Source organism: Manis javanica, chromosome 8, assembly GCF_040802235.1.
Source record: "Manis javanica isolate MJ-LG chromosome 8, MJ_LKY, whole genome shotgun sequence".
Classification (NCBI taxonomy): domain Eukaryota; kingdom Metazoa; phylum Chordata; class Mammalia; order Pholidota; family Manidae; genus Manis; species Manis javanica.
Genome location: NC_133163.1, coordinates 107,844,489 through 108,285,763, shown reverse-complemented (window position 1 = coordinate 108,285,763; position 441,275 = coordinate 107,844,489). Strand labels below are relative to the sequence as shown.

Below are 441,275 nucleotides of genomic sequence, written 5' to 3'. Positions count from 1 at the left end.
GCTACCAGGACAGAAAAGGTGGTACTGTCTTTAATTTTTACTCCAATTTTTTACAATTATCCCATTGATCAAATCTTGCTAATATTATGTACCCCTTTCCTACTTCATTCCTCTGTAGCTACTCCCTAGCTGAGTCTATATCACCTTACTGCTAAAGTGTTCCAGCATTCTAATTATTCCTCAGCCTACCATTTTCTCTTTCTCAGCTTATCCTGCATAAACCTGTAAGAGCTATGATTCAAACATGTTGCTTTTGTCTTATTGATGGTTCTACTAAAAATAATTTGATGGCTAGCTGAATCAAAATTAGCACTGGGCAGAAGATTGCTCTGGAACAGGGCATATATATCTTTACTTCTCATAGATTTCTGCTCAAGACATGGTGATAAAATTCTGAGTTAAAAACAAGGGTTTCCATGTAACTCAAATTGCCCTGGCTCTAACCCTCAACTGCTTAGGCAGAAACTCTAGCCTCCTGCAAAGTACATCTCCTATTTAATTATTTCTGAGAGCCCCCATGAGGAGTTCCACACCTGTTCAGAAACAAATCCAATCCTATGATATTCTACCAGGTGCTGCCTCTACTCCATGCTGCTTCACCAGATGCTAGTCTGTCCTGGTGGTGTTAAAGATGCATGATGGTGAATGGAAGGAAATGACCTTATTTTCCCTTTTGTTATAGCTCTAATATGCCACAGTATTAGTGAAACAGTTCCTTCATTTTTACTTATGTAGTCCTTTTGAAAAGTAGGACCTAAATATGGATCAAGATAGGTTGTACCAGGAATGAATTCAAGGAATATATTTCATAACTTTCAACTCAGAATCCCTACTACCCTGGTCTTACACCAATGGTTAAGGTTTTGCCCTTGGAGTAAGTCTATCATGGCTTAGGACTTCTTTCCTTTGGATGTCTCTCCTCAAACATACTTATGCCCTGCCAACCCCCTCTCCCCCCCGCCCTGTTTGCCAGATATTCCTCAACTCTAGAACAATTGTTCTCAAAGTGTGGTTTTTGGATTAGCAGTATCAACATCTCCTGCAAACTTGTTAAAATGAAAATTCTCTAATGCCACTGGAGCTCTGGGTGTAGAAACTCTGGGTGTAGAGCCCAGGAACACAGAGGTCAGGGTTTCAACAAAACCTATAGGTTATTCTGATACATGGTGAAGTTTGAGAAACACTATTCTAATATTAAGGGAAGCCTCCCCTCCCCACCCTTGCAGCAAATAAGTAAACCTCAACAAGAGCAAAATGCTTCTAAATTCACCTTCTATAGTCAATTTTATTTTTCATTACTCTCCCAGAGCTCTACAATGCTCCAAAGTTAGTCTTTTAGCCATTTTTTCTATATAATCTCCCATAAGGGTTATTTTTGTATGTGTGTGTATGCCTCCCACCTAAAGTCATGTCTAAAACTGTATTTTATCATCCTGATCTCAAAATGCTTTTTTGTTCCAGTCTTTCCTGCATGTTTCTGTATCAGTGTCATTCTCTGTCATCCAGGCTTAAAACATTCAAGTAGTTTTGTTTAGTTTCCTCACAGCAAGTCCTATTTTTAACTGAAAATGTTTACTGTAAATAAATAATTAATTTTGCTTTCTTAATAAAAAACTAGAACATTCATTTCAGGAAAATTAGGAAACATAGATAGGCCAAAAGAAGAAAATAAAAAACACCCATCAGCACACTACGTGACATGAAATATTAGAAATAATACTAGTGACACTTTACTTATACCATTCCTGAACTTACATCTGAACACATACATGTTTTTGTAAACAAAAATTGGCCTATTCTGAGCTATTTTTTTCAGTTGTCAATATCAAAAATTAATATTAATATGGAATTAATAATATTCCATTATATGGCTGAACCAATCCCTCCTTCTCAGACATTTATATTACTTCCATTGTTTAACTATTATGAACTTCACTGCAATCAATGTTCTTGTAACTGAATCTTTGTTCATGTACTTAAAATTATATTCCTAAGATAAATTTCCAGAAATTCAAGTCAAACCAGAATTTGACTCGTCCTTCAATGTTTAATCAAGCCTTGCTTTCCATTCTCTCTGGTGCTGTCCTAGGTCAGTGAGTGTGTTGAAGTAAACCAGCTGACTTCTCTAGTTTCTTTTCCTTTGAGTACATTGTGTATGTTCCAGATTAAACGGTGCTTTCAGTATTTCCATCTACCACTGAAAAACCTTTAAAGGCACTTACTTAACCACTAAATATCATAATTGGCCTGGCATTCAAAACTTTTCTTAATCTGTCCTCATTCTCTTTAACCAGCCTATCAGCTACTAAATTGTAATAATAGCCACCTTTCTATATATGATTTGGTTTGCTCACTCACTGAACTAAATATGTCTATCCAAAGCATTGGCTCATCTTGTTTCTCTAATTTAAAATATCCTTTCTCTTAATTCCAGATTAGCTTTGAAAGTCTACTCAGATCATGTACTATTTCCCACCTCCAAAATCCTCTATTTTCACTATCCCATCTAAGATACAATTACTGAATTCCCTCAGGTCTAAGGTTCATTTTTTTAATAAAAACATCTTCTAGATTCAGCATTAAAAAATTTTGAACATCTAATGCTCTTTTCTTCAAAAGCTATTAATGGTGTGTCTTACAATTAAGGGTATCTTAGAATCAAGGAAATATGTCTCTTCCCTATTATCTTTATATGTTTACATTGACTTTACAAGAAAAACCTTGTCTTTTATGTTCATGCTATATCTCATTATGTTTATTTAGAAGAGTGACTGTCAAACTTCAGTGTGATTAACTCTCATGTGGGAAGCTGTTAAAATGCAGGTTCCATCCCCAGGAATTCTGATTCAACAGATTTGGACCCAGGAATCTGTAGTTTCGACAAGCATCTTAAGCGACTCTGATGTAGGTATCCCTCTGGCTATACACCGAAGAAACAGTTGTCTAGAACAATACCAGATAACTAATTCAATTGTTGAGAGATACGGTTGGTAATTGTTCATATACATATAGTAAAAATTGTAACTCAGTTTTCTTATAATTACAATAATGAAACTGGAATCATTTTCTGAATACCTACTACAGTATGGTGCTTTGGTCCACAGAAGGAAACAGTAAGCATGGCTATGTGGAAGCAGCCTATGTAATAGAAAGTGTGGTGAATGGAGACCACAAGACCTAGGCCCAGAACCTGGACCTGCCACTGACTAATGTTACAGGCATGGGTAGGTCAATTTACTTCTTATAATTTTGGTTTTCTCCTTTCATAAAAGAAAAAAAAGGCAGGAGGAAAAATACTGGCATGAATGACTTTGCTATGTGGTTTCATGAAAGAAATGGGAACATACAATAAAGTTCTTCAGATATCTTATATCACTGCCCACAAATTGATTACAATCTGGTTAAGAAGGCAAAACATAAGCATCTCCAAGTGAAATAAATATATGACACCTGAGGCAGTGCATATAGCTACAATGAGTGCTTCCCAGAAAGATGAGTATTAAATAGCCAAATCACTGTAAATTGAATCAGATTAGCTATTTGTTATAGTTCCTTTAGAAGACAGAATTCTTTCCAGGTCCAAAAGAAGCAAAGGGAAGGCTTGGAAATCGAATAAAATCTGAATAAATGTAAAAAAGTATGGTCAGATTTATTATATTATTCTTGAACAAAGCAAATAACAATAACAGAAAGAGAGATGGTGTTCTGCATGGAGTCTAGGGAAAATCCCCAAACATAAGGGTTTGTCACAGTGTGCTTCAATCACCAATCTAGGATGCAGATCACCTGAGCAGGTGGACGGCTGGTACCTGTCTGGTCCCTCAGTCTATTCTAATGTGGCACAATATGTTGGATAGTTGGGTGAACTAGCCAGTAAAATCACTCAATTAGTTTCTTCTCTACTGATGCCTTGCTTACTAAACTGCTTTCAAATATGATTTAGCTGTTCAAGCATTGAAGTTGAAAAAAGAGAATGCATTGCTTACTAACATGAATATCTATCTTGTAAAATAATCAGGTGACATGTCGATCAAGATTTAAGTCCCTTGAGAGTTTTTATCTCCTACCAATTAGTCCTCATTAGTTGATCAATTCAGGTTGCACTGGGAAAAATCAAGCTTCTGGACCTTCAAAGCCAAGCAATAGATTCTGGACCATGGCAATGATAGTAAGGATGGATTCACCCAGTAATTCAAAAGACTAGATTCAGAGTAAAACAAATTTAAGTTAGAAGTCAAATTTGCCTCTGTTCCCTCATTTGTAAAATGGGACATGTCAGCTTCATAACATTGTTGCAAAGAGTAAATGGGATCATGTATATAATTATCATGGTGCTTGGCACTACATCAAGAATATTGTCTTGGTAGTCTGGAAATCCCCAAATCACTAGCAGAACCAGTATTTGTTAAATGAATGACCAATAATCATCATTGTCACCTTTTAAGGTTTTTTTGGGTGCCCTCTGCTTTGCCTCAAAACGTGTCTATCTTTGCTCTCTGCAATATCAGGATAATAATATTCAAGTTTCCATAAAGTAACACATGATTAATAACAGATGAGGTAAATAAATAACAGGTTTTTTGTACTAAAATGATTGAGATTAGTGGCACCCTAGGGGTCTCGGAGAACACTCATGGACTATTTGGAACTTGGTCTCATTCTTAAAACAGGGTCACAAGCTCAAATACTGACACGGATATTTGACATTAGGACAGCTCTGTCCAAGGAAGGCAACCTCTACTCAGTTTCAGCCAATTGATGTTTTACAAAGAACTTAAGTCTGCTTTTAAAGGGAAAACCTTTCAGTTTTCCCAGAAAATCTGGAATCTGGGTTTTAACACAAAAGATCCTAATTGTTGAATAGTGACATATAATTAAGAAAAAAATTTGACTTTAAGTCAAACCAAACGTGCCTTGTGAGTCTAATTTGGTTTATGGGTTACCAGATTGTGACCAGCACTTTAAAGGCAATGGAAAAATTGTTACAGATAAACTGAGGCATATTTAAAAAAATGTAAGCAAAATTTGAACAAAACTGATTTGAATCAGACAGCAGATAAAATCTAGCAGGTAGAAAGGAGCTCTGAAGACTTCAGCAAAATTAAAGACATTTATAGGAATAAGACAGTGGGAACAAGGATTACACTAGGTAAAAAAAAGAGTTGGTTATTGCAAAGTTACTTCCTTTAGAGGATTGCAGGTGACTATCAGGCAGATTATCTGACTAATGCTGATCAGGTGATTCCTGAATGACTGGTTTAAGATTACATTTCTGGGAGAGCCTAACTGTACTGAAGTCTTGGTTTGGTGATGTGGGGCTTAGTGTAAGTAACTTCATTTTTGGGCCTATTGCCTTTAAAAAAAAACATTATAGAAGCAGAAAAGACACAAGGGGAACAAAAAGCTTGGAAGGGGGAAGGTTTAAAATGCTTTGGAGTTTCCAAGTGTAGACCAGTTTGGATGAAGTGGGAGGTTCATTTAAAGGAGAGGAGAGAAAAAGTTGGACAAATGAGTTTTGTTTTCGTGGAGTACCTTGTATATTAGGGTTTTAGGCAGGGAGGGCACACTCCTAGTTTTTTAACAAATTAGTAAAACACATCTTATTCTATCATTAACATTCAATAAACATTTGTTGGATATTTATTTGCTAAGCTCTGAGGCCTTGTTTTTAAAACCCCTGAAACATACGATTCACTCCTATCTTCAAGAGTTAGGGAAGATATTAAATAAACAAATACACTACAGTTTGATAAAGTTACATTAGAAGTATGTAAATGGTAGATAGTATATTTTGTCTAGTGGTAGTGTTAATGAAGGTTTTATGGAGGAGAAGCCTGAGCCATTCTTTAACAATATTTATTCCTTTCTATTTGAAGAGTAATTGACATTTATTACATTCCTTCTGAATGTTTTAAATTGTAAATATGACTTTTCACTGTTCTTTTTTCCCAAACATGGATTTTCTAAATACTTTTCTGATCCCTCTTTTACACAGAAAGCAAAATCCTAAAAAAAGGGTGTCTTAAAATGAATTAATGAATGGATCCTGATCATTGGTTTTGTAGAATATAAAAGATAAAAAGGAAAGGCATTCCTCATGGAGGAAATAAAATGTGCAGAGGTGTTGAAGACGGAAGTATATGTGTGTTTGGGAGGACAACTGCCGTTGAACAAGCAGCATATTGTAGTGATTAAGGCATATGTTTTGGACACAGATTTAACTTTGGGCGTTGGCTCTGCCACGTACTGGCTTTGTGGCTTTTGACAACTTATTTAAGTGAAGCTTATATTTTCTTACTAAGTTGCACTACTACTGTAACTCTAATTTTTGTCCTTGCTACTTTGAGAAGATAAAGAAAAGAGAGCGCTTAAAGATGAATCTAGCAGGGAAGGCAACAACCAGATTATGAAGGTCTTGTGTTTTATCCTGGGGATAAAAAGATATATATATTTTTAAAAGATCACCTGGCAGCAGTGGGGGCAAAAGGTCAGGGAGTGGATACCATCCTGACCATGAGCAAGGAGACCAGAGCTTGGGTTGTAGTAGCAGAGGTAGGTTTCCTACAATGGGAGATCAGAGGTGACTTAATCTACTGGAATGTGAGCAGAGTTTAGGAAATTGCATGGATGGTGTTGCTGCTAACCAACATAGGGAATTCAAGAGGGAAAAATGGTTTGGATGGGTTGATGTAGGAGGTTTGTTCAGTTTGGGACATGCTGAATTTGGTGTGGCTTTGTAATTTCAGGGAGGAGTTGGCCAGTGAACGTTAGATATGTAAAAATAACACTTAATGTTTTTGTAATGCCTACTATGTACTATGCAGTATTCTCAGTGCTTTACATCTATTAATTTATTTAACTCTCACAGTAACCTGCTGAGGAAGGATCTACTATTCTTCCCATTGTAAAAAGTAGGATACTGCATCACAGGTGCCTTAACTTACTTAAGGTCACACAGATGGTAAATGGGGCTTGGGGCACAGGTACAGGAAATGTGCTAACTATATGCTGGGCAGTGGGGTAGAACTGAGAACAAGACAGATCCAGGCTTTATTTTTATGAAGTTTATAGTCTAGTGAGTCGTAGACATTTTAGGGTAGTAAAAAATAATCATACAGGTGAAGAATGAGAAGACAAGAAAGCCAAAGATAAAGTCCTGAGGAACACCAATATTTAAAGGATAAAGAGAAAAAAATCCTAGGAAGAGTTGAAGAAGGCACAGTTAAGAACAAGGAGGAAAATCAGGAGAGAAGGGGTCTTGGAAAATACCGGAGAAGGGGATTTTTTCAAGGAGATTGTGTTAATTGACTAAGAGGTCTAGTGATACAAGGAGTGAGGCTGTATAGTGGCATTGATAGGTGACAGATCTTTGATGGCCCCAGCAAGAGTAGCTTCCTGGGAGCTATGGGGATGGAAGCACATTGCAGTGGACTGAGTTAAGTTTTAAAACAGGACCAGAAGTGAGAGAGACTGCAGTGAGATGGGTTAGCAGTCCTGCAGCAGTCAAGCATGAGAAAACAATTGTATGCATCAGAGTGACAATAGTGTGAGGAGAAGGATTGAAGGCACAAGACATTTCTTAGGGAAGAATTAATACTTGGTGACTGGTTATGAGTAGACAAGGGACGAAGAGTCTATGATAAATCCAATCCCCATCTCAGATTACTGGGAGAGTGGTGGTGCTATTATCAGAGATAAGAAATTAAACATATTGAGTTTGGCATGTCAGTGAGACATCCAGCATGCAGTTTATTAGGAGTTGAAAATTTAAAATATAATTGTTGAAACGTTTAACAGGATTGGCTTAAGTTGTGCAACAAGCATTTTCCTGTAGTATTACTTGTGGAATATCCTCTATATAGCCATACGTTTACTAGCTGAATTCTCATTATTAAAACTTGAAGATAACTTTTATTATACTACTAGAATCAAAGCTGTGTATTGTTGCTAAGAGAAAAAATTGCTTTTAATGAGTGCTTTTTAATGAATGTCTGACGTTCATAGAAGGCCCATGATATTCATATATTTTTATTTAGTAGCACTGTAATAGCAGTTATTACCTGCCAGGAACTGTTATAATCACTTTACAAATGTTAACTAATTTACATTTAATCATCAGAATTATCCTATGAGGCAAATATCTTATTATTCTAATTTTACCAAAGAAACATTGAGATTAGGTGAAATAACTTGGCCAAAGTCACATGTAATGTGGTAGAGTTGGTAGTCATAAACAGTAGAGATGTGAGTCAAATCCAGGCAGTCTAGGATGGTATAAATGGAGACTTCATACTTCCACTTTTTATCAGTTTCCCATACATTTGTAAAATACCAAAAATGGACTGAGTTAAAATTTCAAACAAAATGGTGGTCAAAACTTGTGACCTTGGAATACTATTCATTATGATGTTGGTATATAATGTATTCATGTTTTAAATAAAAAAAATACAATCTTAAATGTAATTTTCATGGGTCACCTTGGTTATGCAAACTATGATTTTGAATTTTTTCCAGCTGAATTTAAACCACTGGAAGTAATTATAACCACTGGAATTCATTGTAAAAGATACTGTGCAATACTAACTAAACATGTCACAAGATGGTCTTATAGCTAGAACATCAAAGCATTGTTGATTGACAGCACCACTAAGAGAATGGTAACAAGCACAGGTGATATGCAATGTATTGTTTACATGTAGCTTTTCCTAAGGTGAAAAAAACATTCATGAGAATCTGCCCTCATTTAATACTTTTATATATCTCTTTACAAAAGGATGTCATCAATGATGGTTTTGGAACTTCTGACTACTTTTGAAACTTTTTTTTGTTGTAACAAAACTGTAACAATTTATTTCTCAAACAGAATTAAAGAAGCATACTCTTGACTTATGGCAATAAACTATAAAAAATATATAGACTAAAAAGTATAGGAATTCCAAGTTTATTACTAGTAGCAATAATTTTAATAATTATATTCCCTGATTCAGCCTCATCAAGCAGGATGCCAAATAGCTGAAGAATATCTAATTAAAAAATGCCATCTGTAGCTCCCAGGGGAAGGGTGTTCCCAGCCCCGGGTGACTCCCCTATGAAACTGATGAAAATGAAATAAGTCAAGGGAAAGGACAGGTTAGGAGAAAGGATTTTATTCCTCACAGTCACCAGCCAGGCTCAGCACTCTCTATCTCCTACAACCGTGGCTCATGCTCTCCTTCCCCCATCCACCCTTCTAGCAGGAACTCCATGTGTGGGTCCTTGGTGACTGGCAAATGCCAGACCAATTTCATACCAGGAATGGAGGGAAGGAGAGAATGGCCGTTTTCTCTCCACCCCTTGCTGCAGATTGATGCATGGCTCTGCAGTGGTAAACATCTATTGATACATTAATGGACTAAGGCCGGGTGGGAGATTCTGGAAATTATGCCATTTAACCCACACCATCAAAAAGTTCTAGTTCATGAAATATGAATTAATTTTCTTATTTGCCATATGAATATAATTTGGAACTAGATAATGGTGATGGATGCCCAGCATTGTGAAATCACTAAATGCCACTGAATTGTGTACTTTTATTTAATTTTTATTTGTTCCAGCTTTATTGGACATAATGGATATAAAACATTGTATAAGTTTAACATGTACAATGTGTTGATTTGATAGGCATATATTACAAAATGATTACCACAGTAGGGTTAATTAACATTTCCATTACCTCACATAATTACCATTTTTTTGTTGTGAGATTTAAGATTATTCTCTTAGCAACTTTCAAGTATATAATACAGTATTGTTATCTATAGTCCCATGCTGTATATTAGATTACCAGAACTTATTTATCTTATAACTTTGACCAATATCATTCAATTTCCAGCATACACGCAGCCTCTGGTAACCACCATTCTACTCCCTTTCTATGAGCCTGGTTCTTTTAGATTCCACATATAAGTGATATCACACTGTATTTGTCTTTCTATGTATGACTTACTTCACTTAGCATGATGCCCTCAGGATCCATTCACGATGTTGCAAATGGTAGGATTTCCTTCTTACTCATGGCTGAATAATATTCGAGTGTGTGTGTGTGTGTGTGTGTGTGTTTGTGCACCACATCTTTATCCATTCATTTGTAGAGGGCCACTTAAGTTGTTTTTAAGTGTGCTGTCATGAATAATGCCACAATGCACATGGGAGTACAGATATCTCTTCAAGATCCTGATTTCATTTCTTTTAGCTATATATCGAGAAGTAGAGTTTGTTGATCATATATGGAAGTTCCATTTTTAATTTTTTGAGGGACCTCCATACTGTTTTCTGTAGTGGCTAAATCAATTTACATTCCCACCAACAGTGTATAAAGGTCTTTTTCTCCACTTCCTTGCCAACACTATCTCTTGTTTTTGATGATATCCATTCTAAAGTGATATCTTACTGTGGTTTTGATTTGCATTTCTCTGATGATTAATGTTCAGCATCTTGTCATGTATGTGTTGGCAGTTTGGATGTCTTCTTTAGATAAAATGTCTATTCAGTCCTTCTGCCCATTTTTATATTGGATTGTTTAAAAGCTATTGATTTTTTGGCTATTAAGTTGTAAGAGTTCCTTATATATTTTGGATATTATAATATATGTATTTTGAATATCTCTTATCAGATGTGCAAATATCTTCTCTCTTTGGAAGGGTAGCCTTTTCATTTTGTTGATTTTTTTTTTTTTTTTTTGCTGTGCAGAAGCATTTTAGTTTGATGTGGTCCTATTAATTTATTTTTGCTTTTGTTGCTTGTGCTTTTGGTGTCATATTAAAAAAAATCATTGCTAACACCAATGTCAAGGAGCTTTTTCCACTTTCTTTTAAGAGTTTTACAGTTTCAAGTCTTATGTTTAAGCCTTTAATCCAGGGAATACGAGTTGAAAGAACAAAGTAAGTTACTGGGAAACCAGACATGAGTGTCAAAGAACTGGGGTGAAGTAGATCTAGAGCTGGAATAGAAAGAGTGATTAAGAGGACATTTTGGGGCTGGAGATTTAGGACCATGTGATTTATGCTGCATGCTTTTAGAATGGCTAGGGCCTGGTGTGTGACCCAAACGTAAAGAGATCATAAAAATATGCTTTAAGTTGTGTTTTTCCTTTCTGCTGCTTGAAGGTCTTTACATCTGTTTTTCTTCTCTTTAATTTTTTAATTGAAGTACAGTTGACATACAATATTATATTAGTTTCAGGTACACAACGTAGTGAGTTGACATTTATATACATTATGAAATGCTCACCATGATGTGTAGTTATCTGTCACCATACAAAGTTATTACACAACTATATTCCCTATGCTGTTAATTTTTAACCTTGCAAACATGGGGATCTTAAGGTGGGCTGTCAGACAATTCAGAGGGATGAAGGAAAAAAATGTTTATTTTTATTACTTTAACTGGAATTTAGCATGTTTCTCATGGCTTGTCAAAGCAGGTATTGGTCAGCTCTGTGATTTTGTCACTCGTGGAAATGAATTTCATATCATATCCTAGTCATGGCAGACACCTTGAAATACATTTACATTCATTTCAACTTTGAAACTCACAGTAATTACTATAGTCCTTGTGAATCAGGATTCCTTAATGCAATCATGAAGAAACGTGTATTTTTTATATCAAAATTCAATCAAATATTTTCACACCCACATGTCACTATGTCTGGTTTCTTTTGCAACCTAGGGCATTTAAAAAAATTATCACTGATATACAATCTTACGAATGTTTCACATGAAGAACATTGTGGTTTTAACATTCATCCATATTATCGTCTCTCCCTCACACCATTGCCATCACTATCAGGGTAGTAAGATACTATAGAGTCATTACTTGTCTTTTCCGTGCTGTACTGCCTTCTCTGTGACCTACCTATATTGTGATTTTGAATTACAGTGCCCCTTAATCCCTTTCTCCCTTCGCACCCACTTTACATCTATGTTTTTGTCACTGGAGTCTGTCGCATGTTGGGACTTTGCTTTTGTTTACTTGGTAGCTGTTGTGCACCACGAAAAGCACAAAAAGAAACAAAAGTCTCTGTTCCTTGTCAAAGTTAAGAAGTGGAAAGCGGCCCCTTAACGTCCTTCACCTTCCCTTTCTAGCCCAGGGAAGGGTACTTGGCAGTGTACAAACAAGCCCAGCACAGTTTGCAGAGTAGCGCTCCCGACTGGGGGCGGGACCAATGGAAGCCCCGCCTCCCAAGCCCAATCCCAGCTCTCCGCCCGCGGACAGGAAGCGGCGGCGGGCCTCTCAACTCAGGAACCGGCTCCCATGCGCATGCGCGCGCCCCGGGGGCGCCTGCGGGAGAGGGAGGGGTGGGAGGAAGGGGAACGGCTCTGCATGCCGGTTGGGTGTCTTGTGTCACGTGGTGAGGAAGGAGGCGGAGATCTCGGGCTTAGGGGAGGGAGGTAGCAAAGAGGGAAGGAGCGAGGAAAGGAAAGCCGGGAAGGGAGGAAGGAAACGAACGAGGGGGAGGGAGGTTTTGGAGGCGCTGGGAGCGTTGCCGGCCCCCGAAGTGGAGCGAGAGGGAGGTGCTTCGCCGTTTCTCCTGCCGGGGGAGGTCCCGGCTTCCCGTGGAGGCTCCGGACCAAGCCCCTTCAGCTTCTCCCTCCGGATCGATGTGCTGCTATTAACCCGTGAGGAGGCGGCGGCCGCAGAAGATGGTGTTGCTGAGAGTGTTAATTCTGCTCTTCTCCTGGGCGGCGGGACTGGGAGGTGAGGCTCGACCCCGAGCGCCGGGGACGCCGTGACCACCGCGGACCGCGCGGCGGCAGCGGCGGCCGGGTGGAGCGGAGCTCAGTTACGAGGCGCGGCGGGCGCGTCAGTCAGCCCGGCCGGCCGGCGGCGCCACTCGGTCTCGCAGCGCTTCCCGCTCCCTATTGTCCCTTGCGCCCCGACCGCGTTCCCTTCCGTCGCGGGCCGGGAAGGCTCTGAGCCTCCGGCGAGGCCTTCCCCGCTCCCCCCGCCCCCGCCGCCGGGGTAGCAGGGGAGGCGGGGGTCGCTTCCCAGAGAAGCGAAGTCGGGAGGTTCGGGTCGCCAGGCTAGAGGCGTGGAGCCCAGGCCCTTGGCTGTAATTCCTCCCGCCTGCTCTTCGGCTCCGGCTCGGGCAGCTGCCGCGGGGTCTGCGGTCTTGGTCACCTCACCCTCCACACCTTTGCGCCCCCAGCCCCTGCCCGGTGGCGGATCCCGGAGTCCCGTTTCGCCGGGTAGAACAGCCGCGCAGGCTCGTGGGAAGTTGCGAGGTGTGCTGCGGGGCTGGTGTATTGTTGTTTTCCCTGCGCGGCAGTCCGGACCGACCCGATTCTGCAGAGGGGCCGCCGACGGAAGGCTGACAGTGGTCTCCTGCTTGTCTGAGACCAGTGGCTTCCGCTCTCCGTCGTGCTTTGACTTATGCGCGTGTGTTTATGTTAAACGAAACATTCCGTCGCCCAGGGGAAAGGGTTTGATGGGGAGAAAGGTAGGCCGTTTTGGGGGTGTTCTTTGATCTGTTGGCTGGACTGAGTCTCTTAGAGGGACGGTCCCTGGGTGACCCAACTTGAAGAGTTTCTTAAACTCTCAGGCGGAGTAGATGCACAGTGTAGATAGTGGGTTATCAAAACTGTCAACCCCCACCCCGACCCTACGTTGGAGTTAAGTTTGCTAAAAGCATAACATTTCTTGATTATTTAGGTTTTGAAGACGGTTTTTATTTCCAGTGTATCCAAGGACCAGCTGCATCATTTTGTTGTTGTGTAAACTGCTTAATTTTAGGTAAACTTTCTGACTTGCCTCAGAGTATAGTTAAAAACCTCGAAGCCATTGGATATAAATGTCTTTATTTATAGTATAAAAGCCATTGGATTGAAAAATTTTCCGGAATGCTTCGGATGAGTAAGTGTAAATTGATAATTTAGAAAATGTCTATGTATTTCATGTAGTGTAGTGTTTTCTTCTTTTCTTTGTCGCTTTGAAGAAAGTGACAGGGCCAAACATAATTTTGTCCTGTATTGTCCGAGGATGATACTCTGTAGGTAGACTTCAGTTGTAGTTTGCAGTGTTCGTTTGTTCGGTACACATTTTAGAGTAAGAGCTTCTAGTAGTTGTTTAGTTTAAAGAAGTATCATGTGCTAGAAGCCTTTTATACGGAGGGCATTTTCATTTAACATTTGCATTTACGTTCTAAATGTGACTTCCAGCAAACCACTTTTCTGTCTGCACTTTTTCTGAATATAGTCAAGAGACAGACGCTAATTTTCTAAGAAGTAGTAAAAAGTAAGAAAAACACATGAGGCACTCTTAACCTACTGAGTAGTAGTAGTATATAAAATGTCCTTTGTAAGAATGAAAGTAAGAATAGAAACTGGTGTGTAGTCTGATGGCTGAAGAAAAAGTAAATTAATAGGATTGTCTTTGTTAAGAATCTTGCTATACAAAAATTTTCTAAATTCGGAACTCCAGTCATTTATATAAGTGTCATTTTGCATTAAACATTGATTAAAAGGATACTTTGATGTTTATTTTAAGCAGAACTTACTTAAAAAGACACTAAGAAGTCTTTCATTTTAGAAATAGCATCCAGATTGTAGCTTTTGGGTACGCGGAGATATTTGTAATTTTATTGTAAGATACACTGTTTTCATCTCCTAACTGGAGCTGTTATGGTCAAGTTTGTAAGAAGTTTATATGATGATGTGTAGAATAGAGTATATTCAACTTGAGTGTGTTTGTTTTAGCATGTGAGACAAACGAGTATGTTACATAGATTAGGAGAAATTGTAGTGGAAATATGGATTTAACTTGAAAGTATAAATCATTTTTAGTAAGGAAACCCTTTTAATGGTTCTACCCTTTCCAATTTGTCAATTGCTGTTTTGCTTTTTTTTTTTCTTTTAATACAGTGGGTGGCAGGCTGGAAGAGAGAATTAAAGTGTTTAGACTCATAAAACTGAAACTTTCCTATTTAGCATAAATCCCCTCCTATGTTGTATTTGTATGAAGATACCAAGAGTTCTGGATTTCAACTATCTATATAGATAGGTACAAATATATACATAAAAATGTTTTTCTTTTATTTGTAACCATGTTAGGAATTTATTGGATCTTTTCAGATTATATATGGCCCAAAGAATTTTTATGTATGTATGAATGTTACTTTTTAACATGTGTATTTTGAAGAGTTGATGTCTTTCCTTCGTTCTTTTTAGGAAATTCATGTTTTGGAGAGGTCAAAAGGTATTTTAGCTGTATCAGTAAATTCATTCCCATAATGTTTTGGTTTGATAAACTCATGCATAAAGTGAACTTTAAGATATGACATATTTTTAATATTTAAAAACCTGGTGTAAATGCTTTGCTTTGTACCATGCATTCTGTAGAGATAAGTTTTGTGGAAGTTTGGCCAAAAGTATTAAATGTATCAAAAGTCTAAGCTTAAACTGTTTCTCTCTCTTCTTCCAGCAAATAAAGGTCTATGAAATTAATGAGACAGACTTTTTGTCTTTATCTTTAAGGAATTCTGACTCTTCATCTTTTTTATTTAAGACTGATAATCCAGTTAGCTGCCATTTTAAGAAAGTCCATTTCAAGCCATCCCCTACATTAACAGTATATACTCTGTATAGGTACAGGATATCTCTGGGTCTGTTTTCTGATGATGCCTTTTTTATAATATAACTTGTTTTAAGATCTTCAGGGATATTGGTTATCTGATGTCAACTTGCAGGGTTCGATAGGGAGAGTAAGGGACATTGCTATGTCTTTTTGGTATTGTGTTAGAAGAGTTTCACTTTACAGCCATTTATGAGAGAATGGAGATACTTCAGAATTGAAAAAATAGGCTTGAAGAAATAATTTTTCTACCATCTACCTGATGACTGGTGAATTAGCCATTCAAACCCAAGCCAGTTTGACCTCAAAGCCTGAGCTTCTTTTTACTCATTGTCCCCTTATGCTTTTTTGAAAGCAGTTTTCACACATTAGCTCAAAGTTGGCGTCTGGGCTGAACCACCTTAGAAATGTGTTTTGTTTGATTTGCAATGTCTTTAATTTCAACTAGTGATCAACATTGGAAAATTAGGGAATTTCTCAGTGAAATGAATGGATTTCTGGTTTTTGGGGGAAGACTTGGATATCCAGACACTACTAGGCTGCGTTCCCATTGTCTAGAGCCGAGTGGTAGAGTGGTTACTGCCCTTTTTAGATTGGGCATGTGCTTACTGGTCAGTACACTTGCTGTCATTCTTGCTGGTGGCAATACCCTTGGCCTGCCTCACTCATTTTTGTGATCTGCGGGGGTCCTGTAAGTATGTTATTCGCATCTCTACCTTGGCTTGCCAAAATATTTTTCGGACTGTGAAGACTTAGCCAATTTTTAATATATTTTTTATAATTCCTTATTTTTTCAAGTCTTAAGAATTTGTTAGTAAAACCTGTGGCATATACAGTATGTTTTATTTAGCATTGTTATTAGATATTTAAAAAATCCATGTTTTCATAATAACAATTTGAAGGGCTTAAAGTATGATGACTATAATTTTTCCAGATCTGTTTCTCTCACTGAGCAAAGAAGAAATCATTTATTTTTCTGTTGAGATGAAACTCACAGGAAAAAATTAGTTGAGGATCATGTAAATAATAACTAATTTAGTCTTTTTATCTTAAGAATTGGCTATAAACATAAACTGTGCTTTTGAAATTAATAAAATGAAATAGAACAACAAACTCAATAATAAACTACATTTTTCTGACATTGTTGGGAGATGACAGATTCAGATATGAGAAGATTCCCATATAACAAGTCTTTAGGACCAGACCTAAAATTTTGGCAATTTTTGATGGAAGTTGGTTCCTAAGATGTATTATATATTTACTGTGTCCTTAGAATGGGCTGAATTTAATATTTTCTTAAATGACTGAGGTTTAGTATAAGAACAACTGTTAATTGTTCTGGGCTCTGTTGTAGTGTCTATTTTTTAATTATTCCAGAAACAATTGAAGTGGGCATTTTAAATTTATTCTATATGACTTTGCTTTTTATTATTGTATCTACTTTAAATAGTACTTCCAACTTTTTGGTTAGATTCCCTGGCTTTCTTGCAAACTTTGAGGATATGATCTAATTCCCAATGTATTTTTTATGGGGAAGCTAAATCACTTGACAACGCTTGCATGTAAAGTGGATTAAGCAAGTTCTGAGTCTTCTATGAAGTAAAGTACATGAGGTTTAGGCTTTAAAAAAAAAAGTATATGTTTTGGCTTTGTAGAGTTTAGTGTTTAGGTTGCCCTGTTCTTATTTTCTGAACAATCGGGATGGTGTTGTATTACTATGTTTTGCTAGTTAAAGTGAGACAAGTTAGAATGGAGAGAAGAAACTGATGAATCACCAAGAAGACACAGAAGATAACATGCACACTCATTTGGTTACAGGAAGATCATTTCCTTGTTGTGAATCATGAGTACTCTGGTTCCAAACTAATATACTAGGTTACCGTAATGTGGGCAATTGTACTTTACAGGAATGTAAGTTTAAGTTAAAAAAAAGTATTTTATGTATTTAAAGGAGAGATTAGGTGAAAGGTGATGACAGATTCTGGATACTGTGTTTTATTGTTTGTAGTAAGTAGCTGTTGTGTTACAGTTTTGGTGACTTTGTGATTTGTATAAAGTTATATTTCTTGTGGGCTCTGAACTGTATCACATTCTAATAGAAAAATTTTGCCAAAGTTGGAGGGATATTTTTGGGATGGCCTGGCTTAAAGTACAGTCTATGCGGGGTACCAAAAATGGAGTTTGTATAAGCCAGGTGGAGAAAGACAAGTACCAAATGATTTCACTCATATGTGGAGTATAAGAACAAAGGAAAACTGAAGGAACAAAACAGCAGCAGAATCACAGAACCCAAGAATAGACTAATAGTTACCAAAGGGAAAGGGACTGGGGAGGATGGGTGGGAAGGGAGGGACAAGGGTGGGGAAAAAGAAAGGGGGCATTACGATTAGCATGTATAGTGTGTGTGGGGGCACAGGGAGGGCTGTGCAACACAGAGAAGACAAGTAGTGATTTTACAGCATCTTACTATGCTGATGGACAGTGACTGTGAAGGGGTATGTGGGAGGGACTTGGTGAAGGGGGGAGCCTAGGAATCATAATATTCTTCATGTAATTGTAGATTAATGATACAAAAAAAATGGAGTTTGTGTGTGTGGAGAGGTTTGGGGGCAGGGCAAAGGCAGTCATTGGACATAGCTGCTAACACAAATTTTCAGTGAGAGGCCTATGTGGCCACTAATTGGGGGAGACAGATTATAGACATGAAAGGCTATGTACAGAGAGACACACAGTGGTTTCAAATCTGAGCTCCAAGTCACAGGGCAGGCACTCACTCCGTATTGTAGGGATTGATTTGAATTTGGTCTTTTTTCACGTGGGCAGCTCTTTGTGACATGCTTGGGTAAAGAGCCCTAGGTTTTGCTTTGTTCCTTTTTTTTTTTAAGGATTATTTGATTTATTTAATGATTGTTAGTGATTATTCCAAGCAACTCTGTAAAGTCTGTTCTGAATAAAAATCCAGCAGTGGTAATTCTAACTAGTTTAGTGGTCAATTTTTATACTAGGGAAAAGGGAGCAATGTTAAGGATAAATGGGTAAACTAATTCTGCCAGTTAGATTCTTATGAGGGCAGTAGTGTTGCTATCCAGCAGTGTGAATGAAGGCTCTGTCTTAGTACTAGTGGGGACAGTCCTGTCTTCCTTAGGTTGCAGAAAACAGCAGAGCTGAGAACAGTTTTCAGAGAAATGTAGACTACCTTTGATACTAGATGAGTTCATTCTGAGGCTATTACAGTTTCAAATAAACAATGCAAGGATGTGTGCAGTATTACTGTTAGTCACCAGAGTTTATTGTATGTCTCTGGATAGAAAGTCATGCGGCCACAGTCATGAGTGAGAAGTAAAAAACACTGAGTTTGTCAGCATAGACAGAAATGCCATGATATAAAATAGTTTTAATTGTGTACTGTAGTTTCAGTTGAAATGAGGATTAAGATAGAGGAATATCATCTAGTTGGGGAAAGCTTTTTGAAATAGAAGAGGATGGCATGTAGCCTGATAAGATACTTGCAGGCTTTCTTGCCTGGAATGGGTAGTCCATGGAAGGAAATAAGGAGAAATGCTAACTGGGCCTTGCTAACCAGGAATCTAATTATTCATATTTTAGGCCGTGTTAACTGTGAGGTAGGGTATTATGGAATGGTGGTTGTAGTCCGTGTTGAGGAGTTGGGATATGATACCATAAGGAATAAATTAGTTGCTTGTTGAGTTGGGTGATTGAGTCCTGGATTAGGGTGGTGGTTATAGAAAAAAGTAAGGATAGAACAAGAAACCACATGAAAGAAAATCTGGTAAAACTTGGCAAATATTTAATGTGAAACTAACACATTTATTGAGGGCTCACTCTGTGTTGAATTTAGATGTGAGAGTCTGTTGCATCAGGGAGTGTGGATTTATAAAACTTTGAGGGTCTCAGTCTTTGAAGTTGGAAATACCTAAGATTTGAATCTAGATAGAAGGTTATTGGTTGGGATGTGTGTCAGATCCTAGCTGCAATCTAATACCTTTGTTGGGGATTGGTTAAAACTTTGCACAGTCCTTAGTAATCTAGTAGCTAGTCATTTGGGAAGCACAGCTCCAGGTAGTTGGGAGATAAAAGTGGCGAATTTGGAGGGAGGGGAGAAGTTAAATCTGAAGATACGTTAACAAGTATAATTTTACTTTACAAGTATATGTTTGCTCTCCTTAAGTTAGAATTAGGCTCTTCAGTTAAGATTATGCTACACTTCATATATGTGAATTGTGAACTTATTCAGAGATATACTGAGAAAAAGAAGGTGATCTTTGCATTTGAAGTGAATGTATATATATGGTTGGGGGAACAGATTTTTCTTTCCATTTATTTTGTTTGCATTGGTGATGGGGTATACACACATATGCCTATTTGAGCTTTGAAATTTTTATTTAGTTTTCAGAATACAGATAGAATCCTATACATATGAATTGAGCAGAATATTAATTGGCTACCTATTTTCCTAAGAACTAAATGGGATGTTTGTAAAAGTACTGAGGAGACTATGAAGTGTTATAAAAGTATTACTAAAATTGTGTTGTTTCCAGGCTTACTGAAATCTAATACATGCAAAATATAGTTGGAAAAATGTAGCTTTAGAAGTTGAAATACTAGAACACTATTAACAAGCATTAGAAAATAAGAAAACCCTATTTTCTAATTCCTTCAACACAATTCATCACTGTTTAATATTAATCATTCAGTTTTTTAGAATGCCTCTTATGGTGAATTTACATCATAGTATTTATGCAGTTTTGTATGCTTTAAGAAATTAATACATAGTTAAAATGTATATGCAAAGCAGACAATATGAAATATTTAGAAGTAGTCTAGAGACAGTTTTGGTTGCCAGAACTGTAGGGATGCTACTGGCTGGTAGTGGGTAGAGGCCAGAGATGGTGCTGAACATCTTACAGTGCACAGGCGGCCCCCAGTAAAGACTTAATCTGGGTAGAATGTCTGTTGTGCTGAAGTTGAGAAACCCTGCTCCAGAGGAGATTTATATCTTTTTGTTGTTGTTATTTCTTGCTGTCTTAATTGATCACTTAACTTTTATAACCTTACCATACTCATATCCTGTTCAAGCCTTTCTCACACAATGTTCTGTACACTGCAGTTTTGAAAATTTACTTTGTCATTTATTTTCCTGCATTTCTCATTCTTCTCTTTATCTTCCAATTTGTGGCTGGGAGGTGAATCCAATTCTGTTAATTTATAATAGTGACTGAATGACTGATAGCCCATGAGGATTATTTAAAAATCAAACCAGACAGTTTCTTGTTAAGCCAAAAGAGCCATAGACTAGTAGGATTTTAGTTTCTGTGGGAAAAGATATTTTGAGGGACTGAACCAGCAACTTACTCCCAAAATCTATCTTCAGACTCAGTTTTACTCAGTTTCAGCTTTTCACAACTGATTTTCTTCAAAATGTAAACTTCTGAGTCCTCAAAAACCTTCATGTATTTTCATAATTCCATTCCTCCCTACTCTTACTGTTAACACCTTTGACAGAATTTTATTTGCACATCCCGATTTCCTGGAAGAGGGTGGAGGCAGATGGTTTGGGGTGTACGATATGAGAAGGGTGAGGTACAGAGAGTGCGCTTAGAATGAAACCCAAGGGGCTGATAATATGGCAACAGTGGACTGGTGGTTGAAGCCATTGTGTGTGTGTGTGTGTGTGTGTGTGTGTGTGTGTGTGTGTTTTAGTTAGATTGGAAAGTCATACTCGCGTATATTGGTTACTGTCTTCTATACTTGTGTCTGCACGTACCTGAAATGGTATAAAGGCATTTCAGATAAGCATAGAAGTCTAAATTATGTACATATTTCCACTTTTAGGTTTGTAAGTTGTACTTCATAAGTTATTGGTAGAAATTTATAGATTTAGGGTTTAAATCATTGATATTTTGTGTTCTTTGTGGTTGATTTAATTAATTTTAAAAAGAACTACCTGATTTTCATTTTTGAGCCAGCTAGCTGTGTTATTTTTAATTCTTATAGACTAACATCTCAAAAAGTGGGTGTGTTGAAATGTGCTTATAATTTTAAACACATCCACTTACCTTGAACTTTCACTTGTAACTGTTAGGTGTAGATATTTGCTTGTAGAAAATGAGTTGACTTATTTTTAGTGAAGAAGTAGGTAACTGTGGCTTAAGGTTGAAGTCACGTAGAAGTAGCTTTTCTAATAGTGTAGTAATGGCACTTAAATGTATTGCTGAAATATAGGACATCGTGATAGTTCCAGGAAGCCTATTTTTGTCATACAAGAGAACAATTTTGTCAGCGGCATTTAGTGCTACAAAATCAAAGTAAAATGTATTTAATATAAGAAGCATTGGTCAATACAGTTGATGCCTAAGAAGTAGCTGATGAGTCAAGTTCCTTAGTAAGGAAATACATTTTTATGTTAGGGAAAAATGCTCTTGGTACCTAATTTTAAAATTATACAAATGAAAAATCTGTTGAAAACAACTTGATTACAAGTAATTTTTCAGAGAAGTGGAAATGTGCCAGCCTTAGCTTATTCTTACACATCCTCTCATTTATTGTAATTGAGTTTTTCTGTAAATAGGAAGATCTGTAATGTCAAAACATTTTTGCAGGTTTTCTTTCCCCATCCTTGAATTGTAGAATCAACTTTCTTCGAGATAGATAGGAAAGAAATTAATTTTGTGTGTTATATAATATTCCTGCCTCACACAAGGATAATGATACTGACCAACCATCAGTAAGATACCCTCTGTTTTTTCCCCCTGATGGTAATGAAATTTTCATTATCTGTTTTATGCCCTATTCTTATATTTAACTAGAAACATAAGATTGTAGCTTTTGGATTTAGGAGTTGGGAAGGAAGCTTTTGTTTGCAAGGGTTCCTGGGAAGTAAGATGCTCCCTGCCCATGGAATATGGAAAATAGTTGTAATGGTTAGCATTTATGGGATACTTATTATATACCAGGCACTGTTCTTAGGAGTTTTTGTTTATTAACTCAATCTTTACATCTCTGTAAGATAGGTTCTGTAAGTTTTATTTTACAAATGAGGGAGCAGGATCAGAGGGAGTAATTACTCAGACAATTCGAACAGCTATTAATTTGCGAAAAGAGAATTTGATTATATTTAGTCTGGCTCCAACATTCATGCTCTTAAACACTATACTGTCTCTAAGAAGCATCGGATAGTGAGGTTGTTAGATTCTGCCTTTGTACAGAGATTGGATGATTTTACCATTAGAGAATAATTTAGGCTCTTTATACTTAATAGTATTTGAGCCATTTGACTTTTGGTCAGTCAAGTTCTTTACAAGGCATTTTGTTTTTGTTTTTTTGACATTAGAAAATGTTCACAATTAAGGGGGGAGGTAAAAGCACCTTGTAAAATGTTTTATGCATAATACCTTTCAGTTTTGTCATAGGTAAATTTATATATGTATTCATTTTTAAGAAGCTTGAGGACAGATACTAAATCTCTGGATTGTGAAGAATAGGTGATGTGTTTGTACAGTAATCACTTCTGTAATCAGGAACAAAAAATTTTTAAGGCAGATTACTTAAAGTAACTACCAATGTCCTGGTGACTTTGAAAAAAAGTTACAGGAAATAAAAAATACTGTCCTCAGGTTGTAAAACTGGGAGACCTCCTAAACTAGTCCAGTGGCCAGGAGACCAAGTTATGTTTTTTCCACCTTGAATCTGCTGGCCATTTTCTATCATTCTTGCATGTAGGTAATATTTTGGTATTGCTTTACTTTTCTCCCCAGTTTAATTTTTAAGAATTTAAAAGTTGTTTTCTCCCTCATATAGGTCCAATACAGTCATTCTTTTACTAATTTTACACATAGGCGTTTACTTGATATACTGTGTGTGTTTTTTCCTAACCTTTATCTTAAAAACATATACTTTCTGAAAGGTTGGAAATATATACAATTGACCCTTGAACAACACTGGTTTGAACTGCACGGTTCCACTTATATGTGGATTTTTTTCAGTAAATATATTGGACTTTTTTTGAGATTTGTGACTATTTGTAAAACCATTTTCTGGTCTCAGTTTTATTGTAAGAATACAGCATATAATAAATAAAACATACAAAATGTGTGTTAATCGACTGTTTATGTTACCACAAAAGCTTCCAGTCAACAGTAGGCTATTAGTAGTTAGGTGTTTGGAGAGTCAGAAGTTACACATGGATTTCCTACTGCCTAGGTTGGGTTGGAGGGTGTTGGTGCCCCACATTATTCAAGGGTCAACTGTATAGTCAAACTAACATTTCTGTACCTTTCACTTAAATTTATTAATGGTTATCTTGGCCACATTTGTGTTATTTTCTTGATAATCTCTTTTTTTCCTGAACCATTTGAAAGTATGTTGTACCCGTGACTACTTTAGTTCGCATCTCATATGTAAGGACAGTATCTTACATACCCAAAAAGATTTTCTCTTTTTATATGTGGGGATGTTCAATTTCCCATGGATCTTGTAAGTATGAGGTGCCATGTGAATTTATTGTATGATTTGTGAAGACTAGATTTCTGGCAACTACAAATAAGGACCAGAAAATAGAATGCTGTTTGTATACTTTTATGTATAGGTAAAATGATGTAACAGTAGAGAAAGAAGGAAGCATTAACAGGATAAAACTACACTGCACGATGGACCTATTTTATGTAGAAACAATGGCACAATAACATAATAGGCTGGAGTTTATCACATCAGTATGACTTATTATGATAAAGATGTTAATAAGGATGAATCTGGCTCAAGATGTTAGAGGAAAAAATCAGTTATAGTTGAAATGGAAAGATATTGGCACATAGATATACTTCAGTTATGTAGAAATTTTGCTCAGTAGAAGCTAGTAGAAGCTGTTTCCCACCAATGTCAAATTACTTCAGGTTAAATGTATTTCATTTTCCGCATTATGGAGTAACAGATACGTTTCTCCAATGTTAGAGACTTAAGAAAATCTGGGAGTATTCTTCTCTTTTCAGAATGTAATAAATAATAAAAGGAGTTACAGATTGCTATCCTTTGTGTTTTTCCTGTTACTTTTCTGTCATTTATTTTGCCTGTACGAGTTATATATCAGAGTGATACAAGAAGCTGCATGTCTATATTTGGGACAGCAACAAAATGTTAGTTTATTTTTCATCAGTGTTCTGTTTTTTACTCCCAGATTTGTAGACTATGTTTCCTTTTGTACAGATTTATTTCATATAAATAAAGGATTTGAGTTAGAGGAAGAAAATAGTCTATTATGGGCCACAAACAAACCTTTAAAAAAAGTTGCTTTTTGTTGTTGTACTTACATATTAGTTGCTTTAATAACCCCGAATAAGGTGATGACCCCCCTATTTGTATCTCTAGCCCAGACTTCTCCCTAGAATTCCAGATTCCTGTATCTCAGCTGTATCTCCAGTTAGATGTCTAGTGGGCATCTCAAAGTTAACATTTCTAAAAACAAACCTCTGTTTGCCCTTACCTCCAGCCTTTTCTGTAGTCTTTTCCATCTCAGTAAATGGCAGCTCCATTATTCAGTTGCTCAGGCCAAAAACTGAGTTATTGGTTCCTCTTTTTCTCACACTGTGCATGTAGTCCTTCAGCAGATCATGTCAGCTCCTCCAAAGTATATGCATATTTGGACTACTTTTCACCAACTCCACTGCTACTATCCTGACTGAAACAAGCCAACATACATCTCATTTTAATTATTTAAAACCTGACTGTTCTCTCTGTTCAACCTACTCAGTATGATCCTGTTCAAAAGTTACTTCTTTGGTTAAAAGCATCCATTGGCAAATTGTATACTTTAAAATGTTTAAAATGATGGGTTTTATGTTATTTGAATTGTACCTCAATAAAAAAAGTGATGGCAGAAATAAATAATTTAATTTAAAAAGCTCTATTCGGTGGCTTACTCTTTTAAGTAAAAGCCAAAATGGGTATAATGTCTGGTAAGACCTCACATGATGTACATGCACACTTATCCCCCCACTGCCTCTACCGTTCTCCCCCCTTGTTTGTTTCTGCTTCAGCCACACAAAGCTCTTTAAAAAATGCCAAGCTTGCTACTGTATCAGTGGCTTTGCACTTGCTGATCCTTTTACATGAAACACTTCCTCCTGTAGGTTGCTGTATTATCTACCCTTTTTATTTTTTAAGTTAAAACATTTTTTTAAAATCGTGGTAAAAGTACACATAACGTCAAATTTACCATTGTGATCATTTTTAAGTTTGCAGCTCAGTAGTGGTAAATACAGTGGCCTCTTAATCCGCACTTTCACTTTCTGTGGTTTCAGTTACCCACAGTCAGTCATGATCCTCTTGACCCATGGTCAGAACGTCAGTGGTAGCCTAATTCTGTGTCACAATGCCTGTGTCATTCACTTCACTTCATCTCATTGTGTAAACATTTTATCACCTCACATCATTATGAAAAGAAGGGAGAGTACATAACAATATTTTGAGAGACCAAATTCACATAAATGTTGTTATGTTATAATCCTTTTATTATTCTCTTCCTGTGCCTTCTTTATAAAGTAAATTTTATCATATGTATGTGTAGGAAAAAACAATAGCATATAGGGTTCAGTACTATCTGCAGATGTCCTCAGGGCATCTTAGAACATAGCTCCCATGGATAAGAGGGGACTGCTGTAAATTTACGCTGTTTTTATGATATTAGTCTTAAATGTTAGGGAGCTCTTCTGATTACTTCATAATAAAAATACCAAGCCCTTCCTTGTTACTCTCTGTTTACTCTGTTACAACACTCTCTCAGCCATCTGAAATTATTTACTTATTTATTGTCTCTCTGCCTTCTCTAGAATAAAGCTTTGTGAGGTTAGTAATTTTGTTTTTTCCACTGCTATATTCCCAGCATCTAAAGTCATGTCTAGCATGTAATAAGTATCCATTATATATATATATGTTGAGTGAGTAGATGAATGATTCCTTAACTAAATAATTTCACTTTTTATGAATTATATAAGAATTCCAGTTTCTAAGAGTATGCCTGGCAAAAAAGCCTTGAAAGTTTCTAATTAGTCTTTTTGTTTTGTCTTTAAAGTGGCATTACACTACCATTTTTGTTAGTGTATGGATTTTGCTCATTGAGTATTTTTATATGCCCTGTTAATTAAAAAGTTAGGTAAGTTGAATGAGTTGGAATTTTCCCTATAAAAACTAAGTTGCTTTTTCTCAACTACTATGTGTTCCTATTTCTTTAAAGTTATTTTTTTTACAGCATTTAGCAGTTGTCATTCACTGCAAAACTTAGACTAAGAGGAGAAATGTCTTCATGGTTATCTGATTATAACCAACAAAACTTGTAAACTTTACTATGTTATTAAGATGGAACTTTTAAAAACCCATTTTCATTTTGGGGTAAATTTAGAATCACAGAATGTTAGTGGTGGAAGGAAGTTTTATTATCTTGGGTAGGTCACCTAACTTGTCTGTACCTTAACTTAACATTAATTGTACTTGTCCTATGTGATTGTTATGAGGGTTAAATGGGATAATATATGCATTAACTAATATAGCCATAATTCACTGAATTTTTACCAATTATGTACTGTACACTATGCTAGGCCCTTTATAAATATAAATTTATGTAACATCTTCTTAGGTATGAGTTGTTATTTCACCTATTTTACAGATGGGGAAGTTGAGGCAGTGAGGTAAGTAACTTGTTCAAGATCACACAACTAGTAAGTGGCAAAGCTGGGATTCTAACCCATGAAATTTAGCTCTGCTTATAAATAAAGATAATGTTTGCTAAACTGTTGGGACATAAAATAAGATAAATTGACCATATTCTTCTGTAGTTATTGAAAAACTAGTTATTTCAGTAACTACAGAGAGTTATAACTCTGCCCAGAAAATCATACAAAATGGTGATGAAAGCTGTATGGGTAGTTCACCTGCAGTATCAAGAGGATTTTTTAAAAACTTAGTTGGTGAATAGATTTATAATAATTTTATTTTTAATGAATTACATTTTATAAATATTAGGCCTGTTAGATACTTCTTGGATGAGTATTGTATGATCACATGTTTTCTGGTGATTGATTTATGGTTCTTTGATCAGCAAGGTGTAGGCTGATTTCTTTTAAATACAAACGAAGTTCTAAATTTCCATGAAACATTGAATGGATTCATTAATTCTTACAGCTAACATTTACCGAGCACCGATTTTCTGTCTGACTCTTTTCTAGGTGCTGAGGATACATCACTGAACAAAGCAAGGTCTTTGTTTTCGTGAAACTAATATTCTAGTGGTGGAGGGACATATGTCAATAAAAAATAATATAAAGAAAAATAAAATAGGATATTAGATATTAGAATGAGAATGACTGGGACATATACTTTTAAATAAGGTAATCAGAGAAAGCTTCTGAGGAAATGATACTTTTCCTCAGATTAAGGGGCATTACAGTTAACACACATAATGTAGGGGGCGGTCACTGGAATTCCTGGGTCAAATGGTCTTTCTACTTTTAGTTTTTTGAGGAACCTCCATATTGCTTTCCACAATGGTTGAAATAATTTACATTCCCACAACAGTGTAGGAGGGTTCGCCTTTCTCTGCATCCTCACCACTTTTGTTCCTTGTCTTTTGGATATTGGCCAACCTAACTGGTGTGAGGTGATATCTCATTGTGGTTTTAATTTGCATTTCTCTGATGATTAGCAATGTGGAGCACCTTTACGTGCGCCTGTTAGCCATCTGAATTCCTTCTTTGGAGAAGTGTCTGTTCAGATCCTCCACCCGTTTTTTAATAGGGATATTTGCTTTTTGGGTGTTGAGGCATTTGAATTCTTTATATATTTTGAATGTTAACCCCTTATCTTATATGTGTTTACAAATATATTCTTCCATACTGTAGGATGTCTCTTTGTTTTACTGATGGTATCTTTTGCTGTACAGAAGCTTTTTAGTTAGAGGTAGTCCCGTTAGTTCATTTCAGCTTTTCTTTCCCTTGCCCGAGGAGCTGTCTAGAGGACAAAGTTGCTCATGTTTATATTCAAGAGATTTTTGCCTGTTTTCTTCTAAGAGTTTTATGGTTTCATGACTTACATTCAGGTCCTTGATCCATTTCGAATTTACTTTTATGTATGGGGTTAGACAATGATCCAGTTTCATTCTCTTACATGTAGCTGTCCAGTTTTGCCAACACCAGCTATTGAAGAGGCTGTCATTTCCCCATTGTATGTCCATGGCTCCTTTATCGTATATTAATTGACCATATTTGTTTAGGTTAATATCTGGACTCTCTATTCTGTTCCACTGGTCTGTGGGTCTGTTCTTGTGCCAGTACCAAATTGTCTTGATTACTGTGGCTTTGTAGTAGAGCTTGAAGTTGGGAAGCGAGATCCCCCAGCTTTATTCTTCCTTCTCAGAATTGCTTTGCTATTCAAGGTCTTTTGTGGTCCCATATGAATTTTAGAACTCTTTGTTCCAGTTCATTGAAGAATGCTGTTGGTATTTTGATAGGGATTGCCTTGAATCTGTAGATTGCTTTAGGCAGGGTGGCCATTTTGACAATATTAATTCTTCCTATTCATAAGCATGGGATGTATTTCCATTTAGTGGTATCCTCTTCAATTTCTCTTAGGAGTGTCTTGTAGTTTTGAAGGTATAGGTCTTTCACTTCATTAGTTAGGTTTATTCCTAGGTATTTTTTAAAAAATTTTTATTTTGGTATTATTAATCTACACTTACATGAGGAACATTATGTTTACTAGACACCCCCCATCACCAAGTTCCCCCCACATACCCCATTGCAGTCATTGTCCATCAGCGTAGTAAGATGTTGTAGAATCACTACTGTCCTCTCTGTGTTGTACAGCCCTCCCTGTGCCCACCCCCACATTATACATGCTAGTCATAATGCCCCCTTTCTCCCCACCCCCCACCCCGATCCCTCCCTTCCCATCCATCCTCCCCAGTCCCTTTCCCTTTGGTAACTGTTAGTCCATTCTTGGGTTCTGTGAGTCTGCTGCTGTTTTGCTTCTTCAGTTTTTTTCTTTGTTCTTATATACCACAGATGAGTGAAATTATTTGGTACTTGTCTTTCTCCGCTTGGCTAATTTCACTGAGCATAATACCCTCTAGCTCCATCCATGTTGTTGCAAATGGTAGTATTTGTTTTCTTCTTACAGCTGAATAATATTCCATTGTGTATATGTACCACATCTTCTTTATCCATTCATCTACTGATGGACACTTAGGTTGCTTCCATTTCTTGGCTATTGTGAATAGTGCTGCAATAAACATAGGGGTGCATATGTCTTTTTCAAATTGGGCTGCTGCATTCTTAAGGTAAATTCCTAGGAGTGGAATTCCTGGGTCAAATGGTATTTCTATTTGAGTTTTTTGAGGAACCTCCATACTGCTTTCCACAATGGTTGAACTAATTTGCATTCCCATAGCAGTGTAGGAGGGTTCCCCTTTCTCCACAACCTTGCCAACATTTGTTGTTGTTTGTCTTTTGGATGTTGGCCATCCTTACTGGTGTGAGGTGATATCTCATTGAGGTTTTAATTTTCATTTCTCTGATGACTAGCGATGTGGAGCTTGTTTTCATGTGTCAGTTGGCCATCTGGTTTTCTTCTTTGGAGAACTGTCTATTCAGCTCCTCTGACCATTTTTTAATTGGATTATTTGCTTTTTGTTTGTTGAGTTGCGTGAGTTCTTTATATATTTTGGATGTTAACCCTTTATCAGATCTGTCATTTATGTGTATATTCTTCCATACTGTAGGATGCCTTTTTGTTCTATTGGTGGTGTCCTTTGCTGTACATTCACCTTTTCAGCTTGATATAGTCCCACTCGTTCATTTTTGCTTTTGTTTCCCTTGCTATTCCTAGATATTTTATTATTTTTGATGCAATTGTGAATGGAATTGTTTTCCTGGTTTCTCTTTCTGCTAGTTCATCGTTAGTGTATCGGATTGCAACAGATTTCTGTATATTAATTTTGTATCTTGCAACTTTGATGAATTCAGATATTAGTTCTAGTAGTTTTGGAGTGGATTCTTTAGGGTTTTTTTTACATACAGTATCATGTTATCTGTAAACAGTGACAGTTTAACTTCTTCCTTACCAGTCTGGATGCCTTTTATTTCTTTGTGTTGTCTGATTGCTGTGGCTAGGACCTCCACTGTTATGTTGAATAAAAGTGGGGAGAGTGGGCATCTTTGTCTTGTTCTAGATTTTAGAGGAAAAGCTTGTAGCTTTTCGCTGTTAAGTGTGATGTTGGCTGTGGATTTGGCATATATGGCCTTTATTATGTTGAGGTGCTTGCCCTTTATACCCATTTTGTTGAGAGTTTTTGTCATGAATGGATTTTGAATTTTGTCGAATGCTTTTTCAGCCTCTGTGGTGATGATCATGTGGTTTTTGTCCTTTTTGTTGATGTAGTGGATGATGATAATGGATTTTCGAATGTTGTATCATCCTTGCATCCCTGGGTTGAATCCCACTTGATTATGATGTTTGATCCTCTTGATGGATTTTTGAATTCGGTTTGCTAGTATTTTGTTGAGTGTTTTTGCGTCTGTGTTCATCAGGGATGTTGGTCTGTAATTTTTTTTTTTGGTGTCTGCCTGGTTTTAGTTTTAGAGTGATGTTGGCTTCATAGAATGAGTTTGGAAGTATTCCCTCCTCTTCTACTTTTTGGAACACTTTAAAGAGGATGGGTGTTAGGTCTTCTCTAAATGTTTGATGAGATTCAGTGGTAGAGCCATTGGTCCAGGGATTTTCTTCTTAGGTAGTTTTTTGATTACCAGTTAAATTTCATTGGTGGTAATTGGTCTATTCAGATTTTCTATTTCTTCCTGGGTCAGCCTTGGAAGGTTCTATTTTTCTAGAAAGTTGTCCATTTCTTCTTGATTTTCCAATTTGTTAGCATATAATTTTTCATAGTATTCTCTCATAATTCTTTGTATTTCTGTGGTGTCCATGGTGATTTTTCTGTTCTCATTTCTGATTCTGTTTATGTGTGTAGACTCTCTTTTTTTCTTGATAAGTCTGGCTAGTGGTTTATCTATATTGATACTTTTCTTGAGAAACCAGTTTCTGCTTTCACTGATTCTTTCTTTTGTTTTGTTCTTCTCAATTTTATTTATCTCTGCTCTGATCTTTATTATGTCCCTCCTTCTACTGACTTTGGGCCTCATTTCTTCTTCTTTTTCTAGTTATATTAATTATGACTTTAGACTTTTTATTTGGGATTGTTCTTTGTTGATATAAGCCTGTATTGCTATATACTCTGCTTGTAGAAGTTTTGCTAGTGGTGTGCATCTTTCAGAAGGTTGTAACAGATTTTTTCCCCAGTTTTTGTAAGGTTATGTTTCTGATACAAAAGTAGCATTGATGATGGTGGGCAGTTTTGGTGCTTTTTTTCCACTTGGTATTTTAAGTGGAATTATGGTATATACTACTGTTTCTGGGAATACCTTTATAGTTTTGAGAAAGATGAAAATGGGGAGCATCACATTATTGTTTTCCTGTAATAGAATATTACTTCAAATAAGATAATATTATATAGGAAGTATGAGAATTGAGTAAGATCATGATGGAGAATCTTTAGTGTTTATGGAAAAAATCTCCAGGTTCTAGGTTTTCTGTGTAGGATTTGCATGTTGGTCAGAGAACACAAAGTGTTTGATTCGTATTTGTGTTTGGTGTTAATTTGCCTGATTCATGATTTCTTTTGGTTCAAGTTTTCTATTAGTAATGATATTGGTAGTACTAGAGTGTTTGTGTGTAAATATATATATATATATATATATATTGTTGGAACCTGGGAGATCCTATCAACCAATAAAGATCAGGAATAAAGTAGTAGTTGACCAGGAATTGGAGTAGACAAGTGGGCAGTTTGTAACTAGGGAATTAGGTAGGTTAGAGGCCAAGGTCTGTTCAGTTAGACTTGAGGAGATGGGTGAATATTTAACTGCATCAATCACATTTGGTGATACACCTGCATTCTGTCCCTACTTTTTGAGCTTTTGGCTACTTTTTATTAAAGTATAAGAACAAATTTCAGTTGAATAGGTCTAGGCTGTGCATGTGGGAACAGGCAATTTTGTGGTATCTGACTAAGTTAAGTAGTGCAAGGGTTGGAGATTGGCATGGGCTCCTGTGGAGTAAACTGTGCCATTTTCAGTCACTAGCTGTGGAAATCAAGGGTATACATATATATTTTTTGGTCTGTAAAAAGTACATTCTTATTTAGTATTTCATTACATGCTTTCCACATCTTAGGGGTAGATGTCCTTGCCATGTGCTGTATTCTGAAAATTTTTTTCTTTTCACTGTTTTGTAGTCACACATCAGAAAGGTGAATGGTGACTTACTTTGTTTATGATGAGGGTAATAAGAGTTGTAGAAAATCATGAAGTCATTGAAACCAAAATTTTCCCGTTGGCACCATCTTTTACTTGCTGTTTGACCTTGGTCTTGTTACATATCTCTCAAATGTCAATTTTCTTTAAAATGGGCTAAAACTTCTTATTTTATAGGTCTTTTGTGTGTATTAGATGAAAAAATGTAGAACACTGCAGGGTCTGGCAGGTAGCAAGAGCTCAATAAATTTTAGTTATTGCATCCAGTTTATAAACATTGTTTAATTAAACACTTAAGAAATTTACCCAGTCAGGATATTTTTTTAATTATAGTATCATTAGTATACAATCACATGAGCAACATTGTGGTTACTAGATTCCCTCCATTATCAAGTCCTCACCACATTAGTCAGCATATTTTTGTATGTAGTAAGCTATCAGTGTACATTTTAAAAGATTGGAAGACATTTTTTAAGTGAAATGGGCATATGTAGTTTTGGATTTTTAGTTTTTCTGTTTAAAGATGTGAAGTATGAAGTTTTTTTAAAAGAATAATGTCTTTCAGCCAGAGTTTTATGAGAATTTTACAGTGTAAGATTTCTAAAATAGGAATGGGAAGAAACAACCTTAGCATTATATTTTCAATATATTATGTTATTAAAAATAAAAGATGCTTTTAAGACAGAAACAAAATAAAATGCTCTCACTTGTTGTTACTCAGTCAGCATGGTTTGGTAGTCCTAGTTAGTATAGTAAGTTACGAAAAAGAATTATACATAGATGAATAAAAGATTTAAATATGAAAACCAGAACCAAAGTGCCCCTGCCCTCAGCCAAAATAAGCTTAGAATTTTGCATGCAAAGTCAAGGGGTTCAGTGCTCTGCCTATTCAGCCATGCTTTGTATGACAGCAGTGATAGAAAATGTATAAACAAATGCACATACAGCAGTGTTATAAAAACAGGTGGCCATCTGGAATTGGCCTTTGGGTTATAGTTTGTCTACCTCTGTTTAATAATATATGGGAACGTTTTTGAATCAGTATATTATCTGTGACATCAAGTTAAGGTATTTCTGTGTAAGTGGTACCACCTGTGGTAACTAGCCTATTAATATCCTGTTAAATGATTAGATAGATGAAAGCAAGCCTTTAGAAAAGAAGGATGTAGCTGCTTGTAGAAGACACAGAACTTCTGTATGCAGAACAATTGCAGAGCTTCTCAAACTTGAATGTGCCAGATCACCCTGGTAGTCAGGTAGGACTGGGTGGAGCCTGAGTCACTGAGAGATCAGTGGATCTGGGGGGAGCCCGAGATGCTGCATTGCTAATGATTCTGCAGGGGGCAGGTAGTCCCTGAACACAGATCAAATAGTAAGGCTCTGTGTGTCAGTAAAATGGCAAAATGCTGTACATAGGAAAAGGTTTAATTAGGTGAGTATTCAAACTTCCACAAAAAAATTTCCAGTCTCAGTGATAATAGTTAATGAATGAACTTGTTATTTGAACACACAGTGAATAGTAGGCTCCCAGACTTTATTTTTAGCTTAATTATTGAGTTGGAACTTCAGTAGGCTAAGAAGTTCCTGAATATGGTCTAGTTGCTACTTCCTTAACTGACATTTTTCCTTTATGTTTGGTTTCCCCTAACGTTCTTTGGGGACCTGTGACCAATGGTTCTTATTTAATCTTTTATTTCCCCTGTCTTTTAAAACTTAGGTCCTATTAAAAAAAATTCAGTTGTTTATGAATAGCAAGTCATTACTGGATTACAGCTTAATAGTTTCATGGAGGTGAGTAGAATGTTGATTTCATTTACTGTGTGAAAGAGGACAAGTTGAAATACTTTGAATTGTCTTTGTTTCTGATTCTGGGACTTTTTTTGGAAAAATTTTATAACTTAAGGAAAAGCAAAAGAAAGACTAAATACTCATATACCTGCCATTTTGATACATTTTTCTTTTTGAAAAAATTATAATTAGCTTTGTTAATGTATAATTTGCATACAGTAAAATTCAGCAATAATTAGCTTTGTTAAGGTATAATTTGCATACAGTAAAATTCAGCAATTAATTTTGAGAAATACATAGTCATATAAGCACTACCATAAAATCATAAAATAGAACATTTACATCAACCCATTAAGTTCCCTTGTGTTCTTTGCAGTCCGTTCCAAATACTTTATGATTTTGTTGCCAGGCACCTCCATCTGGGGGGGGGGTCTCTCCTGTGCACCAGCTCAAACTTCAACCTGGACGGGGATGGCTCTTGACTCTGAACAAGAAAGAATTCTTGAACAGGTTGGAAGAGTGTACGTAAAGAAGGAATTTTTTAGAGCAAGAGTAGTGATGAATGGCAACGGCCTTGCAGGCAGCTGAGAGCAGAAAAGTGCAGAGGGAGGGAGTGGTAGCTTGCTGAACCTCTTGGCATAGGGAAATCTCCTTTGCCAGCTCCTGAAGCCAGGATTACCTGGCATCTAGTGTCCTCTTGGCTGTGCATGGCATGAGGGCTAGCCCCTACAACCCCAAGATTTTGGGGATCCACAGAGCATGAGATGGAGTGGGATCATATTCTGAAAACATCCCAAAGAAGGGAGATTTTCAGGCAGGCTATTGCAGCTAGAGTTCAGTCAGAATCACTTAGAGGACAGGGAACTTGCAGACCCAAATCTGAGCTTTCAGCAGTACCTCCCCCACTCTATCAGAAATAACTGGAGACAAAGTGGAGACTTGGAAATAGAATCAAATAGCAAAGAAACAAAAGCCGCTTACCACTAGAAAGGCACAGAGAAACGACACACAGTTAAGTTGAGCAGTGAGAAATCTTTATTTAAAGTTATGCATCCTCAGGAGGGTGCGCTGAAAGGTTGGTGGTCTCCTGTTTTAAGCATTTTTAAGGAATGTGACAAAGGGCCAGGGGTGTAGATGTCAAGCGGTCTCAAGATGCTTACCTCTGGTGAGAGACACCATGTCTCCTTTCCTCTATTATCAGTCCTTTGGCCAATTCCCCAAAATAAACTTAACGTAAGAAATGTATCAGCCTGGTTCCTCCCTTGGACAGCATCTTCCCTCTGGGAAGGTATCAATCAGGACCACCTGCCTTGCCTCCAAGATGGACTGAGTTATTGTTTGTTTGCTAAAGAATATGTTAGGAACCTTACTTCCTAACTTCTTGGCCTTTGAAATGGAATCTTAGTCTTAAAATGGAATCCCTCCTGTTATACTGTTGATATCTCAGCTTGTTTGGAAAATTAATCATGATGCTTGTCTCAGGTCCCTGCCCTATATGAATATCCCTGTTGGTTTCTTTGACCCCTGGGGTTTTTAGAAGTTTGTTAAGTTTCTGATATTTGGGGATTTTTTCCAAATATCTGTTACTGATTTAATTGCACAAGTCAGAAAACCTCCTCCGATTTCAAAACCATTCACATTTTTGGACACATGGTTTATGGTCTAGAATTAAGGTCTGTCTCAGTAAATATTCCATGTGTCCTTGAAAAGAAACATATATTTTGTTGTTGGGTGGGATGTTTTATAATTGTTAATTGAGTCAAGTGTCTGATAGTGTTCAAGTTTTCTATATCCTTATTTTTTGTCTACTTGCTCAGTGAGGACTGTTATGATTTCCAACTATTTTTACAGATTTGTCTACTTTTTTCAGTTCTGTTAACTTTTTCTTCCTGTACTTTGAAGTTGTTATGTGACACACTTAGAATTATTACATCATTTTGATGAATTATGAAATGTCCTTCTTTATACCTCATAATTTTTTTGTTTGTTCTTAAATTGTCTCATAATGCTACAGCCACTCCAAGCGATCTTTGGGTTAGTGTTTGGGTGGTATACCTCTTCCTATCCTTTTTACTTCAGTTCATTCTGTTTTTGTGTTTAAAGTGTCTTTTCGACAGCATGTATTTTCATTTTCATTTTTTAAAAAAATAAAATGATTGCTTCTGCCATTTAATTGTGTTTACATCATTTATTTACTTTTAATGTCATTGTTGATATAGCTGAGTTTAAAATTGCCATTTTACTATTTGTTTTCTAATAGGTCTGTCTGTTCATAATTCTTTTCACCTCTATTTTCCTTCATTCTTTAGGATTAACTTTTAAACATTGATTCCACTTCATCTCTGCAATTGGATGTACCTGTGTATACCTGTTTGCTGTTTTTTTGGAGGTTTTTCCTGGGGTTTACAGTATACATCTATAACTTTGTATACCTTCAAATAATATGCCACTTCATATATAGTATAAGTACACTTCCATTTCTTCTGTCCTCTATCCTGCTGTTGTCATACATTTTAATGCTACCTAAGTGTCACAGTGCATTTAAAAAAAAGTCACTTTTAAAGAGGTTAATGAATGAGAAAAGATGTTTTTTACTTTCTCATATATTCATCATTTTTGGCACTATTCTTTGCATCAGTACAGATTTCCATCTGGTACATTCCTTCTGCCGGGAAAACTTGCTTTAAAGATTTCTTGTAATGCAGGTCTACTGACAGTGAATTTGTCAGCTTTGATATGTGGAAAAAGGTTCATTTGGCTTTGTCCTAACGTGCCCATAGCTGGTTTTAAAGTTTTTTTGGTCCCTGGTTTTCAGCCATTAGCCTATGATGTGCTCTGCATGGTTTTCTCTTATGCTTTGGATTTGTTTAGATTTAGAGTTACATCTTTTACTTTTCCCCCCTCATCATGTTTGTTTTCCCATATGCTCCTTAATGTATGGAACATGGTTATAATAGCTGTTTTAACTATTTTGTATGCTAATCCTATCATCTTTTTACCCTTTTCTAATATCTGATTTTTTCCTCCAGTTGTGGAGAAAAATGTATTTTCCTGATTCTTTAATGCATGGTAATTTTTGGTTGGATGCAAATCATTCTGATTTTTACTTTTTTTGCATGTTTGATTTTATCTCTTCTTAAATACTGTCAGCCATTTCTTTGGTGTACAGTTAAACTAACTGAATTAGTTGAATCTTTTGGAATATTGTCTTTAAACTTTGTTGAGGTTTTAGTCTATGGCTAATTTTACCCCTTCAATAAGAGATGTTTTTATGAGAGTTATTATACCCAATACTTTATATATTACAGATATTTCTTCTGTGGATGGTGAGTATGAACACTTCCCAGGCCAATATAAGCTTTGAACATTGTTCTACTTACTTTTTTTGTGTGTGGTTTATTTTTCTGGCCTGGGTTAGTTTATTTTTTCATAGATGCCTGTCCTCCCTGAAATCAGTTATCTGGCTCCTCAATTCAGTGTGACCACCAGGCTTTGTTTAGGTTCCTCTACTCTGCACATTGACCTGGAAACTGCTTCTAGATAGTAAGTTGGGTCAGTTGCAAATCTCACTTGTTTATCCTCTTGTGTATTTTGTCCAGTTTTCTAATTGTTTATGGTGGTAGGTTAAATTAAGTCCTTTTTATTACATTAGAGACAGAAGTAGAAATCGATTTATCATTTTGTCTCCTTTTTCTTTTTGTCCCACTGAAATCACTTCAGTGAAAATTACACATGTAACTTTACCCCTAAGTACTTTGAAATGGATCTCTAAAAGTTCAGATATTCTCCTACTATATAACCACAAAGTAACCACAAAGTTCTTGTACTGGAGAAAATGAACAAGAATTCCTTAATATCATCTAAGACTGATTCCAGTTTGTCCAGGATTGTTTCCAAAATTTTTTTTCTTCTCAATTGAATTCTGTTTTGCTATTTTAGTTTCTTTCAGTGTTTTGCTCTAGTATGTTTGGACAATGTCATGTTCATGATTGTGTGGCTCTTCTCTCTCCTGTTGTTCTTTTTGCTGTGATACAGTGTGGGTAACTTCTTTTTTCTTTGTCTCTGAGACCAGTGTGTTCTTTCTCTTCAAGTCTTAGTTCGAGGGGTTAATTATTTGTGTTTTACCCACTTTTCTATAGTCACGTTCATATAATCATACACAACTTTTTTGGGACTTCCAGGGCTCTATTCTCTTGAGATTTTTAGAAAAATGAATTTTTTCTGAGTGTTAGGGCCAGCTTCAGGAGTCCAGTGTGCCATGCTTTTCCACTTTCTTTTAAGAGTACTCTTTATTTTCTTGGCTGCCTGATTGAAAGAGTATGTCCAATGTTGTATGAGTACCCTGGCTCTCTTGGGGTAAAAAAAAATCCTTGGACTTCTAATCTTTTCTAAATTTAATGTTATAAATACTCCCCCCATAGCTGATTTCAGGGTACCAACATAATGCCATTGAACACAGGGTTGGGGAGAGAATTTACATTCATGAACCTGTGTCAGTCTCCCTGCTTCAGCACACACTAGTTAGATCCTTTCCTTATTTGGTTTCAGTTCTTGAGGATTTTTAATTTTTTAATGGGGGAGGGGTGCTGCTTTATATATATGTTTTTCCTCCATGGCTCTCCCTTTGTTTCATTAGTACTAGGGAAGAGAAATTATGTAATATAATTTCCATCTTATCTAACACCAGTGTTTTCTTGTTTATCATTACTGAGATCATAAATACTGTTATTTAGGCATAGTGAACACAGAAGCATTGGTCTTATGTGTAGGTTGTGATAATGAAGTGAACTTGGTAACTGTGTATCCCTGGGTAACATGTTTAACTGTACCAGTTAAACCATGTGAATCATGTTCTATTTCAATTATAAAAATTCAGAAAATCTTCACTTAGGTCCTTTGCCAGTGAAAGTAAACACTATCTTGTTTTATAAAATCCCTTTGTGTGTGGGACAGAGAAAGGATGAATTTTTTTTTATTGGCGAATAAAATATACATGTTTAATGTGTACAACTTATATAGAGATATACATATGAATTATATATATACCTACACAAAGATTGTGAAATAATGACCACAGATAAGATAATTAATACATCCTTTAGCACACCTGGTACTATTTTCCTTTATCCCTATGATTTTTTTTTTCTTTTTTTTTTTCCTTTCTTTTTCCCCACCCTTGTCCCTCTCTTCCCACCCATCCTCCCCAGTCCCTTTCCCGTTGGTAACTATTAGTCCATTCTTGGGTTCTGTGAGTCTGCTGCTGTTTTGCTCCTTCAGTTTTCCTTTGTTCTTATACTCCACATATGAGTGAGATCATTTGGTACTTGTCTTTCTCTGCCTGGCTTATTTCACTGAGCATAATACCCTCTAGCTCCATCCATGTTGTTGCGAATGGTAGGATCTGTTTTTTTCTTATGGCTGAGTAATATTCCATTGTGCATATGTACCACATCCTCTTTATCCATTCATCTACTGATGGACACTTAGGTTGCTTCTTGGCTATTGTAAATAGTGCAGCGATAAACATAGGGGTGTATCTGTCTTTTTCAAACTGGAGTGCTGCATGCTTAGGGTAAATTCCTAGAAGTGGAATTCCTGGGTCAAATGGTATTTCTATTTTGAGCATTTTGAGGAACCTCCATACTGCTTTCCACAATGGTTGAACTAATTTACATTCCCACCAGCAGTGTAGGAGGGTTCCCCTTTCTCCACAACCTCGCCAACGTTTGTTGTTGTTTGTCTTTTCGATGATGCCAATCCTTACTGGTGTGAGGTGATACCTCATTGTGGTTTTAATTTGCATTTCTCTGATGATTAGCCATGTGGAGCATCTTTTCATGTGTCTGTTGGCCATCTGAATTTCTTCTTTAGAGAACTGTCTTTTCAGCTCCTCTGTGCATTTTTTAATTGGATTATTTGCTTTTTGTTTGTTGAGGTGTGTGAGCTCTTTATATATTTTAGATGTCAACCCTTTATCAGATCTGTCATTTATGAATATATTTTCCCATACTGTAGGATACCTTTTTGTTCTATTAGTGGTGTCCTTTGCTGTACATAAGCTTTTTAGCTTGATATAGTCCCACTTGTTCATTTTTGCTTTTGTTTCCCTTGCCCAGGGAGATAGGTTCATGAAGAAGTCACTCATGTTTATGTCCATGAGATTTTTGCCTATGTTTTTTTCTAAGACTTTTATGGTTTCATTACTTACATTCAGGTCTTTGATCCATTTTGAATTCCTTTTGTATATGGGGTTAGACAGTGATCCAGTTTTATTCTCTTACATGTAGCTGTCCAGTTTTGCCAGCACCATCTGTTGAAGAGACTGTCATTTCCCCATTGTATGTCCATGGCTCCTTTATCGTATATTAATTGGCCATATATGTTTGGGTTAATGTTTGGAGTCTCTATTCTGTTCTACTGGTCTGTGGCTCTGTTCTTGTGCCAATACCAAATTCTCTTGATTACTGTGGCTTTGTAGTAGAGCTTGAAGTTGGGGAGCGAGATCCCCCCACTTTATTCTTCCTTCTCAGGATTGCTTTGGCTATTCGGGGTCTTTTGTGGTTCCATATGAATTTTAGAACTATTTGTTCCAGTTCATTGAAGAATGCTGTTGGTAATTTGATAGGGATGGCATCAAATCTGTATATTGCTTTGGGCAGGATGGCCATTTTGACGATATTAATTCTTCCTAGCCAGGAGCATGGGATGAGTTTCCATTTGTTAGTGTCCTCTTTAAGGTTTCTTGACTGTCTTATAGTTTTCAGGGTATAGGTCTTTCACTTCCTTGGTTAAGTTTATTCCTAGGTATTTTATTCTTTTTGATGTTATTTTGAATGGAATTGTTATCCTGATTTCTCTTTGTATTAGTTCATTGTTGGTGTATAGGAAAGCCACAGATTTCTGTGTGTTAATTTTGTACCCTGCAACTTTGCTGAATTCCGATATTAGTTCTAGTAGTTTTGCAGTGGAGTCTTTAGGGTTTTTATGTACAATATCATGTCATCTGCAAATAGTGACAGTTTGACTTCTTCTTTACCAATCTGGATTCCTTTTATTTCTTTGTTTTGTCTAATTGCCGTGGTTAGGAGCTCCAGTAGTATGTTGAATAACAGTGGAGAGAGTGGGCATCCCTGTCTTGTTCCTGATCTCAGGGGGAAAGCTTTCAGCTTTTCGCTGTTCAGTATGGTGTTAGCTGTGGGTTTATCATATATGACCTTTATTATGTTGAGGTACTTGCCCTCTATGCCCATTTTGTTGGGAGTTTTTGTCATGAATGGATGTTGAATTTTGTTGAATGCTTTTTCAGCATCTATGGAGATGATCATGTGGTTTTTGTCCTTTTTGTTGATGTAGTGGATGATATTGATGGATTTTTGAATGTTGTACCATCCTTGCATCCCTGGGATGAATCCCACTTGGCCATGGTGTATGATCCTTTTGATGTACTCTTGAATTTGGTTTGCTAATATTTTGTTGAGTATTTTTGCATCTACGTTCATCAGGGATATTGGTCTGTAGTTTTCTTTTTTGGTGGAGTCTTTGCCTGGTTTTGGTATTAGGGTATTGTTGGCTTCATAGAATGAGTTTGGGAGTATTCCCTCCTCTTCTATTTTTTGGAAAACTTTAAGGAGAATGGGTATTATGTCTTCTCTGTATGTCTGATAAAATTCTGAAGTAAATCCATCTGGCTGGGGGTTTTGTTTTTGGGTAGTTTTTTGATTACTGCTTCAATTTCGTTGTTGGTAATTGGTCTGTTTAGATTTTCTGTTTCTTTCTGGGTCAGTCTTAGAATGTATTTTTCTAGGAAGTTGTCCATTTCTCCTAGGTTTTCCAGCTTGTTAGCATATAGGTTTTCATAGTATTCTCTAATAATTCTTTGTATTTCTGTGGGGTCCGTCCTGATTTTTCCTTTCTCGTTTCTGATTTTGTTGATGTGTGTTGACTCTCTTTTACTCTTGATAAGTCTGGCTAGAGGCTTATCTATTTGTTTATATTCTTGAAGAAGCAGCTCTTGGTTTCATTGATTTTTTTCTGTTGTTTTATTCTTCTTGATTTTATTTATTTCTTCTCTGATCTTTATTATGTCCCTCCATCTGCTGACCTTAGGCCTCATTTGTTCTTCTTTTTCCAATTTTGATAGTTGTGACATTAGACTATTCATTTGGGATTGTTCTTCCTTCTTTAAATATGCCTGCATTGCTATATACTTTCCTCTTAAGACTGCTTTTGCTGCGTCCCACAGAAGTTGGGGCTTTGTGTTGTTATTGTCATTTGTTTCCATATATTGCTGGATCTCCATTTTAATTTGGTTATTGATCCATTGATTATTTAGGAGCATGTTGTTAAGCCTCCATGTGTTTGTGGGCCTTTTTGTGTTCTTTGTACAATTTATTTCTGTTTTATACCTTTGTGGTCTGAAAAGTTGGTTGGTAGGATTTCAATCTTTTGGAATTTACTGAGGCTCTTTTTGTGGCCTAGTATGTGGTCTATTCTGGAGAATGTTCCATGTGCACTTAAGAAGAATGTGTATCCAGTTGCTTTTGGATGTAGAGTTCTATAGATGTCTATTAGGTCCATCTGTTCTAGTGTGTTGTTCAGTGCCTCTGTGTCCTTACTTATTTTCTGTCTGGTGGATCTGTCCTTTGGAGTGAGTGGTGTGTTAAAGTCTCCTAAAATGAATGCGTTGCATTCTATTTCCTCCTTTAATTCTGTTAGTATTTGTTTCACATATGCTGGTGCTCCTGTGTTGGGTGCATATATATTTATAATTGTTATATCCTCTTGTTGGACCGAGCCCTTTATCATTATGTAGTGTCCTTCTTTATCTCTTGTTACTTTCTTTGTTTTGAAGTCTATTTTGTCAATACTAGTATTGCAACACCTTTTTTTCTCCCTATTGTTTGCATGAAAAAGCTTTTTCCATCCCTTGACTTTTAATCTGTGCATGTCTTTGAGTTTGAGGTGTGTCTCTTGTAAGCAGCATATAGATGGGTCTTGCTTTTTTATCCATTCTATTACTCTGTGTCTTTTGATTGGTGCATTCAGTTCATTTACATTTAGGGTGATTATTGAAAGATATGTACTTATTGCCATTGCAGGCTTTAGATTCGTGGTTACCACAGGTTCAAGGTTAGCTTCTTTACTACCTTACTGTGTAACTTAACTCACTTATTGAGCTATTATAAACGCAGCCTGATGATTATTTCTCTCCCTTTTTATTCCTCCTCCTCCATTCTTCATATGTTGGGTGTTTTGTTCTGTGCTCTTTTTAGGAGTGCTCCCATCTAGAGCAGTCCCTGTAAAATACTGTGTAGAGGTGGTTTGTGGGAGGTGAATTCCCTCAACTTTTGCTTGTGTGGTGTTTGTTTAATCCCTCCTTTATATTTAAATGGTAATTGTGCTGGATATAGTATCCTTGGTTCAAGGCCCTTCTGTTTCACTGCATTAAATGTATCATGCCATTCTCTTCTGGCCTGTAAGGTTTCTCTTGAGAAGTCTGATGATAGCCTGATGGGTTTTCCTTTGTAAGTGACCTTTTTTTCCTCTCTGGCTTCCTTTAATACTCTGTCCTTGTCCTTGAACTTTGTCATTTTAATATGTGTCGTGGTGTTGTCCTTTTTGGGTCCCTTCTGTTGGGAGTTCTGTGTGCTTCCATAGTCTGAGCAACTATTTCCTCCCCCAGTTTGGGGAAGTTATCAGCAGTTATTTCTTCAAAGACACTTTCTATCCTTCTTTCTCTCTCTTCTTCTTCTGGTACCCCTATAATGCGGATATTGTTCCTTTTGGATTGGTCACACAGTTCTCTTAATATTGTTTCATTCCTGGAGATCCTTTTATCTTTCTCTGCATCAGCTTCTATGCGTTCCTGTTCTCTGGTTTCAGTTCCATCAATGGCCTGTTGTATCTTATCCATTCTGCTTATAAATTCTTCCTGAGTTTGTTTCACTTCTGTAATCTCCCTCTGGACATCTGTAATCTCCCTCCAGACTTCATCCCTTAGCTCTTGCATATTTCTCTGTAGCTCTGTCAGCATGTTTATGATTTTTATTTTGAATTCTTTTTCTTGGAGACTGGTTAGGTCTCTCTCCTTCTCAGGTGTTGTCTCTGTGATTTTTGTCTGTCTCACATTTTGCCTTTTCATGGCGATAGAGATAGTTTGCGGAGCTGGGCCGAGTGACGGCTGGGAGAATGTCCCTTCTTGTTGGTTTGTGGCCTTCCTCTCCTGGGAGAAGAGTGACCTCTAGTGGCTTGTGCTGGGCAGCTGTGCACAGACTGGGCCTCTGATTCTTGCCTGGCCGCTATGTAGTTTAGCTCCACAGTTGCTGTGGGCCTGGCCTGCCTTGGGCTGCTGCTCTGATATGGTGGAGCTGTGTCAGAGGGGAAACGGCCGGGAGGGTGTTTATCTCCATGAGGGGCCTCCGAGCCGCCCTGCTGCACAGGGGGTTTGGGTGCCCAGAGTTCCCCCGGATTCCCAGCTGCTGGGCTAAGTGTCCCGGGACGCTCCCATCCAGCTGTGGGGTCCCTGTCCCTTTAAGACTTTCAAAAAGCACTCGCTTTTCTTTGTTCCTGGGGCGCCGGCTGCAGGGACCCGCTCACAGGTCTTACTGTCCTGTTTCCGTAGTTTCCAGCACCCCACGAATGCACTGTGTCTGCACTCTGGTGCGGATGGCTAGGGCTGGGTGTTTAGCAGTCCTGGGCTCCCTCTCCCTCCCCGCTCTGACTCCTCTCCTCCTGCTGGGAGCTGGGGTGAGGGGCACTCGGGTCCCACCGGGCTAGGGCTTGTATCTTACCCCCTTCGTGAGGTGCTGGGTTCTCGCAGGTGTGGATGTAGTCTGGCTGTTGTCCTGTGTCTTCTGGTCTCTCTTTTAGGGAGAGTTGTATTTGTTATATTTTCAAAAATATATGTGGTTTGGAAGGAGATTGCTGCTGCTCTACTCATGTCGCCATCTTTGAATTCCTATATGGAGATGAATTTTTTAATATCTCTCCCAGTAGTTGCTTCCATCCATGCAAATAGTTGAGCTTTTATCATGTATGTTCCACCAGAACAGCAATAGTTCTAGTTTTAAGTTATCAGAAATGGAAAAATACTTTATCTGAACTGTGACTTAAAAAGTTGACTCTCTTGATGCTGAAAAAGGAGTGGAAGCAGTAAATTTGCAAAACCAAGTGTGCTGTAGCTACTCAGTCCACTTGAAAGAAATAAAATTCAGTAATCCAATGGAAATCCTACACTTGATTTTCAAAATGAAAGAAATTACCCAGTACTTTTCAACTTCCCCATTCTTGATTTTCTTGTTGATATTTTCTCTTGTGTGGGGTATTTTTTAAAACTCAAGTCTAAACTTAAAATATTTTTAAAGAACATGGGAAATGCATTAGGGGAATAATTGATTCCATTATTTAGCCTTGATTTTTTAAAGTTCTGTGCTAGAGGGCTTTATTATCCATTATACCTTGGCTTCACTGTATTTTCTTTGCTCATTGCAAAGATAGTTTTGGATTCCATTGTTGTTACCTTTCGAGAGCTGTGCATTCAAGAGTATGATGAAGTGTCTCAATAGTAGAAATTGAATGATCTTTCATATCAGCCTTTTTGTTAAATAGTTTGCATGCCCTTAATAAGGTAGTCATTGTTGTCCCTATTTTACAGATTTAAAAAAAACCCTGAAATTTAAAAAAAGTTAATTACCAAGCTCATATAATAATGGCCATGAAGTGTCAGAGTTCAAGCCCATTTTTGTCTTTATTCCTGAATTATGGCCTCAATTTGTGGATATAGGTCTCAAAGACAAACGTGAGAGGTGGAGGAGAAGGAAGAGATGAGGATAATAATGAATAATTTATTTAGCCTTTATTGTGTGGTTGGCATTTTGCTAATTGCCACACATGGCTTAAGTCGTTTAATCCAGGTGACAGCCTTGAGAGAGAGGTGTTCTACTTCTCTCCATTTTAAGCATGGGAAACTGAAGGTGAGTTCTCCATTTGAATGGTAAAAAAGCTAATAAATGAAGGTAATGGGATTCAAAGCCAGATAGTTTTTTTATTCTAGTAAGAAATGCTTACCAAAAAATCTTCTCTCTTAACTGCTTTTACTTGCATAGTTCAGTATTGTAATATTTACCTTGTACAGTCAATCCTCAGGTTATTTAAGAATTTATATCCTTAACTGTATTATAACTAGCCACGGATTGCATAAACAAAATTTAGTGATGGGACACTTAGGCTTTATGCAGCACATTAGGAAGTCTGTTAGTTTTTTTTAATTTGGTGTTCTATTTGTCTTATAAATGAGGGCAGTTTTCTTTAGGGAAAATTTTTTACTTGATCTGTTAAGGAATCACTGCTTTTTTGACTTCTGCTTCTGGTGAAGATGGAGAAATCAGTACTAAATTTATCCTCCTGCCTGAAAAAAACCCAAGAGAACTAGGAACAAAACCAGAGAATAAATGTTTTTTAAGACACTGGTCACCAGGTGATAAAGGAGAGTGATCCCTGTGAGAGTGGAAACAAAAGTGGTGAGATCTATAGGGCTTCAGCTTTCTACCTTGAGAGATGTCCATCTGCATGCAGTGCTATGAGTGGGAGGCCAAAGAACTCTCTGAGTTGAGAAGATGGAATTTAGAGTCAGGGGAGACCAAAGCAGCCACAGTTGGCAGACAGAAAATATCAGAATGAAGAGTACTGCATATATATATAGAGAATCCCTGAGATCTTCAGAGAGTTTTCCTGGAGTATTTGGCTGAGTATTGATCAGTGTGAACTCATTTGAGGAATCTTCCTCAGGCCAGGGAAAGAAACAGCGCTATGCTCACATAGGGCAGAAATAGTGCTTTGATTTCATCAGCCAGCCTGGAAAAACTCATGCTTTGTCGAGTAATGGATAGAGTCTTCAGATAGGTCTTGCCTCAGTAGTGGGGATTTATTAGCCCTACACAAAGCACTGCTCCAGACCCACCTGGCAAATCATTAAGTACAAGACCCAGAAGGATTTGACTGTTTCCAAGGCCCATTACAAAGCCTGAGAATATTTATAAGAATACAAAAAATGTCCACCACCCAACAAGGTGAATTACACAATGTCTGGAGTCCATTCAGGGAAAGATTTTGAGGCATGCAGTGATGCAGACAACACAATCCATAATGAGAAGGGTAATGAATGAATCAATTGGAACCAACCCAAAACTGATAAGAGGTATTAGGATTAGCAGACAAGGACATTAAAAGAGTTATTATGACTGTGTTTCATGTTAAAAAAGCTAAGTAGAGACATAAGAGATGTAAATCCAAGTCTAGCTTTTAGTGATTAAAACTATGGGTGTTCTCAATGGAAAGTACACCGGAATTCTGTGTTCACTAGATGGCATTAACAACAGATTACACATTGCAGAATATTAGTGAAGGAGGAGACAGCAATAGAAACTATTCAGAGTGAAACTGAAAACAGAATTTTTAATAAATATGAAAAGACCATCAGTGGGCTGTGGGAAGAGATTGACCTAATATACTTGTAATCAGCATCCTTGAGGGAAAGGGGTTGTGTGGAAAAATTAAAAAAAAAAATTGAAGAAGTAATGGTTGAAAAACTAAACCCACTCATCCAAAAAGTTTGCTGAAACCAAAGCTCAAGAAACAGGAAGAAACCAAAGCATGTTACCATCGAATTGCTCAAAGCCACTGATAAAGAAGAAAATCTTAAAAGCAACTAGGGAGGAAAGAGACACATATTCAGAGGAGCAAAGATAAGGATGATAGATTTCTTTTCAGAAGGAATACTAATAAAAGAGATGATGGAGCAACATTTTTCAAGTTTTTAAAGAAAAAAAACACACCAAACTTGTCAGCCTGGAATTCTGTGCCCAGGGAAAATATTTCAAATATGAACACAAGATAGACTTTCAGACATATAAAAGTTGGAAAAGTTCTTCACCAGCAGAAGAGATGTTAGAGGTAGTCATTGTAGAAGGAAAATGATACCATATAGAAATACAGATCCACACAAAGGAATTAAGAACCCTAGAAGTGATAAATAGGGAAGATTTTTTTCTTCGAACTTAAATGTTTTTAAAAGATAATTGTTTAAAGCCCAAACAAAACCAGTGTATTGTGGAGTATATAAAATATAAGTAAGTGAAATATATGATAGCCTAAAGGCCAGGGGGAGAGAAATGGAATTATATTAATGTTAGGTTAAATCTCTGAAGTGTTATAATATCTCTTCAAGGTAGGCTGGGATAAATTAAGGATGTATACTGTAAGCCTTAAAGCAAACCACTAAAATAACCAGAGTTTTTTAAATAAAATAATGATGAGATAAAATGGAATCATATAAAATAATTAGTATAAAAGGATAAAGGGGATAAAGAATAGATGAGACAAATAGAAGTAACAAGATAGATTTAACCCTGACCACATTGATAACCACTTTATATGTTAATGATCTAAACACTCCGTTAAAAGACATTATCATATTAGATAACGAAGAATATTAAACTATGCTGCCTACAACAAACTCGCTTTCAATATAAAGACACAAATAGGTTAAAAGGATGGAAAAAGCTATAACATATACTGTACTAAAAAAAAATAGAATGGCTATGTTAACATCAAAGTAGATTTTAGAACATGGAATATTACAAAGAATAAACATCATTTGCTAATGATTAATTAGTCTAAAAGGCATACTAGTCATTAACGTTTATGCATGTAATTGTGAATAAGCTTAAAAAATCAATGAAGCAAAGAAGTGCAAGAAGAAATAGAGTCACAGTGAAGGAGATTTCAGTACCCCTCTCATAGTAGAATAGGTTAATAGAAAATCAGTAAGAATATAGGAGACTTGAACAATACTGTCAATTAAATTGGCCTGGTTGACATTTATAGAACATGTTACTCAGTAAGAAGAGATTGACATTTCTAGAACATTCACCCATTACAGCAGAATACTTCTTTTTAAGTGCCCACATGAAACATTGGCAAAGATAGACCATATTCTGGGTCATAAAATAAGTTTCAGTGTATTTAAAAGAATTGATATGCCAAGTATATTCTCTGGCTATAGTGGAATTAAATTATAAGTCAGTAATAGAAAAACAACTGAAAAGTCCTCAGTATTTGGAAATTAACAGACTTCTAAAAAGCAAATGGATCTAGAAAAAAATCAAAAGGGATATTAGAAAGTATAGCTAACCCTTGAACAACATGGGGATTAGGAGTGCCCATCCCCTGGTGCAGTTGAAAATCTGCATATAATTTTTGACTTACCCCAAAGTTACTACTAATACCTGCAGTTGACCAGAAGCCTTACTGATAATCAATACAGTTTTGTGCGTTATATATATTATATACTCTATTCTTACAATAAGGTAAGTTAGAGAAAAAAATGTTTTTTCGAATTGTGGCAACTCCCAAAGTATTTTCACTGTATTAAAAAAAAAAAGTTTGTGTATAAATGTACCTGTGTACGTCAAACCCATGTTGCTCAAGGGTCTCTTGTATTTAGAACAGAATGAAATAAGTGGTAACACAACAATCTGTGGATCGCTGCTAAAGCAATGTAAACTGCTTTATTTGTAGCACTAAACAATTGGATTAGAAAAGAAGAAAGGTTTTAAATTTCACCTTAGGAAACTAAAAAAGAAGAGCAATTAAACTCCAAGAAGAAGAAAAGAAATAATAATGATGAAAGTGGAAATGAACAAAAGAGAAAACAGAAAAATAATGAAGAAAAATCAAAGGAAATAAAAGTTGGTTCTTTGAGATCAGTGAAGTTGGTAAGTCTCCAGCTATCCTGATCAGGAACAAAGAGAAGATGATAGATACCAGTATCAGGAATGAGAAAGGTAATATTACTACAGATTTAAAAGATAAAAAATAATAAAGGGATATTATGAACAACTTTATCTCCATAATTTCAACAACTTGGGTGAAATGGACAAATTCTTAGCAAAGTTCACTCAAAAAGAAGTAGAGAAGCTGAATAGTTCTTTATATATGATATTGAAATTACAGTTAACTTTTTCACAAAGAAAAACTCCAGGTCAAGATGGCTTTACTGATGAATTCTACCATTTAAGGAGGAAATAATACCAATTCTACATAAATTTGTCCAGAAAATTGAAGAGGAGGTAATGATGCCAGGGTTCTTGTTCGCGGAGCCGAAGAATGAGCTTCACAAACAGTCAAAGTAGGAGAGCAAGGTACAGGCTTTTATGTAGAGATAAAGTGAAAGGACAGAGCTCCCGGCTCACACCAGGAGGGGACAAGAGAGTCCGTAGTGGTGCGTTGTCTAGGGGATTTGGAGGCAGTTGAGGATTTGTTGAGAATGTGAAAAAGAGTTTAGGGGTGTGGACTTGTTAAGTGGTCCCTGATATTAAAAATTAACGTAAGGTATTTCCTGCCTTGATTTCTCTCTGGGACACAGGCGCCTTGGTCTGGGAGCACATCAGAAGGCTGCCTGCCCAGCCCCCAAGGTGGGCTGAGGTATTGTCTATTTGCTAAAGAATCTTGCCTCTTGAACTTCCTAGGTGTTAAAATGCAACCTTATCTTTAAGATGGAATTCTTCCTGCCTTTTACTATGCCGTCTACAGCTGGGTCTGCATGCTAAGTTAGTTGCTAAGTTTGCAAAATTACCTCATCAGATCTGAAGGAGGAGAGATAGCACATAGGCCTGGGCCTTTTAGTATGCTAAAGTGAACCTTACACATGATTATAAATGGTTAGCATAATAAAACATGTGCTACTCTTCTTTATCTGGGGAACATTAACTGATCTCACTGAAGAATGATTCTAGAGCTCAATGTTTAACAGAGTTTTAGTAGGGAGGTTTCCTTGCATGTAGTTACTTTGCTCTGACTGCAAATATCCTGCCCTGCCCCCTCTGGAGGCCCTCACCCTACTCTTGACTACATCCATGGTCTCTGTCTCAGTAATACTCCCAATTCATTTTTTACCAATACCAAAATTTGACAAAGTCAGTGCAGGCAAACTACATACTGTGTCTCTCATGAGTATAGATAAAACAAAAGTTCTAAACCAAATTATTGCAAATCAAATCCAATAATATTGTAAAAGATAATATACCATGACCAAGTGGGATTTATTTCTGTAATGCAAAGTTGATTTATTATTAGAAAATCAATTTAATTAGTCATATTAATAAGCTACAAAGAAAAAAGCATATAATCATCTTAATAGATGCAGAAAGAGCAGGTGACAAAAGTCTATATCTGTTCCTGATGATTATTATCAGCAAAGTATGAATAGAAGAGAACATCTTCAGTGTGATAAAGGACATCTTAAGACAAACCTATGGGTGACAGTCAAACTTTTGTGTATGATTAAAATTTCCATTACAATAAGTTTGAAATAAATGTACTTGAAAGTAAAGTACTAGCATTAGTGAGATATTTCATATATATTCATAGATACTTGAATAATCATGGAATCATATTAGAATGAGAATGGGCCTTCAAGATGATACTAATTCAAACTTTATTTTTTATAGGTCAGTATGGAAATCCTTTAAATAAATACATTAGACATTATGAAGGATTGTCTTATGATGTGGATTCATTACACCAAAAACACCAGCGTGCCAAAAGAGCAGTCTCACATGAGGACCAGTTTTTACGTCTAAATTTCCATGCCCATGGAAGGTGAGTACATTTATTGCTGACTATGTAAAAGAAGAAATTTATGCCCTTATTTTTCTCCTCTAATGGAAAGGTTCCCATTTGGAAATTCTGCCTACATTGGAGTTTTGGGGGGGGGGAGGTGGTGGTGGTGGTGGGGGAGGTGGTGGTGGTGGTGGTGGTGGTGGTGTGTGTGTGTGTGTGTGTGTGTGTGTGTGTGTAAATAATTTCTTTTAAAATGGGTTGCCCTTTTTGTATTGTTAAGGAGAGGTCAAATGTGTTTAAATTTAGGGATCAGATTCTTAATTGTATTATTAGAGGACATATCTTTAAAGAAGATTCTATGCCCACTACTTTTTATATATTTTATGGCCAGTATATCTTATCTACTAGTGCCAACAGTGAAAGTAGCTGGTTGTAAGCCATTGAATTAGTCATTTAATTTCTCATTAACTCAGTTTTATGAGCTCTGAAATGACAACTTGTGGACTACTTACTGTATTGCTCAATTCTTAGATTTGTTAAGGGATAAAGAATGGGAAGCTGAGGGAGAGAGGTAACGTCATATTTATTTAGTGCCGGTTGTGTTCCAAGGGCCCAGGTGCTTTTATGCATTTTCTTATTTAATTGTCTCAACACCCAAACAAGGTAAATATCTTTTTATATCTGAGCAAACTAAGGCTCTGAGAAGTTAAATAAGTTCTTTAAAATTACACAGCACAAATTAGAGCCAGACCTGGCTGATTCGAAACCCATATTTTTTTCTGTTTGTTGGGGTACTTAGATACAAAATCTTCAAGTAGTGTTTGTTAGACTCTCTTGCCTTGCCTGCTGTAATTAGTACATCTATTCCTTTTTTCCTTTTTCTACTGGTGTAACCCTAATTTATTATTCACCTCCTAATAGGTTTCCCAACTTCCATTCTGTTTATCAATAAAGCCATCTTACATATGACTACAAGATGACTCTTCCTAAATGCTTCCTTTTTCATGTTAGCTTATTGCTCTAAAAGCTGCAGTTAATGATTGTAAGCCACATTTCTTATCTTGGTTTTCAGTAGTCTCTGTAAATTAATTCTAGTTTATTATTCTAAACTAACTTTACTCCTCTTCCCAACATTAAGTGTTTGTTTGTTTCAACCAGAATATCTGCTGATTGCTGAATATGCCATATACTGTTTGTTCTCTGTGTCATTTATCTTAAATCCTCATATTTTAAAATTCACAATCAGGTTCTACTTCTTTAAAAATTTACCTTCACTTTACTCTGAAATTTTAAATTACTTATATGTGCCATTGACATTTGATTTGTTCACTCTTCCTTTTCATGTCCATATTTTTTGTTTATTTTTCCGTTAATTTGTTCTTCACAGGTAGGCACCCTGGCTGATATTTATGTATGACAGCTGCTTAAGAAAGATATTAATGGGTGAAAAATGAGATAAGAAGTGCTATGAAACTTTCCAAGTGGAAGTGAATGTATTAGTTATATTAACTTATTTTCCATATTAAAAAGTGGTGATCATTTTAGAAAAAAGTACTTTCAAATTATAAAATATCCTACTTCTATTTGAAGTAGGAAAGAATATTCATTTCAGGGTCTGTTTTCTAGATAAAAATTTTAGGGGCAGCAATTCATGTAAATTTTTATGACCCTTAACTTCAGAAATTTTAATTACCAATTCTTTATTAGTACTGTGAAATAATAAGTAATCAATAAGCCTTCCTAAGTGTTTAGGACCATCTCAAAATAAATTTTATGATATATTTCAAGTACAGTGTAATTGCCACAAGGAAAATTTGAGATTCTAGCTGCTTTTGGTTTGTATATCACATTCCTATAAATCATTAGATTTTTATTAGTTCTATCACTTAATTCATATTGAGCACGTGGCAAAACCAAATTCCTGGCTTCTTTTGTTTCTATGTGTGTGTGTGTGTGTGTGTGTGTGAGAAGAGAGAGAGAGAGAGAGAGAGAGAGAGAGAGAGAGAGAGAGAGAAAGAAAGCAAGTGAGCAAGCATGTGAGTGCACTCTGTTAGTCACCCAAAAAATATTTATTGATTGATAGTTAAAAATTACCTAGTTGAGGCTGTGGGTGATAGAAACATAAAACAAACATCAGTCTAATAGGGACAACAAGATGTGCATAATAAGTCATTGTATAAGAGAATATGATACTGTGTTTTTTAGATAGAATGCTTTGGATATTCAAAGGGAGAATTTCTTTTGCTGAGGCTCTCAGCAAGGTACCGGGAAATCTCATGCTGTGTGGAAGTGGTTATATTAGGTACTTTTAACTTACATCTGTTTTGTTTATTTTTATGAACAAATTTTCTGGAATAGATTCAAATTTGGACATTTTATTTTTTCTTGTCAGTTATTATTCTTGTAGATTCACACTGTCTCAGAATTTGTGCCCTAAATCATTTGTTAACTACCTTCTAATACACCTTAGTTAAAACTGATGATCTGATAGTTTTATTTCTCCCTTTCCTTGAAATAGGCTTACAAAATGACCTGGGTGGTATAGTTACAATTTCTTCCTAACTCTCCTCTTCCACTGTACACAAAATTTAGTTTTGAATATACTACAGTATCACCTAAACAGGATTTGTATCTATAAACAAATTGTTGGTTTATTTGGTTAATCACAATATGTAATAAAAAGAAGAAAAGTGATTATAGCAGAGCAGCAGTGTGCTGTTAGGAAGGTCAAGCTTTATGTGAATATAGTTTTGGGATGTTTGGACTACAGTTAGCTGCCCAGCCTATAAAATGTGTACGGTGGCTTTGTGGCTACACCTGTCATCTATTTTTAATCTAAAAAATATTGAGTATAGTTTGTTTCTCATGATTAGGTAGTGGGTCTCAATCCCCTGGAAGCAGATCAGTATAATTTAATAAATTTAATAAATAAAAATAATTTAAAAAATTTAATAAATAAAAATAATTTAATAAATTTAATAAATTCAGTTAACTTAGACCTACAAAGAGCAATATATTTGACAAGGGTTCTGCTTAGTTAGACAGTTAATGACTTACATTTCTGGGTACTAGCATAGCCTCTGTGTGTTTCAGTATTAAAGTCATTCTTTGTGCTGTTTATGCCTAAGCACCTGAACAAACTTCTTTCAACCTGGCTTCCACGTTTCCTAAATAAGAAAGGTTGTAACACAGCTCAGGTTTACAGATGTTAAAGTCTTTTTTTTTTTAATTCATTAACAATTTTAATCTTTATCTTGTGTCCTTGATGAGAGATTTCACTTCTTGGAAATTATGCTTTAGTCCCATATTTAACCTGGGTTAACTCATGTATCTTGTATTAGGTTGAATCCGTTGACAAAATTTCCCCCTTATTCCTTACCAAAATTAGAGTTAGGGGAAAATTAGTTGGGAGAAAGCAAGGCTAGTTCTTCCAGACTAAGCAAGAGCTTTGGAGTTGAGTCTTCCCTCTTCCTCTGGTTCTATGGCAACTCAATTGTTGGTAGCCTCACTGCTGTTGCTATAGTGACAGTGATGTCACCAGTTGTGATTCTGATGTCACTCTCCAGTCCCCACAAAGGGGAGGTACATGGGAGGCTGATGGAGGAAACAAGATCTCGAGCTGAGCAAGAACATCTCAGAATATTAATTGACTTCAAAAAGTCTATTCTGAAGTTTTCTGTGGTTCACCATTCCATTGCTACAAAGGTAGGATATCCCTCTGGCCTGATAAAACAGCCCATTTTCTGAGCCTCTGGGGTTAAATGGGAGAATTCAGTGATAAGTGATGGGTAACTTAATGTTCAGCCCAGCCTCCTTCTTGGCCCAATTTTATTTTCACATCAGAGTCCTCTGGAAATAAGTGAGTCTCTCCCTCAGCAGCATTACAGCTGGACCCACAAACTTTGCTGCTGAAGTTTTAGTTTTGTTGTAGATTTGACCATATCTTCCTGGCCATCCTTTTGGGGACCAAGGGGCTCCTTGCTTCCCAGTTTGATGATGAGACTTGAAAGCCTGATGGATGACCTGCTGACTTTTCTTCTTCATTGTGTGGCTGTTCCAAAAGCTCTTTTCTTTCCAGTGCTCTAATGGCAAAGTCAGCCTGCTGTAGTTCTGAGTCCAGATTCTCATTCCCCTTTTATCCTCTCACTATCCTTTCTGAAGACTTGGCAAGACAGAGAGAACTGGGGAAAGGCAGAATGTATCTATCTAGCTGTGCAAAGAGTGTCTGTACTAATGGGGCACTAGGGAGAGAAGCCAGGGGAAAGAGAGTAGAGGAGATCCACGGAGAAGTTAATGGTACACACGCACTTCTAATCTTATTTAAGCAAAATCAGCTAAAACTGATTGCAGTGGCAACCGAATTCATTGAGTGTGTATACAATGTGCAGGCACTTAGAGAAAGGGAGTGAGGGAGAACAAGAGAATAGATGTAATTGAATATATTCTTCCTTTTTAAACTAGTAAAAAAAAAACTGATTGAATAAACTTCAAAACTTGATCAGGTATGTATCAACCCTGCGAAAGCTTCCCTTGATGCTGCTGCCTATAGTTTGAGCTTTTCTATGAGTTTTATAGTGTTGCATAAATAGGTGCCTCTTGCCTGTGGTGGATATAGGAGAAAAACGTCTTGAAATGGAGCTGTGGTCTGGGACATAGCAGCCCTAATCGCACCCCTGTGCTGCTGAAGCCCTTCAGCTGACATTCATGACTTGCTCTCCTCCTCAGTTATTATTGTGGTAATAATTACACTGGCATTTTAAGGAACATTCAGGTCATCCTTCTATTATTGGCCATAGAAAAATTTCACAGCTTCTAGGATCTTAACCTGTAATATTTATTTTTCTTGTTTCTGATTCTGTTGATGTGTGTTGATTCTCTTTTTCTCCTTATAAGTCTGGATAGAGGCTTATCATTTTGTTTATTTTCTCAAAGAACCAGCTCTTAGTTTCATTGATTTTTTTCTACTGTTTTATTATTCTCAGTTTTATTTATTTCTTCTCTGATCTTTATTATGTCCCTCCCTCTGCTGACTTTAGGCCTCATTTGTTCTTCTTTTTCCAAATTTGATAATGGTGATGTTAGACTATTCATTTGTGTTTGTTCTTCCTTCTTTAAATATGCCTGGATTGCTATATACTTTCTGCTTAAGACTGCTTTCGCTGCATCCCACAGAAGTTGGGGCTTTGTGTTGTTGTTGTCATTTATTTCCATATATTCCTTGATCTCTATTTTAATTTGTTCGTTGATCCATTGATTATTTAGGAGCATGTTGTTAAGCCTCCATGTGTTTGTGGGCCTTTTTGCGTTCTTCGTACAATTTATTTCTAGTTTTATACCTTTGTGGTCTGAAAAGTTCGTTGGTAGAATTCCAATGTTTTTGAATTTACTGAGGCTCTTTTTGTGGCCTAGTGTGTGGTCTATTCTGGAGAATGTTCCATGTGCACTTGAGAAGAATGTGTATCCTGTTGCTTTTGGGTGTAGAGTTCTGTAGATGTCTATTAGGTCCATCTGTTCTATTGTATTGTTCAGTGCCTCTGTGTCCTTACTTATTTTCTGTCTGGTGGATCTGTCCTTTGGAGTGAATGGTGTGTTGAAGTCTCCTAAAATGAATGGATTGCATTCTATTTCCTCCTTTAGTTCTGTTAGTATTTGTTTCACATATGCTGGTGCTCCTGTGTTGGGTGCATATATATTTATAATGGTTATATCCTCTTGTTGGATTGACCCCTTTTTCATTACGTAATGTCCTTCTTTATCTCTTGTTACTTTCTTTGTTTTGAAGTCTATTTTGTCTGATACTAGTACTGCAACACCTGCTTTTTTCTCCCTATTGTTTGCATGAAATATGTTTTTCCATCCCTTGACTTTTAGTCTGTGCATGTCTTTGGGTTTAAGGTGAGTCTCTTGTAAGCAGCATATAGACGGGTCTTGTTTTTTTATCCATTCTGTGACTCTATGTCTTTTGATTGGTGCATTCAGTCCATTTACATTTAGGGTGATTATCGATAGGTATGTACTTATTGCCATTTCAGGCTTTAGATTTGTGGTTACCAAAGGTTCCAGGTTACTTTCCTTACTATCTAAGAGTCTAACTCAACTCACTTAGTATGCTGTTACAAACACAATCTAAAGGTTCTTTTCTATTTCTCCTCCTTTTTCTTCTTCCTTCATTATTTATATATTAGGTATCAAATTCTGTACTTTTTGTCTATCCCTTATTGACTTTGGAGATAGTTAATTTAATTCTGCATTTGCTTCATTATTAGCTGTTCTACTTTCTTTACTGTGGTTTTATTACCTCTGGTGACAGCTATTCAACCTTAGGAACACTTCCATCTATAGCAGTCCCTCCAAAATAGATTGTAGAGATGGTTTGTGGGAGGTATATTCTCTCAGCTTTTGCTTATCTGGAAATTGTTTAATCCCTCCTTCAAATTTAAATGATAATCTTGCCGGATAAAGTAATCTTGGTTCCAGGCCCTTCTGCTTCACGGCATTAAATACATCATGCCACTCCCTTCTGGCCTGTAAGGTTTCTGCTGAGAAGTCTGATGTTAGCCTGATGGGCTTTCCTTTGTATGTGATCTTATTTCTCTCTCTGGCTGCATTTAGCAGTCTGTCCTTATCCTTGATCTTTCCCATTTTAATTACTATGTGTCTTGGTGTTGTTTTCCTTGGGTCCCTTGTGTTGGGAGATCTGTGGATCTCCATGGCCTGAAAGACTATGTCCTTCCCCAGATTGGGGAAGTTTTCAGCTTCTACCTCCTCAAAGACACTTTCTATCCTTTTCTCTCTGCTTCTTCTGGTATCCCTATAATGCGAATATTGTTCTGCTTGGATTGGTCACACAGTTCTCTCAATATTCTTTCATTCTTAGAGATCCTTTTTTTCTCTGTGCCTCAGCTTCTTTGTATTCCTCTTCTCTAGTTTCTATTTCATTTATTGTCTCCTCCACTGTATCCAGTCTGATTTTTATAACCTCCATTGTGCTCTTCAATGATTGGATCTCCAACCTGAATTCATTACTGAGTTCTTGGATGTCTTTCTGTACCTCCATTAGAATGCTGATAATTTTTATTTTGAACTCCCTTTCAGGAAGAGTCAAGAGGTCCATATCATTTAAATCTTTCTTGGGAGTTATATTCATAATTTTACTATGGACAAGGTTCCTTTGGCATTTCATGTTTGTATATGGCGCCCTCTAGTGTCCAGAAGCTGTAGTCTCTGGAGCTGCTCAGCCCCTGAAGCAATGTTGGGGGTCGCGGGGGAGTGGTACTGGTGCCTGCCGGGAGAGGAAAGAGCTGTTCCCCGCTTCCCAGCTGCTGTGCCTGTCTCCACCACCTGAGCCAGTGGGCCGGGCACACAGATTATAAGTTTTTGTCCCAGAGCAGCCAGATATGGATCCCTGCTTTCCACAAGCAGCCAGAATCCCAGTCTCCCCAGGAACTCTGCCTGTATTAACTCTCCAACCCAATAGTCATGTGAGTCTCATGAAAGCACTATGAAATGTAGGTTTGTGTGCCCAGAGCAGATATCCCGAGCTAGGTATTCAGCAGTCCCAAGCCTTGCACTCCCTCCCTGCTTCATTTCCCTTCCTCCCGCCGGTGAGCTGGGGTGGGGGAGGGGCTCGGGTCCTGCGGAGCCACAGCTCTGGTACGTTACCCCGTTCGGTGAGGTCTGCTCTTTTCTCCAGGTGTATGCAGTCTGGTGCCGTCCTCTTTCCTGTTGCTCTCTCAGGATTAGTTGCGCCAACTATATTTTCCAATTGTATCCAGTTTTAGGAGGAAGCCTCTGTCTCTCCTCTCACGCAGCCATCTTTAATCCAATCCTTAAACTGTCACAGATGTTAATGTTAAATGAAGAAATGTTGAGATTCTTCAATCCCAAAGTCCATTCTTAAAAATTCAATGAAAAACTATTGCTCTTGAAATAAAGTTTAAAGTTGTTTGAAAGTATGTGAGGCAGTGCTGTAGTTTTTGAAAAAAGTGTTCTGAAACACACTTCAGTAATATTCATTAGAATATTAAAATATTTTGATATTAGATACTAAGGTCAAAGACCTCATAACTTTGCTGAGAAATTAAGAATCAGTTTTGTCAGTTTCAGAAACTGCTTCTGATAATGGAATGCCAGAGTGATATGCCCCCAGAGCATTGCTTCTTCCTGTAAGGTCACTTAGCAATATGTATGTCACTTAAAGTGTTCATTATATTGTATCATAACTTTGTTTACATGTGTATGTTCTCTGTTCCCTGTGAAACTGAACTCAGCAGTTCAAGTTCCTGTGAACTCAGCAGAAGCTGAGTTGTAGTTATATTTTTTATGAAGATGGTGGCCATTTAGGTTATATTGAATGTGTAAGTAAATGAATAAATGGAGGATTTTGAAGGGAGTACATTTGTAAGGATAAAGTGTTGACAGGGCAAGTATGTAACTAATACTTTTGTTCCTGTCTGGCCCTCACCATAGAATTGAATTAGAAAAAGTTAAGTATCAATAGCTTATTGATACTTGTTCAATTTGATGGATAATGAAGTACATTAGAATATTAAGAAATAAAATTTCAGCTTAAATATTGTATTGTCTGAACCAGCTCATCCTCTTTAGCAGTTGTTCTTAGTAAGTAGAGATAGATTTGTTGTATTGTGGGATGCATGACTTTTTTTTTGGTATCATTAATCTACAGTTACATGAAGAACATTGTTTATTAGGCTCCCCCATTCACCAAGTCCCCCCAACAAACCCCATTACAGTCACTGTAGTCACTGTCCATCAGTGTAGTAAGATGTTGTAGAGTCACTACTTGTCTTCTCTGTGTTGCACAGCCCTCTCCGTGCCTTCCCCCACATTATCCAGGATGCATGACTTTTTAAATAATTGTGGAAAATTTGTTCTTTCTCAGTCCTCATGTTCATATGAAAGTGTGTGTGATGTACCAGGGACTGTCTGTTGTGATTGATTCCCTTCCCTTTCTCTTTGATACTAGTAAATGACATGTCATATTCTGCCATTCCTGGCTTAACTGTTATGTTTTTCAGGCTTGCATCATACCAGTGTACTGCAGTTTCATTTGGAATTTTGCTTATGTGACTTTCATAAAATGCGAATTTTTTATTGTTCAAGTCTTGGTTTTATATAATATGATGGAATATCATCATAGTTCAGTATTGATCTAGATGGGAAATTAGAATAAATGAATATCTGTTGGATTTAGTCAAGAGTATTTGTCTAGTATGAGAAAAACTTTAAGTATTGTATAGTAGTGATCCTTAGTACAGCTCACCATGAGATTCTAAAGTTGGATATGTTTTAATTTACACCTTTTGTTGGCAGCTGTCATTGAAGAGAAGCATAATGCATTATTCCGTTATTCTTTCTTCCTAACAAAACTTAAAAATTTTCTGGAATACTGCTTCATAATGGTATTAAAAAAGTAGGAAAAATATATGAGAATTCTGATACAATACAGTTTATTTTTTTGGCAGGAGATATGCATATACTATTAAAATTAATCACTTTTTCTTATATGCATATATAGTTTTAAACCTCTTCTCTTTAGCCTGTTTTCTATATTATGTATACTTTTGGGCAATCATCTTGTCTTTATTTTCTGGTCTTCTCATCACTTTGCTAACTTTTACTGCCTTTCGTGGATTTGGTGGTTTACATCTACCAACTTTGCATTTGAGTGGAAGCTACTTAGTAAAGAAACTTGTGATTTTATATGAAGAATAATATATGTATTGAAATGATCATAAACTGGGTAGAGAAAAGTGTATTTTGTTAAGTTCCCTTCTAACTTAACATGACTTATCTAGAGATTTCTTCTGAGGCTCAGTTTCCTCAGTAAAACCTTACATTTTAGACAAGATAATGTTTAAATCTCCTCCTGCTTTAAACTATTAGTAATACCCAAGTAACTAAATTAAAAAAAAATCAAAACACTGTCTAGTCAGTAATAAACTATTTTTCCTGCCTCTGTGTTTAATTGTTTAGGTATGTAATACATAATGAAAATTGTTTCTGTGAAATAAGTGATTTTTACATAGTATAAACGTTACTGACATTTTTTCTTAAGTGCAGTATAATGTTTTGAATTGCTTAAGGTTTCTTTCTTCTGATTTTGGCAAGCTGATTCTTCCTGTTGCTTTAAAAGTAAGTTTATAAGCGCTTAAAACAAATGCTCAGACACTGGATTAGAGGTTTTCTTTTGCAGTTTGGAACTTAACTTCTCCCTACTCTTAAAATATGAAGGTATCAAGGTTGTGGCCCAGTAACCTGTAAAAGGCGTAAATACTCCCTTTGATGGATCCTGACTGGAGTTGGGTTAGTCTGGAAGTGCCTCGGGCTTTATCTTTGTCATAGCATGAGTGGGTTAACAGAAATGTAGGACACTTCTAACACCATAAACAAAGCAGTGCACTTTGAGAAGTAGAGGTAAGAATCCAGGGAGCACAGATGGATGCCAGCTTTTAAAGAAGAGCAAAAGAATTATTTGAATTATGTAAAAATGCTGCTATGGAATATGGAAAAACAAAATTCTGAAAAATACTGACTTGGTATTTAATTCTTTCCCAATAAAATTTGAGCAAGTTTGAGCAAAAGTTCCTAAAGACAAATAGTATTTATTTAGTACCTACTTTATGTCAGATACAGTGTCCTTTAGTATATATTATTAGTTTAAGTGTATTTCACTCTTCTCTGTCTCAGCCATAGATTTTCAAGGATGTGATATTCTTTATTCTTGCCTGATTCCTCTTTACACAGAAATTAAAAGTCTAACAACACATGTTTTACAAAAATCTGAAGGGACACTGGCTATTGAATTACTGAATCATAAGAAAAAGGAAGAGCTGAGCTGTATTCGTGTTAATTTTGTATTTGGGAAGCTAAACTGAGAGCTGTTGATTGCTTTGAGCTTAACTTCTCAGATAAGATTTTAACATGAAATACCATTTTTGTTTTATATGTTTTTAAGCACAAACTGGGTTTTATGGGCAAGAGATGGAATGAATTAAAAAAAATTAAGCTGAGCTTTCTCCTTGCATCTTGAAAAGTGAATGAAAGTAAATGTAAAAGTGTGTTTCTGATTATTTTTAATTCTTTGGATACATTGTTTCCTGTAAAAGCTGATCTAAAAACATAATACCCCTCAATCCCCTTCTCCCTCCCTCCTCACCCTCCCTCCCACACCCCTCCCATTTGGTAACCACTAGTTCATTCTTGGAGTCTCTGAGTCTGCTATTTTGTTCCTTCAGTTTTGCTTCATTGATATACTCCACAAAGGAGGGAAATCATTTGGCATTTGTCTTTCTCTGCCTGGCTTATTTCACTGAGCTTAATGTCCTTCAGCTCCATCCATGTTGTTGCAAATGGTAGGATTTGTTTTTTTCTTATGGCTGAATAATATTCCATTGTATATATGTACCACATGTTCTTTATCCATTCATCTACTGATGGACACTTAGGTTACTTCCATATCTTGGCTATTGCCAATAGTGCTGCAATAAACATAGGGGTGCATATGTCTTGTTGAATCTGAGAAGATGTATTCTTTGGGTAAATTCCATGGAGTGGGATTCCCAGGTCAAATGGTATTTCTATTTTGAGTTTTTTGAGGAACCTCCATATTGCTTTCCATAATGTTTGAACTAGCTTACATTCCCACCAGCAGTGTAGGAGGGTTCCCCTTTTTCCACATCCTTGCTAGCATTTGTTGTTGTTTGTCTTTTGGATGTGGCCATCCTTATTGGTGTGAGGTGATATCTCATTGTGGTTTTAATTTGCATTTCCCTGATGATTAGTGCTGTGGAACATCTTTTCATGTGTCTGTTGGCCATCTGAATTTCTTCTTTGGAGAACTGTCTCTTCATATCCTCTGCCCATTTTTTAATCGGGTTATTTGTTTTTTGGGTGTTGAGGCATGTAAGTTCTTTATATATTTTGGATGCTAACTGTTGTTGGATATGTCATTTACAAATACATACTCCCATACTGTAGGATGCCTTTTTGTTCTGCTGATGGTGTCCTTTGCTGTACAGAAGTTTTTCAGCTTGATGTAGTCCCATTTGTTCATTTTTGCTTTTGTTTCTCTTGCCTGAGGAGATACGTTCAGGAAGAAGTTGTTCATGCTTATATTCAGGAGATGTTTGCCTATGTTGTCTTCTAAGAGTTTTATGATTTCATGACTTACATTCAAGTCTTTAATCCATTTCGAGGTCACTTTTATGTATGGGGTAAAACAATAATCCAGTTTCATTCTCCTGTATGTAGGTGTCCAGTTTTGCCAACACCAGCTGTTGAAGAGGCTGTCATTTCCCCATTGTATATCCATGGCTCCTTTGTCGTATATTAACTGACCATACATGGTTGGGTTTATATCAGGGCTCTCTAGTCTGTTCCATTGATCTGTCGGTCATTTCTTGTGTCAGTACCAAATTGTCTTGATTACTGTGGCTTTGTAGTAGAGCTTGAAGTTGGGGAACGTAATGCCCCCAGCGTTATTCTTCCTTCTCAGAATTGCTTTGACTGTTCAAGGTCTTTTGTGGTTCCATATGAATTTTAGAATGATTTTCTCTAGTTTGTTGAAGAATGCCATTGGTATTTTGACAGGAATTGATTTGAATCTATACATTGCTTTGGGCAGGATGGCCATTTTTACAATATTCTTCCTATCCATGAGCTTGGGATGAGTTTCCATTTATTGGTATCTTCTTTAATTTCTCTTAAGATTGTCTTGTAGTTTTCAAGGTATAGGTCTTTCACTTCCTTGGTTTGGTTTATTCCTAGTTATTTTATTCTTTTTGATGCAACTGTGAATGGAATTGTTTTCCTGATTTCTCTCTCTGCTAGTTCATTGTTAGTGTATAGGAATGCCACAGATTTCTGTGTATTAATTTTGTATCCTGCAACTTTGCTGAATTCAGATATTAGTTCTAGTAGTTTTGGAGTGGAGTCTTTAGGGTTTTTTTATGTACAATATCATGTCATCTGCAAACAGGGATAGTTTAACTTCTTCCTTGCCTATCTGGATGCCTTTTATTTCTTGGTGATGTCTGATTGCTGTGGCTAGGACCTCCAGAACTATGTTGAGTAAAAGTGGATAAAGTGGGCATCCTTGTCTTGTTCCCGATCTTAAAGGAAAAGCTTTCAGCTTCTCACTGTTAAGATGTTGGCTGTGGGTTTGTCATATATGGCCTTTCTTATGTTGAGGTACTTGCCCTGTATACCCATTTTGTTGAGAGTTTTTATCATGAATGGATTTTGAATTTTGTCGAATGCTTTTTCTGCATCTATGATGATGATCATGTGGTTTTTGTCCTTTTTGTTGATGTGGTGGATGATGATGATGGATTTTCGAATGTTGTACCATGCTTGCATCCCTGGAATGAATCCCTCTTGATTATGATGTTTGATCCTCTTGATGGATTTTTGTATTTGGTCTGCTAGTATTTTGTTGAGTGTTTTTGCATCTATGTTCATCAGAGATGTTGGTCTGTAATTTTCTTTTTTTTTTGGTATCTGCCTGGTTTTAGTATTAGAGTGATGCTGGCTTCATAGAGTGAGTTTGGAAGTATTCCCTCCTTTTCTACTTTTTGGAACACTTTAAGGAGGATGGATATTAGGTCTTCTCTAAACGTTTGATAAAATTCAGTGGTGGAGCCATTGGTCCAGGGATTTTCTTCTTAGGTAGTTTTTTGATTACCAATTAAATTTCATTGGTGGTAATTGGTCTATTCAGATTTTCTATTTCTTCCTGGGTCAGCCTTGGAAGGTTCTATTTTTCTAGAAAGTTGTCCATTGGTGATTATCCAATTTGTTAATGTATAATTTTTCATAGTATTCTCTCATAATTCTTTGTATTTCTGTGATATCCATGGTGATTTTTCCGTTCTCATTTCTGATTCTCTTTATGCATGTAGACTCTCTCTTTTTTTTTGATAAGTCTGGCTAGCAGTTTATCTATTTTGTTTATATTCTCAAAGAACCAGCTCTTACTTTCCTTAGATTCTTTCTGTTGTTTTATTCTTGTCAATTTTATTTATTTCTTGTCTAATCTTTATTATGTCCCTCCTTCTACTGACTGGGCTTCATTTGTTCTTTTTCTAGTTTCATTAATTGTGAGTTTAGACTGCTTATATGGGATTGTTCTTCTTTCTGAGGTAGACCTGTATTGCAATATACTTTCCTCTTTGCATGGCCTTGGCTGCATCCCACAGATTTTTGTGGTGTTGAAATACTGTCATTTGTCTCCATATATTGCTTGGTCTCTGTTTTTATTTGGTCATTGATCCATTGACTACTTAGGAGCATGTTGTGAAACCTCCATGTGTTTGTGGGATTTTTCATTTTCTTTGAGTAATTTATTTCTAGTTTCATACCTTTGTGGTCTGAGGAACTGGTTGGTACAATTTCAATCTTTTTAAATTTACTGAGGCTCTTTTTGTGGCCTGGTATATGATCTATTCTTGAAAATGTTCCATGTGCACTTGAGAAGAATTTGTATCCTGCTGTTTTTGGGTGTAGAGTTCTGTAGATGTCTGTTAGGTCCATCTGTTTAGTGTGTTGTTCAATGCCTCTCTCTCCTTATTTATTTTCTGTCTGTTTGATCTGTCCTTCAGAGTGAGTGGAGTGTTGAAGTCTCCTAGAATGAATGCATTACATTCTATTTCCCCTTTTAATTTAGTTAGTATTTGTTTCATATTTGTAGGTGCTCCTGTGTTGGGAGCATAGATATTTATAATGGTTATATCTTCTTTTGGATTGACCCCATTATCATTATGTAATGTTCTTCGTCTCTTGTGACTTTCTTTGTTTTGAAGTCTATTTTGTCTGATACAAGTACTGCAACTCCTGCTTTTTTCTCTTTGTTACTTGTATGAAATATCTTTTTCCATCCCTTCACTTTTAGTCTTTGTATGTCTTTGGGTTTAAAGTGAGCCTCTTGTAGGCAGCATATAGATGGGTCTTGTTTTTTTTATCCATTCAGTGACTCTTTGTCTTTTGATTGGTGCATTGAGTCCATTTACATTGATATTTTGCTATTTCTTAAAAGTGTTGGATTTTGTATGACTAAAGGTTATTTAAATGGTTATTGTTTCATTATACTTACAATGCCTTTATTTAGCTGTGTTGAATGGATGTTTAGCTTATTAGTTTAATAATAATATGCTTGTTTTGATTTTTTTATTATGTATCAGTAAAATCTTGTGTAGAGGTTTGATATTTTTAAACCAATAAATATGTTTAAAAATTCTTTGGTATATACACTGCTTGTTTTTGATATATATAGCTTCTGAATACAGAGATTCCTCACTTTGTTGTATCATAACCTCTTCTCTGACTTCATAAAGCCTTTCTGTACTTTGGGTTGACATATCTTTATACATGTATATAGTGATAAAAGTGAGTTGTTAATTTGTGTGTGTCTCTGAAATTATAATCACTGTGCACTAAGTAAGTTCCAAAACACTGTACTAGGAAAGTAATGCTGAGCTAGTGAATCAAATATAAACAGAAAGTCTAGCATATCAGGAATCTTTATATCATGTTATGGGACAAATAGATGTGTTATGTAGCAGGTATTGGATTAGGAATGACGGTCTTCATAAATGTTAAAGGAATGTTCAGGAGATTGCTCTGGGAGCATAAGCAGGTGCCATCTTGTTTGAAGGTCAGGGAAAGCCATTCATTCTTAGGAGATGGCATTTAAATTGATCCCAGGATGACTGAAGGAGTTCGTTAGGCAAAGAAGGGGAGGGTGTTCTAGACAGAGGCAACAGCATGTGCAAAGATTGTGAGATGAGAAGTGGTATATGTTCATGGAATTGAAGGAATTTCAGTATGACCGGTAATTAAAATGTGAGGGAGAATGGTTTCACATGAGGCTGTAGATACAAGCAGGAACCAGATCTCTGAGAGTTTATGTAAGTGCTGGTGACAAGTTTTTACTTAGCTATGCAAGATTTTTAATGATAATTAACTGGGGTTTAAAAAGTCTAGTCTGGCTGTGAATGAACAGTAGTTTGAAAGAGAGTAGAGCAAATGCATTGAGGCTAGTTAGGAGGCTGTTACACTAGCCCTCATGGGAGGTGATGGCCCAGATGCAGGTGGTACGAGAGATGCTGAAGGAGAGTGAATGGATTTGAGGGATATTTTGAAGGTAGAATGCATTAGACTTGGTTGACCTGTAGTGAGGTATAAAGAGGAGTCAGGGATGACTTTTTTGCCTTTTACTGAGATAGAGAATACTGGGACAGGCTGTAAATTTGATAGAAATCTTAAGTTCAGTTTTGGACATTTAATGTCAAGTTCATGAAGAGGGTTTAGGAAAGCCCTGCTTAATACCAAAATATTAAGGGTTAGGTGGAGGAGGGGATGCACCACTGAAGAGTGGTAAGAAAAGTAGAGAAAACCTCTGAGCAAGTATCCCAGAAGCCAAGGGAAAAAGTGTTTCAAGGAGGGGAGTAGTCAGTGGCTGCCTCTGGCTTTTGTCATGGGGAACATTAGCAATATTCTTACCCATGAGACTTATCCTTTTTTGTATTTCTCTAGCTCTGTTTCATCTTTCTGGATCTAATTACACAGAGTACTCCAGATTTGGACACATGATAGTCATGTACAAGTGCACAGAAGTAACATTTTTTGTTTGAATTTCTAGTCATACATTATAATAACCAAATATATCTTTGAGTATCTTTGAGTGTTCTTGTTATGAGAGCATATTGGGTATTTGGTCAGTACAGTAATATCTTCAAGGAATCAATTCTACTAATTCTGTGGCGATTGATTGTAAGGACCCAGTTATCTTCTGAGTATAGCTTGGTGAAATTTTTCCTAAATGTATGAATTGCAAATACATTTTATTTGTCTGTTGTAATACTGTTCTGATCATATATGTGACTCCCCAGATTTTTACATCTCAGTCTCACATATTGCTTACTCTCCCCTGTCAAAGTAACCAAGCCTTTTACATGTTTTTATCTTGAGAGATTTTAGAGGTTACTCTTTCCAGTTTAATATTGAATGATATTTTGAGACATGGTCATTCAACTTCACTTGAATGTGTTTAAAGTCTCCAAAAAGGAGACTTTCCCTGTGCTTTCTGTGAACATTTATGAATCTGCTCTCTTAAAACCTTTGCCTTCATATGCTGCTTTTTCTTTCCTTGTTTGAGAAACTGTAAAGTGATAGGATGATGGTGGTTGTCTTCTTCCTAAATTCTTGTCCCTTCACAGTTCATCAGTATTAAGTCTAGAGTAGAAATTCCCATCATTGTGTTCTTTCTCTTCTGGAAGTTGAGATTATCAGCAAGGCAAACCAAAGTGCTGTCAAACTCTACTATAGCAGAGCAGCAGTACCTGTACTTTATTAGAAACTTTTATCTTGACTGGATGGGAGATGGAGGAAAAGAAATGAATATAGTACCTGTTTATCCACAGGGAAGGAGACCTGAGTCTTTGAGTAGCCACAGTTGGATGGGCAAAGCCTGAGAGTGGAGCTTAGAGGAGGGCTTTGGATCCTCAGGTTTCCTGGAATGTTGGAAGAGCAATGGGCAGGGAAAATATGGATGGGAGTGGAATAATTGAGGAGTGTAGGGAAGAGGTGATAGATTTTATCTTTAAAAAGGAGAGATCTAAAATGATGAGAACTTACGGTGGAAGAGCAAGTTCCCTTCCCATGCCTCGCTCCCCCAAAAGGGGAATGGGAAATATTGTAATTTGAAGGGGTATAATAGAGATGTTGTAGAGAGTGTTTGCCACATAAAGAATAACCTGCTACCTGCCCGGAGAAGTCTTCATTAATTCAACAGAAGTATTGGAGTCCCTTCTATGTGCTAGATTCTATTCTCCTACCTTATCTCCCACCCTTTCTCCCTTCTTTTTTATGTATATATGTAAAATTGGTATATGACATAGATTTTCAAATGTACATTATGATTCAATATTTATATACATTACAAGTTATTAGCATTCTGTGTCTAGTTACCATCTAACACAGTAAAACAGAGCCCCTATGTCATTTCACCCACCTTCTAACCTCCTTCCCCTCTGGTAACCACTGTCTGTTCTCTGTCTCTATGAATTTGTTTTTGTTTTGTTTGTTTGCCTTGTTTTATTTTTTTAGATTCTACATGTAAGTGAGATTACATGGTATTTGTCTTTCCCATCTGACTTATTTCACTTAGCATGATAACCTCAAAGGTCCACTCATGTTTTCATAGATCCAAGGCTTTCTTTTTTTTATGGCTGAGTAATATTTCATTGTGGTACATGTGTATGTGTGTGTTTTTGTGATATATATATATATTTGTGTTAGTGTATGCGTGCACACACACACACACACACACAAAATCATATACACACATACCACATCTTTGTCCATTCATCCATTGATGAACTTTAGGTTGTTTCTGTATCTTGGCAAATGAACAGTGAGCATAGGGGTGCATATATCGAATTAGTGTTTGTTTTCTTATTCTTTGGATAAATATCCAGAAATGGAATAACTAGATCATATGGTAGTTCTATTTTTTATTTTTTTGAGGAACCTCCATGCTGTTTTCTGTAGTCACTGTACAAATTTATATTAACACCAGCAATGTACAAGGGTTCACCTCTCTGCTCATCCTCTCCAACCCTTTCTATTTCTTGTCTTTTTCATACTAGCCATTCTAACAGGTGTGAAGTGATATTTCATTGTGATTTTGATTTGCATTTCCCTGATAATTTGTGATGTTGAACATCTTTTCATATGCTTGTTGGCCATCTATATGTCTTCTTTGGAGAAATGTCTTTTTGGGTCCTCTGCCCATTTTTTAATTGGGTTATTTGATTTTTTTTGGTGATAAGTTGTGTGAGTTCTTTATATATTTAGGATATTAGTTCCTTATCAGATATATCATTTGCAAATAATGTTGTCCCATATGTAGGCTGCCTTTTTATTTTGCTGAGGGTTTCATTGCTGTGCAGAGGTTTTTTAGTCCATGTAGTGCTGCTTGTTTGCTGTTGCTTTTGTTTTGCTTGCCTGGGGAGATGTGCTCCTGAAAAAGGTCCTTGTGCCAGTGCTCATGAGTCCTTGCTATGATGTCTTCTAGAGCTTTATGCTTTTATGTTGTATATTTAGTTCCTTAATCTATTTAGAGTTTATTTGTGTGTGTGGTAGAATTCGGTGACTTAGTTTCATTCTCTGGCATGTGGCTATCCAGTTTTCCCAACACCAGATGTTGAAGAGGCTGTCTTTTCCCCACTGTATGTTCATGGTCCTTTGTCATATATTAACTGATGATATATTCTGGGTTTCTTTCTGGGGTCTCTCTTCTGTTCCATTGATCTATGGAAACTAGAATTTTATTTCTAGGGTCACTAACCCAATTCCACCACAGACTTGTTCTATTTAGACATGATGAGAAACTTTTATTCATGGCAACTTCCTGGTCTCTGGGACTGCTGGATTATACTGACATACTTTGAAGCAAGGGTTTTGCTGTCAGGTTTCTTCCCTGTGTACTGAGGTGCATCATTAGTTGAGGCTTTTTGTCTTCAGTTCAAGGGATTCAAAACCATGTTATCTTTAGCCAAAATAGCAATTGTATGGGAAAAGGCAGCTTCTTTTTACTCTATATTCTTACTGCTCCAAGTGTTGCAATGCCTAGAAGATAACTTCTTTATATATAAAGCTTTAGAAGGTACATGACTTTCTAGAAAAATAGAATCATATTCTAGACATAATTTAATTTTTGTTCTGCATCACAAGTGGTTCTGGTGCCTCAGTTATTTGACTCAGATATAAAATGCTTTTCTAAAGCCTACGAAAGGAAAACCAGCTATTACTACCACATGGTACAACTGTGTCTTCAAGGCTGAAGAATTGAAAACTGGTATGTTTTTTTCAAATTGCTGTCATTTGTTAACTGATTTTGCCCTTCTGCTATTTTACTCTATTCTTTATATCTTTACTCTAGTGCCTCGGAAAAAAGCCAAAAAAGAATTACAATAGAACTGCTGTAATCATGATGAGAGACAAAATACTATTGCTCCATAGAATCAATATAGCGGTTAAATCTAAGGGTAGAAGAACAGTCCAAGTGCAAATAATATTCTTTATACAAAGCATCTTCCTCTTCAAAGGAAATCTAAAGTTTATCTTTGCTGACGGTGTACTATATTATAATAATAAAAGGAACTAAACTTGCTGAAGGAAACATAGTGAAGAGGGACAGAGTTTAGCCTTAGTCTTGAAAGTAACTCAAGCATTTAGTAATCAAAGAGAATTTCTTTTGGTGGTATAGTAAAGTATGATTTTCAGTCAAAATTGAACAAAGTTGTATTTTCATTTCTATATCCTATTTGCATTTGCTTAAAATTTTAATACAAAATTTAGCACAGACTGATAATACTACATTGAGACTGCTGCAGCACTCAGCATGTATTCACTTCACTTTTTTAATCACATGCTTGAGATACATATGGTAGAAAGAGTAAGGTGGAGTAACCAAATACTGGAGTTCTTACCCTAATTTTGTAGGCTTGTGACCTTGAGCCATACCTTCCGATAAAAATATTCATCATGCCTCCTTTGCCATGTTACTAAGAGGATAAGATGTAGTAATATATGTAAAAATGCTCTGAAAGCCATAAACCTATGTAAATTTTAAGAAGAATGCTTACCTTACCTTTATCATCACAATACCACTATCTCAAACAAAATTCTCTTGGGACTTAGAGCTTTAAGAAGGGTATCTCTGGCTACACAATTTTATATTATATTTCTACTTTTTGAATGCAATGATATTAAACATTTATTTTTATTGTGGTAAAATAACTTACTATTTTAACCATTTTAAGGTGAACAATTCAGTGGTGTTAACTAGTCAGTGTTTTCCAGCTATCACCACTGTCCATTCCCAGAGCGTTTTTCATCAGCCCAAATGAACTCTGTGTACCCATTAAACAGTAATTCCCCAGTCCTTGATAACCTTGATTATTTCTGTCTCTAAGAATTTGCTTATTTTAGGTACCTCAAAAAAGTGGAATTTGTCCGTTTGTGTCTGACTTCACTTAGCATGTTTGCAAGGTTCATCCGTGTTGTAGCATGTGTCAGAAAAATCTGTTACATCTGTATAGCACTAGCACTCATATAGGTTTTGAATCTCTTTGCTGATGGACATTGTTGTTTCTCTTTTTGCTATTGTGAGTAATGATGCTGTGACTATTGGTGTACAGATATCTGTTTGAAACCTTGATTTCAGTTCCTTGGGTATATATCTAGAGATAGAATTGCCACATCATATGGTAATTTCATGTTTAGCTTTTTGAAGAACCACCATTTTCCCCAGAATACAGTGATTTTTATAAGGCAGTGTTTACTGTAATTTTTCTGACCTCTGGGGCCAGAAGTTTAAACAACTGAAGAATCAGGTTATGTTTTCAGATTGTTTTTTCATTCAAGGCTTGTTGAGAAATACGGGAAGTAGAATGTGATTAGTCAGCTAATTTTTATTACTATTTTATAGTATGCTATCCAATAGGAATATTGCAAGAATTTGTAATGTATGGAAATAGTTAGATAGCATGAAGGTATATGAACTATCCAACAGATGATAGTGGTTTAAAATTAGGGAACTGGAATCCAGTGACTTAGTTTTAAGGGACTAAATTATGTTCAACTTCTGATTACTTATTTGTACTTTATTTTGTAGATTGGGACAGACTTTAATTCAGTCTGGCTTCTTTCTACCTTTTACCTGCCTTTCCGGCTCACCCTCGTTCTGTTCCCTTTTGTGTTGATAAGGTTTTAATGCAAATTAATTTTGATATTAATAAAAGTAATGAGTTTTGGAAATATGATCTACATTTTAAATCAAATGTTTTTTTCTTTTATTATCTATACTGCTACTTGACTCTGCAATGCATAATTGAGAACTGATTTTATATATGGTTTTAATTCAATTAAAATCAACATTGAGAATAATGTTTTGTACATGTGAGATGATTTTCTTACTATGATACCTGTCAGGGTTGGAAAGGACCTACTTGAAGTATTTTTAAATTCTGTTATAACATTCCTCTAGGGTTGCTAGGTGCTTAGACATTTCAGGTGATGTAAAATTTTTTTGGGGGGTAGGGAATGTAGGGTAGACTATTCTTATATTGAACTTAAAATGTCTTTCTGATGCTTTTCCCCATTTTTTTAAAACCATATAGAATGCTAATGCTCTAACTTAAAATGGTTTCAGGGTATAGCAGTTTTGCTGAATAACCTTGAATGATAAACATATTAAGCCCTTGGACATTCAGTGTTTAGTCTACTTAACAAAGTTGTTGTTTTAGAAATAGTATTTATATAGGAAATTAAAAGTCTATATAATGATAAATTAATGATTTTTCAAAATACTGTCCTTTAAAAAAATGTCTATACTTGCATATGTGATCAAGAATTTCCTCTCTATTAGTTGGTGAAAGCAATTTTATGAAAAGACAGGAAGTGCAACAGCAATCCAGGCAGATTTCCGTTTGTTCAGGATAGTCTGTTTTTTAACTCCAGTTGTGGACTTCCCATTTAGAAGGTGCTTTTTGCCTTTGTCAGTTACTTCCTGGAGTAGATTGGAACCTCAGGGATGTCTTTCATAGCCTCGAGTCCTTGCCACAGCCCCTGGGAAGCCCTGGAGGTTTTGGTGAGAGTTTTAGGCGACTAGAAAATGAATACAGTCTCAGAATAAAAGTGTACCAAGATTAACATGAAATGAAGGAGGAGATAAAATAGGTTATGTTCAAAAGGGGCGTACTTTCTGAAGCCAACTAGCGTGTGTACCCTGTTGACCCCTATTCACTTGAAAAGCGAGTTGGTTTTTATTCTTTAAAATCAACTTTATTGAAGCATAATTTACATAAAATAAAACACATTCATTTCGATTGTATAGTTTGAGGTAAGTTTTGACAAATACACATGTGTAACCATTCTGATCAAAATATAGATAGAAGCTTTCTATCATTGCAAAAAGTTGGTTATTCTCTTTTGCTTTTAGTCTCTCTACACTCCAGACAACTGTTCAGCTTTCTATCACTACAGATAGGTTTTACCTGTTATAGAATTTCACACGTATGGACTTATACTGTGTGGATTCTTTTGTGCTGTCACAAAAATGCATGTTTAGTAGTTTGATCTTTAGGTTGCCATTAAATGAATAACCAACAATCTTTTTGTATCTATTTGTTCATAGACATTTAGGTTGTTTCCAGTAGATTTTTGCTATTATGAATAATCTGTGGACATTTGTGTTCATTTGTTTGTATGGACATATGTTTTATGTTCTCATTTCTCTTGGAGTAGAATTGTGGGTCATAGTGTTTTTGTATATTTAACTTCATAAAAAAGTTCCAGTTTTCCAAAGTGATTGCACCATTTTGTACTTCCACTGGCAGTATATGAAAGTTCTAGTTACTCCATACCCTGCTAACTTTTGGGGGTTGCCAATTGAAGACTTGGGTTCAGATTCATTGACTAGAAATTGTGTTATATGCAGATTTTTATGGCAATTATTAAAGAGACAATATACTTTTAAGAGCTAGTAATGATAGCTTATTTGTTGCCATTTATTATACATTTCCTGTGTACCAGGTAGTGTTAGTAACTTTACATACATTATAACTTTTAATCATCCTTAAAACAGTTCTGTAAGGTAGAATGTATTATCTTCATTCAACAGACAGGAATCCTGGGATAGTAAATTTTAGGCTTAATATTTGATCTCAAATTTCATTCTAAACTTTACACTCTCTATTTAATTTTACTTTAATATTCTGGTCTTTCCCTCTCCTTTATAGAGGACAGTTAGAATGAGTATGACTTCAGCTATTATCATGGTCTTTTTGGTTCCCACATTGAACTGAGGAAGGTCCAGAGATAATTAGGAGAACTAGAAGCCCCAGGGAAAGATAAAGGAATTGAAAGGGCACTGTGTATGTGTGTGTGTGTGTAAAAGAAAGCATGCATAAATACTTGCTTTTCTGAGAAAAGACGTTAAGTATCTAATATAGATACCACTTCCCTATAATATCTTATTTGAGTTGTGAAAGTAGAAGAAAATGGCAAAGCTTCAAAATGATGAGAGAGGGAAGACAGTGGTGAATAATAGTAGTTTGGGGTCAAGAAGCTTGTTTATCTCTAAGCAACTTAGTTACCCTTGGAATGATCTAATTTTATCATGTAGGAATCAGCCAATAGGCATTCATATTTTAATACATCCTAGACAGTTACTGGTTAGTTGTATATAATTTAGACTTGTATTACAGCTACTAGGTTGAAATTTGGAGCACAATTTTTATAAGATCTTGGTTAGTATATTTCCAAAATAGACAAATTGTGTGAAACAGTCCCCATTTTGCAGACTTTTTTATAAAAATTCCTTAGAATTTGGATCCTTTTAATTTCATTTCTTCCCTCTTCTGCTATTCTGTTTTTCAGACATTTTAACTTACGCATGAAGAGGGACACATCCCTTTTCAGTGATGAATTTAAAGTAGAAACATCAAATAAAGTACTTGATTATGATACCTCTCATATTTACACTGGACATATTTATGGTAAGTTAACCTTAAGAGAACACTTTTCTTTTTTTCTGCACAAGGAAATACATATATAGAAATATAAGCAAATATTTCAGAAAGGTAAGATAAATTCTGAGATTTGAATATATCATGAAGGATAATGGTCTTTGAAGAATGAAGTAATCTTGGACCTAACTTTACATGTATGTTTAACAGTGAATAATGCAGGGTCTGGCTTCTGAAAAGTATAAATTTTTGACTCTCAGTACCTCTGAAGTGTTAGATTAAAAAATATTTTTTTAATGACTTCTATAACTTCATATCTTCTGAGAAGCAAGAAATTAGTAATAACTTCTCTGTGTTTTTGTAAGAGGAAAAAGTCTAAAAGGGAACTGTAAAGATCATCTTAACAGCCCAAAGTAATGTGACAAATTCATTCACAGAAAAATCCTCCAGGGTCTTCCTTCCTCAAAAATCTATACTTTTTTCACACTTCCAACAAATTTCTCTTACTATGTCAGATTGAAAAGGTACTGGGGAAATGGAGAGCATACTTAACATTGCTTAGTTGTGTGGGAAGAACAGAGCAATTACAGAAATGATGAAAAAACTAAAAAAATCAAGAGTCTTCTGGAGGTATTAGTGAGAGGCAAAATACCATTGTGTTATAACTCTGTTACATTAATATATACTCAGGGTGATCCTCAGTTCTTAAGGTAGTTAGCTGAAAGTTAAATTTCATTTTTATGTATTAGGTTTCCACTCAGAATTATAACATGAAAAATTAAGTGCTTAAAGAAATGTGCCTTATTTTTTTATTTTGTCAGATATATGAGGCAATTCTGTACTTAAATTTTCACACGTAGAGAGAAAACCTCATTAATAAATTAAAAGTTTTTTTACTCTCATAATTTGGTAACCAAAGGAAAGTGTTTCCTGGTCAGTCTAAAGTTTTAAATGTCAGACTGGTTTTCTATTATTTTCTTGATCATTTATCTCTCTGGGCAAATAACTTAGTAGTTCCTGCCCTTTTTTGCTAGGCAATGGTAAAGAAAAGTGCAAGACTAAATGAGTTCGCAGATAAAAATCATATCATTTACAATACCAATATTTTGTGTTCTTTGCTTTAGTCATGATTAATTCAAAGTTAACTAATTAATGTTAATCTACAACTTAGAAATTGCATAATGCCTAATTTTTGCTTTAATAAGAAAAATTTAACAGGTTGATTTAACCTTTAAAGTCCTCTTTCCTACTTCCCATCTCCTCATATCATTTAATGTGTGGTGTTCAGCTTTTCTTTGTGAAGAACCAAAAAGACCTTTTTCCTTATCACTGGAGAAGTGTAATTGATGGGGCAGTATAACAAATCTGTCCAGAATTTTAAAAAGGATTGTTGGCATACTTTTACTCAAATTGGTTCTGAAATATTTGACATTTTGTTATTTGAAAAATGTATTTATAAAAAATGAAGCTTACAGACTCATGCAGAATATATCAGATGGGAAAGGAACTTTCCTATGATAATTATAGCAAAAATTCAAAAGATTCTTAAATACCTTTACTTTGAAAGTGTATATTTTATCAGTGGATCTGCTTTCCTCTTTCTAAGTTTAAGTTAATATAACATTTATTGAACGACTACCAAATGCATGCCAAGCACTGGGCTATGCTCTGGGAATATGATTGTCAATAAGACAAGATACTCTATTTTTCATTGTTGGTATTAGTGATTGTATATGTTTTAACTAAGTACAGGTTGCTATTTATACCTCAATTTCAGCTTAACATATTTTATGTGAAAATTAATTTCTCCAAGAAATTTCTATTCAGGTTTTTAAAAATATGTAAGAATGGCTTTTTAAAGGAGAATGAATTTTTAATATTCATGTGCAAATTAAATTTTTAAGTTTGTGGCTTTCATTAATAGGTGAAGAAGGAAGCTTTAGCCATGGATCTGTTCTTGATGGACGATTTGAAGGATTCATCCAGACTCGTGGTGGCACATTCTATGTTGAGCCAGCAGAAAGATATATTAAAGACCGAACTCTGCCATTTCACTCTGTCATTTATCATGAAGATGATATTAGTAAGTACTTAAATTTTGTCAAGTAACCTTTTGCAAATAGGCATATAAATAGTTAAAACTATGTGGAGACAAATGAAGTCTGAACTGTTTTCTTTTGCAATCTGTTAATTAGGCCAGAAAAAAGTTTCATACCTGAAGTCTCAATTTAATGACTTGATCTTATAATGAGACAATTTCCCTGTCAATCCATGCCAGTCCCACAATATTGATCTGATACCAACCAATTTTATTTGAACTAACAGTCAACCAGCTCTGGTTGAACTGTAAATTCTGTATTCTGGTATCAGCCAGTCATTTAGTGGTATAATGCCTTTGTGTTTGTAAAGCATCATTATCTTCTTATGTAAATTTAAGTGTGGATATTTTCTTAGTATTTAAGGGTTTTTTAGGTATTTTTGTATTTCTAAGTCCTTCATGGTCTTTATATGATGGTAATTTGTTGGGAGAGTTCTTTTTCTGTGTTTTACGAGTAGAAATATATTTAGACTTAACCTATTAAGTCAATTGTCTATATATCAACAGTCAACTAATCATGAGAATGCATTATTGAAATACCACAGAAATACATTCCTCTAATTTACATGCCTCTCGAATACTCATATTTTATTTTTGATTATAATTAGAGTAGTCTCTTAATTTTTTGCCTATATTCCTACTTTGGCAGCTTCCTCCTGGCTTCATTTTTCTTTCTTTAGCCAGAAATTTATTGTCAGTAATTTTATTCTCCCTAGTAGTATACTAGTAGTAAAGTCTTAACCATTTTGACTTTTTCCTCTAGCAGTTCTGACAGTTTCCCTACTTCAAACTAATTGCATATTATCTCTGATACTGATTATTATAGAAAATAGTACAATAATTCTAGATAGGATACATTCATGATTTTATTTACTTGCTAAATCATAAATTCATTAATGTTATTTGCCCATATTTTTACTCATCCGTATTTGGTTCCTTTTCTAATTTCTCTTCCTGGTATTTCAAACTCCCCTCAAACTCCAAGCTACTTTACAAGTTGGAGTGTGAATTCTGTTACCTTCCTTTCTTTCTGCCAATAGAATTATCATCTACTTGATTTGTATGTTACTTTGTCATTTTCTTAGTAATTTAACCTTTTTTTGAGGTTTTATTTCCTTGTCAAGGTATATAAGTTCTCTAACTGAAATTTCTGTTTCTTTTGCTCCTTTAACATTCCAAATATCATTTATCTCTGGAGCAGGTTCTTTGTAGGTACTTAATGAAACCTTGAAACATTTTTCCTGTTTTCTGAAAATCAAAGACCTTTTGGGAAAGGAAGGAGAGGAAGAGAGTAACTGACATATCTTAAACTCATGTTTTCCTTCCATCATATTGTAATCAAACTTTCTGCTTCTTAAGATTTCTATATTGCATCTTCTTTCTCGATTCCCTCCTTCTTTTATGTATTTATATGTAGTTTAAGCATAGTCAGTTCTTTTTTCACAATTTTATTTCTTCCTTGCCTTGTAATTGCATTTTTCCATTTTGCATCTTATAGTAACTTCCAAATATCTTCCTTTACATCAACCTTTCTTTTTCCTCAGACATGATGAGTTAGCTTGGAGGACCAGTGACATTGGATGTGACTTCGTTTTCTTTTCCTTTTGGCATTTAACTTTATCATTGTTTTCAGCTCTTATTTTTTACTTATCCGAATACATATGTGTTCCTGGTAAGGAGACCTTTACACGTTCTTCTTCTTATTACATACTAATAGTGGTATTAGAGCTTAAAAATAGTAGTGATTCTGTTTGTAACTTTCTCTGATAAAGGGAATGTAATATGAGAATGAGAATATGGGGTAGAATTGCCTTGAAAGAGTTTTTAATGCTTTTAAATTTAGATAATTACTTTTGAAAAACTATCTGAAAATCTGTCAAATTACCATGGTTTAAGAAAACAAAACACCCATGTCATAACCTTTTGGTTTCTTAATTGCTGATATATTTTAGATTTTAGATCAGGGTTGCTAGCTTTTCCTGTAAAGAGTCAGCTAGAAAATATATTTGACTTTATGGGCCATATAAGCTCTGTTGTAGCTATTCATTGTAGTCTGAAAACAGCCACAGAAAATATGTAAATGAATGAGTACAGCTATGTTCCAGTAAAACTTTATAGACACTTAGAATTTGAATTACCATTTAATTTTTACATGATAAAATATTATTCTTTAATCTTTTTCATCCATTTAAAAATACAAAAATCATCCTTATAAAAGGGCTTATTTATCCAGTGGGCTGTAGTTGGCTTATGCCTCTTCTAAGGGACAGATAACTTTAAATTGGCCCTTTAACTTCTCTTTAATAATTAAGGTTCTAGTAGTAGTAGTAGTGGTAGTGGTGATAGTAGTAATAGTAGTAGTAGTAGTAGTAGTAATAGTAGTAGTAGTAGTAAGAGTACTTACTGTTCAGTGTGTACTTGGTACTATATAAAGTTCTTTGCTTGTGTTTCTTCATTTAATCTCTGATGTAAGCCAGTAAGGCAAAGACACACATATTACTTCCATTGCATAGATGAGGAAACTAAATCTTGGAAAACTTATGTGACTTGATGGTGGAGCTCATGGTTCTTAACCATGTGCTCTGCTTTATTCCTGGAAGAAATCTGCAAATTCTCACTGCCATTCCACCAAGGATTTCTAAGGCTTTTGTACAATCTATAAATCTCCCTAAATCACACATTTTCATCTATTGCTGTGTTAAGCCAAATTCTCTCCTTAATATATGTGGCAGTGGATGTTTTGTTTTACAACTAAGAGGCAGAGGATGCCTCATTAATATATTTATTACTTTCATATAATATGCCTAAGTGTCAGTAATTTATTTTCACAACCAAATTACTGTGTTATCAGATCACTGTGTAAATGCTTGGTAAATTTGGTGTCCCTGTAATGTATTGTTTTCACCAGAATCAAATGACAGGGGAGGTACACCAACCTTGGGTAGGAGTTCTGGTGAGAATGTGGCTACCCTCCCATGAATACTGTTTTTGCGACTGCAAGCATAAATGTATGACACCACCATGGAAAATGGTAGTGCTATTCTGGGGAGCCTTAGAATAGCTCCAGAGGCTGTACCAGAACACAGAAACAATTTTCAGCAAAATGTAATAACTTCTCTACGTGCTTTGATACCCAGTTAGATGTGATGGTGTTAACTACATGTAGTTATCAGCTTAAAATGCATACTTGTTCAGTTCTGTACTTAGGTAGTTAAAAAAAAGAACTCTTTCCTAGGACATAGAAGTGTGAACAGTTATGACAAGGTAAGAATTCTGCTTAGGCCTGTGTTCATGCTTTGGAAATTCGGAGATTAAACAGATAATCTCCATAAGCGATCTTGCTATCTTATATTTACACTCAGACATTAGACTAGAAATTTATTAATGTTGATTTTTCTGGTTTCAGCAACTGTAGAGTATTAGAATCATGGCTTTAAAGATGACCTTACAGATGAGCTAGTTAAAACAGTTTCAGGGTTTAATTCATTTGCTCAAGATCATACAAGTTAGTGGCAGACATGATAGGGAGAAAGAACAAGAAGTAATATGTCGAAAGAACTGAGGCATGCCTTATGTATGAGAAAGCAGTTAGAAGGGAAATCAGGATTATGCATTAGAATAACTTTGTGACCTTATGCAAGTAGCTGTGTCTCATTTTCTATTTATCAAATAAAGGTGTTAAACCAGATCATTAATACCTCTTACCACTTTTAAAATTTGATAATTTTCAACTATTTTTCCTCTATAGCTGGAAATATTTTTGGTTTTGTTGATTATCAAATAACTATAAAATACACATTTTTGCATGTGAATCAAGTAGATGATGAAGTATGTCTGCCACCATTAACATTCATGAATAGCCCTTTAGATTTTAACTTACATACGATTTTAATTTGCATTAACAGTGTATCTTAGATTTGTTTCTATGTCAATAAATATAACTATCTTTTTCTTTTAAATGACTGCATAATATAGTTGTTTCATTGATGAATGTATATAAATCAATCCATCAACTAAATGGACTTTTAGATTGTTTCTTCTTTTTTTGCTGTTTAACATTACTGCATTGTACATTATTGTGCATAGTTTTTTCTCTTAACATTTATGTGATTATTTGTGTAAGATTAATTCCTAGAAGTAGAGTTGTCAGATATTTAAATTTTGATATATATTGATGGGTGACTCTCTAAGAAGGTTGTACAACTTTATACCAAGAAATTTAACATTGATTGTATAACATCTTAATAAGCAGTCTGTAGGCATATTTCTCAAATTCCTGAACAAAAATGTCTCATTAAAAAAAACAACACAGGATTCTGACAAGGTTCACATTTGGTTATCAAATCTTTCTAGTTTGTGTTACTTTTAAAAAAGCTTTATTGAGGAGAAGTGGACGTACTGTTAAACTGCTTACATGTAAAGTATGCAATAATTTTTAACATAGGTACACATCTATGTTCACACACACACACACACACACACACACACACACAGGTATATATATATATATATAATATAATCAAGGTAGTATATGTATCCATTTTCCCCAAAGCTTCTTCCTACTCAGTATAATCTTTCTCTCCTTCTCAACCCCTCTTTTCTCAGGTACTAATCTGCAGGTTAGTTTGAATTTTCTAGAATTTTATGTAAATACAATTACACATTGTGTACTCTTTAGAAAAATCTGTTTTCTGTAACCTAACACAGTTATTTTGACATTCATCCATGCCATTTTGTATATTACTAGTTCATTCCTTTTTTATTTTTTATTTTTTCTCTCTTGGTATCATTAATCTACAATTACATGAGGAATGTTATGTTTACCAGACTCTCCCCATCACCAAGTCCTCCCCACAAACCCCATTACACTCACTGTTCATCAGTGTAGTAAGATGCTGTAGAATCACTACTTGTCTTCTCTGTGCTGCATAGCCCTCCATGTGGTCCCCTTCCACATTATACATGCGAATCATAATTCCCCCTTTCTTCCCCTTCCCCTCTTATCCCTCCCTTCCCACCCATCCTCCCCAGTCCCTTTCCCTTTCGTAACTCTTAGTCCATTCTTGGGTTCTGTTTTTCTGCTGCTGTTTTGTTCCTTCAGTTTTTTCTTTGTTCTTATACTCCACCTATGAGTGAAATAATTTGGTACTTGTCTTTCTCTGCCTGGCTTATTTCACTGAGCATAATACCCTCTAGCTCCATCCATGTTGTTGCAAATGGTAGGATTTTTTTTCTCTTATGGCTGAATAATATTCCATTGTGTATATGTACCACATCTTCTTTATCCATTCATCTACTGATGGACACTTAGGTTGCTTCCATTTCTTGACTATTGTAAGTAGTGCTGTGACAAACATAGGGGTGCATCTGTCTTTTTCAAACTGGGCTGCTGCATTCTTAGGATAAATTCCTAGAAGTGGAATTCCTGGGTCCAATGGTATTTCTATTTTGAGTTTTTTGAGGAACCTCCATACTGCTTTCCACAATGGTTGTACTAATTTACATTCCCATGAGTAGTGTAGGAGGGTTCCCCTTTCTCGACAACCTCGCCAACATTTGTTGTTGTTTGTCTTTTTGGATGGTGGCGATCCTTACTGGTGTAAGGTGATATCTCATTGTGGCTTTAATTTGTATTTCTCTGATGATTAGCAATGTGGAACATCTTTTCATGTGCCTGTTGGTCATCTGAATTTCTTCTTTGGAGCACTGTCTGTTCAGCTCCTCTGCCCATTTTTTTATTGGATTATTTGCGTTTTGTTTGTTGAGGTGCATGAGGTCTTTATATATTTTGGATGACAACCCTTTATTGAAACTGTCATTTATGAATATATTCTCCCATACTATAGGATGCCTTTTTGTTCTGTTGGTGGTGTCCTTTGCTCTACAGAAGCCTTTCAGCTTGATATTGTCCCACTTGTTCATTTTTGCTTTTGTTTCCCTTGCCCAGGGATATATGTTCATGAAGAAGTTGTTCATGTTTATATCCAAGAGATTTTTGCCTGTGTTTTTTTGTAAGAGTTTTATGGTTTCATGACTTACATTCAAGTCTTTGATCCATTTCAAACTTACTTTTGTGTATGGGGTTAGACAGTGATCCAGTTTCATTCTCTTACATGTAGCTGTCCATTTGTGCCAACACCAGCTGTTGAAGAGGCTGTCATTTCCCCATTGTATGTCCATGGTTCCTTTATCATATATTATTTGACCATGTATGTTTGGGTTAATGTCTAGAGTCTCTATTCTGTTCCACTGGTCTGTGGGTCTGTTCTTGTGCCAGTACCAAATTGTCTTGATTACTGTGGCTTTTTAGTAGAGCTTGAAGTTGGGGAGCGAGATCTCCCCCACTTTATTCTTCCTTCTCAGGATTGCTTTGGCTATGCGGGGTCTTTTGTGGTCCCATATGAATTTTAAGAACTATTTGTTCCAGTTTGTTGAAGAGTGCTGTTGGTATTTTGATAGGGATTGCATTGGATCTGTAGATTGCTTTAGGCAGGATGGCCATTTTGACAGTATTTATTCTTCCTAGCCAAGATCATGGGATGAGTTTCCATTTGTTAGTGTCCTCTTTAATTTCTCTTAGTTAAGAGGGTCTTGCAGTTTTCAGGGTATAGGTCTTTTACTTCCTTGGTTAGGTTTATTCCTAGGTATTTAATTCTTTTTGATGCAATTGTGAATGGAATTGTTTTCTGATTTCTCTTTCTGCTAGTTAATCATTAGTGCATAGGTAAGCAACAGATATCTGTGTATTAATTTTGTATCCTGCAACTTTGCTGAATTCCAGTAATAGTTCTAGTAGTTTTGGAGTGGAGTCTTTAAGATTTTTTTATGTACAGTATCATGTCATGTGCAAATAGTGACAGTTTGACTTCTTCTTTAAAAATCTGGATGCCTTGTATTTCTTTGTTTTGTCTGATTGCCATGGCTAGGACCTACACCACTACTATGTTGGATAACAGTGTGGTGAGTGGGCATCCGTGTCTTCTTCCCGATCTTAGAGGAAAAGCTTTCAGCTTCTCGCTGTTCAGTATGATCTTGGCTGTGGGTTTATCATATATGGCCTTTATTATGTTGAGGAACTTGCCCTCTATGCCCATTTTGTTGAGAGTTTTTATCATGAATGGGTGTTGAATTTTGTTGAATGCTTTTTCAACCTCTACGGAGATGATCATGTGGTTTTTGTCCTTCTTTTTTTGGTGGATGATGTTGTTGGATTTTCAGATGTTGTACCATCCTTGCATCCCTGAGATGAATCCCACTTTATCATGGTGTATGATCCTCTTGATGTATTTTTGAATTTGGTTTGCTAATATTTTGTTGAGTATCTTTGCATCTATGTTCATCAGGGATATTGGTCTGTAATTTTCTTTTTTGGTGGGGTCTTTGCCTGGTTTTGGTATTAGGGTGATGCTGGCTTTATAGAATGAGTTTGGGAGTATTCCCTCCTCTTCTATTTTTTGAAAAACTTTAAGGAGAATGGTTGTTATGTCTTCCCTGTATGTCTAATAAAATTCCATGGTAAATCCATCTGTCCCAGGGGTTTTGCTCTTGGGTAATTTTTTGATTACCACTTCAATTTCATTGCTGGTAATTCATCTGTTTAGATTTTCTGTTTCTTCCTTGGTCAGTCTTGGAAGGTTGTATTTTTCTAGGAAGTTGTCCATTTTTTCTAGGTTTTCCAGCTTGTTAGCATATAGATTCTTGTAGTATTCTCCAATGATTCTTTGTATTTCTGTGGGATCCGTCATGATTTTTCCTTTTTCGTTTCTGATTCTCTTGATGTGTGTAGATTCTCTTTTTCTCTTAATAAGTCTGGCTAGGGGTTTATCTATTTTGTTTATTTTCTCAAAGAACCAGCTCTTGGTTTCATTGATTTTTTTCTATTGTTTTATTCTTGTCAATTTTATTTATTTCTTCTCTGATCTTTATTATGTCCTTCTGTTGACTTTGGGCCTCATTTGTTCTTCTTTTTCCGATTTCAATAATTGTGACTTCATTTGGGATTGTTCTTCCTTCTTTAAATAGGCCTGGATTGCTATATACATTGCTCTTAGAACTGCCTTCACTGCATCACACAGAAGTTGGGGCTTTGTACTATTGTCATTTGTCTCCACATATTGCTTCATCTCTATTTTAATTTGGTCATTGATCCATTGATTATTTATGAGCGTGTGGTTAAGCTTCCATGTATTTGTGAGCCTTTTTGTTTTCTTTGTGCAATTTATTTCTAGTTTTATACCTTTGTGGTCTGAGAAGTTGGTTGGTAGAATTTCAATCTTTTTGAATTTACTGAGGCTCATTTTGTGGCCTAGTGTGTGGTCTATTCTGGAAAATGTTCCTTGTGTACTTGAGAATAATATGTATCCTGCTGCTTTGGGTGTAGAGTTCTGTAGATGTCTTCTAGGTCCATCTAGTGTATTGTTCAGTGCTTCTGTGCCCTTACTTATTTTCTGTCTGGTGGATCTGTCCTTTGGAGTAAGTGGTGTGTTGAAGTCTCCTAAAATGAATGCATTGCATTCTATTTCCTTCTTTAATTCTGTTAGTATTTGTTTCACATATGTTGGTGCTCCTGTATTGGATGCGTATATATTTATAATGGTTATATCCTCTTGTTGGACTGACCCCTTTATCATTATGTAATATCCTTCTTTATTTCTTGTTACTTTCTTTGTTTTGAAGTCTATTTTGTCTGATACTAGTACTGCAACACCTGCATTTTTCTCCCTATTGTTTGCATGAAATATTGTTTTCTATCCCTTGACTTTTGGTCTGTATATGTCTTTGGGTTTGAGGTGAGTCTGTTGTAAGCAGCATAGAGATGGGTCTTGCTTTTTTATTCATCCTATTACTCTGTGTCTTTTGATTGGTGCATTCAGTCCATTTACATTTAGGATGCTTATTGAGAGATATGTTCTTATTGCCATTGCAGGCTTTAGATTCGTGGTTACCAAAGGTTCAAGGGTAGCTTCTTTACTACCTAACTGTCTAACTTAACTCGCTTTTTAATTTATTATAAACATGGTCTGATGATTCTTTATTTCTCTCCCTTCTTATTCTTCCTCCTCTGTTCTTTATATGTTAGGTGTTTTATTGTGTACTCTTTTGCACTTCCTTAGACTGCTTTTGTGAGTAGTTGATTTTATTTTTTTCCTTAGGTAGTATTTGGTTGGTCTACTTTCTTTGTTGTGATTTTATTTTCTCTTGTGACATCTATTTTGCCTTAGGAGTGCTTCCATCTGGAGCAGTCCCTTTAAAATATCCGGTAGAGGTGGTTTGTGGGAGGCAAATTCCCTGAACTTTTGCTTGTCTGGGAATTGTTTAATCCCTCCTTCATATTTAAATGATAATCATGCTGGATACAGTATTCTTGTTTCAAGGCCCTTCTGGTTCATTGCATTAAATGTATCATGCCATTGTCTTCTGTCCTGTAAGGTTTCTGTTGAGAAGTCTGATGATAGCCTGATGGATTTTCCTTTGTAGGTGACCTTTTTTCTCTCTCTGGCTGCCTTTAATACTCTGTCCTTGTTATTGATGTTTGCCATTTTAATTATTATGTGTGTTGGTGTTATTCTCCTTGGGTCCCTTGTGTTGGGAGTTCTGTGGGCTTCCATGGTCTGAGAGACAATTCCTCCTCCAGTTTGGGGAAGTTTTCAGCAATTATTTCTTCAAAGACACTTTCTATCCCTTTTTCTCTCTCTTCTTCTTCTTCTGGTACCCCTATAATGCAAATAATTGCTCCGTTTCGATTGGTTGTACAGTTCTCTTAGTATTCTTTCATTGCTGGAGATACTTTTATTTCTGTCTGCGTCAGCTTCTCTGGGTTCCTGTTTTCTGATTTCTATACCCTTAACGGCCTCTTGCCCCTCATCCAGTCTGCTCTTAAGTCCTTCCAGAGATTGTTTTATTCCTGTGTTCTCCCTCCTAACTTGATCCTTTAGCTCTTGCCTGTTTCTCTGCAGGTCCATCAGCATGGTTATGACCTTTATTTTGAATTTTTTTTCAGGAAAATTGGTTAAATCTATCTCCTCAGGCTCCTTCTCAGGTGTGTCTGGATCATTCTCCACTGTATCAGATTCTTCTGCCTTTTCATGGCTATAGAGGTAGTTGTGGGCAGTTGGCACATGTGTTAGCCTGGAGAACAATGTCCCTTCCTGCTTGCTGGTTGCCCTGCCCTCCTTGGTGCTGCTTCCGGTTTTATGTCCTGCCGTGCTGCACGTGGGGCAGTCGTCTGGGCAGCCCAAAGCCCTGTGGGGAGCCCTGTGTGGTCTCCTGTGAGTTTGGCGAGCCTTGGCGCCCTGTCCTGGCTTCCTCTGTTGCTGTGCTCTGGCAGGGCCACTGAGTCTGGCCTCAGCATCTGAGTAGGAGACTCAGGGCGGTTGCTGTGGGCACGGCTGCTCTCAGGGTGATCCCCTGCTATGGCGGGGTCGCGTCGGTGGGGGTGTGGACATGAGGCTATTTATTGCTGTGATGGGCTTCAGAGCTGCGCTGCCTCCCAGGAGGGCTTCAGTGCCTGAATTTTCCCAGGATTCCCAGCAGCTGGGCTGAGTGTGCTGGGACGCTTCCATCCAGCTGTCAGCCCCTGTTCCTTTAAGACTTTCAAAAACCACTCGCTTTTCTTTTGTCCCAGGGGCACCAGCTGCAGGGACCTGCTCACAGATTTTACTGTTCCGTTTCCCTAATATCCAGCACACCACGCAATTTGTGCCTGTGCTCCCTGTGCAAATGACTTGGGCTGGGTATTTAGCAGTTCTGGGCTTCCACTCCCTCCTTGCTCCGACTCCTCTCCTCCCGCCGGTGGACTAGGGTGTGGGGAGCACTTGGGTCCTGCCGCACCGCGGCTTGTATCTTACCCCGTTCGTGAGGAGCTGAGTTCTCAGAGATGTAGTTGTAGCCTGGCTGTTGTACTATATCTTCTGGTCTCTCTTTTAGGAACAGTTGTATTTATTGTATTTTCAAAAATATGTATGGTTTTGGGAGGAGATTTCTGCTGCCCTATTCATGCCACCATCTTGGCTCCTCCCTAGTTCATTCCTTTTTATTGATGAGTTGTAGTCTATTGTGTATGGATACCATAATCTGTTTAAGCATTCACCTATTAATGGATGTTTGGGTTTTTTCCAGTTTTAGGTTATTATAGGCAAAATATCTATAAAGTCCTTGAGATCAGCTCATCAACTGTTGATTGATTAAAGAAAATAAATTTTGTAAAGAGGGAAAAGGGGTGAAATACTATGGACTTTTGATATCTAGGTCTAATACGTGGGCTTTTGTAAAGGGGGCAGTTTAGAAATTTAAGATGAGCCTTGTAAAAGCAAGTGAGTAGAAGGAATGTTTATTTTATGTTAGTTGTCTATATATTCTCTCTTCTCCAAACCTGTACTCATTCTTCAGAATACATTCAGAAATAATCTAGAAGACTTCTGGTTTCTCAGTTCTGGGTAGTCTGTCTTTACTGCTGTTGACTGTTATATTGGTGAGTCCTTCCAGGGATGGAAGGAATACAGCTGTACACTAGATGAGTAAGTTAAATTTGATCAATATTAAATAAACTGTGGATGATTGCCAGAAGACTTAATATTTATTAACAGGATAATATTTAAATGCATATTTGTTTACATGGGTGATACCCCAGCTAGACTGTAAATTCTTTGAGGGTGTATATACTTTGTTATTTATTCCTATATCGGTAATATTTGATAAATAATAATTTTCCTCTCATTATTTGTTTTTTAAATAAAGTAGTTAAGAATAATATTGACATACTATTAGGAAATTTATGTGCATTAATGCCTTAATTTTGAACAGGTTCTATTTTATAGTCAGTCTATAAAGTAGTTAGGGCATTAAAACTCTTCCATGTTGAAACAGTTTAAAATGGTAGATAGTTCCAAGTCATTGAGGTAGAATGAAGGCTAAATGGAGGCTATTGGAGCCAGCAGTTTACTGGTCTTTGGTTAATGGATGACCTTTGGAAAGAAGTATGGAAACCAGCTATTGACTGAAAATTAAATTCAGCAACTGGTTTTTCATTTGTGAATATACAGATTGGGTTAAAACTTCAAAAAAACAAACCTAAGAGGAATTTTCATTCAGTATTAGAGAGTCACAGTTTGATAAATGCTGTTAACTTAAATGTCATCAGAGCACTAAGGGTGGTAGGAACACACTGGAAGTGTTACAGATATTTAGGAAGACTTCCCAGGGGAGGTGGCATTTTTGACTTGAACTTTGAAGGCAGGTGCAGATCTCTAAATCCTAGACGTAACTCTTATGACAGGGCTGTTACTGGGACTGTAGCAATACTTGTTTTTAGCTGCCACAGCTCAGGAACTTAAGAAAAGATAAGAAATTTGTCCTGGAGTCACCCATTTTCTGTTTATAGTCCCAAATCAAATAAATGGAAATAATGGTCACTTTAAATGTATTAGAAGTTTTCATTAAGGTTTCAGTTACAAGTTTTATAGGCTTAATGATTTAATTTATTATTTAACATAATTTGACTAATCTGTACAAGATACTTTTTTATACTGGCTACAGTGATGGTAACAGGACAAATGTTTTGTCCTTATGCACTTAAGAGTCTAGTGTTTCTGTTTATAATTGATTAGAATTATAGAGTAACATTTCTCACATTGATTTGATATCTATGGTCTACTTAGCCCCCAACACTAACTCTTTCTTCTTAAAAACCAGGGATGGGGAAGGACATGCCTGGCCCAGCTCACCATCTCTGTTTCTTGGGAGACTTGTGTTGTGAATGGATGTAGAAAAGGGGACCATCTTGAGCCTCCTTTCCTTCCCAAAGGCAATCATACTATTAGTTTCTTCTTATACTCTTCCCATTCTCCCTAGAGACTGGGCATCAGGGATGAAATAGGGACTTTAGGAAAGGGATGACTATTCACTGGAATTAGAAGTGGGAAGGACATTTGGGGTCTGTCCTACCCATTCTTCTATTCCTCAAACTCTTCATCTCTTAATAAAAAAGCAACCCACCACCCCAAAAATAAAAAAACCTGTTCTTACTTATACTGTCTCTCAGTTGTTCCTTGTTGATTTTTGGCATTGGGAATAAATGGCATTTTTGTGGGCAAAGACCCCACCCATCTATCGTGTAGTATTAACAAAGCAACTTTTTGTGTATTATCTGCTGTGAAGTCAGTCTATTTTAAGTTCAATTAATATAATAAAAGTTGGATCTTTAATTGGATTTGGTTATTCATAGCATGTTATTGGAGGGATTACATGAAAGCTTTGACTGTTAGGGAATCATGTTACATTCAGAGGTTTGGACTTTTGAGTCAGATTTCTAACCTGTCAGTCACATGGAGGGGATACCTCTTGGGAAAGTGAGGATGCAAGGTCTACTTTAGTTAGTAGGTAGTGAGAGGTGAATGTTTTGTGTTTGACTTTGCTGGGCAGAGAATCTGAACAGCACATATACCCCCTTCCTCGAGTGGGTGACTGAGAATTAAATAGAACTATTTCCTGCTTGAGGAAGTATCACAATATATGTATTATTTGTATTTGCTCCTCCTACAACAAAACAAAAGCAATAGGAACTTGGCATGCAAAGGAACTGGAAAAAAGGCATAGATTTAAAGCTGATCTTTGTTTTAAATAGGCTAAATATTCTACATCAGTGACTCATTCTTTGTGAAAGAATATGCTGTTTGGCCTTTTCAGGGGAACTACAGTGCATCCTATGATTTAGCATCTCAATGAGGGCTTATTCAGTAGTTGAACAAAAGCTTTTTCTAGAAATGGGGATTATATTGTCAGAAATTTTATAGGGAAAATGTCATTGTCCATTTTCATAGTTAATGTGATGACTAGGGAAAATAGGCTGTCTTAGAAGTTTTCAGAGTATATAGAAAAAATTTTATACTTGGTTCTCTTTTTTTTCTATTGGGAGAGTATTGTACTGACAGAATTTGAAACATGTAAATACTGTTTTTTGCATTGTAATTGTTTTTTTCACCCTAAGTATCAAGCTTTCAAAAAGAAGGTCTATCTTTTATTTATAATATATAAAATACAGTTAAAAAAATAAAGTAATTCTTTCTATACATTCTAGTTCTTGATGTTTCTAATGTTTTAAACTACAGTGTACTAAATAAATTTTATTTTTCATTCCCCTATACATTTGTAAACAATAATAGAGTTTTAGTTTTAGTATTTTAAAGGTCATGGAACAGTTGACATTTCTGCATTGGTAAGATCACTTTGTATAGCTTCATGGTCACTTTGATGGTCAGTTTTGCTGCCTGTACTTGTGGGAAATCAAGGATTAAGAATGGACTCTGGAAATAAAGTATCATTGCAAGATGACATAATGGAGCTGCTTAAGGTTACAGAGTATGATTTTTTGGGGAATAGTCATATTTACTGGTTTTTCTCTAGCCCCATTCAACTGCAGGGGTGTAGGTAGAGTTAATTTAAATAGGATTTGGTTGAAAGTTGGGAAAGGGGTTTAAAGCATATGCTGTGGAGTAATTGTGATAACAATTGCCTATGGGAATTAAGCTGAATAAGGAGAAGAAAAAATAGACAATGAATAAGGTGGTAAACTTGGTGGATTGAAGGGTTTTAGTGTGGTTGAAAGATTGTTGGACTCTACAGGGAATGTTCTGAAAGGATAAGTGGTGGAAGAAAAATAGGGTGTGCAAGTTGAGATTATGAAGGGATTTCAGTGATCTGTAAGGAGTGGTTCAAAAGTATGACCGTGTAATAGTAAGAAGTTGGAGGTCATCAGAGCAAAGTTGGTTTAAGTATGTTGGAAGGATCATCAACATGAATGTTGGAATCCCTAAGAATTATGAATGTGTGAGGTTAGAGAGAGTGAAAGTTAGTTTAGGAACTAAAAATAAGGAAATAGAGGGAAGCAGTGACTTGGGGGCAGCAAATACCTATAATAAGTTAGAGTAGTTAGTGGTATAGTCTCAAAGTGTAAATGCCAGGCTTCAGTGAGAATAGCCCTGACAGTCCCAGGGCAGAAAAATGGTAGATAGATGTGTTTAGTGAAGTGAGGGTCAGGGGAATGTCTGCCTAAGAACAGAAAGAATTCTGGAGTTACCCCTTGCTTCCTGCTGTAGTCTTCCTGACAAGAGTTGAGGAATGTTGCAGGAGTCATTTCACCCCTCCCAGATGATGGGCTAGGGCAGGTAATTTCCTGATACATAGGGTACTCTCTTGATTTCAGCCAAATGCAACCTATTAAGGGAAGGGCAGAGGCAGGACAATCTTACGATTGAATCTAGTCTATCTTTTCATCCTGGCTTGTGATGGCTGGCTAGATGGTGCTTGTAATTCTTAAGATTCTGCTGGCTTCCTTTCAACTCTTGCTGATACAAGCCTATAGGTGGTGTGGTATTAACTGGTATTTGCTTGCCTTCTGACTATGAAGGAGTGGTAGAAAGAAATCCACTCTAATAGCAGCTATATATACAGTGTCACAAATATATGTGTGTACAACTGTATATGTTTATTTATGTATATAAATATCTTTATATATTTTATTGACATGAGATATACATTAGGTGTACTTGTTTGATTTCTTTAATGTTCAAATGCCCAGCATCAGTGTCAATGTACTGATGACAGCAGAGTGCCAGTGTGCTTAGTATTATTAATATTTGGAAAGCATTTAATTTTATTGTGTTACAATGAAGCATAAGGATTACTGATTATGTATAAATCAAACATGTATATTCTTTGGGTTTCCTTATCATTACATTAAAAAAATAATGTTACAGTTGTTTAAGGTAGGAATATTTTGTTCTGTTCCTGAATTAAATAAGATGTTCGACTAAGTGCCATGCACATACAATTGTTCAAGTGTTTGGAAGCTCTAAAATTCATTCTTCCAGAAATACTCTTTTGTGCCTGTGTAGGAGCAGATTCAAAGTGTATTGCATAGTATACTTTGCATAAAGGTAAATCCTAATTTCTATCATAATCAGATTACGATACTTGTTATTTCTCACATTTGAATTAAATCAGGTGTATCAACTGACATTTTGAAATACATTAGTTGAACTAAATATATATGAAAACAAAAATTTTGTTTTGACATAATCATTATGTAGCAGACTTACTGTTGCTAATGAGCCTCACAGTTTTGTGCATTTTAAAACTGAAAATCTTGAGTAAATCCTCTTTTGAAAAACTGAAAAATAGTAATAGAACTTACAAGAATAGAGTACTTTATCCTCCATTTACCTCATGGTCCCAAGCACATAGGCCAGTGAAAATCATGTCTGGACTTGCCTGGACTTGCCTCACCTTATCTCTAAGCATTCCGACCTGCCCCCAAGGCAACAGGCCAAGCGGTACTTTTCCACTCCGCCACTGTAAAAGGCACAACGCTCTGCACCAGGAGGCTGCTCTCTCTCTGGGGGCAGCCATTTTCTTTTTCCAATAATAAAATCTCTTGCATGGGCCCATGTCTCCTCCTTACCGTTCTCGGGTAAGGAGGGTCGCAGCGAGATACCCTTTCATTGGTGCCATGACTTCGGATGAGGTTCTCCCACTGACTTTGCTCTTCCTCTGGGAATCTGAGCTGCTTTGGGAACCCTCACTGCCCGATCCTCCTCCACGGGCTCACCGCCCATTTCCCTGGTCGCTCATCTTTTCGCCCAACACCGGCCTTCAATTTGGTAAGTCTCCCCTTCGTGGTTGACTTAAATGTCCCTTTGGAATGTGGGAAGTGACCATTGAGTGTCTGGCACCCCCAAGGGCTCCTCCGGGACAGGGGCACCCCCAACCATGACTTTCAGAGTCATGGTTATCCCCACAGTCAACCCTTCTCTGCCTCCCCATGGTGAGAATCCTCATTCACTGAGGCCTGGTCCCCCTTTATCTACTCGTAAACTGGTACCAGGTACCAAGCCTCCTCGGTGTTTTCGCCTCGACTGCTCGGTTAGAGGTGGTGATGACCCCCTAACTGTGTATGGTCTCCTCCGCGACCTTCTCGATCACTCTGGGACACCTCAGCGACTTGTGAACGGTCTCATTCTCACCATGGGATCTGGCCCCCCTCCATTCCCGCAGATTCACCGCTAGGGTGCTTACTCAATAATGTAAAACCCCTCCACCTCACTCCAGACCTCAAACCTTTTAAGCTTATTTGCTACTGTAATGAGATTTGGCCACAACATTCCTTGGACAATCAGTCTAAATGGCCTCCCAATGGCTCTTTAGATCCTAAAATTTTCTGCAACTTATACAACGTCTGTGAGCAGATGGGCAAACGGAAAGAGATTCCGTATATCCAGGCTTTCTCCTACCTCCGAACCGAGCCCTCTCTCTGTCTCCCCGGAAATCCTAAACACCTACTACTTGCCTTAAAGTCCTTACCCTCCAACAAACCAGATCCCACTGCATCTTCTGACTTTGACCCCGCTGTTGAACCCCCACCCTACTGACCCCAAATCCCCATGGCATCTCCTCCTTCTCCTCCTCCTCCTCCTCCTCCTCCTCAACCATCTAGTCTGCCTGGTGCCACCACGGAAACTGCCCAGCCTCCTCCCTCTCAACTCCCACCGTCCAATGGGTGCTGAGGTGGTTCCTGACAGAGACCCTAATTGGGACTATAATATGGCAACAACCCCGCCTCCTCAACTGCAACCAGTTTCCCTCCCATCCTGAGATCCCCTACCAAGTCCTCCAGTCACTCGCTCTCGAACCCAGATCCTAACCCCACTATGGGAAGTAGCCGGTACAGAGGGCATCGTCCGGGTCCATGTCCCTTTCTCTCTCTCCGACCTATCTCAAATTGAGAAATGATTAGGCCCTTTCACCTGCAACCCAGCTACTTACATAAAAGAGCTCCAGTACCTAACTCAGTCATATGATCTTTCCTTTCATGATATTCACATGATCCTATCCAACACATTTTTGCCCGAAGAGCATAGGCGAGTCTGGGAACAGGCTAGAACTCATGCCAATGAGGTTCACCAAACTACTCCAGCTCATCCCATTGGTGCTGCGGCGGTTCTTGACCGAGACCCTAATTGGAACTATAATACGGCAGGGGGAGTCACCAGTCGAGATCAATTCATCACCTCCCTCACGGCGGGTCTCAGGAAGTCAGCCAATAAAGCCATTAACTATGAAAAACTCCGGGAGGTCATTCAGGATAAAACTGAGAGTCCCTCTATGTTTCTAGACCGCCTCACCAAAGCTATTTTACAATATACAAACCTAGACCCTGAGATCCTAGATGGGAGACAATTATTAATGACCTACTTCTTCACCCAGAGTTTCCCCAACATTAAGACTAAACTTAGACATCTAGAGAAGGGACCCTTAACTCCTCAGGCAGAAGTCCTGGCAGTGGCCTTCAAAGTATATAATGGAAGAGGTGAAAAAGCTGATAAACAAAAATATCAAATGCTGGCTAAGGCCTTTCAATCTACCCCAACCACTCATGCTCGGGTATCCTCACCTCCTAATAGGCAGCCAAGAGGACCTCCTGGTCCATGCTTCAAATGTGGTCAAACAGATCATTGGGCTAGAGCCTGCTTAAATCCCCGGAAGCCCTCCGGTCCATGCCCTGAAGTGCCATCAGGAGGGACACTGGGCTGTTGACTGTCCTCGCACACTGAGAGGTGCCAGGCCATCCAGCTCTAACACTCCACACATAGACCTTCTGGGTCTGGCAACTTATGATTGAGGGGGCCTGGGACTCCTCCACCCAACCACCACCATCACTGTACAGGAGCCCCGGGTAACCATTGTGGTAGCAGGTAGGCCCAACTCTTTCCTTTTGGACACTGGGGCCACTACTCAGTCCTGAAGGAGTTTTGGGGACCTACCTCCCTCTCACAATCCTCTATAGTCGGGGTAGAGGGCACACCTTATCAACCTTTACAAACCCCCATGCTTCACTGCATCTTTAGAGGCCTTGCCCTCTCTCACTCCTTTTTGGTGATTCCCCATTTTCCCATCCCCCTTATGGGAAGAGACCTATTACACAAGGTTGGAGCTTCCATTACTTTCACTCCTGGACTGCTCCTCAACTCCAACTCACCTTCAGTCCCACTTTTACTTGCCCTCCAACCCGCTGCAAACCTCCCTCCCTCGCTCTCCTTTTCCTCTGCCCCCCCTTCTTGTCCACCCTGTAGTCTGGGATACCCTCACCCCCTCTATCTCCACCTGCCCCCCAGTAATTATCAGACTTAAAGACCCTGCCTCTTTTCCCTCTCAGCCTCAGTACCCGCTGCCCCTCAAGAGTTTACTGGGCCTGCAGCCAGTTATCCAGGAACTTTTATACAAACAGCTACTACGACCAGCCAATTCCCCTTTCAATACTCCTATACTGGCAGTTAAAAAGCCTAATGGTTCTTACAGGCTTGTCCAGGACCTGAGAGTAGTTAATGCAGCTGTTGTTCCCATCCATTCTGTGGTCCCTAACCCCTATACTTTATTGTCCACCATTCCTGCTTCCACCACTCACTTTTCTGTCCTTGACCTCAAAGATGCATTCTCCACTATCCCCCTCCGTCCCAACTCTCAAAATCTATTTGCTTTCACCTGAACCAATCCTGCCACCCAGACTTCTACTCAGTTGACCTGGACAGTCCTTCCCCAAGGCTTTAGAGATAGTCCCCACCTTTTTGGACAGGCTCTAACACAACACCTCAAATCCCTTGCTCTCTCAAGCTCCACCCTCCTTCAATATGTAGATGATCTCCTGTGCAGTCCCTCCCTACAAACCTCTCAATAGGATACTATTCTCCTTTTAAACTTTCTCTCAGAACACAGCTATTGGGTTTCACCCTCCAAAGTTCAGCTGTCTGCTGCTCAGGTCACTTACCTGGGAGTTCAGCTCTCTCCAGGCTACAAGGCCATTACCATAGACTGGAAAAAACTTCTCCAAACCATGCTCGTTCCAAACAACAAAGATGAAATTCTCTCTTTCCTGGGTCTTGCTGGGTTCCTTCGTTCATGGATCCCCACCTTTTCACTCCTGGCTGCCCCCCTCTATGAAGCATCCCAAGGACCTCTTGCTGAGCCCCTCTTGATGCCCGTAGCTAAGCCCTTCTATAGACTCCAGCTGGCCCTTCTACAAGCCCCTGCTCTGCACTCGCCTGACCTCACATGTCCCTTTTCTCTATATGTCTCAGAAAAGTAGGGCTTCTCTTTGCCCCTCCTTTGCCCCGGTTGCCTACCTTTCCAAAAAACTAGATCCTACTATTCAGGAATGGGCTCCTTGCCTGCGAGCCCTAGCAGTGGCTGCTGTCCTCATTCAAGAATACAAAAAACCCATCTTCGGGTCACCCACCACTGTTCTCTCCCCCCATCATCTTTCTGAACTCCTTACCTCCAAAGGCCTGCAGGCTCTTTCCCCTTGCAGGATTCTATCACTTCAGGTTGCCCTAGTATTATATTAGCTGTAGCTCAGATTGAGGTAGTTTTGTATGCTTGCAGCACAGGAAATTTAATATGTTTGGAGGGAAAGTTATAAATTACAAAAATGGAATGAATTACTGTATTAAGATGCTTTATGTATCTAAAGTGGGAAAGGTTGGGGAAGTTAAATCCAGAATACAGAATGATTATTGTCCTGTTTTAGAACTCGCAGATCATCTGTATGACAAAAATCTAGAGACCACTGATGTTTTGTTGAAGGAGAACTTAAAAACCTGCTAGGTTTTAAAATGAGAATGACTAGTGTAATGCCTTCCCCATAGGTGCTCAGTAAGCATTTATGGGCTTTCATTAATTATAACAGGTAATTTTTCATTTATAAGATAATTGGTAATATCTAAACATGTGAACAGTAATGACGTTTCTTCTTTGCATTTTAGACTATCCCCATAAATATGGCCCACAGGGGGGTTGTGCAGATCATTCAGTATTTGAAAGGATGAGGAAGTACCAGATGACTGGTGTAGAGGAAGTAACACAGGTAAGGATTTTAATACTAGCTGGCATTTAAGGAGTGGAGATTAACTTGGGCATGTGTTCCTGCATTAAAAATACATGTTCTAGAACTTCTGAAAGATGTCTATCACTGAGGGAAAGTGCTTGTGTCTTTTAATGCTCAAAGAGGTCAGGTAACTTCCCTACAATAAAGACATGGTACAAGGGAAGGGAGGAAGAAAGGAACAGCAAAGAACTACAAAAACAACCAGAAAACAATTAACAAAATAGCAAAAGTATATACATATCAATTACTCTAAATATAAACAGATGAAATGCACTAATCAAAAGACATAGGGTGGCTGAATGGATAAAGAAAGAAGACCCATCTGTATGCTGCCTACAGGAGACTCACTTCAGACCTAAAGATACATATAGTTTAAAAGTGAAGGGATGGAAGAAAGGTACTCCATCCAAATAGAAGTGAGAAAAATCAGTAGTGGCAATACTTATATCAGACAAAAAAGATTTCAAAATGAAGAAAATAACAAAGAGACAAGGAACTTTCATAATGATAAAGTGATGAATCCAACAAGAGGATATAACAATTATAAGTATCCACCTAACATAGGAGTACCTAAATGTATGAAGTAAATAATAACAATCTAAAGGGAGAACTTGATAGTAACAATAATAGTAGGAGACATTAATACCCCATTTACATTAATGGATAGATCACCCAGACAGGAAAAAGAATCAGTAAGAAAACAGTGACATTCAATAACACATTGGACCAGAGGGTCTTAATAGGTAACATACAGAACATTTCACACCATATCAACAGACTACACATTTTTCTCAAGTGCACATAAAATGTTCTCCAGGACAGATCACAAAACAGGTCTCAATAAATTTAAGAAAATGTAAATTATATCAAGCATCTTTTTTGGACCACAATGATAAGAAACAATCAGTTACAAGAGAAAAACTGGAAAAACCACAAACACATAGAGGCTAAACAACATGCTTCTAAATAATGGATCAGTGAACAGAAAAGAGGAACTGCAGTACATGGAGATGAATGAAAACAGAAGCACTATTGTTCAGATATATAAGATGCAGCAAAAGTGGTTCTAAGAATGAAGTTCACAGCAATACAGGCCTACTTCAAAAAACAAGAACAATCTTAATCTCTCACTTTACAACTGAAGGAACTAGAAAAGAAAACAAAGCCCAAAGTTAGTAAGAGGGACACAATAATAATAACAATAACAAATAAATGAAATAGAGACTAAGAAAACAATAGAAAAAATCAGTGAAACCAAGAGCTGGGTCTTTGAGAAGATAAAATAGATAAACCCCTTAGTCAGACTTAATAAGTAAAAAAGGAGAGGACACAAAATCAGAAATGAAAAGGATGTTTTAGTTGACACCACAGAAATTCAAAGAATTTATAAGAGAATTCTATTAGGAATTATATGTCAATAAATTAGACAATCTAGAAGAAATTGATAAATTTCTAGAAAAATACAGTCTTCCAGGATTGACCCAAGAAGGAATAGAAAATCTGGCAGACCATTTACCATGAATGAAATTGAATTGGTAATCAGAAAACTCCCAACAAAATAAAAATTCAGGACCAGATGGCTTCCCAGGTGAATTCTACAAAACATTTAAAGAAGAACTAATGCCTGTCCTTAAAGTAGTCCAAAAAATAGAAGAGGAAAGAATTCTTGTAAACTCATTCTGTGAGGCCAGCATTCCTCTTAATACCAAAACCAAACAAAGACTACAAAAAAGATTACAGACCAATGTCCTTGATGAACATAGATGCAAAAATATACAACAAAATATTAGCAAACCAAATTCAAAAGTCCATGAAAAGAGTCATTCATTACCACCAAGTGGGATTTATTCCAGAAATGCAAGGATGGTTCAGTATCCTCAAATCACTAAACATTATATACTGCATTAACAAAAGGAAGGATAAAAGCCATATGCAGCACATCACAACAGATGCAGAAAAAACATTTGACATAATTTGAAATCCATTATGATAAAAATTCTCCAGAAAGTGGGTATAGAGGGAACATACCTCAACATAATAAAGGCCATATACAACGAACCCACAGCCAATGTAATACGAATATAGTGAAAAGCTAAAGCTTTTACTCTAAGAATAGGAACAAGACAAAGATGTCTACTCTTACCACTTTTATTCAACATAGTACTGGAAGAGCTAGCAACAGCAGTCAGACAAGAAAAAGAAATAAAGGCATCTAAATTGGTATGGAAGAAGTAAAACTTGTCTATTTGTAGATGACATGATACTCTATATATATATATATATAAAAAACCCTAAAGACCACCCAGAATCTATTAGAGCTAGTAAGTGAATTCAGTAAAGTTGTATAAAACCAATATACAGAAATCGATTGTATTTTTATATGCTAATAAACTAGCAGAAACAGAAATCAGGAAAACAATTCTGTTTGTGGTTACATTGAAAGGAATAAAACACCTAGGAATAAACCTAATCAAGAAGGTGAAAGACCTGTACTCTGAGAACTACAAGACAGTGATGAAAGAAATTGAAGAAGACACAAATAAATGAATATCCCATACTTATGGTTAGGAAGAATTAATATTGTCAAAATGGCCATCCTTCCCAAAACAATTTACAGATTCAGTGCAATCACCGTCAAAATACCATTGGCATTCACTGGACAAGAGCAAATAATCTTAAAATTTGTATGAAACTACAAGAGACCCCAAATAGCCAAAGCAGTCTTGGGAAAGAAGAAGAAAGCTGGGAGGTGTCATACTTTCTGATTTCAAGCTAGACTACAAAGTTACAGTGATTAAAACGGTATGTTACTGGTACAAGAATAGATACATGGATCAATGAGACAGAATAGAGAACCCAGAAATAAACCCACACATATATGGTTAATTGATATATGAGAAAGGAAACAAGAATGAATAATGGGGAAGTGACAGTTTTTTCATTAAATGGTGTTGGGAAGACTGGACAGCTACATGAAAGAGAATTAAACTGGATCACTGTCTTATATCATACACAAATGTGAACTCTAAATGTATTCAAGATCTAAATGTAAGACATGAAACCATAAACTTGAAGAAAACAGGCTGGAATCTGTTGAACATCAGCGCTGGTTATTTTTTTCTGGATACACTCCCTGGGCAAGGGAAACAAAAGCAAAAATGAAAAAGTGGGACTATATTTTACTAAAAGGCTTCTGTACACAAAAGAAACCCTCAACAAAACTAAAAGGCAGCTAACCATATGGAAGAATATATTTGCCAATGATGTATCTGAGAAGGGGCCAACATCCAAAATGTATAAAGAACTCATACAACTCAACACCAAAGAAGCAAATAACCCAATTAAAAAATGGACAGAGGATCTGAGCAGACATTTTTCCAAAAAAGAAATACAGATGGCTGACAGGCACATGAAAAGGTGCTGCATGTCGCTAATCATCAGGGAAATGCAAATCAAAATTACAATAAGATATCACCTTACACCAGTTAGAATGGTCACTATCCAAAAGACAAGAAATAACAAGTATTGATGAGGATGTGGAGAAAAGGTAGCCCTCCTGCACTGTTGGTGGGATTGTAAATTGGTCCAGTTATTATTAAAAGCAGTATGGAGTTTCCTCAAAAACTAAAAATAGAAATACCATATGACCCAGTAATTCCACTTCTGTGTATATACCCAAAGAAACAAACTCCTCTGTTTATTGCTGCATCATTTACAATAGCAAAGATATGGAAGCAACCAAAAAGTTAATAGATGAATGGATAAAGAAGTGGTATGTGTATACAACAGACAATTACTCAGCAATAAAAAGGAATGAAATCTTGTCATTTGCAACAGTATGGATGGACCTAGAAGGTATTATGCTAAGTGAAATAAACTAGGTGAAGAAAGACAAATACTGGATGATTTCACTTATGTGTGAAAAAAGAAACCTAAAACAAACGAACAAAATAAAAATAGATTCATAGATACAGAGAAGATACTTGTAGTTTCCATAGGGGAGGAAAGTGGGGAGATGCGTGAAATAGGGGAAGGGGATAATGAGGCACAAAGTCCAAATTATGGTATAAATTAGACATGGAATGAAAGTACGGCGTAGGAGTATAGTCAGTAATATTGCAATATCATTGTATGTTAACAATAACACTTATTGGGGTGAGCGTTTTAGTAATTTAGGTAACTGTTGAATCACTGTTTTGCATACCTGAAACCAATATTAACTATGCTTCAATAAAAGAAAGGAAAAAAAAATGATGTGGAACTGAGATTGGAATACAAGTCTGCATGACTAAAAAAACATTACAGTACATGACCGGAATATACTCTTCCATGTTTTATTGTTAAACCACAAAAAATTTAATCTGAATGTGTTTTGTATAAATATAAGTATTTGTATTAGTATGAAAATTGGAGTGACCAACTTCCTCTGTTTGCCTGAGACTTTCCCAGTTTAATGCTGAAAATCATGTGTCCCTAAGCAAACCCTAATAAAACTTGCAATACTTTTGATAACTTAATTGTAAATTTTTGCAACATTTGGCAATTTTTCTCTTATCCTTTTTATGACCTCTTTTGTAGTCATAGGTAATAGGTCTGTTTGTAAGTTATTCAAAACACAAGTTTAAAATGAAAAAACATTTTTATGCTAGAACATTTTTCATATACTTGGGACATTCTTTCTAAAAGTAATAGGGTGGAGTAATGTTCCTGGAGGCACAAATGCAAATTTGTGGGGGTTTTTTGAATCTGCAAAAGGGCATAAATCTTTATTTAAAGTGGATCATTCAAGAATAAGTGAGATTTTATTCTTGTGTTCATTGAATAATTATGCATTGATCTTCTGCCATATATCAGAGACTGTGGTAGATTCTGGGAACATATGGAGATGAAGATAAAGGCTCATCCTTAAAAAGTTTATATAGTTTTAATTGGAGACACAGAGAAACTTTAATTGTGGGTGGTAAGAGATAGAAGAAGGTTAAGCATAGGGTAATATTCCACACACAAGAGGAATAGTTAACCTAGCCTGTGAAATATTTGAGTACAACAATCAGAAACTAAAATAATAATCAGAAGTTAGGTTGGCCATGAAGAGTGAGAAAGACAGGAGAAAAAGTATATACAAAAGCCAAAGAGAATGCAAACCATTGAAGAATTTTTAGCTCCAGAGTTGGGTGGAAGACTAGAAACCGGGAGGCTTAATAGAAGTTGTTGCAGTTGAGAAGTGATAGTGGGTTGTACTAAGTTATTGGCAGTGTGGACAGAGAGGATGAGACTAGATTGCTAGATATAAAGGAGGTCAACAGTGGCTAGATATAACATTAATACACAAAGGTAGGTTACATTTCTTTATATCAGCAGTGGGCTACCAGAAATGTAATGAAAGAGAGGGCATCATTAGTAATAATATCAATAAAATCATGCATGGAAGAATAAATGTAAAACAGGATTGTAAGGAAAATTATAAAATTTTATAAGAAATGTTAAAGATTGATTTTAAATAAAGAGATAATATGTTAGTGGAAAATTATACTTAATATCATAAAAATGCCAATTTTCCCTATATTAATTTTTCAGTTCCTGTAATTCCAACACAGATTACAACAGGGTTATTCACAGCACTTGATGGCTCTAAAACGTTATTCAGAAAAGTAAAGACCAAGACCCACTTAAAGGTAGTGAGCAAGAAAAAGGGATCTACCTGAGAACATAATAAGATTTATTATAATAATTGAGAGCATGGTATTAGCATAGAGATGAATCAAGTGACTAGAAGAATACAATTGAATACTCCGGAAGAGACCCACATTTATGGAACTTTGTTATTGAGAGGTGGAATCTCAAGTAAGTGAGGAAAAATAGAGACTGTTGAATAAATGGAGCCTGCCAAAAACTTTGTTCATTTGGAGAAAGATAAAGTTGGGTGTCTATGTCATATAATATTTAAAATGAAACTCTAAATAGATGAAATGTCCAAAGTGAAAGCTCTGACACTCTTGGTTAGTAGAATAAGTGGGAATTTTCCTTTCCAGTTGTGATGGAGTAACTGGTATTGAACTAACTAGCCCTCCTGTAAAAAAACAACTAGAAAACTGAACAAAGTTATATGGAACAATTGTTTGCAAATATTGGACAACAGGTCAAAGTTCAGGAAAACAAGTATCTGGGCTTATGGGCAGAGTACTTGAGAGAGCTGTGTGGAGAAAAATCTCCAGATAATCTGAGTAGAGGTCACCTTGAGTCGTAGCTGAATACTAATCTGTGCATGCACAGGGAGAGATTCTATTAGAAAACTACAAGACAACCACAGGGAATGACAAAATATAGGGAAATCTATGAACGGAACAACTACCAGTTTTTGCACTTGAGAGAGATTTCAAGCCATGCTAGTAGTAGACTAACCTCACCTGAGTAAAGGCTACTTTAGACTTGCCCTAACTAAGCTGAATTTCAAGTAAATTAACCATCTGTCAGAACAGAGCTTAATAATACTTGTTAAAGGATGACATACAGTGCAGATACTCAGCAATGCAATATTCATAATGTCTGGCATTCAAAAAATATTAGATGGCAAGCAGTTAAAAAATGTAATCCATTATTAGGATAAAAATATCCAGATAGAAGCAGAACCAGAAATTATAGACATTAGTACACAAAGACTCTAAAACAACTATTACTAAAAAATTCAAAGAATTACAGAAAAACATGAAGAAAGGAGAAAATACAAATTATAATAAAGAACCAGATGTAACTTATAAAACTAAAAGGTGCATTCTCTGGATTGAAAATTGTAATGGATAGACTTAAGAACCAACCAGTTACTACAGAAGATAACTATGAGGAAATTTGAATAAAGGACAGTAAAACAATAGACACTCTTGAGATCTAAGCTTAGGGAGTAAATAGTTGGATTCCAGGGAGCAGGGGATGAATTAAAAATATTTGACAAATTAATGCCTCCACAATTTTAAGACTTGAAGAAAAATTTAATCCATGGTCTAAGAAGCTCAGTGAAACCCAAGCAGGATAAACACAAAACCATACCAGGACATATTCTAATCAAATTATTGGAAACTGCTGGTATGAGAAAATCATAAAAGTAGCTGTAGAAAAGAAGGTGTGTTTACACATGGGAACAAGTATAAGCATAACTGCTGACTTCTCATCACACATTGCTAATTGAAGACATATATACAATGACATCTTTAATATATTGAAAGAAAAACTGTCAAACTAAGATTCTTTGTCATATGAAAACATTAAAAAATGAGAGCAAATTAGAGATCTTTAGATGAAAGCTAAAAAAATTTGCGTCTAAGAATCTGCATTGCAAAAAATGTTAAGGGATGTTCTTTGGGTAGAAAAAGGATACCACATGGAGATTCAGATTTATACAAAGAACTGAAGAACAGAAAATAATAAATATGTACATAAATAGGACTTTTTTCTCCTTAAAAAAATTTCTTTAAGAGTTAATAACTTAAGTCAAAGTAGTAACAGTGTAAAGTGGGCTTATGATATATAACATATCAAAACTTATAACAACACAAAGGGTAAGAGGAGGAAGAATGGAAGTGTATATTTTTTTCTTAAATTGTACATGAAGTGTTGCTATAATTTTGACAAGCAGCTGTGCTGTGTAAAAGATGGATATTATAAACCCTAGTACTGAGCTCAGTAAACTACAACCCATGAGCCAGCTGCCTGTTTTTGTAGGTGAAGTTTTATCAGAACACAGCAATGCCATTCACAGATAAATGTCTGGGGTTGCCTTTGCACTACATTGGTAGAGTTCACTAGTTGTAACAGAGACAACATGGCTGGAAAGTCTTAAGTATTTACTGTTAGACCGCTTAAGAAGTTTGCAAAAATGTCCCCTGCCCTGGAGCAACCAGTGAAAAAAAATAAAGGAAATGTAGTTAACGGGTCAATAAAGGAAATCAGATGTAATTTTAAATGCTCAGTTAATCCAAAAGAAGGTAAGAAAAGGGAGAAGAAAAGAAAGAACATATGGGACAAATAGAAAATAATGTGATAAGTTTAAATTGAGCCATATTGATAATTACATTAAGTGTAAATGGATTAAACACATACATTTAAAAAGCTGAGATTAGAGTAATTGAAAAAGCAAAACCAAATCCTTCTAAAAGAAATTCAATTTCAATGACACAGTTTAAAAGAATGGCAAAACATGTATCATGAAAGCACTAATCAAAGATTGTTGGACTGACCATATTAATATCTAACTATATTTTATTTCATAGAATATTATTGTGACAAAGAGTAACATTGCATGATAAAAATGTCATTTTATGAAGGGCTAATTCTAACTGTTAGTTAATAGAGCTATGAAATATGTGAAGGAAAAACTGAGAAAGCTGAAAGGGGAAATGGAAAAGTCTACAAATTATAGCTGGAGACCATACTCATTTCTGAGTAGACAAGTTGATAAATTGATAAAAGAGGTAAACAGATAAGCAGTAAGGATATAGGACACTCAAACACCACTGTCAACCAACCTGACTGAATCGACATTTAGAGAACCCTCCACTCAACAGTTGCAGAATATAATTCTTTTGATGTGTACACATGGAACGATTGCTAAAATATGCTAGGCCATAAAAGAAGTCTCAATATATTTAAAAGGACTGAAATTATATAGAATAAGTTCTTAGGTCTCACAGGAGTTAAATTAGAAATCAGTAACAAAATCTGGAAATACTCCAAATATTTAGAAATTAAATCATACACTTCTAAATAATGCAATTTTAAACCATTTAAGTCAATGATAACAAAACACAAAATAATAAAATTTGTTAGATTTAGCTAAAGCAGTGCTAAAAAGAATGAAAAGTTTTAATAATCATATTAGAAAAAAAGAAAGATCCAGGAGTCAGTCATATAAGCATCCACTTAAAAAATCTAGACATATGAAGTACAAAAAATCCTAAGTAGAAGGAATAAAGCAACAGGTAAGAGTAGCTCTCAATGCCTTAAAAATGAGAAAATCAATAGAAAAGATCAGTGTGACTGGTAAACTTCTAGCTAATATGATGAAGAAATAGAAAACACAAAATAAACAATATCAGGAATAAAAAATCATGGTCAAATGGAATTTATACCAGGAATGTAAGATTGATTTAATATTAGAAAATCAATCAGTGTAATCAACCATATTAACATACTAGGGGAAGAAACCCTTATAATGATCTCAGTAGACTAGTGAAAAAGCATTTGTTAAGTTTCAACACCTAACACTGAGCAAACTAAAGGTAAAAGGAAACTAATTCAGATCTATTAGCATCATACTTAATAGACTAAATCTTTTTCTACTTAGACAAGAAATAAAGGAGACTTTTATTCAGCATTGTACTCAAAGTCCTTGTCAGCATAGTAAGGGAAGGAAAAAAAAGGCGCATAGATTATAAAGGAAGTAAACTGTGTTTATTTGTAGATGGCATTGAGAGTATGCTTAGAAAATTCTAACGAATATAGAAAAAGTTACAAAATAAGTAAGTAAATTTACCAAAGGATAGCTATAAGTTAGCATGAAAAAATCATTTGTAGTCTTGTTTGTATGCACTAGCAATTAACATTTAGAAAATGAAATTTTAAGCAATTAGAAAATAGCATCCAGAATATAAAATAATTAGAATACATCCAACAATATATACAAAAAACATACACATGAAAACTGCAAAACATTGCCAAGGAAAATTAAGTATCCAAATAAATGGAGAAATATGAGAAATATACTGTGTTCATTGTTTGGAAGACTCAGCATGTCAGTTTTCCCCAAATTGTTCTGTAGAGTCACTGCAATCCCTGTCAGAAATCCCAATGGGGATTTCTCTAGTGATTGACAAACTGAATCTGAAAGTTATACCAAAGAGTAAAGGACCTAAACGGCCAAAGTAATTTTCAAAAAAGAACAAAGCTATGAGATTTATATTACCTGATTTTAAAATTTACTATAAATATATAGTAACCAAGATAGTAATTAGACAAAGAATAGACATACAGGTAATATAACAGAATACTCTATATAGTCAGTTGATTTTTGCAAAATATCCAAGGTAAATTAAGGAGGAAAGAGGAAAGAGCAGTCTGACAAATGGTACCAGAACAATTGGATATCCATATAAAAAAACAAAATTGAACCTCAACCTATATACTTACACCTTATACAAAAATAAACTCAGAGTGGATAATCTGCATGCTTGAAACTAAAACTTAAACTTCTAGGGAAAAAAATGGAGAAATTTTTATGATTTGGGCATAGGCACCGATATTTTAGGACAAAAAAAATACCTGCCTTACAGAATTTATAAACTGGACTTGGTCAAAATTAAAATAATATTTTCAAAAGACATAGTTAAGGGAATGTAAAAAGCAGTCAGAGATTGTGAGAAAATGTCAACAATACATCCTATAAAAGTCTTCTCCACAATATCCCCGAAGCTGTTATAACTCAATTTTTTTAGAAAAATATATAAACCCCACTTAAAAAATGGGCAGAGCATTTGAAAAGATAACTTGACAAAAGATACTAAAAAATATTTTGCATTTTGAGATAGTGAAATACTTTAAGACATTAAGTTTTTGAGTATAAAAATTGAAGTAATTTCACTATCTAAAAATTAAGAGTAAAAGACACCTTAAAGGGAAGGGAGTTGTAAACTTTGAGACAGTATTCACAGTATGTAAATTGATAAGTAATTATTTTCAAGAAATAGAGACATGTCCTTCTGTTTACAACAGCTAATAAAAACAACCTGGCTTAATAATATAGTATGTTATAATAAGTGTAAATATATATGTTTACTTGTGTGCCTGTACATATGTGTATATATGTGTGTGTGTGTATTTGTTTGAAAGCATTGGAGAGGTAACAGGGTTGTGAAGAGTATCGGGCCAGGTCTTAGGAAAAACGAGGACACCTAGACAGGTGAGCCTGGCATTTGGGGCTGGCTACCTTTTCTCCAGATAAAATCTTCAGGGTCTTTTGATTCCTGAGGAGTCATCTTGAGAAGCTGAGAATGCTCCAGATTCTTGAGGCTAAGGCTAATAATACTCTTTAAGGCCTTCTGAGTAGGGGTCTAAGCTGGGACTTTGAAGGGCTACTCCCTAGGAGTAAGTAAAGGTGAGTCAGAAAGTGTCCTACCTCTCCTCATGGGATTAAATTTATACATCACATTTTCTTAATCTCTTATTGGATTAAGGCAATCCAGGATTACTAGTGGACCAAGCCTAACTTTTTATGAAAAACAGAAATAAATCTCTTGATAAAGATATCCCCTGAAACCTCAAATTATATCTATGGCTTTCCATATGCCTTGTCTGGCACTCAGTTCAGACATAACATGATGGAAGAACAAGAAGAAAAACTATTGTTTACCAAACATCATCAGTATAAGAATAATTGAAATAGAGTATACATCCTCAAAGAGCTTACAGTCTAGCTGGGGTGTCAGAAATGTAAACAACCTAAAATTATCTGGATAATGAAGTGCTCAGATACAGATACATACTTTAATATATTTAAATACATAAAGACTAAATGTAAAATTTCAGAAGAAAATTGAAAATGAACAAAAGAACCTAATGGAAGTTCTAGAATTGAAAAATAAAACAACAGAAAATATTTAGAATTTGATGGATTAAATCTGGATAGATAAGAAAACAGAGTGAATCCTAAAAAACAAGATAGAAAATACAGAAAAGAGAGATAAGAGAAATAGATAATACATTAAAGGTCTAACATAGGTATAATTGATATTTTAGAAGGCAAAAACATGAGTGAAATAGGGAAAGATGGCTGAGAAATTTTTTTAAAATGCAGAGGATATCAAACAACAGATGCAGTAAGACCTGTAATTTGAGAAGGATAAATACCTACAGTGAAAATAATACCATAGCATTTTATTAGGAAAATCTAAAAACCAAAAGATATACTCTTAAAAGCACCAATAAAAAAGTCCAGTCACTTCAAAGAATCAACAGCAAAAATGATGGCTTATTTCTCATTGAAAACAGTTGAAATCAGAAGACAGTGGAATGTGCTAAATCAGAGTAACTATTGTAGAATGCTGTACTCAGTTAAAAATAGATAAAAGTAAAATAAAGGCAGTAACTAAGAACAGTTGGACATGGAGTTGTCAAGGGAGAAGTAAAGTATAAAATATGAGTGCAAATTGGGAATAGTGGCTTAAAATTAAAAATTTAACTTGAATTTACTATTACTATGTCATCAGAGTTCACTTAAAATGCTGCTTTTAGATATCAACAACCGTTTAAGGGCTTGGATTCAATTATAGTGGTCATTTCTACTTTTTGAATGCCTACCTGCCAAGTCTGTATTAGGTGATTGCAATATAGTGAGAAGCAAACACAGACAGTTTCTTCTTTCAGGAGCTCATATTTTAGTGGCTGAAGTAATGATGGTGGCCTGGGGACAGAAATTAAACAGAGAACCACACAATAAACTATAAAGTTGTACTATGGAAGGGACATGAGTCCATGGTTCTGTGAGATGATATAATGGATGAATTGACCTTTGCTAAGTCTAAAAGAAGTTAGCTACATCAGGAGAGGCAGCATCAGCATGTGTAAAGACTGGCAGGAAACAGAATACATTGGAAGACTGGAAAGAAGGCTTGTGTAGCTGTAGCACAGAGAACTACATTTAGGTAATATACAGCGGTCTCTCTGTAAAAATATGGAATGGGAAGAAACTGGACAGGTAAGTATCGACTGCAGTGTTGATTTGGGGGCTTATATAAAGGATTTTGTGCTTTATCCTTAGAACAATAGGGTCATTGAAATATATTATACAGGTGGGTAATATTTCAGATGTGCACTTGAAAATTTCACTGCAGTATAGAGAATGGATTGAAGATAGGTAGTGGATATGGACAGATTATGTTGCTCTTATTGCAGTACTCTTAGATAATGAGTGATTATAGCTTGGGTTTGCATGATGGAACCAGAGATCATGGTTAGATTGCCTAGGTATGTAGGAGATAAGTATGGCAGGGTTAGGTGATAGATTGGGTTTTAGAGGGAAGTAGAATAAGATATCAGAGTATTATAAATGACTGTAAGACTTTCTTTTTACATATTAAAAAGTATAGTTTGAAAATGTTTAAAAGTGAAAGAATTGCTTGAATAAATAATCATTTATACAGTAGCATTTTATGAGACTAGTAAGAGTGAAGTTTATGAAGACTTTAATGGCATGGGAGAATACCTATGGGGATACATATAAAGAATAATATGAACTTGTTTATACTTGGATTCTTAACTATATAAAGTTACAATAGTGAAGCATGCTGATGATCAGAAATGACTGTTTCTGACATACAGACATCTCAAGAACATGCTGTTAATGGTCCACAACTCCTGAGGAAAAAACGTACAACATCAGCTGAAAAAAATACTTGTCAGCTTTATATTCAGACTGATCATCTGTTCTTTAAATATTATGGAACACGAGAAGCTGTGATTGCCCAGGTATTTACAATTCTGCTACTATTTTAAGAGTTCTTATGTTGTTTCATAATACCTATATTTTCCTTTGAAGTTGATACATGCATGTCTCTTTTTGGAAAGGAAGAATATGTTTTCAACTGTGATACAAAAAAATGCATAAAATAAATACCCAGATAACTGAAAGACTAGTTAGGATATTTTAGTGTCATTCAGAACAGATTTAAGAAAATGATTTCACGAAGGAAGTAATACTGAAATTTAGCTTTGAAAGGGCACATTTTCACTTGTGGTCTTAAAGAAGGGAAAGACAGAGGAATCCTCCTGACAGGAGGCATTTAATCTCTTTTCTGGATTCCCATTGTACTTTGCGCTTTCTAAGTTTCATTGTTATTTCATGCGTGTCTTCTTAATCCTTCTTAAACCACAAAACTTTTGGAGATGCCCTGTAAAATGTCCTTTATATAGAAGATTCCCAATGAGAGTTTGATGAATGCATTTGACTAAAAATTTGAGACAGAGGGTGGAGGTACCACTAGTATAAATGGTGAGCTTATTTTGGTGGTAGGAATGAGCCTAATTTTAGACGTATTTAAAAGCCAAGCGGTCATTCCTTAGGATGTTAAAAATGTAGACCTGGAGCTTGGGATAACGTTAGCTTTGAACTTTCTGTATGGAATTAAAGGGTACAAGTGAGAGTTAAAATAAGGTGAGAAAATGAAATCAGAAGAGAAGAAACTGGAGGACAGTATCTATAGATAGTGAACAGGATGAGGAAGAGAAGCTCTGGGGTAAACATAATAAAGTAAGGAGATTATATAAGATTAGCCAGGGAAGAAACACATTTCAAAACAAAATGAACAGCTAATAGTGTCATAATGCAGAGATATCAAAGAGAATGACTATAATGTGTTAATTTACTAGATGGGAAGAATCCTTTCACAATGGATACATTTATCAAATCTATGTATACTTTAAATATTTTCATAATTTTGTAAATTATACCTCAGTAATGCTGAAAAAAAATGGTTACAAAAGGTAGTTGATTTTTAGTTACGAGAAGATTATTGATGAGCTTTAAGCAAGCTCTTGATAGAGTTGTGACGGTGAAAACACTGCAGTCAGGAATGGTTTGTAGAAGCAGTGAGGTTTCAAGAAAATGTGAAAAATTGAAAAAATTATGGTAACTTAAAAACAATGTGGAATATTTGGTGATGAAATGAGTATTTGCAGATGAATACATGAGCAAGTTGGTAGAAAGAGGAAAATGTTCCAGTAGAAGAGCAATGTAAATAAGATATAAGAGAAAGAAAAACTGATGTCTTAAACATCGAATAAGGATTGGGTTCAGGAATAAAGAAGTTTCCTTTTAAGGAAGAGTTTACCCTTTGAGGAAGATAGAAATGGAGGAAGAGAAAAATTTGAAGGTAAAGAGAGAGGAAAGTCAAGATGAACTCTCAGTAAAGTATGAAGTATAATCATTTGTGAAGAAATGTTTGAACAACCACTGTTGGAAATGAAGTAGAATCAGTGAGAATTGCATATAGGATTGCTAGGCCAAGTAAGGTTAGACAGCATGAATTTAATATGGACCTAGTCAGCAATGTTATGATTATTTAATCAATGTTTGGCAACCTGGACTACTTTTGAAATTGTTATTGTTAATGTTTCTACTTGACTGTCATGTTTATATAATTTCTTTGAAAATATTTTTAGAAGTATATATACATGTATTCACATAAATGGTAGCAAGAGTGCTTTTTATAAATGAAGGCAGAAAAGTTGTATACATACAGAGCGGTTTAGAAACCAGAGAGTTTAGCTGGGAGTCAGCACCTCCCTTCCCACCCATCCTCCCCAGTCCCTTTCCCTTTGGTAACTGTTAGTCCATTCTTGGGTTCTGTGTTTCTGCTGCTGTTTTGTTCCTTCAGTTTTTTCTTTCTTCTTATACTCCACAGATGAGTGAAATCATTTGGTACTTGTCTTTCTCCGCCTGGCTTATTTCACTGAGCATAATACCCTCTAGCTCCATCCATGTTGTTGCAAATGGCAGTATTTGTTTTTTTCTTATGGCTGAATAATACTGCATTGTGTATATGTACCACATCTTCTTTATCCATTCATCTACTCATAGACACTTAAGTTGCTTCCATATCTTGGCTATTATAAATAGTGCTGTGATAAATATAGGGGTGCATATGTCCTTTTGAATTTGTGATGCTGTTTTCTTTGGGTAAATTCCTAGGAATGGAATTTCAGGGTCAAATGGTATTTCTATTTTTAGTTTTTTGTGGAACCTCTATACTGCTTTCCACAATGTTTGAACTAATTTACATTCTCAAAACAGTGTAGGAGGGTTCCCGTTTCTCCACATCCTGGCCAGCATTCGTTGTTGTTTGTCTTTTGGATGTTTGCCATCCTAACTGGTGTGAAGTAATATCTCATTGTGGTTTTAATTTGCATTTCTCTGATGATTAGCGATGTGGAACATCTTTGCACGTGCATGTTGGCCATCTGAATTTCTTCTTTGGAGAAGTGTCTGTTCAGATCCTGTGCCCATTTTTTAATTGGGTTATTTGCTTTTTGTTTGTTGAGGTGCGTGAGTTCTTTATATATTTTGGATGTCACCCCCTTATTGGATATGTCATTTATGAATATATTCTGTAGGATGCCTTTTTGTTCTACTGATGGTGTTCTTTGCTGTACAGAAGCTTTTTAGTTTGATATAATCCCACTTATTCATTTTTGCTTTTGTTTCTCTTGCCTGTGGAGAGATGTTTAGGAAAAAGTTGTTCATGTTTATATCAAGAGAGTTTTGCCTATGTTTTCTTCTAAGAGTTTTATGATTTCATGACTTACATTCAGGTCTTTGATCCATTTCAAGTTTTCTTTTGTGTATGGGGTTGGACAATAATCCAGTTTCAGTCTCTTACATGTAGGTGTCCAGTTTTGCCAACACTGGTTGTTGAAGAGGCTGTCATTTCCCCATTGTATATCCATGGCTCCTTTATCATATATAATTGTCCATGTATGTATGGATTTATATCTGGGCACTTTATTCTGTTCCATTGGTTTATGGGTCTGTTCTTGTGCTAGTACCAAATTGTCTTGATTACTGTGGCTTTGTAGTAGAGCTTGAAGTTGAGAAGCGTAATCCCCCTGCTTTATTCTTCCTTCTCAGGATTGCTTTGGCTATTTGGTGTCTTCTGTAGTTCCATATGAATTTTAGAACTATTTGTTCCAGTTTGTTGAAGAATGCTGTTGGTAATTTGATAGGGATTGCATTGAATCTGTAGACTGCTTTAGGCAGGATGGCCATTTTGACAATATTAATTCTTCCTATCCATAAGCATGGGATGAATTTCTATTTATTAGTGTCCTCTTTAATTTCGCTTAAGAGTGTCTTGTAGTTTCCAGGGTATAGGTCTTTCACTTCCTTGATTAGGTTTATTCCTAGGTATTTTATTCTTTTTGATGCAGTTGTAAATGGAATTGTTTTCCTGATTTCTCCTTCTGCTAGTTTGTCATTAGTGTACAGGAATTCAACAGATTTCTGTGTATTAATTTTATATCCTGCAACTTTGCTGAATTCAGATATTAGTTCTATTAGTTTTGGAGTAGATTCTTTAGGGTTTTTTATCTACAATATCATGTCATCTGCAAATAGTGACAGTTTTAACTTCTTCCTTACCAATCTGGATGCCTTTTGTTTCTTTGTGCTGTCTGATTGCTGTGGCTAGGACCTCCAGTACTATGTTGAATAAAAGTGGGGAGAGTGGGCATCCTTGTCTTGTTCCTGATCTTAGAGGAAAAGCTTTCAGCTTTTCACTGTTAAGTATGATGTTGGTTGTGGGTTGGTCATCTGTGGCTTTTATTATGTTGAGTTACTTTTCCTCTATACCCATTTTGTTGAGAGTTTTTATCATGAATGGGTGTTGAATTTTGTCAAATGCTTTTTCAGCATCTATGGAGATGATCATGTGGTTTTTGTCCATCTTTTTATTGGTGTAGTGGCTGATGTTGATGGATTTTTGAATGTTATACCATCCTTTCATCCCTGGCATGAATTCAACTTGATCATGATGGATGGTCCTCTTGATGTATATCTGAATTCAGTTTGCTAATATATTGTTGAGTATTTTTGCATCTATGTTCATCAGGGATATTGGTCTGTAATTTTCTTTTTTTTTTTTTTTTTTGGTGTCTTTGCCTGGTTTTGTTATTAAAGTGATGCTGGCTTCATAGAAGGAGTTTGGATGTATTCCCTTCTTTTCTATTTTTTGGAAAACTTTACCTCCTCTCCCCCTTTAGAATAAATCTCTGAAAATTTGTAGGGACTGTCTTTGTTTTATTCAGCAATACATCTCAGCACTGAAAACAGTGTCTAGTATGTAGTAAATGGTGAACAGAATTTGCAGAATGTGTACTAATGCAGCAAGAGAAAGACTGAAGACAGAGAATGACTGCGTGTCCTGATATTATCAGGGAAGTTCTTACTGAAGATGTTTGAGCTAAGTCTGAATAAATAAGCATACTTTAGGCATAAGGAAACCACATGTGAACAGGCATGGAGGTGTGACATTGCAGGATGGATTGAGGAGACAAAGTTTTTTATGACTGAAGTAAGAGTACGTGTGTATTTTGGCCAGAGGAGAGTCTGGAAAAGGCAGAGAACTTCCCCTCCCAGCTAATCTTTCATCCAGGATTGATGAAGACATTTTAAAATTTGATTGTGGTAGAACATGAATAATTCTTGGTTTGGGAAATGAGAATTCAGTCTTTTTCATGTTTCTGCATTGCCTGTAAAATGTTTTGTTTTTTTTTAAATCTGTAGATATCCAGTCATGTTAAAGCGATTGATACAATTTACCAGACCACTGACTTCTCCGGAATCCGTAACATCAGTTTCATGGTGAAACGCATAAGAGTAAGAAATTTCAATAGTTGTAAACATTGAAAAAGAGAAACAATAAGGGCCATGTTTACAAAAAGAAAAATGGTTTCTTTTTATTTGGTCTTTTAGTTTAAATTGTATCTGCTAATGCCCTTTATCCTTAAGTCTTGGCTTTTACACACACACACAATAACACAATAGCTGGGTTATAATTTAAGAATGAAATCTATTGGGCTTTAATCTGGACTGCAAAAGTGGGTATGACAGTAGTTTTCTATCTGTGTGGTTAACATACTGGTTAGAAAACCTTAAACTCTAAAAAACTACAGATACAGTACTTGACATATTTTTCCCCTGGTACTATTCCATAGTTTTTTCAGATTTGCCTTGTGCAGTATTTTTCAGTGTGTTTTCCATATGGTGCTCAGGGGAGGGAAGGATAGTTCCAGTGATTACATAAAGTTGGAAGTTGGAAAAACATTTAATATTATACCCTCTTGAAAATTCACAGTGCACACTAACATGTTTCACATTTTGAGAAGTCCTTCAGGAAGGAAACTTGGATTTTTCCTAACTGATCTGACCATGGAACCTTTTCTGTATTAACATAAACTGAGATGCCAAAAACTGCTGAACACATTTTCAGAAATGCTCATCCAAATAAGCAAATATTAAATTACAAATAAAATTGGGCCAATTATTTCAAAAATTTTCCAAATATGAACTATTTCAGTGTAGATCACTTTTACGAATCTGAATTCACGAACTAGGCAACAACCCAAATATTTAAAAAATAAAATCATTTTGTGAAAGTATTTGCCACAGGGTTTTTATATTTGTGCTCCTATTTTTCTTTAAATATGGTTGACTAGATTATAATTTTAGTGCATACATGTAATTATTTAATAACAGAGCTGAAGGTACCCTTTCAGAAGTGTGATTAAGTTATTAAATTGGATTGTTTTTAAGTGGAATATGGTTTGTAGATAAACAGTGTAGAAACTGTTTATAATTGACTTATGTATTTTGAGAGTACAATATAAACCCTTAAATAGCAAGCAAAAGTTATTAAGTGGTTGACCAATATCACTGTTTAGTAGACAGAGCAATAAAATGCAAAGTAGTGAGTAGAGAATACCTGGACAAATTTTAGTGAAGCATAATTTTTTTGAGTAAAATGATTTGCATTAAGAAATGCATATATATGAATAGATAATGTGGCAGCTGGTTGTTTCCAGGCCTTTAACTGAGATTAAAACTTTAGTTAAATCTGACCTATTGAAGATTGTGACCCATTCATTTGAAGTATTATATCAGCAAGTATTTAAATATTAATAATCTCATTATTAATATAGTTAACTAAAATTCAGATGCGGTTTTTATCGGTAGCTAGTATTACAGAAATATCAGGGAATTACATGTCTGTGTTTAGTGGGAAAAAGCCATCTACAGCATGTCTCTATGCATGGGCTGTTCATAATATATAGTGTGTTTGTCTTTGGATTTTTTTTGTGTTGGATGACCACACCTGTGTGTTTTTTATTAACTGTTAATGGATAAACAAAATGTTCTGAAATACATTCTTAGGCAGTTGCCCTCAGTAGTGTTTGTTTACGGAAGGGTGTGGATCCTAAAAAGACTGTAGTTTTCGGTCACTTGATTAACTGTTAACATCCTCCCCTTACTACCAAAATTTTTAGTAGACTGAGGTTGGCCTTCTAAAAAATGTTTACTTTCATACATATCTCTTTTTATTTTCTATTCTTGTATGTAATTCTCTGACTTCCTCAGGGAAAGTCAAATTGTTCCAAAAGGACAGTCAGGAGTCTCTGAAAGAAGGCAGGGGCTAATAAACAAAAACTTTTGTTTAGTAGAAGTTTGGTATCAGAACTGATTATTCTTTAGATTGTTAAGGAAAAACATGTAGCAGAAGTACTGTAGCTAAGTAGCAGAGGAAACATTCTGGAGGAACTTAGCTTGAAACAGAGAAAAAAATTGTTAGTAAAAAATATTTTAAATGTTACTCATCTTCAGGGGAAAAAATTGAACGTGCAGTTTTTTTGGGTTGACTCATACAACTCTGAAGGACAGGCAAGGAGAACCGTCTCTCCTGAATTGACAGTCTTGGGTTCAATAGCTATTTTATGTTCTAGTAATTAGCTAAAATATAGGGTTGTATATCCCTGTATTTGTCACCATTTGTAAGAGATTAATACTAACAGATACTTGCTCAGATGATTAAATTTGAGAAACTATACTTCCTTTAAAAAGTTTTGAAAGCAGATCTTGCTTTTCCATTCCAAGTGTTCAGTGTTCAGGAACCTGGTGAATACTTGTTCAGAAATTTAACATATTCAATTTTAAGTTCCCTACTCTGCCTTTTTTTCCTGCTTTCTTTCTTTCTTTTCTGGCTTCCTTAATCAGCTAATCATAGAAACCTTAATTCAGGCCTCATTTGCTTTGGGGATCATGAGGAGGTGAGCAAAGACTTAACACTAAGGCTCTGGTAACGTTAATTGAATATTTAAATCATTGTTTTGAATTTTAGATCAACACGACTGCTGATGAGAAGGACCCTACAAATCCCTTCCGTTTCCCAAATATTGGTGTTGAAAAATTTCTGGAATTGAATTCTGAACAGAATCATGATGACTACTGTTTGGCCTATGTCTTCACAGACAGAGATTTTGATGATGGTGTTCTTGGTCTGGCTTGGGTTGGAGCACCTTCAGGTAGTCATCTAAATATGTCTTGACTTAATACTTGAAGTGAAAAATTTTCAGGGCAAATTGAATTTTACAGAATATAAGAGAAAGTGATATTGTGTAATTAACATGACTTGAGCTTGGCAGGACTCGTAAGCATAATGTAAATAGGAAAATAGGTGAAACAGCCTTTTATTTTTAAATGAATACTAACAGGAGATATCCTAACATTTGGTACATTCAGTAGCTGAAATAAATAATTGGGGAAAAAGTGGTACTTACTTCTGAAGCCAAACACAAAATATTAATTTTTGTCACAAAAGTTAATGTTTTTCTTGTTATTCTTACTTAAAAAAGGATCTTAGAGTGAAAGGGGAAAACTGTATTCTTACTTCTGTTCTGCAGTAAAATGAAGAGCAGAGAAACCCTGGTCAGGAGCAACACATAGAAAAGAAAGCCTGCCTTTAAAATTATTTTATTTTTAGCTTTTAGTTTGACAAGAGGGAAGTGTTGCCTGACAAGATATATAGACATGAGGCCCGAGTACCCACAGCTCCACTGACTTCACCACCTGGGCCCATGCCCTGCTGAGACCTCTGCTTTAGCCATGAAAGCAACTGCTTTTGAGAAAGCTGGGTTAGGATAATCCTCTTTCCATTGCATTGGGAGTGGGGGTCTGTGATTTACAGTATAATAAGTTCAGTAGCCTAGTTTAGAGAAATACAGATTGATTAATTGAAAGTTGAGTAGAAAGAATCCCAGATTTCTTTGATGATAACTTTTGCCATATAAAGTTTGATCAGTAGTCTGTCATCTTCTGAGCTACACACAGCAATTTCTCCTTCTTCTGTTTCTTCATTTCTGTTTTTAAAAGAATCAGTTTCTGCTTTATCCCAGGGTAAGACAGTTTTTTCTATTAATTTATTCTTTGATTTGTTGTACATATTTTAATATCTCAAATAGTACTGTATTTTTACAGTTTTCTTCAGTTTTTTTTTTCTACCTGTTAAACTACCTCATGATGTCATTCAGGTACAAGTTTATGTCATGGGCTGTATATATCATAGTGCAGTATTTTTGGATATCTGTCCCTTGTGATAAGCAGTGCTGGTTTTGTGTTACTTGCATTGTCAGCAGATTGTAGAGCGCCCTCTTTCCTGTGGTGTCTCAAATGTTTTTAACTTCTACATTCTAAAATTTCTTTTCCCCTCTTTCATTAAGTTTGATGATTTAATTGCAACGTTTATGTGTTCCTCTCCTTATTCATTAGTAAGTACTGTAAAAACTCAGGAATTCATTTATTTTTCTTCATAAGTTACCATTAATATGGTGGTGTTCAAAGTGAGCTCCACTAACTACCAGCATCAGCATCAACTGGGAACTTACTAGAAATTTAAGTTCATATGCCTCCTTAGGTCTGCTAAATCAGAAGTTCTAGGTGTGGAGCCAGACAGTCTGTTTGGACAAGCCCTCCAGGTGAATCTGATGCACATCCTGATTTTTGTCTCTAAAGAAGCTTGCTCACGAAATGTCTCCTGAGCAAGTGATCGGATGATCTTAGACTAAAACCTTCGGGCTATTTTACATTTTCAGCTCCAGGCTGTTGTTCTTTAAGAAGGTAATGCTCCTGAAGGAACTTGGCTAAATTTTCCTAAATCTTCAGAAATAAGCAAAAACAAAAACCAAAGGGGACTGTAATTTTTAGAACACTTAGAATTACAGAAAAATTAAGCAAGATAGTATAGAGTTCCTGTTCTCCTCCCACCCCATCTCCTAAATTATTAACAGCTTACATTAGTATGGTAAATTTGTTACAATGAAACCAATATTTATGCATTGTTGTTAACTGAAGTCCAAAGTTCTGTAATTTTTAGTAAGGCCCTTTTTCTGTTCCAGGATCTCATCTAGGACATTACATTTAGTTGTCAATCTCTTTAGTCTTGGCTGTAACAGTTTCTAGAACTCTTCTTGTTTGTGATGACTGACAGTTTTGAGAAGTACTGGTCAGGTTATATCGTAGGATGTCCCTGTGTTGCAGTTTGATATTTTCCTCATGATTAGGAGTTACGGGTTTGGGAGACAGTTAGTTTTCATATCTAGTTGTTTTCGATATTTGGACTACCATTTGTGATGCCACTCATTTTACTGAAGCAGCAGTAGGCGGAGTTGTGGACTGAAAATGGTGGGACACAGTACTTGTATTTTTGTCGTTAGGTTCTTCTGATGCCCTCTGCCTTTACTCTGTGCTAACCCAACTCCAGCTCTTAGAAATCTTCTAAGGACAGAAAAATGGGGTCTAGAGTGGGAAGGAAAGGGGATCTTGTTCCTTTGACCTAGCTTTTTCTAGTATAGGATGCCTGTTTTGACATAAAATTGACTGCTTTCTTCTTCTTCTTTTCTTTTTGCCCTCAGACTACCTAAACTGAGTTATGTATTTGGCTTACTTTCTTCTTACAAAGAACTGTTTGTATTTGGTCTTGTTGATTATTTCAATACCCTTGTGAAGTGTAGGTTAATTACCTCCATTCTACACATGAGGAAGCTTGGATTCAGAGCTTTGTGACCAACCCAGTGTCACAGAACCTAGAATTTGGACCTTTAGACACCAGGTTCAATATGTTTGGTAGTTATTTTACTAGGTGTTATATATTGTAACATCCTCTTTGACATTTCTAATAAGAAGTTAAAATGTTCCCTGCATCTTAGTAGAGGTTTTATATTGTTGGAATCCATTTCCTTCTATCTTGAGAGAAGAGTTATAAAAGAGTACTGCTTTATAATATTTAGACATCATTTTGGGTATAATTGTCATGGCATAATGAGAACAACACTGTGTTGGAAGCTAGAAGATTCGGTTCTTGCCTGTCTCTATTTATTCAGATAAATTGTTTTGCTTAAACTTGTTTAGTTTACATCATAGTTTCTTCTGTCTTTGCCCTTCCTTTGAGACTTCATGTTTCTGCCTGTAGATCTTAGTAATGTTTGCTGTTATCTTGGTTTTTTGAATAGAGGTTCATAGTTGATCTTTTCAGTTTGTGATCTGTTACTGTTCCTTTAATCTTTCATTTTTATTTGGCCTAATTAATTTAGATTCTGTTGTATTTGGCTTAATTTCTATAATTCTGCAGACATTTCACTATTCAAATATACTGTGATGGAAAGAGGATTTTTTGTGATGTTATGTTGATTTTCACAGAGTAACTAACTACTCAAATTATTAGCTGTAGTCCTCTTTACTGATTCAATTAAGCCAGGAAAAGCAGTGAGAGTTGAAGCATTTGAATAGCAGGTTTCTTGTCTTTACGTCTTTTTTACACTTGTTTTTATTTGCTCTTATTTAACGTCATACTGTAGTTGGGTGCTGCCCTGGATTTCTTTAATGAGGAAAATAGCACCTGTTCCCCAACTCCATAGTAAGTAGAAATAGGCAGTGAATGGGCTGACATGGAGGTTCCCATGTAAAATAATACAGGGCCCAGAAGGGTAGCAAAAAAAAGGGATCTGGTCTGTAAAACAAAGTTGATCTTGAATATGAATCTGGAAAGATTATTCTAAACTTCTCTTTATATAAGTATGGTTGTATGTATAGTAAGCAGGTAGCCTCTTATCATTTAATTCAGAGACTGAAACTTCGGTTCCTTAACAAAGTCAGTTCTTTATATTGAATGATCCTTTTGTTTTACTTTGTTTGCTGTACCTTTGTAACATACCTTTTGAGAGAGGCCATTTTTCTGTTTATTAGGGTGCGTTCTGCTTAATGTTATCCTACTTACTGTTAACCTAATTAAGCTAGTCTTAGTTTGGCCAGGTCACTGAGCAAGGCTAGCTCTGGAATTTATCTCCATGGTTAATCCTAACAAATCATTATTCCAGTGACCATTTATAAAGAACATTTTTTGAGACATTTCATTTGGTAGGAAGAGTCTAATCACTTTTTCTTAGTTTATAAATTTTGGTTTGATTTAATATATTAGTATTTGAAGGCATACTCTGCTTAACACAGTGTTCTTAAGCTAACCTGTAGCCTCTCGGATTCTTAACCTGTTTAAAAGTCTAATTATAAGGCCAGGAAAATTGCATCATTAGAATATTGCAACAGCACCCTTAATACTGGCTTTTGGGGCAGGTCTGAATTGTTCCTTGCAGGGTGTTTGACATCTCTGGTCATTATCTGTGAGTACTGCTCCCCAGACATGGAAGACAGAGAAATCCCCCCAACATTTTCTGGGAACATTTTTGGGAGTGGTAGTACTGTCTGGTTCAGAACTACTACTCAGATTAATACTCTGTAGTCAAGTATGCTACTTCAGTTTTATGTGTTTGAGACTGCTCACATCAAAACTATTTATGAATTCTGTGAAGGTATTATATTACCCTTTTAGTTTTTAAACTTTCTTTGTGGGGTAGGAGTTGTGTCTCTTAAAGTTTAGGACTGATATTCTGTGACTTTAGCTCTCAGACTATCCTATAGATAGAAAAATGTCATATTTATTTGTTGATCATTGAGTCATGCATCCATCAGTGATTGCTTTTGACCCAAAAAAGTTTTATTATTCACTGTTATTCACAATTTGTGTTTCAATGATGACTATATGTAGTAAAATCTTAAGGTTACAGTATGAAGTGAATACTAAACTTGAGTTATAGTTTAGCTATAGGTATACAAGATAATCCATCACTAATTGAGTTTCTGGCATATTGAAACTATTGTAGTATTTAAAAAAAATTAAACCGTAACTTCTAAATTAGATAGACACTTTATTTCTTCCTGTATAGTTGAGTTATTCTAACATATACTATTAGTCTGTAATAAATATTAAAATTTCCTACAAGCAGTAGTCATTAAAACCAAAAACAGTTGTTTATGACTTTGAATATGGTATGCATCACAAAGACTGTATTTCAAAAGAGTACTCAAATTTATGTATGATCTTTCCTTAAATAAACAGACCTTAAAAATATAGAGAAGTGTATTATCAGTTTTTAATATATGCTATTTACTTTCTTTTCTTCCAACTGAGAAAGACTTAACAATGTGGAGGCATCTATGCTTAAGTCAAGTTTGACAGTACTGCATTGGACCAATTTGCATATGATAAATCTTCGCTAAGGCAGGATATTAATTTACTATTTGTTTAAAGCTATAATATGTAGACTATAATTATTATGTACAGAGTGCTTATTCATATCTTTTCTGTTTCTTAGAAATAGTGATAGACTCCTCAGGGCTCATCTCCAAAAGTAAAAGTAGCTTAAGAAAATATAAATCATTTGCTGTTTTCATTCTATTCAGTTTTCTGTGTAGAGAGGTAGTAAGTTTTGAATATCATAAAGGTTCTCAATCCTTTGCTAGTTAAAATCTGCATATGGCTGTCTTTCAGTTTAATTTTCTGTGAAGCATATTATCATCTCAGCTTCCTAAAGCATATCACAACAGTAACTCAAATTTATGTTCTGTTGCCGTCTACTTTCTAATACTAACAGGAACAAGGCAGCAATTGTAGTGTCATGCCATTCTTGCACATCTATTTTGAATTGGCTTCTATTACATGCTTCATCAGGAATTATAAAAGATTTTAAAAATGATTTAGTAACTTGTTTCTAATTCATTTGATTATACTTCAGTCAAAAATAGGGAAACCTTTTAAGTGTGAATGTAAACTAAACACTTTTCACTTAAAGTCTTTAATGGAGTTATAAAAAGGACTATGGTCTTCTCTGTACAGTGTACACAAGTGTGGATTGGCCAACCAGTTTCTGATTTTCCCATTGTTCTTTTACTAATTTCTTAACATTAAATGCATTTAGATTTGAAAGGACTTTAATTTTGGTAATAAGCTGTAAAGTTCCTGTTAATGAACAGGGGAACTACAAAATGACTTAATATATATGTGTAAATTTGAAAGTATTCTAAAGACACATTGAAAAGTCAATTTTTAAAGTTTCTGAACTTACTTTAAAAAAAAATTTCAAACCTGTCAAAAAGTTATGAACTTCTGATAGGTTAATCAGTCAACATTTTGCTACACTTGTTCTCTGTCCCTTCTCACATTTCTCCTTTCTTCCCTCCTTTTTTTTTACCCACTAGGCATAGTCATTTTCTTTTTTTCCAACTTCATTGAGGTAGAATTGATATACTAATTTGTTTAACATATTAAACTGTACAGCATGATGATTTGATATTTTTATGCATGTGAAAGTATTCCCCTCATCGAATTAACATTTCCATAACCTCACATATTTAATTTTTTTTTTTCTGAGCATGTTTAAGTTCTACTTTCAGCAAATTTCACTTACACAATACAGTGTTATCAACTGTAGCAGTCATGTTACTCATTAGGTCCTCAGACCTTACGCATCTTATGCAAATTTGTACCCTTTTACTAACGTCTCCCTGTTTTCCACATTTCCCCCAACCCCTGGCAACCACTAACTCATCTTTTTTTTTCATTATTATTTTGGTATCATTAATCTACAATTACATAAGGAACATTATGTTTAGTAGACTCCCCCCATCACCAAGTCCCCCCCACATACCCCATTACAGTCACTGTCCATCAGCGTAGTAAGATGTGTAGAATCACTACTTGTCTTCTCTGTGTTGTACAACCCTCCACGTGCACCCCCCCTTACATTATGTCTGCTAATAGTAATGCCCCCTTTTTTTTCCCCCATTATCCCTCCCTTCCCACCCATCCTTCCCAGTCCCTTTCCCTTTGGTAACTGTTAGTCCATTCTTGGGTTCTGTGAGTCTGCTGCTGTTTTGTTCCTTCAGTTTTGGCTGTTCTTATACTCCACAGATTAGTGAAATCATTTGGTACTTGTCTTTCTCCACCTGGCTTATTTCACTGAGCATAATACCCTCTAGCTCCATCCATGTTGTTGCAAATGGTAGGATTTCTTTTCTTCTTATGGCTGAGTAATATTCCATTTATATGTACCACATCTTCGTTATCCATTCATATACTGATGGACACTTAGGTTGCTTCCATTTCTTGGCTATTGTAAATAGAGCTGCGATAAACACAGGGGTGCATATGTCTTTTTCAAACTTGGCTGCTGCATTCTTAGGGTAAATTCCTAGGAATGGAATTTCTGGGTCAAATGGTATTTCTATTTTGATTTTTTTGAGGAGCCTCCATACTGCTTTCCACAGTAGTTGTACTAATTTACATTCCCACCAGCAGTGTAGGAGGGTTCCCCTTTCTCCACAACCTCGCCAGCATTTGTTGTTGTTAGTCTTTTGGATGGTGGCGATCCTAACTGGTGTGAGGTGATACCTCATTGTGGTTTTAATTTGCATTTCTCTGATGATTAGCAATGTGGAGCATCTTTTCATGTGCCTGTTGGCTATCTGAATTTCTTCTTTGGAGAAGTGTCTGTTCAGATCCTGTGCCCATTTTTTAATTGGATTATTTGCTTTTTGTTTGTTGAGGTGCATAAGCTCTTTATATATATTGGATGTCAACCCTTTATCAGATCTCTCATTTATGAATATATTCTCCCATACTGTAGGATGCCTTTTTGCTCAATTGATGGTGTCCTTTGCTATACAGAAGCTTTTCAACCTGATATAGTTCCACTTGTTCATTTTTGCTTTTGTTTCTCTTGCCCAGGGAGATATGTTCATAAAGAAGTTGCTCATGTTTATGTCCAAGAGATTTTTGTCTATGTTTTTTTCTAAGAGTTTTATGGTTTCATGACTTACATTCAGGTCTTTGATCCATTTCGAGTTTACTTTTGTGTATGGGGTTAGACAATGATCCAGTTTCAGTCTCTTCCATGTAGCTGTCCAGTTTTGCCAACACCAGCTGTTGAAGAAGATGTCATTTCCCCATTGTATATCCATGGCTCCTTTATTGTATGTTAATTGATAATATATGTTTGGGTTAATATCTGGAGTCTCTGTTCTGTTGCACTGGTCTGTGGGTCTGTTCTTGTGCCAGTACCAAATTGTCTTGATTACTGTGGCTTTGTAGTAGAGTTTGAAGTTGGGAAGTGAGATCACCTCTGCTTTATTCTTCCTTCTCAGGATTGCTTTGGCTATTTGGGGTCTTTCGTGGTTCCATATGAATTTTAAAACCATTTGTTCCAGTTCGCTGAAGAATACTGTTGGTAATTTGATAGGGATTGCATTGAATCTGTAGATTGCTTTGGGCAGGATGGCCATTATGACCATATTAATTCTTCCTAGCCAAGATCATGGGGTGAGTTTCCATTTATTAGTGTCCTCTTTAATTTCTCTTAAGAGTGTCTTGTAGTTTCCAGGGTATAGGTCTTTCACTGCCTTGGTTAAGTTTATTCCTAGGTATTTTATTCTTTTTGATGCAATTGTGAATGGAATTGTTTTCTTGATTTCTCTTTCTGCTAGTTCATCTTTAGTGTATAAGAATGCAACAGATTTCTGTGTATTAATTTTGTATCCTGCAATTTTGCTGAATTCAGATATTAGTTTTAGTAGTTTTGAAGTGAAGTCTTTAGGGTTTTTTATGTACAATATCATGTCATCTGCAAATAGTGACAGTTTGACTTCTTCTTTACCAATCTGGATGCCTTGTCTTTTTTTGTTTTGTCTGATTACCATGACTAAGACCTCCAGTACTATGTTGAATAACAGTGGGGAGAGTGGGCATCCTTTTCTTGTTCCCAATCTTAGAGAAAAAGCTTTCAGCTTCTCGCTGTTAAGTATGATGTTGGTGGTGGGTTTATCATATATGGCCTTTATTATGTTGAGGTACTTGCCCTCTATACCCATTTTGTTGAGAGTTTTTATCCTGAATGGATGTTGAATTTTGTCAAATGCTTTTTCAGCCTCTGTGGTGATGATCATGTGGTTTTTGTCATTTTTGTTGATGTGGTGGATGATGTTGGTGGATTTTCGAATGTTGTACCATCCTTGCATCCCTGAGATGAATCCCACTTGGTCATGGTATATGATCCTCTTGATGTATTTTTGAATTTGGTTTGCTAATATTTTGTTGAGTATTTTTGCATCTACATTCATCACGGATATTGGTCTGTAATTTTCTCTTTTGGTGGGGTCTTTGCCTGGTTTTGGTATTAGGGTGATGCTGGCTTTATAGAATGAGTTTGGGAGTATTCCCTCCTCTTCTATTTTTTGGAAAACTTTAAGGAGAATGGGTATTATGTCTTCTCTGTATGTCTGATAAAATTCTGAAGTAAATCCATCTGCCCGGGGGTTTTGTTCTTGGGTAGTTTTTTGATTACTGCTTCAATTTCGTTGCTGGTAATTCGAGTGTTTAGATTTTCTGTTTCTTCCTTGGTCAGTCTTGGAAGGTTGTATTTTTCTAGGAAGTTGTCCATTTCTTCTAGGTTTTCCAGCTTGTTAGCATATAGATTCTAATAGTATTCTCTAATGAGTCTTTGTATTTCTCTGGGGTCCATCGTGATTTTTCCTTTTTCGTTTCTGATTCTTTTGATGTGTGTAGATTCTCTTTTTCTCAATAAGTCTGGCTAGGTGTTTATCTATTTTGTTTATTTTCTCAAAGAACCAGTTCTTGGTTTTCATTGATTTTTTCTATTGTTTTATTCTTCTCAATTTTGTTTATTTCTTCTCTGATCTTTATTATGTCCTTCCTTCTGCTGAGTTTGGGCCTCATTTGTTCGTCTTTTGCCAGTTTGAATAATTGTGACTTTAGACTATTCATTTGGGATTGTTCTTCCTTCTTCAAATAGGCCTGGATTGCTGTGTACTTCCTCTTAGAGCTGCCTTTGCTGCATCCCACTGAAGTTGGGGTTTTGTGACTCTTCTTTTTTAAAAACATATTGTATGTTGCCTCCAAGGGTAGTGAATCATGTACTCCTACCCATCACTGCTATTATTTGTAGAAGTGACTTTCCCAGAATCTCTAGGATATTTCTTTCAACTTTCATTTAACTTAAATATTTAAGTTTTCTTTTTAAAGGATGAAAAAGTACAGGCTTTGACTTAGTGTAAATGTTGATATATTCAAATGTAACAGAAACCTAAAATATTTGTTTTATTAAATTAATGGGAGCAAAAAAATTGGGACATTTTGATTATGAAGAGGAATAATTTATAATGGATTTGTATTCAATCCTTGGAGTTTTTTATCTGTGCCATTAAAATTTTAATTTGAAATGACTTTTCAATCTTGTACCAAAGAAATTTTTGAATATATGATATATGTGGGTACCAGTTATATTTTAGACTCAAAAGATAAAATGTTTTAATATAGCATATATTAGAAAGTTTTTCTGGGGAGAGAGAAATAGACAACTAATTTAACCATCTTTTGTTCCAAATTAGGAAGCTCTGGTGGAATATGTGAAAAAAGCAAGCTCTATTCAGATGGCAAGAAGAAGTCCTTAAACACTGGAATTATTACTGTTCAGAACTATGGGTCTCACGTACCCCCCAAAGTCTCTCACATTACTTTTGCTCATGAAGTTGGACATAACTTTGGATCTCCTGTAAGTATTGTTATGGCTCTAACTCTTATATTGAGTGGTTTTGTTTATACTGAAAACAAGTAACATACGAATATTAAGGAAGATGGAATATTTTTGAGTAAAATAACAAAAGCATAACAATGCCAAAAATTCCAAAAGGCAAAGGATTGTCGTCTATTTCATTCGTTTCTATGTGCTGAACCTAGAACAGTGTCTAGTACATGATTAATTGAATTAATTTGTTTAATGAAAATCGCTTCTCATTGTTTTAAGTGCATTTTGAGTGTTAATAAATTGTGTAGTGCATTTTTTTTTTTTTTGCTTGGTTTCTGTTAAAGCATTATTGGGGTTTACTAGGTCTGTTTTTTTCTACTGTGGAAATGGGGAAAAAACTTTTAACATACACCAAAAGAGAGAAAAATAGTATAACAAACTCTCATGGTCTCATCATCATCAGAAACAGGGGTCAGCAACTTTTTCTGAAAAGGGCCTCTAGGCTATGGGGGCAATATTTGGTCTCTGTTGACTATTTTTCTTTGTTTTTACAATCATTTAAACATGTAAAAGCCATTCTTAGCTTAGGCCATATAAAAACAGTCTGGGCTACAGTTTGCTGACCCCTGATTGAGATTGAATAATTACTAAGATTTGCCACATCTCATTTCTGTATTTGTTTCTTTTCCTTTTAAGGTATTAGAAGCAAATTCATTTACTCTTATATATTTCAATATGCATCTCTAAAAAAAATAGACATTTCTTACAAAATTAACAATCTCTGACAAAATTAACAGTTTTTGGTATCATTTAATACCCAGACCATTATATTGATTTTCAGGTGACCTAAAGATTAATACACAAAGAATTAGAGAATACTGAAAGATATTCTGCTTTTGTGATTTTGGTAGGGCTTACTAAAACAAGTGGAAAATTTCTTTTGAAAACTATGTGTAAGCTTATTTTACTTGTACCTCATCAGTTGTAAAAATGGAGTTTTAGAAAATGAGTTTAGAAAAAAATTACATACTTGTAGCTTAAAATACTCAAATGCACTTCTCTAATTTCCTTCAGTTTGTAAAAGATAGTGCCATCTTAGTAAGTTGCAAGTCTTCCCTCTTATAAGTTCTAATCAGAAATTGATGGTTATCAATACTCTTGGATAAGGTATTCAAAATGTGTTTAATCTCTCTACCTCTTGACTGATAGATTATGATTAAAGAGTAACTTGAAATTTTGGAGATGAGCAGATTGTTGTTAATGGGTGATTTGCATTTTTAAGGGCAGTAAAATGTCCTCTTCTCTCCCTGTACCCTTGATTTCATCCTTCACTAGGGGAATTGTAGTACTGGCAGAGATATTGTGGGTTTGATTCCAGATCACAGCAATGAAGTGACTATCAAATGAAGGGAGTCAAATGAATTTTTCGGTTTCCCCATACATATGGAAGTTATGTTTTCACTGTAGTCTGTTGGGTATGCAATAGCATTATGTCTAAAAAACATATCCATACCATAATTTCAAAATACTTTATTGCTAAGAAATGCTACCCATCATCAGAGCTTTTAGCAAGCTCTAATTTTTTTGCTGGTGGAGAGTCTTGCTTCTGTGTTGATGGCTGCTGACTGATCAGGGTGGTGATATTCCCATCAATTGACTCTTCTTTTGTGAATGATTTCTCTGTAGCATGTGGTGTTTAGCATTCAACCCACAGTAAAACTTATGTCAACATTGGAGTCCATCTCAAATCCTGCTGCTGCTTTATCAACTAAGTTTATGTAATATTCTAAATCCTTTGTTGTAATTTCAACAGTCTTCACAGGAGTAGATTCCATCTCAAGAAACTACTTTCTTTACTCATCCATAAGAAGCAACTCCTCACCTGTTCCAAGTTTTATCATGAGATTGTAGTGGTTTGATCACATCTTCAGGCTCTACTTCTAATTGTAGTTCTCTTGCTGTTTCCATCACATCTACAATTACTTCCTCCACTTCTTGAGCTCCTCAAAGTCATCCATGAAAGATGGAATCAGCTTCTTCCAAACTCCTGTTATTGTTGATATTTTGACCTCTTTCCATGAATCATACATGTTCTTAATGGCATCTGGAATGGTGAATCCTTTCTGGAAGGTTTTCAGTTTACTTTGCCCAGATCCATTAGAAGAATCACCATGTATGGCAGCCATATCCTTATGAAAGATATTTCTTAAACAGTAAGACTTGAAAGTCAAAATTACACCTTGATCCATGGGCTATAGAATAGATATTGTGTTATCAGGAATGAAAACAGCATTAATCTGGTCCATCTCTGTCAGAGCTATTGGGTGACCAGGCACATTGTCAGTGAACAGTAATGTTTTTAAAGGAGTTTTTTTTTTTTTTCAGGGCATCTCAACAGAGGGCTTACAACATTTAGTAAAACATGTTAACAGATGTACTGTCCTGTAGGCTTTGTTGTTCCATTTATAGAGCACAGGCAGAGTAGATGTATAATTGAGTATTGGTTTTAACTTATTGAGTATTGGTTGTAACTTAAATGAGTATTGGTTTTAACTTAAAGTCACCAGCTGCATTAGTTCTTTGAAGTTTTGAGGCCAGACATTGACTTCTCCTCTCTAGTTAAGAAAGTCCTAGGTGGCATTGTCTGCCAATATAAGGCTGTTTTGTCTACAATGAAAATCTGTTGTTTGGTTTATCCATCTTCGTTAATGATCTTAGCTAGATCTTCTGGATAGTTTGCTACAGCTTCTACATCAGCTCTTGCTGCTTCACATGGCACTTCTATGTTACGGAGGCAGCTTCCTTCATTAAACCTCTTCCAGCTTCAGACTTCTTCTGCAGCCTTCTCAACCTCTCTCAGCCTTTGTAGAATTAAAGAAAGTTAGGATCTTCAACAGGTGCTGGCTTAAATGAGTGTTGTGGCTGGTTTGATCTTCTATCCAGAATACTATAACTTTATCCGTATCATCAAAAACGCTCTTTCACTTTCTTACCATTGATGTGTTCACTGGAGTAGCACTTTTAATTGCCTTCAAACATTTTACTTTGCAAACAAGAGGCCTAGTTTTTTTTTGGCTTATCTTGGCTTCTGACATGCCTTCCTTGCTAAGCTTAATCATTTCTAGCTTTTGATTTAAAAGAAGAGACATGTGATTCTTCCTTTCACTTGAATACTTAGAGGACGTCATAGGGATATTAATTGGCCTAATTTCAGTATTGTGTCAGGGAATGAGAAGCCCAAGGAGAGGGAGAGAGATGGGGGAATGGCTGGTCAATGAAACAGTCAGAACACAAGCATTTATGGATTAGGTTCATCTTCTTAAATGGGTGCAGTTTGTAGCACCCCAGTACAATTGCTATAGTAACATCAAAGATCACTGATCACAGATCACCATAAGAAATATAATAATAATGAAAATGTTTGAAATATTGTGAGGATTACCAAAATATAATACAGACAAAAGTGAGCAAATGCTGCTGGAAAAATGATTCTGATAGACTTGCTTAGTGCTTAATGCATGGTTGCCACGATCTTCAATTTGTAAAAAACACAGTACCACAAAGTACCCATAAAGCGAAATGCAATAAAGCCAAGCATATCTGTACTCTACCAACTGCTCTTCTGTTCTGTAGCCTTTCAAATGTGTGTGCATATAAATTACTGAGAACATTAAAATACAGATTCTGTTTCAGTGGGTCTTTGGTGGGTCTGAGTTTCTGCATATTTCTAAGGCTCTCCTAGATGCTGCTGCTGCTCGTCTGTGGACAACACTTGGGGTAGAAAATGAATCTGTTCTCTTTACACTTCCTGTCTAATCTATTCCCTATGCAGCTGCCAGAAATGTTTTTAGAACATTAATTTTATATTACTTATTGTTTAATGGGTAAATTGGTTCATATTCTTTACCTATTTTGTTATCTTTTCCTCTCATACCAGACTACTTTTAATGACTCTGCTATGCTCAGTCATATCCCATTCCTTCATGCATGTTGTTCATACTACTACTGCTACTACACACATACATACACACAGGGCATGCTTAGTAAGTATTTATTATGTAATTAATAGTAGGATCAGCCAGAACCATAAACTCCTGAGCTTGTCCCCCTAGACATCTTTATCTGAAATCTGTCTTTATCTGGCCTCCTATACAACATCTACTGTGTCCATGTTACTTTCTCACTGAGTGGTTTATACTGTCTTAAATTTATTTATCCTGTCTCAAATATTTATTGCATGCCTGTTGTTAGCCACTTTATAATTTTTGCTGTGGAAAATTGTAATCATAAATGAGACAAGTTTCTGTATCACAGTTTGAAAATTGTAATAGGTGCCCACTCTTACCAGATTGATCTTCATCTTAAGTATAGTTCTTATTGTTATGATCATGTCAGTTTTGTGTACAACCTTAGTTCCAGCACCTGTTGATAATGTTGATATAGTTTCCTTTTTTAGCAATTAAGGTTTTCCATAATTTGGATACAAGTATATTTCCAACGTTATCTCCTGGCTTCTGTCAAATAATTTATAGACTTTCAAAACTTTTCTTCTGCCCGGAAGCCAGTTCCTTCCCATATTTGCCTACTGAAATCTTGGTCCATGCTGTTGAATAACGTGAAGTAATATGGTCCTTTGTCAGTTTGCAGTATCTGTGAAGACCCGTAAAATGTCTTACCTTTTAACTCAGTTCTTCTTTTGGGGATCCGTCTAAAAGAAGTAAGTGCAGATTCTATCAAAGACTTACGTACATTTCAAAAACAAATAAAGGTATCCATTGCAGTTTTATTTAAAATAGCAAAAAGTTTTAAACAGCCCAAGTGCTCCCACAATAAGAGAGTATCATGGAATGTTCTGCAGTCATTGAAAAGTCAAGTTTTTCAGTGTTCACACTATACTGTTTAACTGACAGAAACTATGTATATAACTGTGCACATGGTATAGTCCAAATTAGTTCAAAATATACAACTAGATAGGAGATAGACTGAAATATTAATAGTTACTGTAGGTAGTTGAATATGATTGAACTTTTCTTTATCCATTTTTTATTCTCAGTTTTCTAGAAATGTATTATTTTTATAGTCATAAAAATGTTTTTCTGTTTTCTTGTCAAACTAAGATTGCAGTTTCTTTGTGAGACCATTCTCTTTAGTTGAACTTTGACGGCATTTGTTGGGGTATAGTCAGGATGACCTTTATATTCTATTTTAGGTTTTGCTTATTTGTGTGCTTGTTTATTCAGTTTTACAACGATGGCAAATTAGTGACATGCTTGTTTATAACCCATTTCTCCTTTCATGGCTATTAATGATGGTCCATTACAATATTCGCTGGGCTAGAATAATAATAATTGAATAGTGATATCTCTAATGGATATATGGGACAGAGAGTTAGACTAGGAAGGGATTCTGAAATTTGCTGTCCCTTTTAAATAGAATGCAAGTCCTTTGAGGGCCAGGGACAGCACTTAACTCTGCATATTTTTATACTTTGTTCCTTCTTGTAAAATATTGGGCATGAGCTGCTATTTATTAAATTTAAAGGTGTTAAGCTATTTTGTGTTATTATCAAGAGTTATACAGTGTTGGGGGTTTTTTCTTTTCTCTTCCTAAATTCTTATGCTGAGGATAATTCTAATGTCAGACCATGTTGTTCAAGGGTCAACTGGATATCTGGTATTTCAATAATATTTACCAATATTATAACCTATTTCTATGCATATGCATTTATGTCTACTGTTTTATTCTAAAAGCAATGTTTTGGTTTTACATCTTTGCTTTTAATTTTTATTAAAAAATAGATCATTGTGTTTCTATTCCTAGTCAGCATTTACTTATCTTCCCTAAATACTGGTTAAAAGTCAGCTCTCTTAAATGCCTATCCTGTATGTACTTAGCCCTATGCCATTCTATTTTGTATGTCTTTCCCCACCATTGTCTACTCTGAACTATCCATCATATGTAATTGAACATGTATTTTAAAGAATATTTAATCGATTTTAAGTAGTTTATATTCCTGTTACTAGTTTTAAAAGTGAATGAGTTTATTTTTAATAGACTTATGATGGTTTGTTCTCCATTGTACTCCCAACTTAAAATCTCTAAATTGCTGTGGCTAGACCGTTGCTGATTGTCCTTTCCCTTCTATGATAGTGGCCCCTAAAAGAGTGAATTGTTTTCCTTCTCAGTCTAAAACAATTGTAACATCTTTTCCAAAGCAGAGTCCACAAGCTTCCATTGTTCTTGTGATGAAAAAATTACATTTAATCAGATGACCCAAAAACCTTATTTTACTTCCTGTTTATGTGAGTCTATATTTTGTTTGACAGCATGATTCTGGAACAGAGTGCACTCCAGGAGAATCTAAGAATTTAGGACAAAAGGAAAATGGCAATTACATCATGTATGCAAGAGCAACATCCGGGGACAAACTTAACAACAATAAATTCTCACTCTGTAGTATTAGAAATATAAGCCAAGTTCTTGAGAAGAAAAGAAACAACTGTTTTGTTGGTATGTATACTTTCCCAACATTTTATTCTGAATATTTTCATTCAGAAAATTTGAGAGAATTATATAGTGAACACTCATGTATACATCACTTATATATATATTATTTATTTATTTATTTATTTATTTAATTTTTGAAGAACATTGTTTACTATGCTCTGCCCTTCACCAAGTACCCCCCACCACACCCCATTACAGTCACTATCCATCAGTGTAGAATCACTACTTGTCTTCCCTGTGTTGCACAGCCCTCCCCATGCCCCCCCCTACATGCTAATTATACATACTAATCGTAATACCCCCTTTCTCTCCCCTCAACCCCCCCATATCCCTCCCTTCCCACCCATCCTCCTCAGTCCCTTTCCCTTTGGTAACTGTTAATCCATTCTTGGATTCTGTGATTCTGCTGCTGTTTTGTTCCTTCAGTTTCCCTTTATTCTTATACTCCACATATGAGTGAAATCATTTAATACTTGTCTTTCTCTACCTGGCTTATTTCACTGAGCATAATACCCTTTAGCTCCATCCATGTTGTTGCAAATGGTAGGATTTCTTTTCTTCTTATGGCCGAATAATATTCCATTGTATATATGTACCACATCTTCTTTATCCATTCATCTACTGATGGACATTTAGGTTGCTTCCAATTCTTGGCTATTGTAAATAGAGTTGCGATAAACATAGGGGTGCATCTGTTATTTTCAAACTGGGCTACTGCATTCTTAGGGTAAATTCCTAGAAGTGGAATTACTGGGTCAAATGGTATGTCTATTTTGAGCTTTTTGAGGAACCTCCATACTGCTTTCCACAATGGTTGAACTAATTTACATTCCCACCAGCAGTGTAGGAGGGTTCCCCTTTCTCCACACCCTGGCCAGCATTTATTGTTGTTTGTCTTTTGGATGGTGGTGATCCTAACTGGTGTGAAGTGATATCTCATTGTGGCTTTAATTTGCATTTCTCTGATGACTAGAGATGTGGAGCATCTTTTAATGTGTCTGTTGGGCATCTGAATTTCTTCTTTGGAGAAGTGTCTGTTCAGATCCTGTGCCCATTTTTTAATTGGATTATTTGCAATTTGTTTGTTGAGGTGAGTGAGCTCTTCATGTATTTTGGATGTCAACCCTTTATTGGATCTGTCGTTTATGAATATATTCTCCCATACTGTAGGATGCCTTTTTGTTCTACTGATGGTGACCTTTGCTGTACAGAAACTTTTCAGTTTGATATAGTCCCACTTGTTCATTTTTGTTTTTGTTTCCCTTGCCCAGGGAGATAATGTTCATGAAGAAGTTGTTCATGTTTATGTCCAAGAGATTGTTGCCTATGTTTCTTAGAATTTTATGGTTTCATGACTTACATTCAGGCCTTTGATCCATTTTTAATTTAGTTTTTGTATGGGGTTAGACAATGATCCAGTTTCATTCTCTTACATGTAGCTGTCCAGTTTTGCCAACACCAGCTGTTGAAGACGCTGTCATTTCCCCATTGTATGTCCATGGCTCCTTTATTGTATATTAATTGATGATATATGTTTGGGTTAATATCTGGGCTCTCTATCCTGTTCCACTGGTCTGTGGGTCTTTTCTTATGCCAGTACCAAATTGTCTTGATTACTGTGTCTTTGTAGTAGAGTTTTAAGTTGGGAAGCGAGTTCCCCCCTGCTTTATTCTTCCTCCTCAGGATTGCTTTGGCTATTTGGGGTCTTTTGCGATTCCATATGAATTTTAAAAGTATTTTTTGCAGTTCATTGAAGAATGCTGTTGGTATTTTGATAGGGTTTGCATTGAATCTATAGATTGCTTTAGTCAGGATGGCCATTTTGACAATATTAATTCTTCCTAGCCAGGAGCATGGGATGAGTTTCCATTTATTAGTGTCCTCTTTAATTTCTCTTAAGAGTGTCTTGTAGTTTCCAGGGTATAGGTCTTTCACTTTCTTGGTTAGGTTTATTCCTAGGTATTTTATTCTTTTTGATGCAATTGTGAATGAAGTTTTTTTCCTGATTTCTCTTTCTGCTAGTTTATTGTTAGTATATAGGAATGCAACAGATTTCTGTGTATTAATTTTGTATCCAACAATTTTGCTGAATTCAGATGTTAGTTTTAGTAGTTTTGGAGTGGAGTCTTTAGGATTTTTATGTACAATATCATGTCATCTACAAATAGTGACGGTTTGACTTCTTCTTTACCAATCTGGATGCCTTGTATTTCTTTGTTTTGTCTGATTGCTGTGGCTAGGAGATAATATTTTTAAGATTCATCCAAGCTGTAGCATTTATCAGGATGCCATTCTTTTTTAATATCTGAATACTAGTGCATTGTATGGCTATGCCACATTTTGTTTATCCGTTCATCTGTCATGCCTCTCTCGTGGCATTTAATACGTTCTAAATATTCTACCTTGTATTATATTTGTTTGGGTCCTAGTCCTATTTCACAAGGTTTTAAGTTACTTTAGGGTAAGCAGTGAGGCCTGCTCACCTTGAGAGCACTCAAAAAAGGGTTAAACAGGACTGCAAAGGAGAAAGATTTGGGGAAGATTTCCAGGTAAGTGTGGTCTTTTGAGTTTTTAGCTGGATTTTTTTTTAATTGAGGTATAATTGACAACATATGGCATTTGATTTTCATTGAAATTTATGTAGAGATAATTTAGATTCATATGCAGTTGTAAGAAATAACAGAGATTCCATTTACCCTTCACCCAGTTCCCCTCAATTGTAATATCTTGAGAAAGTGTACAGTATAATATCACAACCAGAATATTGACATTGATATTATCCACAGATCTTATTCAGATTTCCCCATTCTTTCTTGTTCTCATATCTGTGTGTATGTGTGTTTAGTTCTGTTCAGTTTTATTAAATGTAGGTTTATGTATCTTATCACCAGTCAGGATATACAGAACAGTTCCATCACCAAAGGAACCCTCAGTGTTGTCCTTTTATAACCACACCCACCTCCCTCCTGCTGTCCCTCACCTGCCCCACTAAACTATTCTCCATTTCTAAAAGTTTGTCACTTCAAAAATGTTACATAAATGGAATCATGTAATATATAATCTTTTGGGATTGACTTTTTCCCACTCAGTATAATTTCCTGAAGATTCTCCCAGAATTTTGCCTTTATAGCTTGTTCGTTTTTATTGCTGAGTATTATTCTATGGAATGTATGTACCACAGTTTGTTTAACCATTCAGTTGTTAAAGGACATGTAGGCTATTTTGAGTTTTTGCCTATTATGAATAAAACAGCTATAAATATTTGCATACAGTATTTTTAATGTGAACATAAGCTTTTATTGCTCTGTAATAAATGTCCCCAAGTCCAGTTCATGGATCATGTAGTGATTGTTTTTATTTATATGAAACTGACATGTTTTCTAAAGTGCTATACTAGTTGACATTCCTTCAGCTGTGTATGAGTAATCTAATTTCTCATCCTTGCTAACTTTTGGTATTTTTATTATTTTTATTTTATCCATTCTGATTGCTGTATAGTAATATCTTGTGGATATAATTTGTATTTTTCTGGTGACTCATGATGTTGACTATCTTTTCATATGTTTATTTGCCATCTGTATATCTTCTCTGGTGAAATGTCCATGTTTCTTGACCATTTATAATTTTCTTTTTTTGCACTGAGTTTTGAGAGTTCTTTATATAGTGTAGATACTAATCATTTGTCAGATATTGGTCTGCAAATATTTTCTCCTAGTCTGTCGCTTGTCTTTTCATCCTCTTCAGAGTCTTTCCCAGAGCAAAAGTTAAAGTTCAATGAGGTTCAAATTACTAATTTTTACTTTCCTTGTTTGGCTTTTCTTTTAAAAGGACAGCTCAAAAATTATATTGATGTTATTGTTTTGTTACTGTTGTTATCAGTGGTAGTTTTTCTAAAGCTTTAGTAGAAAAGTACTACATAGATTCCTCATTTGTAAGCTAGGTTTTTACAATAAATGTTCTGATTGAAGTTGACTTTTTAAAATGAGCATACTACTTTATAGGTGTTATGGGAAGGAAATTTTTTCTTAAATTCTAATGAGGTATGTACCTGTTAACATTTTTTGCATTTAAGCATCACCATATATTTTTACGCCGTTAGGAAATAGCTGCTTTGAAGTAATACTTCTATATGAAATGAAAATTAATGTGTAGTGAATTATGTCAAAGGTTTTCTATCATTTTTCCTTGTCTCCTAAATTACGTATCATGTGAATTAGAAAATGATTATTACTAGATTTCAGAAAAAATCTTATATACTTAGTATATATGTGCATATACATGCTTCTAGTTTTAGAGAATAAAGAGGTGGTATAAAATGAAAGGGAGGGATGGACTTGAGTTACCTCTGAGATTTCCTTTAATATTTAAGGATAAGAATGAGCTTTCTGAATATAAAACTAATCTTTCTAGAATATTTTTTTAATTCAGATGTGCCTTTTTTGGGTCTCTGTGTTTGAAATGTGTTCTCTTCTACTTACTTAGTTTGCGATTTGAAGCCTGTACAACAACTGTTTCCCACATTGATTTGATGTAGCAAAAGAAAAGAACACCAGATTTTAAATCTAGGAGACCTGGGGTTAGTCTGTGTTGTGTCCATACTGGGGCACAAGTCACAAACTCTTTGGAAGTTAGTTTTCTTTTCTGTAAAACGAAGACATTTTATATTATCATTTCCCTGAAGATGCTAAAGCTCTGTGATTTTATGATCTTACGAAGAGTAGCATTCCTGTTCTAATTTTAAACTTCAAAGACAAAGTCAAAGAACTTTAAAAGAGAACCTAAAAATTGTTCTAAAATTATTCACTATGTTTACACCAAGAAGTCTAACCTTAATGAACCAAGATTTGACCCAATACTATTAGGCTCTCTGGGAATAGAGAAGTTATAAATAGTACATGGTTCTTCTCTTAAGGAGCTTGGACTAGCTGAGGAGCAAAACTAATGTACATTTTTAAAAGATTACTTTTCAACTAGGATACAATCAGCCAAACAGAATGTGGGAAATTCCATAGGACAGAATGACCTAATTTCTTTAACAAATAAATAGTGTGAAAATAAAAACAGAAAGGAATCTGTTATATTATTAAAGGAACTCAAGACACATGTCAACCAAAAGCAACCGTGGGAAAAGGGGTTGGAGGAAACTTGTGTGGAACTTGGTTCAAGTAAACCAAATATAAAGAGACAGCTGAGGAAAATTAAATGTGGACAGGCTGTTAGATGCTATTAAACATTGTTAATTTCGTTAGATGGTATATGGTGTTATGGTTAGATTTTAAGAAGAAAAAACTCTTAGATTCATCCTGGAGTGTTTATGAGAACAAAAGATTATGCTTGATTGATTACAGCATATTGTTGATAGTTGTTAAAGCTAAGTGATTGGCAAATGAGATTTCATTTTATTTAATTATTTATTCTATATATTTTGAAATTTTGTAACAAAAAAAGATTTAATTTTTTCTCTGGCTGGTGAAGCACTAATGAAATTTGTATTTGTGTACTATTAATAGTGCAGTTGTTCAATAAAACTCAGTGGTGGTGTGGCATAAAAAGAATGTTACCACTTCTAGGAGGGGCCAAATCCCCTCACTATACAGATTAAGAAATTGAGGTTCAAGAAAAGGGAGTTGACTTGCCTGTGGCTATATTGCTAGTCAGTGACTGAGCCACTGTTTGAGTTAGGTCTCCTAACTTCCAGATTCCTAGTTTGTTCTACTTTTCTTACTCATCAAAGTTTTCCTTGCTCTCTTTTTATGAGGCTCTGCAGAGGTTGTGAATTTTAAATAAAATTTATGTGTGTGCATGATGCTTACACTGTCTTCTTTATTTTTATCAGAATCTGGCCAACCTATATGTGGAAATGGAATGGTAGAGCAAGGTGAGGAATGTGACTGTGGCTATAGTGACCAATGTAAGGATGAGTGCTGCTATGATGCAAACCAGCCAGAGGGGAAAAAATGCAAACTGAAGCCTGGGAAGCAGTGCAGGTACCTTGCCAATTCAAGCAATGTCTATTTTCCTGTAAAGTCCCCTGAAGGCAGTTATGACAGATTTAAAACTGAGATTAAGAGAGCATATGGGTTTGAAACTTTGTTTTTATTTATTGTTTTGTTTTATTTGTTTTTCTGGGGTAGCCTTGCTTAGTGCACTGCTGTTGGCAGATTGAACTCCTTGTAATCTGTGTGATGAGTGTTAACAAAGGACATGCAAATTGTAATCTGTGTGGTGAGTGTTAACAAAGGATATGCAAAGGATGCTCAGTAAAATGCACATTATTTCATTCCTAACTTTAAAAATGTGACCATTGCCCATATATTTAAGAATCATAACTTTATGGGAACCAATGTCTATGGCTTCTTCATATCTCCGTAGTTAAACTTTGTTTCCTTCTGTTAATCTGTCTCATGTCAGTTTGGTTCTTAGACCAGCTAGAAGAACCTCCAGGGATAGAGGAGATTTCTTCCTCCCCAACAGCATTAACATGCCTGTTTAACGCATGACTAGCCTTCAAGTTGTTTTTACTATATTGTGTCCTCTTTGTATTTGCAAAGATTAAGGAATTCCTAATTGTACCCACATTTGCAATAAATTTAATTCCTATTCATTCTCTGTACCTCTCAAGGATGAGGATGGATTAAAAAAAAAATCTTAACTTTAAATATTTAGGTAGTATGGATTCCATAGTCTTATGACTTAGTGTCTTATAATTATTTCACCTGTCGAATTACTAAGGTAGTGATATATATAAGCAACAGAATAGTGTTTGTATAATACTTTTTAAGTGGCTGAGCTGTGTCTTCTAGTTTGATTTTAGTATGTAAATGTGAGAGACATTGATAAATTGACTACTATATGATATTACTGTGAAAAACACTAATAACTTGCCTAATATTAAATCCATTTTCTATCATAGCCTTTCACTGAAAGCAAATAGAGTGAGAATGCTGAATATATAGTGTGTCTTGATTATAAAAACAAGGCACTTAATCACTTTCCTTCACTTATTAGAACATTGAAATTTAGGAGCCTTTTCTTCCAGTATTTGAAGTTGTATGCCAGTAACGGACTTACCGTTTAAAAGATGAGATTTACTACTTAAAGTTAAGACCCATATCTGTGTATATAGGAAATATCCTAGTGTTTTCTTAAATCACAGTAATGTTTCTTTTAGTCCAAGTCAAGGTCCCTGTTGTACAGCACAGTGTGCATTCAAGTCAAAAACTGAGAAGTGTCGGGATGATTCTGACTGTGCAAAAGAAGGAATATGTAATGGCGTCACAGCTCTCTGCCCAGCGTCTGATCCTAAACCAAACTTTACAGACTGTAATAGGCACACACAAGTGTGCATTAATGGGGTAAGCATCTGATTTATGTTTCTTATTTAGTTTTATAAAATTCTTTTTCACAATACTTGTTTAATGATACTTAAAGCTGCAGCGTTAAAGTAATTAATCTTGGTCCCTATTTGAAGGATACACCGATCAGTTTCCCCACAAAGCCCCGAGTGTGTTCTGTGGTGTAAGTGCCTGGTGGCATTTGGTCACCTACTGACGGCCTTTCATCTTTCCACTGCATGTATTCGATATTCTCTAGAGAAAAGTAGGTGTACAACTAGGTATGTGACTTTGTCTGTGCTATGTTTAAGTGTTGTAAACTAATATTTTAAAAGCCTAAATGAAAGAACTCTTCTGGTCATGTTCTTGAAATGAGAAGCCTTTAAAGCTTTCTTGTCTAAATGTTACTTTCTTCTACATGAGGAGAATTTCATTTTTCTCTTATAAAGGAGGCACACCAACATAAAGTTGTTGCTGCGCTAACCTCTTTTCTCTGTTTTAGTTTTGTTTAGATTTTTTTTCAGCTGCCATTTCTTTAGGATTTACGACCTTATTTGCACTTAATTCTTTTTCAACTGTGTTTATATGATCCATATCTGATATTAATTTTTTTCCTACTTGTATTTCTACTTAATTGTTTTAGCATTAGAGGCTTATGTCTATCTGTTACTGAGAACAATAGGTTTGACTGTGCAGGCGTTAAATAATGGGTGTTTTATTTTTCTTTCAGCAATGTGCAGGGTCTATCTGTGAGAAATACGGCTTGGAGGAGTGTACCTGTGCCAGTTCTGACAGCAAAGATGATAAGGAGTTATGCCATGTCTGCTGTATGAAGAAGAGTAAGGCTTTTAAAATACAAGAGAATAAAATATTTTAAAAAACCTTATTTTCTCTTAAATTTAACTGTTAAACTGTGATACACAGTTTGAACAGATAATTTCCAGTTAAACCGATTCTCTTGAGAAATCTTTAAATGTAGCATAGGATTGTATTTCTAGCATTATGGTCCCTACGGTGTTTTTAAAATGATAAACTAGACGAAAATCTGCCAGTTTTATGGCAGTAATTAATATAAATACTCTTAGAAGGTTTTAAAATCATTGTAGCAGTAAGGCAAGAGTTGCTGGTTATTTATTTATATTGTAACAATTAAAGTCAATTGCCAGTAAATAGTGTTGTCCAGCCTAACTATTAAAAGTCCCTAGAACATGTCCTGGTAATGATTTTAGGTAGTTTTCCCTTTTTTTCCCTCTGTCTTTGACTAGCCTGGTAGGAAATCTGATCTTCAACTTATATTTGGCCCTTCTTTTCCAGTGGAGCCATCAACTTGTGCCAGTACAGGGTCTGTGCAGTGGAACAAGCACTTCATTGGTCGAACCATCACCCTGCAACCTGGATCCCCTTGCAATGATTTTAGAGGCTACTGTGATGTTTTCATGCGGTGCAGACTGGTAGATGCTGATGGCCCTCTAGCTAGGCTTAAAAAAGCAATTTTTAGTCCAGAGCTCTATGAAAACATTGCTGAATGGATTGTGGTAAGTATAGTTTTTGTTAATAAAGAAATCTTATCTTAAATGGTTTGATTGTAATTATACTTGACCAGAGGTCACCAGTGTTATGAAAAAATCACTTCTTTCCTGTATGGGCTGGAATTACATTATCTGAAGAACTGAGTTTTCAAGTTCAGGTATCTCCAGGTATTTTTGTCTTCTGAAGTGATCAGAATCTCCACATGTGTGTAGTTTATAGATGCTTGGTAGTGATGGGAGTCATTCTGTTTTAACTCTGCTCACTGGTTCATGCCCTGATTGGTTACTTTCTCCTTTGTTGGTACCTATGATTAGGGCCTTTTTGTAGGAGTTTTTCCTCAGGTGTTTTGGAAAGCGCTGCTTGCTTTTTATACTTTTCCCTGTCTCAGTATGACAGATAACCGGCTGTGCATTCTACTTTGCTGAACCGGAGAGATGAGAGATTCGTTGTTTTCTGAAGGCTTTTTCTGATGTTACAGTATAATTTCTGAGTCTTCATCTTGTCTGTGATAGGAAATGTTGGACAGGGTAAGATCAAATACAGAGCCATTTGTAGATTATGCACCTTTACCCAACATAAATCCATTGAAATGTATTATTTTTCAGTCCAGATTTCTCCAAGTTGTACAGATGTTGAATTACCTGAAATTTTCTTAAAAGACTGCTGAGAATGACTATCTTAAGTCACTTAAATATTCATGTTCCTAAGTGATTGTGTTAAAATATCAGTAGGAAACTGTAAGTGGTGTATATGAAAATGTGCTATATCTGAACTGAATGAGTCTGCTTTGGAAATGGACATAGAACTCAGATTCTCCTTCCCAAATTATTTCTTACATTGTGTGTGTGTGTTCAGGACTGAGGATGTCTTAAAAGCAAACAAGAAAATGATCTATGTGGGTTTGTCACCCCTTTTGGTACTCATGTAATAATAATGTACAATAAAAATATTGGGAATATCTCCAGCATTGAAATGGTGTTTTTATACATAGGAAGAATAATGCTTTGCATGTTAGAATATGTAGTTTTTAGATTTGTAATGGCTATGTAGTGGGAGGATTGTTGAAATTGGATTTAGGAGACTTAGGTTTTAAACCAAGTAATTGGGCAATGGATTTAACATAGGTCTCCTTAAAACATGATATGTTAACTCGTTTTTGTACTTCTGTGCTTGGTGCAATAACAGGTAATCAGAAAAACCTGTTATGCTAAATGGCCTTCCAGCACTGTGATGAAGTGGAAAGAATACAGGCTTGGAAATGATGCAAGGATTCACTTCAGATCAGCCTCTGGCATTTGTCAATTCTATAACTTCCAAGTAGCTTACCTTTCTTGACACTTTACTGTCCTGTTTTCAACTTAGATCCAGTACTTTTTTCTTTTTTCTGGTTATCTCTAATAATAGTAAGTTGAGATTTGTATACTTGTGCACTATAGAGGATAGTGTATTTAAAAAAATCTGCTAATAGAGATCTTAGAGTTGGGTTCTACTAAGTATATGTTGCACCAGATATTTTAGGTTTTCTAGATAGTAGTCATAGCAGCTAAAACTATTTTTTCATTTTTCTCCATTATCTCTAATATTGACTCATTTAGAATTTCAAAGCTTTTATTCCTATTTTAAAATATTTAATAGGATGATTTAATTTTTTTTTAAATTTTAGAGTTTAGATATTTTAGATTTCAGGATTGAGTGAAATGCTTCTTACAGTGAGTTAGCAATATGACATCTTTTCCTTGTACTCTGGAACTGTTAATCAGGCGCTTTTAGATTTATGTTTTCCTCAAGTGAGTATAGATTGCTTTTGTTTTATATTGTTGATACTCACATCCCTCTTTTTGAAATATGGCCCACATGCCTGAAGTGTACCACTGAGCTGTTGCTGCATATGTGTCCCCGGGTCAAACTGTAAGATAACAGACAACCAGTTCATTATAACTTACTTCTTTTATTTGAGTCACATGCACAGCTCACTTGCAAAGCAGATAGCTTGTTAAATTAATAGCTCATGCTTTGGTGTTTCGTCATATCAGGGAAGTGCCCTTCTATTTAGTAATATAGTTTACTAGGATGCTTTGGTGTCAGAGCTGTGAAAGGGATGAGGGGTTAGCTTCACTGCTTTTCCTTTTCAGTGGGACTGGTTGCTTTTTGTCTCCTTTCTGTAGCATACTATGGCATCTTTTTTCCTCATGTGGGGTAGAACAATATATATGGAAAAGAATGAACTTAATAGTTGAGACTAGGACATGAATTACTGATTGCTGCTGGAAATGATGTGATAAAGACTTTTACTTTCTTTCCTGGGGAAAAGTTGTTTTTGACAGCAGTTTTTTGAACATTAAAAAAAGTACATTCATTATATTTTCTGAATGCCTACTGGGTATCTGGCAAGGAAATAATGATAAACATCTCTTGGGTTTATCAAAGAGTCATCTAGTCATCACCAGTAATTCTTTTGAGACCTTATATCATTTTCTTTTATTTAAATGGGGTGGAGGGCATTGGTAATTCTTTTTCAGTTTCTTCTATAATTACTGATGTTCAGATTTTATACATCTTTTATGTTAGGTTTGATGTTGTAGAAAATCATTTTAGACCTTGATTTTTTTCAAATTGATCATTGTATTTCCCCTTTTAAAATAATTGCTTTTGTGACTTTTTTCTTTTTAATTTGTTCAGATTTATCTAGTTTTCCTTATTATTTGGACAAAAATCAACCATATTTCTTACTCTAAATGAATTTCTGTTCTCATAATTTGCTCTAATTTTATGAACCTAAGAATTAAGTATCTGGTATTCTTTATGAAAGATTTAGAGCAGTATTTCCCAAGTGCTTTCACAGAACACTAGCTCCATGGGTTTGGTGGTCAAATGAATCTGGAAAACTTTGCGTACTGAGGTTCCCTTAGAGATTTGTGAGAATATTGTGAGAAGTCCTGCAATAAAACTCAACTTCATTTCCAAACTTACCTGACACCCCAGAAACCGTTATTCATGTAAGACTTGTTAAACCCTAATTATCCTTAGAAGTCACTTCAGGGAACATTTGTGAAGAGCAGTTCTTCACCCTGTTTGTATGTAAGAATCACCTTCTGGCTTAAGGTAATTAACTCAGAATCTCCTGGGATGGGTCCTGAGTCCCTGGGTCTTTTAAAAGCTCCCCAGCTATTGCTGATGAGGAGCCAGGGTTGAAAAACCAACCATTTGTATAAAACTGGTTGGCAAACTATGGCTCATGAGCCAAATCCAGCCCATCACCTGTTTTTGTATGGCTAAGAAACTAGGAATGGTTTCATATTTTTAAGTAGCTGAAAGAAATAAAAAAATACTATCAAAATAATATTTCTTTGAAAATTATATAAAATTCAAATTTCAGTGTCCATACATAATGATTTATTGGAACATGGCCACACAACCACTTTGTTATGTATTGTCTATGGCTGTAATTGCAGTGGAGACTGTACGATGCCACAAAGCCTAAATTACTTATCTTGCCTTTTATGGGAAATATTTGCCAACCCCTGACCTAGAGTAATGGATCTTAAAGTGCAGTCCCCTGACCAACAGCAATCAGTATCACCTGGGAACTTGACAGAATGCAGATTACCAGGCCCCACCTAGAGTTAGTAGGTGATGATGCATGCTGAAATTTGGGAACCATTTTTTTTTTAACTCTTTGCAATGTAATGATTCTCTTTTAAAATACTTGTAACAGAAATGTTATACTTTATCATCCTGGTGTGTTGAAAATGGAAGGTGGTCGTGTGCCTCTACAGCCATTCATTGCCTAATAGAATAACCACATAGATATCATTTATGCAGCTGGAAAAACAAAGACACAGTATTGCCGATGATAGAGGATTAAAGATGGCGGCGTTAGAGGAGAGACAGAGACACAGTATTGCCATAGGACTTAGCATACTGTAAGGCTTCTGTATACATTTGGTAGATGGATGACGCAGGTTTCTTAAATGAGACCCGCAGTAAGTCTAGAGTGCATTTGTGGAGAGTGAGCATTGTTAACATTGGAACATTCACTGTAAGGGTTACAGATGGTTGACTTTTTTGGGAGATCTTTAAAAACGGTACAGACTATCTTTTGTCTTAAAGATACTTGAATTCATGTCTCATTCCTTATCCCTCAAGAGTTGTTTTGGGTGACACCTGCCATTTTTGTTCATTTAGATTATTAAATAAAAAAACTTGTAATTAGTACATGTAGATTTTGACTTACTATTTTGTCACTTTTACTTCTTGTTTTCCTTTGTGTTCTTCTGGCCAGGTAAATGAATGTGTTGAACAAAATCTGTGTGTTTTTTGTATAGAATTATTTTCTCTGACTTAATTTAGAGCTTGTTAAACTTCAAGACCGATTTTTAAACTTTTGGGTATCTTCTCTTTGTCTCTTAAATTTCACTTAACACCCTGGTATCTATGAAAGACAAGAGCATGGTGTATAATTTACACTCATTAAATGTTTGTATAAATGGCAGCTCTCTCCTTTCCTTCAGACTCTAACAAGTGCACAAATTATGATCTTTTCTTCTGAGATGAAACACATATTTTATGTTTATTAGCCTGATTGGTATTCTTTGCCTTGATTTTAGTATATATGAAAAAGAAAACATGCAATTTAGTGTTTAACTCACTCTGACAGTTCTCTTTTAAAGGAAGCATTAAAAAAATCCCCTTTACCAAAGGTACTACTTAAAGACACCATTATTTTGTTTCTAATTGCTTTCTTCTTACCACTGTGATGTTCTGTTTCCCCAGACATGAAACTTTGAAAAGGTGCTATCATTGTCACTAAAACATACTAAGGTTTGGGCTTTTGAGATATGTAGTAGCCTTGAAAAATCTGGAGGAAAGCCAGGTACACTGCCAGAAAGAACTGGAGATTTTCAAAGATTTTCAGTAGATAGTGACCTGAATTGGGATTAGGTCCTCTTGCCCTCTGTCTTCTACAAACTGGTAACCATTATTAAATCCAGAATTTTTCTCTCCAGTCTCTTACTGCCATACTGCTCTCTATTTAAGACTGTATAGGTGCTGAAAAACTAGTATTACAGGTGTCAAAACCAGTGTTTTATGTCCTGTTTTAAGAGCCATGTCACATTATTTATATGCCTGGGCTTTCTAAAAATAATAAATTAACTTTCAGAAGTGTTTCAAAAAGTTAGTATTTGGAATAATGACTCACCTGTAATAACTCATCCAGTAAGTACGTTTTTGGGGGTTATATACTGAGTTTTTAGGATATGAGATCAAGGAGCTCTTGGTCCAGTTTGTGATACAGAAGACAAGAAACAGATTTTCAGTTCTGCACAGTATTTTCACAGACCACAGGAGAACCTGTTTGGGGAAGGCCTCTTTAAGAAGGTGAAGCCAAAACTAAGTTTTGAAGGACTAGTACAAATAGACCGTACAGATGGATGTTTTATGAAGAGGGAGCACCTGAAAAAGTCACAGAAGTATGAATTTTTTTAAATGAAAAATTTTTTCTACTTTTTCCTTTTGGAAAGTGTGATTATTCTTTTTCTTAATTGGCAAAGTAATTGAAAAATGAGCCTTCTTTTTACATTGGAGCCCAGTCTTAGTTTCTTTTGTGTTCTTCAGAAACTGTCTATACCATTACAAGACTATGTTTTTAAAAATAAGTGGAGTCGTACATGTATACTTTACTACACTTCATTGTGTGCTCAGTTTTGTTTTTTTCTCTCTCCCATCTAATGGTCCATCTTGGAGACCTTTGGTGGAGAGCTTTTGAACACGGGTTTTACAAAGAGGAGTTGACATAGTCAATTCCATATTTTTGGTACTCTGAGGGTTAAATGGTAGTAATGTAACAGTGCTGAGTTCCTGGTGTTGACGATTGTGATGCCTGCTGTTGTGGCTGTCTACAAAAATACCTGTATGTGAAATTTGTAGTTCCTTCTTGGACTGGATAAAGTTTGCCTGCTTCTAGAATATACTTGTACTTTTCATATTAAAAACAATTAATCTTTAAACATGAGTATATGTAATAGGTTTATATATGTGTAAATATAATGACAACTAAGAAATAGCATATAAATCATTTCATAACAGTATTCTGGGTCTCAAATTCCATATGAAATGGAGTAACGGGAAGGAGGGCGCCTCAAAAAAGAATTTCAGTCTTGACTTTGATGATTAGAAAAAAACACAGGTTAAGAGTATTTTTAAAAACTATCCACTAGTCAGATTTAAAGCAAGTAATAAACCTTCTAAGTCACTGGAGAGTATAAAACCAACAAAACATAGTCTATAAGAGTAATAGGCCATATATATATATATATATATATGTTTGATGTTCATATATATGTGTTTGATATGTATATATTCCATCCAGAAAATATTTAATAACAAGGGAAAACACAATATAAACTATATGCAGGATGATCCCAGTTTTGTGTGTATGAGAAACATAGTTACATAGGGAAAAGAGATAGAAAGGAGAATAAGATTGAGTGATTTCCTCTAGGCAGTGAAATTTTGGTTGGTTTTTGTTTTCTCCTTTGTTCTTTTTTTATATTTAAAGATGTTAATATATATGTGCATATATATAATATCTATACAACTCCCAGTCAATAAATGTTCTTTAACAATTAAAATGTGCAGTATTCTATTCTATATTTTATAAAATCTAAAATAATCTAAAATACTTTATGGTTTTTCAATAGAAAAATATCTGTTTATTTCTAGGCTTATTGGTGGGCAGTATTACTTATGGGAATTGCCCTGATTATGTTAATGGCCGGATTCATTAAGATATGCAGTGTTCATACTCCGAGTAGTAATCCGAAGTTGCCTCCTCCTAAACCTCTTCCAGGTAAGACAGTTTGAGCAACGTATATATATATTTTTTAACTCAGAACCATTCAGCAGGTAGAATTGAATTATAAATGAGTCTTTAGTAACTAATTTTATTGTACTTTCTCCTTGAGTGAGATTACTGGATGAATTATTTAGTTGATTTTCAAGTGTGTTTGTAATCAGTCCAATCTAGGTAATGGCTGCCAATTTAATGCTAATCTTTTCTGAGAAATATTTAGACCTAGAAAGTTTTATTTTTGCTTGGTACTTTTTTTTTCATATTCTAAATTTTTCCTTTTTTGTTTTTATTGTGATAGGCTGCTTTTAAATGACTGATCTTTCTATTCTAATAGCTATGCTTGTGTTACTGTTTTTTAATGCTGTAGTCTTGAAATACTTTCTGGCACATAAGCTCATTTTCCTTAGGGGTATTGCATATGGGGAAATACAGATCCCAGACTGTGGGAGAGTCTTGGGTAGAAGCTTCAGTCACCAAATAACCACAGTTATTCTCCACCTCTGAAAACAACTCCTAAGGTTTACTCTCTACTCTTGAACTCTAATGGAGACACTGCTGTGGGATGAGAGCCTCTTTAGGTTTAGTACCGTAGATCTGGAGGAGAAAAGGGTAGGAAGCAACTGCTACAGATTATTTAGTTCCCATCTCTCTCTCCCTCGCCTTCCCCAAGGTATTTGTGGCTTCCATGCTGCCCTCAGAACAGCTGGACCATAATTCTGTTCACTGTAGGTGTGGGGCAGGGATTGTCGCAAGGCAGTGGCAGAGGAGAACTAGAGCTAAATGATGGCAGTTCCCTCTCCACTAAGTCCCTTGCCTCAGGCCAAGTCTGCCACCCTATACAAAGTAGTTAAAATTAAGGGTTTCTTAACATTTTCTCTGTTTTCTGTCAGTTGTTGCCTTGCATTTTATCTTTCTTGGGGAAAGAGAGCTCAGCAGTCATACTGGGACAGTATCTTGGGGGACTCAGAGGAGATTTGATTTTGATAAAATTGCTTTTCGTAACTGTATAATGTTAGCACTCTGGAATTTATGTCAATTTCTTAGGGACTTCCAAGGGCCACATGACACTTTTTAGATACTTTATCAATTAAGGTCTTATTCAGTGAAACAGTTCTTATACTTGATTTCACTTTAAGCAAATCCCACCTTTAAAGACTTAAACTAGCTGTCATTTATTGACTCCTCACAAAAAGAGTTAAGCACTTTTACATGAGTTACTGTATAATCCTCCCAATAGACTATGTGAGTTATTTATGTTGTACAGAGTAAGCATCTGAGTTTCAGAGAAGTCAAGTCATTTGCTCAAAGATAGTAATTTCTTCATCATACATCCTGTCCTCAGAATCCATATTAATCTAATAGTTTTGGTTCTCAAGCACTTGAAGTGTGGCTAGACTCACTTGAGATGTAAGTATAAAATATATACCAGACTTGAAAGACTTAGAATGAAATTTTTCGTTAATAATTTTTTATATTGATTTTATCTTAAAGTGTATTTTGGCTATATTGGCTTAAGTGAAATGAAAAATATCAAAATTATTTTAACTGCTTTTTTGTTCCTTTTTCATTAGGGCTACCAGAAAATTAAAAATTATATACATAATGCATATTATATTTCTGTTGGATAATACTGGTCTAGAACCTTTCTCATCAGAATGGCAGCTTTGTTTTTAAAGATTAAAGAGCTCACAGCAAATTTGTTTCACTTTTGTTTGTGACTCACAGGCACTTTAAAGAGGAGGAGGCCTCCACAGCCCATCCAGCAGCCCCAGCGTCAGAGGCCCCGGGAGAGTTATCAGATGGGACACATGAGACGTTAACTGCAGCTTTTTGCCTTGGTTCTTCCTAGTGCCTACAATGGGAAAACTTCACTCCAAAGAGACACCTATTAAATCATCATCCCCAAACTCAACCCTCACAAATAACAGTCGAAGAAAAAAATGGCAAGAGATCGTGTCCTCAGACCAGGTGGAATTACTTAAATTTTAAAGCCTGAAAATTCCAATTTGGGGGTGGGGGGTGGAAAAGGAACCCAATTTTCTTATGGACAGATATTTTTAACTTAATGGCACAAAGTCTTAGAATATTATTATGTGCCCTATGTTCCCTGTTCTTCGTTGCTGCATTTTCTTCACTTGCAGGCAAACTTGGCTCTCAATAAACTTTTATCACAAATTGAAATATATATAAATATATTTTTTTCAACTGCCAATCAAGGCTAGGAGGCTCGACCACCTCAACATTGGAGATATCACTTGCCAATGTACATACCTTGTTATATGCAGACATGTATTTCTTACGTACACTGTACTTTGTGTGCAATTGTAAACAGAAATTGCAATATGGATGTTTCTTTGTATTATAAAATTTTTCCGCTCTTAATGAAAAATTACTGTTTAATTGACATACTCAGGATAACAGAGAATGGTGGTATTTAGTGGTCCAGGATTCTGTAATGCTTCACACAGGCAGTTTTGAAATGAGAATCAGTTTACCTTTTTCTTATGATGGAATTGGTTCTGATAATCGATTTGTCTTTGTCAAATGGCTGCTAAGAGCACATGAGTGACTACGCTGAAGAACACACATTTCAAGAGTTGTGCAGACTGAACACATGCAGCATACTACTTCAGAATTCTATATGTAAATGTCTGATTTCTGCTTACTTATTTTAAACTAATTCAGTTCCATTGTTGAATTGATAGGTGATGTTTTATTCATGCTTTGGTAGAAATTATGTCAGTGGAATGATTCTTTTTATTTGTAGCCTCTTTTTTATGTTTTCCATATATCTCAAGTATGCTACTTACGTTTTTGGTTTTGTCTGATATGGAAAAGAAAAGTTGTGTCTTTATCAAAATATTTGAATGTTTTTTTTTAGCATATCATCACTGATCATTGGTAACCACTAAAGAAGAGTGATTTGCTCAACTCATAGTTAGAACTGTAGATAGACCTGATGTTTTTTTCCATAAAATATTTTAACAGCAGTGAAGATGAAACAGCACAATGTCCCATTCCAAATTTATTTTTTAAACAGTTGTAAATAATTGGCTTTTTAAAGAAAGAAAGCAGAAGCGTTTAATGTATTAACAGGCTTATTGCTATGCAGGAATGGAAGGGGGCATTACAAAAATATTTTAATCTTGTGACGTATTTATTGCTTATGTTTTCCAACTACATCACTTAAATTAGAAGTAAACAGCTATGATTTTCCTGGCTTCATATAGGAGGCCAATTTAGAACAAGTTGAAAAGATTTGTGTTTTGGCTTTTTTTTTCCTTTTTTCTTAAGAGTATAAGGTTTACACAATCATTCTCATAATGTGACGCAAGCCAGCAAGGCCAAAAATGCTAGAGAAAATAATGGGATCTCTTCCTTGTAAACTTGTACAGTATGTGGTGACTTTTTTCAAAATACAGCTTTTTGTACATGATTTAGAGACAAATTTTGTACATGAAACCCCAGATAGACTATAAATAATTCTAAACAAACAAGTAGGTAGATATGTATGTAATTGCTTTTAAATCATTTAAATGCCTTTGTTTTTGAACTGTGCAAAGGTTGGAAGTGGGTTTGCATTTCTAAAATGACTTTTATTCTGCAAGAGTTCTTAGTAACTTCTTGAGTGTGGTAGACTTTGGAACATGTACATTTTTTGCTTGTAATGTTATCCTGTGGTAGGGTTTTGGCAGGTACACCCTGCCCCTATTTTATTCTGAGTCTAAGTTAAATGTTTTCTGAAAAGAGATATGTGCACTGAACTCTTTCCACTGCAAATTAAGATGTGGTAAAACAAAAGGATCAAGACAAATGAGATCTAATACTACTGTCAGTTTAATGTCCACTGTGTTTTATACAGTATCTTTTTGTTCACTTTGGAAATTTTTACTAAAAATTGCAAAAAATAAAGTATTGTGAAAAGATGTAAGGTTTTTTGAAACTTGAAATGCATTAATAAATAGACTTGATTAAATCAACTTGAAGGTCCCATAGTCTTTGAACTCTGAGAAAGAACTCTAAGAAGCAGCTTCCCACAGGGCAACCTTTTCTTACTAAATGAAAGAGACTGTTAAGCAGAAAGAAAGAGAGTGCCTCTTCTCATACAAGTCCATGGGAAAGATTAATGATTATATATCTCTGTGTCTACAAACAATGAACATTTCAAAAACAGTTTCAACAGCTTTACATTATTTCTAATCAATATTCAAAGTGTTGGAAAGTGTCAGTGTTGGTGGAAGAGCTCACATTTTGGAAACTGTGGTCTTACATGTATTTTGCAAAGTTCTGAATGCGAAGTACTTATTTTCAAACTCTAGTTTAATGATAAATAGATTTTGAAAATTTGAGCCACATTTTCCTGCTTTGTTAAATTCATAGCAAATAAGGAGAGAACTGACATACCAGTCTTATCTAGGAGAAGAATTAGAAGCCTAGGATGGTGCCCTATACAGAAAAATCTGCCCAAAGTTCTTTTTTCTTTTTAAATTGAAGCAAGCTATAAATAAGTAGTATTCGTCAAAGGAGTAAGTGTACAGTACTTTTTAGGTACTTTAATTTAAAAACATCAAAATATGTATTATGTTCAGTTTTATTTATGAAATATTATTGGTTATTTCAGATTATTGTAAATTTGTTATTTTTACTTTAGAGTTGAAAGCTTAAATTTTGTTTAGGATTTTTTCCCCCCGTTTTCTAAATTCAGGCAACAACTCACAAATGAAATCAGCAATAAAGTAAATTATTGCAGGTTGTGGAATTAGTATTCCCCATAGTGTCAGCCTATATCGTACAGTTTTAGGGAAGTCTACTTTATCTGATCAGTTTTGTGTTATGAGATGTCTTCAGCATTTTGTGCTTTGGGTATTTCATTTTTGTCATATTCACAGATGAAGGTTTCTCTTAAGTCCTTATCTCTGTCCCTGTGCTCTGTACATTTTTAAGGCCCAATGATGATTATTTCTTCAAAGATGGAATTAGTGTCCTTGGCAGCTGTCAGTTGTGGGTGCTTGTGCGATAAAGGTATCATGGCCACATTTTTAAAAAGGGGTCCTTTTAGAGATGCAAATTGAAATACTTAAAAATGAATTGATATGGTGTTCAGGCTTTGCTTAAAAATAATCCAGTTGTTGGACTCGGGTAGTGTGGGGGATTATAGTTGAAACAGGGTTGACCATGAGTTGGTAATTGTTGAAGTTGGGTGATGGGTACTTGGGGATTCATTTTACTATTTTTCTCTACCTGTGTTTATAGCAGGATTTTTCCAACAAAAGTTTTTTTTAATGTGAAACAAATTCACATAAAAACTCATTCATTAATGTTTTCATTTTACAATTCAGGATGATGGCCTATATTCATAATGATTTTTTATAATGATTTTTTTTTAGTGGAATTAAAGTTGAACCAGGCAAGCTAACATAATTATATTCTGCTCCAGTTACAACGAATGATTAATTGAGTTTAACTGCTAGGGTGAATGCTTGAAGCTATCAGTCATTCAGCAGTCTTAGCAAGCAGGCCATTAGATCCCTCTTTATTTGCTGATTTTTGTTGGTCTTCCTAGCTATCTAAGAATAATATTTATTTTCTGTTAAAACATATCAGGAAGTATGATTAGGTTATCCACGTTTAACTTGTGTGCCCCATATTAGAATAAATGTTAAGAAGCTCAGTACAGTAAACTATATTCCACTCTGTTTTGTTGAAATGTTGGTGACCCCCTAGAGGTGAAACTGTCCGATTTAAAAGATATCCTGGTATTACTTGTTTTCTGTGAAAAGAAATTAGAATAATTTGATACAGTATAGGTTGTTTTATATAAAAAGCACTTCCATTGCATGAGTTTCAGAAATCATCTTGTAAAATAAAGGCTGTTTGGTAATAAGCAAATCAGGAAATTTTATCCTTCATTCTAAATGTATATTTTATTATTCTTTTTTACTCTTGCCTTTTGTGTATGGGAGGTAGCCTTTTATTTCTCAACACAAAAGGCCAGTTTTTATAAATTAAGGTATCAAGATACTGTGATTAACTTCTCATTATTTAATTTTGTGATTGTAGTTAGTTTTCAGTTTTCGTAAGTCCCTGTTAGTAGCAGCTCTGTTTAAGTGAATTGGCCTGTTCAACATTTTTTCCCCCTTCTTCCTTGAGATCTTACCAGAGGATGTTTGGAATTCTTTGGTATGCATGTGCTGATTTGCATGGACTGGTGACCACTGTTATTCATTGGGCAGATACAGCTTAAGAACTTGGCTGTGTCAGCACCTCTGTTAGATAGGAATACGGTAGTGAAGTTAACCATGTCCCTGCCCCTCGTGTCGCTTATGGTCTGTGAAGTGAGACAGATATTAATCAGGTAATCATGTGAATACATGTACAATTCCAAACATGATAAGTGCTATAAAGGTAGGCCTTTGGTAATCCAAGAGCCAGTCAGCAGGATGGGACTGAGGGAAGAGGTGGGAACTAGCTAGGAGGGCCAGAGAATCCTTTCCCAGCAAAGTGATACTTGAGCCCCAAGGATGAAGAGAGATTAAATGGGTTACGTGGGGTTTTAAAGAATGTTGAATGGCTATATACTGGGCACTGATAGCTGATTCATCTTTGTGGAAATATATATAAACCTCACCATTCAGATTCCTTTGTGTATTTTTTAAAATGATTTTTCATTTTTGCATATTGTGTATTCATGTACTAAAAAGCTGGCTTCTACTTTGGCCAATGTCATACTTGATTATTGTTCGTCCGGATGTTGGCCCAACAGTTTGGGAGTTTTGCAAGGCCCTCTGCTTTTCAGACCTTGACTTCTGTTTCATGACTGCCATAAGCTTGGGACAGGACATCTAACTTTCTGCCATGCTGAGTGAAGTGTCCATCTGATCTGTTGTTCCTTAACATTCTGTATGTCCTTCCGTCATAGCACGTACCACGTTGTAATGTAATCCTGTCTAGTCTAAGCAACCCTTTTTAAGAATCATCTGTACTGGGTGCTACTTCAGTTCCCATTCAGTTAGCAACTGGCTGCATTTTGTCCTCACAGCCCACCTGGGACTGCAGTCCAAGTCTCAAGGAACTCATAGTCTAGAGGAAAAAAGAGCCCAACAATTACAACGCAGAGGGATTTGTGCTGTGAAATATTCAAATACAGAGCGGCTGGATGCTCAGAGGTGTATATGGGAGCCATGATGACTTCCCAAGGGAGATATGCTCGAGCTGACTTTGGAGTTTTGGTTAAAAGTTTGCTCTAACTCTTCCAAACTTAGTGTCAAAGGCTTTTAGAAATGTTGTAATTGCAGGGCTGTTCCTTTGACTGCGTCATGCGTTGTCATACTTCCATGCCAGTGCGTATGCTTTCCCCTCTGCCGGGATTGCTCCTTCCCTCTTTGTTCTTTACAGAACTGCACTTTATGAATCTCCATTTCCTTGAACTTGGCTGCAGTAAGTGTTCAATAAATATTTGTAATTTAATAAAGGGTGTGTGCTTTGTAAATAGACAATGAAGCTAATTTCACAAGATCAGCACAAAAGTTAGTCTCTTTACAACACATCACTGACACCTGTACTACAGGTTTAATCGTTTCTGATTTCTAATTCCCCTGGCAGCATAGCCTTCTTGCCTCACCTCACCTCCCAGGGAGAAATTTTCTTTCAAAATCTAGTAATCCCTTGAACTTATAGAATGTAAAATATATCTACCACATTTTGCACGAGTGGGAAAAGCACAGTTTAGCTTTGGAGCACATAAACAACAAATTGTGATTCCTGGCACAAGAGGAAATGGATTAAAGAAGCTAGAATTAGAAATTAACTGGGGAGGCCTAGCTGCTTTGTGTGTATGGACAAGTGTTTTCTTTAGCTAAATCAACTGTGATTTTTTTTATTTTGCTATTTCATGATGGTAAGTGGAAGTTAAACATTTAGTGGGTAGTATTTTCCTGCAGCAAACCTGCTGATCAACATTTTTCTGTAGAGTTTTTGTGTGATTCCATAGGTTTTTAAACAAATGTTCAGAAAAAAGAAGTGGGGAGGGATTATGGATTCCAGAGTCAAATGGAAATGCTGAATTAAAATCAAACAGGTTTTCTTTACTTTTATCTTCATTTATTGATTTTTTAAAAAGTATTCCTTAGAGTCTCTGCTCTGCTAACACTGAAGTGACCTTTAGTAGAGTCTTAGTAGGTGGTGTTCCCAAGCTAGTTAACTCTTCAGCCCTTTTTTCTCCAAGACAGTCTGGGTTCTGCAAAAACATTTTTGGAGTTTCTGCTGAGATGGCTTGTGCCTTTGTAGGTCCCCTGGCTAGGGACAGGTTCTCCTAACCTAAAGAGTTCTCCCTGGGGTGTGGATTTTCATGTGTGTTACAACACTTGGCATCGAGAGACAGTGGGTGACGAGATTCAGAGGACAGGCCGTGAGCCTACTCCTTTGCTCCTACAAGCTGCTTTGCCTTCCGTGGCACATTAAAGCAGCTGCCTGGGACAGTGGTCTCCAACTTTGTTGTACCCCATATTTAAAAATCTTGAGTATATACTCCTAATATGGAAATATTTATTTATACTTCATACAATGTTATTATTGCACTACTACTATGTATGTTTTTAAAAAAATGCAGAAATCATAAAGGGATGAGATAAAAATGAATGGAAGTTTCTTCCCACATTCCAGCGGGTCATTTTGCACACACCTTGGTGTGTACCCAACCCAGTTGGTAAATCTCTGGCTTTAGAGACAGAATCTAAATATCTTCCAAATCAACTACCAATACCCTGCCCACATTCCTGGCTTAAATTTGCATTCCAGTGAAACACTGTAGCTATTAAAGAATGCAGGCCACTTCTAGGTATTTACTTCCAAAGATGTCCGAGATATAGTTAAGTGGAAAAAACAAGTATTAATGAGTATGTATGGCATGATTTCTTGTATGTGAAATTTTTTAGTTTGTAAAAATATATAATTTATGTATAGAAATGTCTAGATTGATACAGTAAAATCTACTATTTCTGAGCACTGGAATTAATGGTCTTGAGAAAGGAAGAGGATTTTTAATTTTTACTTTTTATTCCATATTGTTTGAATTTTTTATGAATTCATTCTTTTTATAATAAATAATTTAAAAAACTACTAAATACATTGTGACGTCAAATATGTTATACACTGTTAGTGTTGATTGTTGAAGTTGGGTGATGGGAACATTTGGCTTATACTATTTCTACTTTCATGTATATTTGAATATTTTTATGAAAAAAAAGTTACAAACAAAAACGAATGCATTGGAGAAAGAGTCTGTAGGAACATCCCGCGAAGTTAACAGTGATTTTCTTGGGGGTGGGAGCAGGAGAGTTGGGAGTAGAACTTCATGTAGTTTCTCCCCATTTGTTCTATGAGCATGTATTGCTTTCACAATGGGAAAACATAATTAAAACACACACTGCAGAGCCCCCAGTGCAGTTTTATGAGTAGACAGGAGTATAAAATACTTGTTTGATTTCCCAGATACTAGTTAGTTTCTAAGGGAATACACAAAGTGAATGTGCAAGCCAAGAGTGTAATGTGTAGGACTCAGCTGTTCCACATTAAGATCTTGAGGTTTGTATTATAATGTAAGAGGATTGAGTTTGTTATGTAATAGAAAGTGAAATTCAAGGCATTGCCAAGCGCCTCTGCACAGCCACAGCATCAGGAGAGCACGGTTAGCAGTCTGCCGTGAATGACCTGCACTGCTAGCTAGTTACCAAGCTCCATAATATGAAAGACAGTGTCTTTGAGTACCTAATTATAGCTCTCACACGGGGTACAAGGGAATTAATATGTAAAGAACGTTTTCTGTTGCTGACTGCAATGCAAGGCTGCATTCATAGACATATAGAATCTATAAGGAGGGAAATGATGGTTCATTAACTGTGACCTTGTAAAAGTTAGTTAAGCTGTGACCTTGTAAAAGTTAGTTAAGCTGTAGGTACTCATCTGTGAAATGAGGAGAATAATATTAAACACTTCAGGGGGCCTGTGATGGGGATTAAATGAGAATGTTTGTAAGGCACCTTGCATATGGTGAGCACTCAAATGCCAACTATTCTTATTTTCATGTGAAAAACTGCTTATTGAACTGAGAACATTTAGCTTGTGAGCAGGTGCTCCCTGATTTTAAGTATCTTCTCAAATAGCCATGTAGGGCTGATGGGTCTTTGGTTAAACCCATTACCTTTGTGAAGTTTAAGAATGGGCATGTAACTCAATCTGGCCAGTAAAATGTGAGGGGATTTCTTTCTCTGGATGTTGTCGTGTTGAAGTGTGCTGCCTGGAATTGTAGCAGCCAACTTGTTATCAGCCTGAGAAGAAGCCAGCATCAAGGATGGCAGAGCAGAGAAAGAAACAGAAAAACTCTTCACCTAATAACATTACCAACCATCCCTGAAGCCCACTTTACCTCGAGACTTCCTTTTCTTGAGATTAAAAAGAAAATGTAAAAAATTGTAAGCCACTTGCAGTTAGCTTCTCAAAGCATTATAATTAATAGAACCTACACTAGAGAAGAGTTGAGCTAGGGGTGGTAGCATTTATTGTCATATTTTATTGAGCATTCGAATGTAAAAATAAACAAGGAATGAAGAAGTTCTGACATATGAGGAATGGAGGGTTCTGAAAAGATAGCAGCTTTAACATATCTTGCCTCTTTTCTACTTGCAATTTAACCCACCTGCCTTTCCCGAGAAAAGCAGCTGCTGGAGCCTCCAAGACACAGACAAGTCTGGGAAGGTGGGTGAGGCTTCAGGCTCTGGCAGAATCCTGACAGGACTGTAACAGGGAGGAAGGGGTAAGGGGGAGTGTACCTGCTCTCTCTGGTTCCTGAGGAGCTGAATGCTGGGATGAGTTGACTTTACCCCTGAGTTGGGAAGGTGAAAAGATTAGGGAAGGCTTCTACCTAGTGCGTCACCAGAGGACTGGTAACCCATCTGCTCCTAAACTTGGGCCAGGGGAGACTGAGACTACTGTTCCTTCTACTGCTTTGGGAATGCTGCCACTTATGGAACCCAGTACATGGGAGGGAACCACAGGGAGCAAACAAAAATAAAGAAGATTCCTAATGGGGTCCAGCTGCCAGGGAGAATTACAAGGAGAACCCTCAGTACATAAATAGCTGCTGGCATAGGTAACAAAGCAAAAGAATAAGAAAACGTCAGGAGGTTTAAGTGCAGCACACACACACACACACACACACACACATAAATGAATTTTCTGAGATCAAAAAAGATTCTGATGCAAAAATTTCAAGAAATGATTGAAAGAAAATTACTACTGTTAGTGTCTGAATTAGTGTCTTGGAAGATAAGAGAAAGATACACTTCAAAGCACAGAGCAAAAATACAATGAGATATAACAGGAGATGGATAGAAATTGAAAAGGGGTTGGGGAAGTGATAGAGGAGGCAGTTGTTGATATCAGCAAATGTTAACTTAGCTGAAAAGAGACTTGCATCTCACAGAGTTCTGGGAAGGATTGATACAAAGATGCCTAAGCATATTATATCTCTGAGCTATCTTACAAATTTCCGCAGAGAAGATCAAGTTACTCCTAAAGGGGAAAGAATCATCCTAGCATTGGACTTCTTATCTACAGCACTGGAAGCTACAATATGGAAAAATGCTAAGAAAAGAGGATTGTATGGAAATTGACCTAAGCATACCTCCCAAACCTTCAGCTCACTCAGTATTGCAAAATAACCCAATAATATGTTACCATTGCTTTTACTTACTGAGCAAACCTGAATACTCAGAAACCCAGAGAAGCTTGTCCCTCTGTTGAGTGTGTCTGGGTTCTCCACCTTATAAAAATCTATTGTTTTTTGGATTGATCACATTGCCATCTGCCTTGACAATTCTTCTAAAAACAGTCGAACTAAAAATAATGAGAGAATCTCAACAAGTCTGGGCATCAGAGGTGGGTGGAAAGGAGGAAAGTGTTCCAAAGGTCTCATCTGGGGAGTGGCTGAGGGACTGGTGGGGGAAGTGAAAGTATTCTCAGGTTTGGAGTGGAAGCTTTGGAAGAATTGAGTATTTTGGTGTAAGAAACATATGTCTGGTATTCATATAACAGTAAAGAAATAGAAATCTGATTATGAAAAAAAGGAAAGGGAAAGTAGCTGGAAATAGAATGCAGATCCACAAGAGATGATATTAAGTTGGAAAGGGGAAATAATATCAATTTGATCAATCTGCAAAAATAAATACAAGAGGAGGAAATAATAGAATAGAGGAGGAGCCTAATCATTACACAAAATGTCAATGGACTAGATTTTCCCATTAAAAGTCAGAGGCAGATTGAGCTAAAAACATAAATAAGCCAGCTATACACTATCTAGAAGAAAACATCAGAAACAAAATTTTAACAAAAAAAGTTGAAAATAAAGGAATGGACAAAGATTTCAAGCAAATATAGTGAAAAAGAAAATAGGAACAACATAATAGCAGTCAAGGAGAAATTTAAAGTTGAAGGCACTGTAAGAGGGATATTATGTAATAATATAAAGCATCTATGCAGAATTAACATTAGTAAACCTATGTGTACCAAACAATGTAAATGCAAAGACAACTTGACAAAAATATTATAAATTTCAAAACATTTTTTCAGAATCAGATATAATATACAAAAAATAATAGTAGAATTAATACAGTGGACATAATTTAATAAAAATAGTATCATCTTATATCCCTCAAGTAAAAAGAATTCAATATATACCCAATGGACCATTATAAAATTAATTATGTGCTTGATCATAAAGGAAGCCTTACCAATTTTAGAAATGAGATATTTTTGTAGCCATATTTAATTAGGAAGAAATAATTTAAAGGTGTTAAGAATAGCCTATTTAAAAGTTAAGGAATACTTCCTGGGTAACTTTTGGAGCAAATAAGAAAATAGAGCTGAAACTGTAAACTATCTAGAAAGCATTGAAGAAGGAAATGCTTTCTATAAATCTGTGCTCAAAGGAAATGTATAAACATACACACAGTTATTAAAGAAGAATAAAAATAAAAGTACTTGTTTTTATTTGCAGCAAGTTCTCTGGAAAGAATGAAATTAAGCAAAAGAAAATACAAAGAAGAAATTAATATAAACAGTTGGGACTGTGGAGGGACAAGTGAGGTGCAGAGGGCACAAAGTCATGCAAATGTCAACTGGTATCCTAGGCACCTCACCCCCAGTGTGTGGCACAAGTGAGGGGCAAGCACTTGCAAAATCTTGCCTCCCTGGATTTGGTGATGTAGATGCTTTGTTTGCTCTAGTCCCGGCCCTCACCGTAAAAGTGGAAGCTTTCTTAGGGAGACAAACGCATTGCTGTCAGTTCAGCATGGAAACATTAATTTATTTAATAAGTAGTGTTAGACCCACTTTTATCTATAGAGAAGAAAATAAAGTTGGTATTCTATCTCACACCAAATACAAACAAATTTCAGGTTGATGAAAGCCTTGAAGGTAGAAAAATAAAATTTCAGACGTAAATTTTCATTTTATACAATTTGCAATTCAAAGGTGAGGAAGTCTGTAACCAAATTAAGAAACCCATATGTTACAATAAATGTCAGATTTTTTTAACCTCAAAAATTTTAAACTACCATACAGCAAAGAACACTGTCATTAAAATCAGTAGAGGAATAGATTTGGAAAAATATTGGCAAAAAAAGCTGAAAATAGACAACAAACATGGCGTTGGCGGTGGCGGCGGCGGCTGCAACGGTGACGAAGACAGCAGCGGTGACGGCAGCGGCATTGAAGGAGGTGGGGGTTACTTGGTGCGGTGGTCAGGTGGTATAACGAACTGTAAACATCCAAAAAAAGAAAAAGAAAAAAGAAAAAAATGGGGGAAAAGAAACCAGAGCCTTTGGACTTCGTGAAAGATTTCCAGGAGTATCTGACTCGGCAGACCCATCATGTGAACATGATTTACGGCTCAGTTAATGGGGACAAAGAAGCAGAGGCTCTTCAGGGAGCTGGAACAGATGGTGGGCAAAATGGACTTGACCACCCATCTGTTGAAGTTTCCCTGGATGAAAACTCAGGAATGTTAGTAGACGGGTTTGAAAGGACCTTTGATGGGAAGCTCAAGTGTCGGTACTGCAACTATGCGAGCAAAGGAACAGCCCGGCTTATTGAACACATTAGAATCCACACAGGTGAGAAACCTCATAGATGTCACTTATGTCCATTTGCATCTGCTTGTGAACGTCATCTGGAAGCCCACATGCGCTCCCATACAGGAGAAAAACCATACAAATGTGAACTATGTTCCTTCTGCTGCAGTGATCAGAGTAATCTGTCTCATCATCGAAGGCGCAAGCATAAAATGGTGCCAATTAAAGGTATGCCTCAGAGCTCCTCTCCCACGAGCCCCGAGCCTCGGCCATCGCACACTCAGAGGAACTGCAGCCCCGTGGCGGGTCTGAGCAGTGAACTGAGTGCCCACACGAGTACTCCTAGCATAGGAAACAGCCAGCCAAGCACACCCGTCCCCACCCTGCCAGTCCAGGACCCGCAGCGTCTGCACCACTGCCAGCACTGTGACATGTACTTCACCGACAACATCCTTTACACTATTCATATGGGATGTCATGCGTATGAAAACCCTTTTCAGTGTAACGTGTGGATGCAAATGTAAAAACAAGTATGATTTTGCCTGTCATTTTGTAAGGGGGCAACATAACCAACACTGATTGAGAACAGTCACCTTATGTTTTAACTTGGGTTTTGCCTTTTTGTGTTTTTTAGTTTTGTCTGGCTTGTTTCGTCATCCCTAATAAGGTGTTGGCTAATTTAACATTTATACATTGTATTTATTGAATATAAATTTGACAGTGCTAACAAAATTTTTCTTTTTTACCCTTAAAAATCTGGTCAGAATCATATGTATTAGAACATACCATTAGACACATTGCTGTCTGTTTTTCCTTTTCATTTAGACATTTGAGAATTGGAGTGCAATCATAATCTTACAGGTATTCACTTACATTTGCCACATTTATGGTCCATAAAAGCTTCAAGGCTTATCTTGATATTTCAGTATATACACTTCAGCTAGATGGTATTTCTGCCACATTTGAAAATGGTAGAATTCTCAAAAAAATTGTTACAACTTATTTCAGTGTTTAGTAGAGGAATTTCTTTTAAAATGCTCTTAATTGAAATACTATTCAGTTCACATAGCATAAGTTGAATTGCTAGTTTCATTTCAACTGATAATAAAGTATTTCAGCATAGTAAATGTTTCTATTTTCCATGAAGGGAAAGGAAAGCAGTTAATTCTTTTTAAATTAAAGTTAGAAAAATATGAGATAAAAGTTCTGAAAAGAAAGGAAACTTTAGACTTTAAATAAAAAACGGGGTTTAATTTTTAAAATACCTGTTTATTCAGTTTCTAGTTTAATTAATTTTCTATTGAACTCTTTATTATAGTTAATTATAAAAACCACAGGCAAATACATGAGAATTCTAGAAATAGGATTATCTATGAAGATGCCATTTAAAAAAATTTGAACCTACATTTAAATCCTTCATTCTGATGTTACTAGTGTCAAGTGAGGTCAATTGCTTGGACCCTTATTATTTTTCCTATTCCTTTGATGACCAAAGGAACAGTGGAAGCCATCCATCTTATTCCTAGGAAATGCAGTCCTTCAAAAAAAAAATCTCTGGTTTCTTATTCCTGCCTTCTATGCATTTATTGCCCATAATTTCCAAGAACAGGTGGGTGTAGAAACATATGGAAAAATATAATGGTGAAATAATATTTTTAAAAATGAGACTACATGTCCAGAAGAAATTCTGGTCTCCTCCTCAGAATTGGCCATCTATTTTCTGTATATTCAAGTTGTGATGCTTATTTGCAGTTTGACCAGTTTTTCATGTACAGTGACAAAACTATATGGAAGCTGTCGTTGAATTGTCGCCTTAGTAGAAAAGGATAAAGTGTGAAAATAGATATAAAATGCATTTAAAGGTGGTATTTATTTACAAAAATAAGACTTGCTAAATATATCTAGAGTAATTAATTTTGAATAGGAGGCTATTGTTTTTATATTGTGTAATAACTAGCTTACTCTGAAGAGAGTTGGTCAAACAATAAAATATATTGTTACTAAAAAAAAAAAAGCTGAAAATAAAGAGTTAATGTGTTTCATAAAATATGTAGTTCTTACAAACTGACCAGAAAAGACAAGCATTCTAGTGGAAAGTTAGAATTTGAGCAGTTGTAACTGAATTGAACAATTAATTGGAATTTGAACAATTAATCCACAGTAAAGCAAATCCAATACACATAAGGAAAGATTCTCAAGCTCAGTAGTAAGTAACAAGGAGGTCGTCATTTAAACCCATCAGACTAGCAAAAAGTAAAATAAGCAGTAAATATTTCTGCTGGAATGAGATGGAGAGAGGAGAATAGGTACTCATAAACTGTTGGTGGGATTACAAGTTGTAGTGTTTTAGGAAAGCAATATAGCAACATCTAATACATTTAATTTAATTTTTTTTAGGAGAGCAAGGCAGAGGCTTTTATTTAGAAATGAAGTGAGAGGACAGAGCTCCTGGCTCAGGTCAGGAGGGGACAAGAGAACCCCCCTCAACATCTAATACATTTAAAAAAGTCATATGATACAGCAATTCCACTGCTAAAAATATTTTCCATAAATGGGTATATATAGGATATATGCATAGTTACATACATTAAAATAAATGTTAAATATAATTTTTTTGAGGGGCAAAAGGTTGAAAACAAATTGAAGGCACTTCAGTATGAGACTAACTGGATCAAGATACCACCATAGATTCACATATAAATCAAGTATAAAAATCAAACGAATAATCAATCATACTTGACCTGATTGTTTATAGTTCATAATGTGTGATCAAAACCGAAAGTTTCTGTGATGACTGCCCTTGTACTGTTCACCATGTAAGAACTTATTCACTATGAAAGAACTTGTTCACCATGTAAGAACTTGTTCGTTATGCTTCAGAAGATTGGAGACTGATGAGAATTAGGCTTGGGGTGGATTAATGATTGTGCATTGAGTCCCCTATACAGAATTTTATTGTTGTTAACAACCATTTGATCAATAAATATGAGAGATGCCCTCTCAAAAAAAAAAAAAAAGATACCACCATACCACCATAATGTAGAATATTATTATGCAGTCATCAAAAATAATGAAAGCTGTTAAGGATCGACCCAGAAAGATTTCAGGAGGTACTGTTGAATAAGAAAAACAATTTGTTCAAAGAAAAACTGTAATATAATTACACTTTTGCAAAACAGTAACATCTATCCATATGAGAATGTATATATGTATATATGTTTGGGTATATGACTAGAAAAATTTCAGTTACAATCCCACTTATTAATTAAGAATTGGAGGAAAAAGATTGTACTAACTCTACCTACATGGATAATTTTACTTATATAGAAGTTAGAAAAAAGATCCGTATCTCCTGACTTATAGGGATACTAATGATATATCATTAAACTAAAAAATAAAACATAAAAGGAAGTTGCAGAGAAATCTATTAACTGATTCTATTTTGGTGGAAACAACAGACAGACAAAGCCCTGAGTGTGTGTAAGTTCTCTAGAAATGTGAAGGAATAAGTAACAGGCAGTTACTACTTCTCTACTGTAGTTCACTGGAGTGGGGTTTCGGGGAGACGATTAGCCTTCTCTTTACATCTCTTTTCATTGTTTCGCATGTTACTTTTATGCTTTTGTAAAACATCTTAAAAGTGAGGAACTTAAAACAACCATAGAAACAAAACCCGAGAACACAGTACAGCTTCTGTCCTCAAGGAACTCACAGTCTCGAACACACTTTCTTCTGCTATTTGAGGCATGAATTTGGTCTCTGTGGCTTCCAGGGAAGAAACTAAGGAGGGGAAGTTATGGCCAGGCAGATTGCTTCCCTGGAAGTGCAGGAACCTCCCTTCACTGGAAGTGCTCAGCCACAGGTGTGATGTTCTCTTGAGAGGAAAGTTTGGGACTAGGTCACTGCTGTCCCAAATTTTCTGATGAGGTAACAATTACCCCGGGTACTTGTGAAGAATAAAAATCTCTGGGTCCTGGAGCCACTGAATTAGAATCTCCAAGGGAGTGTCCTGGGAAGTGGTATTTTCATTAGTGCCCAGGTGATGTATATCATCAGAGAAGGATGGGAAGCACTGACCTACATTCATGCTACACCCTGTGGCCTGGGGATCAGCCGTGGGGACGTGAGCAGTGGCACATCTCCTGGGAGCTTGCTGTAAGTGCAGGATCTTAGGCCCCGTGGCAGACTTCCTGAGTCAGAAATGGCATTGGACAAGGTCCTGTGCACAGTACAGTTTGAGAAGCACTGATCTAGATGACTCTTAGGGTCGCTCCCAACTCATATAGCATGAGACAGCTCTGAGCCTCTAGGACATCCTTTTGGTGATAGACCTATGTGAAAAGTAAAAATCTGGCCAAGGAACACAAGGGTTTTTTAATCAACTGACTGAGGCACATGCTAAGCCAGGATGAGAAGAGGCTAGTGGGTAGGCAGAGACCAGGGTGGGAAAGGAAGCCGACCCTACCCCAACCTGGCTTTGTTTTTGAACAGAATGAGTAAGCAGTGAACACTATCTATCTTGAACAGAGACAGTATCTGGACCTTATGATTTAATCCGAAAGACGAGACATACCTGTAAAAAGATAACTGTCACTGGTTACTGCACACGTATTTGTGAGATGGCAACTCTGCCACAGTGGGCTGAGCACTTAGAATAAAGCCTCAAACAGCTGGAAATGCTCCTTGACTTCACAGGGCTTCATGTCCAGCAGGGGCAACAGGCATTAGATAAATGGCTCCATAAATCACCAGGACTAGAATGAGCGAGGCACTTGCCTTGGGTGCACAATTTAAGGAGGGGCTCAGAAAACTCAATTATCAAGATAAGTAATATTTTAATGCACTGTTTTTGAAAAAATCCAAATTAATGCAAAAATCTGTGATGAATAAAACATCAAAATGTTATATAAAGGACAGGATTGGCAGTACTGATTTCTCATTTTGTTCATGGCTCCACGTGGCATAGCCACAAATAATTTTACCAGGAGAATTAAAAGATGTTAAGAGTACGTATAGCAGGGGAACTAATAGAAGCTTGTGTAGGGTGGGGTAATCCTTGTTAGATTTTCTCTGATGCAGTAACACCTAAATTGGGACTGGAGGCGTGTGAAGAATCTGGGAGAGGAGGAGGAGGTGTTAAGTGGCCCAGAGGCAGGAGAGATCTTTGCGCTCTGGAAGGAACTGAAAGGGTGGCCCATGTGTTTAGACGCCCGGTTCTCAAGTTAGCACGTGTTAGAATCACTGGGAAAGATTTTAAGTCTCAACCCAGGCCTTGCCCAGACCAAGAAGGAGAAAGTCTCCAGGGGTGAGGCTGAGACGTGGCAGGTTTTTAAAGCTCCTGAGGCAGTTGTGCAGGCTGGGTTGGGACCTGGTGGACACATCAGTGCATATCATTGGGATTCCAGGAGAAGAATGAAGTATGGCAACTTTTGGGATCGACTTCTGTATTCTTGCTTGTCTCTTTATTTCCCATCCATCCAACTTCCATCTAATCCCAGCTCTGTGGGGGAGCAGGCACTGCACTGGGCAGCTTGGCTTCTTGCCTTGCCCCACTAAACATGCATGGCTGCAATCCAAGCTTGCACAATCTTTGCGGCCACATTACCAAGGTGAACACTGAGGACAGTCAGCTTTGCTTGGGAGGAGCGTGCATTCATTTCATGTGGAACAGAATGCTTGTTTTCCTTCTCTCCATCCTCACGCACCTCAGAGAGCCCAGCTGCAGTATAATTGACGCTCTGTTGCTTTCCCCGTACTCTGATAAGTAAAACCACAAACAGGCTTTTGCCTGAAAGGCAAGACATCTTTCCTGAGGAGGCTCATAAATACAGATTCTTTGGCGAGAGGTGTGTATAATCAGCGTATGAGCCAGCATTTTGCATGTGCAATGAACAGATGCGGCTGCATTATTCAGTTTCCCTATCTGACTTCCCTATTAAGATGTACTTCAGAAAATGTGATGTCAATGAACACATCTTCCCAAATGAAAATAACCAATGCCAAGAGGAGTTTCAAATGCTCCAGTTAACTCTTTGTCATGTTGGTTGCTTATTGAGTTCTCTGCCCAAAAGGTTATGACGTACTGTGTCGCTTCTAGTTTTCCTACTAAATATGAACTGATTTCTAATAATATTTTATGTGAAGCTACATTAATGAAGAAACACATCACACTATAGTAGAACAATGTTGGTTTTAACTCTGCCCTTTCTTTTTTTGTGAAATGTGACATTAATACCAAAAGTGAGTACATAAACTAAAAATACAGATATAGTTTAAAAAATGGCTGTAAAAGTGAACACCTGTGCAGCTGCCCCCCAGAGTGAGAAGTCAAATCTTGGTGGTACCTGAAACTCTGGTGTGTGCTTCCTCCTTCCTACAGTTACCATGATGTCACCATTGTGTTAGTGATTTTATTGCTTTTATGTAGAACTTTATGGCTGATTTATCCATTTCTAACAATATAGTTTAATGTTGCTTGTTTCATAGTGTATATATTTTTTTGTATATTTGTGCAAATGGACAAACCCATGAGTGCCTCCTTAAAAATGCACCCTGGATGCCTTGCTACATCTCTCTAGAGTCAGCCCTGTTCTTGTGTGTGTAGCTTTGGTTTATCTTTTTCACGGCTGTGTAACATTCCATTGGTAAGATTATGCTGCAGTTCATTTATGCATTGTACTGGTGGTTATTTGGGCAGTTTTTGATTGTAATAATTTCAAAGTGGATTGAATATTCTTTGACATGTCTCCTGGTGTACCTGTACTCAGACTCTAGGGTTTATACAAAGGATGTTTTCATGTTGCTTTTTAAAAGTTGTATTTTAAATTCCTTCTGGTTAAGTTAATGATAAAACATGCCAGTCCAATGCAAACATGATTTTATGGTAAATCCTAGTATTTCAGTCTTAATGGTACATATTGTCCATTTTAATACCTATCATTTGTGGACACACACACACACACACACTTATTTTATCTAAAGTGAGGTAAGATACTTTTGCAGGCAAGATTAACATTCAGGACAGAATGCAACATCGACCCAGATGTCCTTCCTTCCCCTACCACCCCACCTCCCCATATTCCCACATTTTTTAGTTTCATGAGTCTTTCCAAGAGAAATGAAAGTGAATCAGGCAAGATAATCTTAAATGGAGTTTGTCAGAGGCTGACATCTCTTTCGGCCTTTCACCAGTCCTGGTGTATCCTGGTCTATGAAGAGTGTGTGATTGTCAGCCGGGTAGAGCTGAGCCTTCAACAATGCCCGGTTAGGGTGTTTAATGTGCAAAGCTTGCTCCTTCTCTCTTACTTGAAGCAATATACCGAAGTGATTATATATCTAGTACTTCCTTGAAATGCTTTGTGATGGAACTTGCTGGTCAAGATGTCATTATTTCATTTATTGGACAGTTTGCAATTAGACATCTAACTCTTTGAGGTAAATTTTCCATTAGATTTTGTTGTGTTATAAAAGAGGAAAATTGTTTTTATTTAAAAAGTAATTTAGTTATTAAATGGACCAACTATCCAGCATTCCTTGTTATCCTTAGTAGTTTTAGGAGAATTCTACTTCTATTTGTTAAGTTCAGAGGAATAATTATATAATTTGTGTGATGGCAGCCATTAGTTTAATTAGAAAATTTCTTCTTTTAAGTGAGCTGAATCATCTTAAAGGGAATATACTTTGGGGCACATAGCTAGTGATTAATTGGAATCTTGTTTTATTGAAGCATTAGTTATGTAATAAGTATCTTTCCAGCAGGTTTCAAAAAACGATCAGAATAAATTAGCAAGGAAATATGCTAATTTGACTTTATCTGTAAATGATATTTTAAATTAGGACAATGGATCTAAAATGGCTCTTACATTTGTACTTACTTGCATATATTACCATTTACTTAGAGATAAAATTGGAAAATTTTTAATTACACAAATATTTGAATACAGTTACATAATATAGTTTATAAAAGCTCAGCTGTATAATAGTGAAACATACTCCCTCTTTGAATCTAAACTTTATTTAAACTTTATGCAAGATTCTTTATATAACTTTGGTTTCCAAATAAGGCATCCATTCCAGATAAGGAATATGATCATTTATTCTCCACACGGGGTCTTCATTAAAGTTCATCTGATCTTTCGGTTCAACCTTTTAGAGTTTACTTCACATCTCACGAAAATTTTCTCCTGGGTTGGGTGAAGTTGGAGGTCATCTATGTTTTCTGGGCAAAATGTCATCCTGAAGAGAAAACCAAAAGCAAACATAGTATTAGGTTTTAGATTTATGTAATGCATGCTTTATTTTTTAAAGATTATAGTCTTGTGTTTGCACATGTTTTCATAACTTTGGAGAAAACAAAACCCAAGTCAGTGGAAGCAAACAGGACACCAAGTCGGTGTGAGGCTTCCAGGCATTCTGTGCAGAGGTGACACCCTGCGCTTCTCTCTTATTGGTGTAGATGCTGTCCAGCCAATGGGGATGTTGCTGTGTGTTTTGGGTCCCTCTTGGAGACCCCAACTGCTGGACTGCTTTGACTGTCACTTAGCTTGGCCTGAGATGCTGTTTGGTGTTACTAACTGAATTGCATCTATTAGAAAAAAACAAGCAGTGGTCACAGAGATCTCTGACTTCTTTTTCTTTGCATTGAATCCAAGGTCAAGTATCTACTAAATCTTTTTCATTTTTAAAATTAAATTTTTAAAATTAAAAAAGTAAAAAAGCCAGACAGAGAAAGGCAAATATTTTATGGTATCACTGATATGTGGAATCTAGACAAGAAAACAAACAAACAAAAAAATCAAACTCACAGAGAAAGAGTAGAAAAGTGGTCACCAAGGGCAGGGGAGTGGATGGAGAAAATAGGGAGAGGTTGGTAAAAGGATACAAACTTTCAGCTATAAGATGAATAAGGTCCAAGGATCTAATGTAAAACATGGTGGCTATAGTTGATAACGCTGTATTGTAAAATTGAAATTTGCTAAGAGAGTAGAACTTAAATGTTCTCACCAAAAAATGAAGAAAAAACCCTGAAAAATAGGTGAGATGATGTATGTGTTAATTAACTCAATGCACAGGGGAGAGGGTGTTCCTTTCACAATGTATACTTATATCAAATCACCATGATGTATCTTTTAAATTTCTTACAGTTTTGTCAATTACACCTCAATGAGGCTGGAATTTTAAAAAGTGTTATGAGTAATTTATAATGCATTCTTGAAAAATCCAAGCAGTAAAGAAAGAAAGGAAGGCAAATATTAAAAATCTCCTTCACCATCACTGCCCTCCTGCTTTCATGGTTTGGCTTATGTCTTTCCAGACTCTTTCTAGGCATTTACACATAGACAGATGTTCATATGCAAACATAAAGATTATTTAATAGCAGTGGGATTATATTGTATATATTTTCTGAATATTTTCCATATCATCAAATAATGTAGGGGAGACCTGTTCATATCAGTACATGTAGACCTATTTCATTCTTTTTCACCTGCTGCATGACATTCCATTGTAGGAACGACTACATTTAGTCATTTTCCTGTTGATGGACATTGAGATTTTCCTGATGGCTTACTATTTTACAAATAATACTGCAACAAACATTTTTGTAATATATATTGTGGGTATTTCGAGTGTTTCTCCAGGACGGACACAGAGAAGTAAAATTCTGGGTCAAAGTATTATGTGTATTTAAAGTTTTGAGAATGTGAGCTCCATGAGACCAAGGGCTTTGTGTCTCCCGCTCACCACTGTCTACCTGGTGCCCACCACAGTGCCTGGCATTTGGAGGTGCTCCCTCAATGTTAGTTGCTAGATGAAACTTCCCTAGAGAAGTTTTGTAATTTACACCCCCGTGGAGTGTATGAGAACGCCCACTTCGCCACATCTTTACTGACTTGGGATGTTGTCTTGTTTTTTAATTTCCGCCAAACAAATTGGTGACTGGTGATCATTTCATTGACTTTTGTTATGTATTTCAGGGGTTACTGTGGAAATTGAACATTTTCTCATTGTGTTTAGCCAATCGCTTTTTCTGTCCTGCTACAAGGCTAGTATTTTCTGTCCTGTCTCTTCGCCCCACAACTGACCCTCTCATCCCTGACTCTGTGCCTTTAGAAGAGAAAACTACCTCTCATTGAATTCCTCCCACGGAAGCACATGGCAAATAACTCGACCATTTTTCTTTTGCCTTGTAGTTAGTACCTTTAAAATGATGAGGTTTGAAGTTTGCATCCCAGCTCTGGGATTTTGGTTTGTAGAAGGTACTCAAAGGTTGGGAGTTATTTGTCTCATGAGATAAATACTTTAATTCCCATTTCTTACTAAAGAACTATCTCAGAGAGGTACAGTTAGTGCCTGAGTTGCACAGCTGGCTAGCATTTAAAAAATTTAAACTGCCCATCTCTCTGGGAATGCCTTGTGGCCTTCCCTTTGCCTGCTACAGCACTGCCCTAACTGACCTGAGCTGATGATGTCTTTCTTAGACTTCCTAGACCATGCAGCAGAGACCCTCACTCTTCAAAGTGTGGACCATCAGATCAGCAGCCCCTAGGAGCTTGTCAGAAATGTAGAGTTTCAGGCCCCACCTCAACCTACTGAAGCACATCCTGCATTTTAACATGACTCCTAGAAGACTCCCATGCACATTGAGGTTTCAGAAGCCCTGGGACGGAGCACATGATTGGTAAAATTAAGGCATTTTATATTCCTAATTAGGTCCTGGAGTTTTATTATGCTAAAAGCCACAACTCAGATGTTTTTGATATCTGCCAATGGTACCCTGTACTCTGAAGACACATAGAAGGTACTGAGTACTTAACAACTTAAAAAACTATAGGTCCCAGAGCCCCTACCCTCTTTTCAGCTTGTACTTCCTATAGCCCTGGGGAAGGGTTTGATGCACTTATACTGTAATGTCTGGTACTGCAACTCTGCTAGCTGAGACTGAGGAAACCCAGATTAATGGGGCCAAGACTAATGCAGGAAGGAATTGTTGCAAACAGTGCACAGGCAAGAAATGGGCTATGAATCAGACAAACCCATGTCAGATCTGAGCTTGGACAACTATTAGCCATGTCCCCAAGCCGTGTAGCTTCTGTAAGCCTCTATTTCTAATCTGCACTGCCAACACTACCCACTTCGGAGAGAAGGGAAGATTACAGGAGACTGATGCTCCTGCGCCCCCAGTGTGTTGCCCGCATGCAGTTGGAGCTCTGCATGGCCATTCCCTTCCAGCTCCAGCTCCCTTTTGCAGAACCACGTGGGTAAGCGCCCGGGCAGATGGCAGCATTGTATTTTATACAGCCTTTCAGGTCAGGTCACATAGAATTGTCATGGAGGACAGCCACTGAAATGGAGGAATTACTCTTTGGCTGAGAGAATGTGGGGTGGGCTGGTGCTCAGAAGCAGAGCTGTTCTGAAGGGCCAAAATGCCAGGCAAGAATAGCTAAGTGGATAAGAGGAGAGAAGCAGTTTGATTTTCTCAGATTGATTATGTGGAGAAATCTGTTGGCCGACTGCAGAGTTCACTCTTAGTAATTGCCAGGATTTTGTACCTCAGGGAGATAAAATCTTAGAGTGCAGTTGCATGAGGGACTTGGGGGCAGAGTCAGCCACGGGCCGCTCCCGGCCACGGAACCCAAGCGCTGAGGGAGGAGTGTGGTTCAGAGGCGAGGGGCCTTACGTTTTCCATCTCTGCTGGGGACAAGCCAGAGAGAGCAAAAAGGGCCCCCAACAAAGGAAGGTGGGAGAGCAGAGGCAAGTCTCCTGAATCCAGAGGGTAGGAGATAAGAAAGGGCCTGGGGAAGGACGGAGAGTTCTCCTGTCGCGAGAACTCTAGAACAGCGTGGTTGCCATGGCAAAGGATATTGGGCATCCCTTTGCTCAGCTGACAGATCTGTGTCTTTCCATACTTCCTGCCCTGCCCCACCCCCAGATGGTCCCCGGGGACTTCGGGGCCAAGGGAGACGACAAAACACCCAGCGTTTCTTAAGGGTAATCCATTGGTCCACGGCAGCATTTCTTAAGGCTCTTGTTAATGAATGCATGTTTCCAGGCCCTTCAGCGCCCACAGTGAATCAGAATCTGCAGCTGGGTTGGGAATTCTGTGCACTGAATGAGCTTCCCAGTATTCTTTGGCCCTCTGAGATTTGAGAGGTGCCTCCACAGAGTGTGATTTTGAGGCCGTGATCTGATGAAAGCCTTTCTCTGGGTAGACAACAAAAAGAAAGGTCACATCTAGGTCCTTGCTCCCTTCAGCACGGTCCTTGTCCCTGCAGCCCCCAGGTCACCTGTTCATTTGCCTGCATGCTCAAGTTTGAAATGCACTGGGCTGGTGAGGTGGTTCTCAAACTCTGGGAGGCAGGTAGCTATTAACCACGGGTAGTGGGAAGAAGTGGGCCTGGTGACTGGAAGACTTGGGCGCATGTCTTGGTCCTTCTGCCTATGGCAGTTAGATCCCGGGATGGCCCTTCCACCTTTCCGGGCATCTGTATGCCGTCACTGGGACAGCAATGCCCACTTCGTAAGAAAAATGTAAGACATTGTGAAAGTGCTGGCATACGTAGATGCCTGGTGAGTGTGAGGAGGAGGCTGAATCAGCACTCACCTCTGCTGGGTTTCTCCTGCTTTTACGCTGATGCTCTTTACAACAAGGCCTGAGTAGAGAGGCTCTCTGCTCCATAGGATGATGTTTTGGACCGTGTTCCAGACACTGGCCCATACTGCGCTGTTTTCCCACTTGAACTTGATCATAACCAGCTCACCAATATCCACATCCAATGTGAGAAGAATGGAATAGGTTTTATTACTGGTAATTCCTCCGCTCCTTAAAGACACAAAGGAAACCAGACACAGTCAGCCTATGTGTAACAGCCAAGGGATGCTTAGGCACATTGAGGGCATGTTGGGTTTGCCTGAGTGACGTGGGATGGCCTTTCCTGCTGCATTTCCCAGCCTGGTTTCGGGCAGAGTGCTAATGGAGGTAGCGACACGTGCCAGGCTAGGAAGGGTTTTCCAGACCAGTAGTTTTGGAAGAACCAGGCTCTGAGAGTTCCACAAAAATGAATCTAGTCAACTTTGTTTAGCTCGGGCTTTTGTTTCTAGGTTAACAAATCAGGAAAGCTGCCCCCTGAGAGCCAGCCGTGCTTTGGCAGTGGCCTCTGGGCAGTCCAGCTCTCTGCAGGTTTCATTAATACTGTCCATAGAGCCACACTACATGCTTTTCTCTCTAGTAATTTTTTTTTCCTTCCCATATAATAGAAACTTCTGTCAAAACAACAAAGTATTAACACTAATAGAAAGCCGTATATTAAAGGGATACACCAATTTGGAGCAAGATTTAAATGCAGATCCTTTGAGAGCATTACCAGCTTTCCTCACTAATCTCCTAGACATTAAAATGTTCCCACATCGACAGAGCATCTGGTTGCCCTTTCCACTATTTAGAGCCATTCTCTGGGTCATCGGGGCAGTGCAGAGGTAACACCGGATTTAGAGGGAGACAGGTGGATAGAGGGGTCCCTTGTGGGGCTCATCGTAGCTTTTCCTGCAGACTGTTGTAGAGAATGGCGAGCACCCTGAGGCCGGGGTCCTCTCCACCGCTAGAGCACCGACACATGCCTGCTGAACAGCTGAGCCGGCGTGGCGAGCGGAGATCCCACGCTGGGGGCAGTTCAGGAAGCCGAGGGCTGAGGCCCGGGGTGGGTGGGGGCTGGTGCTGCTCCTGAGGGGGAGCCCATTCTGAAGGTCCAGGTGCTGAGGAAAAGCTGCAAGTGAGCTTTTTCTGGCCAGTGACACTGAGGGAGGCATGAGGCCACTGCTCGTGCTGTGAGCAGGTGTGTAACAAGGCGAAGGACTGATGGGGAGGGTTGGCAGTGCAGGCGGGTCGAGATGGGAACCTTGTGCCAAATCGAACGATACCAGCATAATTCTGGGTTATGGTTTGCAGAGCTCATGGGAAAGGCGCACAGGCCTTCCTGTGGACACCTGCTCCGGCCCCCACCCTGTCCTCCCTGCTTGGATCTTCTTGCGCTGTGGACACGGGACTATGCCATCTCTGGCTTCCCTCTCCAATCAGCTCATATCGCACTGGGCCCACCACATACACAGAGCGCCAACACAAAGCCATCGGGAACTGGGTGAGGCTGGGTTGGGATGACGAGGCACCAGGCTTGGGTGGATGTCCCGTCGGGAAGGGGGCTTGGGGCAGTCACAACAGGAGGAGGAGAGTAAGTTGTGTCTGGCCTGACTTTCAAAAAGTACAGAGTCCACCCAGACCGTGTGAGAAAAATCAACATGTTATCACCATGACAGGGCTGCATGATGTACTCACAGAGGGGCGGGAATTTTCTGCACTTCCTCTTTTGTTCCGAGGAGTGACATGACAAAGGTTGGTTCTACTGGTTTCTCAGTTTGGTTGATGAACTGGATCTTGAACTGGTAATGATAAACTAAAGAGAGAAAGAGGGTTGGGAGAGAGAGGGAGAGAGATAATTTAAGCAGGAATTCTTTTTTAAATTAAAAATCCCATTTTTTTAAATTGAAAAATGCAAAAGGAAAAGTCTGGATGGATAGAAAACATCTCTTTTCCTGGGTGGTGAGATTATGAATGCTTTTAAGTTTTTCTTTTTCCTTCTCTGTATTTCCTAAGTATCTACAGAGGACATATGTTGTGTTTGTAATGCAGTAATAATAAATTTTATCCAACAAAAGAAACAGAATAGGAGTGTAGTGTATCTCTGTACTCTCACCAATTTCTGGAGGCAATCCGGTTAGACTATTCCATGTATTTGGCAAGAGTCCCCTCTCATCAATCAAGGGATATATGTCTTTTAGGCACCTGACAAAGGGAAGAGAAAACACTACCATTTTTTGCTTTTGCCTCTGTCTGATGGGATCAGTTTGGGGAGGGGCAGAGCTCTAGCTGAGAAGTGTAACCCGGAATGACCACATCTCTGTATTCTCGGGCAGTTCCTGGGAACTAGCTCTGCGGGGTTCAGCAAGCACATTTTTCCAATGAAAATAAGATAAATCTAGTTGTAGTGCTTGGGCCTGCAAGTGTTCCGTCTTATCAAATGTCCAGAATGTCCTTCTACTGGGTTATTTGGAAGAAGATAACTTATTTTGCTTTTCTTTATCTAAATGCAGTCTATTTAATTGATAAAAGCAAATTGCTTGCTGTAGTCATGTATTGTTAAACATTTTACATCGCATTCTCTCATTTGCTTGTCAAAGTAACCTTGTGAGGTAGGCATTCTTCTTATTATCCCCTTTTTATAAATAAGAAACCTGCAGCTCAGAGAGGAAAAGTGACTTGCTCAAGGTCACAAACCAGAGTCTGTGCTGCGAGCCTGGACTTATTGTTAAGCTCCTAAATTGGCCTTGGTTTAGCCTGTATTGTTGCACCAAACAGCTTGTGGAGCTGTTTTAAAAATTACTGCACCTCATTCCAAAACAGCTGACTGCTGCTTGGACTTCTCCAAGTACCTGTAGTGTTTTAGCTCTGAGACTGCAAACTGGTTTAATGCGGCATGTCAATTTCACTTGATTGATAGGCCTGCCTCGAGCCCTATGTCGAGAGGGGTTCTGAGACATGCTCAGGCTCTTGGGAAGATTGGTGTCTGCCTTGGGCAAAGGACAGGGGACTTACAGCATGCTTGTACTTGCCTTTCCTATTCTAGAGAGTGATTAATCCACTAATCTGGGTATAGTGTCTTGCACATAGTAGGTGCTTAATAAACTTTTGTGGGGTGAATGAATTGACAGTGCTTGGGAGTATCAGGATGTGTACCAACATTTAGTAAGATGAAAATCACCTCTGAGATTCCAAGATCTGAGTTTCAAGCTTTGTTGCAGGAGAATTCCCCCTGGAAAGTATAGATCATGGAACTAGCGACTTGATCTTCCATTCTATGTGCCCAGCATGTGGAAATTCCTCATCTTCATGAATCAGTCTCCAGGCTCCCTTACGGTGCATTTCTGCAGGACTTTGGGAGCTACCTGCAAACTCAGCAGCAGCTGTTGCTAATGGTAATGCAGAGTTTCGGGCTTATTTACACATCCTTACCCTTTGGGTTAAACCACACTTCCCATTTGAGTTTTGTGGTGTATTCGTTCTTGTGCCTGTTTATATCTCTTGGGTTTTACTTAAGGGGTTGTCTTTGAGCACCAAAGTTTATTTGGGTGTATTTATGTTCACAGAAAGGACCAAACACTAAAGAGTTTACTTGTAGGCTGTAAACTTCCTGCTTTATGGAAGAGCTAGCTCAGGCAGCACGTGGCACCCAGGACGGTGCCCTGTATGGAACAGGTGCTCAGACCCTCAAGCCTGGAATAAAGCAATTTGATGCTCTCAAGACTGAGGCTGTGGGTGAGAAGAAAAGAAGGGCTGTAGCCCAGCTCCCAGGGAGGGTGACAAACCTTGGTGGCAGCAGTGGAGATGGCCTCTGGCCTATCACCCTCAAGCCTCTGGGAGGTCTTAAGCTATTCGGTGTTTGTCAGGGGAACTCTGTAACAAGTGTTGCAATGAAGCAAAGGAAAGGTCCTTCCAGAGATACAGTCCATAGGCACAGGTGGCAGGCAGGATGTGGATGGGATGAGGTGGGAGGACTGGCCTTGAGCTAACCTCTGAACGAGCAGGCAGGGCATCTTCCAGTGCTCAAGGAATGCTCACAGCAACTGGTTTTAATCCAGTTTATATGTGTTAATTGGAAGTCTACCTGTGCCCAGCCCAGTGCTAAAAAGTCCGGGTACTTTGCATCTACTATTTCATTTAATCTAATAATAGAGGAAACTGAAGTGCAGAGAGGTTAAGTGTCTTTCCCAGGATCACACAGCTAGTAAGTAGCATAGCTGGGACTGCCTGGTTCCATAACTTGAACTTTTCCATGTTTTTATCCAGGACTAATAGCTTTATATGCTCTAAGGAAAAAGTTGAAGGGTAGAAAGAGAGTTAAGCTCAGAAATGTCATAACAGAATTATTTAACTAAAAATACCAGAAGTACCTTAAATATTCACTAATAGAGAAATGACTGTGGACTAATAATGACAATTGTGAGAACTACCACTTTGGTTCTTTATTTTTCCCAGACTGAGCTGATCGTTTCATGTAATTGTCTCCCTTCTCTTTACAACAACTTTGCAAGACGCCTGCTTCACCCTCCATCCTCCTCATTTTACAAACGACAGAGCTGAAGCTCAGGACAGGTAGTAACTGGTCCATTGTCATGAGGCTAAGAATTGGTGAAAAGCCACACTTAGATGTCAGTCTTCTGATTCCATTCATATGCCCAGCCATGTGGTTTTCTCTTCTGAAGGCATTAAAAGATATTTTTGGATCAATTTCAATGCTTATGAAAGAAGTGGAAGAAAACCAAACCACTTTGCAAACAAGAACCAGGAGAGGAAATTGCATGTCTAACAGGAGACCAGGTCTATGCACCAGAACGCAGCAGAGGAGGCTTCGCAGAAATATTAATAGTGCTCATCTCTGGGGAGGAGGGAGAGGCGTAATTTGTATTTTTCTTGATGCTTTTCTGCAAGTTCCATGTTTTCTACAATAAGCATGTACTCTAAGTAGAATCTTATTGGAAAAATGGAAAGCCTTTAAAAGTATTAAAAAAGAGAGCAATGGGCCCAGAAACTGTGCTCCGAGCCTTGGAAGAGCAGCTGGAAACTAGAGCAGCTCCTGTGATCCTCGTCACTTCTGCCTTGGGCATTGGCGTCCATGTTTCATCTCCCCCAGGGCAGCTTTGCTCATTTCACTGGGTGTAGCTCCAAGCATCTCAGGAGTACTTCTGGGGCTCTTTGTATAAACGAGGCAGGACACATGTGCATTAGAGACCCAAACTGTCATTAGCAACAATAACTTCCTTTTGTTGAGACCCTACTACACATCAGTCAGTACTAAGTGTTCTATGTTAGTTTTGATCCTCATAATAAGGCTAAATAATGATAGTGTGCTGGGTAGGCTCCGTTTTCTGCCCCTACCCCTGCCACCCCCATCCACTCTTTGCCCAGCTCTGAGCCCAGGATGTGACCCCACAGTCTACATCTCCCAGGGTTCCCTTGCTAGATGGTTTCTGGTTCCAGGGACTGATCCCTGGGAGGCACCAGCAGGAGACTGGGGCTGAGCAGAGAGAGGTGAGGGGTTTTTTTCCTTGCTCCCCACTACTTGAATCTGACCTCTCAAGAGGTGCTCCGCGGGATTAGCTGCAGTCAGCAGCCCTCCGCCACTGCTCCCTGTTGCTGGCTGTTCCTGTCCCTCGCTCCTCCCCAATGGTGGTTAGATTTGGGTGCATCAACACCCCTGTTGCTTTTCTTAATTCCACCCACTCTCTGTAAGAAGCTGAGAGAAGGAATGGTGTCCTCTTTTCTGCTGAGCCCTAGACAGACCTGGTGGCAATTATTCTGGTGAATTACAGACAAGGAAGCAGACGTTTGGATAGGTGTGCATGGTCACCCAGAAAGAAGCGGAGCAGAATTTGAACCCAGGTGCCTGTCTATTCCCAAAAACCCTTCCCTCTGTCTCCTGGGGTTCTGATTCTGCAAGTTGAATCTGCCCTTTGAAAGCAAATGGCACACTCTGTCCCTGAAGAAAAGCTGTGGTCAGAACCGCCGGGAAGGAAGTCCAAGTGCCTGCCAGCTCCCGCCCTGACACCATCCTGGGCTTTCACTGCTGCACATTCCTCCCACCTGTTCCCCCAAGGCCTAGCCCCTGACTGGGGATAACTGCTTCACGTCCCTGCACTGGAGGTGGGTTTTTGTCTTTTTTGTTCTTAGACTGAACAGTAGTGAGTAGGAGAGCATTGTGCATATCTGAGATGCCAGGGTCCCCTGGTTCTGGGGAGAGTGTGAGATCCAGGGTGGCTTAGATGATTGCCAAAGACCCTTTAGCTCTCTCATCCCACAAATGAGGATAAGCCATCTTCCTGCAGTGTGTCCCCGCGCAGAACCCCGAAGGGGCAGAAGCCGTGAGGAGCCTGAGTAAGCTGGTCCCAAGGGCTCCCAAAAGGAGAGGGGGCTCAGAGGCGAGGGCACGAGGCCACCCTGGCACCTGCAGGAGCTCACTGAATGCACCGTGTGCTGGCAGCCCAGGAATCCTGAATTACCTGCACTCAGAAAGTCACTTTTTTGGAGAAATCTTGAAATGAAATAATTTTTTTAAATATGCAAGGACCTTTCAAACTGAGGAACAAAACTATTTGTTCTTATTTTGGATTTTCATGTTTGTCTTTAAAAGGAAAAAAAGACAACTTGCCTATCACTGCCTCCCCCCCCCCACTATGACTAGGATACCACTACAAAGGTTAAGGAAAAAGGAATGAGTAATTTTGCTCACTCTTCCTGACGACATGTTTAATAAGGATTTTAAAAAATGACTTAGGGAAAATGCTTTTGATCCTGTGACTGCAAAGAGGCCAGTATTATAATGCATTCCTCAGCTCAGGCAGGATAAATTATTTCAGGACTTAAAGATGAGAATCATGAAATAGTCCATTAACTCTGAATGAGGTCAGGCAAACTGCACCTACGGCAGAGGTGTGAGGCCTCTGGAATTCTCCTCCCCAGAGGGTCCTCCTGAGATTCAGATGCCCTAAGACCCTGGATTCTCATCTCACGTCGGTCCCACTGGTGCCACTTAAAAAAAACCAAAACACTTAAGTCCCTTTTTACAAGCCAGCCATTGAGAGCATCAGGTTGTGGAATTTCTGAAAAGAGAATATGTGTGTGGGGGTGGGGTGGGGGTGGGGGCGGGTGTGTAATTGTTTATGTCTTATGAAACAGAATGATTCTGAATCATTAGATACTGGCTCTGGGAGATATTATGACTCTCTTTGCAAACATCAGAGGCCGTTTTCTTCCTAGTGTATTGATTTTCTCTCGTGGAAATGGTAGGAATGAAATCTCTTGTGTTTTCTTGCTGGAAATGCCTCTAAGCCAAGAGGAAGACTGAAGGTCATGGGATTGAGGCCTAAGTGGGGGGTTACTGCCTGAGGCAGCCAGACCTGGCAGGGCCTGATTGAATTAACTCAGCATGGGTTCAAGGAACGAAGAAAGGGGCAAGCGGCTTTGTGAACATACCCATGTGTGCGTGTATGAGCTTTTGTTGAGGCCCACATTTGGGCTTAACAGTCCTGCCCCATTTATGTGATGCTCCTGATGGGGTTCAGAATGAGCTTCCCTAAAACATGCCACTTCGACATGAGGATTACTTTGAGCTAAAGACAATAAAGGCACAAAGACTCAGGAAGTGCTTTCACCTTCCCTGTAACTGCCTCTAATAATTTAGACAGAGGGCTGGTCCAGGGCGAGGGCTGGCTGAGAGAACTACGGAGGCAGAGGCTGGGCGTGGCAGGCGGGGGAGCTGGGCGGGGCCTGTTTGCTCACATTCCTCGCAGGCCCCTTCTCTCTGCCTGGCATGGCGAATGCTGGCTTACCAAACGCAGCTCTTCCCATCTTCTTGAGAAATGCCTTCTTTGCTTTGAAGCCCCAGACCCCTGACTCCTTCTCCTCAGTTCAGGACGGCATACAAACCTCGACTGCCTGTCTTTGAACCTTTCAGGTCTATGTGAGGACCCTGTATATACAAAATTAAATTTGCTTATCTCCTGTTGATCTGTCTTAGGTCAATTTAATTAATAGACTAGACGAAAGAACCTGGAAAGGGAGAGGGAAATGTTTCCTCCCCTGCACCCTGATGTCACAAGATAGGACGCTAGCCCCTTCGGTGGGGTGGAGATGGGTGTGCGTGCGTGTGTGTGTGTGTGTGTGTGTGTGTGTGTGAGGGGGTGAGGAGGGTGTGCTGCTGTCGGCCTGCTGCCAGCTCTCTGTGCCATGAGTCCCCAGCTGGGACGGGGGCCCTGGGTTGGAGTCCTCCCTGCCGCCAGCACCCCGTGGTCACGAGCACTCATGGCCTCTGAAGCTCAACTTCTTCACTGTCACATGGGCACCAAGTGCCCTCATAGGGTTGTCAGGATGTGATGAGATGGCTTGTGGAAGAGTGCCTGCCTCCTAGAAGGGGCGAAAGCAGTGACACCTATTCCCTGCCCCATGCTGGACTCACCAGGCCCAGTCCTGAGCCCCACCCGCAGGTGCCCGCCGAGTGGTTGCCCCCCACACAGCCATGTTGTGGCTGAGGAAGCCGAGGCTCCAGTAGGCTTCGTCACTAGGTCAAGGTCGCATCTGTGGCTGATTCGGGACACTCCTTATCTCTTACCCTGCATTCTGCTAACCTACTGCTTCTTCTGGAACTCTCCCTGGTAATCAGTGAAAACCCAGAAAAGTAGCTGAGAAAAGCCACAGATATACAGATTCCCCAAGTCACAGTTTGGCTGGTTATCTCACTGACCAGAAGAAAAGAGAGCGCTCATCAGCTGGCACAGCCACAGAAGCCAGTTCTCATGGGCTGGACGAGGCCCTGAGGGGGCAGGGAGGAAGCACGCGCAGTGTGTGTGTGTGTGTGTGTGTGTGGCCAGCTGTGGGCCTGCACCTAGGAGGCCCTGTGGAGTGGAGAGAGCGAGGGCTGTGGAGTCAGAACTGGGGTCACACACTGCATTTGCCACTCACAGACTGTGTGACTTTGGGAAGATCCAACCTCTCTGACTCATTTTCTCCATTGGAACATTAAGCAGGAGTCAGTGCCCACCACTGCCGGTCTCTGTCTCCCTGGGTGGCTGTGAGGATTAGGTAACAACCCAGATCATTTGCTCCTTGCATTCAGCGTGGGGCCTGGGCAGCGTAAGGCCCCGCGAGTGCCTCTTCCCTTCCCTCGCCGGTTCCCTCATCCAGCGGAGTGAAGATTAATTGGATAAGGTGCTTGCAGAGCGGGACTTGTGACCCAGATGCATTTGCCTTCCTTCTCTCTTCAGAAATGGGCTCCCGCACTGGGAAAGCTGGGAGTGTCCAGGACGGAGCGGGCGATGAGCGGCTGGGTTTCACCCAGAACTGCTGCCCTATTCTCTTTGGCTACTGCTCTGCCCCAGCGTGGGCCCATGTTCTGGCATTGTCGAAAATAACCCTTTGGTGGTTTTGTTGAAATGTTGTCGGAGCCTGAGGAATGAGGGCTGTTTAGTCATCTTTGAGCCACTACAATCAAGAGGCGTTGTTTATTTTGCCCAGCCAGGCTGGGCACAAAAATACACAGTGTAATTAGACATTCTTGAAAAGTATGGATTGCGGGTTCTCTGTAACCAGTTTGGGCAAGTCTGTTCTGTTATGTATCTGTAAGTATTCATCAATGCTGGAGGGGGCCAGTGAAGGAGGATTTGGGGGCTCACGTCAGAGATGATCTCCGTCATGGTGGGCAGAGGGAGATGTAGTTACAGGGCCAGGCCTAGATTAAATGCTTCATGCCAGTACCATTGATAGAACTTTCTGTGATGATGGAAACAAACTATTTCTGTGCTCTCCCATATGGCAGCCATGTATTTGGGCCCTTGAAAGGTGGTAGTGTGATGAGGAATCGAAGTTTTCATTTCGTTTCATTTTAAGTAATTTACATGGCCACAGGTGGTGAGTGGCTGGCTGCCCTACTGGACAATGTAGCCTCACACAGATGGCAGCAGCCGGTGATCAGCCCCTTCCAGGCAGGTGGGTCTCACCTGGGTCTAATTTCAGCCATACCCAGGGCGGCTGGAGGTGACCACTGGGAGGCTGCTCCCCGTCAGTGAGCACATCAGGATTTTGCCCAGTGGAAGGACTGAGGCAGAACTGGGCAGAAATTGGAGGAGGAGGAGTGGGGAGTAGAGGAGGGTGCCGTGCAGGTTGGGGCTCAGCGCTGGAGCCTCTGTTAGGGGCTGGAAATGGGCTCTGATGCGTTTCAGGCAATCCTGCCTCTGTGAGTCCTGCCTACTGGCCTCATAAGTCCTGTTCTCATCAGATGTCCCTGGAGCAAGACGAGTAGCTGGTAACAGAGACAACAGATGTTGTCCCCCAGGGACTCATTGCCTGTCCTCCTGTGGGGAGGGTGCTGGTCTCCACAGAGCCACTGAGGGAGGGGCTCTGCCTATTCTGGTTCAACTTACGTTTGGAGAATAAGTGACTGGATGGGCTCATTGGTTTTGGCAGCTGCTGGGGAGATACTGCTGCCCTTGTGCCATTCTTTGGTCCTCCCTTATAGGAAAGGGGTCCCTGTGAGCGCAGCAGCCCTGGGGGGTGCCCGGCAGGAGGGAAGGGCCTTTCCTTTCCAGCCTGGCTGTGCCTACCGCTCTCCCCTCTCTGGGTGCTTCCTCCCTCCCCCGTCTCCAAGCCCCCAGCAGCGTCCTGGGTGGACCAGCCCCTCGCTTCAGCAAAGCCCTGGAAGCTGGAAGATGACCTCCTTTCCTCCCAGCTGATCTTAAGGAGAAAGAAAAATGGTCCCCCTCTCTTCCCTCCTTCCTTCACCTCTACAAACAGACCAGGGGCAGGTTGCTGAGGTAAAGGATCACTCAATTAGTTGCCTGGAGGTCTGGGCCTAAATGCTGGCTCTGCCAAGAATTATCTGAAAGGCTTAATCACTCCAGGCGGCTTTGCCATTTCAAAGAGGGGCTGGTTAACCCTAAGGAGGGTCTAATTGGCAGCCTGGGGTTCCCTCAACTGATCCCCAGATGACCCCTAAGGGACAGACAGGGGAGGGCCCTCTGGCCCTTCAGGCTGGAACAATCCCACCTTCACTCCAAGCGCTCCCAGAGGCTCTCAGCTGCGCACAGGGGTTCTTGTCCTTACTGGACTACGTGGAAGGGAAATCTGGCTGGAGAGCAAGCGCTCAGATGAAGAGGAATCCTGTGCCTAAAAAATAAGTCTCTGGGGGGCTTGAACTCGTGAGTGTGATAAAAAGGGACACTGACCAGGAGTTCGATGCACTTGGGTTCCAGGCTGTGGGCGGGTCCCTCCACCCAAGTTTTGCTTCCCTCCTCTTTAAAAAGGGATCATAACCAGCCCGCCCACCTTGCTTGGCTGTTGGGGGAAACGCAGAGTCGATGGCAGCACCAGACATTTTGTATAAAACACTGCCTAGATGCGAAGGGGTGCTGATGGCCTGTTCACCTTCTGCAGCTCAAAGACCTATTTGCAGGGGAATGGCTGCACAGCACAGCACAGCACCCGTGCCTCCCGAGCACGTGCTGTGAAACAGTGACATGCTAAATCACTCTCGAGCTGTTTTAAGGATTAGGCAGAAATGTTAATGGCAACAGATGTCAGCTTGCTCCCTCCTGGAGGAGTGAGACCTCAGTGGAGTATTTCTCTGCTGGCTTTGGTCCAAGTTGCAGCTACGGCCCTTTCTCTGGCCTCTGTTCCAATGCAGAGAGTGACAGGGGCTCAGTTTCTGCCCTGAGGTTAAGGATCTGATTGGGAAACACTGGAAGCTGAGCTTCATCTTGGGAGGGCCTCAACCAGACAACGGTATCCTGTCCGGTCAGCTGATCCAAACTTTGGAGGAAGTGGGGGCTGCAAAGATAGCCCGGAGCCCAGTTTTCTGTGGAGGTGGTGAGCAGAGATGAAAGCACTGGGTTCTGGTCTAGTTTGGAGCCGCTTCCAGGTCCCTCTGAGACCTGGGTGGTCAAGGCAAGGGCTCAGGAACTCCAGATCTAACATTTAGGAGAGCGTGGACATGGATGAAGAGAGGCCAACCCAAGGATTGCTCCGGAAAGTATCTGGGTTTCTCCTCCTAGCACTTGGCAGTAAGGTGGCCCCATTCTTGGGAAAAGAGAGAGGCTGTGTCAGCATCACTGTCTGGAATCTGCGGTTTCAGAAACACTAAAATAGCAGAGCCTGAGTTGCTCCAGGAAAAGACTTCAGGGACCTCCTGAAACTGCAGACAAGTGGCTGCCCTTCCGAAGGCTCTGGGCCACCCACACTTACCTTTGAACGGGGCCTGGGCTCGTGTCATGAGGAAGAGCCTCTTGCTCTTCTTGCTTAGCGGCTGCTGGCGGATGTGGTAGCCCAGCGTGTTGCAGTGGCCCTGCCTGCAGCTCAGGCACATGCCCCGGCGGAAGCTGTCCATGTCGCTGCACAGGTAGGCCGTGCTCTGCAGGCTGGCATGCAGCAGCGAGTCGATGAACAGGTGCACTGACCGCTCGTGGGCGCATTTTATGGTCTGGGTAATGGCTGGAACACAGGGCAAGAAGGATGGTGTCGCCCCTTAATCCAGTGTGCCCTCAGTGCAAAGGGTGGCCTTGTTTCTCAGCACAGACGGGCTGCACATGAGGAGGGCGGGCTGGAATTGCAGAGGCTGACCCGCCCACAGCAGTGCGATGGGGTTCCTGACTGAAGGCCCCAGAAAGAGAAGAACCCCTTTCAGGCACTCAGCACAGAGGCATGATCCCTGGTGCCACAGGGCTCCTGAGGGCACCCCCCACTTCAGCGTGTTGCCGTGGGTACTTTAATAGGAACCCAAGTCAAATTTTCCAAGAAAACAGTAGTGTAAATCCTTTCAGAGATATTTCTGTCTCATGATTAAAAGTCACACGTGCTGATACTTTGGGGTGAGTTAGCTGGACAGGCCTATGTGGAACTCCTCTTTTCTTAATAAAGCGAGGTAAATGCGTGCCAAGGCACTCATGCGGTTCGACTAATGGTCTGGGGAAAGCTGAGGCCTCTCTGCCAGAGTCGACCTTCTGTCCCAAAGCAGCCATTGCATCCCTGGGGCAACTGGCCTATCAAACCTGCATGGGGACTGGCTTCCAGGACAGGCCACAGGAACCAGGTCCGAAGGGCCCTACCCAAAACAGCAAGCTGAGGAGGTTTATCTACCATGGGTTGTTTTATCTTTTGTTTTTTTCAATGCTCCAAATCTTAACTTAATCTGTAGTAAATGATTCTCAAGGAATGTTGAGGAACCACCACAAGCTGTGTAAAGAAATGGGAAGGCAGGGCACAGGTAACTTTGCCAAAAGCTACTTCCCCAAGTGTCTGAGGTAAAGATCAAGATCAGACGCCTCAGTTTTTGGCCCTAGCAGCTGCTGCCAGGCAGGTAGTAGGCTGAGGGCCTTCACTCATCCACTCCCTGAATCTTCACAGCAGCTCCTGAGGCAGCTGATATAAAAGAGAAAACTGAGCTTCAAAGACACTCACGAACTCACCCGGCTCACCCGGCCAGGAGGTGGTGAGGGTGGTAAAGCAGTTGGCAGGTTACTTTCTGCTCAGGTGTGGTTGGGAGACTGCTCTAGCATGTGACCACTTTTAAACTTAAGGAGGAAGAAAACTGAGAAAATCACACGAAAGTGGGTCAAGCTAAATAAATACATTCAGTTTCACCACTTTGAAGGTTAGTGAAAAAGACCAAATAGCACTATCTGGTCAGTGATTCATTTATTCACCAGGCAACGAGTTAGTTACTAAACACCATCCTAGAGGTGTGTGTGGAGCTTTGGGAGGGCGTAGACCTCAGAGGAGGGGCTGATGACGCGGGGAGGGGGGGTGGAGGAGGGGGGAGAAAGGACCGATAAGGGGAAGTTCCCAGAAGGTTCTCCCAGGCGTCGGGTGGAAGGCTGGGAGTCCTGCCAAGATGAGATAATGTTGAGTATGAAGGTTGTTCTGAAAGGGAGAGGTGAAGGTGGTGATGTAATCACAAGAGGGGTGTTCTCAACTCAGTTTTGGCTGACTGCAGTGAGGTGTGGTATGAGAGGTAAGGTCTCCAGGTGGCTTAGAGTGAGTTGGTATGTTTTAATCAGTAAGATATTTTAAATAGGGAGAAAGTTGGAATGCCTCTGGAATGTAGGTTTTTGCTGATGTTTTTGTTCTTTAATCTTGTGCATGTTATCAATGTGCATGTTCCGTTTAAGTTTTAGAATTTGAGAGAGAAGTGGGAACACAAGCCAGATAATGCCACATTCAATTCCTGCCCTCAAGTAAAGGAAGTAATAAGGACATACTGAGAGCTGAACTTTGAGTTGGAAGAATCTCAGTAATGTCCTGCAGATCAGACTGGAAGAGTTATTTCCACTCTCGTGAGACCAAGGATCAAAAAGCCATGACCCACTGAGCGACTCCTTGTGTGGCCTAGCATAGAGGAAGTCCCTAGGGTGAGGAAACTTCTAGAGAAGGAGGAATAGCCACAGGCAGCAGGACTCAGCTTTCCAAGGGGCTAGTGCCCCAGGAGTGACTTTGCTGGGTATAGCGGGTGGGTGGGGAGTGTGGATGCCTGCCTGTGCCCCTAAGCCTGTCCTCAGAGCTTGGGCTCCAGTGACCACTGCCTGCTGGGGTCACCAGCCCTTCCCCACTCCCACAAGCCTCCTCTCTGAGTGGAGCTGGTGACCATGGACCCTGGGCCCCCTCCTTGATGAATTCTTCCCAGGATCCTACAGAGTTGGTAGATTCCCTTGGATCTGGAGGCCCCACGCAAACATAGGAAGTGTAAGCCACAGCAGGCTAGCATTCTCCACCATGTCGTCTTTCTCACCATATAAGCCGTGCTTCGTAATATGTTTGTAGAGCTCTAGGAAGTGGCAGCCAGGCTGGAAGGAGCCCCCATTGGGGTAGAAGTCATAGTGTGCTATGGGCTGTTTGATGCCCACACTCAGGCCCATGTGCTCCTGGGTAAAGGTATGAATGGCGTCCACAAAATTGGCGTCATCTGGCGAAAGACGGTCACTGGGGGAAGTTCCCTCGAACAAAGGGCCCGCTGCATCCAGCCCTAACAGGAGAGCAAGGGTAAGCGTGAGGCAGGAGCCAGGGCAGGGGAGGAGACTGCTCTTTTTAGCTTTTTGATGTTATTGCATGTTTGTGAGCCAGCAGGAAGAAGAAAATCCTAGGGCATAATCTTTCTTTAGAATATTTTGCTATAACCTTTTCTCAGTAAAACCACAGTAATTCATGGTGCTGAAAATTACACACAGGCTGGGCATTATCTACAGGGAAAAGAGGTTTGCAGGAACTCCAGTGGTAGAAATAAGGTCATGAAGGAATGCTTGATTTATTTAAGCAAATCAATTTTAAGTATCTCTCAAGCTACTCTTGAGAGCATCTGTTTGCATACAAAAAACCCACTGCCGTATTGTAAATAGTTCTAACCTCCCCATCAAAGAATTTATTTGCTTGCATGTTGTCAATAACTTCCCTAAACAAGCTGGCTTTTCTCCTACACTAATGTCATTTCACTGGAATATCCAGAATGGCCTTGAGGCATCACTGTGCCTGGGTGAAAATGTTGTGAGCAAATAATTCAAAGCTCTGGGCCTTAAGTGACAGATGTCTTTGCATGAGACAAGTGGCAGCCCCTGGCTGACTGTAGTTGGGGAATATTTGTGCACCCAAGTTTTTCCTCTTTCTTCCTTTGCCTTCTCTGGAGGACCCTTTGATGTTCCACGTCAGCCCTGGCTTCCACCCCCGCTGCGCAAGGGGGCCGCCTGTTCTCCAGCCCTCCCTCACCTATAGTTACAAATGAAAGATGTTCTTGGGGTGATTTATATATTTTTCTTCAGCAGGCTGACTACAAATGACAGCAGAGTAATGAACTGTCCTGCTGCCTCTGACGTGTGGGTGTGGCTAATAATGCCTGAGGTGGCCCAGGACGAAGGCCAAGGTGGAGAAGGTCCTGTATTGAGTGCTGCCTCTCTGATTCTGACTCAGCCTTCTATGGAAGGTCTGCTCACTTCCAGACTATGGAGGCTCCACAGAGGGGGGCACAGATACTGGCTTATGGACCAGGCCTCCCCAGTCACCAGCAAGATGAACAAAAATTAAGGATCAAGAAATGAGTTTTCATAATGACAAGTTTACTTTGTTTAAATGTCTGTCTTTATCCCTATCTTTTTCTCACATTAAAATAAATCTCTTCTTTTGTGAGGTAATGGCAATAGTAGATAGCAGATGCCAAGAATGTTCTTATGTGATAAAATAAAAGGTCACAACAATGTTTTTCATCTTAAATTTCTGTTGAATTGTTTTAGCCTGCTGGGTCTTAAAGGATGAGTAGGATTTTGGTTTGTAGACTAGGGCTGGGTGGGTGAGCAGTGGTAAGACATTCCAGGCAAAGGGACCAGGACATACGAAGGCCCAGAAGCACAAGAGGCCATGAAGTGTTTGTGAAGTGCAGATAAGCCTAGATCATGGATGACTAGAACAACAGGGAGGGAACAGTGGGGGGAGAAGTTGGGGAGCTCTGGGGATACTACACCAAGAGGGGCCTTGCCTACGCCTTCTGCGTTTGGTTCTGTGGGTATTACTGGGCCTTGGGGATGTGGCTGGGGAACAATCCAATCAAGAGTGTTCTTCCAAACATAATTGGCGTTGCATAGAAGATGAGACTAATGTTAAGGATGCCTGGGAGGAAAGGCCTTGCACACCTCGAGTTCTTCTTAAGAATCTAGGAATATTTCTAAGTGGTGTGGAGCTCCCTCCCTCAATCCAAATGAGTCCCAGAGTAAGACCCAGGGGCTTCACAAATGTGCACACCGAGGTGCAAACGTGGCAGATGTTACAGCAAACTTAGGGCTGTGATTCTTTAACTCATTCATGCTGGCCTTTCAAACTTTAGGTTGAAAAATAAACTCCTTCCCACTGCAAAAGTGTGCAGAAAGTCTACTTTTTAGGCCATATTTGGCATGACTAGGAGAGGCATTCATCTGAGGACAGGCAACGGGAGTCGAGGCTCTATTGGCCCTGGATTCTCTCAGAACAGCAGTCTGTGACAGTGGTCATGTTTGAATGGTGCTACAAGTCCTGTGAATACCAATGCAGCATGAAGGAAGTTGGGGGTGTGTTAATAAGAAGACTGTTGGAAAAAGAGGTCCTTGCTCCATGCCCCTGTGCGGTCATGGAGATGACGGTTGTTAATGGCTGTTAGTTACCAGGCATGGTTACCTGTAATTCTCCCAATCTTGTGCTTTCCACCCATGTAACTGCCAGCAAATCCTGAGACATGTGCACCAAGGCTGTACCCAATTAGATGAACGTTGCGTCGAGAAAATCGAACAGATTCCTAAAAGACAGCAGCAAGATAGTTAACGAAGATGAGCTGCGGGATAAAAGCCTTTTGTGGGGTCCAGCTTGTTCCTGGCGCCCATCCTGGTCTTTGCATATCATCCCAAATAGGGTGCTTGATCCAAACTGCAGACCCAGGGTGGTTTCTTACCTTGCTGACTCTGTCCTCTCAGAGAGGCACACCCCTCTTTCAGGCTCAGCTCCCTGGGGCCCTGCTGGTGATGTCTCACTGCCTGCCTGTATTCCCTTGGACAGTAATGCCCTGCAGAAACGATCCCGTTCATTTGTGTGAAGTGTGATGAGGCACGGGGTATGCTTAGATCCCTTAGCATGTCCAAGGGAGTGAGCATATGAGGACTAGTGGGTGGGTCGGGGGAGAAGATGGTTTTACAAAACAGAGGTTCCAGCCAGGCATCTGAGAGCCCCCTGGGGTCGGGTCTCTGTCCTGTGCCTTCTCTTCCCATGGGCTTAGCCAAAGTGCTTGTCCTGTGTGGGTTGCTTTGGAGACCAGCTCAATCCACCTTCTTAGAGGAAGGGAGGGAAGGAGGGAGGGCTGGAAAGGGCAGGTCTTACCTCCAGCCACCGGAGGAGGGCTGCGACCTCCCGGCCCACGAGGCGGGTGTTGCGGACGGCAATGGCATAGTGGTGGTGGGCCAGGGTGATCCAGTCAGCCAGCCCCACGTTCACTGGCTGGGCCAGCTGAGACTTCAGTGCGGCCACCATCTGCCAAATCCAGTCTTCCAGCAAGCCATCCACCTGGGGGGCAGGCCCACAGGGAGTCAGCTTCACGGGAGGCCTGGAGGGGGCACCACACTCACTTCCTCTTTCTTTCTATCCACCTTTTTTCCCTCCTCCAGCTCTTGACCAGAGCTTGATCCTTCTCTCCAAGAGAAAAACCTTAACACGGGTTTCTCAACTACAGCACTATTGACATTTTGGGCCAGATACTTTTTTATTATGGGATGGGGGGCTGTCCTGTCAATTGTAGAATATGTAGCAGCATCTCTGGCTTCCAGCAACTAGATGCCAGCAGCAGCAGGCCCCCGCCTGCCCCAGCCCCCGGGTTGTGAAAACCAAAAATGCCTTCAGACTTGGCCAAATGTGTGCTGGGGACCACCCCCAGGCCCCTGAGAACCATTGTCTTATCATATCTATTTTAAGACATTCTAAGCCTTCAAATAACGTGAAAGTCTATGTAATCAGGCACTGAACTCTGATCTATCTATCCTTCGAGGGTCGGCTCCAACACCACCTCCTCCACACCTCTGAATCCCAGCTCCCTTGCCCTGCTCTCTCCCACTGTGCTCCGCTCGCTTTAGAGTCACGAGCACCATTAACTGCAGCAGAGCAGGAGAGGAGCTCAATACATGTTTATGGAGAATCATTCTGTGTATGTGGCTTGTTTGAGGACCAGTTTGCAGGGCACTCTTAATGGTTTCACAGAGCAAAGACATTTGTGCTGGGTCTGGAAGGATGAAAAGGAGTTCACTTAGAATCCAGTGGGCAGTGAATGTGGGGGGTGTAATGGGACGATCGGGCAGAAGGAGGGCTTGTGCAGAGGCACAGAATCGTGGCAGGGCCGCATGCTGTGTTTGGGGAGAGGAGAAAAGTCAGTTGTGGTTGAAGACTAGACGAAGCAGGAGAGCAATACTGATGGCTTGGTGTGTCACTTAATAAATATTAACCCAGTGCCTTCTATGTAGACATAGAATCTTGGGTTCAAATCCAGACTTCCCCAGTTACTAGCTGAGTGACCTTGGGTGCGTTATTTAACTCTTCTTTGCCCCAGTTTCCTCATCTGGAAAATGAGGATATTAATAGTGCCCTCCTTCCAGGACTGCTGTGAAGATGAAATCAGTTGACAGATGGAAAGCACGCAGAGCAGGGTCTGGAACACAGTGAGCACCGAGTGAATGTTAGTTGTTGGAGCTGTTATCATTGTTACTATTTTTACTAGTAATAGTAGATGTATTTCGGTCTGGGCAGGATTTTGAGAATGAAGAGCTCATCCTGTCTTCATGTCACATTTGTACACAAGACCTTTATTCAGTCATTCATTCAGAGAACACCTGTCTTTGGAGCGCCTCAGTATCCTGCATACGGTGGTACAGGAGGGGAGGGGAAAGGGTGCCACAGGCTGGAGGCACAGCGGGAGCCAAGGCCAAGGGGTGACAGGCCACACGGCCTGTGGAGGAGCTGCAGGCAGTTGGGTGCTGCCGGAGGCTGAAGCGGGAGGTGGGGAGAGCAGAGGAGGTGCAGAGATGTGAGGGAGGCAGGGAGGGCAGAGGGCGGGCAGGGTCAGGTAGGTGGGGTCCTAGAAGAAGTACCAGCCCTGCTGTTTCTGACCTCACACCCCGTGCCCAGCTCTGCCCTCCACCAAAGCTCTCTCTGGAGGTGCTCCTTCCGTCCCACCTTCCTTTCTCTTTTCCCGCAAGGGAAGTACCCCTGTCTAAAGCAGCTGAGGAAATGGGACGCTCATCCCTATGGTGACTGGCCTCCTCATCCACTTGAGGAATTTCTGTCGGAACTTTAGTTCCCTCCAAAACAGGTTTCATTTCTCAGCATCCTGCCCTCTGCCTCCTTTTCCAGATTTTCTTAAAGAGACACAGATTGAGCTCCTACCCCAGCTGGAGAGAGCCACAGAGAGGAGATTGCCGTGTGCAGCCTGCTGGGGGCCTGGGGGCCAGTCAAACCATCCTTGACAAAGGCCCACTGAAATGTTCTTTGACAGTGTGAGCTCTGGAGCCTGAGGACTCCAGATTTGGATTTCTGTCCATCGTGCGCTGTGTGGCTGTGGAGCTACTTGACCTCTCTGAGCTATAATTTTCCTCATCTAAGAGACGATACTGACCTGCCTTGTAGGGAGGTGTGAGGATTAAATAGACTGATGCATAACGTGAGGGGCCTAGCTTGTGTCAGGGTCTCAATCTGTTGTGTTGCTTCTCTAGGGACAGGAAAGCCCACTGCCCCCTTCACTGCTGCCCCCCTGATGTGGTGGAGCACACACTTCCCTTGAGGGAGACCCCTTAGAATCCTAGAGGCAGCTGCTGGCAGGCTGGGGGAGCCTCTGTGCGTTTCCCCATAGCAATGGCAGGCACCCTCTCTCTCGGCTGTACCCACAGGGCTCCCCACAGCCCCACGAGGTGAGGCATGGAGTCCGGTTTGTTCATACGGAGGCTCTGAGGCTGCGCACAGCAGGCTGTCAGTGAGTGGATGTTGACAGTGTGGCCCATGGGTGGATGGGCCCATTTGCTCTCTAGGGTGGGATAGATGGGGTTCCAAGAGTATTTTTCAACTAGATGGTCAGGAAAGGTTTTCAAGTCAAGAAATGGACTCCTAGTCTCTGGAGGTTTCAAGTTGTAAACTAAGCTTCAAATTGTGGATGGGTTGGAAACCAGGGAGGCAGAGTTTCCTCTTGGAGACAAGCCCCTGCTTAGTTTGATTTCAGTCATTGCCCATAATGTTCTTTCTCTCCTTCTTCCATAGTAACAGGATTTTTAGCATTGCTAAAAAGCTATACTTTCTCTTAGTGGCTGCATGTCTCAGCAACCTTTCTACGAGGTATGGCCAATGGATGTAACTGGAAGCATTTCACAGATGCTTCTGGGAAGCTAACCTAAAAAAAACACTTGTACCAAAAGCCACTGAATTGTGCCCTTTAAGTGGATGAATTGTATGTGTGTGCATTATATTTCAATAAAGCTCTTTGAAAAAACTCTCCTACTCTTTGACTCCTTTGTGTACCCCTTTTATTACATTGTGCTACCTGGAATAAAGATGTGATGGCTAGTGCTCTAGTAGCCATAGTGGACTATGAGGATGAGGGCCACGCAGTGGAAATGAGCTGGGTCCTGAGGACTTCACTGAGCAAAGCCATTTACCCAACTTGAGATTATGTATCTCTGGGCTATTGTGTGAAGTGGGAACAAACTACAAACTACTGGTTTATTTGAACCACGATCAGTTTAGGTTTCTGTTATTTGCAGTTTAATTTCACCCTTACAGATACAACATTTCATTGGGAAACTATGTCTAGCTTTCTACCTCCTGTGAAACATGCAGATTCACTTGCATGGACTGCAATCCCTTTGGGCCCTCGTGTGCTGTATGACCTCTTTGAGCCCATTTTATTATCTGAAACGTGGAGATAATAATGCTTTCCCTGTCCTGCTTACTCATGGAATTGAGTTAATCAGTGAGATACTGTGTGGGGAAGAACTTGCAAAATTGAAATGTGCTTTACAAATATTATGCATGCAGTTGTTATCACTGGCTCCCTATCTTTTTATTAAAATTGAACACACTAGGGACAAAAAAAGAAAATGTAAAAACCCAGAGAAAAAAGGCACGTCAGCATTTCTTACCGACCACCCATGGATTATCATCACCAGAGGCAGCGAGGAGTTGAAGCCGCATTGCTGTAATGTGTCTGGGTGATTGAGCCGAATCTGACAGCCCCTATCGGGTTCTTCTTCAAAGAGCAGGAATCTGGTCTCTGTCTCTTGCAATGTTTCAATTGTTTCAACAGCCTGAGATCTTTTTCCAAATGGCTCTGGAATATAAGATTGGGGCTATTACTAGCCATGGCATCCATTACACCTCTCCCAGCTCGGGGACAACCCACAGGTTTCTAAGGACACCAGCCAGAGGGGTTACTGTGAGGTGCTTCAGGTAAGCATGAGCTACAGTTTTGGGGAACTCAAAAGAGCCCTTCAGCAGAATAACCATTTCTTTCCTGGGAAGTGATGGAGGGTGACCTAGAAGGACCCAGCACGGAGGTGGAGGGTGCCAGGTGCTCCCTCCTGCCATCCTGGTGACTAGAGGATCAGCCAGCCAGACACCAGAGTGACTCTAGGACAGGAGGAATGTGGGAGAGGAAATCGGGACTGAGGCTCAGAGAGGATAAGTATTCACCCCAAATCTCACTGCAAATAAGTGATTGAGTCAGGTTCTCTCTGACTCCAATTCCTGTACCCCTAAGTGCAGAGTGTCTTAGATGACACTATGCATTCACTCCCAGAGCTCAGCCTGTTCTCACATCGTATCATGCAGCCTTGCATGGACTGCGTAGGGGTGGGGTACAAAGGGTCACAAAGGGAGCTGTGGATTCTACTTGATCAGGAGTGTGGCATTCAAGGAGGACCTTTTAGGGAAAGTGATGTCAATCGTGGCCTTGAAAGATGAACAAGGGCTTGTGTATATGTGTGAGTAGATGGTGGGAGGGAACAGGGCTTTCTGAGCCAAGGGAACAGAAGAGTAAGGGCTCAGAGGCATGGGACCTTGTGGGCATGAGACAAGGTTGGGCAGCTGGCATGTGGGAGCCCTGGCATGCTGCAGAGTCTGGAGTTCATGCTCTAGATAGGCTGTTGCTAAGAAGTTTTTCAGCAGAAAAGAGTAAGTGAATCCCCATTTACAATCACTTAAAGACTGTACACGAGCAGGTTGGGGAGGAAAAGACTGGTGAAGATATCACCTTAAGTTGTTTTCCCAAAGGGCCACTTAGCCTCCCTTTCAGGGGATCCCCTCCTGGGATGCTTTGGAGTCGGGGAGGGCAAAGCAGCCCAACACCTGTCAAGGTCAGGGCCTCTGCTCAGGGCCTGGGCGAAGCCTGGGGAGGTGATATGCTTCCAGGGTTAAGGCATCACAGGACGGGTGACATCTTTGTGCTAAGGCTAAGGATCAGGCCAAGAGCTGGGGGAGAATGCTGTCACCCTCCTGTCCAGCTGAGGGTGGGCCCTCCTGTGGCTGAGGGGTGGGCACAAGGCCATACCAGCATTTGTAGTCAGTGAACTCAATTCAGCCCAATTATTAAGGACCCCAATCATTCTTTCTGAGCATAAAGTAATTCAGGCCTTCTTAAATAATAAGTCTTGGATTTTTGGTTTCAGGGGACAGCAAGACAGAGATGATGAACCTACAAAGTGCATGGGAAAGTATTAATGACACCAATTTTCCTACCCAAAGGTTATTAATTCAAAAGGGTATTAATTCCCAGCACAGGGCAATGATTTTTCACTATGATGACAGAATGAAATGGCAGCATATTTTATTAAAAGGATTTGTGAGTGAGAATCTGAATACCTTCTCTGAGATAATAGAGAAAATTTCGACTGCCCAGCTCGGCATTCCTAAGCTAGAGGCTGCCTGGAGCTTGCCTTGCCCCCGCCAGCGCACGCCCAGCTCACGCTCCCCATTTCCCTGGGTGCGCTGCCCTCCTGGTCTTCTGGGTCAGAAGCCGGGGGGCCACCCTGCCTTTCTACGTCAGCTTCCAATCAGTCCAAAGCTTCAAGTCCCCAAATATCCCTAGAGTCCAGTGCCCTAGTCGGGGCACACACTGTTTCTTAGTTGGTTTACTGCAGCAGCCGCCTAGCCACTCACTCTGGTTTGGTCTTGCCAAGGTCTTGCTGCTCAAACAATCTTTCTGGATTGTAATAACTAAGCTTCTAGTATTGCAGCCAAGGCCACCACCTGAATGATGATGCCACATCCCCCCACTCCTCCCATCTTCCTTCTGCTGCCCCAGACTTGCCATAGCACCCCAGTACCATTTTACCCCCTGCACCTGTGCTCTTCGGCTCTGGTGTCTCTGCTGCTCTCGGGTGAACCCCGGACCGCCCATTAAAATGGAACCGATGCCACATCCGCTAGGGAACTTTCTCATCTAGCTAGAGATAATGACTGCCTCTTGCTGCCAGCACTGCATCTGCATTGGGTCCCTGATCCTAAGGCACTTGGCACTTGTCACGTGGCCTGGTAATTTATTTGTTGAGGTGTGTGGTGTTTCCTCCACCAAGCTGTGAACTCGTGGTGTGCAGTGCTGGGAGGTGCTCACTAAATGCTCAGTGAGCAGGGTGGTATTCTGTGGGACACAGGTCTCAGACCAAAGGCTAACATTTCATTTGTCAGCCACTCACACATTGGAGCTAAATGCAACCAGTTTTCTTTTATTTGTGACCCAGGAGCTAAACCTGCCCTTGTTGCAGGATAGCTGTCTTGAATGCTAAGAGGACTATATAAAAGTGGAGGTGGAAATAGTACCTATTTCATGAAGCTGAAGGATTAAATAGGATATTTATAAAGAGCTAAGAACAATGCCTGGCACATAATTAGCACACACGGAAGGCCGTGTTGTTAAAGTAAGTATGAATTGGAGCATCCAGCACCTTGCTTGCGTTTTTGATCTGTGAAATCCTTTCTTTCTGTGCAGCTTCGTCCCTGTTGCCATCACAGGACCAATTCTGTCCTATGTGTATTTACTCTGGATTTAGCTAGAAGAACAAGCCATGGCCCTGGTGTCTCGGGCCTCAGGGCTGTTCAGGAGGGTCATACGGAAAAACAGTTGTCAGATGGAAAGGCCCACAGACAGCTGAACTGAACCGAGTGCTCCCTTTCCCCCTGGGAGCCCTGGCTTTCTTTAGGATGTGCATGAACAAGGAAGCACACACACACACACACACACACACACACCCCTCCATTCATTCATTTCTTCAGCAGATGCTTGTTAAGCACATATTATACTATGCCCTGGGCCCTGGCAAGGCAGTTCACAAAAATTCATAGCTGAAGAAATTGGGGCAAAGAGAAAATAAGGGCAGTGAAACAACAAAGACAGAAATGGCAATAGACTGGCATCCTACAATGTACACTATGTGATTGTGGAAGGCGGCTGATGATAGGTTACAGAGTTTGTTCTGAGCTTCCTGTTGTCCAAATCAAAGAGGGAAGCAGGGACAACACAGGATTCATGACATCCAGTTGCTCACATTCTTGGTCCTGAAGCCTGAGATGGTTGTCCTGTGGGTTATAAAAAGAGGCCACTGGGTGAGGCAGTGGCCATTATCTTGAACATTATTCCTGCAAAACATATAGTAGCAGGTTATGTGGCTGACTCGGAGGGCTCTGCAGTCCTAATCGCAGCTGCAGCCACAGCACCAAGCAGTGTGTAGGTCACATTGAGTCTCCATGACGCTCTCTGTTGTAATCCAGCCGCCGTCCCTGTGTCTGAGGGAGGCGGGGCCACTGCAGGTCACATTTCTGGGAGAAGGCGTGCAGCTCCATGAGAGCGGAGTCTGACTGGCTCCTTCATGGAACATACGAGTGCAAGAGTGTCCTCAGCCAGGCCCTGGTTTCAGGGACTCACTGCTGCCACCATACCCATGCATCAACCAAAATCTCTTCCCTAAGGTTTAGCCCTGCACATAGCCAGGTCTTGACTGGGCATCCTTTGGCACTGCAAACCCATGAAGCCAAACTGAATTGATTTTCTTTCCTCCCAACTCATTCTTCTTCCTTGCTGTCTATGTTTCCTATTGTCATAATGCCATCATTTGTCCACGTTATTGCTCCAGAAGAAAGCGTAGAGCTGTCCTGGGGTGCCTTCTGGACTCAGCCTCAGGGTTATCTTCTCTGGCCGCTGCCACTGGCCTAGTCTAGGACCTCATGACTTCTTTGTTTTTTTTTTAATTGTGGTATTATAATGGACTCATAACTGTTTTATATTTTGTCTATTTGTAGATTTAATCCATGCTCATTGTATCTGTACAATCTGAAAAAGGCTTAAATGGATAGTCTCACAGCTCAGAAAAAAAAACACAAGTGATAATTGGAATATTTCCTTCTGTTGGAGTATATCCTTTTGTTAAGGAGATATTTATTCCATAGATACTTACTTGGGCTTTCTATAACTAAGATCATATTATGTGAATGAGGTTTAATATACCTCTTTTCGTATCATGGTGATTTTCTTATGACACTAAAAATTCTTCAAACACATGCTTTTGGAAAGTAGCATAGGTTGTTTACATATTCCATTGTTGTTGAACATTGAGGCTGTTCCCAGGTTTCTTTTTCTTTATATTACAAACAATGCTTTGATGACTATCTTTATACATAAATCTTTGCCTGAACCTACGAGTATTTTCTTAGTACAGATTCCCCTAAGTAAAATTATTAGCTCCCTAAATGTGATCTTATTTATCTCTTTAGTAATCTTATTTATATCTCTTGACATATGCCTATATATCCAAATTGATTTTCAGTACTTTTTAAGCTTACAGTTACTCAGCACTTACTCTGTGCCAGGCACTTTTTAAAACAGTCTTATTTGCATTAATTCATTAAAACCTCACTACAACCTCACTACAAGTGAGTAAGTTGTAAGGAAACCCAGTGATTCCCTTATGAGTGGGGAGATTAGTTCCAATTGTATTAGGTAGGAGCAGCTCCTTCTCTGGGCATGGGTTCTGAAATTGTCATTTTCTCATGTCTTTAGAAGATAAGAATGTGGGGATGAGGCTGTGGTTTTGAGAGGGAGAATATTAACTACTGTAAATGGCCAGACCCTTTGAGGGAGTCAGCCCCAGTAGCCTGGAAAGCAAGCTGGGGCCGGGAAGGCTTGGGGTCGCTCTCTGCATGGCAGCAATTACTGGGGCAGCAAGACTTCCTCCAAGTTAGAAAGAGAAGCAGGGTGCAGCCATCACATTTCTAATATTAGATTCCTTGCAGCAACTGATTTCTCCATTCCTCAGTCAGCCCCCAGGTTTGAAAATTCCTACTATTTCATTCAAATTATTTCATTTTCTTTTGGGTAAGAACATCATTAGGTGGGTGATTGCAGGTGACTGGGATGGCACACGAGAGGAATGGATTCTGCAGCAGAGGGCCCCTGGGAGTCAGGACCTGTCTTCTGCCCGTGATTCCCGGGCTGTGTGCTTCTGCTCAGTTTCATGTTTGTCCAGCTCTCCCGGTGTATCAGCTCAGGCTGAGGACACGAGTGCCTAAAACAGGAGCCACAGCAACTAAGATGCTCCCCTCACGGTTGTTTGTGAAGTATCTTCATATTCGTCATTTAAATTGCTAATGTGGGTGTGTGTGTGCATGCGTGCGTGTGTAATTTCACTTTGCTAACATGGTCTGTGGAAAATATTCCTTGACCAGGGATGAGTGCAGACTCTTCCGGAAGACTGTAATTTCCTGATTACCCCCAAACCCTGTGGGCCATGTCGTCTACCTAGGATGGTACAAGCCTCTGAGATAAATGCAGCTCTGTCCTTGGCTGCTGTGGTCAGGCCTATAATATGTACTCAGGAAACAGTAAGTTCAGAATTTCTAGGGCTACAACAGGTCGGAAAACGTGAACAATTCATTTGCTGCTGGGCCTTTACAGATTCAGCTGCTAGCTACTGCTGATCTTTGGTGATAAGCAGATCCTGTGTGAGGTCGTGGTGAGGAATGCTTCTCTTACTCCTGCCATCCTGAATTTGGCCCTGACCAACATCCCACCCTCTCATTTATTTATTATCTTGAAAATATTATGTACCATCTCAATAAAATACTAGCAAACCGAATTAAAATAATACATCAAAAGGATCATCCATGATGAAAGTATTATCTTCTCTGCCTCAATTTCTCATTTTGGATTGTCTAGCTACTAATCTTTGTAATATCCCCCAGCTTTTGTGAACATCCTAGTTATGATATTGAACCTAAATCACTGAAGGCATAATCACTCCTAAGGAGGGAGTGAGGTGCTGTATAAAGCTGTGGCCATGTTTCAGGTCATCAGGAAATTGTTTTGGACCCAGCAGAAATTCCTAAATTTGTCTCGAATGGATTTACTTTACAGCTGCTCTTTTAAAGGGGTTTGGAACCTAGAGCCTCGATGCAGTTGACCTTTCGAGGTTGTCACCTTCCTTTCCTCTGGTATTTCTGCTTCACCCGTTCTTGTTTGTTTGTTTTGCTTTTTGCTCTTCACCCTTTTGTTGTCAAATAAGACGTTAAGTTAGGGATTGTCATTGAAGAGAAACTATTTGTATGAGTCTGACTTACTCTGTTCTCTTTGTCTATTTTGGCCTGATTCTGTTAGCGATCCTAAAGCTGCATCCTATCATTTCTCCTTTTGTGATTCCAGAGAAAAAAAGCAACTAGAGGCTGTGTTCTTGCTGGAAAGGTTTTCTTTTCCCCCAAACTTCCTTCTTATGCTGTACTCCTCTGCAACTCTAGTTAGAATCACAAGGATTTTTTTCCCTTCAAGAAGTTTGATTACGAAAGAATACACTATTCAGAAAAGCTTTCCCTTTGTACTGGAATACTCTTGGGATAATGGGGCTTACTCTCCTCAGGTGGTGACAAGTTCATGGGCATATTCTGCCCCAGATAAGTTCAAGGTAGGGCGATGACTGTCCTGTTACACAGGGTGACTTGGCCACTCTACTTCAAGGGCAACAAAATGAGTAAGTGGAGAGAGAAAAGATGATAAAAGTTGCCCTCTCTATTAATGATTACTCCAGGAGTTTTTGTCCAACATCCAATGTGTGACATGCCTTCCTGTCCAGCTCTTGCCCATGGGACCCCCTGGCCTGACAGGCTCTGCTGCCTTCCCCCACTTGCCTCGTTAACGTCACTCTTTCTCCAGTTCTAAACTCAATCTTTATTTCCTCAGGGAAAATTCCTCTCTTGACTTGGTCACATATCCCTATTATTTATTCTCCTAGGTACTTTTGCAGTTGTAATTTTCTTTTAAAGTAGTCATTATTCACATGTCTGCATCCCCTGTTTGGTGGTAAGCTCCATGAAAGCAGGACCTATGTCTGGTTTTGCTGGCACTGAAAGTCAGCAGAGCAAGGGGCTGCTTGCTCTGAAGTTCATTTCCAACTCGTACTACTTGTGTTACCTTGGGCAAGTTACTTAACCTCTATAAGTCTCAATTTTCTCATCACATTACCTGTAAGGTGGAGATAATAATAATACCTGCCTTAGAGAATTGTTTTGAGGATTTAAGGAGTTAGTACTGACAAAATTCTGTAACAGTGCAAGGCATGTTGTATGTGCTATATAAATGCTCACTATTATGATAACTTGCCATAAAATATATTTGTTGGAAGGATGAAAATGATCCCGAAATGGGTCACAGATCTAAATTTAGAAGTAAAGACCATAACAATTCTAGATGAAAGCAGGAAAAATCTTTACAATATTGGGGAGAGCAAAAAAATTTTTTTTAGGATATCAAGAGCACAAAGCATGGAAGAACAAAATGGGTGTATTAAATGTGTCTTCTGTTTGAAAGACCCAGTTGAGTAAATGAAAAGCCAACCCAGACTGGGGGAAAATACTAAAATACATACATCTGACAAAGGGCTTTTATCCAGAGTATATAAAGAACACTTATGACTCAATACATGGAGATGAATGAAAACAAAAATACAACAGTTCAAAAACTGTGGGACAACACAAAAGGGGTTCTAAGAGGGAAGTTCATAGCAATACAGGCCTACCTCAAGAAACAAGAACAATCTCAAATAAACAGTCTAAACTTACAACTAAAGAAACTAGAAAAAGAAGAGCAAATGAAACCCAAAGTTAGTAGGAGGGACATAACAAAGATCAGAGCAGAAATAAATGAGAAGAATAAAACAATAAAAAAAATATCAGTGAAACCAGGAGCTGTTTCTTTGAGAAGATAAACACAACAGACAACCCCCTAGCCAGACTTATCAAGATAAAAAAGAGAGAGGACACAAATAAACATAATCAGAAACAAAAAAGTAATAGTGACATCTGATACCACAAGAATACAAAGAACTATTAGAGAATACTATGAAATATTAAATGTCAATAAATTAGACAACCTAGAGGAAATAGACAAATTCCTAGAAAACTACAACCTTCCAAGACTGACACAGGAAGAAACAGAAAATCTGAACAGATCAATTACCAGTAATGGAATTAAATTGGTATAAAAAAATTCCCAACAAATAAAATTCCAGTATCTAATGGCTTCACAGCTGAATTCTACCAAACATTTAAAGAAGAGCTAATACCCATCCTTCTAAAAGTATTCCAGAAAGTAGAAGAGGAGGGAATACTTCCAAATTCATTCTAGGAGGCTAACATCATTCTAATACCAAAACCAGAGAAAGATGATAGAAAAAGGAAAATTATAGACCAATATCCCTGATGAACATAGATGCAGGAATCCTCAACAAAATATGAGCAAACCAAATTAAAAAATACATCAAAAGGATCATCTACCATGACCAAGTGGGATTAATTTCAGGGATGCAAGGATGGTATAATATTCATAAATTAATCAATGTGATATACCACATTAACAAAGAAAAGGGTAAAAACTGTATGATCATCTCATTAGGTGCTGAGAAAGCATTTGGCAAAATTCAACTTCCATTCATGATGAACACTCTCAACAAAATGGGTATAGAGGGCAAGTACCTCAACATAATAAAGGCCATATATGACAAACCCACAGCTAACATCATACTCAATAGCAAAAAGTTGGAAGCACTTCTTCTAAGATCAGAAACAAGACAAGGGTGCTCATTCTCACCACTTTTATTCACATAGAACTGGAAGTCCTAGCCACAGCAATCAGACAACACAAGATAAAAGGCATCCAACTTGGTAAGGAAGAAGTTAAACTGTCACTATTTGCAGATGACATGATACTATATATAGAAAACTCCAAAGACTCCACCAAAAAACTATTAGAACTAATAATTCAGCAAAGTTGCAGGCTACAAAATTAACACACAGAAGTCTGTTGTATTCCTTTATACTAACAAAAAACTAGCAGAAAGAGAAATCAGGAAAACAACTCCATTTACAATTACATCAAAAAGAATAAAATATCTAGGACTAAACCTAACCAAGGAGGTGAAAGACTTATACTCTGAAAATTATAAGGCACTGATAAGAGAAATTAAAGACACAAATAAATGGAAATTTATCCCATGCTCATGGATAGGAAGAATTAATATTGTCAAAATGGCCATCCTGCCCAAAGCAATTTATAGATTCAGTGCAATACCTATCAAAATACCAACAGCATTTTTCAATGAACTAGAACAATATTCCTCAAATTCATATCAAACCACAGGAGACCCTGAATAAATAAAGTAATCCTGAGAAAGAAGGACACAGCTGGGGGCATTGCACTCCCTGACTGAAAGCTATACTACAAAGCTACAGTAATCAAAACAGTATGATACAGAAACAAGAACAGATCCATAGATCATTGGGGCAGAATAGAGAGCCCAGATATAAACCCACACATCTATGATCAATTAATATAAGATAAAGGAGCCATGAAAATACAACAGAGAAATGACAGTCTGTTTAATAATTGGTATTTGGAAAACTGGACAGCTGCAAAGAGAGAATGAAACTGGATTACTGATTAACTCCATACACAAAAGTAAACTCAAAATGGACTGAAGACCTAAATGTAAGACATGAAACCATAAAACTCTTAGAGGAAGATGCAGGCAAAAATCTCTTGAACATAACCACAAGCAGTTTTTTTCTGGACACATCTCCCTGGGCAAGGGAAAGAAAAAAAATGAACAAGTGGGACTACATCAAATTAAAAAGCTTCTGTACAGCAAGGGACACCATCAACAGAACAAAAAGGCAGCCTGAAGTATGGGAGAATATATTCGTAAATGATTTATCCAGTAAAGGGTTAACATCCAAAACACATAAAGATCTTATATGCTTCAAAACCAAAAAAACAACCCAACTAAAAAATGGGTGGAGGACCTGAACAGACATTTCTCTAAAGAAGAAATACATATGACTAACAGGCACATGAAAAAATGCTCCACATCACTAATCATCAGAGAAATGTAAATTGAAATCACAACGAGATAACACCTCACACCAGCCAAATAGCCACTATCCAAATATAAGAAATAACAAGTGTTGACAATGGTGTGGAGAAAAGGGAACCCTCCTACAGCGTTGGTGGGAATATAAACTGGTACAGCCACTACAGGAAGCAGAACAGAGGTTCCTCAAAAAACTAAAAATACAAATACCATACGACCCAGTAATTCCACTTCTAGGAATTTACCTGAAGAAAACAAAATCCCTGATTTGAAAAGATACATGAACACCTATATTTATTGCCACATTATTTGCAATAAGCAAGATATGTAAGCAACCAAAGTGCCCATCAGTAGGTGAATGGATACAGATGATGTGGTACAGATACACAGTGGAATATTATTCAGCCAAAAAAGTAAAATCCTGCCATTTGCAACAAGATGGATGGATCTAGAGGGTATTATGCTCAGTGAAATAAGCCAGGTGGAGAAAGACAAAAACCATATGATTTCACTTATTTGTGGAATGTAAAAACAAAAAAACCCTAAAATGAACAAAATAGCAGTAATACTCATAGACACTGAGAAGTGACTGGTGGTTAGTGTGGGGGAGGGTTTGGGTGGGTGGATAAAGGGGCACAAAAATTTTCAATCATACTGTAAGTTGGTTACAGGGATGGTAGTACAGCATGGAGAATATAGCCAATGATCCTGTAATGTCTTCCTATGTTAACAGGTAGTAACTGCACTAGTGTGGTGAGGGTTTAATAATGTGGGTAACTGGTGAACCACTATGTCGTATACTTGAAGCTAATATAAGATTGTTAATCAATTATACTTCAATAAAAAAAAAATCACTTGGAGATACTCAGCCTCTTTAGCTCGTTTATCATTGCATAAATGTAAATGTCATTCCAGTATTTGATGCCTTTGAGGAATTAAGATAGGATAATTAAATCACCTTTTAAATTTATGCCTATTGTTTAATTCAAATCTTTGCTTTTAAATTTCTAAATTCCTTTAATTTCATGTTAATTGAAACATTCATTCTTTTTCACATCTATTGTCTTCAACTTTTTCTTGTTACTTTTCAACATAAAATACGAGATTTTTTGTTTTTGTATTTACATGTGTATGTTTATTTGAAATAAAGTATATAAACATACATGCATACATACACACATAAAAGAATGCTTATGACTCAAGAATAAAAAAATACCCATTTACAAAATGGGCAAGAGATTTGAACAGCTACATCTTAAAAGAAGATGTACAAATAGCAGATTAGCAGATGCTCAACATCATTATTCAGGAGAGAAGCGCAAATTTGAACCACAACAAGATGCCACCTTTTCCCCTCTAACATGGCTAAAATTAAAAAGACTGACAACACCAAGTGCTGCTGAGAATGTGGAGTGACTAGAACTCTTCATACATTGCTAGTGGGATTGCAGCCACTTTGGAAAACTGGCAATTAGAGAAGTAAATGTCCATGTACCATAAAACTTAGCAAGTCAAGCCTACGAATTTACCCAAGAGTAACTGAAGCATGTCCACACAAAGATGCAAATGCTCATAGCAACTTTATTCATAACAACCTCTAACTAGTAACAATCCAAATGCCTATCAACTGGTAAATCGACAAGCAAATTGTGGTATACCCATGGAATGTAGCACAATGGAGTAATATTTATACTCAGCAATAAAAGGAAGACATTTCTGATACATGCAACAGCATGAAGAGATCTAAAGTGCATTACACTAAGTGAAAGAGGCCTGACTTAAAAAAAGTTGCATACTGTATGATTTCATTGATGTGACATTCTGGTAGAGGCAAAGCTACAGTGACAGAAAGTAGATCAGTGGTTTCCTGAGGCTGGCAGATGAAAAGGGCAAAAGGGAAGCCTTTGGAGGGATTGAAATTTCTGTGTCTTGATGATGGCAATGGTTCCCTAGGTGTACACTTTCAAAAATTGTTGAAAAATGAAGAATAGCCAAGTAATGCTGTAGTTTATCCACAGGGCCCTGTATGCTGCACAGCAGGCTTTCAGCACCAGTTGCTTGTACAGAGCTGGGCTGGCCTGACAAGGCGGGATGTTTCTGAGTTCTCTGCAGTTTGGGGTCAATGGGCAGGGAGAGCTCTACCCCTGACTTTGAACTAAATGATCAGATCACCCCAGGATGGGTCCAGCTCTGCAGTAACTCAGGGAGATGTGGCATACCTGGAAGGCTCTTCAGGCTCCTCTGAACCAGGGATGGCGACCAGGGCCTAGGGGCCCATCCTTGGGAAACCAACTCATCTGGCCAGAAAGGGTTAGAGATGAAAGAGACTTGCTGTGTAGGTGCCTAGCCTGGTTACTGACTGTTTTTAATTCTCTTTCTGTGCATCTCAGACAATCTGCATGTATTGAGGAGTAATTCGTTTTACTTTTCTTATTCAGTAAGAGTATAGATAACACCACCAATCTACTCTTCCATCATCACAACACCAGGTAGTGTCACAGAATTCCAGCAAAGATAAAAGACACACAACTTGAGCTGTCTTGTGTGGTTCAACCTCCCTTTATAGTTTGTTTGAAAAGAGCTCAGCGATACCCTCTCCCATCCCGAACCACTACTCCTTAAACACCAGGGACCTCTTACTGGTAATTATGATCTAGTCCAACTTCCTTATTTTATAGAGGAAACTGGCACCCAGAGAGGCCAATGGACATGTGCCAAACCATGCATCCAGTTAACAGGGGAATCAAAAGAACTCAGCTCTCTTGACATTCAAGCCAGCATCTTCCTAACCTACTGGAGGAGAGGCCCCATCCACATTCCTGCTGGGCTTTGGGACTATGTCCCTGTCACTGGTGTAAAGCTCAGCAGGCTCACATTCTGTGCCTCCTAGAGGCCTATCCTGCCAAGTAAGGCTCCTGGTTGTTAAAGCGGAAAAGTGTCCTGAGTCACAGAAGGAAGCTGCCGGGGCATCCCCCTTGCCAATGGGAAATGTCCCCAAACAACTGAGGCAACCTGAGTAATGAGAGTACACCCGCTCACACACCTGTCACAACTGTCTCGCCAGCCTCACCATCAGACGTGGTGTTTTCCTTCCCTCCCAGAATTCCCATACAGTTAAGGGGGCTGTGATGCGGCATCAGGATGTGGGGAGGCTGTCCTGGAGCTGAACGATTCAACAGCTCTTGGAATGACGGATCTTGACTTAACGTCAGGCTCCAAGCACCATTCTGATAGATAACTCAATAGTGTTCTTGCTCCAAAATTGTATTTGGATGTATAACAACTGTCCAGCTCCTGACTTTGAGCTTCATTTTCCATTATCCCTTGTCCCTCTGTCTCTGACATGATCGATACAATTGTCAAGTGAGGCTTAGAAGGAACAGAAGGAAGGGTGGGATAGATGAACTTAACCCTAATCACACAGTTTAGGGCAATACGTCAGGTGATATCACCATCAAGGGCTCTAGGAGCACTTGAGTTCTACCGGAGTCCTACCCCCGGAAGCAGTGGTGGGCGGGGCACCATCCTTTTCCACTGGTCACCCAGGCAGCCTCTTCCGGACTGGCTCAGCTCCTGCCCACTACATATGATTGTACAACCGGTCCACGTTTGTGTTTGCTGTGTGCCAGACACTCTGCTAAGCCTTTGTACATAATGCCTCTTATTCTGCGCCTGCTTGCGTCTGCAATGCTTCATCTGCCCTCTTTGTCTCAGCTCTTTCGGAAGGGCAGACCGAGGATTGCTTTTCCAAACAGACCTTGGACCAGTAGCTTAAATGGGAAAAGAGAACACAAATCCTTCTTGCCCAATCTGGCTTCCCAGTGGCGCAGCTTTGGTGCTTGTGCTGGGCAGGGCGGTGGGGGCACGGGGTGGTGGGGTGGGAGTGTTGCTCTGTTCACTCATGTATTCACTTATTCACTCATTCGTTCTTCTCTCTACCAGCACTTCCTGAGTCTGCTCTGCCAGGCATATTCCCACAAACAAAACTCGCCTTTAGCTAAATTGTTTCTGGACAAGCATTAGGTTTTCTTCCTTATTCTTTTAAAAATGTATTTGTTACACAAAAGGAGAAAAGAAAAAAAAAATACACTGACACTCTCATCATCCTAGTGGATTGGCTTTTTATTTTCCTGTGTTTCTGCTCTGTATCCAGGAGCTGATATATTTTCCATGTAACTGTGACATAATTGCTTTTTGCTTTTTCCCTTTCACATTATATAATAAATATTTTTTCATATCCTACAGTGTACATACTCATCATTGTTAAAGGCTGAGTAATATTCCACCCAGGGAATGTTTTGTAATTTATGTATCCATTTCCCTATCTGGGACAAGCAGTATGTTTCTAATTTTTCACCTTTGTAAACAGAACTGCCATGAACTTCACGCAGAGAGCTTTTCCTTTCACAGAATTATTTCTGCTAGGATGAATTACCTGGTGTGGGATCACTTGATTAAATGGTGAGATCATTTTGCTGACTTGGGAGTTGAAGCGATTTTATAAGCAAGTCCTCTACAGTTTGTCAGCCACAATTATTACTAACCCAGAAAATCCCATAAGACCCTAAACATTCTCATTAAAGCTGATGATCATGGGGTGCTGGGAACCAGCAGGAATTGGAGAGGCAGGTTAAAGGCTGTTTTGTGTGGCTGTCACTTTTTGCTAGTAACTCAGAATACCTTATTTTATCTAATCCTCATAACACTATCTCAAAAGGAAACTGGGTCTCAGAGAGGGTAATCATCTTAGCCAAGGTCACACAGGAAGGAGTTGAACTGGACTTCATGCTGAGGTGGCTCCTTTGCAGTCCTGGAAGATAAAGTCACCTGCTGGAACAGGCCCATAAACCTCTGACAGGCCTTCAGCACCCCCAGCAGGCTCACTAACCACAAGGATGTTTACATCAGTCTTTACACAATTGCACTCCCACGGTCCATGCTGGAGCTGTGTTGAATCACATTTATGTGATAGCTTTGAAGAGAACCCAGGGCCTGAAGGGAAGGCATTTCACATGAGCTGAGCAACTGACTGAGTATGTTCTTGTTTGGGTCCACTATACCTGCTTTTATAGACAATGTGGCTTTAGATACTAGAACTATGTCACTCATATTTAGCTGTTGGTGGTCTATATGTGATTGTGCACTGGGAGATGCTCAAGAGGTCCTAGTTTCTTGTTAACTCATCCTGGTTGACCTTGAGTAAGTTGTTTAACTTTCTAGGCCCAGTTTCCTCATCTGGAAAACGAGGAGTTTGGAGCAGCCGGCTCTGAGTTCTCATGGTGCTGCAGGGAGATATCCTGAGCACCTGGAGTCAGCTGGGCCAGAGGTCTAGAGCTGGCTTTTCCCCCAGCTGGGCGGGGCCTCAGTTTTTGCCTCTGGAGAACCATGCATGAGGTTGGGAGAAGATCCTAAGGTCTGGTCCTGAGATGTGTGAGTCATAGACTGTCCCATACCTGACTTGCAATAAGTAAAAGATGCCAGACAGAAATGTTTTGGAGGCCAGACTTAATTCGGCAAAAAGAAAGGTGACGGTCAGAGCAGTGTGCCCTGGGGACTCCTGGCTCTGTCCCCACAGGAATGCTCCCTTCCCTGCTCTGGGATCTGAGCCCATGCTTTGCAAAGGTAAACACTTAGAACATGAGGAAAGCATAGAGCGCTAACTTGGCTAAACAACCCCAAGGATACTCCTTAAGGCAAAAGTAAACTGTGGGTGGGGAATGTGAGCTGAAGTGTGTGTGATATGTTCACTAGGAAAAGCAGTTGGGGGCTGCCTGATGAGGAGTGGGCCTCATGCAACCTGTGAGCCCCCTGGGGCTTCCCTATGTCATGACCTGGGGCCGAGAGGGCCAGTGGCTGGGTACGATCTTAGAGATGGACCCATCATTATCCCATTTCATGCATTCATTTATTCATTTAGTGAACACCTACAATGTGAGAGGGATTGTGCTTAACCTGGCAGATACAACAGTGAATAAGACACACTGTGTTATCAAGGAGCTCATGATCTTACGGTGGAGAGAAGTAAACAGACAATTGTTACAGTCTGGAGTATCAGGGGCTGAAGCATAGGAGAGGCATTCATGCAGTCAGGGGGCAGCTGGTGGGAAGGCCGCCAGGGGAACCCCACTGGTGGGTAGTGGTACCAGTTCCCCTTATAATCTTGGGGATTCCAGTCTGAGGCTGGTCCTGAGGGGAGAAAAGGACTTTGGGATATGGGAGGGGGATGAGCCCATGGGTGGTCACCTCTAGATGCATCATGCTCGAGGTCGTGGCTGTAACCTGCACCCTGGGACCTTTAGCTTTCCTGAGGCCATTGGTACCCATATGTCCTTTGAGACTCCCCAGCCTCTGGGGCTTTAGCATAGCTCTTCCCATCTGTTGTATGTTCATATCCTGATGAAGAAATAAAGAGGGGTATGGTGACTGGCCCAGCTTCAAAAGCTGGCTAAAAAAGTCAAGCCAAAACCAGATTCTTATTTCTTTATTTCTCCCTCCATACACCTAAGTTCTGAGAGGGTGAAATTTTTCTGGACATGTGCATTTATCTTATTCATATTCCCTAAGATATTCTCTGAATCCATGTCATTCTTTCACAGCCTGAGTCTGGAGGCACAGATGGCCACTTCTTGCCTGCTTCAGACCTTGGACATGTACCCCCAAAATTTCTGGGGCACCGTGGGAAGCAGTGGTGGACACAGAATAGTGTAGAGCAAAGTGCACTGGCTTTGGAGCCAATTGGCCCTGTATTTGATTCTCTACCTATTATTAATTGTGTGGCCCTGGGAAGCTCACTTAATCTGTGGGACACTCAATTTCCTTCTCTTTTGGAAATATGAATATTCACCTCATTAGGGTTGTTGTGAGAACCAACTTGGTGAAATGCCTAATGGAGAGCAGGGCATTCAATACATCACTTCTCTTTCCTCTCTAAACTTACCTAGGATCTCTCCCATCTCATGTCTTGACCCAACATAGTTCCTTCCAGATACATTTTGGTAGTTATCCACCCAGATCTTTGCAAGCCTATTTAGCACCTTTTCGTGAATTCTGTTTACTTCCTTTAGGCAGCACATTGAATGAATGCCTTGGCAAGAGTACCCTGCTTCTGCGCCAAGAAAAGGAGGCCCCTGTTTGGAGTGAGCTAAACCTGGAAAGTGCCCCCACAGCTGGCATAGAGCAAGTTCTCAAGGAATGGAGGCCACCGTGTTGGCACTGGTGGTAGCAGATGCAGTGACTGATGTTGCTGTTACAACAACTTTCTCTTTGAAGGTTCCTTCCACACTGTCTGTCAGTAACAGATCATGAGCAGATGGAATATCACATAGGATAACTCTTTGTGTCAAGGCAACCTGGGATCACCTTCATTTCAATCGGTTGGACTGACTAGAAGATCAGTGTTGGAAATCTGCAGGGCAAAGTTTAAGCCCCTAGGAAGACATAGGTTTTGCACTTGGCTTTTCTTCAACACTCCAGCCTCAAAGAGGTACAACGACACACCCTGCTGAGACTCTTCCAGAAGGAGATACCTCTGCCTTGTTTGGGGAGTGTGCTGTGTTTGGCTCTTTCCCTGGCTGGAAGCCTACAGGTACATATAGGCTGGCCTTGTAGGAAGGAGAATGCATGTGATGGCTGTGAGCAAGGGGAGAGCCCCAGAGACAGAGATTCAGTTTGTCAATAATGGCCAAGAAAACTCTGAAAGAAAAAATGAAAAAAGAACTACAGGGGAAAGCTCATCTTACTAGATAATAAACCATAGCATAATGAGTCTATAATTCAAGCTCTGTGCACTGCTGCATGGAAAGATGAACCAAAGAAGCAGAAAAGAAACCCAGAACACCAAAATACATATACGAATCCAGTATTTGATTGCAGTAGCATCCAAATCAATGGGATAAATATAGATGAAATAAATAAAGTTGGCAAAAGATAGAAAGACGTAAGTTGGAGCTATACTCACACCATACACCGGGCTCCAAATGGATCACATTTTAAGTGAAATAATACAAATCATAAAATGACTAGGAGAAAATATGGGCAAATTCCTTTATGATTGTGTGAGCAAGGACCTGTGACTCAAAATTCAGAATCTGTAAAAGATGATTAAACTAGACCACATTAAACAAACAAAAAGCTTCTGTAGGGCCAACTCAGTAAGTAAAGTAAAATAAAAACACCATAAACAAAGCAAAGAGATGAATAGCAAAATGAGAACAAAATAATTGCAACTCGTAATGCAAAAGGCTCATTTCTCTTAAACATAAAGAGTGCTTCAAAGTCAAGAAGAAAAAGACCTTCAACCCATATAAAATGGGCTAAGGACATAGACATTTCACAGAAAAAAGAATACAAACGGTCCTTTAACATCCTAAAAGATCCTTGACCTCCCTCAGAAGAAAAATATAAATTACAATTATCCTGAGACACAGGTCTTTGCTGTTGGATTGGTGAGCATACAAAAATTTGATCACACACCTCAGTGGTGAGACTAACAGGAGTGCAAAATGGTACAATGTCAATGGAGGCAGATTTGGTAACAGCCATGAAAATTATAAATGTGTTTACTCTTTGCCCAGCAAGCACTTCTTGGGAATTTACCCTGTGGATATATCTGTACCTATGTGAAACGAAATTAGTACAAGGTCATTCATTGTAGTATTGTAATTGAAAAATACTGGAAACAACCCAAGTGTCCATCTAGAGACCAGATAACTAAACTAGGACATATCCCTCAATGCATACTGTGTGGCTCTACCGAAGAAACAGCTTTGTACTGATTTGAGATCTCCAGACTGCATTGCTAAGAGACAAAAGTCAAGTTAAGAATGGTATCTAGAGTGTGATATCTTTTGTGGAAAGCTGGAGGGATAATAAATGCATTCACATGAGCTTTTATCTACATAAAGAAACATTGGAAAGATACAGAAGAAATTAATAAAAAAAGCAACTCCCCATGGTGGGAGGAGGGAGATGAAATGGATGAGGACATGGGGTTTGGGGTAAGACTTTGCAAATCTATTCATCTTATCTTTTCAGTCATGTGAATGTTTTACTTCTCCAAAAATGACTTTAAATAAGATAAAGCGCTCCACTTGTTGTTTCCTGTTTGTACCTCCCTTGACAACCATTTGTCTGGATGCCGCCCACCTACTCCTGGAGCCCCTCTCATGCCCGGAGGACTCTGTGAGTTGAGCACTCATGGGCTAACTGTGGGGCCAAATCTTCCACTCCATTTCTCTGCCTCCCTGCCTCCCTAGCTAGGTGTCTGTCCATCATGATTCTAACCATGCCTGACCTGGGCCCCAGGGGCCCTTGACTTCAGCTGTTGAACAATCGGGAGATCCCAACCATGTGACGTGAAAGAGTAAAGGTGACCCCACAGGGAACTTTCCAGGTGGGCAGCTTCCTTTCTGGGAGAACTGGGCTCGGCAGATGGCAAAGTGCTTGGAGCCACGGGATCCGTAGAGCATGGAAGCCGGGCAGTGAGAGCTGTGCTGGGACCCAGTGGTGCCCACTCAGCTGGCTCAGCTTTGGAAGGGGCAGAGTGAGCAAGAGGGAAGCACGGGCCTCTCAGTCAGGAAGCTTCTGCCTAGGCCCTCTTGGAGACAGATGCATGCTTGGCAGCCAGTCCATCTTGGCTGCGCACATGACACATTGGGAGTGAGGATGCTTTAGACGTGTCAACGGTGACGAATGCTGGAAAGTGCCCTTGGCATCTCTGGGAACTCACAGTTCACACTGGCAGTGAAGATGTGCTATGCTCTTTGGAAGAACTTGAACTCTGGAGGAAACTGGGAAGGCTTTAAAATGCAGCTCCTGCTCCCCTTCCCACACGTGGGTGGCGGTGAGGTGGACAAAGAACCAGGAGATCGGTGAGGACGGAGCTGGCCGCAGCAGGGCTCTTGGCGGGAAGCAGTGCATTCAGAGAGGCCGGTGGGGACAGGAAGGAGCGGGGGCCTGTCCACACAGAGCCTCGGGGCCTGAGGCCGGAGTTAACCGAGCTTGCCACCTGCCGCGCTGGGGCTGCCAGCCGGGTTCTGTCAGTGCTGCCCGCCAGGGTGGAACAGGGGCAGCAGCCAGAGCTGGTCAGAGGCTGGAGGGGAGCCCAGGCCTTGGCCTAGAGAGCGGCTGGAACAAGGCCCCTGTGTGTCTGGATTTGAGAACACTCCGGGGAATGTGTTACTAGAATTCAACATCCCTCCTGAAGATAATGCCCCCTAAGGGGAGGGTGCCTGAGTGTTCAGTGTTAGCGTGGCCTTGTGTTGCACCTAGTGTTCCTGGTTCTCTGCCTCTGCAGGGAGATGGCTCACCCCAGACTACTCAGGAGCTGGGGGTGGGGGGGAGCTGAAGCAGCGGCCACTCTGGACTGTGACCAGCCAGAAGGGGGGTGGATCACCTTCACAACGGGCTGGGGGCAGGCAGATGGGGCCAGGCTCAGGCAAGTCTCGGGGAGGAGAGTAGTGAGAGAAGCCCTGGATATGGAGTCCTGGGCATCTGGGGGTGGTGGTGGTGCAGGCCCCAGCTGGACTAGCCGGGCCCTCTTCTGCAGAAGGACGGATGTGGGGAGGTGTCAGGCTGGGGAAGCTCGCCGCAGCTCTACCTGCCCCAGGTGTCCTCAGAGAAGACATGCAGCCCCCTCCTCTGCGGGTCGCCCTTTTCCCGCTTCCCCCGACAACTCCCACAGCCAGGAGGGGTGGGAGCGGAGAATCCAGTATTTCCAGTAGCACCATCACTACCCCCACACATCAGCGCTGGGGCTTCTTACACAGCCTGCTTAGCTGGTCAGGGACTCCGCTGGGCCTTCCACCTCCCACCAGGTTCTGCTGACGTCATCCTGCTCCCGACCCCCTTCTTCTGGACCCCTGCGGCCCCTCCTGCTCCTATCAGCCACGGCAGCTCACGGAGGCAGTAACCCGGGTGCTTCCCAGCGGGACCTGCCTCACCCTCCTCTGCCCGCACTCGCCCACCTGCCACACAGTCGGCTCCAGCAGGAGCCCCGGAGGTCCCCGCCCTCACGTTTGCCCTCTCCTGCCCCCTCCGGGTTGCTCTTGCTTTTCCCTCTGCTAGGTGATTTCTCCAATTCCTACGTCTCAGCTCTCAGAAGGATCATGAATGTGTGAACCTTCAGAAAAGGTCTGACAACTGGTCGGGGAGAGGCCCTTCTGTGTGGTCCCCAGGCCCTTGTGCAGACTCCGAAGGAGGGGTTCTTTGTCTGTTTGCTGACTCCACCACGCCCAGGCTCTACGCTATATGTGTCTTACTCATTCACATGATCCCAGCATCTAGCACAAGATTATTTGCTCAATTAGCAGGATCGTTTCATTTTTCCAACCCTCCTAGGGAAAGATTTGTCACAGCCATACTGAGAGTAAGAGTAAAGGCAGGGACCCCAGCACCCTGTGTCATTTAGTCCCCATGTGGTGGTCATGAGCTGTTGGACTACTAACACGGTAACCCCTGCCTCTGTCTACTTTCTAGGAATGAGCCAGAAAAAAGGTGTTAACAGGTAAGAAGAAAGTTCCAGACATTCTTTGGAACCATGGGTGGTCCTTTGTTTTGTCCTTGTGTCAAAGTTCTCCAGCCCATAAATCAGTCTTCTTTCATCTCTTCCTTTCCTCTGCAATTGCTCTTTCATGTCAAGTCTTGTAATTCAGTTGTAAAAATTGCCTTTGTGGAAACTTTTCTGCTCCGGAATTGTTTGTTGAGATATGAATAGAAATTATGGATGAACAATTGTGTGGTCAAATAAATCTGGGAACTGTTGTCTTGAGCGACATTACTTAGGCTTCCTGTTGACCAGACAGAGCTGCGAAGAGGCTACTTCCTGTGTTTAATCTCTAGTAGGGGCAAATGACATGCAGTGGTTCTCAAACTCAATTACTTCAGAGTAGGTCGGCCTTCCCCCCACATTCCTTTTAGGGGCCTAGCAATTCTGGGACTGATACCTCATGGGATGCTCTTGAGGAAATCCCCTTGGAGGACAGTGTTCCTTCTTGCCTGTGTCCTGTAGCTGTACGCTCACTCTGTCCCTCTGGGGGCGTGTCTGGAAGGCTGGTGCCAGCTGCTCCGACAAAGGCAAGGCCTCGTGTCTGGAACCTGAGCCTGGTGTTTGGACAAGGGCCCCAGGCTCCTCAGACATTTGCTGTAGGTGGTGATGCAGGAAAGTCAGGACAGCTCAACACCGTGCTGTGATTATCGCTGTGGTTTTCTCATCACCCGGAGGTAACCATGCTCATGACTTTCATACTGTATTTCCTTCCTATCTTTTTCCATGCAGACGGGCATGTATCATGTAGAGTTTTACTGTCAGGTTTCCTTAAAGTATGGAGGGTCTGTTGATTAAAATTTGTAGAATGAATAGAAATGGGGGTACTTTAGAACAGTATTTTAGCTCAAGGGGAACTGATTTTTGAAATAAGTTCACTTCAATGGTTTTGAATTGTGTTCGTAGGACTCCAAGCCCAAGAGCCCCGTGGCAGTACTTGGGGGATACGGTGGGGGTGCGGAGGGGATGCAGAAGTCCAGAGGGCAGGTTCCCGACTGCCTACCTCTGTTTCAACCCAAACAATGCTGCTTTTGGGTTTGAACATTTCCTGCTTGAGATTCTGTAGGAGGGCCGTCATGGCTGATGTCTGTTTAAAAACCACAAATCCAGACCAATCACTCATTTAACAGATTAAAACAAGACAAACCCAAAACCGTGGCGCAGAAAAGTCAAAACACATGTTCATTAATCACAGAGCTGGATGCTGGACTCCACACACACCACCGGGTGCTGCATACCGTTGCATTTGTTTATTTACTTCTGACTCAGCCGGTTTCCAAAAAGAAGAAGAAAAGATAGCAAGGAGCAAATCGCAGCAAAGATGCTGTGGTAAATCCAGGGAGAAACAGTGGGCAAAAGGTACCGAGAAGGCCCATCTGTTCCTCATTTCATCCGTCTCCCTGCAATTATCCTTACGCTAGGCCTTCACACGGGCAGAAATGTAGGCTAGGAGCAAGCACTGCCTCTGCCAACAATAACTTATAAGGAGACACAGTACAATACCTAGTCTCCAGTGAAATGAACTGTTTAATCAAAACTGCTCTGTTCTGTAAATATTCAGCCTATTGATGAAGAGCTCTGCAAATAAGGGCTGCTCCTAGCAAGCCTCCGGGGGGAATCTGGGAGGAGCTCAGGAAGGCAGAGCATAATGGCAACATGGCCCTCTTGACGCTTGGGGTGGGCGCACCCACAGAGGAAGGGGCTAGTTTGAGTCAGTGTGTATTTACCACAGGCAACACTCCATGGGGAGAGGGGACAACAGAGGGGTTCGGGAGCACCTCTCTTAATCCTTCACCTTGCTGGCTGGCTAGAAGTGTGGTCCCTTTAATTGTGATGATCCTAATACTCACTGTGGCCCACACGGGTCACCAGCCTCTCAAACATCACTCTGAGGCAGCCAGAGGGGTCCTCGAACCCAGGCAGTTTGGTTCCAGAGTTGCCATTCTTTTTGTTGTTGTTGTTGTTGTTGATGACGTTTATTTATTTATATGAAGTATAATTTGTGCATAGTGAGGCACACAAATCCTAAATGTACAGACAGCCCTGTGAGTCTCTGCACATTTACAATCAGCATAGCCACCACTCAGAGCAAGACGGAGAACGTTTCCATTCCCAGACGGTTCCCTCCAACCTGGCTCCAGTAATACCACCAGACAGAGCTGCACTACTTTTACTCAAACCAGAGGTACGTTTTGCCTGTTCCTGAACTTTCTGTAAGTGGGTCCAGACAACATGTGCTCTTTTGTACGTGGCTTCTCACACTCAACGGCATGTGAGGTTCATCCATGCTGTGCATGTATAGAGCCTGCATCTTAACTACCGTACTACCTGGCCTCTTGGCAGTTAACTAACCCGATGCAACCCTCAGAAAGGTCTCCTTAGAGAGTGGTTTTGGTCATGAAGAGTTGGCTGAGCCTGAGGGTGTGGAGTGAGAACACAAAAGGTTAAGTTCAGGGTGTGACCAAGAACTTAACTCGCAGGTACTGTGTGATTCTCAGTCCCTCACTGCAGAGCTCCCCAGTCCCAGACTGACGGGCATAACACAAGTTCCTTTTTTGTGTTTGTGTTTCTCCTTTTACAGAGCAAACTCTTGTCACTGCCATCTCCTCAAACCCGTGGGCAGCATTCTCAGGCATCATTTTAGGGTGGTGGTTTGCAACCGAGGGATGGTTTTGTTCCCCCGTCCCCCTCCAGCTGGGGACAATTGACAGTATAGCAGCATTTAGAGATAACTTTGTTTGTCAAGACTGGGGTAGGGGGGTGCTGCTGGCATCTAGTGGGTGGAGACCAGGGATGCAGCTAAACACCTATGGTGTGCAGGAGAGCCCCCGCTCACCCAGTAAAGAACTCTCTGGCCCTAAATGTCAACGAGCTGCTCTGGAGAAGCCCTGGCCCAGGGTCAACGCAGCTCTGGAAGCTGCTCCCTCTTCTGATACAGAAAGAGAAGAAGCAGGGAAAAATAGAAAGAGCTCCTGACCTAGAGCTGGAAGACCCCCGGAAGTCTGAGGCCCTACTCTTCCACCAGCTGGCTGTCTGAACTTGTTCAAGTCATGGAACGTCTGTGAGGCTCACAGAAAGGGAACTGTGCCGCCTGCACCTCCTGCTAACAGACCCGTGGTCAGGATCAAGCGACAGTGTCAAACAAATGGCTCTGAAATGCTTACATGTTATTGTTTTATTTGACCGTGACAGCAAATCGGGCTTAACATGGGCGTTTTTGTGTCTGATGTCAGTGCGAGAATGTGTCCATCAGGGTTTGTTTCCCAGGCTCAGTTTCCAGGGTCATAGCCTTGTTCTCACATGTGTGTGGGAAAGGATATACAAAGGGTGTTTCCTGGAACTGGGGGCAGGGCTTCAAATGTCCCTGCGATTCTCCAAGGCTGCAGTTTTCAACACTGGAAGTTGCAGTCTAGAAATTCTCTTTTAAATTCTTGTGAGACCTCCAAATGGGTTTGCTTCAAAAAAAGCAAGGTATTTTTAGTGCTGAATCTTGGATTTGATTTTGTCACGAGAGGCTGGGGGCTGCAGGCCCTCCTGGGTGAAGATATTCAATGCTATGACAACAGCCATCTCAAGAGATATTGTTCAGCACAGAGTGCCATGCCGTGCAGTGTAGAGGGGAGCACAGCTCTCTGTGAGCAAGAGGTGGGAAGGCTAGTGCTCTGCAAAGCTCAGGCCAAAGAGGTGTTAGGCATTTGTTACATTGGAGACTTTGCTTTGTGAATAAATAAGAGAAGGAGGTGAGGTCTCAAATAGTTCTACTCAAGCACAGTGTTGAAGGGAGACTTGGGGGCAGTGATGGATCGTGTGGGACATGCATGTTTTGTCATCATATTGTAATTATTTATAGCATAAGCAGTGTAGTTTGGAATCATAATACAGGGTTGAGGTGGGTTGAGTCCCTATAAGCAAGCAACCCCAAATTGTAGTATTCAAATGTGGATAGCAAAGGACTTCTGTTTCTGTATTCAGATTTAGATTCTCACTTTAAACGACTGGACAAAACATATGAAATGACAGTTTTTAAACATTGGGTGATAAGTGGCATGGGACAGTGACCTTGAGAGCGGGGAAACACATGAGGAGAGCGCCCCTGTTGCCCTGTTTTACAACCTGGAGACAGTTTCCAGCTGTCAGGCCCCTCCCAGTGGGGGGAACTGACAGAGCAGAGTGCTAGGGAGGAGCAAGCTCCAGGGACCTGCACGGGGTTCCTGTGAGTCCTCGGCTGGTAGAGATGAGCATGTGAGCTGTCTGCCTGAGGCTGGGGAGAGAAGGACCAGGAAGGAGAAGGGGAACAGTCCCCCGGCCGTCATGCACGCCTGGGAGGAGTCTGTGTTCCCACCAGCTGAGTGAAAAAAACCTTGGGAACACGCAACTTGGGCTAGAATACTCAAGAGGTTGTCACTTCATGAGTAGGGCAGATTAGCTGCAGATTGAAGGTTTCATTGGTCCCACCTAACAAAGCTTTAAAGCGAGCCTCAAAAGGATCAAACTAACTCAAGTAATTTAACTGCTTCTCGGAACAAAGCTAGAGTATTTAAGATAATACAAAAGAATCCAGCACTAACAAGGTAAAATTGACACTGTCTTGTCTCTAATCAAAAACTACCAGGTATGCAAAGAAGCAGGGAAATACAACCTATAATGAGAAGAAAAAGCAACCAGTCGAAACCAATGTAGAAATGATAAAGACGATAAACTTAGTAGACAAGAATCCTTAAAACAGTTGTTATAATCATATTCTATTAAGGAGATAGGAGAACCCTGTGTAAGCAGGGTAAGAAGAAATACGGAAGATATAAGAACGTTGAAATTGAACTTCTAGAGATTGAAAACAACAATGTCTGAGATGAATAATACATTGGGTGGGATTAATGATAGACTACATATTGCAGAAGAAAAGATTAGGGGACTTGCAGGTATAGCAATAGAAACTATCTGAAATGAAACATAGAGAAAAAAGACTGAAAATAAGTGAACCACACATTAGGGACCTGTGGGGAAAATTTAAACAACCTCGTACTTATGTAATCAGAGATTTCAAAGGAGAAGAAAGAAACAGGGGACAGAAATAATGCAGAAGAAGTAACAGCAGAAAAATATCTAAATTTGATGAAAACTATAAACAAGTAGATCCAAGAAACTCATGTGCCCTAAGCACAAAAAATATGAAAAAAGCTGCACCACGGTGCAGCAAAATCAAATTGTTTAAAACCAGTGATAAAGAGAAAATCTTAAAAGCAGCCAGAGTAAGAAGCCACTCTATCTACAAAGCCACACAGATAAGAATTAACAGGTATCTCCCTGGAGGGAACGCAAGCCAGAAGACAGTCAGCAACATCTTTAAAGTTCAAACAGAAGTGTACAGCCAACTCTACCGCCTTTGGGTCAAATGTAAATTGGTCGGTTCTGGAACAAAATCTCATCCCCAAGGCCTAGCTCCGTGTCAGCAGGAAAGGAAAAGCGCTGACAGTCCCAAACTATAGAGAAGGTAAGGAGATCGGGGTGGCCAGGAGCTGGGGGGAGGGAGGGGTGGATAGGCAGAGCACAGAGGATTTTTAGGGCAGTGAAAACACTGATACTGTAACGGTGGATACATGTCATTAAACATTCATCAAAACCCACAGAACATACACCAGCAGGAATGAGGCCACATGTAAATCACGGGCTTTGGGTGATGCTGATGTGTCAAGGCAGGTTCATGAATTGTAGTAAAGGTACCACTCTGGAGGAGATGCTGATACTGGGAGAGGTAGTGTGTGGGGGACAGTATCTGGCAACTCTGTACTTCCCACTTAATTTTTCTGTGGTCTAAAGGTGCTCTAAAATATAAAGCCTAGTATCTAAGAATAAAGACACTGACATGTAGTGGTCAGACGAAGACTGTAGCTCTATGCCCACACATGTGAGAGAATATGAAGAGAAGAGAGGAATGGAAATGTCATGGTGATGTTAAGACAGTTTTACAGAAAAGAGGTCCAAGTTCCAGAACACACTAACTACAGCACTTTCCCTAGAAAATATGCTCCCTCTGCCAGCAAATCCCCAGCTCAGTGAATGACACCCCCAAGCCATGAACTTCAGGCACCCTTGACTCCTGTATCTCTAACCTCATCTCCAGCTGGTTACTGCCTCCCATGACCTTTGTCTCCAAAACGCCTCTCCGTTTTCTTTTCTCTCTCCAGTTCCAATTCAGACCCTCAAAATCTTTCACAAACTCACCATTTGACATTAGGGGTGTCACATTACCCCTCTGGGTCTGAATTTATTCCTTTATACATAAGAGGATTGGCGGGTGATCTCCCAAAGTCCTTTTCACTTTTAAAGTCTGGGTTTCAATGACGCTTTAGGACATCTGTGTACAGACCTCTTTTATTTCATTCTAGTGAATATGGACTCTGGTGTGGTTCTGTCTTGAGAGGAGCAGATTAGAAGTTACAAACGTTCCCTGGACAAAATATTTGTTGAATCAATAAATCAAAGAGGATGAAGTAAACGAAACCAAAACAAAATGCGACCAAACCCAGGATTCAGTCTGCGGCAGGCTGAGCAACGACCTTTCCCCGAAGCTGCCCACATCCTCATCCTCAGAAGCTGTGAAGATAGTATTTTACACAGCAAAAGGGACTTTGCAGATGTGATTAAGTGAATAATATGGAGATGGGAGATTATCCTGGTTTATCCAGGTGGGCTCAGGGTAATCACAAAATTCTTTGTAAGGGAGAGCCTGCTGGCTTTGAAGGTGTCCGAAGGGGCCAGGAACCAAGGAATGCAGGTGGCCTCCAGGAACCAGAAAAGCAAGGGATTGGGTTCCCTTTGCAGAGCCTCTGAAGGGACACTGGCCCTGCTCCCACCTTGATTTTAGGACTTTTTGACTTCAAGAGTTGTGAGGTGCTAACCTGAGTTATTTCAAGCTGTTAAGGATGTGGTAATTTGTTAACAGAAGCAATAGAAAAGTAATACACAGTCTTTGTTTCCCCATTAGCTTCTTGTATTTACTGGGAAAGACATTGAACCTTTCTGGGTCTCTGTCTTAACTTTCCACCAAATAGGGTTAAAATTAGCTCTCCCATATGAAGCGAAGGTCAAATGAGACAGCACAGAATGCTCATTGAAATAATACTAGAACTTAGGATGCCAACACTACTACTCCTAGGGTTACTTATAATAGATGGAAAACCGATGCTCAGAATGGCCAAGAAACATGCTCAGGATCACACCGCTAGAAGGCGGAGAGCTGGCATTGTGCTTCAGCTCTGACTGACTGCAGACAGGTGCTTTTGCTCATTTTGGTATCTTGGCAAATTACAAATTACATTTTATGTAAACGGAGCCCATGATGATGATATTATTACTGTACCGCTCTGTTATTATTCTCTCCTCATGCCTCTTTCCTGTGACAACATCTGATTGCTCTGCTCATCATATTCCAGTCTGTCACCAGCTTGTCACAGAAGTGATTGAAATGCTACTAATTCAGTATTACGACTTTCCGGCTGAGCAAAGCTGGTAAAGGCTGAGGAGATGTTTGTTTATCTGAGAGCAAGTGGCTGTGAGGTTTGGAAGTGGAAATGTCCCTCCTTCCGTGCCCGAGAGAAATGCAGAAGCATCTGGTGCTCACAGAACCCAGCCGTTTGTGAATGGAGACAGGATGAGGACACTGGCTGCCTCCGGGGCTCTCCAGACTTCTCAGATGCACGAGAGAGTGAACTAGGAGGCTTCTGGGGGGTCAGGGGTGGGGGTGCTGTACCATTTCAGCACCTTATCTTTTTTAGAGGCACATGCTAATTGCAGCCGGTTTTCCAATACCACTCCCCTTTTATTTATCTGCTTCCTATTCCCTTTGCCTTTCCTCACCTTTGAGTTTTAACATTTCCCTCCATTGTTCTGAGGTCTGCTTGTTTTTAAGGGGTTGGCTTGGCTAATAGGAATTAGGGCCAAGGGGGCCATCTCTGCATGAGCTGTGCATCTGGGAGCACAGAGGAGTGGTTTGCTTTGAAGAGTGCTGAGAATATTTGGATTAATCACATTCGTTCTAATATTTTCCCTCGTTTCTGATCATCAAAGAGCTCAGAAAGGTTTGAGCTAGTGCAGAGTTTCTTCTGGTTTGTCCTTGGGAGCAAGTGTCTGGAACAAGGTTGATCTAAAAATGTTTTCTGAGCGAAGCCTTGTTAATGGGGCAGGCTGCAAATTCACATCAAGGGAGTGTCATCTTTCAAAACAGCCTCTTGGCAGAAAGGGATGTGGAATTTCAGAGAAATCAGAATCTGCTAAGCTTCCATTAATTGAACTCCTGGATTCCAGACTGTGCTGAATGGAATCTGGGGGCTGTGAGCCGTGAACAATTGCCTTCTCCAGTGTCAGGATGCCTTGGAAAGGTTGGTATCCATTGGGGTGAAACAGCCATCAGCTTAAAGGAGCCTTTTGCTTTTCTGTGTTCCTCTGTGTCTCTGTTTTTATGGACATTTTTTTTTGTTTGGTTGGTCTTTTTTGTTTTGCTGAGTTTAATAGACGTAAAAGACTGAACTTTTGCACTGGGGTCTGGAGAATACTTGTGGACTGACCCTCATTCTGGTAGGTCCTCGGTTACAGCCATCTCACTTCCTCATGTTGACTATAAGCCCCCTGAGGACAGGGGCCACACCAGGTACACTGCACAGCAGATGCCCAGCTCATATTTGGTCCCTTATCCCAGGACACATGCATCTGCTAAGCACCCGGCTCCATGACCGCGCCACTTTAAGAGACATGGGACACATCCAAAGCTCCCTCTGCCGTCTTAAAAGACTGTTGGATCTAGAGAGGTCACCCATGGCTTTTGATCCCTGTGGCTTTTCCAGGCCCTCTGGCTGGCACAGTCACCTCAGGCCATCTTCCTGACATTTCTGCTGGTTCAAAGGCCCCTGTTCTCATTTTCCACATCTGTCCCTGTCTCTGCTTGGATGGCCTTTTCTCTCTTAAAAAGCAAAATAAAACAAACCAAAAAAACTAAGCTTAAGCTTTTTTAAATTCAGAAAGGAATAAATATGTTCATTGTGGAAAATGTTAAAAAAATAGAGAAAAACACCAAAAGTATGAAGAAAAACAACTAAAATCACCTTAATTCCATAACTGGAGTTGACCTTTGTGTTACGGTTTTTTTCTAGCCTTTAAAATGTGCGATATGTCTACGGGTGTGTATAGACGTGTCTATGTGTGTATGCGTAAGCAGACAGGTTTCTTTAAGTCCTGATTTTATAACTTAATGTTTTGTCTTGGACATTTCCCTGTGGCATCAATAACTGGCTTTAATGGCCACAGAGAATTCTAACGTGTGGTTGTACCAGAATGATTCGAACAATTGTCTACTGTTGTAACTTAAGTTGTATCCATGTTTTTTTTCCTCCTTCCCCAGATGTAAACAATACTGCGATGCAGTCCTATTCATGGACCTCTTCCTACATTCCAGATTAGTATCTTTTTGAATGAATGTCTGGAAGTAGAATTACTAGGTTAAGTGATCTGACCTTTTAAAATACTCAACATATATTGTTAGCTACCTGTTTGCTCCACTCTAGTTTGTGGGTAGAGTGGGTCTAGCCTGCCACAAGTCAGCTGTACCTACAGCTCTCCGTGTGGGGCTAGAGTATTTATCACTCATCTTCCTGTAGCAATTGCCACCATCCCTGGAGAGCCCCATGGTAGACGCAATGGTTGTTACTGTGCACATTTCTTTGAATCAGTGTGTTGAATTTAATGACGATTCAGTTCCTCTTCTTCCCTCCCCAGGGACTAAGAAGGAATCAGCGGAGAGGAATGAAGGATACCTTTGAATCTCATCAACAGCTGGGAAGTCTCAGCTGGAAACCTGCCAGAATTATGTATGAATGTGGAAGATCATTTAATTCATATTTGGCACCGTTTCATGTAGTGCAGAAGAAAAACACAGGATGGGGAGTCAGGAGGCCTGGATTCTAGTTTTGATTCTTCTAGACATTAACTGAGTAACCTTGGGGAAGTCTCTTAATCTATTTGAGTCTGGTCTTCTTGTCCATAGGATACACATAATAATAATGCCTTCCAGGTGTGGCTGTCGAGATGCTGAAGTGGGACATTATCCGTCAGCACGTTGTATGCCGAAGTATATCTGGATGGAAGTGCCGTAGTCTTCATGGACTCTGCCTGATACACTGCTGGCCGTGTGTCGCTCTCACTGTGTTTCAGGACAGCTGCCCAGGGGCCTGTGGGCTTCAGAGTTCAGAAGTTTAGATCTGTTTGCAGGTCTAAACTCTGGACTGAAGTGCATGAACGAGTACATCCAATTGTTCTACAGATGCTCTTAGCAGAGTCATTTCCAGGACTTTGAGGTTTCTAATAAGGGAGATACTGTTCCAGTCCTGGTCACCCAGAGGCCTTGTGACCTTTGTCAAATCATACAACCTCCTCCAAGCCTCAATTTCGTCATTTATAAAGTGAAAGTGCCAAAGCAAACAGGGTCCTTGTATTCGGTAGGGTGTGTCCAGATGTCCTGCTGAGGCAGGGTTAAGTTGAAACACAGAAACATAGGTAAAGCTACTACTTCTTGAGTGCCAACTATGTGCCAGGCATGTTACTAACACCATCTCCATTAGGTCATTGATTCATTCTACTATATATATATATATTCTCTCTCTTTTTTTAAAGAACTTATGTACTAAGCTAGATACTAAGAATAAAACTGGAAATACAGTAGACGAGGTTAATGCTCACAGCCTTATTCCAGTGCTTTATAGATGAGTAAGAATTTGCAAGATTGTTAGCACAGGGCCTGGCATATGGAGCATTCAGTTTTCTATTGTTTGTATACTTGAGATTAAAGAAGCTAATGTAAGTTTTCTACAGTTGGGACAGTGAAGAGATTCAGGGAAATGTGTGAGGCGATCATCCTCTATGAGAACGCTGCTTGGAAGGAGGCAATCTTCTGATGAAAGCTGTGCTCTGCTACAGAAAAGGCTGCCCAAGCCACAGATGAGGTGCAGGCTGGGCTCGGATTGGATGCCACACGGTGCTTCAGAGGGAAGCTCTCCTTCTGCTCCCCAAGTGCGTCTCACAGCCGGGTCGGTGCTCATGCTCTGCACACATCCTTGTGCTGCTTGGCTGCTGGCTATTTGGCTGGGAGGAAAATCAAAAGTGCCAGCAAGGCCTCTGGTTAGGAAGCTGCAGAAGACTGTGAGCCAGAGAGCTGGTGCCTCTCCTCCGCATGGCCCATCTGTGCTGTCTTACCAAGGCAGGGCCAGGCTGGAAGACAGAGACATAATAAAGTACCCCCCCTGAGGGCTGCTGACAGCCAGGCGCTTAGTATAGCAATTCCATTCAATCCCCCATAGCCTTGCACGGGAGACATTAGCACCTCATTGTGACCGATGGAGGAGCAGAGGCTCAGAGGATTGCTCCATGTCCCATGGCCAGTTAGCGGGAGAACCAGGCCTGCCTGATTGCAGGAGCATCCTAAGGAGTGAGCCCTCGTGGTGTGGTGCCCTCTGGTCTGGGCAGGCACTGTTCCTGGTAGAAGAGCCAAGTCAATCTGTTTGGGGATGATCACTGGGTTGGTGAATTAACTGGGAAATTTCTAGCTCCTTATTTCTCATCTGATGTTCTTTTGAACATTTTCACTGCTTGTTATTTCCAACCACATGAGGCTGGGTCCCCTTATATAAAACATGCCGGTATGAAAGGTACATGGCATGGATGGCCCAGGTTGGATGTAAGCCCTGCATCCGTAAAAATAGTAAATGCACAATTCTGTGCTAACACTTTGGGAGGAAAAACCAGTGTGTAGACTGGAAAGAGGTATACAGCAGCCGGAATCCCTCATGATGAGATATGATCGAGACTGATACTGACTTCCCCCCTCCCTTCCTTTCTTCTCCTTTTCCCATAAAGACCTGTGACCTGCCTGCACTATGCCTGGCACTGGAGATACAGTAGACAAGCTGGTCACAGTCCCATCCTGTGGAGCTGATAGTCAGCGGGGCAGGCAGAGGACGCAACAGGCCACGAGTGCGGTGTGAGAAGCACTCTGGGAAGGGAAGCATGAGAGCGGTGAGAACTCCCAGAGGGGCCACCGTTCAGATTTGGGGGAGACAGGGAAAGCTTCCTGCAGGGAGTGGAGACCTGAAGGATGCACTGGGATTAGCCAGGCATAGCCCGGGAATGGGTGGCGGTGGGTAGGTGGAAAAGGGTGTTCCCAGCAAAAGTAGAGGCACACAGAAAGGCCTGGAAGTGAAAGGAAGATTTGGGGACAGAGACTGAGAAAGGAAATGAGTTTCCAGGGTCCCCTCCGGCCTTGATGGGCTTGAGGAATAGGGTTGAAGAGGTGTTTTTGACATATAATGGTGACAACTGTGGTGCTGTGATGGGCTGGGAATGAAGAGGAAAGGGGTGTAGAGAGAGAACAGCCAGGAGGTTTTTGCCGTTTTGTTTTTTGTGAACCCCTCTGGAAGTCTAGTGAAGCCTAGGAGCAGATTTCAAATGCATAAACTAGAATATGTAGGGTTTCAAAGGAAACCAACTACACCCCAATGGAGGTCCTGCATCCAGGTGGTCACAGCAGTGCGCTGCCCAGACCCTCTCCAGGAAGGCCATGCTGCCTGGGTGCTGGGAGTGTGCTCCGCGGCAGCCTTCTGCTGCCAGTCCTTCAGGCGCTCGCCCAAGGTCATACCAGCAGTCAGCGATGGTGGAGATGGGAGTAAAAGGCCCCGCCACCTTGGCCCAACATGGGACAATCAGGTCTGAGCTTGCCTGGGGTGTCTGAGGGTGCTGGGCTGGCTCTGAGGCCGGCCTTTGCCCTCTGCCCACTCCCTCTTCCTTCCCTCCCTTCCACAGACATGGATCCCCAAAGCCCTCCTAATAAACATCCTCAACGCTGAACTCTGTCTCTGCTTCCTGGGGAATCCAGACTACATCATGCATTAAATAAGATCCAGTGGCCAATCTCCTAACTGTAATTTTGAAGTAGTTGTGAACAGAAATGCTATTTTCAGATATTTGCAACGACTGTAATGTGGTCTACTGTGCTTGGCTGCCTTTTCTCATAATCACAGGAGATGTTAAATTCCATTTGGAGGTTAGTGAAGAAGCAGTTTTTCCCCATTCAAGTTCACGAACTTTCCTGACTTCTATTCAGAGATATGCAGAAAGCCCATGGACCTCAAGTTAAGAATTCCTGATTTAGAGGATATTTGACTGGAAGAGAAAGAGAAATGGTAACCACATCGACTGGTCCAAAGGTGGAGAATGGTGGGGAGGATGAGATCTCACACCCAATTAACTGGTAAGGTTTAGCAAATCAGACCACAGAACACCCAGTTACATGTGAATTTCAGATAAACAATGGACGTGTTTTTAGTGTAAGTATGTCCCATGCAATACTTGATATACATATACTAAAAATATTATTATTTATCTGAAATTCAAATTCAAGTGGACATCTTGTAATTTATCTGGCAACTTCAATCTAACATCTCCTCTGACTCCCCTTACTTTTGAGGTCACATGGTGCACTTAAGGAAATGGGAGAGCCCTGAGCCGTGCTGTGACCAGCTGTGTGGCCTCAGGCACGTCACTTGTCCTACCTGAGATACTGTTTCCTTGTCTGTCAGAAGAACTTAATACCTGTCGGATGGTGCAAGGTGGTGCATACAAAATTTATTCCAGAAGCTGTAGCACTTTCTGGATGGTGGTTATTACTACCCTCTGGAAGAGGATCCAGAGCTCTTGTGAAAGGATCAGCTATTAAAAGTGAGTCCTGGTAGGGCAATCTAGGTGTCTGAATGTTAAGACTCAGGCCATATAATATATAACATCTGAATGTAAGATTTAGCCAATATAACAGGCCAGTTTGCCATGGGAAATTAACTAGTTTATTATCAGTACATGGGTGAATTTGAGATTAATCTGCTTCTAAATTCTTGTGTCTTGACTCAAATTGTCCATTGTTGGAAGGAATTTTTGGCATTTCTGCAACATGTATGGTTGTGAAGGTCAGGGTTAACCTTACCCTACCAAGATAGGGCACAGGAGAATAAAATATTCAAGCTAAAGAGGATAGAGAAGAGAGATTTGCTTTCTCTGAATTGGGTTTTAATTTTTTCCCTTATGGTTATTTACTATTGAATTTCTTTGTGAGAAGTGATGCTAATGGGCATTGCCTATACCAAAATAATTAGACTATTTTAGACTCCACATACTTACCAGTATGTATAAAAAATATTTTTAAAATTTCCAAGTTATTTTTATTATAATGTCTGGTATGTGTCCGATTAGCTATGTGTTGTGCTGGCTTGTGGCCTCATGATGTTGACATGAGCTTAGGCAGCTTTTCTCACTCACACTGAGAGATAAAACCCTTCCAGAACACAGGCACACTTTCCTACCTCAGGGCCTTTGCACTAGTGGTTCCCTTTGCCTGGAATGTTCTGTGGGCTCTTGGCAGAACTGCTTCCCCTGGACTTCACCTCCTCAGGGATGCCTTTCTTGACTCCTGTATAAATTAGGTTCTTCTGTTTTGCCCTATCACAGCATCCTGCTTACTGTTTCATAACACTTTCAGGACCTGGAATGATTTTATGGTTTGCTTACTTGTTTATTATAGTGTTTCACTGAATCTAACAAACCATGGATAGTATGATACACCATTATTTTGAATACCATTGAAAAGGAAAAAAGAAAGCTACAAATTAAACCATGATGTGATGCCTTAACGATAGTCCTGTGTCGTGTGTGGATTGGTCACAGTAGCCTTTCATTGCTTTGAGGTTCCTTTAATCTATTTTAAGGGCTTGGCAGTTTCTCCTATTCAGCTGCTTTGCTTAGAGCATGTGGACAATCCTTTCGCATGTGCATCAGCAAAGCATGGCTTCATGTGCGGCGATGATCTTTCCATAAAATCCTTGCTGTGACTTTTTAAGAAATTATGGGATCACTTCTCCAGTGATGAGTATCAAATTTATGCTTCACCACCATCTCTGTGTCCTTCTGCATGCAAATCATAGATTAGTCTTTTCAAAAATATTTCAACTGGCAATTTAGCTTGACCTGTGTAGTCTCCAAAAATGCACATAACTCAAATGAAGTGATGATAATTCGAGCACTCCTTATCAATGTCACAACCATGGCCTGACCAACATTTGTAGGTATATTCCAATCTCAAAGACATTTTAAATATGAACAAATGTGTGCCTTAGAATGGAAAAAAAGAAGTATCTGTTTCGTCTACCTGGAACCTGAGTCTTGTCAGTTGTGTCTGCCACCATATGTGCAGCATCTAGCATAGTGATGGCATACAGAAGGTACTCAATAAATATGTGTCAAATGAATGGAGAGATTATTATAATTCTGTACTTGTACATTTTTGTTAACTATAGAGCTGATTAAAGCCTAATGGAAATAAAATAGTATATAAATAGCTTCTGGTATTTTTAAAAGCTCCTTTATTTTGAATTCATTGAATTGGTAATACCAATTATGAGGACTAAAATTTTGACTGGTGATCATAATGGTAGATTCCCACTGATAGGATTCTCATCATACACACTTGTGTAACAGTTTTCACTTTCAAACACAGATGTGCTGCTAGTGGAAATAGCAACAGGAGTGATTCTTGATGGCCAAGCAGTGTACCTGGGGGCATCTAGGACACAGAGTTGCATCTCTGTAAATAATGTGGAAAAGCACTTAGAGCACACGGAGGGTCCTGGCTCACTGAGGAACTGGCAAGAGGCAGTATGGCTGTTATGCTTTAGGAAAGCATAAAAGAACGAACGCTGTGCCATTGCTGATGGGAAATTAGTTTTGAAGGAGAATATGCTTTTACTGAACACCTATTAGGCTAGCATGTGCTTGTTTAATCCTCACAGAAATCCTTGGATTAGATGGCATTGCTTCTTTTTGCAAACAGGGAAACCAGACTCAGAGTGAGTAATCTGCCTGTAGCTAGTGGCTTCTCTAGGATTCCAATTGGTGATTCTATAGCCATTTTGCTTTTCCAAACACTGTAGGCTAACTCAGAAAACCTAGGACTTATGGAATGTCTAATAGGAGTTAACGGACATTCAGGAAGACCTGGGCCAGCCCAGGAATTAGAATGGAGAAGATGGCTCATCATCTGGAGAAAAGCCAAGGTGATGTGTCTGATGGATTCTATTCTGCCCGAACTATTGGCAGTAGGCTGATGCAGTGGTTCCCAGACAACAGTGAGAACTAGAGGGTTTGGGCACAATAACCAAGAAGATTCTGATAACGCGTCCCCCACCATCCCTGTACATCCTCTTCACTGTCCTTTCTTGGCTTGTGTTTGTTCATCGGCCCTTTGAGCAGTGGCCAAAAGAGTTGCTGCACAAGGTCAGTTTTACTGTAGGACAGACACGAAGGCCCTGGGCTATTGTGAATGAGGGAGGACCCGCTGCAACCAGCCAAGAAGCTTGGGAAAGCAAGATGTGGAGGAGCATGGGGTGAAGTAGCCAGAGCGAAGGGTAAGACCCATGTTAATGAGTTTGTTAAAAAGGGGGTGGATCTATAGGGCCCTCTTATAGGAAAGGCAAAGAGCTAGGGAAGGCATTTTCTATTTTACCCATGTGTAGGTGTTAGAGGCCTTGCACCCCGCACAAAGAGGCACTAGAGGAACTCCAAGGCTCATGTCCAGGTCACCTGCTGTCAAGGGAACTGGGCTGGACTGACTCTGATTCTGGAAATAATCAGCTTAATTTGATGATAAGGGGGCAGTGCCTGGTAGAGTCAGGATTTTAAAGTATTGGCAGATTGCCCTTTCTGCATCCAGAATTCCAGAAGCTGAGGTTTCTCCTGGGGACCACTGTGTCTGTCTTAGGAGGGACTACGTTAGTGAGCTCTTTAGGTTATCTAAGTAAGGCAGATACCCATACTTCTGGTTTTTGGAAGAAGGGAGCCCTGATTCAAAGAAGTAATTCAAACCATAGACCTGACTGAAGGTGACAGATGATATTTCAAAATAGGGATGATCCCATGTATGTGTTTAATAATGAGCTAAGTCAAGTCACTTTGGCTAATATAAGTTCCTTTCCATTTTTTTTTAAGGGAGACTGAAGAAAACAGATTCTTTCCTCTTTTGGTTAGAAAGACACTGGAAATGAGAAGAGAGAGAAAAACAGTCTAGCTATTGTGAAGACGAATTTCATTTTGGAGCTGCCTGCGTGGCCCTGCCCACCCGCAGTGCCTTCCCTCCTCAGGGGCGGGGGCGCGGGGAGCCAGCAAGGCTGGGGGTGGTGGGGTGGGAAGCAGAGCACAGTGTGAGCGTGTTCCCCCGGGAGAGCGCGGGGGCTGTACCGAGGGCCTCGGGGCAGTAGGGACCATCTGGGGGGAAAAGCAGCGCGGCCCGCACGGGCTTCCCAGAAGCTAGGGCTGGATTTGGAATCGTGGGCAGGGTTGAGTGGGAACGCAGGGGGAGTGGGCACGGGTGCCGGGGCCCCTCTCCGGGGCCTCCTCCCCGTCCCTCTTCTGCTCGCGGGGGGCCGCCGCAGCCGTGGCTGTCCTGGGGCTCCTGGCCGCGCGGCTCCTGCGGCAGCGAGCGCTTTCGGGCGTGGGAGGCGGGCGGGGGGTGGGGGTCCCCGGCGCCCGACCAGGGCAGGCTGGGTGTGGCGGGTGTGGCTTCTATTTTCGGGCAACCACAGAGCCGTGGGTTTAAAGATCTATGAAGGCTGAAAAACAGCACCCTCGTCCCCAGCGGTGCCATGGGCAGCGCGCCGTCTCCTTCCTGGACAGTCTCCCTTCTCCCGGGCCGAGGAGAGCCCGTGTGTGAGGCACAGGTGTTGGTGTGGGACCAGAGCAGGGCAGCGCGGGGAGCAGAGGGGCCCACGGCGCCTGGGCAGGTGCACCCGTGAGGACGGAGTTCAGCGAGGCCGACTGCGGCCCGGGCAGCCGCCATCCCCTCTAGGGCGGTCCCTCCGGGTTGGCTGAGAGAGGCGGGGACTTCCAGCGGCGGATTCCCCCATCAGAGGCCAGGGAGGGCCGGCCACGCTGTGAGGAGGGGGCGGAGGGGCCCCACGGCTCTGGCCCCCCCAGAGGTGACCAGCAGCCTGCGGCCGGAGAATGCACCTGGAGCCCCAGGAATGGACGAGGATGCTGCGCGGGGAGGGGATGGGTTTGCCCTTGGAGTTGGGTGGAAACCGGCTTTAGAGATGGACATTTAGCCACCGGGGCTTGTTTCTAGGAGAGTGACCTAAGGGCAAGGGGCTGGAAACCATGTTGCCTGAGAACCCTCTGAAGGACCGTTGAACCAAAAGAGAGGAAGGCTGGCATGGGGCAGGGCAGAGCAGGAAGGAAACACTTTGCCAATAACTCTAACCGCGGGGATTAGGTAGTCTGAGCGGCCCACCACCACACTCCTGAATATTTTCCCACCTCATGGGAAGCTCTACCCACCAGGGTCCCTGTCCAACAAATGCAATCACTATGGAGCCGGAACGCACCGAGCCCTGTTCCAAACACTGGTTAGTCATTTACTCCTCACAGCAGCCCTATGACTTACTCAGCCTTTTACTAGTCTACCTTTGAGAGATGAGGAATCTGAGGCTCAGGGATCATATAACTTGCCTAAGGCATGGCTGTGTGGGCGACGCCGGGACCACGTGTGGCAGGGGCTCTGGTCGGTGCGGGGGGCCTGTGCCTGTTGCCGGGGCCCCACCTCCAGCCTAGCCTGCAAACAGCCACCCCTTCAGTCCCTTCCTGCCCATGGACTGTAGGCCTTTTCCAGGGCTGCCACATCAGGTTCCAGATGCCCCAGGACACTGCCTAGTCTGTGGGGAGCTCTTCATTCTCTTTGCCTTAGTGTTTACCCCCAGCTTCTGGGGGACTCGGGCTTGAAGGACGGATATGACTGAAGACATTTCTGACCACTGAATTCCATCCTTTCTCTGGCTGTGCTTGGTGTCCCCTGGGCCACATAAGAACCACGAGAGTGTTTCTTTGCCACTGAAGCACAGCAGGCCTTAGGAAACAGAGTAAGCTTGTCTCGCTCTCCTGGCGTTGAGACAATGGGACTGCTAGATGGTCGAGCCCTGGGTAGCGGTTCGAGACCTGTTCCTGCCCGTGTGCTTTCTGGTGGAAAGCGCACTGGTGTTTGATAATGGCACGTTTTTCAGTCATATTTCTGACAGTAGTGGTAGGAATTTCCTTTCTTCTGACACATTTGAGATTGCCGAGAGGATAAAAAGAGGAAAAGGAATCCAGACTTGTTCTTAACAACCAAAAAACTAGAAGACGAGTTGTTGAAAGTGGCAAGGAGATGAGGCGGTCCAGGGACTCAGGCTGGTGGACAGAACGTGCTTTGCCCACACCCTGCTGTGCTGCGGCTTCTCGGACACCGGCCCTGACCACCTGACAGCTGCATTCTGCATGTGGGGCTCTTTCTAGGGAAAGAATCAGGTAGGATGGGAAGTTCTTTGCGGCTCTGGCTTGAAGAATTGCCTGTTTGTGACTCAGAGGCCATCTCTTTTCTGAAAGAGCCATAGGTGCTCACAAGGTATAAGAGAGGACAATTCAGAAGACGCAGCTGTCATTGCGTCTGCTCTGGGGTTTCTGACTATGGCATATTTATTTTTCTCTGCTCTGAGAGGTCACCACTCCAGAGGAGGCTGGAATAACCTCATCAGAAAGGAGGTGTTTATGCTGCTGGGCCTGGGGCTTTGGCAGGGTCTGGATGAAGTCCATATCCCCAGCTAGAAAGCACTGGGACCTGGGCTAATGGGATAAGGGTTTGAGTTGGGGCATAGAGTTCTGCCATACACAGCATTTTCTGAGAATTTCTTTTCTTTTTTTCTAAGTGGAAATTATATCTTGTCAGATATTGAAATGGATCATGGGCTTGGTAGTTTGGCTGTTTTTTTTTTTGTTTTTTTTTAAAATGAAAATGGCCACCTAAAGAAACAGGACTGGAGGGTGAGTGTGTGTGTGTAAAGCCTACCCTGGGCTCTGAGGGTGGGTGTGGGTCATAGTGCCTGGAGAGTCAGAGACCGGGCAGACCGGCCTCATTGTGTTTCTGCTCTCTCTGCTCAGGTGACTTGTCCTTGGATTCTTGCTCTGTGCTGGGTTCCTGGCACGTGTGGGCCTCACAGAGACGGGTGTCCACAGCAGCTCACGTGCCCTGTGCCCTGGTGGGCGCCCAGGGGCTGAGCCCTGCTCTTTACTCTGCTGTTGAAGGGACAGGAAGCTAGGAGCCTTACTTGGTGGTGACAAGCCACTTATGGGCTGGTGCTTGTCGGAATGGCAGGTAGAGCGATGGTGGGTGCCAGGGCCAGATGGGCCCCACCCGTGCAAACAAAGCCCTCACCTCCTGGGGTCCTGTCAAAGATGCCCTGGTGTCCCCAGGGCCCCTGCTGCCACCGCTCCTGACCCCCCACTCCTAGTCTCCAACCCTGGCCTCTGCCCTCCTCCTCCAGCCTCTGAAATGATAGCAGACAAATCTGGTGACAGAGTCTGAGCAGGGTGTAAGGAACATGCTGGGCTCTCTCATCTCAGAAAAAAAATAAAATTCTGGTTCTACTGTGTAACAGGCTGTGTGGCTTTGGGCACATTTGATGACTTTGTGAGCCCCAGTTCTTTGCTGCTTGTCATAGAACTACCAATACTGTCCACATTCTGTTGTGAGGATGAAACGAGATTATCTATCAGTAATAATAGCTAATTAATTGTCTGCACCTCATAGGTTGTTATAAAGGTAATAGCTAATGTTTCTATAAATGATTTCTGTTTATAATGCATCTTCAACTACGCTGGGCACATGTGCAAGAAGTGTCTGTAGGCCAAGCAAAGTGTTTCTGCACCTCAGTGGGCTCCGTAATGCTCATGAGATGGTCGGGAAACGTCTACAGGCTGAGCGTTTCTGGTGGTGGCAGCCATGTTTCAGAGCCTTTTCGGGTGGGTGCTCGTAGTCAGGTGAGCAGCATATTTGATAATGTTTCTCAGTATCCTTGTGGGAAGATAGGAGAAATATGGGCTAGCTGTAAGTATGGTTAGGTGGATGGGTAACTAATTGGACCGGTGTACCCCAAATACCAGTGAATGGCTCGGGTGTCCTCGAAGGGAGGGCTCTTGCACTTTGACTTGGGCTCCAATCCTCAGCTTTGTGTTAGTTGGCAATTTTGTCATTGATTTGGATAATAATAAGAGTCTGAGTCAACCCAGTTTTGATGTCAAGAAGCTAAAAGTGATACCAGAAACAAAATTCAAAATTTTAGAGAGAGAGAGAGAGAGAAATTGAAATTGAGATTAAAACTTCAAAGATAAAATTTAAGGGTTACACTTGGATCCTAAATTCAACTGCCCCAGGAAAGGACAGTGAGCTGTGGCTTAGTAGCAGCACACGTGGGGAAAGACCACAGGTTTATGTGAGTCTGACTTTCACCAGAGGTAAATACTGTACAGACAGTGTCTTCTCCCAACCCTCATGTGATTAAGAATTGCATTGTCAGAAGCATGCACTTTGGAAAAGGGAAGTGATGTCTTGATTCTGTGCTGTTAAGTGACAATGGTGCATTGCATTTGATTGTACACACTTAATTAATCTAAGAGCAACATGGGGCCCCTGGAGCATGTGCAGAGGAGAACAAGCATGAGGGCGAAGGGACTCAAAATAGTCCCTTGGTCCCTGCAGCATGACCGCCACCATCTGTTGGTGTTTACATCTCACTCAGTCATCACTACAACCTAAGAAGTAGACATTAGCATCCCATTTTACATAGGAGGAAACTGAGGCTCAGGGGAGTAACATTGCTTGCCCCTGGTTCTACAAGTTGCATGAAGGAGCCCTGATACCCAGAATCCATGCTCTTTCCAGTCCTCCTCACTGCCTCCAAAACTTTGCCACCTGCAGGACTGTCAGGGGTCTAGGGGTCCCTAAGCCTGGGTTGGCCCCTTGCCCTGTCCCCAAGGTTGATCACCTTTTCTCGGCTGTCCTCTCCCCTGCCTGCCCCAGCTGGATCCTACTTCTCTTGTGACCAATCAGATCTCCCTGATCCATTCCTCTGACGTCCACCTCAGTGGATAAGGCTGCTGCCTGGAAGACCTTTAGCCACATCCCATTTACTGCTTAACTTCCTCCCCCCAGGATGGAGTTGGCCTGGACCACTTGTGTTACCCATCCTTGCTAGGGACAGGGCTGGGCCATTAAAGACAGTGCCACCTGTCCAACAGGAGGACAGATTTGGGGCCAGAGTGGCTTCTGGGCTGGGCAGCCAGACCTGGGGTCTAAGATGAGAAGCTCCCTGGAGAGACACAGAGGATCAGGTCTCAGGCAGGCAGACACCTGGAGCAGAAGAGCAGGCCTGCCCACATGGATCCACAGCACTGGAGGCTGGTTGGACACAGGGGACTGAACAAGACAGGAGAGTCCATGACAACCCCCAGGTTTTAGGTCCCAGAGACTGGGACAAGGGTACCAGAGATAAAAAGTGTCAGCCAGGGCTGTGACATCCCCACAGGTGGGTCTCTAGAGCCAACACAACATGAATATAGACTCAACCCCTCTTGGTTCTGCCCCCAAATAATCTATTATCTCCAAGAGCATTATTTAGTGATGAGAAATTTAGTGCAGAATTCATAGGGATGATGAAGAATGAGTTTAGATTGCTGCAGTCAGAAGACTGCCTGGATGAGGATCGGATGGGCATGTCTGCGCAGCTATTGCTCTCCTCGGCTGCCTCCAGCCCCGTAGCCCTCCACCCCTCCCCAAACCTCCCAGCCTCTATGGTGCAGAGTGATCCTGTTCTGCGTGGAGAGGTGCGTTCTCGTGCTCCTGTTGCTCAGCAAAGCAAGGCAGCCAAGAGGCCGAGCTTCCCTGAAAGACCGTCAGCCCTCTGCTCTGCCCATCAGCTGGGCTCTGTGGGGCTTGCACACCCCCTCCCTATGACAACTAACTGTGAAGTTCCTGTCCCAGCACACAAGGCACTCCCCCTGAGGGTGGTGTTGGTCAGTATCACTTTCTTTATTTGGGTAGCGATCTCACAGTTGCTTGGGGGCAGAGCTGGTATTTGAACCTGGGGTTTTGACTCCAAGCCCAGTGCTCCTTCCACAGTGTCAGATACAGTGTGGGCTCCTGGTCCCTGGAGGGGACGGGCCCTAGCTCAGGCAGCTGGAGACTCAGCAGCAAGCACGATGTTGGGCCAGATCAGTGTTTCTTAGCTTTTTTTTGATTATCACCCACTAAGGAGTCTTCTCAGACATTTTTTCCCTAATTACCCAAGCAGGAAATTTTACCACCACCAGTAGGTAACACCATAAACAGGCCTGTTTATGCACCACATGTATATCTGCTTTAGAATAAAAAGATTTTTTTATCTGCCCCCAGCCCCCGGAAGGACCACTTTTCACTCCTTGGAGTGACTTGGCCCCTGCTCAGAAGGGAAGGACTCAAAGTGGTCCTCAAAGCATGGTCCTCCCACCAGCAGGGGCAGCATCTCAGGCTGCCCTGGCCTTCCTGGAGCAGACACGCTCGGGGTGGGCTCAGCTGGCTGTGTCTTAGCACACCCCTCAAGGGACGGTCCTGCACGCTGGCACTTGGGAACCACTGGACAAGAGGACAGAAGACATCACTGTTCCTTTGGGTTCAGTGATAGTAGAAGTATTAAAGCTTGCCAGAGGGGGATGTAGATCTTTCTGTCCTGTTTCATACTGATTCTTAATTAGTACTGGTCATAGTGATCATAGCCAGGATCCACTTTTTTTTATGGCTAGGTGCTTCCAGTCCCTACTAAGCACCTATTATGTGCCAAGTATGCAGGGCTCTGTGGAGATCATTGTGGGCAGGAAGGAGCCAGGTTCTGGGGCCTGGACTGTAGATACAGTTTGATGGTCCTCTCTAAGAAAAGGAACTCAAAATCATGGACACACGGTTATGTATTAGGTAGGGGGCTTTGGGAAGGGCTTGTGCAGGTGAGGGGTGTGGGAACCTAAGCTCCATCGGTTCCATGGCAAGTCAGCCATGGTGGCCCAGCACAGTGGTGGACCCAGAGGGTGGTGACACCACCCGGATGTGGCAGAAGAACAAAGACGGGCAGCTGGGTACTGAATTCCTGCTGGCCTGGGGTGTGAGGGGGCGGAGTGTGCCGAGTACCCGGGCACCTGCCATGGAGGCATGTGGGCAGTCGGGGCATGGGGCAGAGGGAGTGCTGCCCCATGTGGAGCCTGAGGAGCATCCTGTGGCAGCTGTCATTGGGTTTTGGAAGAGGCCCCCCTGTAGAGAACAGGTGGGCTCCTCACATCCGAGCTGCAGGGAATTACTGAGTGAGGGAGGAATGTACAAGGACGTCTCCATCTGATGGTTTCAAGATATTTTTTAGGTGCTCACCATACCTTGATGAAAACAGAGAAGCACCCTTCTCCTCAGCTTGGCCATGGAATCTTATTTGCTACAAATGGCAGGAGCTGCATTTCCCAAGAAGGTCTCTGGGTGCAGAGACCCCTTCTCCTGGCCCCATAGCCATGGGCTGACTTCTCCCCTTCCCCATTCATGCCTAAGAATTAGTGGCTGTGAACAGATTGTCCCCCCGCAGCAGGTAGGATGGGGGGAGTGGTGCATCACCTGCCAGCTCTAATGGGGGAGCCCTTTGTCGTTCGGCCAGGGCTGAAGCATGAACTGCACTTGTATATTTGGATTTACAGCCCACTGGCCAACCCTCCTCTGCAGCTCAGTGGCCTTGGAGTGGGAGCTCTATTATGTCTTCCTCAGTGGCTGCTCTAACGACTGTGGTTTTCCCAGTGGACATCTTTAAGGAACCAGTTGCTTTTAAAAAGGGCAGTGCATTTATACCTCACTGGCTCCATCACATCCATCGGTCAGGACTTACTTTAACAGGGGGACATGGCTGGAGCAGGGCTGGGGTTCTCTCTTCAACTGACTTTGTTAGTGTTGGCCTAAGTTATGCTGAAGCATGATTGAAGTATTCAGAGTCAGTCTTCTTTCTGGAAAGATAGGCAGAAATTGCTTTCAAACAGTCAATAGTCTTCTGTTTTATGAACAGAGTCTTGATTTATAGTGTTTGACTTTCTTTGTATCCAAGGAATGCCTGATATCTTTCCCTGCCATTCTCTCTCCCTTCCTTCCTTCCTCCACCCCCATCCTCGCCTCCCTCTCTTACTTGGTGAGCTGTTACTCCACGCTAAGTGACCTGTTGGGCACTGGAGCCAAGGAGGAATATGACAAGGTATCCAACTGTAGAGGACTACGTGTAAATACACAGAAGTGAAGAGCCACATAGGGAATGGGTGAGCCCTGCAGAATGGGTTTCTTGAACTCAGAACTACTGACACTTGGTGTCAGGTAATTCTTTGTTGGGGGGCCGCGTTGTGCCCTGTAGGTTGTTGACCAGCCAACAGAGTCCCTGGACTCTATTCACTAGATGTCAGTAGCACCCTCTTCTCCAGCTGTGACAACCAAACTGTCCCCAGACAACGCCCGATGTCCCAGGGTGGGGGCGAGGGGCAAATCACCTCAGTTAAGGACCCCTGAGAACCACTGCTTCGACTGAACTCCTGCCAGGACAGAGCACCTGTCCTGGCTCTGCTGCAATGAGCACCACGATCAGAAGCAACTCGATCTCACTAGGCTTCCCTTTTCTTATTTGTAAAATGAGAGTCGGGACAACACTCCTTCTAAATCATGAGTCTACGAAAAGTTTAGATTTGTTATAACGTATTAGCTCATATGCTCTGGAAATATAGGGATAAAGTTTATGCTTCACCATATGCTTAAAGTGCCTAAGACAGAAACCTGTAATCAATCAAACACTTACAGATGCTCACTGCTGTGTAATGAAATGGGGCCTGTGATCAAGAAGTTCACATTTTATGCAGGGAAAGAAGTCAGTCTCAAGAGAGCCGACCCTGGTCCCAGACTGCCTGTGCTTGAATCCTGGCTCTGCCTTACACAGGCTGGGTGACTTTGAATAAGTTGCTTGCCCTTTCTGAGCCTCAGGTTCCTCCTCTATAAAATGGAGATACTGATAGTTATGACCTCAGGGCTGTTGTGAGGGTTTAATGAGGTAGAACAGTGCCTGGCGCATAGTGAGTGCTCAGTAAGGGTTATCTGTGGTAGTGGTGAAGTTGAGGCTGAATTATCAGCACAAAGTCATAAAAGGTTCCATGCACAGGGCATGACACACAAAGGGAGTCCTGCCAGTATTCAGAAGCGAAGGAAAACCCACTAGGAGAGAGAACTATGAGGAGTACCTCAGAAGGTTGCATAGACTTTGTTTCTGCTGGGTGTTGTAGGGCAGGGAGGGAGGCAGGCCGCCGAAGAAGGCTCAGGAGTGCTCAGTGAATAACCGGTAGAGTCTCTGATAACTAGATCTAAATTGCTCACAGCAGTGGAGGGAGCTGCCCAAGCCACATCATAGATGAGGACTGGGCCAGGATTAGCTCCACAGGATACTGACTTCAGGGTATATCTTGTCTCCTAAATATGCCCCCGGGTATATATTGACTTCAGTCCAGGGCTCTTGTTGTCTGACTAGCACTGTGGAGGTTATAGAAGGAGGCATTTCCTAGTGAGAAAGTTCTAAGTGCCTGGAGTTAAAAAGGTCTGTCTCGGGAGCCCTTAGGGCAGGCTAATGGGTACAGAAGGAGTGGAGGCTTAGATGGATCTCAGCTCGGATGGAAGACACCAAAACTGCATGGTTGGGACCCTGAAACATCTCTGAGAGGGCTGGGCTGATGCTTATTTTCATATTATCTATTAAGCAGAAAAACCAGGATTGCTAAGCAAATGGGATGAAGAGAGGACATTTAAATGAAGAGAACAGATCGATTGCAAGCAAGAGCCAGCAAGAATTTCAGGCTCCTTGTTTGCATTCAGGTGAAAGACTAATTATGAATGAGCTCTAAGAGATCATTAAAGAGGTCTTTCCCAAGCTGTATTTTGCAACACTTCATTATTGACGTGGGGTATTGGCAATCCAAAATACACACCCCACTGGCTTATGCAGGTGGGTTGGACCTGAGAGCGCAACAGAGCAGGGGTGCCCAGAACCGCGTGTCACTGCTACTGCTAATAACAATCAAAATATTGTTGCTTTCTATTTGGAGGACACTTGACTCAATGGTTTCATAGACGTCGTGGATCCCCCACAACTCTATTACCCTCATGTTATGTAAGTGCCAACTGAAGCTGAATGGGGTCAGCTCACCTGTCCCAGAGTGTGCAGCTGCAGTCCCCATGCCTCAGCCATGGACCCCGCCGTGCTCTGTACCCTCCTGGGGTAGCCAGCCTCCAGGATGGCCCCAAAGGTTCCTGCCTCCTGATATCCATGTGTGGACCTCTTTTGCACAGTACCAGGGCTCGTCTGTGTGACTGATAACAGTCAGCAGAAGTGATGAATGCAAGAAGTACGTCACTGGGATTAGAGAGTAAGAGACTGGCCTTCTGCCTTGCATACTATCCGGCCCCTCCCTGATCTCCCACTCTGGGGTGGGAGATGATGTGCGCAGCAGCTCTATGCAGAGGCCCCTGGCAAGGGCCTGACACCTTTGCCCAGCAGCCAGCAGGGAACTGAGGCCTGCTGATCCTGCAAATGAGCTTGTAAGTGACTCTCAAATCCCAGCTGTTTCTCGAGGTGCCGTGGCCCCTGCTGACTTGCAGTCTCCGGGGAGGCCCTGAGCTCTCATAAAGACCTCATGTCAGCACCACCCAACTCGCGGCTCCCAGATGTCTGAGTCTTAGTAACTCTGAGATTGCAAATATTTGTTGTTTTAAGATGCTAGATTTGGATGTAATTTGTTACGTGGCAATAGATTACTAATCTACCATCTGTACTAGGAGGTAAGAGGGCCTCAGCCAGGTCCCCTCCCCTCATCCTCATAACCTCTTCTACCCTGGGTAGTTGCACCACAGGTGATTCATCCCTTTGGGTTAACCAAGCTCTTTGGCTCAGTTTTCCAACTTTTAAAATGGATTGACTAGGAATTCCTATCTTGCATGTTGGTTTGGGGTTAAAATAAAGAATTAAAGATTGTAAAGGGCCCAGGACACAGCAAAGACCATTTGCATAGGCCTCTGGGAGAAAAATGCCCCTGGGAGATGAAGTTGCTACTTAAAGAACAGCCTTTTAAAAAAACACACTTTTTATTTTTAAAGGGAGTCATTTATATGTGGCCTTATATTTAAAAAAATGAAAAACTTGGGGCCTAATGTATGCGTATTGGGCAAGACTCAAATATGAGTCAAGCCATTTAGGGAGTCTTTCTGCATCTCTGTTTTCCTTTGTTCACCACGATGCCCTGATTTTGTGACATAATTTTAGTGGCATTAAAGTTGAGCAGCTCAAAATGACGTGTTGGATGGTACACCACCAGATGCCAGTCTGGAGAGCAGACAGTAGGCGGGCTGTGATGGAGTGTCAGGGGTGGTGTGGCCGGCAGAGAGGATGTCCTTGACTTGCTACTTGCATGAGCTTTCTAATTATGTGAAGTTTATGTTCCTAAAAAATCTCTGAAGACGTTGAGGGTGCTTTGGGTCTGAGGAGGATGTGGGTTATCATGAATTGGGGGAAGAAGCATCCTTAGTATGACTTTGTCTATTACATCAGTTTTCTTTATGATAGCATGAAAGTTCTGGGTCACAAGGAGAATGGAAAAACATGAGAAATGAGAGGCCCATGATGGGGAAAAACATACCGAGATGTGATATTGCAGGCTTGCTCAAGGCTTCTTTGCCCTGCTCTCTGCCAGCTGTCTGCAGGAAAAGGCCTCGTAAATAAGTCTCACTAAGGCACCCAATGGGAGTTTGATCCTGTCCAAGGGGGTATTTGTGTTTAAGAAGGGGACGAGGCTTGAAAAATGGAACACCAATAGGGGAATTTTAGGCACCAAGTGAAGACGGAGTGGAGAGACATCTGCAGGGCAGAGTGGAATTCCTAACCTTAGATTTGGTCTTTAGAGTTCCACCACCAACACGCCCAGATGAGGGCTTCGGGGCCCACATTTACAGAGCCGAGAGGCCCAGGACTGGGGCAGTGGGAATTTGGGCTTTATGGACCGTGTGGCCTTGGGCAAGTAATTTAGCCTTTCCGATTATCCTCATCTATAAAATGGATAGAATGACAGTTCCTAAGTCATGTATTTGTGGGAGGTTTAGAATGAGATCATGCCTAGCACAGACCTGCCGGATAGTATGAGTAAAGGCTAGCTATTACAGCAACATTATGTGTTTATATTATAGCTTTATATAGTATAGTAATATTAACTCTGGTAATATTAGTTAATTACAGTAATATGAATATATTACAATTATATAATAATAATGCCTATAAGTCTCCATGCCCCTAAGCAGAGGGCATGGTTTAGGTTTCATTCTCTGGCCTGGTCACCCCTACCTGCTCTTCACAAACAGCAGAGCAGATGGACCTGAGGATCTTGCAGGAGCTGAGGCCAAGCAGGCCCCAGGCCGTGTGGGTGAGGGTAGCTGTGCTTCCGGGTGGAAGGGTTGGGGAGCCTCTCTCTGCTGCCAGAATCTGGGTGGTACTGCTGAACTTGGCAGGCAAGGTCCCCTTTCTGGGGCTGGGAAGGTGGAACAATGGGTGCTCTGTTGCTTGCTGGGACCATGTCAAGGCAACCAACAGAGTCTGAAATGTAGCTATGGAGAGTGGGCTCCTGGCTCTAGGTCATGGGCCCTGGGCCTCTTGGCACTCCGGGAGGGCCACCCGGAATCACACAGCAGGACCGCTGAGCCTGCTGTGGCCCCTTTGTGATGACAGCCTGTGGGTGGTCCCAGGACCGAGGGAGGGATGGTGCTGTGTGTCCCCTGTCATGCAATGGCTGGTCCTACTAAAACCTGGATGTATGGCTGTGTCCCTGAAAGTTGTGCTGCACACTGAACAGGGGGCCAGAGGGAGAACTGTGGAGCTGTTACCATTTGAAGGCCAGTTACAAAACTGTAAGCAGTATTTAGCAGAGATTTCACTTAGGCATCCTTCGGGAATTTGCTGTCCGGGCTGGAGAGGAACAGATTAACCTTGGTACCTCTTACGTTCTAGGTAGTCAGCCAGGGACTTAACATGCATTTTGTCTCTGAAACCTCAGAACAGAGGTAGGAGTGTAATTATTCCCACCTCACAGGCCAGGAAGCCGAGGCTCAGGGTGCTCAAGTGATTTGCCCAAGATGACATAGCTTGTAAGGAGAGTCATTATTAGAACGTGAGACTATCTGGCTCAACCACTCTATGGCATGGCCTTGCTGTCCTGTCACAAACCACTATTTCTCCCCTGTGTTTGGTTATGGGGGGGTCACTGTCATGTCTTGAAATGCCAGCCTCTGAGCTTCCAGCTTTGGAGCTTTCTTGGATTATCGGGGTGGGGGTGTGTGGACAGGATGTCTGTCCTCCTGAGGTCACGGCTGTCTGGGACTAAGGATTGGGTGGGCCTCTCTTCACAGAAGTTCCCTTTGCCTGTTCTTAAAGAGCTCTTTTGTTCTTTCACCTCCAGATTTTAGGGGATAAACTTGAGAATGACTTTGAGGCTACAACCTAGAAAGCCAATCCCTGTGAACTTCATTCCTTCCTGGCTATTTAATGGGTCACTCTCTCCCTTGGCACATGAGCTGAGGTCAGGCTTCTACCTGGGTGTAGTTATAACCCCCTGCACATCCTGGCTTCAGGCTCCTAGAGACCTAAAGTGTTTGCAAGGGCTTCTCTCCTCCCTAGTAACTGGCTGGCAGCCACTCATCAGAGCCCAGAGTGACCAGGAACTGCCTTCTCTTACTGCCTCTCTCTCCCTGGTTGCTTTGAAGAAAAATCAGAGCTCCACCCACCCCTGGCCCTGGAGTTGATGAAGAGAGGGAGTATTTCGCCATATTTCCTTGTTGGGTTTTAATGTATATTCATGCAGAGAGTGGCAGATAAGAGGCTGTGAAACTATCAGGGAAAAACAGCTTCTAAAAGTACATGTTGTTAGCATGATGGGCCTGATTTGGAGAGAGGGTGTCTTGCGTTTACTCCCGAGGTGAGAAGACAATGGGGTAATTATCCAATGAATGGTCCTGGCTCGCAGAAGAGTAGCAGTGCCAAATATTCGTGATGCCTCTCCACCCACTCGGCTACAAAGGGGCATTTGAGAGCCCTGTAAGTAATATTTCCAGATTAGCTGGAGGGAATATGCTGTTTCAGAAAATGAACAGCGTCAACATTCTTTCTTTCTTTCCTGGCAGAAACTCTAGCTGTGTTCATGGAGGTGAGCAGGGCATTTGGGGACGCTGGGCTAAAAGTTGTGAAGGGCGCCGAGCGTTGCTGGCACCAGTGCGCATCACCTACAGGTCTCCCTCCCATGCAGCTGTCCTGTGTGTTACCCTGGGCCTGCCACCCTGCCAGCCCCTCCCACGCTTAAGCCCTGACCCCGTCGCTCATGTGGGCCTTCAGCAAGCTTCCCAAATGCTCTGTGGCTCAGTTTTCCAACTTTTAAAATGTATTGAATAAGAATTACTATCTTGCATGTTGGTTTGGGGTTAAAATAAAGAATTAAAGATTGTAAAGAGCCCAGGATACGGCAAAGTTCCGATGAATGTAATTTTTCATCATAACATAAGCAGGTAGGTCACAGCGGATGGAACTTTAAATGGGTGCTTGAATGACCGATAGATGAATTTCAGGCCATAGGGAACATATTTTTGGACCAGTGAGACTTTCTGGTGTCATTCAAGTTCTATGGAGATGTCCAACTTTGCAGCTTATTTTTGTAAGGTCAGTTCAGGATTGTCATGAAGTGGAAGAAGGCCAAGAGGGGCCACAGTGTTTATTTGTATAGTTTATAGTGCTCTTTCAAATGCGTACTCAGCTTTATCATGGAGCCATCAAAGCCATGTGCATTCTGCAGGTGACCAAACCAGAAGTCAAGATTCGGTTGCTTTCTCAGGTGGTAGGACTAGGATTCCTAAATAAGACGTAATAGGGAATTCACCCCTTGGTTGTCAGAAGATCCTGGGATGTGGCCCTTGCAGAGGGGGTCCCAGGTAGTGTCAAAGGGAATTATTACAGGGAAGAGGCTTGCTCATCTGTAGAATCATTTCATCATAACACTGGCTAGTGAGAGTCCGAAGAGGTCCCGGGGTTTCTTCTTCCTGGAACTTCTCCCTCTCTCAAGACCTGGTCCATTTATGCTGAGAGCCCCAAGCCGGGTTTCACTGCTCTGACGTAATATGGGAGGGGTGGGGAGGGAAAGCTCAGAGAGGAAGCCCCTGATAATTCCAGGCAGATATGGGAGGGAAATGAAATTTGGGATTGTTTTCCTTCCAAAGGGGGGGAACTGTGAAAGCAATGCGTTCCTATAGGCTGCCAAGTGTGGATGAAACAAAGGTGCCTGGGGCCAGGATTCTCACCCGGCCCTGGCTGGCTAGCTCACTACACACGTGTGGGCAATATGTCATTACTGACTCTATAAAAGACCTCTGCCCAGTGCTCTGGTGGCATGGCTGCAAGGCTGCAGGAGAGCAGAGCAGAGGCTGGAGTGGTGGTAGTGCCAAGGACAGAGGCCCAGAGCACAGCTGTGCAGGATGGCTGTGCAGGCAGAGAGGCCCAGAGGTGGGGACTGGCTTGCTGCATGCAGACTTGCTCTGAATGAACGAGCTTCTAGTAATTGACCTGCCACCGTGGAAATAAAGTTGAATATAACCCTTTCACCCCAAGAATGTTTCACTGTCATTTCTTTGGTCACGTTGAATCCATAGTGAATTTTCCTGGGGCTGAAACACATTGGCAAGACACCATGAGAAGATGCATATGAGAGTGACAATTCCACACATATGGCACAGGGCCCAGCACCTAAAAGGGGCTCATAGATAGCTGTCGGATACAGGGCATAGATAAGGAAAGTGAGGCATTTTGTGGCTGCGCGTAATTCGGTGGCCAACCCAAGTGTGGACACCGGTTTCCGAGAACCATCCAATTCCTGGCTTGGAAGGACCCTTAGGGGTTGAGTTGGGCTACTTCCTTACTTTACTAGTGAGGAAACTGAGGCCCAGAGTTGCAAAGAGAGCTGCTCCAGGTCACACAGTTGCTTGAGGGCAGAGCTTGGCTTTCCTGACCTCCAGCCTCCCTGTCCCACCCACATAATGCTTCTGACAACCAGATTTCACGATGTATCCATGATGGACCCAAGATTACCCAAGCCCCACAAATACCTCAGCTGGATTTCCTTAAAATAACCGTTGTGATCAACTTAATGCGTTAGAGGACTGGGGATAGAGTGGGGGAAAGAAAACCCTGTTAAGCCTGCTAATTGCCCATTTATTTCAGCCCCAGCTCCTGAGAAAGCTGCTTCTGAATGATCATATGTGCTCTGGAAGTGCTGTACTAATTAGTCAGCTTGTTTGGGCTACCCTGTTCTGGAGCAGGAACCATCAGGTCAGAAATAATACGAATGATGACCCAGAAACAGAAATGCAGTCAGCTTTAAGTGACAAATCTTCTGGAAGCTACTTATTAGGGGACGGTTTTTTGCTTCAGCAACATGGTGGAATGCCCCAATTGACTATACAGGTTTTTTATTTTTAAAAGTTTTAAGTGCACAATAGGAGCAATGCTATTACCATTACTAAAAATAGTAGGTACTGTTTAACTAAGACTTACTATGTCCCAGGCACTCTGCTAAGTGTTATACACGCATTCTCTTCATTTAATCCCCACAACAAGCCTAGAAGTACAGCCTCAGTTACACAAGAGCAAACTGAAGCTCTGCAAGGTTAAGTAATTTTCCTACTTACGCTCCAAGTTACTAAGTAGTACAGCTGGGATTCAAACCCAGGGGGTTTGACTGTAAGGCCCAGAGTTTTGCTCAGGAGGTTCTGAACTCAGCAGTCAGAAATACCCTTGACAATGTCTTCATCACTCATGAAGTGTGAGGTTCAGCCAATATTTTTCCCAGGTATCATCAGGTAAAGATCAGGCTGTAAGAAAAGAAAGTGCCTTTGTGTGCTAGAATCATGTTCAGGGCAGCAAGCTGCTCCCACAGTGCAAGACACACAGGAGAAAAGTGTGCCACCCCCACTTTGTGCCCACATGGGCACTGCTCACCGACAGGCCTGGCGAGTGGACCCACCCTTGGTCCTTATGGTTACTGGAAGGTCCCTCTCTCATGTTTGCTCAATGCTGGGTTGTTTGCTTGCCAAGCACCTGTAGTTGAATTTTTTCAAGTTAAAGGGATTCTATGAAATGATTCCCCAAGCTTCCAGCTGGCAAATGAAATAAACATAGAGCAAAATGAATTCTTAGGCTTTCATGGATGGACCAGGGCTCGGTCTTCGTCGGGCCACGGGTTTTGCTCACGTGCCCTGTGACCGCTCTGCCTCCCCCCAGCTGCCGTCCTCTACCATGCTCACTCTGCCTCTGGGCTCAGGTTGTACGTCCATTCTCTCCACGAGTGCTCCCCAAACCCAAAGATACAGGACCTTTGCTGGAGGAGGCACATCTGCTTTAGAGGAGGGGGCAGAGGAGACAACCAATGAATACGAAACAGCGTGGACATCTGTTGGGCTTGCAGGGAGCTGAGACAGCCCAGGCACCTAACTAGGGCAACCCGCTGTCCTGGTTTTCCTGGGACCGCCTGCTTTAGCTCCAGAAGTCCCACAAACCAGGGCACTCCTCCGCCTGGTAAACTGGGACAGCAGGTCACCCTGCTCCCACCCTAAGGAGATGTGGAAGGGACCCTCCATATCCCTGATCCAAACAGTAGGACCTCTCCAGGTGCATAAAAGAGAGAGGAGGAGCCAGGTGGAGGGACAGACATAAGCAAAGGGACATTGCCAAGAAAGAGTGGCATGGTTAGAGTAGAGGGTCCATGTCAAGTTGTGGTAGGAGAGGAGGCACAGAGTTTGTGCTTAGTTATGCCATGGGTGGTCTGTTCATTGGAACCTACTTCTAGGAAGAACAGGGAAGCCCTGGGTGCCTGCTCCATGGGAGGTGCTTCACCAGACAAATTCTGGAGATAAAAAGAGAAGCATGTTGTAGGGTGCACGCCTGCTTCGGGTCCAGCAGTCCTCATCTGCTCGGTGAGCAGGGCCTTCGGAACTTCTCCCTCTTCCCGGAGTTCACATCTCTAATCTAAGAGGTGAGTAACCTCATGCCTCTGAGAAGGGCCCCCTGCCAAGCTCACCTTTCCCTGTGTCACCAGGAAGGCCAATATGGGCTCTCCCCCTTAGCACCTGATTGACTGGCCAACTCTGGACCTTCTCTGATCCTCAGTAATCTGTAAAATGGCGACAGCAATAGCTTCCTTGCAGGGATCTTGCGAGTTCCAAGTAAGAGAATGTCCACACAAGTACCTGGTACAGTGCCCAGCACATCATATGTGTACAGAGGAAGTGACTTTCAAGCTGAATCTCTATGAAGGAGCTGTCTGGGTGACGAAGGAAGGACACTCAGAGGACTGGGGTTGGCGAGTACGAAGGAGCCTGTGAACAAGGGGACCAGTGAATAGTGTGTGGGACTGTTATCTGGGGCCTTCTCCTGCACCCTGCCCTGCAGGCCTGCCCCACCTCCAGTGCCCCTCACCCCGCGAGTACCTAGCGTCTTTAGGGCCAGCATTGATGCCTCTCTCTCCTCACCCTGCATAATCAATCACCACTTCCCACTGATACTCCCTCCTCAGTCTCTCTTGAACCCACAGTTTTTTTACCTGCACCCCATCCAAAGGACCCATCAGTTCTCTCCTGCCTACTGCCTCCCGTGGGGTCTCCCTGCTTCTGCTCTCACTCCCTTCCTGTCCATGCTACACAGCAGAGGCTGGAGTGATCACTGGATAACTCGCAGCCACTGCTGTCATTGCCCTACCAGCACTCTTTGCTAGATCCTATTATTCTGGGGGACCCAGAAACAGGACAACCCTTGGCTTGTAGGGAGGCTGCTGAACGAGGGTCCCTGTAGTGCCTTTCCATCATCCTCTCCACCCTCCTGCTGTGGTGGCTTTACTCCATTCCTAGAACACATCTCTTTCCTTTTCTACCCAGAACCTTGACTTGCAACCCGCTTCATCCCCTTTGGCCTAGTTAACTCATATTCCTCATTCAGGTTTTGGCAGACATGTCACTTCCCCGCTGTGTTCTGTAGCATTCTCAGTCAGCACATTTCATTTGCAGCTGATTTTGGTTTATGTATTTTGGAATATGGGTAGGAGGTGTTTTGAGAGGCAGTGTAGCCCCATGGTAGGAGCATAAACTCAGAGCCAGAGTGCCTTGGCTCAGAACCCGATGCTGACACTTAGTAACCTGGGCAAGTTATTTACCCACCCCATGCCTCAGTTTCCCCACCAGTACCAAGGGATAATAATAGTATCCACCTCAGTGAGTTGTGAGGATGAAATGGGTTAATATCAGGAAAGCCCTGACAGCACCATGTCCAGCCCATAGTAAGTGTTATATCAGCATTTTGTTGCATAAACAAAATGAATCACCTCTGAGTACTTTGCTCACACCCCAGGCATGGCATCTACCATGTTGCATTTAGTCATAGGTGCTTGTCCTGCCCTACCCCTCTCAGTTCCTGTTGAAGGTGGTGACTACGGCTTAGGCATCTCTCTGTTTGCTGGTGCCCAGAAAAGAGCCCAGTGCCTAGTGGATTATCAACAAATGGAGTTGGAAAGGAATAACATGTATGGAGAGTTGAAATGCCAAGGACAGACCATTTAGTAGAGGCAGGCCTGCCTGCTTAGCTCCATGCATGCCCATTAGAGTGACAGGCCAAAAGACAGGGTCAGAGGGGTCAATCCTCCAGGATTTTCGTGGCCTGCCCTCTTGGGTAGACCCAACACCACTGGTAGATTCACCCAAAATTTCCATAGAAATTTTCTTTAGCAGCTCGGTCTTCAAGAAGAGAGCCTACGTTGGATGTAGATTAAAAACAAACAAACAAACAAAAACAAACAAAAACCAGACAATAAAATTAAGGAGTGATCTGGAATGGCTGGGAATGTCCCTTTAACATGTCCTTTTTAAGCATGGAGGGAATTAAGATTTTGATTCACAGATAAATCTCTCAGATAGTGAATTAGACAACACTCAGTTTTCCTGCTTCCATAGCAATTTCCACAGAGCTATGAAATTACCAATACTAAGTAGGGAAGAAAAGAGGACTCGTTAAAAAAATTGATTTAGGACAACTTGCTAAGAGATATTTTTTCTCAATAAGCATGGTATTACTGGAGGCAGCTGTGTTCTTTAACTCCCCAAATTTACTGAAATAGATGGAGAATCAACTTTCTACTTTCTATCTGTGGTTTATTTTGGGGGATGGAATCTGTATGCTGAATGGCTGTGAGAGACATGTGGCAAAGGGACATAGGTTACCCCCTTCTGTCCCGACAGCAGGCTCCCTTCCCACCCCTACATATACCTCTGTTGGTGGTGGTGGTGGTGGTGGTGGTGGTGGTGTGTGTGTGTGTGTGTGTGTGTGTGTGTGTGTGTGTGTGTGTGTTTTCCTGGGAAACTTCTGCCAGGTGCAAGATCCCCTTATATCTTCAGGATAATAGGAGCCACACTACATCACAGTGCCAGTGTGTCAACTGCTTATTCACCAGATGTCAGTTCAGAGCCCCCCGGAGTTGGCAGGGGTCTTAGAATAGCTCTCCCCAGTTGCCACTTTACGGGTCTGCAAAGCTTCTGTTACCAGTGGTCACTTCTTCATCTCTAATAACCTGGCATTTAACAGAGGGAGTATATCTGATACTCTACAGAGTATATCTCTATATGGTCTATATGATTTGCATTTCATTTCAGTAATGATGACATGAATTAAAAAGAATTTAAAATACTTCCTCCCTTTTTGAGGAATTTAGTGACTTGGTTGGTTAGCATTGAAGACTTTAGTAAATGCTTGTTCTGTACTCCCATCATTCTGTAAGCAGGGAGATCAAAGTTTAGGTTGGAAATCACACTCACCACCTGGAGACCACCCAGCTACCCTCTTACTGGGTCAAAGTCTTCTTTAATATGCCTCTGACATGAGGGCATAAGGCTGGCCAGGGTCTGAGAAATCATCCCCTCAGTCTGTGAAAGGCTTGGGATGAGAAGTTCATTGCTCAAGATGTCCAGGTCTCAAAAATAGGTTTCCTGACTTCTAACCTCAAAGCCTTTCAGAAGTCCCCAAACCCAGGCTGCCCAACTGGCATTGAGCACTAGTGTAGCACTGCCCTGCAAAGGCTTTCCTCTTGCTGTAGATGTTTGCCATGGAGCGTTGCCTCAGAAACATGGGGTGTGTTTGTCAGGAGTTTGGAGGGGATGCCCAGGGATCCTGTGCTCTCCGGCTGCCTCCAGGAATACTGCCCAGGGAGGGTGGGCCCACACTGGGCAGGGAGCAGCGTCCAGAGCTCTGGTGGCTGTGGCAGCTCCACACACCTGCTAAGTGGCTCACCTACTCTTCATGCACTGTTTCTTACCTTTACGACATGAGGTAGGTATTACCTGCCCAGAGAGGTTAGGTGACTTATTGAAGACTTGGGTCTGCCTGACTCCCAAAACTCCGTACAAGAAGACAACCCTGTCCCAAAGCTGACTTGTTGGGTGGAGAAGAGAGGGATAGAGAGCTAGGGAGGGAAGATGGAAGCTTTTCCCCAGTTCACTTTGTTATGATTACTTTTAAAGAGAATGTTTGCAAGGCACGGATGACCTCTAAAAGGAGACAGAAGAAGGGCTCCCATTAGCTGCTTGTGGGGGGAAACGTGGAGGTGGATGTGGGGGCGCTGAGCTGGGAGGGAAACTTTTTTTTCCTATACACTGTTTTGCACCTTTTATAATTTTGTACATGTGAATGTATTGCCTGTTAAAAATAACTAAAATTTAAATTTAAAAAGGGAAAAGACGAGAGAGATAATACACACACTTGCTAAAGAATTTGGTCTGTACAACTGGGAATGCAGAGCACAGCAGCAAGTCTCCTCCTGCTTCTGAACCCCAGGCTCTCCACTTTCCCCTCCCTGCTCCCAGTCAGTCACGTGGTTGTCCTGGAGACACTTTATACACACACAAGCACACAAGTGCATACACGTCTTCTTTTTACATAAGTTAGATTAGGGCACATTGGGTGACATCTTGTTTTTGACTGAATATATCTTGGAGGACATTCTACATCAATACATACAGGTCAGTGTCATTCATTTCAAAGGCTACATAGTGTTCTTCTATGTGGATGTACCAAGATTCATTTATCCAGTTCCCTGTTAATGACGTTTGAATAGTTTCCAGTCTTTTGCTACTCTGGATAACCCAGCAGTGACTATGCTCTGACTGTGCCTTCCCATATATGTGCAGGTCAATCTTTAAGATAAACATTTGGAAGTGCAATTGCTGACTCAAAGGATATTTGTGTGTCTTTAATTTTTAAAAATTGTATGTGTAGAATTTGAGAGATATTGCCTTACTGTCCCCTGAAGAGGTCACGCAATTACCCTTCCACCATAAAGCCTAAGGATGTTGTTTCCTCACAAAAGAGAAGGGTTTTTGCAAAGTGAGGCAACCTGTCTGTGGAGAAGGCCTTAGAGACACAGTGTGAGGACTACACGTAAAAGACTGCAGCCTCTCCAGGGGAGGGGTGGGAACCTCGGAATTCCATGGGCATTGGCCCTTCTCCCTGGAACTGGGCTTCTCGCCCCTCAGTCGATCTGTGGATGTTTAGAGAGCACCCACTATGTGCTGTACACTTCACCATATTCCATAGGGTTCACCAGGAATCAAAGACTCTGGACTTGCCCTCAAGCAACTTGTGATCTAACTGGGCAGCTAAGCAATCTCTTATGACAAAAGGTGGTAAGCCTGGGTTCTAAGTGAGGTTTATGGAAAACAAATGTATTAGGAGTCCGGAGGTCAGGTCATTTTTAGCTGAAATGGTCTTAAGAAGGTTTCTCAGAGGCAGCAGAATTTGATGCTAGACTTCAAGAATGGGTAAGGTTTTCCTGGGTCAAGAGGAAGAAGGTAAGTGTTAGAAGCAGGGAACAGTTTCTTAATTTTTAAGCAACAATTAATTTGTGCTGGCCACATGACAGGGACTGTGAGGGACACTCACTCATTCATTTCCCCAAGGAACATGCACTGCATGACTATGCTGGGCCTGGCACTGTCCTGGAGAACTCAGAGTCTAGGCACTCTTGTATTTACATGCCTCGTTTTACAGAGAAGCAAACTGAGGTCCAGCGAGCCTAAATGATTTGCTCAAGGTCATGGCCAAGTACATGGCCAAACTGGGGGTTCGATGTTGGTCTTTGGATCCTAATTGTGGTCCTTTCCCTCACTAACTGCGGGAGAGCAAAGGTACAGAAGGAGGAATGCACAAGATGCATTTGGGAGACAAAATATAGGTCAGTGTTTGAAAGGCAAATTGGGCCCCAGACCTGCAGTCTATTTTAGTTGTCCAAGGCATGTGCCCTGATTACAAAACAACTCTATAAGAAAGGGCAACATTTCTGTGGTCTGAAATTTCATGCTTCGCACAAGTGGTATTTATTTTTCCCTGTGAATTACAATCTGCGTTGACATTATTAAGGAAATCACATGGACCCAGCAGAAAATGAAGAATCCAATTGATTATTTTTATTGCTATAGAAGTCCTTTGTAGGCAGGCTGGGCAGAGACCCAATTTCATTTGCTTGTAATATTGCAAACGCTGCTAATTGCCTGTCTTTGGTAAGCAATAGAGACAAAGGAATCATCAAAGGTATTTATTAGAAATTCCATTTGGACAAATTACCTTCACACTTCAGTGGCCTTCATCTTGTTATAGAACACCAAAACCCCGTGCATTAATAAATGGGTGTCATGACATCAACTTTCCTACTGTTTGTACGGTTGTTTCTGGCAATGTCTATAAAGTAACATTGAACTGATTGTTTTCAAGCTGATTTTGTTTTTTTTCTGCAGAGGTTGAACTATCAGTGGATTGCCATTCAATTCAATTTAGTAGTTACGACAGTTGGAATAACGATGTTGCATCTTAATATGTGTGTCTCATGCATAAATCACACTATTTGCCAAGCCATAATGAGCAGAGAAGTTGCTAGGAGACTGAAAATCAGTGCTCACTAGAAAACTGGGTCTTATAGATTGGAAAGTGGAATCCATCGAACATTTGAGAGTCTAATGGATCCTGACTTCAACTCTGGGGCTCAGAGCCCATGAGAATGTGGACCACATGTTTGGTGCTTAATGAATCTTTATTGACATGACATCCTTTTAATGCTTATACCAGTCGCCTTAACTCTCTAGTCTGATGTCCATTTTTTCACTCATTCATGCATTCATTCCTTGATTGATTGATTCACTCTTGGGAGCTCAGTGTTCTTGGAGTCATGAAGAATGATGTGTAGTCTTTGCCCTTGAATTATAACCCTGTAAAGGTCACAAAACAAGTGCACAGTAATTCTAACAGAGGTAGGAAGTTGTCTGTGACATGAAAACGTGCCATCATCTTAGAACCAGACCCAGTTCAACTCTTGACCAACTATGGGACCCTGAGTAATTTGCATAATCTCCCTAAGTCCTGTTTTACTCAGATGGGGGTAAATCACAGTCATGCCTACATGGTTGTTGGAGAAGTAAATGAAAGTGAGCTTGTAAAGCACCTGGCACTCAGTTCAAGAAATGCAGGCTATAGTAATAGTTATTATTATTGTTTATTCTTGGAATTTAGTCATGACTTCTAGCTTGAAGGCAAGGTAGGCAATGGTGGGAGTTACTAAGGCTGGCTGTAGGGTGGGTCAAACACAGACAGGTATGCTGAGCTGTGGGGGTGAGGTGGACCTTCTGAGGGCAGGAGCTAAAAGCCAGAGCTGGGCAGGTGTGCAAGGGGTGGGAACAGTTCCCTCTGACTGGAGCAGAGGGAGGTGAGATGAGGCTGCAAAGGTAGGGAGTCAGATCGTGGAGGAACTCTGGACACCTGCAGGCTGGCATGTGGTTCAAATTGTCCCCAAGGATCAAGCCAATCCTCATAGGTTACAGGTAAGTGACAGGGTGAAAATCACTTTCTTGAGGCATAGCTCCCCTGGAGATGAACTATTTTATCCTAAAAATGAAATCCAGTGCCAGCTCAGTAGGACAATTCCTCAAGGAAGCAGAGAACGCAGGCATTTTCTAACTTTTGTGTCATCCATCTCTGCTCTGTGGGAGCTTCCAGCAGGGCCAGCCAGGATGAATGCAGACATGTCCTCTACAGGCTTATAGGGAGAAGCATTATCCATGATTTTCAAATCCTACTATTTTCCTCTGTGTGGGGTTTTGTGTCCTAAGATGACATGGTGAATATTTTTTCCCCCAATAATTAGACGTCAAAGGTGCTTTGCTGCATAAAATGTCCATGACCTCACCCTCAGCCCCTCGCTGCAGTCCTTTCCAGTCCTGTCCCGAGGAGCCCGGCCTGCTGTGGATGAGCCACCAAATGGCTTTTCTGGCAAGTGGGGCCCTGTCCCTCACCTGGGCAGCTGGCTCACTCCTGCTGCCACTTCTACTTCTTACTTGGCTATCACAGGGCTCATGGGGCCTCAGAAGCCTGCAGCCCCATTCAAAGATACGTCTCGACAGAGGAACTCAAGGCAGATCTTGTTTAAAAAGGTAGGAGATGGCAAAGCTCCTTGCCTCCCTGGAGGAGACTGTCCAGGCAGCCCGCTGGCTTCTCATCCAATGCCTGTAGACTAAGCTGGAGGGAAAAATATTTTTAAAAGGGAAACGTGAAGGAGCTTGTGGGCAGAGATCCCACTAGGAGGTGGCAGATGAGGATGGACCGGGAACTCGGCATGGCACCGAGCCCATTGCTAGGCTGCCGAGGCTCTTGAGGGCCGCAGGTTGAGTCAGGATGAGCCTAGTTGTTGTTGGGGTTCAGGAAGAGACCTGGGCACCGTGCAATCCTGCAGAAATGGAGAGGCTGCAGGGTTCAAGGCCAAACGAACCTCCCTCGGAGCTAACTGCTAACAGGCCGTAACTGCAGAGAATATTATGGCCCCCAGCATGGGGACACACCTCATTCACTTGATTCTGACCACAGCCCCGTGAGGAAGTCTCAGCCTGGTTTCAGAATAAAGAAACTGAGGATCAGACACATTGGCTTGCCCAAGGTGTCACGGAGCCAGCACCTGGCAGAATCAGGGTCTCTGATCCAAACCCCATGCTCCCTCCATGCCACCATGCTGCCATCCGGCAAAGTGGGGCCCAGACTGGCTGACAGATGGACCCACGTGTCTTAGCTCTGTGTGAATCCCTGCAGCTATTTGGGTCTCAGTTTACCAGCTGCATGAAGGGGGTGCTGACCTTAGCTTACACTATGATGTTAGCCCAGAAGGAAGGCATAACTACTTGGCACATACAAGAAATCAAGAGGAACTAGTCTGCACTGCTTCTGGTCAATTGTGTCGCTTCTGGTCAATTGTGTCCCTTGAAGGATGGATGTAAAATGTGATATTAGACTAAATGGGACAGAAAAGGAAGTCTCCCAGTGCTACACATTTCCCCCAGCTACCGCATTAGGCTCTGCTCTGAAAGAACATGGCCTGCGTCTTCCCAAACGAATTCGGGGGACCACCCAGCACTGTTGATCCAGAGAAACTGGGCACCAGAGCAGACAGATCTGGGCTGGAAGCCCAAGTCCATTACTTCTGTGCCGATCACAGCTCAGCTGAGACTCAGTATCTTCATCTGTAAAATGGCAAAACATAGGAATACCTGCCTCCCCCAGGGTTGTTGTGAGAAGTGAGGTCATGCACAGACGTTCTTGGCATACTGCCTGGCATAAAAAGTGTCCCCTAAATGATGTGTCACTTTTATTGTTAACATTTGCTCAGTGCTCACCCTGTGTCGGGCACTGTGCTAATTACTTTACAGAAATGAACTCACTCAATCCTTTTAAATGATATTATGCAGGCAAAGAGCTTCACATAGTTCCTGGCACATGGAAATTGCTTAGAATGGTACTTACTGAAATGCAGTGTCTTGCACAGTTACACCTACCCAGGGCTGCACCCTCTTCTAGGCTGCTTTCATGCAGACCAAATGCTGTGACTTAGCTCATGGGGTCCTTCAACATCTCCCTTTATAGTAAATCCATTCATTGCTCATGGCCCAGCACAGAAGCCACCCCCTCCCAGTTCAGGGGTTTGCTGGTGGAGACAGAGGCATGGACCAGCAGTTGCAGTGTTCTTCCAGGAGTGCCTGAGAGGGTGAGTGTAAGGTGTGGTCATGGGAAACAGCGGGGGGACAGTCATCTCTGATTTGAGGGCAGGAGGATCAGGGAAAGTGTGATGGAGAGAAGATACTGGAGTTGGGTCTTGAAGGAAGAATAGGAGTTTCTTGGGCAGAGGGGGAAGCAGGGGCATACTCAGGAAGCTGCAGGGCACTGGAGATGATCGGCAGGTGGCAGGTGATGGAGGGTCTCGGAGGCCAGGCCAAGTTACATTTGTCTGGAGGTCATGAGGAGCTATTGATGGATTTTAAACAAGGAAGAAACGTGAGTAAACCTGCTTCTTTGAAAGATCGTGAGAATTACAGGGTGCAGGATGGACAGGAGAGGCCAACCTGCTGAGCACTTGGAGCAGGAGTGCAGGGCAGGGGGGTAAGGTGTGAAGGGGACAGCGGCAAGGAGTTTCAGAGGGGCGTGTGCTGGGCACAGGGGAGGAAGGGTCCACTGGACTCAGTGCCTGGCCCGATGCAGTGTGAGGCAGACAGTGGTCCACGGCGACTTCCAGTGCTCTGACTTGGGAGGGTCTTGCCAAGGAGGCTGAGAAGGGGCCATCAGAGCTGGCATTTGGGAAGTCATTCATTTCAGCAAGGGCAGTTCAGACCGGGATGGGGACCCTGTGCTTTAGCCACTGGTCTGAAGCCATTTGCCCATGGGGACCCAGAAGCTGCTCCTTGGGGGTTACCAGGACACTAGCCAGCCAGCTCTGTCTGCCCCAGAGTGGAAGTGACTTTTGTCTGTGAAGGGATGAAGGTGTGTGTTGAGAGGGGAGTGAGGGCCTGTGGGTGTTTAGCCTGTGTGTAGGGGACCAAGAGGGGCTGAGGAAGCTGTCACCCTCCCAGTGACCCTTCAGGTCCTCATGGAAGAGATCAAACTCTTTGTTTCCGAATGCCAAACCCTAACATGTGAGTGAGAGTCAAAAAGGGCTCGATCTGGGCTCAGTAGAAGAGAAACTGTGTTTCCTCATCTAGGAGATGGGAACAGATTCCCTAGGATAAGGCTGGAATGAGAAATGCATATGAAGCACGAGCTCTTTACTACTCCCGGCACAGAGCATGTGATTCCTACTGGCCAGGTTGCCGCTGAAGGAACTGTGCCCTCCTCCACCGCCTAAGGGCTCTGGGCCCCCCTGCCCCAATCCCTGGAACTCCCAGGAGACAAGGAAAAGTTGCTTCGTGACCCATGTGGAGGGACTTTGGATCAAGTGGCTTGGGCGTCACCTTCCCACTCCAAGACTACAGCGTCCTGAGTGAGGAGGTGGATCTGGTGTGGCTGCAATATGCTTTAGCTGACGCTGGGTCATTAATAACAAAGAAAGTTTCCTTATAACCAGATTGCTTCAATGCAAGACAAGATAAAGAACATAAAGCCTCTGTTGTCCACCAGGAAAACTGGAGTGACTGGCTCTGACCTGTATAGGATGGGATGATCAGGACCCTTAATCTTATTATGGGAGGCAGCTTGGTACACTGGAATGAGAGATTTGGGGTCAGAGAATTTGGGATGAAGCCCTGTCTTTGTTCCTTACCAGCTCTTTGACCTTGGGCAAGTCACCTAGACTCTAAGACTCGTGTTTCTCCTTTTCAGTGTTGTTCACAGGATTGCAGGAGGTGACGTGTACAAAGCCCACTGCGCCTGGCGTACAGTAGTCACACCGGAAATTTTACCCAAATCTATAGCTGAACCAGCTGACGCGAGAAAGATATTAACCTGAACAGTTTCTTCTCCTCCTGCCTCCCGGCTGCATCCTCGGATGCTGAACCCAGACAGTTCCCCTGGAGTTCTGCCTGTGGGTTGTCATTTTATCTGCTTGCCTTTCATCCTCCCAAAGTCCTGCTAATCGCACAGGAAGTGGGTGGGTAATGGGCTTCTCTGTCGTTCCAGTGGCTTCCCAGTGAGTCTTACTGTTTTGCTTTCCTCACCACGGGGGCTTCTCACACCCTCTAATGACTGTTTTCCTTTCAGAAATGGCATATTTTTAGACGAAAGCATTTCCTGTGGCTCATCTCCGACTCTCCGGCAGATCTCTGATTTCTCATCCGTTTTCCCCGCCTCTCTCCGGTCTCATAAAGCCCAGCCCAGCCCAGCTGCGCGCGCTCAGGAAACGCGGCAGCCGCAGCGGCTCCCGGCAGCCTTCTCTGCTCTGCTCACCCCCAGGCTCCGGGCGCCCCGGCCAGGGCAGCGTGGCCCTTGTTGAGGCTGGGGTCTTAGTAGTTGGGACTACAGTGGACATTTCTTCTACTGTGGTCCGGTCCCTCCCCGGCTGTCCAAGCTTCCCTCTGCCAGTGTCAGAGGGTGGGGGTGATGGTTTCCAAGTTACCAAAAACACTCACCCTTCTTCATCAAACCCAAAATGAAATGACCCCTTCTCCCCTTACTAACAACATTGTCAGACACCGTTGTCATACTCGGGTTTGAATCTTGGCTTCGCCATTGACTAGCTTGGTGAGTGACTTGAATGCTCTAAGCCTCAGTTTCTTTGTTTGGAAAATGGGAACAATACTACTAAACCTCACAGGGCCATTGCAGAGATGATATGAAATACAGTATGTAATCAAAATGCTTAGCATCCAGACCTGGTGCTTAGTTGCTCTTATGCTTTCTAATTTAAATAAGCATAACAATTTAATTATAATTAGATCTAAAATTTATAATATTTATAGTTTTGTAATTTTTTATTTAATTGTAATGATTTATGTACATGTTTTACTCCCTTCACAGACTTTGATTCCCTTGAGGGAAGGAGCTGGATCTTTGTCATCTCCGAATACTTGGGCAGAGTAAGTACTCAGCCACCGTCTGAGGGGCTGGGGAGTGTGGCCCTACACCCTGAGGAGCCCAAGGAGTTTAATTCCATTTGGCAGGTATGGAAAGCTTCCAGCCTGTGCAGGAATGCTGTGCGAGGCACTGGAGGAAGGTAATGATAAGAAGTACATGATGGGGCCCCTGCCTCCAGGGAGCCTTGGTGGGAAGATGGGCAAGAGCCAGAGTGAGAGGATCCCAAGGGGCATTCAGAGGAGGTAAAGGGCATGTGGCTTAGGCTGCCTTGGGGAGCTGTGCCAACAGGGACAGCTGTGACTGGGTGAGGAGAGGAGAGGGTGGAGGACCTTCAGGCACCTGCCCTTTCTAAGCCTCTCTACATGATGAAGATTGGAAAGTTATACATTTCTCTTTGGTTTCATTCATTCATTCAGTTGATTCCCATTTTTTGGAGCAGTGCTCTAGATGGTTCTTTTAGCCAAATCCCCATTCACTGTTTAGCTCCTCTCTAGAACACCAGGACATGTGTGTGGTACTCAGACTGACCCTTCCTCCTCCTGTGACCGTGACAGACAAGGCTAATGGATCCCAGCATTCTTCCAGTGCAAGCCTGACATCATCTCACAGTCCTCCATACAGTCATCCCTGAAGGAATGGAGTTGTTACTTGAATGGAAAGCCACTTACCATGTTTGGCTTAGACTCAGATCACTAGGTATATTCCGGGGCCTCCATAAATTTCAAAAGCTCAGAATTTTCCCCACAAATGCTACCCTGCTTCAATTCTTTCCATCTTTGTTTATGGAAGCTCATTTCATGTCCATCTCTATAAAGATTAGAGAGATATTAGGGATTAGAAAGATGAAAAGCAGACAAAAGGTCAAGTTTCCACTCATATTTGGAAGGTGTTCAGAAAAGTCTTAAGTTTGGACTGTGTGTGATTGGGTTAAATATGATTCCTTCTGTATTTTTGTTTTTAAAAATTCTGTATTAAGCAAGCATTGCTTTCTTAGTAGAAAAAAATGCATTTTATTTTAAAAGCTTGTGAAAGTTACTCAGATTTATCATTATATATCCTTTTGTATCTTTTGAACAATGGACCATATGAATATACTACCTAACAAAAAATAAAGTCAATAAATTAAAAGTTGGTCTTTCTATTTGTACACATGAATTCCCCCTTTTATGTAAATTTTCCACTTACAGTCTTTTGAAATGCAAAGAACACATTCCATGAAGATAATGAGGATGATGGAAAGTCACCTAGCATTGGGAAAAATGTTCAGTTGAGGTGATCAATTAAAAAAAAAGTCCAGAACAGTTTTAAAAAATAGTCTAGGTAAAGGAGAATTTACTCCACAGTAAATAGAATATCAACTTAGGTCCTCACCTGTAAGGCCTTTTTTGTACTGTCATACCTAATTTTGTATTCTTTTTCTTAAAATGAACCTCCTTCCCCATCCTAAACTATATGGGGCTTCAGGCCCCCATAAAACATGACTCTGCCCATATCAAGAGGAATGTTCTTCTTGGTCCTTGCAGAGTTCAGTGTCCACCACCTGTCTGTTCTCTTGGGCAAGAGCTGGGGAGGGAGCACCTGCCTTTTGCCCTATTCTTTTCTTGCTTCTCCCCCAGCAGGCTTATTTGTTAATGAGTAGAATCCATGGGCCATGTTTTTACTAGAGGGTGGGGTCATGTCTATGGAAGGCTAGGGTCTTCCCCTGCTTTGGGCTGTACACAACATAACCAGGCTTCCTGGGGGTGAGTGGGGTAGTGCCAAGCTTCTCAGCCAAGTGGGCAAGTTGGGGTGGCCCTTTTTTGGAAGCTGCTGATCTTCATTTCAGAGGGGCTGGAGCAGAAGGTCTCACTGTGGCTTTGGGCCCCAGTCTGATCCTCCTGTCCACTGTGAGGGTGAGAAAGGCTAACACAGTGCTTTCTTAGGTTACCAGTACTTGGTGTATTGTTGTGAGCCGGGTGACTAGGATTCTTAACACTCCGACGTGTTCATGTAACTATTTTCCCTTAACCCTTCTAAGTTAGAAGAAAAATAAGAGCTAGAGAGAGTCAATGTTTAGTGTTTATCACACTTCGTAATTACCTTTTTAGATCAAGCAGGACAACCCTGGGTGTGGACAGAGACAGCAAAGCTGAGATATCCTAAGTAAATACCTCTGGACAACGTTAGCAGTTGTGCAAATAAGTGGGTATGAGGTGGAGGGCTGACCTGGCAGAGGTTCCATGGTCTACAGGAAGGAGAGAAACCACTTTACAGGAAGTGAATAGTAAAGCACACAGACCTTAGTAAGGTAAACATATTCCCCGCCTCGCAGAGCTCCATGGAGTCTGCACCAGGCAGCTCCGAAGTTCCAGCGTTCTCAGTCCAGGCTGGCTTTCCAAGTGAATGCTAATTGGTCTGGGTTGGACCCTCGCATCACTTTAAAAGTTCAGTAGATGATTCTAGTGTGCATCTGGGGGTGAGAACCACGCCAGAGTTCAATGGTATCAGTAGGTGTCAATCACAAATCCCTGGTAAGGATAACGTCACAGGGCTGGAAGGGTTAATTCATCTTGGCCATCACACCAAGATGTGTGGACGCCCTGTCTCAGGAGTTAGATCAGGAGACAAACTATTATTCCATAGAACAGGGGTTCTCAAACTTGAGCGTGTGTTTGAGAAGGCTTGCTAAAACCTGGATTGCTGGGCCCCACCCCCAGAATTTCTCATTCATTAAATCTGGAGCCTTAACCCTGACATGTCTGAGAAGTTTCCAGACATGGGAACTGGTGCTGATGCTGTGGGCCTGCGGATTGTACTTTGGGAACCACTGTTGTAGAGGACACAGGTCTTGACTCTGAGAGGTGTTGCCAGGGAAGAGGTAAGAACATGGGTCCAGGAGACAGAGGACCCGGATCCAGGTCCTGGTTTTGCTATGGCTCATGTATACTTGCTGTGTGGCTTAGAGTGGGCCACGTGACCTGTCTGAGCCCATGACCTTCATCCACGATCTGGGAGTAAGAGGAGCTGCTTTGCCCATCTCCAAGGGCTGAGTGGGATCACTAGTAATAACTCTTGATGGATGCTGAGCATTTTCCATGCATTATTTCAATTAATCTCAACATTTCTATTAAATAGGTCCTATTATTTCTTATTTTACAGGCTCAGAGATTGAAGTTTAGGAAGCTTCAGTACCATGTCAAGAGCATCATGTCAGAGGCAGCTCTGGCTGACCCCAGAGTCTAAGTTCCCCACTACTGAGCTGTCCCTGACCCTCAGTGGGATCCCTGTAAACACCAGGTCTTGCCAAGCAACATTTAGCTGTGGTTTTTCTAAGTGGTGAGCAGTATTTGATGTACAGCATACCTGCTGGGTGAATAACTCTGCCTACAGTGAACAAACCCCAATTAATTCAAGTCTGGTGCAGATCAGGAGGCTTCCAAAAAGACACAACAAAACACATCAATCACTCAGTTACTGTGTTTGAGAAGGGCTACTCAGATAAGACCTAGGCATTAATCAGGAAGAAAAAAGGAGCAGAGCAAACAGCCGGCAGGAAGACCAGAGGGCACTTTGACAGCCTGACAGAAGCCCCGGAAAGCTGCCTTCCAGAACACCTGGCAGCAGATCACAAACCCTGCAGCTGATTCATTAAGTCAAAGCAGCCGTCTTGGGGAAAGGGCAGCTTTGAAGCAAGCAAAGTGCTTAGGAGAGGGGACCCGGAAAAGCCACCAAGTGGGACCCCATATATGTACATCAGAAATTGTGAGCTAAGAAGCAACTCAGGGGAGCTTACGGAGACATGGAGCTCATAATCAAAGGTTCTGCATCTCAACCCAGGAAGCCCCTGAGAGACAGTACCTTTTGGTCACTAGGAACGAGATCAGGGGTGGCTGGGACAGATGGTCACTGAAGGCCATTTCAGCTCTTAGTTTTAATGACTTTCTGTAAGTTGGATTCATGCTTCTTTGGGATACCAGATTTCTTTCCCCAGAGAGATAAGCATTCGGCTAAGAAAGAATACAATGAATAAAAAAAAAGTAACTCTCAGGAAGAATTTTATGAAATTTCACACTGGAGTTTATTAGAAGAGTTGTTAAAACTATTACACGTGGGTAGGAATGTTGTGTAACAAATTACTTTATAAAAAATGAGATTATTAAGCAAAGTAGGTGATGGGGATCAAGAGCTGCAAACTTCCAGTTATAAAATAAATAAATAATGGGATGAAAGCGACAGCGTGGAGAATATAGTCAATAATATTATAATAATTTGGTAGGGTGACAGATGGTAACTACACATGTAATGCATATAAATGTCTCATTGCTGTGTTATACACCTAAAACGATTATATTTTGGCAACTATATTTTGATTAAAAAAATGGGATAGTTGTGAAGAGTCAGGTAAGTTTTAAGTTTTTGAAAACTGGAATTGTTATTCCTTAGAACAAAGGCATCAGAAATATCGGGATAGCTTTCTGAATGAAGAGATAGGAAATATGACTTTATTTAGTAACTGCAATAACTGCCATTTAAGAACTTTATATGATGTCGAAAGAGAAGAAGGAACCCAGATACATTCCAGGAGGTAAAATTCTTAGCTGATGGTGATGATGGACTGGAGTCCTGTGAGTGGGCAGAAAAATAGATGACCTTCAAGGAGGACAAGTTCATGATCTGTTTGCAGCAAGAGGTCTTAACAACAGGTAAAGTGGTTGGTTCTGACCTAATGGGTTTAAACCAGAGAAGAATTTAATTCTTTGCAGCCTGTTTCTCCTATGTGAAGCTAATTGGGTTAAAATAGCTAACAAAGTATCTAAAATAACTCTATATCCTTAGAACTTAAAGGAGCCATGGAGAGAATGTAGTCTATTGATTAATTTTATAGGTGAGAAAACTGAGGCCCAAAGAGCTCAGTGGCTTGCCCAAGGTCCTGTAACTAATTAGAGGATACACTGTGTACAGGGTGGCAAACATTAATATACCTTTCACGAAACCAAGGGATCTGAAAAAGGCCACCTTAAAGAGTGTGGGGGATTTCTAGAACCTTCTTACATTGATGAAGTGGAAGGATGACTAGATGCGCCTTCAAAAGGCTTCTGCGTTGTGGTAAAAAAGACAAATCATCAAGATGGATGGATAGATACCTCATATAACTAGTCAGATTTTCCAAGTAATCTTCCAGAAGTGATCCCTAATAAATCACACAGACAGGACTTCCCAGTAAAATCACAAATGAGTTTAGAACAGGTGTAATGACGATAGCCCAAGCATCTGTTGGTTTGGGGAGTAAGTTTTCCAATTTTAGAACTAGCATTTAATAATCATCAGGAGATGGGGCTTCACAGAACTTCAGAGGGGTTTTGTATATCCACCTGGAGATCTAACTCCTCCGCCCGCGTGTTAATTAGAAGCGACAGACAGGGGGCTGTGATTCCCTGTCTAGTATCATGAGTACCTATACCTAGTTTGCCACCGACCAGAGAGGGGATGACAGAGGAAAGAGATTGGTGCTCTTGGGATGTGTTACTGGTGACAACTGCATTCTCTGACTTTACCTTCCCAGCCCCTGTCTGGGCCTCCTTGCACTAGCTGATTTCCTTTGTATGGATGCCGGCCCCAGCTCTCCACCAGCTCCCTCCAACTTGCTATCTCCTCTTTGAACCACCCATTCAGGGGCTGATCTACGATCCTGCTGGACTCACACCTCTTCCTGGTCTGAGCTGGACATTTGGTCTTTGTCTTCTTTGTCCAACCTGGCCCTACATGTCAGTAATTTCCTATAATCTCTATTTTATTGATCACTTTAATCTGCCCTTTAAAACCTTTCCCATTGTTCATGAAGAATTGCATGGAATTCTCTTTAAATGTGATTTTAAAGATCTTAAATCTTCATTAGGACTATATAAGAGCACCATCTGTGTCAAAAGCCAAATGTAAAATCTCTTGGAATTCATAAAAAACAATTGTAAGTAAATATAAATCAATCAACCAACACCTCCTTCTCCAAAGGGCAAAGAGCTGAGGTTAGGGAGCAGTAAAGTGGGGAAATGACCTCTTCTTATTGGAAGGACGGGGGTGACACTGGCAAATAAAGGGCATGTGTGACGGAGAATCTTCGTCTTCCTCTGCGCCCTGGAGGGATAAGATAGACTGCAAACTCCCCAAGAAGTGGTAGGGTTGCAATAATAGGGCTTTTCTTTACTCCAGTGCAAACCAGTAATAGTAATATTCTTTTATTTGAACTTTAAAGGGAAAGTAGAAGAAAGATCCCACTTGTTTTGGTGCCTGGTGAAGCCACTAAAAAGCCTGGAAAAGCAACAAGCCAGGGAGTGTCTGACTCCAAGATGGTTGAAGGTGAGTTAGAAAATTGCATTCCACTCAAATGGGAGAGGACTCAAAGACGGGCTTAAGTTGCGGTAAAAGCAACTGAACAGTGGTCTGGATGCTTAACGTTTGCTTGTCTTTAAATCTTGCTGTAAATAGAATGCTTTGTTTGTACTAGTAAGTGTTTGTCGTTAGGCGCTCTTTTAGTGAAAAGCCCTGTTGAGCTCTAGCTGCGTGGGAAGCAGGCTGGTAGTGGGCTCAGCTCACCATGTGGATGGGACTTAGGCTATTTGGAAGCTAGTTTAGTCACTCGGGTGGCACCACGTTCCCACAGGTGTCCATAGCACGTACTATGGACATGGGGAGAGAGGCATCACCAGTTCAGGTAACAGAGTCACAAGGGCCATGGTACTTAAAGATGCAAAGGAACACGTGTATGGGGGATGAAAAGTCAACCAGGCAGCAATTGCCTGATCTTTTCCTTTCATCACGATCTACTTAACACAAAGTAGTGCTTTTGGCAATGTTTTTCCTCCGAAAAAAGAAAGCTGTGGATTTCATATGGGGTTGTTTGCCTTTCATCTATGTTTTCTCCACTGTTCTATTTTCTGAGCCATTACTTTCATCTTTGAAACCTGTCATTGTGACTCTGCTATCAATGTAACTATCACTCAAAAAGCTTTTTACTCTTGGGGTCAGAAGTGTTTAATATCAGGCAATTTAAACAGTTTTATTTGTATTGACCTCATATTTGAGAGTCATGCAAGATGTACTGTGAAATCAAGCATCTAGAGGTAATGAATACCTTTATTTGATTTTTCCCCCCAGATGAGCGTAAGAGAGTTTCTCTAAGGGAGTGATGGGGAAACCTGGAAAAGCTGTAAGGACCCACTGCTGGATGCCCGACTGGAGAAGGGGAGTAGCTGCTCAATCTCAAGATGGAGAAGAGACCTCAAGAATTTTTCTCTCTCTTTTCTGGTGAGAGGGGGAACAGGGTTGACCAGGGCTGCTTACAGGGGCTCAGGTGGGATAGAGGAGTTGGAGACAAGAGTGGGCGCTGTAGCTGGAAGGTGAGCAGCGGGCAGGGCCCGGGGAACCACGGCCTGAGAGTCTGTCCTTTGTCCCTTGTCTTCCATTGTTAAAGTGCCCGCAGGCAGCAGGCAGGAGCCCGTCTTTGGCCTGACATCAGCTGTGGGGGTGAGGGTCTGGCTTTTGTTCCTCTCCAAACTGTCTGCTAAGTGTAGTGAGAGCACAGGGAGCTTTCAGTGACCCACTGAGTCACACTGACACGCTTCCTTCTACCTCCGAGTCCCCTCATGTATGTGATCACAGCCCCTTTCTGGAGGGTACAGAGCGTATTGAAACTGGAATCCCCTGCAGGGCCTGCCAGCACTCTGTTCTGAGAGAATGGCTGTTGGGACCCTGGAGTAAATGACACATGATTTCTCTCCCACCTCAGTGGTCCACAGAAAACAAGAACAAAGCAGTGAGACAGGGGGCCCTGTGCTAGAGGTCTCATCTATCGATAGGGAACTGCCCCTGGCTTCTACACATAACAGCCAGCACTGCTCAGTGGGGTTCCTGCTGGGAGGACGAGTTAGAATCAGCCTCTCAGAGTACCCTACAATTACTTGCAAAGCAAGATGAGTGTGCCGTGTTTGGGGGGCCACTTAGCAATACAGGAACACTCCAAGACTTTGTGCAGGTGCTAACGAGTACCAAGAATGACTCTGCTGGCCTCTCTTGGTAGGCAGGGCCCAGCGGAGGAGAGCTGGCCTAGTCCTCGAGAGGGTTCTGTAGGCCCCCTCCTTCTGCCAGAGCCTGCAGAGGCCAGCGTACAGCCAGTGGGGTCCCTTCAGGGCTGGCTGTGAGCCAGGCTGCACCCTCCCACCTAGGAGGGGGAAGCCAAGAGCTGCCCTGCAGGTGAGAAAACCAAATTGGCCATTACCCTGCTCCACGGAGCCTTACTTCTCAGGGGCTGGCTCCAGTTCCACTTGCCCTGCCCTGCCCTGCCTGCCCCAGTTCTCTCCTCTGGTGCTTAGCATTAATTTGTCTAGGTGGGAACAGAGCAGGCGAAGATGTTTATTTCTTTGGCTTTGGTCTGAGGTCCATTAAGGGAAGGGGTGTGTGTGTGTTTGTGTATGAGTGAGTGTGTAAACCAATGGAATGGATTACAGACAGGTCAGAAAGTAGAACAGTGGTACCAACTTTTCAAGAAAGACGCAGAAAGCCTTTACGATAAATACTAAACATGATTCTTTTTAGTGGGACAGGATGAGGTAGGGACAAGAAGGACCTCTTTATGAGACCCAGATATCCATTTATTCATTCATTCAGTCAATCAGTGTGAATTCACTCATCAACATTTACTTAGCACACAGTATATGCCATGCAGGTTGGACTAAGGCCCAGCCTCTTTCTGCCTTAAAAGTACTCATAATCCTATAGTGAAGGTGCACGTATAGAACAAGCAGACAAACAAAAAAATGTATAATAAATACAGTCTAATAAATGCAAGAAGTAGGTAAAGAGATGGTGGAAGTAAAGAGGAGGGTGGGCCTTACTCTGGGGGCGGAAGGATAACATTTGGCATGTGGCTTAGAAGATGAGGTGTGGGTGTCAGATGGGTCCCCGGGGGAGCGCACTAGTGCACATCACATTCTAGGCCCTCCAGGAGCAGGCCTGGGCTGTGGGGAGGACCCGGGAAGCAGGGGCGGCCTGAGGGATGGAGCAGGGCATGAAAATGAAGGTGAAGGTGGAGTCTGGAATTTGGAGGGAATTTGGACCAGGGACAGGAGGAGGCATCCCAAGAGGGTCAATGTGAGTGAAATGCAGAGTCTGGAGGAGAGTGTTGGGAGCAGGCGGTATAGCACAGGGATGAAGAATGTAGGTAGGCTCTGCACTGGGTCTGCCTAAGTTCAAATCCCAGCTCTACTGTCTGTGACTTGTGCAAGTTCCTGTGCACGTTGGAGTTCCAGCTTCCTCCTCGTGCAAGAGGAGTGGCAGCTGAGCACTGGGAGCGAGGGGGGCACAGCCAGCACAGCGTTTAGCATGTGGTAGCTTTTATTACTGTGCTATTCCAGTCAACCTTCAAATGCCCTGTGCGTCTCCTTTGAAGAGTTACTGGCATCCTGTCCTGACCTCTCTCTGGCAGCAGTGACCACCTCAGCCTCTGCACCCGAGCATCGCTCTCATGACCTCACATCTCCATTTCAGCACATCTGTGAAGCTGGCCTTGTCGGCTTGCTTTCTGCCCTGCAACCAGCCGTGGACCCCAAACAGAGTCCCCTTAGCATCATGGCCAGTCACTTACTTCCTACTTCAGAGAAGCACCGATCTGGCCCACTGTCCCCTTACAGACCAGAAAATTAAGGGCCAAAGAGGCTAGGCCACACTCCAAAGCTGTTTGGTTCATAGCCCTGGGTTCCCTGAGTCCTGCCTCTGACTCCTTCCCTTCCAACAGGCTGCCTTGTTCTCCCCAGCTGCCTGTTTCAGGGCCCTCCTATTTCCTGTTTCCAGAGCTTCTCCAAACTCCCCCTGGGAGACATGGTGGTAGGGTGGGAAATGGACCCACCCAAGCCATTCAGTCACTGAGTTTGTAGCCCAGCCCTGCCACTTGCTGGCTTAGTGAACTCGAATGAGGCAGGTCACTGTCCCTGAGCCACAGTTTCCCAGTCACAGGGAGAGATGTTAGAAGAGCACCCTGCAGGCTGGGAGGCCGGGTGGGAGATGGGTTATAACCTAAGCGAAGGGCTTGGGAGGGTGTCTGGCACACAGGGTGGGGATCTGCACTGTGGAAGCCCCTTCTGTCTGGTCAGATGGGTTGTCCCTGGCCCCAAGAGCCTGCCGTGACTGTATGTACGTGCTGCCTCCCACCTGGACCGTCCTTCCCTTTGCATTCCACACACCCCAAGCACCCTGATAGCTGAACACGTGCCCCTTCCCCACGAACTGTTCTCTACCTCCTGAATCCCCCAAAGCCCTACATCATTGCTTCACGTACAGAATTAGAATTCCAGAAAAAGGCCAAAACCTTATTTCAGAACTGGTTTAAATGTCTTTAAAGACAGAAGCCAGACCATTCGTGGGCCAGGGCTCCAGGAGCTGAGGGGTTTCAGGTGTTTAGGAGCAGGCTTTCCTGGTGCTCACTGGGAGCTGGAAGGACTCCCAGAGCGGACCCCCACAGGGCCGGGCTCAGACATCCACTGGCAGGCATGGAAGCAGCGGGGCCAGGGCCTGCATAGCTTTGCAAGGGAGCCTGAGCCCCAAGCGTGGTTCATCCTTCTCAGGAAAGAGGCGGAGGCCAGTTCTTGTCAGGTGTGAGCCAGCTGCACCCATGACTCACTATTGTTTTGATGTCAGAGGAACCCAGGGCCCCTCCCAGGGCCCCTCCCAAGGCCCCCCAGGGACTGTGTGCCAAGGAGGAAGCCGGGTTGCTTGCAGAAGGCCTGTGAGGCTGTAAGATAACTGTGGTCCTCCCCAAAGAGCGAGTGGAGCCAGAATCTGCTCCAGTGCAGGCGTCCTCGGGAAGGGGGTGGAGCATCCACTTCCTTCCTGTGACAGCTGCACACACAGCCAGAACCCCATGCACAGAGCCCAGGGCTGGTTTTCCATCTCAGTATGGCCCAGGCCCAATTTGGGGGAAAGTTTATTTGTTTTCCCATAAATGTAAAAGTCTACTTTGGTGACTCACAGGAATACAAAACACCTGTTTGCTAGTGGACGCTCATCTTGTTTATTTTTTCTGTTTTTAGGAGTGGGTGGGACTTCCTGCAGAAACTGCTGCTTTCCTGAAAACTTGGACAAGCCTGGGGCCTGTTGTGTCATCTTGGCTTTTATTTCATTTATGCATGCGTGTATTCATTGTTAACTTTATCATGGGGACCCCAAAAGGAAAAAACAATGAAGTCAGTTCTCCAAAAGCTTTGAAAAGGTGGTTTCACTCTAACTTCACAAAGGTTTAAAATACAGCCTCACCAGTGAGTATTTGCCCCCTTCACAGGCACTATCCAGAGCAGAGTCCCTAAGAAGACATGTTATTTCCTGCTAGCTTGGAAAGGTCAAAGGTTGGCCACTTGATTTTTGAGTAGACTTCTCAGCAGTCTTGGGCTGCAAGAGGCAAGCCCTTCCTAATGTCCTCTAGGAGATTGGCTTTCAGTGACAAAAAGCTGTTTTCATCTCAGCAGAACTAGGAAGTGTATATCTCACCTAAAAAATATGAAGCAAGTACCCTAGCTCTCCCTCCTGGAACGCACTGCATCCACACCCAAGGGGAGATTTACAACCTTCTCAACATTCTATGATCGATTACCTTTTCCTCATAAATATTCATTGGAAAAGTAATAAGGCCATGGAAGTAAGGCCCGTACTGGCGTTAGGTGGCAGGCTCTGTGCACCAACCTGATGCATGACTTGAACCATGCCCTGAAGACCAGAGGGTAGCTGGTGATAGGCCTGTTGTGGAAGGTGCTGTAATCCCTGTATCCCTGTGCTGATGGGACTCTGGGGTCAAGGACGAGAGGCAGGAGTGGTACTGGAACAGAGATGGGTGGGAAATTCCTGAGGCATAAGATGACCCAGATTCTACCGGAAAGAGCTTGGAAACAGGAGGTTCTTTGGTTTCTGAGCTTTTCTCATGGGGAAGGGAGCTGAAAGTGTTATTTGGCTCTGGTGGGAAGCTGGCCTAAAAGCTGAATGTATCCAAGTCAGAGGGGCTACAGGTGGGAAAGCCTCAAATGAGGCTTGTTCTTTGGAAGGTATCATGCTAGAGTTTTGAGTTGGAGGAAAGAGCCAGGGGTAAGGACAGTGTCTCTGCTGTACATGACAACAACATACACATCAATACAAAGAGCAATCTCAGTTGTTCTTGTCTGTTTGAATCTGCCTGGCTTACGCCTTCATCACACGAAGTGGAGGGACCTGGTGGGGATGCTCAGGGGATGGTCTAACTACAGCATATGCCGACCTTGCTCTGAGAAGTCCACTGCCAAACTTCAAAGGTCAGTTTGTGAGCTTCATATTTAGCATCTTTTTGACATCCCATTTAAGATTTTATTCTTCTTTAAAGAGGCGTGGTGCAAGATACATGGTTATAAATTCTTCTCTAGAATTTTCCATTTCTGTCGGAGTAAAAAACCGAAATAGGTGCTTGCTTGCTTTTTATTTTAAGCTCTTCAGCTACTGAGGACAGTAAGGACTTTTGCTGTTTAATTTTTGTTATTATCCAGGTCATGGAAATGTATTTCTTAATCCTATAGCTACAGCTGCTCTTGATCAGAAAAAGCATAAACTGACATGTCCTCTGTATTCCGGGAGCAATATCATTTAAGACTAACAACATGGTGTATACACAGTGCAGAAAATACCCAAAGAATCAGCACTGTGGCAGGATGAAGACATGTGCTTTGGCCCAGGAGGGAGAAGAAAAGGAATTGTGTGATCACAGAGGCTGCTAAGTATTTAGGTGCAAGATGAAAATCCTCACCTTATATCCGGTTGGTCAAATTGATATGGAGAAAATTTGATTGCTAAGTGGGATTATCCGGCTGGTTTGGAGAGTAAAGATAATAGCAATGAGGGTGTCTGGTCACAAAATGCCATGGTCTCAGTTGTAGAAAAGCTTTAAGGAGAAGACAGCTTTGGAAGTCTCCTTCCCTGGGTGGGAGGTAAGTGCAGGAGGCACTGGGGGTGATATTGCAGGAGTCTGGTGGGCAGAGGGGGAGAAAGCACTGCTGAGGTAGTTGTGCCCTGGAGAAGCACGGGGCCCACCGTGAGCTGGGTGCCTTACCTCGCTTTCCATGGATAAGCTCAGGGAAGATTAGAATGGCTATGCTCTGAGTCCAGCACCTGGTGATGAGCCTGCATTAATGGATGGTACTGAATGCTGAGAATGAGGTGCAGGCCCTGGTATCTTCTCTGCAGGGGACTAGCTACCACTTTTCTCTGTGCCTTTGGGTATGTTGCCTGACCCATTTGCCTGTTCTCCCATTATTAGTAAAGGAAATAAGTTGGACTAGATACTTCTCCAATTTCATGAATCAGGTATGCATTTTAAAAAGCATATTTCTTCCCTTGGGAACATAACAATGATGAAACCCGAACAGATAGACAATCTCTTGTTTTTCTCAATTTGCTCTGCCTTTGTGAACGTGGGAGGGGAAATCTTTGCATGTAGAAAAGATAGAGAAGACATCTACTGGAGTTAAAAGGGTGGGGGCAGATCCCCTGCCTGGACAGGGCTATGTCAGGCCCACCAGGCTGGGGGCATCCATGGTGGTTACCCATGAACCCCTGAACTCCTTCCAGGAGAGGGTATTACCCCCTGGTCTCCCTCCAGGGAATCTGTGCTGCATCAGGCCGCATGTGCCCTATCCCGGGCTGTGGCTTCAGGTTTAGCCTGTTGCTCTAGGGCTGCCGATTTTATCCTTCATACTGGAGAAACTTAGCCTTTTTCATGATTATCAAAGTATTACACAACACTTCACAATAATAGGAAGGTACAGAAAGTATTACGAGCATGAAAACAAAATCAGATATAATCCTATCACCCAGAGCTATTTACATTCAAGTGCATTTTCTTCTAATGTATTTTTTTTTCCTTCACACAAATGCACACATTTTGTAACCTCCTTTTTTTTGGGCTCAACCTCATATGTGTTTCCATGTCATTAAATCTGCCTGGTCTCACTCATCTCCCACTGCTTCCCAATTCTGGCTCTCTGCTCTTGGTAGCAAAGCAGGGCATTCTGACTTCCACTCCTTTGCCCATGCTATTTACTGGCCTGAAGCAGCCACTCTCCATTCATTGTTGGTCCTATGATTCTTCACAGCCCTGTGTCCTCCACGAAGCCTTCCAGGCTACCTTGGAAGGCCCTCCTGATTGCTCCTCCATCCCTGACGCTTCCCCTTCCCTGGGGCTCTGGCTTTGCATTGCCTGTTAACATGTGCTGCCCTGGACAGTGAGGTCTCTCTTTATGTAGATTCCTCTCAGACAGTAGAGTGAGTTGGGAAATATTTAACAACTGGCTCCCTGGGAAAAAACACGTGTGCATGTGAATGTATTGTATATTTTATTAATATAGAGGATGTGTATTATGTGATTCATAAATAATAACAGAACTTCGAATACCCTTTATGTGAACTCCATATAGTCTATTGATTTTCACAGAATGTTCTCGGTGGTTTTTGCTAAACTTTTGTATCACTAGTCAACCCATGGTTGCAAATGACATAATGCAAATGTATAGATCTGATATGAGTGTTGGTTGATATTTTCATTTATTTTTAATGAGTAAGACGCAAATGAAACAATGAGGGTATGTATCAAGATTTCAATCATTCAGTAGTGACAGAAGCTACTTCTTTGCTGTATCAGAGAATGGGTTTTGAATCCTGGAAGAATATTTCCTCCATTTTTTCATGCTATTTACAATTAGAACAACTATAGTTACCATACACTTTAAGTTTCATCTTCATTATTAACATTTTCCCCAGAGCTTACTTAGGTCTAGACCAGGGGCTGGCAATTTATGGCCTGCCAAATCTGGCCCACCACCTGTTTTTATAAATAAAGTTTTATTGGAACATGCCATGTCCATTAGTTTCTCTCTGTAGCTGCTCTTGTGCTACAATGGCAGAGTTGTGTAGTTGCAGCAGAGACCTTATAACCTACTAGCGGAAAAATATTCAGTGACCTACCCTTACAGAATATGTTTTCTGACCTTTGCTCTATATCATCAACAAAACAATAAATCAAATGCTGATTAATGTTATTTATGTATGTATTTATGTAAAATACATTTGTATTGCTTGCCAGTTTCCATGTGTAAATACAGTCACCATGGCTGCTAGTAAGCTACCTGTGTGATGTTGATGTTGCTAATGGGGAACTGGGAAGAGATGTACTTAGCACATTATTATGTAGTATTTCCATCATAAATGTCAATAACCTGAAGAACAAAGATAGTAGCAAAATAATAAGGGGAAATTTTGAGTATTTATTACTATTATTTTTAATGTCATTTATTTAATTTTATGATTTTATAATTTAATTTTTAAATAATGACTGTGCTTAACAATCAGCTTGCAAAATTCTTGAAAATTCAACAACTGGCTCTGTCATGGGTGAGGGCTTTGAGTTTTGGTAGGAAAGTATGATCCCAGCCCAGTGGGGTGGCTCCTCCCTGAACCCCAGCCCTGGGGGAAGTTCTTCCCAGGACGAGGGCATGCAAGGGTCTCACGTTCACCATAAGTCTTCACTTGAACTTGGAGGGAGAAGCCTTTTGAGTATAGCAGGGGTACCAACCCTCTCTGTTGATTAGAAAATTACCATGGCACTCTGGCCACTGTAGGGAGTGCAGCCATGAACCTCCACCCACCATGTGTGGGAATGAGTCATTCCAGACAGAGCCATCCAGAAGGCACAGGTGGTGCCCTGACCCTGGATGACCTGGGCTGGTTTTCTATGGAGCTAGAGCACAGGGTCTGGCTGGTCAGCCCTATCAGCTCATGCCCAACCTTCTGCTTTGGAAGTACCAACCCATATCCCCACTGCTGCCTGCTTCCCAAGCCCAGGGAGGCAGGAGGGGCTGGCTGACTGAAGCCAACCCATGGTTTCCTGGAGCCGTGGGGCCTTGGCCTGAGAAAACAGTAGTCAGGACCTATGGTCTGAACCAGCTGATGTTTTCTCTAAGGAAATTGTCCGCCCCATGGCCTCCACTGTCAGCGGCTCTGTAGCCTTGGAAGCAGGGTATTTTTCTGGCTAGATGCTTCAAGTTTGCCTGGAGCTGCAAGACAAGTGTTGCTGTGGCATTTGCAGGAAGTAGCAGGGAGAGGACGGGTGTCCAGTTGCTGCAGGGCTGGGTTCCTGTCTCACCATTTCTAGGCTGTGTGACCTTGGGCTTGTTCCCTTGTAGGTTAAATACCTCACAGGATCATTATAAGGGTGACAGAGATAATATATGTGAGAACATGTTGCAAATGTGTAAGAGGATGGCGAACAGGACTGTCACCAGAACCTTGGCCAGATACAGCAGGTGCTAAGTAGCCCATAGCCTCTAAGGAGGTTTGTCAGCCAGATTCCTCCAACAAGAAGCAGGCCCGGTTACCATCACCATCCTCCTCTGCCCCAAGTACGGAGACGTACAAGTGGGTGAAGGGAGGCAGGAGGAAGTGGGGAATAGTGTACTTCTGCCCCTCTCATTGTGATTCTCATCTTGAGGTCAAGCTGGAGGCACCTCTCAGAATCACTATGGAGCCTGCAGGGTGAGGGTGCAGCGAGGCAGCAGCTGCCTTATTGCTCCGGGCTGGAGGCTTGCTGAGATGTTGAGACGCCTCACCCCATCTGGAGGTGGGCATATGGTGATGGAGTTTGGGGGAGGGTTTGACCTGTATTCCCAGGAGTTTGTGAGGCTCTGTGTGAGCAGAGGCCGTGCCTGCTGTCAGCCCTCTGAAGACTGGAGGCTCAGCCAAGGGGGGAAGAAGGGACTGGGGAGGAGTGTGTCGGTGGGGGCGGGGTCCTACCTTACCTCAGTTCCTTTGGCCCTTGGAGGGTAGGGAAGAAGACCCCCAGGGTTTCTGAGGCGCTGTAAAGGAGGACAGAGTGGGAGGGTCATGGACCACTGGAGAAGCCACAGGGGGACCACAGCTGTCCTTCTCAGTGACAGCCAGGCTAAGGTCACACTGACAAGGCCCTCAGAAAGCCACACACATGTCTTCATGGGACCATCTGACAGCCAAGACCACCAGCAGCCGCTGAACCCAGAGTGGACCAGACTGAGGCCAGCTAATGAGCAGCGAGGGTTCTGTGTCCCATGTCTGCAAGCCACTACCAGCTCTCCCTGGGGGGCAGGCCTTGCAAAGGAAAGGAGAGCACTCCAGGACCAGGCCTGCTTCCCCACCCCCTAGTTTATGAAGGAGGGAATGAGACTGAGGCTTTAGAATTAAGTAAGACAAAAAAAAAGACATTGAATAATAGACAGACAAAAGTTAAGGAATCTGCTCAAGATGCTATTAAGGGATGGAAAAGTATATTTGATAGTACGTGGTTGAAGGCAGGGATGGAAGAAACATAAAACCATTTCACATTTATACCCTCTAAATAGCCCTATAAGATGTTCTGAGTTTTTAGGTAGGTGGTCCTTCTGAACTTGGTGAATTGAATCAAATGCATGTACAGACCACTGGTTCTCAAACTTTAGCACGCATCAGAATCACCCAGAGGGCTTGTGAAAACAGACAGCGGCTCCACACCCAGTCTCTGATTCAGTAGGTTTGGGGTGGGGTGGAGAATTTGCATTTCTAGCAAGGTCCCAGGTGATGTGAATGGTCCTGGTCTGGGGACTACAATTTGAGAATCACTGTGGTATAGTTTAGGGTGTCACTGAAGTGTGTATTTAGTACAGCCTTGAAAATAGGACTCTGAACTTCCTGGGAAGCCAGTGAAAATGCTGATTTTGTTCATTTCACCCATCTACTTTCCCTGGAGGGAACAATGCTTGAAAGAAGTTGCATTGGTGCTCTTGTGTGTTCAAGAGCAAATTGAAAATCCATCGCCCTGCAAACAGCTGAATCGGCAAGGTCATGGAGGATTCCCCCCTGTGATCCTGAGGCCTGCTCTGCTGAGGTGGATCTGCTGCTACAGTATACCTGTGAGCAGGGGTCCAGTCTGCATAGTCAAGGGTGTGTGAGCTGGGACAGGGAAATCATTCTGCCTGCCCGGGTGGAAGCAGGAGACATCCTTGCCTCCCTCATTCTCAGGCTGCACAGCCTGCCCCCTGTGGTCTGGCTGGCATCTCCCTATCAGAGGGAGCACCCCTCCTGTGTGGACCCGTCTCAGTCAGGTTTGGAAAAAGCTGATCCTACTCAAGGGGTTGGCATGGTCTCCAGATCAGCTAGTTGGAGATCCTATTCTCCTGGCCATAGTAATTTCTTTAGGGCTAAGCACCTGACTGAGTTCCTTCTGGAATATTCACTAGAGGTATATGATAAAGTATGATGAAATGTTATAATCCGTGGAACTTTAAGCTCTAAGGACCAAATGTGGGACTCCTATGTGCCATCATGGAGAGCAGGAGAGAAAGGGAGAGAAAGAAAGCAGAGGAGGAGAGAGAATATTTAGAGACATGGTGACTTTATTGGAGGCACAGGTCCGGCTGCTCTTGAAGCCTCTATTTTGGACATGCCTGTTTTGTGAGTAAATAAATCTCCTTTTTGGCTTGAGTTAATTTGAGCCAGATTTTGGTCCTTGTGATCGAAGGTCCCCACCAACACAATCAGTGGAGATTCTTACCTACCTTTTTCACATCTTCAGATATGTTGCTTTTCCTTCATGCCCACTGTACCACCTGTCCTAGTAGCAGCCTGCCAGCCCTCTGGGAATCAGGGCCTTTGATTACTCTGAGACACCTGCCTGCTTGAATGAATCCCAAGTGATGACTTGCCCGGTCCACTGCATTTTGACGGAGAGGCTTGTGGCAATCTAGCTTCACCGCATAATGACTTTCCTAGCACATTTCTGGGGCAATTGCAGCCATATGACTTAGAATGTAAGGTCCCTGCTGCAAAGAAGAAGCTATCATCTACCTCCAATGACCTTCCTATGCTTGACATGGATTCCCAGAGTCTTGACTATGCCCCTTCATTGGCCTGGGCCTCCTGCACATCAGGATTACTGCAGGGACAGTCTCCTAGGGGTCACTGCGTGTGAACTGGCATCATGGGCTCTGTTATCAACACCAGGAATCTCCTCACAACTGGCACCCCGTAAAGTCAAAATATCCCAGGAGCCAGGCCATGACCTTCCTAGTGATCTAGGTATCATAGGCCAATGGTGGGTAGCCTGGGTGGTCCCAGGCTCATTAGTGCTTCAATGCATTTCCAAAATAGACCCAAATGTGTAGTTTACTAATGGATATTGACCTTTAACTGAAGATTTCATAGAAAAAACATTTAAATGATACACTGCCCAGTAAAATTTATTAAACATCCCCCTTTACATGTTACTATTCTCTTCCCAGAATGCCAACGACTGCCAGTGGCTTCGTCTCTCCTGCTCACTGCCTGTAATATTTCCCACTCTTGTTCCAAGGTGGCTCTTCAGGTGGAACCCAGGACCAGCATCAGTGAGAGCATCACCTGGGACCTTGTTAGAAATGCGAATTCCTGGATTCTGCCCTGGGTCTACCACGTCAGGTTGTGGAGTGGGGCCCAGAAATCTGTTTCAGCAAACTCTCTTGGTGATTCTGATATGGGCTTAAGTTTGAGAACCACTGTCAAAAGCCCTGCCGTAAGTGATTCAGCTCCTGCCTCGGTTTCCACACCTTACCCAGCAACACAAAAGGCCAGAAGTGTGCAAGGATGGGCCCACCTATTGCCCCTCAAGCAAAGTTCTTGGTGGACTCCACTCTGGCCCCAGATCATGTATTAATGGCTTCAGCCCATAAGATGGGCATTTTTATTACTAAGGTGCCAATCTCTCCATATTGTCGCACTGGACTGAAGACAGACTGGCTCCTCCTGTCTCTGTTCCAGAGCCTTGGATTCACTGTGGTACCCAAATGGAGGGTCTGACACTACCAGACAAAACAGAATGAAGTGGAATAAAAGTCTCCAAGGGAAGAAACAAATTCACTTTAAAACCCACTTCTAGCAACGCTTGTGGATTATAAAGCGAAGTTCATCTTTCAATGTAAATAACAATCAGTCCCGAGGAGCAAGGAGACTTTCAAATAATGGTCAACATGTGTTGATATTGACAGTGACCCATAAATCTCAATTTCTTTGCGAGAAAATGCTGGGCGGCATTTCCATTCCAAGCCATTGAATGAAAAGGAGCAAGATTTACCTCTGCTGGGATCTGAACGGCACATCCTTGGAAATACAAGCCAATGAACACGCAGTTAAGCACTGACTGATGGCCTCCCACATGCTCAGAACACCCCATGACCCAGGTGGGGAGCGTGACAGCTGGGACATGCGGCAGCTGAGCCCGGGGCGAGCCACCCTCCAGGGGGACCCAGAGCTCTGCTGCCCCCAGACACCCCCCAGAATGACTAATTGCTGTCACCTCTGGCAGAGCTCGCGCTGCCCCTCATGTGTGCCTTTCTCGAGGGTTCTTTTGCTTTTCTCCTCAGCAGTTTCCTCATCATGCATGGTCAGTCCCAAGCCTGATCTTTGTCCTTCAGGGCAGAGGAGGGGCCTTTCTTCAACTTGCCAGTTTGTTGTGTCTGAGAGTAAATACAACTTGTTCTTACTCCTCATTCTGCCAGTTAAAAAAGCACTAGCTACCATTTATTTACTACTTGCTGGACACTCTGCTATATGTTTTTGAATACATTATCTCATTTAATCCTAACTGTGAGATGTCGGGCCAGTCCCTTGAGCTCTGTAAGCCTCCGTTTCCTCATCTTTAAAATGGGGACAGTAATAGCACTCACCTCATAGGATTGCTGCAGGATGAAGTGGGATATTCCAGGGAAGCCCTGGCACATGGGGAAGCGGCCCATTAGCCCTGCTTCCCCCGCTGGTGCTGAGAGGTGCTCTCCACCACATTCCCGGGGCCGGGGCTGGCCGCTGTGCTACACCTTCCATCTATTTTGGGTGTCCTCCCAGAGGGAGGGAATGCCTCCGACTGCCTTCACATCCCCAGCCCTGAGCGCAGTGCTCAGTTAACACATGTGGAGTTAGGAAGGGAAGGAGGAAGACTGCAGTTGGAGCTCCAGAAATGCCTGGCGCTGAGTTAAGAGGCTAGGGTAGGGGGACCCCAGGTGGGGACATGACACAGAGGCTTTCATCCTGGCTCAGGGGAACACTGGCAGAGACCTTGGAAACCCTTCATCAGAGAGGAAAAGACTTAAAGTGCTCCCAGCTCCGAGTCCAGGTGAGGATTTAGTCAAGGTCACACAGCCGTTTGGTGACAACGTTTGGGCCACAATTCATGGCTGACGTTTCCCAGTGTGGGCAGCGTTTGATCTGTGTCCACCACCTTAGGGAAATGTGCTACCTGAAAGAGGCAGAAGACCTAGAGAAGGTCCCCTCCAGTAACCTGCTAGGTCCTGATTCCCTCTCTGGAGGTTATTTAGCACCTCCTGCCTGGAAACACCGCGGCTGTTCCCCGGGGCAGGTGCATGAGGGACACAGGCTAGGAGTCAAGCACACGTCAGCTCGAGTCTCACTGCATCCCTTTGCTGGTTTAGACAACTAGGCTGCACGTACCTCAGTTTCCTCATGTAAAATGAGAATAACAATATACACTGTATAGGTTATAGGTTGTTGTAGGGATTAAGTAAATTTAAGCACAGTGCTAGACCTTGTTAATGAGGCATACCCTGCTGGATCTGGGGCAAAGAACTGTGTCTTATTTGTCTATATTCCTTCCCATTTCCCTGTTCCTCTAATGCTAGCACATGGCCTTATGTGTCGTAGCGGGTGCTAATTGCAAGTTCATTGAGTAAATGAGGAGCCATTTGTGTTCCTTGCGTTCCTACATTGGCATGACCTGGGCACTTGTTAGAAATGCACAATCTTGGAGCCCTTCCCAGATGTACTGAAAAAGAACTTTCATTTTACCGAGCTCCCCAGCTGAATCATATGCATGGTAAAGTTCGAGAAGCGCTGCTTTAGAAAGCATTCTCTTAAGCTGGGGAAAGCTTAAAACTCCTATTAAGATAGTGAGCATTGTGGGAAATTTATGCACAAGAAAATGACACACACATGATATACATCCTTTCTTCCCTCTTTCGCTGGTCTGGAAGTGGTTTCCTGGCCCCATGGAAACCCAAAGGACTTAGAATCACTTCTGTAATATCCATAATGGGGAAGAGGCAGCCTCTATGTGCCCCTGTGTGTCTGTTTCCAGAACAGACTGTAGTCTGGAGAGCATTTCTCCCTGGCAATCAATAGCTGTGTCCCAGAGGTAGAGTGAAGCCTCAAGAGTGACCTCAGAGTCCCCATGTTTTTAGATGGAAAGTAGGCCAGGACCTGAGCTGGTTCTCTAGCACCTCTGGGACATTTTCCATTATCACCAGCAGGGGTGTGGAATTTGCCAGCTAAAAATGACTTGAAACTCATTTAGTTTTTGAAAAGAGTATGTTACTTAGCCGTTTGGTGAGGAGGCATAAGCTCAGCAGTCAATTGAGATGTGCCTCTCCCATGTCAGGCCTGGGGATACAATGGTGACTGAGCCTCACCCCCGTCCTTGAGGCACTCACAGTCAAGTGGCAAAAGAGGTATGCTGGCACATAATTAAAGAGCAATATCCACTGCCATGGATGAGAGGTCCACAAGGGGCATGGGACAGTGGGCATACATACACACTTATATACATATAAATGAAAGAGAAAAACAGTGACATACATGCATTCATAGAGAGAGACAGACAGAAATCAAATGGTTCTGCAGTAACACACATATATAAATATGCATAAATATGGAGAAAAAGCAAATATATTTGGATGTTAACAATTAAGGAATCTAGCTGAAGGGCAGATAGATTCTTTCCACTTTTTCTGTACCTGAGCACCTCATAATAAGTGGGGAAAGGACTGGGAGCTCATGAATCAGGTCAGCATTATAATGTTAGGACTTAGGAAATAGTAGATGCTTACAAATGCTTGTTTTATGGCCAGCAATGCAGTTGCAAAGTGCTTCCACTCATGTGGCCCCACTGCATCCTCAGAACAACTGCAAGATCTCTAATCATCACCCTGTTTCCTGAAGGAGGCCTGAGACCAAGGCGATTTGCCCAAGGCCACTTGCTGGTCAGTGACGCAGCCGGGGCTGACACCAGGTATTCAGACTCCAAATCCAGGTCTCTGTTCACACCCAGAGTCTCCCTCGGGGTTGTGGTTTATTTTCTGCCTACACCGGGAATGGAGGGCCCAGATGTGAGGGGAGCCCCGGGTGTCTCTGCCCAGTGCTGCTCTGTGGGTGGGAGGGTGATCATCTGCTCCCCCTTCGGGGTCTGCAGGGGCGGGAGGGAGGGAGGCTGACAGCTGGGAGGGGATGGTGCTGACCTGGGCCCTCTCTCCTTGGCTGAGGCCAGGGCCGTCTAGGCGGCAGCTGGAAGGTAGATAGCGGTGAGGGAGACCTCCTCTGCAGGCTGACGAGGGTGCTGTGCGGGCGCACCCCGAGCGCACCCTGGAGGAGAGGGTGGGTCCTGCAGGCACCCTGCCAGACGGTGTGTTTTATCACTTACCCCTGTCAAGACCCAGATGAATAGCTCCTTCTTGGTCTCCTGCCAGAAAGTCTTAATCACGCTGCTGAAAGGGGCAGAGCACCCTCCTCCCACCAGCTGTCAGCTGGCTCCCCTGCACTGTGGCTGGGCCACAGCTTCCTGCGCCCCCACAGCAAAGGCCCCGTCTGGGCCTGGTTCAGAGCTTGCCGACTTACTACTCATGTTTTAATCCTACATATATTTATAAACCTCTTTTTCTAATTCTGAAGCCCCCCAGGTTGCTGCTAAAGCTCAAACAGAACAATGGCATGTCTGTGGTGTCCACAGAGTCCCGGTCACCTGGCCCAGGACCCTGGTCAGAGCAGGGGCTTGCAAGCATTCACTGGATGTTATGGGCTGCACTGAGCTCCCCACAACCCCTACCCTGCCAGATCCGTAAGTTGAAGTCCTAACCCTCAGTGTGTCAGAATGCAACTGTCTTTGGAGGCAGGGTCTTTAAAGAGATAATTCAGGGCATGTGACGTCAGAGATGGGCCCTAGTCCCATATGGCTGCTGTCCTAAGAAGGGGAGATTAGGACAAAGACGTGGGCAGAGGGAAGGCCATGTGAGGATGAAGAGAAGATTGCCATTGACAAGCCAATAACAGAGACCTCAGGAGAAACCAACGCCTTGATCTCAGACTTCTAACCTCCAGAACTGTGAGAACACAGGTTTCAGTGCTGTGAACCACCCAGTCCACAGCCCTATGAGCTGGGTGAGTGCTGAGTGTGTTGGAGGCCTAGCACCAGGCCTGGCACATGGCCGGTGTGGGGCTACAGCGGTGAGGAAGTCCGGGCCCCAGGCACCACGCCATCCGCAGGACCCTGGGGATAGGCTGACACCACCCTCCCTCACGAGTCTCCTCTCTAGCTCTTCCTGCTTTGACACCACCCACGCTCAGGGTGAGGGGTCCTCTGAGGCAGGAAGGTGGTGGCTGGGGCACCCACAATGACACACCAAAGGGACCCAGTTGGGGGACAACTGCAGGGCCTGAGCTGCAGGCAGGATGGAGAGTCTTGTGAAGGGAGATGCCTTTGGTGCTATCCTGCTGGTGTCACCGATTCACAGAGAAGCTGTGGAGGGTCCAGTTCAGTTTGTGAAAACAACCCTGTACCTAGAGGATTCTTGGGTGCAGGACATTTTTAGCCTTTTTGAAGTGCCCTTGGGTAACTTTGATTGGCTCAGAGCTTTCAGGCTTGACACTTGCTCCTCTCCTTTCTTCAGGCTGCCTTGTCTCTGAGCTTGACTTTGGGAACTAGGAGCCAAGATGGAGGCTGAGACATGGGACCAGGGCTTTGTGTGCGGATGAGTTTCCTCCTCCACCGCTGAGGAGGCCGCCGTGGCTCACAGAGGGCGTGGTGAGCGCAAGCTTCCGGCTGGAATGGTCAGCCCAGAAAGGTTGAGAGTGTGTCCCGGCCCCCCCAGCACTGGCACCCACAGAGGGCTACTTCTGAAGGCCCCCGGTGCTCGTGTGGGCCCTGAGGGGGACACTAGCGCCACCAGAGAAAACCACTGGTGAGGACCCCAGGGACTTGGGAGGCTTCTCCTGTTGCTTTGCCCTTCAGTGAGACCCACCCAGATCGCCAAGCTCTCTGGTTCACTGGAGAGTGTGGGCTTGGAGCCAGACAGGCCCAGGTGTGAATCTTGCCTCGTTACTCATGGGCTGAGTGGTCTAGGGCAAGTCACGTCATCTCTCTGAGCCACAACTTCCCCATCTGCAACATGGGGGTATTCATACTTACCTCACAGAGGGGTTGCATGGATTACGCGAAATAAAAAGGCAAAGCATTGACATATTTAAAAGCTTTAAAAAATAATAGCTGCTATCACTTCATGCATCTTGGTTCTACTCAAAGCAATCTAAGAATTTCTTTTCAAAAGGCATCAGCTATATATTTTCATTGTTAGAACTTGATCAAAAACAAGTGTGTCGCTCCGTGTAAAACAGCACTGGGAAAGAAATGGTGTAATGACCATTTACGGATGGCGTGTCCTTACAGAATTGTGCCTCTGTGCATTTGGGACTTGTTTGGTTGCGCAAGACAATTGAGTCACACTAGGCTTGAGGCAGGAGATGATGTCTCATGTTTAAAGTGGGTATAACTTTGCTCTCATGTTTTTCTGTCCCTCTAATACTTAAATAGCTGACACCAGATGAGGCAGCTGGCCAAGGTCTCAGGGTCCTGCAGTGGCACCTCGGTGAGCCTGTCAGCACCCAGGATGCCAGGGCTGGAAGGGACCCTGCACACTACTTGTGGGAACTCAGAGGCCCAGGAGGCGAAGGCAGGCGCCCAAGGCTGTGCAGCAGCGCAGAGGTATTGAGGCCTGTCAGAGGCATATCCCAGTTGCTTGGTGTGTGAGAAAATGCAAACAGATAGCACAGCACCAACCACTAGCCCCACTGGCAGCCAGGCTGTGATATTCCCCCCTTCACAGACACGCCCACAGAATAGAAAGTCTGCTACAGGGGCCTCCATGTCTGTGTGCAACAGAGAGGAGGCCACTCTGAAACGGGAAATGAGACTAACGGTCCCCTCTTCCAACTCTGCTCCTGGACCCGAGCCAGCTCCTGTCTGCTGTATCATTATTGATTAAATTAAGCACTGATGAGTTATCAGTGATTAATTATTAAGTTATGAAGACAGCCAGCCATCGAATTGCCCATCGTCCCCTTTGACAGACTCCAGGGGGAACTGTGTCTGCTTCCCCAGCCCTTCCTCGGTCCCAGCAGCACAAACCCACATCTAAGGAGTTCCTTCCAGCTCCTTGTATCAGGATGCCCCAGGCTTTCTCTGGCGTGAGCTCCTCCTTGCTGCAGTAAACCACATAAACCTAACTTCCATTTGACTCCTAGTGGGTTTCTGGTAGTCTTTGGTTGGTAAACTTCTACATCTGTAAAATGGGTATAATAATACCTACCTAATATTAAGAAGCAAGTGGTATCATGCAGGTGGGAATGATTTTTTAAAGTTGAAATTGCAATTGATCTCTAAGCTAGCGTGATGTGAAATTTCCAAATGGCTCTCTTTTCAGACTTAGAATAGGGTACTTTCTCAATGGAAGATTCCTCTTCAAGCTTTTATGACAGTGTTCCTGCCTCAGGTTCATTGGTGGAAATCCCTCCTACGATTTAGTGTTAGGAACAGCAATTAACAAGAAAACCTCAAAGAGCCCCCAGGCTGGGCCGTGCTGGGGAGGAAGATCTGTGTTTGTGGGTGCCTGCCAGGTAAGGTTGCAGAGCTGGTGGCTCTGAGCACCACCCCTGCCTTTTCCTGCTGAGAACGTTGCTTTCCATCAGGGAGTGGCTAGTATTTCAGCCAGGCGCAGATTCGAAGCTGGCCACCCAGCTGGGAAGGCAGACAGAGCCTCCTGCCTCTCTTTTTCAAACCCCAATCTTAGCAGTGGCCCCATTGCTCTAGGGTAAGGACCAAGCTCCTTAACATGGCCTTTGAGGCCTTTACCTCTGGCCACTTTTTTTAATGTGCCCCACCCTGGGCCATAACAAACATCTCAGGGACACCCAATTGCACTGTCCTTTTCCAAGTCTCCAAGATTGGTCCTTCTGCTGGCAACGTTCTTCCATGTCTTTTCCTTCAGAACTCAACTCAAGTATCACTTCCTCTGTCTTCTTAGCTAGCCTTTTCTGCCTCAGGGCCTTGTGATATTTTGTACATAAAGTTGTGTATTTATCACACTGTATTGAAATCATGCCTCTCCCAATCTCTAATCTGTACACACACACACACACACACACACACACACACACACACACACACACACAGCTGTAGGGGCCCAGAGACCCCGTCAGCTGGGAAGCTTCTTAATGAATGGGCACATGCTTTTTTCATTTTTGTATCCTCAGGGGTACATTTTTGTACTGACCAGGGACCTGGTACCCAGTAGGCGGTAATTCATGCTGTTGATCTTGCTATGTTTCAGTATAAAGCAGTGTGTTGTTCTATATTAGTTTCTCATGGGATAAGAAAGCTGGAATATTTGTCACTGGAAAGTTTTTGAGTCATAGAAAGGCCGGTTCCAGTCAACTGAGAGTCCACAGGCTCTGCCCAGCTTTTGGTAATGTCCGACTCATATGAAAAGAATTTTCTTGATCCTATTTTCAGGCCTGCCAAGGAGTGGTTCATTGTGTATGGTTAATTAGCTATTGCAACTAGAATTTTTCACCAATTACAAGTAAGTCTTAGCTTGGGAATTCTTTATTTCAAGAATCACTTTCTTTTTGGTATATCAATATTTTATTTGGGAGGAATAAACTGTCACGAATATCCTGGGGGTTTATTTTATTTGAGATGTGGCTACTCCCGAGGGAGGTCAATAGCCAGGATCAATCAATGGTGATTCCTCTGCCTCCTCCCCCAGGAGACTTAGAAATGAAGCTAGGTTAGTCCTGGAGGCTTGCATGGTTTCTGCGGGAAGAGACTAAGCCTAGAGGCCAAGTCTTGCTCTGCCATTAAGTAGCTATTTATGTTTTTCTAGTGGTTCTCAAGGTACCGCCCCAACACTAGCAACAGCCCTTGGGAACTTGTTAGAAATGCAAATTCTCAAGTCCACCCCAGGCTCACTGAATTAGAAGCTCTGCAGATGGGGCCCAAAATTTAACTCTTATTTTGATAAGATTTATTTATATAATATATTAAATGACAACTTACTTTGTTAAGCTTCTGAAGCACACTGAAGTGCAAGAACCATCAGTCTAGTCAAATCCTTTCATCTTACTATTTTGACATAAATTTATCTTTTAAATTACTCAAATCATTAATGTAAATACACTATATGCATACTATAACATTACATACAATTTGGAAGAGACAAATATTCAGACATAAATTCAACTGAAGTATAAACATTTTTGTACATTTTCTTCTAGTATTTTTTTTCCTCAAACACATGTATTTTCACTATTGTAATCATAGGACACACACACTTAAATATACTCCTTTTTCCCCACATAACATCATAATTTAACTACTATTTAGGGTTGCCACCTACATATCTTCATAAGAACTATGTTTATTGGCCATACAGCACTCCATGGCCGTGCCACAATTTCCTTACGGGCCCCTGAATGTGAACTGGTATATGTGGAAGGTGAGTACTGTGGTCAGACAAAGAGGCCTCTCCTTCAATGCTTTTGATCTTCTCTTCTTCCCAGCCTTCCCCCAAAGCACCATTGTGGAAAAATGGAAACTATGAGCATTTCTGGAAGTAGAGTCATAAACAAAGAGGAAGCGGTCAACAGCCCTGAGTTTCCCAGAGTCACCCAGAAACTGGGATTCTGAAATCTCCTGAAACCCTGAGGCAGCTGGGATGTCACTACGCTACCTTGTGGCTATGTCTATGAACTGCACGCTTTCTTTACTTTTAAACAAAACAACAAAACAAACAAAAAATCACTCCATGGTGTTAAAACTCTTTACATATACTTAAATGTAATTCTAATCCTTAGAAATATACATGAATATAGTTTTTTTCATAGTTGTGATTCAATTTGTAGGTTATTTAGTCCTGTTTTCCCCCCACCTTACTGTATAGGAAATTTCCCTATGCTTATACTTAAAAGTGACAAGACCATTTGTTTCTTAACTTTGTGGAGGTCACAGGTCCTTTTTGATAACCTGCTGAAGTTATGATGTCTCTCCCCCACTCAAAATGCACATACAAACAGGTTTGGGCATCATCTGGAGAGGCATTCAGACTCTGAAAGCCATCCCTGCCCTAAATTAAGATCCTTTGTGTTACACTAAGGGCCTAAGAGCCAGCATTAAGCCTTTGATTTCTGAATTCCATCATTATTACCTCCACAAGTTCCTGGAATTTTTAGTAGCACCTATTTGAAACTGCTTGTTTAATGACTGATTAGTAGTAGTGGGACCCTCCGTTCACAGCGGTTTATTGTTGGGGATTCCAGTTGTTCCCACCTTATTGCACTTGTTACCCAGTGTTGCAGCCAGCTCCTTCCATGTTTTTTTTTTTTTCCTATTTTCCCTTCCTCCCAGAAGGTCTACTGTTGGGAGGGTGTTTGGTCTTGAAATGTAAATGTACTTCATGGGCTCTATACCTTTGCTATGCACAGGGAAAGCCTCCTTCTCTTTAGTCCAGATTCCACCCTGTATGACCCAGTTCATGTGCTACGTCTACCCTGAACTTACCCCGCACACCCCACTTGGAAGTAAGCCCTTCAGCACCTCAGCCTGCTCCTGTCTTAGTCAATTCAGGCTGCTGTACAAATTACTGTAGGCTGGGTGGCTTGTAACCAACAGATATTGATTTCTCACAGCTCTGGAGGCCGGAAGTCTGAGATCCAGGTGCCAGCATGATCGGTTCTGGTGAGAGTCTGCTTCCTGGTGTCCTCATATAGTGAAGGAAGAGCTAGCTCTCTGGGTCCCTTTTATAAGGGCACTAACCCCATTCGTGAGGGCTCCACCCTCATGCCTGAATCACCTCCTAAAGGTCCCACCTCCTAGTACTATCCTATTGGGGGTTAGGGTTTCAACATGAATTTTGGGGGGACACAGACCTTCAGTCCATTGTACTCCTCTCTAGGGGTACTCATCACATTCCATTTTCTTGGTAAGGAAGTTTTGTATTTGCATCTCATCTCCTTTCCTGGTGGTATACCTCACAATCTGACACCCAGACAGGTCATTTTAAACCCCCTCTGCTCTGTAACATAGTTATTTTCAGCAATATTCATGTAAAAATCAGTAATAATCACTTTCTCTTGATTTGTTCTTTACTTCTGGAGCAATGAACAATTTGAAAGTAATCCATTTCAATTTTAGAGATACTCAAATGCATTGAATGGATTTCCTGTAAGAGCCCCATGTTTACGTATCACACAGTTGACTGTAAAATCTGTTTCACTGCTTTAAATTTTAAACACAAAAACTCTTAAGTGGTCACAGAGGAGAACAAAATTGAAGTTCTCAGGCTCTGTTTCTTTGTCTTTACAATCACTGTGGTATCATGTTTTATTTCGAATCTGCTGAGTGCAGGAACATGTGGTAAGCACCACGGGAACTGGAGACATGAGGGGACCAGAGCGAGGTGAGAGGACTCTGAGCCATCATCCCATGCTTGCTCTTTCGGTGAGTCCACGTCACTGAACCTGTGAGGGTCAGGGGCCAGCTGCGAAACTGGGAGTGCTTTAAATTAATGTCGATGGAGAACATAATATTTATTAAGAGATAAGTAATACAAACCTGATCATTTGAAGTTAACATCTGTATTAATAAAACTGAACAGTAACCATGGCAGTTGTTTATAACATTAACTACAAAACTCTTTTGTGGGGGGAGCTTCTTTATCACTGACGTTCTTTAGAATTGTGATGATGGAAGGCAGACCAACTTTCAGTAGGTTCTACTGTTGGATTTATAGTCCCTATGGGCAATGGCCTCCTTATTGTGGGCTTCCAGGGCAGATGGTCCCACGTCCCCACCCTGACCCACCCCCGATTTGACAGTAGGTGGAGGAGCAGGACCAGCTGTGCAGGGGGCACCTACGTGCAAGGCCGATTTTCTCCACAAACCCAAACAAAGCAACATATCACAGCACACTGGATACGGAAACAGTTAAAAGAATTTAACCATCTCTTATTAAGCCAGACATTAAAGAAACGTGAAAAATTTCTTTGAAAAACAGTGTCATTCTTCAGACTCACTTTTTGTTGTTGTTTGGAAAATTCAAAATACATCTTATGTTAGACAAACTGACTTGTGGTGGGCTCCTGTTATTTTTAAAAGCATTACAATTTTTTTTAAAGTCTCAGTTTTAATCTCTAATATTGTAAAGTTTGATGGCTGTATTCCACATAAAAAACTTCTATGGAGTCCTCGGTTATTTCTCAGAGTGCAGTGGCTTCCTGAGACCAGGAAGTCTGCAAACTGCAGCACCAATGGGCTGCCCTACAAATGGCAGGTGCCTGTGCACACTCGTGCAATGAATGAACAGATAGGTTTCAGTTGCTTTTCAGATCTGGAAGCAATGGCTGGTACTGGAGGGAGGGATACATATTAGTGGGATCTTTAGTGGGTTTCTCCACCCTGGCCCTGGTGACATTTTGCCCTGGATAATTGACTGTTGTGTGGATGGGTGGGTGTCCTGTACATTGCAGGAAGCTCAGCAGCCTCCCTGGCTTCTACCCACTACATGCCAATAGCACTCTCTCCCAGATGTGACAACCAAAAACATCTCTGGACATGACCAATGTCTCCTGGGGGGCAGTTTCCGCCTGTCTGGGAACCACCAGTCTAGACATGCAACTGACAAGGACTTCACAGGGGATGCTTGCCTCCATGAAGGGCCCCAGGGTCGGCCAGCATCACGTGTACAGATCTGCCTCACTCCTTGCAGAATGAATTCTGCTAAGATTCTGCTCTCAAGACAGCAAGAGGCCTCCTGCCTCTGATCCTTTGCCCTGAGGAACCTCCCGCTAATCACGGCCACTTCCCTCAGCTTTTGGACAAAGCACCTTTTGGGAAAGCAGCAGCCGACCAGCACAAGTTTTGTTGAGGGAAGTCAGGACAATACCAGCAGCCCTGCCAGGTCGTCCTGCCCTTCAACCTGCACGTCAGCACGGATGGCTCCCATCCAACCCCCAGGTTTCCACTGAAAAACAGCCTGGGTCAATCAACAGCAGGATGGATAAACGAAGGGAGCATATTCTCACAGTGGAATGCTACAGCAACCATAATGTGCGGGTCACCACCACACGCAAGTGTGTGGGCCAATCTCCCCGACACAGTGTTAAGTGAAAGAAGCCAGGAGCGAGAGAGCCCATGCTGTATGCATCCATTAATGAAAAGTTCCCCCAAAGGCACATTTTATCCGTTTAAGGTGCAAGGGGGGCACAATGGAGGTTTCTGGATGTGGGTTAAGGGGGTAAAAATTCATTAAGCACTTAAGATATACACACTTTTCTAGTTATAGGTTATACTTGAATAAAAAATAAACAAAAACTACATTCTGGGCCAAAGGTCAGGATAAGTCCTTCAGCAAAATCCTCTGAAACCAGGGAATAAAAGTCATTGCAATGTTGCCTATATAGCTCTAAATTATTATTATCATTTTTGGACATGGCTCTATAAATGAGGTCACATAGGCAAAATAATTAGCATATTGCTTGGCACGTAAAATGCTCAGTAAATGGTAATAATTAATACTGCTAATAAGTTATTAAGTGACCTAGGATACAACATAATAATTAAATACAAAGGAGTAGCCTTTTTTCTTAAGGAGAGAAAAAAAAATGGTTCTGGAATTTTCAGGTATGCCTCTGATTAGTAAATTCCTGATTCTCAAGGTTTTTGGAGCTTCTTACAAACAGTCTTTGAGGAAAGAGAAATCTAAGCCTCTACCTTAGAGTTACTAGCTCCTGGCCAGTAATTGGCATAGAAACAAAGTCCAAAATACATGCCTGATCTGGCCAAATGGTTCAGTTCACTTCATACCGGTCATTTACTGACCCAGTGCCCTGCTTAGGGAGGAACCTGGAATCCACCTACCTGATCAAGTATTTGGATCTGTCTTGGATCCAACAAGTGTTACTGCTGTAGAATTCCTTGGTCTCAGAGTATAACTTGGGCAGAAAAACTGAAGTCTAGATAATGTGTAATGATCTCTCTACTTTAGACTGGCCTGTAACTGGGCTCTACAAATTCCTCTCTCTTTTGAGAGCTAGAAATTAGACAACCTCAGCAAGATGGGGCATTGCATTGCAAGCTGGGCTCCCCACTTGCAAATTAGATGCCAAATTAACTCTCAGGATAATCTGAAACCCTTTCAGGTTATTCTCCACAGAAGAAGTCTTAGCATGACTATATCCGAATCAGCTATGTGAGACACTTCAATGTTAGCCGCCAGCACTGTTAGAAGACCTCTTACTCCCAGAGTCATTTCCTAAAATTCCAATCCTGCTTACAAACAGCCACATCTCTCTGTGGCCCGTGAGGCCACTAACAGAACCACTCATATGCTCTGGAGCAGGCTCTGTCCCCCATAACCAAGAACACTTGGATTCTTTGTGACATACATATAAAATAGAAAATCCATGCCCATCTCCACAGAAGAGGCAGGTTCTTACCGAGTTGAAGGCTTTGTCCACAGGCACTTGATTGGATAAAGATGCACAAAACCAAGAAAATAGAGACACACAGGGGACTTTCCATTTCTCCTGTCTCTGCCGGGGTCCAAGGTCTTCTTGCTAATTTCTGAAGTTAAAGAGACCAGATTGCCTGTTGATACTTTGTTAGGGAAGGCTGCTGCCCATTAATAATTAACCTTCACATCTGTTATCTAGTGGTCAGATACTTTCCTTGCTAGTCCCAACTTCAGGTCTAACTGCATATAACACAAAAAAGCTTGACTTATGAAAGTGCTTTTATCCTCATACATGTTGAAAATAGAGTATCTTGTCATGTATTCTTACTTTCTTGGGCCAAGGTCACAGTTCCAAATTAATCGATTTAAAGTTAATGTGTTGTGTTTAGAAATTCTGCCACAGGTCAGGGGTAGTGGCTCCCACACGGTTGCCTAAGTCTCCCTCTGGGGATGCAGGGTTGCGGGAGCAATATTTCAAATCTCAGCCTCAGCCCAAAGGGAAGAAAAGAGCTTTGACTACTGGGATGTGGGATGCAAGAGAAAGAGAGGAGTTGAGGACAACTTCAAGGATTTTGGCTGCAGCAAGCAGGACAACGGAGTTTATACCAGCTGAGATGGGGAAGGCTGTGAGTGGAGCAGGTCTGATTGTGGGGGAGACTGGGAATCAGTTTTGGCCATGTCTAAAAGCTACCCTTTAGACATCCAGTTGGAAGTGTTGGGTATGCAGTTGGGTGACACAGTGATCTGCTCTGCAGGTTAACTCCCCAGGACACCAGCAATATCAAGTGCCTCTACGATACCAAGCAACTACTTCCTCTTCAGAGGCCTGTAGAATAACACACTTTCTTACCACTTTCTACATGGGAAGAGGCCTTCAGAGCTCTAGCTCTTGTAAGTCCTTGCTTCACCAAAAATTCCTCCACCATCTCATGCCAACTCAAGTGTGTGAGGCTCTCCCGGGGTGGGATCAGGAGTGATGTCTGTTCCCTTTCAGGGGTGGTATCTGCTTCCTCCTCTGCCCAAGCTCTGCCTGCCTGCCACATCACCTTCCTCTGGTGATTTTAATGCACAAGCTCTGTTGTGTTTCCTTGAGGCTGGCCAGGGAAGCTCTTGGGAGGGAAGATGGGAAGACTGTAGAGAATGGGGTTTCCAGAACCTGGGGATCCTGGGTCAACTATCTATCCCCTGTGCAAAATGTTACTTAACTTTAGTGAATTCCAATTTTTTCACCTGTAAAATGGGATAACATGAGCCGGAGATAGCATTTTGAGATATCAACTTAGTATTATTCTTCTCCCAACGTCTCCCCCATATCACTCCTCCTAAGTGGTAAAAGAGCGAGAGGTCTACAATGTTTGGTCTTCCCAAAACTTAGGACCCAGGCTATTGAATGCTAACCAACAAACACAAGCAAAAGCCTAAATATGTTCTAAGGGGATGTGAAGGGAGCAGGAGCACCCCAACTTCCCATCACTAAAGAGTCTCTTGGGCTTTGCAGTGGGTGGAGGGGCAGAGATCTGTGCAAGGTCTGCAGGTGGAGGGACAGGCCCTTGCTTCCCAGAACCCCGCTAGAAGGTGGTAAGAACCCAGAGAGGAAATGGCTGTGTGGTGTCAGGTGGGCAAAAGATGCCTGCGTGCCTGGTGTGGGCTGCGAGCAGTACTGAGCCTCCAGAGCTAACGGGTTGTGTAAGGCGGGGAGGGCGGGCTCCTCAGTGGTCACCTGTGTGGACTGATGACAGAGGACTGAGTGCTCACCCACAAGCCCTGGCCTGGGTATTGTGTCTGATCCAGAGCTAAATGGGCATAAGTGGGCCAGGAGAGTGGGAAGAAGGGACCCAGGAGGGCCTGAAAGATAGGAGTCTGGAGCTAGTAATTTGGACGGGTTATAGAAAATAAAGACAGTTTTTGTACATCAGAATTGTGGACCGAGATTCACACCTCTACAAACACAGGGATGTCATGCACAGACCTCTCAGATATTTCTTAACCACCTGCTATAGGCTGAATGTTTGTGGTCCCCTAACATTTGTGTTGAATGTTATTAGACGTTCGGCCTTTGGTCATGAAAGCAGAGCCCATATGGGTGGAGGGAATGTCCTTTTAAAAGAGACCCAGCCTGACCCTCCATGTGAGGTTACAATAAGAGCACAGCCATCCGAGAGACCTCACCAGACACCAAAGCTGCTGGCACCTTGATGTTGGACCTTCCAGCCTCTGAAACAGTGAGAAATAAATTTCTGTTGTTTATAAGCCATCCAGTCTATGATATTCTATTATAGCAGCCTGAATGGACAAAGACATCACCTCAGGAAATTTTGTTTGTGTATATATAATGTTTATTTTATATTCACACTGTATGATTTGTATATAGTACTATGTAATATATTAGTGCTGTATAATTTATATTTGGGGTGTTCAAAATTTTTTAAAATGATGAAAGTGTGATGCCTCTGCTGTAGAGAGAATGGCTCCCAGGCCTTAATGAGCTGACTGCAATGTGGTTGACTCAGTCAGTACATCTGAACAGTCACTACATCCATTGGTGGGATCTTCAGTCACTTCTCCCCCTACCCAAGGAAGCCAATGGTTTAAGGAGGACTCTTCATTTCCCATGAGCTGAAAAGGGTCAGGCCTGGGCTCCATGGAGGCTGAAGCCGCCAGCAGAATTCTCAGCCCCAATGTAATCCTCAGTCTAAAATAATAATGGTTTTATAATTAAATTCCTAAAAATTGCCCAATTTTTACTCTCCTTTAATTTGAAGACCTTAAAGAAAAAGAGATTTCAAGAGACTGGTATCTGATGACCTGAATGTAACCTTTTTCCTTGGTGAGATGGTGATAAGAAAGTTAATCAGGAGAAGACAATGAATATGCTACAGAGACAAAGAGAGCAAGTCCCTGGAAGGAGAAGCCAGGTTGGGTTGGTGCTATTATTTCCCTCCTTTTACAGTTGAGATTTAAGATATCAAAAACTGGGACAAACCATATCTTACCAGTAAAAGGCTGAGCAGGGAAATCAGGGCCATGTGAGTTCAGGGTCAGTTTTCTTAGCAACCACGAACCCTGATTTCCTCAGGACTGCACTGGGCTTTCTTTCCTATAGTTTAACCCCACGCCCCTTCCAAGATGACATCTATGAAGTTTTCAGGTTCATGTCATTGGAAAACGACTACTCTCTCTTACCCTTGCTTGGGTCCAGGCTGCCACCAGGAAAATGACCAAGCTTCTATTAGGTCACCATGATCTGCGTAGACTTTCTTGTACCATGTGGGAAAACAACAAAACAAGTAGGGACACTTCGAGTTGGCTTGGAACATGTCCTCATTTGGAAAGAGGTTGACCTGGAGTTTAACCTTTTCCTTATCTATGTTTTTTTAAAGACTAGTAAACAAACAAAAGAAAAAAAATAAGATTGTAGACAATGTTTTAGACTATTTAAAGAATGAAGTGTTTCCAGCACTTTAGGCAGGTACTTATTCATCCAAGATTATCATGCTTGCATTGATTACCCTTTGCAGAGTAACCTTTGTGTTGACTCTGCCCCTGACTAATTGCGTGACTTTGGGCAAAGTATGTAACCTTGCTCTGCCTCAGTTTTCTCATCTGTAAAATGGAATTGTGAAATTAAACACTGTCACTTGGAAAGTGCTCTTAACAGTTCTTGGCACAGTCAGAGATTCTTTTATTTTTGTAACAAATGAGGCAGGAATTATTTCCTGCATTTAACAGGAGAAAACTGAGGTCCTGAGATTCCTAGTCCAAGCTCACACGTCTAATTAACGTAGATCAACTGCAAGGACTTCTGGTCCCTGTAAGGTCTAGGGCTCCGTCATTCCCAAAGTCTAAAGGCTAGAGACAAGCAGCTAGGAAGCAAAGAGTTGACATTTCTTTTTGCACTTGTTTATGTTTCCTGCTCTGTGTTGGACCATTTATTTTCCTCATTAGAATTTCAGTTGCTGGTGTGTAGAACAACTAAAAAAACAATCCAAACCTCCCACACCAGAGCAGTCTATTTTTGTGACTGGATCCTCTGGAACTAATAATGCCATTGTATGATTTTAGTAGTTCCAGTAGAACAGACAATCTTATCTTCTCTGATTGCATTATGCTTGTGAGCAGAAGGAATTAAAGACTTAAGTTGGTTTTGAATAGCCAGATAGACATGTAACACTGGTGGCTCCTTAAAGTTTGCCCACAGCGTTCTCCTTTGTGGGAAAGAGGGCAGGTGGGGGCCAGACTGTCTGCCTCCTCGGGGGGCTTGTGGCTGTGCTTGGACCCGGTGAGAGGTGAGCATGCTGGGCCCCTCAGCCGGGAACTCAATTGACTGTGTAGGGACGGGCGGGCTGTCCCAAGATGTGCCATGGTGACATGTGGATGATTTTCAAGTTGAAAACAATTGAGGCCCAAAAAATGCAGAAAGAAAGGTTGACCTCCTGCCCCCCATCCGCTGCAGAGAAAGAACTTAGAGGAACTTCTCTGGGAGGAGAGCTGTCGCCATAGAGTCTATAATGTTGACATGTTGACTAGGTGTGGTGGGCTGGGGGCAAGGTGATTAAGCCTGTTAAAACTTCTCTCTGTGCGCCACTGTTTCTGTGTGGCCCATCAAGTATTTTGTTTATCAAACGTTTACTTTTTTCTTATTCCTGTGAATTACTTCTCTTCCCTTTGAAGTCTCAGACCCCTGTCCCTTCTCCTTGGTTCAGGATGACATAGATACCTCATTCTCCCCGACTCTCTTTGGAACCCATGTCTATGGCTTTACCATACGTATGTAATTAGACTTTGTTTTTTTCTCGTATTAATCTGTCTCACGTCAGTTTGATTCTTAAGACCAGCTAGAAGAGCCTTGAGGGGTAGAGGAGAGTTCTTCCTCCCCAACAGCTGATTGCAACAAACCAAAGGCAGAGCGGGGGCAGGTGGGCCACCTGCTTGCTGGCTTGCTTGCTCTGGGTCCCAAGGCTTCTGCCTATGGGGTCCCTAGGGCACCGTCCGCATGCTTGTTATGAGGCAGGGCTGGGCCATTGCTCAGATTGAAATGGCCCAAGCCCTTCTCTGCAGCAGGGCACATGTGCACCATGTCCCACACTCACTTCACAAGCTTTCTGGGATTAGCAAATGAAGTCCTTGGCTGCAAGGAATTGGTAAGAGTTCCCAGCAATCTGCTACAAGTGCTGCCAGTGTCTTATCAGCTTCCTACTGACAAGGTGTCTTGCTTATGTGGTTAGTCCTTGTTTCCTAGGCGGACCTAGAAGTCAGAGGTTAGCAATTCAGGGGCTAGTTTCCCAAGATGCCAGAATCTCTATGTGCTCTCACTGAAATGTCAGGAACCACTTTGTGACTCAGGTATGATTATTCCCTTTGTGCAGAGAAGAAAACTGAGTCTTAGGAAGGTTACTGAGTTACCCAAATCCACATTCCAGTAAGTGGTGAAATGGGATTTGAACTATGTTTGTCCAACTCCAAAGCCTGCACGACACAACGTAGTTTACCAAGTGTAGTAGGAATTGGCTCCGAGATCTTCGTAGATCTAAGGTTGAAGAAAATGGAATTGTGTGGTGCTTTTGTACTGCAGATAAAGAGATGGATCTTGTGTTTATTTTATTATTGCTTTCAGAACAAATGTTCTCAAGCCCTTTCTCAGCCACCTAATGGAGATAGCCCATGAGGTTCAGCATAAGATAGAAGTAATGGAGACACTACGGTGGGATGGAATTATATAATTTATATACAGATTAATGTTCTCCAGTCAACAGTAAGAAGACCAGCCAAAGTGAGGGGACTGGGGCTTTTGCCCAGGAGGTTTTGTCATGTACGGAACAGAACATTTGACAGGAAATTATCTGGGTGATGTTAAGCTACAAATAACCTAACTTACACACTAATGTCAGCTCCCCAGGCCTTCTTGAGACCACTTGGGTTAGACCACACTTAGGGTCCTCCAGAAAACAACAAAGAGATGCTCTGATCTGCTTTGATAATTCTGTTAAGAAATAATTTTTTTAAAAACATAAAATCATGACTCTATTCAGATATAAAAATGAGCATATGGTTAAGTATTTTATTTAACTCATTAATGAGGATGCTGGTAAGGGTGTTATAACCACTTCAAAGAGGAAGCCAGCCCCTCTCTGCCAAGAAGTACACTGATAGAAGAATGTTGAAATGAACGTGCAAATGGAAGCACAGCCAGCTTCTTCCGCAGCGTGGGAGGGAAGTCCCCGAACTTCTCTGGGGCAGGTTGGAATTTGCACTTGTGCTGCTGCTGGTTATCTACCTGTACTGAGTTGTAAAAAGCCTCAAGGGCAAAGAGTGCTGAAGTCAGGTCACCCAGGGAGGCCGTGCTGTGGGGAGACAGTGCATAGTTCTCCACTGAAGAACAAAATTTCCCCTGTAATTCCTATTGTCGAGAGATGATACAGGGAAGTAGTTAGCTGTGGAATCCTGAAGAGAGAAGGATAGATTCCTTTCTGTATCTTCGTCTCTTAAAGCTGATGCTTTGTGATGACAGAGAACTGGATTTCCATGCTGGCTTCTCCCTTTTTGGTCCTGTTAGTGGGCAAATTATTCAAAATCATTGTGCCTCAGTTTCCCCACTCAAAAACAGTGGCAGTACCATTATTCATCTCCTGGGGTTTGGAGGACAAATAAATGAGAAAATCTAAGAAATGTGCCTAGTATAGTACCTAGCACAATACACATCAGCTATTAGTATTTTTATTGATTACAGACTTTTTGCCTTTTTATTTCTCCTACCCTTATATGTTCCTTCTCTTTCTCTTTTTCTGCCCCTATAACTGACTTTAATAAATAGGAGAATTATTTATAGTGCTTTTGGGAAAAAAAGGGTCTGTGGTTCCTGTTCCTGATTTTGATATTCACTGTAAAACTTATTTTGTAGCATTCCTATCTATTTAAAAAATAAAACGTCTCCCCACCCAAATATTTGCTCTCTGGTTTTTGAGTAATTTCCATCACCTATCTTGGACCAGCTAACCTTGAATTCAAATTTTGAAACGTGGTTCCTTTTGTAAAGTTAATGTCCAAAGAAAATAAGCTGTAGAGGGGGAAAGACCCTCAGAGGGGTATCCTCACAGCAGACAGTAGCTTGCGGCCAGAGAGACGACCTTCTGGCTTCAGCCTCGAAACTCCATGGTGATTCTATCCCCAGTCTGACTCCTCGGACCCCAGGGGACAGTCCATGCGTCCCTGTGGGGGTAATGTGTACCAGGCACCATAGAAAAGTCATCCACACAGCCTTGTCTGGTTGGTGCAAACCTGCCTTTGTTAAGTTTGTTTTTTCCCTTTGGGTCTGGGAGAGGACAGGAAAGGGGGGTGGGTCTGTTCAACCCCAAAGAGGGATTTCTGGATGTGTCTGGGTCAGGATGCCTGCATGGATTTGACTCCAGAAGCCCCAATTTCAGGTCTCATGCTCTGAGAAACTGTTAAGATTATTCAGGTGGACCCCACAGATGTGTTCTCCCTTTCCTTAGGCAGGGTTGGGAGCACGGGTTTGCACAGGAGTCAGGCTGGGGAAGGAGCTTCACCTCTAGGCAAAGTTCATGGATAGGAGGATGGAAATAGTGCTGTGTGTAGGCTTCCATTAAATTTATGGCCACTGGAGTGATTCCCTGGAGAGAGCCATTTTTCACTCCACAATTCCACTCCTATCACCAAATCTGACTGTCAGGCTACACAGAGGACTCGGGAGAGCGAATCATCCTTTTGATGCCTTAGGAAACAGCAGTGATTCCATCTCAGAGGTCAGCGGGTGTGTAATTGGGATCTTGGTGCTGGGAGGAGAACACAGATTTATACAGGGCTCCTTGCCTCTGGGACTCTTTCCTTTTACTATCATATCATCTTCAGAACAAAACTGCTTGTTTTAGCTCTTGATAGCAAAGTAACTGTCATTGCTCATTTTTCACAGGCAATGTGTAAACAAGGAAGGAAATGCCAGGCTGTTAACATGTTAGAGAGACCCAGTCTTGGCCAAACTTGGTGCCATGGCAAGAGACATCAAAGATCTGCGTTCGAGCCCAGCTCTGCACTGGGTAAGTCGTGACTTCCACACAATGGGGATAATGAAACCTGTGCTACTGACCTCACAAGGTCATGAGGATGATGGTGGTAAATCTCCAAGTGTTGGGCAGAAAGACAGAAATGAGCAGGATGAAAGGAGAGAGAGGCCCCCCAGAAATGACACAGGGAGTTGATCAGATAGAGTCAGAGAGCCAGAAATGACTCCGAAAGTTAACCAGATGAAGCCACAGGGTCCAAGAGTGACTCAGGAGATGTCCAGGGTCTCCTCAGATAAGAAACATCAGAAGCACAGGCACAGCACAGCCCATGTCCTCATTGCACCAATCAGAACAAGCCTAGAGGCCGAGCTGTCAATCAAGGACTTCTCTGCCCTGCCCAAACCACATAAAAGAAGCCTCAGAATGAGCAGCTGGGCTTGTCTTGCCTTAGGCAGGTTAGTCTGTGCAGAGTGCATTAAAACTGACTTTGCTTTCTTGACTTTGGTTTCTCAGTGACTTCCCTGCAACACGGAGCCGAGTTCCATCCTTCCTAACGCAAGCATCCTCAAGCAATCAAAGGGCGCTACGTGAAGTAAAGACCCTAGACTGGGATCTCCGATGCACGAGTGTCTCTGTGGAACAGAGAGACTGTGTGAGACTTGGGGGTCCAAGCAGTTGCTTCTTGACGACATTGCCTCGGGGGCCTGAGTGGTCACCAGCAGAGGGAAAGTTCTGGCTCCTAGCAGGGCAAGGCTCTCCTAGAAGGCATGGAGGGAGGGAGTGCTGAAGTGCCCATCTTAATTGGCTTACAGGCTTCAGCAAGGAGGTCAAAACATGAGTGGACTATCTCAAAAAAGAATTCCCTCAGATTTTGGAGGTTTGCAGCTGAAATCTGGTGGCCCGCAGGCAAGATGAGGGCCCCTGCAATTTAGGGAATCCTTGGGGACCTCACTGGTACTCCCTAGCAGAAAAAGCCTGGGATATCTGGTCATTAATGGAAGGGATTAATATTATGACAAAGCTTGACTTAGGCATCTCTTGTCTTCATTGTCCCTTTGAGTTCAGAGGGCCTGAACCACCCTCAGGTTCCACCTCTCCCACCCTCATCCTTTCCTCCAGCCCCAGGTAAATCCCTGCTCAGATCTGCTTTCTCCCTGGAGACCTATGACGAAAGGCTCTGAGTATGTAGGTGGGATTCAGCACATGTAGACATAAAAGAGAAGGTAACAAAGGGCTGAGCCATTCAGAGTTCAAGTTGATGAGGAGGGACCTGTCCGTTTTTGGCAAATAACTCAAGAATAACTACTTAGTGGCAACATTCCTGCCTAAAGGGTGGGAGCAATATGGTTGTAAATGAATATGAGTCAATTTCTGGGCAGCTTCACCAGCATTGGATATTAACATTTAATTTTTTTAAGTCCTTTTAGAATATGTAAATTGTCATCTTCAGACTGCTTTCATTTACATTTCTTTGATACCTAGAGAGAATTAACATTTTCCCACTGTTTTTGTCTACTAATTGTATTTCCCTCATGGGAATGGTCTTGTCTTTTACCTATTTATCTCTCGGGATCTTGACATTTATTTTACAAATTTGAATTAGCTATTTGTGATAGATCTTAATTCTTTGCAACACTTGATAGAAATAGATTCCCTCCTTAAAAAAGTCTTTAGTAATGCTAATTTTATAGTGCAATCATTAAAATTGCTACAAAGCTGAGAAAGTTAAAATTTCCCCGGAGAGGTGATAAACACTTCTCTCAAATTTTTGCCGGTGCTTCTATAATTAGATTTTATATTTAAATCTTCAATCAAGCAAAGCTTATTTTGGTGAATGTTTTCATTTTAGCAACTTTTGCTATTATAAAATCAATAAATGTTTATTATTGAAAAACAAGATAATGAAGAGCAAAAAGAAAAATTCCACCACTCAGAGATTACCACTGTTGACATTTTAGTGTGGATACCTTCCAAATTATTTTTCCTGTCCATATCTATTTTAGACATACAACTGTAAATATATTGTACAAGCTCTTTGATAACCTGTCTTAACCACATATTAGTGACATATTTCAGTGGCACTACATATTATTTTAAAACATTATTTGAAATAGAGTATTGCATTCTATAGGTGTGCCAAATGACTCATTTCCCTATTGTCATCAAGTTTAATGTAGCTAAGGTATCACTGTTACGAACAATGCTGCTATAAACATGCTTAAGCGTAAATCTTGGTTCCACGTTTCTGATCACTTCCTTTGCTTATATTTTTTAAAGTAGAATTGCTGAGACAAAAGGTTGTAATATATGTGTATATGCATATGTATTTTGCCTTTTCCCTTATACTGTCACATTAAGTACATTTATGAAATTTTGAGTTCCCATCAACAGTGAGTGGATGTGCTCTTCCCTCCCCCCCTTCCTCCTCATTAACATTAGCTATTTATATTCTTGCAATTTCATGCCAGACTGATAAGTCAAAATGGTATGCGTATATTTTAATTTTTTTTTACCAGTGAGTTAAAGTTGAATTTACCACCACCCTCATTGTTATTGGATAGTTTCTTTCTTTATGAATTACCTATTAATGATTATATATTTTGTATGCTAGCTAATAATTACTTTTTTACATATTTTTTAAATTGGGGCACTCATTTAAAAAAAGCTGTAGTGATTTCAAGCACACAGTATAAAAAATATTTATGAATACCACCCTGCTACTTAGATCCATCAGTTCCTAACATTTTACCATATGTTTCCTATTTTTGTTAAAAAATTAAATACGTATATGCCTGTATAACCTCTTCCCAAATCTAATATCATTTTTCCCTTCTCAGAGGCAACCCCATCCTGAGTTTGGTGCCTATCATTCTCATTTATGAATATGTTTGCAACATATGTAGGTAGCTGTAAAATACATATCATTATTATGTAGGTTTACAAATTTTTATGCTCTACTTATTTATCTGTAAATAACTTATTTTTTCACTCAGCATTATATTTTTGAGATTCATCTCTGTTGACAAAACTGCTATAAATGGTCCCACTGCACAAGCATCTCACAATTTGATGGATGTCTGTGTCGTTTACTCTTTCATTTGTCTGTGTTTTGCTATTACAGACAATGTGGCAATGGATTTGCATTGTTCACAAGGGAGAGCTTCTAGAATTCACTCCTAGAAGTGAAATTAGTGGGTTGCAAGACAAGGTCTCTTCAGTATTACTAGATGTTGACAATTTATTCTCCAAAATGGGTATACCAGTGAACACATTATCAAAAAGTGAATGCTTCTCCAATTCTTCCATATTATCACAAACACTTGACAGTATCAGATTATTTCATTTTCACTAGTTTGATGGATGTAAAATGGTATCTTGTTTTAATCTTCACCTTTCTGATTACTGGTAAGGATGATTATCCTTTTATGCATGTCGTCAGGCATTCAAATTTCTTCTGCTATAAATTGCTTGTTCATATCTTTTGCCCATATTTCTGTTAGTTCATTAGTGTTTTTCTCCCTGATTTTAACTCTCTGTGGTTATATGTGTTGCAAATATCTTTTCCCAGTTTGCATCTTCTCTTTGCACATTGCCCGCAGTGTTTTTTGTTTAATAGAGTTTTAAAGTTTCATGTAGTCAGCTTCGTCCATCTTCCCTTGACGAACATCCTCTAGAAGAGGTAAATTTTTACCTTTACCCTCTTAAGTTTTTTTTTGGCTGGACCTGAGATTTAAATTGACATAAGACAGACCAACAGGAGAAAAGCATACAAATTCATGTAAATTTCACATGAGATAGGTGTCCTCATAAGGACATGAAGACCCAAAGAAATGATGATATGTACATGCTCTATATTGGGTTGAACAAGGAGAGGCGTTTTTGTGTGTGTGGAAAAGTAACTACATTATGTGGGGAGGCTAAAGGGAGATAAGAATTATTTTAACAAGGTCTGGCTGCATACAATTCTCTCGGGCTTTTATTCCCCATTGAAGAATGTTTCTTTTCCCCAGGTACTGGGAGGGCATCTTTCACATGAGAAATTTTATCTCCTGTTTCAGGAAGAAAAGGGGGAGATTAGATTCTTGTATTTGCTGTTTTTCAAGTGCCTTTGGCTCAAAATAATCCTTTTGCCAAAGTGGTATATTTTGGGATGGTATAATCGTCACCCTCCAATCCTTAGTGTCTTCATTTCTTCAAGTTTTCTTTCAAGTCTCACCAAAAAAATGAACAATTCTTTTGTAAAAAGAATTCTGTGATTTGTTGTAATCTTTCAGCATTCCTAGAATTTTCCTTTATTGGTCACCATGCTTTCTTGTTACAGCTGCATTCTGTAGACTCAGTTAAAAAAGGGTTTTTTTGCCTATGCTCTTTGGGCCTGACATGAAGTGATTAATACGAGTTAGCAAATATATGCACAAGCCATTCCTGCCTTTCATGCCCTTAGTAGACATTGCTAATTGACTGCATTCATTTCCTCATTCATAGGCCTATATATTCATTTATTTACCTATCCAACAACTATTTTTGGAAAATCCACTATGTGGCTGAGCCTGGTTGTAAGCCTTTCAAACCACTTTTATTGGAATTGGCTTGTGCACATGTACCATCCTATGATGTGTTTGTGTGTGTGTGAGCACATGTGGTATTTTTCACAGATTTATAGATGGGTATACTTACCTCTTAGAACAGATTGGGTATTGCAACTTGTTTTTCCATGATTTGGAACTGATTACATAATATGAAAGAATATGTTTCTTGAATATTTAGAAATATTATTTAGTAAATTTGTTTGGGCCATATTTTTTGGGGGGTGGTTAAGGTGTTTCTTTATTAACTTCCTCAATTTCCTTCTCCTTCACCATTATTTTCATCTTCTCTCCATCGTGTTTTTGTCAGTTTTATAGTTTACATTTTGCATTGTCCATTTGGCTGAACATTTCAAGTTGATTATCACAAATTTGTGCATTGCAATCATATTTTAGCCTTTAAAATCCTTTATTTCAATTGTTAAATCACTAGGCTTACTTTTTATTTTCTTGATTTATACCTTTTCTTTTATTTATTACATTTCCAAGGATTTTAATTTATCTTATTTTCTCAGGGAATGACCATTTTAATTTATTATTTCTACTGAATTTGTGTTTTCCAAAATTTTTTCTGTCCTTTTTTGAGAGGGCATCTCTCATATTTATTGATCAAATGGTTGTTAACAGCAATAAAATTCTGTATAGGGGAGTCAATGCTCAATGCACAATCATTAATCCACCCCAAGCCTAATTCTCATCAGTTTCCAATCTTCTGAAGCATAATGAACAAGTTCTTAGATGGTGAACAAATTCTTACATAGTGAATAAGTTCTTACATGGTGAACAGTACAAGGGCAGTCATCACAGAAACTTTCGGTTTTGATCACGCATTATGAACTATAAACAATCAGGTCAAATATGAATATTCGTTTGATTTTTATACTTGATTTATATGTGGATCCCACATTTCTCCCTTTATTATTATTATTATTATTGTTATTATTTTTAGTAAAATACTGAAGTGGTAGGTAGATGCAAGATAAAGGTAGAAAACATAGTTTAGTGTTGTAAGAGAGCAAATGTAGATGATCAGGTGTGTGCCTGTAGACTATGTGTTAATCCAAGCTAGACAAGGGCAATAAAACATCCATGGATGCAGAAGATTTCTCTCAAAACAGTGGGGGTGAGGTTCTAAGCCTCACCTCTGTTGATCCCCAATTTCTCACCTGACGGCCCCCCTGCGACTGTGCCTGTCTTAGGTCGTTCCTCCCTTGAGGAATCTTACCCGTCTCTGGCTAACCAGTCATCTTCTGGGGCCATACAGGGAAATGTAAAGTTGGTAAGTGAGAGAGAAGTCATATTGTTTGAAAAGGTTAGCTTTTTACTTCTTTGCAGATTTATGCCCTGTGGCTTCTATGCGCAGCATTTGTCTTGAGGTATCTTTACCACTTGGAGGAATTATGATACTCGGTAAATTCGATATGAGGCATGAATTCTATTTAAGGGTTGTAATTAGGAAGGAAGAAGAAAAGCTATAGAAGTAGCAGGAGGAAGAAAACATGGGAAGATTGATTATTTCTTTGACATATCTTCTTGTAGAGTAACTTAAGCATGTATAGGTTTTAAACTACTAATTAAATTGTGCACACACATTAACATAATAGGAATACAGTTACATAACCAAAGCAGATCTATAATTACCAGCCATCTCCAGTGAAACCAAGAAAACCAGTTAGGCACCCTAGGCATTTGTGGAAATTTATCTATGATATGATGGATATTGTCCAACTGTACTTGAACAGTCTGAGAGAAATCAGACAAATTAAAACAACCCATTCCTGGGAACTGTTCACATCCCATATGTTCTTTTTTCTGTCCTTCTTTTCTACTATTTTCTTTCTATTTTACCTTATGTTGACTCTCTTCTTTTTACAAAAGTTTAAGTCAAATGCTTAGTTTCTTTACTTCATATTTCTTGAGTGCATCTATACCTTTACCTCTGAGCCCTGATTTGTTCAACGCCACCTCCTTCCACTTTTCATAAGCAGTGTTTTCAATTTTACAATATTCCAAAAGATAGTATCACGTTCTTAATTTCCTACTTGACCCTCTTGCTTAAGAGAATTTTTGTTGCTGTCATTTAGAAGTTGTTACCCATTTATTTGTTTCTTGTTGTATATCTTTATTTTTATATAATTTTAAACTTACAGAAATGTTTAAAGACTAGTAGGAAGACCTACTGTGCATCCATTATCTGTAGCAACAGTTTGTTTATATTTTGCTAGTTTATACTTTTCCCTGTTTGCTTTATCATTCATTCTCTCTATATACAAATTTTTCAAACCATTTGAGAATAAGTTGCAGATGTACAGCCATGTATACCTAAATACTTTAACATATATTTCCTGAGACAGACGTTCTTTCTTATAAAAATCAAGGAACTTAACAGTTAAGAAAATTAGTCAACTTCATATTGATATAGTACGATTATCCAATTCCATAGTCCATATTCAAATTGTCTGTTTTCCCAATATTGTGTTTATATCTATAATATATATATATATGCACTGTAGCACATATTATATAATACATATTTAAGCAAATAAATGTATGTTATCTAAATTTAATTTATAATTAATTTATATTTGAATTTGAAATTGATATTTTATTTTATTTATAATATATATTGTATATAGACTGTGTATTGATATGTGTGTGTGCGTGTGTGCATATATAGAGAGATTCAGAGTATTTTAGAATTACAAAAAGAATGATGACAGTGGTAACAACTGAAATGGATGCATGTTTATGGCAACCACCACCTATAGGGCACACAATATATTAATATTTATTTTCTTCTTGTGCTCTGCTCTAAAGAAGTTCATATTTATTATTTATTGTGCACTTACTGCATAGTCATAGTAGAAAAGTAAAGCAGAATAACCAAAACTGCCAGAACTCTCAGGGCATAGAGATAACTACTATTTAAATGTGTATTTTCTAGACTTTTGCTTCCAATTAACAGAAATTCTGACCTATTTTTCTAGCTAAATATAATATGAGTACATTAAAAATATGGCAACATATGGTATGATGTAGGGTTTTACCCTTGCTTTAAGTCTTAGTATTACTCTACATACTTTAGAGCTAATATTCACAACTTTGCAAAATAGACCCATGTTTTTAAAGAAGAATTCTTTAGAGAATTTTGAAAGGTTCAGTAAATTGCCTAGGGCACACAGCAATAAGAGTGGGGTTATAATCCAAACACTGGATTGTCTGTCATAGATTCAATCACTGTATTTTTCATTTTTTTTACTTACATCAACATTTAGTTTCATTGCCTTTTGTTGAAAAAACATATTTAAAAAACATATCTATTTTCCTTTTGATTCATTTTTGGGAACTTATTTGAGAGCTAGCATATATTTACCAATACCCTATACATTGAAAAAAATATATAGTCTATGTTGTTATTGGGTTCAATATGTCCTCTGGTTCTAACATGTTAATTGTATAGTATTCATAACTTCTATGTTCTTTTTCAAATATGTATCTATTTTTGTCACATCTTTAATGTCCTCTAAATTTTTGGCTATTTAAATTTGTTTATGTAATTTTTGAGATTGTCTAATTTTTGTCTTAGCCAGACAATGAATTAACAATCCCTGTTACAATAGATTTTTTTAAATTTATTCTATTTCTTTTTGCATTTCTAACTTTGGTAATGCATGTCTTCTTCACTGTTGATTTTTATATTTTTCATTATAATCAGGAAACTGCCTGTACTCTCCTTCCACCTTTTTGCCTTTTTGCCTGCAAAAATTTCTTTTACATGGGATCAATTTGACCAACTGTTTTCTTTTTCTTGTATGAATTCCCTTGATAAAGCTTTTTTATTTTTAGCATTGCCATTTTTTTGCTCTGCATACCCATCTTTAAGCTCCAAATGTATTGTTGGGTCTATATTTTAATCTAATATGGGAATTTGTCTTTCAAGAAGTGAATGGCCTAAATATATGGGCTCCTTTGGAATGAAGACAGTGTAGTGCTATGAAAGAGGCTCTCAGCTTCTAACTGCGGACTGTGTCTGCAAGTTGGTAACTCTGTGAGGAATCTACTAGTTTCCTTATCTGCAAATCATGTTAATAAGAGTACCAACCTCATGGAATTGTTGCAAAGGTTAAAGGAGCTCAAGAACATTCTGGAATAGAAGCACATTAATGCATGTTAAATATTTGTAAAGTGTAGTTGTCATTATTTGCTACTGCAGATGTCATGCCTGTAAAAATCATTCAAAACCAAGATTCTTGGCAATAGCATATAAAGCAAGTTCTTAAAACAAAGATCTATATTCAAAATGGAGATAATCAGCTCCATACTTTTCTCGAATCATATCTCAAATTTCTCTCTGAGATAATGAGAATAACTTACAATAAAATTGCTGAGAAGCGGTGGGCCAGTGCCCCTTAGGTGTTCTCTGCTTCCAGTTCGACTTGTCCGTCTCTCCTTCTTGTTGCAGTGTGGAGTTTCACAGCTTGACTTAAATTCAGCCCTGTCAGGAATCACTGCCTTGCTTTCCATTTAATTATTTAAGTGTTTAGGTTGTACAAATAAGTTGTTTGCTTCCATGACGGGTACTGAAGCTGCAGGCTTAGCTGACCTCGGCTCTTCTCATCAATCACGGCAAAACTGAAACAGAAAAACAAGCGATGATGGATTTTCTACTTCCTGGATCATGTCACTTGTCCATCCAATGGAAGCCGTCTGGTGGGCAGCCAGACAAGAGGACCGAATGCTCTGCCGTGGGTCTCCTCCAGCCCCTGCACAGCTGGAACCTTGGTATCAGTTAAAGCTGGTAGGAATTAGTGCTGCATTCTTACTCACTTCTGCTCCTCAGGACTTAAGAGGGACAGAGAGGAAAGCTAAAAAAGTCTGAGGTTTAAACTAGAGCCCACTTTCAACTTCCTAAAATGTTCTTGCTATTTTAGGATCTGGACAGCCTTAAATCAGACAATGCTATGTCACCAAACTGAGTAATAAATATCCTGTAACATTATAATCTGATAGACTCCAGAATAATACAATTTATTTTTAGTTAAATGAACTTCAAATCTCTGATGGCTTCTATTTGATCAGAGGGAGATATACCTCCACTTCCCACCTGGTGCAACAGAGCGGTTTTCTTAAACTTCTCTGATAATAATAATCATCTCATCTCTTGTTGGACCTAAGTTCCCAAGTCCCTCCCAGGAGATTCTGGTTCAGTGCATATGGATAGGGCCTCAGATGTGTGTTCTTAACAGGGAAAAGCTTGGGAAATACTGGAGTCGACTGAGGCAATAGTTTGGCTTTAGAATCAGACAGATCTGGACTTACTCCTGGGTCCTTCACTTACTAGTTAAGTAGTCTTGCACAGATTAGTTACCCTTCCTTATCATCATCTGAAAAAAAAGAGAAGATAAAAACATTTACTTCAGTGTCGTGGAGAGGATTAAAAGAACTAAAGCCTTTATAGCATCCACTTTCCTGGGTGCTGCTAAATCAGTTCTACACAGATTAATTTGATTAGCTGTGAACGTATTTAGCACACACAAACTAATGGTTTCTTTTTTGTTAACCTTTTCTTCTCCATTTATTCAGCAGATATTTGTAAAGCTTTTATTGTGCGCAAGAAACTGGGATTCCCAGGATGCACTAGGCACTTCCCTAAGGGTATGGCATGTCCTCATGGCCCACCCTAGGCTTTTGAAGGGACTGCCTAAATTTCTTATGTGAGTGACATCATGTAGCAGGCCCCTAATTATTAAGGGGCTTCCTGAGGTTAGGAGTGTCATATCCTTACCCCTCCCTTGCACCAGAAATTCCAGTTTTCTTGAATCCAATCATATACGTATATGGTTTTTTTTCCCCTCTGTGTTGAGATAATTGCCCCAGCACTGTTGTCTGCCTCATTCATTTCAAACAGAGGTACTTCTCGACACAATGAAGGCCTGTGTACAAACAATGGTGCCCAGTGCATTGATTGAGCTATTACTGACATATAACGTATGTAAGGTTAAAGTGTACAATGTGATATAGAGATACATGTATGTATTGCAAAGTGATTATTTACCACAATAAAGTTAGTTGACATCTCTATCCCTTCACATAATTATGATTTTGTGTGTGTATGTGGTGATAACAGTTAAGATCTACTCTCTTAAAAATTTTCAAGTATATAATACAGTATTGTGAATTATAGTTACCATGCTGCACATTACATCCCCAGATCTTATTTATCTTATAGCTGGACGTTTGTTCCCTTTGACCAACATCTACAAATATGGAACACTTCATGAATTTGCATGTCATCCTTGAGCAGGGGTCATGCTAATTTTCTCTGTATTGTTCCAATTTTAGTGTATTTGCTGCTGAGGCACCACATATATATTTTTTTCTTCAACATCAAATATACATTTAAATTATTCCATATGATTTTTACACAAAATATGTTCTACATGTGTTGCACTATGCAATTTTCCTTTCCTGGCCAGAAAACCCTTTGTACTTTTTTTCTTTCATCCTATAAGCAAGAATCTAGTGGATATCTGAGGAATATACTTATACTTTATTTATATCTAGCCCTGCTTCAAAAGGATCTAAGGCACTTTTAAAAGACACATACAATGCAAGACTAATTAAAAAGAAAATTTAGGAAGGAAAGATAAGGCTGGGAAAAAGAAGGTGAATTCATGAATGAGGTCGCCCAACATACGCATGTTGTACTGTTCTTTTTGTTTCCCAGTCGCGGGCCAGGAATTTGCTCTGAACTCTCAGGCCAACATTGCAAACCCTCTGCAGACGGAAGAGGATGGATGATCCTCAAGTCAAATTATCAGGATGACCACCTACATGAACCTTGAAAATTGTTTTAACTTTCCCCCTGCCCAAGACATCAGGTCCTAATCAACACTAGGGTCATTAAGAATCTCCAGAAGGATCATGGAATACTGTGGAAAACTATGTGCTCGCCAGCATTCCAGCAAACAGAGAATGGATCAGGGAATAAGGAGGCTTCAAGCGTCAGGCAGTCCCCTGGTCCAGAAGCCATAACCTTGGCAACAGGAGTGATGGTGGCTCTACTCTTCTCAGCAATGACACTCTTAAGAGGTACCACATTTCTGGGCTAGGCTCTTGGTGAGGGAATGTAATTTTTATGCATAATCACTGGGAGAAAATAAACAGCCTCTTTCACATTAATCTTTTTTTTCTTTTTTGAGAGGGCATCTCTCATATTTATTGATCAAATGGTTGTTAACAACAATAAAATTCTGTATAGGGGACTCAGTGCACAATCATTAATCAACCCCAAGCCTAATTCTCAACAGTCTCCAATCTTCTGAAGCATAACGAACAAGTTCTTACATGGTGAACAAGTTCTTACATAGTGAATAAGTTCTTACATGGTGAACAGTGCAAGGGCAGTCATATCACAGAAACTTTCGGTTTTGATCATGCATCATGAACTATAAGCAATCAAGTCAGATATGATTATTTGTTTGATTTTTATACTTGATTTATATGTGAATCCCACATTTCTCCCTTATTATTATTATTATTATTATTATTTTTAAATAAAATGCTGAAGTGGTAGGTAGATGCAAGATAAAGGTAGAAAACATAATTTAGTGCTGTAAGAGGGCAAATGTAGATGATCAGGTCTGTGCCTGTAGACTAAGTATTAATCCAGGCTAGACAAGGGCAACAAAACATCCACGGATGCAGAAGATTTCTCTCAAAACAGTGGGGGTGAGGTTCTAAGCCTCCCCTCTGTTGATCCCCAATTTCTCACCTGATGGCCCCCCTGCGACTGTGCCTGTCTTAGGTTGTTCCTCCCTTGAGGAATCTTACCCGTCTCTGGCTAACCAGTCATCTTCCGGGACCATACAGGGAAATGTAAAGTTGGTAAGTGAGAGAGAAGCAATATTGTTTGAAAACGTTAGCTTTTTACTTCTTTGAAGATTTATGCCCTGACTTTCACATTAATCTTGCAAACCCAAATCCACAAAGTAAAGGCAAATGTCCAGTCGCATAGCCTGGCTAAGACCAGGTGTGAGTGTTGTACAAGAAACCTGGAACCGCCTCAGATTTGCCTCTTACTCTCTTCACTTTCTAGTAACAGGGCTGCACAGGATTTTCCATAGGAAAAGCCCAGAGGAGGCTAGTTGCTTTTGAAGCCAGCACTGTTGTCTGCCTCATTCATTTCAAAAAGGGGTACTTCTCCACGCGATGAAGGCCTGTGTACAAACAACGGTGCCCAGTGCATTCTCTTGCCATCCGCTGTGATGTGGTAGCTTTTGATTCTGCACAGAAGCTGCGTTGTTTCAGAGACTGATTGATGGTTCTTCTGAATGGAGGAGGCAAGGCAACAAGAACAAATGAGCAGAGCTCTGGCGAGGCCAGGAACTTTAAGAGAACGGGCTTGAAAGCCCTTAAAATAAAATGTAAACACAAGCCTCCACGAAAGTAAAGAACTCTGAAAGGCAGTGAGCTGTTTCTGGTTGATAGTTTGTAGTTCTTCAGTATCTCCACATGTTTGTGCAAACACCTGTAAGCTCCGTGGAGATACCTGACTTGGGATTTTGGAGTTTTTGGTGGAGTGAAAAAAAAGTTAATCCAAATAAATATCGCAAAGCAGGAAAAACTAATTGAAACAAAAAACACAGGCGGTCTGAGCTGAATTTAAGTCTCTGAAACAGAAAACAATGTGTCAAAAGAGCTGGTAATGAGCTCTGCCAACGTCTCTGTAGAGGGGAGGGCATGTGACTTCTTTAGTAAGATGTGGAAGGCTTGCAAAGGCTCTTTATAAACACCAAGGGCGGTACCAGGGCCTGCTCTGTAAGTCATATCAGATGGGCCACCTTGTCCTGTAAGCCCTTGTCTTTCCCTTTTGTTCAATAGATGGAAACAAAGCAGTTAAAAATCAACATGAGAAATCCAGCCAGATCAAAGGTTTTTATACAGAAACCTTATCAAACCCCCTGTCAGTTGGCATTCCTCATGGCTCTGCACAGGGAGTGTGTTGCTGGCCGTGGGCATGATGGGGGTCGGGTGGTGAGTTTGGAAGGGGGGGAAGTTAAATGAAGCCGGAATCCTTGTCCTGGTTAGTGGTTCTTATATACCAGGTTCGAATAATAATAATAATGTCCACTAACTAGTATTCCTCTGTGTAACTAAATTAAAGGTTACTATCTCAGTTTCACAGGAAAAAAGGTATTCAAATCAGACAGTCTAGCGTGCCCACCCAGCAGCTATTCTCCCTTTTAAGGTTTTGCTTGCAGAGCTGGTTCTGACTGGGAGCCCTCCTGCCCTTACTGTGATTTGGGGAGGGGTAACCCTATCCTGAACTCCATGAAGAAATCCCGACTTTCTTTTTTTTTTTAATGGAGACTAAAGCAGGCAGAATTTTAAGATGGCTCCCATAATCTCCACCCTCTGGTGTTACTCCCACCATGATTTCCCGGTTTTGTGATCATGGCAAAAGCAGATTACGTGGGTGGGCCCACTCTAGTACACGGGCCCTTTAAAAGCAGAGCGTGTCCTTTGGCTGGTGGCAGAAGGCCAAGTCAGAGAGACTGGAAGTCTGAGAAGGAGTCAGTGCACCATGCGGGTATTGAAAATGGAGGGTGCCACGTGCAAGGATGGGGAGTGGCCCTCAGAGCTGAGAGTGATCCCTGGTGGGCGGCCATCAAGGAACTGAGTTCTGCCAACGATCTGGATGAGTTTGGAAGCAAATTCTTCCTGAGAGCTAGCTCCACATGAGGGGTCAGCCTGGCTAACTTCTTGATTTTAGCCTTGTAAGCACCTAAGCAGAGAACCCACACGAGCCTTCCCAGACTTCTAACCTATAGAGCTGTGAGAAAATAAATGGAAATTATATTAAGCTGCTAAGCCCGCATTTATTTCTAACACAGCAATGGAAAACTAATAAAGCAACCTATAGGTAGGGTCAAGAATCCATATTTCTGCTCGGAAGGAATTGGTTTTCAGCTCTGACCCAGTTCAGGAACCAGAAAGTTACCTGTGGCAAAGACTGATGATTAGCTCTTCAATTGCTGCTCCCAGCTTTCCCCTTATGCCCCCGTCCCCACTCCACGAAAGTCACAAATACCAGATTCTTGTCCTCCCAGCCACCGTTGCTTCTGGGTGGTGTGTGGCCTGGATCAGCCTTTGGGAAGAGTCCTGTGAGAATGTGAGACTAGAGCTGTAGCAGCCGTTTTAGAGCCATGAGGTGACAAGCCTAAGGATGGCAGAGTGAAAGGCAAGAGCTTGGATCTTTCAATGCATTTTTTTCTTTCATGAAAATTTTGAACTAAGATGCCAGCTCTGATCTTGTCTACCTTCACATCTCTTGATACATAACATAACTGTCTTTATTGCTTAAGTCTCTCTTAGTTGGATTTTCTGTTGCTTGTACCGAACTTATCTTTACTGATATGTTACCTTTCCTATCGAAACTGTGTAGTAGGAGCAGCATGGCCCTCTGAGGTACACTGAGTGTAGAGGTTGAAGGCCAGCCTTTTGGTACAGGTCGGACAGGGTCCCTAGATGACCAGGAGCATGACGGACAAGTATTCTCTGAGATTCCTTCCCAATGCAGAAAAGTGTATGTGGCCATGGACCTGTGCTGTGTGCTACGTGTTAGTCATATGACCTTGACCATTCATCTAACCTTGGTGAGCCCCAGTTTATTCATCTGCAAAGTGGTGTTAACACCACCTTATATCTCTTGGTTTTATGAGGATCAGATTCGATTGTGTATGTGAACTTGCTTTGGATACTTTAGAGGCCAGCTCTGGTGTAATGCCAGAGCCTCACTTGGTTCCTGGCACACAATAGATACACTCAATAAATATTTGGTGGGTCCATGTGCAATGCCTTTCTGTGCATATCAGGGTTGTTGGCATTGGATCATGAGCTTGGCAATTGGGCTGTTGCCTGACTAATTGCTTCACAGAGCACCTACTCCAGACAGAACCTAGAGGATTTTGTTAAATGCTTTCTTCTTGGCAGTGATGTATTAGGCACTGCAGGCCAGATGCAGATTTCAACTTTTGTTTTCCATGTATTTTCCACTAACTATGCTGTGATGAGGTGTCTATTTTGATCAGGGACACTGTCAGTTACTCCTCTCCCATCCTGACTTTCTCTACAACTGAGGGTATAAAGACATCTGTTGGCTTTAACCTGTCACAACTGTGTGAGATGGTCTGGCTTCAACTGACAGGGCTATGTCCAGGGCAGGCTGGCCCCCTGTGAACTCCCAGGCTGCTGAATCAGTCATCCGCCAGGTGACAGGTGGTGCCTTGAAGGCACTGCGGAGCAAGAGACAGTCACACCTGGCCCTTTAAAGCTTCCCTGTGCCAGACTGACCAAGAAATATTTGCCTCCTCAGGCTTGCCTCCCATAACATCAGCTACCTGCCCAGCTCCTCACACACGTGTCATGTTCCACGCATCCACTCCTGGGTCTCATCGCTCCTTGGCTTCTCCCCTCTGGACTCTTAGGACAGCTCCTGGACGCTGATTCCCTGACACGGAGCTCTCTCTGGCACATTGGCTGTGAAACATGCAGAAGCACCACTGAGCGCTGACAGGCTGGCCTCTGAGAAACACCCATTTCAGGTTGCTCCCCGAAAGGAATTATATTGGAGAAAGACAGGAAGATCAGGTGCTTGGGAGCCAGAAAGCATCAGACTAGTGAGACTGGAGATTCTGCATTTTAATGAGTAGTGGGGAACTTGAACATAGTATTTAAGTGCCAAAATGTAGGTGGTGTAACACAGATAAAATAGGGTGAGGGAGTGGGGGAGTCAATGACCAGAGAACACAGCCAAGATGAGGTGAGGGGAAGAGGGGCATCTTGACACTAAGGAGGCTAAGCTATGGGTTGGGAGAAGTGGGAAAAAGAACAGGTACCACATTCAGGAGGGACTTGGAGACCTGCCCTGTTTCTCTCTCTTTCTGTGAGCCGGGAGCCTGACCGGTCAGGGGAGGCTCCAGCACTCCTGGCCCCGCAGGGCTGTTGTGCATTTTTGATGATCTAAAATGTACATGACAGTAGTGTAGACAATACTATAAAAATGTGAGGTACATTGACTTCCTTTTAATGTTTTGGGCTGATATCTGCATATTTGATATAAAGCTCTGGTGAGGCGTTTCCTAGGCTCCTCGTTGTCCCCCCTCAAGCTGCCTCCTCTCCTCCCCTGGGGCAACGGCCAGACTTAGAGGCGCAGCCTGAGGAGAATTCCTTAGTCGGCAGCAGGAGTTAGAGGATCCCCATCTCAACTGCCGGCTCAGAAGTTCGGGTGTGGAAAATACTCAGCAACTGAAGGCCTGGATAAAGACACGATTGGTCTTATTTTTATGATCACTGGTCAGTTTGGAAGAAAAAAATGAGCCAGTGGGAAAAATTGGTTTTGTAAACAGGTCAGCATGTTGTACATTCTAGAGTTGGGAGGAGACCTAGGAGGTTCCTAATGGATGGTCACCCAGGACCTGACAGAGCCCTTCCGGCCAAGGGGCTCCCGCATCAGGACTCAGCGTCCCGGCTGGACGCCTCTGCTTCCCCATCTTGTGCCCCTGCTTGAGATCTCAGCCAGCTGCCTGGGCTCCTGTTCATCTGTCTCCATCTGCCCTCGGGGACCCCGTGGCACACATTGATGCCCTTTCCATGTGACAGTCTGTCCAATGTTTGCCTCTGTACCTCGCTGGACATTTCTAGATCTCTTCACTTGTTTCAGTTCTGCCATTGTCTTTTAGACATAGTCAAGGTTTTCTAATTTTTAATTAACCTTTTTACTTTGAGAGACCTATAGACTCATATGCACTTGTAAGAAACAATACAGAGATCCCATGTGCCCTTTATGCAGCTGCCCCTAGTTCCTGGCAGTTAGTAAGTATTTGCTGAGCACCTGAATTGGCTCCGCAGATCTGAAATGGCCTGCTTGCTGCGGGCCCTGCTGCCCTGGGTTCTGTGGGGTAATGAGGGAAACAGACCCGAAAGGGTATGAGCATGGCAGCACATGGCCCTGCTGCACGTAGCTTCCCATGCCCGAACCAGGCAAGGCCTGGATCACCTTTTCTTTCTGGGCCCTCCTGTCTGTGTTCCCAGGTTCTGTGGGTGTCAGTCCCAGTGGGACCAGCTGGAGCTGTTCTGTCACAAGCTGGTTCCAGAGGAGAGCCAGAGGGCAGCACCCTCCCCACCACCCCAGACATCATTACCATTTCTTGAAGGCAAGCCAGTTCTGTAACTGTCAGAACTAGACTGAAACTGTCAAAGTATTCAAAACCACCTCTAGTTACAGTTATATTTTTCCTGCATTGGTGTAAGAATACAACTATTATTAGTATTTTTTGTTTTTTAGAGATATTTCCTAATATCTTATAAAAATTTTTTATTAATGTATGATTGATTTACATTCTTATGAAGCTTTCACATGAAAAAACAATGTGGTTACTACATTTACCCATATTATCAATTCCCTACCCATACCCCAATTCAGTCACTGTCCATCAGTGTAGCAAGATGCCACAGACACATTATGTGCCTTCTCTGTGCTACACTATTCTCTCCTTGACCCCCTACACCATGTGTACTAAACATAATACCCCTTAATCCCCTTCTCCCTCCCTCCGAACCTGCTCTCCCACACCCCTCCCCTTTGGTAACCACTAGTCCCTTCCTGGAGTCTCTGAGTCTGCTGCTATTTTGTTCCTTCAGTTTTGCTTCATTGTTATACTCCATAAAGGAGGGAAATCATTTGGCATTTGTCTTTCTCTGCCTGGCTTATTTCACTGAGCATAATGTCTTCCAGCTTCATCTATGTTGTTGCAAATGGTAGGATTTGTTTCTTTCTTATGGCCGACTAGTATTCCATTGTGTATATGTACCACATCTTCTTAATCCATTCATCTACTGATGGACACTTAGGTTGCTTCCATATCTTGGCTATTGTAAAAAGTGCTGCGGTAAACATAGGGGTGCATATGTCTTTTTGAATCTGAGAAGATGTATTCTTTGGGTAAATTCCAAGGAGTGGTATTACAGGGTCAAATGGTATTTCTATTTTGAGTTTTTTGAGGGACTTCCATACTGCTTTCCACAATGGTTGAACTAGCTTACATTCCCACCAGCAGGGTAGGAGGGTTCCCCTTTCTCCGCATCCTCACCAGCATTTGTTGTTCTTAGTCTTTTTGATGCTGGCCATTCTTACTGGTGTGAGGTGATATCTCATTGTGGTTTTAATTTGCATTTCCCTGATGATTAGTGATGAGGAGCATCTTTTCATGTGTCTGTTGGCCATCTGAATTATTTCTTTGGAGAACTGTCTCTTCATATCCTCTGCCCATTTTTTAATCAGGTTATTTGCTTTTTGGGTGTTGACGTGTGTAAGTTCTTTATATATTTTGGATGTTAACCCCTTGTTGGATATGTTATTTACAAATATATTCTCCCATACTGTCAGATGCGTTTTTGTTCTATTGATGGTGTCCTTTGCTGTACAGAAACTTTTTAGTTTGATGTAGTCCCATGAGTTCATTTTTGCTTTTGTTTCCCTTCCTTGAGGAGATGCGTTCAGGAAGAAGTTGCTCATGCTTGTATTCAGGAGATGTTTACCTATGTTGTCTTCTAAGAGTTTTATGGTTTCATGACTTACATTTAAGTCTTTGATCCATTTCAAGTTTACTTTTGTATATGGGGTCAGACAATAATCCAGTTACATTCTCTTGCATGTAACTGTCCAGTTTTGCCAACACCAGCTGTTGAAGAGGCTGTATTTTCCCTATTGTATGTCCACGGCTCCTTTATCATATATTAATTGACCATATATGGTTGGGTTTATATCAGGGCTCTCTTGTCTGTCCCATTGATCTATGGGTCTGTTCTTGTGCCAGTACCAAATTGTCTTGGTTACTGTGGCTTTGTAGTAGAGCTTGAAGTTGGGAAGCGTAATTCCCCCTGCTTTATTCTTCCTTCTCATAATTTCTTTGGCTATTTGAGGTCTTTTGTGGTTCCATATGAATTTTAGAATGATTTTCTCTAGTTCATTGAAGAATGCTGTTGGTATTTTGATAGGAATTGCATTGAATCGATAGATTGCTTTAGGCAGGATGGCCATTTTGACAATATTAATTCTTCCTATCCATGAGCACAGGATGTATTTCCATTTATTGGTATCTTCTTTAATTTCTCTCAAGTGTGTCTTGTAGTTTTCAGGGTATAGGTCTTTCACTGCCTTGGTTAGGTTTATTCCTAGGGATTTTATTCTTTTTGATGCAATTGTGAATGGAATTGTTTTCCTGATTTCTCTTTCTGCTAGTTCATTGTTAGTGTATAGGAATGCCACAGATTTCTGTGTATTAATTTTGTATCCTACAACTTTGCTGAATTCAGATATTATATCTAGTAGTTTTGGAGTGGATTCTTTAGGGTTTTTTTTATGTACAATATCATGTCATCTGCAAACAGGGACAGTTTAACTTCTTGCCGATCTGGATGCCTTTTACTTCTTTGTTTTGTCTGATTGCCATGACTGGGACCTCCAGAACTATGTTGAATAGAAGTGGGGAAAGTGGGCATCCTTGTCTTGTTCCTGATGTTAAAGGAAAAGCTCTCACTTCTTGCTGTTAAGTATGATGTTGCCTGTGGGTTTGTCATATATGGCCTTTATTATGTTGAGGTACTTGCCCTCTATGCCCATTTTGTTGAGAGTTTTTTATCATGAATGGATGTTGAATTTTGTCGAATGCTTTTTCAGCATCTATGGAGATAATCATGTGGTTTTTGTCCTTCTTTTTGTTGATGTGGTGGGTGATGTTGATGGATTTTCGAATATTGTAGCATCCTTGCATCCCTGGCATAAATCCTACTTGATCATGATGGATGATCTTTTTGATGTATTTTTTTTTTGAGAGGGCATCTCTCATATTTATTGATCAAATGGTTGTTAAAACAATAAAATTCTGTATAGGGGACTCAATGCACAATCATTAATCCACCCCAAGCCTAATTCTCATCAGTCTCCAATCTTCTGAAGCATAACGAACAAGTTCTTACATGGTGAACAAATTCTTACATAGTGAATAAGTTCTTACATGGTGAATAGCACAAGGGTAGTCATCACAGAAACTTTTGGTTTTGATCACGCATTATGAACTACTTTTTGATGTATTTTTGAATTCGGTTTGCTTATATTTTGTTGAGTATTTTTCATCTATGTTCATCAGGGATATTGGTCTGTAATTTTCTTTTTTGGTGGTGTCTTTGTCTGGTTTTGGTATTAGAGTGATGCTAGCCTCATAGAATGAGTTTGGAAGTATTCCCTCTTCTACTGTTGGGAAAACTTTAAGGAGGATGGGTATTAGGTCTTCACTAAATGTTTGATAAAATTCAATGGTGAAGCCATCTGGTCCAGGAGTTTTATTCTTAGGTAGTTTTTTGATTACCAGTTCAATTTCGTTGCTGGTAATTGGTCTGTTCAAATTTTCTCTTCCTCCCTTGGTCAGCCTTGGGAGGTTGTATTTTTCTAGAAAGTTGTCCATTTCTTCTAGGTTATCCAGTTTGTTAGCATATAATTTTTCATAGTATTCTCTAATAATTCTTTTTATTTCTGTGGTATCAGTGATTTTTCCTTTCTCATTTCTGATTCTGTTTATGTGTGTAGACTCTTTTTTTCTTGATATGTCTGGCTGCGGGTTTATCTATTTTGTTTATTTTCTTGAAGAAATAGCTCTCTCTTTCATTGATTCTTTCTATTGTTTTATTCTTCTTGATTATACTTATTTCTGCTCTAATGTATATTATGTCCTTCCTTCTACTGACTTTGGGCCTCATTTGTTCTTCTTTTTCTAGTTTCATTAATTGTGAGTTTAGACTGCTTATGTGGGATTGTTCTTCTTTCCTGAGGTAGGCCTGTATTGCAATACACTTTCCTTTTAGCACAGCCATGGCTGCGTCCCACAGATTTTGCAGTGTTGAATTATTGTCATTTGTCTTCATATATTGCTTGATCTCTGTTTTTACTTGGTCATTGATCCATTGGTTATTTAGGAGCATGTTGTGAAGCCTCCATGTGTTTGTGGGATTTTTCATTTTCTTTGCGTAATTTATTTCTAGTTTCATACCTTTGTGGTCTGAGAAACTGGTTGGTGCAATTTCAATATTTTTTAATTTACTGAGGCTCTTTTTGTGGCCTAGTATTGATCTATTCTGGAAAACGTTCCATGTGCACTTGAGAAGAATCTGTGTCTTGCTGCTTTTGGGTGGAGTGTTCTGTAGATGTCTGTAGGTCCATCTGTTCTAGTATGTTGTTCAGTGTCTCTGTGTCCTTGTTTATTTTCTGTCTGGTCAATCTGTCCTTCAAAGTGAGTGGAGTGTTGAAGTCTCCTAGAATGAATGCATTGCATTCTATTTCCCCTTTTAATTCAGTTAGTATTTATTTCACATATGTGGGTGCTCCTGTGTTGGGATCATAGATATTTATAATGGTTACATATTCTTGTTGGATTGACCTCTTTATCATTATGTAATGTCCTTCTTTGTTTCTTGTTACTTTCTTTGTTTTGAAGTCTATTTTGTCTGATACAAGTACTGCAACACCTGCTTTTTTCTCTCTATCAGTTCCATGAAATATCTTTTTCCATCCCTTGACTTTTAGTCTGTGTATGTCTTTGGGTTTTAAGTGAGTCTCTTGTAGGCAGTGTATAGATAGGTCTTGTTTTTTTATCTATTCAGTGACTCTATGTCTTTTGATTGGTGCATTCAGTCCATTTATATTTAGGGGGATTATCGATAGATATGTACTTACTGCCATCTCAGATTTTAGATTCATGGTTACCAAAGGTTCAAGGTTAACTTCATTACTATCTAAGAGTCTAACTTAACTCACTTAATATGCTATTACAAACACAATCTAAAGTTTATTTTCTATTTATCTTCCTTTTTCTTCCTCCTCCATTCTTTATATATTAGGTATCATATTCTGTACTGTTTGTCTATCGCTTGATTGACTTTGGGGATAGTTGATTTAATTTTGCATTTACTTATTAATTAGCTATTCTACTTTCTTTACTGTAGTTTTATTACCTCTGGTGATAGCTATTAAATCTTAGGAACACTTCCATCTATAGCAGTCCCTCCAAAATAGAATGTAGAGATGGTTTGTGGGAGGTAAATTCTCTCAGCTTTTGCTTATCTGGAAATTGTTTAATCCCTCCTTCAAATTTAAATGATAATTTTGCCAGATAAAGTAATCTTGGTTCCAGGTCCTTCTGCTTCATGGCATTAAATACATCATGCCACTCCCTTCTGGCCTGTAAGGTTCTGCTGAGAAGTCTGATGTTAGCCTGATGGGCTTTCCTTTGTATGTGATCTTATTTCTCTCTCTGGCTGCTTTTAATAGTCTGTCCTTATTCTTGATCTTTGCCATTTAAATTATTATATGTCTTGGTGTTTGTTGTTTTCCTTGGGTCCCTTGTGTTGGGAGATCTGTGGATCTCCATGGCCTGAGAGATTATCTCCTTCCCCAAATTGGGGAAGTTTTCAGCAATTACCTCCTCAAAGACACTTTCTATCCCTTTCTCTCTCTCTTCCTCTTCTGGTCCCTATAATGCGAATATTATTCTGTTTGGATTGGTCACACAGTTCTCTCAATATTCTTTCATTCTTAGAGATCCTGTTTTCTCTCTGTGCCTCAGCTTCTTTGTATTCTTCTTCTCTACTTTCTATTTCATTTATTGTCTCCTCCACCATATCCAACCTGCTTTTAATACCCCACATCATGCTCTTCAACGATTGGATCTCTGACTGGAATTCATTCCTGAGTTCTTGAATATCTTTCCATACCTCCATGAACATGTTAGTGATTTTTATTTTGAACTCCCTTCCAGGAAGAGTCATGAGGTCCATGTCATTTAAATCTTCCTCAGGAGTTGTATTAATAATTTTACTCTGGACCAGGTTCCTTTCACATTTCATATTTGTATATGGCACTATCTAGTGTCCAGAAGCTCTACTCTCTGCAGCTACTCAGCCCTTGAAGCAATGTTGGGGGTCACAGGGGAGTGGTATTGGTGCCTGGGGGGAGGAAAGAGCTGTTCCCCGCCTCCTGGCTCCTGTGCCTGTCTCCACTGCCTGAACCAGTGGGCTGAGCACACAGGTATAAGCTTTTGTCCCAGAGCAGCCGGATATGGATCCCTGCTTTCCACAAGTGGCTGGAATCTCAGTCTCTCGAGGAATTCTGCCTGTGCTCCCAGGGCAGATCTCCAGAGTTAGGTATTCAGCAGTCCCAGGCCTCCACTCCCTCCCCTGTTCTGCTTCTCTTCCTCTAGCTGGTGAGCTGGGGTGGGGGAAGGGCTTGGGTCCCACTGGGCCACAGCTTTGGGACGTTACCCTGTTCTGTGAGGTCTGCTCTTTTCTCCAGGTGTATGCAGTCTGATGCAGTCCTCTTTCCTGTTGCACTCTCAGGGTTAGTTGTATTAATTATATTTTTGTATTATATGTGGTTTTAGGAGGAAGCCTCTGTCTCACCTTCATGCTGCCATCTTTAATCAGAATACCATTATTTTTTCATCAGAATTGAAAATAAAAACAAAGAAAACCTGAGAACTAGGCAGTTCTCAGAACTGGGTGAGAGTCCACGCAATGCCCCAGAGAAGAAAGCAGAATATTTTAATACTGAGGACAGCAATGCACATAGGCATGTACCTGGCTCCCTGCCTCCCCAGGCCAGCTCCCCATACCCCCTCTCCGGCTCTGCTGCACAAAACTCAGCCGGGTTTTTCCCATGGCCACTGTACATGGGGCTGTGCCACATGAGCCCAGATGACTGTCTTTATGATGGCTCCACGATGCCTCATTACCCAGATTATGTACTAGCATGTGCATCACATGCTGAATTAATGGTATCAACTGTGCTATGGTAATGGATTGGCTAGCTACTCTCTTTCTGAGCAATTACTCAGTCTTGCCATCTGGCGGATCTAATAACCAGGTGGTGAACTTAAATAACCTCACTTTGATGGAGGTAGAAGAGACCCTATTTGGCTCTGTTCTTGCCATCTGTGGTCTTCCTATTTAGGAGCATCATGCCATTTCTTAATCAAGTAGCTATTTGTTATCAGAAACACTCCTACCTCACTTAGGCAGAACTCTGTTCTCCAGCATCTTCACCGATTTAGAATGCATGCAGGAGCCAGGCAGCAAGCCAGCAGAGGCTGTGCGTGGCTGAGCTGGCAAGGAAGCCCACACACTAGTGCTCACGGACATTCTTCAAAAGAAGGCTTCCTTGCGCCTTCATTCAGAAAGTAATTGCTCCTACTTGACACGCAGTGATAACCACAGAGTTCATCTGACTTCCAGGGTTTCAGTATATTGGAAGCTATGGAGTAGAGAGGAGGGGAGGGCATGTAACAGACACTTTGACAAATAATGACACCTGCCTGAAGATGCTGAACTTATAAGCAGATCCAAGAACTAAAAGCACAGCAAACTGGGGTTGTTTAGTGAGGGGCAAAGTGCGCCATAGCCCTTGAATATTACCAGAGTCCACCACAGTACAATAGTGGATATAATACAATAAACCTGTGTCATCAGCATTATTATGTATGACTCGTAGACTCCATTTTAGGGGCAGGGACCTATGACGTACATTATAGAGATGTCCTCTCTGAGTAGTTAAAATGGCTAAAATTAGAATAAATTAAATGAAATAACATTAAAATGAAAATGTTAGACACATAAGGAGTGAAACACTCAGCTTTTTGAGAAAAGTCATGTATTCAGAACTAAAGCGAACTAAAATATTACATAATGTTTTTTAAAAGACCAATATATTTTTTTTAGGCTTTTTTTTTTTTGAGAGGGCATCTCTCATATTTATTGATCAAATGGTTGTTAACAACAATAAAATTCTGTATAGGGGGGTCGATGCTCAATGCACAATCATTAATCTACCCCAAGCCTAATTCTCGTCAGTCTCCAATCTTCTGAAGCATAACAAACAAGTTCTTACATGGTGAACGAATTCTTACATAGTGAATAAGTTCTTACATGGTGAACAGTACAAGGGCAGTCATCACAGAAACTTTCGGTTTTGATCACACATTATGAACTATAAACAATCAGGTCAAATATGAATATTCGTTTGATTTTTATACTTGATTTATATGTGGATCCCACATTTCTCCCTTTATTATTATTATTATTTTTATTTTTAATTAACTGCTGAAGTGGTAGGTAGATGCAAGATAAAGGTAGAAAACATAGTTTAGTGTTGTAAGAGAGCAATTGTAGATGATCAGGTGTGTGCCTGTAGACTATGTACTAATCCGAGCTAGACAAGGGCAATAAAACATCCATGGATGCAGAAGCTTTCTCTCAAAACAGGGGGGGGTGAGGTTCTAAGCTTCACCACTGTTGTTCCCCAATTTCTCACCTGATGGTCCCCCTGCAACTGTGCCTGAAAAGACCAATATTTTTGTTATCATAAAATAAAGTAGATTGAAGAAAACTTAGAAAAATATATAAGGAAAAATAAGAAAATAACATAACTTTAACCCCTACCTCTGAGATATAATCAGTGTTAATACTTTGGTTGCTCTCTTGTTCTTTCGTCACATATATTTATATATTTTTGTCCATCCATCTATAGGTCATCTGCCTGCCCACCTCTCTATTAACAAATTGGAGATAATACATAAGAAATCAAATCATTCCATTGTGTAACTTGCATTTGCCCCCACTTAATGCATGGGTAGGAAGCTTATGTTAATATATAAACCCTTTTAGCATTATTTTAATGGCTGCATTGTATTCCACACTATAATAGGCATCCAAGGGGCTATGGTAATTTACTGATTATAGAAACATTTATCGCACAGGAATACCCGGAAAACAAAAATCTGTGATCACTATGAGCAAGTAGGGCCTGCAGACTTCCTCTCTAACCAACACCATACAATTTCACTGCTGTAGTAGCAAACTCAATGCTTCAAAGTCAGGCCTTTTTGTTTCCATGAGCCGAGCTGGCTTTTTACCTCTGGGTGGGCACTTAGAACCCTGTGCGTTTCAAGATGTTTTAACAGAAAATGCAACCCAAAGTAGCTTAAGTAATTATAAATATTTCACATTGTAAGAATCCGGGAGATAAGGTTGGTCCAGGTCTTATTAATCCAAGTGACTCAAGGAATCACTGAAGATTGGTGATTGAAGATTCTTCCCATCTATTTTGCTCTCCTTGGGGATCCAAAATTTTGGCAGATATTCTAGGTACCACATGAAGATAAGATAATGTCCAGAGGAAGAAGAAGGGATGGTTTCTTCTTCGTGTCTCTTTAAAAAAAAAATTTTTTTTGAATTGTGGTAAACACCTATCATATAAAATTTACCATCTTAACTATTTTTAGGTGTACAGGTCAGTAGTATTAAATATATACTGTTGTGCAGCAGACCTCCAGACCTCCTCATGTTGCAAAACTGAAACTCTATGTCCTTGAAACTACAACTCCCCATTTCCCCTTCATCCCAGCCTCTGGCAACCACCCTTCTACTTTCTGTCTATGAATTTGACTCCTGTAGCTATCTCATATAAATGGATTGATACAATATTTGTCTTTTTGTGACTGGCTTATTTCACTTAGCACAATGTCCTGAAGTTTCATCCACATTAAAGCACGAGCAAGAATTTCCTTTTTAGGGGCGAATAGTATTCCACTGTGTATATATCACATTTTGTTTATCCACTCATCTGTCAGTGGACACTTGGGCTGCTTCCACATTTTAGCTATAGTGAATAACATCGCTATGAACATGGGTGCACAACTCTCTCTGAGACCATGCTTTCAATTCTTTTGGCTCTGTATCTAGAAGTGGAATTACTGGATCACATGGAAATTCTACTTTTAATTTTCTGAGGAACTGCTAAACTGTTTACCATAGTCAGTACTATTATGCATTCCCAACAGTGCAAAATGGTTCCAATTTCTCTACATGCTTGCCAATACTTGTTTTTCTTAAAATTTCTGTCCTTTTCTTCCTTCCTTCCTTCTTCCCTCCCTCCTCCTTCCTTCCTTCCTGTCAGCCTTCCTAATGAGTATGAAGTGATCCTTGCGTTTCTTTTTATAACTGGGAAATCATTTACCTTTATTTCTCCTGTCTCATTGGTTAGAATTATGTTCACATGGCTATTTTTAAACCAGTCTTTGGTAAGGAAAATGGAACCATGACTCATTAACTGAGACTGAGCAGCACGTGCTCTAGGGCTGGGGTGGGTCGGCTCCCCTGCACTAAGGCACAGCTGCGGCTGCGTGGGGCAGAGTAGACTGCAGGTTCTGGGGATGGAGCAGCTGGGGACGGGTGAGTGTCACCCTCTGACTTCGCTGGAAGTGCTGCCTATCTTAGACATGGGAGCTGTGGTAGTGCACCTCAGTGCACATAAAGTCATGTAACTCCACAAAGTGCTCCTGGGGTTCAGAGGAGTGGCTCTGTGTGCGTCAGGGTAGATAATACCTCAGCTTAATACAAAGAGTGCTTCCAATTTAGATCAATGTGCATAACTCAAGAAAGGGTTTTTCATGTAAGTATAAAAAACAAAGAACAAAAAACTCTCATCCTACAGTACCTCCTTACATGATGAAGTAAAAGACAGAAAAGGAAAGGTATCTTCCTCTCACAAAGAAACCTGTCACTCACTTATGGTCTTTCTCCTGGGTGGTCCCCTTGACCTCACACTCATTTTATGAACTTCAAACAGTATCAGAATGGCACTGTATTAAATGCCAGCTGTTTGCTCCTCACAGTGAAGACCAGTGCTTTTCAAGTTTTAAACTCTCATGTGCAAAAAAATCACCTGGCGGTGTTAGAACGCAGACTCTGATTCACTGGGTGTGGGGTGGGGCCCGAGAGTCTGCACGTCTGATCCATTCCTGGGCGGTGCTGCAGCAGCTGGGCTGAGAGCCGCACTGAACCAGTGAGGGCTTGGAGTGCGCACAGCATCCCCTGGAAGGCTTGTTACCAGCCAGATGGCCAGGCCCTGACACCAGTGTGTGATTTAGCAGGTCTGGGCTGGGGCCCAAGAATTTGCATTTCTAACCAGTTCCTCCTGAGTGATGCTGACTGCTTGGTCCCTGCAGAATCTCAGCAAGTCACTTCACCTCTGCAGCTCAGTTTCCTTATCTGTAAATTGGGGATAAGGGTACCATCTAGGTTAGATAATTTTTGAGAGGCACTGTGCAGGCACTCCATAATCTACATAATCTCACCAGTCATTTCATTATTTGTCCCTCCTTTCAATGAGGTAGATTGAAATGGGCACATTTGTTGCTCCCGAGGATCTTTGGGGAGGCGAGGCAGCCCTGTCCCCAGCATACTCAGAGGAGCTCCTTGCTTTCACTGTGTTCTGTAACTCTGAAAGCTCCCCAGACCTACTTTTTCACCATGCTGTCAAGTCCCCATTAAGTGCAGGGATGCTGGACGCTGCCAGCCTTTAGCCTGGATGCCCAGGAAATCCTTATTAACAGACTGCAGCAGAGCATAATGAGAACAGCATCATCTCAGGCTGCAGCAAGGAGACCCCTCTCACTCAGCTTCCCAGGAGGGCCTGCCCTCTGAAAGCGTGGAGTGTGCTCTGGCTAGCATGGATCAGAAAGATTGGCTCCCAGCATGCCAGCCAGCGTTCCATGTGGCTGCTTTAATCATAGCAAGGCCAAGGGAAAGGGAGGAAGTAGCAGACCCCTGCAGCTTTTACCTGTGTGTGCCTTTGGGCTGAGGAGCAAGCTCAGTGGGCTGGCGGACATTTCAGGCTGAGCAGCCAGCAAAGCCCAGACAGCAAGAGGCTGCAAGGTGTGTGGCACTGCCGACAGAGGCTCCGTGAGGTTGGAATGCTGGTGGGCAACAAGGAGTGGCTCTCAGCAGGGCCAGGTCACGCAGGGACTTGCATGGCATGCTGGGAGGTTCCCCTAGATACACTGAGGGAGGGAGACTATATTAGGACATTTTTAATTGCAAAGAACAGAAGCCACCTCTCCTTAGCCTGAAAGGGGATTTTACTAAGGATTCAGGCTGGTTTACAAGCCCAGGTGCAGACTGAAGCTTCCCTTAGGAAGGGACTGGCCCAGGGAGTGGAAGGCATCTGTACTCACTCGCTCCTCACTGCCTTCCTTCCACTGTATGAGCTTTGTGTTTTTGTAGACCATGCAGGTGATCAGAAATGTCTATCCCAGCCCACCCAAGCTGACGCATTTTGGATTTAACCATCTCAAGAGGGGCTGACTCTTAACCCCAATTTCAAATTTTTAGCAAAGAGATTCTGATTGGCAATCTTGGTCTAAGCACTGGTCCCATCAGATGCTGCCACATGGGGAGCATGACAGACATACTGTCCAAAAGGTGTTCTGGGGCCTTGGCTGTGGGTCAAGGGCAGACAGTGAAAGGCTTCTTTATGAACCAGGCAGACAAGTGGACTACCTCAAAGGAACGGCCGAGCACACTCCCAGGTCTCTTCCCTCCTGAGGTGCTCTGTTTGGGCTCTTATGTTCAATATCTGTTCTCTTCCCAACAGCAGCGGAGGGAGAGGCATGCCCAGAGGCTGGCTGAGGAGTCCTGGGGCCGGGGCTGTGAGCCGTGGAGACAATGCTGAGCTTCGGTGACGCAGTCATCAACAGCAGAGATATACCCGGCCACCATCACCTTATGGCTGAGAAAATAAATGTCAGCAGACTACCAGATAAACAGTTCTTCCACAGAGCATGAAGAAATGCTTCCTTACAAGTACGGTTTCTAAACATCAGACACACAGCAAGTTAATGGAAATCCAAATATAAGGAAACTTCACCCACCTATGATCTCATTCTCTTTTCTTTGTTCCCCCTTTCCTTCCAGCTTCTGTTCAAATGAGCACAGAATCTTCCATAGCTGTAGGAAGTATAACCGACACTTTGTATCCCATGTTGTCTAACAAGTAGTTTCCAGGCTGTCTTGTCATCTTCTCGGCTGTCTTTGCAGGTATGCCACCGTTCAAATTGGGTATATTGTACTTTACTTAGCTCATAATTAAGGTCTGATTTAACATTTGAGACTGCGGAACTAGGACTTTTAGGAAGTCATTGAAGCCAAGAAAAATGAGCCTGGACAGGAGAGTGAGTTCCTCAAGGTCACAGAGCTGGTGAGTTGCAGACCCAGGACTAGATTTCATTCACTTTTCTAAGGTATGTTTATAATGACCCCCTTGCAGTCAGGTAGCAGTGCATGGGCTTCATCTCACTTCATATCTTCTTATACCACATTGCACGACCTAATTAACATTTGTTAGCTAGGAGTCATGATTTTTTTTTTAACAGAAAGAAGTGCTTTTTCAACCCCTTGTCAAGAAAATAGAGGTTGTGGAGCTGGAATGAATAACAGCAATTTTTAATCAGACTGGTTTCATGACTGGTAGATAAGTCAGCATGCAAAGACATTTATATTTCCCAGGTCTGGCTCTCTGTTTTGATGCCCTTTGCAAACTCCACAGGGATTTTAAGCTTTAAGTCTGGTTATAAGCTTATGCAAGCTGTTAGTCACCTTTTTAGATGAAAAGCACCACAGGATTGTGCTCGAAAATGTTCTGTGCTTCACTACAGATTCTTCTGGAGTAACTCAGCTATAGTATGATTTTGAGGGAGAAGTAATTGAACAGATACATTTCAAAACCCATTTGCATTTGAAACCTGGGATTTATCAGCTAAAAGAACTATTCTTGAAAGGTACACATGCAGGGCAAATATAGAGCAAGTGGAACAATTTAGACATGATAGCTATGAATTGCCCAAAAGCTTAAAATACTGTGGGCTCTCGATCACACAGAAGCCTAGACATGGATTGAATCATGAGTATCGGGTGTTTACTTTGGAAAATACATTGAAAAAAGAAATTGTGTCAAGGCTGTATCTCCACAGATTATTCCAAACATTCTAGGCATGGACTGACACAATTGTGAACACACATTTGAGCAGAAACAGACCAATTGAGGAGCCTAGGCTTTTGGTGTAATGAAGAGGGTGGGTTCTGGGGTCAGATTGTTTGGGTTGGTATCTTGGTTCTACCACTTACTGGATATATGAACTTGGCTGACTCTCAGTTTGCTCATCTGCAAAATAGGTAGAATATTCTTTAACTCATAGAGCTGTCAATTGTGTTAAGTATGTAACACAACACCTCTCAAACTCAAATGTGTGCACAACCTGTTAAGATACAGTGAGGACAGTGGAAGAAAAAATACCTTACGATCTCACTGATATGTGGAATCTAAAAAGAGCTGGATTCACAGAAGCAGAGAGTAGATGGTGACTGCCAGGGGTTGGGGGAGATGGGGATGTGTTGTGGATATGGTACAAACTTCTCATTATAAGAGGAGTAAGTTCAGGGAGGTAATGTACAGCGTGGTGACTATAATTAACACTATGGCCCTTGAATGTTGCTAAGAGAGTAAATCTTGAATGTTCTTAAAAGAACAACAGAAGAGTAATTATGTGGGGTGAAGGATATGTTAACTAACCTCCTTGTGTGGTAAACACACACATGCAAACATATATATGTGGTAATATATATGTGTATTAAATTATCACTTTGTATACCTTCAACTTATATAATATTCCATGTCATTTATGCTCAGTAAAGCTGGGGGGTGGAAAAGATGCTGCAGGTCTAGGTGTGGCCCGCTCTTCTGAATCTGTGATGAGCTCTAGGTGACCCTGCCGCGCTTGAGCGGTGAGGATGCGAAGCCCCTGCTCCTGAGCAGCATTCAGTAGCGCTAGTTGTTATCCTTCAGATGGAGTCCTTCTTTCTTTCCTACCACAGAACCATTGCTCCTGCACTCCCGATCCTCCTATCTCTTCCTTCTGATCTGGAGAAGCCTTCCAGGCCCTTTGTTCTACTACTTCTGTCATGTTTTTGTGATTGGCTGCACATGCGCTTATGGAGTGTGAGTGTGTGAGGAATATGGCGGAGATGCTGAAATGGTCACACTCAGATTTGGAAAAAGCACCTCCACCCTGAGTGTGCTTTACAGCACAACGTACACTCTGGCCAGTTAAAGAGAACTCAGTCTTTTCTTCTGAGCAATTAGTCAACATAATGTTCAGGCCCACAGCCAGAGCTTTCAGAGGTGCCCTTTCTGTCCCACGCCCCAGTGCCTTTGGGCAAGAGGAGCTGCTCTATCCTCACATCCCGCAGGGAGAGGCTGCTGGTCCTCCTGGTGCTGTGCGTGTCTTACAGCTTCCGCTGACCTCCATCCAGACTCTCGGAGCCCCGGCCTCTGTCCTGTGCCATGAGGCATCCGCAGTGGTGGCACTCTGGGCTTGCTGTCTTGGTCCCTTCAGGGCTTGATGGTGCCCCTTGTTGACTCGGCCCCAGCTCAGTGGCCTTACTGACCCCCCGCACTTCAGCCACATCCTCCCTGTGGTCACTTGGCCCTCTCAGTGGGCACCTGAGGAAGGCCCCTTGCTCCCAGCTCTGCACCCTTCTCTGTCCCTCACCAAGTGGGAACCTCTGGGTGCCCCCACACCACGTGCGAGCAGAGACATTCAGGGACACCGAGTCCAGCCCTCTCTCTCCTTCAACATCCCACATTGTCATTTCTACCTGCTGGGGCTGTCACCTGGTGGCCCAGATGCAGTGAGAGGGGTCTCAGGGATTCCAAACGGACCTGCCCTGGTCCCTGCTCGGGCTTCAGCTTTTCCTTCCTGCCCCTCAGAGTTTCTGTCTGTCTCCACTCCCTCCTTGAGTTAAGGGCCTAAGGCAGCTACTTCTTCCCAGGTCCATCCTTTCCAAAACTCTCCATTTCCTCCCAGGAAGGGCTCTCCTTTCCCTTCTGTCTGTTGGAAATATTGTGTTGTATCTTTCATCTTTCCTGCCCCAGGGACTCTTTGTTCTAGGTGGGGCCATACTATGCCTGTTCCCTGAGGCAGTAAACCTCATGCCCTAATCACCATGATGGAAAGGAAATGTGGAGAGGGAATATTTTTGCTTTTTGGGAAGAGGAAATTGATTTTAAAATATTAAAAAATATTATCCTTATGATATATTTTAGCTGCTGCATAAGAATGAAAAATGGGCCTCTATTGCCCGTTCCTTGTCCTTAGCAGCCTAGCCCATTACCCAGCCTTGGACATCCCAGCACAGTGCTCCAGGTAGCCAGGGACATCTACCAGGAGCTGGCCTTGGAGATACAGACTCTTTTGCACCACTAGTATAGAGTCAGTCCCGAGGAAGATAAAGAAAATAAGCAGGGGTTAAACTTCACATCCAAATGGGCACTGTAAATTTTAAATTTGGGAACTACATAATTGGAAATCACTTTCAAGTGTGAAATCATGACCACAAACCCACAAAATGATTATTCAGCCTCTGCTTGTATAACTCTAATCACGGGGTGCTCACTGCCCGTTAACAGTGAATTGCATTTTTAGGCTATTCTGAGTAGCAGCAAGGCATTGAGTGTGTTGTACTGAAGCCTGCTCCTTGCAGCTGGCTCCTGTGTATCACATATTCATTGCCCGCCCATACCCCCGGCCCTTCAGCTATGGGAAGGCAGCCACCATGGCACCCACTGGTGTCTCTTCTCTAGGTTCAGTCTGCCCGGTCCTTTTCATTGGCACGGCCTCCAGCCTGCTCACCAACTTGGTGGCCCTCTGGATCCTTCTCCAGTAAAGCGAGGGAGGTAACTGTGATGAGGGAATCACCTCTTTCCTTGCATTTTTTTTTTGATACAAAAGGTGCATGTAAAGGTGCTGATTGCTGGGGATGTGTGGGGTTCCCTGCCCTCTGCTGTGTTCTCAGAGACTCCAGCTTGTCCTAGCGCACATCTGTCCTTTATTCCTCTCCGCTACCCACAACACATACGTACCCACACACTCCCATCCCCCCATCCCCACCCTTCAAGGGAGCCTCATTTCTCAGCTGGCTACTCAAAGCAGCAGCCTGCACATGCTTGTTTTATTGTTTCGTGTCCAAACTATAGGCTTACTAAGGAGGCTACAGGAGAAATGTTTCCAGCTTGAGCAGTGCCACTGAAATCACATTGTCTTGAGAGATCTGTGAAGGTATCCTGTTGGAAAGAGTTGGGAAGTGTGGAAAGGCACTTCTAGGGCCTCCCCAGTTTTGCCACCACCAGATGATTTTATGCCACTTGTTAGGAATCCAGCAGGACCTTGTAGGCTGGGATTAAGGAATCATTGTTAAAAAGATTGATAGTAATAAAAACAGCTAATGTGACTGAGCATTTTCTATGTGCCTGGCTCTGCTCTGCCTACTTTCCATTTATGAACCAATTTAATATTCACAAGTTCAGACTCTTGCCCAAGGTCATGAGCTACTAAATGGTGGAACCAGTCTGAGCCCACACGCCACACGCACTGCCTCCAGAGCCTGTAAATACCACATGATCCTATGCATTACTGGTATTGACTCTAATAACACTCAGCTCCTGTCGAAAGATGTAAGGAAGCACATACACCAAATTCTGAAGCAAGAATTCTCAGACTTTATGGTTAATGTCTCCAGGTTTCAGTTCTTTCATCTATAAAATGTGCTAATATGATTAATGGTCCTATTTATATAAATGTGAATGGTGCTAAAGATCAATATTTTTCTACTCTCCTTCCCTAAAACGCATAATTTTAATGGTTTTAAAAACAAAACCACATCATTCATTCAAATTTGATATTGGGTTATGTTCTAAGACCTCTGTGGTCTTGAGGGTTTCTTTGGGGTTTTAGCTGGTGGGGTTTAGTCCTCTCAGACACCTCCCATGTGCTGCACACATGTGGTTCTCCCCTTCTGGAACGTCTCCTGTTCTCCTTGTCCACCCAAGTCCCACCCATGCTTCAAGTTTCTACCTAGCCCATCTCCTCCACGAATCCTCTGGTTATCTCACCCCACTTTGAGCTCTCCTTTGTCTTAAGTTGAATACAAGACAGTTGTATTCCATCAATAAACATTTTTGAGCATTTATTATGTGCATAGGATGATTCTAGATCAGGATTCCTTAACCATGGAACTATTAACATTTTGGGTGGTGTGATGGTTAATTTTATGTGTCAGCTTGACTATGGAGTGCCAAGATATTTGGTCAAACCTTGTTCTGGGCATTTCTGGATGAGATTAACATTTATATCATTGAGTTTTTTTGAATACTTGAAGGCCTGCGTAGCATAAAAGATTACCCTTCCCAAGTCAGAAAGAACCATCCTGCATGATGGTCTGCAACATCAGTTAGCAATTCCAGGTTCTACAATAGCCCGCTGGCCTGCAAATTTGACCTGGAATAGCAACTCTGCAGATTTGGGATTTGCCAGCCTCCATAACAGCCTAGGTCAATTCCTTATAATAAGTCTTTTTAAATATATAAATATATGGAGTAAGTACAAAATTATTATAATGTATTTATAGTATAATACAACAAATGTTATTAAATAATAATAAAATAAAATATACACAAATCTAAATTACATATTTATTGGTTGGTTCTGTCTCTCTGGAGAACACTGATGCTTCAGGCAGGATAATTTGTGGTTGTGGGGCTCTCCTGTATGTTGGGTGTTTAGCAACACCCTGACCTCTACCCACTTGATGCCTGCAGTGCCCACCACAGCCCAGCTGTGAACAATTGAAATGTGTTCGGACACTGCCAAATGTCCCCTGGGGGGAAACATTGCCCTGCTTGACGACCAATATTCTAGGCATTGTGGGAGAACTCGGGAGAAGCTTCTGCTGGTGTTTGTGTTGCTAAGGATCTCACAGTCCACTTGGGAGTCAGCACTGACAGTCAGGGATCAATACAGGGACCGTTAACTACTAACTTGTGAAACACATTGCAATCTGATTTTTAGCTAAACTTGTGATTTTCTTTTTTGGAGATGAGGGAGAGACATTGCAGCAAACTTTATTATAAAAGGTGGAAGATTTCTTTCAGTGGAGAGGGAGAATCATGTGGAATAGGGAGTAAGAAAAATTGTAGCACTCTACCAGGTTTGTCCCAGATAAGTGCAATTCTTAAGGAGTTATCACTTTTCAAGTATTGGAAGATTCGTTAATGAGGGAAAAATCACCCATATGTCAGAGCTCTACTGACTAACTCTAGCGAGCAACCAATCTTCTGTCTAATTCCACTTATAAATTCCACTTGAGTCCTGATAGTTTTGAGGAATTAAGTGATTCTTCAAATGAATCCATAACCCATTATTGCCCCAGACACATTTAGTAACAGAATTCCAGGAGTATAAGATAAAGAGACAAAAATCCTTCAGTCTTCCCCCAAACACTTTTATTATTGAAATGATTCAGCCATTGGGAGTCACTGAAATTGATCATCAGTAATTTATATTCTTGGCAGACAGAGTTTTTGAGGTGCTTTTCCTCGGTTGTTCAGTGTCAGTCGTCCAGTGAAGTTGCCAGTGGTTCAATGAAAATTTTGTTCTATTTGCTAAAAAATTCACAGTCCCAAAAGCATTCAGAAGCCTAAAGGTTGCTGAGAGATGATGGTGTGCTGATTTTAGCAAGCTGTGTATGGCTGAATATATAAGGCATTGAAGCTAATCTGAGACACAGTGTGACCATCAATAGTAATACAGTGTGTGCTGAGTAGGGAGATTTGATATTAGCTTAGCTTTGCAACAACAGACAAGACAACAAGGCCGGCTGCAGAGGGTAGAAGTGGGGATGGAGGCTTTCAGCCAGAATCAGCAACAGCATCATCTGGACCTGGACACGGGAGGCACTGGGGGCAGAATTCAGAGTTGAGGTCCAGCGCCTCTGCTTTCCTCATCCATTGTCAATTGGGAAGTGCAGCTGATGTGAAAGAGTTGATGTCTGCCTTACCGGGTCACAGGGCTGTTGGACCGGAAGGGAACTGGGGGGTCATGTGGCTTCCTCAGTTTATGGGTGAGGAATTGCAGGTCCAGAGCGGTGAGACAGTAATTATACTACCAGTAAAATTAACACAAGGGGAGCGTTAGTCACCCGCCAGACACCCATCTCGGTGCTCTGTAGACATCTCATTTTATCTCTGTGAGGTAGCCACGTATGATCCCCTTCTTACACAGGAGGAAACTGGGCCCGAAAGGTGAAGCCGTGTGCCCAAACTCAGAGCTGACTGAATCCCGCTCTAGGGCTCCTCCTTCGGCAGGCTAGGGCATTTCCACTGGCCGCTGGATTTTCTCATCTGTAATGCCTCTCAATTCTTGGCTCCCCTGCAACCTCCCTCCCTTGCACACAGAGCTTTGAGCACTTAGCCCGAGCAAGCACTGCTCCCGCTCTGAGAAGGCAGTTTCCTACATTCCAGAGCTATCAGCCAGCGGGGGAGGCCGGGGTAGGGGAGCCTAGGGGAGCCGAATGCAGGCGATGATGTTTCCTAGTCTTGTCTCTCTCAACAGCAGCACGGGAGGAAGGAGGCCTGGGCCAGCTATTGGTGACCAGAAGACCTGCCTGAGCAGGGCAGGGGGCCAGGCTGATGGTGCAGGGCGGTCACTGAGGGGAGGCCTTTTCCCCTTGATCTCTCCTCAGGTGACCGATGCAGCAGCTGAAATAACCCAGGGCTGCAGATGACTGCGCTTAGTTACGTTGGACACCACAGATGGCCTTAGTTGGATTTAAAGAGCAATGAAATAGCACAGGAGGGGGGCCCTCTTGTGGGGGCTGAAAAAGCATTGACAGAGATATAGAAGGAATTAAAGCATTGAGTAGAAGGTGGATAAAGTGTTTTCAAAATCCCTTTCAATATTGGGATTGAACCTCTATAACAACATAGATAGAGTTGGCACACAGCTCCCTCGTCATGGGCCTACCACGAAGGGAGAGTCATCTGCATGGAGATAATGGGAAAAATTAGGCCCCTGGTCCATATTGCTCTATAGCTTATCAAGAGATGCAGCAGTTCCTCCTGCTGGGAGTTTAATTTGTGTCATGTGGACATTTCTCATTTTTTTGTTCTATAGAGGGAAGTCCTTGCAAATCAATCATATCAACTTTGGAGGAACACGAATCTCCTTTTAGCTTTGAAGAAGCTCCTTTCTTGATTTCAGACTCTGTTACGGATTGAATGTTTGCGTCCCTACCAAAATCCACGGGTCAGTATTTGGAAGTGTGGCCTTTGGGAGATAATCAGGTTTAAATGAGGTCAAGGAGGTAGGACCCTTATGATGTGATTAGTGACCTTTTAAGAAAAGGAAGTGAGAACAGAACTCTGTCTTTCCCTCTCTGTGGACACACAGCAAGAAAGTGGCTCTTGTGCCACGTTTCAGGACCACATGCATTCAATAGTGTTACAAACCAGCAACAGAAAGGTGGGCTGACAGTTCACCAGAGCTCGGCTGGGCCTGGGAGATTAGATGTTCCTCTCCCTGCTTTAGACTGTATAAATCTGTTTTTGTTTTTTGTTTGTTCATTTTTGGTTTAAAAAAAAACAACCATTCATAGGAAGGAGGAGATCCAAAATACAGGGCCAGAGTAGGGTACATTTGAATAAAAAGTAGTTTCTAAGATTTGCAGCAGGAAATGGAGCAGTGGTCCCCTCTCCCCAGGGAGCCAGGGGTCTCTCTGTCCTGAGTGGAGGTGCAGGCTGAGTCAGAGAAGAGCCGCCACACCCAGCATACCTTGATTCTGCACAGTCGCTGGACAGCCACAGTCTTTACAGAAAATTCACTGTCTTTATTTCACCTGGTCACAGAATTCTCACACTTGGCATCTCAAGAACAAAAGAAAATTCTAGACAGAAATCTTATTTATCTTCTGAAGGTTTTAGAGGAACTTGGAGGAACAGTGTTCAGATGTTTGGAGATTTGCGTGTGTGGACTTACAAACAGTAGCATCAGTGACCACGACAGGGAAATTTAGGTCTAAAGGTTTAATATTTACTGTTTGGTGTTTTGTTGTTACATGGATTTACAAAAACAAAAAAAAAACAGCAATGACAACGAACAACAAAGGACATGGATGAGTGAGGGACATCTGTGAGCAACCAGGGAAATTCCCTTTGAGATTGAGAGTCAGCAGCATGACACAGGCTAGCAGGCAACGCTGGTGAATAAAGCCCCTGGCTCCAGAGACCCTGATTATTTCTGTCCTGCAGTCCTACTGTTGAGGAGCTAAGAGAGGTGCTGAGGCATCAGGCTGGGTGATATCATCTTTGTTTTCTTATAGTTTATTCATTAGTCTCTTCCTCTGGGCCAGGCACTGAGTTTCATTCTTGTCTGACAAATGCTCACCAGTCACAATGCACGGGGAACACCCTGCATCTCACCTTACGCCATGGCACTAAGAGACGTTCGTTGTCTTTGCTTTCCAGACCCTCCCTTCGTCGTCTCACTTGCTTTGGGCAAGCTTTGTTCTCTCTTTTGGCTCCAGGACTCACTTCCATAGACTCTGAAAGTCCTGTCACTGAGGGGAGCAACTTACGTCTTTACACTTACTTACTTTCAATTACATCTTTACCAGCCAAGGGGCTGACTGCTGCTTAGTGGGATCCTGGTCAGCCTTGGGGACAGAGCCCTGAAGGTTCTAAAGATAAAGGTTTCCTTTCTGTCCTGGTCCCCGCCTTACCTTCCCCAGATATGTGAGCAGTTCCGCCTCTGAAGCCATTGCTTCCTCTCCTTCCTTTTGCCTCTTACCAGGTCTTTCTCATTTCTCCCCTGACCGAGAACATCATAATTAATTCATGGCCCTGCCTTCAGATTCTTACTGCCCCAATCCATTCTCTGTACAGCTACCCAAGAATTCTAGAGCACACATCTCTTCATGTCAGTCTCTCGCTGAACAACTGTCACTTTTTCCCTGTTACCCTCAGGATACTTTGCATATTCACAGTCTCTACTGGGAAAGCCCATCCTCTTTTTCCTTCCTGGAAAAGGAGTCATCGTTTATTACCTCCTCTGAAAGGTCACACCAGACACCTCTGGGTAGAGTTAGTCCCTTGCAGTCACTGCCTTCCTTCTTCGTGCTTCCATTGCCCAGTAACTGACAGCCCTAAATAGCTGGGGAGCGTTTTCTCAGCGGAGCGCTCTCCATGCACTCCCGCCCATGCCTCATTACATCCTCAGAGGGCCTCATAAAGGCTGTGCTCCCCTTAGCTCCATCTTAGTGGAGGAATGAGACACACATACTTAAAGGTGCATGAGATTATGCGGCCAGACAGAGATGGGGGCAGGATCTGAGCCAGCCCTGAGCCAGTGGTCCTAATCACCGCATGGCTCTGGGGCTGTGCGCCTGCGGGAGCACCTGTCACATTTCCTCATTGTGTGTCACGCCTCCCCCTCTCAGTAGCCTGAGCAGCTTGAGGGCAGGAATACTGTCTCCTTCCTCACTTAGACTCCAGCGCCGTAGATGCACAATAAATGCTTGAGGAAGAAAGGAGGACAAGGACCATGTGTTGCCATGATTATGTGAAGGAGGACATAGAAATGATTCAGCAAAATGTTCAAATTGCCTATGGGTCAGACCAGACCCATTTACTAGACCTTTAAGGGAAGACCTCGTTTTGTGAAAAATTTGAATAGTTTTTGCTACAAGTAAGAAGCTGATGTTCTGAGAAAGTTTGGACTAAGGTTGGATCAGCCAAGAAAGAAATCATTTTAAAAATGAAACTTATCACAATCAGCAGACACCTATATTATTTTAATAAACACCTAGTTTATTCACTTTGTTCCAACATGGTCTGTGTGAGTAGGGTCTGGAATCCCAGTGAGATTATTTACAAATTGCTGATTCCAGGACAAGGATCCCTAAACATCCACTGACACCTTTGAGAAGCTGGTGAAACTTTGGATGGATTCTTTCCCTAGAGAAATGCATGTACTTGTTCTAGGGACCTGACTGCTATTTCCAAAGATTTCTTATTTTCTGAGCACAGGAAAGAGCTGAGCTGGAGCTGAGGCTCAGGGTGCAGCCACCCACTGTTTCATTTGTCAGAACCCTCCCTCCAAACCTCTCTTTCCATTGCTATTAACACAGTTGGTTCCTTTTATGACTTCTCATTTCTGATGCCCTTTCCTGTTTGACTGGCACTGTGGGTAGAACAGGCTCTGTTTGATTCTAAAATTGTCATAGGAAAATATAGACACAACTACCACAAAATTGTGAAACGTTTTGTTTTTGAGTGGGGGAAGGCTGTTATGTGGGGAAAGGGTTGTATATGATTACATAGCCTTAAATTAATACTTACTATATTCAAGTTAACTTACTTAGCCAATTACTGAATATTATTGAGCACCTACTATGTGGCTGGAGTATTCAAATGAAGCAAAAATCCTTGCCCTTGGGTGTCTATGTTTTAAGCATGATAAGTCAAAATATGTTGTATGTAGATGGTAATAAATGCAAAGGAGAAAAATAAAGTGGGAAAGAGCAGCAGGGAGAGTGGGGTTCAATTTTAAATGGGGAAGTCGGGGAAGCTGTATTGAGGAGGACATTGTGGTCCTGGAGGAGATGAAGGATGGGTACTAGTTTCTCACTGCTGCTCTGACAAATTACTACAATCCTAGTGGCTCAAAACAACAGATTTATTATCTTAGAGTTAAGTCAGAAGTCTAAAACTGGTCTCCAGATAAAATCCAGGCTGGGCTGGATTCCTCCTGGAGGTTCTAGAAAGAGAGTCTCTTCACATTTTCCCATTTCCACAGGCCACCCCCACCCTTGGCTTGGGACCTGACCTCATTCCTCCATTTTCCAAGCTTTACAAGGACCTGTGACCACACTGGCCCACCTCCGTAATGCAGGATAAGCCTCTTTCAAGGTTATCTGATTAGGAACCTCTGTCCGCTTGCCGCCATACAAGGGACCACAGACTGCGTGGCTTAAATGGAAATCTATTTCCTCCAAGTTCTAGAAGCTACAAGTTTGAAATCAAGGTGCCAGCAGGACTGGTTTCCTCTAATGCCTTTCTCCTTAGTTTGTGGATGCTGTCTTCTCCCTCTGTCTTCACATGGTCTCTCTGAGTGTGTCTGTGTCCTGATCTCTTCTTAACCGGATTAGAGCCCTCCCCCAAATGACCTCATTGTACCTCTTCAAGGACTCCGTCTCCAGTCACATTCAGAGGTGCGAGGGGTTAGGGCTCCAACACGGGAGTTTTAGCAGGTCACAGTTCAACCCCTGCCACTGACTCCATTGCTGCCTTCATGGGCTTTTGCCGTGGACTCCAGCATATTCACAGGTTCCAGGAGAGAGGACATGGGCGCCCTGGGGGGGCATTATTCTGCCTAGTACAGAGGAAGCTGCACTGACATCTAGCCAAGAGTTTTCCAGGCAGAGCAGCTAGAGCGAAAGCTCAGAGGTGGGTGAGGCTGGAACTGGGCGAGCGAGAGGAGCCCGTGGTGAGATGAGGTCGTGGTGGGGGTGGGGAGCCTGCTTGTGCCTGCCCTGGAGACCCCTGAGAAGACTCTTCCTTTCTCTCTGCAGTTACGAGTGGAGGAGAGACATGACCGGACTTTGTTCTAACAGGCTTTCCCTGGCTGTTGAGTGGCGAATAGATTGAGGGGCTGACGTGGCAGGTAGGAGGTGACTGCGGTAATCTAAGAGAGGGGGTGATGTCTGGGGCCAGGGTATTGCAGGGGAGGGAGGCCCTGAGACAGGCTGGACTGTGAATGCTTTGAAGGTAGAGGCGTTAAGGTTTTCCTGTGGACTGATGTGAATGAAAGAGAAGTCAAGGATGAGTATGGGTTTTTTTGGCCTGTGCGACTGGAGGAATAAGATTGACTTATTGAGATGGGGAGATGGTGGGGAGATAAGCAGCTGCACCTGAGACACATATGAGATGTCTAGCTAGACATCCAAGTGTGAATGGCTTGTTTTCGTTATGCACTTAAAGTCAACTTTCAAATGTTTTCATTTATACAGATAACGATTCTTGTAAAAATAAGAATACTTTCACTTGTTCATTGATTTTTCAATTAACTCATGAGCATAGATTAAAATGAGTCCCGTTTACAGACTTAGTTAATTACATTCCCTTAAAAAATCTTCAACCACATTTATAAATGTAATACGTTTACTTTTTAAACTCTTCAGATGCCTGGCAGGGTGTGCCGATGATATAAGCCAAGCTCTCTTAAGTACTTTAATAAATGTATAATTACAGTAAATCAAGTTCCCTTAAACCTGCCACAATTATTTATAAAGTTAAAAGTCTCTTTTACTTTTCAGCTAAAAATAAAAGTAAAGTGTCAGAGCCTCTTAAGCATGACAAATTACTGTAAGGCTTTTTTAGTTGTCAAGGGGGAAATAGATTGCTTTCCATGCTGAACTTGTAAGGATGACCTAAGGAACAGTGCTTGGGCCATATAAGCAAGGCTTGAACAGGTAAGATGCTGTTTTCATTCCAGGAGAAAGCTTACATCTGTCCAGGACACCCCTGACCCATCTTGAAAGGTGAGGAGGAGTTTTCTTTTCCTTCCACAAATGGAAACTGACTCTGGGAAAGAGCAGGTAACTTCAGTGAGGTGTAAGTGACTAACAGCTCTATGCTTTCTCTTGCAGGGCTGTATTATTGGCATCATAACAAAGGGTCCGTGCTAATTGTGGGAGTCACAAATCCTTGGGACGAGGCAGGGATCAGTGGGCTTTCTAGGCGTGGAGCTTGGCATAGCTTTTTTTCTTTCTTTTTTTTTTCTCTTTTGGTATCATTACTCTACAATTACATGAGGAACATTATGTTTACTAGACTCCCCCCTTCACCAAGTCCCCCCAACATACCCCATTAGTCACTGTCCATCAGCATAGTAAGATGCTGTAAAATCACTACTTGTCTTCTCTGTGTTGCACAGCCCTCCCCGTGCCCCCCACCTCAGTGTGCACTGGGCACCTGAATGAAACCACAGCCAACGGACAGCCATCTACTATGCCAAGCATGGTGTCAGTTTTTGTCTCATGGTGACATACGTGGTAGAGAAAGATCAGGGAATTTGGTAACAGCAATCCCTTGGCACAATAGAGACTCCCTGTCTGAGGGTAGGGTGACCAGCTTTTGATTTCAGTCCCTGTGGCTGGCCTGCTGGCTGAGGTGAGGGGTGCTGTGTCTCCTCCCCTCCTCACTGCTCCAGGCTCTGGGGGTGCCGGACTGGGCTGCCCTCTAACTCTGGGCGTGCCGCACCAGCGCTCAGGGAACTACAGCTCATCAGGGCCCCGCCACCGCCCCCTCGCCCTGTGTAATTTACCTGCATCCCTGGAGGGCCCAGATAAGGAGGCTGAGAGCTGCAGCTACCAAGGAACACGCTCTGGATTAGGCGGCAAATCCACTCTGCAGGTGTGAAGCCAGAGCTGGTATCTAGGTCTTCCTGACTCCCTTCTTCTGTGCCACCCTATGCCTGCCAACAGCCACCCACCTACAGCTACAGGGATCTGCTGGAGCCTGTAGTGGCACTAGACACTTGGAGGAGAGAAAAGAAAAGGACCCGTTCACAGCAGTATGAGGGAGTTACTAGGGACAGCTCTGGACTAGTGCTATGAGTTCTGACTTCCGTGTGAATGGTGAGAGAGAGAGAGAGGAAGAGGGGGGAAAGAGGGAGACAGAGGGAGAGAGAAGTGGGAGAGAGAAGGAGAGAGGGGCAGAGGGAGAGCCTGCCCACTAGGCTGGTGGCGAGGGCTTGGGAGTGCTCTGGGAGGGCCCAGGAGTCATTCAGGCAGGCAGCAAGGACCCAGGCTGAGTGCAGGCATAAAAGACACATCCCACCTCTCCCCCTTCCCCTCTTTCTCCCCATCTCCCCCTCTCTCCCTCTCTTTTATAGTCCTTGACTTTTGTTCAGTTTGGGCATTTGCAGAAGTTTTGCGATGAGGCCTGTTCCCCTGCTTTTTCACATTAAGAGATGCTGGTTTTTTTGAAGGGGACAAGCCAGAACCAATGATGTTGTCCCTCTGAGGCCTAGGACAGGGAGAACCAAGCCCGTCAGTCTGTTAACTACTGGAGGTGAATCCTGGAGGGAATGCTTTGTAATTCCAGATACTAAAAATGAATGGTGCTATGGAGTAACTGTTAACATATGCTGCAAGATGTTTATGATTCCCTGGAGCCAAATAAGTAAACATTCCTCCAACTTGCGCTGCAGGAGATAGGCAATTTCACAAAGAGATGCTTTCTCCATTTATATGAGATGACAATGTGCAAAAGAAGAAATACATGTCCAGGGCTCCGTCTAAGGCCCGTGGCCAGGGTGCTTGCACAGGAGGCCGGGCTGCAGACCTGCTGGGGCATCATATGGTCCCGCTGAGACAGGGAAGGTCAGTTTCGAGGTCTTTTACCTTCCTGTGGGTGGAGAGGGGAGAGACAGAGATCGTTCTTGGCTGTAGTCTTTCAGAGCACTGAGCAGGCTGGGCACACCGACTCGAGATTAAACTGCGTTGGAAGGAGGCCTGTATACGGTCAACGTCAGAAATCAAAAGAGGCTGTGTGAGCGGATGGAAAGGGCACTGTTAGGGGTTGAAGTGTGTCCCCAAAATAGATATGTTGATATCCTAACCTCTGGTACCTCAGAATGTGATTTTACTTGGAAACAGTCTTTACCGAGATAATCAACTTAAAATGAGATCATTAGGGTGTACCCTGACCTAAAACATCTGGTGTCTTTATAAAAAAGGGGGTATTTGGACACAGGGACAGGCAGACAGACAGACACACACACACACAACACCACAGTGAAGATGGAGGCAGAGATTAGGGCATCTACAAGGCCAGGAAACATTAGCAAACATCGCCAGCAAACCCCCAGAAGCTGGGGCAGAGGCATGGGACAGCCCTCAGGAAGGGCTAACCCAGCTGACACCTTGACCTTGGGCTTCCAGCCCCAGAACTGTGAAACAGTAAATCCCTGTTGTTTAAGGCACCCTGTTTGTGGGCTGTTGTCACAGCAGCCCCAGCAAACTAATATAGGCACTTTGTCTCTTTTTTTATGGAGCTAAGTTCCACAGGGACAGGGATTTTGTCTTACTCATGGTATATTAATAGTACCTGGCCCAGAGGAGCTGTTGAACAAGCATTTGCCTGAATGAACAGGCCCTTTGGGGGACTTAGGTTATTTGACCAGGGACGCACAGGGACAGCAATAGCCACCATTTGCTAAGCACCTGCTCTGCAGACGTGGTGCTCGGTGTTTATGCAGGTCACCTCTAGTCCACAGTGCAAGCAAGCCGAGGCACAAGTCTTACTTTTCTCATGCTACAAATGGGAAAATTAAGGCTAAGAGAGATGAAGGAAATTGCCCAAAGTAAAACGGCAAGGAAGTGGTGGACTTGAGGTTGTAGCTCAGCCTGTCTGACTCCAAGGCCCTTGGTCTCACCACCAGCCAGAGCATCAGTGGGGACCAGGCGGGCCGCTGGAGCCAGACTCACCTGGGAGCAGGCCTCAGGGAGCAGTTCAGGGCCAGTGCTCCAGACCCTAGACAGGGTACTGAGTGAGTCCACTACTCAGGGCTGCTGGAGAGGGCAACCCAGGCAGAAACCTGATTAACCCAACTGGGCCAGAAGGTGGGCACAGGACTAGGGGAGGAGGGACAATGTGGGCTGTGCAGAAGCCATTGGCCAGTACAGCAGCAGTGGGCTCTGGGTCATCAAGATGTGCATGTGTGTATGTGTTGTTGTGAGGGTATAAGGCTGTGGCTTGATGCAGGTGTGTAGATCCGGGTGACCTGCCCTGAGCTCTGGGGAAGATATTCAGCTAGAGACTGACTATGTCTTAAGCTGGCTGCCCCATGGCGGGCAGGTTGGTGGGAAGGTGGGCACAGCTGAGCTCCCAAACCAGCAGCCATTCCCTATGCTGTGGCTGGCCTGCTGCTGGCACTGAAGCTATGCAGCTTCATAGGTGAGGCTGATGTGATGTAGAAGGTCAAGAGACACATTTTGGAGGCCATTCAAAGGACATTTTCCCTGATGTCCCCTTCAGGGCCACCTGAAAGTGAAGCTCTTTCCTTTCCCACCTCATATCTGGGAAGAAGGAATTCTTCTGCCCAAATCTGAAGGCTTTTCCCACTTAATCTCTAGTCCACAGGATAGAGGAGCAATTTCCAGCATCTTCTATACAGAGACCCACGTTTAGAGGCATGCCCATTTTTTCTACCATTATATCACTGGTACCTAGTTCCTGGTACATGGTTCCTTACCTAGATGTTTATAGAATCAATAAGATGAGAAGCATGTTTGGTGAACTGTCCATACCACACAAAGAGCTCCAGTAGAGTGACCTTGTCTCATTATAGGGGCAGAGGGCAGGGGACATCTATGAGCCAGTGGGCTTTCTGGTAGAGGGAATGGCCTTGTTAAAAAGGGGGGTCCTTGGGGGTTCTGTGACTGGGGACAGAGAGTTCTTTTTGGTTTGCTCAGATCTGCTGAGCTAGCACACTGGGCTCCTAAGTAGTGGGGGTGTGAGTCTCTGGGGCTATCCAGATTTACCTCTCCTCAGTATCGTAGTTGTGATCACTATTATTATTACTGCCATGGTCTCAGACCTGTATGAATCAGCAGTACTTCTAGAACATTATCAGGTGCACGAGCTCCTGCAGAATCTGTTTAAAATGCAGGTTCTTAGGCTTTTCCACCGCAAATCTTGATTCAGCAAATCTGGGGAAGGACCTGAGCAACCTGCCCACAGGTGATTCAGGGGCGGCTGGTCAGGGGATCACACTTGGAGAAATGGATCCTTAAATTTCATCATCTGTGGAATGATGAAGTTACATGAGCTCTCAGGTATCTTTCCACTGGAAACGTCTAGAATTCTTTTCAATGGTGCAAAATATAAGTGTAAGAAGCTTACATTTCTGATGTTGAAGATTGAACTGTGATGCCTGCCTGCCCTTGACTGTTAATGTGCTTCAGAAAGTTGTACATTTCACTGGCTCAGACGTTTGCCTGGCTTCCTGGCGTGTCTGAGAGTCAGTACCCCCAAAGCTGGAAGGAAGATGGTGAACCAGAAAGGATGTGGCCCTGCAGTCTCGGGCAGTGTACCTCTCTCTGCTGTCCTTATAGATCACAGGGATGCTAATGTAGGGGAATGTGCACAGTTTCAGACTCCAGCTCCTGGGTGGGGCGGCGGGTGGTGGGGGGAGCACTTTCTTTGATGTCTGGAAGTAACATGAAAAGAGGAAACCCATGGCTTGTGTTGGCCTCCTGCGGTGGAAAGTCCCAGACTGAAGCCTCACCCTGTGTCCTCACACGTGAGATGGAAGGATTGAAATGAGGTGCTGGTCCTTCTGGGAAGGACAGATGACACAGAAGGTGACTGAGGCAACCTGGGCCCTGTTCCCACAAAAGGCCTTCGCACCTCAGGGTGTGACCACCGCCTAAAATGTGCCAGAAGGAGCTGGCTGGTTGAGGCTTTGCTTTCCTGTCACAAAGAAGTCCTAGGGTGCTGTAGAATCTCAGTGAATAGCTATCTCAGGTCACCCGGGGCTGACATCTGTGGAACAAGTCGCACACTTACTCTGGCTACTGTAATAAGCTCGACTCTGTTCTGTGAGGGTCACAAAGCAGCAGAGGCACGGGTGGGTATGGGCGGCTGTCAGAGGCTTTGGGCAGAGTGAGAATGTGTATGTGTATGTGTATGTGTGTGTGTATGGGGTGTGTGTGTGTATGTGTGTATGATATCATGTGTGGCACCTGGGTTTATGTGCATGTGTGTTTGTGTGTGTTTCTGGTGAGGGAAAGAGTCCCAGCCCTGGGTCCTGGGACTTCAAGCCTCAGAACCTCAGTGGTGACTCATATTTGTAGGACAAACTCATTATCATAACCCATAATTCCTTCAGAATGTGCCCTCCCATCCTCATTTCCAGCATCATCTCCCCACTGCCTTCACATGTAGGACTTGGGGGCCACACTTAAGATTTTACTTGTGTAATGTCCCCTTCGCAGAGCCCCCGAGGGCTGCCGTCACGCCATTCCTGTCCCGAGTTCAACAGAACTTGAGAGCCCTCTGCCGTGTTGTTACCACGGAAGGTGACCGCAGGTCTTCATGGAGAACAGAAGCAGGGTGTTGGTGCGCCCACCACTGTCCTTACTTGGTACTCGTGCCGATACCCATCCCAACACGGGTGCCAGTGTGAGTATGATGGGTAACAGGAATATAGACATGACTACAAGTTCTAACGACAATGTGAGCACAAACACAATAGAAATATAAATGGTAATAGCAACCCTGATACAAAACCAACGGGAGTAAGACTAGGTACTGATTCTGCTGGCTCTCCGTTTCTTCCTCAGGGCTGTTTAAGGCTCTGATGAGCCAATGTTTGCAAAAGCACTATGGTATTTGGGTCTCCTTAACATCTCTGGGGCCTTTCTGGTGAGTACCCCGTGTAAATCTGTTACAGTGCCTACTATTTTCTTCCTAGTAAGTATAAGTGAGTTCTTAGGAGTAGGAGTAGGGCTTTGGAGTTAGAAAGGGCAGGAGAAGACAGCAAGATGACCCCCCAAAGTGGGCCCCCTGCATTCTGGCTCTTGTAGGGTGGAGAGGAAATCCCGTTCTTGGCCACACGAGGTTGGGGGAGCCTGGGAACCCCAGATCCCCTACCTGCACCTGCTGGGGAGGCAGCCGTGCCTGAGGTGAGGAGCTAGAGGGCTCCTCCCAGCCCTAGTTCCAGCTCCCGCAGAAGAGGGCACCCCAGTACTGAGGTCTGCTGCTGGCCCCTTGCCGCAGACACACCTGCTCAGGCCCTGCGGCCCCAGGCCCATGAGGCACGGTTGCCCTCGTCAGGACATGCTTTTCAGACCAGGTTCTTCCCACTTGCTGGAAGAAAGAACAAACTCCACGGGGCAGACCTGCTCCCTAGGTGTCAGGGAGAAGGGGCAGGAAGTACAGTGGGAAGCTAGGTGGTGAGTTTGTCTCATAGGACCAACACTGGCAGCACCATGATCCGAGTCTAGAGGGTTTGGACTGTAGCTTCCCGGATTCCCATGAGGATAAAGGATTACGTTTTGCCTCTGTGGTCCCTTGCGAGCTGCAGCCTTGCTTTTACCTGGATGACGCTCCCCTCAGGGGGCCACCCTGCCTCGTCCTCCGGGTACCACATCCTCCCACAGACCCTGGCTGCTGGCCAGTGGGGGAGGCCCTGCTGGGCCCGGTGGCTGGTGCCAGGCCAGAGACTGGGAAGGGCAGAACCGGTGCCCTGCTCCCACCGGCGTACTCTCTCCATTGCCAGAAGCCAGAGAGGCCTCAGGTACCAGCACCCCCAGGCCTGGGCTCGGCCCTAGCCACTCAGCAGCTCGCAGCGGCCCGTTCCTTGACTGTGAGCAGAGCCCGTGCGCCGCCTCCCTTCTTCACTGAGTCCTGGGGAGGAGAGGAGATGACGGGTATAACACACACATAAACAGGAAAGCGTCTCAGGGAACGATAGCTCCTACTCTTGTTGTTGAAAGTCCTCATCTAAGTAAGGGTTTCTCCTCCGTGGACCCGTCGTCCCCTTGGCTTGTGCTGGCTGCGCCCCATTCGGCGATCAGTCTAAGATGATCGCTTCCCCTGGGTGGGAAAGGAGGCAAGCGTCCACGTGTTTGCGATGGGCTGGGAATTCACAGAACAGGAACTGGATTATATATAGGGTGTTCTGGGAATCTCCCGGATCCTTTTTCAAGCACAGGCAGGCATGGCAATCTCAGGACAGAGGGTAGAAAAGAGGACCCTTAGGGGACAGTGGTGAGACGGAAGCCTGAGGGGAGAGGAAAGCTGGGGTGGCACTACCCGGGGCTCTGCTCCTGCAGAGGCAGACGCCTTGGGACGTAGCCAAGGACCGGGGAGGGACCTTCCGGTGAGCAGGGGAAGCGAGTGGGTGGACAGCAGGGGAGGCGGCTCCCTGCAGCCCCTCGTTTGCCGGGCACAGGGACTGTGTCCATATGGGGACACAGTGAGGATGCAGGTGTGGGAGTGGGTAGGGAGGAATGCCCCCACCTTGCTCTCCGGGGGGCTGGCTGGCGAGGGGGCGCTAGATACACTGGGGACTGTGGTCTAGGCCCTTCTCTCTCTCTTCCTGCACACCTCTGAGTGAACGAGTAGCTTTCTTGAGCTGGCCTCCTGGAGCACCTACCTAAATCCCTCAAGGTAATGTTTCCTTTCCCTGAGGAGAGGCTCTTAAAAGAGTAATCTATTTTCTCCATCCAACAAAAGTGGGATAAATAACAATTCTGTAAGTTTTTCATAAAGGCTCATGAAGTAGAAGTGCTGCTCTGAAAATCTCTTCTAGAATATCCTCTGAGCTTCACGTGTCCAGGAGCCTGGCCAAAGTTCTGCCATTGTGTTAGACGCTGCTTCCTAAAAGCCCCTTCATAGGTGATGGAGGGGAAGGTGAATCCCAAAGGCACAGATGTCCACATGGTTATGGTGTAGAGCCCAGTATCAACTTATAAACCTTAAAGAAACTTCCCCAACTAGCCTTCTACAAGAGTCTTCCTTCCCTTTCCAAACCCTGGGCACACACCGTAACATTGTCTCAGCTAGCCACAGTCTGCCTCCAGTGCTGTCACAAAGCCAGAAGGACAGCTCTTCTGTCACATGGCTTTCAGGCATGCCTTTTCAAAATTAGAAAGAATATGTCAGTGCCCTACCATCCCTTGCTCCCCACCCCTGTGGACATTAAAATTTGTTCAGAGAGGAGGGCTCGAAAGTCTTTAGCTTAAATTTTCCAGAACATAATAAATGCTGGTATTTCAAAGACGATTTCCTCTTTTTAAGGGCTTTCATATCCATTATCTTTCTGTCTTCTCATGGTCACTCTGGTCTGTATAATGGTTGAGGAAAGTCAGGCGAGAGGTTTAAATAAGTTGTCCAGGTCAGAGGGTGCAAATTGGGGAAAGCAAAGGTCAAATTCAGAATTCTGACTCCAGCACCATCCCTCCATGCTGCCTTAAGGTGACTGAGGTTGGGCTGTGGTGGCTGAGGTTCCATCAGCTTCTGAGCAGTGGAGAAAGCATGCACTGGTGGCAGCCAGCCTGGTGGCCTCTCTCCACCCACCAGAGCCTCTCAGGGCGAGTAGCACATAGCCTAATCCTTTGAGCAATATTGGTGGTCTTTGCCTTGAAGACACATTGCGGTCTTCAAGCTGCTGTAGGATGAACCTTTACAGGAAAGATGATGGCAGGCAGTGTGCCAGGGACGTGGCACCCAGGAAATTAGTGATGCCCACCAGTGGATCATCCATAAAGGTTTGTCATCATGTAAAATCCTAAATCCATGTTCCATATCTTAGAGTAGGCATTCATGTACTTCCATATTGATTGTAGGATGGGTCCTGGTGCCCACCAGGGTTTTATGAGGCTGTAATATAACAGTTTATCTCCCTGGAGGCATTGTTTCACCACTTCCCCCACACAAGCTGATTCAGTTTTGTGGAAGATTTGTTTCACTCTTTCTCATGTTATAGTAAATCAATTATTGTTCATCTTTCTTGAACAGCAGGATCCTGATCAATGTTATCTATATCCCTCTATTGCCTAAAATCGTCTCTTGTAAGCAGTAGGTGTGACAAATGTTTGCTTAATTGAATTCGGTACCCTAAGACATTGGCTGGGACCACCACTGCTTGGACTAAGTCTGAGTGTGATGTTTTCACTGCAGTATTTCTCTTCAGATGTGAAACACTGGTTTGCAAATGACTCCTCAAAACTGAACTGAGATATATAAGATATATAAGAAGAGCCTTTCCATGTTTTTACTTTTAACTCAGTTCCACTCTTGAGAAAGTATTGAGGGAAATAAAATGAAATACAAACAGGTATTTCTGCATAGGAAGCTCATCACAGTATTGTTTGTAACAATGAGAAATTGGAAATGATCAACATGTCTAGTACTTCTGAAGGGTTTATGTCAAATGACGGTTTATCCATTAGATAAGCTATTAGGGAGCCACTTAAACGATGTTTATTAAAGTTTGTAATGATCTGGGGAAATGCTTACGATATAATGTTACATAAAAAATAAGAATGCAAAACTATATATGAAGTCTTACATAACATCATATGAATTATGAAAATTGGGCATGGAAAAATTGCAAGGAAAGTGAAAAAATTCAAAGTGATTTCTCTATGTAGAAAAATTTTAAGTGATTGTTAGTGCTATAGGCTGAATGTTTGGATCCGATCCTCTCCCCCGAGACTCATATGTTGGAATCTAATCCTGAATGTGATGGTATTTGGAGATGAGGCCTTTGGAAGGTGCGTAGACCATACAAATGAAGCCCTTATGAATGGGATTAGTGCCTTTATGAAGAGGACCTCGGAGAAATCCCTTTCCTCTTTTGGCCACAGCAGAAAGAACCATCTGGGAACGAGGAAGCAACTCTTTCCAAATCTGCTGGTGCCTTGATCATGGACTTTCCAATCTCCGGAACTGTGAGAAAGAAATTTCTGTTACTTTCAAGCCACCCAGTCTGTGGTGTTCTGTTATAGAAGCTCAAACAGCCTAAGACAGTTATTCTTCCTTAATGTTTTAAAACTGTAAGAAATTCTTCCTTAATTTTTAAAACCAAAACTAAGATAACCAAAACTCCCAAATGAACACACAAGGTGTTATCTTTAAAACTGGTGAAAGTCACCATTAAAAAAAGCCCAAAAAGCAACATACATCCAAAAATTTATCACTGGTTATTATGAAAAAATGAGAAGAAACAAAAAGAAAATTAGGCAAAAGTATATAACTAGACAATTCACAGTGAGGCATCCACCTGGCTAATAAACACCTGTGAACATTCTCAGCCTCACTAGTGGGGAAACGCCAATGAGAAGAACAAAGCAATAACCAGTTTTCTGCTTAACAATTGGCAAAAACTAAAGAGACTTCCAGCAAGCTGTCTACTTTTTTCAAATTTCTTTTATAGTAGTGATGAGCAACATGATTCTTAGGAAGGTACAATTATCATCTAATAAATAAGTAAACAGGCATGTATCTATACATATAAGGTGAGAGGTGTAAATTCCTGGGTTCTCCTTCTGTAGGAGGGAGAAAGAAGGAAATCAGCCCTCCAAAATCAAAAAGACCTTGATGTCATGAATTCTGTTAAGTGAGAAACTCTAAACAGATGCTGTATGTGACTTCCTTTCTTTTAAAATGGATAGCTCATCGCTGGGTTCTCTGGGAAGCAGACCCTGAGACAGAGGCCAGCACGTGGAAAGTTTATTCGGGATGTCCTTGGGGAGGGGGCGGGATTCAGCAGAGAGAGAAGTCCAGCTGTGATGGAGTCCCGGGAGGAGCTGCAACAGGAACCCTGTGGGCGGTTCTAAAGACAAATGACCCTTTAGAACTGTTCTGAGTTGAGACAGGAGAGCTGAGTATTTACACCTCTGAATCAGTCATCAATGTGACGTGACCTTGGAGAAGCAGCTCTTCATTCAGCGGGGGCAATTCCGGAGTGGCTGACCACTCCTAGCAGTCGAGGGAGGAGATCCTTTATTCCTTTTTATGGGGGGAGGAGATAAACCAATTTTATTGTCCATTTTTATGTTACACAAAAATCTTGAAATAACACATTTATAGACAGGGAACAAAAGGAATAGTAAATAAGAGGGCAACAGAAATCATTTAAATTTGAATTATTTTCCTTGATATTAGGATGAAAGACATCGCAGAGCACTCATTTCTGGCTTCAGAGTAGGGTTTCTTCACCTGCCATAAAACAAGGTGTTCAGCGTCTTGTCTGCTCTGCTGGCTCTTGACAAAACCTTTGAGGTTTTTTAAGAAAAGCAATGCAAGCCTGGTGCTCCAGGGCTGTTCTGAACTCCACTAACTCCAAAGTGGTGCCCCCCTCTGGGTTCACAAGGAAGCCTGTTAGGTGGCCACACGAGGCCCAGTCCAGGGACGCTGTGTTGGGTGTGTGATTCATGTGCTTCCATCTGGACTTGCTGGTGGACTGAAATCTCTCCCTTCCTGATGGAGAAATGTCACTGTCTTCCTCCTCTTCTTACCCAGCCTCATCCTCTGGGTAGTGACGGTCCAGCATGAGGGTGCCTCGCCACCATCTTTCTGACTCCAGCCATGGAATTGTGAGTGGAAGTCGATGCAGGCTCCCGTTCTGATCCGGGGACCACAGCACAGTGTCCACCACAGAATGTTTTCTTGACTCTCTTTTATTAAAAAGACTTAGATTTTTTAGAGCAGTTTTAGGTCCACAGCAAAATGGGGAGGAAGGTACAGAGATTCCCATGGACCCCACATGCATAAGCTCCCCCATGTTATCAACATCCCCCAGTGGTGCATTTGTTACAAATGATGAACCTACACTGATGCGTCATTATCACCCAAAGTACATAGTTTACCTTAGGGTTCTCTCTTGACTTTATAACGCTCTGTGGATTTGGATAAATGTGTAATAATATGGGAATCTGATGTGTTGAGGGCTGAGGTAAAGAGATAACCTGCTCTCTTACTTTTCTCTGAATTCACATTCTTTACAAGACAGCGAAAGTCAGACCAAAAAGAGAATACTGGTGAAGATGTTGTAAGACTGACATTTTAATATTTTGCATTGAGTGAGTGGATTTCTAATTTGAGAAAATAATCTGGTAACATCTGTTTTAAAAAGGACACGTCCCCATTCCCAAGCAATTCCATTTTTATATCTGTTTTCTTCAGAAATAAAAGATCCACTTGTAAGGATAAATATGTGTGTATATATATATATATATATATACACACACACACACAAAGATGTTTAATGCAGGCTCTATGTAGAGGAAGTATGGACTAAGATGCAGCTATTTAAAAGAATTAGATCTGTATGCATTGACTTGGGAGAGTGTTTGTGGTACATTGTTAAATGGAAAATGTAAGCTGCAAAGTAATATGTGTAAATAATCCTATTTTTAAGGAAACAAACTCACCTCCTATTATGTTTAAGAAGGACATATGTCAACCTTTATTGCAGCTATTACAGTGAGCATGAATTACTTAGTTGATAAAAATTTGATAAGAAAAATTTAAAAGGAAAAAACTCAAACACCTGGCTCTCTTTGGCCCCGGGACTCCCGGAGGGGGTGAGGGTGGTAGGAAAGCAGCGGCCGGGCTGGCAGTGTGACCCCGCAGCCTGGGCCCCCTTTGCGGGGCTTTGCCTGCCCCTTGCCTTTGCTGAGAACATTCTTGTCCCTCCAAAAAGCTCAAGTCTTTGACATTAGAAAGCTGACTTTGTGTGCAGTTAGACCATCTTTACACAGAACCAGACTGAGGAAAATGTTTAAAGAAAGGAGAAACCGCTCGGCATTGTGTCCGCATCAGTGACCTCGGCTGTTTTCCCTTTCGCGCCGGCTACCTCTCCTGAATCGTCTAGCGAAGCGAAGATCCTTTGAGAACAACCTGGCCGACCTCCCCTTGCCTCATCCTGGTCCGCCATCCTGCCATCATCCTGTTTGTGTTTTAGAGCCTCACATGGACAGAAGCCTTGGTGTGACTTAATGAGGGTGTGATGCGGAGCTTGAATGTCACCACCCACACAGGCACTTGTGTCCCTGTCACCGCAGAATGTTCTCTCTGCCATATGTAGAATTTACTGAAGCTGCGCCTAGGATTTCTTCAAGAACTCTGGCCCTCTCTTGGCCATGTTCACCAGCATCAGGGTCATCACATGGAGGATGATACAGAAGATTCTGGAGAGCCAGTCTTCCTGGTTCTCTTCCTCAGGAATACTTCGCATTGTCACGATTTGCTGCGTTCAGCCCGTGGGTCCAGAGCCAGGGAACCCCTCCGCACAGCACAAGGCAGAGGTAGGGAGGGTGACAAGCCCACCACACGTCTCTGGCTTCCTTCCACTGAGGACATAGCTCAGGAAGTGCGGCAAGGGGACAGCAGGCAGGAGGTATTCAGCAGGCAGAGGCAGGAAATGAGAATTTAGAAAGTGTAGGAGGCCTGGATTAGAGCCTGGACAGGGGAAGAAACTGCCATGCAGAAACCTTACAAATACAACCCTGCAGTGAGGGGAACCCATGAGCCCTGCAGATCCTGAGCACTCAGTAGAGGAGGTCAGGAAGGACCCTCAATTGTCTTGGGGTCAGCTTTACGTGATTCCTCCAAGGGAGCAGCCCAGCCCTCTTCCCAGCGTGGCATTTCAGTCCACAAGAAAGGGCAAGAGCAACTTTGCAAGCATTGGGGGCCTTGCAGCTCTTTCCCTGCCCTCTGGCTTGCCTTATACACCCACTGCAGGAATGGTTTTCTCATCGCAGTGGCCTTTGGGGATCTGCAGCTGGGGGTTCTTACCCTCCCCACCCCCCTCTATGTTCCTGTTGCTGACTCTTTGAAGAGGGCACAGCTTCTAGGACCCCTCCTTTAATCCCACTGCTGAGAGCCAGTCCACACACGCCTATGCTCAGCTTTAGCTCCCAAGACCCCAGACTCACCTGGGCATTCAAGTCCTTCAAGTGCTTGAAGTCCTACTTGGAGTATCTTCCAACATTAATTAATTTATTTATTCAAAAGCATCCAGGATACCTACTTGTGACTAATGCCAGAGGCTGAGGATATACAGAGGACAAAGACACATTTCCCTGCCCTCATGTCTTATAGTCCATGGTCAGTTGGATGGGTTGGGGGAACCTTCCCAGGTTGTCTTCTGTCACATCCTCATGGTGGCTCCAAGACCCTGCTTGCCATGAAGTAAGCTCTCCACCAACAGCCGCTGCACTCTAGCTGGTACCTGTCCTTAGATGTTAGCTCCAGAAAGCCTCTTCACTCTCCCTAGATGGACTCCAGACTTGGTCACCTTTTTCCTATTAGAAGCATTTGTGCTTCCAGCAAATTTCCAGAATTACAGACTTCCAGCCCTGCCCTGTCTTTCTATTTTGTTCCCAGCAATAAGCCTCAGCCCCATCTGTGAAAGGCAATCTACTTTGCAAATTTCTCACGAAGTAAGGAGAAAGGGGTCAGAGACCACCACCCTTCTATAGTCACTTTTCCCTAAGCCATGGTTCAAAATGGGTTGTATACACAAGAAGGAGTATTCCCCCATTTTTCCTCCGAATTATAGTTGACATCAGATTTCTGGAATGAGGCAAGGTGCATGCTCTCAGAGACCTGGGGGCATTATGCTGAAGAGAGATTCCTCTCATCTTAGCCATTATGGATCCATTAGTGGAAATTGAAAGAGGAATTTGACCAGAGCATTTACAGAAGAATCGAGAAGAAATAATGAAAGCTCTTTTAATATAGGGACATTAGGGCTCCAGCAAAATGATAGACATTATTTTTTACATTTTTCAATTTTGTATTGGTTCTTCACTGTGTATTCCAATCTCCTAATCTTATATAAATACACAGCCCTGGCTTCGCTCTTGCTCATGCTAGGAGCTTCGCCGGCTGTCGGTTTGGGATCTCTTCTATTATGAGAAGCACTTACTAAGGTTACACTCAAATGATTCTGGAATGTTCTGGGTGAACATCCTGGAGGGAAAGACAAACAACAAAATGAAGCCAAGTTCACAGGGAGGAGTGGGGATTCTGATACTTGTAGGAAAATGCTGGAATTCTGAGCTTGTGCAGACATCACATCCTCCATTCTGATCAATTTTCTGTTTATTGAGGCACACGTTCATTCAACAAACATATTTTGAACACCCCTTAGGAGTCATTTATAGCAGATAAAACTTCCACTCCCAGAGAGAGAAAATTATTTAGGGGAAGTGCTGGGAGTAGTTTTCCTATCCTCATATTAAAACTTGGGGAACATTTGCAGAGGTTCGATTTTTATATTGTTTGTCTAGAACTTTCTATGTACTTATGTACCAATTGTTATTCTAAATGCCTTACCCACATTAACTCATTTAATCATTGTAACAGCCCTTTAGGTACTTTCGATAATTATCCCCATTTTAAAGATGATGCAACTGAGGCCCTAAGAAACTAAGAAACTTTCCCAGAACTAGAGATTGGTTGATTTGGGACTTAAAATCACTCCATTTGGCGCCAGGGTTTATTCATTTAACTACTAAGCATACCTTCTCCACCATGTCACGGAAGCGTCGGCTTCAAGGCAGTGCTCCTGGGCTGCATCAGGCACCGCCGCGGCAGGGGTGGGCGGGGAGTGCTGGGGCTGTCAGAGTCCAGGAGCGCCACAGGGGCATAGCTGGGGAAGGGAGATGCTGACGGCCGCATTTCCTGCCTGGTGATGGTTTCTGTAGTGCCAGACTTTGGTTCTAGTTTCATGACGGGCTACTTTCTCATTAGCGTGTTGTGCATGTGAGTCCTAGGGAAAAGAGATCGTGCGTTTGAAAAATCCATGTAGCCCACTGTTTCTTAAGCTTTAACGTGCACATGAATCACGGGGAATGGGGCGTGATAACCTGCATTTCTAGCCAGCTCTAGGGGAGCGCCAACATTAGATTCACCACTCTGTGAAGCAAGGAAATGGAGGACCAAAGTCTTCAAAGCCTTAAAGAAGGACCAACACCGGAACACTTTCTTTCAACTAAATCTTATGTGAAGATTCAATAAATGAAAGAGATAAAAGTGGAGCCACCTTGGTTGAAGTGAAGGGGGCAGCCAGGAGCCTAGCCCCAAATGCTTTCTCTCCCCTCTAAACTCATGGAACCTTAAGGAAACAAGAGGCAGTTCTGAAGATGTCCAGTGGTCTGGACCCTTGCCCTGTCCCCCACTGGGGCTTTGCTGTCTGAGGCAAGTCACATGGAACTACCGAGCGCTTAGAATGGGACCAGAGTGACTGAGGGATGGAGTCATTAATTTAACTTAACCTAATTTAACTTAAAAGCTTTAGCATTATAAACTGTTTTTCTGTTAAACACAACTTTGTTGTTTGAGCAGGACCTTTGATTACATCACATGAGGTCTTCCCGTAGTCTCCCCACTAACACTGCACCCATGTAGTAGGTATCAGGTGATCGATTCCATTTGAATTCTTTTTTTTCTTTGTAACTAATGTAACTTTGTGTTTACGTGAACATTTTATGCAGATGAGTTATAGTGATTCTTATGTAAATTATAATTACATTTATTAAAATTTTTTACATTATTGCATTTATTTTCATTGTAATATCATTAAATTATTTTTCTAGTGAAAAAGTAAGTAGGGACAAACATTTAATTTAAAATGAAGGATACAAAATGGAGTGGAGATGCAGAAGCTATCATTGACTGGTATAGTAGCACTTAGATAACTTTTTCCAAAGGTCTTCCACATTTACAAAGAAATTTCAATTTGTGGCCTGAAAAGTTGAACTCAAGGCATGAATATTTTTGAATCTTTTATATTGATCAAAGGATTCCATCTAGATATGAAGAAAAAGTAGTTTCTATCATGATGTACTGTGATCCAGTTATATCAGCTTCAAAATCCAGATTTATTAAAATTTAAAAATAAGAGACTGATGTTGCTCTGATTGCTTCATCACTGTGTAATACATGCTGAAAATATTTGAGCTCAGTTTTCTTAAGAAGATGCTATGAAGAGTGTCATGGATGGAACTGTTGATACTGTTCAGGATAGATGCACAAATGCTATGAATCATCCACAGTTAATAGAACTGTTAAAAGAAATAGAAGACAGTGGATTTAATAAATTTAATGTTATTTACCAATGCTCATTGTTTGAGTTGTGGAAGAGGTTTACAAAGATTTGCTGTACTGGCAAGTCTAACTTCTTGAAACAAAACAAATATTTTTTTGTTTGACCAAATGGTCAATACTCAAAGACAAAAAATGGCAGTGTGATTTCTGTTTTCTCACTGATATTCCACTGCATGTGGACAAGCTAAATTTGAGGTTCCAGGTACAGGGAAATCTTATTTGGGACCTAGTTAGATAGGCAGAAGAATCAGTGTTGAAATGGAAACTTTTCATAATCCAAAGATAACAATTTTATATCTTTTTTCTGTATGAATCAATGGCAGAAGATTTTAATTGTACTCAACAGTGTTATGTAAATTTGCTGGAAAAACTCTAAGAAAAACTTGAAGGATACTTTCTGATATTGATAAACCAGAGTTACTTTTTACTTCATGTAATATTCTTTTGAATTCACATCGGTAAGACTGAACGGACCCAAGAGTTAGTGAATGTACTTAATTTGGCAAAAGTTGTTTTGCAACTGATTGTTCCAAAGTCAAATCAATTCTTCCTGAAAAAAAGATGAACTGTTGTGGTCAATATGGATGCAAAAATTTAAAGAAAATTATTTTTAAGATTCAACTGAATGACTGAGAAACCTTTAAGTATGTTTGAAATACTCTGTGAATACTTCCGTGAATCTACTTTTTTAATGGTATATTTTATTGAATCTAAAGATAGATCTACTATTTCTGATGAAAATTTGGTGTTCAAATTGAGGTGTGCAGTAAGTGTAAAATATGCACTGAATTTTGAAGACAGCATGAAAAAAATGCAAAATATCTTAGTTTCTTATGTTGATTATATATTGAGATAGTATTTTGGATATATTGAATAATTATATACACATAATTATAATTATATATATATATATGAATAATTTCTTTTTTCCCTTTTTAGATTCTTAAAATGGCTTCTGGACAGCTTAAGATTATGTATATGGCTCTCATTATCCACTCTTCTGTTATACTGCTATGATATTTATGTGTGAAACTTCCCCAGGAAAAGAAGGCTCATTTTTGTCCATTTATTTTTTTCTCCACCACTGAATCTTTGGTATTAGACCTGTGCTTGACACATAGAAGGTACTCAATGAATGTTTGCTAAGTGAGGGAAAATTCAGGGTGTTAAATTTTTTTCACTATCATAGATTTTTCTGTCATAAACATCTTTGTACAAGTTAGTGTATGAGTATGTGCATGTATATTTTATTTATTCCCTTAGGATAAATTCCAGTATCATTGTATAAAAAATCATAGACCATTTTATAACCTGTTAAACATTGCCAAGTTAATCTCAGAAAAGATTGAACCAATTTACAGTGCCATCAACACTGTAAATTGGTTCAGAATATTTATTGGTCTCCTAATGCCAACTTTTAAAGGGTTGTAGAATGACTAGCAATGTGGTGTCGGGCAAGTTAGTTTTCTGAAACTCAATTTCTTTAAACTGTAAAATGCAGAAAATAAGGTTGAAAATTAAGTAAGCAAATGAACAGGCAAATACTTCTGTAGTATTTGCTTCCCATGAAGGAGGTATTAAATGTATGATACCAGTTTTTAAAAAATTGGAGCATCATAGTGTTTTCTTACAGTAGTCAAGAACATGGTGGTCTCTGCTGGGCTTGTAAATTGCCAGGTGAGGGTGGCAGATGGTTACTCTGGGATGGCAGTTGAAGAAATCAAAGTCACATAATGGAAACTGCTAGAGCTTTCAGAATCACACACGTTTGGGAGAAGAAAATGGCCTCATGCTTTTGCACTCTTTATTCTCTAGCTACAAAGATTTATTTAAAATAATTGTGGGAGCTGATATCTAACGTATGCCTAAGAACTCGATCCCAGAAATATTTTATTTCAAATGAATGTTTTCTACTTCCTAGCAAACAAGAAAAAAATGTTCTGAATAAAAATCCCCTTGGATGATGATTTGACAAATTCCTCACTGGGGTTGGGGTGGGTGGGAACCTGGAGCCAGTATAGAGGAGCGCTAAGAAAACAGTTTGTCTCCACTCTGCAATCAAATATTATTTCTCAGACTCTGGAATGCTTGAACCTGCATGGTCCAATATGGTAGCCACCAGCATTATGTGTCTACTGTGCACTTGAAATGTGGTTTGCCTAAAGATTTTGTATGAAAAAAATGTAAAAAACTCTCATTTAAATATGATTACATGTTGATATAATAATTTGGCTGTATTGGGTTAAATACAACATATTATTAAAATTAATCTTACGTGTTTATTTTTCCTCTTTCAAGTGTGGCTACTAGAAAACGAAATTGCCTATGTGGCTCACATTATATTTCTGTTGAACAGTGCTGGTTCAGACCCCACATTTGGCTACAGCACCCCAGCAACCTTCTATAAACGCTTAGAGACTTTGGAATAAGCATTGACAGCACTGATTAACTCTAAGCTGGAATTCACAGTCTGGAAACAAAGCCCAGAAGTGTTTATCTTGGACAAGGACCTGTGAAAGCAGATCGGAAGCTGCTAAAATAAGAGGTTGTTGCCAGAAGTCAGGCCAAAGCCTCACCTCAGTTAACAGCAGTAAGAGTTCAGGATTTCAGTGTGTTTCTGTGAAAATGGACCATTAATGAGACCAAAAGTCTAACACTAATAGCTGACAAATTCTCTTTTTTTTCTTTTTGCTTTGGTTTTTCAAGTCCAGAAAGACAAAGATATAAAGAACTTATAATGTAGTCCTATAAAGAAGTAAGACAAAACTACTGAAGTTAGAAATTGTCATAGTGGACTCTCTGGGAAGCACTCACTAGATAAGCTTGGGCATGCAAGAGGTTTGTTGGGGGACATGCCTGTGAAGGAGAAAAGGGGAGGTGGCTAGAGATGGCAGGGAAGGACCACAATGCCAGTCTGGCACCTGGGAAAGGAGAGAGGGAAGGAAGAGCAGGAGAAAGAGCTCAGACAGGGCCATACTTTTCTGAGAGGGTCTCAGCTAGGCCAGCAGGAGTCCCTGAGCTCAAATGCTGCCTGCTGGAGGCAGCTGTGTCAAGAGGATGGGCAGCACTGTGCCCTCACTGCCACAATCTGCCATTGGCTGGAAGGAGCCCTGGGGAGGTGTGTGACTTTACCCCCAACAGGCAGGTGGGTCTTTAGGGCCCTTACTGGGGCTGTCAGGTAACTCTTGCCCTTGGCAGTCCCCCTTGAAGGAGAGCTGAGTGGTGTTCTGCCACACTATCACAGAGATATTGATCTCCAATACTGGATATTGTGCTGGTCAAAGTTAAATTTACAAGCCCAGATAATCCTTGCACTTTTCTCTATACTACATTTCAAGGAGGAGAAGTCCCCACAAGTTTCTGTAGAGGGCGCACTCCTGCATACTGATGTCCTGAGTCAGGACCACATACAGGACACCAGATTCTATGAATCTCAGCTCTGCCATGTTCCAGACACTTCACTTCTCACAGCCTCAGTTTCCCAGTCTGTAACATTGCTGTGAATTAGAACATCTACCTTGTGGGATTGTGGTGATGATTAAAAAGGATAATATGTGAGGGAGCTGCCCACAGAGGTAAGATGTTTGATCTGTTCATTCATATACCAGTGGTCCCACCTACTGGAAATCAGGCTATGAATGCTAAAGGCTGCTAAACGCAGGTAATGTCATGTTGAAGTTTTTCAGCTATGGCAAAATTTAGTATGAAAATTATTTCCTTTGACAGAAAGTCGGTTAGAACTCTTTCTACTGGATCCCAGTTGCACATTGATCATGGATTTCTTGCAGTTCTTCATCTTAGAACACCTCCCCCAGATATTCCAGGAGGCATCCTTGCTCCACTCCCGTCTCTGCTCCACTATCATCTCCCAGGCCTCCCCTCACCTCTTTTCCCAAAACAGCAGTTCCAGCACCTCTGTCTCTTACCCTACTCTGTTTTCCTTCTTGGTGCACGTCAGCTCCTGCCCTCATAGGTCATGTATGTTGTTTAACTATTACTCTGTTGTCTTCTCTTCTAGAACAGAAGCTTCATGGGGTCAGGAACTTGGTTTCATTCACTAGTGTATCCCTTGGAATACCACCTGGCATAATGAAGCAATTGATTTTTTTTGACCTGATGTAATTAACTTTAAATTGTAGTTTCCAAAAGAAATGACATGGCAAATGTGGACTTTAGAAAAACAATAATGATTTTCATGAGTATCCTGGTCTACTTACCAATAAGAGCAAGAGGAAGAAAGGCTCATGATGGCAGAGCCCAGGTGCCCCTGCACCTCACCTTGGGTGGGTTCAACCTCCTTCCCAGTTGGACCTTTCACCAGAATCACTAGCAAGGAGCTAATGGACAGGCTGGGCATTTCTCTTTCTTTCTTATTCAATTTCTCTAGGGGAGAGGGGCAAGTTTTCTAGCAGGATGGGAAAAGAAGATTGAGTAAGAGCTCGGTCTAGCCCACCCAAGGGCCCTCGGCTTTTGGAGGATTATAATGGTTATGCCTGTTTTGACTTGTCCCTGTAAGTCACCAGCAAAGGTACAAGCTGTAGCTCAGAGAAGGGGAAACACTTTCTCTGCATCAGCCTAGAGGACAGAGCTGGCATGGCAGGGTGGCTGGTGCCGCTCCGGGGACAGTCATCTCTATTGCTTGGGTCTGTCCAGCCGCAGAGAGGCTGTAAGTGAGGGAAGAAGAACTACCCATCCTGAGAAATGTTCAAGCGGAGGGCAGGGTCCATGTGCAGCGTGGGGCCTGGGGGATGCTCAGCCCAGAGCCCCGAAGATTCCAGTTGTCCCCATAAGCTAGGAAAAGGCCGGCCGCCAAGCAGAGCCCCATCTGAGAGAGGAGCAAAGGGCAAGCCACAAGTCTGGCCAAGGTGTCTTGCCACACAGCATTGCCCTTCTTGCCTGTGACTGGAGGCCACCCAGCCTCCTGCCTCTCGGGGCGTCAAGCGGGAGGCCCCTAATCGCGGTCGGTAGCAGAGCCCAAGGCTGGGACAAGGGCCCAGGTTCTAGTCCCCACTCTCCTTCTACCTCACTGTGTGACCTGGGTCAAGGTGCTTGACCTCTCTGGGTCTCCAGTTCTTTTCCATAAAATCAGAAGCTGAAGTTAAATGATCTCTAAGGCTTTTCTTCTTATATATATATATTTTTTTTACTTTTTCCCCCAAGCGCTAATGCTTAGTGAACACATAACAGAGGGAATTCGAAAGGGCTGGGTTCTCTCTCTCTCAGAGCTCTCTGAAAGGCCGCTTAGCATTGGGCACTGGGGCTGGCCGGCCCCACAGAGAAGCAGCCTTGAGATGTCACAGACCTGCAGGATGCCTGTCCTGCCCCGGGCCCAGGGCTCTGCGCCTCCGCGGAATCTCGGGGAGCGGGGCTGCCTCCCAGGGGAGGGCAGCAGGCCCAGGGGTGCCGCGCAGTTCCCTCCGCCGCTGCCCTGCCTCCGGCCCCCACCGGCCCGGCCCGGGAGTGCTGACTGACGCCTTGTTCCTGCGAGTGCCTGGCAGCGGGCCCCACACAACTTCTTGAGCTTGTCAACACCCAGGATGGAATAAATCATCAGAGGCCCATTTTTAGCCAAGAGTGAAAAGTGAAGTCACCAGAAGTTGCCAAATAGGGTCACAGATGGGAGGCAAGGGTTTGTGGAAGGACAGAGCTGTCTTCCTGGGGAGCCAGTCGTGGGAAGGCTTGGGGCCCAGGATTTGCCTCCGTAGCCTGGCAGCATCCGCGGAGGGGGGCTCTGGAGAGGCCCGAGGCGGGAGGGAGGAGCCAGGACACTCCCTGCTCCTTCCCACCTGCAGAATCACGGCCACCAGCTGCGGGATTTTAGCTTTTTCTTGCCCCAGGAAATAGGTCCTTCTTGCTATCTTTCTTTTTTCCTTCTTGCTATCTTGAATAATAAAATCACAGGCAGTTTGGAGGGAGATGCTGAATTCTCTAATCAAGCGATTTTCCAATCTTTGGTTCAGTTTTGTTTTAGGCGCAGAGAGCGGGAAGGATTTGCAGCCTGTGTGCTCAGCCTCCCTCCCCCTATCTCCCCAGCTCTAACCTGGACTGATTTCATCTCAAAGGCTCTACCCCTTCTACTGTTCTGCAGTTCATGTTAGGTTTGAAAATAACACGGTCCAGTGGATATGAGCATATGGGAAAATTGCTGATATTTTAAAGACAAAACAGCTGATTTTTGTATATTCTTTTGCACACGGAATCCTGAAACCTTGCTGAACTCACCTATAAGATCTAGTAGCATTCATAGATCCCACTGGGTTTTCTTCGTGGATGGCTGTGCTGTCCTCCACTGTGTCATCTGTGATGGGCGCTTTGTCTGGGTGACCGACCTCGTGTGCCCTTACCTGAACCTGAGAACCCAGGAGGTGCTTTTATCGAAGATGACGAAAGCTGAATCTTCAGGTGCAATCTGTATTTGATCCAAGAGCCCCCATCATCTGGCGCCCACCCACCTGGGCCATGCTGATCTTCGGGCTTCCCACCCCGGTAGACTTGGCACCTTGGTGCCTGGAGAGCTTAGTGCCATTTGCACAGGTGGAGGTTTCACTGTAGGGTATGTCTTCCAGACTTTGTAAAAATGTCCGATGTGACGGATCTGAGCGCTTCTCTGTAGCCCACAGAATATCAGCCCTAAAGGTGGTCAAGTTCTTGTTCCCTTTGTGCCGAGTCCACAGCCCCACAGCCCCTCTTCTGGAGGTGATTCACAGCCTACCTAGGCACTCTGCCTCCCCTCTCCCTGTTCCCGGGCACCTCCCACCCCCACCCCCACGGTCTTTCTCTGACTTACCCAAGCCCTTTCACACTTTTTACTCTTGGTGCTAAGGTCTCAGCACCGCTTAGCGGGAGGTAGAACTTGGCACGCATTTCATGGAGACCTGGGTCCTGGCTGCTCACACTCCCTCCCTCATTTCCTTCGGCCTCCTCTTTCTTGCTTACTATCGATTTACCTTCTTTTAATATATTTTACACCTCTTAGCAAGTCCTCACCAGAACAGTACTGCCCAGTGGAAATAGAATGTGAGGCACAGGTGCAAGTTAAAATTTTTGATCAGTTGCATTAAAAAAGTAAAAATAAACATGTGAAATTAATTTTAATATATTCTATGTAACTCAATAATAGCCAGAATATTGTTATTTCAATGTGCAAGCAGTGTAAAAGTTATTGAGGTAGTTGATACTCTTTTTTTCCTGAGTAAGTGTTTGAATCTGGGTGTGTTTTACACTCTCAGCACATATCAGCAGAGACTAGGCACATTCCAAGTCCTCAATAGCATGTAATGAGTCGCTCAGTTCAAGCGCCTCTGCCCGCCCACGCCCGTGCTGTGCTGGTCCAGCCTGCGTGCTGAGCTCTGCCTGGTGGGTCCTTCCCTCCCACGTGAGCCACATCTTCCCCTGCTCCCCAGCAGAGGCCCGTCCCCCTCCCTGCCTCTTTCCTGCCTTTACCGTCTCTCTCCACATTCCAGGTCACAGTTCACTTGGTGGGCCTGTCTAGAATTCACCACCCTAAGTTATGAAGTAAAGGAGTATTGACAAAGAAGGTGAGAGAAATCATTCTGACCAGTTAACACAAGTTTAAAAACAAACAAACAAATTAAAAGCCAACTAGGACTAAGTATGTATCACAAATGTGGTAGAGAAGGAGTTAATAGCCTCGGTCTTCAAAGAGATTCTACTTTGATAAGGAGAACACTAGAACATCAATACAGGAAAGTGAGTAGGGGACATGAACAAACAGTTCACAGATAAGGAAATAAAAACAGCTTACAAATATATGGGAAAATGTTTGGCTTTACCAATGTTGGTAATTACAGAAATGCAATAACAGCAATAAAACACTGTCCTCTGCTACTTCATGCAAGATTAAGACTATGACACTACTCAAGCCTGGTGAGGCTGTGGGGAGACCAACACTGCTCCCACACTGTTCAGGAAACCAATTTGGCAGCAGGCTTTAAAATATTCATACTCTTTCCCCAGTAATTTCTTTTCCCAGAATCTTCTAGAGAAATAATCAGAAATGCAGACAAAGATGTATGGGCACTGATATTAATCACTATGTTATTTATTATTGTCAAAGCAACCTGAATGCCCCGTACTGTGGAGATGTGGTACGAATTACAGCATCCTCAAACAATGCAATACCAGGCAGCTATGTAAAAATGATAATGACCACGACTTTTATGACATGGGAAAAGGTTTTGCATATAAACCAACTAAGACATTTTAGTGATGGTTTCATATAAACTTAAAAAAAATTCAGCATTGTATACTCAAGGTGATCTCCACGATATAAACTTTGCAAGAAAAAAAGCTGTAAGATAATGAAAAAAGTGTTAATAGACTTTCTTTGGTGTGATTTTGGGTAATGTTATTAAGGTAAAATTTACACACACTAAAAGGCACAAATCTCAGCTGCACAATTTTGACAAATGAGTACACCTGCCCATCTCACACCCCTATCACAGTACAGAACATCTCCATCTTTCTAGAAAGTTTGCTTGTGACCCTTTCTTCTCTGCAAGAGGCAACTTCTATTTTCCTTTTTTATGCCTCTGGTGAGTTTTGCCTGTTCCAGAACTTCAAATAAATGGACTCATAAAGTGTGCTCTTCTGTGTCTGACTTTTGCTCAGCATGATGTCTGTGAGTTTTATGTTTATTTAAATTCTCTAAATATTGCATGTTGCACCTGCCCTATTCCAAGAATTAAGAAAAAAGTCATTTAAAAAAATGCAGGGATCTCTTTCTTTGCCCACATTTGGTCTGTGATCACTCCTGCGAAGTGCCATCGAGCCCTTCACTTCCCACTCCCTGTTCCTGGCCTCCCTTTGCAGAGCCTCTGTGCAGCCCACGGGATGGATGGATAGAGACAGGTTGTGCCCCTTGCCTAACCCCTCATTTTTTGCTCCTAGTAAGTGTCATTGAGGGGAACTCTCAGTGCTCTGCTGGGCGCCCTGGAGACCCTCAGAGGCTGTGCAGGCGAGGCTTGAAGCACAGCTGACTTGAGTCTCTGCAGATGCCCTGTGATCCTCCTAGAACAGAAGATAGGACACTTGTGAGGAGCTGCTTCAAGGGCACCTCTTCTCGCTCCCCTCCTTACAAGGAGGCTGTCATGAGACAGACTCATCTCCTCCCAGGTTCTGAGGAGCTGTGAGGCTTCTGCCTCAGTCCTTAAGATGCGGCTGCAAGATGTCAGCTCTTACTGTTTGTGTCTTAGGCACTGGGCCCCTTTTGTTTGGGTGTCACCCTGCACACGGGCCACAGGGAACTGACACCTCCAGCTACTCTTCCTTTCACCGTCTGTGTGACTAAGGTACTGTCTGAATCTAAAAAGGCCTAGTTGTTTCTTTATCAGCTGAATCCTCAGTGAGGCCTTAGCCTTGCCCCATGCCTAACAGTTTAAGTGCACATCTCTATTCATTTCCTAAGGCTGCTGCCACAGAGTACCTCAAACTGGGTGGCTTAAGCAACAGATGTGTGTCGTCTCGCGATTCTGGAGGCTGGAAGCCCAAAATCAAGGTGTGGGACGCTAGTTGAGGGCTGTGGGGGGAGGAGCGTGCCAGCACCTCTCTTGCCCTGTGGATGGCCGCCCTCTCCCTGGGTCTCTCACATGGGTTCTGCCCATGTGCATGTCTGCGTCCAAATTAACGCTTTTTGTAAAGCCACCAGTCATGGTGGATTAAGGCCCTTCCTAACAACCTCATCTTAACTAATTACATCTACTACAACCCTGTTTCCAAAAGTGGTCACATTCTGTGTACTGGGGATTAGACTTCAATTTGTGAATTGGGGTCAGGGGGTGTAATTCAACTCAGAACAATGTCTTTGCTCCTGACTAGACCTTCAGCTCCTGGGCCAGGAGGCTCTCAATACATGTTTGGCAAGTGTATGGTAGGTGACACAGAGAAGCAAAGGACCTAAGTCAGGAGCTGACGGGAGGAATCTGCAGGAGGACCTGGGGGTGGCATGGCCCCAGTGATATTCCTCAGCCTTGGCAGTGACCCTGAAGTGGCAGGGCCCAAGAAGATGGACGAAGGTAGTAAACCAGACTGCCAACCTACTGATTTACAGCAGAGACACCCTTTGAGAAGAGGAAGACTCATTTCTCCCAGCCATGACATTCCCTGCCTTTTCTGGGGCTACTTTCCTGGGAAGTACTTAGTCACCCCAGGGTGCTGTAAGGCCTCAGATGAGGGTTCAGGGAGGACCCTTGGAGGACAGATCACCCAGGTCCCGGGAAAGCTTGGTGAGGGAACTTGGAGACAACATCGCCCATTCCCGCGGTGTTACAGGTGAGGAACCTGAGGCCAAGAGGCCGAGGGAGTCGCTCTCGGTGACGGAGTGACAAAGCTGAGACAAGAGCCAGGTGTCCTGACCTGCTGTTGCGTGCTTTCTTCCCCACAGAGCTTCTCAGCCAGTGATTTGTCTTCTCCAAGCCTCATTCTCCTCGGTGTGATGTAGCAAACAGGGCCCACCACAGAGCATTGCAACCACAGATGCCCGCAGCCCAGGAGGAGCAGGGCAGCTTCAAGAAGCTGGTCAAAGAGGAATGTCACAAACACCTTGTTTCACAGCAGACTCTCCTTGCCCCAGCCCTGGGAGGATTCCCTAACACTGCCATGCTCAACATTTACCTGTGGTGTCTCCACCCTTAGTCCCCATTCCAGGCTGGAGGCCGGTACCGGCTACTTCCACACCAGCACTGTACCTTGTACTTTGTTCAAGATTAAAAAAAGAAAGTCCCTGCAATTGTTCTGAATAGTGTCAGCTTCTTTGCGAGGCTTGTCTTCTTTGTATTCGGATTCCTCACCTCCAGTTCCTAAGGTTATAGATGCTCAATAAATAAACATACTGAGTTAACTGGAGAAGCTCCTACCTGCTGTGAAGACTGGGTGGGAATAAGAGGAGTCAGAACTGATGAATCCATTTTTTTTCCCTTTTACCAAAGTCTGTTCTCAGGTTTACTTTTGAAGTAACTCTCTCCCCTCCTCTGCCCTGCGCTCCTTTCTGATTCCAGACAGTGGGCCTTGAAAGAGGGCTTTCCTTTAGGGAAGAATGCTCCGTGACTCGCTTCCACCACCGAAGAATTCCCAGGACTTCCCTCAAAGCATTTGTTTAGGAACATCAGGATTTTCCTTTTCAGCTGTCTTCTAAACCACCTCTCCAAACCAGCCCATAAAAAGCAGCGGGAGAGGAAGTGAAGAAATGAAACCCAACCAGATCTTCAATGTGACAGGCTAAGCCCAGTTTCCCATCTGGAAAACCAGGGCAAAAGTGATTTTAAAAAAATGGTGCCATTTGAAAGAGTTCATTAGTGCATCTGGGAATCCCCAAGGGAAATTTCAGGAATCAGTGGCTTCTGGGAAATGCATGAGTCATAGTAAAAGCACCCACCATTTTCTTGCTGAAGGCTAATTCTTTAACGGTCATGACATAATCTCCAAGTCATACTGTGGTCTGACATTTAAAAAATTTTTTTCTTTTTTGCCTCTTTATCCCCTTCACCTTTTTTATCCACCCACCCCAAGCCCTCCCCCGTGGTAACCGTCCGTCAGTCACTTCTCAGTGTCTATGAGTCGGTTGCTGTTTTGGTTGTTTTGATTTGTATATATATGTACCGTGGTTTGATACTTTCTAAGACCCCACAGATATTAGCAGGCTACTCTTTTGGGCCTTGTCATGCATGAGGAGTCTCCAGTCCTTGGTCTGAACCTTTGAAGAATATTCCTGCTTGCTCCCAGGTGCTCCCAGTATGTGTCTGCACTGTACTCTCTCTTCTTTTATAGACTCTGAAGACAAGAGTAGGAAGAAGCAGTAGGAATTATCTGGAACCATCCGTCTGTAGTGCTATTTCAGATACTGCCTCCCCATGAGGTCTTTGCTAACCTGGCAGCCAAACTAATTACTCCCTGCTCTGAGTTCCCATGCATCATGCACCCGTGTTAGTTACAGCTTTTCCCAGAGTGCATTATAATTATTACAAATCTTTCTCCTGGGCTGTGGGCTCCTGAGAGCCAACATCCTGTCTTACTCAGGCTTGCATCTCACTGTAGCTCCTAGCAGTTTCTGGCAAGCAGTAGCTCCTTAGCTGATGCTTGTTAAATGAATAAAGAAGGGCCCTCTTTCTACAGACAATAAAGTTGGGGATGCACAGAGACATGGGGTGCCTACGGTAAGATAAAGCTCTTTCCCACTACTTACAGTCTTCTGCAGTTACTTACTGAGTAAAGTGATTGAGCTGATAGTGAAATGGATTGTTTTCATTTTCTGCGTTTACTATCTCTGGCCAGATATATAGAGGCCAGATGCTTCCAGCTTGTCCTCGCACATTGCATGACTGTCCCATTTAATGTGGTTTGCTCTTGGTAGTGATGGAAAGTTGTACTCCCCTGCTCTTTGCCCAAAAGGGGACAGAATTTCCTGCTCAAACCTCAGATTTTGGGGGGCCTGCTCTTCGTATTACAGGAAGGTGTAGTTGGCTGGGAAGTGCAAGATCATTTCCCGAGTCTTTTTCCTCTTTTTCTTTCTTAGTATCTCTTATTCTCTGGACAACCCAAGGAGCCCATCTGACTGTGGACTTTGGACTATGTACATTTGGGGACAAAACATGTTTTCATCCTGAGCTACCTCTTTCAAAAATGGAGCAATGGTCCCAATTTGCTGTTGGCATTTCCAGTTAGTGTCAGCTTGGTAAAAGGGTCTGTAGGGGCTTTCAGCTTTGTGTAACATGTGCCCAGAAAACTGCCCCAAATTTTCTTTCTGTCTTTCCTCCATGTACAAAGGAATTATGAAAAAGGAAATAAGCACTGAAATTGCCAGAGATTATCTTCAAGGTATTTAACAATGTTTCTGACACAGCCTTCCAGCTCTGGGGTGAAGGGTCCCAGGGAGTTTCAGGGCAGGAAAGGGCCTGAGCCAGCATCAGGATACCAAATGGTAAGAAACCAGCACAAATTTATACACTTGGATGACCACAGGGATGCAGCCCAGAGGAATATCTGCCCTGGGAGCAAGAAAGAACAGGAGCAGTTAACATCTCCACCATCTCCTCGTCTTTCCAAACTGTCAGCATAGTAGGACCTTCGGAAGAACATCTCTAAATGTTGAGGCACAGGCCGCATTCTCTGGGGTGGGACCCAGGGCCTCGGAAGCCCCCCAGGTAATGACAGTGTGCACACAAATTGAGAACCCTGCTCAATGGCAACACGTTATTTTTGTCTTGAGGGCATTGATTTCCTTCTCAGTGAAAAATGGACAACATACCTTGACTATTGTAAATAATGCTCCAATTATTTACAATAACCAAGATAGGGAAGCAATTTATTGTCCATCTGTAGAAGAATGAATAAAGAGGTTGTGGGGGCTGTGTGTGTGTGTGTGTGTGTGTGTATACATATATATATCATCTGTACACACATACATTTTATTCCATAAAAAAGGATGAAATTGTGACATTTGGATGGACCAAGAAGATACTATACTAGGTGAAATAAGTCAGAGAAAGACAAACACCATATGATTTCTTTTACATGTGGAATCTAAATGCTTCTAGGGGGGTATTGGTGTGGGTACACTGCCCAAGGGAGCCAGTTCTCAACTTTGGCTGCACATTGGAATCATCTGGGGACTTAAAAAAAAAAGCCTTATGTCACAGACTGTAGCCCAGACCAATTAAAACAGCTGTGAGCATTAGTAGTTGGCAAATCCAATCGGGTCATTTCAATGGGCAGGCAATCCTGAGAACCACTGCTAGAGCTTTCTCACCTTCATCAGACCTGTCTGAGAATAAAAATATTATTTGAGCATTATGCTTGCAGATGGATTTACTTCATATAAAAAGTCAAAACCTTAAAGCAAAGGAACCATTAACTGCTACTGATGGCAAAGGACTCAATTTAGGCACAGTAGCCTTATTTTTTAGCATCCCTGTCTAAACCTTTTGTCATTTTGCAAGTGTCCTATTTCTTCTTCTAGCCCGAGATTAAACCTTAAACGGTCTATCCATTTAGAAATCTCTGCATTGCATAAGAAATAAAGTCAATGATATTGTAATACAATAATTTTGTAATAGTCTATATTGTAATTTGTATGACGCCAGACTGCACTTACTGTGTGAATATTTCATAATGTATATACCTCTTAATCGCTATGTTGTACACCTGAAACCAATGTAATATTGTATCTCAACTGTACTTCAACAAAAATAAAAGAAAATAAATAAAGATTTAAAAAATAAGTCTCTGTGTTCAGTGAAAATGGCTTTTAGTAAAATCTCCGTTTGCCTGTCAGGCCTCCTTGAATGTGCCCTGCAGCCAAACAACAGGATAAGGGGGAGGGGGCTGGGAGGCAGGGGTCAGTTGATTCAAGGGGGCCATATTTTCCTTGTTTTGCGTAGAACCCAAACCTCAGGCCCTGCTCACTCTTCCTTTTCCTTTTTCTGGCCTCTTCTGTTTATTTCCTGGGGAATGTCCTGGTGAGCCTGCCCTTTGAGCTGAATTCCCAGAGAAGGACAAGCTCAGCACTTGGGTGTAGAATTCCAGAAATGGGCCGTGGCTGGTTCTGCCCCCACCTGCTAGCTCACAGCCGGGCTCTTGCCAGGAACAGAGATTCTTCCAGAGTTCCCACCTTCATTTTCTCCCTCATGGCTGCAGGAGGTGGTAGTAAAGTCTTGGCCTTACGTCTTAACTCCATCTCAATCTAGGGATGCATAATGACTACTCACCCCCAGAAAATAACAGGAATGAAGGAAAATGGGGGAGAAGGAAGCCAGAAGAGTCATCCAAGGTGTTTTGCCAATGGGTTTCCGCCCCGGGCAAGTTCGCTATGGATTCAATGCGACCAAAGAAATTGACAGCAAAACGTTCTTGGGGTGAAAGGGTTATGCCCAACTTTATTTTCAGGTGGCAGGTCAGTCACTAAAATCCTGTTCACTCAGAGCGAGTCTGCATGCAGCAAGCCGGTCTCCGCCCCTGGGGCCTTTTACCTGCACAGCAGTCTCAGTCTCTGGCCTCGGCGCTGCCACCACTCCAGCCTCTGCTCTGCTCTCCTGCAGCCTTGCAGCCCTGCCATCGTGTCGCACCCAGAGCACTGGGTGGCGCTCTTTATATAGAGTCAACAGCCATGTATTGCCCACACGTGTGCAGTGAGCTAGTCAACCAGGAATCTGGCCACAGGAACTCTCATTTTATCCACACAAGGCAAAATCTTCCATGTTGATTGACCTTTTAAAATTAAAATTTTTTACAGTTTTATTAAGGTTGAATAGATATATAATAACTGTACATGTTTTAAGTGTACAATTCGATATGATATCACACATACATATACTTGTAAAACAATAAACACAGTTAAGGTAATGAAAACAATTTGTTTTTCCTTTTTTTCTGGATAAATGAAAATAAATTTCTAAGACTGTACTAAAGAATTCTGTGTGTGTGTGTGTGTGTGTGTATGAATTCAGCTGCTTTGGATTTTGGCAAATACATCTAAAAAAATCTCAGATGTAGAGGATCTTTTGAACTTCAAATAAAATTTCTAATCACAAATCATGTATTTTACACACTATTCTTTTTCATCATTTCTTATTAGCTCATAAGATGTTTTAATTTTAATTATATTATTTTATAGCTTATAGGAACTTTGGCCTATATTATCATATTTCGTCTGTGATTTTATTCTCACCAAAGCCCTTAGTGTTAATTTTAATCATTTCCATTTTAAAGCAAAAGAATGTAAAAGGACTTGGTTAGGGTCACACAATTAGTGCAGCCAAGGGTTTTTGATAATTGATTCCCAGCTCTGTGTTCTTTGTAGCATACATGTAATCATTTATGTGTAAGGAAGAAAGGCATAAAAATCTCAAACAATTAATTTAAAAATCTTCAAAGAGCCTTGACAATTATTTTTTAAATGAGATTTATTTTGCCATGGTACACCATCATTTTTGCACATGTGTGAATAAATGAACTTTGGCATTAATGAATTCTGTTAGAACCTTGTGTTATTTTTGATGCATTGCCAATTAGCCTAGAAGGTGAAAGGCCTCTATAATATCCAGACAGCTTCAATTTGCTTTAGTTTTCTCTTTTGGGATTTCAGACTTTTTGAATTGAATTCCTTCCTTCCTGTTCTTTTTCTTATTTTTGAAAATAGAAGTTGGAAATACAGTATGACCAATGACCACAGGGAGTGTTTTTACCTGCTACTGCAGTATTCTAGATAATTAATCTAAGAGAGAAAGTCCATTCCCTTCAGGGAAAATGAGATGTCTATATTCAGGGTCTGAAACAAAGTTGAACTAAGAAGAGCAAGAAAGTTCAACCTAAAAGTAATAGGATCATAGCGTTTTAGAATTGCAAGATCTTAATAAATTAGTAACAAATGTTGCCAGTTAAGGAACCGGCATGGTTATGGAGCCCAATCAGCTGGTCTTCAGAGCCTGCGGTTGAGGTCTGGACAGAGGAGACGGCTGCTCCCAGAGGTTGCACAGCTCCTTGCTAGCTGCTGGGGCAGACAGCACAGAAGGCTGGCCCCGGAGGGCCTCCACCTCCAGATGGGAGGAGTTCTGAAAGTCAAAGCCGGTTTCACAGATACTCGTACGGCTCTCATTTGGTAATGATAGGTTGAGAAAAGATTTAATGAGAAAAAGCAAGTGTGAATTCGTCAATATTTTAAAATCCTTTTATGAGGCTCCGTCTCTTCCCACTGCCACGAGGAAAGGGCCAGGAGCCTCTGCGCGGAGGCTGGGCTGCCGCTCAGCTAGCACCTGGGGAGGCCGTCTCCCCACTGCAGCGGGGCCCTGCTGGGCTGGAAGTTTCTCCCCAGTGGAGGGATGCTTCCAGTGAAGGCCAGGAGTACAATCTTAAGGAACTAGGCCTGCCACTGGCAATTTGATAAATGCTGGGGCTCCAGGATGTTGTCAGAGGAGCATAATGTTGATTATCCATGGAAGGGGCTCCTATAAAATAGGGTGCAGAGAACTATAAAAGTGAGTGGAAAACTGTGACTTTATCACATAGGCTGAGACACCACCTATCCTGCCATGTCCCCATCTCTTCCTTGTTCATCTTATTTGGAGGAAAGCAATCTGCCACGACCCAGTTAAAGAATCACATTTGGTTTAAGTCAGTTAAGTCATTCCTCAGGTATTTGATTTCACAGCCCCAGATTGGCTAGGAGTGGTCGTGCGATGAACTGGACAAGAAGGCAGAAGGTGCAGCTGCGGGAAGCTCCCAGGAGAGCTTTGCTGACTGAAAAGTCCAGATGTAGCCAGGGTCAATCCCTTTTCGGTCTACCTGCCCTGAACGTGGCCAGGATGCCCATGGTGGCATTTTGTGATCAGAAAGCAAAGAGCAAGAGCAGAAAGGAGATGTGACCTAAAGACCTGACACTATTGCTAGACCAACACGAGAAATTGCTTTCTATGTCTTGCTATGTGAGAAAAACAAATCCCTATATATGGAAGCCACTGTTAGCTGGATTTTCTAATGATTTGCAGCCAAAATATTTCCTGATAGTGAAAGTCACTGCATGGGGCAAAAAACAAAGGCAGCCTGGAAGAGGGGAAGAAAGCAGCTAGTTAAGCCTTAGGACCAACTGTGGAATGAAGGGCACGGTACCATTTTTTCAGGTTTATTTTCCCCTCCCTGCTAAAATATCTGAAATTCATGTAATTGTATCCCATCCTCCCCCACCAAAAAAATAAAATAAAACAAAGTAAAACTGTTACTATTTTAGTTATTGCTAGCTTAAAATGTTGTTTTCATTCCATCATACATATCAGGTATATTGGCAATAGTTACATTCACCCCTTGCCCTTAGTCTGTAAAAGGATGAAGAATAAACCCTAGAAAGGGTTGCAGAGGGAACACAACAGGAGTATCATCAGGAGATTGTGAGCTTGATGCTGAAACACAGCTTTGTAAGTGGACACACAACGTGGTCACTGCACGAAGGACCTGTAGGGCACATGCCTTTGGGAATCTCCTTGCTAGGCAACCTCCAAGTGTGGTGTGTGTGATGATTAGGACACATGAGCTGAGTGCTGTGAAGACAGCAGTGCATCTCCTACAAAGCCTCCAGCAGAGAGCACCGAGGAAGGCTTCCTGGCTCAGGCCTGCGGGGAAATACTTGGTCACCTCTTGGGAGGGCTCCGGTGCAGTTAGAAGGGCTCTGGCCAGAAGTGCCGAATGGAAGGACTAAGTGGACATTGCAAACCTGGGGCCAGCAGCAGCCAGAGAGGAAGAGGTGTTGCCATGTTAGTCCAGAGAAGTCAGGTGCTTGGTTGCCAAGGAGCATCTGTGTTGGAATTTTATATGCAGACTCAACAGAGCCAAATTCCTTAAAAGCAGCTTCTTTCTGTCCAGATGGTTTCAGCAGGCTTGACAGAAGGGTGTGTGTGCGTGTAGAGGTGGGTGGCATTCTCAGGCTGGGCCTCCCTTCTTTTTTAGGATTTTGTCCCTTAGTAACTCTTTCCCAGTTAAACTGTATTTCTTATTTTTCTTAAGCACTTAAGTAAGAAGGGGAGAGCATGGCTTTCAGTGAGGGTCCTCTGTGTTGGAGACCATTCAGGATCACTTAGGTGGCAGCATCCTGCAGTGATTCTCACTCCCTCATACCCAGTCACATGGAGTGATGCATGTATGAAATCCATAACTGATCCCCACGCCTGATTTAAATCAGAGCTGCCCTCCTCCTCGGCCTTGACTTACTGATACCCAGTGCTGATTAAAAAGAGATTTGAGCTTATTCCATGAACACTCAGAAACCTGAGGGTCTTCTTATCACTAAAACAGACTCTCATTTTACACAGGAAGAACCCAAGATTCGTTTTTGGGGAAGTGAATTGCCAAGGGCATCCAGTTGGAACTCAGGAGATGACACCCATTTTTCTGGGAAACTGAAGTATGGCAAAGCATTCTAACACGTGAACAAAGGGAGAGAGGAAGCCATGCAGGGTGGTAGCCCTGGATAACCCTCAGAGGAGTAGTTCTAATCGGTGGGGCTCAGAGAGCCTTCTGGGAAGGTTTGACAAAATAAACCTATTGAGGCCCCACCCCAGAGCAACTGAATTAGAATGTCTGCTTAGGAGGTGCCAAGTGTATTTTGGAAACACTCCCTGGGTGCTTCTGATGGGCTGGCTGCTCAGGTTAAAACCCATAGTGTTAGAGGAATAATTTACCCTGAACAATCCAGTACGGGCCATTTTTCTCAGGCAGCTAATTTTTCACTGATTGCTTATCTTGTAACAGAAATAATGTAACAGCAAAGCTAAGAGTGTGTGCTGTGGAGCCCAGCTGCCTCCCATTTCCACCACATTCTTTGGGCAAATTACTTAACCATTTTGCTCTTCAGTGTCCTCGTCTGTAAAATGGAACTAAAAATAATGTCTACCTCAGATGGTTGTGAAAACCAAGGTAGTACGTATAACACACTTAGTGTTTGGCAAATGATAATCAGCCTTACCCTGGAACATTAGCTACTATTAGGAGTACACATTACATGATCATCGCAAGTGTAGGTTGGAATCGTCATTTCTGGGAGCCTCTGGGACAGGTAGAATCACATACTGTTTATCTCCAACAGAAGTCCATTCATTGCTTAACCTCTTTGGAAATTCTTTTTAGCTAAAAAAGGAAGGCACATTCATGCAAATTGGTTCAGGTTTACAGGTGCAGAGTGGTCTGGAAATTATCCTTAGCTAAAAATAAACTAGCTTGATGATTTCTGCTTCCTGCGCTAGAGTAGATGAGAGAGCCAGAAAATCTTCCCATTCAAAACAACTGAAATATTGGATAAAGCATATTTTTAAAATCTTAAGAAATGCATCCTTGAATGTCCATGGGAGTAAGAAATCCTCTCGGCTCCCAAACAAGTAAAACCAAGAACTCTGGGAAGTAAACAAATACCAAAGCTTGCTTTTACCATCAAAGTTTCTTTCAAATGTTGGAGCCTTGAGCTACTGCCCTGGAGATTGTATGGGGATGGGAGATAGGAGCTTAAATCCAGGGCTTGATCAAGGTAGGTGCCTCATAGGAGATCTTTACATAAAGCTGGGATCCCGAAGGCCTACATGTTTTATGGTGAACACAGAAAGAGAATCAGGAAATCTTGTCTGTCCCACCTCAGATGATCATCGTGGCCTGGCAGAAACTGACTCTCACTTGCTTTTACCATTGAAATGCATACCATGTGTATGGCCCAAATTATCTAAGCCAGAAACTTTAAAATGAACTCAGTTTCATACTACCTCACATGACCAGCTGCATAAACACAAATATATTCTGGAGGGATCCTGTTGCAACCCAGGTCTCTCAGGGTTTCCAGAGATAAGTGTCCAAGGAAAATGAGCAGCTGATAGTCAAAAATCACAAAACACACAAGGAAACAAAATATTATGATTGAGAAAACGAGCAGAAAACAAACACACAAACCCATATCAGAAATAGATCGGCAAGAGATTCAGATACTGGATTTATTGAACACCCAAAAAGTAAAATAACGATGCAAAATATATTTAAATATATGAGAGAAGCTTGAAAAGTTGAGCGGGGAGCAAGAAGATTTGAAAAAGAACCAACCAAATATAACTTCTAAAAATGTAAAATATAGTAATGGAAATTAAAACCTCAGTGGATGGAGTAACCAGAATATTAGATACAGTTAAAGAGAAATAATGAAGATGGATACAATGACATTATCATGGATATAAATTTAAGAAGTAAATTGAAAAATACAAAGTAAGGCTAAAAAAAAAGAAAAAATATGTTTCAGTTAGATATGAAGAAGAGATTTTATTCTAACAATGGCTGAGATTTTTCCAGAACTCTTGAAAGACACTAATCTCCAACAAATCTGGAGGATAAATAAAAGGAAACACACTGCTACACATATCAGATTAGCTACACAATAAAGAAAAATAGATGATCTTAAAATCAGTCAGGGAGGAAAGATGGATCTTCTATGAAAGAGTCGCCATGAGTGACTTCCCGATTTCTCATCTGCTCTTATGGATGCCAGAGGGCATAATGTGCTGAAGAAAATAATTGTTAACAAAAATTCTATATCCAGCCAAATGACTTTTCAAAAATGAGGAAAAAGAAAATTCAAATAAATGAACAAATAAAAGAGATCATTTATCACCAGAACATCCTCACTAAATGAAATTCTTCACAATATGCTTCAGGTAGGAGAAAAATGGCCCAAGAGGGAAAAGTTGAGATATGAGAAGGAATGGTGAGCAAATATACTACTAATATGTGGATAAATATGAATAAACCTTGTCTTAAATCTAAATAAAACTTAACTCTATAAAATAATAATCGTGTCAAAATTTCAGGAATAAAAGCATATTAGAAGTGAAATATCAGACACTTTAATCATTGGATTGGGTCTGAGGATAATTAGAATTGAAAATAAAGTTAAGGAACCTTGAATTTTTCAAGAGGTTAAAGATACTAATTTTAAATTGTTAAAAAAGTATCTTAAAATGTTTAGGACAACCACAAAAACAAAAGATATAAAGGAATAAGTAGAAGTCAATGGAGGGGAAAAAACAGTGAAATACAAACAAAAAAATCTCATTTAATTCACAAGAAGTAGAGTTTGAGAGAACAGCAAAAGTAAGAAATATAAAACACACAGTAAGATGGTAGAAATAAATCAAATATATTAGTAATTATGATAACCAGAACAGGACTAAACTCCCCAGTTAAAAGTTAAGAATTGATAGCCTAGATAAAGAAATATAATCTAGCATATGCTGTTTATGTGAGACACATTTCAAACATAAGGATGCAGAAATATTGAAAGTTAAGGGATGTTAAAAGATACAATAGACAAATACTAATCAGAAGAAAGCTGGAAAAATATTAGTATCAGAAAAAAAAAGACTTTAAGGCCAATAGCTTTTGAGTGGTAAAGAGGTTACCACGTAATGTAAAATGCTTAATTTCCCTTCCAAATGTAACAATTCTAAACTTGAAAGACTACTATCTATCTATGTCACTATCTATCATCTCTCTAATTTATCTATCTATCGATGCTCAAAATACATAAAGCAAACAAATGATAGCTCTTCAAGGGAAGCTAGACACATCCACTGTGCTAGTGGGAGATTTTAAACACTTTCTTCCAGTGATTCATTGAAGAGCAGAAAAAAATCAGTAATGATATAGAAGCCTTAGAGAACACATTAATAAACTCAATAAAATGGGCATCTGGGGAACACTGCACTCTGCAGTTGTTAAGTTGTTGTTTCTTTTTAAAACACAAATGGAATTTTCTGTGAACAAATTTCAAATGTAATCAAGTTAGAAATCAATAACAAAAACAGTAATGAGAAAGACCTTACATTTGAAATGAAAAACATACTTTAAACAATTCATAAGTTAAAGAAAATATCATAATGGAAATTTAAAAATACATAGACATGAATATGATGAAGATACATACTATGTTTGAAAATTTCTGGAAAGCAGAACTAGGAATAGAAGAGATTTTCATTCATCTGAAGAGGGATCTGTTAAAAACATACAACGAACATCATTATTAATAGTCAAAAATTTAAGTTCAAGGGATAAGATAGAGATGCTCACTTCCAGCAATGTATTGGAGGTCATAGTTAGGGTAGTAAAACAAGAAAAAGAAATGAAAAGTACAAGAATTGGGAAGGAAGAAACAAAGCTTTCATTATTTGCAAACGTAGAAATTCCAAAATTATCTCTGTCTCAATTTTTAGGGTTAAGAGTTTGGCAAGATGTCTACATATAAAATTATTAGAAAAAAATCAATTGCATCTCTATGTACCAGGGGCAATTTTCAGAAAAATGTAATTTTAAAAGATGCTAATTACATTAGCAAAAAAAAAAATGAAGTACTTGGTAATACATTTATAAGAGAGATGTAAGTCTTTGTAGGTAAAGCTCCTAAACTATACTGTATTTAGCCCTAAAACCACTAAGACATACACTATGTTTACCATATTTTTTAACAGGAAGACAATATTATAAAGATGTAAATTTCTCCCTTTTTGACCTGTGAGAGTCCAGTAGAGGTTTTATTTTTTTGGTAGAACATGACAAACAGATTCTTTAATTTATACAGAAGATCTAAGGGCCAAGGGTAGTCAAAACAATGCTGAAAAAGCAGCAAAAGATAGTAGGACTGTCCCTACAACAGATCAAATTTTATTATAAATCATTGCAAACTCAACTATGTTCAAGTTAAGAACTTTTTATCAAGATACTTTTAAGACAGTGAACAGATGAGACAGAGATATTTGCAGTATGTAACTACAAAGGATTTGCAAAATATGTTAAACCTCTTATGAAGCAGTAAGAACAAAACAAATGACTCAATGGAATAATAGGCAAAAGACATGAATAGGCATTTTACAGAACATACACATATGACTCATAATTACATGAAAAGCTGTCCAATCTCATTATTAGCTAGGGAATTACATATTCAAACTCCCACAAAAAACCATTTTACACCATCAGATTAGCAAACACAAGTTGATCATTTATAATGGTGTTGAGGGTGTTTGAGGAACTCTATTAAAACTGCTAGTAGGGATATAAATTGATATAACCACTTTAAAATACAGTGTAGATTTTAAAAACTAGCATTTCCTATAGTAATATTGTTGTAAAAGCTGAATGTCCACATACTCTATGACCCAGAAATTCCACTTCTGCTTGAAGAAACTGTTAACACAGGTGTGCCAGGAACACACAAGAACGTTCATAGTTGTATTGTTCTTAAAGGCTACAAACTGGAAACAACCCAAACGCCCATCAACAGTAGAATAGATACGTATACTTACTTGATATATTTGATTCAGTAAATGCAGAAAGTACGATGTAGCAGTGAAAATGAATGAACTACACACAGCTGTACTCAATAACGTGAAGAAATCTTAAAAACATAAAATCAAGTACAAGAAGAAAGTCACAGCTGAACGCATAACAGTAGGACTGCATTGATATCAATGTCAAAAACAAAACTAACCAATCTCAGGCTATAAGGTTAGCTGTCGCAAGAAAGGAGAGGAAAGTGACCTGGGGAGGCACCTGGGGGGTTTAATGTATGGTAAGAGTCTATTTCTATTCCTGAATAGAGTATTCACTGTGATTCATATTGAGTTTCTAAACCATACAGAGGCTTTTTATACCCTTCTGTATGTATGATATAGTTCACAATTAAAACAAAACAAAACAAAAAGCCATTGGGCAAATATAACCGAGACTGTCAGCTGATTAAAAATTGTGGGGAAAATATAACAGTGAACCACACACCGAACAGCCAGGCATTGTGTCTCCCACAAGGTGAGCTGCCTCTGCTGAGCTATTTTACAGGCATTTTCTCTCTGACACATCCTGGCAAGGAAAATAAAGAGGACTTTTCTTTCACTCTCTTGCTCTTTGCGTTAATGAGATTGCAAGTATGGGTCAACTATTTTGTCCAAGGTCACACAACTACTGAAGGTTCCCAGGCCATTCATTTCATCTATTATTATGCAGTGTTGTATTTTATCCTTCCCAGGAGGGCCTCAGAAAAGAGAATATTAAAAGGCTACAGTAATTAGCCTCACATTGTAACACCCTTGACTTCACGCTCCTCCTTCATCAGAGGAGGATGGGTTTAATCCTGCCCTTCTCACAGGGCTCTGAGATCCTGGCAGGAAAATAGGGGGGGATTTCCCGAAGATGCCCAAGGGTGGCCTGGGTCTAAGTGAGTCACTGTTGTTCCCAGTGGTCTTTGGGGAGTAACTGTGGACCCCAGGGGAAGGCAAAGCGTTAGGTCAGGTCTTATCTGTGTGGGCAATTTGGGAGTATTTGATCAGATTTCCAGGGTTGTGGTATTGTTAGAGTAGATAGATAGCCAGACGAGAGCAGGGAGGGGTTTGGGACTCTGGCTGGTGTTTACATTCAGTTAGATGCTTGTTTATATTTAAAGATTCCATGCAGCCTGTTCTTCTTGCGGGCTGTGGGCAGGGAGGGTATAGGTACCCAACCTGCCAGAACTGACTGGTTCCAACACAGAGGAGAAGCTGGCCCTGACTCCATCTCAGAGTACATCACATGCTCCTTAGCATACTAAAAATCACATGCTTGGCATCATGTCAAGTTCCAAGGAAGATCGTGTAAGGACAAAAGAAGGTGTCACCGTCTTTCCCAGAAATCCCCTCCCTATTCTGAGAAAACCCCACCTAACCTAATAAATATTCCACCCCTGCTTGAGCTCCAGCTGTAGGACCCCCTAACCCAAACCCCATGGTGCCGCTCCCCTCTGGAGCACACCCTCACTCCCTCCTTGAGTGTGTACTTTGCTTTATTAAACTATTCTTTGCTTGTACCTGCTTGACATGCTCATGAATTCTTTCTCGACCAGAGTCAAGAACCCTCCTGTGGGTGAGGTCCCACCTCGCGCACAGGGAATTCCCTCCACATGGAACTGCCTGACAACAGCATTGCTCAGTCTTTCCTGAAGACTTAACCTGTTCCTTGGTGTCAGCCTCTGGCCTGCACCAAGTAAAGAGCTGCAGGTGAGCAGCTGTGCATCTGGCAGCTCCTTCCTAAGACTCCCGATCTCCCATCTTTGCAGCTACTTCAGAAAAACTGTCTTGTAACCCTTTCCAAACAATAGCACCTTTCTGTTCAAACATGTTTTGAGAGGTACAGTGAGAGGGATAAAAATGGTGAGAACTGTAACATGGGTCTGGGCATTGCTCAGGGGGCCATTGGGCTTAAATTCTATGTTGCCTGCAGGGGGTAGACTCGTAGGGATTGCTTCTCCTTAATTGCTCCAATGGTGATCTGCACCCAACCAGAGATGCTTCTGCTCTTCTTCTGTCACCAAGATCCTTACTTGAGAACTTGACAGTAATTCAAATATCAGGAAGGTAGGAAGAGAAAGCTATACGGTTCCTACGTCAGATCTCCACAAAAACCTCATAGTTTGCTCGGGCCCTGATGGGTTCTTGAAGTTGACCACCTGGCTGAGAGATGCTGCCCCGACATTCCCCCGTGCAGGCACAACCCCAGAAACTGGACCTCCTGTAACACTCGCCTTGCAAAACCCATTGCCCTTTGCCTGTGAATGTTATTTTTATTCCAGGTCTTTCCCTTTTGCTATTAGCCAAGAACATTGTCATCACTGTCTTTATCATAAACTAACCAACTTTGGAGGCACGTCTGGGCTTTTTGAAGACCTATGCCTGCTTAACTTCAAAAGACCAAGGGAATGCACTTACGAATGGCTAACAGAGTACATTTTATGTGTATTTTACCACAGTTAGAAGAATTGGTAAAAAAAAATGGAAAGGGAACTTTGTCCTTATATAAATATGCATAATGCATTGAATTTAATAACTTATATTTGGTAAATGAAAATCATGTGTCTTTAAAAAGCGTAAGCATTCTCCTGGGGTTTTTCTTGTATATGCTTGATAAGACTTACCTGGAGGTCAGGGAGGCAGTGCAACATTGTGGCGAAGCTTTTGGAGGTTTGGAGCCAGATAGACCTGCTTCAGTTCCAATCCTGCTTTTGCCACCACAGGCCTCTCTTCTCTTCTTCCTCTCAGGCAGGGCTCGCAAACCTAATTCACAAGGCTCTTCCAAGGCTTAAAGGAGATAATGCATGTGGAGCTTGTCCATGCATTTTTAAGTGGATGCATAAAATTTCCTGGTTGATGCACATAGTAACAGCAGTTTCTGTGTCTATCCTCAGACCCCAAAGGTATCCTGTAGAATGCAGACTATGGCAAATGAATCTAAATGTGTTACAATGTGTAAAGGTCATTTTTATGTGTCGGGTTGGTTAGGCTAGAGTCCCTATTACTCAATCAAATACTCTTCGAGATGCGGTCCTGAAGGTATTCTGTAGATGTGATTAAAGTCCATAATCAGTTTACCTTAAAGAAGTAAAACTAATTAGGATAATCTGGACGAGCCTGATCCAATCAGTTGAAAGGCCTGACAGCAGAGCTGAGGCTTCCCTGAAGCAGAAGAAATTCTGCCTGTGGACGGCAGCCCAGGCCCTGCCTGCGAGTTTGCAGCCTGCCTTTCCTGTTGGCCTGCCTAGGGATTTCAGACTTGCCTATTGTTATGGGTTTGAATTGTGCCCTTGAAAAAGATGTTGGAGTCCTCATCCCTAGAACCTGTTAACATGATCTTCTTTGGAAATAGGATCTTTGCGGGTGATCAAGTTAGGATAAGGTCCTTAGGGTGGTCTCTAATCCAATATGACTATATTCATATAAAGGGGGAAATTTGGACACACGGCATGCTTAGAGAGAAGATGATGTGCAGATTCAGGAAGAAGACAGTCACCGACAAGCAGAGGAACACCATGTACGTATCCATCTCTGTATCCTACTGATACTCTGTTTCTTTGGTAGAACCCTGACTGATGCACAATATGATATAACAGCATTGGTATGGGTTGGGGGCAAAGGAGCTGACCTGAGGAGCTTAGGAAAAAGTCATTTTAACTAGAAACTCTAAGGCTACAGGCAAAAGAAGTGTACAGAATCACTGTGCTCTGCTTGGCAAATCTGCTTCTCACTGAGGCATAGGCCAACAACTCTGCCTTGGCTTTATCTGCAGACCAGGGTTGAGCGAGCAAGTGAATGGATGGTGGATGTTGGGAGCCCGGTTTCTCATTGTCAGAGAGAGAAGTTACAGATGAGCTTGAAAAGCTAAAACAAACCCTGTGGTACTGCAAGAGGGATGAAGACCATCAATATGAAGACATGTTTAGCTTAATATATATATTTACATACAGACAGATAAAGATATAGACACAGCAACCATTAGAGAGGTGTGTGGATGCATGAGTTAGTGTACGTACACGTATTTCCTTGTTCTGTCATCTGAGAGGGCTTAGAAGCAGTGACACTTCAATAGCAGAGGGCACACCTAGCACCTACATCTTGGTTTCTAATGCCATTCACCAGTAAGAGGAACCAGGGCTCCTTGGAGAAATGACTAATCTAGGACTAGAACAGGAAATATATAAGATCAGCCTGGAATGCCTTGTAGTGCCAGAGAATAAGAAAGTGCTCAAACAAAAAACAAAAAAATCCAACCACACTGATGAGGGCATGTCAGAGGGACACTGGAGCCAACCTGGAAAAGCACCCAACGGCCAACGCTGGAACTGTTTCAGCAACAGAATAATTAACCTAGTATTAGAGTATAACCCAAGTATAAAATAGATATGTATGAGTCCATATTGGTATAAATAATTGATTGAATTAAAAAATGGGGAGAAGAGGCAAATTTTCCTTACAGAAGAATTCCAAATAATATATGTAGCTGTAGATACTCCTGAGTCTAGAATATGATGTTTAATCTCCTCCCTCTTCCTGGGAGGGCAGTTATACTTATGACTTGCTTCTGAAGAAGAGTATATGGAATGGGGAAAATGGTTACTTCACAGGGGCGAGAACTGGCGGACACCACCCTAATCAAGTGATGAAGAGTAGCTTCATCGGTGATGCCTGTTGATATTGTGAGCCCCCTGACATTATGGGATGAGAGGCCCACATCATCTCTGTGGTCTTCTCCCCAGAAACTCGTAACTCCAGGACAATCACAAGAAAAACATTAAACAATCCCAAATTGAGGGATATTCTGCAAAGTACATGACTAGTGATTCTTACAGATGTCAATGTTATGAAAACAATGAAAGGCTGAGAGACTTTCAGAGACTACAGGAGACCAGGGAGACGTGACAATCAAATGCACTGTGATACCCTTGATTTAATCTTGGGACAGAAAGAGGACATTGGCGGGAATGCTGTCAAAACCCAAATAAAGTCTGGAGTTTAGATACCAATAACACACCAATGTTGGTTTCTTAGTTTTGCTAGATGTACCATGGTTATATAAGATGCTAACAATGGAGGAAGCTGTGTCACAGGTACATGGGGCTCTCTGTATTACCTGTGTGACTCTTGTTTTTTATAATATGGGGGTTAAACACACAATCTTTCCATAGGGTTGTCATAAGGATTAAATGAATTAATACATGTCGCGACCCTTCAGGGACCGAAGCAACACGCCCAAGGTCTTGATTCTTCTCTAGGCTTTATTGTCTAATCTCTTGCGGCGGTTACAGCAGTTGTCGGGAAGCTCCTCTCCCTCCCGGCGGGCTCCCTTATATTCAGTCACCCAACCAATCCGGGACAGTATCATGCATGACCTTTAAGCGGATAGGTGTCACGCGCCACTCTAAGTGGGCAGCACGAGCTGTGCACGGGTACGGAAGTCTGCTGGGCCAATCCCCAACAGGGAAGAGGGGAAAGGGTGGTGAGCAGGAAATGGGCGCCATCTTCTCCCACTGGTGACGAGGCTAAAATACCAGGTCTTAGAACTACCACTGGGCAAGGGAGCTGCGGTGGATCAGCCCCGGGACCGAGCCCTGGCCAGGGGCCTGGCCCTCACATCTCCCCCTTCTTTGTTTAATATAATGCGTGGCCTTTGGATCATGCCTGTCTTAGGTTGCCCAGAGTCTGCAGCATTCTTACCCGTCCTCAGGCGGCAGACAGCTCTGGTCTGTGCCCTGTCTTAGGTTGATATGCGCAGCGCCAGATCTTACCCGTCTCTGGCTACTGATCCAACATCTGAAGCCATATATTTGGGGAGACGCCTTCTTCCAGGGCAGCCATCGCTTGCAACAGCACTCGTCTACCCTGTAATTGCTGCCACCGCACAGAGCAAATTGCCCTGCCAAGGAGCAGCAGTCCAGCGATCACAATCACACCCATAACTCCCACCCCAGACCAAGCCTTTACAGCATCAAACACTGTCATAGCTGATTGAGACATGGAGATAACATTAACAGTGTTAGAGCTAACATTCATGATTTCTATCTTAGCTGCGCGGTAAGCTCCTCGAGTTCGCTAGACCAGTTTGTGTTCAGCAAGTGTCCCAACTGTCGGGATAGGTTTGCAGCCCGAGAGAAGTTGTTGAATGGAATGCTGGAAACACACAGTCCAGTGTAGGAACTGACACAGCCCAAATGCCATGTCTGACCGAGCAAATCCAGTTGTTCCTGGAGAAGGTCCACGCGCTGGTTCACCAAGACTATACCGTTCTTCAAGTGTGTATTAATAAGGTTTTGCTGCATCAGCGCAGAAGCGGTATCTTGCGACAGGCTGTTCAAAGTCTCTGCTGATAGGTTACTCAGGGGCAGTGGCAGTGGCCATGCCTTTACTACTCCCCATAGCTGTCTCTGCTCGGGTCTCACTGGTGGCAGGGTCCACCCTAGGATTGTGAGCGCTATCAGCATCAGCATTCTGTTCTTCCGTCCTTGAGTTTTCCACTCACCTCACGTATCGCTCTGGTACCCAGATAGGTTGGTGTTGGCCCTGTGGGAAAACACAAACAGAGCCTCGGGTCCAGATAAGTACTGGGTCCGGGCCTTTCCAGTTACCTTCCAGCACGTCTTTCCACAGTACTTTGGGTTTCCTGTCAGGGTCGGCAGACTGACTGTGTCTTTCAGCCGCACTCTGGCCATTTATGTCCAATGTCAAAAAATTTAATATAAATAGGATGATATTAAGTTTATCTTTAGGGGATTTGTAGTCTGCCCCTATTTCCCCTTTTTGTTTTATTAGAGTGGCCTTGAGTGTTCTGTGTGTGCGCTCTACTACACCCTGTCCTTGAGGGTTGTATGGAATATCCGTTGTATGAGCAATGTTTAGAGTCTGAGTAAATGTCAGAAACGGTTGGGATGTATATGCTGGTCCATTGTCAGTCTTCAGGTGTTTAGGCATGCCCCAGGCAGAGAATGCCTGTAGGCAGTGGGAAATAACATCTCGGACTTTTTCGCCCGTGTGGCAGGAGGCGAAGATTACTCCTGAGCATGTGTCAATGGACACATGAACATACTTCATGTTCCCAAATTCGGGGATGTGTGTGACGTCCATTTGCCACAGGTGGTTTGGTAGTAGTCCTTTTGGGTTTATGCCTTGAGATGGTAGGGGTAGGAGAGCAACGCACCATTTACAGCCGAGGACTATGGCTCTTGCTTGCTCCCTTGTAATAGGATATTTCATCCGTAGGGTGGTGGAATTAACATGAAAGAGCTTGTGGTAATTAGTGGCCTGTTCTACCGGGTTGGCTAAAGCTAGGATGTCTAGGCTGCAGGTTAGTTTGTCCGCTCTCCTATTTCCTTCGGCAAGCGGGCCTGGGAGTGGAGTATGAGCCCTGATATGTCCAATAAAGAAAGGATGGACCCAATCCCAGATAAGGTGCTGCAAGCTTCTAAGTGTTCCGGCAACTGGCGTTGTCTGTCTAATGTGCCCTGCATTTTCTATAATGGTAACTGAGTTAACTACATATTGACTGTCTGACAGGAGGTTAAATGGCTCGTGGGGAAATAATTTAAAGGCCTGCACCACTGCCAGCAGCTCTACCTGCTGGGCGGATGTCGCCGGGAATGTGAGGGCCCATGATTGTTCATTGGTAACTATTGTGGCGGTGCCATCCTTAGAGCCGTCGGTAAAGATTACCTTAGCCCTAGGAATGGGTTCCCTCCTGGTAGTTTTAGGGAAAATGATCGGGTTAGCTAGGCAAAACTGGAGCCAGGGGGATTTTGGATAATGATTATCGAAGGTGGCACTAGATATGGTGCAGGCGATAGCCCATGCATCACAGCAGGTGGTAAGACATTCAATTTGTTTTGCAGTATATGGGGTAATGATGGTATTTGGAGGGGCACCGAACGTCTCTGTGGATACCCTGACACCTTTCAAGATCAGCTCGACCACAGTCTGGGGATACCAATCCAGGATCTTCCCAGGCGAATGTGCCAAGTAGACCCATAGCATAGGGCCCTCTTGCCACAGTACGCCTGTGGGGCTATGATTGCTAGGGAGCACTATGAAGGCAATTGGTTTGGAGTAATCAATCCGCTCGACTTGCACTAACTGCAAGCGTGACTGAACCAATGTTATAGCTTTTCTTGCCTCTTCAGTGACTGATCGAGGGGAGGCCAGATCAGGTTCTCCCCTCAGGAGGTCATATAAGGGACTTAGCTCTTCATTGGTGAGTTTCAAATATGGACGAACCCAATTAATGTCTCCCAGTAGTTTTTGAAAATCATTTAGAGTTTTCAGGTGATCCGTCCTTATGGTTACCTTTAATGGCCTGGCCATTGTGTTTCCCAATCTCATTCCTAAATATTCCTTTACTTTGGGTGTTTGGTGTTGGGAGCCGGGGCTATGTCCCTTCCCCCACGTCTGAACGCAGCATGGGAAAGCACAAGCTTGAGAGCAACCGGTGCAGTCCTTGGAAGTTATCTGCTCACAAAAACATATCTTGTCCTTGAAGATGAGCCAAGACTCCTCACTCTGAAAATAGGGAGACCTTGAGGATGTGTGAAAACACCTCCCTGTTGAGCCTGTAAACAATAAACTTCACCAGCTTGATCAGACATCCTGTCTTGCTGGTCATTCTTTGTGTCTCTTGCTTGTCTCATTTCTGCAGGCGTCTCCGGCACACTCCACGTTCATCCCGCGGGCCAGGACAGTTTGGATCTTTTCAGGGGCTATTTTAAGGTTCCACTCCTCAAAATGTTCCTGCAGGAAACAGAGAGCGAACTCCAGTTGTCTCTCCTCTTCACTGCACAGCAAAATGTCATCCATATAGTGATAGATGATTATCAGGGGAAACTGTTTCCTGACAGTTTGTAAGGCCTTCTTTACATAGATCTGACACATGGTGGGGCTATTAGCCATGCCCTGTGGCAATACTATCCACTCATATCGCTCATGGGGAAACCTTTGACAGTCTCTGGGGTGAAGCGGGATGGAGAAGAAACAGTCTTTGATATCTATCACTATTGAATTCCATCCTCTGGGCAGGGCCACAGGGAGAGGAAGGCCTAATTGTACAGGTCCCATAAGCTCCATCTGTCTGTTCACTGCCCTGAGATCATGGAGTAATCTCCACTTGCCAGACTTTTTCCTAATTACAAAAATAGGTGTGTTCCATGGCGAGATAGAGGGCTGGAGGTGACCAGCTGCTATCTGTTCTTGTACTAAAGTGTGGGCTGCTTCCTTCTTTTCTTTGGTGAGGGGCCACTGAGGTACCCACACGGGCCTTTTTGACTGCCATGTTATTTCTATAGGCTGTTTTCCCTCAGTGGCCCCGAAGAAAAACCCAATCCTGGTCCTCCAGGCCCTTTGGGCGGTCTCCCTGCTAAAAGGATTGGTTGTTCTTTCCCTTGGAGATCCTTCCCTAGTCCTCTAGTGCCCGCGTACCCCTGTCTTTTCATTATGGCATTAGATTGCTCACTGTAAAAAGTCTCTGTAGTTAGTTTAAAATTCATTTGTGTTAAAACATCTCATCCCCATAGGGACATAAGCATTTTTAGGATGTATGGTTGAATAACACCGTGATGCCCCTCTAAGTCCTTCCATGGCAGCGTGGCTGCACTGTACATTGGTGCCTGGGCTATCCCCAGACCTCTCAGTGTTTGTGCAGCTCGATTTAGAGACCAGTCTTTAGGCCACTCTTCTTCCCTGATGATGCTGTGATCTGCCCCGGTATCTAACAGCCCCACAAACTCCCTGCCTCTAATTTGGATTACATACATAGGCCGGTCCCCTAATTCTAGTGTGACACAAGCTAGTGGAGCCCCGGACGACCCAAAGCCGGAGGTCCCCCCTTATGACCTTCTTACTGTCAAAATTGTCATGGTTACTGGGAAGCATGAGAATCTGAGCGATGCGGTCTCCTGGATTTATGGCGGTAATGCCTTGAGGGGAGGAGACCATCACCTTTATTATTCCCTCAAAATCTGGATCTATCACTCCAGGATGGACTATCAAGCCTGCTCTAGTGGTGGAACTGCAGCCTAAAAGGAGTCCCACCACCCCCCTCTTTAAGGGCCCCCTGTAATTGGACTCCACTTCTTGAACTCCCATTTCTGGGGTCAGTACGAGGCGGGTGGTGGCACGGATGTGCAGTCCGGCACTCCCTGTTGTGGCTCTCCTTGGTTCTCCGCCTCCTTGTGAGTGCTCTGATCGGTCAGGTGATAATGTGTTCGGGGGATTTGCTGAATCACCCCATACATTTGCGGGCCCTGAGGTGTGGGGCCCCGCCTCCCATTTTTTGGCTGCTGTGGAGGCAGTGGGCGTCCTTCTACATCGGCCACTGATCTACACTCATTTGCCCAATGGTTCCCTTTTCTGCACCTAGGGCACAGTCGAGGTTGCCTGATGGGTGCAGCATTACCTCCTGGTCCCCCTAGCTTGGGGCAGTCCCTCTTCAAGTTACCTGGCTGCTTACAATAGAAGCATGCCCCTGGAGGGGTGGCTCCGCCACGCGCATTGCGCAGTCCTTGAGTTATTGCAGCGGCCATCACTTGCCCTTGAACTACACTATCGTTTATGTCTCTACATACCTTAATATAGGTGTTTAAGTCTTTATTTTTCCATGGCCGAATGGCTTCCTTACACCATTTCTTTGCTTGCTCATACGCTAACTGTTTGACTAAGGGCATGGCTGTTTCTGCATCTCCAAAGATCCTACCGGCAGTTTGCATCAACCTCATGAGAAAATCTGCATAGGGCTCATTAGGCCCCTGCAACACCTTAGAAAGCTGACCCTGTAGATCCCCTGTGCCTTGTAAGATCTTCCAAGCTCTGACCGCGGCTGTGGAAATCTGTAAGTAAACCGCGGGAGGGTAGTTGACCTGATTGTGCTGCCCTAAGTAGGGTCCAGAGCCCATTAACATGTCTAGGTTCCATTGATGGTTCCCTGCTGCAATATTACGCCGTGCAGTATCCTGGGAAAACTCCTGCCACGCAGTTTTAAAAGTCAGATACTGGCCTCCGGAGAGAGACGCCCTGGTGACATTGGCCCAGTCATCTGGGGTTAGGTTCAAGGAGGCCACTGATTCTACCAGAGACACTGTAAAGGCGGCCTGAGGCCCATAGGTGGTGGCAGCCTCCTTCAGGCTTTTGATTATTTTGAAGTCTACGGGTTGATGATATCTTTGCTGAGTGTTCAGGTCTTCTATTACAGGGAATGCTGCCTGCCCTTCTCTGCATACCCACCTCACCCAGCCATCTTTACAGTGACAGTGCTGATAAGGTGGCGGCTCGGGCCATGAAGTGAATGGTCCTGGTTTTAATCGTGAGGGTTCGATGGGGGCTGAGGGAGTTACTAGCCCTGCTTTGGCATTATCTGCCTTTAGGGGGGTGTGGTGAGCCTCCCCCTCCTCCCTTGGCTGGAGTCTCAATGGTTCAAGGGAGGGATATAATGACAGGCGTGATGCTCTGCTATTAAACCTGTTCTCTAGCTCGTCCCCCGAAAGTTCCCCGTCTTCATCCTCATCAGATGGCAGTCCCTGTTCAGATCCCCCTTCCGATGCCTTTGCGGAGGCACGCTCTTCTCGTACTTCCTCTAATATTTCCTCCCCCTCCTGGATGGCCTCTCGGCAGCTTGGCTTCTGTCCCTTCAGGCAATTTTTTACTTGACCCCCAAATAGGGATTGTCCCTGGTGGAAGGGGCTCCCTCTTGTCTGCCCGGCGTAGGTCATCCCCCAGCCTGTCCCATAGAGGGCTGGTGATTTTTCCTTCATCTAAGAACCATGGGGCATGATTCTCTATAGTGTTCAGGAATGCCCTGGCAGTCTTCGTTTTCAAAGGGGTTCCATTAGCTCTAAGGAGCGCTTTCAGAGGTTCCTCGGCCCTAACCCTAGAGGCCTCCGTCCCCATCCTCTCTCTAAAGGGGCAAGTATCCTAGTTATGATTTAGATGGACTACGTCGCTAATTCCGCGAACCTTTTGATTTCGTCGCCACTCTGCGAACCTTCACTGGGGCCTCCTCATTCCATATATTATAATGAACAATGTCACAAACACTAACAGGACACACACACTACACATAAACACCCACCGCAACTGCCTGCTGTCCGCCCTGCCACGTATACTTTCAGTTTGCTCTCCGATCCACTCACCCTCCTCGGTTCCCTCTCCCGGTCTGGCCAGCTGACCGAACGGCGTCCAGCGACGTTCCTGAAGAGTTACAAGCTCTACTTCATCGGCAGGCGCCAGGGTCAGCAGATCAGGTCGCGACGAGGTTTAGCGATTCCCGGGTTTCGGCACCACTTGTTGCGACCCTTCAGGGGCCGAAGCAACACGCCCAAGGTCTTGATTCTTCTCTAGGCTTTATTGTCTAATCTCTAGCGGCGGTTACAGCAGTTGTCGGGAAGCTCCTCTCCCTCCCGGCGGGCTCCCTTATATTCAGTCACCCAACCAATCCAGGACAGTATCATGCATGACCTTTAAGCGGATAGGTGTCACGCGCCACTCTAAGTGGGCAGCACGAGCTGTGCACGGGTACGGAAGTCTGCTGGGCCAATCCCCAACAGGGAAGAGGGGAAAGGGTGGTGAGCAGGAAATGGGCGCCATCTTCTCCAGCTGGTGACGAGGCTAAAATACCAGGTCTTAGAACTACCACTGGGCAAGGGAGCTGCGGTGGATCAGCCCCGGGACCGAGCCCTGGCCAGGGGCCTGGCCCTCACAAATACACATAACTTAGAACAGGGCCTGGCATAAGGTAAGTGCTTAATAAATGTTGGCTCTAATCATATTTTTGTTTTCCCTTATACACAATTTATTCTTCATGGCTACTTGCTCAGCATGTGAGAATCCACCCCTAGACCACTGTTCTCCTAAGTGGGGTTTAGCCAGGGTTGTACAAAAGATTATTCACTGGAAGGGAAGAAGAAAAAGTAGGACTTCTGATTACGTGCTGTACTTATTTCATTTTTTTAAGTGTTCTGTTGTTTGTGTATGTGCTGTAATGCATATCATAAACCAGCATATCAGAATATAATTTATAGACAATATGTAAGGGAGAGGGGTGCACTCCACTTTTTTCATTGATAGAATAATTTAAAAAGCATGGGAGTCGGTGCGGTGCCCCTGAGGCAGGGCATGTTTTTACATTTGTATGACCTTCGTGGGCTCAAAGACATAGCCACTTAAGCAAAGTAATTTTGCATTAAGCCCAAATGCCTGAGCCACTTCAGTGTTCATGAAAATAATGTTTTAGTCAGAAAGCTGAAAATGTTGAAGTTAATTCAATATAAATTTACTACCCAGTGTTCCTTCAGCCTGGAATATTTCAATTTGTTCTATTACTAGACAAAAATCTCTCCACTTACTTTAAAGAATCTAAATTTTCCCTCTGGCTTCCACCAGACCTTATTTACTACTTCACTGTAGCCTCTCCAAGTTATTTCAGGCATAGTAAGTTTATGAATCTAAAGCTTTTTGGATCTAGATGGTGATACTTGTAGCAAGATAGAATGCTATTTTTTGAGGTATGGAACAACATCACTGACATTCATTTTCAGTTTTGTATGCATTCATTTATTCACAGTTATTCATTCAAAACTGATTTAGTTAAAAACAAAAACTCAAGGTCTTAGAGGCCATCAGACCTAGATTCAAGTCCTGTTGGTTCTGAGAACCTAGGTTCAAATCCTGCCATTAACCAGCTGTGTGTCCCTAGACAATTTCTTTTTTTTTGAATTCCTTTATATCCATTTCCTCATTGGAAATACTGAATGTTTACCTTGCTGGGTTGTAAGATAATGAGAATATTTATGTGAAGCATTTGGCATAGTGCCTGGGGCATGGTAGGTGCTTAACAAATACAGTAGATAGTTTTCCTATTATTGTTGTTACTTTATTGCTATTGCTGTTATTTTATCACTGGGATAGACTTGGGGAAACAAAGATGAGTGAAGTACGGTCTTTGCCTGTAAGGAAAACACACATATACACACACATCTAAAAATATTGACACAGCATTCTCAAGGCCTAGTCCTGTTCTCCTAAGGCAACCTTTATTAGCTCCTTCTTCTTTTCTTTCTTCTGTGGTTTATTCCATAATTCAAAATAATAAGCTTGTATCACTGTTTCCTCATTTCATCAGCCTTGGGACATTCTCCTGAGTGTATTTCAGTAGATACGGTAATAGCAGGTGAGGATTTAGGTCACACGGCCTTCTATCTCCTACTTCGTTTCCTTATGTTTTATAGTCGTATTTTTTATGAAAAATTTCTCACTTGCTGAAATTTTTAGGAAAGATTACGTTATCACTTTTTCTCTTTCATCTCTTACCTTCTGGAAGACTAGCCCAATTCTCTAAAATGCAAGTTGACAAGTAACAAATTTGCTGAATTTACCAAATTCAGGATTTTGGCGTTTCATATTGATTTGATGACTTTGGATTCCTCCGCAGTGATTTTATTCGTATGGATATGAGCTGACTCACTGAATTAATCCAGAGCCCCTTTTGTCAGCTATACCTTTGCTTTTATATTTTGTCAACATTCACAAGATTTGCATTCAGTTCTGCATTTGTAGTAAAGGTTTTCCTGCTTTTTCTGTGCTTGATCTAAAAAGTTATAACCCACAACAAAGGTATTTGTGTTAAGATCAGTTAATTATTTCCCACTACAGGAAGGGACAATATGCTAGGACTACATGTTCCTCTTTGGGTCCAATGCCAGGACCTGTGGGCTGCGGGAAAGGAGAAGAGGCACAATAACTCCCAGGTCAAATGGTTTTCCTTTCAACCTGTCAGTGGCTTAAAATCATGTCACATTTTACTTTGCTTTGTGTTGGGATTTCTACCTTTGATCTTCCCGATATTTCTCATCAGGAAGATGTACTGAGTCAGATTTCATTTTGGAATCGCTTTACCAGTGTCAACCCTTCACCTAATCTCTTCAGGAAAAAACAATTTGGTCTGAGAACACCTGCAAGTGTCTGGAACATTTACCCCAGTATCTGGTTCTAAGTTTATTGTAAGATCAGATGTATTCACAGGTTGCGACATAACTTCGTATTAGGAGAACAGATCTTCCGTGTAATTTAAGGTCAACCTGAAAGGGAAGCACATGAGCTCCCTGAACACATACTCAGCAGTCCTTGAGGTCAGGATTTCAAAAGATCTCCCTCCCTGCTGGGGAAGAGCTGAGGCTGCCCAGCGGTAAGGCCTCTGCTGAAGGATTCCCCCTTACCTCGACTTACTGCAAAGGTCTCAGGTGACCAAGCTAAGCCACCTGCCCAAAGTCGCACAGCTCTGGAACAGAGCTGGGGCCCAGGGGTTTGGGTGGCGGTGGTGCAAACGTGCACACCACACCCCCACACTGAGACAGCGTGCTTGGATGGCGAGGGGCCTGGGCAAATGAGGAAAGGGGCGGTGCTGAGAGGGGGCTATTAGACCCTGAAGAGGTTTGAGGCGGAGCTAGGGAACAATCCCTTTTTCGTTTTGCCGGGGCCAAACCACACCTGCACGAGCTCGTTCGTCAGGGCTGCGGAGCTGTGCTTCTCTGCGACCCCTTCACAGACGTTCTCTTGATGAATGATTACACGAGTGATTCAGGTGTTTTTCTGAACCATGTTGCCTCTCCAATCATTAACGTGGTCCTTTATCTCTTCTTTTGTCACCCAATCTTCTCCCCTTTGAAGCCAGGCATGAAAGTGATAAAGTCCCAAGAATTACACCTCAACCTCAGGTCTTTCCCAGAACAAGGCAGAGTCGTCTATTTGCAGGGTGCGCAACCTCCCGCCGCCTCCCGCCGCCAGGTCTGCAGCCACGGGACTCCCACTTCCAGGCCATCCTCACTAGCCCCCCGCCTTATCTGCCTCAAAGCCTTCACGGCTCCCCGCTGACTCCAGAACAAGGTCTGCTTTCTTGCTCTGGACACCCCAGGATACCCCAGGAGGCGCTCCCTGCGTCCTGTGGCCGCCTTCCTGATGTAGCTCCCTTGCGCCCTCCACAGGCCGTCAAGTGGAAAGCTCCGAGGCTCTCCACACACCGTTTTCCTGCACTGGGGCTTTGTTCTTGCTCTCAACTGGGATGCCCTGGCCTGCCCGTCTCTTCATATCTAAATTCTGCTCATTCTCAAGTCCCAGATCAAAAGGCTGCATCACCACCCAGCCCCCTGACCGCACAGGTGTGGCTCTGCCTAACAACAGAAAGGCTCATGGGGTCCCACTTGGGTGGGACCTCATGTCATCCTAACAACCCATGAGGCAGCGGCCGGTCTCAGGTGACAGAAGCGGGGCTGTCTGTCTGATAACTTGCCTAAGGACCTTGAGCTATGTGTGCAGGAACCAGGTTTGGTACCCAGGTGTGCCTGGGCGCACAGTCCTGGCTTTCCACCCTTCTGGGATATGCAGTCATTTATGTATTGGGGTCTTTCCCGCTGTAAAAGGCTCTGATGTCCTGGTGAGTGGAAGAATGCCCAGTTCACCCTTGCTTTCCCTGTCAATTCTAGGATGGAGGAAAAGGCAGGCTGCTTCTGTGTGGAGGGGCAGCAGCCCATATGACAGGGACCCCCCCCCCCCGAGGCCTGCGGGTGATGGGTTTGTTCCCTTCCTACTTGGCAGGTCCCAAAGTGTTTCCCATCCCTCGCACTCCATCCTGTCCCCTCCTCCCAGCCCTGCTTCTTCTGTCTGCCCAGCTGCCGTAGCCCTCCTTCGCACCTCTCATTCTTTCCTTTTCTGGGCTCCCCTGGGCTGGAATATTCATCTTCCCCCTTGTGGCACTCTTAGCCTGATTGGAAATAAAGCCCAGCCATGTACTCAGCTGAGCACAACCAGTTCCTCTAATCACCTGTTCTCAGATGCTTCCGGCACTCACCGTCAGTCCTGCGTCCAGGCTCTGAATTATGGACTGTCAGGTCATTGACCCATCCCTCCATTAACACATCCTCATCAAGGTCTTATTATGTGTGGGGTCCTGATGAGGCTGCAGCAAACAAATAGTAATTATCCCCACCTGTGTGGGCCCTCCCAGGCCAGGGCAATGTACCGAATCATCCGATGTACGGATGTCATCTTGTCTCCTCACCTGGACTGTTAATTCCTTGCTGTCAGGAACCTTATTTTCTGGTGCTTTCGTGGGGCCTCCACACAGCTTAATGCAATGCTGGGCCGAACATAGAAACAGTAACAATGAATAATGGATAGTGAGTTACGAAACATTTATAGTGTAAGGAACACTTTTCAAAGATACAGTCACATTTTTAATTGAATCCTTAGGAGGTAGAACAAAAACTAAAGAACTTGCCCACAGTTCTTAAAATTCATATGCAGTAAGTATTGTTCAGCATTTATTAAATGAGGACAGGAGAAACTGCCTTTCCAGTTTTTCTGTTCAAAGCAAGGGGTTTATGTGCACTGAGCCTTCGACACATTTATTTTTATAGAACATGCACGTGTTTTAAAAGGAATTATATAGGAAAGCTTAGAATGGAAACCTTATTTTCACTCTTCCTTATCCCCTGTTCTACTTCCCAGAGATAATCATTGTAACTTTCTGTTTCTTCTGCATGTGAAAGAAATATAAATGATTGTGGGCAAAGGGCAGACGGTAGTAGATTGCAAATGTGGCCACACATTCCTCCTGTCCTGTTATGTTCACTCCCTGGCAATGTGACTTTGCATCTTTACATATCCTTCCATCAAGAGGCAGTCTGTTTCCCCACCCCTGGAATCTAGGCCAGCCCTGGGACTTCCTTTGGTGAGCAGCATAAAGCAGAAGTGACATTTTGAAAAATCCAAGGCAAGGCCTTAATAGACCCTACAGTTTCTGCTTTTGACCTTTTTGGATTGCTGCCTTGGGACTGTCATATAGAGAAGCTGGTCAAGTCTACGGAAGAGTGAGAGGCCACTTAGAGGAGAACTGGAGCACCCCAGCTGACCCAGCATTGACCGCCAGATGTACAAGGCCACCGTAGCCTGTCCAGCCCAGCCATCTCTCCGGGGGAACACGGCAAAGCCCGTAGAGGAACTGCCCAGCAAATCCACAGAATCATGAGAAATAACAAATAGTTGTTTTACTATACTCAGTTTATCTCTTTTTGGCATTGTCCATAAATTTCCTGCTGTGACAACTGAGGATGTCAGTTCATTGCTTCAACCCCTCCTGCCACACACCCTCAGTTTAAACTTTATCACTAGTCTTGGTTTCCCTGTTCACCACCTTTGCAACCTCAAAATAGTGAAGCTTACATTGTTCCATGAATTAAAGATGAAAACATTATTGCTCCCTCCCTTCTTTCCACCCATATCATCCCCTTTCACCTCCCAGTTGGTTTAGGCTCTACCTTTTATTTCCTTTTTAAAAAACTTTCAATTGAATTATAATTGTACTTTAAAAAGTACAGAAATCATATATGCAAAGTCTGATGAGTGAACACACCACTACCAGCACCTAGTCTAGATACAGAACTTTATCCCCACCCAGAGGTCCCCTTGGGCCCTGACTTGCTATTCTGTAGGGGAAATGGAAGTTCCACGGCCAGGATCCCCCCCCTGATACCCACTGTGTGTGTGACGAGGTGATGCTTAGCTTGCTGAGCAGGCGCATGCTAGCATACCTGTTGGCACTAAGCCATTACTACTGGTATTGCTATCAAAAGAGTTCTCCCATGCCAAGAGCAGATCCTGGAGAAGGGAGCAGGGGAGCAGAGAGTGGAGACAGAGCCTGGAGCAGAGCCTGGAGCAGAGCCTGGAGCAGAGAGCAGAGGCAGAGATGGGTTTGCTGGGGCAGAGGCAGATGTGATTCTAGCGCTGGACCTGCCACCATGAGCATAAAGCCTCGCATGAGCCCACAACATTCCACTGTCATTTTGGGGTCCCACTGAATCCATAGTGAACTTGCCCAGGGCTGAAACCCTCAGGTAAGACATTCTCCTACTTGCTATCTACCTAATGTAACCATTATCCTGACTTGTAACACTGCAGGGAAGTTCAGCTTACTTTTGAATTTTATACAAAGGTCAACTATTTAGTGTGTCCTCAGCTGGATCTGGCTTTTTCTGTTCCACATTATGTTTTATCCCTGTGAGATTTATCCCTGTTGTTGATGCCTTACTATTTCATTCCTTCTTGTTTCTGTTGGTGTTTTATTTTATGAAAACACCACGCTTCATTTCTGCAGCCTAATGTTGATGGACACATTCCAGCCAACAATATTTGGACAACATGTGGACATTTGCAATTGTATTGCAATAAACATTGCAAGTTTGTTTAAATTAACTTATGTGTATATTCCTGTTGGATATGTACCTAGAAGTGTGAGTACGAGGTCATAGGGTACATGTATGTTCAGCCATACCAGATAGTGCCAAAAGCTCTCCAAAGGAGTTGTGCAAATGTGCACTCTTACTAGCAGTGCAGAATTACTCTTGCCTCACATTTTTGCCATCATATCCTATCATTTGATTTTTTTTTGTTACAGTCATTCTGGTGGATGTGTAGTGGCATAGAATTGTGTTTTTTATTTGCATTTTCCTGATGGTCCAGATTTTTTGATGCTACTGTAATGGGGTCATTTAAAAAATTCTCATGTTCTATTTATTTATTCTGACATATAAAAAGAGCAGTGCTTTATATATGTTGACCTTGTATACAATGACATTGATAAATTTAGTAAATAATTCTGAAATTACTTTTTAATACTTTTAGATTTTTATGTATATAACCATATTTTCTGTAAATAAAGCACTATTATTTGGTTCTTCCCAATCCTTGTGATTTCTTACCTTATTGCATTGACTAAAACCAGCATAATGATAAATGAAAGTGAAGATAGAAGGCATCGTTGTTTTCTCATCTTGAGGGGAACACTTTCAGTAGTTCACCATGAAGTAGGGTGTTTGTTGTAGATTTTTGTATGGATTCTCCTTATCAGGTTAAGGAAGTTTGCCTCTGTTCTTAATTTGCTAAGAGTAATTATGGAATAGCTTTTCTGTACCTATTGAAATGGCCATATGTTCTACCCCCATTTTTGTTGTGAATGTGAATTACCCGGACTGATATGCTACTATTAAATCACCCTTGAATTGCTAAAGTAAGTCCTACTTGATTGTGATGTATGATCCTTTTATATATCACTGGACATGATTTGTTAATATTTTGTTTAGAATTTATGACTTTATGTTCATGAAGGAGAGTGGCTTATGGGAATCCTGAGAGCCTGAATTTGGTTACTTTCACCCAAAGAAACTGGGCATTTGTTTCTGGTCCTGGTAGCACCCAGGACCTAGGGGTGCTTCCCTGAATACTTCAGTCCCCTTTCAGAGTCCTGTCTGAATGTAAGAGTCTCTGATTTAATTCACTTACTTTGCCTTGGGCTGTAGGGTTAGTCTCCAGATTACAGAGATGCCCTCAACGCTTACCCCTGGGGCAATCTTGCCTTGTGCTTCACTGCAATCTCTTCTTTTTTATTTGTAAGGGGTAAATGTATATATTTAAGATAAATAAGCAAAGGAATAAAAACCACCAGAGCCAGAAATTGTGTCAGCCTAGCCACAATTCTTCACATTTTCACTTTGCTGGTGCTTGAGCCTAACATTAGACTAAAAAAAAAAAAACCACTGTGTTTCACATAGTGTCCCTTGGAAAGCTACACAACACACACACAGAAGCACATGCACACATTTTAACTCTTTCCTGGATTTATCCATAGAACCTACAAGTATATATTGCACTGTTCTCCAAAGCTTGTGGATTCCTTTTCATATAAATATCTAAGACAGCATTCCAAACACAAGTAAACATTCAGATTATATGAATCCAAATAGTGAGCAAAAAAAGAAAGCCTTAAAGTATTGAGGGTAGGTTTGGATATAATTTTAAAAGAAATGAATGAATATATGATATCCAAGGAATGAAGGGACTGTGCCTTGTGTTCCATCAGAGACAACACTGAAAAAAATACAAGCAAGCAGAGATGGGCTCATCCAGCCCAGGTAACACCTGTGCTAACTGGGCTGGGAAGGGTTTGCAAGGAACTGGAGCTAACAGCTGCGGCGCAGGGCAGCAGGATGGGGCTCTGTGTCTGGCTGCATGTGGAGCTATGTGTACAGCTTCTTTATGAACGAAGAGAATGGAAACAACAAAGGTAGGGTTTCTATTTTAAGTCAGAGCAAAAGAAAGAAAAAACAGGCGACGAATAGTAACTCTCCACCTCTGGTATCACATTTCAGCCAAATAATATTATTCTTTTACCTCTTTTCCATGAGCAAGCAAACTTAACGTGTTTTGCCTGTGATTATTATCATATTTATCAGAAGGCAAAAATGACTGTAACATTCATGTATATGTGTATTTACTTTTATTACTATATTTCAGTACATTTTGAATGGGATTGTACAGGTTTGGAGTATTTTCTCTAATCCTAGCTTTCCTGTGTGTCCTTGTTATTTTTATTTTTATGCAAAATTCCATAGCCTGGTGGCTTTACAAACACGTAGACGGCATAAAGGATGAAGTTATACTGGTTGCTGCTCCCTCCTTTGGGTCTGAATCACTTGTACTTTTCATTGTCTGCTCTCCCCGCTCCTCCTCCCCTCTACTTTTTGATTTTTGGCTTCTAGAGATTTCCCTTGCTTCCTTGGGATCTCAGCAAAGCACTCAAAGCCATGTTTGTTGTAATTTATGCAGGACTTAGTTTTTAGCAGCAGGACCCTTCAGAACGTTCAACCCACCATGCTCTAGAAGTGAAAGTCCCTATCCACTTTCCATTTGGCATAAATGTGTTGAGATTGCTCTGTACCCATGGTCCCTTCTGATTCTCTTCATTGCTGTTGACTTTGTCCTTTTTTATTCCTTTTGTTTCTTCTTAATGTAGTCTCTAGAGAAAGAGGAGACAATGTATGTGTGTTCATGCATTATTCTAAACCACAAGCCAGAAGAGTTTTTTTAAACTTAAGATTTAAATATACTCTGCTTTGTTTTATGATGATTTTCATTATATCCCAAAAAGATTAGAAATAAGTAGAAATGTCAGCTTCAGTTCTAAGGGAAACAAAATTGCCATTTAGTTAATAAACCTCAAAATGATGAAAAAAATATTTAACATTCCCAGAAAATAATTTCCAAAGATTTCAAAGCTTTCTTCAAAAATAAGTCTAACTTACTGTATGTAGGAGGCCATTGTCTACATATTTATTTAAAATACTTTACTTATTGGAAGGATGTCACTAGGTAATACTTTAAGTTGGAATGGTCCTCAAGTTTTTGTAATATTAATCACTCTGTTTCACTGAGTTTATGGGCTACTTAGATGGCCATAGTTAAAAAGCCTTCTTAAAAATATGTTTAGAGGTTGCTTTTTTCTGATTTTAATGTCTAACAAGTCCATGTTTTGAGCAGTTTACTTTTCAGCTAATACTAATATTTGTGCGTTAATTTGACAGGAACATTTAGAAATAAATTTTCAAAAACATCTGCAAAAATAGGATTCTCCAGTAGCGGTGTTTGTATAATTCAGTACTGTAGAAAAATAGTGATTAAGGGAATCTCTAGGATAAAAATATTTCTTTCTGTACATACACCCATAGTAGATAGCTATTATTTTAGCCACCTGGTATCCAAACCCCTTCTGTGCGGTGGCCCACATTACTTTTAAAGCAACAGCTCTAAATACGTGCAGAGACATGATAAATCAGTGGCATGTTCTTGTGCTCAAAATCTAAAATCTCTGCCATGTTCTTCAAGCCTGAACCCAAGAAGATAAGGCTATTAAATCTCATGTCTCTCTGTCTCTCTCATACACACACACACACACACACACACACACACACACACACACACACACACATGCACACGCATACACACACATCTTTGAATTTGACCCTGGAGGGTCACAAGGATGAGATAAATGATTGGAGTCCTTTAGACAATCAATGACATGCCAAGGTTTTGAGCTGCTGCTGCCCTAGAGTCCCTGAAGGTGTCTATTTCTGCCTCACCCCCACTTGGTTTCTTCAGTCTCCTCATCAGGTGAGCTTCCTTCCCATACATTTGCTTTCTGCCTAAACTACCTATTGATTTTCTGTAGTTTGCTAACAAACCACCCTAATGTGAGTCACTTTATGACAGACTATGAGTGAGGAGCACAGCCCCCAAGCAGTAGTATAGTGATGCCAATAATAACATTGGCCAAAAATGCCTATCTTGGCCAACTGGAACTGTAATAGCCAGCAGACAAGAAGACCGTCTTCATTCCTGCCAGTATTCAGAACCATGAAAGAAATGATCTAATGCAGCAGGACTGAACACTACTCCACTTTGATTTCCTTTCCAGATTTGAAAAAGGAATTGGATTCTGCATTAGAAATGTCACAGAAATGGAAGGAATGACATTGATATCGTCGTTAATTTCCTTCTGCCAGACTAAATGGAGTAGAGAGGCTGCACTCACTTGACATTATTCTTATTTTCTGATTTTTCTGTTACCTTTTAAAATTTTTTAATAATTTAAATTATGAGACATTTCAACATAAATAAAATGATATAATAAAATCCATGTGCCGAGGTACTACATAGGACCAGGTTCAGGAGCTTTTATGGAAAAATGAAAAAGACTGGCTTGACGATGTTTATTTTTTTACCATAGCGAGAAGCGTGGAGGTAGGCGGTCCAAAGCTGACAGGGTATTTCACAGATGCCTGCAAGGATCAGACTTCTCTCTTGTCTCTCCTCCACCCTTAGAACCATCTTAGGATCTGAAGAGGCTGCTGCCACAGTCACCTCTTTTATTCCAGGCAGGAAAACGACAGAAATGTATTGTTTTTGTTTCATGGCATCAGGAAGTCTTTCCCTGGGGTGTGTGCCTGCCCCTCCTTGACCAGAACTATGTCAAATGGCCATTCCAGACCACAAAGGAGTTTGGAAAAGTGACATTACCAACTGCATCCAAATTGGGGTTCAATTAGTAAGAAAGAAAGAGAGAATGGATACTGGTCCAGCAATCCACCAACGTCTGCTACCACCTACTACCAGGATGTAACAGATGGTAATATTTTATAAATTTGCTTCACATTATTTTTTAAAAATATAAAACATTACAAATGAATCTCAAGGCCCTTCTGCATCTCTTTTTCTTCCTTTCCACCACAGAGGTAACCAGTATCTTTAAGTTGGTATGTCCTAGATAGATTTTAATACCTTTACCTCATAAAAGTGTGATAAAGTCACCTAAATGCTATCTAAAATTATGCTCTAAACTGTATTTTAAAATCTAGTAAAAGTATTATAGAACTGACAAGATCATAAAGAGCTATCAGGACAGAATTTTAGAAAAGAATTAGGAATTAGGGAGGCAAGTTGGGCAGCTGCGCTCAGCAGGGAAGCAGCATTTACTGGAGGGCCTTGGGGTTGCGTTAGAGGCAGATATACTTCTGGTTTACCTTACCCCAAGGGTGTGGTCTTTTGGGACCAGCTTGATATGGAAGGGTTTCCATTGGATTCCCAGTCTCCAGGAGAGGCCTGAGCTGTTAACTTCTTTTTTTCTCATTCCATGAAGCTATGAAAACTGAAGTCCAAGTCTGCCCTCAATAAAAGCCAAAGCAGTTTCAATGCTCAGATGTCCTACTTGTACAGATGGGCTTTCCGTGAAGGCAAAGAGAAATTAACACTAGATAAGCTATTAATATTTGCAATTTCTGCGGATGTTTTTCCTAGTTTTATGATTTCCTTCCTTCTGTAGTCTTTGAATTTACTCTGTTTTGCCTAATTTCTTAGCTCACTGATTTTTTTCTCTATTCATATAGCTATTTAAATCATGAATTTTTTTATATATGTGCTGATTTATCTACATCCCCAAAGTTTTGATATGTAGTGTTTTATTGTGATTTATTTCTAAAACATTTCTAGTCTCTTTGTCCTATTATTATGTATAAATATATATATTTTTATAAACACATATACAAAATATATCTAACATTTAGAAAAGTGAATAATCCTAAAGGGATAGTTATATAAATATTCACAGAATGAACATATTCATGTAAACACCATCCAAATGAGGAAATGAAACAAGGATCTTACAATCTCTGTCTTTTAACTGAATTGTTTAGTCCCTTTACATTTAAAATAATTTCTTCTAAGTTAATGATTCTCTTTTAAGCACACTTATAATCTTTTCTTTTAGATTGTTGTATTATCAGAAGTTATTACAGTTTTAAGCCCAACAATTGTTATGTTATATTTGACAGGGCTTCCCCGTGAAGGATTGCTACTTTGTGAGTTTTAAAATTTTGGGTTGTGAATTCATATTCAACATGCTTTCCTGTGAGAATGCCATACAAACTAGGTGAGGGAATATTTCTTCACAATGCTTTTATGTTACTCCTGCTAGCTAATATAAATTTGAATGCTTAATAAAGCAAAGGTCAGGGATTTTGATTTCTGTTATATTAGTCTCAGTCTAATCAGGAGTCAGAAACCACACAGATTTAAACAGGTTCATTTAATATAAGGAATTATTAAGATATGATAAGAGAGTAACAAAAAGAGATACAGAGAATGTTAAAAGGAAGAACAAACTTGAAGTGGGGCCCTCCCAAGCCTGGGGATCAGACCTCATTGGTGAACGTATGGGTAAGCTCATAGGATGGCAGTGCAGTTTACTTGGCTGCCCCAAATCTAGCAGATCCAGTTTCTGGGCAGGCAGGAAACAGTTTCTGGGGTTTGAGCATGCCAAGGCTGTTACATGGCTGCACACAGGGATTTGGGACACCATAGTGGGCATGAAGTGCAGAGCCCATGGTGTATGTGTCAGGAAGGCTATGGAGAAGTAGTCGCCAGGCCTGGGCTGGGGCACTGAGGTCACTGAAGCCCCATGTGGAAAACCACTGAATGTCCCCACACACTCACACTGCTGACCAGACAAACTGCAAGAGCAAGAAAAAGCCAGACCCAGCACACAAGAACTTGGAGAAGCCCCCTTCCTCCGGCAATGTCCCTCCAGCGCCCTCTGCTGACAAAACATGGGATCATGCTGACTACAGGAGAAGTAGTGCCTAAGGCATCCAAGCCATTACCACAGATCAGGTGAAGGGCGAACTTGTAATTGAGAGACAATAAATTTATAAAGGCCCCATCAGGACTGACGTTTTTTCCTTACCCAGAACATAACTGAAGACATACTTCCTTGAACTACATGCCAGTGGATACACAGTTAGTCTACCTTTGTCTGACAGTGCTGCCCTCGGAGAACCCTGGCTTTATTCGGGGATCCTCTCCCAACTACCCACTTGAGGCCAACTCAAGGACTCCTTTCCTGTTCTCACATGGGCATTAAAATCCAAACTCCTTGGAAAATGATATCAATATCACCTCATCCAACTGAGCAGCTGCTCAGTCAGCTCACCACTTACTGCATTATAATCACTTGGGAATTTCCCCTATCTGGTTGTGAACTCAGTTACACATTACAACCCAAGAGGCATACATTGTATCCAGCATTTCTAAATTGTCTTAGAGGGAAGGTGAGCAGTCTGTGTTCCTCCAGCAGCTCAGCAATACCTGTTCTGGTTCTCTATTCAGTATTGCAACTTTCTAGACTAGGTTGCTTCTTGGGAGACATGCTAGAAGTTTTTAAACATAAAGTAACCCTCACTTCAGATTGCAGGATTGTTTTAGTATATAAGCAGACTGTGGCTGCTAATTTTAGGTGGTTCATGAACTAGACTCTCTCAGGCCTGGTGGAGCGGCTTGTACAGTGGTTGCCCCATGTGAGCGTCTTTTGTACATTTTAAAGACACCCAAGAGTTGCCGACAAGTGGGCTTTTGATTTTGGTGGGCTTTGCATATTTTGGTGTATGTAGCCAATTTCCATTTTGTTAGTTATATAAGATGTTACTTATCTCATTCTTAATAACTGGAACCACATTTTTTATTTCTCTCAGCAATATATTAGCACAGCATATAGGTTGTACCATAAATTGGCTTTGTCCTTGGTCTAATTTTGGAGGTTGATACATTATTTTACTGGAGAAACTAATGCTCTGTAAATTTAAGGAGACCCTCCTCTGAGGTCCTGACATGTTTTTGCATACATCTAGACTACATTTCCTATCAATTGGATTGTAATTTTTGTTTACTTGTTACATTCCTTCCATATTAGGAGATCTTTGATGATGAGATTTTGTTATCTGTCCAGGGCCTAGCACAGCTCCAGAAAGGAGATGATTACTAAATATTTGTTGAACAAATATGTTTTTTTCCTGGGTTATATAACTTAGCATAACTTACTAGAAGAACCACTACACTCCAGCAGTTTCACTAGAACCAAAAGCATGTTGAGGGAATTGTAGCCGTGGAGATAAGCAGAATGCAGATCTTGGAATTTCTTGTATGTCAGGCTAGGATTTGGGAATTTTTCTAAGGGCATGAAGAACCATTCAGGAGCTTCTGTCTGGAGGGAGACATAATCAGACATGCATTTTGAGAAGATCACTTGTTTTTATGTAGACCACTCATTGTATAAATGGCTCTCCGTAAGTATTGGTGGAATGAGAATGGATGAAGGAACGAATTAGGGGAGTGTGCCGCGCTCTCCACAGGCCAACTGCCCCGTGGTTTTGCTGTGGGAGACTGAATGCCTGTTCAGAAGGTGTTGTGAGCTGAGTTGTATCTCCTCCTCCGCCTCAATTCCTATGTGGAAGCCCTCATCCTCAGAACCTCGGAATGTGAAGGCTTTTGGAGATAAGGCCTCCAAAGAGATAATTAAACTAAAATGAGGGCAGTAGAGTGGTCCCTAACCCAATCTGTCTAATGCCCTTATAAGAAGAGGAGATCAGCATACAAGGGGGGTGGAGGGCAGGGGGGAAGCACACGTGTAGGAGGGACAACCCTCTGAAGAGAGCAAGAAGGTTCTGTCTGCAAGTCAAAGAGAGAAGCCTCAGGAAACCAACCCTGGCAACACTTTGATGTTGGACCTCCAGCCTCCAGAACTGTGAGAAAATTAATTTCTGGTGTTTAAGCCACCAAGTCTATGGAACTTTATTATGGCAGCCAAAGCAGAGTAATAGAGAAGGGCTTTACAGGCTGGCCTAGTGTGGCCATCTTACCTACTTTTGTATATATTAAGGTTGTTATATGAGTGATGGTGAAGAACTTTTCTATTTCCATCAATTGGAGGACTCAAGACTTCGTGAAATGCACCAGGAAGCATTTACATTAGGCATAAAAACATCTACTCAAATGTAGGAGAGGTTGTATTAGAATGTCTGCCCAAAGTCTTCTCAGGTTTAAGAAAAACACTAATTATATTTCAGTAGATCCTGCCTGAAAGTAGAGGCATCTATTAAGTGGAACCATGAGATACTTTTCAGCCTTCTGGGTCATCATTAATTATTTAAATTATTTATTCAACATTTATTAAACATACAAAGTGCCAGGTACTGTACTCTACATTGCAGCAAATAACCGGACCCTGCCCTTTACATTAATTAGAGAAATGCAGTTAGTTAACCAATTAAGATTAATTATACACAGACCTTACCCAATGAAGAAGACAGACATGAAAGCGGATAATTAAAAATAACACAATTATGGCTATATGAGAGATATTACTTGGGTGCTATGGGAACACAGTATACCTGGAAAATAGGAAAAAACTTCACACAGGAGACAACACTGAATGGGTCTTGAAGGGTGTGTAGGAGCTCATCAGGCTGATAAGTCACCAGGAGAGAAAAGAGTATTCTAGGCCACAGGAACCCCCATGCAAAGGCTCAGCGGTATGAGGGGCACAGTGTGTTTGGGGATCAGTGATGATCACACTGGAAAAAGATGTGTGAAGGTGAGAACACAGAGCCTTGGGGGATGAGACTGGAAATGTAGGCTGCCAGCAGGTGGTGGAGGACCTGGTATTCCAGGATCTTGTAGGCAACAGAGATTTAGTGGGTAGCAGAAAATCATGGTAGCCACAGTACAGAGACCCAGCTCTTCATTGTATCATCTTTGCTGCCCTAGGCAACTTCTAATCTGACCACAACAGACATTGTTAGGCTTTCTGGTTGAACTTGCTACTTTCTTGCCCCTTGGTTTCTGCCCCTTTTCTGAGTTTGTCTTTCTTGTTTTTCTATCAGTCCCAATATCCTGCCAACTGTTTTACTTGAGGGAGTCAGGTTTGGTCTCTGCCCTGGGAATAAGAGCATAATTAGAATAAAGCCTACTGTAAAACTTTTTGATAAAAATATCTCATATTTTTATAGGCATAACTGACAAATAAATTTTAAGATATTAGAAGTGTACATGATAGTGATTTGGTATATGTATCCATGTACAAGGATTCTCCCCATCTAGTTAATTAACACATATATCACCACACATATTTATCGTCATGTGTGTAAAAACATTTAAGTTCTACCCTTTTAGCAAATTTCAGTTATACAATAGTGTTATCTGCTATAGTCATTGTGCTTTTCATTAGCACCTCTCATATGTTAATAGTTGAGTAGTTCAACAATAAAAAGAATCTTTAGGTATCATTAGACTATTAATCATTCAGCTAGATTATAATGTATGTAACAGTAAAAAATGAAAAAGGTTTTGCAGCTGATGAACTGAAGATTTCTAAAAATTCACAAAGATCACACTCTATTGTACATCTGTCTCCCATTAGCCCGCCACAAAAATCACCCCGTACTGATTCACTCAAAGATCTCAGGCTCCATCTACCTTCTCTCCCTTGCTCTTCTCTGGTAACTTTCGCGTTTTTCCCAGCCCCCGGCCTGGCTCTCCAGTCCTCTGGAGCGATCCTCCTAGATGTTTCCATCCTTTGGCGTCCTGGGGTTTGCCTACAGGCATCTGGGTATTCTGCACCTCTTCCTTGTCTTTACTTCCCTCCCACGCACCTCAGAGCACCAAGCCTATTCTTCAAATACTTCCTTCGCCATGAACCCCAATGTCCTTGCTCCCTGTCACCTTTGTCCTACCCACATGGTCCTGTGGCTGGATGAATTCTGTGCTTCTCTGAACCTACCGCTCGGCTGCTAAGTGGAGCTGAAAGAAAAACAGTGATTCAACCACAGACCCCTGCCCCTGTTACGTAGTCCCACCCTCATCTACGCCTTCATCACTGTCAGATAAACCTCCCCATTCTCTCCACTTCACCAGAGAAGCTTTCTCAGACCTCCTCCACGCTCTCAATGGAAGACACCCTCACTTCCCCTCCCCACCCTTTATTCTCAGAAGATGACCTCATCTCCTACTCCAGCAGCAGCTCACATTTGTGGGGTACCCCCTCTCAACCAGGCCCTGTTCTAGGCCCTGGGGATGCCTCTCACAAAGCCCTGACTCATAGGGTCTGTACTCTCACAGGAGGGGGTAAGTGATAAACAAATGACCATGTAGAATGCGATTGGCTGTCAAAACACAAAGAAAAATAGGATATGAGGTGGGTGAAGAGTGAAGAGGTGCCATTTTATTTAGAGGGAGTAGGGGAAAGCAGTATTTGTATAGGAAGCAAGTTCTTTGTTTATTGGAGGGAAGGAAAAGCAAGCAAGATCTCTACCGTGACAATGTGGTAGGTATGTGAGAGACACAGGGAGGAGGCGCGGGGGCTGGAACGGAGTGAGGGGGAGAGAGGAGACGGGGTCAGGCCGGAGGGGAGGAGGGGGTAACCTAGTCCAGGCGGCCAGCAAGAAGGTTCGGCTTTTCCTCTGAGTGACGTGGGAGCCATTCAAGGGCTTTGGGCAGAGGAGTGACAAGATCTGTTTTGGGGTTTGAAAGGGTATTTCTGGCTACTGTGTGGACACATGACTGTGGAGAGAGAAGTATAGAAGCAGATGTTTCAAAGATGCCAGAATTGTGGTGTCCCTTGGGGAGGCGGTGAGTATATTTCTGGTTGTCCAAAGGGGAGTTGCAATGGCTTTAGGTGGAAGTAGGGGGAGCAATGAAGGGAATGCCATGGCCCTCCCAGGGCACATGTGGATGTTGGGGAGCCTATGCAAAACCGTTAGGGTAGCTGGTTCTTGCTTGTTTAGCTGCATTGAATTCTCTCCCTGCTTGGGAGAGGAGACTCCTTCATTGTGGAGGGGTGTTGGAATGTGGGTCTGGGACTCCCTTTAAAGAAGTCCCTGGCAGCTAGAGAAGGGGCTGGGGACCTAGGCTTGGCCAGCTGGGTGCTCACACCCAGAAGCCTCCATCTCCATGGAGTGATTTGTAAACAATACTCCGTCACCTGGGATAGTCTCCTCGATGGCTGCAGAAAGGGGAGACCGCTGTTGGCGGCAATGACACCAAGGCAGTATCTCAAGCTGAATCTCCCACTGGAGGGGCCAAGGGGTCCTTGGCAGGGTTTCCTCGCCCAGGTCGTGCCCTGTTCAGGCCTGGTGTGCCCAGCCGTCAGAGTCAGTTTCTGTTGCTTGCAACCAAGAACCCCTGCGGACGCAATGATGGATGTTTTTCACCCAAGAATTGTACAGAGTTCCTTTCTAAAGAAAGTCTGTTCCAATTTGAGCAACCCTCACTCTAGATGCAGGGTGACAGGGGGTCACAGAAGCTGTTCAGTATGTTGTATTTAGAGACGAGGAGAGAGGGGTGAGAACAAAGATAGGCAGAAGCACAAATGAGATGACACAAATTTAAATGCCTTATGAGAGCAATCTGAATATCTCAGAGTAAAATTGACACATTGTTGTGACTTTTATGTTTTAAAATTATTGTACCAATTCTTTTGAAGAGAGCTGCTGATTAAATTTTGTCTCTTATTCTTCAGAATACTTAGATGGATGTTCTCGTTATGTAGAGGTTGTTTCCTATGGACTAGGAAAACCTTAGCAATCTCCGTGTGGTTTTTGTTTTTTGATTGTGTGTGTGTGTGTGTGTGTGTGTGTGTGTGTGTGTGTTTTGGCATTTCAAAAGCTCTTCTAAACTGAAGAAGCCTAACTTTATCTTTAGTTAGAAACTTCAAATGCCAAATAATCAGCATGGCCTGGGAGTCAGGAGTTTTAGGTGTCAAAACGCAGCTTCTCTCTGCTAAGTAAAGAATATAGAGGGAATAATCTCAAAAGCTTCCTGAAGTCCTCAAATTTTGATTCTACCTTAAATGATTAAAACTTATTAGGACATTTTAAACATGGAGAAAAGTGAGGAAAAATGAGAACAGACATGAATGTGTCTATCCCGTAGCTTTAACAGAGCTTGATATTTTGCAATATTTGCTTCAGATTCTTTTAGTTTTTAAAAATATTATCATGCAATAAAATTCAATAAAAATGGATTTTTTTCTCCTTCTTTTGGTGTACAGTCTTCTGGATTTTCTTCATTTTTAAAACTGTGATAAATATATGCATAACAAAAACTTGCCATTCCAACCATTTTTAAGTGTACGGTTCAGAGGCATTAAGTACATTCACGTTGTTCTGTGGCCTCACCACCACCCAGTTCCAGAACTTTTCTCATCTTCCCAAATGGAAAAGTCCTACCCATTAAACAATGACTCCCATTTCCCCCTCCCTCCAGCCCCCAGCAGCCACCATTCTACTGTCTTTGAGAACTACACTTCTATGAATTTTAGTACATTGTAGATTGACACTGAGATCACAGTCAGGACCCAGAAGAGTCCCATCACCCCCGAAAACCTCCCTTTTTTAAACACACCATCCCTTGACCACTGACAACCACTCATCTGTTACCATCACTATAATTTTGTCTTTTCACAAATGACATAAATGGAATCACAAAGCACGTGACTTTTTAACACTGGCTTCTTACACACACGGGATGCCTGAAGTTCACCCCAGTTTGTTCCTCTCTACTACTTGCTGGGCTCCCATCTCTAAGCCCTCTCCCCTTCCTCTTTCTCCAAAGGCAACCGCCATCCTTTAGTTAGTGTGCTTAATTCTCACATTTTTATGGTTTTATTTGTTATGTATTTAGTCACAAAACAATATGTACTTCTTGTTTCCTATAGTTTAAAATTCAAATAAATAGCATCATAAGATACATGCTGTGCTGCAAGTCACTCTTATACCACTATGTTTTTGAGGGTCATTCGTGTTGGTCCCATGTTAATGCTGTGTTATTAAATTTCACTCTTGTGTCATATTCTGTTATATGAATAGATCATGTGTATCATGGATTCATCCATTTACCTATGGAGGGACATTTTTCTCCTGTCTCTCTCTTTACCCAGACCTGGCTAGTAGTGTTGGGCCTCCTCCCCAGGGCCTTTAGTCCCACAACAGGCTTTACAGATGGTGAGCAATGCCCACTCTGAGGTCATAATGGGAAAATCCCAGACCTCATCTCCCAGCTGGCTGCTGGTTTGATCAAGTGCCTGGATGGAGTTTGTGTCTGGATCCTCTGACCTCCACCTAAGCTCAAAGTCTCAATGACATCTTAATCTTGGATGTGTATCAGAATCTCCAAGGGAACCTTTATAAAAAGGATGACACAGAGAGAGAAAGAGACAAAGAGAGAGAATTTCTAGGGCAATGGTATTTTTCAAAAAGTCCCTAGGTGATTTTAAGACGCAGCCAGGATAACAAGACCCTCATTTAAAAAAGCAAACCATAAAAACCTCCAGGCAGTCTTTTCCCCAGCTGGGGAGCTGGCCTCCAGGCCCTGTTCCTGGCATGAGAGTTACACTGCACCCTGTCCCCCAAACCCTTCAACCCTTTAAGCCCCGTTGGCCTTGGAGCAAACTTGGCCGCCTTTTCCTGCCTCTAGAATCTGAGTCCGGAGGCCCTGGCCTCAGTCTTCTGTTTCTGGTGCATAGGGACATTTATCTACTTTCCGAGCCTTGCTAGGGTTTATACATTTCCTTGACTTGTATTTTATCATTTCTATATGTTGGAGCAAAGATGTTGCCTCAGAACATGAACTTCTAGAAATAGTTTCTATCTTAGACTCTTGAAAGCACACCTCACCTCCTGAAGGGCTGCTCTGGTGACTTCAAAGGACCATATGCTGCCACCTTTAAATAGCTTCTTTCTTATGTTTTATTTTCTTGAAGTGGAAAATGATTGGTTTTTATTTGAAAAGTAAATTCTACATGCGGCACAAAGTTCGAATGTTGTGGAAACCCTTGACTTCAGAAATAAAAGCCTCCCACAATCCTTCTCCTGCAGATAATTACCGCAAATAATTTTGAGTGTACTTTTCCATATTTTTACTATGCACATACTAATTTAAAAAATAAAAATGAAATTATAGTGGTGAACTATAGGGCCATTGTTTTTTATACCTAGTGTATCACAGAAAACTTGCCCAATCTTAGATGCCTACGTCATTATTATTAGTGGACACGTGGTGTTCCTTTGGTTGACTGTGGCCATTTGGAGTGTCTCAACGTGGCCCTGATAGACAAGGGTGAAGTGAATGTTCTTGTGTCCATCCCTGTGCAGTTGTATGGGGTCAAAATCTGCTTTCTCTCTTTAGAGCCCACATTTCTTTTTGAAACCCTGAGTCAGCGCATTCCTGCGGCAGGGTGGGGGGGCGTTGGGGGGAGAAGGAAGAACAAACAGCCTGGTGAGCGGGAGGAGGGTGGGGGCCCCGCCACCGCTGGAAAGCCACGGACACTGAGAGCTCCCTTCCAAGGCTCAGTCTTATTAGAATCAACATCCCAAGTCTCCATGCTCTCGATGCCACGTGCACTGGGACAGATTCCCTTTCCCTCCTCCGCCTCTGGCCCAGGTGCTGAACACCAGCTCTGCAGGGTGCGCTCAGGAAGGTTTAGTGCTGTGTTTGTCAAACTGCAGAGCTGTGACCCCTAAGTGGGGTATGGAATCAAATTCAAGGGTCACAAACGAGCAATTTACAAAAGTCAAACAGGATAGAATAATATAGAAAATATCAGAGTGCATCACATGAAGGTGGTGTTTCTTGAGATTTTATTTCAGGGTGTGCCTGTGTGTGTGTGTGTGTGTGTGTGTGTGTGTGTGTGTGTGTGTTGGGTAGTATCCTAAGTTGGGGTTCCCTTGAAGCAGAGATCAAGAAAAGGACTCTAGTGCATGTGATCTCTTTGGGGAGTGCTCTCAGAAAAAAAGGGAAGTGAGGAGAGCTGGACGGGTCTGAGAGGAGCTGAGCAGGGGTGGGCTCTCACGCCTGACCCCATGGGGGCTCTGAAGCTTGAATTGTACCAGCATTGGTGCAGCCCGTCAAGGGGATGGCCTCTTGAGCCCCCATGTTAACACCTAGTCACTGGCTGAGGGCTGCTCTGAGGAAGAGGGGTGCAGAGCCCTCGGAAAGCCAGCTCCTGCTCAGCCAGGGGTAGTTTTCCAGAAGAGGCACCGTGATCTTCCTGGTGGGGAATGGGTACAGCCGCCCCTGTCGGGTTACCAACAGTGTCCATTATAAGAAGTGACATCAAACATACTTCTTAATGTGGCTAACAGTAAGGAAAAGTGTGAGAAACATCAGTCTGGAAGAATTTAGTTCATTAACCTGTGGGAAAGAAAACAAGACCTTTATCACCATCTTTTCCTTACTTCACTAGTCAAAAGCAATATTCACACAAACTCCCCAGCACAGAAAAAGGGACACCACAGAAAGGAAACCAAATGCAGAGGATGTTCTTAACGTCTCATGCTTAAAACATTGAGGCCCCAGCAGCCATCTAAGGAGGCTTAGGGCTGTGTTGCCCGGCTTGGGGCACCCTGCCCTGGGGAGGTGTGCAGGGCTACTAGGGAGGCCTTGAAACCAGGAGGTAAGCATTACACAGGTTCTCAAAGCATTCATTTTACTCAAATATTTTAAAACTTTCTTTTACAACCATGGATATAACATGGAACAAGGTATAAAATTCACATGGACTTTTAAGATGAAGGATAAAATGACAAAGATGATAGATTACAGCTGGCTGCTTGGGACTGTACTCCGACTCCCAGAGGCCCTTGCTCATGTGCCTCTGCAGGGAGATGCGCAAGGAGAGCGTTAGGAAAAGCAGCAGTTGAGTAACTTGCCAGTTCAGGAGGGTCCAGTTAACACGGACCCTAATTCCTCCAGGATCCTGGCAGCCTGCTGGGAGTTGACTGGCCTTCACTCAGCAGCTTTGGCCACCACTCCTAAACTACCAGAACCATTCAGTTAACACATGGTTATTAAGCACCAAGTGGGTGCCAGCACTGGGATAAAATGATAAACAAGACGGACAACCTACCCTAATGGGCCGCTCAAGGGATTCAGATGCCACCAATAAGGAATGCAGGAGTCTTAAGAGCTGCTCACCAAATGCTGCTGGCTTTCTGCCTTTGGGCTCATGTTAGGAGTGCAGTGGTAGGGGCCCCTGGTGGGTGTGTGGGGACATTAACTAGTTCCAGCCAGTGGGTCATGCTGGAAGTGATGGGTGTCCCATCCGGGCTGAGCAATTAATGTGAGGCCCCCTGGAGCGCTCTGCCCTCGGGCACAATGACCAACAAAGTGTCGGTTAGCAGGCTGCTCCAGCAGCCCGGCCTCTGAGCAGAGCCTCTCAGATGCTCCCAACATAACGTGTGCAGGGAAAAAGCCTTGTTTTAAGCTCCTGAAATAGGGTGTGGGTGTGTGGGGGGGGTGATTACTGCACAGTAATCCAGCCCATACTGAGTGATGCAAGACAAAATAAAATATTACATATTACAAATTGTGATAACTGTTACAAATAAAATGAAAGTTGCTATTGCCATCAAGCTCCTCAGGAGCTTCCCGGGTGTGATGTGCAGCCTGCCCTGTATGCAGAGAGAACATATGGGGAGAGATGCAAGAAAGAGCCGCTCCAGGTTGGTAGGTGGCAGGGTTAATAGGCAAGGAACTGACATACAAGGCATATCTTGGGTGGCTGCAAGACAAATAGATCTCAGCAGCCACCTGCCAAATCTTACAAGTTTATATAGAGGCCGTAACTGGGTTCAGTCACATATACAGTGCAGTGGTCTCAACACCGTGTCTCCGTCTGAAGGCTACGTCCTCGGGGCAGCCTCTGGAGCCCATGGTCCAGGACAGGGAGGGAGCGAGGAGCCTTCAGTTGCTGGCATGCAGCTCACAGGTCAACTAGCAGTCACATTTTCTTGAGGGTCTTCCCCAGCCAATGCTAATACAACGGGACAGAGAGTGGTCCACGTGGTGGGGAATGCTTCTGTGAAGATGTGAAATTGAAGCTGGGATATAAGTGATCAAGGTAGTGCATGCTCCCATGATTATTTTGCTTTACTGTTGAGAGGATCAAAGCAGCCCTGCAATCACAGAGCCAGACAGGCAGGGAAGTGGGGGGTAGACTTGCCCAAGGTCCTGCTATAACCTCAGCACGTGGACTTGGGCCCAGCCCTCTGCAGTAGGTTGGGACTTAGGTGGGCAAGTGAGGTGCCTAGGGTGCAAGGCTGGAGGACGCACCCTGTGGGGCCAACTCTAGTCTGTGCAACCCTGGGAGAGACCCTCCCCTAAAGGCTGTGCCCTGAGGGGCCCACTCTTAAGGAGGCACTCATTCTCAGGCTCGTGCACATGTGGAGTTGACACAAGGTAGCTGGCACCCCCTTAAATGTTGCACTTTCAGCTCTGTGTGCAGCTTACCCTATCCTAACTCTGCTTTGCACCGCTGTTCTCAATGAAATGACAGACAAGCACTTAGCATTCAGGTGAATGGCTGGGTCCTTACCTTCTGGCTGTGCCTGCTGTAACCCGAAACAGCCCTGCACTCACTGGGACTGTGTGACAGAGAGCCCAGAGCTTCAGGTTGGGAAATTGCAGTTTTCAAGCTGCCAAAAACTGCCTTCTTCACAGAGTCTTTGGTGGGTAACCAAGCAAGGAGGCCCAGGAGTGAGGCTGCCAGAGTTTCTGAAGAGCTGCAGGCTGGTGGGGGCCATCTTTCCCTCAGTGCAGGAAAAGCCTTTCTGCCTTTCCAAAAAGGATGGTTTTAAATGCAGAGAAAGAATTCAATGAAGTGCTTTCTTAATAAGGTGTCAATGACTAACAGCACCCTCTCTTCTGCGACACACGTTTGGGGACAGAGAATAGGAGAGAGAAGCTGACAGCTCGCAGCCCTTACACACAGGCCCCAGTCGCATTAGGGTTATGAGGTTGGTTTGATTATCCCTGCTTTGCAGAGGAAGTAACTGTCTCTCAGAGTCTAAGACAGTTGCCCATGTGAATACAAGTCTGTCTGACTCCCACGCAACTGAGGACAAGGGGTGAGAGAAAGGGTAGAATGTGGTGACCAGATGTGCTAACCTGGAGCAAAAGAAAGGATGTAGCCACTTGCTTTACATAGTAGTCTTAATCCAGGCCACCCCCAACCTGGTGTAAAATTTCCCATAAGTACCACCTCCCGGATCACTGGTCTCAGGCGTTTTCTAACTAGATTGTTGAACGAGTGGGTGTGTATTCAACAAAACCCAAAATCTGTAGACCTTCAGGGATATGGAGAACCTCCATTTTGCAGCATTAGACCCAGGTATAATTTACAAACCATGGAATTCACCTATTGTAAGGGTATAGTTGATGGCTTTTAGTAAACGTATACAATTTTGAAGTCATTACCATATCCATTACTCCCAAATTTCCCTGGCAAGCCTATTCACTATCACTCCCCTTTCCTATCCCCAGTTCCAGGAAATTACTGTCTGCTTCTGTATCTGTAGTTTGCTCTTACAAGAGATTTTATATAGATGGTATCACACAACATGTAGCCTTCTGTGCTTGGTTCTCTCACGTAGCGTAATGTTCTTGGAATTCAGCCATGCTATTGCTTGTGTCAGTGTTATTCTTTTTTATTGCTGAATTCCTATCCCTTTGTATGGGTGTATCACATTTTGCTTACCCATTCACCGGCTGATGGACATTTGGATTGCTCCCAGTATCGGGATATTGTGAATGGTGCTTCTGTGAACATTCACATACAAGTCTTTGTGGTGACTTGTTTTCATTTCTTTTAGGTATATACCAAAAAGTAGAGTTGGTGAGTTAAATAGTAGGTGTATGTGTAGCTTTTTAAAACCCCATCAAAATTTTTTCCATAGTGGCTATAACCACTTTCTATTCCCACCAGCTGTGTATGGACGTTCCAATTTCTCACATCCTTGCAGACACTTGGTATCACCAATCTTCTTGGTTACAGCCATTTTAGTGAATATTGTGGTGATATCTTGTCCATCAGTTATCAGATATATAAATTATCCATTATACAATTTACAAATATTTTCTCTCAGTCTTGGGCTTATATTTTAATTTTCTTAATAGCATCTTTTGAAGAGCAAAATTTTTAGAATTTTGAAGTAGTCTAATACATCGTTTTCTTTTATGGATCATGTTTTTGGGGTCATATGTAAGAAATCTTTGTCTAATTCAAGGTCATAAAGCTTTTCTCCTGTTTTCTTCTTGAGGTTTTATAATTTTAGCTTTTACATTTAGATCTATGAGGCATTTTGAGTTAATTTTGTGTAGCCACATCTTTTGAATCCTCCTCTTGACAGATGAAGAAACGGAAGCAAAGGGGCTTAGCTCAGCTTCTGAAGCAAACTAGTGAGAGAGTAAGTAATGTAGATGGTTAGGATCCCTTCTGAACAGAGTCGTCTGTTCTGATGGAGCTTACTCCAAGCCACATCCTCCACCTTAGAGGCTGCGTGATTGTTGTCTCTAACCTCTCTTGCTAAAAAGCCCCTCCTAACGTGTGAACCAGGTGTTTCTTACCAGCTCAGTTCCATCCTGTCTGGTCCTTGACTCAGTAGAAGCACAATTGTTTAGCATCATTGCTCGTGCGTGTGAAGCCGGCTGAGCCCATCCCATCCACATTTCTTCCAGCAAGTAGCTTGGGCTTTGTTTTCTCCCAGGGGTGTCTCTGCTCCTCCCAGCCCTCGCAAGGCTTCCCAACACTAATGTGACATGCACGGCATTTGCCACTTGATACTGCACATTGCAGTTTTGAAAGTATGAACAGGCTGGGAGCAGGTATTTGGGTGGATTTCCCAGAGGCTGCTGGAGGGTCAACAGCTGCCAACTTCCATTCCCATTTGTCACACAAGACTCCTGGAATTGGTAGGAGGGAAGGCCAGGGCAGAGGAACCTGTAAGGAAAGGATGGGCCGAGGGAATCCACAAATCAAACTTGTCACTCAAACACTTGCAGAGCTGACCGTTTATCCTTTTGTAGTTTCGCTCCAACTGTAATGTCTGTTCTTTTCACCTGGTCCTGAAGAGGTTGCATGAGCAATTATCTGCCTCCCGATGAAACAAACTTTTAGATACTATCCAAGTGGTAGTTTGACAGCAGTGTGCTGGGAGCAGCCTAGATGTTCATCCAGAGTAGAAAGGGGCACCTGGTGGAGGCAGCTTACAGAATGTTCCGCGGCAGACGGGCTCATCAAACCAGGTGTGCGCACACGCGAATGCGGCCAGACCTTAGCATAGAGTCGAGTACAGAAAAGAAAGAAACAGTAAGATTTAGAGCATAACATGAATAACATGGATTAAAAACACATACGCCCTCAAAACAACACCCCAAGTTTTATAAGTACGCATACTTGTATCAAGCACAAACAAGTAGATGTCTAGAGTGAAGTGGAAATTAGGAGTGGGGGTGTGTGTTAGTTTCCTGTGGCTGCTGTAACAAACTAAACAAACTAGTAGAGCAACACAAATGCATTCTGTCACAATTCTAGAGAACAGAAGTCCAAAATCTGTGTCACTGTGCTGAGATCAAGGTGTGCGTTCCTCCGGAGGCTCTGGGGAGAGCCGGTTCTCTGCCTCTTCGTGTTTCTGGCGGCTGCTGGCATCCTGTGGCTTGTGACGGAGCCGCTTCTATCCTCACCGCCAGCATCTTCAAATGTCTCACTGCTAATCTTCTCCTCTGCCTGTCAGGTCTCCCTCTGCCTCCCTCTTACAAGGATACATGTGATGCATTTTGGGCCCACCCACATCATCCAGGATACAATCTCCCCATTTTGAACTCCTCAATCTCATCTACAAAGACCCCACCCTCACATTTTTTGCCATACAAGGTAACATGCCTGGCTTCCCAGGATGAGGATGTGGGTATCTTCTGGGAGCCGCTTTCCAGCCTGCCACAGGGTCCCGTAGTCTTTTTCTTTTATACCTCTCACCTAATCTCTCAGCAAATCATGTTGACTCAGCTTTCAAAATATATCAAGAACTGACCAACTTCCACCACCTCCGTGGCCACCAGCCTTCCTGTCTGATGCCACATTCACTGGTCTATCAGCTTATCCCCCTTGCTTCCCCTCCATGCATTTGCTACACAACAGCCAGAGCATTTATTTTAAAGCCTCAGTCAGATCATGTTACTCTTCTGGCTCTCGTTTTTTCACTGTGCTTTATTTTTTCTTTATAGCATTTATTCACTAGTTGTCATATAAGTATTGTTGACTTGTTTATTGCCTATTTCTCTGACTAGAATAAGCTCTGTAAGAACACATTATTCCCAGCAGAAAAAAAACAGTGCCTAATACATCATAGACACTCTGAATAGTTGTTGAATAAGTGAGTATGTTGAATAAATGAGTAAAGGAGAAAATACAAAAAGAAAAGGGCTTTGCATAGACTCATAGTGAATGTGTATCATAAACTGAGTACAAGTTACTCATTCACTGTTCTATTGTCTCAGGAAAACATAAAAATCTCGAGTCCTACAGGTACATAACAGGAAAGATGGTTTTCCCGTGAGGCCACACCAGAGTCCTATGCACCGTGAGTGAACCTGTCCCAGGAGTCACTCCTCCGGGAGCCTGACTATGTGGGACAGTGTGGCTATGTTAAGGAAGTATGGCCTTTGAGGACAGATGGACTTGGAAGTCTCAGGTGAATTATTTTGGACAAGTTAGTTAAACTCTCTCGAACCTCAGTTTTCTAATCTGCTGAGTGAGGATTGTAATCCCAATCTGGCAGGATTATTCTCAGGGTTAGGAATAATGGAGCTAAGGCACCTGTTTTTCTGTTTTATACCCCAGTGAGTTTCACCAAACTTTGAGATCCGTGGCTTTATGGTGGTACTACTGGCTGGGAGCTGCAAAATACCAACAAATAATCCTCAGTTACTTCACATAATGGTTTTTCCATGGCAAGACATTGCTCTTTGTATACTATGCTGTTGGCCAATAAAAAAGGTTGAGAAAAACTCTCAATCATAATATAAACTAGTCGTGGGGATGAAAGTACAATACAGAGGATATAGTCACTAATACTATAATATGTTTCTGTGTTGGCAGACAGTAACTGCCCTTATTGGGGTGAGCATTTAATAATGGAAATAACTGTCAAATCACTATGTTGTACATTCAAAGCCAGTGTAATAAGTCTATCAACTATACTTCAATGAAAAAGCAAAAAAAATAAAAATAAAAGGTGCTTAGTGGACATATTAGGGTCAAGTCAGATCTCTCAGCATCTGGGAAGTCATGCTTGTCCCACCCACGATGAGAGAGGGGCTCCCTTCCTCTGCACTTTGAGAGTGTCACCAGCTTAGCTCTGGCATAGCCACACTCTGCTGTAAAGGCCTCTATCTGTGTATCTGTCTGTGCTGCACATCATAGCTCTTTGTTGAAAGGTACTGTGTCTCAGTCACCTTTGTACACTGTTGAATGGGTCAATGATATAAACATACATTTTATAATATGAATCCAATCCAATCCAAATTCAATTTCAACTCACTCAATTCAACTCAATTTAATTCAGTTCCGTTCAATTCAATGACCACTGATCGATGCCATGTGCCTGGTTGTGTCCCTCTAGGGACTGTGGCCTACCCTGTGTGGGGACCGAGCCTCCAGTCTTCTGCTGAGGAGGACAGTTGCCAGACTGATCGACAAAGGAGATGAGATCTAGAGCTCTAGCTGCTCCTTGAAAAGACTTGCATCAATCCTTCTGTTTTTAACCCCCTCTTCAATTTCCTACTTCTAGATCTACCTGGTGCCACTAATTTCAGGGTCTTTTGGGGGTTCTGCTGGAAAAATTGGGCTACTTCCTGTCTCTACAATAATGGATTAGGATTTCGCTTTCTTAGAACTGCTGTGTCAGTTACCACTGGTCTATTTGCTCTCTAGCTCCAAAAAGACTACCGCTCTTTCCTCCTGTCCTCTGAACTTTGTCTTTGTGAGTTCATATTCCTTCCCTGCCATCTTTTTAGTGGGTTTCAAGCAGGAAAGGCCACCGTGTTTGTTTAGAGTGCGTCTGTTTTAGTTTTGCTATTCTAATGCTGCATGAGAAATTAGTAACTTAAAAACAAATTTAGTATCTCACAGTTCTGAAGGTTAGAGATCCAACATGAATCTTTCTGGGCTACAATCAAGATGTTGGCAGGGCTGCACTCCTTCCTGGCGGTTCTGGATGAGACTCTGTTGCCTTTTCCAGCTTCTGGAAGCTGCCTGTATTCCTTGGCTTGTGGCCCTTCCTTCCATCAAAGTGAGTGACAGCAGGTCAGATCCTTTCACATTGCCTCACTCTGATCTCCTCTTCTGCCTCCTTCTGCAGCCTTTAAGGACTCTCATGGTTACACTGGGCTCTCCTAGATGGTCCAGAATTGTCCCCCTAACTTCAAGTTAGCTGATGAGCAATTCTATCTGCAACCTTAATTCTCGTTTCATAAGGCGACATATTCACAGGATCCAGGGAGTAGGACATAGACTTATTGGTGAGAGGATGTGGGGGGAGTGGGGAGCATTATTCTGCCTATTTAAGGAAGTTTCCAAAGATGTATAGAAAATGAGTAATAATGCTTTGAAATCACTTCATTCCTGAAACAAAGTAGTGGAAAAGCTTTTATTTGAAGAACTGAAAGTAGTTGAAGGGAATTGAATACTATCTCCCCCAAAGATATGTCTGAGTCGTAACCCTCAGGACTTGGTAATGTGAACTTATTATTTGGAAATGAGATCTTGGCAGATGCAATTTAGTTAAGGATCTCAAGATGCTATCCTGGATTCAGAGTGGGCCTGAATTCAGTGACCAGCACCCT

At 41.6% G+C, this 441,275-nt stretch overlaps 2 protein-coding genes, 3 long non-coding RNA genes, 1 other non-coding gene and 1 pseudogene across 12 annotated transcripts; 4 read left to right on the top strand and 3 right to left on the bottom strand.

The window, feature by feature from the left end:
- The first annotated feature begins 12,415 nt into the window (after positions 1–12,415).
- On the top strand, positions 12,416–157,685 carry ADAM10 (ADAM metallopeptidase domain 10). 3 transcript variants are annotated; one of them, XM_017654155.3, is made up of 16 exons: positions 12,416–12,735; positions 52,271–52,421; positions 76,848–76,966; positions 78,861–79,019; positions 99,845–99,945; positions 113,332–113,478; positions 118,289–118,381; positions 120,897–121,080; positions 131,345–131,508; positions 137,808–137,991; positions 143,825–143,975; positions 145,160–145,343; positions 146,053–146,161; positions 146,637–146,857; positions 153,576–153,702; positions 155,431–157,685. In XM_017654155.3, exons 1-16 carry the CDS (start codon positions 12,681–12,683, stop codon positions 155,523–155,525), a joined length of 2,244 nt encoding a protein of 747 aa, XP_017509644.3. In that variant the 5' UTR covers positions 12,416–12,680; the 3' UTR covers positions 155,526–157,685. The 3 variants fall into 3 exon arrangements, with proteins under 3 accessions (XP_017509644.3, XP_036876862.2, XP_073068008.1); XM_037020967.2 differs by lacking the exon at positions 12,416–12,735 and adding an exon at positions 50,362–50,605; XM_073211907.1 differs by lacking the exons at positions 12,416–12,735; positions 52,271–52,421 and adding an exon at positions 56,067–56,087.
- An 8,862-nt stretch (positions 157,686–166,547) lies between these two features.
- LOC108393395 (zinc finger protein Pegasus pseudogene) lies at positions 166,548–170,474 on the top strand (annotated as a pseudogene).
- Positions 170,475–175,734: 5,260 nt separating this feature from the next.
- Positions 175,735–321,911, bottom strand: LIPC (lipase C, hepatic type). Of its 3 annotated transcripts, none has more exons than XM_037021030.2 (10): positions 321,453–321,908; positions 304,458–304,584; positions 202,092–202,279; positions 198,301–198,483; positions 197,608–197,725; positions 195,206–195,439; positions 192,667–192,912; positions 182,158–182,275; positions 180,433–180,651; positions 175,735–176,066 (listed from the first exon to the last, which is right to left on the bottom strand). In XM_037021030.2, exons 1-10 carry the CDS (start codon positions 321,600–321,602, stop codon positions 175,955–175,957), a joined length of 1,695 nt encoding a protein of 564 aa, XP_036876925.2. In that variant the 5' UTR covers positions 321,603–321,908; the 3' UTR covers positions 175,735–175,954. The 3 variants fall into 3 exon arrangements, with proteins under 3 accessions (XP_036876925.2, XP_073068007.1, XP_036876926.2); XM_073211906.1 differs by lacking the exon at positions 321,453–321,908 and adding an exon at positions 307,658–307,676; XM_037021031.2 differs by lacking the exon at positions 195,206–195,439 and having other exon boundaries at positions 321,453–321,911.
- Positions 275,836–297,368, top strand: LOC140843168 (uncharacterized). Of its 2 annotated transcripts, none has more exons than XR_012120713.1 (3): positions 275,836–277,172; positions 277,971–278,120; positions 290,159–297,368. It is a non-coding gene; the product is annotated as an uncharacterized lncRNA (long non-coding RNA). The 2 variants fall into 2 exon arrangements; XR_012120712.1 differs by lacking the exon at positions 290,159–297,368 and adding an exon at positions 281,897–290,152.
- A 1,426-nt stretch (positions 321,912–323,337) lies between the features above and the next one.
- LOC118972913 (U6 spliceosomal RNA) lies at positions 323,338–323,440 on the bottom strand. The gene has a single exon (XR_005062049.1). It is a non-coding gene; the product is annotated as a U6 spliceosomal RNA (small nuclear RNA).
- Positions 323,441–355,503: 32,063 nt separating this feature from the next.
- Positions 355,504–384,277, top strand: LOC108403844 (uncharacterized). 2 transcript variants are annotated; one of them, XR_005062047.2, is made up of 3 exons: positions 355,504–355,573; positions 356,405–356,450; positions 383,948–384,277. It is a non-coding gene; the product is annotated as an uncharacterized lncRNA (long non-coding RNA). The 2 variants fall into 2 exon arrangements; XR_001854808.3 differs by lacking the exon at positions 383,948–384,277 and adding an exon at positions 374,485–375,512.
- Positions 384,278–388,095: 3,818 nt separating this feature from the next.
- Positions 388,096–397,479, bottom strand: LOC140843294 (uncharacterized). The gene is made up of 3 exons (XR_012120920.1): positions 397,371–397,479; positions 395,996–396,062; positions 388,096–388,764 (listed from the first exon to the last, which is right to left on the bottom strand). It is a non-coding gene; the product is annotated as an uncharacterized lncRNA (long non-coding RNA).
- Positions 397,480–441,275: the final 43,796 nt, after the last annotated feature.

Bases quoted from the DNA above. Each gene is read 5' to 3' on its own strand.
- ADAM10 (XM_017654155.3), top strand. From the start codon at position 12,681: ATGGTGTTGCTGAGAGTGTTAATTCTGCTCTTCTCCTGGGCGGCGGGA. The intron at 121,081-131,344 runs GTAGTCATCTAA...GTTCCAAATTAG, and splicing joins TTGGGTTGGAGCACCTTCAG to GAAGCTCTGGTGGAATATGT. The intron at 153,703-155,430 runs GTAAGACAGTTT...TGTGACTCACAG, and splicing joins TCCTCCTAAACCTCTTCCAG to GCACTTTAAAGAGGAGGAGG.
- LIPC (XM_037021030.2), bottom strand. From the start codon at position 321,602: ATGGAAAGCAAGGCAGTGATTCCTGACAGGGCTGAATTTAAGTCAAGC. The intron at 198,484-202,091 runs GTAAGAAATGCT...CCTGCCCCCCAG, and splicing joins TGATAATCCATGGGTGGTCG to GTGGATGGCTTGCTGGAAGA. The intron at 182,276-192,666 runs GTAAGTGTGGGT...TTCTCTCTTTAG, and splicing joins AGCCCAGGCCCCGTTCAAAG to TTTATCATTACCAGTTCAAG.